Source organism: Anolis carolinensis, unplaced genomic scaffold (assembly GCF_035594765.1).
Source record: "Anolis carolinensis isolate JA03-04 unplaced genomic scaffold, rAnoCar3.1.pri scaffold_18, whole genome shotgun sequence".
NCBI lineage: Eukaryota > Metazoa > Chordata > Lepidosauria > Squamata > Dactyloidae > Anolis > Anolis carolinensis.
Window position 1 is genome coordinate 17,349 of NW_026943828.1, and position 576,716 is coordinate 594,064.

The 576,716-nt window shown below is 45.5% G+C and overlaps 23 protein-coding genes, 2 long non-coding RNA genes and 1 pseudogene across 41 annotated transcripts; 11 read left to right on the plus strand and 15 right to left on the minus strand.

Moving 5' to 3' along the window:
- Positions 1-238: 238 nt before the first annotated feature.
- Positions 239-93,700, minus strand: LOC134294625 (zinc finger protein 135-like). Of its 3 annotated transcripts, XM_062966206.1 has the most exons (3): positions 93,572-93,700; positions 78,727-89,220; positions 239-2,196 (listed from the first exon to the last, which is right to left on the minus strand). In XM_062966206.1, the coding sequence occupies exon 3, from the start codon at positions 1,716-1,718 to the stop codon at positions 357-359; it is 1,362 nt and encodes a 453-aa protein (XP_062822276.1). In that variant the 5' UTR covers positions 1,719-2,196; positions 78,727-89,220; positions 93,572-93,700; the 3' UTR covers positions 239-356. The 3 variants fall into 3 exon arrangements, with proteins under 3 accessions (XP_062822276.1, XP_062822275.1, XP_062822274.1); XM_062966205.1 differs by lacking the exon at positions 78,727-89,220 and having other exon boundaries at positions 93,572-93,683; XM_062966204.1 differs by lacking the exons at positions 78,727-89,220; positions 93,572-93,700 and adding an exon at positions 12,528-13,073.
- Positions 31,170-52,405, minus strand: LOC103282026 (zinc finger protein 658B-like). 2 transcript variants are annotated; one of them, XM_062966196.1, is made up of 2 exons: positions 51,900-52,405; positions 31,170-34,991 (listed from the first exon to the last, which is right to left on the minus strand). In XM_062966196.1, exon 2 carries the CDS (start codon positions 34,772-34,774, stop codon positions 33,329-33,331), a length of 1,446 nt encoding a protein of 481 aa, XP_062822266.1. In that variant the 5' UTR covers positions 34,775-34,991; positions 51,900-52,405; the 3' UTR covers positions 31,170-33,328. The 2 variants fall into 2 exon arrangements, with proteins under 2 accessions (XP_062822266.1, XP_062822265.1); XM_062966195.1 differs by lacking the exon at positions 51,900-52,405 and adding an exon at positions 51,362-51,580.
- Positions 64,041-135,955, plus strand: LOC103282835 (zinc finger protein 658B-like). 5 transcript variants are annotated; one of them, XM_062966197.1, is made up of 3 exons: positions 71,676-72,127; positions 114,879-117,858; positions 133,638-135,955. In XM_062966197.1, exon 3 carries the CDS (start codon positions 133,855-133,857, stop codon positions 135,298-135,300), a length of 1,446 nt encoding a protein of 481 aa, XP_062822267.1. In that variant the 5' UTR covers positions 71,676-72,127; positions 114,879-117,858; positions 133,638-133,854; the 3' UTR covers positions 135,301-135,955. The 5 variants fall into 5 exon arrangements, with proteins under 5 accessions (XP_062822269.1, XP_062822271.1, XP_062822267.1 ...); XM_062966199.1 differs by lacking the exons at positions 71,676-72,127; positions 114,879-117,858; positions 133,638-135,955 and adding exons at positions 64,041-65,500; positions 74,169-77,361; XM_062966201.1 differs by lacking the exons at positions 71,676-72,127; positions 114,879-117,858; positions 133,638-135,955 and adding exons at positions 65,577-71,669; positions 74,169-77,361.
- LOC134294634 (uncharacterized) lies at positions 89,214-93,134 on the plus strand. The gene is made up of 2 exons (XR_010001417.1): positions 89,214-89,376; positions 89,699-93,134. It is a non-coding gene; the product is annotated as an uncharacterized LOC134294634 (long non-coding RNA).
- On the minus strand, positions 103,279-108,773 carry LOC134294621 (zinc finger protein 658B-like). Its single transcript, XM_062966193.1, has one exon. The coding sequence runs from the start codon at positions 107,666-107,668 to the stop codon at positions 106,148-106,150; it is 1,521 nt and encodes a 506-aa protein (XP_062822263.1). The 5' UTR covers positions 107,669-108,773; the 3' UTR covers positions 103,279-106,147.
- Positions 135,956-173,431: 37,476 nt separating the features above from the next.
- Positions 173,432-184,072, plus strand: LOC107983840 (zinc finger protein 135-like). Its single transcript, XM_062966203.1, has 2 exons — positions 173,432-173,539; positions 178,894-184,072. The coding sequence occupies exon 2, from the start codon at positions 179,355-179,357 to the stop codon at positions 180,741-180,743; it is 1,389 nt and encodes a 462-aa protein (XP_062822273.1). The 5' UTR covers positions 173,432-173,539; positions 178,894-179,354; the 3' UTR covers positions 180,744-184,072.
- Positions 184,073-188,365: 4,293 nt separating this feature from the next.
- Positions 188,366-221,419, minus strand: LOC134294618 (zinc finger protein 658B-like). 3 transcript variants are annotated; one of them, XM_062966189.1, is made up of 3 exons: positions 219,136-221,419; positions 217,484-219,070; positions 188,366-194,955 (listed from the first exon to the last, which is right to left on the minus strand). In XM_062966189.1, exon 3 carries the CDS (start codon positions 194,745-194,747, stop codon positions 193,131-193,133), a length of 1,617 nt encoding a protein of 538 aa, XP_062822259.1. In that variant the 5' UTR covers positions 194,748-194,955; positions 217,484-219,070; positions 219,136-221,419; the 3' UTR covers positions 188,366-193,130. The 3 variants fall into 3 exon arrangements, with proteins under 3 accessions (XP_062822259.1, XP_062822258.1, XP_062822260.1); XM_062966188.1 differs by having other exon boundaries at positions 217,484-221,419; XM_062966190.1 differs by lacking the exons at positions 217,484-219,070; positions 219,136-221,419 and adding an exon at positions 206,713-206,756.
- Positions 208,090-221,982, minus strand: LOC134294619 (zinc finger protein 658B-like). Its single transcript, XM_062966191.1, has 2 exons — positions 221,867-221,982; positions 208,090-212,857 (listed from the first exon to the last, which is right to left on the minus strand). Exon 2 carries the CDS (start codon positions 212,377-212,379, stop codon positions 210,850-210,852), a length of 1,530 nt encoding a protein of 509 aa, XP_062822261.1. The 5' UTR covers positions 212,380-212,857; positions 221,867-221,982; the 3' UTR covers positions 208,090-210,849.
- A 4,247-nt stretch (positions 221,983-226,229) lies between these two features.
- On the minus strand, positions 226,230-414,423 carry LOC134294628 (zinc finger protein 135-like). 5 transcript variants are annotated; one of them, XM_062966212.1, is made up of 3 exons: positions 364,478-364,779; positions 254,379-254,547; positions 250,876-254,054 (listed from the first exon to the last, which is right to left on the minus strand). In XM_062966212.1, the coding sequence occupies exons 1-3, from the start codon at positions 364,648-364,650 to the stop codon at positions 253,842-253,844; spliced, it is 555 nt and encodes a 184-aa protein (XP_062822282.1). In that variant the 5' UTR covers positions 364,651-364,779; the 3' UTR covers positions 250,876-253,841. The 5 variants fall into 5 exon arrangements, 3 of the variants coding, with proteins under 3 accessions (XP_062822281.1, XP_062822280.1, XP_062822282.1); XR_010001416.1 differs by lacking the exons at positions 250,876-254,054; positions 254,379-254,547; positions 364,478-364,779 and adding exons at positions 226,230-226,819; positions 269,315-269,541; XM_062966211.1 differs by lacking the exons at positions 250,876-254,054; positions 254,379-254,547; positions 364,478-364,779 and adding exons at positions 242,967-246,772; positions 414,308-414,423.
- LOC134294623 (zinc finger protein 420-like) lies at positions 226,813-231,999 on the plus strand. Its single transcript, XM_062966202.1, has one exon. The coding sequence runs from the start codon at positions 227,597-227,599 to the stop codon at positions 229,040-229,042; it is 1,446 nt and encodes a 481-aa protein (XP_062822272.1). The 5' UTR covers positions 226,813-227,596; the 3' UTR covers positions 229,043-231,999.
- Positions 247,174-261,685, plus strand: LOC134294617 (zinc finger protein 160-like). The gene is made up of 2 exons (XM_062966187.1): positions 247,174-247,228; positions 254,535-261,685. Exon 2 carries the CDS (start codon positions 254,743-254,745, stop codon positions 256,453-256,455), a length of 1,713 nt encoding a protein of 570 aa, XP_062822257.1. The 5' UTR covers positions 247,174-247,228; positions 254,535-254,742; the 3' UTR covers positions 256,456-261,685.
- Positions 269,544-333,548, plus strand: LOC134294633 (zinc finger protein 850-like). The gene is made up of 3 exons (XM_062966219.1): positions 269,544-269,681; positions 288,488-290,778; positions 330,099-333,548. Exons 2-3 carry the CDS (start codon positions 288,957-288,959, stop codon positions 331,148-331,150), a joined length of 2,874 nt encoding a protein of 957 aa, XP_062822289.1. The 5' UTR covers positions 269,544-269,681; positions 288,488-288,956; the 3' UTR covers positions 331,151-333,548.
- Positions 301,197-315,411, minus strand: LOC134294635 (uncharacterized). Its single transcript, XR_010001418.1, has 2 exons — positions 313,653-315,411; positions 301,197-304,435 (listed from the first exon to the last, which is right to left on the minus strand). It is a non-coding gene; the product is annotated as an uncharacterized LOC134294635 (long non-coding RNA).
- Positions 322,195-485,028, minus strand: LOC134294615 (zinc finger protein 850-like). Of its 2 annotated transcripts, none has more exons than XM_062966185.1 (2): positions 484,670-484,815; positions 322,195-325,553 (listed from the first exon to the last, which is right to left on the minus strand). In XM_062966185.1, exon 2 carries the CDS (start codon positions 325,335-325,337, stop codon positions 323,388-323,390), a length of 1,950 nt encoding a protein of 649 aa, XP_062822255.1. In that variant the 5' UTR covers positions 325,338-325,553; positions 484,670-484,815; the 3' UTR covers positions 322,195-323,387. The 2 variants fall into 2 exon arrangements, 1 of the variants encoding a protein (XP_062822255.1); XR_010001414.1 differs by lacking the exon at positions 322,195-325,553 and adding an exon at positions 477,967-478,301 and having other exon boundaries at positions 484,670-485,028.
- Positions 338,879-398,054, plus strand: LOC134294631 (oocyte zinc finger protein XlCOF22-like; the record flags this gene model as incomplete). Its single annotated transcript, XM_062966217.1, has 2 exons — positions 338,879-339,005; positions 397,116-398,054. A coding segment is annotated over exon 2 (723 nt), but the record flags the coding sequence as incomplete, so codon positions are not given.
- Positions 358,114-363,394, plus strand: LOC134294620 (zinc finger protein 658B-like). Its single transcript, XM_062966192.1, has one exon. It carries the CDS (start codon positions 359,678-359,680, stop codon positions 361,205-361,207), a length of 1,530 nt encoding a protein of 509 aa, XP_062822262.1. The 5' UTR covers positions 358,114-359,677; the 3' UTR covers positions 361,208-363,394.
- On the minus strand, positions 376,945-378,661 carry LOC134294622 (zinc finger protein 658B-like). The gene has a single exon (XM_062966194.1). It carries the CDS (start codon positions 378,615-378,617, stop codon positions 377,142-377,144), a length of 1,476 nt encoding a protein of 491 aa, XP_062822264.1. The 5' UTR covers positions 378,618-378,661; the 3' UTR covers positions 376,945-377,141.
- On the plus strand, positions 384,146-438,167 carry LOC134294630 (oocyte zinc finger protein XlCOF22-like). Of its 3 annotated transcripts, none has more exons than XM_062966216.1 (2): positions 384,146-384,281; positions 434,074-438,167. In XM_062966216.1, the coding sequence occupies exon 2, from the start codon at positions 434,561-434,563 to the stop codon at positions 435,332-435,334; it is 774 nt and encodes a 257-aa protein (XP_062822286.1). In that variant the 5' UTR covers positions 384,146-384,281; positions 434,074-434,560; the 3' UTR covers positions 435,335-438,167. The 3 variants fall into 3 exon arrangements, with proteins under 3 accessions (XP_062822286.1, XP_062822285.1, XP_062822284.1); XM_062966215.1 differs by lacking the exon at positions 384,146-384,281 and adding an exon at positions 425,781-425,897; XM_062966214.1 differs by lacking the exon at positions 384,146-384,281 and adding an exon at positions 429,909-431,024.
- Positions 417,519-425,545, minus strand: LOC134294624 (zinc finger protein 658B-like; annotated as a pseudogene).
- Positions 446,429-450,002, plus strand: LOC134294626 (zinc finger protein 420-like). The gene has a single exon (XM_062966208.1). The coding sequence runs from the start codon at positions 446,916-446,918 to the stop codon at positions 448,263-448,265; it is 1,350 nt and encodes a 449-aa protein (XP_062822278.1). The 5' UTR covers positions 446,429-446,915; the 3' UTR covers positions 448,266-450,002.
- LOC100566198 (zinc finger protein 135-like) lies at positions 449,448-461,040 on the plus strand. The gene is made up of 3 exons (XM_062966220.1): positions 449,448-449,514; positions 449,799-449,919; positions 457,171-461,040. The coding sequence occupies exons 1-3, from the start codon at positions 449,448-449,450 to the stop codon at positions 458,195-458,197; spliced, it is 1,215 nt and encodes a 404-aa protein (XP_062822290.1). The 3' UTR covers positions 458,198-461,040.
- Positions 476,383-477,959, minus strand: LOC134294627 (zinc finger protein 135-like). Its single transcript, XM_062966209.1, has one exon. The coding sequence runs from the start codon at positions 477,823-477,825 to the stop codon at positions 476,518-476,520; it is 1,308 nt and encodes a 435-aa protein (XP_062822279.1). The 5' UTR covers positions 477,826-477,959; the 3' UTR covers positions 476,383-476,517.
- Positions 485,029-492,902: 7,874 nt separating the features above from the next.
- Positions 492,903-496,043, minus strand: LOC134294629 (zinc finger protein 135-like). The gene has a single exon (XM_062966213.1). The coding sequence runs from the start codon at positions 496,041-496,043 to the stop codon at positions 494,922-494,924; it is 1,122 nt and encodes a 373-aa protein (XP_062822283.1). The 3' UTR covers positions 492,903-494,921.
- A 39,052-nt stretch (positions 496,044-535,095) lies between these two features.
- Positions 535,096-538,292, minus strand: LOC100565998 (zinc finger protein 658B-like). The gene has a single exon (XM_062966207.1). It carries the CDS (start codon positions 538,290-538,292, stop codon positions 536,931-536,933), a length of 1,362 nt encoding a protein of 453 aa, XP_062822277.1. The 3' UTR covers positions 535,096-536,930.
- LOC134294614 (uncharacterized) lies at positions 538,276-562,848 on the minus strand. Its single transcript, XM_062966184.1, has 2 exons — positions 554,524-562,848; positions 538,276-538,508 (listed from the first exon to the last, which is right to left on the minus strand). The coding sequence occupies exon 1, from the start codon at positions 561,861-561,863 to the stop codon at positions 559,065-559,067; it is 2,799 nt and encodes a 932-aa protein (XP_062822254.1). The 5' UTR covers positions 561,864-562,848; the 3' UTR covers positions 538,276-538,508; positions 554,524-559,064.
- Positions 562,849-571,586: 8,738 nt separating this feature from the next.
- LOC134294632 (zinc finger protein 436-like) lies at positions 571,587-574,830 on the minus strand. The gene has a single exon (XM_062966218.1). The coding sequence runs from the start codon at positions 572,968-572,970 to the stop codon at positions 572,281-572,283; it is 690 nt and encodes a 229-aa protein (XP_062822288.1). The 5' UTR covers positions 572,971-574,830; the 3' UTR covers positions 571,587-572,280.
- Positions 574,831-576,716: the final 1,886 nt, after the last annotated feature.

Below are 576,716 nucleotides of genomic sequence, written 5' to 3' on the forward strand. Positions count from 1 at the left end.
TTTATTTGCAGAAGATACCTATTTATCAGTGGAAAACCCAATACAACAATGGAGAAAAAATGAAAATTACCTAGAAGAATTTGGGAAAATTAAAAGTTTTGCAAATTAACTGGAACAAGTCAGAAGTGTAGTTATTTAATTATCACTAAGAAGAGATTTTAAAAATAATACAGGAGGGGATAATTAAAATTAAAGACAATTAAGGATCTGGGAATAAATGTTATAGAGAATTAGATGATTTAGATACTAATAATTTTATTAAACTAAGAAAGGAAATAAATATACAATTATTAGAATATGCTAAACTCAAATTGATGTCTATTCCATGAAAAGCTCTGTCCACACTCCATGCATTTCTATGGTTTCTTCCCAGCGTGAGTCCTTTGATGGGAACGTAGTCCTGAACTTCGAGTAAAGCTCTGTCCACACTCCAGGCATTTATAGGGTTTCTCTCCAGTGTGGGTCCTTTGATGTGAACGTAGTCCTGAACTCTGAGTGAAGCTCTGTCCACACTCCAGGCATTTATAGGGTTTCTCTCCAGTGTGGGTCCTTTGATGTGAACGTAATCCTGAACTACGAGTATAGCTCTGTCCACACTCCAGGCAGTTATAGGGTTTCTCTCCAGTGTGGGTCCTTTGATGTGAACGTAGTCCTGAACTACGAGTATAGCTCTGTCCACACTCCAGGCAGTTATAGGGTTTCTCTCCAGTGTGGGTCCTTTGATGTGAACGTAGTCCTGAACTCTGAGTGAAGCTCTGTCCACACTCCAGGCAGTTATAGGGTTTCTCTCCAGTGTGGGTCCTTTGATGTGAACGTAGTCCTGAACTACGAGTATAGCTCTGTCCACACTCCAGGCAGTTATAGGGTTTCTCTCCAGTGTGGGTCCTTTGATGTGAACGTAGTACTGAACTCTGAGTGAAGCTCTGTCCACACTCCAGGCAGTTATAGGGTTTCTCCCCAGTGTGGGTCCTTTGATGTCTATGTAGATGTGAATTATGAGAGAAGCTCTGTCCACACTCCAGGCATTTATAGGGCTTCTCCCCAGTGTGGGTCCTTTGATGTGAACGTAGTCCTGTACTATCAGCAAAGCTCTGTCCACACTCCAGGCAGTTATAGGGTTTCTCCCCAGTGTGAGTCCTTTGATGTGAACGTAGTCCTGAACTATTAGCAAAGCTCTGTCCACATTCCAGGCAGTTATAGGGTTTCTCCCCAGTGTGAGTCCTTTGATGTCTACGTAGGCCTGAACTATGAGTGAAGCTTTGTCCACACTCCAGGCAGTTATAAGGTTTCTCCCCAGTGTGAGTCCTTTGATGTGAACGTAGACCTGAACTATGAGCAAAGCTCTGTCCACACTCCAGGCAGTTATAAGGTTTCTCCCCAGTGTGAGTCCTTTGATGTGAACGTAGACCTGAACTATGAGTGAAGCTCTGTCCACACTCCAGGCATTTATAGGGTTTCTCCCCAGTGTGAGTCCTTTGATGTCTATGTAAGTGTCCCTTCTGAGTGAAGCTCTGTCCACACTCCAGGCATTTATAGGGTTTCTCCCCAGTGTGAGTCCTTTGATGTCTATGTAAGCTTCCCTTCTGAGTGAAGCTCTGTCCACACTCCAGGCAGTTATAGGGTTTCTCCCCAGTGTGAGTCCTTTGATGTCTCTTCAGCTTTCCATGCTGACTAAAGCTCTTTCCACATTCGATACATTTATATGCTTTCTCCTCCATGTCAACAGTGCTATGTACATTTAATTCCAATAAGGACACTTGATTCTTGTTTTTCCCTTTCTGATTACTCACAGCAGTGGGTTCAAATTACAGGAAAGTAGATTCCATCTGAACATTAAGAATTTCCTGACTGTTAGAGCTGTTCAGCAGTGGAACTCTCTGCCTCAAAGTGTAGTGGAGGCTCCTTTGGAATCCTTTAAACAGAGGCCAGATGCTCATCTGTCCAGGGTACTTTGCGCTTTTCCTGCATGGCAGAGGCCTGGACTGGGTGCCTCATGCAGTCTCTTCCGACTCTATGGTTCTACTCTAGAATCCAAAGTGAATGTAGGAATTCAGCAGGATCAGCCCCTTGAGAGGAATCCTTTTTCCTAGAGGACTGGTTTCCTTCCTGCACTTTGGTTTCCAAATGCCTTAATATCGACTAGAAGCTGGTTCGTTTCCCATCACGGCAGGGGTGGCTCCAGAGAACTCTCACGTCCTGGTCAAGAAAGAAGAAGCCAAAGGTTAGACATGAAGCCGCATACCTCTGGCTCAAGGTAAACAAAGCGAAAAAGGAAAGAAGAAAGGAAAGGTGGAAGGGAGGAAACACAGAAGGACAGGATAAGAGAAGGAAGGAATCATAGAAGGAGGGAACTGAACCGTTTTCCAATATTGGAGGGCCACACCCATTTCATTGGGTCAGACCCAAACGTGGTTAAAGGAACAGAAGGCAGGCAGGCAGGCAGAACTCCGTCCAGCATTCAAGGGTGTAACATATTCTGGATCAGGGGTCCCCAAACTAAGGCCCGGGGGCTGAATGCGGCCCTCCAAGGTCATTTACCTGGCCCCCGCCCTCAGTTTTATAATATAACATTTTAATATCATTTTAATAATATAATATATTGTATATACATATAATATTGATAATAATATTATAATGTTATAATGTTATACAATATAATATTAATAATGCCATATAATAATATTAATTATATGTTATATATTACATATAATATTACAGTATAGTGGTATAGTTCAATATAGTAATATATAATGCTAATATTGTGCTATGCTAATAATATAATATATTCTATGTACATACAGCTAGTCTGAGTCCCCTTCAGGGTGAGAAGGGCAGGATATAAATGTAATAAATAAATGTAGTAAATGAATAAATAAATAATTTTAGACTTAGGCTCACCCAAAGTCTGAAATGACTTAAGGCACACAACAACAACAACAATCCTAATTAACTTGACTATCTCATTGGCCAGAAGCAGGTCCACACTTCCCATTGAAATCCTGATAGGGTTATGCTGGTTACAATTGTTTTCATTTTTAAATATTGTATTGTTCTTTCATTGTTGTTGTTGTTTTGCACTACAAATAAGACATGTGCAGTGTGCATAGGAATTTGTTGTTTTGTTTTTTTCTTTTTCCAAATGATAATTTGGCCCCTCCACAGTCGGAAGGATTGTGGACCGGCCCTCGGCTTAAAAAGTTTGAGGAGCCCTGTTCTGGATCCTGGGTTTCCGTGAATTACCAGCATTGTGCTAAATGCTCAAAGGAACAAGGATTTCTTTATGGATTGTGTCCTTATCTCCCCTGCCACAGGGACTCCCCACTCTGCTTCCTCGGCATCTCAAAGGGTCACTCCGGCCACATTTCCCAAATGAATCTTCCAAACTAAGAAGGACCTGCCTTCCCAACTGGCTCATTCACAACCACGTTCACAAATTGAGTCCATGCTGAACTAAGTTCCATTCAGGCATTCATGCATTCCCTCTGTAGAGCCCATGATGAGATGGTATTCTATCTCCCCAAACTCTGGCACCCTCACATGGTTAAGGCAGATACAAAAGAAGGTTTCTAATGGTAACGAATATAATGAATATAATGAAAATAATATAGTGTAGTAAAATAACAGAAAATAAATTATAAAATAACTAGCTGTGCCCAGCCACGCGTTGCTGTGGCGAAGTATGGTGGTATGGGAAATAAAGTATTGAGGAATTGGTGGTAGTTAAGGTCAAGGGTCCCCTGGGCTGAGTGGGTTGCTAGGAGACCAAGTGAACAGAGCTTAGCCTTCTAACTGGCAGCAATTGGATAAAAACAATTATTCCTCTCCCTCTAATTAGGACTTTATTTTTCTTTTCTTTTTGTTGTATCAACCTAGAGGCATGGATGAGGGGTTGTGTTGTCAAGTTTCGAGGTTGTGGGGTGTTTACTTTTGTTGTTTTGTCCGCTGCCTTGATGCCATCACTCTTTTATATATATAGACTAGCTGTGCCCGGCCACGCATTGCTGTGGCAAAGTGGTGGTGGTATTGGTTAAAAATTGTTGTGTAATTTTTATTTGACGTTATTTGCAATTTTTTTTATTAATTTTATTTTAAGTTATATTTTTATTTATTATATTTTATTATTTTCTTGTATTACTTTTAGTTATTTTCTGTTATTATAGTATTTTATTGTATTAATTTTTTAGTGTTTTTAATTATTTTTTAGTGTTTTTATTATTTTTTATTGGGTTGCTAGGAGACCAAGTTGGAGGAGCTTAGCCTTCTAACTGGCAGCAATTGGATAAAAACAATTATTCCTCTCCCTCTAATTAGGACTTTATTTTTCTTTTCTTTTTGTTGTATCAACCTAGAGGCATGGATGAGGGGTTGTGCTGGCAAGTTTCGAGGTTGTGGGGTGTTTACTTTTGTTGTTTTGTCCGCTGCCGTGATGCCATCACTCTTTTATATATATAGACTAGCTGTGCCCGGCCACGCATTGCTGTGGCAAAGTGGTGGTGGTATTGGTTAAAAGTTCTTGTAGAATTTTTATTTGACGTTATTTGTATTTTTTAAATTAATTTTATTGTAACTTATCTTTTTTATTTATTATATTTTATTATTTTGTTGTATTATTTTTAGTTATTTTGTTATAGTATTTTCTTGTATTAATTTTTTAGTGTTTTTAATTATTTTATTGTATTATTTGTATTTATTTTATTTTTTATTCTTTTATTAACACTGGGCTGAGTGGGTTGCTAAGAGACCAAGTGGGCGGAGCTTAGCCTTCTAACTGGCAGCAATTGGATAAAAACAATTATTCCTCTCTCTCTAATTAGGACTTTATTTTTCTTTTCTTTTTGTTGTATCAACCTAGAGGCATGGATGAGGGGTTGTGTTGTCAAATTTCAAGGTTGGGGGGTCTGTAGTTTTGTTGTTTTGTGGGTCGCCGTGATGCCATCACTCTTTTATATATATAGATAAACTTTATACCTAAACTTTATTGGCCATGCCATACTGTTGCACTGGACCCGCCTGGCACCTTCTAGTTGAACCCCAACACTGAACCCTTGGCCACTGTCTCCTGGCCTGCTTGTGAAGTATCTTGTCATTGTTTCCTAAGCCTGTGGTTCATTGATTGATTTGCACTATACTTATGCTTATGATTGTATTACGTTTTGTTGTTGCATGGTTTTAAGTTGTGGTATGGTGTCCTTATTGGAAACTGCCCTGAGTCCCTTGAGGAGATAAATAGGGCGGTATATGAACAAAGTTTTATTACTGTTGTTATTATTCATTTGTACCCTGCCACCATCTCCCCGAAGGGACTCGGAGCGGTTCACAAAAGCACACAATTGTGCAGAACACACAGTAAGGTCAGGATTTTCCCGTGACATGAAGTCCAGTCCTGCCCGACTCTGGGGTTGGGGCTCATCTCCATTTCTAAGACAAAGAGCCGGCATTGTCCGTAGACACCTCCTAGGTCATGTGGCCACTGGCATGACTGCATGGAGAGCTGTTACCTTCCCGCAGAAGAGGTACCTATTGATCTACTCGCATTTGCATGTTTTCGGACTGCTTATTAATTTATTTCATGTCAAAAGCATTGCATAATAAATAAGTTTAAAAGTGATAAAATAAAGGAATCACAAGTAGCTAAGTAGTTTCGAACTGCCAGGATGGCAGAAGCTGGGGCTAACAGCGGGAGCTCGCTCTGCTCCCTAGATTCGAACCTGCCAACCTTTTGGTCAGCAAGTTCAGCAGTTTAATCCGCTGCGCCACCGGGGGGGAGGACCGATCACGTATACCTAAATAAATAAATAAGGAGGGAGGGGGAAGAAAGGGAAGGAAGAATGGAGTGAGGTGGGGGAGGAAGGAAGGAAGGAAGGGAGGGAGGGAGGAAGTGACCGGGAATTGGAAAATTGACACCTATATATTGTGCGTAAATAATAATAATAATAATAATAATAATAATAATAATAATAATAATAATAATGACAACAACTTTATTCCCACCACAATCTCTCTCCCCGAAGGGACTCGGGGCAGCTTGCATGGAGACCAAGCCCAGCATAAATAAGGACTCCAGGTCACTTTTATGAGAGTCCTCAGATGTTTTTTCAAACCATGTTTTATTTGTAATGTGATTTACTATGTTTTATAGATATATAGGGCTATGTCTGTTTTTATTGTTGCTTTTATTGTTGCTTTTATTGTTTTTATTGCTATTTTAAAGCCAAGTGTATTGTTTTAATCTATTTTTGTAAACCGCTCCGAGCCAAACCGGGAGTAGCGGTATATAAGTTTAATAATAATAATAATAATAATAATAGATCTGTTTTGTATTTATTGGTTTTATTACAATGTTTGTACCATTTGGGCTTGGGCCCGTGTAAGCTGCCCCGAGTCCCTTCTGGGAAATGGAGGCGGGGTATAAAAATAAAGTTGTTGTTGTTGTTGTTATTATTATTATTATTATTATTAAAACACAATTAAAAACATATAACAAATAAACAATACAATGAGAACAACTGAAACAAGAAAAAGAAAACATAAAACTATATAATCGCTTCCCTCTGGTTTTCCTCTTCATGTTCCCTGTCCTCTTGGCACAAGTGTCCTTGATGGGAGTTATAGTTCACGTGCCTCCAGCAATACTGGGACCCCCACTGACCATGGACTGGGACCAGACTTGGCCCAGAGAAGCCCCATCACCCACTGCAGGTCTGCAGGGATTTAGGGGAACGGACCTTGGTTCTGGGAGTTGTAGTTCACCTGTAGCCGAGAGCGCTGAACCCAGCTGAGGTCAGATCTGGACCAGACTTGGCACAGAGACCCAATATGGCCAGCTGTGCATGCAGGCCTGGTTTCATAATAATTATAATAATTATAATAATTAGCCCAGGAGCAAGCCATCAGAACAAATGCAATTAAGGCCAAGATCCAAAAATCAGCTGATGACCCAAAATGCAGACTCTGCAAGGAAGCTGACGAAACCATGGATCATATCCTCAGCTGCTGTAAGAAAATCGCACAGACAGACTACAAACAGAGGCACACATCTGTGGCCCAAATGATTCATTGGAACTTATGCCTCAAGTACCACCTCCCAGCAGCAAAGAACTGGTGGGATCACAAACCTGCAAAAGTATTGGAGAATGAGCACGCAAAGAGATTGTGGAACTTCCGAATCCAGACAGGCAAAATTCTGGAACAGAACACACCAGACATCACAGTTGTGGAAAAGAAAAAGGTTTGGATCATTGATGTCGCCATCCCAGGTGACAGTCGCATTGACGAAAAACAACAGGAAAAACTCAAGATTGAACTGCAAAGACTCTGGCAGAAACCAGTGCAGGTGGTCCCGGTGGTGATGGGCACACTGGGTGCCGTGCCAAAAGATCTCAGCCGGCATTTGGAAACAATAGACATTGACAAAATCACGATCTGCCAACTGCAAAAGGCCACCCGACTGGGATCTGCGCGCATCATCTGAAAATACATCACACAGTCCTAGACACTTGGGAAGAGTTCGACTTGTGATTTTGTGATACGAAATCCAGCATGTCTATCTTGTTTGCTGTGACATAATCTATATATATAAAAGAGTGATGGCATCACGGCAGCGGACAAAACAACAAAAGTAACTACCCCACAACCTCGAAAATTGACAGAACAACCCCTCATCCATGCCTCTAGGTTGATACAACAAAAAGAAAAGAAAAATGAAGTCCTAATTAGAAGGAGAGGAATAATTGTTTTTATCCAATTGCTGCCAGTTAGAAGGCTAAGCTCCGCTCACTTGGTCTCCTAGCAACCCACTCAGCCCAGGGGACCCTTTACCTTAACTGCCAAAAGAGATCAGGCAATCCCCTACATTATCCAATTTCCATAAGGAACTGAAGACCTGGTGCTGTCGGCAGGTTTTTGAGTAATTACATTGGACTACTGCTGATTTCTGGGCCAAAATATATTGCACAAGATTTCCCTAGCCTAAAATGATACATTTTAATATACAGTAGAGTCTCACTTATCCAACACTCGCTTATCCAACGTTCTGGATTATCCAATGCATTTTTGTAGTCAATGCTTTCAATATATCGTGATATTTTGGTGCTAAATTCATAAATCCAGTAATTTCTACATAGAATTACTGTGTATTGAACTACTTTTTCTTCCAAATTTGTTGTCTAACATGATGTTTTGGTCCTTAATTTGTGAAATCATAACTTAATTTGATGTTTAATAGGCTTATCCTTAATCCCTCCTTATTATCCAACATATTCGCTTATCCAACATTCTGCCGGCCCGTTTATGTTGGATAAGTGAGACTCTACTGTACTGTATTTACAAATTTACCACTAAAATATCACAATGAATTTAAAACACTGACTACAAAAACATTGATTATGAAAAGGCAGACTGCGTTGGATAATCCAGAACATAAGCGAATGTTGGATAAGTGAGATTCTTCTTTAATATGAAATAATTACTGGGATAGAATAATGCAGAACAATATAATCTCTAAAACCAGGACAGTAAATAAACAGGGGAATTCCACACAGGAAACAATCAGGGCCAGCTAACACCTCCCAACAAAGTATTCCCATCATCAAAGTCTGGCAAATCCTGTTTTCTCAGGGCCACAGACAGTAGAAGCACATAAAATATCGCAAACAACACCACTCTGAAAACAAGGGAATTCCAGACAGGAAACAATCAGGGCCAGCTAACACCTCCCAACAAAGTATTCCCATCATCAAAGTCTGGAAAATCCTGTTTTCTCAGGGCCACAGACAGTAGAAGCACATAAAATATCGCAAACAACACCACTCTGAAAACAAGGGAATTCCAGACAGGAAACAATCAGGGCCAGCTAACACCTCCCAACAAAAAATTCACTCAGGGAGGAAACAGCCAGGCTTTAAAGCTGCAAGGCCATTACATCCTAATCATTTTTCCTAATTGCAGCATTCATACTTGCCTCCAACAAACAAAAAAAACCAATCAGAAATATTGTATATTCACAACCTTTAGGAAATAATATCCCCTGATGGCGCAGCGTGTTAAAGCGCTGAGCTGCTGAACTTCTGGACCGAAAGGCCGCAGGTTTGAATTGGGGGAGCGGAGAGAGCCCCCACTGTTAGCCCCAGCTTCTGCCAACCCAGAAGTTCAAAAACATGCAAATGTGAGTGCATCAATAGTTACTGCTCCGGCGGGAAGGTAACGCCGCTCCATGCAGTCATCCCACATGACCTTGGAGGTGTCTACGGACAACGCCGGCTCTTCGGCTTAGAAATGGAGATGAGCACCAACCTCCAGAGTCAGACACGACTGGACTTAACGTCAGGGGAAAACCTTTACCCTTGACCTTAACTACCACCAATTCCTCAATACTTTATTTCCCAGACCACCAGACTTCGCCACAGCAACGCGTGGCCGGGCACAGCTAGTAAGAATAATAGATATAATAATAATAATAATAATAATAATAATAATAATAATAATAATAATAATAATCATAATAATACATCACACAGTCCTAGACACTTGGGAAGTGTTCGACTTGGGATTTTGTGATACGAAATCCAGCATGTCTATCTTGTTTGCTGTGTCATAATAAAATAATAATAATAATAATAATAATAATAATAATATACATCACACAGTCCTGTCTATCTTGTTTGCTGTGTCATAATAATAATAATAATAATAATAATAATAATACATCACACAGTCCTAGACACTTGGGAAGTGTTCGACTTGGGATTTTGTGACACGAAATCCAGCATGTCTATCTTGTTTGCTGTGTCATAATAATAATAATAATAATAATAATAATAATAATAATAATACATCACACAGTCCTAGACACTTGGGAAGAGTTCGACTTTTGATTTTGTGATACGAAATCCAGCATGTCTATCTTGTTTGCTGTGTCATAATAATAATAATAATAATAATAATAATAATAATAGTAATAATACATCACACAGTCCTAGACACTTGGGAAGTGTTCGACTTAGGATTTTGTGATACGAAATCCAGCATGTCTATCTTGTTTGCTGTGTCATAATAAAATAATAATAATAATAATAATAATAATAATAATATACATCACACAGTCCTGTCTATCTTGTTTGCTGTGTCATAATAATAATAATAATAATAATAATAATAATAATAATACATCACACAGTCCTAGACACTTGGGAAGTGTTCGACTTGTGATTTTGTGACACGAAATCCAGCATGTCTATCTTGTTTGCTGTGTCATAATAATAATAATAATAATAATAATAATAATAATAATAATAATACATCACACAGTCCTAGACACTTGGGAAGTGTTCGACTTGTGATTTTGTGACACGAAATCCAGCATGTCTATCTTGTTTGCTGTGACATAATAAAATAATAATAATAATAATAATAATATACATCACACAGTCCTGTCTATCTTGTTTGCTGTGTCATAATAATAATAATAATAATAATAATAATAATAATAATAATAATAATACATCACACAGTCCTAGACACTTGGGAAGAGTTTGACTTGGGATTTTGTGATACGAAATCCAGCATGTCTATCTTGTTTGCTGTGTCATAAAATAATAATAATAATAATAATAATAATAATAATAATAATAATAATAATACATCACACAGTCCTAGACACTTGGGAAGAGTTCGACTTGTGATTTTGTGACACGAAATCCAGCATGTCTATCTTGTTTGCTGTGTCATAAAATAATAATAATAATAATAATATACATCACACAGTCCTGTCTATATTGTTTGCTGTGTCATAATAATAATAATAATAATAATAATAATAATAATAATAATAATAATAATAATAATAAATCACACAGTCCTAGACACTTGGGAAGAGTTTGACTTGGGATTTTGTGATACGAAATCCAGCATGTCTATCTTGTTTGCTGTGTCATAAAATAATAATAATAATAATAATAATAATAATAATACATCAGACAGTCCTAGACACTTGGGAAGTGTTCGACTTGTGGGTTTGCGAAATGAAATCCAGCATGTCTATCTTGTTTGCTGTGTCATAATAATAATAATAATAATAATAATAATAATAATAATACATCACACAGTCCTAGACACTTGGGAAGAGTTCGACTTGTGATTTTGTGACACTAAATCCAGAATGTCTATCTTGTTTGCTGTGTCATAATAATAATAATAATAATAATAATAATAATAATATACATCACACAGTCCTGTCTATCTTGTTTGCTGTGTCATAATAACAATAATAATAATAATAATAATAATAATAATAATAATAATAATAATAATACATCAGACAGTCCTAGACACTTGGGAAGTGTTCGACTTGGGATTTTGTGATACGAAATCCAGCATGTCTATCTTGTTTGCTGTGTCATAAAATAATAATAATAATAATAATAATAATAATAATAACAATAATAATAATAATAATATACATCACACAGTCCTGTCTATCTTGTTTGCTGTGTCATACAATAAATAATAATAATAATAATAATAATACATCACACAGTCCTAGACACTTGGGAAGAGTTCGACTTGGGATTTTGTGACACGAAATCCAGCATGTCTATCTTGTTTGCTGTGTCATAATAATAATAATAATAATAATAATAATAATACATCACACAGTCCTGTCTATCTTGTTTGCTGTGTCATAATAATAATAATAATAATAATAATAATAAATCACACAGAGAGCCCCCACTGTTAGCCCCAGCTTCTGCCAACCCAGAAGTTCAAAAACATGCAAATGTGAGTGCATCAATAGGTACTGCTCTGGTGGGAAGGTAACGCTGCTCTATGCAGTCATCCCACATGACCTTGGAGGTGTCTACGGACAACGCTGGCTCTTTGGCTTAGAAATGGAGACGAGCACCAACACTCTGAGTCAGACCTGACTGGACTTAATGTCTGGGGAAAACCTTTACCCTTGACCTTAACTACCACCAATTCCTCAATACTTTATTTCCCAGACCAGCAGACTTTGCCACAGCAACGCGTGGCCGGGCACAGCTAGTAAGAATAATAGATATAATAATAATAATAATAATAATAATAATAATAATAATAATAATAATAATAATAATACATCACACAGTCCTAGACACTTGGGAAGTGTTCGACTTGGGATTTTGTGACACGAAATCCAGCATGTCTATCTTGTTTGCTGTGTCATAATAATAATAATAACAATAATAACCCTAATAATAGATGTGTGTTTCCATCCCTCTCGGGACCCAAAGCGGCTGAGAAGGTCTGAACATGAGGGAAACAAGAGAGCAGGTGGATCCTAGAGAGACAACGGGGCGGACAGAGGAAGGGACCCCACTGGGGAGACCTCCAAGCCCGTGAGGCGTCCCGTGGAGACCCGTCTTGGGCGGAGAGGATTCTGGGAGTTGTAGTCCCCCCTCCTTCCCTCACAGCCCGAGCCCTCCGCCTCCCCCCCGGGCACCCCAGCGAGAGAGCGAGCCTCCCTCCCTGCCTCCCTCCCTCTCCCCACAGACCTCTCTCTCTCTCTCTCTCTCTCGGCCTCTCCGTCCTCTTCCCTCCGCCGCCTTCCTTCCCGCCTCACGAACACAGACCAGGCCTGAGGCGAGCCGGCCGCCATCTTCTCCTTCGTCCTCCTTCCTCGGAGCCCGCCCTCGCCCCCTCCCTCCCTCCCATTGGCTGAGCCCGGGATGCCCCGCCCACCGGAGGCCCCCCATTGGCTGCGTCCCGCTCAGCCCTCCTTTGACTGACGGGCCTTGTGTGGGCCTATTGAGGCCTGTGAAGCCACGGACTGGGAGTTGTAGTTCGCCCTCAACCGGGGACACTGGGACCCCCACCCAGGATGGGCCCGGACCGCCCTCGGCACACGGAGCCCCCAAGGTTGCATTTACGTTGCATTTCCTTTATCTTTCAATGTTTTTATTTTATTAATGGAATTTATCCCATTTTGTTGTCGAAGGCTTTCATGGCCGGGATCACAGGGTTGTTGTCTGTCTTTCGGGCTGTGTGGCCATGTTCCAGAAGCATTCTCTCCTGACGTTTCGCCCACATCTATGGCAGGCATCCTCACAAACCTCTGAGGATGCCTGCCATAGATGTGGGCGAAACGTCAGGAGAGAATGCTTCTGGAACATGGACATATATTCCTCACAACCTCTGAGGATGCCTGCCATAGATGTGGGCGAAACGTCAGGAGAGAATGCTTCTGGAACATGGACATATATTCCTCACAACCTCTGAGGATGCCTGCCATAGATGTGGGCGAAACGTCAGGAGAGAATGCTTCTGGAACATGGACATATATTCCTCACAACCTCTGAGGATGCCTGTCATAGATGTGGGCGAAACGTCAGGAGAGAATGCTTCTGGAACATGGAGATATATTCCTCACAACCTCTGAGGATGCCTGCCATAGATTTGGGCGAAACGTCAGGAGAGAATGCTTCTGGAACATGGACATATATTCCTCACAACCTCTGAGGATGCCTGCCATAGATGTGGGCGAAACGTCAGGAGAGAATGCTTCTGGAACATGGACATATATTCCTCACAACCTCTGAGGATGCCTGCCATAGATGTGGGCGAAACGTCAGGAGAGAATGCTTCTGGAACATGGACATATATTCCTCACAACCTCTGAGGATGCCTGCCATAGATGTGGGCGAAACGTCAGGAGAGAATGCTTCTGGAACATGGACATATATTCCTCACAACCTCTGAGGATGCCTGCCATAGATGTGGGCGAAACGTCAGGAGAGAATGCTTCTGGAACATGGACATATATTCCTCACAACCTCTGAGGATGCCTGCCATAGATGTGGGCGAAACGTCAGGAGAGAATGCTTCTGGAACATGGAGATATATTCCTCACAACCTCTGAGGATGCCTGCCATAGATTTGGGCGAAACGTCAGGAGAGAATGCTTCTGGAACATGGACATATATTCCTCACAACCTCTGAGGATGCCTGCCATAGATTTGGGCGAAACGTCAGGAGAGAATGCTTCTGGAACATGGACATATATTCCTCACAACCTCTGAGGATGCCTGCCATAGATTTGGGCGAAACGTCAGGAGAAAATGCTTCTGGAACATGGACATATATTCCTCACAACCTCTGAGGATGCCTGCCATAGATGTGGGCGAAACGTCAGGAGAGAATGCTTCTGGAACATGGACATATATTCCTCACAACCTCTGAGGATGCCTGCCATAGATTTGGGCGAAACGTCAGGAGAGAATGCTTCTGGAACATGGACATATATTCCTCACAACCTCTGAGGATGCCTGCCATAGATGTGGGCGAAACGTCAGGAGAGAATGCTTCTGGAACATGGACATATATTCCTCACAACCTCTGAGGATGCCTGCCATAGATGTGGGCGAAACGTCAGGAGAGAATGCTTCTGGAACATGGACATATATTCCTCACAACCTCTGAGGATGCCTGCCATAGATTTGGGCGAAACGTCAGGAGAGAATGCTTCTGGAACATGGACATATATTCCTCACAACCTCTGAGGATGCCTGCCATAGATGTGGGCGAAACGTCAGGAGAGAATGCTTCTGGAACATGGCCACACAGCCCGGAAGACATACAACAACCCTTATCCAATTTTGTATTTCTCTCTCATTACAACTTAGTTCCTCCTTCCACATTTCTGTCAAGGTATTTTTTTATATATATATATATATTGTATCGTTTTCCTGTGATTGTTTTGTAAATGCATCCCACGGTTCCTTGATCTTCATCTACTTTCCATTTTATTATTTTACTAGCTGTTGCTGTGGCAAAGTATGGTGGTATGGGAAATAAAGTATTGAGAAATTGGTGGTAGTTAAGGTAAAGATAATCCAGTTCAAAGCAGATAATATAAGATTACAAATGGGTTCTATAGCTGTGTGGAAGGGCCTTGAGTCTACGCTGCCATATAATCCAGTGCAAATTAGATAATCTGTGGAAGAGGCCTAAGTGAGGCCTAAATCTGCCTGTCCCCTGGGCTGAGGAGGTTGCTAGGAGACCAAGTTTTTTTTTCCGTGTCAGGAGCAACCGGAGTTGCTTCTGGAGTGAGAGAATTGGCCGTCTGCAAGGACGTTGCCCAGGGGACGCCCGGATGTTTTGATGTTTTTACCATCCTTGTGGGAGGCTTCTCTCGTGTCCCCGCATGGAGCTGGAGCTGATAGAGGGAGCTCATCCACATTGGGCTCCAAGTGGGTGGAGCTTAGCCTTCAAACTGGCAGCAATTGGATAAAAACTATTATTCCTCTCCCTGTAATTAGGACTCTATTTTTCTTTTCTTTTTTGTTGTATCAACCTAGAGCCGTGAATGATGGGTTGTGTTGTCAAATTTCGAGGTTGGGGGGCCTGTAGTTTTGTTGTTTTGTCCGCTGCCCTGATGCCATCACTCTTTTATATATATAGATAGACTAGCTGTGCCCGGCCATGCGTTGCTGTGGCAAAGTGGTGGTGGTATTGGTGAAAAGTTGTTGTGGAATTTTTATTTGACGTTATTTGTATTTTTAAAATTAATTTTATTGTAACTTATCTTTTTTATTTATTATATTTTATTATTTTGTTGTATTATTTTTAGTTATTTTGTTATAGTATTTTATTGTATTAATTATTTTAGTGTTTTTTATTATTTTTATTGTATTATTTGTATTTATTTTATTTTTTATTATTTTATTAACACTGGGCTGAATGGGTTGCTAGGAGACCAAGAGGGCAGAACTTAGCCTTCAAACTGGCAGCAATTGTATAAAAACTATTATTCCTCTCCCTGTAATTAGGACTCTATTTTTCTTTTCTTTTTTGTTGTATCAACCTAGAGCCGTGAATGATGGGTTGTGTTGTCAAATTTCGAGGTTGGGGGGGCCTGTAGTTTTGTTGTTTTGTCCGCTGCCCTGATGCCATCACTCTTTTATATATATAGATAGATTTCCTGTGATTGTTTTGCAAATGTATCCCACGGTTCCTTTATCTTTATCTACTTTCCATTTTATTCTTTTATCAAGATCTGTCTCTGGGATTTCCTTGCTCTTCCATTCTCTTAACCAGGGGTCCCCAAACTAAGGCCCGGGGGCCGGATGCGGCCCTCCGAGGTCATTTACCTGGCCCCCGCCCTCAGTTTTATAATATAATATATTGTATATACATATCATATTGATAATAATATTATAATGTAATACAATATAACACTAATAATACCATATAATATTATTAATTATATATTCTATATTACATATAACATTGCTAATAATATTACAGTATAGTGGTATAGTTCAATATAGTAATATATAATGCTAATATTGTGCTATGCTAATAATATAATATATTGTATGTACATATAATTTGTAAGCCACTCTGAGTCCCCTTTGGGGTGAGAAGGGTGTGATACAAATGTAGTAAATAAATGCAGTAAATAAATAAATAATAAATAAATACATTTTAGACTTAGGCTTGCCCAAAGTCTGAAATGTCTTGAAGGCACACAACAACAACAACAACAACAACAACAACAACAATAATCCTAATTAACTTGACTATCTCATTGGCCAGAAGCAGGAGCACACTTCCCATTGAAATCCTGATAAATGTATGTTGGTTAAAATTGTTTTCATTTTTAAATATTGTATGGTTCTTTCATTGTTTTTGTTGTTGTTGTTTTTGCACTACAAATAAGACATATGCAGTGTGCATCGGAATTTGTTTGTATTTTTTTTTCAAATGATAATCCGGCCCCTCAACAGTCTGAAGGATTGTGGACCGGCCCTCGGCTTCAAAAGTTTGAGGACCCCTGCTCTTAACTTTTTAGATAACCCTCTCCATAATCACCAGTTTGGCTCCTCCCACTGCATTACTGTTCCGTCGGGTTTCAGTATGTCCTGGATCTTTGTTGCAAATACATCTGACCACAATACGTAATCAATTAAAACATCATATCCTGATATTAAAAAAAAAAAAATCTAATTAACATATCAAATTGAAGGGGAAACTGGTCCTTCAAAAACCCAACGGGATCTTGCCAGCTGTAGATAAAATCAAATAGGTCAGAAGCAAATTTTCACAGTTTATTCCTACTGATCAGAAGAAGGCAGACAGTTAGCATAGCATAGCGCAGGGGTCCCCAAACTTTTGAAGCCGAGGGCCGGTCCACAATCTTTCAGACTGTTGAGGGGCCGAATTATCATTTGGAAAAAAAATACAAACAAATTCCTGTGCACACTGCACATATCTTATTTGTAGTGCAACAACAACAACAACGAAAGAACAATACAATATTTAAAAATGAAAACAATTTTAACCAACATAAACCTATCAGGATTTCAATGGAAAGTGTGGGTCTAGCCAATGAGATAGTCAAGTTAATTAGGATTGTTGTTGCCTTCAAGTCATTTCAGACTTTGGCCAAGCCTAAGTCTAAAATTAATTATTTATTTACTGCATTTATTTACTACATTTATATCCCACCCTTCTCACCCCGAAGGGGACTCAGAGCAGCTGTATGTACATACAATATATTATATTATTAAAACAGATATAAAATATTATATTATAAAACTGAGGGCGGGGGCCAGGTAAATGACCTTGGAGGGCCGCATCCGGCCCCCGGGCCTTAGTTTGGGGACCCCTGGCATAGCGATTCAGCGCTGACGCTTGAGGCTCAGGTGTCGGCGGTGGCCGGGAGGGCCTTTGCACAACTCAAACTTGTGCGCCAACTGCGACCATACCTCGTGAAGCCTGACTTGACCACGGTGGTCCATGCCTTCGTTACCTCTAGACTGGACTACTGTAATGCGCTCTACGTGGGGCTTCCCTTGAAGACGGCCCGGAAATTACAATTGGTCCAACGCTCGGCTGCCAGATTAATAACAGGGGCAAATTACAGGGAGAGATCCACTCCCTTGTTTAAGGAGCTCCACTGGCTGCCGTTCATCTTCCGGTCCCAATTCAAGGTGCAGACCATCTATATATATAAAAGAGTGATGGCATCACGGCAGCGGACAAAACAACGAAAGTAAACACCCCACAACCTTGGAAATTGACAGCACAACCCCTCATCCATGCCTCTAGGTTGATACAACAAAAAGAAAAGAAAAAGTCCTAATTAGAGGGAGAAGAATAATTGTTTTTATCCAATTGCTGCCAGTTAGAAGGCTAAGCTCCGCTCACTTGGTCTCCTAGCAACCCACTCAGCCCAGGGGACTATTGCGCCAAATTGCTATGTGTGTGTGTAAAGAAATCCTTGCAAAGATGTTTGCAGGAGATCTCTGCAAAAGAGCTCAGCTTTGCAGAGAGATAAGCCACACCTAAAACAACAATGTATCGGTTTGATGGCAGATGGCTGGATTTGACAGTTGGAATTTGAGCATGCTGGGAGACCACAGAAAAAGACAGGCTCTCTAATAGCTACAGTCAAGTAGCAGTTTATATATGGATATATTTTGAATGCTGATTGATTAGTTATTGATCCTATGCAACTACATGGACATTGTATGATTGCTGAACTGTTTATTTGACTTCAACTCAACAAGTAAAGTTTCCTTTTGTTCATTCAATTCCTCTGCCTGGTCTGAGTCTTTTGCACATGGTGTTAACTGGACGCTGCTGATTCCGCTGTACACTCACCTGGTAACAGGGACCCTTGACCTTAACTACCACCAATTCCTCAATACTTTATTTCCCATACCACCATACTTCGCCACAGCAACGCGTGGCCGGGCACAGCTAGTCATCTATAAAGCCCTGAACGGTTTGGGACCCACCTACCTCCGTGACCGTATCTCCTTCCATAAACCTGCCCGTTCTTTGCGATCATCCGGGGAGGCCCTGTTATCACCATTGCCTATATCCCAGGCTCGCCTTGTAAGTACAAGGGAGAGGGCCTTCTCTGCTGTGGCCCCCGACTGTGGAACTCACTGCCTACTGAAATAAGGCAAGCTCCCACTCTGTTAGCTTTTAGGAAAGAATTGAAAACATGGCTCTTCCGCTGTGCTTTCGGTGAGTAATTTCTGTCATAGATCTCCGTATTACTCCCCTCCGAACATCTATCCTCTAGTTTACCCCTTCCAAATGTCCCTGCCCTTAGTGGAGTACTCCTCTGTCCCTCTCACTCCGGGTTTTATCTCTGTGTTCACGCGGCCTGCCCTTGCTTTATTGTTTTTTTGATTTCTTGATGTTCTGTTTATTATTATTTATTGTATTTTAAATGGTGTTATGATATGTTGTTTCTATATTTTATTATGTTGTATTGCTCTGGGCATGGCCCCATGTTAGCCGCCCTGAGTCCCCATTGGGGAGATGGTGGTGGGGTATAAATAAAGTTTTATTATTATTATTATTATTATTATTATTAGAAAACACTGCCGCGCCCTTTGGCAATTAAAGGGGCTTTTTATAGCCTCACGATTACATCAATTACATCAGCCAACTTCTCATTGGATACATCTTCCTGTACATGCAACAATTGATTGGGTGACATAGCATTACACGAGGTGTCCACGCGTGCAAGCATAGCTACTTCCTATTACAAATATGGTATTATTATTTCGTAACTTTCCTGTTTCCCACTTCTCTCTTCTTGGAAACGACCTAATCTTCTTGCCAGGGAGTTTACTGGAAACATCTGGTCCCTGTTTCCTGTTTTCCCCGGTCCTACTCTCAAATGGAAACCAGATGGCCTGTTTCGTAATAAACACATATTTCTTTCGCCTCCTCCTTTTCTCTTTGGCAGTTTATCCTACGACCCCCCCTCAAAATGAAACCATTTAAATACTTAAAGCAAGCACCATTTAAAGATAGCCATAACCTCTGGCTACTGAGGTTCTCTGTCAATCATCAGAATATTTATCAGACTGGCCGTGCCTATTCTCTTTCCTCTTCCTTCGAGAGTTCTTGGAGAACGGGAGAAGTCCCAGCAGATTGGAGGAGGGCGAATGTGGTCCCTATTTATCTTCAAGAAGGGAAAAAAGAACGACCCAAACAATTACCAATGTCCGGTCAGCCTCACATCAATACCAGGCAAGATTCTGGAAAAGATCATTAAGGAAGTGGTCTGCGAACACTTAGAAACAAATGCGGTCATTGCTAATAGTCAACACGGATTTACCAAAAACAAGTCATGCCAGACTCATCTGATCTCTTTTTTCGATAGAGTTACAAGTTGGGTCGATACAGGGAATGCTGTGGATGTAGCGTACCTGGATTTCAGTAAGGCCTTCGACAAAGTCCCCCACGACCTTCTGGCAAACAAACTAGTAAAATGTGGGCTAGACAAAACTACGGTTAGGTGGATCTGTAATTGGCTAAGCAAACGAACCCAAAGGGTGCTCACCAATGCGTCGTCACCAATGCAGACGACACAAAACTGGGAGGGATAGCTAACACTCCAGAAGACAGGAGCAGAATTCAAAACGATCTAGACAGACTAGAGAGATGATTGGCCGACACTAACAAAATGAAGTTCAACAGGGACAAATGCAAGATACTTCACTTCGGCAGAAAAAATGGAAATCTAAGATACAGAATGGGGGACGCCTGGCTTGACAGCAGTGTGTGCGAAAAAGACCTTGGAGTCCTTGTGGACAACAAGTTAAACATGAGCCAACAATGTGATGCGGCTGCTAAAAAAGCCAATGGGATTCTGTCCTGCATCAATAGGGGAATAGCGTCTAGATCCAGGGAAGTCCTGCTCCCCCTTATTCTATTCTGCCTTGGTCAGACCACACCTGGAATAATGTGTCCAATTTTGGGCACCGCAGATGAAGGGAGATGTTGACAAGCTGGAAAGCGTCCAGAGGAGGGCGACTAAAATGATTAAGGGTCTGGAGAACAAGCCCTATGAGGAGCGGCTTAAAGAGCTGGGCATGTTTAGCCTGCAGAAGAGAAGGCTGAGAGGAGACATGATGAGAGCCATGTACAAATACGTGAAGGGAAGTCATAGGGAGGAGGGAGGGAGCTTGTTTTCTGCTGCCCTGCAGACTAGGACGCAAGGGAACAATGGCTTCAAACTACAGGAAAGGAGATTCCACCTGAACATCAGGAAGAACTTCCTCACTGTGAGAAGGGCTGTTCGGCAGTGGAACTCTCTCCCCGGGGCCGTGGTGGAGGCTCCTTCCTTGGAGGCTTTTAAGCAGAGGCTGGATGGCCATCTGTTGGGGGTGCTTTGAATGCGATTTCCTGCTTCTTAGCAGGGGGTTGGACTGGATGGCCCATGTGGTCTCTTCCAACTCTACTATTCTATGATTCTATGATAATGCTAATATTGTGCTATGCTAATAATATAATATACTGTATGTACATACAGCTGCTCTGAGTTCCCTTCGGGATGATTAGGGTGGGATATAAATGTAGTAAATAAATGTAGTAAATGAATAAATAAATAATGTTGGTCTTAAGCTCGCCCAAAGTCTGAAATGACTTGAAAACACACAACAACAACAATCCTAATTAACCTGACTATCTCATTGGTCAGAAGCAGGCCCACACTTCCTATTGAAATCCTGATAGGTTTATGTTGGTTAAAATTATTTTCATTTTTAAATATTGTATTGTTCTTTCATTGTTATTGTCGTTGTTTTGCACTGCAAATAAGGTATGACGCAATGGAACAATGGCTTCAAACTACAGGAAAGGAGATTCCACCTGAACATCAGGAAGAACTTCCTCACAGTGAGAAGGGCTGTTCGACAGTGGAACTCTCTCCCCGGGGCCGTGGTGGAGGCTCCTTCTTTGGAGGCTTTTAAGCAGAGGCTGGATGGCCATCTGTCGGGGGTGCTTTGAATGCGATTTCCTGCTTCTTGGCAGGGGGTTGGACTAGATGGCCCATGTGGTCTCTTCCAACTCTACTATTCTATGATTCTATGATTCTATGAACAGCTCCAGCCACAAAGCCTCCTTCCTGCCGACTCCCTTCACCTTTGCCCACTTCCCCCTTTCCTTCTTTTTCCTCCGTCCAGGGGAAATCCTAAGAAAACTGGAGGCCACGGAGAGAAAAGGTCTTCCTTGGATGCCTTTGGGAAGAACCTTCAAGGGGTCTCCACATGGCCTGAAAGGTTATCCCTTGATTCTGTAAGGCTGAAAACAAAAACGACTGGGAGAAGAATGGGCTTCCGTGGGAACTTCCAAAAGAAAGGGCCTGGTATTCTATCTCCCCAAACTCTGGCACCTCCACATGGTTAAGGCAGATCTAGAAGGAAGGGTGATATCACTCAACTGCCGAGGCCTTGGCTACTGCTATAAACAGAAGATGATGACTGTGAAGGTACGCTGGGGGAAAATGGCTATCTCCAGGTCTGGCTACCCAAGCGGCTTCGGTTTACCTTATAATTATACCTCAAACCGCAAAGTAAATACTCTAGAACAGGGGTCCCCAAACTAAGGCCCGGGGGCCGGATGCGGCCCTCCAAGGTCATTTACCTGGCCCCCACCCTCATTTATAATATAATATTTTTATATTCGTTTTAATAATATATTGTATATACCTATGATATTGATAATAATATCATTTTATACAATATAATACTAATAATAATACCATATAATATTAATTATATGTGATATATTACATATAATATTACAGTATAGTGATATAGTTCAATATAGTAATATATAAAGGAAAAGGAGGCCATAGGGCCATTGCAAGGAGAAGATGGGGTGATGGCGACAGGGGACAGGGAAAAGGCAGAACTACTTAATGCCTTCTTTGCCTCGGTCTTCTCACAAAAAGAAAGCCATCTTCAACCTCAGCAACATGGAATGGACGAAGGATTGGGGGAAATCCAACCCCAAATAGGGAAACAAGCTGTCCAGGAACACCTGGCCACTCTAAACGAATTCAAGTCCCCAGGGCCAGAACAGCTACATCCAAGAGTATTGAAGGAATTAGCGGAAGTTATTTCAAAACCACTGGCAATTATCTTCGAGAGTTCTTGGAGAACGGGAGAAGTCCCAGCAGATTGGAGGAGGGCGAATGTGGTCCCTATCTTCAAGAAGGGAAAAAAGAACGACCCAAACAATTACCGTCTGGTCAGCCTCACATCAATACCAGGCAAAATTCTGGAAAAGATCATTAAGGAAGTGGTCTGCAAACACTTAGAAACAAATGCGGTCATTGCTAATAGTCAACATGGATTTACCAAAGGCAAGTCATGCCAGACTAATCTGATCTCTTTTTTCGATAGAGTTACGAGTTGGGTCGATACAGGGAATGCTGTGGATGTAGCGTACCTGGATTTCAGTAAGGCCTTCGACAAAGTCCCCCACGACCTTCTGGCAAGGAAACTAGTAAAATGTGGGCTAGACAAAACTACGGTTAGGTGGATCTGTAATTGGCTAAGCGAACGAACCCAAAGGGTGCTCACCAATGCGTCATCTTCATCATGGAAAGAAGTGACAAGTGGAGTGCCGCAGGGCTCCGTCCTGGGCCCGGTTCTGTTCAACATCTTTATTAACGACTTAGACGAAGGGTTAGAAGGCACGATCATCAAGTTTGCAGACGACACAAAACTGGGAGGGATAGGTAACACTCCAGAAGACAGGAGCAGAATTCAAAACGATCTTGACAGACTAGAGAGATGGGCCAAAACTAACAAAATGAAGTTCAACAGGGACAAATGCAAGATACTTCACTTCGGCAGAAAAAATGGAAATCTAAGATACAGAATGGGGGACGCCTGGCTTGACAGCAGTGTGTGCGAAAAAGACCTTGGAGTCCTTGTGGACAACAAGTTAAACACGAGCCAACAATGTGATGCGGCAGCTAAAAAAGCCAACGGGATTCTGTCCTGCATCAATAGGGGAATAGCGTCTAGATCCAGGGAAGTTATGCTCCCCCTTATTCTATTCTGCCTTGGTCAGACCACACCTGGAATCACACTGTGTCCAATTCTGGGCACCACAGTTGAAGGGAGATGTTGACAAGCTGGAAAGCGTCCAGAGGAGGGCGACTAAAATGATTAAGGGTCTGGAGAACAAGCCCTATGAGGAGCGGCTTAAAGAGCTGGGCATGTTTAGCCTGCAGAAGAGAAGGCTGAGAGGAGACATGATAGCCATGTACAAATACGTGAAGGGAAGTCATAGGGAGGAGGGAGGGAGCTTGTTTTCTGCTGCCCTGCAGACTAGGACACGGAACAATGGCTTCAAACTACAGGAAAGGAGATTCCACCTGAACATCAGGAAGAACTTCCTCACTGTGAGAGCTGTTCGACAGTGGAACTCTCTCCCCCGGGCTGTGGTGGAGGCTCCTTCCTTGGAGGCTTTTAAGCAGAGGCTGGATGGCCATCTGTCGGGGGTGCTTTGAATGCGATTTCCTGCTTCTTAGCAGGGGGTTGGACTGGATGGCCCATGAGGTCTCTTCCAACTCTACTATTCTATGATTCTATGATTCCTGTCATTCTTTGCAGTTTGGGCGGAGGGTCAGGCTAGGTGTCCCTCCCCCCTCCCCTCTCTCAAGAAAGGCCCGAAGAAGGCGGAGGAGGAGGAGGAGGAGCCTCCGTGGAGGGTGCCATTCCCTCTGTGGCCACTGAGTGGCAGGCAAGAGCTACCTGCTCGCTTATGCTACAGTCTTCCCTCACTTATCGCGGGGTTACGTTCCAAGACCACGCGCGGAAAGTGAAAATCCGCCAAGTAGGGATGCTATATTTGTGTTGTCTCTGTCCCCTCCTCGCCTCTGAAGCATGCGCATGCGCACTCCTGCCGCTGCCTTGTGATGCGAAAACAAAGCCGCTTCGGCCTCTTCTTCTCTCCCTTCCTGAGGCTTCTCCTTAGGAAGGAAGTAGAAGGAGGGATTTATAATATTAATTTATGATTTATGCTATTATTTTAGTGTTTATTTAAAAAAACGTGAAACAGCGAGGGCGCGAAAAGCAAGGGAACGCTGTATCCTGATGTCAGGAGCCACTGCATAGGAGGCAAGAGCTACTCACTCGCTTATGCTGTTGTGACGCCTCTAAGCTGCGAGAGCACTGGGAACCAGACACGGAGGCCAATAAACAATCTAATATCTTTATTAAGGAAATAAAAGAGTCAAACAAAAATAAGCGGAGTATTTAGTCCAGCAATAGTCCTTTTAGGAAAGGTCAAATATAGTCCAATAATATAAAGTTAGATGTCCAGTATTAGAGTTCAAAGTTTTAAATACAACAACCGAAACACACTCAAACTTCCAAGCAGTTGGAGTGGGGAAATGAGCAAGGTCTTTCAAGAGTCCCAGGTTCAATGTCCGAGGCTAGGATAACAAGGCAAGGCAAAGTTGGTCGTTGTGATGCCTCATGGGCCTTGTAGTCCTGTTCCTAGTGCCATCGAGGCAGATGAAGACGAAAACATGGGGTTTTCGCCGGTTCAACATGAGCCGGAGTCTTTTCACCTGCCGGATGTTGATGTTTGTACCCAAGAATTCAGTAAAACAGACCTTGGGCATTCTTCGCCTCCGTTCCCTAGGAGAGAATCCTATTGTGCTGACAGAGGAGTCAGGGAACAGAATCGCAGGAGTTTACGGATTGCAGCCAAACAACAGGCTGATTAGACCTGCTTCCCTTGGGAAATTCTAAGGAGTCTTGCATCTGGACAAAGTTGGGTTTCGCTTCCCGTTCTCTAGGGAAAGAGGTTGTTGGCGGGAAAACGAGACCCAATATAGGTGCCTGACGCAGGAGAATCTTTGCGGAGTCAACAGAGCTGCTTCAGGAGTGAATTCGTGTGTGGACTTCGTAACCCCAGTTCCTTGCTTCCCGGATCAAGAATTCAAGTACTGCCTTGCCTTGCTGTTAACCACGGTCTTTGTTCCAAGATTCACTGTTTGCCTTGTTTCTAGTCACGGACCTTGTTCCAAGATTCATTGTTTACCTTGTTTCTAGTCACGGACCTTGTTAAAGAACCAAGACTATTTCCAGCCTTGTTGTCAAGCTTCCTTGGACTTCTAAGACTCTGGCATTTCCCCACACTATTGCTTGGCAATAGTGTGTGTTTCGGTATTGGATTTAAAATTTGAACTCTAATATCATTTATTGGACATTGCATTTTTGGACTATTTCTGACCTCATTTGAAAGGTCTGCTTCTGAACTATATTCTTCACTTGTTTTTATTACTTTTATACATTTCCTTAATAAAGATATTAGATAGAGATTGGCCTCCGTGTATGGTTCTTGGTGCCCTGCTGCCAGGGGTCTGACAGGCTCCGAGCTGGCCTCGAACTCATGACCTCTTGGTCAGAGTGATTTGTTGCAGCTGGCTGCTCACCAGCCTGCGCCACAACCCGGGCCCTATTCCACAGATGCACCTGTCTTTCAAGCTGCTTACGTGAGCAGCGAGCCAGGCTCTTAATGGTCGGGAACTCAATCTGACCCGGCCTTCGAACCCACAACCTCTCAGTCAGTCGTGATTTATTGCAGATGGCTGCTAACCGGCTGCACCGCAGCCTGGCCCAGTATGCCAAGGTGGCCGTGTTGGGTCTGTGTGCCAAGTAAGTTCCAGGCCCTTCGTTGATGGTGTTCACAGGGCTCTTGGATTGCAGCAGAACTATACGTTCCACTCCCTACGACTCCTCTCAGTCAGGGTCAGGACTCCCCAGACCTCAATCTCCAGTTGCTGTGTGCCAAAGGAAAGAATAGGAAAGGGTTAAGGGAGAGGCAGTGGGCGGGACCATGCCAATTCCCTTCTATGTCCTATCCTTTTCTATGGCGCACAGCAAACACAGGAACTGGTCAGCAGCAGAACATACTAGAGAGGGGGGGGGGGGTCTGGGGAGAATTCACCATGGTTTCTATGAGTTGTAGGGACTGGGATGTATAGTTCACCCGCAATCTAACAGCACTCTGAACTCTAGCAATGATGGACCTGGAACTCACTTGGCCCACAGAACCCCCGTGACCAGCAAAAATACTGGAGGCCTTTGGGGGGAATTCACCTTGATTTGGGGGAGTTGTAGTTCACCTCCATCCAGAGAGCACTGTGAACCCAAACACGGATGGATCTGGGCCCAACTTGGCACACAGACCTGATATGCCGAGATTTGATGACTGGAGGGGTTTGGGTGAGGGTAGTGACCATTCCAGCCCCAGCTTCTGCCAACCTAGCAGTTCGGAAACATGCAAATGTGAGTAGATCAATAGGTATCGTTCCGGCAGGAATGTAACATTGGTGCTCCATGCAGTCATGCCAGTGACCACAGGACCTTGGAGGTGTCTACGAACGTTGGCTCTTCGGCTTAGAAATGGAGATGAGCACCAACCCCCAAAGTCAGACACGACCGGACTTAACATCAGGGGAAAACCTTTCCCTTTACGTAGAGGCATCACACTGGCAACGAAGGTCCACGTAGCTAAGGCAATGGTATTCCCAGTAGTGACCTATGGATGCGAGAGAGAGCTGGGCCATAAGGAAGGCTGAGCGAAGGAAGAACTGTGGTGTTGGAAGAAAGTCCTGAGAGTGCCTTGGACCGCGAGAAGATCCAACCAGTCCATCCTCCAGGAAAGAAGGCCCAACTGACTGCTCACTGGAGGGAAGCAGATGAGAGGCAAAGGTGAAGCCCTTTGGCCACATCATGAGAAGACAGGAAAGCTTGGAATAGATCACGATGCTGGGGGAAATGGAAGGAAAAAGGAAGAGAGGCCGACCAAGAGCAAGGTGGGTGGATGGCATCCTTGAAGAAATTAACTTCACCTTGAAGGAGGTGCGGGTGGCCTGGGCCGACAGGGAGCTCTGGCCTGGGCTGGTCCAGGAGGTCACCAAGAGTCGGAAGGGACAGAACGAAGAAACAACAGAACAATATAATAATATGAAAATAGAATAGAAAAATAAAGAATATAATATAGAATAATCCTATAATAAATAATATAATAATAAAATACAGTAATAGAATATAGTAATATAACAATAATATAAACATATTACAGTATAGTCTCACTTATCCAACGTTCTGGATTATCCAACGCATTTTTGTAGTAAATGTTTTCAATACATCGTGATATTTTGGTGCTAAATTCGTAAATACAGTAATTACTACATAGCATTACTGCATATTGAACTACTTTTTCTGTCAAATTTGTGATAACATGATGTTTTGGTGCTTAATTTTTAAAATCATAACCTAATTTGATGTTTAATAGGCGTTTCCTTAATAGGGATAATAAGGAAGGCCTTATTATCCAACATATTCGCTTATCCAACATTCTGCCGGCCCGTTTATGTTGGATAAGTGAGACTTTACTGTAATAGAATAATAATAATACAAGTGTTATGAACCCAAAGGGATGCAGAGTGTTTAGGGAATCGTGAGGAAAATCCTGAGCGTGCCTTGGACCTTGGCAAGAAGATCCGACCAGTCCGTCCTCCAGGAAATAATGCCCAGTGGCTGCTCACTGGAGGGAAGGATATTAGAAGCAAAGCTGAAGTATTTTGGCCACATCATGAGGAGACAGGAAAGCTTGGAATAGATCACGATGCTGGGGAAAATGGAAGGAAAAAGGAAGAGAGGCCGACCAAGGGCAAGATGGATGGACGGTGTCCTTGAAGTGACTGGCTTGACCTTGAAGGAACTGGGGGCAGTGATTGCCGACAGGGAGCTCTGGCCTGGACTGGTCCATGAGGTCACCAAGAGTCGGAAGGGACCGAATGAAGAAACAACAGAACAATATAATAATATGAAAATAATTAGAAAAATAAAGAATATAATATAGAATAATCCTATAATAAATAATATAATAATAAAATACAATAATAGAATATAGTGATATAACAATAATATAAACAGTAGAGTCTCACTTATCCAACGTTCTGGATTATCCAACGCATTTTTGTAATAAATGTTTTCAATACATTGTGATATTTTGGTGCTAAGTTCATAAATACAGTAATTACTACATAGCAGTACTGAGTATTGAACTACTTTTTCTGTCAAATTTGTTGTGTAACATGATGTTTTGGTGCTTAATTTTTAAAATCATAACCTAATTTGATGTTTAATAGGCTTTTCCTCAGTCCCTCCTTATTATCCAACATATTCGCTTATCCAACATTCTGCCGGCCCGTTTATGTTGGATAAGTGAGACTCTACTGTAATAGAATAATAATACCAGTGTTACGAACCCAAAGGGTTCCTGTTCTTTTGATGGATGCAGAGTGTTTAGGGAATCGTGAGGAAAATCCTGAGCGTGCCTTGGACCTTGGCAAGAAGATCCGACCAGTCCATCCCCCAGGAAATAATGCCCAGTGGCTGCTCACTGCAGGGAAGGAGATGAGAGGCAAAGCTGAAGTATTTTGGCCACATCATGAGGAGACAGGAAAGCTTGGAATAGATCACGATGCTGGGGAAAATGGAAGGAAAAAGGAAGAGAGGCCGACCAAGGGCAAGATGGATGGACGGTGTCCTTGAAGGGACTGGCTCGACCTTGAAGGAACTGGGGGCGGTGACAGCCGACAGGGAGCTCTGGCCTGGACTGGTCCATGAGGTCACGAAGAGTCGGAGACGACTAAACGACTGAGCAGCAGCAGAGGGATCAGTGAGGTGCTTTTAGAGACCAAATTTGGTTTTAACACTTTTCATGTAACATTTATTGATCATCACATCAGAATCCTATCAAAATCACATCTAGAGAGAGCTCTCACCCACACGCACATGCATACATCCATACTCACAAACACAGGCCCTGCCCGGAAGAGGTGATCAGGTTCTCCCGACAGGTGTGGACGCTCCGTAGTCACAGGTCCGGAAAGCGTGCTGAATCTTTGAGGCCCCTGCATTGGATGCCCTAAAGTTTAGTCCTTCTTTCAGGGAACGTGCTGTTCTTTCCATTCTTATGGCATGGTTTCAAAACATTCTCCATCTCAGGCTGTAGGACTTATGGGTCCCACCTGCACACGTTATTGTCCATTGTTATTCGGATATGCCTTACTGGACCCTCGTTCCGTCTTGCCAGGTGAGAGACGCCTTGTTGGTTCCTCGCTTCATGTTGTGATCCCCATCTCATGCCATCTCCGGACACAAAGCGCTGACACAGAGCACAAGGCCATGGGCCAAAAGGGAGGATAGGACATACGAACCAGCCATAAAACTCAATTGCCCTGAGGTGGGGGGAAAGGGACTCTAGAGTGATTGATGGTACGGTAAAGGTTTCGCAGACGTTAAGTCCAGTCGTGTCCGACTCTGGGGGTTGGTGCTCATCTCCATTTCTAAGCTGAAGAGCTGGCGTTGTCTGTAGACACCTCCAAGGTCATGTGGCCGGCGTGACCGCATGGAACGCTGTTACCTTCCCGCCGGAGCGATACCTATTGATGTAGTACTCACATTTGCATGTTTTCTAACTGCTAGGTTGGCAGAAGCTGGAGCTAACAGCGGGCACTCACTTTGCTCCCTGGATTTGAACCTGGGACCTTTCGGTCTGCAAGTTCAGCAGCTCAGCGCTTTAACACACTGAGCCACCGGAGGCTCCCGATGATACTGTAGCTAGGCCTATATACACAGGCAGTGGAGCAGACTCTTGTATTCTGAACATTAAAGCCGTATGGGATCTTCAGCCCTTGTGTGCCTGGGCTCTCTTTCAAAGAAGACTAACCCACACCAACACAGTTGGAGCTGACAAGCCTTACAATTTGCTCTAAATCCCTTACTCTCTGTAGCTTCTGCCTGCACCAGCCTGGAGGAAAGAGAGAGAGAGAGGACCAACTCGCAGGCATTTTTGGGGAAAAAGCAGTTTCCGAAGGAGGAGAGGGGGCAGGATCTCACACTCCCTTGAGTGCAGCTCCCCCCCCCCCGATCCAAGTGGGTCACACCAGCCCCGGGGGGCAAGAGGCTAGCTCCGGCCTTCCAGCGGCCACTCCGTCTCCTCAGGCCATCTCCCCCGGCCTTTCTGCGGCAGCCCCTTCCTCCCATCCCGTTGGAGCTGACAAGCCTCACTCTTCACCGCCCACGTCCGTCCCATGTCACGCTTTGTGTGAACTCCGTTTTCTTTTGAGGCCCGTTTCTTCTTTCTTCACAAGCACCCACACAAACACACGCCCTTGATACATCAATACTACTTTATTGTATCACATGTCTGATTCAGTGTCAATTCTATGTATATAATCAGTTTAATATAGTTATATTTAGCGGAAAAGCGAACCGCTCACATAGATTTAAATACCGGGAACTTTGCCGAAGCGCTATGGATCCAATCTGAGCCCAACAGAGTTTAAAACAAGTACCTTTATTATACTGCAGTATAGACGGATGGACAAATCAAAGGTGACCGCCATGAAGAACATTTGAAATGAAGCTCAATATATCCTCATGTTCCTCATTTCTTTGGAACAGTACAGAGTGTTGCAAGCGTGCTTCCTTTATCATAAACAACATTTGTAGAAAAACATGTTGTTCACTTATGTTCCAGTAAGTAGCTTAACCACATTAACCACATCGGCCGACCACAAGATGTTCCGGAAACATAGTGGCGACATACGGACACTTGCCTCTCCTCTGGAAGAAGGCAGGTTGCATCTTTAATAGAATAAGTTGAAGCAGACACCTTAATAATGCATAATTAAAAGCAATCAGAAATAGAATAGAAATGCAGGCACTTTGGCCCATCAACCCTCTCAATAGTCAACATACCTCACAGTTCACAATTGCGTTTCTAAGTATTGCAATTTGTTTTCAAATACAGAAAATCGATCAGTCACTCCTTGTAGCCCTCACCTTACTATTGGGTGCATCAATAGATGTAAACATGCTGCTGCCACTTTGGGTGAATATCCGTTGATTTTATCCCACCAGTGACGTTCTGTCGGGCTGCTTCCTTCTGCGGCCACGCTCTGACGTTCTCCATCAACCTCTTGGATCCTAACAAAACCTTTCTTACTTCTTTCCTCATAACTCTCCAAATGTTTCTTCACCTGCTGATTCGTTTTTACTAGTATATTTAATTTTTCCCAATTAATTCCTTATCTTATATTTATGGATAACTTTTTAAACTTCAAGTCTATTTCACTGTCTCCATTCTCCATCACGTACACCAAATTCCCAGTTTCATCATCTTGAACAAAAGTTATGTTACATTTACATTTCAACCGAATGTTTGTTTATCGGGTTCTATTATATTTCCATCAGACCATAACATTAGCTGAACAGTAGTAACACCAAGACATCCCATTCCTGTATCTGGTGTGAATGTATCACATCTTCCATGTTTATAGCACACGTGGTCCTATCTGTGTGAGGTGTGGTGAGCACACATAATCTGCTTCCCGCGCTTCCCATTGTTTTATATCCATTGTGGTGTTTCCTTTATAAATCTTTGTATCTGAGCAAAATATCTTACTTGACATTAAAGAAGGCATACAGAATATCCCATTGACTACTACAAGGGTTGTTGTTGTGTCACAAACCATTATCTAAATTGTGTCATGTTTTCTACTCACTGATCTCACAGACCTCACTCTTCCCTGAACACTCAGCATCCAAAGAACAGGAAACAAAAACTGGGTTCAGAACAAAACAAGTTGACGGTTTCAGCAGTTTTGTCCCTTATAAATCCCCCTCTTTGTGGCAAAAAATAAATAAAAAAGAGAGATTAAAAGCAACATTACAAAAAAGGCAGAAATTGTATATAATGCTTCAACTACACATGAAACTAACTACTACATGAGATACAAAACTAAATCAGAAACAAACAGACCTGCGAAACAGTTACCTTCATAGACACACAACTGAACTAACAAACGACAGGGATACCTGCCCAAAGGCAATCTGTTAATTTTTATCTCTCATTATTCTACTCCCTTTAGATAATATAATTACTTCCAGAATGGAACATACAGAGTTCCCTCATTACTTCGCTCTTTTCGGATTCGCTGTTTTGCGGTTTTTCAATAAACTCTAAAAGACGACTATAAATAATAAAAAATTACAATGTACAGCCTAAGGAAGGGAGGAAGGAGATGCCGAAGGGAGAGAAAAGGAGCCCAAGCGGCAACAAGAGGAGAAGGAGGCGATTTATCAACACATGATTTCTTGATAAAGACTTAAAATAGTGTATAACTACTAAAATAATGTAGAAATATATAGCATCCCTACTTTGCGGATTTTCACTTATTGCGGGTGGTTCTGGAACCCAAACCCGGGGATTAGTGAGGGAACACTGTATTTTTAGTTCAATCTTTCTACAATTCACCACATGTGATGAAATGTCCCAACTTTGAGCTTGCATTTCCAAAATTTCCAAGAGTTGCATTTCTACTTGTTAGAATGACACTCTGGTGTCAATTAACACCATTCTCTCCAGGCTGAATTCTATGATGTCTATGCATAATGTTATTCTGTGAAAAGCTGTGTCCATACTCCATGCATTTCTATGGTTCCCCCCCAGTGTGAGTTCTTTGATGTAAATGTAGACCTGAACTACGAGTAAAGCTCTTTCCACACTCCCGGCATGTATAGGGTTTCTCCCCAGTGTGAGTCCTTTGATGTTTACGTAGAGTTGAACTATCAGCGAAGCTCTGTCCACACTCCAGGCATTTAAAGGGTTTCTCCCCAGTGTGAGTCCTTTGATGTTTACGTAGGCTTGAACTATGAACAAAGCTCTGTCCACACTCCAGGCACATATAAGTTTTCTCCCCAGTGTGAGTCCTTTGATGTGAATGTAAGTGTCCCTTCTGAGTAAAGCTCTGTCCACACTCCAGGCATTTATAGGGTTTCTCCCCAGTGTGAGTCCTTTGATGCGAATGTAGGCCTGACTTCTGAACGAAGCTGTGTCCACACTCCAGGCAGTTATAGGGTTTCTCCCCAGTGTGAGTCCATTGATGTGAACGTAATCCTGAACTACAAGTATAGCTCTGTCCACACTCCAGGCACTTATAGGGTTTCTCCCCAGTGTGAGTTCTTTGATGTGAACGTAGATTTCCCCTCTGAGCAAAGCTCTGTCCACACTCCAGGCATTTATAGGGTTTCTCCCCAGTGTGAGTCCTTTGATGCGAACGTAGGCCTGAACTATGAGCAAAGCTCTGCCCACACTCCAGGCAGTTATAGGGTTTCTCCCCAGTGTGAGTTCTTTGATGTGTATGTAAGTGTCCCTTCTGAGTGAAGCTCTGTCCACACTCCAGGCAGTTATAGGGTTTCTCCCCAGTGTGAGTCCTTTGATGTGAACGCAAAACTGAACTATGAGTGAAGCTCTGTCCACACTCCTGGCATTTATAGGGTTTCTCCCCAGTGTGAGTCCTTTGATGTGAACATAGGCCTGAACTATGAGCAAAGCTCTGCCCACACTCCAGGCAGTTATAGGGTTTCTCCCCAGTGTGAGTCCTTTGATGCGAACGTAGGCCTGACTTCTGAACGAAGCTGTGTCCACACTCCAGGCAGTTATAGGGTTTCTCCCCAGTGTGAGTCCTTTGATGTCTACGTAGTGCTGAACTATCAGCGAAGCTCTGTCCACACTCCAGGCAGTTATAGGGTTTCTCCCCAGTGTGAGTCCTTTGATGTGAACGCAAAACTGAACTATGAGTGAAGCTCTGTCCACACTCCTGGCATTTATAGGGTTTCTCCCCAGTGTGAGTCCTTTGATGTGAACGTAGGCCTGAACTATGAGCAAAGCTCTGCCCACACTCCAGGCAGTTATAGGGTTTCTCCCCAGTGTGAGTTCTTTGATGTGTATGTAAGTGTCCCTTCTGAGTGAAGCTCTGTCCACACTCCAGGCAGTTATAGGGTTTCTCCCCAGTGTGAGTCCTTTCATGCAGTAGCAGTTGGTTCCTCCAACTGAAGCTCTTTCCACACTCAAGACATGTATAGGGTTTCTCCTCCATGTTGACAGTTATGATTGACTGTGATACAGACACGTGAGTGTTACCTTTTTCTTTCTAATCAAAATTGAGTTCCACAAGATTGGCACCTAGAGAGGATTTCTTCTTCCCGCCAGGATTTCTTTCATTATTGCCCTTTGATTTCCAAATTCCTCAATCTCCAATAGATACTGGTATTTTCTTTTTATGCCTGTGGTGACTTCATAGGGTCTTCATTTCCCTGATCAAGAAAGAAGAGCAAAAGGTTAAATATGAAGCTTCATTCACTCTGAATAAAGGGTTTCCATGAATTACCAGAATAAGTTAAATATTAAGAGGCACAATGATCCCTTTATTGATGATTTCATAAATGTCTAGATTCCCTTTCAGGCCACAAGGGATCCCAGGTCCGTTTCCTGTGCATCCCACATTAGACCCCTGCTGCCACCACATTTCCTACATCTCTCAAAGGAACCCCAAATTCCCAAAGAAAAAGGGACTTTCGTACAATAGTAAAGAGCCACATTGATTTTTTTGGCTTGACCTAAACACGGCTAAAGAAACAAAAGGCAGACAGTCAGACAGGCCAGAGACGGGGCATCATTCACTCTGAATAAAGGGTTTCCATGAATTACCAGAATAAGTTAAATATTAAGAGGCACAATGATCCCTTTATTTATGATTTCATGAATGTCTAGATTCCCTTTCAGGCCAGTCGGGAAACCCTCCTTCCTGCCCAGCCCTTTCCACCCTGTCCATTTCCGCCTCTATTTCCTGCCCTCTGTTGTGGGGAAAGGCTTTTCAGCAGGTGAAGGCTGGGTTCTGGACTTTGGCTGGGTTCTGTGGTCTTTGGATACAGGTGAACTACAACTCCCAAAATCAAGGCCCATTCCCACAAACCCTTGTAGTATGTTCAGTTGGTCATGAGGCTTCTCTGTGCAAAGTGTGGTCCTGGTCCATTGTCAGTGGGGGTCACTTTTTCTCTGGATGCAGGTGAACTACAAGTCCCTTTTCCCCAAACTAGTCCAATATGTTTATTAGTTATGGGGGCTCTGTGTGCCAAGTGTGGTCCTGGTCTATCATTGGTGGGGTTTGATTGCAGGTGAACTATAAATCCCAGTACCTACTACTCCCAAATATCCAGGCCAATTTCCCTCCAAACCCACCAGTATTCAAATCTGGGCATCTTGGGGATGCATGGCAAGTTTGGCCCAGAGCCATCTTTGTTTGGGTTCATAGCATTCTGGGTGTAGGAGAACTACAACTCCTTCCCCAGTAGGAGTCACAGCAGTGCTCTGATTTGATGCAGGGTGAACTACAACTTCCACCATGTGCAGTCAATCCCCAAACTCCTCCAGTAAGTTTAGTTTCTGCTCAGTTCTGCTGTGTTTGTTATGCAGACAGATTTGAAAGGGAAGGGCAGTAGGAGGGGTCATGCAAATTCCACAGCAATGGAGAACCCTGGGATGCCTGCCTGTGGTGGAGGAAAATGCAAAATCTAGGATGAAATGGTCACCAAACGAAAGCATTCCTTGGGTGGTGGGCCGTAGTGTTTGGGAAGGACATTGGCAGGGGCTGGGCTGCATGTTCATTGAGCTCACTGTAGCCAAAATGTCAGCGGAAAAGAGTGACTTGCTAGATTTTTAACCATGGGAACTATAGCCTGTTTGTGGAGGTTGGAGGCTGTCTGTGTGAGCAGGCATCCGTGCCACATACACACATACGGGTTTTCGCTTTTATTATGGATTTAGATTAGATTAGATTAGATTTAGATTAGATTAGATAGATTTAGATTAATAGATACAGATGTTACCTTATAATAATTTGGACCAAAAATTTTTTTAAATGGCAAATTATATTAAACATGGACTGTAATGGGAATAGAGTCAGAATAAATAAAAACTAAATGTATAAACCACAAAAATAAGGCAGGTTAGGTCTCCCAAATATTAAAGTATATGATCATGCCAACCAAATAATAAGGTACGTAGTCGAAGGATTAGCGAAGCAAGGAAAACTGGAAGGGCCAGAAGAGGGGTTCTCAACCCGGGGTCCCTCCCCAGGTGTGTTTGGCCTACAACTCCCAGAAATCCCAGCCAGTTCAGTTTACCAGCTGTTAGGGTTTCTGGGACTGGAAGGCCAAAAACATCTGGTGAGGGACCCCAGGTTGAGAACCACTGGGCTAGAAGAAGAGGATAAGAAATTAGAAGTATATTTTGATAGAAAATAAAGGAAAGTCTAAAAGGAATTGGTATAATGAACAGAGTAACCCCCTTACATAAATATAAACTTTCTATCTAAACTTTTTCCCATGCCATACTGTTGCCCTTGACCCGCCTGGCACCTGCTAGTTGGCCACCCCAACGTGGAACCCTTGATCCCTGTATCCTGTCCCGCCGATGGAGTATTTTGTCATTGGTTCCTAAGCCTGTGGTTAATTGATTGATTTGTATGTTTAGCGCACTTATGCTCATTATCGTATTATGTTTTGTTGTTGTCTGGTTTCATTGTTGGAGATAGGGTGGTATATAAAGTTTTAGTATTGTTATTATTATTTATTTGTACCCCGCCATTGTAATAAGATAAAATGAAATATGAATATATGGTATCAATGGAAGAGATGAATGAATGAGAGCTAATAATTTTGGAGACACCATTCTAAAATATTAAGGCCTACAATGACTAACTACCTGCTTGCTGAATAGTAATTAAAACCAGCTAATGATAACTGAAATAGTTGACCTGTCTGGTAAACTCGGTTAAGAACTGCGACAGTGAGTATGAGTATGTTATTGTCATTTTATACTTTTGATATTAGTGATGTAGTTGGGGTACTGAATGTTTGCCGTCTATATGTATGTTAACCGCCCTGAGTCCCTCTGGGGAGAGAGGGCGGTCTAGAAATAAAATTAACATTATTATTATTATTATTATTATTATTATTATTATTATTATTATTATTATTATTATTATTATTAATGATGATCCAGAAATTGTGACAGACATAGATGCTGTTTGTCCTCCATGCTCAGTGGAGATGATGCATGGGAAAGTGGCAGATTTGCATGGAAGCGGTCTTGTCACTGGGCCTCCTTTTCTCAAGGGAAGAGGAAGGAGTGCATTTCGGAGTCATGCTACGGGTTGCAGGGAGTCCGTTCTATCTTATCCTTGGCATTGTTCGTAGGAAAAAAGGATGCATTTTGACGTTTTGGAACTATGCTGCAGAGGAAGCAGGGCCTGGCCTAAGCAGGTGCTTCTCCAAGGAGGGAGAAAGGATATGGTAATATCTGGATGGATGCACGAGGATGAATACATGGAGATGTGTGTGAATGCTGAGTGAAAATGTAACCCCCCCCCCCCCCCGCTTTGTCTGTTGTAGGTTGTTTATCAAGCCAATGTGGTTACATAAAATCTGTATGTCTAATGTCACTCTTTGTTGTTTGTGTAAATGTTCTGATACCTCTCACACTGAAATTGCAATAAAAAGAACCGATGCTTTAAAATTATTGAGAAGTTATTCATAACACCACCATCTCCCCAAAGGGACTCGGAGTGGCTCACAAAAGCACACAATTGTGCAGAACACACAAGACGCAGCAAAATACATAACGAATAAAGCAATAACAATCAATAATTACACAAAACAATAATTCAACTGAATAACATACAACCCAACTGATTAAAATTCAACACTGCAGCAAAGCTGTGGGTACAACAGGCCGTGAACTGTCTCAGTCCATAAAGTACTAACAGAATCCATCCCTAAGGCCTCAGGTTGAGTGAGGAAGGTGCTCATCCTGGTCCAAAGGCTTGTTCAAAAAACCGTGTTTTCAGTTGTGCCCAGAAAGCTTGAAGAGAAGGGGCGAACCTGATCTCCTTCAGGAGGGCATTCCAAAGCCACGGGGCCACCACCGAGAAGGAAGCCCCCCCCCCATCGCAGTCTCTCTCTCGCTCTCGTCCCCACCAACCCTACTTGAGACAGTGGCAGACCGAGAGGAGGGCCTCCCTGGCAGATCTTAAAGTTTGCGACCATTCATAAAAGGAGATGCGGTCCTGAAGAGAGGTTACACCCCAAGTGTATAGGGCTTTCTAGGTAACCACCTGCACCTTGAATTGGGCGCGGAAACTTGTTGGAAGCCAGTGGAGCTGTCTTCATAGGGGCGCGGGATGGTCCCTGTAACCAGCCCCAGTTAGTTAGTTAGTTATTAAAAACATTTTGGAAATGACACAAAATAAAACCGAGGCCAGGGATTATTATTATCTCCTTTAACACCAGTATTAACGTTAGAAAATTCCGCAATAAATGTTTTAAAAGAATTAAGATGGAAGAGTTTCTAAAAAAGAGGGAGAATGGAAATGAGAGACTGGAGTTTAAAGAGGGTGATAAACAGAGACACAACCCAATATCTCTTTGCAGGAAGGAAGGGAGAGAAGAGTTTATATTATTATTATTATTATTATTATTATTATTATTATTATTATTATTATTATGTCAGTTATATTAGCATATTATTATAATACTATTATTGTATGTCATTATTATAATATAATATGTCCGCTCCAGCTCCACCCCCAATTCCTGGGGACATTCGCAGAGAGACCTTCCTCACTCAACACCCAACATCCCAACATCCGGACACCCTCCCCTGGGCACCCTCCTTGCAGGCAGGCGGCCCATTCCCTCACATCAGGAGACACTTCCAGGGTGCCCAGATCCCTCATTATTTGGAATCGACAATGTTCTCTGGATGCAGGTGAACTACAACTCCCAAACTCAAGGTCAAGGCCTTCCAGCATTCCCTGTTGGGCATGGGAGTTCTGTGTGCCAAGTTTGGTCCAACTCCATAGTTGGTGGAGTTCAGAATGCTCTTTGATTGTAGGTGAACTATAAATCCCAGCAACTACGACTCCCAAATGACAAAATCAATTCCACCCCCGCAACCCCACCAGTATTCAAATTTGAGCACTTTGGGTATTTGTGTCAAGGGTTGTTGTATGTCTTTCGGGCTGTGTGGCCATGTTCCAGAAGTATTCTCTCCTGACGTTTCGCCCACGTCTATGGCAGGCATCCTCAGAGGTTGTGAGGTATGGATAAACTAAGTAAGGAAAGGAAAGAATATATATCTGTGTAGAGTCCAAGGTGTGGCCAAGGCCTTAAATGAAGAAATAGCTTCCTAAGATCTACAGAGATACTTATAGGAACACCTCAGCAAGCAAGAGTCCAAAAGTGGCAGGCTAAAACCCGGAACCTCAAGCCATGGTTGATATCAAATGGGAGACTCCCCCTGGGCACACACAAGACGGAGGGACTCAGAAGGCGCTGAACAGACTGTGCTCTGGCACCACGAGACGCAGAGCCAACCTTCAGAAATAGGGCCTCATAGTGGAGTCCACAACATGCGAATGTGGAGGAGAGCAAACCACCGGCCACGGACTCCAATGAGGCCTGAGCCCCACCACATGCACAAGGGAGGGCCTTCTCACAGCCACTCCAGAGGCACTCACTCCAAGGGGGCAGGTTGTGGTCAAAGGACATTTAGTAGAAGGCCAAGGTTTTGTTTACTTTGTGTTTTTAAATCCATGACCACTTGTACCCTCGGTTCGCTTCTGACACGATAAATACATAAATATTGGGAGGGGAGGGGTGGCCTGTAGCCCCGAAGGAAGGAAGGAAGGGAGGGAGGGAGGGAGGGAGGAAGGAAGGAAGGAAGGACGGCAGGAAGGCAGGACCAGGGCCCCAATGGACCTCCACAGACCAGAGAGCCGATTGGCCAGAATTAAGGAGAGGCGTCAACAGGAAGAAATGGGGGAGGATGGGCAAGGCCTGTCTTGGGAGCCCTCCATTGCGCCCAGTCCCTCCCCCCCCCCAAAGAGAGAGAGAGAGAGAGAGAGAGAGAGTGTCAAGACCCAGGCTACAGAGCACCAATAACCATACGCAGAAGCCAGAATCTATCTAATATCTTTATTAAGGAAATATATAAAGTTAGTAAAAGCAAATGTAAAAGATAGTCCAGAAGCAGACCTTTCAGGAAAGGTCAAAATTAGTCCAAGGAAATAATGTCCAATATGAAATATTAAGGTCCAAAGTTGTAATCCAATAACCGAAACACTCACTTTGCCAAGCAAAGTGAGGGGAGATGACAAGGTCCTTTAGTCCATAAAACTTGAGCGTGGCTAGGAAATAACTTGATACTAGAAACAAGGCTTGAACGTGGAACAAGGTAACTAAGAACAAGAACAAGGTCCGTGGAATAACTTGGTAAAATCCGTGAAACAAGGCAAGGATTAGTCCTGGGTAACAAGGCAAGGTCCGCAGGTAAACAAGGCTGGGAAGCAAGGCGAAGGCTGGATAGCAAGGCAAGGCTTGAGCATGAGCGAGGCTTGAATCGGAACGCGCTGTCCAGACACGACTCGCTCCGTAGGCTGACGAATTGACTCCGCGAAGTTGCTACGCGGGCAAAACACCTATATAGAGTCCAACTTTCTCACCAAAGCGGTTCTCTGGGAATCAGAAACGAAAGCTAAACTCTGAGACCAGATGTTAAACTCCTTAAAGATTCTCACGAGAACCAGTGTTAATTGGCAACATTCTTAGCTGCTATCCTCGCACTCCTGCGCGAAGCTGAATCCAAACTTCTCTGTTGTTTACAAAACTCCCGGCGCAAGAACACGGGAGAAGTAGGCTCTGGGGTTGTTTGACATACTTCTGGGGCACAACTTTCTTGCAGGTGCAAGGTTCCCAGATCTGCCTGGGAAAGATCTGGCTGAGAGGAATCCAGTTCAGACTGGGAAGGTAAAAAACCCAAGTTTTCATCTTCATCAGGAATTACAATGTCCTGAGCAGGACTACAAGGCCCATGGTTCATCACACTATCCCCCTCCTCAGGGCCCCTCCCAAACTGGGATCCTCTCCCCGAGGCGCGAGGTCGCGGTTTGGTGGGATAGGTCAGATGAAAGCGACGGGTTAGATCAGGAGCATGGACTGTGGAGGCGTCTTCCCAAGAGCGTTCCTCAGGCCCAAAACCCACCCAGTCAATGAGATATTGTAGGCGGCGGCGATGAAAGCGAGAATCCAAAATGTCCTCAACCTCGAACTCCTCCTCCCCATTCATCAAAACAGGAGGGGGGGCCGGTTGGTCTGTATCAGGACGCACACCATCCGCCGGAAGGAGCAGGGAACGGTGAAACACTGGGTGGATGCGCATTGAACGCGGAAGTTGGAGTTTGAAAGTCACGGGGTTTAATTGCGCCACCACTGGATAGGGGCCGATGAAACGGGCATCTAACTTCCGGCAAGGGCGGTGGGAGGGCAGAAAGCGAGTGGACAGAAAAACCCGATCTCCTACCTTGATTTCAGGGCCCGGCTGGCGGTGTTTGTCAGCGTGGCGTTTATAGTCCTCTTTGGCTTGGTCCAGTTGCTGGAGCAAAAGTTGTTGCACCGCTGTGAGTTCCTGCAACCAATCCTCTGCTGCGGGAACTTCTGAAGTTTCAATGACAGGGGGAAAGAAACGTGGATGGAAGCCGTAGTTTGCAAAGAACGGCGTTTCTTTTGTAGAAGCTTGAACTCCATTATTGTAGGCAAACTCGGACAGTGGTAACAGAGAAGCCCAATTGTCCTGTTGGTAGTTTACATAACAGCGAAGATACTGCTCCAAAGTGGCATTGGTGCGCTCCGTTTGCCCATCTGTTTGGGGATGATGAGCTGAAGATAAGCGAGAGTCTATGCCCAGTAGTTTTTGTAGTGCCTTCCAAAAACGAGAGGTGAATTGAGATCCACGGTCTGTGACTAAACTCTTGGGCAATCCATGTAGTCTGAAAACATGCTGAAGAAATAGATCCGCAGTTTCTTTGGCCGTGGGGAGGCCTTCGCAGGGAATGAAATGGGCTAACTTGGTGAAAAGGTCCACCACCACTAAGATCGTGGTGAATCCACAGGAAGGTGGTAGGTCAGTGATGAAATCCGCGGAAATTATTTCCCATGGGCGAGATGGGGTAGGAAGGGGGTGTAAAAGCCCTGAGGGCTTTTCCCTTCGTATCTTGGAGCGCTGGCATACTGGGCAGGTGTTGACATATTTTTCTACATCCTTGCGGATCTTGGGCCACCAAAAATCCCTTAGGATCAAATGCATAGTTTTAAATAGTCCGAAGTGTCCTGCTGGTTTGCAGTCATGACACAGGCGAAGCGCTTTTTCCCTGCCCGGTCCGGGTGGGATATAAACATGATTTCTATAGCAGAGCAGCCCATCTTTAAGCGAAAAGGGAAAATGCAGACCTTGGCGAAGTTGGTCCTGCGCCCAGGCATCTGCTTGCTGACTAGCCCTGATTTCTTGAGCACAGATGGGTCCTGGAGTAGGGGAAGTTGAACCAATGGGAATGGATTTGGTGTTCCCCACCGTGAGCGTGGCAAAGTTCTCGGGTTGTAGCAGTTGGGATTCAAAGGTCTCCTTGCGTCCTGCAGCGTATTCCGGTTTACGTGACAGGGCGTCTGCTTGCTTGGTTTGGGCTGGGGTCACATAATGGATCTGGAAGTTGAAACGTTCAAAGAATAAAGCCCAACGTTGCTGCCTCTGGTTTAGTTTGCGGGCAGTTCTTAGGTGTTCTAGATTACGATGATCAGTGTGGACTTCAATGGGAAATTTGGCCCCTTCTAGCCAATGTCTCCAAGTTTCAAAAGCTGCCTTTATGGCCAGTAGTTCTTTTTCCCAAATGGTATAATTTTTCTCTGGTGTGGTTAGTTGACGGGAGTAAAAGGCACAGGGATGAAGGTGGTCTCCCACCGGTTGTAAGAGTACAGCCCCAATTGCCACATCCGAGGCGTCCGCTTGCACAACAAAAGGGGTTCCAGGATCTGGGTGCTGTAGAATTGGCTGGGACGTGAATAATTTCTTTAGTTGCTGGAACCCTTTCTCTGCTTGATCAGTCCAGCGGAAGGGCTGTTTTCCACGGATGCAGCTAGTGATTGGGTCAGACCAGTGGGCAAAATCTGGAATGAACTTGCGGTAATAATTCGCGAACCCCAAGAAACGCTGCACCTCTTTCTTGTTAGTTGGCGCCCGCCATTCCAATACTGCTGAAACCTTGGCTGGATCCATGGAGAGCCCTAAAGGCGAGATGCGGTAACCAAGGAAATCTACCTCTTGTAGATCAAAGGCGCATTTTTCCAGTTTGGCATAAAGTCCATGATCCCGCAATCGTTGTAACACCATTTTGACGTGGTTCTCATGTTCTGATTGTGATCTAGAAAACACCAAAAAATCGTCCAGGTAGATTATCAAGAACCTGTCCAGATAGTCCTGAAAAATGTCATTGACAAAATGCTGGAACGTTGCGGGGGCTCCGCATAAACCGAAATTCATAACTCGGGACTCGAATAATCCGAATTTGGTCTGGAAGGCGGTCTTCCACTCGTCCCCTTCCCTGATGCGAACTAAGTTGTAAGCCCCCCGAAGATCCAGCTTGGTGTAAACCTTGGCTCCTCGAAGCCGATCCAGTAGATCCGAGATTAAGGGCAGGGGATAGCTGTTCCGCTTGGTGATATTGTTCAATGCTCTGTAGTCCACCACCAATCGTAGTTCCCCTGACTTCTTCTTCACAAACATCACTGGAGAGGCGGCTGGGGATTGAGAGGGTCTGATGAATCCCTTGCGAAGGTTTGTCTCTAGGAATTCCCTGAGAGCTTCTTGCTCTGGTTCAGTCAGGGAGTAGAGATGCCCTCGCGGGATCGGGGCCCCCTCCACCAAGTCAATGGCACAGTCATAAGGTCTATGTGGGGGTAATTTCTCGGCTTCTTTCTCATTGAATACATCCCAATACTCGGAGTACTTCTTTGGCAAGGTGATGATGGGCTCGGTGTCTGTGGCATGGCATACCTTGGCTACGAGGCAATGGTTTTGGCAATACGGTGAAGCAAACTGCAGTTCTCTGTTGGACCAGGAGATGTTAGGGTCGTGGAGAGTCAGCCATGGAATTCCCAAAATCACAGGGAAATGGGGAACCTCGGTAACAAAGAAGGAAATCTCTTCCATATGTTCTCTTATCCACATCCTGGTGGGTTCCGACCATTGACTTACGGGGCCCGTCTTGAGGGGGCGGCCGTCTATGGCTTGCACCACACGGGCATTCTTGAAATCATGATATTGTAATCCCAGAGAGTCGGCATACTCTCTATCAATGAAGTTGTTGGTAGCTCCAGAGTCTATCATGGCGTGGATCATGACGGGTCCCCTTTTTGCTGACCATAATGTGACCACGAGAAGGAACAGGACCCCGGTTGGCGGCTCTTGAATGGATTTTTTGACCGGGTTGGCGAGCCTCTCTACACCCGGTCGTTGGCTTCCCCCGCCGGCTGTGTGCCAGTCGGCTCAGACGTCTTCGTCTCCGTGGAGGACGCCGCCGCAAGCCGGGCGGCAGGCTTCCCCTTGGCTGGGCACTCTCTGGCGAAGTGGCCCCCGTTCCCGCAGTACCAACAGAGGTTTAAGCGTTGACGACGGGCCTTCTCGGCGGCATCTAGTCTGGGACGCACATTGCCCAACTGCATCGGCACCTCCTCGCCTCCTCTGGGGTATGGGGTTGGCGGTGGGGGTCTCCACACTGGACGTGGCTGAACGCTGGCGGGAGCGGGGGGTTTTGCCCCGGCTCTACTGCCCTGGCCTCGAACCCACTGTTTCCTGTTGGCAATCATGACTTCAGCCCGTAAACATTGATCAATGAGTGCCTCGAGGGTCTGGGGAGGATCCACCTTGGAGATTTCTTCCAGCATTTCAATGTTGAGACCCTCCCGGAATTGTCCTCTGAGGGCTACATCGTTCCAGCCGGTGTTGTGGGCCAGCACTCGGAACTCGGCTATATACTGAGACATAGGTCTGTCTCCTTGGAAAAGGCGACGGAGTTTGTGGCCGGCTGCCTCCAAATTGTCCTCGATTCCCCAAGTCTCCTTGAGGTGGTCCAAAAAATGTTGCGCTGATCTTAGGTGTGGAGAGGCTTGGTCGAACAGTGCCGTCGCCCAGTTGGCCGCTGGCCCGTCTAGAAGACTGTAAACCCATGCCACTTTGATGTCTTCTTGGGGAAACTCGGCATCACGGGCCTCTAGATAAGCTTGACATTGGCGACGGAAAACATGAACCTTGGAAGCTTCTCCAGTAAACTTGGTAGGCAACGCCATGGCCGGGAGGCGGATTCCGCGCTCCCGCAAGCCCTTTATTTCTCCATCCTGGGCGTTGAGTCTGTCGCGGATGCGATCCACTTCGTCCTTGCTGATGGTGTAGCTCAGTGGCTGCCCACCGGGTACGGTTCCGGTAGACATTCTGGCCAAGGTTAATTGGTGCTTAGTTCGGCGGAGTCAAACTGTCAAGACCCAGGCTACAGAGCACCAATAACCATACGCAGAAGCCAGAATCTATCTAATATCTTTATTAAGGAAATATATAAAGTTAGTAAAAGCAAATGTAAAAGATAGTCCAGAAGCAGACCTTTCAGGAAAGGTCAAAATTAGTCCAAGGAAATAATGTCCAATATGAAATATTAAGGTCCAAAGTTGTAATCCAATAACCGAAACACTCACTTTGCCAAGCAAAGTGAGGGGAGATGACAAGGTCCTTTAGTCCATAAAACTTGAGCGTGGCTAGGAAATAACTTGATACTAGAAACAAGGCTTGAACGTGGAACAAGGTAACTAAGAACAAGAACAAGGTCCGTGGAATAACTTGGTAAAATCCGTGAAACAAGGCAAGGATTAGTCCTGGGTAACAAGGCAAGGTCCGCAGGTAAACAAGGCTGGGAAGCAAGGCGAAGGCTGGATAGCAAGGCAAGGCTTGAGCATGAGCGAGGCTTGAATCGGAACGCGCTGTCCAGACACGACTCGCTCCGTAGGCTGACGAATTGACTCCGCGAAGTTGCTACGCGGGCAAAACACCTATATAGAGTCCAACTTTCTCACCAAAGCGGTTCTCTGGGAATCAGAAACGAAAGCTAAACTCTGAGACCAGATGTTAAACTCCTTAAAGATTCTCACGAGAACCAGTGTTAATTGGCAACATTCTTAGCTGCTATCCTCGCACTCCTGCGCGAAGCTGAATCCAAACTTCTCTGTTGTTTACAAAACTCCCGGCGCAAGAACACGGGAGAAGTAGGCTCTGGGGTTGTTTGACATACTTCTGGGGCACAACTTTCTTGCAGGTGCAAGGTTCCCAGATCTGCCTGGGAAAGATCTGGCTGAGAGGAATCCAGTTCAGACTGGGAAGGTAAAAAACCCAAGTTTTCATCTTCATCAGGAATTACAATGTCCTGAGCAGGACTACAAGGCCCATGGTTCATCACAGAGAGAGAGAGAGAGAGGTCTATGCAGGTACTATAAGGGGGAAATGTGTGAGTGTATATGTGGCTGAGGTATCCACGTACACAGACAGCCTCCCTCCGGCCTCCAGAAAGAGCTCTAGTTCCCACTGAGTAGGAGACACGCAGCCCAGACCCTGCCCGTGTCCCCCACAGACACCATCCTGCCCCCCACCCAAGGGAAGGAAGGCTTTCGTGTAGGGAGCATTTCATCCTAGATGTTCTATTTCTCCTTCAGAATGGACATCCCAGGGTTCCTTAATTTGCATGACCCTGCCCATTGCCTCTCCCTCAACCCTTTCCTACCCTTTCCTATGGCACAAACAGAGGAACAAGAGGTTTGGGGAGAATTTACACCATAATTTATAGGAGTTGTACTTGAACTGCATCCAGAGAGGACTGTGAATCCCACCAAGGATAGATCTGGACCACACTTGCCACGGATGATGGGACTTGTGGTACTTTCACTGATACTGTGACCCCCACCAACAACCGACTTCAACTAAACTTGCCACAAAGAAGCCCCTTGACCAACTGAAGATACTGCAGGGGTCAGTGGGAATGGGCCTTGGTTTTGGGAGTTATAGTTCACCTGCAGCCAGAAAGCAGTGAACCCAGCTGAGGTCAGATCTGGACCACACTTGGCAGACAGGCCCTGAACGGCAAACTCGATTTCACTTGCTACTCGCAACATGTATTTAAGGACTACGAGGATTATGAGCAATTGTTCGCTATAGAATATCCTGCAACAAAGCCAGCGATTGCCTAATGAAATGTAAGTCAAGAGAACATTACTGTGATTATTGTGTATAAGGTTATGCATTGATTTAATGTTACTACAGTGCAATAACAGGAGTGCTACAGCATATCTATTTTATGTATGTTGTTGTTCTTTTTTACACATGGAAATATAGTGCCAGAAACTTATCCCATACTGGAACACTAAGTTATATTTAAAGGCACTGAGAAGAATCAATCACCTGAAGAAGGTGTTCCAAACACCGAAACAAGGAATACACCTGGGATACCTTGTTGTGCCCTGGTCACCGTGCAGAACACCACCACAAACTCGGATGTGACACCACCACAATCTCTGACACCACTACAAACTCAGATGCCACAGATGGTCCTTCAGGATATGTAGAAGTGACTTTTAAATCATCATATATTGGACTATTCTCCAAGCTAGGTAGAGATCAGAATATCCCCTATACGAAGAGAACCTGTGGGTGTCGTGAGGGAGATGCAGAAGTGGAGGACTCTGAACATTTTTTCTTAAAATGCCCCTACTACACCAGGATTCGATCTCTCTATTTAGACCCTCTGCTGGAGAATCAGACTCACTCAGAGAATAAGGAGGAATTGTACATCATTCTACAGGGTTCAGATAAAAACTCTACTTTAAAACTGACCCCTTTTACGCAAAAAGCGCTGGCCATTCGTGAGAAGATGGAAGTTGAGACCTGATACATTATAGCCATTAACAAAATCCAAACTTAAAATTTTCTATGGACAAGACACTTGTCCTCGTTCAAACCTTACCTTAGGAAATTACTAATTTTAACCTTTTTACTCTGTATTTGTCTAGGAGCGGGTTATTAGGCCACAGGTCGGGATGTTTTGTATCTTTACATGGTTTTATTGTATGTATGCGTAAGTGTGTACGTATTGTATGTTTTTCATGTTTTGATATGGTCAAAAGCGACTAATCAATAAAGAATTGTATTATTGGACTACAGTAGAGTCTCACTTATCCAAGCTAAACGGGCCAGCAGAAGCTTGGATAAGTGAATATCTTGGATAATAAGGAGGGATTAAGGAAAAGCCTATTAAACATCAAATTAGGTTATGATTTTACAAATTAAGCACCAAAACATGTTATACAACCAATTTGACAGAAAAAGTAGTTCAATACGCAGTAATGTTATGTTGTAATTACTGTATTTATGAATTTAGCACCAAAATATCACGATATATTGAAAACATTGACTACAAAAATGGCTTGTATAATCCAGAGGCTTGGATAAGCAAGGCTTGGATAAATGAGACTCTACTGTATTGTGTTTATTTTGAGGAGATTGAAGTCTCCCATTTGAAACCTATATGAATACGGACATTTATTCAGGATAGAGACAAGTTGTACCTTTATATTGTGCATATCTATCTATCTATCTATCTATCTATCTATACAGATAATAAAATTGAAAATCTGTTTGTGTGTATGTGGCACAAGTGTCTGCTCACAAAGACAGCCTCCCTCCGGCCTCCACAAACAGGCTATAGTTCCCAATGCAGTGGAGCCACCACGTCACTTCCTCACCTGACTTTACGGGTTACAGCGAGTGCCACGAACATGCAGCGAAAACCCTGCCCGTGCCCCCCACAGACACCACCCTGCCCCCCACCCAAGGGAAGCAAGGCTTTCATGCGGGGACTATTTCCTCCTAGATGTTCTGTTTCTCCTCCAGAATGGACACCCCAGGCTTCCTTGATTTGCATGACCCCGCCCACCGCCTCTCCCTTGACCCTTTCCTACCCTTTCCTGTGGCACAAAGTTCACAGAGGACTTGATCAGCAACAGAACATGCTAGAGAAGTTTGGGGAGAATTCACTCCATGCTTGACAAGAGTTGTACTTGACCGACATCCAGACAGTACTGTGAACCCAACCAAAAATACATCTGGACCACACTGGCCACGCATGACGGGACTTGCAGTACCTTCACTGACTCTGTGACCCCCTCTGACAATGGACTGGGACTGGACTTATTTTATTTATTTACATTATTTCTACCCTGCGCTTCTCACGCGTTGGACTCAGGGCAGCTTACAAAACTGGCAATTAATGCCAATACACCATAATACAATAAATAAAACATTACAACAGTTAAATAACATAATGCTATACAAGACTTGGCACAGAGGAGCCCCTTGAACAACTGAAGATACTGCAGGGGTCAATGGGAATGGACCTTGGTTTTGGGAGTTGTAGTTCACCTGCAGCCAGAAAGTGCTGAACCCAGCGGAGGTCAGATCTGGACCAGAATTGGCACAGAGACCCAATATGGTCAGCTGTGCAGGCAGGCCTGGTTTAATAATAATAATAACAACAACAATGGCATTGAAGAAAGGAAAAATCATTGAAAGTGAGGGCATAAATATGCCTAATGGCCAAACAATAAAGTGTCACCAGCCAGAGGCCTATAAATATCTGGGCATACTACAGCTGGACAACATCAAGCATGAACATGTGAAAACTGTGGTCAGCAAAGAATACACAAAGGGTCAGAAAAATTCTCAAAAGCAAGCTCAATGGAGGCAACACCATCAAGGCCATAAACACCTGGGTCATACCTGTCATAAGATATACTGCTGGCATTATAAACTGGACAGAGATGGAACTGGACAATTTGGACAGAAAAACAAGAAAACTCAGGACCATTCATCATTCTCTGCACCCTCGCAGTGATGTTGACACGCTGTATCTGCCTAGAAGATCAGGGGGCAGAGGACTCTTGCAAGTCAAACAAGCCGTCAAAGAAGAAGAACATGCCCTGGCAGAATATGGAAAGCAAAGTGAAGAACCTTCTTTGATTGAAGTCAAAATCAGAAACTCCTCAAAGCACAGCAGACAAAAAACCAGTACAAGAAAACCGCACTACAAACTAGAGCTGACAGCTGGCACAACAAAACATTGCATGGAAAGTTCCTTGACAAAATTGAAGGAAAAGCTGACAAAGAGAAGACCTGGCTCTGGCTCACGAATGGGACCCTGAAGAAGGAAGGAGACAGAAGGCCTGATCCTTGCAGCCCAGGAGCAAGACATCAGGACAAAGGCCATTCAGGCCAAGATCGAAAAATCAGCTGATGACCCAAAATGCAGACTCTGCAAGGAAACCGATGAAACCATGGGTCATATCCTCAGCTGCTGTAAGAAAATCGCACAGACAGACTACAAATAGAGGCACAACTATGTGGCCCAAAGGATTCATTGGAACTTATGCCTCAAGCACCACCTCCCAGCAGCAAAGAACTGGTGGGATCACAAACCTGCCAAAGTCTTGGGAAATGAGCACGCAAAGGTACTGTGGGACTTCCGAATCCAGACTGACAAAGTTCTGAGACACAACACACCAGACATCCTGGGAGTTGTAGTCCTCCCTCCCTCCCTCCGCCAGCCAAGGACGGGCCTGGCCCACACTCCCGCCGCCAACCGGGCCCCTCCGCCTCCCCCCCGGGCACCCCAGGCGAGCCCCGTTCCTCCCTCCCTCTCCCCACAGACCTCTCTCTCTCTCTCTCGGTCTCTCTCTCTCTCCGTTCTCTTCCCTCCGCCGCCATCTTTCCCGCCTCACAGACACAGACCAGGCCTCAGGCCAGGCCAGGCGCCGCCATCTTCTCCTTCGTCTTCCTCCTTCCCCTGAGCCCGCCCCCGCCCCTCCCATTGGCTGAGCCCGGGACGCCCCGCCCACCGGAGGCCCCCCATTGGCTGCCTGCCGCTCCCCCTCCTTTGATGGACGGGCGGCAGGGCGGGGCTCCTGAGCAGAGTTGCCAACGTCACACCCTTGAAGTCCTGACGGAGTTTCTGGGGGAGAACCGGGCATGATGGGAGTTGTAGTTCATCCCATTCCTTATGCCTTTTGGACAATAATAAAAACACTGACTTGGTCAAATAACCTGGGCAACGCCGAGTTGTTATAATAATAATAATAATAATAATAATACTTTTAGAGAATGTTATTATATAATATTATTATCAAATATAGGAGCCTCCGGTGGCCTAGGGGATAAAAGCCTCGTGACTTGAAGGCTGGGCTGCTGACCTGAAGGCTGCCAGGTTCGAATCCCACCCGGGGAGAGCGCGGGTGAGCTCCCTCTGTCAGCTCCAGCTCCACGCGGGGACAGGAGAGACGCCTCCCACAAGGACGGTAAAAACATCAAGACATCCGGGCAACGTCCTTGCAGACGGCCAATTCTCTCACTCCAGAAGCAACTCCGGTTGCTCCTGACACGAAAAAAAATTATCAAAATTAATAATAATATTTCATGCGGGGACTATTTCCTCCTGCCCTCAGAAGCCGCCTTCTTTCTCGCCCGTCCTTGTCACCCGTCCATCAAGGCCGGAGCCAATAGGGGCCCGCTCGTGGGCGGGGCGTCACGGACTCGGCCAATGGGAGGGCGAGGGGCGGAGGAGGGGCGGGGCTTCTTCCTGGCTGGGCCTGCGCAGAGCCTCTCTCGCCGCCATTGTTTTCTGAGGCGCTTCCTCTGGAGCCGCGAAGGAGGAGAGAGAGAGAGAGAGAGAGAGAGAGAGAGAGAGAGAGAGAGAGAGAGAGAGAGAGAGAGAGAGAGAGAGAGAGAGAGAGAGAGGTTTGTGTTTATATTTATCTTGATCTTGATCTTCTATCCGGATTGAGTGTCTCTGGGTCTGTCTTGGGGAAGGAGCAGGGGGCGGGGCCTGCCTCCCTCCCGGAAGAAACGAGGCCTCAATGGCCGCCGAGGCCTCCCCCTCCCCCCCTCCCTCCCCGTCTTCCCTTTGGACTTGTTTGTTTATGTGTTTATTGTTTACTGCATTTATATCCCGCCCTTCTCACCCCGAAGGGGACTCACAGCGGCTTAGCAATGATATGATATCAATTTAATGATATAATCATATTATACTATTGGATATACATGTAATATTAATAATAATATTATGATGTAATACAATGTAATAATAATTATAATTCACTATTATCATTCTATATTTATGTTACATGCAATATTACTAATACTATTGCAATATAGTCGTATGACATAATATATTGTATGTATATATATTTGTAAACCGCCCTGAGTCTCCTTCGGGGTGAGAAGAGCGGGATAGAAATGTCGCTAATGAATAAATAACCATGTACATACAGTATACTATAATATTAGCATAGCACAATATCAACATTATCTATGACTCTATTGTACTATACTGCAATATTATTTGCAATATTACATGTAATAGGTAATGAACAATTATAATAGTGTAGTATTATTACATTGCAGTACATTATAATATTATACGTATATACTATAATATTAGCATAGCACAATATCAACATTATCTATGACTCTATTGTACTATACTGCAATATTATTTGCAATATTACATGTAATAGGTAATGAACAATTATAATAGTGTAGTATTATTACATTGCAGTACATTATAATATACGTATATACTATAATATATTATTAGCATAGCACAATATCAGCATTATCTATTACTCTATTGTACTATACTGCAATATTATTTGCAATATTACATGCAATATATAAGATGTAATTGATATTATTATATTGTATTAAAGTATTAGAATTATATTGTATTACATTATATTATTATTTTATACTACAGTAGAGTCACATCCAACATAAACAGGCCGACAGAACGTTGGATAAGCGAATATGTTGGATAATAAAGAGGGATTAAGCAAAAGCCTATTAAACATCAAATTAGGTTATGATTTTACACATTAAGAAACAAAACATCATGTTATACAACAAATTTGACAGAAAAAGTAGTTCAATACGCAGTAATGTTATGTAGTAATTACTGTATTTACGAATTTATCACAATGTATTGAAAACATTGACTACAAAAATGCCTTGGATAATCCAGAACGTTGGATAAGTGAGTGTTGGATAGGTGAGAATCTACTGTATTAGCATAGCACAATATCAGCATTATCTATTACTATATTTTACTATACTGCAATATTATTTGCAATGTTACATGTAATATGTAATATACAATAGTGTAATATTATATTGTACTAGCTGTGCCCGGCCACGCGTTGCTGTGGCGAAGTCTGGTGGTCTGGGAAATAAAGTATTGAGGAATTGGTGGTAGTTAAGGTCAAGGGTAAACATTTCCCCCTGACTCTGGGGGTTGGTGCTCATCTCCATTTCTAAGCCGAAGAGCCGGCGAGCAGTACCTATTGATGCACTCACATGTTTTTGAACTTCTGGGTTGGCAGAAGCTGGGGCTAACAGTGGGGGCTCTCTCCGCTCCTCCCAATTCAAACCTTTCGGTCCAGAAGTTCAGCAGCTCAGCGCTTTAACACGCTGCGCCATCAGGGGATATTATTTCCTAAAAGTTGTGAATATACAATATTTCTGATTTTTTTTTGTCTGTTGGAGGCAAGTATGAATGCTGCAGTTAGGAAAAATGATTAGGATGTAATGGCCTTGCTGGATTACATGAGGCCCCTTCTTCACAGCTGTATAAAATGCACACTGAAGTGGATTATATGGTAGTGTGGAGTCAAGATAATCCAGTGCAAAGCAGATAACATAAAATTATAAATGGGTTATATAGCTGTGTGGAAGGGCCTTGAGTCTACACTGCCATATAATCCAGTGCAAATTAGATAATCTGTGGAAGAGGCCTAAGTGAGGCCTAAGTCTGCCTGTCCCCTCGGCTGAGTCAGTTGCTAGGAGACCAAGTGGGCAGAGATTAGCCTTCTAACTGGCAGCAATTGGATAAAAATAATTATTCCTTTCCCTCTAATTAGGACTTTATTTTTCTTTTCTTTTTCTTGTATCAACCTAGAGGCGTGGATGATAGGTTGTGTTGTCAAATTTTGAGGTTGGGGGCCCTGTAGTTTTGTTGTTTTGTCGGTCGCCGTGATGCCAGACTAGCTGTGCCCGGCCACACGTTGCTGTGGTGTTGTCTGGTGGTGTTGGTGAGAAATTGTTGAGGTAGTGGTGGTATTGAATGTCTGTTGTATGGTTGTCTTTATGTTGAGTATGCATTTGGTTGTTTGTGTACTGTGAAAGTGGTGAGGATAGAGGTGGTCTATGTCCCTGTGTAGTATTGTATAGTATTTATACGTTGTGCATGTGTTGTGAATGCTTGTATTGTGTCCTGCTGCATAGTAGAAAGGGTTGGGCTGGATGGCCCTTAGGGGTCTCTCCAAATTCTTGTGCCTGTCCCCTGGGCTGAATAGGTTGCTAGGAGACCAAGTGGGTGGAACTTAGCCTTGTAACTGGCAGCAATTGGATAAAAACAATTATTCCTCTCCCTCTAATTAGGACTTTATTTTTCTTTTCTTTTTGTTGTATCAACCTAGAGGCGTGGATGATGGGTTGTGTTGTCAAATTTCGAGGTTGGGGGGCCTGTAGTTTTGTTGTTTTGTCCGCTGCCCTGATGCCATCACTCTTTTATATATATAGACTACATTATAATATACATATATACTATAATCTATTATTAACATAGCATAGTATCAGCATTATCCATCTATTACTATTTTGTACAAGGAGCCTTCGGTGGCCTAGTGGATTTGAATCCCAACCGGGGAGAGCGCGGATGAGCTCCCTCTATCAGCTCCAGCTCCATGCAGGGACATGAGAGAAGCTTCCCACAAGGATGGTAAAAATATCAAAACATCCGGGCAACGTCCCCTGGGCAACGCCCTTGCGGACGGAATATAATACTAGCTGTGCCCGGCCATGCGCTGTGGCGAAGTCTGGTGGTATGGGAAATAAAGTATTGAGGAATTGGTGGTAGTTAAGGTAAAGGGTAAAGGTTTTTCCCTGAGTCCAGTCATGTCCGACTCTGGGGGTTGGTACTCATTTCCATTTCTAAGCTGAAGAGCCAGCGTTGTCCATAGACTCCTCCAAGGTCATGTGGGATGAGTGCATGGAGCAGCATTACCTTCCTGCCGGAGCAGTACCTATTGATGCACTCACATTTGCATGTTTTCGAACTTCTGGATTGGCAGAAGCTGGGGCTAACAGTGGGGGCTCTCTCTGCACCCCCAATTCAAACTTTCGGTCCAGAAGTGAGACTCTACTGTATATTGATAATCTTATATTATCTGCTTAGAACTGGATTATATGAGGCCCCTTCTACACAGCTGTATAAAATGCACACTGAAGTGGATTATATGGTAGTGTGGAGTCAAGATAATCCAGTGCAAAGCAGATAATATAAGATTATAAATGGGTTATATAGCTGTGTGGAAGGGCCTTGAGTCTACACTGCCATATAATCCAGTGCAAATTAGATAATCTGTGGAAGAGATCTAAGTGAGGCCTAAATCTGCCTGTCCCCTAACTGAACCCTGGCTGTGCTTGGCTGAATTGGTTGCTAGGAGACGAAGTGGGCAGAGATTAGCCCTCTAAACTGGCAGCAATTGGATAAAAACCCATTATTGCTCTCCCTCTAATTAGGACTTTATTTTTCTTTCTTTTTTTGTTGTTGTATCTTACTGGAGCCGTGGATGATGGGTTGTGTTGTCAAATTTCGAGGTTGGGCGGCCTGTAGTTTTGTTGTGTTGTGGGTTGCCCTGATGCCATCACTCTTTTATATATATAGATTTATTTACAAGCTTTGGGGCATGCATTTGCCCAAGGAAGAAATGCAAGCAAAGCCCTCCTAAAAACAACTTTGGCCTCTTTTTTCCTGCCCTTTCCCACCTCTTTTATTTATCCCTTTTCAAACTCTAAAAGTAGCCAGAAAAGGCTTTTTAAAACTTCCCTTCCTCTCCCAAAAAACCCACCCCATTTTTGTTTCCTTGGGAATAAAAAGAAATACACACCTTCTGTTCCTCTCCTTTCCCTCCTTCCCTCCCTATTAACTCAAACATTCTTGCAATAATAGTAATAAAAATAATAAATCCTGCAAATTTGCAAGAGTCTCTCTTTTTCTTCCCCTTGCACCCATGCAATCTTTTTCTTCTTCCTGGCTTGCAAAAGGCTCTCACTCACTCTTCTTTCGCTTTTGAAAACATTCTCTTCTTGTCTCTCTCTCTCTTAAAAAATAAGATCACTCCAGCCTGGGAGGAGAAGCGGAGAAGGGAGGTTTTGGAAAAGAAAACATACTGTAGTCTCCAGGCTCCACTGCCTGGCTTGACCTTGACCCGATTATAAGCCGGGGGAGGCTTTTTCAGCTCATAAATAAGGGCTGAAAAACTTGCCTTATCTTCGGTATATATACGGTAATATTTTGTCTTCCATCCTTGTATGATTCTTACCTTCCTTGTCTTTAATGGATGTTATTATTTTCTTCCCTTTCTAACGTGTGCTGCTTTGGCTAATAATTTGGAGTTTCTGTATTACTGTATTCAAATTATTCTCTATTTAAAAATATCAAATCTTTTTGAGTCCTTTCTAACTCATGTTTTGCTAGCTGTTTTCTCGTTGCTAATGCTTTTATATAGAATAATCAGCTGCACTTTCATCATACAGTCCAAATCGCCTTGCCGGCTCCTAGCACTTTACCCCACTCTGGTTCCACTATTCATGTTTGCACAAGTCAGCCCCTCCCACGTAATCCTCAACAGCCCCACTCCCCTGTCTAACTGATATGCTATGTGTTTTATCTTAAAGTTTTAAAATTGTTTGGTTCTTGCTATGTATTTATATTTTGTAACTCCTACTGTTTTTATGCATATGTCAACTGTTGATTTTAGGGCTTTGTCCCCACGTAAGCCGCCCCGAGTCCCCTTGGAGAGATGGAGGCCGGATATAAGAAATAAATTATTATTATTATTTGTAATCATCTTCCGTTTATAGCAGTAGCCAAGGCCTTGGCAGTTGAGCGATATCACCTTCATCTCATCCACCATTTCGCTTGCATTCTTTGTTGGTCCTTGTAAAGCATAACACCATATTGTGCCACACTCTGTCCCCCTAATGATGATGATGATGATGATGACCATTTTATTTTTGTATCCCGCCACCATCTCCCTGAAGGGACGCAGGACGGCTTACATGGGGACCAAACTCAATCAAAGTTCAAAATATAACACAATAAAAATACATATACCAACATCATAAAGAACATAATTAAATAGATAATTCATCCTACAACCACCAGTATTTAGCTGAGTGTAATGGCCGTTTCCGAGCTGGGGCAAGGGAAAGGCCTGTGCAATACAGCTGCGAGAGCAGGGCTGAAGGCAGAGTGCGAGAGGCCGATGAGAAGTTAAGGCTGGAAGGGCCAGTCAGATGAACACAGTACAAACCCAGGACAGGGACAATAGGAAAGTGCAAGTCGAGAATGAAGTTCTGGCTAGAGGGATCCAGTCATTTAGTGAACGGAATTAATCAAAGGCACATTGGAACAGCCATGTTTTTAGGTCTTTATAAAAAGTGGGCAGGGTGTGCGCTAGACCCAGGAATGTGTGGGCTGGGCAGGAGAGGGTTCAAAGGCCTTTCCGCACGGAAACCCCTTTTCTCTTCCTTCCTCCCTTCCTTCCCTTCCCCTTCTCCTTCCTTCCTTCCTTCCTTCATTCCTTCCTTCTCAGGCTGCCAGGTTCCTCCTCTCTCTCCTCTGCCTCCTCCTCCTCCTCCTCCTCTTCGGTCGGGTGTCGAGGGCCAGGAGCTTCCTTGAGGAAACAAGGCTGCAGTGGAGGGAGGGCAAGCTCATGCTTTTCTGCCGTGGATGCGCTGAGGAAGAAGTGCCCGGCTCCTCCTCCTTGTCAATCTCAGCGCATCCGCCGGTGGTGAAGCATGAGGACCTTTTTTTTTTTTTTTTGTAATTAATTTTTATTGGTTTATAAGTGTAGATACAGCGAAAGCGAGGAAAACAAAATTGGTGGGGATATTGCAAAGAGGTGGGGGGGGGAAGTAGGTGAAGAGACATAAGGAGAAAAACAAGATAAAGGGAGATAGAGAAAAAACACATAAAAATATATAGAAAAAAAAGAAAAGAAAATAATAATAATAATAATAATAATAATAATAATAATAATAATAATAATAATAAAAACTTCCCATTGTCCTCTTGAGGGTTTTTAGTTGGTTTTTAGTTCGTTTTTCTGTTCCAGTTGACTCTCTAGAAGTTTTCATCTTCATGCGTCAGATAAATTTATTGTAAATGTGTTTCCATTTTCTTGAATATAATCTCTGAAGCCTGTCCAGTCCGTCTTCTTTTTTCCGTCACTTAATTTCTGTGTTAAAATGTCCATTTGTATTAAGTCCAGCAATTTTATAATCCAATCATCTGTAGTGGGTATATTTTTTTGTTTCCAAACTTTAGCTAGGACTAGTCTTGCAGCAGTGCTCATTAGGAAAAACATTTTATCTTCATTTTCCTTCAATTTTTGACTTGTCATTCCTAATAAATACATTTCTGGCTTTAATGGGAACTTGACTTGAAGTATTTTTTGTGTTATCTGATGTATTTTTTTCCAATATCTATTAATATTCTTACACTTCCACCATTGGTGATAAAACGTTCCTATTTCTTTATCACATTTCCAGCATTTATTGGATATCCGTCTATTAAATTTGGCTATTTTGGCTGGAGTGTAATACCACCTGAATTGCATTTTATACCAATTCTCTCGTATCTCAATTGCTACAGTATATTTTAATTTTTTATTCCATATTTCTTCCCACTGATTTAAGTTTATATTGTGCCCTAGATCTTTAGCCCATTTAACTTGACAGTCTTTAATCTGCTCTTCTTCTGTTGTCCATTGCAATAGTATTTGGTATAATGTCTTAATAATTTTTTTATCCTTTTGCATAATTAGTTCCCAAGTTCCTATGTATTGGCTGAAACCTAATTTGGCGTCTTCTTTATAACGTTGCAATATTTGATAGTATTGAAACCATGTTATCTTTGGATATTCTTGTTTAATTTCTTCATGTGTCTTTATTGCTAATTCATCATTGTCTTTTCTTTTTAATATTTGTTGGTATGTAAGCCAATTTTCAGAGCCCAATTCTCTTTTATGTTTCGCTTCTGTGGGGGATATCCAGAGTGGGGTTTTACTATACAGTCTCAATTTATACTTTTCCCAAATCTTGATTAGTGCTGCCCTGATGAAGTGATTTCCAAAGTTTTTCTCTGTCTTTCTTTTATTATACCACACATAATCATGCCATCCCGAACGGAGATCATGTCCTTCTAATGATAACAATTTGGTGTTTTTTAGCGTAGTCCATTCCTTTACCCACACCAGATTGCAGGCTTCGTAGTATGATTTGATGGAATTTATGTGTTTTCAGACTGTTGTTTATTTACTGTCCTGAGATGAGAGAGTGATGAGTACGGAATGGCCTTATACCTTCAAAGCCTGGCTGCTTCCATGCCTGGGGGGGAGAATCGTTTGGTGGGAGGTGTTAGCTGGGTGTGATTGTTTCTTGGATGGAATTTGTGTGTTTTCAGACTCTTGTTGTTTATTTACTGTGCTGAGATGAGAGAGTGATGAGTACGGAATGGCCTTATACCTTCAAAGCCTGGCTGCTTCCATGCCTGGGGGGGAGAATCGTTTGGTGGGAGGTGTTAGCTGGGTGTGGTTGTTTCTTGGATGGAATTTGTGTGTTTTCAGACTCTTGTTGTTTATTTACTGTGCTGAGATGAGAGAGTGATGAGTACGGAATGGCCTTATACCTTCAAAGCCTGGCTGCTTCCATGCCTGGGGGGGAGAATCGTTTGGTGGGAGGTGTTAGCTGGGTGTGGTTGTTTCTTGGATGGAATTTGTGTGTTTTCAGATTGTTGTTGTTTATTTACTGTGCTGAGATGAGAGAGTGATGAGTACGGAATGGCCTTGTACCTTCAAAGCCTGGCTGCTTCCATGCCTGGAGGGGAGAATCGTTTGGTGGGAGGTGTTAGCTGGGTGTGGTTGTTTCTTGGATGGAATTTGTGTGTTTTCAGACTGTTGTTGTTTATTTACTGTGCTGAGATGAGAGAGTGATGAGTATGGAATGGCCTTGTACCTTCAAAGCCTGGCTGCTTCCATGCCTGGGGGGAGAATCGTTTGGTGGGAGGTGTTAGCTGGGTGTGGTTGTTTCTTGGATGGAATTTATGTGTTTTCAGACTGTTGTTTATTTACTGTCCTGAGATGAGAGAGTGATGAGTACGGAATGGCCTTATACCTTCAAAGCCTGGCTGCTTCCATGCCTGGGGGGGAGAATCGTTTGGTGGGAGGTGTTAGCTGGGTGTGATTGTTTCTTGGATGGAATTTGTGTGTTTTCAGACTGTTGTTGTTTATTTACTGTGCTGAGATGAGAGAGTGATGAGTACGGAATGGCCTTGTACCTTCAAAGCCTGGCTGCTTCCATGCCTGGGGGGGAGAATCGTTTGGTGGGAGGTGTTAGCTGGGTGTGGTTGTTTCTTGGATGGAATTTGTGTGTTTTCAGACTGTTGTTGTTTATTTACTGTGCTGAGATGAGAGAGTGATGAGTACGGAATGGCCTTGTACCTTCAAAGCCTGGCTGCTTCCATGCCTGGGGGGGGGAGAATCGTTTGGTGGGAGGTGTTAGCTGGGTGTGATTGTTTCTTGGATGGAATTTGTGTGTTTTCAGACTGTTGTTGTTTATTTACTGTGCTGAGATGAGAGAGTGATGAGTACGGAATGGCCTTGTAGGTTCAAAGCGTGGGTGGTTTCCTGTGTGAAGGGGGGAATCCTTTGGTGGGAAGTGTTAGATGGCCCTGATTGTTTCCTGGATGGAATAGCTGTGTTTTTAGAGTGTTGATCTTTATTTACTGTCCTGAGATGATATTGTTGTGTATTATTGTACCACAGTAATTATTTCATATTACAGTAGATTCTCACTTATCCAACATTCGTTTATGTAATGTTCTGGATTATGCAATGGAGTCTGCCTTTTAATAGTCAATGTTTTTGGAGTGAGTGTTTTTAATGTATTGTGATATTTTGGTGGTAAATTTGTAAATACAGTAATTACTACATAGCATTACTGCGCATGGAACCACTTTTTGTGTCAAATTTGTTGTATAACATGATGTTTTGGTGTTTAATTTGTATAATGATTACCTAATTCGATTACCTAATTGGTTTTCCTGAATCCCTTCTTATTATCCAACATATTTACTTATGCAACGTTCTGCTGGCTTGTTTATGTTGGATAAGTGAGATTCTAGTGTATATTTATAATGTGATATTATTTGTTTAGAAGTGGATTATATGAGGCGCGTTCTGTTATAATAATAATTATTATTATAGTCTTGAATGATTATCATTGTGATAAAAATAATAACTTACTATTTATTATTAGTTATTATATTGTTGAATGATTATCAATGTTATAATAATAATTATTAATTTGTGAATGATTATCACTATAATAATAATAATTTTCTATTATTACGATTTGTTAATACATTGTTGAATGATTGTCAGTGTTATAATAAGAACTGACTATTATTATGAATTATTATGTTCTCGAATGATTATCAGTATTATAAGAATAATAAATTAGTATTATTATTGGTGATGATTACATTCTTAACTGATGACCAGTTATTATTATATTAATAATTATTACAGGGAAGGGAAAGGTGAGGGCGATAGGGTTTGAGAGGGGAAAAAGGGGGCTTCTGAGGCATTGGAGGGGTTCTAATTTGTAGGTGAGAACAACAACAACAACAATAACAACAACAACAGAAAAGGGGGAGGCTCAGCCTGGGCCAACGGGGGCCTTTCCTTGACTTGTTTTGGGCGCCAACTTCCACCCTTCCTGGCCTGAGGCTCTTAATAATAATAATAATAAAACTTTATTTATAACCCGCCACCATCTCCCCAATGGGGACTCGGGGCGGCTTACATGGGGCCATGCCCAGACACGATACAATATAACAAAATAAAACAATATATCATAACACAATATAATAGTACAAAAATAATCATATACATTACAACGCAAATCAGAGCAGACAGGGCGGGCCACATGAACATTTAATTAAAAACTCGGGAGAGAGAGGCATATAAATAAAGAGAACAGGGGTATAAGACGGAACAGTCCAAACAGTCCAAAGGATAGAATCCCAGGGGAGTAATCAAGAGGTATATAACATTTACTCCCCGAAGGCACATCGAAAAAGCCACGTTTTTAGATCTTTCTTAAAAGCCAATAAGGTGGGGGCTTGCCTGATCTCAGAGGGCAATGAATTCCACAGTCGGGGGGCCACAGCAGAAAAGGCCCTCTCTCTCGTTCCCACTAGACGGGCCTGGGATAGAGGCAGTGGCGAAAGAAGGGCCTCCCCGGATGAGCGGAGGGATCGAACAGGTTTATAATAGGAGATACGGTCACGAAGGTAGGTGGGTCCCAAACCGTTTAGGGCCTTATAAATGATGGTATTCACCTTGAATTGGGACCGGAAGGTGAACGGCAGCCAGTGGAGCTCCTTAAACAGGGGAGTAGATCTCTCCCTGTAGCTCGCCCCTGTAATTAATCTGGCCGCCGAGCGCTGAACCAATTGTAGTTTCCGGGCCGTCTTCAAGGGAAGCCCCACGTAGAGCGCATTACAGTAGTCCAGTCTAGAGGTAACTAAGGCATGCACCACCGTGGTCAAGTCAGACTTCACGAGGTATGGTCGCAGTTGGCGCACAAGTTTGAGTTGTGCGAAGGCCCTCCCGGCCACCGCCGACACCTGAGCCTCAAGCGTCAACGCTGAGTCCAGGAGGACCCCCAAACTGTGGACCTGTGATTTCAGGGGGAGTGCAACCCCGTCCAGCACAGGTTGCCACCCAATACCCCGATCCGACGCGCGACTGACCAGGAGGGCCTCTGTCTTGTCAGGATTGATCCTCAGCTTGTTCCTCCTCATCCAGTCCGCCACAGCGGCCAGGCACTGGTTCAGCACCCGAGGGGCTTCCTTGGAGTCTTGACTCCCCCCCCCCCCCCGTCAGCCGTTTAACCGGGTGAGGGGGAAAAGGAAGGGTCCTGAGGCCGGGAAGGGCGGGGGTTGGCGCCCCAAACCACTCGAGGGGAGGTCCAGGCCTGCTCGAGGGCCATGCCCCCCTCTTCCCCGCTCACCTTGAAGAGCTTGAAGACCTCCGAGAAGAACCGAGAAGGGAGGAGGAGGAGGAGAGCGGGTGAGGCGGGGGCTCCGCGGGGCCTTCCTCGCGCTGAGGGGAGGGGAGGGGAGGGGAGAGGGCCGGGAGGAGGGGGCCTGGACGACGACCGACCGGGGCCCTCCATGGGCCCTGAGGGGGGGGGAGAGGGCGGAGAGCGACGTGAGGCCCGCCCCTCCCAGCGCGGCCTCCTCCATCCCGCGCCCACCAAGGAATCGGCCTTCCTTCCTGCCTTCCTTCCTTCAGCTCTGAGGCGAGGTGTGTGCGCGCGCGCGGGAAGGGACGAGGGGGGTGCGCGCAGGCGCACATCGCCTGTTGCAGTTTTTGGCCGTTTGTGCCCCGTGATTGTGTTTGTCTTATAAATGTGTTGTATCTTACTGGAGCCGTGGATGATGGGTTGTGTGGTCAAATTTGGAGGTTGGGGGACCTGTAGATTTGCTGTTTTGTGCATCGCCGTGATGCCATCACTCTTTTATATATATAGATTATGCATTATTATTTTATTATTATACTGTTATAATAGAATAATACTATTATAATATTATTTCATAATAATATAATATCCAAAGTCCTTATTTGATGCTTAGACCATAGGTCTTTCACATGCAAGACAGACAAACAAATACATGAAAGCCAGATGATTAAATACAATATAAAACATGCCATTAAAACCCTATATAAATCATTAAAACATTAAAATGTTGCTAATATCAATGTCAGGATATGCCCTTCAAATACTACATCGTTCATGAATTAGCAGCAACAGGATTAAAAACAAGATCAAACCAAGTCAGTACAGCATGATTAAAACTTCAGCAGGGAACACCTTGGATATAAACAACCGCTGTGAGTTCAAAGCATCCCCAGCACCGTCCGTCCGTCCGTCGAGGGCAAGGCCAGAGGGGAGTCTGTGTTGCCAGGGCCAAAAGGGCCACAGAAGGTAGGCAGGCAAGCCTTTCCTAGAAGATCGGGACTAGATTAGAACAGTCTCGTAATACAGTAGAGGCTCGCTTATCCAAGCTAAACGGGCCGGCAGAAGCTTGGGTCCGCGAATATCTTGGAGAATAAGGAGGGATTAAGGAAAAGCCTATTAAACATCAAATGAGGTTAGGATTTTACCAATTAAGCACCAAAACTTCATGTTATACAACAAATTGGACAGAAAAAGTAGCTCAATACACAGTAATGTTATGTTGTAATTTACGAATTTAGCACCAAAATATCACGATATATTGAAAACACTGACTACAAAAATGGCTTGGATTATCCAGAGGCTTGGATAAGCGAGGCTTGGATTAGTGAGACTCTACTGTAATAATAAGCTGGCCTGGCCACTTCCCTCCCGGGCTGGCTTCACAGGCCTCGCTCTGCCCACGGAAGCCCCGCCTTGCCGCCCGTCAATCCAAGGAGGGGGGAGCGGCAGGCAGCCAATGGGGGTCCTCCGGTGGGCGGGGCGTCCCGGGCTCAGCCAATGGGAGTGGGCAGGCTGCGGGGAAGGAGGAAGACGAGGAGGAAGATGGCGGCGCCTGGCCTGGCCTGAGGCCTGGTCTGTGTCTTTGAGGCGGGAAGGAGGGCGGCGGAGGGAAGAGAACGGAGAGGCCGAGAGAGAGAGAGAGGTCTGTGGGGAGAGGGAGGGAGGGAGGGGGGCTCGCCTGGGGGTGGAAAGGGCTCGGGCTGTGAGGGGAGTGTGGGCCAGGCCCGTCCTCGGCTGGCGGAGGGAGGGAGGCCTACAACTCCCAGGATGCCCTCCTCCCCAGACGGGTCTCCACGGGGCGCCTCACGGGCCTGAAGGCCTGCTCCAGTGGTTTCTCTTCATCTGTTTATCCCGTTGTGTTTACATTGTCCATCTGCTCTGTTGTTTATGGGATTTTAAGACCCCTGCCGTGTCTTCTGTTGGTCAAGGGGCTTCTCTGGGCCAAGTCTGGTCCCAGTCCATTGTCCATGGGGGTCACAGTTTCTCTGAATGTGGGTGGACTATAACTCCCAGAACCAAGGCCCATTCCCAGTGACCCCTGCCGTGTCTTCTGTTGGTCAAGGGGCTTCTCTGGGCCAAGTCTGGTCCCAGTCCATTGTCCATGGGGGTCACAATTTCTCTGAATGTGGGTGGACTATAACTCCCAGAACCAAGGCCCATTCCCAGTGACCCCTGCCGTGTCTTCTGTTGGTCAAGGGGCTTCTCTGGGCCAAGTCTGGTCCCAGTCCATTGTCCATGGGGGTCACAGTTTCTCTGAATGTGGGTGGACTATAACTCCCAGAACCAAGGCCCATTCCCAGTGACCCCTGCAGTGTCTTCTGTTGGTCAAGGAGCTTCTCTGGGCCAAGTCTGGTCCCAGTCCATTGTCCATGGGGGTCACAGTTTCTCTGAATGTGGGTGGACTATAACTCCCAGAACCAAGGCCCATTCCCAGTGACCCCTGCAGTGTCTTCTGTTGGTCAAGGGGCTTCTCTGGGCCAAGTCTGGTCCCAGTCCATTGTCCATGGGGGTCACAGTTTCTCTGAATGTGGGTGGACTATAACTCCCAGAACCAAGGCCCATTCCCAGTGACCCCTGCCGTGTCTTCTGTTGGTCAAGGGGCTTCTCTGGGCCAAGTCTGGTCCCAGTCCATTGTCCATGGGGGTCACAATTTCTCTGAATGTGGGTGGACTATAACTCCCAGAACCAAGGCCCATTCCCAGTGACCCCTGCCGTGTCTTCTGTTGGTCAAGGAGCTTCTCTGGGCCAAGTCTGGTCCCAGTCCATTGTCCATGGGGGTCACAGTTTCTCTGAATGTGGGTGGACTATAACTCCCAGAACCAAGGCCCATTCCCAGTGACCCCTGCAGTGTCTTCTGTTGGTCAAGGGGCTTCTCTGGGCCAAGTCTGGTCCCAGTCCATTGTCCATGGGGGTCACAATTTCTCTGAATGTGGGTGGACTATAACTCCCAGAACCAAGGCCCATTCCCAGTGACCCCTGCCGTGTCTTCTGTTGGTCAAGGGGCTTCTCTGGGCCAAGTCTGGTCCCAGTCCATTGTCCATGGGGGTCACAATTTCTCTGAATGTGGGTGGACTATAACTCCCAGAACCAAGGCCCATTCCCAGTGACCCCTGCCGTGTCTTCTGTTGGTCAAGGGGCTTCTCTGGGCCAAGTCTGGTCCCAGTCCATTGTCCATGGGGGTCACAATTTCTCTGAATGTGGGTGGACTATAACTCCCAGAACCAAGGCCCATTCCCAGTGACCCCTGCCGTGTCTTCTGTTGGTCAAGGGGCTTCTCTGGGCCAAGTCTGGTCCCAGTCCATTGTCCATGGGGGTCACAATTTCTCTGAATGTGGGTGAACTATAACTCCCAGAACCAAGGCCCATTCCCAGTGACCCCTGCCATGTCTTCTGTTGGTCAAGGGGCTTCTCTGGGCCAAGTCTGGTCCCAGTCCATTGTCCATGGGGGTCACAGTTTCTCTGAATGTGGGTGGACTATAACTCCCAGAACCAAGGCCCATTCCCAGTCACCCTTGCCGTGTCTTCTGTTGGTCAAGGGGCTTCTCTGGGCCAAGTCAGGTCCCAGTCCATTGTCCATGGGGGTCACAGCTTCTCTGAATGTGGGTGAACTATAACTCCCAGAACCAAGGCCCATTCCCAGTGACCCCTGCCGTGTCTTCTGTTGGTCAAGGGGCTTCTCTGGGCCAAGTCTGGTCCCAGTCCATTGTCCATGGGGGTCACAATTTCTCTGAATGTGGGTGGACTATAACTCCCAGAACCAAGGCCCATTCCCAGTGACCCCTGCCGTGTCTTCTGTTGGTCAAGGGGCTTCTCTGGGCCAAGTCTGGTCCCAGTCCATTGTCCATGGGGGTCACAATTTCTCTGAATGTGGGTGAACTATAACTCCCAGAACCAAGGCCCATTCCCAGTGACCCCTGCCATGTCTTCTGTTGGTCAAGGGGCTTCTCTGGGCCAAGTCTGGTCCCAGTCCATTGTCCATGGGGGTCACAGTTTCTCTGAATGTGGGTGGACTATAACTCCCAGAACCAAGGCCCATTCCCAGTCACCCTTGCCGTGTCTTCTGTTGGTCAAGGGGCTTCTCTGGGCCAAGTCAGGTCCCAGTCCATTGTCCATGGGGGTCACAGCTTCTCTGAATGTGGGTGAACTATAACTCCCAGAACCAAGGCCCATTCCCAGTGACCCCTGCCGTGTCTTCTGTTGGTCAAGGGGCTTCTCTGGGCCAAGTCTGGTCCCAGTCCATTGTCCATGGGGGTCACAATTTCTCTGAATGTGGGTGGACTATAACTCCCAGAACCAAGGCCCATTCCCAGTGACCCCTGCCGTGTCTTCTGTTGGTCAAGGGGCTTCTCTGGGCCAAGTCTGGTCCCAGTCCATTGTCCATGGGGGTCACAATTTCTCTGAATGTGGGTGAACTATAACTCCCAGAACCAAGGCCCATTCCCAGTGACCCCTGCCGTGTCTTCTGTTGGTCAAGGGGCTTCTCTGGGCCAAGTCTGGTCCCAGTCCATTATCCATGGGGGTCACAATTTCTCTGAATGTGGGTGGACTATAACTCCCAGAACCAAGGCCCATTCCCAGTCACCCTTGCCGTGTCTTCTGTTGGTCAAGGGGCTTCTCTGGGCCAAGTCTGGTCCCAGTCCATTGTCCATGGGGGTCACAATTTCTCTGAATGTGGGTGGACTATAACTCCCAGAACCAAGGCCCATTCCCAGTGACCCTTGCCGTGTCTTCTGTTGGTCAAGGGGCTTCTCTGGGCCAAGTCAGGTCCCAGTCCATTGTCCATGGGGGTCACAGCTTCTCTGAATGTGGGTGAACTATAACTCCCAGAACCAAGGCCCATTCCCAGTGACCCCTGCCGTGTCTTCTGTTGGTCAAGGGGCTTCTCTGGGCCAAGTCTGGTCCCAGTCCATTGTCCATGGGGGTCACAATTTCTCTGAATGTGGGTGGACTATAACTCCCAGAACCAAGGCCCATTCCCAGTGACCCCTGCCGTGTCTTCTGTTGGTCAAGGGGCTTCTCTGGGCCAAGTCTGGTCCCAGTCCATTGTCCATGGGGGTCACAATTTCTCTGAATGTGGGTGAACTATAACTCCCAGAACCAAGGCCCATTCCCAGTGACCCCTGCCGTGTCTTCTGTTGGTCAAGGGGCTTCTCTGGGCCAAGTCTGGTCCCAGTCCATTGTCCATGGGGGTCACAATTTCTCTGAATGTGGGTGGACTATAACTCCCAGAACCAAGGCCCATTCCCAGTCACCCTTGCCGTGTCTTCTGTTGGTCAAGGGGCTTCTCTGGGCCAAGTCTGGTCCCAGTCCATTGTCCATGGGGGTCACAATTTCTCTGAATGTGGGTGAACTATAACTCCCAGAACCAAGGCCCATTCCCAGTGACCCCTGCCGTGTCTTCTGTTGGTCAAGGGGCTTCTCTGGGCCAAGTCTGGTCCCAGTCCATTGTCCATGGGGGTCACAGTTTCTCTGAATGTGGGTGGACTATAACTCCCAGAACCAAGGCCGATTCCCAGTGACCCCTGCAGTGTCTTCTGTTGGTCAAGGGGCTTCTCTGGTCCAAGTCAGGTCCCAGTCCATTGTCCATGGGGGTCACAGTTTCTCTGAATGTGGGTGGACTATAACTCCCAGAACCAAGGCCCATTCCCAGTGACCCCTGCCGTGTCTTCTGTTGGTCAAGGGGCTTCTCTGGGCCAAGTCTGGTCCCAGTCCATTGTCCATGGGGGTCACAGTTTCTCTGAATGTGGGTGAACTATAACTCCCAGAACCAAGGCCCATTCCCAGTGACCCCTGCAGTGTCTTCTGTTGGTCAAGGGGCTTCTCTGGGCCAAGTCTGGTCCCAGTCCATTGTCCATGGGGGTCACAGCTTCTCTGAATGTGGGTGAACTATAACTCCCAGAACCAAGGCCCATTCCTAGTGACCCCTGCCGTATCTTCTGTTGGTCAAGGGGCTTCTCTGGGTCAAGTCTGGTCCCAGTCCATTGTCCATGGGGGTCACAGCTTCTCTGAATGTGGGTGAACTATAACTCCCAGAACCAAGGCCCATTCCCAGTGACCCCTGCCGTGTCTTCTGTTGGTCAAGGGGCTTCTCTGGGCCAAGTCTGGTCCCAGTCCATTGTCCATGGGGGTCACAGTTTCTCTGAATGTGGGTGGACTATAACTCCCAGAACCAAGGCCCATTCCCAGTGACCCCTGCCGTGTCTTCTGTTGGTCAAGGGGCTTCTCTGGGCCAAGTCTGGTCCCAGTCCATTGTCCATGGGGGTCACAGTTTCTCTGAATGTGGGTGGACTATAACTCCCAGAACCAAGGCCCATTCCCAGTGACCCCTGCCGTGTCTTCTGTTGGTCAAGGGGCTTCTCTGGGCCAAGTCTGGTCCCAGTCCATTGTCCATGGGGGTCACAGTTTCTCTGAATGTGGGTGGACTATAACTCCCAAAACCAAGGCCCATTCCCCTAAGAGGACGGAGAGGCCGAGAGAGAGAGAGAGAGAGAGAGAGAGAGAGAGAGAGAGAGAGAGAGGTCTGTGGGGAGAGGGAGGCTCCCCTGAGGGCCCGGTCTGCCTCGGGAGGGGAGGAAATGGAGGCCGCGGAGGGCGAGTGTGAGGCCTGATCCGTCCCCGGCTGCCTTCGGGGCTCTCAGGGGAGGGAGGGAGGGGGGAATCATAGAGTCATAGAAGAGTAGAGTTGGAAGAGACCTCACGGGCCATCCAGTCCAACCCCATTCGGCCAAGAAGCAGGAAATCGCATTCAAAGCACCCCCGACAGATGGCCATCCAGCCTCTGCTTCAAAGCCTCCAAGGAAGGAGGGAGCCTCCACCACGGCCCGGGGCAGAGAGAGAGTTCCACTGCCGAACAGCCCTTCTCACAGGGAGGAAGTTCTTCCTGAGGTTCAGGTGGAATCTCCTTTGCTGTAGTTTGACGCCATTGTTCTGTGTCCTAGTCTGCAGGGCAGCAGAAAACAAGCTCCTTCCCTCCTCCCTGTGACTTCCCCTCACAGATTTGTACATGGCTACATTTAACTAGTTTCCTTGCCAGAAGGTCGTGGGGGACTTTGTCGAAGGCCTTACTGAAATCCAGGTACGCTACATCCACGGCATTCCCTGTATCGACCCAACTCGTAACTCTATCGAAAAAAGAGATCAGATGAGTCTGGCATGATTATTTTTTGGTAAATCCGTGTTGACTATTAGCAATGACCGCATTTGTTTCTAAGTGTTCGCAAACCACTTCCTTGATGATCTTTTCCAGAATCTTGCCTGGTATCGATGTGAGGCTGACCGGACGGTAATTGTTTGGGTCGTTCTTTTTTCCCTTCTTGAAGATAAATAGGGACCACATTCGCCCTCCTCCAATCTGCTGGGACTTCTCCCGTTCTCCAAGAACTCTCGAAGATAATTGCCAGTGGTTCTGAAATAACTTCCGCTAATTCCTTCAATACTCTTGGATGTAGCTGATCTGGCCCTGGGGACTTGAATTCGTTTAGAGTGGCCAAGTGTTCCTGGACAACTTGTTTCCCTATTTGGGGTTGGATTTCCCCCAATCCTTCGTCCATTCCATGTTGCTGAGGTTGAAGATGGCTTTCTTTTTGTGAGAAGACCGAGGCAAAGAAGGCATTAAGCAGTTCTGCCTTTTCCCTGTCCCCTGTCGCCATCACCCCATCTTCTCCTTGCAGAGGCCCTATCGCCTCCTTTTTCTTCCTTTTTCTACCAACGTAAGCAAAAAAGCCTTTTTTGTTGTTTTTTATGTCCCTGGCAACTCCCAGGATGCCCTCCTCCCAAGACGGGTCTCCACAGGACGCCTCTCGGGCTTGAAGGTCTGCTCCAGTTGTGTCCCTTCATCTGTCTGTCCTGTTGTGTTTCTATGATCCATCTGCTCTGTTGTTTATGTGATGTTAATACCTTGTCAGCCGCTTTGGTCCCCTGAGGGAGAAGAGAGGGATATAAATAGAGATCTATTATTATTATTATTATTACTATTATTATTATTATTATTAAACCAGGCCTGTGTGCACAGCTGCCCATGTTGGGCCTGTCTGCCAACCCTGGTCCAGACCTGACCTCAGCTGGGTTCACTCCTTGATGACAACTTATATCTTCCCCTCCAGCCCCTCCAGGAGGCCGAGCCAGTCACAGGGGTTCCGTGTGCCAAGTGAGGTCCAGGTCCATCATCGGTGGAGGTCGCAGTTTCCGTGGTTGTGGGTGAACTACAACTCCCTGGAAGGAAGAACATTCCCTCCCACACCCCTGCAGTAATCACATTCCAGCATATCAGGTCTGTGTGCCAAGTTGGGCCCAGATCCATCCGTGTTTGGGTTCACAGTGCTCTCTAGATGGAGGTGAACTATAACTCCCCCAAATCAAGGTGAATTTTCCTCAAAGACCTCCAGTAGTTTTTGTTGGACATGGGGGCTCTGCGTGCCAAGTGAGTCCCGGGTCCACCATTGGTGGAGGTGAGTGCAGTTCTTAGATTGCAAGTGAACTATACATCCCGGTCCCTACAACTCCTATAAATCATGGTGAATTCTCCCCAGACCCCGCTCTCTAGTATGTTCAGTTGTGGACGGGCTCCTCTGTTTGCTGTGTGCCATAGAAAAGGATAGAACATAGAAGGGAATTGGCATGACCCCGCCCACTGTTTCTCCCTTAACCCTTTCCTATGGCACCTGTGATGATTCTGCATGTTTCGTTCAGTGCTATATCCACCTGCTTCGCATGGGCAGACTTGTTCCAGACAGGACAGGCTCACTCAGCAGTTGAGTAAGACAAGGCCAGTGCCTGGTCTTTTGTGTCAATGTTGAACATGAATGGAATATGCATGCTCCCCCGAGGGAGGCTGTTCTTCTGTTTTCGCCATCTGCTTCTCTGAACCTGGAATTCAAGATTTCCCCTTGACATAAAGTCCAGTTGAGTCTTTAATTTTTAATTTGGTCCATATTCTTATATCTGATTTGGGGATTAGTACAGTTGTGGATTCTTTCCAAGATTCTGGAATTTCACCTTTTTCCAAGACTTTATTCATTACTGATACAAATATCAGTGTTAGTTCTTCCTTACATGTTTTGTAATAAAGTGGCAAAAGACCCTCTGGACCAAGCCCAATCAGACAAAGTTCAAAATATAACTATATATAACACACACATACATACACCAACATATTAAAAACATACTTAAAAGCATAATTCATCATACAAAAACCAGTATTTAGCCGAGCGTAATGGACATTTCCGAGCTGGGGCAAGAGAAAGGCCAGTGCAATACAGCTCTTGGCAAAGCAGATAAGTTAAGGCTGGAAGGGCCAATCAGATTAGTACAGTACAAATCCAGGGCAGAGACAATAGTAAAGTGCAAGAGTTGATAATTAAGTTATAGCTAGAGGGATCCAATCATTTAGTGAGCTGAATTAATCAAAGGCATATTGGAACAGCCATGTATTTAGGTCTTTACAAACAGCGACAGGGCGGGCACTAGTCCCAGGAATGTGTAGGCTGGGCAGGAGAGGGTTCAAAGGCCTTTCCGCATGGAAACCCCTTTTCTTTCCTTCCTTCCTTCCCTCTCCGGCTGCCTTCTTCCCTCATCTCTCTCCTCCTCCTCCTCCTCCTCCTCTTCGGTTGGGCCGGGATCACGGGGGTGTCGAGGGCCAGGAGCCTCCTTGAGGAAACAAGGCTGAAGTGGAGGGAGGGCAAGCTCGTGCCTTGCCGCCAGAGGATGCGCTGAGGGAGAAGTGTGAGGCTCCTTCTCCTCGTCAGTTTCAGCGCATCCACCAGTGGTGAAGCATGAGGACCTCTTAGCCCTCCCTCAAGTGTGACCTTGTTACCTCAGGGAGGGGCTTTGAATTGGCCAGTTGGGAATGCAGGTCCTTGTTAGTTTGGAAGATGCATTTGGGAAATGTGGCCGGAGTGACCCTTTGAGATGCCGAGGAAGCAGAGTGGGGAGTCCCTGTGGCAGGGGAGATAAGGACAGAATCAATAAAGAAATCCTTGTTCCTTTCAGCATTTAGCACAATGTTGGTAATTCAGGGAAACCCATGATCCAGAATATGTTACACCCTTGAATGTTGGGAGGAGTTCTGCCTGCCTGCCTGCATTCTGTTCCTTTAACCACGTTTGGGTCTGACCCAATGAAATGGGTGTGGCCCTCCAATATGGGAAAAGGGTCCAGTTCCCTCCTTCCGTAATTCCTTCCTTCTCTTATCCTGTCCTTCTGTGTTTCCTCCCTTCCACCTTTGCTTTCTTCTTTCCTTTTTCGCTTTGTTTGCCTTGAGCCAGAGGTATGCGGCTTCATGTCTAACCTTTGGCTTCTTCTTTCTTGACCAGGACAAGAGAGTTCTCTGGAGCCACCCCTGCCGTGATGGGAAACGAACCAGCTTCTAGTCGACATTAAGGCATTTGGAAACCAAAGTGCAGAAAAGAAACCAGTCCTCTAGGAAAAAGGATTCCTCTCAAGGGGCTGATCTTGCTGAATTCCTACATTCACTTTGGATTATAGAGTAGAACCGTAGAGTCGGAAGAGACTGCATGAGGCACCCATTCCAGGCCTCTGCCGTGCAGGAAAAGCGCAAAGTACCCCTGACAGATGAGCATCTGGATTCCAGAGGAGCCTCCACTACATTTTGAGGCAGAGAGTTCCACTGCTGAACAACTCTTACAGTCAGGAAGTTCTTCTTAATGTTCAGATGGAATCTACTTTCCTGTAATTTGAACCCACTGCTGTGAGTAATCAGAAATGGAAAAACAAGAATCAAGTGTCCTTATTGGAATTAAATGTACATAACATTGTTGACATGGAGGAGAAAGTATATAAATGTATCGAATGTGGAAAGAGCTTTAATCAGCATGAAAAGCTGAAGAGACATCAAAGGACTCACACTGGGGAGAAACCCTATAACTGCCTGGAGTGTGGACAGAGCTTCACTCAGAAGGGAAATTTACATACACATCAAAGAACTCACACCTGGGAGAAACCCTATAACTGCCTGGAGTGTGGACAGAGCTTCACTCAGAAGGGAAATTTACATACACATCAAAGAACTCACACCTGGGAGAAACCCTATAACTGCCTGGAGTGTGGACAGAGCTTTACTCAGGGGGCACATTTACGTTCACATCAAAGGACTCACACTGGGGAGAAACCCTATAACTGCTTGGAGTGTCGGCAGAGCTTTACTCAGAGTGGAACTTTACGTTCACATCAAAGGACTCACACTGGGGAGAAACCCTATAACTGCCTGGAATGTGGAAAGAGCTTTGCTCGTAGTTCAGTCCTGCGTAGACATCAAAGGACTCACACTGGGGAGAAACCCTATAACTGCCTGGAGTGTGGACAGAGCTTCACTCAGAAGGGAAATTTACATACACATCAAAGAACTCACACCTGGGAGAAACCCTATAACTGCCTGGAGTGTGGACAGAGCTTTGCCCATAGTTCAGGACTACGTTCACATCAAAGGACTCACACTGGGGAGAAACCCTATAACTGCCTGGAGTGTGGACAGAGCTTTGCTCATAGTTCAGGACTACGTACACATCAAAGGACTCACACTGGGGAGAAACCCTATGAATGCCTGGAGTGTGGACAGAGCTTTGCTCATAGTTCAGGACTACGTACACATCAAAGGACTCACACTGGGGAGAAACCCTATAAATGCCTTGAGTGTGGACAGAGCTTTGCTCAGAAGGGACACTTAGATTCACATCAAAGAACTCACACTGGGGAGAAACCTTATAAATGCCTGGAGTGTGGACAGAGCTTTGCTCGGAGTGGAACTTTACGTTCCCATCAAAGGACTCACACTGGGGAGAAACCATAGAAATGCATGGAGTATGGACAGAGCTTTTCACGGAATAAGTTTATACATCATAGAATCATAGAATTCAACCTGGAGAGAATGATGTTAATTGACCCCAGAGTGTCATTCTAACATGTACAAAAGCAACTCTTGCACATTTTGGAAATTCAAGCTTAAAGTTGGGACATTTCATCAGATGTGGTGTATTGTAGAAAGATTGAACTAAAATATGTTCCATTCTGGAAGTAAACAAGGTTACATGAAACTAGAGTTTTATATGCTGAGAATGTTGGATGATCAATTAGAATGAAAGCATGGGTAGTTACTGCGAGATACTCAAGTAAGAATTGACTGTACACAGGGATGGAAGGAATGTTTTATTCCAAAGCAAAAACAATGGCTTATAAAGACCTGCAAATTAGCCACAACGAACAAACTGACAACAACAACATGGGCAAATGTCAGTTGTAATAGGTATTAATTGGAAGAGTGTTATAACAAATAGAAGTGTTATATGATATTATCGAAAGGGAGTAGAATAATGAGAGATAAAAATTAACAGATAGAATGAGGCTTTTAGGCACGTATCCCTGTCTGTTTTTTAGTTCAGTTGTGTGTCTATGTAGGTCACTGTTTTGCAAGTGTGTTAGTTTCTGATTTAGTTTTGTATCTCATGTAGTAGTTAGTTTCATGTTCAGTTGAAGCATTATAAATTATTTCTGCCTTCCTTGTATTGTTACTTTTAATTTTTTTATTTTCAAAAAATAGGGTGATTTATAAGGGTCAAAATGGCTGAAACTGGAGGGGTGGGTAGAAATGGCTGACCTATCGATTTTCTGTATTTGAAAACAAATTGTAATGCTTAGAACCGCTATTATGAATTGTGATGCATGTTAACTTGATTATAGACATAATTGACACTGAATCAGACATGTATACAATAAATTAGTCTTGATGTATCAAGGGTGTGTGTGTGTGTGTGTGTAAGGAACTGGAGTGTTTGTGTGGGTGCTTGTGAAGAACAGAAGAAACAGGCCTCAAAAGAAAATGGAGTCCACGCAAAGTCTGACATGGGATGGACTTGGCGGGTGAAGCAAGGAATCAGCAAGGCGTCTCTCACCTGGCAAGACGGAACGAGGGTCCAGGAAGGCCTATCCGAATAACCACGGGCAATGAAGTGTGCAGCTGGCACCCCATACGTCATGCAGCCTGAGACTGAGCATGTTTTGAAACCAGGCCGTAAGAACAGAAGGAGCCAAAAGAAGGACGAAACTTTAGGCCAGGGGTCCTCAAACCTTTGAAGTGGAGGGCCGGTTGACGGTCCTTCAGACTATTGGGGGGGCTGGACTAGGATGAAATAGTCCAAAATTAGGATTGTTGTTGTTGTGTGCCTTCAAGTCATTTCAGACTTAGGACAACCCCAAGTTCAGGACAGGGGCCAGGTCAATGACCTTGGGGGCCGCATCTGGCCCACGGGCCTTCGTTTGGGGACCCCTGCTTTAGACTATCAAATGCAGGGCCCTCAAAGATCCAGCACGCTTTCCGGAACCGCCGAGACCACGTCTGTCGGGAGAACGTGATCACCTCTTCCGAGCAGGGCCTGTGCGTGAGAATATGGATGTATGGGTCTGCGTGTGGGTGAGAGCTCTCTCGGGATGTGATTTTGATAGGATTGTGATGTGATTATCAATAAATGTTACAATGAAAGTGTTAAAACCAAATTTGGCCTCTGAGCCTCATTGATCCATCACGATTCCCTAAACACTCTGCATCCTTCAAAAGAACAGGAACCCTTTCGGTTCATAACACTTGTATTATTATTATTATTCTGTTAATATGTTTATATTATTGTTATATTATTAAATTCTATTAATGTATTATATTATTTATTATAGGATTATTCTATATTTTTCTATTCTTTATTTTTCTATTCTATTTCCCTATTATTATACTATTCTGTTGTTGTTGTTTCTTCATTCGGTCCCTTCCGACTCTTGGTGACCTCCTGGACCAGCCCAGGCCAGAGCTCCCTGTTGGCCGAGGCCACCCGCACCTCCTTCAAGGTGGAGTCAGTTCCTTCAAGGATGCCATCCACTCATCTTGCCCTCGGTCGGCCCCTCTTCCTTTTATTTATTCATTTAATTAATTAACTTATACACCGCTCTTTCCCTTGCATTTTCCCCATCATCATTCTCTTCTCCAAACTTTCCCGTCTTCTCATGACGTGGCCCAGGGTTCTCCATTGCTGCCCCCAGTGGCACAGCCAGTTAAACCGCTGAGCTGCTGAACTTTCTGACTGAAAGGTCAGCGGTTCAAATCCAGGGAGCAGGGTGCGCCCCCGCTGTTAGCTCCAGCTTCTGCCAACCTAGCAGTTCGAAAACATGCCAATGTGAGTAGATCAATAAGTACCGCTCCAGCGGGAAAGTAACGGCGCTCCATGCGGCCATGCTGGCCACATGACCTTCGAGACGTCTATGGACAACACCGGCTTTTTGGCTTAGAAATGGAGATGAGCCCCGACCCCCAGAGTCGGACACGGCTGGACGTAACGTCAGTAAAAATCTTTACCTTTTACTTTATAAAATGTTTATTATATATTATTGTATTCCTTTTATGTGCTTGTGGACGTAAGCGTTTCTTTCGGTTTTTGGCTATTCCTGGGTTGTATTGCCTTGGAATCTGATTGAGGGATTTGAACTCCGGTTGGATGTTGCTTCTTGCTAAACCCTTTTGGGATATACTTCCTATTTCCCCGTTCCGGAATTTTCCCAATCCTTTCGATATTTTACACTAAACTGCTTGCTTCTCCCTCTTCTGGGCTTTGGTGTGGGGCTGTGATCATTGGGGTTTCCAGGCCTGGGGGGCATCAATCTCCTGCCCCCTCTCACCGAAGGGAGTCGGAGCGGCTTGCAACAATATAAACAGTATAAACAAAGTCAATGAGGGTAAATATAGAAACAATCTAAAGATTAAGTAAACAACAACAAAGCAAAATACATAGAAAATGCAAACGAAACATATTAAGTACGGACCAAGAGGTGTCATCCGTAAATAAGATAAGATGCAATAGAATAAGTAATACTTACCCAATGCTCCCATGAAAACATGTCTACAGATGGCACCAAATTCCAAAGCTCCGGATGAGCTCACCCAGCGGGTTCATGTCGATGTCCAATAGCATGGGGGAAGGAATCGAGCCTTGCGGCACCCCACAAGCCAAAGGCCAAAGGTCCGAGCAGGTGTCCCCCAGCACCCCCATCGGGCGCCTCTCAGAGTCCCCTTTGTCCCTACAAAGCAAGGCCAAAGGGGTCATCAGCCCCCAAAAGAAGCCATGTCATTGAGAGTGAACCCTACAAAACCCCACAACGCAATGGCTGTGGGACCGAGAAGGTGCCCCCCAAAAATACCTCCAGGAAGGACCAGACCCACTGCTAGACGGTGCCCCCAAGTCCCATTCCCACCAGGCATCCCAGAAGGAGACCGTGGTCTACAGTATTGAAGGCCAAGAGCTCGAACACTGTTTCCATCCTAAATATCTTGGTGTCACCTTAGATCGAACACTAACATATAGGAAACACGGCATGAACACCAAGCACAAAGTAGCTGCACGCAACAACATCCTGTGGAAACTGACTGGCAGCGCATGGGGTGCAGACCCACAAGTAATAAGGACATCAGCCCTGGCCTTGTCTTTCTCAACTGCTGAGTGAGCCTGTCCTGTCTGGCACAACTCTGCCCATGCGAAGCAGGTGGACGTAGCACTGAACGAAACATGCAGAATCATCACAGGAGGCCTTAAACCTACACCTGTTGATAAACTCTACAAGTTAGCTGGCATTGCCCCTCCTGACGTGTGATGGGAAGTTGCTGCTAACGGTGAGAGGAATAAGGTCGAACATTGTGAAAGCCACCCACTGCATGACTCTCAGCCTCCTCCCACCAGACTCAAATCAAGGAAGGGCTTCATGAGAACCACCACTCCCTCCTCTCGATGTTCCTCCAGCAACAGCAAGGGTGTCCCTCTGGGCAGCTAAACCAGGCAATGCCAACTGGATGGCCCCCCACGAGGGTCTTCCTTCCTCCAGGGCCAAACCAAGAATGGGCCACTTGGAAGTCCCTGAACAGACTCAGAAGCGGAATGGGCAGATCTAAAGGGAACCTGGCAAGGTGGCACTCCCTGGAGGAATCCTCCCCCTTGTGTGACTGTGGAGCAGAACAAACAACCCCGCTTGCCCACAATGCTTGCCCACAATGCCCTGCCTCATGTACAGAGGAGGAGTTGTTCAAAGCCACGGACAATGCGGTCGCTGTTGCTCGCTTTTGGTCTAAAAGTATTTAGCTGCTTGTGATTTCCTTTATTTTATCACTTTTAAATTTATTTATTATGCAATGCTTTTGACACGAAATAAATAAGGCAGCTGAGGGGTCCAAGAGAACCAAGAGGGACACCCTCCCCCCGCCTAGGTCCCTCTGCTCCTCCCCTCCTCCCCACACGAGGAGCGAAAAAGACTCACCGGGATATGGACCCAACCGGGCGACACAGCGACAGGCTGAAAAATCAAGGAGCAAGAATCAGGGGAGAGAGGCACCGACTGCCTGCCTTCCTGCTGTGAACGGGAAAGTGAGCTTCCGAAGGGAACGGCCTTCAGGGGGAGATGCTGCAGCACATCAGAAGGGTCTCCATGGCGCCCCCTGCAGGCACGGAACAGCCATCCAGGAAGGGAGGGGGGAGGGAGAGCTTCCTTGATGGACAGGACCAGAGGAGGGGCAGGACGGAAAAGCCATTGGAATAATTGATTCATTGGAACACAACACAACACACCAGACATCACAGTTGTGGAAAAGAAAAAGGTTTGGATCATTGATGTCGCCATCCCAGGTGACAGTCGCATTGACGAAAAACAACAGGAAAAACTCAGCCGCTTTCAGGACCTCAAGACTGAAGTTCAAAGACTCTGGCAGAAACCAGTGCGGGTGGTCCCGGTGGTGATGGGCACATTGGGTGTCATGCCAAAAGATCTCAGCCGGCATTTGGAAACAATAGACATTGACAAAATCACGATCTGCCAACTGCAAAAGGCCACCCGACTGGGATCTGCACGCATCATCCGAAAATACATCACACAGTCCTAGACACTTGGGAGTGTTTGACTTGTGATTTTGTGACACGAAATCCAGCATATCTACCTTGTTTGCTGTGTCATACAATGTTGTTGTGTCAATAATAATAATAATAATAAATTTATTTTTGTATGCTGCCTCCATCTCCCCAGCAGGGGACTCGGGGCGGCTCACCCGGGGAACAAGCCCAATATAATCACATAAAATCATAAAATAACAATTTAGACATCAGACAACACAATTTAAAAACAATTTAAACAGGTCATAGTTAAAATCGACAAAGTTAAAATGTTAAACAATCATCCGGGCATTAAAGGTCCAATATAGGATCACATCTGGGCGATAATTAAAACTGATTTAGGGAGTGTCCGTTTACAAATAGGACATACATCAAATAGATACAACCGGTAAGGAAGATGAATCTGAACGGGAATCAAACTCAAAAGTGAGCAGGGCAAGTTTCAGTGTAGACATGGACCAGGTTATAACAGACTTGTCTACTCAAAAGCACAACAGAACAGCCATGTTAAAGCGGTACCTAGAATTTATTTATTTATTTATGTATTTATTTACAGTATTTATATTCCGCCCTTCTCACCCCGAAGGGGACTCAGGGCAGATCACATGACACATAGAAGGAAAACATTCAATGCCTTGACATAGAACAAAGACAAACGCAGGCTCCGAGCTGGCCTCGAACTCATGACCTCTTGGTCAGAGTGATTTGTTGCAGCTGGCTGCTCACCAGCCTGCGCCACAGCCCGGGCCCTACTCCACAGATGCAACTGTCTTTCAAGCTGCTTACGTGAGCAGCGAGCCAGGCTCTTAATGGTCGGGAACTCAATCTGACCCGGCCTTCGATCCCACAACCTCTCAGTCAGTCGTGATTTATTGCAGATGGCTACTAACCGGCTGCACCACAGCCCGGCCCGGGATGCCAAGGTGGCCGTGTTGGGTCTGTGTGCCAAGTGAGTCCCAGGCCCTTCGTTGTTGGCGTTCACAGGGCTCTTGGATTGCAGCAGAACTATACGTTCCACTCCCTACGACTCCTCTCAGTCAGGGTCAGGACTCCCCAAACCTCAATCTCCAGTTGCTGTGTGCCACAGGAAAGAATAGGAAAGGGTTAAGGGAGAGGCAGTGGGCGGGGCCATGCCAATTCCCTTCTACGTCCTATCCTTTTCTATGGCGCACAGCAAACAGAGGAACTGGTCAGCAGCAGAACATACTAGAGAGAGGGGGGGGTCTGGGGAGAATTCACCATGGTTTCTATGAGTTGTAGGGACTGGGATGTACAGTTCACCTGCAACCAATGAGCACTCTGAACTCCACCAACGATGGACCTGGAACTCACTTGGCCCACAGAACCCCCGTGACCAGCAAAAATACTGGAGGCCTTTGGGGGGAATTCACCTTGATTTGGGGGAGTTGTAGTTCACCTCCATCCAGAGAGCACCGTGAACCCAAACACGGAGGGATCTGGGCCCAACTTGGCACACAGACCTGATAGGCCGAGATTTGATGACCGGAGGGGTTTGGGTGAGGGTAGTGACCATTCCAGCCCCAGCTTCTGCCAACCTAGCAGTTCGGAAACATGCAAATGTGAGTAGATCAATAGGTATCGTTCCGGCAGGAATGTAACATTGGTGCTCCATGCAGTCATGCCAGTGACCACAGGACCTTGGAGGCGTCTACGAACGTTGGCTCTTCGGCTTAGAAATGGAGATGAGCACCAACCCCCAGAGTCAGACACGACCGGACTTAACATCAGGGGAAAACCTTTCCCTTTACGTAGAGGCATCACACTGGCAACGAAAGTCCACGTAGCTAAGGCAGTGGTATTCCCAGTAGTAACCTATGGATGCGAGAGAGAGCTGGGCCATAAGGAAGGCTGAGCGAAGGAAGAACTGTGGTGTTGGAGGAAAGTCCTGAGAGTGCCTTGGACCGCGAGAAGATCCACCCAGTCCATCCGCCAGGAAAGAAGGCCCGACTGACTGCTCACGGGAGGGAAGGAGATGAGAGGCAAAGGTGAAGCCCTTTGGCCACGTCATGAGAAGACAGAAGAGTATGGAGAAGAGAATGATGATGGGGAAAAGGAAGGAAAAGGGAAGAGGGGCCGACCAAGAGCAAGGTGGGTGGATGGTATCCTTGAGGAAATTAACTCCACCTTGAAGGAGGTGCGGGTGGCCTGGGCCGACAGGGAGCTCTGGCCTGGGCTGGTCCAGGAGGTCACCAAGAGTCGGAAGGGACCCAATGAAGAAACAACAGAACAATATAATAATATTAAAATAGAATAGAAAAATAAAGAATATAATATAGAATAATCCTATAATAAATAATATAATAATAAAATACAGTAATAGAATATAGTAATATAACAATAATATAAACATATTACAGTACAGTCTCACTTATCCAACGTTCTGGATTATCCAAAGCATTTTTGTAGTAAATGTTTTCAATACATCGTGATATTTTGGTGCTAAGTTCGTAAATACAGTAATTACTACATAGCATTACTGCATATTGAACTACTTTTTCTGTCAAATTTGTGATAACATGATGTTTTGGTGCTTAATTTTTAAAATCATAACCTAATTTGATGTTTAATAGGCGTTTCCTTAATAGGGATAATAAGGAGGGCCTTATTATCCAACATATTCACTTATCCAACATTCTGTTGGCCCGTTTATGTTGGAAAAGTGAGACTCTACTGTAATAGAATAATAATAATAATACAAGTGTTACGAACCCAAAGGGTTCCTGTTCTTTTGTTGGATGCAGAGCGTTTAGGGAATTGTGAGGAAAATCCTGAGCGTGCCTTGGACCTTGGCAAGAAGATCCGACCAGACCGTCCTCCAGGAAAGAAAGCCCAGTGGCTACTCACGGGAGGAAAGGAGATGAGAGCCAAAGATGAAGCCCTTTGGCCACATCATGAGGAGACAGGAAAGTATGGAGAAGAGAATGATGCTGGGGAAAAGGGAAGGAAAAAGGAAGAGAGGCCAACCAAGGGCGAGATGGATGGACAGTGTCCTTGAAGGGACTGGCTTGACCTTGAAGGGACTGGGGGCGGTGACGGCCGACAGGGAGCTCTGGCCTGGACTGGTCCATGAGGTCACGAAGAGTCGGAGACGACTAAACGACTGAGCAGCAGCAGAGGGATCAGTGAGGTGCTTTTAGAGGCCAAATTTGGTTTTAACACTTTTCATGTAACATTTATTGATAATCACATCAGAATCCTATCAAAATCACATCTAGAGAGAGCTCTCGCCCACACGCACATGCATACATCCATACTCACACTCACAGACCCTGCCCGGAAGAGGTGATCAGGTTCTCCCGACAGGTGTGGACGCTCCGTAGTCACAGGTCCGGAAAGGGTGCTGAATCTTTGAGGCCCCTGCATTGGATGCCCTAAAGTTTAGTCCTTCTTTCAGGGAACGTGCTGTTCCTTCCATTCTTATGGCATGGTTTCAAAACATTCTCCATCTCAGGCTGTATGACTTATGGGGTCCCACCTGCACACGTTATTGACCATTGTTATTCGGATACACCTTACTGGACCCTCGTTCCGTCTTGCCAGGTGAGAGACGTCTTGTTGGTTCCTCGCTTCATGTTGTGATCCCCATCTCATGCCATCTCCGGACACAAAGCGCTGACACAGAGCACATGACCATGGGCCAAAAGGGAGGACAGGACATACGAACCAGCCATAAAACTCAATTGCCCCGAGGTGGGGAAAAGGGACTCTGGAAGGTGGGAATGGGCAACCTCCAGGCGCCAGGACTCCAGGGTGATTTGATACTGTAGCTAAGCCTATATATACAGGCAGTAGAGCAGACTCTTATATTCTCAACAATAATGCCGTAGGTATCTCCAGCCCTTGTGTCACTTGGCGTACTCTTTAAAAGAAGACTAACCCACACCACACAGTTGGAGCTGACAAGCCTCACACCCAACTGGATACAATTCAAGCCTTGGACAACTCATCAGAACCCAACTCATCAGAATCCAACTCAACTCAATGGAACCCAAGACAACTCAACTGAACCCAACTCAACTCATCAGAACCCAAATGAATACAACTTAAATCTTGGACAACTCAACGGAACCCAACTCAAGTCAAGTGAACCCAACTTGACTCAACTGAACCCAACTCAACTCAACTCATCAGAATCTGATGCCATGATCCCCATCTCATGTCATCTCCGGACACAAAGCGCTGACACAGAGCACAAGGCCATGGGCCAAAAGGGAGGATAGGACACATGAACCAGCCATAAAACCCAATTGCCCTGAGGTGGGGGGAAAGGGACTCTAGAGTGATTGATGGTACGGTAAAGGTCAAGGTTTCCCCTGACGTTAAGTCCAGTCGTGTCCGACTCTGGGGGTTGGTGCTCATCTCCATTTCTAAGCCAAAGAGCCGGCGTTGTCCGTAGACACCTCCAAGGTCATGTGGTCGGCGTGACTTAATGGAACGCCATTACCTTTCCGCCAGAGCGGTACCTATTGAGGTAGTACTCACATTTGCATGTTTTCGAACTGCTAGGTTGGCAGAAGCTGGAGCTAACAGCAGGCACTCACTTTGCTCCCCGGATTTGAACCTGGGACCTTTCGGTCTGCAAGTTCAGCAGCTCAGCGCTTTAACACACTGAGCCACCGGAGGCTCCCGATGATACTGTAGCTAGGCCTATATACACGGGCAGTGGAGCAGACTCTTGTATTCTGAACATTAAAGCCGTATGGTATCTTCAGCCCTTGTGTGCCTGGGCTCTCTTTCAAAGAAGACTAACCCACACCAACTCAGTTGGAGCTGACAAGCCTTACAATTTGCTCTAAATCCCTTACTCTCTCTAGCTTCTGCCTGCACCAGCCTGGAGGAAGGAGAGAGGACCAACTCGCAGGCATTTTGGGGGAAGAAGCAGGCTCCGAAGGAGGAGAGGGGGCAGGATCTCACACTCCCTTGAATGCAGCTCCCCCCCCCCCCCCCGATCCAAGTGGGTCACACCAGCCCCGGGGGGCAAGAGGCTAGCTCTGGCCTTCCAGCGGCCACTCCGTCTCCTCAGGCCATCTCCCCCGGCCTTTCTGCGGCAGCCCCTTCCTCCCATCCCGTTGGAGCTGACAAGCCTCACTCTTCACCGGCCAAGTCCGTCCCATGTCACGCTTTGCGTGAACTCCGTTTTCTTTTGAGGCCCGTTTCTTCTTTCTTCACAAGCACCCACACAAACACACTCCCGTTTCTTACACACACGCCCTGGATACATCAATACTACTTTATTGTATCACATGTCTGATTCAGTGTCAATTCTATGTATATAATCAGTTTAATATAGTTATATGTAGCGGAAAAGCGAACCGCTCACACAGATTTAAATACCGGGAACTTTGTCAAAGCGCTATGGATCCAATCTGAGCCCAACAGAGTTTAAAACAAGTACCTTTATTATACTGCAGTATAGATGGATGGACAAATCAAAGGTGACCGCCGTGAAGAACATTGGAAATGAAGCTCAATATATAATGCCCTTGTTTACAACTAAGAAGTTCCTCATTTCTTTGGAGCAGTACAGAGTGTTGCAAGCATGCTTCCTTTATCATAAACAACATTTGTAGAAAAACATGTTGTTCACTTATGTTCCAGTAAGTAGCTTAACCACATTAACCACAAGATGTTCTGGAAACATAGTGGCGACATACGGACACTTGCCTCTCCTCTGGAAGAAGGCAGGTTGCATCTTTAATAGAATAAGTTGAAGCAGACACCTTAATAATGCATAATTAAAAGCAATCAGAAATAGAATAGAAATAGAATAGAAATGCAGACACTTTGGCCCATCAACCCTCTCAATAGAGTCAACATACATCACAGTTCACAATTGCGTTTCTAAGTATTGCAATTCGTTTTCAAATACAGAAAATCGATCAGTCACTCCTTGTAGCCCTCACCTTACTATTGGGTGCATCAATAGATGTAAACATGCTGCTGCCGCTTTGGGTGAATATCCGTTGATTTCATCACACCAGTGACGTTCTGTCGGGCTGCTTCCTTCTGCGGCCACGCTCTGACGTTCTCCATCAACCTCTTGGATCCTAAGAAAACCTTTCTTACTTCTTTCCTCATAACTCTCCAAATGTTTCTTCACCTGCTGATTCGTTTTTACTAGTATATTTAATTTTTCCCAATTAATTCCTTATCTTATATTTATGGATAACTTTTTAAACTTGAAGTCTATTTCACTGTCTCCATTCTCCACCACGTACACCAAATTCCCAGTTTCATCATCTTGAACAAAGGTTATGTTACATTTACATTTCAACCGAATGTTTGTTTATCGGGTTCTATTATATTTCCATCAGACCATAACATTAGCTGAACAGTAGTAACACCAAGACATCCCATTCCTGTATCTTGTGTGAATGTATCACATCTTCCATGTTTATAGCACACGTGGTCCTATCTGTGTGAGGTGTGATGAGCACACATAATCTGCTTCCCGCGCTTCCCACTGTTTTATATCCATTGTGGTGTTTCCTTTATAAATCTTTGTATCTGAGCACAATATCTTACTTGACATTAAAGAAGGCATACAGAATATCCCATTGACTACTACAAGGGTTGTTGTTGTGTCACAAACCATTATCTAAATTGTGTCATGTTTTCTACTCACTGATCTCACAGACCTCACTCTTCCCTGAACACTCGGCATCCAAAGAACAGGAAACCTTTGGGTTCAGAACAAAACAAGTTGACAGTTTCAGCAGTTTTGTCCCTTATAAATCCCCCTCCTCTTTGTGGCAAAATAAAAATAAATAAAAAAGAGAGATTAAAGCAACATTACAAAAAAGGCAGAAATTGTATATAATGCTTCAACTACACATGAAACTAACTACTACATGAGATACAAAACTAAATCAGAAACAAACAGACCTGCGAAACAGTTACCTTCATAGACACACAACTGAACTAACAAACAGACAGGGATACCTGCCCAAAGGCAATCTGTTAATTTTTATCTCTCATTATTCTACTCCCTTTAGATAATATAATTACTTCCAGAATGGAACATACAGAGTTCCCTCACTACTTCGCTCTTTTCGGATTCGCTGTTTTGCGGTTTTTCAATAAACTCTAAAAGACGACTATAAATAATAAAAAATTACAATGTACAGCCTAAGGAAGGGAGGAAGGAGAAGCCAAAGGGAGAGAAAAGGAGCCCAAGCGGCAACAAGAGGAGAAGGAGGCGATTTATCAACACATGATTTCTTGATAAAGACTTAAAATAGTGTATAACTACTAAAATAATGTAGAAATATATAGCATCCCTACTTTGCGGATTTTCACTTATTGCGGGTGGTTCTGGAACCCAAACCCGGGGATTAGTGAGGGAACACTGTATTTTTAGTTCAATCTTTCTACAATTCACCACATGTGATGAAATGTCCCAACTTTGAGCTTGCATTTCCAAAATTTGCAAGAGTTGCATTTCTACTTGTTAGAATGAATTCTATGAGGTCTATGCATAATGTTATTCTGTGAAAAGCTCTGTCCATACTCCATGCATTTCTATGGTTCCCCCCCAGTGTGAGTTCTTTGATGTAAACGTAGACCTGAACTACGAGTAAAGCTCTTTCCACACTCCCGGCATGTATAGGGTTTCTCCCCAGTGTGAGTCCTTTGATGTTTACGTAGAGTTGAACTATCAGCGAAGCTCTGTCCACACTCCAGGCATTTAAAGGGTTTCTCCCCAGTGTGAGTCCTTTGATGTTTACGTAGGCTTGAACTATGAACAAAGCTCTGTCCACACTCCAGGCATATATAAGTTTTCTCCCCAGTGTGAGTCCTTTGATGTCTACGTAGTGCTGAACTATCAGCAAAGCTCTGTCCACACTCCAGGCAGTTATAGGGTTTCTCCCCAGTGTGAGTTCTTTGATGTGAACGTAGATTTGAACTACGAGCAAAGCTCTGTCCACACTCCAGGCAGTTATAGGGTTTCTCCCCAGTGTGAGTCCTTTGATGTGAATCTAAGTGTCCCTTTTGAGTAAAGCTCTGTCCACACTCCAGGCAGTTATAGGGTTTCTCCCCAGTGTGAGTTCTTTGATGTGAATGTAGACTTCCATTATGAGCAAAGCTCTGTCCACACTCCGGGCATTTAAAAGGTTTCTCCCCAGTGTGAGTCCTTTCATGCCGTAGCAGATGGCTCCTCCAACTGAAGCTCTTTCCACACTCAAGGCATGTATAGGGTTTCTCCTCCATGTCGACAGTTTTGTGATATGCACACGTGAGTGTTCCCTTTTTCTTTCTGATCGAAATTGAGTTCCACAAGATTGGCAACTAGAGAGGATTTCTTCTTCCCACAGGATTTCTTTCATTATTGCCCTTTGGTTTCCAAATTCCTCAATCTCCACTAGATATTGATATTTTCTTTTTATGCCTGTGGTGACTTCATAGGGTCTTCATTTCCCTGATCAAGAAAGAAGAGCAAAAGGTTAAACATGAACCTGCAAACTTCCTTTATTTCCAAGATGATCCTCTTTTCCATTCAGTGCTTGTGTTGAAAATTGAACTACCCAGAAATGGAGATATGAAGGGTCTCAAGGACACACAGAAACAAGCAAAGGTGATCACAGATTTATGAACTATAAGGGATGGATTCAGAAGGAAAGAAGGGAGGGAGGATGAAAGTGAGTGATCGATGGAAGGAAAGAGGGATGGATGGAAGAAAAAGGGACTTTCGTACAATAGTAAAGAGCCACATTGATTTTTTTGGCTTGACCTAAACACGGCTAAAGAAACAAAAGGCAGACAGTCAGACAGGCCAGAGACGGGGCATCATTCACTTTGAATAAAGGGTTTCCATGAATTACCAGAATAAGTTAAATATTAAGAGGCACAATGATCCCTTTATTGATGATTTCATGAACGTCTAGATTCCCTTTCAGGCCACAAGGGATCCCAGGTCCGTCTCCTGTGCATCCCAAATTGGACCTCTGCTGCCACCACATTTCCTACATCTCTCAAAGGAACCCCAAATTCCCAAAGACGTTGCCTTCCTGCCTGGCAAATTCAACACCCCATTTAGGCATGCTGAGATGTCCACAGAACTGGTCTCGCCTGGACTAAGTCCCCGTTGGGCTGTTCACTCCCTTGGTTGAGCCACAGGACGGCATGCAAATTCACAGGCACAGATCAGTCGGGAAACCCTCCTTCCTGCCCAGCCCTTTCCACCCTGTCCATTTCCGCCTCTATTTCCTGCCCTCTGTTGTGGGGAAAGGCTTTTCAGCAGGTGAAGGCTTGGTTCTGGTCTTTGGCTGGGTTCTGTGGTCTTTGGATACAGGTGAACTACAACTCCCAAAATCAAGGCCCATTCCCACAAATCCTTGTAGTATGTTCAGTTGGTCATGAGGCTTCTCTGTGCAAAGTGTGGTCCTGGTCCATTGTCAGTGGGGGTCACTTTTTCTCTGGATGCAGGTGAACTACAAGTCCCTTTTCCCCAAACTAGTCCAATATGTTTATTAGTTATGGGGGCTCTGTGTGCCAAGTGTGGTCCTGGTCTATCATTTGTGGGGTTTGATTGCAGGTGAACTATAAATCCCAGTACCTACTACTCCTATCCAGGCCAATTTCCCTCCAAACCCACCAGTATTCAAATCTGGGCATCTTGGGGATGCATGGCAAGTTTGGCCCAGAGCCATCTTTGTTTGGGTTCATAGCATTCTGGGTGTAGGAGAACTACAACTCCTTCCCCATGTAAGCCGCCCCGAGTCCCTCCGGGGAGATGGGGCAGGATATAAGAATAAAATTATTATTATTATTATTATTCCCCAGTAGGAGTCACAGCAGTGCTCTGATTTGATGCAGGGTGAACTACAACTTCCACCCTGTGCAGTCAATCCCCAAACTCCTCCAGTAAGTTTAGTTTCTGCTCAGTTCTGCTGTGTTTGTTATGCAGACAGATTTGAAAGGGAAGGGCAGTAGGCGGGGTCATGCAAATTCCACAGCAATGGAGAACCCTGGGATGCCTGCCTGTGGTGGAAGAAAAAGCAAAATCTAGGATGAAATGGTCACCAAACGAAAGCATTCCTTGGGTGGTGGGCCGTAGTGTTTGGGAAGGACATTGGCAGGGGTTGGGCTGCATGTTCATTGAGCTCGCTGTAGCCAAAATGTCAGCGGAAAAGAGTGACTTGCTAGATTTTTAACCATGGGAACTATAGCCTGTTTGTGGAGGTTGGAGGCTGTCTGTGTGAGCAGGCATCCATGCCACATACACACATACGGGTTTTCGCTTTTATTATGGATTTAGATTAGATTAGATTAGATTTAGATTAGATAGATTAGATTAGATTAGATAGATTTAGATTAATAGATACAGATGTTACCTTATAATAATTTGGACCAAAATTTTTTTAAAATGGCAAATTATATTAAACATGGACTGTAATGGGAATAGAGTCAGAATAAATAAAAACTAAATGGTATAAACCACAAAAATAAGGCAGGTTAGGTCTCCCAAATATTAAAGTATATGATCATGCCAACCAAATAATAAGGTACGTAGTCGAAGGATTAGCGAAGCAAGGAAAACTGGAAGGGCCAGAAGAGGGGTTCTCAACCCGGGGTCCCTCCCCAGGTGTGTTTGGCCTACAACTCCCAGAAATCCCAGCCAGTTCAGTTTACCAGCTGTTAGGGTTTCTGGGACTGGAAGGCCAAAAACATCTGGTGAGGGACCCCAGGTTGAGAACCACTGGGCTAGAAGAAGAGGATAAGAAATTAGAAGTATATTTTGATAGAAAATAAAGGAAAGTCTAAAAGGAATTGGTATAATGAACAGAGTAACCCCCTTACATAAATATAAACTTTATATCTAAACTTTTTCCCATGCCATACTGTTGCCCTTGACCCGCCTGGCACCTGCTAGTTGGCCACCCCAACGTGGAACCCTTGATCCCTGTATCCTGTCCCGCCGATGGAGTATTTTGTCATTGGTTCCTAAGCCTGTGGTTAATTGATTGATTTGTATGTTTAGCACACTTATGCTCATTATCGTATTATGTTTTGTTGTTGTCTGGTTTCATTGTTGGAGATAGGGTGGTATATAAATAAAGTTTTAGTATTGTTACTATTATTTATTTGTACCCCGCCACTGTAATAAGATAAAATGAAATATGAATATATGGTATCAATGGAAGAGATGAATGAATGAGAGCTAATAATTTTGGAGACACCATTCTAAAATATTAAGGCCTACAATGACTAACTACCTGCTTGCTGAATAGTAATTAAAACCAGCTAATGATAACTGAAATAGTTGACCTGTCTGGTAAACTCGGTTAAGAACTGCGACAGTGAGAAGAGAAATGTTTACATCTGTTTACATCTGTCAATATTTGCTGATTTGATGAACTTTGGGGCAGAGACAATGGTTTTTTAAGTTAAGGAAATGTTTACAACTGTTGAGAAGGAAGTCAACACAAGGCCAACACTAATCAAGAAGAGTCAACATCTGGTCCAGGAAACGGAGATGGAGCCAGGATGTTCCGGGATGGAAGACGTCTATCATTCATTTACAACTTTGGGACAACATCAGAAAAATATTGTTATATAAGTGTCTATGTTTTTACTGTGTCTTGTTTAAATTTTATTGTTTTTTTCTAATGTGGAATTTTTTATTATAATGAGTATGTTATTGTCATTTTATACTTTTGATATTAGTGATGTAGTTGGGGTACTGAATGTTTGCCGTCTATATGTATGTTAACCGCCCCGAGTCCCTCTGGGGAGAGAGGGCGGTCTAGAAATAAATTATTATTATTATTATTATTATTATTATTATTATTATTATTATTATTATTATTTATGATGATCCAGAAATTGTGACAAACAGAGATGCTGTTTGTCCACCATGCTCAGTGGAGATGATGCATGGGAAAGTGGCAGATTTGCATGGAAGCGGTCTTGTCACTGGGCCTCCTTTTCTCAAGGGAAGAGGAAGGAGTGCATTTCGGAGTCATGATACGGGTTGCAGGGAGACAGTTGTGTCTGATACTTGGCATTGTTCGTAGGAAAAAAGGATGCATTTTGACGTTTTGGAACTATGCTGCAGAGGAAGCAGGGCCTGGCCTAAGCAGGTGCTTCTCCAAGGAGGGAGAAAGGATATGGTAATATCTGGATGGATGCACGAGGATGAATACATGGAGATGTGTGTGAATGCTGAGTGAAAATGTAACCCCCCCCCCCCGCTTTGTCTGTTGTAGGTTGTTTATCAAGCCAATGTGGTTACATAAAATCTGTATGTCTAATGTCACTCTTTGTTGTTTGTGTAAACGTTCTGATACCTCTCACACTGAAATTGCAATAAAAAGAACCTATGCTTTAAAATTATTGAGAAGTTATTCATAACACCACCATCTCCCCGAAGGGACTCGGAGTGGCTCACAAAAGCACACAATTGTGCAGAACACACAAGACGCAGCAAAATACAGAACAAATAAAGCAATAACAATAATTACACAAAACAATAATTCCATTGAATAACATACAACCCAACCGATTAAAATTCAACACTGCAGCAAAGCTGCGGCACAACAGGCTGTGAACTGTCTCAGTCCATAAAGTACTAACAGAATCCATCGCTAAGGCCTCAGGTTGAGTGAGGAAGGTGCTCATCCTGGTCCAAAGGCTTGTTCAAAGAAACGTGTTTTCAGTTGTGCCCAGAAAGCTTGAAGAGAAGGGGAACCTGATCTCCTTCAGGAGGGCATTCCAAAAGCCTCCCCCCCCCCCCGGGCACCCCGGCGAGCCCCCCTCTCCCCACAGACCTCTCTCTCTCTCGGCCTCTCTCTCCGTCCTCTTCCCTCCGCCGCCTTCCTTCCCGCCTCACAGACACAGGCCAGGCCTCAGGCCAGGCGAGGCGCCGCCATCTTCCCCCTCCTCGTCCTCCTCCTTCCCCGGAGCCCGCCCCCGCCCCTCCCATTGGCTGAGCCCGGGACGCCCCGCCCACCGAAGGCCCCCCATTGGATGCGTGCCGCTCCCCCTCCTTTGATGGACGGGCGGCAGGGCGGGGCTCCTGAGCAGAGTCGCCCAACGTCACACCCTTGAAGTCCTGACGGAGTTTCTGGGGGAGAACCGGGCATGATGGGAGTTGTAGTTCATCCCATTCCTTATGTGTTTTGGAGAATAAAAAAAAAACACTGACTTGGTCAAATAACCTGGGCAACGCCGAGTTGTTATAATAATAATAATAATAATAATAATAATAATAATAATAATAATAGTAATAATAATAATAATAATACTTTTACAAAATGTTATTATATAATTGTGGGGACTTGATGTGGCAGAGGATGGAATCCCTTTTTGAATCCCACCGCTGCCACCAAATAATGTAGAGACTTGATGTGGCAGAGGATGGAATCCCCTTTGAATCCCACCGCTGCCACCAATTGATGTGGAGATGCTGAGGTGACAGGGAATGGAATCCTTTTAGAGTCCCTCAGCTTTGCCACCAATATTGGACAGAGGTGAGGTGTCTGACAGGAATGGAATGGAACCCTTTTGATCGCACACACGCACACACACAGATACCACCACTTAATAAAGATGTTTTATAAGAGATGATGTTAATTAATGTTTTGTTTGATTATCTTCTTCGCTGCCACCAATGGAGACGTCAGGCAGATGGTACTGGTTCTTATAAGCTTTTTCTATTTGTTCCACTTCAGATGTTGATGTTGCTTAATTTAATATGAGAGTATGACAGAGGTCACAGGGGCTTACATGTCTTTACACTAATGCTCAGAGCATGGGAAATAAGCAAGATGAACTCCAACTCCTAGCACAGCACCACACATACGATGTCATAGGCATCACTGAAACCTGGTGGGATGACTCCCATCACTGGAATTTAACCATTGAGGGCTATAACCTCTTTCACAGAAATAGAACAAAGGGGAGAGGAGGGGGAGTAGCTTTATATGTCAAAAACAGTTACGTTGCAGAAGAAATGCAAGACTGTAATCCGGGAAACCAGCTTGAAAGCATCTGGATAAGAATCAAGGGAACCGGGACTCAAAAAGATCTTGTCGTGGGTGTCTACTACAGACCTCCGAGTCAGGATGAAGGACTTGATGAAGCCTTCTGTCAACAGCTGACCAAACAGGCACAAAGAAGAGATATAGTAGTCATGGGCGATTTCAATTATCCCGATATCTGCTGGAAAACAAACTCAGCCAAGAGTACAAAGTCCAACAAATTCCTCACTTGCCTTGCAGATAATTTTATGGTCCAGAAGGTAGAAGAGGCAACAAGGGGATCAGCAACTCTTGATCTAATCTTAACAAATGTGGAAGACCTGATCAATACAGTTGAAGTGGTTGGATCCTTAGGGGCAAGTGACCATGTGCTCCTGCAGTTTGCAATACAAAGGAATGCTGAAACTAAGACAAGTCAAACACGCATTCTGGACTTTAAGAGAGCTGACTTCCAAAAAATGAAGGAATTACTGAGCGGCATTCCATGGACGCTGATATTAAAAAACAAGGGAGTTAAGGATGGATGGGAGTTTTTCAAAAGTGAAATACTCAAGGCGCAAATACAAACAGTGCCAACAAAGAAGAAAAATAAGACAAGTGCAAAGAAGCCAGAATGGATGTCCAAAGAACTTCTAACTGAGCTAAAGCTCAAAAGTGACATGCACAAGAAGTGGAAAAGGGGAGAAATCACCAAAGAAGAATTCAAACGTATAGCCAACACCTGTAGGGAAAAGGTTCGCAAGGCTAAAGCGCAAAATGAGCTCAGGCTTGCCAGGGACATAAAAAACAACAAAAAAGGCTTTTTTGCTTACGTTGGTAGAAAAAGGAAGAAAAAGGAGGCGATAGGGCCATTGCAAGGAGAAGATGGGGTGATGGCGACAGGGGATAGGGAAAAGGCAGAACTGCTTAATGCCTTCTTTGCCTCGGTCTTCTCAGAAAAAGAAAGCCATCTTCAACCTCAGCAACACGGAATGGACGAAGGATTGGGGGAAATCCAACCCCAAATAGGGAAACAAGTTGTCCAGGAACACTTGGCCTCTCTAAACGAATTCAAGTCCCCAGGGCCAGATCAGCTACACCCAAGAGTACTGAAGGAACTAGCGGAAGTTATTTCAGAACCACTGGCAATTATCTTCGAGAGTTCTTGGAGAACGGGAGAAGTCCCAGCAGATTGGAGGAGGGCGAATGTGGTCCCTATCTTCAAGAAGGGGAAAAAGAACGACCCAAACAATTACCGTCCGGTCAGCCTCACATCAATACCAGGCAAAATTCTGGAAAAGATCATTAAGGAAGTGGTCTGCGAACACTTAGAAACAAATGCGGTCATGGCTAATAGTCAACATGGATTTACCAAAAACAAGTCATGCCAGACTCATCTGATCTCTTTTTTCGATAGAGTTACGAGTTGGGTCGATACAGGGAATGCCGTGGATGTAGCGTACCTGGATTTCAGTAAGGCCTTCGACAAAGTCCCCCACGACCTTCTGGCAAACAAACTAGTAAAATGTGGGCTAGACAAAACGACGGTTAGGTGGATCTGTAATTGGCTAAGCGAACGAACCCAAAGGGTGCTCACCAATGCGTCGTCTTCATCATGGAAAGAAGTGTCAAGTGGAGTGCCGCAGGGCTCCGTCCTGGGCCCGGTTCTGTTCAACATCTTTATTAACGACTTAGACGAAGGGTTAGAAGGCACGATCATCAAGTTTGCAGACGACACAAAACTGGGAGGGATAGCTAACACTCCAGAAGACAGGAGCAGAATTCAAAATGATCTTGACAGACTAGAGAGATGGGCCAAAACTAACAAAATGAAGTTCAACAAGGACAAATGCAAGATACTTCACTTCGGCAGAAAAAATGGAAATCAAAGATACAGAATGGGGGACGCCTGGCTTGACAGCAGTGTGTGTGAAAAAGACCTTGCAGTCCTCGTGGACAACAAGTTAAACATGAGCCAACAATGTGATGCAGCAGCTAAAAAAGCCAACGGGATTCTGGCCTGCATCAATAGGGGAATAGCGTCTAGATCCAGGGAAGTCATGCTCCCCCTCTATTCTGCCTTGGTCAGACCACACCTGGAATCACACTGTGTCCAATTCTGGGCACCGCAGATGAAGGGAGATGCTGACAAGCTGGAAAGCGTCCAGAGGAGGGCGACTAAAATGATTAAGGGTCTGGAGAACAAGCCCTATGAGGAGCGGCTTAAAGAGCTGGGCATGTTTAGCCTGCAGAAGAGAAGGCTGAGAGGAGACATGATAGCCATGTACAAATACGTGAAGGGAAGTCAAAGGGAGGAGGGAGGGAGCTTGTTTTCTGCTGCCCTGCAGACTAGGACACGGAACAATGGCTTTAAACTACAGGAAAGGAGATTCCACCTGAACATCAGGAAGAACTTCCTCACTGTGAGAGCTTTGAATGCGATTTCCTGCTTCTTAGCAGGGGGTTGGACTAGATGGCCCATGTGGTCTCTTCCAACTCTACTATTCTATGATTCTATGATTCTATGATTCTATGAGGCTTATTTAGAATAAAATCAAACCAAGTTTATTGCAGGTACAGAGCTTGATGGTTTCAGATAACTTGGTAAAGGCACTTCGCTTAATGGTTACAAACGGTTATGAGGTGGTTAAACTTTCAAAATACTTCTTTCTTTAAGTTACACTAAACCCTGATCCTACTGGATCCCCTGGGATTAATTCTCCCTAATCCACAGGCTCTATAAAGACCCTAGACAAATCACCTAACTTGCCTAGTCTGGTCCAACCTAAATCTGACTCCAATCTTCCTATTTAAGCCAGTCTGATTCTCCACACAAAATCACCAACTGCTGGGTTTTAAAACATTCCCCTTTTCCTTTCCAAGCGGCAGTTGGCTCCGCCCCTGTTGCTATGGTAACCTGTTCTAGCATTCTAAGATGGCTACCTTCCCCCAGACATATTCAATTCAAATACTCACCATTTTAAACTTAGCCAAACCTGACTGTTTAAACAAAATTAAATACACATTTCATCTATAAACAAAATATAATTATACACTTCTTCACAATAATATTATTATTAATTAAATATAGGAGCTTCCGGTGGCCTAGGGGATAACAGCCTCGTGACTTGAAGGCTGGGCTGCTGACCTGAAGGCTGCCAGGTTCGAATCCCACCCGGGGAGAGTGTGGATGAGCTCCCTCTGTCAGCTCCAGCTCCATGCGGGGACAGGAGAGAAGCCTCCCACAAGGATGGTAAAAACATCAAGACATCCGGGCAACGTCCCCTGGGCAACGTCCTTGCAGACGGACAATTCTCTCACTCCAGAAGCAACTTCGGTTGCTTCTGACACGAATATATATATATATATATATATATATATATACACATACATATATAATGATATTAAAACGACACAAAGCTATAATACTACAGTATATTATACAATAATATAACAATTACAATACATGAAAATGGCTTCCTTTGTGATAGACAGCCACGGCAAAGCCCCCTTCCCATCCCCGGCCTTCCATCATTATTTTACAATATAATATATTTTATATTATAATAGAATTATTATGTTTTAGTAGTACATTGTTATTATTATTATTGTGTAAGAGTGGTATTATTATGAAATATTATTATATTTTATATTGCATTATTATTTTAAAATATATTATTATTATTACTATTTTATATATTATGCCATTATAATATATTACAATTATTATACTATCGTATGATTATTACTATTTTATATTATCAATGTCAAATTGAATAGGATAAGATCATTATAATATTATAATACAATACAATATCATCATTATCCTATCCGATTTGTCCTCGATCCACTCCTTTGGGCTTCAGGCAAATCTACCCTTTGCCAAAATATACGATCCTGTGCTTTGACCAAAGTCAAATTACAATTATGATATAATACTTATGATAATATTTTATTATATATTATTGTATTCTTTTTATAGTAAAAGGTAAAGGTTTCCCCTGATGTTAAGTCCAGTCATGTCTGACTCTGGGGGTTGGGGCTCATCTCCATTTCTAAGCCAAAGAGCCGGCGTTGTCCGTAGACACCTCCACGGTCATGTGGCCACTGGCATGACTGCATGGAGGGCCGTTACCTGAAGTGGTACCTATTGATCTACTCACATTGGCATGTTTTTGAACTGCTAGGTTGGCAGAAGCTGGAGCTGACAGTGGGTGCTCACTCCACTCCCCGGATTTGAACCTGCGACCATTCGGTCTGCAAGTTCAGCAGCTCAGCGCTTTAACACACTTCACCACCGGGGCTCTTAGGTCATTATAATATATTACAATTATTATACTATTGCATGATTATTGCTATATTATGATAATATTGATGTCAGATCGGATAGGATAAGATCATTATAATATTACAATATAATACAATATCATAATTATCCTATCCGATTTGATGTCGATCCACTCCTTTGGGCTTCACGCAAATCTACCCTTTGCCAAAATATACGATCCTGTGCTTTGACCAAAGTCAAATTACAACTATGATATAATATAATAATTATTATGATATTTTATCATACATTATTGTATTCTTTTTCTAATGTTATATTATTATGATTATTATATATTATGATGATGGCTTTCTCGTCCTGCCCCTCCTCTGGTCCTGTCCATCAAGGGAGCTCTCCCTCCCTCCCTGGATGGCTGTTCCGTGCCTGCAGGGGGCGCCATGGAGACCCTTGTGATGCGCTGCAGCATCTCCCTCTGAAGGCTGTTCTCTTGGGAAGCTCACTTTCCCGTTCACAGCAGGAATGAAGAAGGCAGTCTCTCTCTCTCTCTCGTGGTTCTTGCTCCTTGTCCGTTGCCTTTTCAGCCTGTTGCCGTGTCGCCCGGTTGGGTCCACATCCCGGTGAGTCTTCTTCGCTCCTCGTGTGGGGAGGAGGGGAGGAGCAGAGGGACCTAGACCGGGGGAGGGTGTCCCTCTTGGTTCTCTTGGACCTCTCAGGGGCCTTCCATACCTTAGACCACGGTCTCCTTCTCTGATGCCTCGTGGGAATGGGACTTGGGGGCACCGTTTAGCAGTGGCTCCGGTCCTTCCTGGGGGTGTTGTTGGGGGACACCTTCTCGGCCCCGCAACCACTGTGTCGTGGAGTCCTGAGGATTCAGTCTCGATGACATGGCTTTTTTCCGGCCTGATGACCCCTTTGGCTTTGCTTTGTGGAGACAAAGGGGACTCTGTGTGGTGGTGGTTAAGGCCTCCTTACAAGAAGGCAAGAGTCCAGCCGGCTTAAAAGAAGTTGTAATTCAAAAAGGAAGCTGTTGACAAACGATCCCTGGACCCGACTCAATTGGTCAACTTCCGGCCAGTTTCCAATCTCCCCTTTTTGGGCAAAGTCATGGAACGTGTGGTGGCCTCGCAACTCCCGTTGTTCCTGGAAGACACTGAGTGTCTGGATCGGGCGCAGTCTGGCTTTAGGACGGGTCATGGAACTGAATCAGTCTTTGTCTCCTCAGTAGATGATCTAAGCAGGGAATTGGATGGGGGGAGGGTGTCCCTCTTGGTTCTCCTGGGCCTCTCATCGGCCTACCATACCATGGTCTCCTTCTGGGATGCCTTGTGGGAATAGGGCTCGGAGGCAGTTTTCCTTCCTGGAAGGTCACTCTCAGAAGGTGTTGCTGGGGGACACCTGCTCGGCCCCACGGCCATTCTCTTGTGGGGTCCTGTGGGGTTCAGTCTTGTCACCCATGTTGTTGAACATCTACATGAAGCCACAGGGAGAGATCATCCGGAGTTCTGGAGTTCAACGTCATGTGCTCCCAGGTGACGTCCACCTCCGCTCCTCCTTTCCTCCTCCTGCTCAGGAGGCTGCTCAGGTCCTGAACTGGTGATTGGCAGCTCTAACGGTCTGGATGAGGGCGGATGAACTGAAACTGAATCCAGACAAGACGGAGGCACTCCTGGTCAATCAGAAGGCCAAACAGATTGTAGGGTTGCAGCCTGTGCTAGACTAGATGGCCCATGTGGTCTCTTCCAACTATACTATTCTATGATTCTACGGGGTTAAACTCCCCCTGAAGACACAGGTCCACAATTGGGGACTGACTCCACATGGTGGAAGTTGTAGTTCACCCTGGATCAAGACACAGCACTGTGACCCCCACTGACAATGGACCAGGACTGCAACTGGCACACACAATCCTCGTGACCAAAGAAAAATACTGGAGAGGTTTGTGGGGGAATTCCCCTTAATTTATAGCCGTTGTAGATACTGGGGTTTATAGTTCACCCCACAAAGGATGGCCCCGAACCTAACTTAGCACACAGAGCCCCCATGACCAACAAAAATGCAGGAGGGCTTTGGGGGAAAGTTGCCTTGATTTATAGGAATTATAGTTCACCTACATCCAGAGAGCACTGTCTATGCGAACAACAAGGGATCTGCACCAAATTTGGCACGCATATCCGATATGGCCAATTTGGAATACTGGTAGGTTTTGGGGGGACATTTGGGAGTTGTTGGTACTGGGATTTATAGTTCACCTACATCCAGAGACACTGTGACAACCACCGACAATACAGGGACCAAATTGGCACACAGAACCACCATGACTAACTTAATATACTGGAGGGGTTTGGGGGGAACAGACCCACCATGGTGGGAGCTGCAGTTCACCCTGGAGCCAGAGATCCCACGGACCCCTCTGATGATGCATCTAGAGAGCAGATTTACCCAATATGACACACTTTAACCAGTGATGGAGTTTGAGGGAGTTAACCTGCCATGATGGGAGTTGTAGTTTACTCACAACCTTATGCATTCTGTAAAATAAAATGAACTTTTTCAAATAACCCGGGCAACACTGGGTACCCAAGCATGTGTGTGTGTGTGTATTTGTTTTCCAAGATGGCTCCCACTTCCGGAGAGAATTGTGATTCCCACACGAAATGAATTGGTGCAAACGTATCCCAGATATCCCACATGACCATCTTAAAATACTGGAGAGGATGTTGGGAGGGGGAATTGATCCCGGATGATGGGAATTAGTTCATGCCACATCCAGGGAGAACTTCCAGGGAGCACTGTGAATCCCACTGAGGCTGGATCGGGACCAAATTTGGCACAGACCCACCATGACCATATTTAAGTACTGCTGGTTTTGCGGGGAATTGACTTTGGATGATGGGAATAGTAGTGAAGCTGATACCTGGTGAGACTGGCTACCCGCCAAAGTTCCAGGAAGAAGTTAGGACTCACCAGCTGAAGAGAAAAGAGCAGAGAAATCCAGACTGAGAAGAAAGAGCCACGCTTGGGCCTCTTGCACTGCTTCACTATCAGGAGGCCTCCACCATAGCTGCGTGCCCACCATCACTAGGCCTCCCGCCACCACCACTAGGTCTTCAACATCACCAGGGCCTCCGCCATTGCTTTGCCTCGGCCACCACTGGGCTCCCTCCATGTCTGAGCCTCCACCAACTCCCACTGGAGTGTTGCAGCACACCAAAATACCTGGACTCTGCTCTGATGTATAAGAAACACTCAAGAACGGAAAATGGAAGGTTGGTGGACAGAAAAAGAGACTGAAAGATGGGCTTAAAGCCAGCCTGAAAACCTGTGTAATAAACACCGAGAGAGAACTGGGAAGCCCTGGCTCTTGAGCGCTTCAGCTAGAGGTCAGTTGTGACCAGCAGTGCTGTGGAATTGGAAGAGGCATGAATTTAGGGCGAAAGGGAGAAGTGTGCCAAGAGGAAGAAGGCATGCCAAACCAACCCAGACCGGGACCGCCTTCCGTCTGGAATGAGATGCCCTCACTGTGGAAGAACGAACATGCGGGTCAGGAATAGGAGGGCTCCACGTGTCCACCGCGAAGACACTACACTTGAAAGGCCATCATGCTTGCACAACCAGGGATCCCCTAAGTAAGTGAAGTGAGTAAGGGCTCTTCTTCAGAAATATTTGGGTGGCTCTGGAAGCCTTGATTCACCCTTTCCTTCTTTCAGCTTCTTCCTTCCTTCCTTCCTTCCTTCCTTCCTTCCTTCCTTCCTTCCTTCCTTCCTTCCTTCCGCTTTCTTTTCTACGCAGTGTGCTTTCTTTGGAGAAGAGGGGAGCTTGAACAATCTCTACGTTTGAGACTACGGCTCTGAAGAATATACCGGTGACACCAGATCTGGGTGTAAACACTATGCATGTAACTTCTATTCAGCACGAAAAATCATACACTGTCCTGGCACCAAGCAGATCCATTCACACACACATATTCACTCACACTCCCACACTCGCCCATCTTCTCACAAAAGACTGATCCATTTCCTAGCAGAGCTAAATCAGTCCCCTGAAGAAGGAGAGGGTTTGGGGCAACCGTCAGCCAGCCACTTTCTTTCAGGATCCCAGCCACTGCCAGCTAGAAACCCTTGAGTCTGTGCTGTGCGTGTATGAGAGGATGTGACACGGAGGGGAAGCATACGAGACAAATCTTCCGCTGACTCTAAGTAGAGCAAATCATCACTCAGGAACACTGTCCTTATTATAAACAAAGAATTATTTATTTATGGTTTCTTTAGTCCAAAAAGCGTAACTGGTTGCAAAGGTTTACTTCTTCCGTTTCATTTGTACATTATATAGATAATATCTTTCATTCTGTAACATCAACCACTTGACTGGAACTTTGTCTCAACAGTATTCCTTTTCCTCAGCTCTATCTCACTGGAAACTTAAACCTAACTGACTTCAGACATCTTCTTTCGAGCTCACTGGCTAGAGAACTTCACTAACTCACTCTTTTTAAAACATTCCCTCCTTTTTCATCCAGCTAGCTCCGCCCCTTTCGTGCTAGCTTCGAAATAGTTGCATTTCTACGTTACCATGGTGACACATAGCCAATCAGCAGTAGCCAACTCCTGCCCACCTTGACCACTGAATCAACATTAGATAACATAGACAAAAATCCCCAATAAAATAGGGCTTTCCGTTACAGGGGACCTTCTCACAGCGACACCAGAGGCACTCCAAGCGGCCACCTTCTAGTCAAAGGAAATCTAGTATCATGCCAAGTTTTAACTTTGTGTTATTTTTTTTTTCCGTGTCAGGAGCAGCTTGAGTCGCTTCTGGGGAGAGTGCAGATGAGCTCCCTCTATCAGCCCCAGCTCCATGCGGGGAAATGAGAGAAGCCTCCCACAAGGATGGTAAAACATCAAAACATCTGGGCGTCCCCTGGGCAACGTCCTTGCAGACGGCCAATTCTCTCACTCCAGAAGCAACTCAGTTTGCTCCTGACACGAAAAAACAAAAACTTTGTGTTATTAAAATACATTATAACTGTACTCTCAATTAGTTTCTGACATGATAGATCAAATAAAATCACTGGGCTTCCACCGATACTGAGGCTCCATTAACTCAGATGCTCCACCATCCTGTGCTTTCCAAATTTTATCTTCTATTTTTAAAGGTTATTAACTTAAAATCTGCATGAACCAAATCTTCTAACCTTCCCATTTGTGTGAACATGTTTGTACGATTTCCCAGCCAAGCGACCAGACGTGGTCTCTGAAAGCCTCATTGATCTCACAGACCTCACTCTTCCCTGAACACTCGGCATCAAAAGAACAGGAACCCTTTGGGTTCAGAACAAAACAAGCTGACGACCAAACTTGGAACACAGAACGTGGGAGTTGTAGTTCACCCTGCATCCAGAGAGCATTCTGAAGCCCACCAATGACGGATGTGGACCAAACTTAGCACACAGAACCCTGATGACCAACAGAACACACTGGAAGGGTTTGCGGGATAGACAAGGCAGTGAAAAAGAATCGATGGTGATCAAAGCAGTGAATACATGTTGTATAAAGCATAATAGGAATTATAATGTCTGAATCAAGACAATTGAATCCAAACCCATGTCATCAACACAGAGGAAGGAAATGATGTTCAAAGGCGCCCTAGATTAAACATTAAACCCCATTTTGGGCTAAAACCAGGTCTACCCACCCCTCCAGTTTCAGACGTTTTGACCCTTATAAATCCCGTTCTTTTTTGCAAATAAACAATAAAAAAGAGATTAAAAGCAAGAATACAAAAAGGCAGAAATTATATATAATGTTTCAACTACATGAAACTAACTACTACATGAGATACAAACTAAATCAGAAACACGCACATTAACGAAACAATTACCTCCATAGACACACAACTGAACTAGAAAACAGAAAGGGATTTGTGCCTAAAGGCCTCATTCTATCTGTTAATTTTTATCTCTCATTATTCTACTCCCTTTAGATAATATAATATAACCACACTTCTATTTCCAATATCACTCTTCCAATGAATAAATATTACAACTGACATCTGCCCATGTTGTTGTCAGCTTGTTTGTTTTGGCTAATTTGCAGGTCTTCATAAGCCATTCTTTTTTGCTTTGGAATAAAACATTCCTTCCATCCCTGTGTGGTGTTTCCTCACTTACCGCAGGGATTACGATCCGCAAAGTAGGAACACTATTTTAATTTTAATATTTATACAGTACATTATTTTATTTACCCCATTACTGCTGCTTCTCCTCCTCCTCAGGGCTGCCCCCTTGTGGCTCTGGTTGCCTCTGCCAGGGAAAGAACGACGCTCTGTGAGGGAGCGAAGGAGGGAGGGCGGCAGTGGTGGCAGAAGGGCCTGGAAGAGGCGGCCACACTCCTCTCCTGCCACCGCTCCAGACGGCCGTGCCGCGAGACGTGGAGGACTCGGAAGAGGAGGGGACTTGTCCTCTTCCTCCTCCTCCTCCTCTCCTTCGAGAGTCAGGCTGCCGAGGGAGAAGAGGAAGAGGATCGCTAGGAACAAGCAGTGGGGCACCCTCCAAGCCTGGCTCGTCCCAGTCGCGTGCCCTCCCTCCCTCACTCATGGAGCGACGTTCCTTCTTCCCTGGCAGAGGCAGCCAGAGCCGCATGGCAGGGCCAAAGCAAGGAGGCAGCCCTGAGGAGGAGAAGCAGCAGCAGAGGGCTAAATAAATAAATAAATAAATTTCCTGCGAAACAGGGAGTCCGCAATAAGCAAACCACAAAGTAGCAGGGTAACACTGTATAGCCAATTCATATTTTAGTATCTCGCAGTAACTATCCATGTTTTCATTCGAAATTGATCATCCAACATTCTCAACATATAAAACTATAGTTTCCTATAATCTTAATTACTTCCAGAATGGAAGGCATTTTAGTTCGATCTTTCGACAAAACATCACATGTGATGAAATGTCACAACTCTGAGCTTGCATTTCCAAAATTTGCAAGTCTTGCTTTTGACACTCTGGTGTCAATTAACAACATTCTCTCCAGGGTGAACTCTATGATGTCTATGTATAATGTTATTCCGTGAAAAGCTCTGTCCACACACCATGCATTTCTACGGTTTCACCCCATGTGAGTCCTATGATGTGAACGTAGACCTGAACTACGAGCGAAGCTCTGTCCACACTCCAGGCATTTATAGGGTTTCTCCCCACTGTGGGTCCTTTGATGTGAACTTAGGTTTCCACTTTGAGCGAAGCTCTGTCCACACTCCAGGCATTTATAGGGTTTCTCCCCAGTGTGAGTCCTTTGATGTGAACGTAACTCTGAATTGTGAGTGAAGCTCAGTCCACACTCCAGGCATCTAAAGGGTTTCTCCCCAGTGTGAGTTCTTTGATGTGAATGTAAAGTTGCAATCTGAGCGAAGGTCTGTTCACATTCCAGGCATTTATAGGTTTTCTCCCCAGTGTGAGTTCTTTGATGTGAATGTAAAGTTGCAATCTGAGCGAAGCTCTGTCCACACTCCAGGCATTCATAGGGTTTCTCCCCAGTGTGAGTCCTTTGATGGGAACGTAAGTTTCCCTTCTGTGTAAAGCTCTGTCCACACTCCAAGCAGTTATAGGGTTTCTCCCCTGTGTGAGTCCTTTGATGTGAAACTAGATTTCCCCTACGAGCGAAGCTCTGTCCACACTCCAAGCATTTATAGGGTTTCTCCCCAGTGTGAGTCCTTTGATGTCTACGTAGAGTTGAACAATCACTGAAGCTCTGTCCACACTCCAGGCAATTATAGGGTTTCTCCCCAGTGTGAGTCCTTTGATGTTTACGTAGAGTTGAACAATAACTGAAGCTCTGTCCACACTCCAGGCAATTATAGGGTTTCTCCCCAGTGTGAGTCCTTTGATGTCTACGTAGAGTTGAAAAATCACTGAAGCTCTGTCCACACTCCAAGCATTCATAGGGCTTCTCCCCAGTGTGAGTCCTTTGATGTAAACGTAACCCTGAACTATGAGCAAAGCTCTTTCCACACTCCAGACAGTTATTGGGTTTCTCCCAAGTGTGGGTCCTATGATGTGAACGTAGACCTGAACTACGAGCGAAGCTCTGTCCACACTCCAGGCATTTATAGGGTTTCTCCCCTGTGTGGGTCCTTTGATGTGAACTTAGGTTTCCACTTTGAGCGAAGCTCTGTCCACACTCCAGGCATTTATAGGGTTTCTCCCCAGTGTGAGTCCTTTGATGTGAACGTAAGTCTGAACTGTGAGTGCAGCTCTGTCCACACTCCAGGCATTTAAAGGGTTTCTCCCCAGTGTGAGTTCTTTGATGTGAATGTAAAGTTGAAATCTGAGCGAAGGTCTGTTCACATTCCAGGCATTTATAGGGTTTCTCCCCAGTGTGAGTCCTTTGATGGGAACGTAGTCCTGAACTATGAGCAAAGCTCTGTCCACACTCCAGGCAGTTATAGGGTTTCTCCCCAGTGTGAGTCCTTTGATGGGAACGTAGGCCTGAACTATCAGCAAAGCTCTGTCCACACTCCAGGCAGTTATAGGGTTTCTCCCCAGTGTGAATCCTTTGATGTGTCTTCAGCTTTCCATGCTGACTAAAGCTCTTTCCACAATCGATACATTTATATGCTTTCTCCTCCATGTCAGCAGTGTTATGTATATTTAATTCCAATAAGAACACTTGATTCTTGTTTTACCCCTTCTGATTACTCACAGCACTGGGTTCAAATTACAGGAAAGTAGATTCCATCTGAACATTAAGAACTTCCTGACTGTTAGAGCTGTTCAGCGGTGGAACTCTCTGCCTCAAAGTGTAGTGGAGGTTCCTCTGGAATCCTTTAAACAGAGGCTAGATGCTCATCTGTCAGGGGTACTTTGCGCTTTTCCTGCACGGCAGAGGCCTGGACTGGGTGCCTCATGCAGTCTCTTCCGACTCTATGGTTCTACTCTATAATCTGAAGTGAATGTAGGAATTCAGCAAGATCAGACCCTTGAGAGGAATCCTTTTTCCTAGAGGACTGGTTTCCTTACTGCACTTTGGTTTCCAAATGCCTTAATATCGACGAGAAGCTGGTTTGTTTCCCATCACGGCAGGGGTGGCTCCAGAGAACTCTCACGTCCTGGTCAAGAAAGAAGAAGCAAAAGGTTAGACATGAAGCCGCATACCTCTGGCTCAAGGCAAACAACGCGAAAAAGGAAAGAAGAAAGGAAAGGTGGAAGGGAGGAAACACAGAAGGACAGGATAAGAGAAGGAAGGAATCATAGAAGGAGAGAACTGAACCCTTTTCCAATATTGGAGGGCCACACCCATTTCATTGGGTCAAACTCAAACATGGTTAAAGGAACAGAAGGCAGGCAGGCAGGCAGAACTCCTTCCAACATTCAAGGGTGTAACATATTCTGGATCATGGGTTTCCGTGAATTACCAGGATTGTGCTAAATGCTCAAAGGAACAAGGATTTCTTTATTGGTTGTGCCGTTATCTCCCCTGCCACAGGGACTCCCCACTCTGCTTCCTCAGCATCTCAAAGGGTCACTCCGGCCACATTTCCCAAATGAATCTTCCAAACTAACAAGGACCTGCATTCCTAACTGGCTAATTCAAAGCCACGTTGAGATTGACAAGGAGGAGGAGCCGGGTGCTTCTCCCTCAGCGCATCTGCCAGTGGTGAAGCATGAGCTTGCCCTCCCTCAACTGCAGCCTTGTTGCCTCAAGGAAGCTTCTGGCCCTCCCCACCCCTGTGATCCCGGCCAGAAGGAGAAGGAGGAGGAGAAGAGAGAGGAGGGAACAGGGCAGCCTGAGAGGGAAGGAAGAAAGGAAAGAAACGGGGTTTTCATGCAGAAAGGCCTTTGAACCCTCTCCTGCCCAGCCCACACATTCCTGGGACTAGCGCCCACCCTGCCCACTTTTTGTAAAGACCTAAAATCATGTTTGTTTCAATGTGCCTTTGATTGATTCAGTTCATTAAATGAATGGATCTCTCTAGCCATAACTTAATTCTCGGCCCTTGCACTTTACTATTGTCCCTGCCCTGGATTTGTACTGTACTAATCTGATTGGCCCTTCCAGCCTTAACTTATCATCTGCTTTGCCATCAGCCCTGCCCTCTTAGCTGTATTGCACAGGCCTTTCCCTTGCCCCAGCTCGGAGTTTCAGGGCCGGAAAAGTAGATGGAGGAGGCAACAGAATGGTTTGTCCCAAGGCAGCATTCTTGCACCGACCTTATTTAACATCTTCATGAACGATCAGCCACTACCACCACTCACAAAGAGTGCTGATGACCTCCAGCTACTACAAAGAGAACCACCTGAAGCCTAACCACCTGAAGCTTTCCAACTACGTAACCGTGAAGCCAACAGGATACTGAAAGAACTCGAACACTGTTTCCATCCTAAATATCTTGGTGACACCTCAGATCGAACACTAACATATAGGAAACACTGCATGAACACCAAGCGCAAAGTAGCTGCACGCAACAACATCATGTGGAAAAGTAAGTACTGTCAGTGCATGGGGTGCAGACCCACAAGTAATAAGAACATCAGCCCTGGCCTTGTCTTTCTCAACTGCTGAGTGAGCCTGTCCTGTCTGGAACAAGTCTGCCCATGCGAAGCAGGTGGACATAGCACTGAACGAAACATGCAAAATCATCACAGGAGGCCTTAAACCAGGGGTCCTCAAACTTTTTAAGTGGAGGGCCAGTTCATGGTCCCTCAGATTGTTGAGGGGCCGAATTATCATTTGGAGAAAAAAAAAAACAAATTCCTATGCACACTGAACATATCTTATTTGTAGTGCAAACCCCACCTAACAACATTTATTTATTTATTTGCTACATTTATACCCCCACCCTCTCTCAACTCAAAGGAGACTCAGAGTGGCTTACAAGTTGTATGTACATACAATATATTATTATTATTTTTTGTGTCAGGAGCAACCGGAGTTGCTTCTGGAGTGAGAGAATTGGCCGTCTGCAAGGACGTTGCCCAGGGGACGCCCGGATGTTTTTGATGTTTTTACCATCCTTGTGGGAGGCTTCTCTCATGTCCCCGTATGGAGCTAGAGCTGAAAGAGGGAGCTCATCCACACTCTCCCCGGGTGGGATTCGAACCTGGCAGCCTTCAGGTCAGCAACCCAACTTTCAAGTCACGAGGCTTTTATCCCCTAGGCCACCGGAGGCTCCTATATATTATATTATTAGCATAGTACAATATTAGCATTATATATGAATATATTGTACTATACCAATATACCATAATATTATTAGTAATATTACATTTAATATATAATATATAATTAATATTATTATATTATACAATATTATTATATTGTATTATTATTATTATTAGCCGCCCTGAGTCCCCTATTGGGTGAGAAGGGCGGGGGTAGAAATACTGTAATAAATAAATAAATATTATATTGTATTACATTATAATATTATTATCAAGATTATATGTATGCACAATATATTATATTATTACCATAGCACAATATTAGTAAATGAAAGAACAATACAATATTTAAAAATAAAAACAGTTTTAACCAACATACTGAAAACCTTTCAGGATTTCAATAGGAGGTTTGCCTGCTTCTGGGCAAAGTTAAGTAGGATTGTTGTTGTTGTGTGCCTTCAAGTCATTTCAGACTTTGGGCGAGCCTAAGTCTAAAACTGAGGGCAGGGGCCGGGTAAATGACCTTGGAGGGGCGCATCCGGCCCCCGGGCCTTAGTTTGGGGACCCCTGCAGTAGAGTCTCCCTTATCCAAGCTAAACGGGCCGGCAGAACGTTGCATAAGCAAATATGTTGGATAATAAGGAGGGGTTAAGGAAAAGCCTATTAAACATCAAATTAGGTTATGATTTTTCAAATGAAGTACCAAAACATCACGTTATACAACAAACTTGACAGAAAAAGTAGTTCAATACGAAATAATGCTATGTAGTAATTACTGTACAGTAGAGTCTTGCTTATCCAATGTTCTGGATTATCCAACACATTTTTGTAGTCAATGTTTTCAATACATCATGATATTTTGGTGCTAAATTCCTAAATACAGTAATTACAACATAACATGACTGCCCAGAGGACACCCGAGGGGGGTCGGGGAGGAGGGGGGAGGGACCGGGTTGTGGTGCAGATGGTTAAGAGCCAGACGCAAGAGATCCCTGCTGAGCGAAAGAAAGAAAGGGAAGATGGCGGCGCCTGGCCTGGCCTGAGGCCTGGTCTGTGTCTGTGAGGCGGGAAGGAAGAGGACGGAGAGAGAGAGGTCTGTGGAGAAATACCTGGTCAGCCGCTTCGGGTTCCGAGAGGGAGAAGAGAAGGATGTAAATAGAGATCTGTTATTATTATTATTTTACTATGACACAGCAAACAAGATAGATATTAAACCAGGCCTGCCTGCACAGCTACAGTGTAGTCCAGATCTCACCTCGGCTGGGTTCGGTGCTTTCTGGCTGCAGGTGAACTATAACTCCCAGAACCAAGGCCCATCCCCAGGGACCCCTGCAGTATCTTCTGTTGGTCAAGGGGCTTCTCTGGGCCAAGTCTGGTCCCGGTCCATTCTCAGTGGGGGTCACAGTGTCAGTGAAGGGACTGCAAATCCCATCATCAGCGGCAAGTTTGGTCCAGATCCACCCTTGGTTGGGTTGACAGTGCTCTCTGGATGACGGTCAAGGACAAGGGAGGGAGATCCGACATGGGCTTCGAACCCTTGGCCTTTCTTTTCATCAGCAGGGATCTCTTGCGTCTGGCTCTTAACCATCTGCGCCACAGCCCGGACTTGGAGTGCCTCTGATGTTGCTCTTAGATGGTCCTCCATTGTGCTCAGTAAGTGGTCTGTGGTTGGCTCTTCTCCACAGTCGCATGTGGCGGACTCCACTTTGTGGCCCCATTTCTTAAGGTTGGATCTGCATCTCTTGGTGCCAGAGCGCAGCCTGTTCAGTGCCTTCCAAGTCGCCCAGTCTTCTGTGTGCCCAGGGGGGATTCTCTTATCCAGCGTCAGTCACAGATTAAGGTTCTGAGTTTTAGCCTGCCACTTTTGGACTCTTGCTTGCTGAGGTGTTCCTGCGAGTATTTCTGTAGATTGTAGTAAGCTATTTCTTGATTTAAGGCAATGGCATGCTGGCTGATACCCAAACAGGCTGCTATTTCCCGGTGGATGTCAGGTGGTGCAATGCCGGCTAAGCGGTATAATTTCTCCAGTGGTGTGGGGTGTAGACATCCTGTGATAATGCGGCATGTCTTATTAAGAGCCTCATCCACTGTATTAGCATGATGAGATGTATTCCACACTGGGCATGCGTATTCATTAGCAGAGTAGCCAAGCGCAAGGGCAGGTGTCTTCACTGTGTCAGGTTATGATCCCCAGGTTGTGCCAGGCAGCTTTTGTACAATGTTATTTCTAGCACCCACTTTTTGCTTGATGTTTAAGCAGTGCTTCTTGTAAGTCAGAACATGGCCCAGGGTAACTCCCAAGTATTTGGGTGTGCTGCGATGCTCCAGTGGGATTCCTTCCCAGATATTCCTCAGAGCTCGAGATGTTTGTCTGTTCTTACGATGGAAAGCACACATCTGTATTTTAGATGGATTAGGGATCAGCTGGTTTTCCCTGTAATAGGCAGTATTTATTTATTTTGTGTCAAAAGCATTGCATAATAAATAAATTTAAAAGTGATGAAATAAAAGAAATCACAAGCAGCTAAATAGTTTTAGAACAAAAGCAGGCAACAGTGAGCACATTGTCTGTAGCTTTAAACAACTCCTCCTCCATACATGAGGCAGGACATTGTGGGTAAGCATACAAATGCGGAGTTGTTTGTTCTGCTCCACAGTCACACAAGGGGGAGGATTCCTCCAGGGAGTGCCACCTTGCCAGGTTCCCTTTTGATCTGCCCACTCCGCTGCTGAGTCTGTTCAGGGACTTCCAAGTTGCCCATTCTTGGTTTGGCCCTGGAGGAAGGAAGACCCTCGTGGGGGGCCATCCAGTTGGCATTGCCTGGTTTAGCTGCCCAGAGGGACACTCTTGCTGTTGCTGGGGGAACATCGAGAAGAGTGGTGGTTCTCATGAAGCCCTTCCTTGATTTGAGTCTGGTGGGAGGAGGCTGATAGTCATTGTGGCTTTCACAATGTTCGACCTTATTTCTCTCACCATTAGCAGCAACTTCCCATCGCACGTCAGGAGGGGCAATGCCAGGTGTAGAGTTTATCATCAGGTGTAGGTTTAAGGCATCCTGTGATGATTCTGCATGTTTCGTTCAGTGCTATGTCCACCTGCTTCGCATGGGCAGACTTGTTCCAGACAGGACAGGCTCACTCAGCAGTTGAGAAAGACAAGGCCAGGGCTGATGTCCTTATTACTTGTGGGTCTGCACCCCATGCGCTGCCAGTCAGTTTCCGCAGGATGTGGTTGCGTGCAGCTACTTTGTGCTTGGTGTTCATGCCGTGTTTCTTATATGTTAGTGTTCGATATAAGGTGACACCAAGGTATTTAGGATGGAAACAGTGTTCGAGTTCTTGGCCTTCCCAAGTAACTTTCAGTCTCCTGTTGGCTTCACAGTTACGTAGGTGGAAAGCACACACTTGTGTCTTGGCAGGATTAGGCTTCAGGTGGTTCTCTTTGTAGTAGCTGGAGAGATCTTTCAAGGCAGTAGTGAGTTGGCTTTCAATTGTTTCAAAATCTTTCGCTTGTGTTGTTAGGCCCAGGTCATCAGCACTCTTTGTGAGTGGTGGTAGTGGCTGATCATTCGTGAAGATGTTAAATAAGGTCGGTGCAAGAATGCTGCCTTGGGGCAAACCATTCTGTTGCCTCCTCCATCTACTTTTCTGGCCCTGAAACTCCGAGCTGTGGCAGGAGAAAGGCCTGTGCAATACAGCTGAGAGGGCAGGGCTGATGGCAAAGCAGATGATAAGTTAAGACTGGAAGGGCCAATCAGATTAGTAGAGTACAAATCCAGGACAGGGACAATAGTAAAGTGCAAGGGCCGAGAATTAAGTTATGGCTAGAGAGATCCAGTCATTTAGTGAACTGAATCAATCAAAGGCACATTGGAACAAACAAGATTTTAGGTCTTTACAAAAAGTGGGCAGGGTGGGCGCTAGTCCCAGGAATGTGTGGGCTGGGCAGGAGAGGGTTCAAAGGCCTTTCTGCATGAAAACCCCGTTTCTTTCCTTTCTTCCTCTCAGGCTGCCCTGTTCCCTCCTCTCTCTTCTCCACCTCTTCCTCCTTCTCCTTTGGGCCGGGATCACAGGGGTGGAAGGGCCAGAAGCTTCCTTGAGGAAACAAGGCTGCAATTGAGGGAGGGCAAGCTCATGCTTCACCACTGGCAGATGCGCTGAGGGAGAAGCACCCGGCTCCTCCTCCTTGTCAATCTCAACGTGGCTTTGAATTAGCCAGTTAGGAATGCAGATCCTTGTTAGTTTGGAAGATTCATTTGGGAAATGTGGCCGGAGTGACCCTTTCAGATGCTGAGGAAGCAGAGTGGGGAGTCCCTGTGGCAGGGGAGATAATGACACAATCAATAAAGAAATCCTTGTTCCTTTGAGCATTTAGCAGAATGCTGGTAATTCACGGAAACCCATGATCCAGAACATGTTACACTCTTGAATGTTGGAAGGGTGTCTGCCTGCCTGCCTGCCTTGTGTTCCTTTAACCATGTTTGGGTCTGACCCAGTGAAATGGGTGTGGCCCTCCAATACGGGCAAAGGGTTCAGTCCCTTCCTTCCTTCTCTTATCCTGTCCTTCTGTGTTTCCTCCCTTCCATCTTTCCTTTCTTCTTTCCTTTTTCGCTTTGTTTACCTTGAGCCAGAGGTATAAGGCTTCATGTCTAACCTTTTGCTTCTTCTTTCTTGACCAGGATGTGAGAGTTCTCTGGAGCCACCCCTGCCGTGATGGGAAACGAACCAGCTTCTAGTCGATATTAAGGCATTTGGAAACCAAAGTGCAGGAAGGAAACCAGTCCTCTAGGAAAAAGGATTCCTCTCAAGGGGCTGATTCTGCTGAATTTCTACATTCACTTTGGATTATAGAGTAGAACCATAGAGTCAGAAGAGACTGCATGAGGCACCTAGTCCAGGCATCCATTACATTTTGAGGCAGAGAGTTCCACCGCTGAACAGCTCTTACAGTCAGGAAGTCCTTCTTAATGTTCAGATAGAATCTACTTTCTTGTAATTTGAACCCAGTGCTGTGAGTAATCGGAAAGGGAAAAACAAGAATCAAGTGTCCTTATTGGAATTAAATGTACATAGCACTGTTGACATGGAGGAGAAAGCATATAAATGTATTGAATGTGGAAAGAGCTTTAATCAGCATGGAAAGCTAAAGGCACATCAAAGGACTCACACTGGGGAGAAACCCTATAACTGCCTGGAGTGTGGACAGAGCTTTGCTCATAGTTCAGGACTACGTTCACATCAAAGGACTCACACTGGAGAGAAACCCTATAACTGCCTGGAGTGTGGACAGAGCTTTACTCAGGGGGCACATTTACGTTCACATCAAAGGACTCACACTGGGGAGAAACCCTATAACTGCCTGGAGTGTGGGCAGAGCTTTACTCAGGGGGCACATTTACGTTCACATCAAAGGACTCACACTGGGGAGAAACCCTATAACTGCCTGGAGTGTGGGCAGAGCTTTGCTCATAGTTCAGGTCTACGTTCACATCAAAAGACTCACACTGGGGAAAAACCATATAAATGCCTGGAGTGTGGACAGAGCTTCAGGGTTTGTTCAACTCTACGTTCACATCAAAGGACCCACACTGGGGAGAAACCCTATAAATGCCTGGAGTGTGGACGGAGCTTTACTCAGGGGGGACATTTACGTTCACATGAAAGGACTCACACTGGGGAGAAACCCTATAAATGCCTGGACTGTGGACAGAGCTTTGCTTGTAGTTCAGCACTATGTTCACATCAAAGGACTCACGCTGGGGAGAAACCCTAAAACTGCCTGGAGTGTGGACAGAGCTTTGCTCATAGTTCAGTACTACGTTCACATCAATGGACTCATACTGGGGAGAAACCCTATAACTGCCTGGAGTGTGAACAGAGCTTCACTCAAAAGGGAAGCTTGCATACACATCAAAGGATTCACACTGGAGAGAAACCCTATACATGCCTTGAGTATGGACAGAGCTTCACTCATAGTTCAGGCCTACGTTCACATCTATGGACTCACACTGGGGAGAAACCCTTTAAATGCCTGCAGTGTGGACAGAGCTTTGCTTGTAGTTCAGGACTACGTTCACATCAAAGGACTCCCACTGGAGAGAAACCCTATAAATGCCTGGAGTGTAGACAGAGCTTTACTAAGAGGGGAAATCTACGTAGACATGAAAGGACTCACACTGGGGAGAAACCCTTTAAATGCCTGGAGTGTGGACAGAGCTTTACTAAGAGGGGAAATCTACGTAGACATGAAAGGACTCGCATTGAGGAGAAACCCTATAACTGCCTGGAGTGTGGACAGAGCTTCACTCAGAAGGGACACTTACATTCACATCAAAGGATTCACACGAGGGAGAAACCCTATAAATGCCTGGAGTGTGGACAGAGCTTTGGTCGTAGTTCAGGCCTACGTTCACATCTAAGGACTCACATTGGGGAGAACCCATAGAAATGCATGAAATGTTGACAGAACTTCACTCGGAGTTCAGCTCTACGTAAACATCTAAGGACTTATACTGGAGAGAAACCCTATACATGCCTGGAAGAAATTTATTTCTTAAGAATACTGGATGGTCAATTAGAAGAAAATTGGAAAGATTACTAAAATATATGATAATTGAACCAAGAATCCTATATCCTCAGAGATCGACGGAAGAAGTTATCCCAACTCAAGTTGACTGACTGATGAAGATCTGCAAACCAGCCGATATCAAGAAACTGACACTGCTAATTAAGGAGAAAAATGTGGTCACTTTCAAGAAATGTTGGAACTAAAATAACTTTTCATGTCAACAATAGGGGCATATGTCAAATGTAAGATTTATGAATGAGAATAAGTGGTACCAGAGGCAGAAGTGTGTTTGTCTACATGGAGTAAAATAATACGGTATAAAAACCAACAAATAGAGTGTGAGGTTTGTAGAAGTAGACCCATGTCTGTCTGTTTTTCGGTTGTTGGTGTAGTTTGTGTCTATGTAGGAATGTGTTTTGTTGATATTTGTTTCTAATTTAGTTTTGTACGTTGTTGTAGTAGCTAGTTAGTTAGCCGCATAATTTTAGCATCATACATTATATAATTTCTCCTTTGTGCAATATTATTGTTTTTTACTTTAAAATTATTTTATAAAAAGGTGGCAAATTTAGAAAGGTTAAAAATTCTGAGACTGGAGTGGCAGATAGATGTGATTTTAGACCCATGTGGGGTTTACTGCCCAATTTATTTTGCCTTTAAGATTGGCCACATAGCTCTGGAGTTGATTGTTATCCTGTCAGTGATGCAGAAAGGAGACATCCCCAGAACTTCTGCCTGCCAGCCAGGATTATATAAATCCTCCTCTGCCTATCTCACATGAATTATCCCGTTCTCAATTTTTGCTGGCTTATCAATAAATTGAGTGGCAACCCTTCAGTTGAGCTCGGCAGCGCAGCTACACAGCTTTATTTACACAAGCATATATCCCAGGGTTGTTCACACAGCTAACTATGGTAGTGAAATACAGTAACACCCCAAATCCACAAACGGGGTTTATTGGGCCTACTCCATCATGAGATCACCACAAGTTCATCTGATGGCTGTCAGTGAAGCATCAACTATGGGGTTGGATAATCATCAGCATAGAATAAAGACGAGGAACTACCCTCCGGAAACTTACCGGTACATTGGTAAGCATTTAAAGTGGATAAAAACTTATTTGATAATAAGTTTTGATACTATGGATATACCATAACTTGAAACTGTTTTGGACTCTGGAGATGACCATGTTATTGCTAAGTTGTATAAACTTTTGTTGAAACATGAAATGGAGGAGGTGAAAGATTGTGTGGTCAAGTGGGCACAACATTTTGGTAAACGAATACAAAGGGAACAACGGGAAAGGGTTTGGACAAAGAGTGTGGAATTTACACTGAGTAAAAATACTTTTTATAACATGATGTTTAGAAGGTGGGCACTTTTTATCATGTGTGGTGGTCATGTAAAAAGGCCCAGAAATACTGGGCACAAATACATATGATTTTAGAAGAAACGGTTAAAGTCAAATTTGAAATGAAACCTGAACTCTTATCTGCTTGGGATGTGAGATGAACAACTCGATAGGAAATGTGGGAGGTGATCGCTATAGGTGAGAACGGCAGCAAGAATGACCTGCGTTCAAAGATGGAAAGACTCTGTCAGAAAATGATTGGCTCACAAAATTGTGATTCTGTCAGAAAATGATTGGCTTACAAAATTGTGATTCTGTCAGAAAATGATTGGCTGACGAACACAAGTGAGTTTGTGGGAATGAAGAGGCTTACTACGTTGACTGAGGAGACATCTCTCACTTAAGAAAGACCGGGGCCCATTGATTGTGTTCCTCCAACAACGATAGGGCCAAATCTCCATCACTGTCTGTTTGTTTGGGACTACAAGTGTGTTACTATACGAGAAAGGACGAACCAAGGGTTGCTTTTCACTCAATGAGTGTAGAAAACGGAGAGACTATAACCCTAGAGAGAGATAATGCCGGAGAGAGAATGCCAGGTCCTTACATTAGATAACACAGATTGTATGTAGTAATTGGTTTTTTTAATATATAGGATAACTAGCTGTGCCTGGCCACGCGTTGCTGTGGCTGATGGGAATCATTTGTTGACCAGGTGGAATAGTAGTGAATAGCCTTGCAGCCTTAAAGTCTGGGTGTTTTCTCCTTAAGTGAATCCTTGTTTGGTGAGCTGGAATACAATGGAATAGGTTTTCTGCTTGGAAGGCTGGGTACTTGCGTTGTAGGGAAATGGTTTTTTAGCCAATTTGAATTGTACTGAATAGCCTCGCTGTTTCAAAGACTGACTGCTTTCTACATAGGGGCATCCTTTTTTGGGCAGGCTGAATGAGACGGAGTAGCCTCATGGCTTGAAACCCTGAGGGTGTACTATGAAGGGGAAATGTTGCTTGGTTAGGTTGAACAGCACTGAATAGCCTTGCTGTTTGGAAGCCTGGTTGCTTCCTGCCTGGGGGAAATCCTTTGTTGGGAGGTGTTAGCTGGCCCTGGTTGTTTCCTTTCTGGAATTCCCATTTTCAGAGTGTTGTTCTGTATTTAATGTCCTGATTTTAGAGATTATATTGTTGCTTCCTGCCTGGGGGAATTCTTTGTTGGGAGGTGTTAGCTGGCCCTGGTGGTTTCCTTTCTGGAATTCCCATTTTCAGAGTGTTGTTCTGTATTTAATGTCCTGATTTTAGAGATTATATTGTTCTGTATTATTACACCACAGTAACTGTAGATATGATATTTGTTGCCTGAGAGTAGAGGCAGGCGGAAGAGAGACAGAGGCCCAGGCAGCTGAGGCTGGGAAGGGAGGGCCCTCGTCCGAAGAGGGGAAAAAGGGAGGGAGGGTTTAGGACCCTTTAGGACACCATGGGGGGGGCTCTTTCCGGTCTTGGGGCAACGCCTTGAGGCTTCTATGTTCAAAAGAAAAGAGTTAAAAGAAAACAAACCTTGGGCCTTGCGGCCTCCCTCCAGTCTGGCGGGAGGCGGAGGTGGCTCTTCGGGGGGGAGAGGGGAAGGTTCGGGCTCCGGCTCTCTCGTTGACGGGGCCGTCCTGAGGCCTGCGGGGCACAGAGGAGGCTGCGGTGGTCTTGGTGGGGGGGGGGGACTTTCTGGAAACCCCACCCCCGCCTTCGGCTCTGCAGGTCTCCACATCCAAAAAAAAAGAAAAAGAAACCTTGGGGCCTCGCGGCCTCCCTCCAGCTGGCGGGAGACTGAGGTGGCTCTTGGGGGGGGGGGGGCGCTTCCCTCCGGCCTCTGGTGCATGGAGGAGGCCACAGTGCCTCTTTGCGGGGGGGGGGGGGGTTGTTCCCTGACAATTTGTTCCCTGTCCCCCAGCAACGCCTTCTGAGAGCGACCTTCCAGGAAGGACCGGGGCCACTGCAGAACTGCCTCTGAGACTATTCCCACGAGGCATCCCAGAAGGAGACAGTGGTCTATGGTATCGAAGGCCGACGAGAGGTCCAGGGGAACCACCGTGGACACCCTCCCCCTGTCCACTTCCCTGCTTAGATCATCTACTGAGGAGACAAAGACTGATTCAGTTCTGTGACCCGGCCTCAAGCCAGACTGCGCCCGATCTAGACACTCAGTACCTTCCAAGAACACCTGGAGTTGCGAGGCCACCACACGTTCCATGACTTTGCCTAAAAGGGGAGACGGGAAACTGGACAGAAGTTGACGAGTGGGGTCCAGGGATGATTTGACAAAAGCAGTTTTATTACAGCTTCTTTTAATCCAGCTGGACTTTTGCCTTCTTGTAAGGAGGCCTTAACCACCACCTCCACCCACTCTGCCAAACCCCCTCTGGCCTCCTTTACCAGCCAGGATGGGCAGGGGTCTACGGTGCACGTGGTTGCCCTCGCTTCTCCAAGGATCTTGCCTACATCCTAGACTTCTTCTTTGTGGTCTCTGTGAATGACACCATTGGAGATTAGCAAGTGAAGTTGGAGGTCGGTGGGAATGACAAACCGTCTCAGATAGAGTGCAAAAGACACGTGTCATGTTTATTGAAAACATAACAGGGTGAATCCGTAAGGAAGTGCAAACAAAGCAACCACGTTCAAAGCCATCTTTGCCACAATAGTCATCGCAGTGGCTGATGAGGGAGAAACATTCAAACACGAGTGCAAACTAGTGCACAGGCTTATTTCTATGTGTTACAGTCCCTTAGCATTGTATTAATTACACTGGGTTGCTGTGAGTTTTCCAGGCTGTATGGCCATGTTCCAGAAGCATTCTCTCCTGATGTTTCACCCACATCTATGGCAAGCTTCCTCAGAGATATGTAGGTGAAATGTCAGGAGAGAATGCTGGAATATGGCCATAGAGCCCAGAAAACCCACGGCAACCCAGTGATTCCGGCCATGAAAGCCTTAGACAACATATTAATTACATTATCATATCCTGGAAGTTTTCCTGTTCCTGTCCATGTCCTCCTGGCAACGGTCTGACTAGTCCTGTCTTCCTGATTGTGGACTTATGCTGGAGCTGTGATTTCTGGCTGTTCCTGGACTTTGTCACCTTTGGAACTTTATGAGACATTTGGATTATTGTTTGGTTCTCACCTTTTGCTGAACCTTTTCGGATGATATATCTTCCTTTCTGATTCCTAATTTTATATGCCTTTTATATGTTTTCTCCAATAAACCGTTTGCTTATATTCCCGGACTCTTGTGTGGTGCAGTGGCCATAGGTCTTTCCAGGCCTGGAGTGCAACATGGCCTGATCCCGATGAAAGATCAAATAAGGCCCGTTGATCCGGAGGGCCGTGAGCTCAGAGGGGTAGCGAGTGGGGTGATCGCAGCCAAGAAGGCAAGCTTCCAAGAGAGGTCGGAGGAGGCCATCAGCTCAAAGGGTGGTCCGGAAAGTTGTGTCAGGACCAGATCCAGGCTCTTGATGGAGGAGGGAGGTTCTTATATCCTTGGAGAAAGGTTTTGATTATATAGTGTGAGAAGAGTTCTGGTTTGCCCTCTTGTTGGATACGCCATGAGAGAGCTGCCAAATAAGCCTTTAGAGAGGTTAGCGCTAGGTTGTTAGCAAGTGTGAGCAAGAAGTCCAGAACATCTTGGGTGGGCGCGGAGGAGTAGGTAAGGTCCTTCTTCAAGAGAAAGGTGGAATCTAGTTGCGGAGCCCCCGGTGGCATAGTGGGTTAAAGCTTTGTGACTCTGAAGGCTGCCAGGTTCGAATCCAACCCAGGGAGAGCGCGGATGAGCTCCATCTATCAGCTCCAGCTCCATGCGGGGACATGAGAGAAGCCTTCCACAAGGATGGTAAAGTCATCAAAACGATCTGCATCGTCCATGCAGATGGCCAATTCTCATGCAGTTTCTCAAGTCGCTCCTGACACGAAAAAAGGAAGCTAGTTGGCATGGAGGTCAAGGGGTGCCCTCCAAGCTGTGAGGTGGATTGAGTATATATCCGGATGAGATACTTGGTGGTCGTATGTCATGAGCAAGTTCGGTATCCACGGGAAGGCTCGGTGCCGACTGCCAGTGAGACGGAGCTGAGTTGGATTCCACACCTGTCTGGGTCAGTCCGGAGTTCTCAGACTGCAGTTGGGGTGGCGTGTGGTGATCCTTTCCACCACTCTGGTGATCAGTGGAAAGATGGAGAGCACAGAGGCTCTAGCGCTAGGTGCTAACGCAAGTGTGAGCGGGAAGTCCAGAACATCTTCGGTGTGTTCTCCAATAATCTGCTGTGTCCAGGTTGGTTCCTCAAGGGCTCTGCCATGGCTGACCTCTCTGACTGACTGAGTCTGCAGTGCCTTTCGTGTTCCTTGATTTGTGCCTGGGCAAAGCTGCTGCGTTTGGTGGTTCTTATATAGACTTGTCCGCAGCTGCATGGTCTACGGTAGACTCTTCCAGAGGTGAGAGGATCCCTCTTGTACTTTGCTGAACGAGCATTTGATTGATTTTCTTAGTGGGTCTGTTGATAGTTTCTAGGTTGTGTTTCTTCTTCAGCTTGTCTATGTGGTCAGTAGTGGATGTATGGGAAGAACACATTTCCTCTGGGTGGATTAAAAATCCATCTAAAACACAGACGTGTGCTTTTCACCTTCAGGACAGACAAGCATCTAGAGCAGTGATGGCCAACCTATGACACGCGTGTCAGCACTGACACGCCTAGCCATTTTTGCTGACACGCTGCCGCATGCAGATTGATTGGATGACTAATGTCTTTTGTGACCAAATTTGGTGTGATTTGGTCCAGTGTTGTTTACTTCATGGGAATTATGCACATTACATTTATATATATATATATCTCAATCTATTATTATTCTATTATTATTGTAGTATATTATTATTATATTATTACTATTATATTATTATTATATTATTCATTATTTATGACTACATTGAAACTACAATAGAGAGAAATCAGCGTGGAAACTGCAAGAGGTACCATAGATTGTTGTATATGGAAATAATGGTAGTAAATAGTTTTGGATTTATTAAATACAGCTATATATTACAATTATATATTTTGTTATTTAAACTATATATATTGTGAAATTATGGTTTTTTTCTCGAAGTGACACACCACCCAAGTCATGCTAGGTTTTTTGGTGAATTTTGACACACCAAGTGCAAAAGGTTGCCCATCATCAGAGCCGGCCCTAGGTATTTTTCAAGTGTAGGCGAACAGAATTTTGGTGCCCCCTCCCCCAAACCAATCACTGAAAAATAAAAGCGTTGGATAAGCGAAAATGTTGGATAATAAGGAGGGATTAAGGAAAAGCCTATTAAACATCAAATTATATTAAGATTTTACAAATTAAGCACCAAAATATCATGTTTTACAAGAAATCAACAGAAAAAGCATCTCGACTGCGCCCCGGTATGTTTTGCGCCCGAAGCGACCGCTTAATTCGGCTCATTGTTGGACCGGCCCTGCCCATCATTGATCTCGAGCTCTGAGGATGGCCTGGGAAGGAGTCCCACTGGAGCATGGCAGCCAGCACACCAACACACCTGGGAGTCACCCTGGACCACGCTCTGACTTGCAAGAAGCACGGCTTGACTAGCAAGCAAAAAGTGGGTGCTAGAAATGACATGGTAGGAAAGCTGGCTGGCACAACCAGGGCATCACAACCAGACACAATGAAGACGTCTGCCCTAGTGCTTGGCTACTGTGGAACACATCTCACCACGTTAAAACAGGAGATGTGGCTCTTAATGTAACATGCCACATGATCACAGGGTGTCTACGCCCCACACCGCTGGAGAAAATATACTGTTCATCCGGTATTGCACCACCTGACGTCTGTCGGGAAGTAGCAGCCAGTAATGAAAGGACCAAGGCAGTGACATCTCTGGCCCATCTCCAGTTCAGATATCTGCCAGTACACCAAGGCCTTAAATCAAGACACAGCTTCCTAAGATCTACAGGGATACTCACAGGAACACCTCAGCAAGTCAGAGTCCAAAAGTGGCAGGCTAAAACCCGGAACCTCAAGCCATGGCTGATACCAAATGAGAGAATCCCTCCTGGGCACAGAGAAGTCGGGGCGACTTGGAAGACACTGAACAGACTGCGCTCTGGCACCACGGGATGCAGAACCAACCTCGAAATGAGGCTACAAAGTGGACTCCACAACATGCAAGTGTGGAAAAGATGAAACCACAGACCACCTATTACAATAAAGCCTGAGCCCTGCCACATGCACAAGGGAGGACTTTCTTATAACAACACCAGAAGGATTCCAATTGGCCAGATTAGTAGAATGCCAAGTTTTTTTAAGTTTGTAAATACATGACAAATGTCCATTCACTCTCCCCATTCACTTCCCTCTGCTCCTTCCCTCCTTCCCGCACGAGGAGCGAACAAGACTCACCTGGACGTGGATCAAACCAGGCGACTCAGCTACAGGCTGAAAAAGCAACGGACAAGGAGCAAGAACCATGAGAGAGAGACAGGGACTGACTTCCTTCCTGCTGTGAACGGGAAAGTGAGCTTCCCAAGGGAATGGCCTTCAGAGGGAGATGCTGCAGCGCATCACAAGGGTCTCCATGGCGCCCCCTGCAGGCACGGAACAGCCATCCAGGGAGGGAGGGGGGAGGGAGGGAGGGGGGAAGAGCTCCCTTGATGGACAGGACCAGAGGAGGGGCAGGACGGGAAAGCCATCGTCGTAATATATAATAATTATAATAATATAATATCATAAAAAGAATACAATAATATATAATCAAAATTTTATCATAAGTATATCATAATTGTAATTTGACTTTTGCGTGAAGCCCAAAGGAGTGGATCAACAACAAATTGGATAGGATAATTATAATATTGTATTATATTATAATATTATAATTTTCTTATTCTATCCGACTTGACGTCGAAAATATCATAACATAGTAATAATCATACAATAGTATAATAATTGTAATATATTATGACATAATGTAATAATATATTATAAAATAATACTGAAATATAATTATATTATTACAATAATATTATGATTTAATAATATAATATATATATAATATTACAATAATATTAAATAATAATAATATAATAACATACTATAACAGTATAATCATAAAATAATACTACTAATAATATATACTACTAAAATATAATAGCTCTATTATAATAAAAATATTATTATATTATAATATAATAATAATATAATATATTATATTATATTATATATAAGGGAAGGGGGCTTCGCTGGGACCTCATGCCATGGCCGTCCATCACGAAGGAAGGAATTCTCATATATTGTAATAATTTAACAATTTTTTCTATAATGTAGTGTAGCATTATAACTTTGTATCATTATAATAGGATTACTATATTATAGTATTATTCTATATTATTATTATTACTATTATACTGTTACAATATATTATTATCAAATAATATTATAATAATATTCATACAGTTATAATATATTATTATCAAGTAATATTATAATAATCTTATTTATTCATTATTATCACACTGTTATAATATATTATTATCAAATAATATTATAATAATCTTATTTATGTATTCATTCTTCGAACTTATCTGCCGCCACTCCCCTGGGGCTCGGAGCGGCTTCCAAAACAGACTAAAATCTCAAACAGTTTAAAAACAGCAATGGTTATATAACAATGTATTGTAACAGTATTATAATAATAATAATAACCCGACAGAGTCCGTGTTTTCTTCTTGTCCGCAAGGCCTGAGGTTGTGGGCGACCTCCCCCTCCCCTCCGGCCAGGTCCACCCCAGAATCTCCCTCAGACGGAGCTTCTCCCCTTGGGCGCCTTGGCTGAGGAGCCTCCCGGGCGGGGCTCAAGGGCGGGAGGGCGAACAGGCAGGCAGGCAGGCAGGCAGTCTCCCGCCCTGGCCCCTCCCCTCCCCTCCGGCCTCCCTCCGCGGCCTCTCCTCGGCCAGGCCTGCCCAGCGGGGCCTCCTCCCTCCCGGCCTGGCCTCACAGGCCTCTCTCGGCCCACGCAGGCCCATTCTCGCCGCCCGTCAATCAAGGCCGGGCAGCAGGACGTAGCCAATGGGGGGCCTCCGGTGGGCGGGGCGTCCCGGGCTCAGCCAATGGGAGGGGCGGGGGCGGGCTGCGGGGAAGGAGGAGGACGAGGAGGAAGATGGCGGCGCCTCGCCTGGTCTGTGCCTGTGAGGCGGACAAGGTGAGAAGAGACGGAAATAAATAGACATCTATCATTATTATTATTATTATTATTATTATTATTATTATTATTATTATTATTATTATTATTACTATTAACCCAGGCCTGGGTTAATTAATCCTGGTCCAGGCCTGACCTCATCCGGGTTCCCTCCTTCCTGGCTGCAGGCGAACTGCCCCTCCCAGAACCAAGGCCCGTTCCCAGGCCCATTCCCTGCAGGGCCTTCAGTGGGTGACGGGGCTTCTTCGTGGCAAGTGGAGTGGGTGGGGCCACAGTGTCGGTGAGGGTCCCGCCAGTCCCGTCCTCCGCGGCCAGTGTGGTCCAGATCCAGGGTTGTTGGCTCGGCCGTTCTCTCTGGAGGCAGGTCAAGGGCGACTCCTCTCAGTCAGGATGCGAATCCTCCCCAAACCTCTTGGGAATGGAAAACAGGGTGGTTCAATGAACAGGCCCAATGGAGCTGTCCTGAGAAGACTTCTTCCTGTTTTGAAAGCAAATGGCACTTGGTTACTGTCACTCATTTCCATGACACACCACTGTAGGGAACCTCTCCCCACTGGGTTGCTTTTAATTGCTCTGATTTTATCTGCTTGGATTTTAATGTATTTGTCCATTATTTTATTTGGTTGGAATGTTTTAAATTTATGTCAAATAGGTTGTTGTTGTTGTTTGGGGCTTGTCCCTGTTGTGAGCCGCCCCGAGTCCCTTCGGGGAGATGGGGCAGGATATAAAAATAAAGTTGGAGTGCCTCCTGACCCCTTGGAGTGAGTGAGTGCCTCTGGAGTGGCTGTGAGAAGGCCCTCCCTTGTGCACGTGGTGGGGCTCAGGCCGCATTGGAGTCCGTGGCCGGTGGTTTGCTCTCCTCCACATTCGCATGTCGTGGACTCCACTATGAGGCCCCATTTCTGAAGGTTGGCTCTGCGTCTCGTGGTGCCAGAGCGCAGTCTGTTCAGCGCCTTCTGAGTCTCTCCGTCTTGTGTGTGCCCAGGGGGAGTCTCCCATTCGGTATCAGCCATGGTTTTACCCTGCCACTTTTGGACTCTTGCTTGCTGAGGTGTTCCTGCGAGTATCTCTGTAGATCTTAGGAAGCTATTTCTTCATTTAAGGCCTTGGCGTACTGACTGATATCTGAACAGAGGATGGGCCAGAGACGTCACTGCCTTGGTCCTTTCATTATTGGCTGCTACTTCCCAGCAGATGTCAGGTGGTGTCAGTATATTTTCTCCAGCGATGTGAGGCGTAGACACCCTGTGATCACGCGGCATGTTTCATTAAGAGCCACATCCCCTCTTTTAACGTGGTGAGATGCATTCCACGCTGGGCATGCGTACTCAGCCGCAGAGTAGCCAAGCGCAAGGGCCGAGGTCTTCACTGTGCCTGGTTGTGATCCCCAGGGTGTGCCAGTCCTCTTTCGTAGGATGTTATTTCCAGCACCCACTTGTTGCTTGATGGCCAAGCAGTGCTTCTTGTGGGTCAGAGGTGGGTCCAGGTGACTCCCAGATATGTTGGTGTGCGGCAATGCTCCAGTGGGATTCCTTCCCGGGTCATCCTCTGCGCCTGACTTGCAGCATACAACCAACTCTTTTCGATGGGAATCAGAGGATCCCACAGAGGGGCCACCCTGCCCGGCCCCCTCCTTTCTTCCATGCAGGAAGGGAGGAGAAACACCACGAAAGCAGCCCCAACAGATGGCCACCCAACCACTGCTTAAGAACCTCCAAAGAAGGAGCCTCCCACCACTGAGCAGCCCTTCCTGAGGTTCAGGTGGATCTCCTTCCCTGTCCTTGGAACCCACGGCTCCGCTGAGGCCTCGTCTCCAGGGCAGCGGAAAGGAAGCCCCCTCCCTCTTCCTCGGGCCTCCTTCCCCATGTTCACACATGGCTCCTCTCCAGCCCCCTCCTCTCGACCTTCCTTTCTGGGGACTCAACAGACCCCGCTTCTCTTTCGGCCAGTGGTTCTCAACCTTCCTGATGCCACGACCCCTTAATACAGTAGTTCCTCATGTTGTGGTGACCCCCAACCATAACATTATTTTCGTTGCCCCTTTATAACTATGATTTCTCATTCACTGGACCAAATATGGCACAAATCCCAAAGCGCTCAAATTTGAATACTGGTGGAGTTGCGGGGGTGAAATTGATTTTGTCATTTGGGAGTCATAGTCGCTGGGATTTATAGTTCACCTACAATCAAAGAGCATTCTGAACTCCACCAACTATGGAGTTGGACCAAACTTGGCACACAGAACTCCCATGACCAACAGGAAATGCTGGAAGGGTTTGGTAGGCCTTGGCCTTGCGTTTGGGAGTTGTAGTTCACCTGCATCCAGATAACATTGTCGATTCCAAATAATGATGGATCTGGGCACCCTGGAAGTGTCTCCTGATGTGAGGAAATGGGCCGCCTGCCTGCAAGGAGGGTGCCCAGGGGAGGGTGTCCGGATGTTGGATATGAGACCTTCCGGAGTAAGGGAGGGAGGGAGACGTCTCTGTGCATGGCCCCAGGAATCGGAGGAGGAGCTGGAGCTGACTTATAATATTATAATAATGACATACAATAATAGTATTATAATAATATGCTAATATAACTGACATAATAATAATAATAATAATAATTCTCTCTCTTCCTTCCTGCAGATAGATATTGGGTTGTGTCTCTGTTTATCATCCTCTTTAAACCCCAGTCTCTCATTTCCATTCTCCCTCTTTTTTAGAAACTCTTCCGTCTTAATTCTTTTAAAACATTTATTGCGGAGTTTTCTAACGTTAATACTGGTTTAAAGGAGATAATAATAATCCCTGGCCTCAGTTTTATTTTGTGTCATTTCCAACATGTTTTTAATAACTAACTGGGGCTGGTTACAAGGACCATCCCGTGCCCCTATGAAGACAGCTCCACCGGCTTCCAACAAGTTTCCGTGCCCAATTCAAGGTGCAGGTGGTTACCTAGAAAGCCCTATACACTTGGGGTCCAACCTCTCTTCAGGACTGCATCTCCTTTTATAGTCGTGAACTTTATGATCTGCCAGGGAGGCCCTCTTCTCGGTCTGCCACTGTCTCAAGTAGGGTTGGTGGGGACGAGAGCGAGAGAGAGACTGCGATGGGGGGGGGGCTTCCTTCTCGGTGGTGGCCCCATGGTTTTGGAATGCCCTCCTGAAGGAGATCAGGTTCCCCCTTCTCTTCAAGCTTTCTGGGCACAACTGAAAACACGTTTTTTTGAACAAGCCTTTGGACCAGGATGAGCACCTTCCTCACTCAACCTGAGGCCTTAGGGATGGATTCTGTTAGTACTTTATGGACTGAGACAGGTCACAGCCTGTTGTACCCACAGCTTTGCTGCAGTGTTGAATTTTAATCGGTTGGGTTGTATGTTATTCAATGGAATTATTGTTTTGTGTAATTATTGATTGTTATTGCTTTATTTGTTATATATTTTGCTGCATCTTGTGTGTTCTGCACAATTGTGTGCTTTTGTGAGCCACTCCGAGTCCCTTCGGGGAGATGGTGGTGTTATGAATAACTTCTCAATAATTTTAAAGCATAGGTTCTTTTTATTGCAATTTCAGTGTGAGAGGTATCAGAACGTTTACACAAACAACAAAGAGTGACATTAGACATACAGATTTTATGTAACCAGATTGGCTTGATAAACAACCTACAACAGACAAAGCGGGGAGGGGGGGTTACATTTTCACTCAGCATTCACACACATCTCCATGTATTCATCCTCGTGCATCCATCCAGATATTACCATATCCTTTCTCCCTCCTTGGAGAAGCACCTGCTTAGGCCAGGCCCTGCTTCCTCTGCAGCATAGTTCCAAAACGTCAAAATGCATCCTTTTTTCCTACGAACAATGCGAAGTATCAGACACAACTGTCTCCCTGCAACCCGTATCATGACTCCGAAATGCACTCCTTCCTCTTCCCTTGAGAAAAGGAGGCCCAGTGACAAGACCGCTTCCATGCAAATCTGCCACTTTCCCATGCATCATCTCCACTGAGCATGGCGGACAAACAGCATCTCTGTCTGTCACAATTTCTGGATCATCATTAATAATAATAATAATAATAATAATAATAATAATAATAATAATAATAATAATACTTAGTATTTTTAATTATTATGAAATCTGCGAGCATCATCCTAAAATACATCACACAGTCCTAGACATTTGGGAAGTGTTCGATTTGTGATTTTGTGATACGAAATCCAGCATGTCTATCTTGTTTGCTGTGTCATACAATAATATAATAATAATACTTTATTTCTAGACCGCCCTCTCTCCCCAGAGGGACTCAGGGCGGTTAGCATTCATATAGACGGCAAACATTCAGTGCCCCAACTACATCACTAATATCAAAAGTATAAAATGACAATAACATATTATAATTAGAAAAAACCATAAAATTTAAACAAGACACTTAGTAAAAACATAGACACTTATATAACAATATTTTGCTGATGTTGTCCCAAAGTTGTAAATGAATGATAGACGTCTTCCATCCCAGAACATCCTGGCTCCATCTCCGTTTCCTGGACCAGATGTTGACTCTTCTTGATTGGTGTTGGCCTTGCGTTGACTTCCTTCTTAACAGTTGTAAACATTTCCTTAACTTAAAAAACCATTGTCTCTGCCCCAAAAGTTCATCAAATCAGCAAATATTGACAGATGTAAACAGATGTAAACATTTCTCTTCTAACTGTTGCAGTTCTTATCCGAGTTTACCAGACAGGTAATACCATATATTCATATTTCATTTTATCTTATTACAGTGGCGGGGTACAAATAAATAATAATAACAATACTAAAACTTTATTTATATACCACTCTATCTCCAACAATGAAACCAGACAACAACAAAATATAATACGATAATGAGCATAAGTGCGCTAAACATACAAATCACTCAATTAACCACAGGTTTAAGAGCCAATGACAGAATACTCCACCAGCGGGCCAGGAGACAGGGATCAAGGGTTCCACGTTGGGGTGGCCAACTAGCAGGTGCCAGGCGGGTCAAGGGCAACAGTATGGCATGGCAAATAAAGTTTAGATAGAAAGTTTATATTTATGTAAGGGGGTTACTCTGTTCATTATACCAATTCCTTTATTTTCTATCAAAATATACTTTGGTTTCCATTCTAATTTCTTATCCTCTTCTTCTAGCCCAGTGGTTCTCAACCTGGGGTCCCTCACCAGATGTTTTTGGCCTTCCAGTCCCAGAAACCCTAACAGCTGGTAAACTGAACTGGCTGGGATTTCTGGGAGTTGTAGGCCAAACACACCTGGGGAGGGACCCCGGGTTGAGAACCCCTCTTCTGGCCCTTCCAGTTTTCCTTGCTTCGCTAATCCTTCGACTACGTACCTTATTATTTGGTTGGCATGATCATATACTTTAATATTTGGGAAACCTAACCTGCCTTATTTTTGTGGTTTATACCATTTAGTTTTTATTTATTCTGACTCTATTTCCATTACAGTCCATGTTTAATATAATTTGCCATTTTAAAAAAAAATTGGTCCAAATTATTATAAGGTAACATCTGTATCTATTAATCTAAATCTATCTAATCTAATCTAATCTAAATCTATCTAATCTAAATCTAATCTAATCTAATCTAAATCCATAATAAAAAGCGAAAACCCGTATGTGTGTATGTGGCACGGATGCCTGCTCACACAGACAGCCTCCAACCTCCACAAACAGGCTATAGTTCCCATGGTTAAAAATCTAGCAAGTCACTCTTTTCCGCTGACATTTTGGCTACAGTGAGCTCAATGAACATGCAGCCCAACCCCTGCCAATGTCCTTCCCAAACACTACGGCCCACCACCCAAGGAATGCTTTCGTTTGGTGACCATTTCATCCTAGATTTTGCTTTTTCTTCCACCACAGGCAGGCATCCCAGGGTTCTCCATTGCTGTGGAATTTGCATGACCCCTCCTATTGCCCTTCCCTTTCAAATCTGTCTGCATAACAAACACAGCAGAACTGAGCAGAAACTAAACTTACTGGAGGAGTTTGGGGATTGACTGCACATGGTGAAAGTTGTAGTTCACCCTGCATCAATCAGAGCACTGCTGTGACTCCTACTGGGGAAGGAGTTGTAGTTCTCCTACACCCAGAATGCTATGAACCCAAACAAAGATGGCTCTGGGCCAAACTTGCCATGCATCCCCAAGATGCCCAGATTTGAATATTGGTGGGTTTGGAGGGAAATTGGCCTGGATATTTGGGAGTAGTAGGTACTGGGATTTATAGTTCACCTGCAATCAAACCCCACCAATGATAGACCAGGACCACACTTGGCACACAGAGCCCCCATAACTAATAAACATATTGGACTAGTTTGGGGAAAAGGGACTTGTAGTTCACCTGCATCCAGAGAAAAAGTGACCCCCAGTGACAATGGACCAGGACCACACTTTGCACAGAGAAGCCTCATGACCAACTGAACATACTACAAGGGTTTGTGGGAATGGGCCTTGATTTTGGGAGTTGTAGTTCACCTGTATCCAAAGACCGCAGAACCCAGCCAAAGACCAGAACCCAGCCTTCACCTGCTGAAAAGCCTTTCCCCACAACAGAGGGCAGGAAATAGAGGCGGAAATGGACAGGGTGGAAAGGGCTGGGCAGGAAGGAGGGTTTCCCGACTGATCTGTGCCTGTGAATTTGCATGCCGTCCTGCGGCTCAACCAAGAGAGTGAACAGCCCAACGGGGACTTAGTCCAGGCGAGACCAGTTCTGTGGACATCTCAGCATGCCTAAATGGGATGTTGAATTTGCCAGGCAGGAAGGCAACGCCTTTGGGAATTTGGGGTTCCTTTGAGAGATGTAGGAAATGTGGTGGCAGCAGGGGTCTAATTTGGGATGCACAGGAGACAGACCTGGGATCCCTTGTGGCCTGAAAGGGAATCTAGACATTTATGAAATCATCAATAAAGGGATCATTGTGCCTCTTAATATTTAACTTATGCTGGTAATTCATGGAAACCCTTTATGCACAGTGAATGACGCCCCGTCTATGGCCTGTCTGACTGTCTGCCTTGTGTTTCTTTAGCCGTGTTTAGGTCCCTTCTTTTCTTCTCTCCTTCTGAATCCATCCCTTATTGTTCATCAATCTGTGATCACCTTTGCTTGTTTCCGTGTGTCCTTGAGACCCTTCATATCTTCATTTCTTGGTGTTTCCATTTTCAACATGAGCCATGAATGGAAAAGAGGATCATCTTGGAAATAAAGGAAGTTTGCAGCTTCATGTTTAACCTTTTGCTTCTTCTTTCTTGATCAGGGAAATGAAGACCCTATGAAGTCACCACAGACATAAAAAGAAAATACCAGTATCTATTGGAGATTGAGGAATTTGGAAATCAAAGGGCAATAATGAAAGAAATCCTGGTGGGAAGAAGAAATCCTCTCTAGGTGCCAATCTTGTGGAACTCAATTTTGATTAGAAAGAAAAAGGTAACACTCACGTGTCTGTATCACAGTCAATCATAACTGTCAACATGGAGGAGAAACCCTTTACATGTCTTGAGTGTGGAAAGAGCTTCAGTTGGAGGAGCCATCTGCTACTGCATGAAAGGACTCACACTGGGGAGAAACCCTTTAAATGTCTGGAGTGTGGACAGAGTTTCACTCATAGTTCAGGCCTACGTTCACATCAAAGGACTCACACTGGGGAGAAACCCTTTGAATGTCTGGAGTGTGGACAGAGTTTCACTCATAGTTCAGGCCTACGTTCACATCAAAGGACTCACACTGGGGAGAAACCCTATAAATGCCAGGAGTGTGGACAGAGCTTCACTCATAGTTCAGTTTTGCGTTCACATCAAAGGACTCACACTGGGGAGAAACCCTATAAATGCCTGGAGTGTGGACAGAGCTTCACTCAAAATTCAGTTCTGCGTTCACATGAAAGGACTCACACTGGGGAGAAACCCTATAAATGCCTGGAGTGTGGACAGAGCTTTACTCAGAATTCAGGCCTACGTACACATCAGAGGACTCACACTGGGGAGAAACCCTTTGAATGTCTGGAGTGCGGACAGAGTTTCACTCATAGTTCAGGCCTACGTTCACATCAAAGGACTCACACTGGGGAGAAACCCTACAAATGCCTGGAGTGTGGACAGAGCTTCACTCATAGTTCAGTTTTGCGTTCACATCAAAGGACTCACACTGGGGAGAAACCCTATAAGTGCCTGGAGTGTGGACAGAGCTTTACTCAGAAGGGACACTTACATTCACATCAAAGGACTCACACTGGGGAGAAACCCTATAAATGCCTGGAGTGTGGACAGAGCTTCACTCAGAATTCAGGCCTACGTACACATCAAAGGACTCACACTGGGGAGGAACCCTATACATGCCTGGAGTGTGGACAGAGCTTCACTCAGAATTCAGGCCTATGTAGACATCAAAGGACTCACACTGGGGAGAAACCCTATAAATGCCTGGAGTGTGGACAGAGCTTGACTCGTAGTTCAGGCCTACGTTCCCATCAAAGGACTCACACTGGGGAGAAACCCTATAAATGCCTGGAGTGTGGACAGAGCTTGACTCGTAGTTCAGGCCTACGTTCCCATCAAAGGACTCACACTGGAGAGAAACCCTATAAATGTCTGGAGTGTGGACAGAGCTTCACTCATAGTTCAGGCCTACGTTCACATCAAAGGACTCACACTGGGGAGAAACTCTATACATGCCTGGAGTGTGGACAGAGCTTCACTCATAGTTCAGGCCTACGTTCACATCAAAGGACTCACACTGGGGAGAAACTCTATACATGCCTGGAGTGTGGACAGAGCTTCACTTATAGTTCAAATCTATGTAAACATCAAAGGACTCACACTGGGGAGAAACCTTATAAATGCCTGGAGTGTGGACAGAGCTTTGCTCAGAGTGGAACTTTACGTTCACATCAAAGGACTCACACTGGGGAGAAACCATAGAAATGCCTGGAGTGTGGACAGAGCTTTTCACGGAATAGGGTTATACATCACAGAATCATAGAGGAGCCAGCTGCTACGGCATGAAAGGACTCACACTGGGGAGAAACCCTATAACTGCCTGGAGTGTGGACAGAGTTTCACTCAGAGTTCAGGCCTACGTTCACATCAAAGGACTCACACTGGGGAGCAACTCTTGCACATTTTGGAAATTCAAGCTCAAAGTTGGGACATTTCATCATATGTGGTGTATTGTAGAAAGATTGAACTAAAATATGTTCCATTCTGGAAGTAAACAAAGTTAAATGAAACTAGAGTTTTATATGCTGAGAATGTTGGATGATCAATTAGAATGAAAGCATGGGTAGTTACTGTGAGATACTCAAGTAAGAATTGACTGTACACAGGGATGGAAGGAATGTTTTATTCCAAAGCAAAAACAATGGCTTATGAAGACCTGCAAATTAGCCACAACGAACAAACTGACTACCACAACATGGGCAAATGTCAGTTGTAATAGGTATTAATTGGAAGAGTGTTATCACAAATAGAAGTGTTGTTATATTATCTAAAGGGAGTAGAATAATGAGATATAAAAATTAACAGATAGAATGAGGCTTTTAGGCACGTATCCCTGTCTGTTTGTTAGTTCAGTTGTGTGTCATGGAACCCAGTTACAGGGCTTTGGTAATTCAGCCCTGCAACTGGGAGTCATAACATAAACAAGCACCTGGCAGAAGAAGATAGAATACGCCTGGGAACTGGGAACCGAAAGTGTAAACAATTATAATTGTTTAGTGTGTGAAAATGTGTGAAAATGGTAGTAATGTGATATTGGAGGTGGGGCTTGATGATGATATTTACGTGTGGTGTTACGTAGCATCAAAAGTTATAAAAATAGTTGTATGTAAACATTAAGTCATTCTTGACTTTTCCAAAGTCATGTATTCTTCAATAAAGATTGTGTTTGAGAGCAGCTATCTTTGATCTGCGTTCAGACTGATCCTTTGGAGTGAGCAGGACAATTAAGTCAAGAATCCAGTTCTCACCCTCCTGCAATTTTGCAGTGAAGTGAAAATGAGCAGGGAAGGAGATCAAAGCCATGACGGAGCAAAGGGGCCCCCGCTGGGAGCTCAGCCGCTGGCGGGAGAGACATTGCAAGCCATAGCTTCCTCTACGGGGTACCCCAAGCCGGACGGCGTGACTCAGAGGATCCCCAGAGGGGGAAGAGGCGCTCCAGCGGCGGCAGAAACCAGTTGGGGATCTGGAGGAAGCATGCCGGAGACCGTGGCCCTGCGGCTATCCATCCTGGAAGCTCATTTATCCAGGCTGTCGGATACCGTGGGGAGAATAGTGCCAATATTGGAAGAGAATCTCCAAAAAGAGCACATCCGATATGGCACCGAGAGAGAGCCAAGCAAAGGAGATGATTGGAGCCAGAGGGGACAGCGAGCTTCAACGCAGAGTCCCGCGGTGGCAAGGGACGAGGAATATTGGCAAGAGCTTGAGTTCCGGGACAGAATGGCGCGCGAAGTGGAGCGCCAGCAAACTCTGGGAAGTCTGAGGCCGCCAACCCCAACAGAACTCCCAACCCTCCGAATGGGAATCGGAGTAGAAAGACCACTGGGGCCAGGGATCGGGTCCAGTGGATTAGCAGATGAATGCGGAGAGCAGCAGGAGATCCAGGAAGAGGAGGAGGATGGGCCATACGACGAGGAAAGGCGAGATGCGGGGGCTACAACGAGGCCAATATGCGGATGGGGTGAAGGGCCGACAGCGGCGGCAGGATTTCGGGAGCCGCGCGGAATGACCACCGGAGTGGGGCGCGGCGTATTCCAAGGGGCCATCCAAGGAAACCCGATGCAACCCTTCCCCATGCCTCCCAGACAACACCAACGGGCCGCTGAATGGATGCCAAGAAGGGAAGATCTCAAGCTAGAATACGGAGGGGAATCAGATGAACTGAACTTTTTTCTAATTAGCATCAGAGGATACATGGAAGACAACGCACACACATTTCCCTCCGAAGCAAGCAGGGTTCGAGCCATCGGCAACACACTAAAGCGAGGAGCGGCCAGCTGGTATGTGCAATTACATGCCAGACGCGACCCATGCCTGAGGTCGGTGCCCCGCTTCCTCGCCGCACTGGAAAACCGGTTCAGAGACCGGCTAGAGCAATTGAGGGCTCGAGACCAGCTGAAAGGAATAAAACAGAGGGACAAAACGGTGCCCGAGTACGCAGAGGAATTCCTCCACCTCGCGGAAAGGGTCCCGGAGTGGTCTGAAGTGACCAAAGTGGAATTATTTAAAGAGGGACTACGCCCCGAGATTTTCAGCTGGGCAGCGCACAGAGACGACCCCGAAACGCTACAGGGATGGATTCAACTAGCGGGGCGCGTTGAATCCACCCTGGCCCAAGTAAAGCGCTTCAGGAGCAGCGGCGGCCAGCAAAGACCGGTGGCGAGAGGTCGAGGAGAGACGAGGAAGCAGGAAAGACCCGGAGGGAGGCCGGGGATTCCCTCCAGAGGAGATGACAACAAACCTAAACTGGGATGCTTTGTGTGTGGGAAGACGGGCCATCGAGCGGCAGAATGCTGGGCCCGGAAGGGGGAGCCGCCAAAACCCTCAAAGCCCAAACCTGCAACCGGGAGGCGTGCGGAGGAGGAGGTGCGAGCCCCAGAACCCTCAGAAAAATTGGTGAGTCGGGACAAACACATGATAGTAGTGCCAATTTGCCTCTCGGGGCTGGAGAATCGGGCCACCTGCAAGGCATTTGTGGATTGTGGTTGTTCCAGGAATATTATAACTCCGGAATTAGCAGGAGCGTTGAAATGCCAGCAGATGGCGCTTGACTCCCCAATTGCGTTTTCTCAGCTAGACGGCTCAGTTGCAACTGGGGAAGTATCTACCAAGGAAATACGGGAGGTCCCATGTAAGATAGGCAAATGGGAAGGAAGAATATCCTTTGTGATAGCCCCTATTGCCACATACCATGTAATATTAGGGATACCATGGCTTGAGCAAGCAAATCCTGAAGTAGATTGGAGAGGAAAGAGTCTAGCATTTAAAGAACAGCAGACACAATGGGAGATAAGCAAGATTGCAGAAGAGGAGGACGAGGGAGATGAAGAAGGTGAAATAGACCCACAGCTGTTGCCACCTGAATACAGAGACTTTGTGGATGTGTTCAATCAGAAAGAGGCAAGTAAATTACCCCCCAAAAGGAATGTAGAAGTAGAAATTGAAATAACCCCAGGAGCAAACTTACCAAAGCCAAAAGTGTATCCCATGTCTGTGCAGGAAAAGGAGGAATTGAGGAAATACATTGATAAAAACCTGGCGCGAGGCTTCATTAAGCCATCCAATTCCCCTCTCGGGGCCCCAGTGTTATTCAGGAGAAAGAAAGACAACTCCCTAAGATTGTGCATTGATTATCGAAATTTAAATGCAATTACTAAGGACAATAAATACCCTATGCCCTTAGTAAAGGATTTAATCACCGTATTGAAGAAAGGGAGCATATTTACTAAACTTGATTTAATTGAAGCATATCATAAATTACGGATCAAACCGGAGGATACTTGGAAAACTGCATTTTCCTGCGCATTCGGCCATTTTGAATATAAAATTTTGCCTTTCGGTTTAAAAAATGGAGGCGGCTGCTTTATGCAGCTTATAAATGAAATACTACACCCGTTATTGTACAGAGGGGTATTCATATTCCTTGATGATATCTTGATTGTATCTGAAGATAAGGAAAAGCACGTAAAATTGGTCCGGGAAGTGTTGCAGAAACTAAGAGAAGCAAAGCTGTACGCAAAACTGTCCAAATGTGAATTTAATAAAACTCAAATTGACTTTCTGGGGTATCGGATATCTCCAGAAGGGTTAGCTATGGATCCAGCTAAAGTATCAGATGTAAAAGAATGGGGAGTGCCACAAACAAGGAGGCAATTGCAATCGTTTCTGGGTTTTGCAAATTTTTACAGATCCTTCATAAAAGGCTTCGCACAAATAACTGCACCCCTTACTGAACTTTTAAAAACAAAAGGGAAAGGAGAGACAGCAAAAGTAAAAGCTCCGGGCGCCAAACTAAGTTGGACGCCAGAATGCCAAAAGGCATTTGAAACCCTAAAAGAATGCTTCACAGAGGGACCCATTCTAAAACACCCCGATATCAGGAGCCCGTTCATAATCCATTGCGATGCATCAGACTGTGCGTATGGGGCAGTACTATTGCAAAAGGATCAAAATGGGAACTTAAAACCCTGTGGATATTTGTCCCGGAAGTTCAGCGAAGCTGAAAAATGTTGGCCGATATGGGAAAAAGAGGCACTAGCCATACTAAAAGCCTTAGAATGCTGGCGGCACTTTCTCGAAGGAAGCGGAATCCCATTTGAAATTTGGTCTGACCATAAGAACCTCCAGTATCTAAAGTCTCCTCGAAAATTGTCCCCCAAACAGATTAGATGGGCACAATACTTCAGCAGGTTCGATTTCCAATTAAAGTTTTTTCAAGGGAAGCAGAATGTCTTGGCAGATGCCCTTTCACGCATGCCTCAACACGAAGGAATAACCGCAGCAAAAGAGGGAACAATATTCTCTGATAAACAATGGGGCTTAGCTGTCAGGACCAGAGCACAAACCCAAAAAGAGAACACTGCTATGGTTGAACTCGGCGGGGAAGATAATTGGGGAAACGAACTGAAACAGTCTTATGAAGGAGACCAGTGGATCACATCCAATGCAGAACAGGGGGAGCAAAAGGGAGGATTTTGGTTTGTGAACAAGAAACTGTATATCCCAGCAACATTAAGGATCAAGATTTTGCATCGTTTTCACAACAACCAGAGCGCTGGTCATACAGGAATTACAAAAACAACAAAAGCAATAGCAAAACATTGCTGGTGGCCAGGGATGAGGAAGGACATAAAGAACCATGTGGTTCAATGTGATGATTGTGCCAGAAATAAATCGAGAGGAGGGAAACCAATGGGATTATTACAAACAGTAGCAGAGCCTACCAGACCTTGGGAATGTGTAGCTATGGACTTTGTGGGGGAACTACCAGTTAGCAAAGGACATCGTTATATTTGGACGGTATTAGACCTGTTTTCTAAACAGGCCCACTTTATAGCACTGCCGAAACTACCATCAGCCGAGAAACTAGCTGAATTGTACATAAACCACATTTACAAACTGCATGGATGTCCCAGTAGAGTAGTCAGTGACAGAGGAGTACAATTCACAGCGAAATTTTGGGAAAAATTCTTGGAAATGCTAGGAGCAGAAAGGAGTTTAAGTTCTGCTTTTCACCCCATGACAAATGGGGCGGTAGAACGTACTCAGCAGACACTTGGGCAGTTCCTTCGAATGTACTCTAACATGAGACAAAATGACTGGTCTCGGTGGTTGGCTTTTGCAGAACTAGCTTTTAATTCGACTATACATTCAGCAACAAACAAAACCCCCTTTGAAGTAGTTTACGGATATGAAATACAGCCTCTGCCCCAGCTGCCAAGATGGGCAGAGAATGAGGGAACAGAAGGGGGGAAATGGAAAACACAAATGATGGAATGCTGGAGTCAAGTGACTGCATCCTTAAAGGAAGCACATAAAAAGTATAAAGTGTTCGCAGATAGGAAGAGGGTGGAAGGTGATAAATTGGAGAAAGGAGATTTAGTGTGGTTAAGTACCCAAAACATCAAACTGGGGCTACCTTCGAAAAAATTGGGCCCTAAATATATTGGACCATTTAGAATACAGGGTGTTATCAATGAAGTGACTTTCCAGTTGGCATTGCCAAAAAGTTTAGGGAAAATACACCCTGTTTTCCATCGTAGCTTACTGAAAAAATATATGGGTACTTTGGACAAAATGGACACATAGAATTATTGTTTTATTTCAGATTTGTGACGAAGAAAGAACCGAAGAGGAGGGCGAAGAAAAGGAGGGCAGTTGTGTGTCTATGTAGGTCACTGTTTTGCTAATGTCTTAGTTTCTGATTTAGTTTTGTATCTCATGTAGTAGTTTCATGTTCAGTTGAAGCATTATAAATTATTTCTGCCTTTCTTGTATTGTTACTTTTAATTTTTTTATTTTCAAAAAATAGGGTGATTTATAAGGGTCAAAACGGCTGAAACTGGAGGGGTGGGTAGAAATGGCTGACTAATCGATTTTCTGTATTTGAAAACAAATTGTAATGCTTAGAACCGCTATTATGAATTGTGATGCATGTTAACTATATAACTATATAAAATTGATTATAGACATATAATTGACACTGAATCAGACATGTATACAATAAATTAGTCTTGATTTATCAAGGGTGTGTGTGTGTGTGTGTGTAAGGAACTGGAGTGTTTGTGTGGGTGCTTGTGAAGAACAGAAGAAACAGGCCTCAAAAGAAAATGGAGTCCACGCAAAGTCTGACATGGGATGGACTTGGCGGGTGAAGCAAGGAATCAGCAAGGCGTCTCTCACCTGGCAAGACGGAACGAGGGTCCAGGAAGGCCTATCCGAATAACCACGGGCAATGAAGTGTGCAGCTGGCACCCCATACGTCACGCAGCCTGAGACTGAGCATGTTTTGAAACCAGGCCGTAAGAACAGAAGGAACCGAAAGAAGGACGAAACTTTAGGCCAGGGGTCCTCAAACTTTTGAAGTGGGGGGTCGGTTCACGGTCCTTCAGACTATTGGGGGGGCTGGACTATGATGAAATAGTCCAAAATTAGGATTGTTGTTGTTGTGTGCATTCGGAATCTTCTAGAAAGCTCTTTTAGTACAAAATGGCGGAAGCCCCGCCCACTTTCCCCATAGAGTATATATAGCCAGTGAGAGGGGCTACTGCCTCAGTTCCTTTTTTCCGCCGCTTCAAGCAGCAGCTATGGAATCTTTCTATTCTTTGACTAGCCAGTTTTCTTTTCCTTTTCCTTTTAATTTTTTATTTATTTTAATCTTTTAAACTATTTTTTACTTCATATCAGGCCAATATTGATGTCTACCACCTTTTAAAGGTTGATCAGCCTGTGGGGGAAAAGTTGCCTGAAAGATATTCTATGTGCCTCCCTTGCCTGGTAAAGGCCTTGTGGCTCAGGCGTTGCAGGTGTGTCTTTTCCCCCAAACTTGCCAGAACAGCGAGTCTGGGCTGTAGTTCTCTACATGAGCAGGCCCTTTTTTCCCCTCACCCTTCTGGGGGAAAGGCCTTGTGCGGCCTTGAAAGGCCTCTTACCTCACAGTCAGTTTGCCGCCGCCAAGCCTGCCTCTTCGATCAAGCTAGGCGAAGGAAACTGAGTCCTTCCAACTCCTATCATTCCAGGGCGCCTCCACTATCCGTTGGGCTGTGAAAGGCCTCTGAGCGGGCCAAACGGTTTGAGAAACCTAAAGCAAAGGCGATTCAGGCTGCGGCCTTAAAACGCCTCAGGACTGCCCCTGGTGGCTGTTCCTTTTGGCCGCTCTTGGAGGAAGCGTGAGCACACAGGCGCAGATTTTGCCCAGACTGCCTTTTGAGGCTGAGAGTGCTCGGGCATTGGCCCCCTGGGCTTTCTCCCGCTGCCTGGAGGCAGCTGAGCCGATTGAGTGGCTCTTTCCCTGTGCCTCCTTCGGGAACATGGGATGGGCGGCTGAGCTCCGCCTCTGCCCTTTGCAGCCTTCTGGAGCGAGGGCAGAAACATAATACCACCCTCTGCCCCTCTGTCTCCATCAGGAGCAAGGGCAGGGCGGCTTGGCCCCCCCTCTGCCCCTCTGCATTCTTCGGGAGCAAGGGCAGAGCGGCTCGGTACCGTCAATTTTCCCTCTGCCTTCCTGGAAAGAAAGGGCAAAGCCCCTAGTGGCTGATGTTGCGGTACCGTGCGCAGGCCTTTCCCTGTCTGCCTGGCTTGCATGGATTGTGCCGGTTTCGACTGCCTGGAGGCCTCCAAGTCCTTTTCGACAGCTGAGGAGCTCTTGCTCTGCACGGCTCCAATGCCGGCCCCAGCAATAACAGAGGCTCCAGAACCTGGCCACCTGGATTCGTTGCTGGCCCTGCCAAGGCATTGTCTGTGGATAAGGCCTCCTTGCCATATTATTATTGTTATTATTATTAGAAGGTCCACTGGACATTATTGTTATTATGCCAATGTCATTATTATTATTATTATTATTATTATTATTATTATTATTATTATTATTATATCTGTTGGGGGTGCTTTGAATGCGATTTCCTGCTTCTTAGCAGGGGGTTGGACTGGATGGCCCATGTGGTCTCTTCCAACTCTACTATTCTATGATTCTATGATTCTATTAACATCATCATCAGAATGATCAATGTGCCAATGTGCACACATTGATATTCTTATTGTTCTTGTCATTATGAGGGCCAGTGGACATTGATATTATTATTATTATTATTATTATTATTATTATTATTATTATTATTATTATTATTATTATTATTATTATTATTAGATTGGCTAATGGACTAATGTGCCAACATCATTGTTGTTATTATTATTATTATTATTATTATTATTATTGTTGTTGTTGTTGAAGTGGCCAATGAACCAATGTACTAACGTCAATATTGTTAATCTTATTATTGGCACAAGGACACAGTATGACACAACAAACGAGATATATATGTTGGATTTCACATCACAAAATCATGAGTCAAACACTTCTATTATTATTATTATTATTATTATTATTATTATTATTATTATTATTATTACTAGAAGGGCCAATAGGCCAATCTAGCTTGGCTTCTTCGGTAAGGATCAAGCCCTTTCCACCAGCTGCATAGCTGCCGTGAGGCATGCCGATCTTTCAAGTGCTGGGGAGCTTGGAACCCAGCCTCAGCCCAATACTGAGCCTGCCGGTCTCATCGGGCCCTGCCAGATTCAAGGATCTGGTGTCAAGGGAGTCGGTCTCAGACCTCGAGCTTCCCTTCGTTGAGCCCGACAGCCAAATGGATGCAAGTATAGGTAAAGGTTTTCCCTGACGTTAAGTCCAGTCGTGACCGACTCTGAGGGTTGGTGCTCATCTCTATTTCTAAGCCAAAGAGCCGGCATTGTCCGTAGACACCTCCAAGGTCATGTGGCCATAGGCATGACTGCATGGAGCACTGCTCCCGGGGTTTGAACCTGGGACCTTTCAGTCTGCAAGTTCAGCAGCTCAGCGCTTTAACGTACTTTGCCACCAGGGCACCGGATGCAAGTATACTGGCCAGTATAAGGAGATGTCTCATGGGGGTCCTTACCTCCATCTGAATTAGGGCAGTTTCTGGCATTGTTCGCCCCCAAAGAAGTACTCTTATGGGCTTTCTGCCCCAATGCCTCCCATTCTAGTGGCTGCCCCTATGCCTTCCACCCTAGTGGCAGCTTCCACTTCCATGGCTAATGTTGCCACCTTCATGGTTGCTCATCAGGTTACTGCCGCAAGGGCGTCCTCTGTGGTTCATTCTATGTAACTACACCAAGGTTTAGCTTCTCAGCTCAACTGGATCTCACTCCACCCAGTGGTGGTTCCTAGCACTGGCTCTGACTATTCAGAAAGCACCCCAGAAACCATGGTTATTCCAGATCACCCGTAGTTACCCTTTCCTGATGAAGCCAGTGTTCTTTTCTGTCTTTTTTGTGCACACGGCAAGGACTTTGTGCCTGCTCACGGCTAAACCACCGGCCAATGTCCCCATTTTTCCTTTGGAGCAACAGCATCCACTGGCGCCTACAGAATTGCCCATGCTGCCCTTCTGCAGCTGGCCAGATCATCAGACCTTGCACTGGTTCCCGTTCTCTATGTCCAAGCAAATAGACCCTCTCTATCGCGTTGGCCTCACTTCTGCTGATCAGGTGGCTCACCTGTCTAACAGAGGGTGTTCATTAAACACTCATGTGTGTACATATGGACACATTATTTCCACATCTCCATCCAGTAAATTCGCTGTAGGTTTCTTTCCTTCATGATAGGTGATCAGTACCTTTGTTTTAATGTCTTGCCGTTGGCCTCACTGCTGTTGATTGGCTCTTCGTGTCGCAGGCTGCTATCTGTTACGTTAGGCTATCGGACATAACAACTTATCCTCATATTGACAATGAGCTACTGGTCGTGAAATCTAAACCCTGACTCCAGTCTGACATTCCTTCAACTACGGTCACCCTTCTGGAAGGTCTGAAGCTCCTCTCCCTATAGGTCTGGATTCTGGAACTGTGCAACCGCCTTCATGATAGCAGGTGCATGCTTCCCCCATCCCTCCAACTGCCTGCAAATCACCCTTTGGTGAAGCAGATGGTCAAATGTGTGTGTGGTACCCTCACTCCGCCCTTTGACTCCTCAAAACAATGGCCTCAAACTCTTCCCTCCACGAATGGAGGACACATCCGGAGAACATAGCAGTGCAGGTCTCCTGGCCCAAAGTGGAGGCCTTCAACCATATCAATTTCTTCAAACCATTGCTGGTCAAGAGAACTCTCTGGGGTTTGTACCCTCCCTGGGGGGAAAGATGACTTTAATCCTAACAGGCAATACAACATTAAAAGACATGTTAAAAGACATTAAAAAATTCCTTTTTTCCGAAGCTGTCTGCGTAGGCGCAGGAAATTTATTTTTGTATGCTGCCTCCATCTCCCCAGCAGGGGACTCGGGGCGGCTCACCCGGGGAACAAGCCCAATATAATCACATAAAATCATATAATAACAATTTAGACATCAGACAACACAATTTAAAAACAATTTAAACAGGTCATAGTTAAAATCGACAAAGTTAAAATGTTAAACAATCATCCGGGCATTAAAGGTCCAATATAGGATCACATCTGGGCGATAATTAAAACTGATTTAGGGAGTGTCCATTTACAAATAGGACATACATCAAATAGATACAACCGGTAAGGAAGATGAATCTGAACGGGAATCAAACTCAAAAGTGAGCAGGGCAAGTTTCAGTGTAGACATGGACCAGGTTATAACAGACTTGTCTACTCAAAAGCACAACAGAACAGCCATGTTAAAGCGGTACCTAGAATTTATTTATTTATTTATGTATTTATTTACAGTATTTATATTCCGCCCTTGTCACCCCGAAGGGATCACATGACACATATAAGGCAAACATTCAATGCCTTGACATAGAACAATGACAAAAACAAACGCAGGCTCCGAGCTGGCCTCGAACTCATGACCTCTTGGTCAGAGTGATTTGTTGCAGCTGGCTGCTCACCAGCCTGCGCCACAGCCCGGGCCCTACTCCACAGATGCAACTGTCTTTCAAGCTGCTTACGTGAGCAGCGAGCCAGGCTCTTAATGGTCGGGAACTCAATCTGACGCGGCCTTCGATCCCACAACCTCTCAGTCAGTTGTGATTTATTGCAGATGGCTACTAACCGGCTGCACCACAGCCCGGCCCGGGATGCCAAGGTGGCCGTGTTGGGTCTGTGTGCCAAGTGAGTCCCAGGCCCTTCGTTGTTGGCGTTCACAGGGCTCTTGGATTGCAGCAGAACTATACGTTCCACTCCCTACGACTCTTCTCAGTCAGGGTCAGGACTCCCCAAACCTCAATCTCCAGTTGCTGTGTGCCACAGGAAAGAATAGGAAAGGGTTAAGGGAGAGGCAGTGGGCGGGGCCATGCCAATTCCCTTCTATGTCCTATCCTTTTCTATGGCGCACAGCAAACAGAGGAACTGGTCAGCAGCAGAACATACTAGAGAGAGGGGGGGGTCTGGGGAGAATTCACCATGGTTTCTATGAGTTGTAGGGACTGGGATGTATAGTTCACCCGCAATCTAACAGCACTCTGAACTCTAGCAATGATGGAATTGGACAAGACTTGGCCCACAGAAACCCCGTGACCAGCAAAAATACTGGAGGCCTTTGGGGGGAATTCACCTTGATTTGCGGGAGTTGTAGTTCACCTCCATCCAGAGAGCACCGTGAACCCAAACACGGAGGGATCTGGGCCCAACTTGGCACACAGACCTGATATGCCGAGATTTGATGACTGGAGGGGTTTGGGTGAGGGTAGTGACCATTCCAGCCCCAGCTTCTGCCAACCTAGCAGTTCGGAAACATGCAAATGTGAGTAGATCAATAGGTATCGTTCCGGCAGGAATGTAACATTGGTGCTCCATGCAGTCATGCCAGTGACCACAGGACCTTGGAGGCGTCTACGAACGTTGGCTCTTCGGCTTAGAAATGGAGATGAGCACCAACCCCCAGAGTCAGACACGACCGGACTTAACATCAGGGGAAAACCTTTCCCTTTACGTAGAGGCATCACACTGGCAACGAAAGTCCACGTAGCTAAGGCAATGGTATTCCCAGTAGTGACCTATGGATGTGAGAGAGAGCTGGGCCATAAGGAAGGCTGAGCGAAGGAAGAACTGTGGTGTTGGAGGAAAGTCCTGAGAGTGCCTTGGACCGCGAGAAGATCCGACCAGTCCATCCGCCAGGAAAGAAGGCCCGACTGACTGCTCACGGGAGGGAAGGAGATGAGAGGCAAAGGTGAAGCCCTTTGGCCACGTCATGAGAAGACAGGAAAGTATGGAGGAGAGAATGATGCTGGGGAAAAGGGAAGGAAAAAGGAAGAGAGGCCGACCAAGGGCGAGATGGATGGACGGTATCCTTGAAGGGACTGGCTTGACCTTGAAGGGACTGGGGGCGGTGACGGCCGACAGGGAGCTCTGGCCTGGGCTGGTCCATGAGGTCACGAAGAGTCGGAGACGACTAAACGACTGAGCAGCAGCAGAGGGATCAGTGAGGCGCTTTTAGAGACCAAATTTGGTTTTAACACTTTTCATGTAACATTTATTGATAATCACATCGGAATCGTATCAAAATCACATCTAGAGAGAGCTCTCACCCACACGCACATGCATACATCCATACTCACACTCACAGACCCTGCCCGGAAGAGGTGATCAGGTTCTCCCGACAGGTGTGGACGCTCCGTAGTCACAGGTCCAGAAAGCGTGCTGAATCTTTGAGGCCCCTGCATTGGATGCCCTAAAGTTTAGTCCTTCTTTCAGGGAACGTGCTGTTGCTTCCATTCTTATGGTTTCAAAACATTCTCCATCTCAGGCTGTAGGACTTATGGGGTCCCACCTGCACACGTTATTGACCATTGTTATTCGGATACGCCTTACTGGACCCTCGTTCCGTCTTGCCAGGTGAGATACGCCTTGTTGATTCCTCGCTTCATATTGTGATCCCCATCTCATGCCATCTCCGGACACAAAGCGCTGACACAGAGCACATGACCATGGGCCAAAAGGGAGGACAGGACATACGAACCAGCCATAAAACTCAATTGCCCCGAGGTGGGGAAAAGGGACTCTGGAAGGTGGGAATGGGCAACCTCCAGGCGCCAGGACTCCAGGGTGATTTGATACTGTAGCTAAGCCTATATATACGGGCAGTAGAGCAGACTCATATTCCGAACAATAATGCCGTAGGTATCTCCAGCCCTTGTGTGTACTCTTTAAAAGAAGACTAACCCACACCACACAGTTGGAGCTGACAAGCCTCACACCCAACTGGATACAATTCAAGCCTTGGACAACTCATCAGAACCCAACTCATCAGAATCCAACTCAACTCAATGGAACCCAAGACAACTCAAGTGAACCCAACTCAACTCATCAGAACCCAAATGAATACAACTCAAATCTTGGACAACTCAACAGGAGCCAACTCAAGTCAAGTGAACCCAACTTGACTCAAATGAACCCAAGTCAACTCATCAGAATCTGATGCCATGATCCCCATCTCATGCCATCTCCAGACACAGAGCACTGACGGAGAGCACATGGCCATGGGCCAAAAGGGAGGACAGGACACATGAAACAGCCATAAAACCCAATTGCCCTGAGGTGGGGGGAAAGGGACTCTAGAGTGATTGATGGTACGGTAAAGGTCAAGGTTTCCCCTGACGTTAAGTCCAGTCGTGTCCAACTCTGGGGGTTGGTGCTCATCTCCATTTCTAAGCCGAAGAGCCGGCGTTGTCTGTAGACACCTCCAAGGTCATGTGGCCGGCGTGACTGCATGGAACGCTGTTACCTTCCCGCCCGAGCGATACCTATTGATGTAGTACTCACATTTGCATGTTTTCGAACTGCTAGGTTGGCAGAAGCTGGAGCTAACAGCGGGCACTCACTTTGCTCCCTGGATTTGAACCTGGGACCTTTCGGTCTGCAAGTTCAGCAGCTCAGCGCTTTAACACACTGAGCCACCGGAGGCTCCCGATGATACTGTAGCTAGGCCTATATACACGGGCAGTGGAGCAGACTCTTGTATTCTGAACATTAAAGCCGTATGGGATCTTCAGCCCTTGTGTGCCTGGGCTCTCTTTCAAAGAAGACTAACCCACACCAACTCAGTTGGAGCTGACAAGCCTTACAATTTGCTCTAAATCCCTTACTCTCTGTAGCTTCTGCCTGCACCAGCCTGGAGGAAGGAGAGAGAGAGGACCAACCCGCAGGCATTTTGGGGGAAGAAGCAGGCTCCGAAGGAGGAGAGGGGGCAGGATCTCACACTCCCTTGAGTGCAGCTTCCCCCCCCCCCCCCGATCCAAGTGGGTCACACCAGCCCCGGGGGGCAAGAGGCTAGCTCCGGCCTTCCAGCGGCCACTCCGTCTCCTCAGGCCATCTCCCCCGGCCTTTCTGCGGCAGCCCCTTCCTCCCATCCCGTTGGAGCCGACAAGCCTCACTCTTCACCGCCCAAGTCCGTCCCATGTCACGCTTTGCGTGAACTCTGTTTTCTTTTGAGGCCCGTTTCTTCTTTCTTCACAAACACCCACACAAACACACTCCCGTTTCTTACACACACGCCCTGGATACATCAATACTACTTTATTGTATCACATGTCTGATTCAGTGTCAATTCTATGTATATAATCAGTTTAATATAGTTATATTTAGCGGAAAAGCGAACCGCTCACATAGATTTAAATACCGGGAACTTTGCCGAAGCGCTATGGATCCAATCTGAGCCCAACAGAGTTTAAAACAAGTACCTTTATTATACTGCAGTATAGACGGATGGACAAATCAAAGGTGACCGCCGTGAAGAACATTTGAAATGAAGCTCAATATATAATGCCCTTGTTTACAACTAAGAAGTTCCTCATTTCTTTGGAGCAGTACAGAGTGTTGCAAGCGTGCTTCCTTTATCATGAACAACATTTGTAGAAAAACATGTTGTTCACTTATGTTCCAGTAAGTAGCTTAACCACATTAACCACATCGGCCGACCACAAGATGTTCCGGAAACATAGTGGCGACATACGGACACTTGCCTCTCCTCTGGAAGAAGGCAGGTTGCATCTTTAATAGAATAAGTTGAAGCAGACACCTTAATAATGCATAATTAAAAGCAATCAGAAATAGAATAGAAATAGAATAGAAATGCAGGCCCTTTGGCCCATCAACCCTCTCAATAGAGTCAACATACATCACAGTTCACAATTGCGTTTCTAAGTATTGCAATTTGTTTTCAAATACAGAAAATCGATCAGTCCCTCCTTGTAGCCCTCACCTTACTATTGGGTGCATCAATAGATGTAAACATGCTGCTGCCGCTTTGGGTGAATATCCGTTGATTTCATCACACCAGTGACGTTCTGTCGGGCTGCTTCCTTATGCGGCCACGCTCTGACGTTCTCCATCAACCTCTTGGATCCTAACAAAACCTTTCTTACTTCTTTCCTCATAACTCTCCAAATGTTTCTTCACCTGCTGATTCGTTTTTACTAGTATATTTAATTTTTCCCAATTAATTCCTTATCTTATATTTATGGATAACTTTTTAAACTTGAAGTCTATTTCACTGTCTCCATTCTCCATCACGTACACCAAATTCCCAGTTTCATCATCTTGAACAAAAGTTATGTTACATTTACATTTCAACCGAATGTTTGTTTATCGGGTTCTATTATATTTCCATCAGACCATAACATTAGCTGAACAGTAGTAACACAAAGTCATCCCATTCCTGTATCTTGTGTGAATGTATCACATCTTCCATGTTTATAGCACACGTGGTCCTATCTGTGTGAGGTGTGGTGAGCACACATAATCTGCTTCCCGCGCTTCCCATTGTTTTATATCCATTGTGGTGTTTCCTTTATAAATCTTTGTATCTGAGCACAATATCATCATCATCATTTAACTATTTATTAATTGCCCTCCATCCACGATGCTCTAGGCGATTTACAAGATAAAATTGTAAAGGATAAAAATATATACATACAAATATTGATAAAATTAACATAGATTAAAAGCTCTAGTAAAGAGCCAGGTCTTGAGTGCGAGGGTCAAAGGCCCTAACTCACGCATGGCTCTCATATGGGGCGGCAAGGCATTCCATAAGGCAGGGGCAGAAATAGAAAAAGCTCTGCGTCTGGTCCTTTCCAAGTGCACTTCTCTAGGACCCGATACATAAAGTAAGTCTCGTTGGGATCGTCGTTGCGACCTCCGATGATGGGAGAAGGAGAGACGGTCCCTAAGGGACGATGGGCCCTGGCCGTAAAGAGTTTTAAAGGTCAGGACTAGCATCTTATATAGACCATGGTAACCAGTTGGAAGCCAATGCAGATGCTGCAGCACTGGTGTGATGTGGCATTTCATGGGTGTTCTTGTGAGTAGCCTGGCTGCCGCATTCTGAACAATACGAGCTTTCGGGTCGTGGACATCGGAAGGCCAACATACAGGGCGTTGCAATAGTCCAGCCTAGACGTGACCGTGGCCTGGATGACCGTTGCCAGAGCCTCATCAGATAGATAGGGTGCCAGTTGCCTCGCTTGTCGTAGGTGGAAAAAGGCCTGTTTGCTGGCAGCAGCGACCTGAGCTTCCATTGTCAGCTGTGAATCTAAAACGACACCCAGGCTCTTAACGGTGGGCGAAGGAGATAGGGCAGCACCATCGAAGGTGGGTAGCAAGTGGGTCAGACCAGTCAAGCGGCCATGCCAGAGAATCTCGGTCTTCGCCGGGTTCACCTTCAGTCTACTAGCACGTAGCCAGTTCGACAGAGCCTCCAGACATAAGGGGAAATTGTCTTACTTGACATTAAAGAAGGCATACAGAATATCCCATTGACTACTACAAGGGTTGTTGTTGTGTCACAAACCATTATCTAAATTGTGTCATGTTTTCTACTCACTGATCTCACAGACCTCACTCTTCCCTGAACACTCGGCAGCCAAAGAACAGGAAACCTTTGGGTTCAGAACAAAACAAGTTGACGGTTTCAGCAGTTTTGTCCCTTATAAATCCCCCTCTTTATGGCAAAAAAAATAAAAATCAAAAAAGAGAGATTAAAAGCAACATTACAAAAAAGGCAGAAATTGTATATAATGCAACTACACATGAAACTAACTACTTCTGTCAGTCTGGCTTCAGGCCTGGTTACAGTACCGAGAATCTAGAGCGCCTTTGAACATCATTCCTTCCTCTGTGTTGGTGGCATGGGTTTGGATTCCATTGTCTTCCTTCAGACATTCTTATTCCTATTATGCTTTATACAACATATATTCACTGCTTTGATCCTCATCTCTTCTTTTCCACTGTCTTGTCTATCCCGCAAACCCCTCCAGTGTTTTCTGCTGGTCATCGGGGTTCTGTGTGCTAAGTTTGGTGCCCATCTGTCATTGGTGGGCTTCCGAATGCTCTCTGGATGCAGGGCGAACTACAACTCCCACACACCAAGGTCAACCACCCCCAAACCCTCACAGTTGGCCATGTTGGGTCTGTGTGCCCAGTTTGGTCCAGATCCGGCATCCGCTTGTTTTGTTCTGGACCCAAAGGGTTCCTGTTCTTTGGATGCCGAGTGTTCAGGGAAGAGTGAGGTCCGTGAGATCCAGGAGGCCCTTCAGAGACCACGTCTGGTTGCTTTGCTGGGAAGTCATGCAAACACGTTCACACAAACGGGAAGGTTGGAAGATTTGGTTCATACAGATTTTAAGTTAATAACTTTTAAAAAATAGAAGATAAAATTTGGAAATTTGAATTATTAAGTCTGGAGTTGAAAACATGGCACAGTTCAGACAATGGTTTGTGATATAACAATAACTCTTCTCGTAGTCAACGGGATATTCTGGATGCCTTATTTTATGTCAAGTAAGATATTGTGCTCAGAAACAAAGATTTATAAAGGAAGCACCACAATGGATATAACACAATGGGAAGCAGATCACGATTGCCCTTCAGACCTCACGCAGGTAGGACCACGTGTGCTATAAACATGGAAGATGGTACATGTAGGTTAACATCATGGGTAATGTGATACATTCACACAAGAAACAGGAATGGGGTGTCTATTTGTTACTACTGTTCAGCTAATGATATGGTCTGATGGAAATATAATAGAACCTGATAAACAAAGAATTGGTTGAAATGTAAATGTAACGTAAGCTTTGTTCAAGACGATGAAACTGGGAATTTGGTGTACGTGATGGAAAATGGAGACAAACTCCATCACTGGTTAAAGTGTGTCATACTGGGCAAATGTGCTCTCTAGGTGCATCTTCGTAGTAGTAGTTCACTAGCTGCCGGGTGAACTACAGCTCCCACCATGGTGGTCAGTTCCCCCCAAACCCCTCCAGTATATTAAGTTAGTCTTGGTGGTTCTGTGTGCCACGTTTGGTCCCGGTCTATTGTCGGTGGTGGTCCCAGTGTCTCTGGATGCAGGCGAACTATAAATCCCAGTGTCTACAACTCCCAAAGGCCCGCCCAAAGCCTACCAGTCTTCCAAATTGGCCATATCGGGTACGCTTGCCAGGGATATCCGCACCAGGCTTATCTTACCTTTGATACACAAGCACCCAGGCCGTTCAGGAGACTTTTATACCTCCCTGCTGCTTGTGGATACTCATTCAGCTACAACCGACAATGTTGCAAAGTTTTGTGCCTACAAAGTCTGCCAGGGGATGATGGTCCCAAAAGTGACCCATGTCTCCAGTGATCCTCTCTCTTGGTTCTATAACTGGCTGATGGACCTCTGCATTGTATGTTTTTGCCCTGTTTCCCCTTCCGCTCCTCACCCCTGTTTAATATCTTTATATCTTTAATATCTTTATATTAATGATTTAATATCTTTATATTTTAAATGTACTAAACATACCAAGTTTGTATGTAACTGTGACCTTTATGTCCTGTGCTGGTCTATGACCGAAATAAATGATGTGATTTGAAATTTGGTGCAAATCCATTGTTGTTTGCATTTGCAGTGCTCTCTTGATGTAGGTGAACTATAATTCCTATAAATCAAGGCGACTTTCCCCCAAAGCCCTCCTGCATTTTTATTGGTCGTGGGGGTTCTGTGTGCTAAGTTAGGCTCAGGGCCATCCTTGGTGGGGTCCAGAGTGCCCTTTGGCTGCGGGTGAACTATAAATCCCAGCACGTCAAGGTGAATTCCCCCACAAACCCCTCCAGCATTTTCCTTTGGTCATGAGGGTTGTGTGTGCCAATTGTGGTCCAGGTCTGTTGTCAGTGCTGTGTCTTGATGCAGAGTGAACTACAACTTCCATCATGTGGAGTCAGTCCCAAACTGTGGACCTGTGTCTTCAGGGGGAGTGTAACCCCGTCTAGCGCAGGCTGTAACCCTATAACCTCTTTGGCCTTCTGACTGACCAGGAGGACCTCCGTCTTGTTTGTATCATTATAGTATTATTATATATTTTTATTATTATTATACTATTATATTATTATCAAATAATATAAGATTATTTGATAATTATAATATAATAAAATATTATGACAGTATAATAATAATACCCCGGCCTTGCCCAGGTGATTTGACAAAGTCAGTGTTTTAATTGTCCAAATATCCATAAGATTGTGGGTGGACTACAACTCCCACCATGCCAGGTGAACCCCCAGAAATGCAATCGGTACTTGAAGCTTGTAATGTTGGACAGGTTTGCTTAGGATGCACCACGGGTGGGGTTGAGCCTGCTCTCTGGCTGCAGGGTGAACTACAACTCCCACCACTTGGGTGAGTTCCTCTGCTCCAACCCTTCCCGGAGGTTGAGTGAGTCACGGGGTTCCGTGTGACACGTGTGGTCCAGGCCCACCATCGGCGGAGGTCCCCGTTTCCCTGGCTGTGGGTGAACTACGACTCCCAGGAAGGAAGACCCTTCCCTCCCATCCCCTGCAGGCATCGCATTCCAGCAGATCGGGTCTTCGTGCCAAGTGGGGCCCAGATCCCTCCGTGTTTGGGGTCACGGTGCTCTCGGGATGGAGGGGAACTACAACTCCCCCCAATCAAGGGGAATTCCCCCCAAAGACCTCCAGTGTTTTTTGCTGGTCACGGGGGTTCTGTGGGCCAAGTGAGTCCCAGGTCCATCCTTGGTGGGGAAACACGTGAGATGCCTCTGCGTGTGCGTGTCGTGGGTCAGGTCATGGCATGGCGTGGGTGTGCCACGTGTGTCTTGACCTTGGAGGCGTCTACGGACAAGGCCGGCTCTTGGGCTGAGAAACGGGGAAGAGCCCCAAGGGCCCGAGTCAGGCTGGACCGCCCTTCATGTCCGGGGAAAGCCCATAGCTTCACTCAGACAGCCTTCAAGGTTTGCCCGGATCTGCCCCGGGATCTGCGGAACTCTCTGCCGAAGGAGGAGGAAGGAGTCTGAAGGTTTCCTGGGAGCCGAGGCCGCCCTCCCTCCCGCCCGCAGGCACGCGAAGCCCCGCCCCCCCTCGTGACGGATTGAACCCTCGCCACGCCCCGCCCACGCCCTGACGTCACTCCCTCCGACGGAAGGGGAGGGGAGGGGGCGGGGCCTGCCTCCCTCCCGGAAGAAACGAGGCCTCAATGGCCGCCGAGGCCTCCCCCCTCCCCCCTCCCCCTCCCCCTCCCTTCCCTTTGGACTTGTTTGTTTATGTGTTTATTGTTTACTGCATTTCTATCCCGCCCTTCTCACCCCGAAGGGGACTCACAGCGGCTTAGCAATGATATGATATCAATTTAATGATATAATCATATTATACTATTGGATATACATGTAATATTAATAATAATATTGTGATGTAATACAATGTAATAGTAATTATAATTCACTATTATAATTCTATATTTCTATTACATGCAATATTACTAATACTATTGCAATATAGTCGTATGACATAATATATTGTATGTATATAGACTTGTAAACCGCCCCGAGTCCCCTTCGGGGTGAGAAGGCCAGGATAGAAATGTCACTAATAAATAAATATGTGCATACAGTATACTATAATATTAGCATAGCACAATATCAGCATTATCTATTACTCTATTGTACTATACTGCTATATTATTTGCGATATTACATGTAGGTTTCAAAATTAACATAATCAGAGACCGTTCCCGAGATGGTGGGATCTTCTCTCCTGTTATTATTATATAATTCTTTTAATTTAGGTATTAATAAGGTTTTAATTTTTCTATAATATTCCAGTCCCAGCCCATCCATTTCTGGAGTCTTCCCGGCTTTTAAATTATCTATAATTTTTCCAGTCTCTTTTTCTGGAATTAATTGTTCCATAATTAATGTTATCTGTTTCCTGGATCTTTATTTTCCAATATTTCTCAATATATTCCTCTATTTTACTTTTGGAGTTTTCTTTTGCCAAATATAGTTCTTGGTAAGATCTTGGAAAAGTTAATATTTTGTCTTCCATCCTTGTATGATTCTTACCTTCCTTGTCTTTAATGGATGTTATTAATTTTTTCCTTTCTAATGTGTGCTGCCTTGGCTAATAATTTGGAGTTTCTATTACTGTATTCAAAGTATTCTTGTTGTGAATGCGCCTTCGCAGACTGTGAATGATAGTGGTAGGATCAGGAGACGAAGGAAAAGCCCTCGCGAGGAGGGCTCATTGGAGGATTTGTTTCGGAAAAGGGTCAGGTAGACTGATGGGGAATCTTCTGAGGAGGATTCATGTGGGGATCCTGAGGTGGAAATGGATGCTGGGGAACAGGTGTTAACGGAGGAATTGGGCACGGACTGGGCACGGGCACCAGAGATGCTTGGGGACGAATCGGGGCCCATGGATACTGCTGATGCTGGGGAAGCTTGGGTGTCTTCAGAAGCAGATCCCACTTGGTCTGCTTGGAGGAGTGAGAGGGGGTCCACAGGTGTGGATAGAGTTGGGCACGGGCAGGATGATTGGGACTCTGATGAGGAATTAGGAACGCCTGACCCAAGGGCATTGGCTGTGTGGAGTTCTGATTCAGATTAAGAAGTTGAGATACCTGCTCTTTGGGCGTGGATAGTTTGGACGCCCAGGGAGACCTGGATATATTGGGGTTGTTTGGCCATTATAAATTGCGTGTGGCAAGGTATTGCTGGGCGCCATTGGGTTTCCTGTGTGTGTTACTGAAGACTGAACTGGGACTTTGCAACGGATGTAAATTTAATCTGGGTTATTCTGCAACGGAGGGCTGGAATTGTGTGGGTTTTCCTGGACTGCACTGTTATTGCTATTTTGTATTAGCTGCTGTTTGCCCTCGTTGCTTTGGCTCTTTGTGCCATTTCGTGTTGTGACCTTCTTGGATGACTTCAACCTCTCGGACCTTGGACCGGAACTTGACTCGGCTTTGCTCTTTGCTCTCAATCCGTGGCTTGGCGTCGTTCTCTATTCCGTGGCTGTCTGCTGTTGTTGACTACTACCTTCACTCCTGATACCGACGCTGTCTGCTTATCCCGACTTCGGACCGGCTTGACGACGTTCTCCCGCTCTGCTCCTTTAACTCCTGGCTTGGCGTTTGCTTCTGCAGCAGCTTGGCGCTGCTGGTTTATCCCGACTTCGGACCGGCTTGACGACACTTTCCCGCTCTGCTCCTTTAACTCTTGGTTTGGTGTATGTTCCAGCAGCGGTTGCTGTGAGCTCGCCAGCGTCTCACTGTTTCGCTGTCTTTGCTGCTCTCAGCTGGGAGTTCCCTAGCTCAGTTTGTGCGTTTGTTTGTTTTGAACTCCTTTTTGTACTTTTGAGTTTTGGGAAAGGTTTGTGGGCTTCAATACTGCTTGCTTAGTTCATGCCTCCGTTTTTCAGCCCATTGTGAACTTTTGGGTCAAGTTCTAGAACTTTAAGTTTAACCTGGATTATATCTCTGGCTAATCCGGATTATTTGCCAGTTCTTGTTTTTTGGTTTTTTTCCTGCTTGTTCTACTTAATAACACTGAAAGTTAAGTGTTTTAAGTCTTTTTAGTTTGTTGAGCTATTTTTTGGACTGTTGCTTTAATAAACTCTATTTTGCTCTCTAATTGGCGTCTGACTTTTGACAATTCTCCATTTAAAAATATCAAAATTCTTTGTGCCTTTTCTAACTCTATGTTCTCATTGCTAATGTTTTTATATAGCTTTGTTTATCCTTTTCTAGCATATGTTTCATCTCTAATTCCTTATTCTAATCTTTTTTTCATGTTTTCTTTAAATTTTGTTGTTTTTTAATAACATTCCTCTGGCTACTGCTTTCATTGTATCCCATACCATCATAGTGTAGCAGATGATGATGATGATGATGATGATAAATCTTCATTTGTACCCTGCCACCATCTGCCCTAAGGGACTGGGGCGGCCCACAGAAGCATTCCAAGTGCCCCACAAAAAACAACAATACACAAGTATAAATATAAAGACATAAGTAATATCAACAGCGCATATAAAATCCCACTAATAAAATTGTAAGAGTATGAAATTATAACAATTCCTGAAACGCAATAGAACCTGCAGAAGGCCGGCTATCTGCTGTAACCATCCAACTGCGGAGCAGTGGTTCATCAAGCTGACCAGAGATTGCTCAGGATCAAAGGACTGACTGAAGAGCCATGTTTTCAAACTCACCCAAAATACTTGAAGTGTCGGGGCCAATATGATTTCTTCAGGGAGGGCATTCCAGAGCTGGGGAGCCACCTACTCAAACCCCCCCCTCTTTCTCTTGTATTTGAGATGGTGGTGGACCTAGAAGGAGATGCGGTCTCTGTAAAGAAGTGTGCGTTTATTTTGATTTATAGATGTCATGTTTGTTTAATTTTGTTTGGCTATGTTTAAAAGGGTAAGTATTAGTTACCAGTGCGTGGTAACCAGCTGTCAGAACCCAGGCTGCAAGGCACCAATAACCATACACAGAGGCCAGAATCTATCTACTATCTTTATTGAAGGAGTATATAAAGTTAGTAAAAACAAATGTAAAAGTTAGTCCAGAAGCAGACCTTTCAGGAAAGGTCAAAATTAGTCCAAGAAAACAATGTCCAATATGAAATATTAAGGTCCAAAGTTGTAATCCAATAACCGAAACACTCACTTTGCCAGGCAAAGTGAGGGGAGATGACAAGGTCCTTTAGTCCATGAACTTGAGCAAGGCTAGAAATTAACTTGATACTTGAAAACAAGGCTTGAATCGTGGCACAAGGTAACGAGGAACAAGAACAAGGTCCGTGGAATTACTTGGTAAAATCCGTGAAACAAGGCAAGGTTTAGTCCTGGAAGGCGAGGCAAGGTCCGTAGGTAAACAAGGCTGGGAAACAGGAGCGAAGGCTTGAGAACAAGGACAAGGCTTGAACAGGAACGAGGCTTGGAACGGAGCGCGCTGTCCAGACACAACTCGCTCCGGAGGCTGACGAATTGACTCCGCAAAGTTACTTCGCGGGTAAAACACCTATATAGAGTCTAACTTTCCCGCCGAGAGCAGTTCTCTGGGAACCAGAAACGAAAGCTAATCTCTGAGACCAGATGTTTGACTCCTTAAAGATTCTCATGGAAAGCAGGCTTAATTGGCTAAATTCTTAGCAGCTATTCTAGCACTCCTGCGCGAGGCCGCTTCCAAACCTCTCTGTTGTTTACAAAACTCATGGCGAGAAAACACAGGAGATGTAGATTCAGGGTTTGTTTGACATACTTCTGGAACACAACCCTCTTGCAGGTGCAAGGTTCCCAGATCTGGCTGGGAAGAATCTGTCTGGGAAGAATCCAGTTCTGACTGGGAAGGTAAAAAACCCAAGTTTTCTTCTTCATCAGGCATCACAATGTCATGAGCAGGACTACAAGGCCCATGAGTCATCACACTATCCCCCTCCTCAAGCCCCCTCCCAAACTGGGACTCTCTCCCCGAGGCGCGAGGTCGTGGCTTGGCGGGATAGGTCTGATGAAAGCGACGGGTTAGATCAGGAGCATGGACTGTGGAGGCGTCTTCCCAAGAGCGTTCCTCAGGGCCAAAACCCACCCAGTCAATGAGATATTGCAGGCGGCGGCGGTGAAAGCGAGAATCCAAAATGTCCTGGACCTCGAACTCCTCCTCCCCATCCACCAAAACAGGAGTGGGAGCCGGCTGGTCTGCATCAGGGCGCACACCATCCGCCGGAAGGAGCAGGGAGCGGTGAAACACTGGGTGAATGCGCATTGAACGCGGAAGTTGGAGTTTGAAAGTCACGGGGTTTAATTGCGCCACCACTGGATAGGGGCCAATGAAACGGGCATCTAACTTCCGGCAAGGGCGATGGGAGGGCAGAAAGCGAGTGGACAGAAAAACCCGATCTCCTACCTTGATTTCGGGGCCCGGCTGGCGATGTTTGTCCGCGTGACGTTTATAGTCCTCCTTGGCTTGGTCCAGTTGCTGGAGCAAAAGTTGTTGCACCGCTGTGAGTTCCTGCAGCCAATCCTCTGCTGCGGGAACTTCTGAAGTTTCAATGACAGGGGGAAAGAAACGTGGATGGAAGCCGTAGTTTGCAAAGAACGGCGTTTCTTTTGCAGAAGCCTGGACTCCATTGTTGTAGGCAAACTCCGACAGTGGTAACAGAGAAGCCCAATTTTCCTGTTGGTAGTTTACATAACAGCGAAGGTACTGTTCCAAGGTGGCATTAGTGCGCTCCGTTTGCCCATCTGTTTGGGGATGATGAGCTGAAGATAAACGAGAGTCTATGCCCAATAGTTTTTGTAGTGCCTTCCAGAAACGAGAGGTGAATTGGGACCCACGGTCTGTGACCAAACTCTTGGGCAGTCCATGCAATCTGAAGACATGTTGGAGGAATAGATCTGCAGTCTCTTTGGCCGTGGGAAGGCCTTCACAGGGAATGAAATGGGCTAACTTGGTGAAAAGGTCCACCACCACTAGGATCGTGGTAAATTCACAGGAAGGTGGTAAGTCAGTGATGAAATCCGCAGAAATTATTTCCCATGGGCGAGATGGGGTAGGAAGGGGGTGTAAAAGCCCTGAGGGCTTCTCCCTTCTTGTCTTGAAGCGCTGGCATACTGGGCAGGTGTTGACATATTTTTCCACATCCTTGCGGATCTTGGGCCACCAGAAATCTCTTAGGATCAAATGCATGGTTTTAAATAGTCCGAAATGCCCTGCTGGCTTGCAGTCATGACACAGACGAAGTGCTTTTTCCCTGCCCGGTCCTGGTGGGATATAAACATGATTTCTATAGCAAAGCAGTCCATCCTTAAGCGAAAAGGGAAAATGCAGTCCTTGACGAAGTTGGTCCTGCGCCCAGGCATCTGCTTGCTGACTAGCCCTGATTTCTTGAGCACAGAGGGGCCCTGGAGTAGAGGGAGTTGAATCAATGGGAGTGGATTTGGTGTTCCCCACTGTGAGCGTGGCAAAGTTCTCGGGTTGTAATAGTTGGGATTCAAAGGTCTCCTTGCGTCCTGCAGCGTATTCCGGTTTACGTGACAGGGCGTCTGCTTGCTTGGTTTGGGCTGGGGTTACATAATGAATCTGGAAGTTAAAACGTTCAAAGAATAAAGCCCAACGTTGTTGCCTCTGATTTAGCTTGCGGGCAGTTCTTAGATGTTCTAGATTCCAATGATCAGTATGGACTTCAATGGGAAATTTGGCCCCTTCTAGCCAATGTCTCCAAGTTTCAAAAGCTGCCTTTATGGCTAATAGTTCTTTTTCCCAAATGGTATAGTTCCTCTCTGGTGCGGTTAGTTGACGAGAATAATAGGCACAAGGATGAAGGTGATCTCCCACCGGTTGTAGGAGCACAGCTCCAATTGCCACATCAGAGGCGTCCGCTTGCACAACAAAAGGGGTTTCAGGATCTGGATGCTGAAGGATTGGCTGGGACGTGAATAATTTCTTTAGTTGCTGGAACCCTTTCTCTGCTTGATCAGTCCAGCGGAAGGGCTGTTTTCCACGGATGCAGCTGGTGATTGGGTCAGACCAGCGGGCAAAATCTGGAATGAACTTGCGGTAATAGTTCGCGAACCCCAAGAATCGCTGCACCTCTTTCTTGTTGGTTGGCGCCCGCCATTCCAATACTGCTGAAACTTTTGCCGGGTCCATGGAGAGCCCTAGAGGCGAGATGCGGTACCCCAGGAAATCTACCTCTTGTAGATCAAAAGCGCATTTTTCCAGCTTGGCATAAAGCCCATGATCCCGCAATCGTTGTAACACCATTTTAACGTGGTTCTCATGTTCTGATTGTGATCTAGAAAACACCAAAAAATCGTCCAGGTAGATGATCAAGAACCGATCTAGATAATCCTGAAAGATGTCATTAACAAAATGCTGGAATGTTGCGGGAGCTCCACATAATCCATAATTCATAACTCGGGACTCGAATAATCCGAATTTAGTCTGGAAGGCGGTCTTCCACTCGTCCCCCTCTCTGATGCGAACTAGGTTATAAGCCCCCCGTAGGTCCAGCTTGGTGTAGACCTTGGCTCCTCGAAGTCGGTCTAGTAGATCCAAGATTAAGGGCAGGGGATAGCTGTTCCGCTTAGTGATATTGTTCAATGCTCTATAGTCCACCACCAAGCGTAATTCCCCTGACTTCTTCTTCACAAACATCACTGGGGAGGCGGCTGGGGATTGAGAGGGTCTGATGAATCCCTTGCGAAGGTTTGTCTCTATGAATTCCCTGAGAGCTTCTTGCTCCGGTTCAGTCAGGGAGTAGAGATGCCCTCGCGGGATCGGGGCCCCCTCCACCAAGTCAATGGCACAGTCATAAGGTCTATGTGGGGGTAATCTCTCGGCTTCTTTTTCATTGAATACATCCCAATACTCGGAGTACTTCTTTGGCAAGGTGATAATGGGCTCGGTGTCTGTGGCATGGCAGACCTTGGCTACGAGGCAATGGTTTTGGCAGTACTTTGAAGCAAACTGCAGTTCTCTGTTGGACCAGGAGATGCTTGGGTCGTGAAGTGTCAGCCATGGAATCCCCAAAATCACAGGGAAATGGGGAACCTCAGTAACAAAGAAGGAAATCTCTTCCATATGTTCCCTTATCCACATCCTGGTGGGTTCCGACCACTGGCTTACGGGGCCCGTCTTGAGAGGGCGGCCATCGATGGCTTGCACCACACGGGCATTCTTGAAGTCATGATATTGTAATCCCAGAGAGTTGGCATACTCTCTATCAATGAAATTGTTGGTGGCTCCTGAGTCTATCATGGCGTGGATCATGACGGGTCCCTTTTTTGCTGACCATAAGGTGACCACTAGAAGGAACAGGACCCCGGTTGGCGGCTCTTGAATGGGTTTTTTGACCGGGTTGGCGAGCCTCTCTACGCCCGGTCGTTGGCTTCCCCCGCCGGCTGTGTGCCAGCCGTCTCAGACGCCTTCGTCTCCGTGGAGGACGCCGCCGCAAGACGGGCGGCGGGCTTCCCTTTGGCTGGGCACTCTCTGGCGAAGTGGCCCCCATTCCCGCAATACCAACAGAGGTTTAGGCGTTGGCGGCGGGCCTTCTCGGCGGCATCTAATCTGGGACGCACGTTGCCCAACTGCATCGGCACCTCCTCGCTCCCTCTGGGGTATGGGGATGGTGGTGGGGGTCTCCACACTGGACGCGGCTGGACGCTGGCGGGAGCGAGGGGTTTTGCCCCAGCTCTACCGCTCTGGCCTCGTACCCACTGTTTCCTGTTGGCAATCATGACTTCAGCCCGTAAACATTGATCAATGAGTGCTTCAAGAGTGTGGGGAGGATCCACCTTGGCGATTTCCTCCAGCATTTCAATGTTGAGACCCTCCCGAAATTGTCCTCTGAGGGCTACATCGTTCCAGCCGGTGTTGTGGGCCAGCACTCGGAACTCGGCTATGTACTGAGACATGGGTCTGTCTCCTTGAAAGAGGCGGCGGAGTTTGTGACCGGCTGCCTCCAAATTGTCCTCAATTCCCCAGGTCTCCTTAAGGTGGTCCAAGAAGTGTTGCGCTGATCTTAGGTGTGGAGAGGCTTGGTCGAACAGTGCCGTCGCCCAGTTGGCCGCTGGCCCGTCTAGAAGACTGTAAACCCACGCCACCTTGATGTCTTCTTGGGGAAACTCGGCGGCACGGGCCTCTAGGTAAGCCTGGCACTGGCGGCGGAAAACTTGGACCTTGGAGGCTTCTCCAGAAAACTTGGTTGGCAACGCCATGGCCGGGAGGCGGATTCCGCGCTCTCTCAACCCTTTTATTTCTCCATCCTGCGCGTTGAGTCTGTCACGGATGCGGTCCACTTCGTCCTTGCTGATGGTGTAGCTAAGTGGCTGTCCACCCGGCGCGGCTCCGGTAGACATTCTGGCCTTGGTTAATTGGTGCTTATGGTGGCGGAGTCAAACTGTCAAGACCCAGGCTGCAAGGCACCAATAACCATACACAGAGGCCAAAATCTATCTACTATCTTTATTGAAGGAGTATATAAGGTTGGTAAAAACAAATGTAAAAGTTAGTCCAGAAGCAGACCTTTCAGGAAAGGTCAAAATTAGTCCAAGAACCAATGTCCAATATGCAATATTAAGGGCCAAAGTTGTAATCCCAGTAACCGAAACACTCACCTTGCCAGGCAAGGTGAGGGGAGATGACGAGGTCCTTTAGTCCACGAACTTGAGCAAGGCTAGGAATTAAGTTGATACTTGAAAACAAGGCTTGAATCGTGACACAAGGTAACGAGGAACAAGAACAAGGTCCGTGGAATTACTTGGTAAAATCCGTGAAACAAGGCAAGGTTTAGTCCTGGAAGGCGAGGCAAGGTCCGAAGGTAAACAAGGCTGGGAAGCAGGAGCGAAGGCTTGAGAACAAGGACAAGGCTTGAACAGGAACGAGGCTTGGAACGGAGCGCGCTGTCCAGACACAACTCGCTCCGGAGGCTGACGAATTGACTCCGCGAAGTTACTTCGCGGTTAAAACACCTATATAGAGTCTAACTTTCCCGCCGAGAGCAGTTCTCTGGGAACCAGGAACAAAGCTAATCTCTGAGACCAGATGTTTGACTCCTTAAAGATTCTCACGGAAAGCAGGCTTAATTGGCTAAATTCTTAGCAGCTATTCTAGCACTCCTGCGCGAGGCCGCTTCCAAACCTCTCTGTTGTTTACAAAACTCATGGCGAGAAACACAGGAGATGTAGGCTCAGGGTTTGTTTGACATACTTCTGGAACACAACTCTCTTGCAGGTGCAAGGTTCCCAGATCTGGCTGGGAAGAACCTGGCTGGGAAGATTCCAGTTCTGACTGGGAAGGTAAAAAACCCAAGTTTTCTTCTTCATCAGGCATCACAATGTCATGAGCAGGACTACAAGGCCCATGAGTCATTACAAGCCCTCCGTTTAGCCTTTTGGCGGTTCCCTGTGGTTGTGGGAAATATAGTGTTCACCAGGCTGTTGTTCCCCTCCCCCAGTGGATCTAGTTTAAAGTGCGCCTGATGAGGTTTGTGAGTCTATGTGCAAAAAGATGTTTTCCTACTTGTGTGAGATGCACCCCATCGCTTGCCAGTAGTCCATCCTCTTGGAAGAGTAGACCATGGTCAAGGAAGCCAAAATGCTCCTCTTGGCACCATTTTCTGAGCCAGTTATTGACCTGTACTATTTTTCCGGCCCTTGTAGAGCCGTGTCCTACAACGGGGAGGAGGGATGAAAAGATCACATGTACATTATACAGTTTTAGCTTTGTTCCCAGAGCTCGAAAATCATTTGTGATCTTTTGAAAAGTATGCCTAGCGGTGTCATTGGTACCTACATGAATCAACATAAGGTGGGGAGGGTGATGGGGCTTTAGGAGCCTGCTGAGCCTCTGAGTGATATGGTGTATTTTTGCCCCCGGGAGGCAGCATGTTTCTCGAGCCATCCCATCCGGTCTGGAAATGATGGCTTCCGTTCCTCTAAGGAGGGAGTCACCTACTACCAAGACCTGTTTCCTTTGAGGATTGACAGGGTCCCTTTTGTGCAAGACAGTGTGTATGTCCCCTGAAGAGTGTTCCTGTTGAAGTGAATCATGCAGGTGTAAAGTGTTGTCCTCCTCCTCAACATCCCCAGTGCATTCATCAATGACAATCCATTGAGATACATCCGAGAGCCCATTACTCTCCCAAGGATGTTCCTGTTGCTCCTGGTCTACGATTGGGGATGGAGCATTTGCATGATTACATAAGTGTGAATGTGGTGATGCACTGTCCCCGTCCGGGCTATCCCCTGCGCATTGATCAAGGGTGGCCCACTGAGTGGTATCTAAGAAACTGTGGTCCTCCACAAGATGTGTTTCCTGATTGTATGTTAATGGTGTTAGAATTTCAAATCTGTTGTGTAAATGCAGCTGAGCAGAGGAGTTCTGTGGAGGCTGCCTGGTCCTGTGTCTCCTTCTATGGGTGACCTCCTTCCAAGCCTGAGGGTTGTCTACCTGTGAGTTGATCTCCCCATAAGGTTCCTGATCATGGTCATGGTGGTGTTGGTGTGATGCAGGCTGCAGATCTACAGCAGTGTGTTGTGCAGTGTCCAAGAAGAGCTCGAGTGCCTGAATGTCCTTAAGGGTCTTAATACGGTGCTCGAGCTGTTGGATCCTCTGCTCCATCAGAGTCATCTGTTTGCATTTGGAGCAGATGTAGTTGACTAGTTTTTGTCTGAAAAAGCAGAACATGCCACAGCTGGTGCATGTGGTGGCAAGTATTTGCTGTTGGTCCATCTCTTGGTGAGTGAAGTGACCGAGGAGGATTGTGTGTGTTATGGGCAGAATGCTATCCCCTTCCTGTGTGTGTATTTTTAAAGTTGTTTTGTTTATTGTATATACTGTAAGAATGTGTTTTGCTGTAGTGGTGGGTTCAGACGCTGGCTCAGAAAGCTTCAACAGGAAGTCAACACTTTCAATAACAAACCTAAACCAAGGAGCAAGCTGCTTTCCTGCTTCCTCTCCTCACCTCTGCGTGAACTCTGGCTCAGAAAGCTTCAACAGGAAGCCAACACTTTCAATAACAATAGCCTTGCCTCACCTTCCAAACAATGGCAGAACAGCAAGCCTTAATTACAGCTAGCCCACACTCAAGAATCAGCCCAGACTCAGGTTTTTAAAGGTAAAAGAGTCCAACAAACACAGGTTTTTAAGGCTTTTAAGGCTATCTAAGAAAAGAGTAGGCAATCTAAGAAAAGAGTGCACACTCTCAGGTTTTTAAGGAATTATTAGACAGGCCTTACCTAAACCAAGGAGCAAGCTGCTTTCCTGCTTCCTCTCCTCACCTCTGCGTGAACTCTGGCTCAGAAAGCTTCAACAGGAAGCCAACACTTTCAATAACAATAGCCTTGCCTCACCTTCCAAACAATGGCAGAACAGCAAGCCTTAATTACAGCTAGCCCACACTCAAGAATCAGCCCAGACTCAGGTTTTTAAAGGTAAAAGAGTCCAACAAACACACGTTTTTAAGGCTTTTAAGGCTATCTAAGAAAAGAGTAGGCAATCTAAGAAAAGAGTGCACACTCTCAGGTTTTTAAGGAATTATTAGACAGGCCTTACCTAAACCAAGGAGCAAGCTGCTTTCCTGCTTCCTCTCCTCACCTCATGCCCAGCTCTTTAAGCCGCTCCTCATAGGGCTTGTTCTCCAGACCCCTAATCATTTTAGTCGCCCTCCTCTGGACGCTTTCCAGCTTGTCAACATCTCCCTTCAACTGTGGTGCCCAGAATTGGACACAGTATTCCAGGTGTGGTCTGACCAAGGCAGAATAGAATAAGGGGGAGCAGGACTTCCCTGGATCTAGACGTTATTCCCCTATTGATGCAGGCCAAAATCCCATTGGCTTTTTTAGCAGCCGCATCACATTGTTGGCTCATGTTTAACTTGTTGTCCACGAGGACTCCAAGGTCTTTTTCGCACACACTGCTGTCAAGCCAGGCATCGTCCCCCATTCTGTATCTTTGATTTCCATTTTTTCTGCCGAAGTGAAGTATCTTGCATTTGTCCCTGTTGAACTTCATTTTGTTAGTTTCGGCCCATCTCTCTAGTCTGTTAAGATTGTTTTGAATTCTGCTCCTGTCTTCTGGAGTGTTAGCTATCCCTCCCAGTTTTGTGTCGTCTGCAAACTTGATGATCGTGCCTTCTAACCCTTCGTCTAAGTCGATAATAAAGATGTTGAACAGAACCGGGCCCAGGACGGAGCCCTGCGGCACTCCACTTGTCACTTCTTTCCATGATGAAGATGACGCATTGGTGAGCACCCTTTGGGTTCGTTCGCTTAGCCAATTGCAGATCCACCTAACCGTAGTTTTGTCTAGCCCACATTTTACTAGTTTGTTTGCCAGAAGGTCGTGGGGGACTTTGTCGAAGGCCTTACTGAAATCCAGGTACGCTACATCCACAGCATTCCCTGTATCGACCCAACTCGTAACTCTATCGAAAAAAGAGATCAGATTAGTCTGGCATGACTTGTTTTTGGTAAATCCGTGTTGGATGGCCATCTGTCGGGAAGGCTTGGATGGTGTCTTCCTCCATGGCAGAAAGGGGTTCGACTAGATGGCCTTTGGGGCCCCCTTCTAACTCTAGGATTGTATGGAAGCCTTTAAACCAGGCATGGGCCAACTTGGGCAGGTGTTTTGGACTCCAACTCCCACAATTCCAGAGAGCCTACCCCATGATGCGCTTTATGTCCTGGTGCTGTTTGCAGGATGAAGGGCCATGGGTGATGGGATATGTAGTACTTTCAATCGCTATGATTCCCACAGACCACTGCGATGCCCATCAGTGACGGAACTGGACCAAACTTGGCACACAGATGGGACATGCAGTACCTTCACTCGCTTCTTGAGACCACAGCAACTGCTACATATGACAGAACTGAACCAAATCTGGTATATATATCCCAAATGACACACTTTATATGTTGCAGCAGTTTGGGGGAGGATGGACCAAGGACGATGGGATTTGCAGTATCTTCATCCAATTCACCTCCCACAGGCCACTGTGATTCCCATGAATGATGAAACTGTACCATACTTGACACACAGGTGCAATGTGGCCCCCTTTACGCCCTGGTCCAGTTTGCCGCAGGGTGGGCCATGGATGATGGGATTTGCAGTACCCTCACCCAATTCACCTCCCATGGACCACTGTGATACCCATGAAAGATGAAACAATACCATACTTGACACACAGGTGCAATGTGACACAATTTATGTCCTGGTGTGGTTTGCAGGAGAATGCACCAAGGATGATGGGATTTCCAGTACCTTCATCCAATTCACCTCCCACAGACCACTGTGATGCCCATGAATGATGAAACTGTACCAAACTTGACACACAAGTGCAATGTGGCCAGCTTTAAGTCCTCCTGCCGTTTGAGGAAACAACTGACCAGGGAAGATGGGATTTACAGTACCTTCACTCACTTCCTCAGACCACTGCAACCCACACCAATGACTGATCAAGATCAAACTTGACACATTGCGTCCCCATGACCTACTTTACATCCTGGCGCTATTTGGAGGGGGATGGACCATGGACTTACATATGGGAGTTGTAGTTCACCCATACCAATTGAAGACAACTGACACTGGATCGAGACTAAACTTGGAACAAAGGCAAACAATTCCATTCTCAAATAACCCGGGCACCGCCGGGCCCCCAAGCTAGTTATAATAATAAAAAGAATACATAATAAACTATAGTATGGTAATTGTAATATATTATAATGAAGAAGCCCCTGGTGGTGCAGTGGGTTAAACCGCTGAGCTGCTAAACTTCCGGACTGAAAGGTGAGCGGTTTGAATCCGGGGAGTGGGGTGAGCTCCCGCTGTTAGCCCCAGCTTCTGCCAACCTAGCACTTTGAAAACATGGAAACGTGAGTAAATCCATAGGTACTGCTGCGTGTGGCCACATGACTCTTGGAGGCACGGACAACGCCGGCTCTTTCTTCGGCTCAGAAATGGAGGCGAGCCCCCCCACCCCCCGAGCCGGACACAACTGGGCTCAACGCCAGGGGAAAACCTTTACCCTTAAATATATTATATTATTGCATATTCATATTATTCTATTGCTATTATTATTATTCTATTATTGCGTTATTGTGTAATCATACTGTCATGTTCTATTATTCCATTTTCATATTATTCTATTCTTTTATTCTGTCACTTTATAATTTTCACTGCGAGGAAATTATAACCCTTTGGCCCAGTTCACTCTTGTTCAATTCCTTTGTACTGTTTTTATACCATGTTTTATGATGCTATTGTTACTATTTTATTGCTTTACTGTATTACGAGGTTGACATATGCATAAAAAGGGTATAAGTTACAAAATTAAAATACATAACAAGAACCAAACCATTTTAAAACTTTAAGATAAAACTCATACCATATTAATTAGACAGGGGAGTGGGGCTATTTAGGATTACATGGGAGGGGCTGATTTGAATAGTGAATAGTGAAACATGAATAGTGGAACCAGAGTGGGGTAAAGTGTTACCCTGTTTTCCCGAAAATAAGACAGTGTCTTATATTAATTTTTGCTCTCAAAGATGTGCTAGGTCTTATTTTCAGGGGACGTCTTATTTTTCCACAGAGAAGAATGCACATTTATTGTTGAACAAAAAAAATGAACATTTATTATATACTGTACAGTAGCTGTCATTACAAACCAGCATAACCAAACTCTGAATTCTATCAAGAATTTCTTGTTACGACCGTTATTTCCATGTACAACAATCTATGGTACGTCCATTTACCAATCCTGCATGCTCTGGTGTTCTGTTCGGTGGGCATGCTTCCAAACAATAACTTTGATAGATCTTACTTTCGCGGGAGGCCTTATATTGAGCAATTTAGCAAAACCTCTACTAGGTATTACTTTCAGGGGATGTCTTATTTTCAGGGAAACAGGGTAGGAGACAGCAAGGCGATTTGGACTGTATGGTGAGTGCAGCTGATTAATCAAAAGCACATTCAAGCTTTTTGGGAATGTGGTTAGGGTGGGTGCTAGTCTGAGCTCCCTGGGGAGAGAGTTCCAGAGCCGGGGGGCCACCACGGAGAAGCCCTCTCCCTCGTTCCCACCAACCACGTTTCAGATGGTGGCGGGAGTGAAAGGAGGGCCTCCCCGGAAGATCTGGGAGCCCACGCTGGTTTATAGAGAGAAACGCGGTCAAAAAGATAGACAGGACCCGAACCATTTAGGGCTTTGCACTTTGAATTGGGACTGGAAACTTATTGGCAGCCAATGGAGCTGCTTCAGGAGAGGCGTATTACGCTCCCTGTAACTAGCTCCTGTTAACAATCTGGCTGCCGACCTTTGTATCAGTAGCATTTTCTGGGCCGTCTTCAAAGGCAGCCCCACGTAGAGTGCACTGCAGTAGTCCAGTCTTGAGGTAACCAATGCATGGACCACCGTGATCAAGTCAGACTTCTCGAGGTACGGTCACAGCTGGCGCACAAGTTTTAATTGTGCAAAGGCCCTCCCAGCCACCGCCGACACCTGAGAATCAAGCGCCAGCGCTGATCCCAGAAGGACCCCCAGACTGTGGAGCTGTGTCTTCAGGAGGAGAACAGGTGGCCACCCTACACCCCGATCCAACGTGCGACTGGCCTGGAGGACCTCTGTCTTGTCAGGGTTAAGCTTCAGCTTGTTTGCCCTCATCCAGCCCATCACAGCGGCCAGACACTGAGTCAGGACACGGGGGGCTTCCTTGGAGTCTGGTGGAAAAGAGTAGTAGAGTTGAGTGTCATCTGCATAGAGATGGCACCGAACCCCGAAACCCCGGATGCAGGTGATTGCCTATAAAGCCCTATATGCTTCGGATCCAACCTGTCTTCCAGACCGCATCTCCTTCTAGGTCCACCACCATCTCAAATACAAGAGAAAGGGGGGGGGGGGTTGCTTAGGTGGCTCCCCGGCTCTGGAATGCCCTCCCTAAAGAAATCAGATTAGCCCCCAGACTTCAAGTCTTTTGGGTGAGTTGAAAAACATGGCTCTTCAGACAGTCCTTTGATCCTGAGTAATCTCTGGTCAGCTTGATGAACCACTGCTCCGCAGTTGGATGGTTACGGCAGGTAGCCGGCCTTCTGCAGGTTCTATTGCATTTCAATTCTTACAATAGAATTTCTATTCTTCTGTTATATTATTCTTTGACCCTATCGATCTATTTCCATATCATTCTATCATTGTATTCATATATTTTATATTATTATATTATTATTATTGTAATTCTATTATTCTGTTCTATTATTCTTTGACCCTATTGATCTATTTCCATATCATTCTATCATTGTATTCATATATTTTATATTATTATATTATCATCATATTATTATTATTGTAATTCTATTATTCTGTTATATTATTCTTTGACCCTATTGATCTATTTCCATATCGTTCTCTTATTGTATTCATATATTTTATATTATTATATTATTATTATTGTAATTCTATTCTTCTGTTCTATTATTCTTTGACCCTATTGATCTATTTCCATATCATTCTATCATTGTATTTATATATTTTATATTATATTATTATTATTATTATTGTAATTCTATTCTTCTGTTCTATTATTCTTTGACCCCATTGATCTATTTCCATCTCGTTCTCTGATGGTCTTCCTATATTATTATCCTATTATGAGGACTGTATCTCCTTCCTTACCTTCCACTCTTCTCTCCCTCGATGACGGAGGCGGGGGGGGCCCAGAGCGGGGTGAGCCTGGCCCTGCCCTGCCCTGCCCTGCCCTGCCCTGCCCACGGGCCCCACCCGCCACGGGCCCGGCACCCCCTCCCTCCCTCCCTCGGCACACAGGCAGGCCCCTCGGCGCCCTCCCTCCCTCCCGCCCTCCTGCCTGGCGGGGTCCGGGGTGACCGGCCAAGGCCTGGGAGCCCTCGCCCGCCCGCCCGCCCGCCCTCACGGCGCCGCCTTCTCTCTCGGCCACCGCCATCTTCTATCAAAGGAGGGTTGGGAGGCACGCAGCCAATGGGGGCCTCCGGTGGGCGGGGCGTCCCGGGCTCAGCCAATGGGAGGGGGCGGGGGCGGGCTCCGGGGAAGGAGGAAGACGAGGAGGAAGATGGCGGCCTGAGGCCTGGTCTGTGTCTGTGAGGCGGAAGGAAGGCGGCGGAGGGAAGAGGACGGAGAGAGAGAGAGAGAGAGAGGTCTGTGGGGAGAGGGAGGGAGGCAGGGAGGGGGGCTCGCCTGGGGTGCCCGGGGGGGAGGCGGAGGGGGCCTGGTTTGCGGCGGGACTGTCGGCAAGGCCCGTCCTCGGCGGGCGGAGGGAGGGAGGCCTACAACTCCCAGGATGCCCTCCTCCCCAGACGGGTCTCTGAAGGCCTGCTCCAGTGGTTTCCCCTCATCTGTTTATCCCGTTCTGTTTACATTGTCCATCTGCTCTGTTGTTTATGGGATTTCAATACCTTCTCAGCCGCTTTGGGTCCCGAGGGGGAGAAGAGAAGGATGTAAATAGAGAATTATTATTATTATTATTATTATTATTAAACCAGGCCTGCCTGCACAGCTACACTGTAGTCCAGATCTGACCTCGGCTGGGTTCGGTGCTTTCTGGATGCGGATTTCTATTCCCACCGACCCCTGCAGTGTGTTCAGTGGGTCAAGGGGCGCCTCTGGGCCAAGTCTACTCCCGGTCCATTGTCAGTGGGGGTCACAGTTTCTCTACATGTGGGTGAACTATAACTCCCCAAACCCAGACCCATTCCCAGTGACCCCTGCAGGATCTCCTGCTGGTCAAGGGGCTTCTCTGGGCCAAGTCTGGTCCCAGTCCATTCTCGGAGGAGCGGCTTAAAGAGCTGGGCATGTTTAGCCTGCAGAAGAGAAGGCTGAGAGGAGACATGATAGCCATGTACAAATATGTGAAGGGAAGTCATAGGGAAGAGGGAGCAAGATTGTTTTCTGCTGCCCTGCAGACTAGGACGCAAGGGAACAAGGGCTTCAAACTACAGGAAAGGAGATTCCACCTGAACATCAGGAAGAACTTCCTCACTGTGAGAAGGGCTGTTCGACAGTGGAACTCTCTCCCCGGGGCCGCGGTGGAGGCTCCTTCTTTGGAGGCTTTTAAGCAGAGGCTGGATGGCCATCTGTCGGGGGTGCTTTGAATGCGATTTCCTGCTTCTTAGCAGGGGGTTGGACTAGATGGCCCATGTGGTCTCTTCCAACTCTACTATTCTATGATTCTATGATTCTCGGTGGGGGTCACAGTGTCAGTGAAGGTACTGCAAGTCCCATCATCAGTGACACGTTTGATCCAGATCCATCCTTGGTTGGGTCGACAGTGCTCTCTGGGTGATGGTCAAGTACACGGGAGGTAGATCCGACATGGGCTTCGAACCCTCGGCCTTTCTTTGGGTCAGCAGTGATCTCTTGCGTCTGGCTCTTAACCATCTGCGCCACAGCCCGGTCCCTCCCCCTCCTCCCCGGACCCCCCTCGTGTGTCCTCTGGGCATCATGCCGGGAGGAGGGCGAGGCAGGCCGCAGCCGAGGGTGCTCAGAGGGCTCTCAGCCGCCTTCCTTCCGCCTGCCTCCCTTGAGCCTCCCTCACGGCATACGGATGGGGAGGAGGGTGAGACGCACAGTGGCTGGGAGCGCTCCAGGAGGTTCTCTCTCTGCTGCCACGTGCCTTCCTCCCTGTATTTTTGGCATAAGGATGCGGCCGGCCACCCTGTCCTTATGCCAAGAGGACAGGGAACGTGAGGAGGGGGCCAGAGGGAAGCGCCCGGGGGCCACATCCACACCCCCCCCCCCCGGCCTTACTTTGCCCATGCCTGCCTTAGGGGGAGAAAAGCCGTCTATAAATGTAGTAAATCAATAAATATAGTCTCCGTTTTGCACCAGCCCTTGCCCTGCCTTCTCGAATCTGATCGTGCCCACTTTTTCTGCTTACTGGTCGGTTGATTATGTAGTTTTATGGTGTTTTTACCTTTTCTCGTTTCAGTTGTTTTAATTATATGGTTTTTTGTTATACGTTTTTTAATTGTGTTTTACCTTGGGATCCTTGTTTATGCTGGGCTTGGTCCCCATGAAAGCCGCCCCGAGTCACTTCAGGGAGAGAGATGGTGGTGGGAAATATTATTATTATATTATAAAATTATTATTATTATTATTATTATTATTATTTACATACAATATATAGTTGTCAATATCTATATTTTCCAATTCCCAATCACTTCCTTGTTCTTTCCTTCCCTCCTTCTCTCCCTTCCTTCCTCCATTCTTCCTTCCCTTCCTTCCTCCTCCCTTCTTATGTATTTATTTTTTTATTTGGGTATTCATTTCTCGTGTTAGAAGAGAACCGAGGGTACAGGATGTAATGGATTTGCAAACATAGAGGTGTTTTTAGAAAAAAAAACTTTGCATTAATACTAAATGTATTTTGCCCAGTAGCTGGCCACTTGGGGTGCCTGTGATGTTGCTCTTAGATGGTCCTCCGTTGTGCTCAGTAAGTGGCCTGTGGTTGGCTCTTCTCCACAGTCACATGTTGCGGACTCTACTTTGTGGCCCCATTTCTTAAGGTTGGATCTGCATCTCTTGGTGCCAGAGCACAGCCTGCTCAGTGCCTTCCAAGTCACCCAGTATTCTTTGTGCCCAGGGGGGATTCTCTCATCCGGCATCAGCCACTGATTAAGGTTCTGGGTCTTAGCCTGCCACTTTTGGACTCTCACTTGCTGAGGTGTTCCTGCGAGTATCTCTGTAGATTGTAGTAAGCTATGTCTTGATTTAAGGCATTGGCGTGCTGGCTGATATCCGAACAGGGGATGGGCCGGAGATGTCAATGCCTTGGTCCTTTCATTGTTGGCTGCTACTTCCCGGTGGATGTCAGGTGGTGCAATGCCGGCTAAGCGGTATAATTTCTCCAGTGGTGTGGGGCGTAGACATCCTGTGATAATGCGGCATGTCTTATTAAGAGCCTCATCCACTGTATTAGCATGATGAGATGTATTCCACACTGGGCATGCGTATTCATTAGCAGAGTAGCCAAGCGCAAGGGCAGGTGTCTTCACTGTGTCATGTTGTGATCCCCAGGTTGTGCCAGGCAGCTTTTGTACAATGTTATTTCTAGCACCCACTTTTTGCTTGATGTTTAAGCAGTGCTTCTTGTAAGTCAGAACATGGCCCAGGGTGACTCCCAAGTATTTGGGTGTGCTGCGATGCTCCAGTGGGATTCATTCCCAGATATTCCTCAGAGCTCGAGATGTTTGTCTGTTCTTACGATGGAAAGCACACATCTGTATTTTTAGATGGATTAGGGATCAGCTGGTTTCCCTGTAATAGGCAGTATTTATTTATTTTGTGTCAAAGGCATTGCATAATAAATTTAATAGTGATGAAATAAAAGAAATCACAAGCAGCTAAATAGTTTTAGACCAAAAGCAGGCAACAGCGAGCACATTGTCTGTAGCTTTAATCAACTCCTCCTCCATACATGAGGCAGGACATTGTGGGTAAGCATACAAATGCAGAGTTGTTTGTTCAGCTCCACAGTCACACAAGGGGGAGGATTCCTCCAGGGAGTGCCACCTTGCCAGGTTCCCTTTAGATCTGCCCACTCCGCTTCTGAGTCTGTTCAGGGACTTCCAAGTTGCCCATTCTTGGTTTGGCCCTGGAGGAAGGAAGACCCTTGTGGGGGGCCATCCAGTTGGAATTGCCAGGTTTAGCTGCCCAGAGGGACACTCTTGCTGTTGCTGGAGGAACATCAAGAGGAGGGAGTGGTGGTTCTCATGAAGCCCTTCCTTGACTTGAGTCTGGTGGGAGGAGGCTGATAGTCATACAATGGGTGGCTTTCACAATGTTTGACCTTATTTCTCTCACCATTAGCAGCAACTTCCCATCGCACGTCAGGAGGGGCAATGCCAGCTAACTTGTAGAGTTTATCAACAGGTGTAGGTTTAAGGCATCCCGTGATGATTCTGCATGTTTCGTTCAGTGCTATGTCCACCTGCTTCGCATGGGCAGACTTGTTCCAGACAGGACAGGCTCACTCAGCAGTTGAGAAAGACAAGGCCAGGGCTGATGTCCTTATTACTTGTGGGTCTGCACCCCATGCGCTGCCAGTAAGTTTCCACAGGATGTTGTTGCGTGCAGCTACTTTGCGCTTGGTGTTCATGCAGTGTTTCCTATTTGTTAGTGTTCGATCTGAGGTGTCACCAAGATATTTAGGATGGAAACAGTGTTTGAGTTCTTTCAGTATCCTGTTGGCTTCACGGTTACGTAGGTGGAAAGCTTCAGGTGGTTAGGCTTCAGGTGGTTCTCTTTGTAGTAGCTGGAGTTCATCAGCACTCTTTGTGAGTGGTGGTAGTGGCTGATCGTTCCTGAAGATGTTAAATAAGGTCGGTGCAAGAATGCTGCCTTGGGGCAAACCATTCTGTTGCCTCCTCCATCTACTTTTCTGGCCCTGAAACTCCGAGCTGGGGCAAGGGAAAGGCCTGTGCAATACAGCTGAGAGGGCAGGGCTGATGGCAAAGCAGATGATAAGTTAAGGCTGGAAGGGCCAATCAGATTAGTACAGTACAAATCCAGGGCAGGGACAATAGTAAAGTGCAGGGGCCGAGAATTAAGTTATGGCTAGAGAGATCCAGTCATTTAGTGAACTGAATCAATCAAAGGCACATTGGAACAAACAATATTTTAGGTCTTTACAAAAAGTGAGAAGGGTGGGTGCAAGTCCCAGGAATGTGGGCTGGGCAGGAGAGGGTTCAAAGGCCTTTCTGCATGAAAACCCCTTTTCTCTCCTTCCTTCCTTCCTTCCTTCCTTCCTTCCTTCCTTCCTTCCTTCCTTCCTTCCTTCCTTCCTTCCTTCCTTCCTTCCTTCCCTCCCTCTCAGGCTGCCCTGTTCCCTCCTCTCTCTTCTCCACCTCCTCCTCCTCCTCCTTTGGGCCGGGATCACAGGGGTGGGAGGGCCAGAAGCTTCCTTGAGGCAACAAGGCTGCAGTTGAGGGAGGGCAAGCTCATGCTTCACCACTGGCAGATGCGCTGAGGGAGAAGCACCCGGCTCCTCCTCCTTGTCAATCTCAACGTGGCTTTGAATTAGCCAGTTAGGAATGCAGATCCTTGTTAGTTTGGAAGATTCATTTGGGAAATGTGGCCGGAGTGACCCTTTGAGATGCTGAGGAAGCAGAGTTGGGAGTCCCTGTGGCAGGGGAGATAACGGCACAACCAATAAAGAAATCCTTGTTCCTTTGAGCATTTAGCACAATGCTGGTAATTCACCGAAACCCATGATCCAGAATATGTTACACCCTTGAATGTTGGAAGGAGTTCTGCCTGCCTGCCTGCCTTCTGTTCCTTTAACCATGTTTGGGTCTGACCCAGTGAAATGGGTGTGGCCTTCCAATATTGGAAATGGGTTCAGTTCCCTCCTTCCATGATTCCTTCTTTTTCCTGTACTTCTGTGTTTCCTCCCTTCCATCTTTCCTTTCTTCTTTCCCTTTTTGCTTTGTTTTCCTTGAGCCAGAGGTATGCGGCTTCGTGTCTAACCTTTTGCGTCTTCTTTTTTGACCAGGACGTCAGAGTTCTCTGGAGCCACCCCTGCCGTGATGGGAAACGAACCAGCTTCTAGTCGATATTAAGGCATTTGGAAACCAAAGTGCAGGAAGGAAACCAGTCCCCTAGGAAAAAGGATTCCTCTCAAGGGGCTGATCTTGCTGAATTCCTACATTCACTTTACGTTATAGAGTAGAACCATAGAGTCGGAAGAGACTGCATGAGGCAACCAGTCCAGGCCTCTGCCGTGCAGGAAAAGCGCAAAGTACCCTGGACAGATGAGTATCTAGCCTCTGTTTAAAAGATTCCAAAGGAACCTCCACTACGTTTTGAGGCAGAGAGTTCCACTGCTGAACAGCTCTTACAATCAGGAAGTTCTTCTTAATGTTCAGATGGAATCTACCTTCCTGTAATTTGAACCCAGTGCTGTGAGTAATCAGAAAGGGAAAAACAAGAATCAAGTGTCCTTATTGGAATTAAATGTACATAGCGCATAACTCTGTTGACATGGAGGAGAAAGCATATAAATGTATCGAATGTGGAAAGAGCTTCTCTCATAATTCAAATCTACATAGACATCAAAGGACTCACACTGGGGAGAAACCCTATAACTGCCTGGAGTGTGGACAGAGCTTTGCTCATAGTACAGGACTACATTTACATCAAAGGACTCACACTGGGGAGAAACCCTATAACTGCCTCGAGTGTGGACAGAGCTTTGCTCATAGTACAGGACTACGTTCACATCAAAGGACTCACACTGGGGAGAAACCCTATAACTGCCTCGAGTGTGGACAGAGCTTCTCTCATAATTCAAATCTATATAGACATCAAAGGACTCACACTGGGGAGAAACCCTATAACTGCCTGGAGTGTGGACAGAGCTTTCCTCAGAAGGGACACTTACATACACATCAAAGGACTCACACTGGGGAGAAACCCTATAACTGCCTGGAGTGTGGACAGAGCTTCGCTCGTAGTTCAGGACTACGTTCACATCAAAGGACTCACACTGGGGAGAAACCCTATAACTGCCTGGAGTGTGGACAGAGCTTCGCTCGTAGTTCAGGACTATGTTCACATCAAAGGACTCACACTGGGGAGAAACCCTATAACTGCCTGGAGTGTGGACAGAGCTTTCCTCAGAAGGGACACTTACATACACATCAAAGGACTCACACTGGGGAGAAACCCTATAACTGCCTGGAGTGTGGACAGAGATTCGCTCGTAGTTCAGGACTACGTTCACATCAAAGGACTCACACTGGGGAGAAACCCTATAACTGCCTGGAGTGTGGACAGAGCTTCGCTGATAGTTCAGCACTACGTAGACATCAAAGGACTCACACTGGGGAGAAACCCTATAACTGCCTGGAGTGTGGACAGAGCTTCATTCAGAGTTCAAGTCTACGTAACCATCAAGGGACTCACACTGGGGAGAAACCCTATAACTGCCTGGAGTGTGGACAGAGCTTCGCTCGTAGTTCAGGACTACGTTCACATCAAAGGACTCACACTGGGGAGAAACCCTATAACTGTCTGGAGTGTGGACAGAGCTTCGCTCGTAGTTCAGGACTACGTAGACATCAAAGGACTCACACTGGGGAGAAACCCTATAACTGCCTGGAGTGTGGACAGAGCTTCACTCAGAGTTCAAGTCTACGTAACCATCAAGGGACTCACACTGGGGAGAAACCCTATAACTGCCTGGAGTGTGGACAGAGCTTCGCTCATAGTTCAGGTCTACGTTCACATCAAAGGACTCACACTGGGGAGAAACCCTATAAATGCCTGGAGTGTGGACAGAGCTTCACTCAGAGTTCAGGTCTACATTCACATCAAAGGACTCACACTAGGGAGAAACTGTAGAAATGCACGGAGTGTGGAAAGAGCTTTTCACGGAATAACATTACAGACTTTGTAGAATTAACCCTGGAGAGAATGGTGTTAATTGACACCAGAGTGTCATTCTAACATTTTTTTTTCGTGTCAGGAGCAACCTGAGTTGCTTCTGGTGTGAGAGAATTGGCCGTCTGCAAGGATGTTGCCCAGGGGACGCCCGGACTGTTTGATGTTTTCACCATACTTGTGGGAGCTGGAGCTGGAGCTGATAGAGAGAGCTCATCCACGTTCTCCCCGGGTGGGATTCGAACCTGGCATTCTTCAGGTCAGCAACCCAACCTTCAAGTCACAAGGCTTTAACCACTCCGCCACCGGAGGATTCTAACATGTACAAAAGTGTGATGCCTCATGGGCCTTGTAGTCCTGTTCCTAGTACTATCGTGGCAGATGAAGATGAAAACATGGGGTTTTCGCCGGTTCAACAAGAGCCGGAGTCTCTTCACCTGCAGGATGTTGATGTTTGTCCTCAAGAATTCAGTAAAACAGGCCTTGGGCATTCCTCCCCTCCGTTTCCCAGGAGGGAATCTTACTCTAGAGACAGAGGAGTCAGAGAAGCAAATCGGAGGAGTTTATGGATCGCTGCCAAACAACAGGCTGATTAGGCCTGCTTCCCTTGGGAAATTCTAAGGAGTCATGCATCTGGACAGAGTTGGGTTTCGCTTCTCGTTCTCTAGGGAAAGAGATTGTTGGCGGGAAAACGAGACCCAATATAGGTGTTTGGCGCGGGAGATTCTTTGCGGAGTCAACAGATCAGCTTCAGGAGTGAGATCGTGTGTGGACTTCGTAACCCCAGTTCCTTGCCTCCCAGATCAAGTATTCAAGTTTATGCATCGCTTTGCTTTCAACCACGGACCTTGTTCCAGGATCCACGGATTACCTTGTACCTAGTCACGGACCTTGTGAAAGAACCAAGTTATATCCAGCCTTGTTCCAGCCTTGTTGTAAAGCTACCTTGAACTCTTAAGACTCTGACTTTCCCCACGCTATTGCTTGGCAATAGTGTGTGTTTCGGTACTGGATAAAGAACTTTGAACTCTAATATCATTTATTGGACTATACATTTTTGGACTACATTTGACCTCATTTGAAAGGTCTGCTTCTGAACTATATTCTCCACTTGTTTTTATTGCTTTTATATATTTCCTTAATAAAGATATTAGATAGAGACTGGCCTCCGTGTATGGTTCTTGGTGCCCAGCTGCCAGAGGTCTGACAAAAAGCAACTCTTGCAAATTTTGGAAATGCAAACTCAAAGTTGGGACATTTCATCACACGTGGTGTATTGTAGAAAGACTGAACTAAAATACTAGAGTTTTACACGTTGAGAATGTTGAATGATCAATTAGAATGAAAACATGGGTTGTTACTGCGAGATACTAAAGTAAGAATTGACTATACGGATAGATGGAAGGAATGTTTTAGTCCAAAGCAAAAAGAATGGCTCATGAAGACCTGCAAATTACCCAAAACAAACAGACAACAATGTGAGCAAATGTCAGTTGTTATATTTATTAATGTGAAGAGTGTTATCAGAAGTGTGGTTATATTATATTATCTAAAGGAAGTAGAATAATGAGAGATCAAAATTAACAGATAGAATGAGGCCTTTAGGCACAAATCCCTTTCTGTTTTCTAGTTCAGTTGTGTGTCTATGTAAGTAATTGTTTCATTAATGTGTGTGTTTCTGATTTAGTTTGTATCTCATGTAGTAGTTAGTTTCATGTAGTTGAAACATTATATATAATTTCTGCCTTTTTGTATTCTTGCTTTTAATCTCTTTTATTTTTTGCAAAAAAAGAAGGGGATTTATAAGGGTCAAAACGGCTGAAACTGGAGGGGTGGGTAGACCTGGTTTTAGCCCAAAATGGGGTTTAATGTTTAATCTAAAGTGCCTTTGAATATCATCTCTTTCCTTGGTGTTGGTGGCATGGGTTTGGATTCAGTTGTCTTCCTTCAGACATTATTGTTCCTATTATGCTTTATACAACATGTATTCACTGCTTTGATCACCATCGATTCTTTTTCACAGCCTTGTCTATCCTGCAAACCCCTCCAGTGTGTTCTGTTGGTCATCAGGGTTGTGTGTGCTAAGTTTGGTCCACATCCGTCATTGGTGGGCTTCCGAATGCTCTCTGGATGCAGGGTGAACTACAACTCCCACGTTCTGTGTTCCAAGTTTGGTCGTCAGCTTGTTTTGTTCTGAACCGAAAGGATTGCTATTCTTTTGATGCCGAGTGTTCAGGGAAGAGTGAGGTCTGTGAGATCAATGAGGCTTTCAGAGACCACGTCTGGTCGCTTGGCTGGGAAATTGTACAAACATGTTCACACAAATGGGAAGGTTAGAAGATTTGGTTCAGGCAGATTTTAAGTTAATAACCTTTAAAAATAGAAGATAAAATTTGGAAAGCACAGGATGGTGGAGCATCTGAGTTGGTTGAGCCTCAGTAACGGTGGAAGCCCAGTGATTTTATTTGATCTATCATGTCAGAAACTAATTGAGAGTACTCTTATAATAACACAAAGTTTTTGTTTTTTCGTGTCAGGAGCAAACTGAGTTGCTTCTGGAGTGAGAGAATTGGCCGTCTGCAAGGACGTTGCCCAGGGGACGTTGCCCGGATGTTTTGACGTTTCACCATCCTTGTGGGAGGCTTCTCTCATTTCCCCGCATGGAGCTGGAGCTGATAGAGGGAGCTCATCTGCACTCTCCCCAGAAGCGACTCAAGTTGCTCCTGACACGAAAAAAATAAAATAACACAAAGTTAAAACTTGGCATGATACTAGATTTCCTTTGACTAGAAGCTGGCCGCTTGGAGTGCCTCTGGTGTCGCTGTGAGAAGGTCCCCTGTAACGGAAAGCCTTATTTTATTGGGGATTTTTGTCTATGTTATGTAATGTTGATTCAGTGGTAAAGGTGGGCAGGAGTTGGCTACTGCTGATTGGCTATGTGTCACCATGGTAACTTAGAAATGCAACTATTTCGAAGCTAGCACGAAAGGGGCGGAGCTAGCTGGATGAAAAAGGAGGGAATGTTTTAAAAAGAGTGAGTTAGTGAAGTTCTCTAGCCAGTGAGCTTGAAAGAAGATGTCTGAAGTCAGTTAGGTTTAAGTTTCCAGTGAGATAGAGCTGAGGAAAAGGAATACCGTTGAGACAAAGTTCCAGTCAAGTGGTTGATGTTACAGAATGAAAGATATTATCTATATAATGTACAAATGAAACTGAAGAAGTAAACCTTTGCAACCAGTTACGCTTTTTGGACTAAAGAAACCATCAATAAATAATTCTTTGTTTGTAATAAAGACAGTGTTCCTGAGTGGTGAATTGCTCTACTTAGAGTCAGCGGAAGATTTGTCTCTCATCCTTCCCCTCCGTGTCACATCCTCTCATACACGCACAGCACAGACTCAAGGGTTTCTAGCTGGCAGTGGCTGGGATCCTGAAAGAAGGATGGCCCCCTGCCATAGTGGGATTTGAGAGATCCCATCTTGAAAAGGCGTGGGATATTAAGAGGAAGATTCCCTTGGCCTAAATGGAAAGAGCTGTGGGCAGGGTGTCCCACATTTAATGGTGGCAGTGGTTGGGATCTTGAAAGAGAGATTTCCCCCTGCCTGTTTGAGAAGCCACTCTTGTGCCTTTTTTGGAAGTGAGCCTTGCACCCCCCAATGTGCTTGTGGCTGCATTGTAGTAAGGGGTCTGTGGTTGGCTCTTCTCCACACTCGCATGTCGCGGACTCCACTTCCTAGCCCCATTTCTTAAGATCAGCTCTGGATCTCGTGGTGCCAGAACGCAATCTGTTCAGCGTCTTCCAAGTTGCCCAGTCTTCTACGTGCCCAGGAGGGAGTCCCTCATCTGGTATCAGCCATGGACTGAGGTTATGGGTTCTGCCCTGCCACTTTTGGATTCTCGCTTGCTGAGGTGTTCCTGTGAGAATCTCTGTAGATTTTAGAAAGCTCTTTCTTGATTTAAAGTGTTGGCGTACTGACTGATATCCAAACAGAGGATGGGCCAGAGATGTCACTGCCTCGGTCCTTTCATTGCTGGCTGCTACTTCCCGACAGATGTCAAGTGGTGCTGTACCGGCTAAACAGTATAACTTCTCCAGTGGTGTCGGAGTAGATATCCTGTGATAATGCGGCATGTCTCACCAAGGGCCACATCCCCTGTTTTAGTATGGTGAGATGTGTTCCACACTGGGCACACATATTCAGGAGCAGAGTAGCAGAGTGCAAGGGCCGATGTCTTCACTGTGTCTCGTTGTGATCCCCACGTTGTGTCAGTCAGCTTTCATATTATATTCTTTCCAGCACCACTTTTTGCTTGATATTCAAGCAGTGCTTCTTGTAAGTCAGGGCACGGTCTAGAGCAGGGGTCCCCAAACTAAGGCCCAGGGGCCGGATGCAGCCCTCCAAGATCATTTATGATATAAATGATAATTTATCATTTATAATATATATTCAGTTTTATAATGTAATATTTTTATATCATTTTAAATAATATAATATATTGTATATACATATAATATTGATAATAATATTATAATGTTATACAATATAATATTAATAATACCATTGTAAAGATGTCATGATCATTGTGTTTTATTCATGATTGCTATGTTTAGGTTGACTGTTTAAGGTTATATATTTCAGCTATTCTTATACAGAAGCTGGGAGCCTCTAAGGCATGGCCAGGAAAAGGGGCGTGGCTTCACCTTGCTGGTGGAAGCCTTAGAATTCAAATTTAGCAGTTGGAATTGGGCAGTTGGAGTTTGTCGGTTGACCAGAGCAGTTGGTTCTGTTCAGTGGAAAAGGAGTGAGATCGAGAGAAGAGATTGTGGGAGGAAGTTGAGCAGCTAGAGAGTTTTAGCGGAGAAGGGCTAAAATTAAAGTTGCTGAGCCTTTAGTAGGGATAACTAAAGAGCTGGGGCTACATCCCTAAGTCAAGGAGGACTAGGGTTAACCAGTTAAACTCCCCAGTTCAAGTTTGACCGGGTACAGATCAACTAAGTTCAAGAAGGACAGTATTCCTAACTGAAAGAAACAAGTCATATAAAGCTGATACCATACTAAGCTCAGTGAAACTATTGAGAAATCTTGCAACACTTACTGTACAGAAGTAACATCGTTCACCTCAAAATATAACATTCTTGCAACTATCAAGCTTTGTGCTATAAATAAACAAGTCACTGTTTCTTCAAATGTTGCTTATTATTTGAGCAAAGCATCTTTCAAAGGTGGTGGCAGCGACAACATTGAAAAGTGGAATACATAGAGGTAGAAGGTGAATCCTTCGCAATTTGTTGACAGAGGTGGGATCCAAAAAGATTCCATCCCTGTCATCACACTTCTTTACATTTGGTGGCAGCGGTGGGATCCAAAAAGATTCCATCCCTGTCATCACACTTCTTTACACCATATAATAATATTAATTATATGATATATATTACATATAATATTACAGTATAGTGGTATAGTTCAATATAGTAATATATAATGCTAATATTGTTCTATGCTAATAATATAATATATTGTATGTACATACAGCTGCTCTGAGTCCCCTTCGGGGTGAGAAGGGCAGGATATAAATGTAATAAATAAATGTAGTAAATGAATAAATACATAATTTTAGACTTAGGCTTGCCCAAAGTCTGAAATGACTTGAAGGCACACAACAACAATCCTAATTAACTTGACTATCTCATTGGCCAGAAGCAGGCCCACACTTCCCATTGAAATCCTGATAGGTTTATGTTGGTTACAATTGTTTTCATGTTTAGATACGTTGTTTTGCACTACAAATAAGACGTGCAGTGTGCATAGGAATTTGTTCGTTTTTTTTCCTCCAAATGATAATTCGGCCCCCTCCAGTCTGAAGGATTGTGGACCGGCCCTCTGCTTTAAAAGTTTGAGGACCCCTGGTCTAGAGTGACTCCCATGTATGTTGATGTGCTTCGATGCTCCAGTGGGAATTGGTGGAGACTCAGACATGGTGTAGGTCCAGTGATGGTGGAGACCCATCAATGGTGGAGGCCTTTAAACAGAGCAAGCCAGGCGGCTTACAAATGATATGTACATACAGTACAATACGTTATTAGCATAGCACAATATCAGCATTATCTATTCTTATGTTGTACTATACTGCAATATTATTAGAAATATTACATGTAACGTGCGCGCCTTCCAAAGCTTGGCTGGCTTATAATGGTATTTTAATTATTATTTAATTAATTATTAAGAGTGCTCAACTCAATGGAACCCAAATGAATACAACTCAAATCTTGGACAAGTCAACGGAACCCAACTCAAGTCAAGTGAACCCAACTTGACTCAAATGAACCCAACTCAACTCATCAGAATCTGATGCCATGATCCCCATCTCATGCCATCTCCGGACACAGAGCACTGACGGAGAGCACAAGGCCATGGGCCAAAAGGGAGGATAGGACACATGAACCAGCCATAAAACCCAATTGCCCTGAGGTGGGGGGAAAGGGACTCTAGAGTGGTTGATGGTACGGTAAAGGTCAAGGTTTCCCCAGACGTTAAGTCCAGTTGTGTCCGACTCTGGGGGTTGGTGCTCATCTCCATTTCTAAGCTGAAGAGCCGGCATTGTCTGTAGATACCTCCAAGGTCATATGGCTGGCATGACTGCATGGAACACCACTACTTTCCCACCGGAGCGGTACCTATTGATCTACTCACATTTGCATGTTTTCGAACTGCTAGGTTGGCAGAAGCTGGAGCTAACAGCGGGCGCTCACTCCGCTCCCCGGATTTGAACCTGGGACCTTTCGGTCTGCAAGTTCAGCAGCTCAGCGCTTTAACACACTGAGCCACCGGAGGCTCCCGATGATACTGTAGCTAGGCCTATATACACGGGCAGTGGAGCAGACTCTTGTATTCTGAACATTCAAGCCGTATGGGATCTTCAGCCCTTGTGTGCCTGGGCTCTCTTTCAAAGAAGACTAACCCACACCAACACAGTTGGAGCTGACAAGCCTTACAATTTGCTCTAAATCCCTTACTCTCTGTAGCTTCTGCCTGCACCAGCCTGGAGGAAGGAGAGAGAGAGGACCAACTCGCAGGCATTTTGGGGGAAGAAGCAGGCTCCGGAGGAGAGGGGGCAGGATCTCACACTCCCTTGAATGCAGCTCCCCCCCCCCCCGAACCAAGTGGGTCACACCAGCCCCGGGGGGCAAGAGGCTAGCTCCGGCCTTCCAGCGGCCACTCCGTCTCCTCAGGCCATCTCCCCCGGCCTTTCTGCGGCAGCCCCTTCCTCCCATCCCGTTGGAGCCGACAAGCCTCACTCTTCACCGCCCAAGTCCGTCCCATGTCACGCTTTGCGTGAACTCCGTTTTCTTTTGAGGCCCGTTTCTTCTTTCTTCACAAGCACCCACACAAACACACTCCCGTTTCTTACACACACGCCCTGGATACATCAATACTACTTTATTGTATCACATGTCTGATTCAGTGTCAATTCTATGTATATAATCAGTTTAATATAGTTATATGTAGCGGAAAAGCGAACCGCTCACACAGATTTAAATACCGGGAACTTTGTCAAAGCGCTATGGATCCAATCTGAGCCCAACAGAGTTTAAAACAAGTACCTTTATTATACTGCAGTATAGACGGATGGACAAATCAAAGGTGACCGCCGTGAAGAACATTGGAAATGAAGCTCAATATATCCTCATGTTCCTCATTTCTTTGGAGCAGTACAGAGTGTTGCAAGCGTGCTTCCTTTATCATAAACAACATTTGTAGAAAAACATGTTGTTCACTTATGTTCCAGTAAGTAGCTTAACCACATTAACCACAAGATGTTCCGGAAACATAGTGGCGACATACGGACACTTGCCTCTCCTCTGGAAGAAGGCAGGTTGCATCTTTAATAGAATAAGTTGAAGCAGACACCTTAATAATGCATAATTAAAAGCAATCAGAAATAGAATAGAAATGCAGGCACTTTGGCCCATCAACCCTCTCAATAGAGTCAACATACATCACAGTTCACAATTGCGTTTCTAAGTATTGCAATTCGTTTTCAAATACAGAAAATCGATCAGTCACTCCTTGTAGCCCTCACCTTACTATTGGGCGCATCAATAGATGTAAACATGCTGCTGCCGCTTTGGGTGAATATCCGTTGATTTCATCACACCAGTGACGTTCTGTCGGGCTGCTTCCTTCTGCGGCCACGCTCTGACGTTCTCCATCAACCTCTTGGATCCTAACAAAACCTTTCTTACTTCTTTCCTCATAACTCTCCAAATGTTTCTTCACCTGCTGATTCGTTTTTACTAGTATATTTAATTTTTCCCAATTAATTCCTTATATTTATGGATAACTTTTTAAACTTCAAGTCTATTTCACTGTCTCCATTCTCCACCACGTACACCAAATTCCCAGTTTCATCATCTTGAACAAAAGTTATGTTACATTTACATTTCAACCGAATGTTTGTTTATCGGGTTCTATTATATTTCCATCAGACCATAACATTAGCTGAACAGTAGTAACACAAAGTCATCCCATTCCTGTATCTTGTGTGAATGTATCACATCTTCCATGTTTATAGCACACGTGGTCCTATCTGTGTGAGGTGTGGTGAGCACACATAATCTGCTTCCCGTGCTTCCCATTGTTTTATATCCATTGTGGTGTTTCCTTTATAAATCTTTGTATCTGAGCACAATATCATCATCATCATTTAACTATTTATTAATTGCCCTCCATCCACGATGCTCTAGGCAATTTACAAGATAAAATTGTAAAGGATAAAAATATATACATACAAATATTGATAAAATTAACATAGATTAAAAGCTCTAGTAAAGAGCCAGGTCTTGAGTGCGAGGGTAAAAGGCCCCAACTCACGCATGGCTCTCATATGGGGCGGCAAGGCATTCCATAAGGGAGGGGCAGAAATAGAAAAAGCTCTGCGTCTGGTCCTTTCCAAGTGCACTTCTCTAGGACCCGGTACATAAAGTAAGTCTCGTTGGGATGGTCGTTGCGACCTCCGATGATGGGAGAAGGAGAGACGGTCCCTAAGGGACGATGGGCCCTGGCCGTAAAGAGTTTTAAAGGTCAGGACTAGCATCTTATATAGACCACGGTAATCAGTTGGAAGCCAATGCAGATGCTGCAGCAGTGGTGTGATGTGGCATTTCATGGGTGTTCTTGTGAGTAGCCTGGCTACCGCATTCTGAACAATACGAGCTTTCGGGTCGTGGACATCGGAAGGCCAACATACAGGGCGTTGCAATAGTCCAGCCTAGACGTGACCGTGGCATGGATGACCGTTGCCAGAGCCTCATCAGATAGATAGGGTGCCAGTTGCCTCGCTTGTCGTAGGTGGAAAAAGGCCTGTTTGCTGGCAGCAGCGACCTGAGCTTCCATTGTCAGCTGTGAATCTAAAACGACACCCAGGCTCTTAATGGTGGGCGAAGGAGATAGGGCAGCACCATCGAAGGTGGGTAGCAAGTGGGTCAGACCAGTCGAGCAGCCAAGCCAAAGAATCTCGGTCTTCGCCGGGTTCACCTTCAGTCTACTAGCACGTAGCCAGTTCGACAGAGCCTCCAGACATAAGGGGAAATTGTCTTACTTGACATTAAAGAAGGCATACAGAATATCCCATTGACTACTACAAGGGTTGTTGTTGTGCCACAAACCATTATCTAAATTGTGTCATGTTTTCTACTCACTGATCTCACAGACCTCACTCTTCCCTGAACACTCGGCAGCCAAAGAACAGGAAACCTTTGGGTTCAGAACAAAACAAGTTGACGGTTTCAGCAGTTTTGTCCCTTATAAATCCCCCTCTTTATGGCAAAAAAAAATAAAAATCAAAAAAGAGAGATTAAAAGCAACATTACAAAAAAGGCAGAAATTGTATATAATGCTTCAACTACACATGAAACTAACTACTTCTGTCAGTCTGGCTTCAGGCCTGGTTACAGTACCGAGACGGCTTGGGTGGCCTTGGTGGATGACCTCCGCAGGGAGCTGGACAGGGGGAGTGTGACCCTGCTGGTTCTCTTGGACATCTCAGCGGCTTTCGATACCATTGACCATGGTATCCTTCTGGGGCGGCTCTCTGGGATGGGCCTTGGGGGTACTGCAGGGCCTTTCTGGAGGGCCGTTCCCAGTTGGTGAAGCTGGGGGACACCTGCTCGGACCCCTGGCCATTGACCTGTGGGGTCCCGCAAGGTTCTATTCTGTCCCCCATGCTTTTTAACATCTACATGAAACCGCTGGGAGAGGTTATCCAGAGTTTTGGAGTACAGTGCCATCTCTACGCCATCTCTACTACTCTTTTCCACCTAAATCCAAGGAAGCCCCTCGGATTCTGGACCAGTGTCTGGCCGCTGTGTTGGCCTGGATGAGGGTGAACAAGCTGAGACTTAATCCCGACAAGACAGAGGTCCTCCAGGTCAGATTGGGGTATTGGGTGGCAACCTGTGCTTGACGGGGTCGCACTCCCCCTGAAGGCGCAGGTCTGCAGTTTGGGGGTCCTCCTGGATTCGGGGCTGACGCTTGAGGCTCAGGTGTCGGCCGTGGCCGGGAGGGCCTTTGCAGAATTAAAACTTGTGCGCCAGCTGCGACCGTACCTCGAGAAGTCTGATCTGACCATGATGGTCCATGCCTTAGTTACCTCTAGACTGGACTATTGCTATGCGCTCTACGTGGGGCTGCCTTTGAAGATGGCCCGGAAATTACAACTAGTACAGCGTTCGGCAGCCAGGCTTCTAACCGGAGCGAATTACAGGGCGCGTTCAACGCCTCTGTTTAAGGAGCTTCACTGGCTGCCATTTACTTTCAGGGCTCAATTCAAGGTGCAGGTTATCACCTACAAAGCCCTAAACGGTTTGGGACCCACCTACCTTAGAGACCGCATCTCCCCCTACGAACCCGCACGTTCTCTTCACTCGTCGGGGGAGGCCCTTCTCTCGCTCCCACCACCCTCGCAGTCGCGGTTGGTGGGGACGAGAGAGAGGGCCTTCTCCGTCGTGGCCCCCCGGATTTGGAACTCGCTCCCTAGAGAGATCAGGCAGGCCCCTATCCTCCTCTCCTTCCGTAGGAGCTTAAAAACCTGGCTCTTTCAAAAGGCCTTTGATACTTAATCTGGTGTTGGACTGATCTATCTGCCCATTTTATAATAGCCCCATTCTCGAGGTGTTGCCAATGCTATATTGCACTTTGTCCATTTCAACTGTGAAATTACCTTCCCCATTTCGGCCCATGTTGCACTTTGCCTGAGTTCTATGAATTAGTCTCCAGTGTTAATATTGTATGTTTTATGTTGATTTTAACAATTGTTTTTACTGTAATTGATGTTTTTATTGGATAACTGTTTTTTTGCTGTGTTTTGATATTTGATTGTTTTATCGGGCAAGGCCCCATGTAAGCCGCCCCGAGTCCCTTCGGGGAGATGGGGCGGGGTATAAAAATAAAGTTGTTGTTATTATTATTATTATTATTATTATTATTATTACTACTACTACATGAGATACAAAACTAAATCAGAAACAAACAGACCTGCGAAACCTTCATACAGCTGAACTAACAGACAGGGATACATGCCTAAAGGCCTAATTCTATCTGTTAATTTTTATCTCTCATTATTCTATTCCCTTTAGATAATATAATTACTTCCAGAATGGAACATACAGAGTTCCCTCACTACTTCGCTCTTTGCGGATTCACTGTTTTGCGGTTTTTCAATAAATTCTAAAAGACGACTATAAATAATACAAAATTACAATGTACAGCCTAAGGAAGGGAGGAAGGAGAAGCCAAAGGGAGAGAAAAGGAGCCCAAGCGGCAACAAGAGGAGAAGGAGGCGATTTATCAACACATGATTTCTTGATAAAGACTTAAAATAGTGTATAACTACTAAAATAATGTAGAAATATATAGCATCCCTACTTCGCGGATTTTCACTTATTGTGGGTGGTCCTGGAACCTAACCCCTGGGATAAGTGAGGGAACACTGTATTTTAGTTCAATCTTTCTACAATACACCACATGTGATGAAATGTCCCAACTTTGAGCTTGCATTTCCAAAATTTGCAAGTTGCTTTTGTACATGTTAGAATGACACTCTGGTGTCAATTAACAGGGTGAATTCTATGAATTCTATGATGTCTAATGTTATTCTGTGAAAAGCTCTGTCCACACTCCATGCATTTCTATGGTTTCCCCCCAGTGTGAGTTCTTTGATGTAAACGTAGACCTGAACTCTGCGTGAAGCTCTTACCACACACCCGGCATGTATAGGGTTTCTCCCGTGTGAATCCTTTGATGTTTACGTAGATATCCACTATGATTGAAGGTATGCCCACACTCCAGGCATTTATAGGGTTTCTCCCCAGTTGTGAGTCCTTTGATGTGAACGTAGACTTGAACTCTGAATGAAGCTCTGTCCACACTCCAGGCATTTATAGGGTTTCTCCCCAGTGTGAGTTCCTTGATGTGTATGTAGATTTGAATTATGAGAGAAGCTCTGTCCACACTCCAGGCATTTATAGGGTTTCTCCCCAGTGTGAGTTCTTTGATGTGTATGTAGATTTGAATTATGAGAGAAGCTCTGTCCACACTCCAGGCATTTATAGGGTTTCTCCCCAGTGTGAGTTCTTTGATGTGTATGTAAGTTTCCCTTCTGAGTGAAGCTCTGTCCACACTCCAGGCAGTTATAGGGTTTCTCCCCAGTGTGAGTCCTTTGATGTGAACGTAGACCTGAACTACAAGCAAAGTTCTGTCCACACTCCAGGCATTTATATGGTTTCTCCCCAGTGTGAGTCCTTTGATGTGAACGTAGTCCTGAACTATGAGTATAGCTCTGTCCACACTCCAGGCATTTATAGGGTTTCTCCCCAGTGTGACTCCTTTGATGTCTATGTAAGCTTCCCTTCTGAGTGAAGCTCTGTCCACACTCCAGGCAGTTATAGGGTTTTTCCCCAGTGTGAGTCCTTTGATGTGAACGTAGGCCTGAACTCTCAGTGAAGCTCTGTCCACACTCCAGGCATTTAAAGGGTTTCTCCCCAGTGTGAGTTCTTTGATGTGAACGTAGATTTGAACTACAAGCAAAGCTCTGTCCACACTCCAGGCAGTTATAGGGTTTCTCCCCAGTGTGAGTTCTTTGATGTGAACGTAGTCCTGAACTACAAACAAAGCTCTGTCCACACTCCAGGCATTTATATGGTTTCTCCCCAGTGTGAGTCCATTGATGTGAACGTAATCCTGAACTACAAGTATAGCTTTGTCCACACTCCAGGCATTTATAGGGTTTCTCCCCAGTGTGAGTTCTTTGATGTAAACGTAGTCCTGAACTACGAGTATAGCTCTGTCCACACTCCAGGCATTTATAGGGTTTCTCCCCAGTGTGAGTTCCTTGATGTGAACGTAGTCCTGAACTACGAGCAAAGCTCTGTCCACACTCCAGGCAGTTATAGGGTTTCTCCCCAGTGTGAGTTCTTTGATGTGAACGTAGATTTGAACTACGAGCAAAGCTCTGTCCACACTCCAGGCAGTTATAGGGTTTCTCCCCAGTGTGAGTCCTTTGATGTGAATCTAAGTGTCCCTTTTGAGTAAAGCTCTGTCCACACTCCAGGCAGTTATAGGGTTTCTCCCCAGTGTGAGTTCTTTGATGTGAATGTAGACTTCCATTATGAGCAAAGCTCTGTCCACACTCCGGGCATTTAAAAGGTTTCTCCCCAGTGTGAGTCCTTTGATGTGAACGTAGACCTGAACTCTCAGTGAAGCTCTGTCCACACTCCGGGCATTTAAAAGGTTTCTCCCCAGTGTGAGTCCTTAGATGTGAATATAGGCCTGAACTATGAGTGAAGCTCTGTTCACACTCCGGGCATTTAAAAGGTTTCTCCCCAGTGTGAGTCCTTTCATGCAGTAGCAGATTGCTCCTCCAACTGAAGCTCTTTCCACACTCAAGGCATGTATAGGGTTTCTCCTCCATGTCGACAGTTTTGTGATATGGACACGTGAGTGTTCCCTTTTTCTTTCTGATCAAAATTGAGTTCCACAAGATTGGCACCTAGAGAGGATTTCTTCTTCCCACAGGATTTCTTTCATTATTGCCCTTTGGTTTCCAAATTCCTCAATCTCCACTAGATATTGATATTTTCTTTTTATGCCTGTGGTGACTTCATAGGGTCTTCATTTCCCTGATCAAGAAAGAAGAGCAAAAGGTTAAACATGAACCTGCAAACTTCCATTATTTCCAAGATGATCCTCTTTTCCATTCAGTGCTTGTGTTGAAAATTGAACTACCCAGAAATGGAGATATGAAGTGTCTCAAGGACACACAGAAACAAGCAAAGGTGATCACAGATTTATGAACTATAAGGGATGGATTCAGAAGGAAAGAAGGGAGGGAGGATGAAAATAGGAGTGATTGATGGAAGGAAAGAGGGATAGATCCCTTTCTCACCCAGTTTTAATTTTTAATCTAGTTTTAAATGTAGTATTCATGCGGCCCGCTCGTGTTATATTGCTGTTTTGATCTTATGTTGTACTGTTTATTTTATGTAATGTATTATTTAATTGTATTATGTTATGGTTTATTGTATTGTCTTGGGCATGGCCCCATGTAAGCCGCCCCGAGTCCCCGTTGGGGAGATGGTGGCGGGGTATAAATAAAGTTTTATTATTATTATTATTATGGATGGAAGAAAAAAGGGACCTTCATACAATACTAAAGAACCACATTGGTTTTGTTGGCTTGACCTAAACATGGCTAAAGAAACACAAGGCAGACAGTCAAACAGACCATAGACAGGACGTCATTCACTCTGAATAATGGGTTTCCTTGAATTACCAGCATAAGTTTAATCTTAAGAGGCACAATGATCCCTTTCCTGATGATTTCATGAATTTCAGGTTCCCTTTCAGGCCACAAGGGATCCCAGGTCCGTCTCCTGTGCATCCCAAATTGGACCTCTGCTGCCACCACATTTCCTACATCTCTCAAAGGAATCCCAAATTCCCAAAGACGTTGCCTTCCTGCCTGGCAAATTCAACACCCCATTTAGGCTCACAGAACTGGTCTCGCCTGGACTAAGTCCCCGTTGGATTGTTTACTCCCTTGGTTGAGCCGCAGGACGGCATGCAAATTCACAGGCACAGAGCAGTCGGGAAACCCTCCTTCCTGCCCAGCCCTTTCCACCCTGTCCATTTCCGCCTCTATTTACTGCCCTCTGTTGTGGGGAAAGGCTTTTCAGCAGGTGAAGGCGATTGAGAGAAACACGGGTTATGTGCACAGGGTTGTAGGAACGTGTCTGCAGTAATCTAAGCCATTAAATCCCAACCTGGGGAAGAACGGCACCCACTCTGTCCATTCCTGTCCTGGAAGATGCCTCACAAATGACTTACTGAGCATGAGCAAAACAGAGGGAAAAGGGAGGGAGCAGATAATTCAATTGCCCCCTCCCCCGGCATTAAATAAAAGTATGGGCCTCAATATTTGGCCAACCAAAAGGAAATCTTGAGAAAAACAGAGGCTGTGGGGAAAAAAGTCTGCCTGGATACTTTTTGGAGGATGCCTCCAAGGGCCCGTCCAGACAGTCCCTTCATCTCAGGAGCTTCCGTAGTAAACAGTAGAGTGGCCAGACACCGTTCCCTGTAAACCCAAAAGCAACCGCTAGAAAAGGCAAAAAACGTGAGATTTCCAGGTGTGGGAATATCGTGGTTTTTGCCAAATATCCAGATCTTCGCATGTCTGCATGTCCCTGGAATCGGAAATCACAGGATTTTTGAACTGGGTTTGTTCCCGGGTTTTAGATGCTTGTTCATGATTGGTTGGTTCCTAAAAGGAAGGTGACACTCGAGTAAGAAGGCAAAAACTTTGGCCAGGGAAGAGGAACTTCACCCTTCACCTGTTTAATGAAGGTTGTGGCCGAAAAATCGAGTTCCTGGGGTGCAACAAGTACCTTCACAGTAAGCAGTACACAATGACACAGGAGCAGACACTTTCAAACCAGGAACAGAATGCCATCATTACTATAATTACTCACACTTTGTTGTATGCCATCGGTGAAGACAGGTTTTGTAGTGTACTTGCGCCAGGGAACAACATGATGATATTGCCAGGCTATACATGTTGGTTCCTCATTGGGTGTGTGCTGACAACATGGGTAACGTAAATGACAAATGCTTACTACGGGCTGTTGGGACAGGGACGTGCTGGAGAGGAATGTAAATATATAGAGACAAGGTCATGCAGGTGGCTAATAGGGAAAGTCATGTGGAACCTAGGAACAGCGCCCTGTTGTTCGATGCCACAAGTACACAACCAAATCTGTCTGGACAGATGGCCAGGCAGCCAGGCTGTAAAAGTAGAAGATAATGACAAACTTCTGTTCCTGGCTTACAATTGCCTGTTCCTGTTTTATTGCGCAGTGCTGACTTGGGCAAGGTGGCCCTGCCCCATTAGGTTTGTTTGTGTGGCAAATACTTCATGAAACGTTTGGAGGGCAGTTTCTCTGGCCAGGACAAAGAACGGAACTGTTGCAGTGATCCGCATATCTGAATCTCTGCAAATCTGCATCTTGCCATTTAAAAAAAACCCGCTGAGGTTTCAGGCAGAAGTCCTGCAGCAACCATTTTGGGAGCCTCTAACTCTCGGAACAAAGCAGCAAGTCTGGACAATGGAGGCAGAAATCCCAGGACCAACAGGTCTGTATGTGGACCTCTTCTGAAGTTCTGGGATCTTTTGCCCCTGTTTAAAACCCGTGATTTAGTGCTGTCTGGAAGTGCCCCAAGTGGCCTCTACAAGGTCCAAAATGCTGTTCTCTGCTTCTGAAAGGCTTCCCTGACCTGGGACACACCTACCGCATAGAACAAACACAAACTGAGTCCAACCTCAGCTGCCATAGATCAATACTATAGAATTTTTGGGAGTTGCCATTCAATAAGGCATCAGCTGTCATGGATCACTCTATCTTCGAAGGAAGCCTTAGGAGTGACCATGCCATCAAAGAGCTGTGAACAAGAAGCTGTTAATGATGACCATCTGGGTGATCAAGGGTGGGAGAGGGAAGGTAACCATAATGGTTGTTATGGAGACAGCAGTTAGGTTCCATGGGAATGTGTAAACAATGAGGCGGTGAAAGGAAACAGGGAAGAGATATAACCTGGTGCATTAGGGTTAGAGCTTAGAAGCAACTTTCTTTCTGACATTAAGCCCTGTCTCTTCGAAAGGCTCTTTCTCTACCAACAATGAGAGGTGTGTAGCAGCAGGATGTCAGAGACTGGACACCTAGCGAGGCCTTAGAGACAACCCCGCAGGAGTTCTCCCCCTGTGGGACTGCAGCTCTCATGGCTGCCCTAGCACTCGACCCGTCATTTCTGGGAGAAGACCCAGAAGAGTCACTAAATTTGTGAGAGAATAGAGGACCACAGAGTTTGACCCAGTATCCTGTGGGCCAAGGAGTCCCAGGTCTCTAGAGGAATGGATCATCTTAGCGGGGAGAGTGGAGCATGACAAAGAGCAAGTGAGACAAGGAGCCAGGGATGGCGTCATCAGGAGAAACACCGCAATTGTCAGGATGCAAAAAGCCAACTGACCTTTTCACATCCGACCAGAGCAAAGGGGCAGGGGGGGGGGGGAGAGCCGGAAGAGGAAGACCATTTGTTTGGAAAGACTGATTTATGACCTGCTCTGGGTTTCAAACATGGGAAAGAACTGTTGACGGGAAGGTGTGAATGGGAAGGGGGAAACGTGGGAGAGGGAGGGAAGAAGCATCTTGGTATACTGGGGGGGCTGGCGGAAAAGGGACAGTGTAAGCTTTGTGATCATCTTGGCAAGGCGGATTCAATAAAGTTTCCATAGCCCCAGCTGTGTGAGCCTACCTTTGTGTCCTACACCTTCCAAGGACTGACAGCAATAGCCTTGGGAGGAGGAGGTCCACAGAATCCTCCACAAGGATGGTTGAGCAGCCAGGAAAGAAAAGGACAACGGGATCCTTGTTTCCCATGCGGGAAGGAAAGCCGTCGAGCAGCAGAGTGCTGGAGGGAGCCACATCGGCCCAGGGAGAGAAAGGACAGTCCCGACAGGCCCCACCAGCTAGAATGGGGAAGGACAAAGCCCACGGCCCTACACAGAGAGAGTGAGCACAGGGACCCATGCACCGACTGGGACAGCAAGGACTCCCTCCTGCTGGGAAACGAGAATGATCTGCTCTAAGGAATGCTCGACAGCAGATGTCAGCCACCAGGAGCATCATGCCAGCAGTGAGTCTGAACTGCAAGACCAGAAGAATACCCGACAAAATGGAGAAAGCTGCGATGCAAGATGGCATGGAGGTTCTGGCAGCTAAAAGTGAGAAACACCTGAACCATGAATTTGTACAATTAAAAAATTACTTTTTCGAATAACTGGGCCAACGCTGGGGACCCAAGCTAGTAATATACTGTATATATAATTATACAATCTATATATGCAGAAATGCTTGACCACTCCAACAACTATCATGTCAGACTACACAGAGAAGCCATTGAAATCCACAAGCATGTGGACAACTTCAACAGAAAGGAGGAAACCATGAAAATGAACAAAATCTGGCTACCAGTATTAAAAAACTCAAAACTCAGAACAGTAAATGGGAAGCAACACTCTGAGGGCAGAGGAGCCCCAAGGACGGCTAATGACTCTGAACAGGGGATGCCCCCCAGGCAAGAGACAAACCTTTCCAATGCTAATTAGGGTGATTAATTGCAACATTAATGCTGGCTTCCAACTGACAAAGGACTCTTGTCACACCCTGGACTCTCCACAGATATATATTTACCTTCCTTGCCTAGTTTATCCATGCCTCACAACCTCTGAGGATGCCTGCCATAGATGTGGGCGAAACATCAGGAGAGAATACTTCTGGAACATGGCCACACAGCCCGAAAGACATACAACAACCCTATATATGCATAACCTGGCGCATATTATATAATACGAGCTTGGGGACGAAGAAATCTTCCAAATGACCAAGGATCTGCCTTCCCACCCGGCTCATTCAAACCCACACTGAGGCTTGTTGGGATGTTCCCAAAATGAGTCCATGCTGAACGAAGTTCCATTCAAGCCATTCATTCCCTCAGTCGAACAGCGAGGAAAGAGCAAGGCGAGGAGATAAGCCAGTCCCGTCCGCCCCTCCTGTCAATCAAAACACGACCTGCAAGTTTGGACAGGCAAAAGGAAATCAAGAGGGAACTGGAGGTTGTGCAAAGAAAGGAAAGGTCTTCCCGGGATGCCTTTGGGAGGGAAGAGGCCTTCAAGGAGTCTCCAAAAGGCCTACATGGTTTCCTTTGATTCTGTAAGGCTTCCCTGATTTGGGCCACTAATGCAGCGTGACTCCATTTTAACTGCTCACTGAGACCAAATTCCTGGGAGTTGTAGTTTAAGAAGGCAAGAGCTTTCTGTGGCAGAGACATTTAGACACCACATGAAGCTACAGCTCCCAGGATTCTGCAGCACTGAGTCCCAGTAGTCAGTACAGTAGAGTCTGGCTCATCCAACATAATGGAGTCCCTGGGTAGATCAGGCGCGGGTCAACTTGGGCCCTCCCTCCAGGTACTTAAGTGGCTGAGGGGGAACAGGAAAGGTCCTGAAGCTGTTAGCAATGGTGGTTAGCAACTTTCTACCAAGTTACACTGTAATGTACACCGCCGGGAGGGGTGAGACGTGGTCGGCAAAGGTCGGAAGCTGTGCCCAACGGGAAAGGTCTCCGCCGGCCGCGTCTCTTCCCTCCCGGTGAGCACTCTGTGTGCGGAAAGGCCCACTGCATTGTTCACATCTGGAGAAAGGACGAATGGGAGACCCACTAATTAAATAAGAGATGAAATGCAGACTTTTAAACCCCAACGAAGAAGACTGGAGGTCAACAAAATCCCCTTCTCTGTCTTTTCCCTTCTTTCCATCCCATGTTCTACCTTATACCCCGAGAAAAAAAAATCACCTTCACCCAGGTGGTAGTTGTCCCTACTCTTATCCAGGACCCTTTCCTGTCCCCGATATTCCCATTTTATAACACTGTAATAAATATTTTTGTCAATTAAAATTATATTTTAAAATGCTAATATAATAGTGGTGCAGGAGACACGCCTTAAACAACAGGCCAGGAAATACTTTTAACCAAAAAGAGTGGGAGAAGAATTGGTTTCAGCAGGAACTTCCAAAAGAAATGGCCTGTTATTGTATATCCTCAAATTCTGGCAACCTCAAATGGTTAAGATAAAAAAAGATTTCTAATGGCAATGATAAAATTACAAACAAAGAAAACACTTGTCAATATTTATGCTTCTAACTATGCAAAAGCTTCTTTCTTTGAAACTTTTTGGAAAGAGATGGAGGATATTGACTGCAACTCTATTGTGGATTTCAATATGGATTTTGAAAAACTAAAAAGCCAATTCAAGAGAATCAAGGAAAAATGCTTCTGGATTAGGGTAGAAAAACTGTCAATCATAGATCTCTGGAGGTTCTTACACCCAGAAGAAAAGAACGAAACCTTCTTCTCTGATAGAGAGACACAAGTCATATTCAAGAATTGATATTATTTGGATCACTAAATATTAAGTAAATCTTCATTCAAAAGCGCAAATCCAGTCAAGTATAATTTCAGGCCACTGTCCAACTACAATAGAAACCGCAATCCCAAGAAAGGGATCTGCAAGTTCAGTAGCTCAGCGGTTTAATCCGCTGCGCCACTGGGGGAGGGGAACCTTTACGTTTACCTAAATTATTCTTCATTACTTCATACTTCTTCATACTTCATTATTGAAAGTGGGGCTGACTTAGCATGTATCACAGAAACCTGGTTGCAGGAGGGTGATGAGGTCCTCCTCCAGGAATTATCATCTCCAGATTTTGTTATCACCCACCAGATGCGGACCGGGAGACGGGGGGGTGGAGTGGCAATGCTCGCACGAGAAAATTTATCTCTGAGGGCGGCTCCCACTAAACATCTCTGGTATGGAAAGCGTTGGCCTTGTGTGGGATTCACAGGAGAGTATAGCCTTTCTACTGGTGTACCGTGCGCCTAATGCACCAGTGGACAGCCTATCACAGCTGCTAGAGGTTGTGTCGGAGTGGGCCTTGAGGTTCCCCAGGCTTATTGTTTTGGGGGACTTCAATGTCCATGCTGATGCAGGCTCCTTCTCCTCAGCAGCTGAAGACCTAGTGTTGACCATGGCGACACTAGGACTCTCACTTTATAATACTGGGCCTACACATCAGGCTGGCCACACACTAGATTTGATCTTTGGGGTTGGAATCCAAGTGACCCTAACCTCCGTTTCGGAGGTTTCATGGTCGGACCACTGTGCCCTAGGAATCCGTATAGAGCACACCAACCCACCCAACCTGGGCGCCAAACCTATTTGGGTTCGCCCGAAGAGACTAATGGAACCGGTCAGGTTCCTGAATGCTCTAAAGGCCATAGAACCTGTCAGCGACTCACTGGAGGTGCAAGTGGATACATGGAACACCAAATTATCCAATGCACTCGATGAGATCGCCCCTAGACACCTTCTCCGACCCCGTAAGAATCAGTCTCCTTGGTTCACTGAGGAGCTCTGTGCGATGAAACGGGAGAAGAGACGGCTAGAGGTCATGTGGCGGGAACGCCATGATGAGGAATCGGAATCAGCTTATAAGAAATCCAGAGAGTCTTATGAGCAGACAAAAAAGTCGTATTATGCTTCCTTGATAGCGTCTGCGAGCTCACACCCAGCACAATTATTTACGATCATTAGATCCCTGACAAAGGTCCCTTCTGTTCCAAACAATAATGACCTGGCTCCTTCTGCTGAGGTTTTCCAGAGCTATTTTGCAGACAAGATCTCGCTTCTTCGTCGGGAACTCCCTGCCACGATGGATACAGTAACTGAACTTGAGACTCCGTGGCCACTCTCTGGGCCCATCCTGGACCGGTTTACCCTGCTGGATGCAGAGGCTGTCGACAGGATCATGACTGCAGCTAGGCCGACCACCTGCTCCTTCGATCCGTGTCCCTCCTGGCTAGTAAAAGCCTGGCTGAACCTCTGTTGAATATAATAAATAGCTCCCTTGAGCAAGGAGTTTTTCCAGAGGGTTTAAAAGAGGCATCAGTATCTCCGCTGCTGAAGAAACCAGACTTAGATCGTTCGCTTCCCGCTAGCTACCGCCCAGTGTCGAACCTTCCGTTTCTGGGCAAGCTGGTTGAGAGAGCAGCAGTGGAACAGTTGCAGCAGTTCCTCAATGACACAGCCGGACTTGATCCCTTCCAGTCCGGCTTCCGTAGGGGGCACGGGACGGAGACTGTGCTGGTCGCCATCACAGACCAACTTCGCTGCCAGAGGGATCAAGGCGGATCAGCGCTGCTTGTGTTATTGGATCTCACAGCAGCATTTGATACGGTCGACCACAATCTATTGACCCATCGCCTAGCCATGACGGGGGTTAGGGGGATACCCCTTAAATGGGTGTCCTCCTTCCTCCAAAATCGGGGACAGCGGGTGGTGAGGGGAGGGTTGGTTTCCGCGTGGTCTCCGCTAACTTGTGGGGTCCCACAGGGAGCTATTCTCTCTCCTCTATTATTTAACATCTATATGCGACCGCTTGCCCGACAGGTTTGGGCTCGAGTGCCACCAGTACGCTGATGACACTCAGCTCATTCTGAGGATGGAGGGCCAGCCGGACTCCGTACCCGATAGTTTCCATCAGTGCCTTGAAGCCGTTACTGGATGGTTGCGTGCCAGCAGGTTGAGGGCGAATCCAGCGAAGACGGAGATCCTTTGGCTGGGCCGTCCGGGTGGGAGGGAGATCCAGCTGCCTACCCTGGATGGTGAGACACTACGTCCGTCATCTTCTGTAAAAAGTCTTGGTGTCTTATCAGACCCTCTGCTCACAATGGAGGCCCAGGTCTCTGCTGTGAGCAGATCTGCGTTTTTCCATCTACGCCAGGCTAGGCGACTGGCTCCCTACCTATCTAGGAACGACCTGGCGACGGTGATCCAGGCGACGGTCATCTCGAGGCTCGACTACTGTAACGCCCTCTACATTGGCCTTCCTCTGTCAGTGATCCGGAAACTGAAGCTGGTGCAAAACGCGGCGGCTCGTCTTCTCGCTGGGGTGCCGGCGAGGTGGCGTATCACCCCAATTCTTCAACAGCTGCACTGGCTACCGATTGAGTACCGGATTACTTTCAAGATACTAGTACTAACTTTCAAGGCCTTACATGGTCTGGGGCCAGCGTACCTGAGGGCCCGCTTATCACCCTACCAACCCCAGAGATTACTTCAGTCTGAAGACCAAAATTTGCTTGAAGTCCCTAACATACGGACTTATCATTTGTCTTCCACTAGGCAGAGAGCCTTCTCGGTTGTAGCCCCTCAATTATGGAATGCCTTGCCAGTGGAAACTCGAACCACCCGAGACTTACTTGCCTTTCGGAAAGCCTGCAAAACCTTGCTCTTCCGACAAGCGTTCAATGGGTGAAAGACTCGGGGCTATGTCTGTTTTTATTGTTGCTTTTATTGTTGCTTTTATTGTTTTTATTGTTATTTTAAAGCCCAATGTATTGTTTTAATCTATTTTTGTAAACCGCTCCGAGCCAAACCGGGAGTAGCGGTATATAAGTTTAATAATAATAATAATAATAAATAAATAAATAACAATAAGGGAGGAGGAAGGAAGGGAAGGAAGAATGGAGTGAGGTGGGAAGGAAGGAAGGAACAAGGAAGTGATTGGGAATTGGAAAATATAGATAGTGACATCTATATATTGTATGTACGTAATAATAATAACAACTTTATTTTTATATCCCACCACAATCTCTCTCCCCGAAGGGACTCGGGGCAGCTTGCATGGAGACCAAGCCCAGCATAAACAAGGCCTCCAGGTCATTTTGATGAGCGTCCTCAGGTCTTTTATCAAGCCATGTTTTATTTTTAATGTAATTTTATTATGTTTTATCAATTTGTTTTATTACAATGTTTGTACCTTGTTGATGGGAAGCTTCCCACCGGAGTGGAAATCATCTATCGGACAGATGGCAAGCTATTTAACCTCAGCAGACTGAGAGCCAAAACCAAGGTCACCACAACATCTGTTATAGAACTCCAATATGCTGATGACAACGTAGTCTGTGCGCGTTCAGAAGAAGACCTACAAGCCACTCTAAACACCTTCGCAGAAGCATACGAGAAGCTCGGCCTCTCACTGAACATCGAGAAAACCAAAGTGCTCTTCCAACAGGCACCAGCTAATCCCTCTGCAAAGCCAGGAATACAGCTTAACGGTGCAACATTAGAAAATGTTGACCATTTCCGCTACCTTGGTAGCCACCTCTCCACAAAAGTCAACATCGACACTGAAATACAACACCGCCTGAGCTCTGCGAGTGCAGCATTTTTCCGTATGAAGCAGAGAGTGTTCGATGACCGGGACATCCGTAGAGAGACCAAGGTGCTTGTTTATAAAGCCATTGTCCTCCCAACCCTGCTCTATGCCTGCGAAACGTGGACTGTGTACAGACGTCACACCAAACTCCTGGAGCGTTTCCATCAGCGTTGTCTCAGGAAAATCCTGCAAATCTCTTGGGAAGACAGGCGGACAAATGTCAGCGTGCTTGAGGAAGCAAAGACCACCAGCATTGAAGCGATGCTCTTACGCCATCAACTCCGCTGGACTGGCCACGTTGTCCGAATGCCCGATCACCGTCTCCCAAAGCAGCTCCTCTACTCTGAACTCAAGAATGGGAAACGGAATGTTGGAGGGCAGGAAAAGAGATTTAAAGATGGGCTCAAAGCCAACCTTAAAAACTGTGGCATAGACACTGAGAACTGGGAAGCCCTGGCCCTTGAGCGCTCTAATTGGAGGTCAGCTGTGACCAGCAGTGCTGCGGAGTTTGAAGAGGCACGAACGGAGGGCTTAAGGGAGAAACGTGCCAAGAGGAAGGAGCGTCAAGCTAACCCCGACCGGGACCGCCTTCCACCTGGAAACCGATGTCCTCACTGCGGGAGAATATGCGGGTCAAGAATCGGTCTCTTCAGTCACCTAAGAACACACGCCCAAGATACCAAGGTTGGAAGACCATCGTCCTCGAACGTCGAGGGATCGCCTAAGTAAGTAAAGTTGTACCACTGGGGCTTGGCCCTGTGTAAGCTGCCCCAAGTCCCTTCAGGGAGATGGAGGCGGGATATAAAAATAAAGTTGGTGTTGTTGTTGTTATTATTATAACACAATTAAAAACATATAACAAATAAACAATACAATGAAAACAACTGAAACAAGAAAAAGAAAAACATCATAAAAGTACATAATCAACTGACATCAACCGACCAGTTGCAGTACATTACAATATAGTGATAATGCTGATATTGTGCTATGCTAATATATTATAGTGTATACGTATAATATAATGCAATACAATATAATACTACACTATTATAATTGTATATTACCTATTACATGTAATATTGCAGTACATTACAACATAGTAATAGATAATGCTGATATTGTGCTATGCTAATATATTATAGTATATACGTACAATATAATGTAATACAATACAATAATACTACAGTATTATAATTGTATATTACCTATTACATGTAATATTGCAGTACATTACAATATAGTAATAGATAATGCTGATCTTGCCCTATGCTAATAATCTATTGTCCTGTATGTACATACCATTGCTAAGCCGCTGTGAGTCCCCTTCGGGGTGAGAAGGGCGGGATAGAAATGCAGTAAACAATAAACACATAAACAAACAAGTCCAAAGGGAAGACGGGGAGGGAGGGGGAGGGGGGGCCTTGGCGGCCATTGAGGCCTCGTTTCTTCCGGGAGGGAGGCAGGCCCCGCCCCCTCCCCTCCCCTCCCCAAAGAGAGACCCAGAGACACGCAATCCAGAGAGAATATCAATCTCAATATAAATACCAACCTCTCTCTCTCTCTCTCTCTCTCTCTCTCTCTCTCTCTCTCTCTCTCTCTCTCTCTCTCTCTCTCTCTTTTCGCGGCTCCAGAAGAAGCGCCTCAGAAAACAATGGCGGCGAGAGAGGCTCTGCGCAGGCCCAGCCAGGAAGAAGCCCCGCCCCTCCTCCGCCCCTCGCCCTCCCATTGGCCGAGTCCGTGACGCCCCGCCCACGAGCGGGCCCCTTTTGGCTCCGGCCTTGACGGACGGGTGACAAGGAGGGGCGAGAAAGAAGGCGGCTTCTGAGGGCAGGATGGAGGCCCCGCCCCCTCTTCGTCGGAGGGAGTGACGTCAGGGCGTGGGCGGGGCGTGGCGAGGGTTCCTTCCGTCACCACCCGAGCCCTCCTCACGGACACCCTTCCGGGGGGCGGGGCTTCTCCCTTTGAGAGACGGGAGGGAGGGGCGGGGCCTCGGCCTGGCAGGGGAAGGGAGGGGCCTCATTGGCTGAGCAGGGGAGGGCGGGGCCTTGCCTCTCGAAGCCCCGCCCAGCGCAGAGCCCGTTCGAGGGCGCCCCTCCCAGCCTGGCTCTGGTGACGTCAGCGCCCCGCCCCCTCCCTCTCCCCGCAGAGCTGAGTGGCGCGATGGGTCAAGCGGCTCAGGCACGAGAGAGAGAGAGAGAGAGAGAGAGAGAGAGAGAGAGAGAGAGAGCGGGCGTCGCGGGTTCGAGTCCCGCCTGCCGAATTCTTAAAACTCCCTCCTCCTTCGGCAGAGAGTCCCGCAGATCCCGGGGCAGATCCGGGCAAACCTTGAAGGCTGTCTGAGTGAAGCTGTGGGCTTTCCCCGGACATGAAGGGCGGTCCAGCCTGACTCGGGCCCTTGGGGCTCTTCCCCGTTTCTCAGCCCAAGAGCCGGCCTTGTCCGTAGACGCCTCCAAGGTCAAGACACACGTGGCACACACACGCCATGCCATGACCGGACCCACGACACGCACACGACACGGCCCTCCGGTGGGGCGGGGCTTAGCGTGCCTGCTATAATAAATAAATTTTATAATGATCTTATCCTGTCCGATCTGTTGTCGATCCACTCCTTTGGGCTTCACACAAATCTACCCTTGTCCAAAATATACTGTCCTGTGCTTTGACCAAATTCAAGTTATAAGTATGATATAATAATTATGATAATATGTTTATTATATATTATTGTATTCTTTTAAAGTAATTGTTGTTATTATTATTACATTATTATGACCATGGCTTTCCCGTCCTGCCCCTCCTCCGGTCCTGTCCATCAACGGAGCTCCTCCCCCCTCCCTCCCTCCCTGGATGGCTTTGGGGGAAAGTCACCTTGATTGATAGGAATTATAGTTCACCTACATCCAGAGAGCACTGTCAAGGCGAACAACAATAGATTTGCACCAAATTTATTTATTTTATTTATTGACAGCATGTATATTCCGCCCTTCTTTCTCACCCCGAAGGGGACTCAGGGCGGATCACATGACACATCTAGGCAAACATTCAATGCCTTTTAACATAGAACAAAGACAAACAAACATAGGCTCCGAGCGGGCCTCGAACTCATGACCTCCTGGTCAGAGTGATTCATTGCAGTTAATTGCAGCTGGCTTGATCTCCCGCCTGCGCCACAGCCCGGAAATTTCAAATCCAATCATTTATTTCGGTCATAGACCAGCACAGGAGATAAAGGTCACAGTTACATACAAACTTGGTATGTTTAGTACATTTAAAATATAAAGACATTAAAGCACAATAACCGGGGGGGGGGGGGGGGGGGGGTGAGGAGCGGAAGGGGAAACAGGGCAAAACATACAACGCAGAGGTCCATCAGCCAGTTATAGAACCAAGAGACTGGAGACATGGGTCACTTTTGGGACCGTCATCCCCTGGCGGACTTTGTACGCACAAAACTTTGCAACATTGTCGGTTGTAGCTGAATGAGTATCTACAAGTAGCAGGGAGGTACAAAAGTGTCCTGAACGGCCTGGGTGCCTGTGTATCAAAGGTAAGATAAGCCTGGTGCAGATATCCCTGGCAAGCGTACCCGAAATGGCCAATTTGGAAGACTGGTAGGCTTTGGGCGGGCCTTTGGGAGTTGTAGGTACTGGGATTTATAGTTCACCTGCATCCAGAGACACTGGGACCACCACTGAGAATAGACCGGGACCAAACGTGGCACACAGAACCACCAAGACTAACTTAATATACTGGAGGGGTTTGGGGGGAACTGACCCACCATGGTGGGAGCTGTAGTTCACTAGAAGTGTTGATGTTGTGTCACAAACCACTGTCTGAATTGTGTCATGTTTTCAACTCCAGACTTAATAATTCAAGTTTCCAAATTTTATCTTCTATTTTTTAAAAGTGATTAACTTAAAATCTGTATGAACCAAATCTTCCAACCTTCCCTTTTGTGTGAACGTGTTTGCATGACTTCCCAGCAAAGCGACCAGACGTGGTCTCTGAAGGGCCTCCTGGATCTCACGGACCTCACTCTTCCCTGAACACTCGGCATCCAAAGAACAGGAAACCTTTGGGCTCAGAACAAAACAAGCGGGCGACGGATCTAGACCAAACTGGGCACACAGAGCCAGCATGGCCAACTGTGCATACAGGTGAGGTTTGGGGGTGGTTGACCTTGGCATGTGGGAGTCGTAGTTCACCCTTATCCAGAGAGCACTGAATCCAGCTGACATTGGATCTGCAACGCCCACCAATGACAGATCAGGACCAAACCTGGCACACAGAAACCCCAGGACCAACAGAACATACAGGAGGGTTTTGGGGACTGACCCACACGTGTGGGAATTGTAGTTCACCCTGCATCCAGAGAGCATTCGGAAGCCCACCAATGATGGATGTGGACCAAACTTTGCACACACAACCCTGATGACCATAAGAACACACTGGAGGGGTTTGGGGGATAGACAAGACAGTCAAAAAGAATAGATGGTGATCAAAGCAGTGAATACATGTTGTATAAAGCATAATAGGAATAATAATGTCTGAAGCAAGACAACTGAATCCAAACCCATGCCACCAACACCGAGGAAGGAAATGATCTTCAAAGGCGCTCTAGATTAAACATTAAACCCCACTTTGGGCTTTTTTTTTCGTGTCAGGAGCAACCGGAGTTGCTTCTGGAGTGAGAGAATTGGCCGTCTGCAAGGACGTTGCCCAGGGGATGCCCGGATATTTTGATGTTTTTACCATCCTTGTGGGAGGCTTCTCTCGTGTCCCCGCATGGAGCTGGAGCTGATAGAGGGAGCTCATCCACATTGGGCTAAAACCAGGTCTACCCACCCCTCCAGTTTCAGCCGTTTTGACCCTTATAAATCCCCCTTTTTTTGCAAAAATAAAAAAACATAAAAGAGATATTAAAAGCAACAATACCAAAAAGGCAGAAATTATATATAATGCTTCAACTGCACATTAAACTAACTACTACATGAGATACAAAACTAAACAAGAAACAGACTAACGAGTTACCTACATAGACACACAACTGAACTAACAAACAGACATGGATACGTGACTATCTGTTAATTATTATTTCTCATTATTCTACGCCCCTTAGATAATATAATTACTTCCAGAATGGAACATACAGAGTTCCCTCACTACTTTGTGTTTCACTGTTTGCAAATTCTCTGTTTCGCGGTTTTTCAATAAACTCTAAAAGAATATTATAAATCATAAAAAATTACAATTTACAGCCTGAGGAAGGGAGGAAGGAGAAGCCGAAGGGAGAGAAAAGGAGCCCAAGCGGCAACAAGAGGAGAAGGAGGCAATTTATCAACACATGATTTCTTGATAAAGACTTAAAATAGTGTATAACTACTAAAATAATGTAGAAATATATAGCATCCCTACTTCGCGGATTTTCACTTATTGCGGGTGGTCCTGGAACCTAACCCCCGGGATAAGTGAGGGAACACTGTATTTTAGTTCAATATTTCTACAATACACCACATGTGATGAAATGTCCCAACTTTGAGCTTGCACTTCCAAAATTTGCAAGAGTTGCTTTTGTACATGTTAGAATGACACTCTGGTGTCAATTAATACCATTCTCTCCAGGGTGAATTCTATGATGTCTATGTATAATCTTATTCCATGAAAAGCTCTGTACACACTCCATGCATTTCTATGGTTTGTGCCCAGTGTGAGTCCTTTCATGGGAACGTAGTCCTGAACTTCGAGCAAAGCTCTGTCCACACTCCAGGCATTTATATGGTTTCTCCCCAGTGTGAGTCCTTTGATGTGAACGTAGTCCTGAACTCTGAGCAAAGCTCTGTCCACACTCCAGGCATTTATATGGTTTCTCCCCAGTGTGAGTCCTTTGATGTGTATGTAAGTGTCCCTTCTGAGTGAAGCTCTGTCCACACTCCAGGCAGTTATATGGTTTCTCCCCAGTGTGAGTCCTTTGATGTGAACGTAGTCCTGAACTACGAGCAAAGCTCTGTCCACACTCCAGGCATTTATATGGTTTCTCCCCAGTGTGAGTCCTTTGATGTGTATGTAAGTGTCCCTTCTGAGTGAAGCTCTGTCCACACTCCAGGCATTTATATGGTTTCTCCCCAGTGTGAGTCCTTTGATGTGTATGTAAGTGTCCCTTCTGAGTAAAGCTCTGTCCACACTCCAGGCAGTTATAGGGTTCCTCCCCAGTGTGAGTTCTTTGATGTGAACGTAGTCCTAAACTATGAGCAAAACTCTGTCCACACTCCAGGCAGTTATAGGGTTTCTCCCCAGTGTGAGTCCTTTGATGCGTATGTAAGCTTCCCTTCTGAGTGAAGCTCTGTCCACACTCCAGGCATTTATAGGGTTTCTCCCCAGTGTGGGTCCTTTGATGTGAACGTAGTCCTGAACTACGACCAAAGCTCTGTCCACACTCCAGGCATTTAAAGGGTTTCTCCCCAGTGTGAGTTCTTTGATGTCTATGTAAGCTTCCCTTCTGAGTGAAGCTCTGTCCACACTCCAGGCAGTTATAGGGTTTCTCCCCAGTGTGAGTTCTTTGATGTGTATGTAAGTGTCCCTTCTGAGTGAAGCTCTGTCCACACTCCAGGCATTTATAGGGTTTCTCCCCAGTGTGGGTCCTTTGATGTGAATATAGTGCTGAACTATGAGCAAAGCTCTGTCCACACTCCAGGCAGTTATAGGGTTTCTCCCCAGTGTGAGTTCTTTGATGTGTATGTAAGTGTCCCTTCTGAGTGAAGCTCTGTCCACAGTCCAGGCATTTATAGGGTTTCTCCCCAGTGTGGGTCCTTTGATGTGAATATAGTGCTGAACTATGAGCAAAGCTCTGTCCACACTCCAGGCAGTTATAGGGTTTCTCCCCAGTGTGAGTTCTTTGATGTGTATGTAAGCTTCCCTTCTGAGTAAAGCTCTGTCCACACTCCAGGCAGTTATAGGGTTTCTCCCTAGTGTGAGTTCTTTGATGTGTATGTAAGTGTCCCTTCTGAGTGAAGCTCTGTCCACACTCCAGACAGTTATAGGGTTTCTCCCCAGTGTGAGTCCTTTGATGTGAACGTAGACCTGAACTCTGAGTGAAGCTCTGTCCACACTCCAGGCATTTATAGGATTTCTCCCCAGTGTGAGTCCTTTGATGTCTATTCAGGTTTCCATGATGACTAAAGCTCTTTCCACATTCAATACATTTATATGCTTTTTCCTCCATGTCAACAGTGCTATGTACATTTAATTCCAATATGGACACTTGATTCTTGTTTTTCCCTTTCTGATCACTCACAGCAGTGGGTTCAAATTACAGGAAAGTAGATTCCATCTGAACATTAAGAACTTCCTGACTGTAAGAGCTGTTCAGCAGTGGAACTCTCTGCCTCAGAGTGTAGTGGAGGCTCCTTTGGAATCCTTTAAACAGAGGCTAGATGCTCATCTGTCAGGGGTACTTTGCGCTTTTCCTGCACGGCAGAGGCCTGGACTGGGTGCCTCATGCAGTCTCTTCCGACTCTATGGTTCTACTCTAGAATCCAAAGTGAATGTAGGAATTCAGCAAGATCAGACCCTTGAGAGGAATCCTTTTTCCTAGAGGACTGGTTTCCTTACTGCACTTTGGTTTCCAAATGCCTTAATATCGACTAGAAGCTGGTTCGTTTCCCATCACGGCAGGGGTGGCTCCAGAGAACTCTCACGTCCTGGTCAAGAAAGAAGAAGCAAAAGGTTAGACACGAAGCCGCATACCTCTGGCTCAAGGTAAACAAAGCGAAAAAGGAAAGAAGAAAGGAAAGATGGAAGGAAGGGAGGAAACACAGAAGGAAGGGATAAGAGAAGGAAGGAATCACGGAAGGAGGGAACTGAACCCTTTCCCCCATATTGGAGGGCCACACCCATTTCATTGGGTCAGACCCAAACGTGGTTAAAGGAACACAAGGCAGGCAGGCAGGCAGGCAGAACTCCTCCCAACATTCAAGGGTGTAACATATTCTGGATCATGGGTTTCCGTGAATTACCAGGATTGTGCTAAATGCTGAAAGAAACAAGGATTTCTTTATTGGTTGTGTCCTTATCTCCCCTGCCACAGGGACTCCCCACTCTGTTTCCTCAGCATCTCAAAGGGTCACTCCGGCCACATTTCCCAAATGAATCTTCCAAACTAAGAAGGACCTGCCTTCCCAACTGGCTAATTCACAACCACGTTCACAAATTGAGTCCATGCTGAACTAAGTTCCATTCAGGCATTCATGCATTCCCTCTGTAGAGCCCATGATGAGATGCAAAGACAGGCACAGCTCCAGCCACAAAGCCTCCTTCCTGCCGACTCCCTTCACCTTTGCCCACTTCCCCCTTTCCTTCTTTTTCCTCCATCCAGGGGAAATCCAAAGAAAACTGGAGGCCATGGAGAGAAAAGGTCTTCCTTGGATGCCTTTGGGAAGAACCTTCAAGGGGTCTCCACATGGCCTGAAAGGTTATCCCTTGATTCTGTAAGGCTGAAAACAAAAACGACTGGGAGAAGAATGGGCTTCCGTGGGAACTTCCAAAAGAAAGGGCCTGGTATTCTATCTCCCCAAACTCTGGCACCCTCACATGGTTAAGACAGATATAGAAGGAAGGTTTCTAATGGTAGCGATGGAACTACAAACAATTACTCAAGTATAAGCCGGCTTTTCAGCATGTTTTTAATGCTGAAAAAGCCCCCCTTGGCTTATACTCGGGTGAGGGAGGGAAGGAGGGAGACGGGTGTTGCTGAGAGGCAGCTGTCACCGTTTGCAGTGCTTGTCCTTGTGACGGAACGAAAGCAGGTGCCTCCCTGAGGTAACAAGGCTGCACTTGAGTGAGGGCGAAGAGGTCCTCAACTTCACCTCCGGCAGATGAGCTGAGACTGACAAGGAGGAGGAGCCGGGCACTTCTTCCTCAGCGCATCCACGGCAGAAAAGCATGAGCTTGCCCTCCCTCCACTAAAGCCTTGTTTCCTCAAGGAGGCTCCTGGCCCTGGCCACCCCCGTGATCCCGGCCCAACCGAAGAGGAGGAGAGAGATTAGGGAAGGAGGCAGCCGGAGAGGGAAGGAAGGAAAGAAAAGGGGTTTCCGTGCGGAAAGGCCTTTGAACCCTCTCCCACCCAGCCCACACATTCCTGGGTCTAGCGCCCACCCTGCCCACTTTTTGGCTGTTCCAATGTGCCTTTGATTAATTCCGTTCACTAAATGATTGGATCCCTCTAGCTATAACTTCATTCTCGACTCTTGCACTTTACTGTTGTCCCTGCCCTGGGCTTGTACTAACCTGACTGGCCCTTCCAGCCTTAACTTCTCATCGGCCTCTCGCACTCTGCCATCAGCCCTGCCCCCTCAGCTGTATTGCACAGGCCTTCCCCTTGCCCCAGCTCGGAAACGGCCATTACGCTTGGCTAAATACTGGTTGTTGTAGGATGAATTATGTTTTTAATTATGTCCTTTATGATGTTGGTATATGTATTTTTATTGTGTTATATTTTGACCTTTGTCTGATTGGGCTTGGTCCCCATGTAAGGTGCCCTGCGTCCCTTCAGGGAGATGGTGGCGGGATACAAAAATAATGTAGTAGTAGTGGTTGTTATTTTTATTAGTAGTAGTATTGGGGGGGAGTGTGGTACAATATGGTTTTATACTTTAAAGGGACAAACAAGTGTTGAACAAAGTGTTCAAAGAATGAGTTTTGTTGGCTTCGACTCGATCTGGACTAAGGTTTATGTACAAGGTTCTGTGGATGAATGGCTCAAGTATTTTGTATTGTTTTAAATCTGTATTTAACTGCTTATGTTTTTATTCTTTTGTATTATTGTGTATTGGCATCAAATTCTGCCAGTTTTGTAAGCCACCCTGAGTGAGAAGGGCAGGATAGAAATGATGGAAATAAAGAAATTAAAGAAATAATAATAATAATAAGAAGAAGAAGAAGAAGAAGAAGAAGAAGTTTATTTATATCCCACCTCCATCTCCCCCGAAGGGGACTCGGGGCGGCTTACAGCAAAATCAAAATACAAACAATGATAAAATATAAAACATCAGGACAAAAACAAAGACCAATAAAGAATATACACGATAAGTTAAAAAACACAACACAGAATTAAAACATCAGGTTAAAAACAATGAGGTTGCAATAGTGGATAAGCAAAGTGTACGGTGCACATTATGGGTAACAAATTCATAAATAGATAAAGTGCATTAGAATCATTTAAGGTCACATTAGGTACGGTAGGGAGGAGTCCTGAGTAATATCAGGAATCGGGAAGAGCGACCAGTGCAAAAGGTTGAGGAGCATAATAATTGTGATGGGAAAAGATGATCTTAACCAAAGGCCTGGGTGAAAAGCCAAGTTTTCAGACTCTTCCGAAATGCCATCAAGGTGGGGGCTTGCCTGATCTCCCTAGGCAGCGAATTCCATAACCGGGGGGCCACTACAGAGAAGGCCCTGTCCCTCGTCCCCACCAACCGCGCTTGCGACGCTGGCGGAAGCGAGAGGACGGCCTCCCCCGATGACCGAAGAGACCGCACAGGTTCGTAGGGGGACAGACGATCCCGAAGGTAGATGGGTCCCAAACCGTTCTGAGCTTTATAGGTGATCACCAGCACTTTGAATTGGGTCTGGAAAATGAGCGGCAGCCAGTGGAGCTCCTTAAACAGGAGGGTTGACCGCTCTCTCTGTATTGGGCTCCCGTTAGAACCAAGGCTGCCAAGCGTTGAACTAATTGAAGTTTCCGGGCCATCTTCAAAGGCAGCCCCACATAGAGCGCATTGCAATAATCCAATCTAGAGGTAACTAAGGCGTGAACCACCATGGCCAAGTCAGACTTCACGAGGTATGGTCGCAGCTGGCACACAAGTTTTATAACAGAACTATTATGTCTGATTCTGGGGGTTGGGGCTCATGTCCATTTCTAAGCCAAACAGCCGGCGTTGTCCGTAGACACCTCCAAGGTCATGTGGCCACTGGCATGACTGCATGGAGTGCCGTTACCTGAAGTGGTACCTATTGATCTACTCACATTGGCATGTTTTCGAAATGCTAGGTTGGCAGAAGCTGGAACTGACGGTGGGTGCTCACTCCACTCCCAGGATTTGAACCTGCGACCTTTCGGTCTGCAAGTTCAGCAGCTCAGCGCTTTAACACACTTTGCCACCGGGGCTCTTAGGTCATTATAATATATTACAATTATTATACTATCACATGATTATTGCTATATTATGATAATATCGATGTCAAATCGGATAGGATAAGATCATGATAATATTACAATATAATACAATCTCACAATTACGTATCCTATCCGATTTGTCGTCGATCCACTCCTTTGGGCTTCATGCAAATCTACCCTTTGCCAAAATATACGATCCTGTGCTTTGACCAAAGGTCAGCAACCCAACCTTCAAGTCACTGAGTCCACTCCGCCATCTGGGGGTTCCTTGTGCCTGAATGAAAGTGGGCACCTTCGTGAGGTCACAAGACGGTACTTGAGGAAGGGCAAAGTGGTCCCCATTCATCACCACCAGCAGCAGATGCGCTGAGGGAAAAGTGCCCGGCTCCCCCTCTTCGGCATCCCCCTCCTTGCCGTCTGGCCGCTCACTTGAGCTAGGAGGAGGCGCTGTCGAGGCTGAGGACGAGGGGGAGCCAGGCACTTCTTCCTCAGCACATCTGCCAGTGGCGAGGTGTCCGCTTGCCCTCCCTCCTGGCCCTCCCTCGCCGCCACCATGATCTCGGCCCAACCGGACAGGAGGAGGAGGCGGAGGAGGAGGAGAGAGAGGAAGGAACACGGCCGGCCGGAGAGGGAAGGGAGGAAAGAAAAAGGGTTTCCATGAAGAAAGGTGGAGGGAGGCCTTTGAACCTTCTCTTGCCTTGCCTATGCATTCCTGGGTCCCTTCGGGGCCCCCTTTGGGCCCCAGCTTCAGGCAGGCCTCTGTGGGGTCACCACCTCAGCCTCCCCAAGCTACGCCTTGGAGGGACGGATGCCTCTCTGCTTCTGACCCACAGCCGAACCCGGGGCCGCCTTTTCACCCTTCTCCTCCTTCCTCCCTATTCCTCCTCCTTTTTTTCTTCTCTTCCTTCTCCTCCTTCCTCTATTCTTCCTCCTCCTGATTCCTTTTCTATTTCTATTATAACTGGGCAGTAATCTAAAATAATCTTTGACTGGATTTGAGCTTTTAAAATATGATTTAAAATACATGATAGCCATGTACAAATATGTGAGGGGAAGTCCTAGGGAGGAGGGAGGGAGCTTGTTTTCTGCTGCCCTGCAGACTAGGACGCAGTGGAACAATGGCTTCAAACTACAGGGAAGGAGATTCCACCTGAACATCGGGAAGAACTTCCTCACTGTGAGAAGGGCTGTTCGGCAGTGGAACTCTCTCTCTGCCCCGGACTGTGGTGGAGGCTCCTTCTTTGGAGGCTTTTAAGCAGAGGCTGGATGGCCATCTGTCGGGGGTGCTTTGAATACGATTTCCTGCTTCTTGGCAGAATGGGGTTGGACTGGATGGCCCATGAGGTCTCTTCCAACTCTACTATTCTAGGATTCTATGATTTAATTAATCCTTCTCCTCCTTCCTGTATTCTTCCTCCTTCTGCTTCTTGTCTTCCTTCCTTCCACTCTGCCTCCTCCTCCTATTCTTTCTCCGTCTTCCTTTTTCTTCATCCCCTTCTCCTCCTCCCTTATTTCTCCTTCTCCTCTTCCTTTTTCTTGCTCTCCGTCTCCCAAGAAAAGTAATGAAAGTCAGTGAAGCTGGCCATTGACCTGTGGGGTCCCACAAGGTTCCATTCTTTCCCCCATGCTTTTTAACATCTACATGAAACTGCTGGGTGGCCAGCTACTGGGCAATATACATTTAGTATTAATGCCAAGTTTTTTTTCTAAAAAAATCCTCTATGTTTGCAAATCCATTACAACCTGTACCCTCGGTTCTCTTCTAACACGAGAAATAAATCTATATATATAAAAGAGTGATGGAATTCGGGCACCGAGCAAAACAACAAAACTAAACACCCTCCAAACTCCAAATTTGCCCACAGAATCCATTATCCACGCCTCCAGGTTGAAACAACAAAACATTGGGTCAGAACCTCCACAGGATCCACTCACCCCACACTCCTCCAAAACAAGGGCGGGAGAGGGAATGCCCAGCTTGGCCTTTGCCCTCTCTCTGTGACCCCTCCTCCCATGACGTCACTCCCCGGCCGACCGACAACGGCCAGCTGTTCCCCGTGCGCACCCTGCTCGCAAGCCCCGCCCCCTGGGAGCCGGAGCCCCAGCTTCTCCTTCTGGCTGCCTCCTTCCCCTCACTCGCTGCCATCATCAGGATCCCTCACCAGAGCACCCTCCTGAGCTTCTTCACCAAGTCAGGGAAAACGCCAGGAAGTCACAGGTACCTCCTCCAGGCCAACTTGAATACCATTGAATAGGCTTGCAGCATCAAAGGCTGGCTGCTTCATACTTAGGGGACTCCATTGTCGGCCAACTTGAATACCATTGAATAGCCTTGCAGCATCAAAGGCTGGCTGCTTCATACTTAGGGGACTCCATTGTCGGCCAACTTGAATACCATTGAATAGCCTTGCAGCATCAAAACGTGGCTGCTTCATACTTAGGGGACTCCATTGTCGGCCAACTTGAATACCATTGAATAGCCTTGCAGCATCAAACCCTGGCTGCTTCATACCTAGGGGATTCCATTGTCGGCCAACTTGAATACCATTGAATAGCCTTGCAGCATCAAACCCTGGCTGCTTCATACCTAAGGGACTCCATTGTCGGCCAACTTGAATACCATTGAATAGCCTTGCAGCATCAAAGGCTGGCTGCTTCATACCTAGGGGATTCCATTGTCGGCCAACTTGAATCCCATTGAATAGCCTTGCAGCATCAAAGCCTGGCTGCTTCATACCTAGGGGACTCCATTGTTGGCCAACTTGAATACCCTTGCAGCATCAAAGCCTGGCTGCTTCATACCTATGGGGAATCCTCTTTATGCCACCTTCCATGCCACGAAGAAAACCCCACTAAGGACTACGCCACAGCAACGCGTGGCCGGGTACAGCTAGTACCCAAATAAAAAAATAAATACATAAGAAGGGAGGAGGAAGGATGGGAAGGAAGAATGGAGGAAGGAAGGGAGAGAAGGAGGGAAGGAAAGAACAAGGAAGTGATTGGGAATTGGAAAATATAGATATTTACACCTATATATTGTGTATACATAATAATAATAATTTTATTCTTATATCCCATCATCATCTCTCTCCCAGAAAGGACTCGGGGCGGCTTTCATGGGGACCAAGCCCAGCATAAACAAGGATTCCAAGGTAAAACACAATTAAAAAACGTATAGCAAATAAACAATATAATCAAAACAACTGAAATGAGAAAAAGTAAAAACACCATAAAACTATATAACCGACATCAACCGACCAGTAAGCGGAAAAAGTGGGCACGATCAGATCCGAGAAGGCAGGGCAAGGCCATGTGCAAAATGCCGACTATATTTATTTATTGACTACATTTATAGACTGCTTTTCTCCCCCTAAGGCAGGCATGGGCAAAGTAAGGCCCTGGGGAGGGTGGGGTGGATGTGGCCCCCTGGGCGCTTCCCTCTGGCCCCCTCCTCACGTTCCCTGTCCTCTTGGCATAAGGACAGGGTGGCCGGCCGCATCCTCAGGCCAAGAATTGGGGAGGAAGGCACGTGGTAGTGGAGAGAGGACCTCCTGGAGCTCTCCTGGCCACTGCGCGTCTCACCCTCCTCCCCATCCTTATGCCGGGAGGGTGGCTGGAGGGAGGCAGGCGGAAGGAAGGCGGCTGAGAGCCCTCTGAGCACACTCGGCTGCGGCCTGCCTCGCCCTCCTCCCGGCATGATGCCCAGAGGACACCCAAGGGGGTCTGGGGAGGAGGGACCGGGCAGTGAGCAGATGGTTAAGAGCCAGACGCAAGAGATCACTGCTGAGCGAAAGAAAGGCCAAGGGTTCAAAGCCTGCATCCGATTGAGCTCCTGACCTTGTACTTGACCGTCACCCAGAGAGCACTGTCGACCCAACCAAGGATGGATCTGGACCAAACTTGCTGCAGTACCTTCACTGACACTATGACCCCCACGAGAATAGATTGGGACCAGACTTGGCCCAGAGAAGCCCCTTGACCAACTGAACACACTGCAGGGGTCGGTGGGAATAGAAATTGGTTTGGGGAGTTATAGTTCACCTGCAACCAGAAAGCACCGAACCCAGCCGAGGTGAGATCTGGACTACAGTGTAGCTGTGCATGCAGGCCTGGTTTAATAATAATAATAATAATAATAATAATAATAATAAATCTCTATTTACATCCTTCTCTTCTCCCTCTCGGGACCCAAAGCGGCTGAGAACGTATTGAAATCCCATAAACAACAGAGCAGATGGACAATGTAAACCAGGGGTCCCCAAACTACGGCCCGCGGGCCACATGCGGCCCGCCAGAGCTATTGATCCGGCCCGCGGGACAGTAGCTCCCTCCTCCTCCTCCGCCAAGAAAGGTGCGTGTGGCAAGGAGAAAGAGGAAAAGGCCTTTCCCTTCTCCCTCGCCCCGCGTGCCCCTTTTCTGCTGCCACTGCCACCGAGGAAGGAGCCTGCAGGGCGAGCGAGCGAGGAGGCAGGGAAGGCGAGTGCCTTTCTCCCTCGCTCGCCCCGCGCGCTCCTTTCCCGCCGCTGCCGCCGAGGAATCCTCCTCCTGCACAATCCATGCCCATTAGGACACTGGAGTCCTCTGGGGGATGTTTACTCCAACCAGTTAAAACCTGACTTACAATCATGGGGTTTGATTTACACTGCTGCTACATGTTAAATTTGTGTTTGGTTTATGTTCTTTTTTTTATAATGGTGTGTTTTTATCTAGGTATTTTTGGTATGTATTTTATGTTTTGCACCCTACCTCTTGCTGTCAGAAGAGGTGGGTAATAAAACATTTATTATTATTGTTGTTGTTGTTAACACAACGACATAGTCTGACACAGCAAACAAGATAGATATGCTGGATTTCGTATCACAAAATCACAAGTCGAACACTTCCCAAGCGTCTAGGACTGTGTGATGTATTTTCGGATGATGTGCGCAGATCCCATTATTATTATTATTATTATTATTATTGAGTGATTATCTGTCAGGAGTGCTTTGATTATGTTTTGGTGCACAAAAGCAAAAGGGGGTTGGACTAGATGGCCCAAGGGGTCTCTTCCAACCCTCTTTATTATTTTTTATGATGATGATGATTATTATTATTATTATTATTAACATTGACGCTGTATTTGTTCCCTTTTTGTCTTTTTTTACTTCATAATAAGATATGTGCAGTGTGCATAGGAATTTGTTCATAGTTTTAAAAACAAACACTATAGTTCGGCCCTCCAACGGTCTGAGGGACCGTGAAATGGCCCCCTGTTTAAAAAGTTTGGGGACCCCGGATGTAAAGACAACGGGAGAGACAGATGAAGGGAACCCACTGGAGCAGACCTTCAGGCCCGAGAGGCGTCCCGTGGAGACCCGTCTTGGGAGGAGGGCATCCTGGGAGTTGTAGGCCTCCCCCCCCTCCCCCCCCTCCCTCCTCCGCCCACACGCCCTCCCGCGGCCTCCCTTCCCTCACGCCCCGAAGCGAACCGGGCCCCTCCGCCTCCCCCCCGGGCACCCCAGGCGAGCCCCCCTCCCTCCCTCTCCCCACAGACCTCTCTCTCTCTCTCTCCGCCGCCTTCCTTCCCGCCTCACAGACACAGACCAGGCCTCAGGCCAGGCGAGACGCCGCCATCTTCCCCCTCTTCGTCCTCCTCCTTCTCCGGAGCCCGCCCCCGCCCCCTCCCATTGGCTGAGCCCGGGACGCCTCGCCCACCGGAGGCCCCCCATTGGCTGTCTGCCGCTCCTGCTCCTTTGATGGACGGGCGGCAGGGCGGGGCTCCTGAGCAGAGTTGCCCAACGTCACACTTCAAGTCCTGACGGAGTTTCTGGGGGTGAACCGGGCATGATGGGAGTTGTAGTTAATAATACTTTTCAATAGCCAATAGGGGCCCGCTCGTGGGCGGGGCGTCACGGACTCGGCCAATGGGGGGCCGAGGGGCGGAGGAGGGGCGGGGCTTCTTCCTGGCTGGGCCTGCGCAGAGCCTCTCTCGCCGCCATTGTTTTCTGAGGCGCTTCCTCTGGAGCCGCGAAGGAGGAGAGAGAGAGAGAGAGAGAGCGAGAGGTTTGTGTTGATCTTGATATTCTGTCTGGATTGAGTGTCTCTGGGTCTCTCTGTGGGGAGGGGAGGGGGCGGGGCCTGCCTCCCTCCCGGAAGAAACGAGGCCTCAATGGCCGCCAAGGCCCCCCCTCCCCCTCCCCCTCCCTTTGGACTTGTTTGTTTACGTGTTTATTGTTTACTGCATTTCTATCCCGCCCTTCTCACCCCGAAGGGGACTCCGAGCGGCTTAGAAATGATATGATATCAATTTAATGATATAATCATATTATACTATTGGATATACATGTAATATTAATAATAATATTGTGATGTAATACAATGTAATAGTAATTATAATTCACTATTATAATTCTATATTTATATTACATGCAATATTACTAATACTATTGCAATATAGTCTTATGACATAATATATTGTATGTATATAGACTTGTAAACCGCCCCGAGTCCCCTTCGGGGTGAGAAGGCCGGGATAGAAATGTCACTAATAAATAAATATGTGCATACAGTATACTATAATATTAGCATAGCACAATATCAGCATTATCTATTACTCTATTGTACTATACTGCTATATTATTTGCGATATTACATGTAGGTTTCAAAATTAACATAATCAGAGACCGTTCCCGAGATGGTGGGATCTTCTCTCCTGTTATTATTATATAATTCTTTTAATTTAGGTATTAATAAGGTTTTAATTTTTCTATAATATTCCAGTCCCAGCCCATCCATTTCTGGAGTCTTCCCGGCTTTTAAATTATCTATAATTTTTCCAGTCTCTTTTTCTGGAATTAATTGTTCCATAATTAATGTTATCTGTTTCCTGGATCTTTATTTTCCAATATTTCTCAATATATTCCTCTATTTTACTTTTGGAGTTTTCTTTTGCCAAATATAGTTCTTGGTAAGATCTTGGAAAAGTTAATATTTTGTCTTCCATCCTTGTATGATTCTTACCTTCCTTGTCTTTAATGGATGTTATTAATTTTTTCCTTTCTAATGTGTGCTGCCTTAGCTAATAATTTGGAGTTTCTATTACTGTATTCAAAGTATTCTTGTTGTGAATGCGCCTTCGGAGACTGTGAATGATAGTGGTAGGATCAGAAGAGGAAGGAAAAGCCCTCGCGAGGAGGGCTCATTGGAGGATTTGTTTCGGAAAAGGGTCAGGTAGAATCTTCTGAGGAGGATTCATGTGGGGATCCTGAGGTGGAAATGGATGCTGGGAAACAGGTGTTAACGGAGGAATTGGGCACGGACTGGGCACGGGCACCGGAGATGCTTGGGGACGAATCAGGGCCCATGGATACTGCTGATGCTGGGGAAGCTTGGGTGTCTTCAGAAGCTTGGAGGAGTGAGAGGGGGTCCACAGGTGTGGATAGAGTTGGGCACGGGCAGGATGATTGGAACTCTGATGAGGAATTAGGAACGCCTGACCCAAGGGCATTGGCTGTGTGGAGTTCTGATTCAGATTAAGAAGTTGAGATACCTGCTCTTTGGGCGTGGATAGTTTGGACGCCCAGGGAGACCTGGATATATTGGGGTTGTTTGGCCATTATAAATTGCGTGTGGCAAGGTGTTGCTGGGCGCCATTGGGTTTCCTGTGTGTGTTACTGAAGACTGAACTGGGACTTTGCAACAGATGTAAATTTAATCTGGGTTATTCTGCATCGGAGGGCTGGAATTGTGTGGGTTTTCCTGGACTGCACTGTTATTGCTATTTTGTATTAGCTGCTGTTTGCCCTCGTTACTTTGGCTCTTTGTGCCATTTCGTGTTGTGACTTTCTTGGATGACTTCAACCTCTCGGACCTTGGACTGGAACTTGACTCGGCTTTGCTCTTTGCTCTCAATCCGTGGCTTGGCGTCGTTCTCTATTCCGTGGCTGTCTGCTGTTGTTGACTACTACCTTCACTCCTGATACCGACGCTGTCTGCTTATCCCGACTTTGGACCGGCTTGACGACGTTCTCCCGCTCTGCTCCTTTAACTCCTGGCTTGGCGTTTGCTTCTGCAGCAGCTTGGCGCTGCTGGTTTATCCCGACTTCGGACCGGCTTGACGATACTTTCCCGCTCTGCTCCTTTAACTCTTGGTTTGGTGTATGTTCCACCAGCGGTTGCTGTGAGCTCGCCAGAGTCTCACTGTTTCGCTGTCTTTGCTGCTCTCAGCTGGGAGTTCCCTAGCTCAGTTTGTGCGTTTGTTTGTTTTGAACTCCTTTTTGTACTTTTGAGTTTTGGGAAAGGTTTGTGGGCTTCAATACTGCTTGCTTAGTTCATGCCTCCGTTTTTCAGCCCATTGTGAACTTTTGGGTCAAGTTCTAGAACTTCAAGTTTAACCTGCATTATATCTCTGGCTAATCCAGATTATTTGCTAGTTCTTGTTTTTTGGTTTTTTTTCCTGCTTGTTCTACTTAATAACACTGAAAGTTAAGTGTTTTAAGTCTTTTTAGTTTGTTGAGCTATTTTTTGGACTGTTGCTTTAATAAACTCTATTTTGCTCTCTAATTGGCGTCTGACTTTTCTGACTGACAATTCTCCATTTAAAAATATCAAAATTCTTTGTGCCTTTTCTTACTCTATTTTCTCATTGCTAATGTTTTTATATAGCTTTGTTTATCCTTTTCTAGCATATGTTTCATCTCTAATTCCTTATTCTAATCTTTTTTTCTTGTTTTCTTTAAATTTTGTTGTTTTTTAATAACATTCCTCTGGCTACTGCTTTCATTGTATCCCTTACCATCACAGTGTAGCAATTGATGATGATGATGATGATGATGATGATGATAAAACCTCATTTGTACCCTGCCACCATCTCTCCTAAGGGACTCGGGGCGGCTCACAGAAGCATTCCAAGTGCCCCGCATATAAACAACAATACACAAGTATAAATATAAAGACATAAGTAAAATCAACAGTGCATATAAAATCCCACTAATAAAATTGTAAGAGTATGAAATTATAAAAATCCCTGAAATGCAGTAGAACCTGCGGAAGGCCAGCTAGCTGCCGTAACAGTCCAACTGCGGAGCAGTGCTTCATCAAGCTGAACATAGATTACTCAGGTCAATGGCCAGGGGTCTGAGCAGGTATCCCCGGCTTCACTAACTTTCATTAATTTTCCATATAAATTAATTTTCTTGGGAGAAGGAGAGCAAGAAAAAGGAAGAGGGAGGAAGAATAGAAGGAGGAGAAGAAGGAAGGAAGAAAAGAAGCAGGAGGAGGAAGAATACATGAAGGAGGAGAAGGATTAATTCTTATTTTAAAGGCTCAAATCCAATCAAAGGTTATTTCAGATCACTGTCCAACTACAATAGACATAGAAAAAAGAAGCAGCAGGAGGAGGAATAGAGGAAGGAAGAGAAGAAAAAAAGGAGTGGGACTAGGGGGGAAGAAGAAGGGCGAAAAGGTGGCCCCAGGTGTGGCTGCGGGTCAGAAGCGGAGAGGCATCCGTCCCTCCAAGGCCTGGCTTGGGGAGGCCAAGGTGTTGAACCCACAGAGGCCTGCCAGAAGCTGGGGCCCAAAGGGGCCCCCGAAGTGACCTGGGAATGCGTGGCTGGGCAGGAGAGGGTTCAAAGGCCTCCGCCTTTCCCCATAGAAACCCCTTTTCTTTCCTTCCTTCCCTCTCTGGCCGTGTTCCGTCTTCTCTCTCCTTCTCCGCCTTCTCTTCCTTTTGAGTTGAGCTGGGATCACGGTGGCAGCGAGGGCCAGGACCCTTCTTGAGGCAACGAGGCCGCATTTGAGGGAGGGCAAGCTCATGCCTCTCCACTGGTGGGTGCGCTGAGGGAGAAGGGCCTGGCTCCCCTCCCTGTCAGCCTCGACAGCGCCTCCTTCTCTTCGCTCAGGTGAGCGAGGACGGCAAGGAGGGGGCTGGCGAGGAGGGGGAGCCGGGCACTTTTCCCTCAGCATATCCGCCGGTGGTGAAGAATGGGGACCTCTTTGCCCTTCCTCAAGTAGGGTCTTGTAACCTCAGGGAGGTGCCCACCTTCATTCAGTCACAAGGACAAGGACTGCAAACGGTGAGGGCTGCCCATCAGCAACACCCGCCTCCCTCCTTCCCTCCCTCACCCGAGTATAAGCCAAGGGGGGCTTTTTCAACATTAAAAACATGCTGAAAAGGCCAGCTTATGCTTGAATATACGGTATTTGTTTGCAGTTCTATCGTTAGTATTACAAACCTTCCTTCTATATCTGTCTTAACCATTTGAGAGTTTGGGGAGATAGAACACCAGGCTATTTCTTTGGGAAGTTCCCTCTGAGGCCAGTTCTTCTCCCAGTCGTTTTTGTTTTCAGCCGTATAGAATCAAGGGATAACATTTCAGGCCATCTGGAGGCCCCTTGAAGTCTTCTTCCCAAAGGCATCCAGGGAAGACCTTTTCTCTCCATGGCCTCGAGTTTTCTTAGGATTTCCTTGAGCCTAGCTAGTTCTTCTTCTGTTGCTGAAAATCTTCCACTGGATGGAGGAAAAAGAGGAGTTGGCAGGAAGGAGACTTTGTGGCTGGAGCTGTGCCTGTCTTTGCATCTCATCATGGGCTCTACCGAGGGAACCATGTTTGGGTCTGACCCAGTGGCCCTCTAATATGGGGAAAGGGTTCAGTTCCTTCCGTGATTCCTTCCTTCTCTTATCCTGTCCTTCTGTGTTTCCTCCCTTCCTTCCATCTTTCCTTTCTTCTTTCCTTTTTCGCTTTGTTTGCCTTGAGCCAGAGGTATGCGGCTTCATGTCTAACCTTTTGCGTCTTCTTTCTTGACCAGGACACGAGAGTTCTCTGGAGCCACGCCTGCCGTGATGGGAAACGAACCAGCTTCTAGTCGATATTAAGGCATTTGGAAACCAAAGTGCAGTAAGGAAACCAATCCTCTAGGAAAAAGGATTCCTCTCAAGGGGCTGATCTTGCTGAATTCCTACATTCACTTTGGATTCTAGAGTAGAACCATAGAGTCGGAAGAGACTGCGTGAGGCACCCAGTCCAGGCCTCTGCCGTGCAGGAAAAGCGCAAAGTACCCCTGACAGATGAGCATCTGGCCTCTGTTTAAAGGATTCCAAAGGAGCCTCCACTACATTTTGAGGCAGAGAGTTCCACTGCTGAACAACTCTTACAGTCAGGAAGTTCTTAATGTTCAGGAGGAATCTACTTTCCTGTAATTTGAACCCAATGTTGTGAGTAATCAGAAACGGAAGAACAAGAGTCAAGTGTCCACATTGCAATTAAATGTACATAACACTGTTGACATGGAGGAGAAAGCATATAAATGTATTGAATGTAGAAAGAGCTTTAGTCAGCATGGAAACCTGAATACACATATAAGGACTCACACTGGGGAGAAACCCTATAACTGCCTGGAGTGTGGACAGGGCTTCACTCATAGTTCAGGTCTACATTTACATCAAAGGACTCACACTGGGGAGAAACCCTATAACTGCCTGGAGTGTGGACAGAGCTTTGCTCGTAGTTCAGGACTACGTTCACATCAAAGGACCCACACTGGGGAGAAACCCTATAACTGCCAGGAGTGTGGACAGAGCTTTGCTCGTAGTTCAGGTCTACATTCACATCAAAGGACCCACACTGGGGAGAAACCCTATAAATGCCTGGAGTGTGTACAGAGCTTTGCTCATAGTTCAGGACTACGTAACCATCAAAGGACTCACACTGGGGAGAAACCCTATAACTCCCTGGAGTGTGGACAGAGCTTTGCTCGTAGTTCAGGACTACGTTCACATCAAAGTACTCACACTGGGGAGAAACCCTATACATGCCTGGAGTGTGGACAGACCTACACTCAGAAGGAAAACTTACAAAGACATCAAAGGACTCACACTGGGGAGAAACCCTATAACTGCCTGGAGTGTGGACAGGGCTTCACTCAGAAGGGACACTTACATATACATCAAAGGACTCACACTGGGGAAAAACCCTATAAATGCCTGGAGTGTGGACAGAGCTTCACTCAGAAGGGACACTTACAAAGACATCAAAGGACTCACACTGGGGAGAAACCCTATAACTGCCTGGAGTGTGGAAAAGGCTTTGCTCATAATTCAACCCTCCATGCACATCAAAGGACTCACACTGGGGAGAAACCCTATATATGCCTGGAGTGTGGACAGAGCTTCACTCAGAATGGACACTTACAAATACATCAAAGGACTCACAGTGGGGAGAAACCCTTTAAATGCCTGGAGTGTGGACAGAGCTTCACTCAGAAGGGAAATTTACATACACATCAAAGGACTCACACTGGGGAGAAACCCTATAATTGCCTTGAGTGTGGACAGAGCTTCACTCATAGTTCAGTTCTACGTCAACATCAAAATACTCACACTGGGGAGAAACCCTATACATGCCGGGAGTGTGGACAGAGCTTTGCTCAGAGTTCAGGTCTACATTCACATCAAAAGACTCACACTGGGGAGAAACCCTATAACTGCAAGGAGTGTGGACAGAGCTTTGCTCGTAGTTCAGGACTACATTCACATCAAAGAACTCACACTGGGGAGAAACCCTATAAATGCCTGGAGTGTGGACATACCTTCAGTCATAGTGGATATTTACGTAAACATCAAAGGATTCACACTGAGGAGAAACACTATACATGCCGGGAGTGTGGAAAGAGCTTCATGCATAGTTCAGGTCTACGTTTACATCAAAGAACTCACACAGGGGGAAAACCATAGAAATGCATGGAGTGAGGACAGAGTTTTTCACAGAATAACATTATACATAGACATCATAGAATTCACCCTGGAGAGAATGGTGTTAATTGACACCAGAGTGTCATTCTAACACGTAGAAAAGCAACTCTTGCAAATTTTGGAAATGCAGGCTCAAAGTTGGGACATTTCATCACATGTGGTGTATTGTAGAAAGATTGAACTAAAATACAGTGTTCCCTCACTTATCCCGGGGTTTGGGTTCCAGAACCACCCGCAATAAGTGAAAATCCGCAAAGTAGGGATGCTATATATTTCTACATTATTTTAGTAGTTATACACTATTTTAAGTCTTTATCAAGAAATCATGTGTTGATCAATCGCCTCCTTCTCCTCTTGTTGCCGCTTGGGCTCCTTTTCTCTCCCTTCGGCATCTCCTTCCTCCCTTCCTTAGGCTGTACATTGTAATTTTTTATTATTTATAGTAATCTTTTAGAGTTTATTGAAAAACCGCAAAACTGTGAATCCTCAAAGAGCAAAGTAGTGAGGGAAATCTGTACGTTCCATTCTGGAAGTAATTATATTATCTAAAGGGAGTAGAATAATGAGAGATAAAAATTAACAGATAGAATGAGGCCTTTAGGCATGTATCCCTGTCTGTTAGTTCAGTTGTGTATGAAGGTAACTGTTTCGCAGGTCTGTTTGTTTCTGATTTAGTTTTGTATCTCATGTAGTTAGTTTCATGTGTAGTTGAAGCATTATATACAATTTCTGCCTTTTTTGTAATGTTGCTTTTAATCTCTCTCTTTTTATTTTTTTGCCACAAAGAGGAGGGGGATTTATAAGGGACAAAACTGCTGAAACTGTCAACTTGTTTTGTTCTGAACCCAAAGGTTTCCTGTTCTTTGGATGCCGAGTGTTCAGGGAAGAGTGAGGTCTGTGAGATCAGTGAGTAGAAAACATGACACAATTTAGATAATGGTTTGTGACACAACAACAACCCTTGTAGTAGTCCATGGGATATTCTGTATGCCTTCTTTAATGTCAAGTAAGATATTGTGCTCAGATACAAAGATTTATAAAGGAAACACCACAATGGAAATAAAACAGTGGGAAGCGCGGGAAGCAGATTATGTGTGCTCACCACACCTCACACAGATAGGACCACGTGTGCTATAAACATGGAAGATGTGATACATTCACACAAGATACAGGAATGGGATGTCTTGGTGTTACTACTGTTCAGCTAATGTTATGGTCTGATGGAAATATAATAGAACCCGATTGTGAAGACTTGATGTGATGACAGGGATGGAACCTTTTTGGATCCCACCGCTGCCACCAAAATGCGAAGGGTTCACCTTCTACCTCTATGTATTTCACTTTTCTATGTTGTCGCTGCCACCACCTTTGAAAGATGCTTTGCTCAAATAATAAGCAACATTTGAAGAAACAGTAACTTGTTTATTTATAGTACAAAGCTTGATGGTTGCAAGAATGTTATAACTTAAGTTGAACGATGTTACTTCTGTACAGTAAGTGTTGCAAGACTTTTCAATCGTTTCACTGAGCTTAGTATGGTATTAGCTTTATAAGACTTGTTTCTTTCAGTTAGGAATACTGTCCTTCTTGAACTTAATTGATCTGTACCCGATCAAACTTGGACTGGGGAGTTTAACTGGTTAACCCTAGTCCTTCTATGACTTAGGGATGTAACCTCAGCTCTTTAGTTATTCCTACTAAAGGCTCAGCAACTTTAATTTTAGCCCTTCTCCGCTAAAACTCTCTAGCTGCTCAACTTCCTCCCACAATCTCTTTATTTCGATCACACTCCTTTCCCACTGAATAGAACCAACTGCTCTGCTCAACCGACAAACTCCAACTGCCCAACTGCTAAATTTGAATTCTAAGGCTTCCACCAGCAAGGTGAAGCCACGCCCCTTTTCCTGGCCATGCCTTAGAGGCTCCCAGCTTCTGTATAAGAATAGCTGAAATATATAACCTTAAACAGTCAACCTAAACATAGCAATCATGAATAAAACACAATGATCATGACATCTTTACACCGATAAACAAACATTCGGTTGAAATGTAAATGTAACATAACCTTTGTTCAAGATGATGAAACTGGGAATTTGGTGTACGTGGTGGAGAATGGAGACAGTGAAATAGACTTGAAGTTTAAAAAGTTATCCATAAATATAAGATAAGGAATTAATTGGGAAAAATTAAATATACTAGTAAAAACGAATCAGCAGGTGAAGAAACATTTGGAGAGTTATGAGGAAAGAAGTAAGAAAGGTTTTGTTAGGATCCAAGAGGTTGATGGAGAACGTCAGAGCGTGGCCGCATAAGGAAGCAGCCCGACAGAACGTCACTGGTGTGATGAAATCAACGGATATTCACCCAAAGCGGCAGCAGCATGTTTACATCTATTGATGCACCCAATAGTAAGGTGAGGGCTACAAGGAGTGACTGATCGATTTTCTGTATTTGAAAACAAATTGCAATACTTAGAAACGCAATTGTGAACTGCGATGTATGTTGACTCTATTGAGAGGGTTGATGGGCCAAAGGGCCTGCATTTCTATTCTATTTCTATTCTATTTCTGATTGCTTTTAATTATGCATTATTAAGGTGTCTGCTTCAACTTATTCTATTAAAGATGCAACCTGCCTTCTTCCAGAGGAGAGGCAAGTGTCCGTATGTTGCCACTATGTTTCCGGAACATCTTATGGTTAATGTGGTTAAGCTACTTACTGGAACATAAGTGAACAACATGTTTTTTCTACAAATGTTGTTTATGATAAAGGAAGCACGCTTGCAACACTCTGTACTGCTCCAAAGAAATGAGGAACTTCTTAGTTGTAAACAAGGGCATTATATATTGAGCTTCATTTCCAATGTTCTTCACGGCGGTCACCTTTGATTTGTCCATCCGTCTATACTGCAGTATAATAAAGGTACTTGTTTTAAACTCTGTTGGGCTCAGATTGGATCCATAGCGCTTTGACAAAGTTCCCGGTATTTAAATCTGTGTGAGCGGTTCGCTTTTCCACTACATATAACTATATTAAACTGATTATATACATAGAATTGACACTAAATCAGACATGTGATACAATAAAGTAGTATTGATGTATCCAGGGCGTGTGTGTAAGAAACGGGAGTGTGTTTGTGTGGGTGCTTGTGAAGAAAGAAGAAACGGGCCTCAAAAGAAAACGGAGTTCACGCAAAGCGTGACATGGGACGGACTTGGGCGGTGAAGAGTGAGGCTTGTCAGCTCCAACGGGATGGGAGGAAGGGGCTGCGCAGAAAGGCCGGGGGAGATGGCCTGAGGAGACGGAGTGGCCGCTGGAAGGCCGGAGCTAGCCTCTTGCCCCCCGGGGCTGGTGTGACCCACTTGGATCGGGGGGGGGGAGCTGCATTCAAGGGAGTGTGAGATCCTGCCCCCTCTCCTCCTCCGGAGCCTGCTTCTTCCCCCAAAATGCCTGCGAGTTGGTCCTCTCTCTCTCCTTCCTCCAGGCTGGTGCAGGCAGAAGCTACAGAGAGTAAGGGATTTAGAGCAAATTGTCAGGCTTGTCAGCTCCAACTGTGTTGGTGTGGGTTAGTCTTCTTTGAAAGAGAGCCCAGGCACACAAGGGCTGAAGATCCCATACGGCTTTAATGTTCAGAATACAAGAGTCTGCTCCACTACCCGTGTATATAGGCCTAGCTACAGTATCATCAGGAGCCTCCGGTGGCTCAGTGTGTTAAAGCGCTGAGCTGCTGAACTTGCAGACCGAAAGGTCCCAGGTTCAAATCCGGGGAGCAAAGTGAGTGCCCGCTGTTAGCTCCAGCTTCTGCCAACCTAGCAGTTCGAAAACATGCAAATGTGAGTACTACATCAGATTCTGATGAGTTGACTTGGGTTCAGTTGAGTCAAGTTGGGTTCACTTGACTTGAGTTGGGTTCCGTTGAGTTGTCCAAGATTTGAGTTGTATTCATTTGGATTCTGATGAGTTGAGTTCGGTTCCGATGAGTTGTCTTGGGTTCCATTGAGTTGAGTTGGATTCTGATGAGTTGGGTTCCGATGAGTTGTCCAAGGCTTGAATTGTATCCAGTTGGGTGTAAGGCTTGTCAGCTCCAACTGAGTTGGTGTCGGTTAGTCTTCTTTTAAAGAGTACACACAAGGGCTGGAGATACCTACGGCATTATTGTTCGGAATATAAGAGTCTGCTCTACTGCCCGTATATATAGGCTTAGCTACAGTATCAAATCACCCTGGAGTCCTGGCGCCTGGAGGTTGCCCATTCCCACCTTTCAGAGTCCCTTTTCCCCACCTCGGGGCAATTGAGTTTTATGGCTGGTTTGTATGTCCTGTCCTCCCTTTTGGCCCATGGTCATGTGCTCTGTGCCAGCGCTTTGTGTCCGGAGATGGCATGAGATGGGGATCATGACATGAAGCGAGGAACCAACAAGGCGTCTCTCACCTGGCAAGACGGAACGAGGGTCCAGTAAGGCGTATCCGAATAACAATGGACAATAACGTGTGCAGGTGGGACCCCATAAGTCCTACAGCCTGAGATGGAGAATGTTTTGAAACCATGCCATAAGAACGGAAGGAACAGCACGTTCCCTGAAAGAAGGACTAAACTTTAGGGCATCCAATGCAGGGGCCTCAAAGATTCAGCACGCTTTCTGGACCTGTGACTACGGAGCGTCCACACCTGTCGGGAGAACCTGATCACCTCTTCCGGGCAGGGTCTGTGAGTGTGAGTATGGATGTATGCATGTGCGTGTGGGTGAGAGCTCTCTCTAGATGTGATTTTGATAGGATTCTGATGTGATTATCAATAAATGTTACATGAAAAGTGTTAAAACCAAATTTGGCCTCTAAAAGCGCCTCACTGATCCCTCTGCTGCTGCTCAGTCGTTTAGTCGTCTCTGACTCTTCGTGACCCCATGGACCAGTCCAGGCCAGAGCTCCCTGTCGGCCGTCACCGCCCCCAGTCCCTTCAAGGTCAAGCCAGTCACTTCAAGGATACCGTCCGTCCATCTTGCCCTTGGTCGGCCTCTCTTCCTTTTTCCTTCCATTTTCCTCACCACCGTGATCTATTCCAAGCTTTCCTGTCTCCTCATGATGTGGCCAAAATACTTCAGCTTTGCTTCTAATATCCTTCCCTCCCGTGAGCAGCCACTGGGCATTATTTCCTGGAGGACGGACTGGTCGGATCTTCTTGCCAAGGTCCAAGGCACGCTCAGGATTTTCCTCACGATTCCCTAAACACTCTGCATCCCTTTGGATTCATAACACTTGTATTATTATTATTCTATTACAGTAAAGTCTCACTTATCCAACATAAATGGGCCGGCAGAATGTTGGATAAGCGAATATGTTGGATAATAAGGCCTTTCTTATTATCCCTGTTAAGGAAAAGCCTATTAAACATCAAATTAGGTTATGATTTTAAAAATTAAGCACCAAAACATCATGTTATACAACAAATTTGACAGAAAAAGTAATTCAATACGCAGTAATGCTATGTAGTAATTACTGTATTTATGAATTTAGCACCAAAATATCACAATGTATTGAAATCATTTACTACAAAAATGCGTTGGATAATCTAGAACGTTGGATAAGTGAGACTCTACTGTTTATATTATTGTTATATTACTATATTCTATTACTGTATTTTATTATTATATTATTTATTATAGGATTATTCTATATTATATTCTTTATTTTTCTATTCTATTTTAATATTATTATATTGTTCTGTTGTTTCTTCATTGGGTCCCTTCCGATTCTTGGTGACCTCCTGGACCAGCCCAGGCCAGAGCTCCCTGTCGGCCCAGGCCACCCGCACCTCCTTCAAGGTGGAGTTAATTTCTTCAAGGATACCATCCACCCACCTTGCTCTTGGTCGGCCTCTCTTCCCTTTTCCTTCCTTTTTCCTTCCCTTTTCCCCATCATCATTCTCTTCTCCAAACTTTCCTGTCTTCTCATGACGTGGCCAAAGGGCTTCATCTTTGCCTCTCATCTGCTTCCCTCCCGTGAGCAGTCAGTCGGGCCTTCTTTCCTGGCGGATGGACTGGTTGGACCTTCTCGCGGTCCAAGGCACTCTCAGGACTTTCCTCCAACACCACAGTTCTTCCTTCGCTCAGCCTTCCTTATGGCCCAGCTCTCTCTCACATCCATAGGTCACTACTGGGAATACCATTGCCTTAGCTACGTGGACTTTCGTTGCCAGTGTGATGTCTCTACGTAAAGGGAAAGGTTTTCCCCTGATGTTAAGTCCGGTCGCGTCTGACTCTGGGGGTTGGTGCTCATCTCCATTTCTAAGCCGAAGAGCCAACGTTCGTAGACGCCTCCAAGGTCCTGTGGTCACTGGCATGACTGCATGGAGCACCAATGTTACATTCCTGCCGGAACGATACCTATTGATCTACTCACATTTGCATGTTTCCGAACTGCTAGGTTGGCAGAAGCTGGGGCTGGAATGGTCACTACCCTCACCCAAACCCCTCCAGTCATCAAATCTCGGCCTATCAGGTCTGTGTGCCAAGTTGGGCCCAGATCCACCCGTGTTTGGGTTCACGGTGCTCTCTGGATGGAGGTGAACTACAACTCCCCCAAATCAAGGTGAATTCCCCCCAAAGGCCTCCAGTATTTTTGCTGGTCACGGGGGTTCTGTGGGCCAAGTGAGTTCCAGGTCCATCGTTGGTGGAGTTCAGAGGGCTCATTGGTTGCAGGTGAACTGTACATCCCAGTCCCTACAACTCGGGGCCAATTCCCCTCCAAACCCACCAGTGTTCAAATGTGGGCCCATCAGGTCTGCAGGCCAAGTCTGGTCCAGGCTCATCCGTGTTTGGGTTCACAGTGCGCTCAGGGTGGAGGTGAACTACAACTCCTCTGTGTCCCCCCAAAGACCTCCCGTATTTTTTGCTGGTCATGGGGTTTCTGTGGGCCAAGTCTTGTCCAATTCCATCATTGCTAGAGTTCAGAGTGCTGTTAGATTGCGGGTGAACTATACATCCCAGTCCCTACAACTCATAGAAACCATGGTGAATTCTCCCCAGACCCCCCCCCCCTCTCTAGTATGTTCTGCTGCTGACCAGTTCCTCTGTTTGCTGTGCGCCATAGAAAAGGATAGGACGTAGAAGGGAATTGGCATGGCCCCGCCCACTGCCTCTCCCTTAACCCTTTCCTATTCTTTCCTGTGGCACACAGCAACTGGAGATTGAGGTTTGGGGAGTCCTGACCCTGACTGAGAGGAGTCGTAGGGAGTGGAACGTATAGTTCTGCTGCAATCCAAGAGCCCTGTGAACGCCAACAACGAAGGGCCTGGGACTCACTTGGCACACAGACCCAACACGGCCACCTTGGCATCCCGGGCCGGGCTGTGGTGCAGCCGGTTAGCAGCCATCTGCAATAAATCACGACTGACTGAGAGGTTGTGGGATCGAAGGCCGCGTCAGATTGAGTTCCCGACCATTAAGAGCCTGGCTCGCTGCTCACGTAAGCAGCTTGAAAGACAGTTGCATCTGTGGAGTAGGGCCCGGGCTGTGGCGCAGGCTGGTGAGCAGCCAGCTGCAACAAATCACTCTGACCAAGAGGTCATGAGTTCGAGGCCAGCTCGGAGCGTGCGTTTGTCTTTGTTCTATGTCAAGGCATTGAATGTTTGCCTTCTATGTGTCATGTGATCCGCCCTGAGTCCCCTTCGGGGTGAGAAGGGCGGAATATAAATACTGTAAATAAATACATAAATAAATACATAAATTCTAGGTACCGCTTTAACATGGCTGTTCTGTTGTGCTTTTGAGTAGACAAGTCTGTTATAACCTGGTCCATGTCTACACTGAAACTTGCCCTGCTCACTTTTGAGTTTGATTCCCGTTCAGATTCATCTTCCTTACCTGTTGTATCTATTTGATGTATGTCCTATTTGTAAAGGGACACTCCCTAAATCAGTTTTAATTATCGCCCAGATGTGATCCTATATTGGACCTTTAATGCCCGGATGATTGTTTAACATTTTAACTTTGTCGATTTTAACTATGACCTGTTTAAATTGTTTTTAAATTGTGTTGTCTGAGGTCTAAAGTGTTATTTTATGATTTTATGTGATTATATTGGGCTTGTTCCCCGTGTGAGCCGCCCCGAGTCCCCTGCTGGGGAGATGGAGGCAGCATGCAAAAATAAATTTATTATTATTATTATTGTTATTGACACAACAACATTGTATGACACAGCAAACAAGGTAGATATGCTGGATTTCGTGTCACAAAATCACAAGTCGAACACTCCCAAGTGTCTAGGACTGTGTGATGTATTTTCGGATGATGCACACAGATCCCAGTCGGGTGGCCTTTTGCAGTTGGCAGATCGTGAGTTTGTCAATGTCTATTGTTTCCAAATGCCAGCTGAAATCTTTTGGAACAGCACCCAATGTGCCCATCACCACCGGGACCACTTGCACTGGTTTCTGCCAGAGTCTTTGAAGTTCAATCTTGAGGTCCTGAGAGCGGCTGAGTTTTTCCTGTTGTTTTTCGTCAATGCGACTGTCACCTGGGATGGCGACATCAATGATCCAAACCTTTTTCTTTTCCACAACTGTGATGTCTGGTGTGTTGTGTTCCAGAACTTTGTCAGTCTGGATTCGGAAGTCCCACAGTATCTTTGCGTGCTCATTTTCCAATACTTTTGCAGGTTTGTGATCCGACCAGTTCTTTGCTGCTGGGAGGTGGTACTTGAGGCATAAGTTCCAATGAATCCTTTGGGCCACATAGTTGTGCCTCTGTTTGTAGTCTGTCTGTGCGATTTTCTTACAGCAACTGGGGATATGATCAATGGTTTCGTCGGTTTCCTTGCACAGTCTGCATTTTGGGTCATCAGCTGATTTTTCGATCTTGGCCTTAATTGCCTTTGTTCTGATGGCTTGCTCTTGGGCTGTCTTATTTTATTATGACACAGCAAACAAGGTAGACATGCTGGATTTTGTATAACAAAATCACAAGTCGAACACTTCCCAAGTGTCTAGGATTGTGTGATGTATTTTCGGATGATGCGCGCAGATCCCAGTAGGGTGGCCTTTTGCAGTTGGCAGATCGTAATTTTGTCAATATCTATTGTTTCCAAATGCCGGCTGAGATCTTTTGGCATCTGATCTTCTAGGCAGATATAGCCGGTCAACATCACTGCGAGGGTGCAGTGAATGATGAATGGTCATGAGTTTTCTTGTTTTTCTGTCCAAATTGTCCTGTTGTTGTTGTTGTTGTTGTTGTTGTTGTTATTATTATTATTATTATATAATTATATTATGATAATGGATTTCCTGTCCTGCCCTTCCTCTGGTCCTGGCCCATCAGTGGAGCTCTTCTTCCCTCCCTCCCTGGATGGCTGTTCCGTGCCTGCAGGGGGCGCCATGGAGACCCTTGTGATGCGCTGCAGCATCTCCCTCTGAAGGCCGTTCCCTTTGGAAGCTCACTTTCCCCTTCACAGCAGGAAGGAAGGCAGGCAGTCGCTGTCTCTCTCTCTCGGTTCTTGCTCCTTGTCCGTTGCCTTTGCAGCCTGTCGCTGTGTCGCCCGGTTTGGTCCACATCCTGGTGAGTCTTCTTCGCTCCTCGTGTGGGGAGGAGGGGAGGAGCAGAGGGACCTAGACGGGGGGAGGGTGTCCCTCTTGGCTCTCTTGGACCTCTCAGGGGCCTTCAATATTGTAGACCACGGTCTCCTTCTGGGATGCCTCGTGGGAATGGGGCTTGGGGGCACCGCTTAGCAGTCCTTCCTGGAGGTATTTTTGGGGGACACCTTCTTGGCCCCACAGCCATTGCTTTGTGGGGTCCTGCAGGGTTCAGTCTCAATGGCATGGCATTTGGGGGCCTGCTGACCCCTTTGGCTTTGCTCTCTAGGGACAAACGGGACTCTGTCTCAGCCGGAGCGGTGTCTGGGGTCACGGCAGCCTTTGAGGCCTCTGTTGGAGGGACGCTCTTCAGCGCGGAAGAAGGCTCTTCCTTCTGGAAGCAAGGCCTCATCTGGGAAGTGGTCAAAGTCCCAAACAGGAAACGGTATCATCATCATCATTGTCGTCGTCGTTGTATTTATTTATACTTAGAAGTCAACCCTTTGAACAAGTGGTATTTACTAGCATTCATGTAATGGCACACAGGGAACTCAGCTGCTGGACTGAGGAACCATGTCTTTAAACTGCCGAGGATAAAGACATGCCACTACAAACATATATTTGGTTGGTAGCAGAGGATGGTTGTTTTGCTCTTGAAATTGCAGTTGCCCAAAAGACAAGCCACTCTCTTGAAACCTCTTAGTTAAAGTAGGCACTCAGAGATCAAAAACAAAGTCTTCTTTGAAAAATAACATATCTTGTTTACTCACAAACATCTTGTATTAATCACCCATCAGGCACATTTCTGATTGAAGTTCGGTTACAGGTATGGTGTAGCTTCTCTGTGTTGAGTACACAGGGCATCACTCTGCATCAGGAGTCCATCGTGAAAGTATAGTTGTACTCACTGTGTAGTGGAGTCAGTGGAGTCCGTTGAGACACGAAGCCAATGAAGCAGGCAGACAAGACACCTTGGGTTTCAAGGAGAGGCGCCCAGAGCAGTGTCCCTGTTGTCCACCCTCCGCCCCAAACCATCCTGGAGAACTTCATCTGGAGATCTCAAGATGCTCTGGACAGCTAGCTGGCTTCCCAGGATCTGTTTCCCGAGACAGGAGCCACCTCGGTCTGCCTCCTGGAGAGGAGTCCCATTGCGTCTTTAAGAGGAAGGCCTTTGTTTTGGGAGAAGCTTTGGTGGTTCCCGAAGGGAGGGGAAGGGGCCATGAGGAATCCTGACCCCCTTCTCCAAGATGGCCCCCGCAATGCCTCCTCCTCAGAACGAGGCCTCAAGGAGGAGCCATGAATGAGCAGCTTCCATCTGCACCAGGAGCAAGGCTTTTGTGATGCCAATGGCTTCCGATTGTCCTCTCCAGAGGAAGCCAAAGGCCCCGAATGTGACGTGAAAAATGCCCCCTGGGCTCATGTGAGGATGAAGTTGGGGAACATGAGATCCTAATGGAGTCCCAGAATCCGAAAGGGACCCCAAAAAGGCCTCTTGCCCAACCATGCAGGAACACACTGTTGGTTTGATTCATTCCCACAAACTCACTTGTTTTCATAAGCCAATCATTTTCTGACAGAATCACAATTTCATAAGCCAATCATTTTCTGACAGAATCACAATTTCATAAGCCAATCATTTTCTGACAGTCTTTCCATCTTTAAGTGGAGATCATTCTTGCTGCCGTTCTTACCTATAGCGATCACCTCCCACATTTCCTATCGAGTTGTTCATCTCACATCCCAAGTAGATAAGAGTTCAGGTTTCATTTCAAATTTGACTTTAACAATTTCTTCTAAAATCATATGTATTTGTGCCCAGTATTTCTGGGCCTCTTTACATGACCACCACACATGACAAGAAGTGCCCACCATTTCCAACAATCACTAGAACTGTTATGGATCTTCGCCATCCTTTCTGGTGTTGTGTACCATCATCTATACATCATGTTATACAAATATTTTTACTCAAGTGTAAATTCCACACTCTTTGTCCAGACCCTTTCCCGTTGTTCCCTTTGTATTTGTTTACCAAAATGTTGTGCCCACTTCATCACATAATCGTTCACCTGTTCCTCCTCCATTTCATATTTCAACAATGATTTATACAACTTAGCAATAAAGTGATCATATCCAGAGTCCAAAACAGCTTCAAGTTTTGGTTTATCAATAATATTAAAACTTATTATCAACAAGTTTTCATCCACTTTAAATCTGTCTGTAGGGAAACCAATGTGCTGGGAAGTTTCTGGAAAGTCATTCCTCATCTTTGTTCTATGCTGATGATTATCCAGCCCAGATATTTATAGGCCTCTGGCTGGTGATACTTTATTGTTTGGCCATTAGGCATATTTATGCCCTCACTTTCAATGATTTTTCCCTTCTTCAATGCCACGGTCGAACATTTCTCCAAACCAAACCCCATGCTGATATCAGTGCTAAAAATTCGGACAGCGTTATTATTATATATTATATAATATATTATTATTATTATTATTATTATTCCAATGGCTTTCCCGTCCTGCCCCTCCTCTGGTCCAGACCCATCTGTGGAGTTCTCCCTCCCTCCCTCCCTTCCTGGATGGCTGTTCTGTGCCTGCAGGGGGCGCCATGGAGACCCTTGTGATGTGCTGCAGCATCTCCCCCTGAAGGCCGTTCCCTTCGGAAGCTCACTTTCCCGTTCACAGCAGGAAGGCAGGCAGTCGGTGCCTCTCTCTCCTGATTCTTGCTCCTTGATTTTTCAGCCTGTCGCTGTGTCACCCGGTTGGGTCCACATCCCTGGGAGTCTTCTTCGCTCCTCGTGTGGGGAGGAGGGGAGGAGCAGAGGGACCTAGGCGGGGGGAGGGTGTCCCTCTTGGTTCTCTTGGACCCAGCTGCCTTATTTATTTCGTGTCAAAAGCATTGCATAATAAATAAATTTAAAAGTGATAAAATAAAGGAAATCACAAGCAGCTAAATAGTTTTAGACCAAAAGCGAGCAACAGTGCCTGCATTGTTGATAGCTTTAAACAACTCCTCCTCTGTACATGAGGCTGGATATTGTGGGCAAGCATACATATGCGGAGTTGTTTGTTCTGCTCCACAGTCACACAAGGGGGAGGATTCCTCCAGGGAGTGCCACCTTGCCAAGTTGTCTTTTGATCTTCCCACTCCGCTTCCGAGTCTGTTCAGGGACTTCCAAGTGGCCCATTCTTGGTTTGGCCCTGGAGGAAGGAAGACCCTCGTGGGGGGCCATCCAGTTGGAATTGCCTGGTTTAGCTGCCCAGAGGGACACCCTTGCTGTTGCTGGAGGAACATCGAGAGGAGGGAGTGGTGGTTCTCATGAAGCCCTTCCTTGATTTGAGTCTGGTGGGAGGAGGCTGATAGTCATACAGAGAGTGGCTTTCACAATGTTCGACCTTATTTCTCCCACGTTAGGAACAATTTCCCGTTGCACGTCAGGAGGGGCAATGCCAGCGAACTTGTAGAGTTTATCATCAGGTGTAGGTTTAAGGCCTCCTGTGATGATTCTGCATGTTTCGTTCAGTGTTATGTCCACCTGCTTCGCATGGGCAGACTTGTTCCAGACAGGACAGGCTCACTCAGCAGTTGAGAAAGACAAGGCCAGGGCTGATGTTCTTATTACTTGTGGGTCTGCACCCCATGCGCTGCCAGTCAGTTTCCGCAGGATATTGTTGCGTGCAGCTACTTTGTGCTTGGTGTTCATGCCGTGTTTCCTATATGTTAGTGTTCGATCTAAGGTGACACCAAGATATTTAGGATGGAAACAGTGTTCGAGCTCTTGGCCTTCAATACTGTAGACCACGGTCTCCTTCTGGGATGCCTGGTGGGAATGGGACTTGGGGGCACCGTCTAGCAGTGGGTCTGGTCCTTCCTGGAGGTATTTTTGGGGGGCACCTTCTCGGCCCCACAGCCATTGCGTTGTGGGGTTTTGTAGGGTTCACTCTCAATGACATGGCTTCTTTTGGGGGCTGATGACCCCTTTGGCTTTGCTTTGTAGGGACAAAGGGGACCCTGAGAGGCGCCTGATGGGGGTGCTGGGGGACACCTGCTCGGACCTTTGGCCTTTGGCTTGTGGGGTGCCGCAAGGCTCGATTCCTTCCCCCATGTTATTGGACAACGACATGAAACCGCTGGGTGAGCTCATCCAGAGCTTTGGAATTTGGTGCCATCTGTGGGCATGTTTTCATGGGAGCATTGGGTAAGTATTACTTATTCTATTGTATCTTATCTTATTTATGGATGACACCTCTTGGTCCGTTATGAACCAAAAGGGTTCCTGTTCTTTTGATGGATGCAGAGTGCTTAGGGAATTGTGATGGATCAATGAGGCTCAGAGACCAAATTTGGTTTTAACACTTGCATTGTAACATTTATTGATAATCACATCACAATCATATCAAAATCACATCCCGAGAGAGCTCTCACCCACACGCAGGTCCATACATCCATATTCTCATGCACAGGCCCTGCTCGGAAGAGGTGATCACGTTCTCCCGACAGACGTGGTCTTGGTGGTTCCGGAAAGCGTGCTGGATCTTTGAGGCCCCTGCATTTGATAGTCTAAAGCAGGGGTCCCCAAACGAAGGCCCGTGGGCCAGATGCGGCCCCCAAGGTCATTGACCTGGCCCCTGTCCTAAGCTTTAGACTTGGGGTTGTCCTAAGTCTGAAATGACTTGAAGGCACACAACAACAACAATCCTAATTTTGGACTATTTCATCATAGTCCAGCCCCCCCAATAGTCTGAAGGACCGTCAACCGGCCCTCCACTTCAAAAGTTTGAGGACCCCTGGCCTAAAGTTTCGTCCTTCTTTCAGTTCCTTCTGTTCTTACGGCCTGGTTTCAAAACATGCTCAGTCTCAGGCTGCATGACGTATGGGGTGCCAGCTGCACACTTCATTGCCCGTGGTTATTCGGATAGGCCTTCCTGGACCCTCGTTCCGTCTTGCCAGGTGAGAGACGCCTTGCTGATCCCTTGCTTCACCCGCCAAGTCCATCCCATGTCAGACTTTGCGTGGACTCCATTTTCTTTTGAGGCCTGTTTCTTCTGTTCTTCACAAGCACCCACACAAACACTCCCGTTCCTTACACACACACACACACACCCTTGATACATCAAGACTAATTTATTGTATACATGTCTGATTCAGTGTCAATTATATGTCTATAATCAATTGTATATAGTTATATAGTTAACATGCATCACAATTCATAATAGCGGTTCTAAGCATTACAATTTGTTTTCAAATACAGAAAATCGATAAGTCAGCCATTTCGACCCACCCCTCCAGTTTCAGCCGTTTTGACCCTTATAAATCACCCTATTTTTTGAAAATTAAAAATTAAAAGTAACAATACAAGGAAGGCAGAAATAATTTATAATGCTTCAACTGAACATGAAACTAACTACTACATGAGATACAAAACTAACACACTAGCAAAACAGTGACCTACATAGACACACAACTGAACTAACAAACAGACAGGGATACGTGCCTAAAAGCCTCATTCTATCTGTTAATTTCTATCTCTCATTATTCTACTCCCTTTCGATAATATAATATAACAACACTTCTATTTGTGATAACACACTTCCAATTAATAGCTATTACAACTGACATTTGCCCATGTTATTGTCAGTTTGTTCGTTGTGGCTAATTTGCAGGTCTTCATAAGCCATTGTTTTTGCTTTGGAATAAAACATTCCTTCTTACTTGTCAATTCTTACTTGAGTATCTCGCAGTAACTATCCATGTTTTCATTCTAATTGATCATCCAACATTCTCAGCATATAAAACTCTAGTTTCATGTAACCTTGTTTACTTCCAGAATGGAACATATTTTAGTTCAATCTTCCTACAATACACCACATGTGATGAAATGAGCTTGAATTTCCAAAATGTGCAAGAGTTGCTTTTGTACATGTTAGAATGACACTCTGGGGTCAATTAACACCATTCTCTCCAGGTTGAATTCTATGATGTCTATGTATAACCTTATTCCAAGAAAAGCTCTGTCCACACTCCATGCATTTCTACGGTTTCTCCCCAGTGTGAATTCTTTGATGGGAACGTAAAGTTCCACTCTGAGCAAATTCTTATGATTCTATGATGTACAGTAGACTCTCACTTATCCAAGCCTCGCTTATCCAAGCCTCTGGATCATCCAAGCCACTTTTGTTGTCAATGTTTTCAATATATCGTGATATTTTGGTGCTAAATTCGTAAATACAGTAATTACATTACTATGTACTGAACTACTTTTTCTGTCAAACTTGTTGTATAACATAATGTTTTGGTGCTTAATTTGTAAATTCATAACCTAATTTGATGTTTAATGGGCTTTTCCTTAATCCCTCCTTATTATCCAAGATATTCGCTTATCCAAGCTTCTGCCGGCCCGTTTATCTTGGATTAGTGAGACTGTACTGTATTACCTTATTCCGTGAAAAGCTCTGTCCACACTCCATGCATTTCTATGGTTTCTCCCCAGTGTGAGTCCTTCGATGTGAGTGTAGATTTGAATTATGAGTGAAGCTCTGTCCACACTCAAGGCATGTATAGGGTTTCTCCCCAGTGTGAGTCCTTTGATGTGAATGTAAGTTTCCCTTCTGAGTAAAGCTCTGTCCACACTCCAGGCAGTTATAGGGTTTCTCCCCTTTGTGAGTCCTTTGATGTGAATGTAAGTTTCCCTTCTGAGTAAAGCTCTGTCCACACTCCAGGCAGTTATAGGGTTTCTCCCCAGTGTGAGTCCTTTGATGTGAATGTAAGTTTCCCTTCTGAGTAAAGCTCTGTCCACACTCCAGGCAGTTATAGGGTTTCTCCCCAGTGTGAGTCCTTTGATGTCTACGTAGGCCTGAACTATGAGTGAAGCTCTGTCCACACTCCAAGCATTTATATTGTTTCTCCCCAGTGTGAGTCCTTTGATGTGAATGTAAGTTTCCCTTCTGAGTAAAGCTCTGTCCACACTCCAGGCAGTTATAGGGTTTCTCCCCAGTGTGAATCCTTTGATGTGAACGTAGGCCTGAACTAAGAGTGAAGCTCTGTCCACACTCCAGGCATGTATAGGGTTTCTCCCCAGTGTGAATCCTTTGATGTCTACGTAAGACTGAACGATCAGTGAAGCTCTGTTCACACTCCAGGCATTTATAGGGTTTCTCCCCAGTGTGAGTCCTTTGATGTGAACGTAGGCCTGAACTCTGAGAGAAGCTCTGTCCACACTCTAGGCATTTATAGGGTTTCTCCCCAGTGTGAGTCCTTTGATGTGAACGTAGGCCTGAACTCTGAGTGAAGCTCTGTTCACACTCCAGGCATTTATAGGGTTTCTCCCCAGTGTGAGTCCTTTGATGTGAACGTAGGCCTGAAGTATGAGTGAAGCTCTGTCCACACTCCAGGCATTTATAGGGTTTCTCACCAGTGTGAGTTCTTTGATGTGTTTGTAAGCTTCCCTTCCGAGTAAAACTCTGTCCACACTCAAGGCATTTATAGGGTTTCTCCCCAATGTGAATCCTGTGATGTTTACGTAGATATGAACTATGAGTGAAGCTCTGGCCACACTCCAGGCATGTAAAGGGTTTCTCCCCAGTGTGAGTCCTTTGATGTGTTTGTAGAGTTGAACTATAACTAAAGCTCTTTCCACATTCAATACATTTATATGCTTTCTTCTCCATGTCAGTAGTGTTATGTACATGTAATTCCAATAAGGACACTTGATTCTTGTTTTTCCCTTTCTGATTACTCACAGCAGTGGGTTCAAATTACAGGAAAGTAGATTCCATCTGAACATTAAGAAGAACTTCCTGACTGTAAGAGCTGTTCAGCGGTGGAACTCTCTGCCTCAAAATGCAGTGGAGGCTCCTTTGGAATCCTTTAACCAGAGGCCAGATGCTCATCTGTCAGGGGTACTTTGCGCTTTTCCTGCACGGCAGAGGCCTGGACTGGGTGCCTCATGCAGTCTCTTCCGACTCTATGGTTCTACTCTATAATCCAAAGTGAATGTAGGAATTCTGCAGGATCAGCCCCTTGAGAGGAATCCTTTTTCCTAGAGGACTGGTTTCCTTCCTGCACTTTGGTTTCCAAATGCCTTAATATCGACTAGAAGCTGGTTCGTTTCCCATCACGGCAGGGGTGGCTCCAGAGAACTCTCACGTCCTGGTCAAGAAAGAAGAAGCAAAAGGTTAGACATGAAGCCGCATACCTCTGGCTCAAGGTAAACAAAGCAATGAGGCCCCTCCCTTCCCCTGCCAGGCCGAGGCCCCGCCCCTCCCTCCCGTCTCTCAAAGGGAGAAGCCCCGCCCCCTTCGGGACGGAATGAACCCTCGCCACGCCCCGCCCACGCCCTGACGTCACTCCCTTCGGCGAAGAGGGGGCGGGGCCTCCATCCTGCCCTCAGAAGCCGCCTTCTTTCTCGCCCGTCCTTGTCACCCGTCCATCAAGGCCGGAGCCAATAGGGGCCCGCTCGTGGGCGGGGCGTCACGGACTCGGCCAATGGGGGGGCGAGGGGCGGGGCTTCTTCCTGGCTGGGCCTGCGCAGAGCCTCTCTCGCCGCCATTGTTTTCTGAGGCGCTTCCTCTAGAGCCGCGAAAAGAGAGAGAGAGAGAGAGAGAGGTTGGTATTGATATTGATATTCTGTCTGGATTGCGTGTCTCTGGGTCTCTCTTTGGGGAGGGGAGGGGAGGGGGCGGGGCCTGCCTCCCTCCCGGAAGAAACGAGGCCTCAATGGCCGCCAAGGCCCCCCCTCCCCCTCCCCCTCCCTTTGGACTTGTTTGTTTATGTGTTTATTGTTTACTGCATTTCTATCCCGCCCTTCTCACCCCGAAGGGGACTCACAGCGGCTTAGCAATGGTATGTACATACAGGACAATAGATTATTAGCATAGCACAAGATCAGCATTATCTATTTCTATATTGTACTATACTGCAACATTACATGTAATAGGTAATATACAATTATAATAGTGTAGTATTATATTGTATTACATTATATTGTACGTATATACTATAATATATTAGCATAGCACAATATCAGCATTATCACTATATTGTAATGTACTGCAACTGGTCGGTTGATGTCAGTTGATTATGTACTTTTATGATGTTTTTCTTTTTCTTGTTTCAGTTGTTCTCATTGTATTGTTTATTTGTTATATGTTTTTAATTGTGTTATAATAATAATAACAACAACACCAACTTTATTTTTATATCCCGCCTCCATCTCCCTGAAGGGACTTGGGGCAGCTTACACAGGGCCAAGCCCAAGTGGTACAAACATTGTAATAAAACAAATTGATAAAACATAATAAAATTACATTAAAAATAAAACATGGCTTGATAAAAGACCTGAGGATGCTCATAAAAATGACCTGGAGGCCTTGTTTATGCTGGGCTTGGTCTCCATGCAAGCTGCCCCGAGTCCCTTCGGGGAGAGAGATTGTGGTGGGATATAAAAATAAAGTTGTTATTAGGGTTGTCAATATCTATATTTTCCAATTCCCAATCACTTCCTTGTTCCTTCCTTCCCACCTCACTCCATTCTTCCTTCCCTTCCTTCCTCCTCCCTTATTGTTATTTATTTATTTATTTAGGTAAACGTAAAGGTTCCCCTCCCCCAGTGGCGCAGCGGATTAAACCTCTGAGCTGCTGAACTTGCAGATCCCTTTCTTGGGATTGCGGTTTCTATTGTAGTTGGACAGTGGCCTGAAATTATACTTGACTGGATTTGCGCTTTTGAATGAAGATTTACTTAATATTTAGTGATCCAAATAATATCAATTCTTGAGTATGACTTGTGTCTCTCTATCAGAGAAGAAGGTTTCGTTCTTTTCTTCTGGGTGTAAGAACCTCCAGAGATCTATGATTGACAGTTTTTCTACCCTAATCCAGAAGCATTTTTCCTTGATTCTCTTGAATTGGCTTTATAGTTTTTCAAAATCCATATTGAAATCCACAATAGAGTTGCAGTCAATATCCTCCATCTCTTTCCAAAAAGTTTCAAAGAAAGAAGCTTTTGCATAGTTAGAAGCATAAATATTGACAAGTGTTTTCTTTGTTTGTAATTTTATCATTGCCATTAGAAATCTTTTTTTTATCTTAACCATTTGAGGTTGCCAGAATTTGAGGATATACAATAACAGGCCATTTCTTTTGGAAGTTCCTGCTGAAACCAATTCTTCTCCCACTCTTTTTGGTTAAAAGTATTTCCTGGCCTGTTGTTTAAGGCGTGTCTCCTGCACCACTATTATATTAGCATTTTAAAATATAATTTTAATTGACAAAAATATTTATTACAGTGTTATAAAATGAGAATATCAGGGACAGGAAAGGGTCCTGGATAAGAGTAGGGACAACTACCACCTGGGTGAAGGTGATTTTTTTTTCTCGGGGTATAAGGTAGAACATGGGATGGAAAGAAGGGAAAAGACAGAGAAGGGGATTTTGTTGACCTCCAATCTTCACTGGGGTTTAAAAGTCTGCATTTCATCTATTATTTAATTAGTGGGTCTCCCATTCGTCCTTTCTCCAGATGTGAACAATGCAGTGGGCCTTTCCGCACACAGAGTGCTCACCGGGAGGGAAGAGACGCGGCCGGCGGAGACCTTTCCCGTTGGGCACAGCTTCCGACCTTTGCCGACCACGTCTCACCCCTCCCGGCGGTGTACATTACAGTGTAACTTGGTAGAAAGTTGCTAACCACCATTGCTAACAGCTTCAGGACCTTTCCTGTTCCCCCTCAGCCACTTAAGTACCTGGAGGGAGGGCCCAAGTTGACCCGCGCCTGATCTACCCAGGGACTCCATTATGTTGGATGAGCCAGACTCTACTGTACTGACTACTGGGACTCAGTGCTGCAGAATCCTGGGAGCTGTAGCTTCATGTGGTGTCTAAATGTCTCTGCCACAGAAAGCTCTTGCCTTCTTAAACTACAACTCCCAGGAATTTGGTCTCAGTGAGCAGTTAAAATGGAGTCACGCTGCATTAGTGGCCCAAATCAGGGAAGCCTTACAGAATCAAAGGAAACCATGTAGGCCTTTTGGAGACTCCTTGAAGGCCTCTTCCCTCCCAAAGGCATCCCGGGAAGACCTTTCCTTTCTTTGCACAACTTCCAGTTCCCTCTTGATTTCCTTTTGCCTGTCCAAACTTACAGGTCATGTTTTGATTGACAGGAGGGGCGGACGGGACTGGCTTATCTCCTCGCCTTGCTCTTTCCTCGCTGTTCGACTGAGGGAATGAATGGCCTGAATGGAACTTCGTTCAGCATGGACTCATTTTGGGAACATCCCAACAAGCCTCAGTGTGGGTTTGAATGAGCCGGGTGGGAAGGCAGATCCTTGGTCATTTGGAGGATTTCTTCGTCCCCAAGCTCGTATTATATAATATGCGCCAGGTTATGCATATATAGGGTTGTTGTATGTCTTTCGGGGTGTGTGGCCATGTTCCAGAAGTATTCTCTCCTGATGTTTCGCCCACATCTATGGCAGGCATCCTCAGAGGTTGTGAGGCATGGATAAACTAGGCAAGGAAGGTAAATATATATCTGTGGAGAGTCCAGGGTGTGACAAGAGTCCTTTGTCAGTTGGAAGCCAGCATTAATGTTGCAATTAATCACCCTAATTAGCATTGGAAAGGTTTGTCTCTTGCCTGGGGGGCATCCCCTGTTCAGAGTCATTAGCCGTCCTTGGGGCTCCTCTGCCCTCAGAGTGTTGCTTCCCATTTACTGTTCTGAGTTTTGAGTTTTTTAATACTGGTAGCCAGATTTTGTTGAATTTCATGGTTTCCTCCTTTCTGTTGAAGTTGTCCACATGCTTGTGGATTTCAATGGCTTCTCTGTGTAGTCTGACATGATAGTTGTTGGAGTGGTCAAGCATTTCTGCATATATAGATTGTATAATTATATATACAGTATATTACTAGCTTGGGTCCCCAGCGTTGGCCCAGTTATTCGAAAAAGTAATTTTTTAATTGTACAAATTCATGGTTCAGGTGTTTCTCACTTTTAGCTGCCAGAACCTCCATGCCATCTTGCATCGCAGCTTTCTCCATTTTGTCGGGTATTCTTCTGGTCTTGCAGTTCAGACTCACTGCTGGCATGATGCTCCTGGTGGCTGACATCTGCTGTCGAGCATTCCTTAGAGCAGATCATTCTCGTTTCCCAGCAGGAGGGAGTCCTTGCTGTCCCAGTCGGTGCATGGGTCCCTGTGCTCACTCTCTCTGTGTAGGGCCGTGGGCTTTGTCCTTCCCCATTCTAGCTGGTGGGGCCTGTCGGGACTGTCCTTTCTCTCCCTGGGCCGATGTGGCTCCCTCCAGCACTCTGCTGCTCGACGGCTTTCCTTCCCGCATGGGAAACAAGGATCCCGTTGTCCTTTTCTTTCCTGGCTGCTCAACCATCCTTGTGGAGGATTCTGTGGACCTCCTCCTCCCAAGGCTATTGCTGTCAGTCCTTGGAAGGTGTAGGACACAAAGGTAGGCTCACACAGCTGGGGCTATGGAAACTTTATTGAATCCGCCTTGCCAAGATGATCACAAAGCTTACACTGTCCCTTTTCCGCCAGCCCCCCCAGTATATCAAGATGCTTCTTCCCTCCCTCTCCCACGTTTCCCCCTTACCATTCACACCTTCCCGTCAACAGTTCTTTCCCATGTTTGAAACCCAGAGCAGGTCATAAATCAGTCTTTCCAAACAAATGGTCTTCCTCTTCCGGCTCTCCCCCCCCCCCCCCGCCCCTTTGCTCTGGTCGGATGTGAAAAGGTCAGTTGGCTTTTTGCATCCTGACAATTGCGGTGTTTCTCCTGATGACGCCATCCCTGGCTCCTTGTCTCACTTGCTCTTTGTCATGCTCCACTCTCCCCGCTAAGATGATCCATTCCTCTAGAGACCTGGGACTCCTTGGCCCACAGAATACTGGGTCAAACTCTGTGGTCCTCTATTCTCTCCCAAATTTAGTGACTCTTCTGGGTCTTCTCCCAGAAATGACGGGTCGAGTGCTAGGGCAGCCATGAGAGCTGCAGTCCCACAGGGGGAGAACTCCTGCGGGGTTGTCTCTAAGGCCTCGCTAGGTGTCCAGTCTCTGACATCCTGCTGCTACACACCTCTCATTGTTGGTAGAGAAAGAGCCTTTCGAAGAGACAGGGCTTAATGTCAGAAAGAAAGTTGCTTCTAAGCTCTAACCCTAATGCACCAGGTTATATCTCTTCCCTGTTTCCTTTCACCGCCTCATTGTTTACACATTCCCATGGAACCTAACTGCTGTCTCCATAACAACCATTATGGTTACCTTCCCTCTCCCACCCTTGATCACCCAGATGGTCATCATTAACAGCTTCTTGTTCACAGCTCTTTGATGGCATGGTCACTCCTAAGGCTTCCTTCGAAGATAGAGTGATCCATGACAGCTGATGCCTTATTGAATGGCAACTCCCAAAAATTCTATAGTATTGATCTATGGCAGCTGAGGTTGGACTCAGTTTGTGTTTGTTCTACATGGTAGGTGTGTCCCAGGTCAGGGAAGCCTTTCAGAAGCAGAGAACAGCATTTTGGACCTTGTAGAGGCCACTTGGGGCGCTTCCAGACAGCACTAAATCACGGGTTTTAAACAGGGGCAAAAGATCCCAGAACTTCAGAAGAGGTCCACATACAGACCTGTTGGTCCTGGGATTTCTGCCTCCATTGTCCAGACTTGCTGCTTTGTTCCGAGAGTTAGAGGCTCCCAAAATGGTTGCTGCAGGACTTCTGCCTGAAACCTCAGCGGGTTTTTTTTTTAAAATGGCAAGATGCAGATTTGCAGAGATTCAGATATGCGGATCACTGCAACAGTTCCGTTCTTTGTCCTGGCCAGAGAAACTGCCCTCCAAACGTTTCATGAAGTATTTGCCACACAAACAAACCTAATGGGGCAGGGCCACCTTGCCCAAGTCAGCACTGCACAATAAAACAGGAACAGGCAATTGTAAGCCAGGAACAGAAGTTTGTCCTTATCTTCTACTTTTACAGCCTGGCTGCCTGGCCATCTGTCCAGACAGATTTGGTTGTGTACTTGTGGCATCGAACAACAGGGCGCTGTTCCTAGGTTCCACATGACTTTCCCTATTAGCCACCTGCATGACCTTGTCTCTATATATTTACATTCCTCTCCAGCACGTCCCTGTCCCAACAGCCCGTAGTAAGCATTTGTCATTTACGTTACCCATGTTGTCAGCACACACCCAATGAGGAACCAACATGTATAGCCTGGCAATATCATCATGTTGTTCCCTGGCGCAAGTACACTACAAAACCTGTCTTCACCGATGGCATACAACAAAGTGTGAGTAATTATAGTAATGATGGCATTCTGTTCCTGGTTTGAAAGTGTCTGCTCCTGTGTCATTGTGTACTGCTTACTGTGAAGGTACTTGTTGCACCCCAGGAACTCGATTTTTCGGCCACAACCTTCATTAAACAGGTGAAGGGTGAAGTTCCTCTTCCCTGGCCAAAGTTTTTGCCTTCTTACTCGAGTGTCACCTTCCTTTTAGGAACCAACCAATCATGAACAAGCATCTAAAACCCGGGAACAAACCCAGTTCAAAAATCCTGTGATTTCCGATTCCAGGGACATGCAGACATGCAAAGATCTGGATATTTGGCAAAAACCACGATATTCCCACACCTGGAAATCTCACGTTTTTTGCCTTTTCTAGCGGTTGCTTTTGGGTTTACAGGGAACGGTGTCTGGCCACCCTACTGTTTACTACGGAAGCTCCTGGGATGAAGGGACTGTCTGGACGGGCCCTTGGAGGCATCCTCCGAAAAGTATCCAGGCAGCCTTTTTTCCCCACAGCCTCTGTTTTTCTCAAGATTTCCTTTTGGTTGGCCAAATATTGAGGCTCATACTTTTATTTAATGCCGGGGGAGGGGGCAATTGAATTATCTGCTCCCTCCCTTTTCCCTCTGTTTTGCTCATGCTCAGTAAGTCATTTGTGAGGCATCTTCCAGGACAGGAATGGACAGAGTGGGTGCCGTTCTTCCCCAGGTTGGGATTTAATGGCTTAGATTACGGCAGACACGTTCCTACAACCCTGTGCACATAACCCGTGTTTCTCTCAATCGCCTTCACCTCCTGAAAAGCCTTTCCCCACAACAGAGGGCAGGAAATAGAGGCGGAAATGGACAGGGTGGAAAGGGCTGGGCAGGAAGGAGGATTTCCCGACTGCGCTGTGCCTGTGAATTTGCATGCCGTCCTGCGGCTCAACCAAGGGAGTGAACAGCCCAACGGGGACTTAGTCCAGGCGAGACCAGTTCTGTGGACATCTCAGCATGCCTAAATGGGGTGTTGAATTTGCCAGGCAGGAAGGCAACGTCTTTGGGAATTTGGGGTTCCTTTGAGAGATGTAGGAAATGTGGTGGCAGCAGAGGTCCAATTTGGGATGCACAGGAGACGGACCTGGGATCCCTTGTGGCCTGAAAGGGAACCTGAAATTCATGAAATCATCAGGAAAGGGATCATTGTGCCTCTTAAGATTTAACTTATGCTGGTAATTCAAGGAAACCCATTATTCAGAGTGAATGACGTCCTGTCTATGGTCTGTTTGACTGTCTGCCTTGTGTTTCTTTAGCCATGTTTAGGTCAAGCCAACAAAACCAATGTGGTTCTTTAGTATTGTACGAAGGTCCCTTTTTCTTCCATCCATCCCTCTTTCCTTCCATCAATCACTCATTATTTTCATCCTCCCTCCCTTCTTTCCTTCTGAATCCATCCCTTATAGTTCATAAATCTGTGATCACCTTTGCTTGTTTCTGTGTGTCCTTGAGACCCTTCATATCTCCATTTCTGGGTAGTTCAATTTTCAACACAAGCACTGAATGGAAAAGAGGATCATCTTGGAAATAAAGGAAGTTTGCAGGTTCATGTTTAACCTTTTGCTCTTCTTTCTTGATCAGGGAAATGAAGACCCTATGAAGTCACCACGGGCATAAAAAGAAAATATCAATATCTAGTGGAGATTGAGGAATTTGGAAACCAAAGGGCAATAATGAAAGAAATCCTGTGGGAAGAAGAAATCCTCTCTAGGTGCCAATCTTGTGGAACTCAATTTTGATCAGAAAGAAAAAGGGAACACTCACGTGTGCATATCACAAAACTGTCGACATGGAGGAGAAACCCTATACATGCCTTGAGTGTGGAAAGAGCTTCAGTTGGAGGAGCAATCTGCTACTGCATGAAAGGACTCACACTGGGGAGAAACCTTTTAAATGCCCGGAGTGTGAAAAGAGCTTCACTCATAGTTCAGGCCTATATTCACATCTAAGGACTCACACTGGGGAGAAACCTTTTAAATGCCCGGAGTGTGGACAGAGCTTCACTGGGAGTTCAGGTCTACGTTCACATCAAAGGACTCACACTGGGGAGAAACCTTTTAAATGCCCGGAGTGTGGACAGAGCTTCACTGAGAGTTCAGTTCTACGTTCACATCAAAGGACTCACACTGGGGAGAAACCTTTTAAATGCCCGGAGTGTGGACAGAGCTTTGCTCATAATGGAAGTCTACATTCACATCAAAGAACTCACACTGGGGAGAAACCCTATAACTGCCTGGAGTGTGGACAGAGCTTTACTCAAAAGGGACACTTAGATTCACATCAAAGGACTCACACTGGGGAGAAACCCTATAACTGCCTGGAGTGTGGACAGAGATTTGCTTTTAGTTCAAATCTACATTCACATCAAAGAACTCACACTGGGGAGAAACCCTATAACTGCCTGGAGTGTGGACAGAGCTTTGCTCGTAGTTCAGGACTACGTTCACATCAAGGAACTCACACTGGGGAGAAACCCTATAAATGCCTGGAGTGTGGACAGAGCTATACTCGTAGTTCAGGACTACGTTTACATCAAAGAACTCACACTGGGGAGAAACCCTATAAATGCCTGGAGTGTGGACAAAGCTATACTTGTAGTTCAGGATTACGTTCACATCAAAGGACTCACACTGGGGAGAAACCCTATAACTGCCTGGAGTGTGGACAAAGCTTTGCTCAGAAGGGACACTTACATAGACATCAAAGAACTCACACCTGGGAGAAACCCTATAACTGCCTGGAGTGTGGACAGAGCTTTGCTCGTAGTTCAAATCTACGTTCACATCAAAGAACTCACACTGGGGAGAAACCCTATAAATGCCTGGAGTGTGGACAAAGCTATACTTGTAGTTCAGGATTACGTTCACATCAATGGACTCACACTGGGGAGAAACCATATAAATGCCTGGAGTGTGGACAGAGCTTTGTTTGTAGTTCAGGACTACGTTCACATCAAAGAACTCACACTGGGGAGGAACCCTATAACTGCCTGGAGTGTGGACAGAGCTTTGCTCGGAAGGGAAGCTTACATAGACATCAAAGGAGTCACACTGGGGAGAAACCCTATAAATGCCTGGAGTGTGGACAGAGCTTTGTTTGTAGTTCAGGACTACGTTCACATCAAAGAACTCACACTGGGGAAAAACCCTATAAATGCCTGGAGTGTGCACAGAGCTTCACTCGGAAGGGAAGCTTACATAGACATCAAAGAAGTCACACCGAGGAAAAACCCTATAAATGCCTGGAGTGTGGACAGAGCTTTGTTTGTAGTTCAGGACTACGTTCACATCAAAGAACTCACACTGGGGAGAAACCATATAAATGCCTGGAGTGTGGACAGAGCTTTGCTCATAGTTCAGGTCTACGTTCACATCAAAGGATTCACACTGGGGAGAAACCCTATAACTGCCTGGAGTGTGGACAGAGCTTCATTCAGAAGGGAAACTTACATACACATCAAGGAACTCACACTGGGGAGAAACCCTATAAATGCCTGGAGTGAGGACAGAGCTTCATTCAGAGTTCAAGTCTACGTTCACATCAAAGGACTCACAACTGGGGAGAGACCCTATAAATGCCTGGAGTGTGGGCATACCTTCAATCATAGTGGATATCTACGTAAACATCAAAGGATTCACACGGGAGAAACCCTATACATGCCGGGTGTGTGGTAAGAGCTTCACGCAGAGTTCAGGTCTACGTTTACATCAAAGAACTCACACTGGGGGGAAACCATAGAAATGCATGGAGTGTGGACAGAGCTTTTCACAGAATAACATTATACATAGACATCATAGAATTCAGAGAATTCACCCTGTTAATTGACACCAGAGTGTCATTCTAACATGTACAAAAGCAACTTGCAAATTTTGGAAATGCAAGCTCAAAGTTGGGACATTTCATCACATGTGGTGTATTGTAGAAAGATTGAACTAAAAATACAGTGTTCCCTCACTTATCCCGGGGGTTAGGTTCCAGGACCACCCACAATAAGTGAAAATCCACGAAGTAGAGATGCTATATATTTCTACATTATTTTAGTAGTTATACACTATTTTAAGTCTTTATCAAGAAATCATGTGTTGATAAATCGCCTCCTTCTCCTCTTGTTGCCGCTTGGGCTCCTTTTCTCTCCCTTTGGCTTCTCCTTCCTCCCTTCCTTAGGCTGTACATTGTAATTTAGTATTATTTATAGTCGTCTTTTAGAATTTATTGAAAAACCGCAAAACAGCGAATCCACAAAGAGCGAAGTAGTGAGGGAACTCTGTATGTTCCATTCTGGAAGTAATTATATTATCTAAAGGGAATAGAATAATGAGAGATAAAAATTAACAGATAGAATTAGGCCTTTAGGCATGTATCCCTGTCTGTTAGTTCAGCTGTATGAAGGTAACTGTTTCGCAGGTCTGTTTGTTTCTGATTTAGTTTTGTATCTCATGTAATAATAATAATAATAATAATAATAATAATAATAATAATAATAATAATAATAATAACAACTTTATTTTTATACCCCGCCCCATCTCCCCGAAGGGACTCAGGGCGGCTTACATGGGGCCTTGCCCGATAAAACAATCAAATACAGTAGAGTCTCACTTATCCAACACTCGCTTATCCAACATTCTGGATTATCCAACGCATTTTTGGAGTCAATGTTTTCAATATATCGTGATATTTTGGTGCTAAATTCATAAATACAGTAATTACTACATAGCATTACTGCGTATTGAACTACTTTTTCTGCCAAATTTGTTGTCTAACATGATGTTTTGGTGCTTCATTTGTAAAATCATAACCTAATTTGATGTTTAATAGGCTTTTCCTTAATGCCTCCTTATTATCCAACCTATTCGCTTATCCAACATTCTGCCAGCCCGTTTCTGTTGGATAAGTGAGACTCTACTGTATCAAAACACAGCAAAAAAACAGTTATCCAATAAAAACATCAATTACAGTAAAAACAATTGTTAAAATCAACATAAAACATACAATATTAACACTGGAGACTAATTCATAGAACTCAGGCAAAGTGCAACATGGGCCGAAATGGGGAAGGTAATTTCACAGTTGAAATGGACAAAGTGCAATATAGCATTGGCAACACCTCGAGAATGGGGCTATTATAAAATGGGCAGATAGATCAGTCCAACACCAAAGTATCAATGCCTTTTGAAAGAGCCAGGTTTTTAAGCTCCTACGGAAGGAGAGGAGGGTAGGGGCCTGCCTGATCTCTCTAGGGAGCGAGTTCCAAAGCCATGGGGCCACGACGGAGAAGGCCCTCTCTCTCGTCCCCACCAACCGCGACTGCGAGGGTGGTGGGAGCGAGAGAAGGGCCTCCCCCGACGAGTGAAGAGAACGTGCGGGTTAGTAGGGGGAGATGCAGTCTCTAAGGTAGGTGGGTCCCAAACCGTTTAGGGCTTTGTAGGTGATAACCTGCACCTTGAATTGAGCCCTGAAAGTAAATGGCAGCCAGTGAAGCTCCTTAAACAGAGGCGTTGAACGCGCCCTGTAATTTGCTCCGGTTAGAAGCCTGGCTGCCGAACGCTGTACTAGTTGTAATTTCCGGGCCATCTTCTAAGGCAGCCCCACGTAGAGCGCATAGCAATAGTCCAGTCTAGAGGTAACTAAGGCATGGACCATCATGGTCAGATCAGACTTCTCGAGGTACGGTCGCAACTGGCGCACAAGTTTTAATTGTGCAAAGGCCCTCCCGGCCACGGCCGACACCTGAGCCTCAAGCGTCAGCCCCGAATCCAGGAGGATCCCCAAACTGCAGACCTGCGCCTTCAGGGGGAGTGCGACCCCGTCAAGCACAGGTTGCCACCCAATACCCCGATCGGACGTACGACTGACCTGGAGGACCTCTGTCTTGTCGGGATTAAGTCTCAGCTTGTTCACCCTCATCCAGGCCAACACAGCGGCCAGACACTGGTCCAGAATCCGAGGGGCTTCCTTGGATTTAGGTGGAAAAGAGTAGTAGAGATGGCGTAGAGATGGCACTGTACTCCAAAACTCTGGATAACCTCTCCCAGCGGTTTCATGTAGATGTTAAAAAGCATGGGGGACAGAATAGAACCTTGCGGGACCCCACAGGTCAATGGCCAGGGGTCCGAGCAGGTGTCCCCCAGCTTCACCAACTGGGAACGGCCCTCCAGAAAGGCCCTGCAGTACCCCCAAGGCCCATCCCAGAGAGCCGGCCCAGAAGGATACCATGGTCGATGGTATCGAAAGCCGCTGAGATGTCCAAGAGAACCAGCAGAGTCACACTCCCCCTGTCCAGCTCCCTGCGGAGGTCATCCACCAAGGCCACCCAAGCCGTCTCGGTACTGTAACCAGGCCTGAAGCCAGACTGACAGAAGTAGTTAGTTTCATGTGTAGTTGAAGCATTATATACAATTTCTGCCTTTTTTGTAATGTTGCTTTTAATCTCTCTTTTTTGATTTTTATTTTTATTTTTTGCCATAAAGAGGGGGATTTATAAGGGACAAAACTGCTGAAACCGTCAACTTGTTTTCTTCTGAACCCAAAGGTTTCCTGTTCTTTGGCTGCCGAGTGTTCAGGGAAGAGTGAGGTCTGTGAGATGAGTGAGTAGAAAACATGACACAATTTAGATAATGGTTTGTGACACAACAACAACCCTTGTAGTAGTCAATGGGATATTCTGTATGCCTTCTTTAATGTCAAGTAAGACAATTTCCCCTTATGTCTGGAGGCTCTGTCGAACTGGCTACGTGCTAGTAGACTGAAGGTGAACCCGGCGAAGACCGAGATTCTCTGGCATGGCCGCTCGACTGGTCTGACCCACTTGCTACCCACCTTCGATGGTGCTGCCCTATCTCCTTCGCCTACCGTTAAGAGCCTGGGTGTCGTTTTGGATTCACAGCTGACAATGGAAGCTCAGGTCGCTGCTGCCAGCAAACAGGCCTTTTCCCACCTACGACAAGCGAGGCAACTGGCACCCTATCTATCTGATGAGGCACTGGCAACGGTCATCCATGCCACGGTCACGTCTAGGCTGGACTATTGCAACGCCCTGTATGTTGGCCTTCCGATGTCCACGACCCGAAAGCTCGTATTGTTCAGAATGCGGCAGGCAGGCTACTCACAAGAACACCCATGAAATGCCACATCACACCAGTGCTGCAGCATCTGCATTGGCTTCCAGCTGATTACCGTGGTCTATATAAAATGCTAGTCCTGACTTTTAAAACTCTTTACGGCCAGGGCCCATCGTATCTTAGGGACCGTCTCTCCTTCTCCCATCATCGGAGGTCGCAATGACCATCCCACTGAGACTTACTTTATGTACCGGGTCCTAGAGAAGTGCACTTGGAAAGGACCAGACGCAGAGCTTTTTCTATTTCTGCCCCTGCCTTATGGGATGCCTTGCCGCCCCATATGAGAGCCATGCGTGAGTTGGGGCCTTTGACCCTCGCACTCAAGACCTGGCTCTTTACTAGAGCTTTTAATCTATGTTAATTTTATCAATATTTGTATGTATATATTTTTATCCTTTACAATTTTATCTTGTAAATCGCCTAGAGCATCGTGGATGGAGGGCAATTAATAAATAGTTAAATGATGATGATGATATTGTGCTCAGATACAAAGATTTATAAAGGAAACACCACAATGGATATAAAACAATGGGAAGCACGGGAAGCAGATTATGTGTGCTCACCACACCTCACACAGATAGGACCACGTGTGCTATAAACATGGAAGATGTGATACATTCACACAAGATACAGGAATGGGATGACTTTGTGTTACTACTGTTCAGCTAATGTTATGGTCTGATGGAAATATAATAGAACCCGATAAACAAACATTCGGTTGAAATGTAAATGTAACATAACTTTTGTTCAAGATGATGAAACTGGGAATTTGGTGTACGTGATGGAGAATGGAGACAGTGAAATAGACTTGAAGTTTAAAAAGTTATCCATAAATATAAGATAAGGAATTAATTGGGAAAAATTAAATATACTAGTAAAAACGAATCAGCAGGTGAAGAAACATTTGGAGAGTTATGAGGAAAGAAGTAAGAAAGGTTTTGTTAGGATCCAAGAGGTTGATGGAGAACGTCAGAGCGTGGCCGCAGAAGGAAGCAGCCCGACAGAACGTCACTGGTGTGATGAAATCAACGGATATTCACCCAAAGCGGCAGCAGCATGTTTACATCTATTGATGCACCCAATAGTAAGGTGAGGGCTACAAGGAGGGACTGATCGATTTTCTGTATTTGAAAACAAATTGCAATACTTAGAAACGCAATTGTGAACTGTGATGTATGTTGACTCTATTGAGAGGGTTGATGAGCCAAAGGGCCTGCATTTCTTTTCTATTTCTATTCTATTTCTGATTGCTTTTAATTATGCATTATTAAGGTGTCTGCTTCAACTTATTCTATTAAAGATGCAACCTGCCTTCTTCCAGAGGAGAGGCAAGTGTCCGTATGTCGCCACTATGTTTCCGGAACATCTTGTGGTTAATGTGGTTAAGCTACTTACTGGAACATAAGTGAACAACATGTTTTTCTACCAATGTTGTTTATGATAAAGGAAGCACGCTTGCAACACTCTGTACTGCTCCAAAGAAATGAGGAACTTCTTAGTTGTAAACAAGGGCATTATATATTGAGCTTCATTTCCAATGTTCTTCACGGCGGTCACCTTTGATTTGTCCATCCGTCTATACTGCAGTATAATAAAGGTACTTGTTTTAAACTCTGTTGGGCTCAGATTGGATCCATAGCGCTTTGACAAAGTTCCCGGTATTTAAATCTGTGAGCGGTTCGCTTTTCCGCTACATATAACTATATTAAACTGATTATATACATAGAATTGACACTGAATCAGACATGTGATACAATAAAGTAGTATTGATGTATCCAGGGCGTGTGTGTAAGAAACGGGAGTGTGTTTGTGTGGGTGCTTGTGAAGAAAGAAGAAACGGGCCTCAAAAGAAAACGGAGTTCACGCAAAGTGTGACATGGGACGGACTTGGGCGGTGAAGAGTGAGGCTTGTCGGCTCCAACGGGATGGGAGGAAGGGGCTGCCGCAGAAAGGCCGGGGGAGATGGCCTGAGGAGACGGAGTGGCCGCTGGAAGGCCGGAGCTAGCCTCTTGCCCCCCGGGGCTGGTGTGACCCACTTGGATCGGGGGGGGGGGGGGAGCTGCACTCAAGGGAGTGTGAGATCCTGCCCCCTCTCCTCCTTCGGAGCCTGCTTCTTCCCCCAAAATGCCTGCGGGTTGGTCCTCTCTCTCTCCTTCCTCCAGGCTGGTGCAGGCAGAAGCTAGAGAGAGTAAGGGATTTAGAGCAAATTGTCAGGCTTGTCAGCTCCAACTGTGTTGGTGTGGGTTCGTCTTCTTTGAAAGAGAGCCCAGGCACACAAGGGCTGAAGATCCCATACGGCTTTAATGTTCAGAATACAAGAGTCTGCTCCACTGCCCGTGTATATAGGCCTAGCTACAGTATCATCAGGAGCCTCCGGTGGCTCAGTGTGTTAAAGCGCTGAGCTGCTGAACTTGCAGACCGAAAGGTCCCAGGTTCAAATGCAGGGAGCAAAGTGAGCGCCCGCTGTTAGCTCCAGCTTCTGCCAACCTAGCAGTTCGAAAACATGCAAATGTGAGTAGATCAATAGGTACCGCTCCGGCGGGAAAGTAGTGGTGTTCCATGCAGTCATGCCAGCCATATGACCTTGGAGGTATCTACAGACAATGCCGGCTCTTCAGCTTAGAAATGGAGATGAGCACCAACCCCCAGAGTCGGACACGACTGGACTTAACGTCAGGGGAAACCTTTACCTTTACCGTACCATCAATCACTCTAGAGTCCCTTTCCCCCCACCTCAGGGCAATTGGGTTTTATGGCTGGTTCATGTGTCCTGTCCTCCCTTTTGGCCCATGGCCATGTGCTCTCCGTCAGTGCTCTGTGTCCGGAGATGGCATGAGATGGGGATCATGGCATCAGATTCTGATGAGTTGAGTTGGGTTCATTTGAGTCAAGTTGGGTTCACTTGACTTGAGTTGGGTTCCGTTGAGTTGTCCAAGATTTGAGTTGTATTCATTTGGGTTCGGTTGAGTTGTCTTGGGTTCCATTGAGTTGAGTTGGATTCTGATGAGTTGGGTTCTGATGAGTTGTCCAAGGCTTGAATTGTATCCAGTTGGGTGTAAGGCTTGTCAGCTCCAACTGTGTGGTGTGGGTTAGTCTTCTTTTAAAGAGTACACACAAGGGCTGGAGATACCTACGGCATTATTGTTCGGAATATGAGTCTGCTCTACTGCCCGTATATATAGGCTAAGCTACAGTATCAAATCACCCTGGAGTCCTGGCGCCTGGAGGTTGCCCATTCCCACATTCCAGAGTCCCTTTTCCCCACCTCGGGGCAATTAATAATAATAATAAAAATAATAATAATAATAACTTTATTTTTATACCCCTCCCCAAAGGGACTCGGGGCAGCTCACATGGGGCCTTGCCCGATACAACAATCAAATATCAATCACAAAGCCATAACACAATTAACCCAATAAAAACATCAACATCAGTAAAAACAATCATTAAAATGAACATGAATCATGCAATTAAAATCAGGGGACTAAATTCATAGATCCCGGGCAAAGTGCAGAAAATACCAAAATGGAGAGAGGTAATTTCACACTTAAAATGGACAATAAAGTGCAGTGTAATAATGGTAAGGCATCAGGGATGGGGCAATTATAGAATGGGCAGACAGGTCAATCCAACAACAATTAAATGTCAAAGGCCTTTTGAAAGAGCCAGGTTTTTAAGCTCTTCCGGAAGGAGAGGAGGATAGGGGCCTGCCTGATCTCTCTAGGGAGCGAGTTCCAAATCCGGGGGGCCACGACGGAGAAGGCCCTCTCTCTCGTCCCCACCAACCGCGACTGCGAGGGTGGTGGGAGCGAGAGAAGGGCCTCCCCCGACGAGCGAAGAGAACGTGCAGGTTCGTAGGGGGAGATGCGGTCTCTAAGGTAGGTGGGTCCCAAACCGTTTAGGGCTTTGTAGGTGATAACCTGCACCTTGAATTGGGCCCGAAAAGTAAATGGCAGCCAGTGGAGCTCCTTAAACAGAGGCGTTGAACGCGCCCTGTAATTCGTTCCAGTTAGAAGCCTGGCTGCCGAACGCTGTACTAGTTGTAATTTCCGGGCCATCTTCAAAGGCAGCCCCACGTAGAGCGCATTGCAATAGTCCAGTCTAGAGGTAACTAAGGCATGGACCATCATGGTCAGATCAGACTTCTCGAGGTACGGTCGCAGCTGGCGCACATGTTTTAGTTGTGCAAAGGCCCTCCCGGCCACGGCCGACACCTGAGCCTCAAGTGTCAGCCCCGAATCCAGGAGGACCCCCAAGCTACGGACCTGCGCCTTCAGGGGGAGTGCGACCCCGTCAAGCACAGGTTGCCACCCAATACCCCGATCGGACGTACGACTGACCTGGAGGACTTCTGTCTTGTCGGGATTAAGTCTCAGCTTGTTCACCCTCATCCAGGCCATTACAGCGGCCAGACACTGGTCCAGAATCCGAGGGGCTTCCTTGGATTTAGGTGGAAAAGAGTAGTAGAGTTGGGTGTCATCCGCGTAGAGATGGCAACGTACTCCAAAACTCCGGATGACCTCTCCAGCAGTTTCATGTAGATGTTAAAAAGCATGGGGGACAGAATGGAACCTTGCGGGACCCCACAGGTCAATGGCCAGGGGTCCGAGCAGGTGTCCCCCAGCTTCACCAACTGGGAACAGACCTCCAGGAAGGACTGGAGCCACTGGAGTGCAGTACCCCCAAGGCCCATCCCAGAGAGCCGCCCCAGAAGGATACCATGGTCGATGGTATCGAAAGCCGCTGAGATGTCCAAGAGAACCAGCAGGGTCACACTCCCCCTGTCCAGTTCTCTGTGGAGGTCATCCACCAAGGCGACCAAAGCCGTCTCGGTACTGTAACCAGGTCTGAAGCCAGACTGCGAGTAGTCCAGAAAATCAGTATCTTCCAAGAATCCCTGGAACTGAGAGGCAACCACCCGCTCCAAGACCTTGCCCAAGAATGGAAGGTTAGAGATTGGCCTGTAATTACCAAGATTGGTCGGGTCTAATGAGTTTTATGGCTGGTTCGTATGTCCTGTCCTCCCTTTTGGCCCATGGTCATGTGCTCTGTGCCAGCGCTTTGTGTCCGGAGATGGCATGAGATGGGGATCACAACATGAAGCGAGGAATCAACAAGGCGTCTCTCACCTGGCAAGACGGAACGAGGGCCCAGTAAGGCGTATCCGAATAACAATGGAAAATAAAGTGTGCAGGTGGGACCCATAAGTCCTACAGCCTGAGATGGAGAATGTTTTGAAAGCATGCCATAAGAATGGAAGGAACAGCACGTTCCCCGAAAGAAGGACTAAATCAAATGCCTCAAAGATTCAGCTCGCTTTTTCAGAACTGCGGCTACGGAGCGTCCACACCTGTCGGGAGAACCTGATCACCTCTTCCGGACAGGGTCTGTGTGTGTGAGTATGGATGTATGCATGTGCGTGTGGGTGAGAGCTCTCTCTAGATGTGATTTTGATACGATTCTGATGTGATTATCAATAAATGTTACATGAAAAGTGTTAAAACCAAATTTGGTCTCTAAAAGCACCTCACTGATCCCTCTGCTGCTGCTCAGTCGTTTAGTCGTCTCTGACTCTTCGTGACCTCATGGACCAGTCCAGGCCAGAGCTCCCTGTCGGCCATCACCGCCCCCAGTTCCTTCAAGGTCAAGCCAGTCACTTCAAGGACACCGTCCATCCATCTCGCCCTTGTTCGGCCTCTCTTCCTTTTTCCTTCCATTTTCCTCACCATCGTGATCTTTTCCAAGCTTTCCTGTCTCCTCATGATGTGGCCAAAATACTTCAGCTTTGCTTCTAATATCCTTCCCTCCAGTGAGCAGCCACTGGGCATTATTTCCTGGAGGACGGACTGGTCGGATCTTCTTGCCAAGGTCCAAGGCACGCTCAGGATCACTGGTATCACTGTCCTTGAAAAGGTTTGTCGCGATGGGATTTTGTATTGCGGACACAGCAGTTCCACGAACCGCACAAAGCCTTCTTGCTCTATCATTCTGAAGGGATGGTGGTCGAGAGCCAGCATCTCTCCCAGACGCTGAGTGATCTGCTCAACGGTGGGTGCCGTTCCCCCTGTTCTCTTCCTTCCAATGGAATGGCCCCAATTGTCCAAGGTTAATTGAGACCCTCTCCCAGCAGACCGTAACGGAGAAGAAGGAGAGCTCAGGGTGCTGCTTGCGGGGCTAAGGGATCCCCCTCCCAAGGGAATTGAAGGATGATGTCTCTTCATGTGGTACCGCAAGCCAGTGGTGGACAAATGCCTGAGGTCTTTACCCCTGCTAATGTGCATCCCGCAGTGCCTGCACACAGCCAAGGAAGACTGTTGGGAATGGACCGTGAAGTGGTCCCAGAGGAAAGACTTCGGCCTTCCCAATGGCGGGGCAGTGAGACCCGAGCAGTGAGCACCCCTTTTCCTTGTTGCACAAAAAAACCACCCCCGGCCACCGCTTTTTATTAGATAGGGGCAGGGTGTGTGGTGTGGGGCTCAGGTCACAAGGGAGTGGGACACGAGCTCCCATGTATTAGGAAGCTGAAATGTCACCTGGTTGGGTCCATATCCCGGTGAGTCTTTTTCGCTCCTCGTGTGGGGAGGAGGGGAGGAGCAGAGGGAACTAGGCGGGGGGAGGGTGTCCCTCTTGGTTCTCTTGGACCCCTCAGCTGCCTTATTTATTTCTTGTCAAAAGCATTGCATAATAAATAAATTTAAAAGTGATAAAATAAAGGAAATCACAAGCAGCTAAATAGTTTTAGACCAAAAGTGGGCAACAGCGACCGCATTGTCCGTGGCTTTGAACAACTCCTCCTCCGTGCATAAGGCAGGGCATTGTGGGCAAGCATACATATGCGGGGTTGTTTGTTCAGCTCCACAGTCACACAAGGTGGAGGATTCCTCCAGGTAGGGCCACCTTGTTGTCGACCGCGTTTCGGGGGATCGGGCCCTTAAGGAGAGTCCCGACCCGGTCCTGAGGGAACGGACCTTGGCGGAGCCAATAGGAAAATATGAGCCGCAATACAACCTGAAGCCGAAATGAAGAAGGTCCGCCAAAGTTGAAGGAAAATCCGCCAAGGAGTCTTTATTGAGCGATTCAGCTGAAAAGGACTCTAGTAGTGATCATTCAGTCTACTAGGGTACCACATAACCAAAATAAAGCCATATTTATACAAAGTTTCAGTCTGACAGCCCTTTGAATTTCCCGCCCCACTCCCCCGCCCATCTGATCGCTGGTAGGCTAGAAGGTTGAACGAGGCGGGTTTTCGTTTCCCGCCTTGCTCTGTTGGCCCAATAGGGAGCTGCTTTTTGTCCCCACTCGAGCCAATCAGGGAGGAGAAGGCGGGAGTCACTGAAACAATGAAGTGACTGACCAGGAAAGATCGGATTAATTCCTGCCCGGCCGATTTCTAAAGGGATTAATGACAGCAATCAAGGGTTCCTGTCACGTATACAGATTTCAGATATGCCTTGGGGTGGTGATGGGCCATAATTGACAAACTCTGCAGGGCGCCTTCCTGAGGTGTCCTGGATTTCCTTTTGGAGGAGATATGACAATGTTTGCCTTGGGGGCGAATCACCTTTAGGAATTTGGCGACTCAGGCCCTATATTGTCCATGCAATCTGAATTTGATTGGGTTAAGCGGTGGCGGATTATCCTTTTGTTTTTGGGAAGGGAAGCCTGGGTCATAGGATCTGGGGTTCATGTTGAGTTCAAAATATTTCCTATTTGATTTCATGATTTGACAATTATATGAAATAAAATGAAAAATAAAATAAAGTTGGAATATAAACCCTGCTGGGAAAAATACATATTTTCCGGGGATCCCAAAGTGTACAAATACATATAGGCAGATAGATAGATTTCGAGGAAATAAGGGAGAATCCATAAAGGTGGGTTACATTGCATGAAGGGGAATCATGAATGATATAAACAATTGAAAACATTTGATAAGAACGAAGTTCACAACATCTGGGGAACCCAATATGGAAATTCATAAAAGTGGAGTTTTAGCAGCATGATTTCACAATTCATGAAGTTAGCCCAACGATTAGAAATTCATACAACAGTGATTCATGAGGGTGTCCAGGTACATAGAATATGAAAATTCACGGATACATTGGGAAAAGAGTTCATCTGTGGTGGAAGGAATTCATAGAGATGGCATGGGGAAGAGGCACATGTGGGTTGCAGTCTTTGGAAATATAGGATTTCATAAGTTCAGGGGTAGGTCTGGGAAGAGTGTCCCTCTCATTCATAAAATTATGAAGGTATGAATGAAACGTGGAGGGCGCCCGTCCAGGCACCCTCCTGGCAGCTGTAGAGAGGGTGAAGGTCCTTGGAGAACTATGTCTCCCCAGCGGGAGAGCGATCCCCCATCCCCAGTTCACAGAAAGGGACCAGGGATCTCCTAAAACCATCCCGCGGGTCGCGGAGAGAGGAAAGTCCGGGATAAGGCTGGAAGAGAGCAGTCTGGCTTGAAAAGAGCCGTCGGTTCCGTTTGACAGTCAGCTGATGAGGTGCCGAGAACTGGACAGATTTTGGTTCCGCTGGTGGTCCTTGAGTCAGGAGCCTTAGGAAGGGTTAGTACTAAAAGAGGAGCGTGCTAGGGGTAATTTTGATAAAGATATGAGCCAATTTGTATCGCCTGCCGTATTAACCTATGGCGGAGGAGCCTCAGCCAGAGTTAAAAGGACGGACGGGTTAGAGAGAGAGAGAGAGAGGGATTGCGTGCAAAGAAGGAGTCAGGGAAAGACACAAAATAACCAGGTAGAGAGTGTTACTGTTAAAATAAATGCTACTTTTATTGGGGGGTTTGTTACATAGTTCAGGGAAGGGGAAAGTGAGAAAAAAAGATCTTTTAATAATAGTCTGCTGCGGTCCCGCTCCGTTCCTTTTGGTGATGGATCTGCGGAACTCTCCGCTGCGGGTTCAAATCAATTTGAAAGCCGGGGTGACGGTCATCATAATGAGAGAGAAATACAAAATTGGATAAGGGTTGTTGTCTGTCTTTCGGGCTGTGTGGTCATGTTCCAGAAGCATTCTCTCCTGACGTTTCGCCCACAGAGGTTGTGAGGATGCCTGCCATAGATGTGGGCGAAACGTCAGGAGAGAATGCTTCTGGAACATGGCCACACAGCCCGAAAGACAGACAACAACCCTGTGATCCCGGCCATGAAAGCCTTCGACAACAAAATGGGATAAATTCCATTAATAAAATAAAAACATTGAAAGATAAAGGAAATGCAACGTAAATGCAACCTTGGGGGCTCCGTGTGCCGAGGGCGGTCCGGGCCCATCCTGGGTGGGGGTCCCAGTGTCCCCGGTTGAGGGCGAACTACAACTCCCAGTCCGTGGCTTCACAGGCCTCAATAGGCCCACACAAGGCCCGTCAATCAAAGGAGGGCTGAGCGGGACGCGGCCAATGGGGGGCCTCCGGTGGGCGGGGCATCCCGGGCTCAGCCAATGGGAGGGAGGGAGGGGCGAGGGCGGGCTCCGAGGAAGGAGGACGAAGGAGAAGATGGCGGCCGGCTCGCCTCAGGCCTGGTCTGTGTTCGTGAGGCGGGAAGGAAGGCGGCGGAGGGAAGAGGACGGAGAGGCCGAGAGAGAGAGAGAGAGAGAGAGAGAGGTCTGTGGGGAGAGGGAGGGAGGCAGGGAGGGAGGCTCGCTCTCGCTGGGGTGCCCGGGGGGGAGGCGGAGGGCCCGGCCTGCCTCGGGCTGTGAGGGAAGGAGGGGGGACTACAACTCCCAGAATCCTCTCCGCCCAAGACGGGTCTCCACGGGACGCCTCACGGGCTTGGAGGTCTCCCCAGTGGGGTCCCTTCCTCTGTCCGCCCCGTTGTGTCTCTAGGATCCACCTGCTCTCTTGTTTCCCTCATGTTCAGACCTTCTCAGCCGCTTTGGGTCCCGAGAGGGATGGAAACAGACATCTATTATTAGTGTTATTATTGTTATTATTATTATTATTATTATTATTATTATCATTTTATGACACAGCAAACAAGATAGACATGCTGGATTTCGTGTCACAAAATCACAAGTCGAACTCTTCCCAAGTGTCTAGGACTGTGTGATGTATTATTATTATTATTATTATTATTATTATTATTATTATTATTATTTTACGACACAGCAAACAAGATAGACATGCTGGATTTCGTGTCACAAAATCCCAAGTCGAACACTTCCCAAGTGTCTAGGACTGCGTGATGTATTATTATTATTATTATTATTATTATTATTATGACACAGCAAACAAGATAGACATGCTGGATTTCGTGTCACAAAATCCCAAGTCGAACACTTCCCAAGTGTCTAGGACTGTGTGATGTATTATTATTATTATTATTATTATTATTATTATTATTATGACACAGCAAACAAGATAGACATGCTGGATTTAGTGTCACAAAATCCCAAGTCGAACTCTTCCCAAGTGTCTAGGACTGTGTGATGTATTATTATTATTATTATTATTATGACACAGCAAACAAGATAGACATGCTGGATTTCGTGTCACAAAATCACAAGTCGAACACTTCCCAAGTGTCTAGGACTGTGTGATGTATTATTATTATTATTATTATTATTATTATTACTATGACACAGCAAACAAGATAGACAGGACTGTGTGATGTATATTATTATTATTATTATTATTATTATTATTATTATTATTACTATGACACAGCAAACAAGATAGACAGGACTGTGTGATGTATATTATTATTATTATTATTATTATTATTATTATTATGACACAGCAAACAAGATAGACATGCTGGATTTCGTGTCACAAAATCACAAGTCGAACACTTCCCAAGTGTCTAGGACTGTGTGATGTATTATTATTATTATTATTATTATTATTATTATTATTATTATGACACAGCAAACAAGATAGACAGGACTGTGTGATGTATATTATTATTATTATTATTATTATTATTATTATTATTATTATTATGACACAGCAAACAAGATAGACATGCTGGATTTCGTGTCACAAAATCACAAGTCGAACACTTCCCAAGTGTCTAGGACTGTGTGATGTATTATTATTATTATTATTATTATTATTATTATTATTATTATTATGACACAGCAAACAAGATAGACAGGACTGTGTGATGTATATTATTATTATTATTATTATTATTATTATGACACAGCAAACAAGATAGACATGCTGGATTTCATGTCACAAAATCACAAGTCGAACACTTCCCAAGTGTCTAGGACTGTGTGATGTATTATTATTATTATTATTATTATTATTATTATTATTATTATTATTATGACACAGCAAACAAGATAGACAGGACTGTGTGATGTATATTATTATTATTATTATTATTATTATTATGACACAGCAAACAAGATAGACATGCTGGATTTCGTGTCACAAAATCCCAAGTCGAACACTTCCCAAGTGTCTAGGACTATGTGATGTATTATTATTATTATTATTATTATTATGACACAGCAAACAAGATAGACAGGACTGTGTGATGTATTATTATTATTATTATTATTATTATTATGACACAGCAAACAAGATAGACATGCTGGATTTCGTGTCACAAAATCCCAAGTCGAACACTTCCCAAGTGTCTAGGACTGTGTGATGTATTATTATTATTATTATTATTATTATTATTATTATTATTATTATTATTATTATTATTATATCTATTATTCTTACTAGCTGTGCCCGGCCACGCGTTGCTGTGGCGAAGTCTGCTGGTCTGGGAAATCAAGTATTGAGGAATTGGTGGTAGTTAAGGTCAAGGGTAAAGGTTTTCCCCAGACATTAAGTCCAGTCGTGTCTGACTCTGGGGGTTGGTGCTCATCTCCATTTCTAAGCCGAAGAGCCGGCGTTGTCCGTAGACTCCTCCAAGGTCATGTGGGATGACTACATGGAGCGGCGTTACCTTCCCGCCGGAGCAGTACCTATTGATGCACTCACATATGCATGTTTTCGAACTTCTGGGTTGGCAGAAGCTGGAGCTAACAGTGGGGGCTCTCTCCGCTCCCCCAATTCAAACCTGTGGCCTTTCGGTCCAGAAGTTCAGCAGCTCAGCGCTTTAACACGCTGCGCCATCAGGGGATATTATTTCCTAAAGGTTGTGAATATACAGTATTTCTGAATGGTTTTTTTTGTTTGTTGGAGGCAAGTATAAATGCTGCAATTAGGAAAAATGATTAGGATGTAATGGCCTTGCAGCGTTAAAGCCTGGCCGTTTCCTCCCTGAGTGAATTTTTTGTTGGGAGGTGTTAGCTGGCCCTGATTCTTTCCTGTCTGGAATTCCCTTGTTTTCAGAGTGGTGTTGTTTGCGATATTTTATGTGCTTCTAGTGTCTTTGCCAGAGGATTTGCCAGACTTTGATGATGGGAATACTTTGTTGGGAGGTGTTAGCTGGCCCTGATTTTTTCCTGTGTGGAATTCCCCTGTTTATTTACTGTCCTGGTTTTAGAGATTATATTGTTCTGCATTATTCTATCCCAGTAATTATTTCATATTAAAGAAGAATCTCACTTATCCAACATTCGCTTATGTTCTGGATTATCCAACGCAGTCTGCCTTTTCATAATCAATGTTTTTGTAGTCAGTGTTTTAAATTCATTGTGATATTTTAGTGGTAAATTGGTAAATACAGTACAGTAGAGTCTCACTTATCCAACATAAACGGGCTGGCAGAATGTTGGATAAGCGAATATGTTGGATAATAAGGAGGGATTAAGGATAAGCCTATTAAACATCAAATTAAGTTATGATTTCACAAATTAAGGACCAAAACATCATGTTAGACAACAAATTTGGAAGAAAAAGTAGTTCAATACACAGTAATTCTATGTAGAAATTACTGGATTTATGAATTTAGCACCAAAATATCACGATATATTGAAAGCATTGACTACAAAAATGTGTTGGATAATCCAGAACGTTGGATAAGCGAGTGTTGGATAAGTGAGACTCTACTGTATATTAAAATGTATCATTTTAGGCTAGGGAAATCTTGTGCAATATATTTAGGCCCAGAAATCAGCAGTAGTCCAATGTAATTACTCAAAAACCTGCCGACAGCACCAGGTCTTCAGTTCCTTATGGAAATTGGATAATGTAGGGGATTGCCTGATCTCTTTTGGCAGTTAAGGTAAAGGGTCCCCTGGGCTGAGTGGGTTGCTAGGAGACCAAGTGAGCGGAGCTTAGCCTTCTAACTGGCAGCAATTGGATAAAAACAATTATTCCTCTCCTTCTAATTAGGACTTCATTTTTCTTTTCTTTTTGTTGTATCAACCTAGAGGCATGGATGAGGGGTTGTTCTGTCAATTTTCGAGGTTGTGGGGTAATTACTTTTGTTGTTTTGTCCGCTGCCGTGATGCCATCACTCTTTTATATATATAGATTATGTCACAGCAAACAAGATACACATGCTGGATTTCGTGTCACAAAATCACAAGTCGAACACTTCCCAAGTGTCTAGGACTGTGTGATGTATTTTCAGATGATGCACGCAGATCCCAGTCGGGTGGCCTTTTGCAGTTGGCAGATCGTGATTTTGTCAATGTCTATTGTTTCCAAATGCTGGCTGAGATCTTTTGGCACGGCACCCAGTGTGCCCATCACCACCGGGACCACCTGCACTGGTTTCTGCCAGAGTCTTTGCAGTTCAATCTTGAGTTTTTCCTGTTGTTTTTCGTCAATGCGACTGTCACCTGGGATGGCGACATCAATGATCCAAACCTTTTTCTTTTCCACAACTGTGATGTCTGGTGTGTTCTGTTCCAGAATTTTGTCAGTCTGGATTCGGAAGTTCCACAATCTCTTTGCGTGCTCATTTTCCAAGACTTTTGCAGATTTGTGATCCCACCAGTTCTTTGCTGCTGGCAGGTGGGACTTGAGGCATAAGTTCCAATGAATCATTTGGGCCACAGATGTGTGCCTCTGTTTGTAGTCAGTCTGTGCGATTTTCTTACAGCAGCTGAGGATATGATCCATGGTTTCGTCAGTTTCCTTGCAGAGTCTGCATGTTGGGTCATCAGCTGATTTTTGGATCTTGGCCTTAATTGCATTTGTTCTGATGGCTTGCTCCTGGGCTAATTATTATAATTATTATAATTATTATGAAACCAGGCCTGCATGCACAGCTGGCCATATTGGGTCTCTGTGCCAAGTCTGGTCCAGATCTGACCTCAGCTGGGTTCAGCGCTCTCGGCTACAGGTGAACTACAACTCCCAGAACCAAGGTCCGTTCCCCTCAATCCCTGCAGACTGTTCAGTGGGTGATGGGGCTTCTCTGGGCCAAGTCTGGTCCCAGTCCATGGTCAGTGGGGGTCACAGTATTGCTGGAGGCAGGTGAACTATAACTCCCATCAAGGACACTTGTGCCGAGAGGACAGGGAACATGAAGAGGAAAACCAGAGGGAAGCGATTATGTAGTTTTATGTTTTTTTTTTCTTTTTCTTGTTTCAGTTGTTCTCATTGTATTGTTTATTTGTTATATGTTTTTAATTGTGTTTTAATAATAATAATAACAACAACAACAACAACTTTATTTTTATACCCCGCCTCCATTTCCCAGAAGGGACTCGGGGCAGCTTACACGGGCCCAAGCCCAAATGGTACAAACATTGTAATAAAACCAATAAATACAAAACAGATCTATTATTATTATTATTATTATTATTATTATTATTATTATTATTAAACTTATATACCGCTACTCCCGGTTTGGCTCGGAGCGGTTTACAAAAATAGATGAAAACAATACACTTGGCTTTAAAATAGCAATAAAAACAATAAAAGCAACAATAAAAGCAACAATAAAAACAGACATAGCCCTATATATCTATAAAACATAGTAAATCACATTACAAATAAAACATGGTTTGAAAAAACATCTGAGGACTCTCATAAAAGTGACCTGGAGTCCTTATTTATGCTGGGCTTGGTCTCCATGCAAGCTGCCCCGAGTCCCTTCGGGGAGAGAGATTGTGGTGGGAATAAAGTTGTTGTTATTATTATTATTATTATTATTATTATTATTATTATTATTATTATTATTATTATGATGTACGCACAATATATAGGTGTCAATTTTCCAATTCCCGGTCACTTCCTCCCTCCCTCCCTTCCTTCCTTCCTTCCTCCCCCACCTCACTCCATTCTTCCTTCCCTTTCTTCCCCCTCCCTCCTTATTTATTTATTTAGATATACGTGATCGGTCCTCCCCCCCGGTGGCGCAGCGGGTTAAACTGCTGAACTTGCTGACCAAAAGGTTGGCAGGTTCGAATCTAGGGAGCAGAGCGAGCTCCCGCTGTTAGCCCCAGCTTCTGCCATCCTGGCAGTTCGAAACTACTTAGCTACTTGTGATTCCTTTATTTTATCACTTTTAAACTTATTTATTATGCAATGCTTTTGACATGAAATAAATTAATAAGCAGTCCGAGAACATGCAAATGCGAGTAGATCAATAGGTACCTCTTCTGCGGGAAGGTAACAGCTCTCCATGCAGTCATGCCAGTGGCCACATGACCTAGGAGGTGTCTATGGACAATGCCGGCTCTTTGTCTTAGAAATGGAGATGAGCCCCAACCCCAGAGTCGGGCAGGACTGGACTTCATGTCACGGGAAAATCCTGACCTTACTGTGTGTTCTGCACAATTGTGTGCTTTTGTGAACCGCTCCGAGTCCCTTCGGGGAGATGGTGGCAGGGTACAAATGAATAATAACAACAATAATAACACTTTGTTCATATACCGCCCTATTTATCTCCTCAAGGGACTCAGGGCAGTTTCCAATAAGGACACCATACCACAACTTAAAACCAGGCAACAACAAAACGTAATACAATCATAAGCATAAGTATAGTGCAAATCAATCAATGAACCACAGGCTTAGGAACCAATGACAAGATACTTCACAAGCAGGCCAGGAGACAGTGGCCAAGGGTTCAGTGTTGGGGTTCAACTAGAAGGTGCCAGGCGGGTCCAGTGCAACAGTATGGCATGGCCAATAAAGTTTAGGTATAAAGTTTATCTATATATATAAAAGAGTGATGGCATCACGGCGACCCACAAAACAACAAAACTACAGACCCCCCAACCTTGAAATTTGACAACACAACCCCTCATCCATGCCTCTAGGTTGATACAACAAAAAGAAAAGAAAAATAAAGTCCTAATTAGAGAGAGAGGAATAATTGTTTTTATCCAATTGCTGCCAGTTAGAAGGCTAAGCTCCGCCCACTTGGTCTCTTAGCAACCCACTCAGCCCAGTGTTAATAAAAGAATAAAAAATAAAATAAATACAAATAATACAATAAAATAATTAAAAACACTAAAAAATTAATACAAGAAAATGCTATAACAAAAAAACTAAAAATAATACAACAAAATAATAAAATATAATAAATAAAAAAGATAAGTTACAATAAAATTAATTTAAAAAATACAAATAACGTCAAATAAAAATTCCACAAGAACTTTTAACCAATACCACCACCACTTTGCCACAGCAACGCGTGGCCGGGCACAGCTAGTATTTATATAAGGGAGTTACTCTGTTCATTATACCAATTCTTTTCAGACTTTCCTTTACTTTGTATCAATGCTATCCTTCCAAACCATGATAATTTGAGTTTAGCGTATTCTAAATTTTTTATATTTATTTCCTTTCTTCATTTAATAAAATTATTAGTCTCTATAACTTTTAATTTTTGCTACATTTATTCCCAAATATTTAATTGAGTATTTAAAACAGGAGGGGGAAAATTAATTAAAGACTCATTTTTAAAATTTCTTTTCCTGATAATTAAATAATTTATGAAGTATATTTAGAACCCTACCCATTAAACTGACATTTGTCTCCCTGCTATGAAACCACATTGATCTTCATTGATATACTTATATATAAATTCATTCATTCTTTTTGCCATAATTTCTGTTGAAATTTTAGCATCTTGATTTATTAACTAAATGGGTCTATGTGATCCGGGTTCTGTTGGGTCCTTGTTAGGTTTCAAAATTAACATAATCAGAGACTGTTCCCGAGATGGTGGGATCTTCTCTCCTGTTATTATTATATCATTCTGTTAATTTAGGTATTAATATGGTTTTAATTTTTCTATAATATTCCGGTCCCAGCCCATCCATTTCTGGAGTCTTCCCGGCTTTTAAATTATCTATAATTTTTCCAGTCTCTTTTTCTGGAATTAATTGTTCCATAACTAATGTATCTGTTTCCTAGATCTTTATTTTTCCAATATTTTTCAATATATTCCTCTATTTTACTTTTGGAGTTTTCTTTTGCCGAGTATAGTTCTTGGCAAGATCTTGGAAAAGCTAATATTTTGTCTTCCATTCTTGTATGATTCTTTCCTTCCTTGTCTTTAATGGATGTTATTATTTTCTTCCCTTTCTAACGTGTGCTGCTTTGGCTCATAATCTAGAGTTTCTGTATTACTGTATTCAAAGTATTCTCTATTTAAAAACTTCAAATTTCTTTGAGTCCTTTCTAACTCATGTTTTGCTAGCTCTTTTCTCATTGCTAATGCTTTTATATAGCTTTGTTTATCCTTTTCATCTCTAATTCCTTAATATCCAATTCTAATCTTTTTTCTTGTTATTTTCTTTAAATTACGTTGTTCTTCATTAAAATTCCTCTGGCTACTGCTTTCATTGTATCCCATACCATCATAGTGGAGCAATTGATGTGATGATGATGATGATGATGATGATGATGATGATGATAAATCTTTATTTGTACCCTGCCACCATCTCTCCTAAGGGACTCGGGGCAGCCCACAGAAGCACTCCACGTGCCGCATTTAAACAACAATACACAAGTATAAATACAAAGACATAAGTGAAATCAACAGCGTATATAAAATCCCACTAATAAAATTGTAAGAGTATGAAATTATAACAATTCCTGAAACGCAATAGAACCTGCAGAAGGCCGGCTATCTGCCGTAACCATGCAACTGCGGAGCAGTGGTTCATCAAGCTGACCAGAGATTGCTCAGGATCAAAGGACTGTCTGAAGAGCCATGTTTTAAACTCACCCAAAAGACTTGAAGTCTGGGGCTAATCTGATTTCTTTAGAGAGCCACCTACGCAACCTCCCCCCCTTTCTCTTGTATTTGAGATAGTGGTGGACCAAAAGGAGATGCGGTCTGGAAGACAGGTTGGATCCGAAGCATATAGGGCTTTATAGGCAATCACCTGCATCCGGGGTTTCGGGGTTCGGTGCCATCTCTATGCAGATGACACTCAACTCTACTACTCTTTTCCACCAGACTCCAAGGAAGCCCCCCGTGTCCTGAATCAGTGTCTGGCCGCTGTGATGGGCTGGATGAGGGCAAACAAGCTGAAGCTTAATCCTGACAAGACAGAGGTCCTCCAGGCCAGTCGCACGTCGGATCAGGGTGTAGGGTGGCCACCTGTTCTCCCCCTGAAGACACAGCTCCACAGTCTGGGGGTCCTCCTGGGATCAGTGCTGACGCTTGATTCTCAGGTGTCGACAGTGGCTGGGAGGGCCTTTGCACAATTAAAACTTGTGCGCCAGCTGTGACCATACCTCGAGAAGTCTGACTTGGCCACGGTGGTCCACGCATTGGTTACCTCAAGACTGGACTACTGCAATGCACTCTATGTGGGACTGCCTTTGAAGACGGCCCAGAAAATGCTGCTGATACAAAGGTCGGCAGCCAGATTATTAACAGGAGCTAGTTCCAGGGAGTGTACTTGAGATGACTCATGGGCCTTGTAGTCCTGTTCCTAGTACTATTGTGGCAGACGAAGAGGAAAACATGGGATTTCCGCCGTTTCAGCCAGAATCGGAGCCTCTCCACCTGGAGGATGTTTGTCCTCAAGAATGTAGCCAAACAGGCCTTGGGCAGAACTCCCCCCCGTTTTCCCGGAGGGACAATTATAATAGAGATAGGGGAGCCAGGGAGGCTAATCGCCGGAGCCTGAGAATCGCTGCCAAACAACTAGCTGATTAGGTCTGCTTCCCTTGGGAAATTCTAAGGAGTCATGCATCTGGACAGAGTTAGGTTTCGCTTCTCATTCTCTGGGGAAAGTGTTCTGTTGGCGGGAAAACGAGACCCAATATAGGTGCTGCTCGCAAGGGGAACTTTGCGGAGTCAATTGTTCAACTTGAGGAGAGAGATTGTGTGTGGACTTCGTAACCCCAGTTCCTTGTTTCCCGGATCAAGTTTCCAGCCTTGCCTTGTTTCACGGACTTCCTTGGACTCTGTTCATGTTTCGTGTTTGTCTCGTTCCAAGTCTTTGATCTAGCCAAGAATCAAGTTTATTTTCTAGCCTAGTTGTCAAGCTACATTGGACCTTAAAGACTCTGTCATTCCCCACACTATTGCTTGGCAAGGTGTGTGTTTCAGTCAAGTGGATTATAACTTTGGACTCTAATATCTTATATTGGACAATACAATTCTGGACTATATTTGACCTCATCTGGAAGGTCTGCTTCTGAACTTTATTCTTCACTTGTTTTTATTGACTTTATATATTTCTATAATAAAGATATTAGATAGATTCTGGCCTCTGTGTAAGGTTATTGGTGCTCTGCAGCCTGGGTCCTGACAGTACTACGCCTCTCCTGAAGCAGCTCCATTGGCTGCCAATAAGTTTCCATTCCCAATTCAAAGTGCAGGTCATGACCTGCAAAGTCCTAAATGGTTCGGGTCCTGTCTATCTTCGTGACCGCGTTTCTCCCTTTAAACCAGCGTGGGCTCGCAGATCTTCCGGGGAGGCCCTCCTTTCACTCCCACCACCATCTGAAACGTGGTTGGTGGGAACGAGGGAGAGGGCCTTCTCCGTGGTGGCCCCCCGGCTCTGGAACTCTCTCCCCAGGGAGCTCAGACTAGCACCCACCCTAACCACATTCCCAAAAAGCTTGAATGTGCTTTTGATTAATCAGCTGCACTCACCATACAGTCCAAATCGCCTTGCTGTCTCCTGCCCTGTTTCCCTGAAAATAAGACATCCCCTGAAAGTAATACCTAGTAGAGGTTTTGCCGAATTGCTAAATATAAGGCCTCCCCTAAAAGTAAGATCTAGAAAAGTTTTTGTTTGGAAGCATGCCCACCAAACAGAACACCAGAGCATGCAGGATTGGTAAATGGACGTACCATAGATTGTTGTACATGGAAATAACGGTCGTAACAAGAAATTCTTGATAGAATTCACAGTTTGGTTATGCTGGTTTGTGATGACATTTACTGTACAGTATATAATAAACTAGCTTGGAGAGCCGGCGATGCCCGGGTCATTTGAGAAAGGCCTTGTTTGCCTGTGTTCCAAGTGTAGCCTATATCCAATGTCAGCTGGGTTCAGTGGGTGCGGGTGAGCTCCAACTCCCATATGCAAGTCCCATCGTCCAGTGTCCACCCCCCTCCAAACAGAGCCAGTATGTAGAATAGGTCATGAGGGCTCCATGTACCATGTTTGGTCTTGATCAGTCATTTGTGTGGGTCGTGGTGCTCTCAGGAAGTGAGTGAAGGTATTGGAAGTCCCATCGTCCATGGTCCATCATCCTCCAAACTGCACCTGGGTGTAGAGTGAGTCATGGGTGTTCTCTGTTTGAAGTTTGGTCTTGATGAGACATTGATGGGGGTGACAGTGGTCTCAGGAAGTGAATGAATATACTGCAAGTCCCATCATCCAAGGTCCAAGCTCTTTCAAATCTCACCAAGATGTAGAGGGGGCCATGGTGGCTCTATGTGCCAAGTTTGGTCTTGATCAGTCATTGGTGGGGGTCACAGTAGTCCCAGGAAGTGACTGAAGATATTGTAAATCCCCTCATCCACGGTCCCTCTTCCCCCAAATTGCACCAGGATGTAAAGTGGGCTACCCTGCACCTGTGTGTCAAGTTTGATCCAGTTTTGTCATTCATGGGCATCACAGTGGTTTGTGGGAGGTGAATTGGATGAATGTACTGCAAATCCCATAATCCTTGGTCCACCCTCCGTCAAACTGCTGCAGCATGTGAAGTGTGTCATTTGGGATCTGTGTGCCTGGTTTGGTTCAGTTGTGTGATTTGTGGCAGTTGCTGTGGTCTCAAGAAGTGAGGGGAGGTACTGCAAATTCCATCATCCTTGGTCCATCCTGCCCCAATATACATCAGGACATAAAGGGGTCGACAGGAGTTCTGTGTGCCAAGTTTGGTCCATTTCTATCATTGGTGGGCATTGCAGTAGTCTGTGGGAGTTCAAGTGTTTGAAAGTACTGCAAATCCCATCATCTGTGGTCCATCCTCCCCCAAATGGCAGCAGGTCATAAAGTGCATTGTGGGGATGAAGTGTGCCAAGTTTGGTGCAGATCCGTCATTCCTGTTGGTCTCAGTGGCCTGGGATAGTGGCGGCCAATCAAAACGCGAGCACATATTCCGCCAGGCCAATCAAAACACTGATACATACTCTGATTTCACTTTTATTATATACTAGCTGTGCCCGGCCACGCGTTGCTGTGGTAAAGTGGTGGTGGTATTGGTTAAAAATTGTTGTGTAATTTTTTATTTGACTTTATTTGCATTTTTTTGTTAATTTTATTGTAAGTTATATTTTTATTTATTATATTTTATTATTTTCTTGTATTATTTTTAGTTATTTTCTATTATTATAGTATTTTATTGTATTAATTTTTAGTGTTTTTTATTATTTTTATCCGGTTGCTAGGAGACCAAGTGGGCGGAGCTTAGCCTTCTAACTGGCAGCAATTGGATAAAAACTATTATTCCTCTCTCTCTAATTAGGACTTTATTTTTCTTTTCTTTTTGTTGTATCAACCTAGAGGCATGGATGAGGGGTTGTGTTGTCAAATTTCGAGGTTGGGGGGCCTGTAGTTTTGTTGTTTTGTGGGTCGCCGTGATGCCATCACTCTTTTATATATATAGATTTTTTGTTCAAAAATAAATGTGAATTCTTCTCTGTGGAAAAATAAGACGTCCCCTGAAAATAAGACCTAGCACATCTTTGAGAGCAAAAATTAATATAAGGCACTGTCTTATTTTCGGGAAAACAGGGCAACACTTTACCCCACTCTGGTTCCACTATTCATGTTTCACTATTCACTATTCAAGTCAGCCCCTCCCACGTAATCCTAAACAGCCCCACTCCCCTGTCTAATTGATATGTTATGTGTTTTATCTTAACGTTTTAAAATGGTTTGGTTCTTGTTGTGTATTTTAATTTTGTAACTTGTACTGTTCTTATGCCTATGTCAACTGTTGTTTTTAGGGCTTTGTCCCCACGTAAGCCGCCCCGAGTCCCCTTGGGGAGATGGAGGCGGGGTCTAAGAAATATATTATTATTAATATTATTATTTGTAATTGTGCTGTCCTACTTGGCTTTCCCTCCCTTGCTTATTTCCTGGTTGCTGTTCTTGGGAGGAATGTTTTGGGGGTGGAGCTTGGGACTCCCCTTGGATGAGGTTTGGATGAGATGGTTCAGCCTGGGAGCTAATCTCTAGAGCAGGGGTCCCCAAAGTACGGCCCGCGGGCCACATCCGGCCCATCGGAGCCATTTATCCGCCCCCCGCGGTGGTGGCTCCTTCCTCCTCCGCCAAGAAAGGTGCGTGTAGTGTGGAGAAGGAGGAAAAGGCACATGCCTTTCTTATCTCCATCGCCCCACAGGCACTTTTCCCACTGCCGCTGCTGAGGAAGGGCCGCACGGGGCGAGGAAAAGGTGTGCGGCTTTCCTCCCTCACCCCAGGGGCAGCTTTCCCACCATCGAGGAAGGGCTGCACGGGGGGAGGAAAAGGCATTCCTTTCCCCCCCCCCCCCCCCGCTGCCGCTGCTGAGGGAGGCCGCGGGAAAGGTGAGCGCAGGGTGAGGGAGGAAAGGTGCATGGCTTTTCCTCGCCCTGCACTCACCTTTCCCGCTGCTGCTGCCGCCGAGGAAGAGCTGCACGAGGCGAGGAAAAGGCATGTGACTTTCCTCCCTCGCCTCGCGGGCAGCTTTCCCGCTGCCGCCGTCGAGGAAGGCAGTGGGAAAGGTGCGCGTGGGGTGAGAGAAGTGAGAAAGGCGCACGCCATTTCCTCGTCACGCACGCACCTTTCCCGCTGTCGAGGAAGGGCCTCACGGGGCGAGGAAAAGGCGTGGGCCTTTCCTCCTTTCCTCCTCGCTACCGCTGAGGAAGGCCTGCACAGAACGAGAGAGGAGGGAAAGATGCGTGCCGTGGATTCATTTTTCTTGAAGGCTAGCCATTTCTTCCAACCCTGATTTTTAGTGTATTATTATTGTTGTTGTTGTTGTTGTTGTTGTTGGTCAGGGGTGCTTTATGTTTTGGTTCACAAAGGGAGAAAGGGGTTGGACTCTATGGCCCAAGGGGTCTCTTCCAACCATGTTTATTATGGTGTTGTTGTTGTTGTTGTTATTGGGTGGCTATCTGTCAGGGGTGCTTTGATTATGATGTGATGCACAAAGGCAAAAGGGGGTTGGAGTAGATGTCCCAAGGGGTCTCTTCCAACCCTCTTTATTATTTTGATGATGATGATGATGATGATGATGATGATGATTATTAACATTGAGACTGTATTTGTTCCTTTTTTGTTTTTGTTTTTACTTCAAAATAAGATATGTGCAGTACGCATAGGAATTTGTTCATAGCTTTTTTTTTTAAAAAAACTATAATCCGGTCCTCCAATGGTCTGAGGGACGGTGAATTGGCCCTCCACTTAAAAAGTTTGGGGACCCCTGCTCTAGAGGCTTTTCCCCCTCCAATTGCCATTCCAGAGAAAAACCTTAGAGATAGGTCTTAGAATTGGTCTGGGTTCTTTGACCTGGCAAATTCAAACAGGCAACATAAATCACGTACTTACCTTACAGCTTATGTATTTACCTCAAAGACAGCAAAGCTTATAGTTCACCTTGTACTTACCACCATAGCTTTGTGTACTTACCATCATACATAGTACTTACCATACAGTCATTATAGATAGTACTAGCTGTGCCCAGCCACGCGTTGCTGTGGCGAAATCTGGTGGTATGGGAAATAAAGTATTGAGGAATTGGTGGTAGTTAAGGTAAAGGGTCCCCTGGGCTGAGTGGGTTGCTAAGGGACCAAGTGAACAGAGCTTAGCATTCTAACTGGCAGCAATTGGATAAAACAATTATTCCTCTCCCTCTAATTAGGACTTTATTTATTTATCTTTTTATTGTATCAACCTAGAGGCATGTATGAGGGGTTGTGCTGTCAATTTTCAAGGTTGTGGGGTGTTTACTTTTGTTGTTTTGTCCGCTGCCATGATGCCATCACTCTTTTATATATATAGACTAGCTGTGCCCGGCTAGCTGTGGCAAAGTGGTGGTGGTATTGGTTAAAAATTGTTGTGTAATTTTTATTTGACGTTATTTGCAAATTTTTTTATTAATTTTATTGTAAGTTATATTTTTATTTATTATATTTTATTATTTTCTTGTATTACTTTTAGTTATTTTCTGTTATTATAGTATTTTATTGTATTAATTTTTTAGTGTTATTAATTATTTTTTAGTGTTTTTATTATTTTTTATTGGGTTGCTAGGAGACCAAGTTGGAGGAGCTTAGCCTTCTAACTGGCAGCAATTGGATAAAAGCAATTACTCCTCTCCCTCTAATTAGGACTTTATTTTTCTTTTCTTTTTGTTGTATCAACCTAGAGGCGTGGATGATGGGTTGTGTTGTCAAATTTCGAGGTTGGGGGGCCTGTAGTTTTGTTGTTTTGTGGGTCGCCGTGATGCCATCACTCTTTTATATATATAGATTTACCTCATAGCCTCATACTTACCATTACAGATAGAGTTCATCATAGCCATGTACTTACCTTACAGTTTACCTCATAGCCTTGTACTTACCTTATAGTCACATCATAGCTTTAGGTATTTACCTCAAAGATAGCAAAGCTTATAGTTCACCTTGTACTTACCTTATGTACTTACCTTATGTACTTACCTTATAGCTTATCACCTTATGGTTTACCTCAGAGTTATTATAGATAGTTCACTATAGCTGGTATTTACCACTAAAGTCATTATAGATAGTGCTTATCATAGCCTTGTACTTACCCTATAGTACCTACCTTTCCTCATAGCTTGTGTGTTAATCCTTTATAGTCTCTATAGCTTTCATTCTCAATCAGTATACCGTGTTTCCCCGAAAATAAGACAGTGTCTTATATTAATTTTTGCTCCCAAAGATGCACTAGGTCTTATTTTCAGGGGATGTCTTATTTTTCCATGAAGAAGAATTCACATTTATTATTGAACAAAAAATGAACATTTATTATATACTGTACAGTAGTTGCCATCACAAACCAGCATAACCAGACAAACTGTGAATCCTATCAAGAATTTCTTGTTACTAATATTTCCATGTACAACACTTTATAGTATGTACATTTACCGATCCTGCATGCTCTGGTGTTCTGTTTGGCAGGCATGCTTCCAAACAAAAACTTTGCTAGGTCTTACTTTCGGGGGAGGCCTTATATTTAGCAATTCAGCAAAACCTCTACTAGGTCTTATTTTCTGGGGATGTCTTATTTTAGGGGAAACAGGGTAGTTTTATTTCTGTATAATTTCAGTGATTTTACTTCATATTATTTCTAATACATTAAAAGGACTGTTTCCTCTTTTCAATAAACATATTTTTGGTTATCTTTAATCAGCTTCTAGAGTATTTACTTTGGGGTTTGAGGTATAATTATAAGGTAAACCGAAGCCGCTTGGGTAGCCAGACCTGGAGATAGCCATTTTCCCCCAGCGGGCCTTCACCCCCAGACTGCGAACCTGTGTCTTCAGGGGGAGTGTGACCCCGTCCAACACAGGCTGTAACCCTATTCCCTGTTCGGCCTTGCGACTGACCAGGAGGACCTCTGTCTTGTCTGGATTCAATTTCAATTTGTTGGCCCTCATCCAGTCCGACACAGAGGCCAGACACCGGTTCAGGACCTGGACAGCCTCCTGAGTGACAGGTGGGAAGGAGTGACAGAGCTGGACATCATCTGCGTACAGATGACACCGCACCCCGAAACTCCGGATGAATATATTTGAATATATGTTATTCATCATTACTTTATTTTATTATTTATTATTATTATTTTTGTTGTTTTACTATGTTATTTTTACTATATTATTGTATTATTATACTACTTTTTAAAATTTATATCTATATATATAAAAGAGTGATGGCATCACGGCAGCGGACAAAACAACAAAAGTAAACACCCCACAACCTCGAAACTTGCCAGCACAACCCCTCATCCATGCCTCTAGGTTGATACAACAAAAAGAAAAGAAAAATAAAGTCCTAATTAGAGGGAGAGGAATAATTGTTTTTATCCAATTGCTGCCAGTTAGAAGGCTAAGCTCCTCCAACTTGGTCTCCTAGCAACCCAATAAAAAATAATAAAAACACTAAAAAATAATTAAAAACACTAAAAAATTAATACAATAAAATACTATAATAACAGAAAATAACTAAAAGTAATACAAGAAAATAATAAAATATAATAAATAAAAATATAACTTACAATAAAATTAATAAAAAAATTGCAAATAACGTCAAATAAAAATTACACAACAATTTTTAACCAATACTACCACCACTTTGCCACAGCAATGCGTGGCCGGGCACAGCTAGTCTATATATATAAAAGAGTGATGGCATCACGGCAGCAGACAAAACAACAAAAGTAAACACCCCCCAACCTCGAAATTTGACAACACAACCCCTCATCCATGCCTCTAGGTTAATACAACAAAAAGAAAAGAAAAATAAAGTCCTAATTAGAGGGAGAGGAATAATTGTTTTTATCCAATTGCTGCCAGTTAAAAGGCTAAGCTCTGTTCACTTGGTCTCCTAGCAACCCACTCAGCCCAGGGGACCCTTGACCTTAACTACCACCAATTCCTCAATACTTTATTTCCCATACCACCATACTTCGCCACAGCAACGCGTGGCTGGGCACAGCTAGTTATTTTATAATTTATTTTCTGTTATTTTACTACACTATATTATTTTCATTATATTCATTATATTCGTTACCATTAGAAACCTTCTTTTGTATCTGCCTTAACCATGTGAGGGTGCCAGAGTTTGGGGAGATAGAATACCATCTCATTATGGGCTCTACAGAGGGAATGCATGAATGCCTGAATGGAACTTAGTTCAGCATGGACTCAATTTGTGAACGTGGTTGTGAATGAGCCAGTTGGGAAGGCAGGTCCTTCTTAGTTTGGAAGATTCATTTGGGAAATGTGGCCGGAGTGACCCTTTGAGATGCCGAGGAAGCAGAGTGGGGAGTCCCTGTGGCAGGGGAGATAAGGACACAATCCATAAAGAAATCCTTGTTCCTTTGCGCATTTAGCACAATGCTGGTCATTCACGGAAACCCAGGATCCAGAACAGGGCTCCTCAAACTTTTTAAGCCGAGGGCCGGTCCACAATCCTTCCGACTGTGGAGGGGCCAAATTATCATTTGGAAAAAGAAAAAGAAAAAACGAACAAATTCCTATGCACACTGCACATGTCTTATTTGTAGTGCAAAACAACAACAACAATGAAAGAACAATACAATATTTAAAAATGAAAACAATTGTAACCAGCATAACCCTATCAGGATTTCAATGGGAAGTGTGGACCTGCTTCTGGCCAATGAGATAGTCAAGTTAATTAGGATTGTTGTTGTTGTTGTTGTGTGCCTTAAGTCATTTCAGACTTTGGGTGAGCCTAAGTCTACAATTATTTATTTATTCATTTACTACATTTATTTATTACATTTATATCCTGCCCTTCTCACCCTGAAGGGGACTCAGACTAGCTGTATGTACATAGAATATATTATATTATTAGCATAGCACAATATTAGCATTATATATTACTATATTGAACTATACCACTATACTGTAATATTATATGTAATATATAACATATAATTAATATTATTATATGGCATTATTAATATTATATTGTATAACATTATAACATTATAATATTATTATCAATATTATATGTATATACAATATATTATATTATTAAAATGATATTAAAATGTTATTTTATAAAACTGAGGGCGGGGGGCAGGTAAATGACCTTGGAGGGCCGCATCCGGCCCCCGGGCCTTAGTTTGGGGACCCCTGATCCAGAATATGTTACACCCTTGAATGCTGGACGGAGTTCTGCCTGCCTGGCTGCCTTCTGTTCCTTTAACCACGTTTGGGTCTGACCCAGTGAAATGGGTGTGGCCCTCCAATATGGGAAAAGGGTTCCGTTCCCTCCTTCCGTGATTCCTTCCTTCTCTTATCCTGTCCTTCTGTGTTTCCTCCCTTCCTTCCATCTTTCCTTTCTTCTTTCCTTTTTCGCTTTGTTTACCTTGAGCCAGAGGTATGCGGCTTCATGTCTAACCTTTGGCTTCTTCTTTCTTGACCAGGACGTGAGAGTTCTCTGGAGCCACCCCTGCCGTGATGGGAAACGAACCAGCTTCTAGTCGATATTAAGGCATTTGGAAACCAAAGTGCAGTAAGGAAACCAGTCCTCAAGGAAAAAGGATTCCTCTCAAGGGGCTGATCTTGCTGAATTCCTACATTCACTTTGGATTATAGAGTAGAACCATAGAGTCGGAAGAGACTGCAGGAGGCACCCAGTCCAGGCCTCTGCCGTGCAGGAAAAGCCAAAGTACCCCTGACAGATGAGCATCTGGCCTCTGTTTAAAGGATTCCAAAGGAGCCTCCACTACATTTTGAGGCAGAGAGTTCCACTGCTGAACAGCTCAGGAAGTTCTTAATGTTCAGATGGAATCTACTTTCCTGTAATTTGAACCCACTGCTGTGAGTAATCAGAAAGGGAAAAACAAGAATCAAGTGTCCTTATTGGAATTAAATGTACATAACATTGTTGACATGGAGGAGAAAGTATATAAATGTATTGAATGTGGAAAGAGCTTTAGTCAGCATGGAAACCTGAAGAGACATCAAAGGACTCACACTGGGGAGAAACCCTATAACTGCCTGGAGTGTGGACAGAGCTTCACTGAGAATGGACACTTACAAAGACATCAAAGGACTCACACTGGGGAGAAACCCTATAACTGCCTGGAGTGTGGACAGAGCTTCACTCAGAAGGGAAGCTTACATAGACATCAAAGGACTCACACTGGAGAGAAGCCCTATAAATGCCTGGAGTGTGGACAGAGCTTCTCTCATAATTCACATCTACATAGACATCAAAGGACCCACACTGGGGAGAAACCCTATAACTGCCTGGAGTGTGGACAGAGCTTCACTCAGAAGGGAACCTTACATTCACATCAAAGGACTCACACTGGGGAGAAACCCTATAAATGCCTGGAGTGTGGACAGAGCTTTGCTCGTAGTTCAGGACTACGTTCACATCAAAGGACCCACACTGGGGAGAAACCCTATAAATGCCTGGAGTGTGGACAGAGCTTTGCTCATAGTTCAGGCCTACGTTCCCATCAAAGGACTCACACTGGGGAGAAAACCTATAACTGCCTGGAGTGTGGACAGAGCTTCACTCAGAAGGGAAGCTTACATAGACATCAAAGGACTCACACTGGGGAGAAAACCTATAACTGCCTGGAGTGTGGACAGAGCTTCACTCAGAAGGGAACCTTACATTCACATCAAAGGACTCACACTGGGGAGAAACCCTATAAATGCCTGGAGTGTGGACAGAGCTTTGCTCGTAGTTCAGGACTACGTTCACATCAAAGCACCCACACTGGGGAGAAACCCTATAAATGCCTGGAGTGTGGACAGAGCTTTGCTCATAGTTCAGGCCTACGTTCCCATCAAAGGACTCACACTGGGGAGAAACCCTATAACTGCCTGGAGTGTGGACAGAGCTTCACTCAGAAGGGAAGCTTGCATAAACATCAAAGGACTCACACTGGGGAGAAACCCTATAACTGCCTGGAGTGTGGACAGAGCTTCACTCATAATTCACATCTACATAGACATCAAAGGACCCACACTGGGGAGAAACCCTATAACTGCCTGGAGTGTGGACAGAGCTTCACTGAGAAGGGAACCTTACATTCACATCAAAGGACTCACACTGGGGAGAAACCCTATAAATGCCTGGAGTGTGGACAGAGCTTCACTCATCGTTCAGGACTACGTTCACATCAAAGGACCCACACTGGAGAGAAACCCTATAAATGCCTGGAGTGTGGACAGAGCTTCACTCAGAAGGGAAGCTTACATAGACATCAAAGGACCCACACTGGGGAGAAACCCCATAACTGCCTGGAGTGTGGACAGAGCTTCTCTCATAATTCACATCTACATAGACATCAAAGGACCCACACTGGAGAGAAACCCTATAAATGCCTGGAGTGTGGACAGAGCTTCTCTCGTAATTCACATCTACATAGACATCAAAGGACCCACACTGGAGAGAAACCCTATAAATGCCTGGAGTGTGGACAGAGCTTCACTGAGAAGGGAAGCTTACATAAACATCAAAGGACTCACACTGGGGAGAAACCCTATAACTGCCTGGAGTGTGGACAGAGCTTCACTCAGAGTTCAGGACTACGTTCACATCAAAGGACTCACACTGGGGAGAAACCCTATAAATGCCTGGAGTGTGGACAGAGCTTCACTCAGAGTTCAGGACTACGTTCACATCAAAGGACTCACACTGGGGAGAAACCCTATAAATGCCTGGAGTGTGGACAGAGCTTCACTCATAGTTCAGGCCTACGTTCACATCAATGGACTCACACTGGGGAGAAGCCCTAAAAATGCCTGGAATGTGGACAGAGCTTTGCTCATAGTTCAGAACTACGTTGACATCAAAGGACCCACACTGGGGAGAAACCCTATAACTGCCTGGAGTGTGGACAGAGCTTTGCTCGAAGTTCAGGACTACGTTCCCATCAAAGGACTCACGCTGGGCAGAAACCATAGAAATGCATGGAGTGTGGACAGAGCTTTTCATGGAATAGACATCAATTTGAGTTTAGCATATTCTAATAATTGTATATTTATTTCCTTTCTTAGTTTAATAAAATTATTAGTATCTAAATCTTCTAATTCTCTATAACATTTATTCCCAGATCCTTAATTGTCTTTAATTTTAATTATCCCCTCCTGTTTTATTTTTTAAATCTCTTCTTAGTGATAATTAAATAACTACACTTCTGACTTGTTCCAGTTAATTTGCAAAACTTTTAATTTTCCCAAATTCTTCTAGGTAATTTTCATTTTTTCCCCATTGTTGTATTGGGTTTTCCACTGATAAATGGGTATCTTCTGCAAATAAATTAATTTTATTTGTTTTAATACTCTTAGTTCCATAACTAATGTATCTGTTTCCTGGATCTTTATTTTCCAATATTTCTCAATATATTCCTCTATTTTACTTTTGGAGTTTTCTTTTGCCAAGTATAGTTCTTGATATGATCTTGGAAAAGTTAATATTTTGTCTTCCATCCTTGTATGATTCTTACCTTCCTTGTCTTTAATGGATGTTATTAATTTTTTCCTTTCTAATGTGTGCTGCCTTGGCTAATAATTTGGAGTTTCTATTACTGTATTCAAAGTATTCTTGTTGTGAATGCGCCTTCAGAGACTGTGAATGATAGTGGTGGGATCAGGAGAGGAAGGAAAAGCCCTCGCGAGGAGGGCTCATTGGAGGATTTGTTTAGGAAAAGGGTCAGGGAGACTGATGGGGAGTCTTCTGAGCAGGATTTATGTGGGGATCCTGAGGTGGAAATGGATGCTGGGGTGTCATGGGGCCAATTCCCAGAGCTGAGTCTGCAAGCTCTGGAAATTGGAGCCATAACAAAGCGCGCTCCTGGAACACCTGGCAGCACAGCCTGGGAACTGGTGGAGTGAAAATGTAAACAAGTATAATGAGTAGTTTGTGTGAAAATGGTAGAAATGTGATACAGGGGGTGGGGTTTTGGTGATGATATTTACGTGTGATGTGACGTAGTAGCAAAGGTAATAAAAGTGGTTGTATGTAAACATTATGTCATTCTCGACTTTTTCCAAGTCGTGTGTTCTTCAATAAAGATTGGTTTTGAGAGCAGCTGTCTTTGATCTGCGTTCATGCTGGTCGTTTGAAGTGAGCGTGACATTTAAGTCGAGAATCCCATTCTCACCCTCCTGCGGAGTCGCAGTGAAGTGACAATGAGTGGAAGGGGCGACCAGAGCCCGAAGGGGGCAGAGGGGCCCCTGCCAGAGGTTCGGCCGCTGGGAGAGGAAACGCTACAAGCCATCGCTTCCTCTACCGGCTACCCCAGACCTAACAGAGTGACCCAGAGGATCCCTAGAGGAGGAAGAGGCGTCTCGGCGGCTGCAGAGACCAGTTGGGGGTCTGGAGGGAGCATGCCGGAGACCGTGGCCCTACGGTTGTCCATCTTGGAGACCAACTTGTCCAGGCTGTCGGAAACCGTGGGAAGATTGGTGCCGCTGTTGGAAGAGAATCTCCAGAGGGAGCCCACTCGATACGGTGCCAAAAGAGAGCCGAGTAAGGACGAGGCTTGGAGCCAGAGGGGCCAGCGCGCATCGACGCAGAGCCCAGCGGCGGCAGGCGGCGACGGAGACGAGGAGTACTGGCAGGAGCTGGAGTTCCGAGAGAGGATGGCGCGCGAGGTGGATCGCCAGCAAGCATTGGGAACTCTGAGGCCGCCAACTCCAACAGGACTCCCAACCCCCCGAATGGGCGTCGGGGTTGAAAGGCCGCTGGGACCAGGGATCGGGTCCAGTGGGTTGGCGGAGGAAGGCGAAGAGGAGCCGGAGATCCATGGAGATGGGGAGGATGCGCCGTACGACGAAGGAAGGCGAGGTGCGGGGGCTACAGCAGGGCCCGCATTCAGATGGGTGGAAGGGCCGACGGCAGCGGCAGAATTTTGAGAGCCGCGGGGAACAACCGCCGGGCTGGGGCGCGGCATGGTCAAAGGGGCCGCCCAAGGGAACCCGATGCAACTCTTCCCCAGACCACCCATGCAGAGACAACGGGCCACAGAATGGATGCCTAGGAGAGAGGAGCTCAAATTGGAATACGGAGGGGAATCATCCGAGCTGAACTTTTTCCTCATTGGCATCAGAGGATACATGGAGGACAATGCGCACACATTCCCCTCCGAAGGAAGCATGATTCGGGCCATTGGTAATACCCTAAAAAGGGGGGCGGCCAGCTGGTATGTGCAGTTACATGCCAGACGCGACCCGTGCTTGAAGTCAGTGCCCCAATTCCTGGCCGCGCTAGAGAACCGTTTCAGAGACCCGCTGGAGCAATTAAGAGCCCGTGATCAACTTAAGGTCATAAAACAAAGGAACAAAACGGTGCCCGAGTATGCAGAAGAATTCCTCCATCTCGCAGAAAGGGTACCAGAATGGTCCGAAGTGACCAAAGTGGAGATATTCAAAGAGGGACTGCGCCCCGAGGTATTCAGCTGGGCGGCGCACAGAGATGACCCGGAGTCATTACAGGGATGGATTCAATTGGCAGGGCGCGTTGAATCCACCCTGTCCCAAGTAAGGCGCTTTCGGAGCGGCGGCGCCCAGCAGCGACCGGCAACGAGGGGTCGGGGAGAAACGCGGAAGCAGGAGCGACCAGGAGGGCGGCCCGGGATCCCCTCCAAAGGAGACAACAACAAACCCAAGACAGGATGCTTTGTGTGTGGAAAGACGGGCCATCGGGCGGCAGAATGTTGGGCCCGGAAGGGGGAGCCCCCCAAAGCCGTAAAACCCACGCCAGCAGCCGGGAGACGAGCGGAGGAGGAGGTGCGAGCCCCAGAACCCCCAGAGCAGCTGGTGAGTCAAGACAAATGCATGATAGTAGTGCCTATCTGCCTATCGGGGCTAGAGAATCGAGCCACCTGTAGAGCATTCGTGGATTGCGGCTGCTCTAGGAACATTATAACTCCAGAATTAGCGGAGGCGCTGAAATGCCAGCAAACTGAACTGAAAGCTCCGATTGCGTTCGCGCAATTGGACGGATCGGTTGCTGCTGGGGAGGCATCCACGAAAGAAATACAGGGGATCCCGTGTAAAGTAGGCAAGTGGGAAGGAGGAATATCCTTTGTGGTAGCCCCTATTGCCACGTATAATGTAATACTTGGGATCCCGTGGCTGGAGCAGGCAAACCCCAAAGTAGATTGGAGGGGAAAGAGCATGTCATTTAAAGAGCAACAAACACAATGGGAAATAAGCAAGATAGCAGGGGAAGAGAGCGAGGGAAATGAACCGGAGGAAATAAACCAAGAACTGTTGCCCCCTGAATATAGAGACTTTGTGGATGTGTTCAATCAGAAAGAAGCAAGTAAATTACCTCCCAAAAGGAATATAGAAGTGGGGATCGAAATAACCCCAGGGGCAAACTTACCTAAACCAAAGGTTTACCCTATGTCTGTTCAGGAGAAGGAGGAATTGAGGAAATATGTTGATAAAAACCTGGCGCGGGGCTTCATTAAGCCATCCAGCTCCCCTTTGGGAGCCCCCGTATTATTTAGGAGAAAGAAAGACAACTCTTTAAGACTGTGCATTGACTATCGCAATTTAAATGCAATTACAAAGGACAATAAATACCCTATGCCATTAGTAAAAGATCTGATTACTGTGTTAAAGAAAGGGAGTATATTTACCAAACTCGATTTAATCGAAGCGTATCATAAATTAAGAATCAAACCCGAGGATACTTGGAAAACTGCATTTTCCTGCGCATTCGGACTTTTTGAATATCAAATTTTACCTTTTGGATTAAAAAATGGAGGCTCTTGCTTTACGCAGCTTATAAATGAAATCTTGCACCCACTGTTGTACCGAGGAGTATTCATATTTTTGGATGATATCCTTATCGTAAGCGAGGACAAAGAAAAACACGTGGAACTGGTCCGGGAAGTTTTGCAAAAACTAAGGGAAGCAAAGCTGTATGCAAAACTTTCCAAATGTGAATTCAATAAGACACAAATTGACTTTCTGGGGTATCGGATATCTCCGGATGGATTAGCTATGGACCCGTCTAAAGTATCAGACGTAAAGGAATGGGGAGTACCTCAAACGAGGAGGCAATTGCAATCATTTCTGGGGTTTGCAAATTTTTATAGATCATTCATAAAAGGCTTTGCGCAAATAACTGCACCCCTTACTGAACATTTAAAAACGAAGGGGAAAGGGGAGACGGCAAAAGTGAAAGCCCCTGGCGCCAAACTGAGTTGGACGCCAGAATGCCAAAAGGCTTTTGAAACCCTTAAAGAACGCTTCACGGAGGAACCTGTCCTAAAGCACCCCGATATCCAGAGTCCCTTCATAATCCATTGCGATGCTTCGGATTGTGCATATGGGGCAGTATTATTGCAAAAGGATCAAAATGGGAATTTGAAACCTTGTGGGTATTTATCACGAAAATTTAGCGAAACTGAGAAATGCTGGCCCATATGGGAAAAAGAAGCATTAGCTATATTAAAGGCATTGGAATGTTGGCGACACTTCCTCGAAGGGAGCGAAATTCCATTTGAAGTCTGGTCTGATCATAAGAACCTCCAGTACTTAAAATCCCCACGAAAATTATCCCCCAAACAAATTAGATGGGCGCAATACTTCAGCAGGTTCAATTTCCAACTGAAATTTTTCCAAGGAAAACAGAATGTCTTGGCCGATGCCCTTTCACGCATGCCTCAACACGAGGATGTAGCCACAGCAAAGGAAGGAACTTTGTTTTCCGAAAGACAATGGGGTTTAGCTGTCAGTACAAGGGCACAAGCCCAAAGGGAGAGTACGGCCGTAGTCAAATTTGACGAAGGGGATAGTTGGGAAAAGGAACTGATACAATCATATGAAAGGGATCAGTGGATTTCATCCAACACAGAAAAAGGGGAGAAGAAGGGAGAAATTTGGTTTGTGAAAAAGAAACTGTATATTCCAGCAATGTTAAGGACTAAGATTTTGCATCGTTTTCATAATAACCAGAGCGCTGGTCATATGGGGATTACAAAGACAACGAAGGCAATAGCAAAACATTGTTGGTGGCCAGGGATGAGAAAGGACATAAAAATTATGTTACCCAATGTGATGATTGTGCCATGAATAAATCGAGGGGAGGGAAGCCAATGGGTCTGTTGCAACCGGTGACAGAACCTACCAGACCTTGGGAATGTGTAGCTATGGACTTTGTGGGAGAATTGCCTGTCAGTAAAGGACATCGTTATATATGGACAGTGTTAGACCTGTTTTCCAAGCAGGCTCACTTCATAGCACTTGCGAAATTACCATCAGCAGAGAAATTGGCTGAATTATACATAAACCACATTTACAAACTTCATGGATGTCCTAGTAGGGTGGTCAGCGATAGGGGTGTTCAATTTACGGCAAAATTCTGGGGGAAATACTTGGAAATGCTAGGAGCAGAAAGGAGCCTAAGTTCTGCTTTTCACCCCATGACAAACGGGGCGGTAGAACGTACCCAACAGACGCTTGGGCAATTCCTTCGCATATACTCTAATATGAGACAAAACGATTGGTCTAAGTGGCTAGCCTTCGCTGAACTAGCCTTTAATTCTACTGTCCATTCTGCATCAAATAAAACCCCATTCGAAATAGTTTATGGATATGAGGTCCAGCCTCTCCCCCAATTGCCAACTTGGGCAGAGAATGAAGAAATAGGGACAGGGAAATGGAAAGCCCAAATGCTAGAATGTTGGGGTTAGGTGACTGCATCCTTAAAGGAGGCGCACAAAAAATATAAGACATTCGCAGATAAAAAAAGGATGGAAGGCGATAAACTGGAAGAAGGGGACTTAGTGTGGCTAAGCACACAGAAACTAGGCCTACCTTCAAAAAAGCTGGGCCCCAAGTTCATTGGACCCTTCCGAGTACAGAAAGTCATAAACGAAGTGACTTTCCAATTGTTCTTGCCGAAAACTCTGGGAAAAATACATCCTGTATTCCATCGCAGCTTGTTAAAAAAGTATATGGGTACTTTGGATAAAATGGATACATAGTATTCCTGTTTGATTTATTTCAGGATCAAGACGGAGAGAGCACAGGAGGGGTCGGCGAAAGGAGGGGCACCATGTCATGGGGCCAATTCCCAGAGCTGAGTCTGCAAGCTCTGGAAATTGGAGCCATAACAAAGCGCGCTCCTGGAACACCTGGCAGCACAGCCTGGGAACCGGTGGAGTGAAAATGTAAACAAGTATAATGAGTAGTTTGTGTGAAAATGGTAGAAATGTGATACAGGGGGTGGGGTTTTGGTGATGATATTTACGTGTGATGTGACGTAGTAGCAAAGGTAATAAAAGTGGTTGTATGTAAACATTATGTCATTCTCGACTTTTCCCAAGTCGTGTATTCTTCAATAAAGATTGGTTTTGATAGCAGCTGCCTTTGATCTGCGTTCATGCTGGTCGTTTGAAGTGAGCGTGACACTTGCCCCTAGGTGCCAACAACAAAAATAAAAGAAAAATATAGTCCTAAGTAGAAGAAAATGAATAATTGTTTTTATCCTATTGCTGACAGTTAGAAGCCTAAGCTCCACCCACTTGGTCTCCTAGCAACCCACTCAGCCCAGGGGACAGGCACAGTTAAGCCTCACTTAGGCCTCTTCCACAGTATGCCGTCACACCCAGGCACCTTTTTAAGCTTTAGGATGTGCTTCTTCCTTTGCCCAGGTGAACTGCGGGGACCTTACTTAGAAGCTCTGGAAATCCCAGTAACCAAAGGCACTTCAAGTAGAACAATCAAACAAAATTTTATTTTCACAAAGTCCTTGGCAGACTTGGCACATGTAATTAAGGTTGCAAATAAAAACAATCCACTTATAAAACCTTGCAGATGTTCCTTGCTTGCTTTTCCCCTTTAGTTGCTGGGTTAATTTCCACCAAAGGCAAAGAGATCCTGAGATCCTCTTCACCCTCGCCCTGAGCTGCTATCAAAAGATCTATAACTATCTAAGCTCAAAGCTAGTTTTTGAGGCAAAGTTGGTAGGGCTTCTCCAGTGGCAAAGAAATCCGGAGATGTTCTCTGCCCCAGGGCCAAGGCTATTGGAAAGAACAGGTCTTTCCCCTATCTATACTCAGCACTGGTTTTGAAGGCAGGTCAGTACTTGCGATGGCCTTTTCAGAGTTGGCCTGGCTCGGCCACACAAGCACATCTACGTTGTTTCTCCTTCAGTCTAGAAGGCAGAAAAGGCTTCTCAACATGGAGCCTTCTATCTACAAAATGACACATTTGCAGGCTGCAAGCGGCAAAGACTTGCAAACAGGCTAAACCATCAGACTGCTGCAGAATCTGCAGCAACCCTGGAGCAAATGCAAACAGATGCTATTCCTACAACTATAAAAAAATGCAAACCAAACCTCTGGGGGACGGAGCAGGTGGCAGGACGTGGTGGAGGCACTACGAGAAACGCAAAGAAAGTACAAACTCTCTGCTGATCGTAGGCGCCGAGAAGGGGACAAATTGGGCGAAGGAGATCTAGTTTGGCTGAGTACGAAAAATCTGAAGTTGGGATTTCCATCGAAGAAATTGGCACCACGCTATATAGGCCCATTCAGGGTTACAAAAAGGATAAATGAAGTAACCTATCAGCTGAGGTTGCCCAAGGATTTAGGGAAAGTGCACCCGGTGTTTCACTGCAGCCTATTGAAAAAGTACAAAGGAACGTTGGACAGCGGAGAACAATAGCTGTATTTAATCTTTTCCTTTCAGGACGAAGGGGAGGAGGACGCCATGTCAGAACCCTGCTACTAGAGCCTGGATATGGCGCTGAGTTTCAGGGTCACTGACATTGTGATTGTGATAAGGCACCTGCATCCCGGGATCCTGAGAAGAAACGGCTGCTGGACTTGGCGGGGAAACTTCGCGGGGTTTTGTTGGGCGGGAAATGCGTTTTCAAATGAGGGGGGAGGGTATATAAAGGAATGCTGGCAGACGCCTCCCATGCTTGGCTTTTTCATGTCGATGTTCCCTGCAGTAAAGTTTCTGGTGACAACACAGCGAGTCTCGTGTATTCATTCAGGAGCGGCTGTAGTGAGCCGACAGTCAGTGTTATAGTGTCTTATTTTTATATTATTATTAAATAGAATAATAATATATTGCATTATTTTATCACATATTATTATATTATATATTATGCCATTATAATATATTACACTTCTTATATTATTGTATGATTATTGCTATATTATAATATTACTGACATCAAATTGGATAGGATAAAATAATTATAATAATATAATATATTATAATTATTCTATCCGATTTGTTGTCAATCCATTCCTTTGGACTTCATGCAAATCTCCCCTTTGCCAAAATATATGGTCCTGTGCTTTGAGCAAAGTCAAATTAGAATTATGATATAATAATTATTATAATATATTATTCCAATGGCTTTCCTGTCTTGCTCTTTCTCTGGTCCTGGTCCATCAAGGGAGCTCCCCCCCTCCCTTCCTGGATGGCTGTTCCGTGCCTGCAGGGGGCGCCATGGAGACCCTTGTGATGCCCTGCAGCATCTCCCTCTGAAGGCCTTTCCCTTGGGAAGCTCACTTTCCCGTTCACAGCAGGAAGGAAGGAAGGCAGTCACTCTCTCTCTCTCTCTCTCTCTCTCTCGTGGTTCTTGCTCCTTGTCCGTTGCCTTTGCAGCCTGTAGCTGTGTCGCCTGGTTTGGTCCACATCCCGGTGAGTCTTCTTCGCTCCTCGTGTGGGGAGGAGGGGAGGGACCTAGGCGGGGGGAGGGTGTCCCTCTTGGTTCTCTTTGACCCCTCAGGGGCCTATGATACCATAGACCACGGTCTCCTTCTCTGATGCCTCGTGGGAATGGGACTTGGGGGCACCGTTTAGCAGTGGCTCCAGTCCTTCCTGGGGGTGTTGTTGGGGGACACCTTATCGGCCCCGCAACCATGGCGTCGTGGAGTCCTGAGGATTCAGTCTCGATGACATGGCTTTTTTCCGGCCTGATGACCCCTTTGGCTTTGCTTTGTGTGGTGGTGGTTAAGGCCTCCTTACAAGAAGGCAAGAGTCCAGCCGGCTTAAACGAAGCTGTAATGAAACCACTGTTGACAAACCATCCCTGGACCCCACTCAATTGGTCAACTTCCGGCCAGTTTCCAATCTCCCTTTTTGGGCAAAGTCATGAAACGTGTGGTGGCCTCACAACTCCCGTTGTTCCTGGAAGACTCTGAGTGTCTAGACCGGGCACAGTCTGGCTTTAGGACGGGTCATGGAACTGAATCAGTCTTGGTCTCCTCAGCAGATGATCTAAGCAGGGAAATGGACGGGGGGAGGGTGTCCCTCTTGGTTCTCCTGGACCTCTCATCGGCCTTCCATACCATGGACCACGGTCTCCTTCTGGGATGCCTCACGGGAATAGAGTTTGGAGGCAGTTTTCCTTCCTGGAAGGTTGCTCTCAGAAGGCGTTGCTGGGGGAGACCTGCTCGGCCCCACGGCCATTTTCTTGTGGGGTCCTGTGGGGTTCAGTCTTGTCCCCGTGTTGTTTAACATCTACATGAAGCCACTGGGAGAGATCATCCGGAGTTCTGGAGTTCAATGTCACCTGTTCACAAACAACGTTCACCTCCGCTCCTCCTTTCCTCCTCCCGCTCAGGAGGCTGCTCAGGTCCTGAACTGGTGATTGGCAGCTCTGACAGTCTGGATGAGGGCGAATGAACTGAAACTGAATCCAGACAAGATTCAGGAAATCCTGGCCAATCAGAAGGCCAAACAGATTGTAGGGTTGCAGCCTGCACTAGATGGGGTTACACTCCCCCTGAAGACACAGGTCCACAATTGGGGACTGACTCCACATGGTGGAAGTTGTAGTTCACCCTGCATCAAGACACAGCACTGTGACCCCCACTGACAATGGACCTGGACCGCCATTGGCACACATTACCCTTGTGACCAAAGGAAAATACTGGGGAGGTTTGTGGGGGAATTCACCTTGATATATAGCCGTTGTAGATACTGGGATTTATTGTTCACCCGCAGCCAAAGGGCACTCTGGACCCCACCAAGGATGGCCCTGAGCCTAACTTAGCACACAGAACCCCCACGACCAACAAAAATGCAGGAGGGCTTTGGGGGAAAGTCACCTTGATTTATAGGAATTATAGTTCACCTACATACAGAGAGCACCGTGAATGAAAACAACAATGGATCTGCACCAAATTTCAAATCCAATCATTTATTTCGGTCATAGACCAGCACAGGAAATAAAGGTCACAGTTACATACAAACTTGGTACATTTAGTACATTTAAAATATAAAGTTACAAAAGCACAATACAGGGGGGGGGGGATCGGAAAGGGAAACAGGGCAAAAACATACAACACAGAGGTCTATCAAGAGAGATGATTACTGGATACATTGGTCACTTTTGGGACCAGTCATCCCCTGGATGCACAAAACTTCGCAACATTGTCAGTAGTAACTGAATTAGTATCTACAAGTAGCAGGGAAGTACAAAACTGTCCTTAACGGCTGGAACTATCGGGAAATGGCCAAGATCTGTTTTGAACGCCCGTAAACACATTCTGGGATGGGACTTGCAACTTTGAGAGCTCTCTGAGGCGCATAAGAGAATTAAAGCCGGAAGGGGTGCTAATGTGCCAATGGAGAACAAGATGTGCCAATGGAGAACATCCCCAAAGTTTATCAGGATTTTGCAGATGTTTTCAGCGAAAGAGAGAGTGACCAATTACCCGCCCCCCCATAGGAAAACTGACTGTGCGATTGAAATAGACACAAACGCCAAATTACCAAAACCAAAACTATGTGTAATGTCAGAGCCAGAGAAAAAGGCACTCAGAGAATTCATTGATAAAAAACACCATGTTTTACAACAAATTGGCAGAAAAAAGCAGTTCAGTACACAGTAACGTTATGTAGTAATTGCTGTATTAATGAACTTAGCACCAAAACATCGCAATGTATTGAAAACATTGATTACAAAAACATTGACTACTAAAAGGCAAACTGCGTTGGATAATACAGAACGTTGGATAAGCAGAGGTTGGATATGCGAGACTCTACTGTATATATAATGCTTCAACTACACAGGCAACTAACTACTGCATGAGATACAAAACTAATGCAGAAACAAACAGACCAGCAAAACAGTGACCTACATAGACACACAGCTGAACAAACAAACAGACAGGGATACGTGCCTAAAGGCCTCATTCGATCTGTTAATTTTTATCTCTCATTATTCTACTCCCTTCAGATAATATAACATAACCACACTTCTATTTCTGATAACACTCTTCCAATTAATATTACAACTGACATTTGCCCATGTTGTTGTCAGTTTGTTCACTTTGGCTAATTTGCAGATCCTCATAAGCCATTCTTTTTGCTTTGGAATAAAACATTCCTTCCATCCCTGTGTACAGTCAAATCTCACTTTAGTATCTTGCAGTCACTATCCATGTTTTCATTCTAATTGATCATCCAACATTCTCAACATATAAAACTCTAGTTTCATTTAACCTCAATTACGTTCCAGAATGGAACGTATTTTAGTTCAATCTTTCTACCACAATACACCACATGTGATGAAATGTCCCAACTTTGTTGTGTGTGTATTTCTATTTGATTTATGTGGTATATTACATCAAAAGTGGGAGAACATTGTATAGGTAGATAGAAAGGTAGAGTGAATAGCTTACAGAGGACAAAGAAAAGGGAAGAAAAAAGGTGTATATATATACACATACACATATAGAATATAACAATATTTTAAAACAAAAGAAAAAAGGAAAACGATTATATATATAGTGAGTTGACTTCCCATCTGTGCTTTGGAGAATCTTCCTTCAGTTTCCTGATTTTTCCTGTTTGTTTATTTCACTCCTTCGTTAGTATAGTCTTTATATCTAAGACAGATCTATATCAAAGCCCAGTTTTCTTTTTCTCATAAATTCTGTAAAGTTTGTCCAGTCCGGGGTTGTTGTATGTCTTTCAGGCTGTGTGGCCATGTTCCAGAAGTATTCTTCCCTGACGTTTCGCCCACATCTATGGCAGGCATCCTCAGAGGTTGTGAGGTATGGATAAACTAAGTAAGGAAAGGAAAGAATATATATCTGTGTAGAGTCCAAGGTGTGGCAAGAGTCCTTTGTCACTGGGAAGCCAGCATTAATGTTTCAGTTAATCACCCTAATTAGCATTGGAAAGATTTTGTCTCTTGCCGGGGGGCATCCTTTGTTCAGTCATTATCTGTCTTCTGCCCTCAGACTGTTGGTTCCCATCTATTGTTTTGATTTTAGAGTTTTTTAATACTGGTAGCCAGATTTTGTTCATTTTCATGGTTTCTTCCTTTCTGTTGACGTTGTCCACATGCTTGTGGATTTCAATGGCTTCTCTGTGTAGTCTGACATGATAGTTGTTGGAATGGTCCAGCATTTCTGTGTTCTCAAATAATATCCTGTGTTCAGGCTGATGCATCAAGTGCTCTGCTATGGCTGATTTCTCTGGTTGACTTAGTCTGCAGTGCCTTTCATGTTCTTTGACTCTTGTTTGGGCAATGCTGCGTTTGGTGGTCCCTATGTAGACTTGTCCACAGCTGCATGGTATCCAGTAGACTCCTGCAGCCCGAAAGACATACAACAACCCTGTGATCCCGGCCATGAAAGCCTTCGACAACACTTTGTCCAGTCCGTTTAATTTTTCCCATCTCTTATATTTTGCGTTAGATTGTCCATTTGTATAATGTCAAGTACTTTTAAAATCCATTCTTCTATTGTTGGAGTTCTCTTTCCTTTCCATACTCTTGCCACTGCAAGAAAAGTCCCAACTTTGAGCTCGCATTTCCAAAATTTGCAAGCGTTGCTTTTGTACATATTAGAATGACACCCTGGGGTCAATTAACACCATTCTCTCCACGATGAATTTATGTATAATGTTATTCCATGAAAATCTCTGTCCACATTCCACGCATTTCTACGGTTTTTGCCCAATGTGAGTCCTTTGATGTGAACTTAGGTTTTCCCTCCGAGCAAAGCTCTGTCCACACTCCAGGCACTTATAGGGTTTCTCCCCAGTGTGAGTCCTGTGATGTGAAACTAGACTTCCCCTATGAGCAAAGTTCTGTCCACACTCCAGGCAGTTATAGGGTTTCTCCCCAGTGTGAGTCCTTTCATGCAGTAGCAGCCTGCTCCTCCAACTGAATCTCTTTCCACACTCAAGGCATGTACAGGGTTTCTCCTCCATGTCGACAGTTATGTGATATGGACACGTGAGTGTTCCCTTTTTCTTTCTGGTCAAAATTGAGTTTCACAAGATTGGCACCTAGAGAGGATTTCTTCTTTCCACAGGATTTCTTTCATTATTGCCCTTTGGTTTCCAAATTCCTCAATCTCCCCTAGATATTGATATTTTCTTTTTATGCCTGTGGTGACTTCATTTCCCTGATCAAGAAAGAAGCAAAAGGTTAAACATGAACTTGAAAACTTCCTTTATTTCCAAGATGATCCTCTTTTCCATTCATGGCTCGTGTTGAAAATTGAACTACCCAGAAATGGAGATATAAAGGGTCTCAAGGACACACAGAAACAAGCAAAGGTGATCACAGATTTATGAACAATAAGGGATGGATTCAGAAGGAAAGTAGGAAAGAAGGGAGGGAGGATGAAAATAATGAGTGATTGATGGAAGGAAAGAGGGATGGATGGAAGAAAAAAGGGACCTTCGTACAATACTAAAGAACCACATTGGTTTTGTTGGCTTGACCTAAACATGGCTAAAGAAACACAAGGCAGACAGTCAAACAGACCATAGACAGGACGTCATTCACTCTGAATAATGGGTTTCCTTGAATTACCAGCATAAGTTTAATCTTAAGAGGCACAATGATCCCTTTCCTGATGATTTCATGAATTTCAGGTTCCCTTTCAGGCCACAAGGGATCCCAGGTCTGTCTCCTGTGCATCCCACATTAGACCTCTGCTGCCACCACATTTCCTACATCTCTCAAAGGAACCCCAAATTCCCAAAGACGTTGCCTTCCTGCCTGGCAAATTCAACACCCCATTTCGGCATGCTGAGATGTCCACAGAACTGGTCTCGCCTGGACTAAGTCCCCGTTGGGTTGTTCACTCCCTTGGTTGAGCCGCAGGACGGCATGCAAATTCACAGGCACAGCGCAGTCGGGAAATCCTCCTTCCTGCCCAGCCCTTTCCACCCCTGTCCATTTCCGCCTCTATTTCCTGCCCTCTGTTGTGGGGAAAGGCTTTTCAGCAGGTGAAGGCGATTGAGAGAAACACGGGTTATGTGCACAGGGTTGTAGGAACGTGTCTGCAATAATCTAAGCCATTAAATCCCAACCTGGGGAAGAACGGCACCCACTCTGTCCATTCCTGTCCTGGAAGATGCCTCACAAATGACTTACTGAGCATGAGCAAAACAGAGGGAAAAGGGAGGGAGCAGATAATTCAATTGCCCCCTCCCCCGGCATTAAATAAAAGTATGGGCCTCAATATTTGGCCAACCAAAAGGAATTCTTGAGAAAAACAGAGGCTGTGGGGAAAAAAGTCTGCCTGGATACTTTTTGGAGGATGCCTCCAAGGGCCCGTCCAGACAGTCCCTTCATCCCAGGAGCTTCCGTAGTAAACAGTAGGGTGGCCAGACACCGTTCCCTGTAAACCCAAAAGCAACCGCTAGAAAAGGCAAAAAACGTGAGATTTCCAGGTGTGGGAATATCCTGGTTTTTGCCAAATATCCAGATCTTCGCATGTCTGCATGTCCCTGGAATCGGAAATCACAGGATTTTTGAACTGGGTTTGTTCCCGGGTTTTAGATGCTTGTTCATGATTGGTTGGTTCCTAAAAGGAAGGTGACACTCGAGTAAGAAGGCAAAAACTTTGGCCAGGGAAGAGGAACTTCACCCTTCACCTGTTTAATGAAGGTTGTGGCCGAAAAATCGAGTTCCTGGGGTGCAACAAGTACCTTCACAGTAAGCAGTACACAATGACACAGGAGCAGACACTTTCAAACCAGGAACAGAATGCCATCATTACTATAATTACTCACACTTTGTTGTATGCCATCGGTGAAGACAGGTTTTGTAGTGTACTTGCGCCAGGGAACAACATGATGATATTGCCAGGCTATACATCAGGGGTCCCCAAGCTAAGGCCCGGGGGCCGGATGCGGCCCATCGAAGCCATTTATCCGGCCCCCATGGCACAAGGGCAGAAGGGGGTTAGACTAAATGACCCAAGGGGTCTCTTCTTCTCTTACAACCATTATTATTATTATTATTATTATTATTATTATTATTATTATTATTATTATTATTATATTTTATGACACAGCAAACAAAATAGATATGCTGGATTTCGTATCACAAAATCACATTATTATTATTATTATTATTATTAACATTGAGGCTGGGTGGTCATCTGTCAGGTGCTTTGCTAGTGCTTTTGATGCACAAAGGCAGAAGGGGATTGGACTCAATGGCCCAAAGGGTCTCTTCCAACCCTCTTTTTTATTATTATTATTATTATTATTATTATTATTATTATTATTAACAACATTGAGGCTGGGTGGCCATCTGTCAGGGGTGCTTTGCTTGTGCTTTCGGTGCACAAAGGAAGAAGGGGATTGGACTCAGTGGCCCAAAGGGTCTCTTCCAACCCTTTTGTTGTTGTTGTTGTTGTTGTTGTTATTTTATTGTATGACACAGCAAACAAGATAGATATGCTGGAATTATTATTATTATTATTATTATTATTATTATTATTATTATTTTTTCTCGGTGGCCAACTTTAGTCCGGCCCTCCAACAGTCCGAAGGATCGTGAACCGGCCCCCTGTTTAAAAAGTTTGGGGACCCTTGCTATACATGTTGGTTCCTCATTGGGTGTGTGCTGACAACATGGGTAACGTAAATGACAAATGCTTACTACGGGCTGTTGGGACAGGGACGTGCTGGAGAGGAATGTAAATATATAGAGACAAGGTCATGCAGGTGGCTAATAGGGAAAGCCATGTGGAACCTAGGAACAGCGCCCTGTTGTTCGATGCCACAAGTACACAACCAAATCTGTCTGGACAGATGGCCAGGCAGCCAGGCTGTAAAAGTAGAAGATAATGACAAACTTCTGTTCCTGGCTTACAATCGCCTGTTCCTGTTTTATTGTGCAGTGCTGACTTGGGCAAGGTGGCCCTGCCCCATTAGGTTTGTTTGTGTGGCAAATACTTCATGAAACGTTTGGAGGGCAGTTTCTCTGGCCAGGACAAAGAACGGAACTGTTGCAGTGATCCGCATATCTGAATCTTTGCAAATCTGCATCTTGCCATTTAAAAAAAAACAACCCGCTGAGGTTTCAGGCAGAAGTCCTGCAGCAACCATTTTGGGAGCCTCTAACTCTCGGAACAAAGCAGCAAGACTGGACAATGGAGGCAGAAATCCCAGGACCAACAGGTCTGTATGTGGACCTCTTCTGAAGTTCTGGGATCTTTTGCCCCTGTTTAAAACCCGTGATTTAGTGCTGTCTGGAAGTGCCCCAAGTGGCCTCTACAAGGTCCAAAATGCTGTTCTCTGCTTCTGAAAGGCTTCCCTGACCTGGGACACACCTACCATGTAGAACAAACACAAACTGAGTCCAACCTCAGCTGCCATAGATCAATACTATAGAATTTTTGGGAGTTGCCATTCAATAAGGCATCAGCTGTCATGGATCACTCTATCTTCGAAGGAAGCCTTAGGAGTGACCATGCCATCAAAGAGCTGTGAACAAGAAGCTGTTAATGATGACCATCTGGGTGATCAAGGGTGGGAGAGGGAAGGTAACCATAATGGTTGTTATGGAGACAGCAGTTAGGTTCCATGGGAATGTGTAAACAATGAGGCGGTGAAAGGAAACAGGGAAGAGATATAACCTGGTGCATTAGGGTTAGAGCTTAGAAGCAACTTTCTTTCTGACATTAAGCCCTGTCTCTTCGAAAGGCTCTTTCTCTACCAACAATGAGAGGTGTGTAGCAGCAGGATGTCAGAGACTGGACACCTAGCGAGGCCTTAGAGACAACCCCGCAGGAGTTCTCCCCCTGTGGGACTGCAGCTCTCATGGCTGCCCTGGCACTCGACCCATCTTTTCTGGGAGAAGACCCAGAAGAGTCACTAAATTTGTGAGAGAATAGAGGACCACAGAGTTTGACCCAGTATCCTGTGGGCCAAGGAGTCCCAGGTCTCTAGAGGAATGGATCATCTTAGCGGGGAGAGTGGAGCATGACAAAGAGCAAGTGAGACAAGGAGCCAGGGATGGCGTCATCAGGAGAAACACCGCAATTGTCAGGATGCAAAAAGCCAACTGACCTTTTCACATCCGACCAGAGCAAAGGGGCAGGGGGGGGGGGGAGAGCCGGAAGAGGAAGACCATTTGTTTGGAAAGACTGATTTATGACCTGCTCTGGGTTTCAAACATGGGAAAGAACTGTTGACGGGAAGGTGTGAATGGGAAGGGGGAAACGTGGGAGAGGGAGGGAAGAAGCATCTTGATATACTGGGGGGCTGGCGGAAAAGGGACAGTGTAAGCTTTGTGATCATCTTGGCAAGGCGGATTCAATAAAGTTTCCATAGCCCCAGCTGTGTGAGCCTACCTTTGTGTCCTACACCTTCCAAGGACTGACAGCAATAGCCTTGGGAGGAGGAGGTCCACAGAATCCTCCACAAGGATGGTTGAGCAGCCAGGAAAGAAAAGGACAACGGGATCCTTGTTTCCCATGCGGGAAGGAAAGCCGTCGAGCAGCAGAGTGCTGGAGGGAGCCACATCGGCCCAGGGAGAGAAAGGACAGTCCCGACAGGCCCCACCAGCTAGAATGGGGAAGGACAAAGCCCACGGCCCTACACAGAGAGAGTGAGCACAGGGACCCATGCACCGACTGGGACAGCAAGGACTCCCTCCTGCTGGGAAACGAGAATGATCTGCTCTAAGGAATGCTCGACAGCAGATGTCAGCCACCAGGAGCATCATGCCAGCAGTTAGTCTGAACTGCAAGACCAGAAGAATACCCGACAAAATGGAGAAAGCTGCGATGCAAGATGGCATGGAGGTTCTGGCAGCTAAAAGTGAGAAACACCTGAACCATGAATTTGTTCAATTAAAAAATTACTTTTTCGAATAACTGGGCCAACGCTGGGGACCCAAGCTAGTAATATACTGTATATATAATTATACAATCTATATATGCAGAAATGCTTGACCACTCCAACAACTATCATGTCAGACTACACAGAGAAGCCAATGAAATCCACAAGCATGTGGACAACTTCAACAGAAAGGAGGAAACCATGAAAATGAACAAAATCTGGCTACCAGTATTAAAAAACTCAAAACTCAGAACAGTAAATGGGAAGCAACACTCTGAGGGCAGAGGAGCCCCAAGGACGGCTAATGACTCTGAACAGGGGATGCCCCCCAGGCAAGAGACAAACCTTTCCAATGCTAATTAGGGTGATTAATTGCAACATTAATGCTGGCTTCCAACTGACAAAGGACTCTTGTCACACCCTGGACTCTCCACAGATATATATTTACCTTCCTTGCCTAGTTTATCCATGCCTCACAACCTCTGAGGATGCCTGCCATAGATGTGGGCGAAACATCAGGAGAGAATACTTCTGGAACATGGCCACACACCTGTCAATCACTGTCAAAAACTGTCAATCATAGATCTCTGGAGGTTCTTACACCCAGAAGAAAAGTACGAAACCTTCTTCTCTGATAGAGAGACACAAGTCATACTCAAGAATTGATATCATTTGGATCACTAAATATTAAGTAAATCTTCATTCAAAAGCGCAAATCCAGTCAAGTATAATTTCAGGCCACTGTCCAACTACAATAGAAACCGCAATCCCAAGAAAGGGATCTGCAAGTTCAGTAGCTCAGCGGTTTAATCCGCTGCGCCACTGGGGGAGGGGAACCTTTACGTTTACCTAAATTATTCTTCATTACTTCATACTTCTTCATACTTCATTATTGAAAGTGGGGCTGACTTAGCATGTATCACAGAAACCTGGTTGCAGGAGGGTGATGAGGTCCTCCTCCAGGAATTATCATCTCCAGATTTTGTTATCACCCACCAGATGCGGACCGGGAGACGGGGGGGTGGAGTGGCAATGCTCGCACGAGAAAATTTATCTCTGAGGGTGGCTCCCACTCCAAACATCTCTGGTATGGAAAGCGTTGGCCTTGTGTGGGATTCACAGGAGAGTATAGCCTTTCTACTGGTGTACCGTGCGCCTAATGCACCAGTGGACAGCCTATCACAGCTGCTAGAGGTTGTGTCGGAGTGGGCCTTGAGGTTCCCCAGGCTTATTGTTTTGGGGGACTTCAATGTCCATGCTGATGCAGGCTCCTTCTCCTCAGCAGCTGAAGACCTAGTGTCGACCATGGCGACACTAGGACTCTCACTTTATAATACTGGGCCTACACATCAGGCTGGCCACACACTAGATTTGATCTTTGGGGTTGGAATCCAAGTGACCCTAATCTCCATTTCGGAGGTTCCATGGTCGGACCACTGTGCCCTAGGAATCCGTATAGAGCACACCAACCCACCCAACCTGGGCGCCAAACCTATTTGGGTTCGCCCGAAGAGACTAATGGAACCGGTCAGGTTCCTGAATGCTCTAAAGGCCATAGAACCTGTCAGCGACTCACTGGAGGTGCAAGTGGATACATGGAACACCAAATTATCCAATGCACTCGATGAGATCGCACCTAGACACCTTCTCCGACCCCGTAAGAATCAGTCTCCTTGGTTCACTGAGGAGCTCCGTGCGATGAAACGGGAGAAGAGACGGCTAGAGGTCATGTGGCGGGAACGCCGTGATGAGGAATCAGAATCAGCTTATAAGAAGTCCAGAGAGTCTTATGAGCAGACTATCACCGAGGCAAAAAAGTCGTATTATGCTTCCTTGATAGCGTCTGCGAGCTCACACCCAGCACAATTATTTAAGATCATTAGATCCCTGACAAAGGTCCCTTCTGTTCCAAACAATAATGACCTGGCTCCTTCTGCTGAGGTTTTCCAGAGCTATTTTGCAGACAAGATCTCGCTTCTTCGTCGGGAACTCCCTGCCACGATGGATACAGTAACTGAACTTGAGTCTCCGTGGCCACTCTCTGGGCCCATCCTGGACCGGTTTACCCCGCTGGATGCAGAGGCTGTCGACAGGATCATGACTGCAGCTAGGCCGACCACCTGCTCCTTCGATCCGTGTCCCTCCTGGCTAGTAAAATCCTGCCTAGATGGATTACGTGAACCTCTGTTGAATATAATAAATAGCTCCCTTGAGCAAGGAGTTTTTCCAGAGGGTTTAAAAGAGGCATCAGTATCTCCGCTGCTGAAGAAACCAGACTTAGATCGTTCGCTTCCCGCTAGCTACCGCCCAGTGTCGAACCTTCCGTTTCTGGGCAAGCTGGTTGAGAGAGCAGCAGTGGAACAGTTGCAGCAGTTCCTCAATGACACAGCCGGACTTGATCCCTTCCAGTCCGGCTTCCGTAGGGGGCACGGGACGGAGACTGTGCTGGTCGCCATCACAGACCAACTTCGCTGCCAGAGGGATCAAGGCGGATCAGCGCTGCTCGTGTTATTGGATCTCACAGCAGCATTTGATACGGTCGACCACAATCTATTGACCCATCGCCTAGCCATGACGGGGGTTAGGGGGATACCCCTTAAATGGGTGTCCTCCTTCCTCCAAAATCGGGGACAGCGGGTGGTGAGGGGAGGGTTGGTTTCTGCGTGGTCTCCGCTAACTTGTGGGGTCCCACAGGGAGCTATTCTCTCTCCTCTATTATTTAACATCTATATGCGACCGCTTGCCCGACTGGTTTGGGCTCGAGTGCCACCAGTACCCTGATGACACTCAGCTCATTCTGAGGATGGAGGGCCAGCCGGACTCCGTACCCGATAGTTTCCATCAGTGCCTTGAAGCCGTTACTGGATGGTTGCGTGCCAGCAGGTTGAGGGCGAATCCAGCGAAGACGGAGATCCTTTGGCTGGGCCGTCCGGGTGGGAGGGAGATCCAGCTGCCTACCCTGGATGGTGAGACACTACGTCCGTCATCTTCTGTAAAAAGTCTTGGTGTCTTATCAGACCCTCTGCTCACAATGGAAGCCCAGGTCTCTGCTGTGAGCAGATCTGCGTTTTTCCATCTACGCCAGGCTAGGCGACTGGCTCCCTACCCATCTAGGAACGACCTGGCGACGGTGATCCAGGCGACGGTCATCTCGAGGCTCGACTACTGTAACGCCCTCCACATTGGCCTTCCTCTGTCAGTGATCCGGAAACTGAAGCTGGTGCAAAACGCGGCGGCTCGTCTTCTCGCTGGGGTGCCGGCGAGGTGGCGTATCACCCCAATTCTTCAACAGCTGCACTGGCTACCGATTGAGTACCGGATTACTTTCAAGATACTAGTACTAACTTTCAAGGCCTTACATGGTCTGGGGCCAGCGTACCTGAGGGCCCGCTTATCACCCTACCAACCCCAGAGATTACTTCGGTCTGAAGACCAAAATTTGCTTGAAGTCCCTAACATACAGACTTATCATTTGTCTTCCACTAGGCAGAGAGCCTTCTCGGTTGTAGCCCCTCAATTATGGAATGCCTTGCCAGTGGAAACTCGAACCACCCGAGACTTACTTGCCTTTCGGAAAGCCTGCAAAACCTTGCTCTTCCGACAAGCGTTCAATGGGTGAAAGACTCGGGGCTATGTCTGTTTTTATTGTTGCTTTTATTGTTGCTTTTATTGTTTTATTGTTATTTTAAAGCCCAATGTATAGTTTTAATCTATTTTTGTAAACCGCTCCGAGCCAAACCAGGAGTAGCGGTATATAAGTTTAATAATAATAATAATAATAAATAAATAAATAAATAACAATAAGGGAGGAGGAAGGAAGGGAAGGAAGAATGGAGTGAGGTGGGAAGGAAGGAAGGAACAAGGAAGTGATTGGGAGTTGGAAAATATAGATAGTGACATCTATATATTGTATGTACGTAATAATAATAACAACTTTATTTTTATATCCCACCACAATCTCTCTCGTGGCAGCTTGCATATAGACCAAGCCCAGCATAAACAAGGCCTCCAGGTCATTTTTATGAGCGTCCTCAGGTCTTTTATCAAGCCATGTTTTATTTTTAATGTAATTTTATTATGTTTTATCAATTTGTTTTATTACAATGTTTGTACCACTTGGGCTTGGCCCTGTGTAAGCTGCCCCAAGTCCCTTCAGGGAGATGGAGGCGGGATATAAAAATAAAGTTGGTGTTGTTGTTATTATTATTATAACACAATTAAAAACATATAACAAATAAACAATACAATGAAAACAACTGAAACAAGAAAAAGAAAAACATCATAAAAGTACATAATCAACTGACATCAACCGACCAGTTGCAGTACATTACACTATAGTGATAATGCTGATCTTGTGCTATGCTAATATATTATAGTATATACGTACAATATAATGCAATACAATACAATAATACTACACTATTATAATTGTATATTACCTATTACATGTAATATTGCAGTATAGTACAATATAGAAATAGATAATGCTGATATTGTGCTATGCTAATAATCTATTGTCCTGTATGTACATACCATTGCTAAGCCGCTGTGAGTCCCCTTCGGGGTGAGAAGGGCGGGATAGAAATGCAGTAAACAATAAACACATAAACAAACAAGTCCAAAGGGAGGGGGAGGGGGGAGGGGGGGCCTCGGCGGCCATTGAGGCCTCGTTTCTTCCGGGAGGGAGGCAGGCCCCGCCCCCTCCTCCTTCCCAAGAGAGACCCAGAGACACTCAATCCGGATAGAAGATCAATCTCAATATCAATATAAACACAAACCTCTCTCTCTCTCTCTCTCTCTCTCTCTCTCTCTCTCTCTCTCTCTCTCTCTCTCTCTCTCTCTCTCCTCCTTCGCGGCTCCAGAGGAAGCGCCTCAGAAAACAATGGCGGCGAGAGAGGCTCTGCGCAGGCCCAGCCAGAAAGAAGCCCCGCCCCTCCGCCGCCCCTCGCCCCCCATTGGCCGAGTCCGTGACGCCCCGCCCACGAGCGGGCCCCTATTGGCTCCGGCCTTGATGGACGGGTGACAAGGAGGGGCGAGAAAGAAGGCGGCTTCTGAGGGCAGGATGGAGGCCCCGCCCCCTCTTCGTTGCGAGGTTCATTCCGTCACGAAAGGGGGCGGGGCTTATCCCTTCGAGACTCCTCCTCCTCTGAGTGAGACGGGAGGGAGGGGCGGGGCCTTGGCCTGGCAGGGGAAGGGAGGGGCCTCATGGGCTGAGCAAGCGGAGGGCGGGGCCTTGCCTCTCGAAGCCCCGCCCAGCACAGAGACCGTTCGGAGGGCGCCCCTCCCAGCCTGGCTCTTGTGACTTAAATTATTAATTTAAATGACTTAAATTGGCCTCCCCGCATAAAGCGGTACCTAGAATTGTCTACTCGAGAGATGCAACTGTCTTTGGGGCTGCTCAGGTGGGCAGAGAGCCAGGCTCTTCCCGGTCGGGAGCTCAATCCCACCCGGGCTTCCACCCCACGACCTCTCGGTCAGTCGTGACTCTTTGCAGCTGCGCCACAGCCCGGCCCGGGAGGCAAAGGGGGCCGTGTTGGGCCTGCGTGCGAGCGAGTCCCGGGTCCATCGTGGGTGAACTACACACCCCGGTCCCCCAAGACTCCTCTCAGTCAGGGCGAATCCTCCCCAAACCTCTCTCTCGGGTGAGTCCAGTCGCTGTGTGCCATGGGAAAGGGCAGGAAAGGGTTCAGGGAGAGGCAGGGGGCGGGGCCAGGCCAGTTCCATTCCACATCCCGTCCTTTCCTATGTTCTCACAGCAAGCAGAGGAACTGGTCAGCACCTGAACATACGAGAGAGAGGGGTCTGGGCAGAATTCCCCCTGATTGACAGGACTTGCAAGGACCGGGATGTCTAGTTCACCTGCCACCTACGAACTGCAGAACCCCACCAAGGATGGACCTGGGACTCACTTGGCCCACAGAACCCCCGTGACCAGCAAAAAACACTGGAGGTCTTTGGGGGGAATTCCCCTTGATTTGGGGGAGTTGTCGTTCCCCTCCATCCCGAGAGCACCGTGACCCCAAACACGGAGGGATCTGGGCCCCACTTGGCACGAAGACCCGATCTGCTGGAATGGGATGCCTGCAGGGGATGGGAGGGAAGGGTCTTCCTTCCTGGGAGTCGTAGTTCACCCACCACCAGGGAAACGGGGACCTCCACCGATGGTGGGCCTGGACCACACGTGTCACACGTGAGGAACCCCGTGACTCACTCAACCTCCGGGAAGGGTTGGAGCAGAGGAACTCACCCAAGTGGTGGGAGTCGTAGTTCACCCTGCAGCCAGAGAGCAGGCTCAACCCCACCCGTGGTGCATCCTAAGCAAACTTGTCCAACATTACAAGCTTCAAGTACCGATTGAAGTTCTGGGGGTTCACCTGGCATGGTGGGAGTTGTAGTCCACCCACAATCTGATGGATATTTGGACAATAAAAACACTTACTTTGTCAAATCACCTGGGCAAGGCCGGGGTATTATTATTATACTGTCATTATATTTTATTTTATTATATTATAATTATCAAATAATCTTATATTATTTGATAATATTATAATAGTATAATAAAAATATATAATAATACAAATATAAAGTTATAATAATACACTATATTATAGAATAATATAACAATAACTGCAGGCTGGAGAGCAACTGCAATGAATCACTCTGACCAGGAAGTCATGAGTTCGAGGTCCGCTCGGAGCCTATGTTTGTTTGTCTTTGTTCTATGTTAAAAGGCATTGAATGTTTGCCTATATGTGGAATGTGACCCACCCTGAGTCCCCTTCGGGGTGAGAAAGAAGGGCGGAATATAAATGCTATAAATAAATAAATAAATAAATATTATAATGCTCTTATCCTGTCCGATCTGTTGTCGATCCACTCCTTTGGGCTTCACACAAATCTACCCTTGTCCAAAATATACTGTCCTGTGCTTTGACCAAATTCAAGTTATAAGTATGATATAATAATTATGATAATATGTTTATTATATATTATTGTATTCTTTTAAAGTAATTGTTGTTATTATTATCATTACATTATTATGACCATGGCTTTCCCGTCCTGCCCCTCCTCCGGTCCTGTCCATCAACGGAGCTCCTCCCCCCTCCCTCCCTCCCCCCTCCCTCCCTCCCTGGATGGCTTTGGGGGAAAGTCACCTTGATTTATAGGAATTATAGTTCACCTACATCCAGAGAGCACTGTCAATGCGAACAACAATAGATTTGCACCAAATTTATTTATTTTATTTATTTACAGCATTTATATTCCGCCCTTCTTTCTCACCCCGAAGGGGACTCAGGGTGGGTCACATGACACATATAGGCAAACATTCAATGCCTTTTAACATAGAACAAAGACAAACAAACATAGGCTCCGAGCGGGCCTCGAACTCATGACCTCCTGGTCAGAGTGATTCATTGCAGTTAATTACAGCTGGCTTGATCTCCCGCCTGCGCCACAGCCCGGAAATTTCAAATCCAATCATTTATTTCGGTCATAGACCAGCACAGGAGATAAAGGTCACAGTTACATACAAACTTGGTATGTTTAGTACATTTAAAATATAAAGACATTAAAGCACAATAACCGGGGGGGGGGGGGGGGGGGTGAGGAGCGGAAGGGGAAACGGGGCAAAACATACAATGCAGAGGTCCATCAGCCAGTTATAGAACCAAGAGAGAGGATCACTGGAGACATGGGTCACTTTTGGGACCCATCATCCCCTGGCGGACTTTGTAGGCACAAAACTTTGCAACATTGTCGGTTGTAGCTGAATGAGTATCCACAAGCAGCAGGGAGGGATAAAAGTCTCCTGAACGGCCTGGGTGCTTGTGTATCAAAGGTAAGATAAGCCTGGTAGGCTTTGGGCGGGCCTTTGGGAGTTGTAGACACTGGGATTTATAGTTCGCCTGCATCCAGAGACACTGGGACCACCACCGACAATAGACCGGGACCAAACGTGGCACACAGAACCACCAAGACTAACTTAATATCCTGGAGGGGTTTGGGGGGAACTGACCACCGTGGTGGGAGCTGTAGTTCACCCGGCAGCTAGTGAACTCCTACTACGAAGATGCACCTAGAGAGCACATTTGCCCAGTATGACACACTTTAACCAGTGATGGAGTTTGTCTCCATTTTCCATCACGTACACCAAATTCCCAGTTTCATCGTCTTGAACAAAGCTTACGTTACATTTACATTTCAACTGATTCTTTGTTTATCAGGTTCTATTATATTTCCATCAGACCATATCATTAGCTGAACAGTAGTAACAAACAGACACCCCATTCCTGTTTCTTGTGTGAATGTATCACATTACCCATGTTGTTAACCTACATGTACCATCTTTCATGTTTATAGCACACGTGGTCCTATCTGTGTGAGGTGTGGTGGGCACACGTGATCTGCTTCCCGTGCTTCCCATTGTGTTATATCCATTGTGGTGCTTCCTTTATAAATCTTTGTTTCTGAGCACAATATCTTACTTGACATAAAATAAGGCATCCAGAATATCCCGTTGACTACGAGTTATTGTTATATCACAAACCATTGTCTGAACTGTGCCATGTTTTCAAATCCAGACTTAATAATTCAAGTTTCCAAATTTTATCTTCTATTTATTAAAAGTTATTAACTTGAAATCTGTATGAGCCAAATCTTCCAACCTTCCCGTTTGTGTGAACGTGTTTGCATGACTTCCCAGCAAAGCAACCAGACGTGGTCTCTGAAGGGCCTCCTGGATCTCACGGACCTCACTCTTCCCTGAACACTCGGCATCCAAAGAACAGGAACCCTTTGGGTCCAGAACAAAACAAGCGGATGCCGGATCTGGACCAAACTGGGCACACAGACCCAACATGGCCAACTGTGAGGGTTTGGGGGTGGTTGACCTTGGTGTGTGGGAGTTGTAGTTCGCCCTGCATCCAGAGAGCATTCGGAAGCCCACCAATGACAGATGGGCACCAAACTTAGCACACAGAACCCCGATGACCAGCAGAAAACACTGGAGGGGTTTGCGGGATAGACAAGGCAGTGGAAAAGAAGAGATGGTGATCAAAGCAGTGAATACATGTTGTATAAAGCATAATAGGAATAAGAATGTCTGAAGGAAGACAATGGAATCCAAACCCATGCCACCAACAGCGAAGAAGGAAATGATCTTCAAAGGCGCTCTAGATTCAACATTAAACCCCATTTTGGGCCAAAAACAGGTCTACCAACCCCTCCAGTTTCAGCCGTTTTGACCCTTATAAATCCCCAACAGAACATACTGGAGGGTTTTGGGGACTGACCCACGCGTGTGGGAGTTGTAGTTCAACCTGCGAAACAGTTACCTACCTAGACACACAACTGAACTAACAAACAGACGTGGACACGTGTCTAAAAGCCTCATTCTACCTGTTAATTTTTATTTCTCATTATTCTACTATAATATACAGTAACTAGCTGTGCCCGGCCACGCGTTGCTGTGGTGTTGTCTGGTGGTGTTGGTGAGAACTTGCTGAGGTAGTGGTGGTATTGAATGTCTGTTGTATGGTTGTCCTTATGTTTAGTATGCATTTGGTTGTTTGTGTACTGTGAAAGTGGTGAGGATAGAGGTGGTCTATGTCCCTGTGTAGTATTGTATAGTATTTATATGTTGTTCATGTGTTGTGAATGCTTGGATTGTGTCCTGCTGCATAGTAGAAAGCGTTGGGCTGGATGTCCCTTAGGGGTCTCTCCAAACTCTTGTGCCTGTCCCCTGGGCTGAGTAGGTTGCTAGGAGACCAAGTGGGCGGAGCTTAGACTTCTAACTGGCAGCAATTGGATAAAAACAATTATTCCTCTCCCTGTAATTAGGACTTTATTTTTCTTTTCTTTTTGTTGTATCAACCTAGAGCCATGGATGATGGGTTGTATTGTCAAATGTCAAGGTTGGGGGGCCTGTAGTTTTGTTGTTTTGTCTGGTGCCATGATGCCATCACTCTTTTATATATATAGATATTGAACTATACCACTGTACTGTAATATTATAAGTAATATATAACATATAATTAATATTATTGTATGGTATTACAGTAGAGTCTCACTAATCCAAGCTAAACGGGCCAGCAGAAGCTTGGATAAGCGAATATCTTGGATTATAAGGACTGATCAAGGAAAAGCCTATTAAACATCAAATTAGGTTATGATTTTACAAATTAAGCACAAAAACTTCATGTTATATAACAAATTTGACAGAAAAAGTAGTTCAATACTCAGTAATTTTATGTTGTAATTACTGTATTTATGAATTTAGCACCAAAATATCACGATATATTGGAAACACTGACTACAAAAATGGCTTGGATTATCCAGAGGCTTGGATAAGCGAGGCTTGGATTAGTGAGACTCTACTGTATTATTAATATTATATTGTATAAAATGATAATATTATTATCAATATCATATGTACATAGTAAAAGGTAAAGGTTTTCCCCTGACGTTAAGTCCAGTCATGTCTGACTCTGGGGGCTGGTGCTCATCTCCATTTCTAAGCCAAAGAGCCGGCGTTGTCCATAGACACCTCCAAGGTCATGTGGCCAGCATGACTGCATGGAGCACCGTTACCTTCCCGCCGGAGCGGTACCTATTGATCTACTCACATTGGCATGTTTTCGAACTGCTAGGTTGGCAGAAGCTGGAGCAGCAGCGGGCGCTCACTCTGCTCCCAAGATTTGAACCCAGGACCTTTTGGTCTGCAAGTTCAGCAGCTCAGTGCTTTCACACACTTCGCCACCGGGGTTCCCCATATGTATATACAATATATTATATTATTAAAACTGATATAAAAATATTATATTACTAGCTGTGCCCGGCCACGCGTTGCTGTGGCTTAGTCTGGTGGTGTTGGTCAGTCTACATTAGGTTGTATTTATGCTGTTACCTTCTTTATACTCACATTAGTCGTAGTATTTGAAGTCTGTTACCTTCTTCAATTTTTGTGTTGATTGATAATTGCTTGAGATCCCTGTTGTCTTTGGTTTGTTGTTAGTTGTAATGTCTGATTCTGCTGAGTGCCGTTTATATTTTTATTGTGGTACAATAGTCCTTTTTTTGTTTTGCCTGTGTATGTGTTTATTATTATTGTTGTTGTTGTGGTCATGAAGGTTGGATAAGTTAGATGCTACTGTATTGTTTTTTGGAGGCCCAGTGTAGCACTAACTGGCCTCTCAGCCTCAGTGCCTGGCTGTTTCTTGCCTGTGATGGTGTTGATTCTTATTGTTGTTGTTGTTGTTATTGTTATTATTGTAATTGTTTTTTTTGAGGCCAAGTGTGAATGTAGGGATTGGGGAGGTGGATGAGTTGTGTTGTCAAATTTGGTATTTGTTATAGTCACAATGCGTTGTTGTGAGTTTTGTGGGTCTGGATTGTGGTTTTGTGGTGTAGTTGTGTTGTTACAACCGGGAGAAAAGGCTTTTGTGTTGTGTTGTCAAGTTTTGTATTTCTGGGGCGTTTAGTTGTGCACCAAGTTTCGTATTTCTGGGGCATTTAGTTGTGTTGTTATAGTCAAGATGCATTGTTGTGAATTTTGTGGGTCCGGATTGTGGTTTTGTGGTGTGGTTGTGTTGTTACAACCGGGAGGCAAGGCTTTTGCGTTGTGTTGTCAAGTTTTATATTTCTGGGGTGTTTAGTTGTGTGCCAAGTTTCGTATTTCTGGGGCGTTTAGTTGTGTTGTTATAGTCACGATGCGTTGTTGTGAGTTTTATGGGTCCGGATTGTGGTTTTGTGGTGTGGTTGTGTTGTTACAACCTGGAGGGAAGGCTTTTGCATTGTGTTGCCAAGTTTCGTATTTCTGGGGCGTTTAGTTGTGTTGTTATAGTCACAATGCGTTGTTGTGAGTTTTGTGGGTCCTGTGTGGTTTTGTGGTGTGGTTGTGTTGTTACAACTGGGAGGCAAGGCTTTTGCATTGTGTTGCCAAGTTTTGTATTTCTGGGGCGTTTAGTTGTGTTGTTATCGCATGATGCGTTGTTGTGAGTTTTGTGGGTCCGGATTGTGGTTTTGTGGTGTGGTTGTGTTGTTGTAACCTGGAGGCAAGCCTTTTGCATTGTGTTGCCAAATTTCGTATTTCTGGGATGTTTAGTTTTGTTGTTATAGTCACTGCGCAAACAACTTTATCATTTTATATATATAGATTACTTCCAGAATGGAACGTACAGAGTTCCCTCACTACTTCACGGTTCACTGTTTGCAGATTCGCTGTTTCGCGCTTTTTCAATAAACTCTAAAAGCCTGTTATAAATCCAATAAAATTACAATTTACAGCCTGAGGAAGGAGAAGCCGAAGGGAGAGAAAAGGAGCCCAAGCAGCAACAGGAGATGGAGGCGATTTATCAACACACGATTTGTTGATAAAGACTTAAAATAGTGTAGAACTACAGTAGAGTCTCACTTATACAACACTCGCTTATCCAACCTTCTGGATTATCCAACGCATTTTTGTAGTCAATGTTTTCAATACATAGTGATATTTTGGTGCTAAATTCATAAATACAGTAATGGCAACACAACATTACTGCATATTGAACTACTTTTTCTGTCAAATATGTTGTTAAACATGATGTTTTGGTGCTTAATTTGTATAATCATTACCTAATTTGATGTTTAATAGGCTTTTCCGTAATCCCTCCTTATTATCCAACATATTCGCTTATCCAACATTCTGCTGGCCCGTTTATGTTGGATAAGTGAGACTCTACTGTACAAAAATAATGTATAAATATATAGCATCCCAACTTCGCGGATTTTCACTTACTGCGGGTGGTCCTGGAACATAACCCCCACGATAAGTGACGGAACACTGTATTTTAGTTCAATCTTTCTACAATTCTTCTTAGGCGATCCCTCGTAGTTCGAGGATGATGGTCTTCCAGTAATTTTTCTTGGAAGATGCCTGTGCGTGATTTTTTTTAATGTGTGGAGGTCGGTGCACGGCCGGTCAACACACAGTCTTCACAGAGTGAGGTTCCAGCAGTGGTGTGAATACACAACGACAGTGGCTCCTCAGTCTGTTGCAGCCTTCTTCCACCTTCACAGCAATTGTAACATAATAATAAATAATAATAATCAAACTTTATTTATATCCCGCCACCATCTCCCCGTGGGGACTCGGGGCGGCTTACATGGGGCAGAGGCCCAAACAACATAGAACAAAACATAGGCAACATAATACAAATCACACTATAAAAAGATAAAACAGTAATACAATATATCAATTAAAACAAAAATACAGGATAAAAATTGCATTTAAAACACATAAATGGTAAAATCGTAATAAAAACGGGATAGATTATTAAAAACCCTCTGGGGCTGATTAATTAATGACTGTATCTCCAAAGGCCTGCCGAAACATCCAAGTCTTCAGTTGTTTCCTGAAGGAAGGTAGAGAGGGAACCAACCTCATCTCCCTGGGGAGGGAGTTCCAGAGTCGGGGAGCCACGGCCGAGAAGGCCCTCTCTCTCGTCCCCACCAAATGCAGTTGTGAGGAGGGCGGAAGCGAGAGGAGGGCCTCCCCGGAAGATCTCAGCGAATGGGTGGGTTCATAGGGGACGACGCGGTCACGAAGACAGGCAGGTCCCGAACCGTAATAATAATAATAATAATACTTTATTTATACCCCGCCACCATCTCCCCAATGGGGACTCGAGAGGGGGGGCTTACATGGGGCCATGCCTAGAGCAAAACAATATAACAAGTATAAATACAACATAACATAGAGCAATTAAACAATACAATAAGTAATAATATACAATATATACTACAACGCAAATCAAAGAAACAGTAAAAACAGGGCCGGCCACATGAATACAAAGATACAAACTCGGGTGAGAAAGATAAAGGGAATGGAGACCACGGGGAGCAGGGACATACGAAACCGTACCATGTTATCCTCCGCCTGCTCCGCCGTTGAGATCTTAGGGTCTTCGGATTGTTCTTGGTCTGGATCCTCCCCTGTGGCCACTCCTGGGAGTTCATGACTCCGGTGGTTGTGCCCGCAGGTTCACTGGAAAACGCAAGCCCCCTCACCATGACAAGGTGACAATCCATCGAGGGGGCTTTCTACAATACATCACATGTGATGAAATGTCCCAACTTTGAGCCCGCATTTCCAAAATTTGCAAGAGTTGCTTTTCTACGTGTTAGAATGACACTCTGAGGTCAATTAACACCATTCTCTCCAGGGTGAATTCTATGAAGTCTATGTATAATGTTATTTCATGAAAAGCTCTGACCACATTCCATGCATTTTTACGGTTTCTCTCCAGTGTGAGTCCTTTGATGCAAACGTAGAGCTCCACTCCGAGAAAAGCTCTGTCCACACTCCAGGCATGTATAGGGTTTCTCCCCAGTGTGAGTCCTTTGATGTCTACGTAGATTTGAACTATGAGTGAAGCTGTGTCCACACTCCAGGCATGTATAGGGTTTCTCCCCAGTGTGAGTTCTTTGATGCGAACGTAGGCCTGAACTGTGAGTGAAGGTCTGTCCACACTCCATACATGTATAGGGTTTCTCCCCAGTGTGAGTGCTTTGATGTGAACGTAGGCCTGAACTACGAGTGAAGGTCTGTCCACACTCCAGACATGTATAGGGGTTCTCCCCAGTGTGAGAGTTTTGATGTCTACGTAGATTTGAACTATGAGTGAAGCTCTGTCCACACTCCAGGCATTTATAGGGTTTCTCCCCAGTGTGAGTTCTTTGATGCGAACGTAGGCCTGAACTGTGAGTGAAGGTCTGTCCACACTCCATACATGTATAGGGTTTCTCCCCAGTGTGAGTGCTTTGATGTGAACGTAGGCCTGAACTACGAGTGAAGGTCTGTCCACACTCCAGACATGTATAGGGGTTCTCCCCAGTGTGAGAGTTTTGATGTCTACGTAGATTTGAACTATGAGTGAAGCTCTGCCCACACTCCAGGCATGTATAGGGTTTCTCCCCAGTGTGAGTTCTTTGATGCGAACGTAGGCCTGAACTACGAGTGAAGGTCTGTCCACACTCCAGACATGTATAGGGTTTCTCCCCAGTGTGAGTGCTTTGATGCGAACGTAGGCCTGAACTACGAGTGAAGGTCTGTCCACACTCCAGACATGTATAGGGGTTCTCCCCAGTGTGAGTGCTTTGATGTGAACGTAGAAGTGAACTATGCGTGAAGCTCTGTCCACACTCCAGGCATTTATAGGGTTTCTCCCCAGTGTGAGTTCTTTGATGCGAACGTAGGCCTGAACTACGAGTGAAGGTCTGTCCACACTCCAGACATGTATAGGGTTTCTCCCCAGTGTGAGTGCTTTGATGCGAATGTAGGCCTGAACTACGAGTGAAGGTCTGTCCACACTCCAGACATGTATAGGGGTTCTCCCCAGTGTGAGTGCTTTGATGTGAACGTAGAAGTGAACTATGCGTGAAGCTCTGTCCACACTCCAGGCATTTATAGGGTTTCTCTCCAGTGTGAGTCCACTGATGTGAACGTAGATGTGAACTATGAGTGAAGCTCTGTCTGCACTCCAGGCATTTATAGGGTTTCTCCCCAGTGTGAGTCCTTTGATGTGAACGTAGGCCTGAACTTTGAGTGAAACTCTTTCCGCACTCTGGGCATGTATAGGGTTTCTCCCCAGTGTGAGTCCTTTGATGTTGATGTAGTCCTGAACTCTGAGTGAAGCTCTGTCTACACTCCAGACATTCAAAGGGTTTCTCCCCAGTGTGAGTCCTTTGATGTAAACGTAGGCCTGAACTACGAGCGAAGGTCTGCCCACACTCCAGACATTCAAAGGGTTTCTCCCCAGTGTGAGTCCTTTGATGTTGACGTAGTCCTGAACTATGAGTGAAGCTCTGTCCACACTCCAGACATTCAAAGGGTTTCTCCCCAGTGTGAGTCCTTTGATGTGAACGTAGGCCTGAACAACGAGCGAAGCTCTGTCCACACTCCAGGCATTTATAGGGTTTCCCCCCAGTGTGAGTCCTTTGATGTGAACGTAGGCCTGAACTACGAGCGAAGGTCTGTCCACACTCCAGGCATTTATAGGGTTTTTCCCCAGTGTGAGTTCTTTGATGTGAACGTAGATGTGAACTATGAATGAAGCTCTGTCCACACTCCAGACATTCAAAGGGTTTCTCCCCAGTGTGAGTCCTTTCATGCCGTAGCAGATGGCTCCTCCAACTGAAGCTCTTTCCACAGTCTAGACATGTAAAGGGTTTCTCCTCCATGTTGACAGTTATGATTGACTGCGATATAAACACGTGAATGTTCCCTTTTTCTTTCTGATCAAAATTGAGTTTCACAAGATTGGCACCTAGAGAGGATTTCTTCTTCCCGCAGGATTTCTTTCATTATTGCCCTTTGGTTTCCAAATTCCTAAATCTATACTAGATACTGGTAATTTCTTTTCATGCCTGTGGTGACTTCATAGGGTCTTCATTTCCCTGATCAAGAAAAAAGAAGCAAAAGGTTAAACACGAAGCTGCAAACTTCCTTTATTTCCAAGATGATCCTCTTTTCCATTCAGGGCTCATGTTGAAAATGGAAGAAATGGAGATATAAAGGGTCTCAAGGACACACGGAAATAAGCAAAGGTGATCACAGATTGATGGACAATAAGGGATGGATTCAGAAGGAGAGAAGAAAAGAAGGGAGGGAGGATGAAAGTGAGTGATTGATGGAAGGAAAGAGGGATGGATGGAAGAAAAAGGGATCTTCGTACAATACTAAAGAGCCACATTGATTTTTTTTGCTTGACCTAAACACAGCTAAAGAAACAAAAGGCAGACAGTCAGACAGACCATAGACGGGGCGTCATTCACTGTGAATAAAGGGTTTCCATGAATTACCAGCATAAGTTAAATATTAAGAGGCAAAGTGATCCCTTTATTGATGATTTCATGAATGTCTAGATTCCCTTTCAGGCCACAATCATAGAATCATAGAATAGTAGAGTTGGAAGAGACCACATGGGCCATCCAGTCCAACCCCCTGCTAAGAAGCAGGAAATCGCATTCAAAGCACCCCCGACAGATGGCCATCCAGCCTCTGCTTAAAAGCCTCCAAAGAAGGAGCCTCCACCACGGCCCCGGGGAGAGAGTTCCACTGTCGAACAGCTCTCACAGTGAGGAAGTTCTTCCTGATGTTCAAGTGGAATCTCCTTTCCTGTAGTTTGAAGCCATTGTTCCCTTGTGTCCTAGTCTGCAGGGCAGCAGAAAACAAGCTCCCTCCCTCCTCCCTATGACTTCCCTTCACGTATTTGTACATGGCTATCATGTCTCCTCTCAGCCTTCTCTTCTGCAGGCTAAACATGCCCAGCTCTTTAAGCCGCTCCTCATAGGGCTTGTTCTCCAGACCCTTAATCATTTTAGTCGCCCTCCTCTGGACGCTTTCCAGCTTGTCAACATCTCCCTTCATCTGCGGTGCCCAAAATTGGACACAGTGTGATTCCAGGTGTGGTCTGACCAAGGCAGAATAGAATAAGGGGGAGCATAACTTCCCTGGATCTAGACGCTATTCCCCTATTGATGCAGGACAGAATCCCATTGGCTTTTTTAGCAGCCGCATCACATTGTTGGCTCATGTTTAACTTGTTGTCCACGAGGACTCCAAGGTCTTTTTCGCACACACTGCTGTCAAGCCAGGCGTCCCCCATTCTGTATCTTTGATTTCCATTTTTTCTGCCGAAGTGAAGTATCTTGCATTTGTCCCTGTTGAACTTCATTTTGTTAGTTTTGGCCCATCTCTCTAGTCTGTCAAGATCGTTTTGAATTCTGCTCCTGTCTTCTGGAGTGTTAGCTATCCCTCCCAGTTTTGTGTCGTCTGCAAACTTGATGATCGTGCCTTCTAACCCTTCGTCTAAGTCGTTAATAAAGATGTTGAACAGAACCGGGCCCAGGACGGAGCCCTGCGGCACTCCACTTGTCACTTCTTTCCATGATGAAGACGACGCATTGGTGAGCACCCTTTGGGTTCGTTCGCTTAGCCAATTACAGATCCACCTAACCGTAGTTTTGTCTAGCCCACATTTTACTAGTTTGTTTGCCAGAAGGTCGTGGGGGACTTTGTCGAAGGCCTTACTGAAATCCAGGTAGGCTACATCCACGGCATTCCCTGTATCGACCCAACTCGTAACTCTATCGAAAAAAGAGATCAGATGAGTCTGGCATGACTTGTTTTTGGTAAATCCGTGTTGACTATTAGCAATGACCGCATTTGTTTCTAAGTGTTCGCAGACCACTTCCTTAATTATCTTTTCCAGAATTTTGCCTGGTATTGATGTGAGGCTGACCGGACGGTAATTGTTTGGGTCGTTCTTTTTTCCCTTCTTGAAGATAGGGACCACATTCGCCCTCCTCCAATCTGCTGGGACTTCTCCCGTTCTCCAAGAACTCTCGAAGATAATTGCCAGTGGTTCTGAAATAACTTCCGCTAGTTCCTTCAGTACTCTTGGGTGTAGCTGATCTGGCCCTGGGGACTTGAATTCGTTTAGAGAGGCCAAGTGTTCCTGGACAACTTGTTTCCCTATTTGGGGTTGGATTTCCCCCAATCCTTCGTCCATTCCGTGTTGCTGAGGTTGAAGATGGCTTTCTTTTTCTGAGAAGACCGAGGCAAAGAAGGCATTAAGTAGTTCTGCCTTTTCCCTGTCCCCTGTCGCCATCACCCCATCTTCTCCTTGCAATGGCCCTATCGCCTCCTTTTTCTTCCTTTTTCTACCAACGTAAGCAAAAAAGCCTTTTTTGTTGTTTTTTATGTCCCTGGCAAGCCTGAGCTCATTTTGCGCTTTAGCCTTGCGAACCTTTTCCCTACAGGTGTTGGCTATACGTTTGAATTCTTCTTTGGTGATTTCTCCCCTTTTCCACTTCTTGTGCATGTCACTTTTGAGCTTTAGCTCAGTTAGAAGTTCTTTGGACATCCATTCTGGCTTCTTTGCACTTGTCTTATTTTTCTTCTTTGTTGGCACTGTTTGCATTTGCGCCTTGAGTATTTCACTTTTGAAAAACTCCCATCCATCCTTAACTCCCTTGTTTTTTAATGTCGGCGTCCATGGAATGCCGCTCAGTAATTCCTTCATTTTTTGGAAGTCAGCTCTCTTAAAGTCCAGAATGCGTGTTTGACTTGTCTTAGTTTCAGCATTCCTTTGTATTGCAAACTGCAGGAGCACATGGTCACTTGCCCCTAAGGATCCAACCACTTCAACTGTGTTGATCAGGTCTTCCACATTTGTTAAGATTAGATCAAGAGTTGCTGATCCCCTTGTTGCCTCTTCTACCTTCTGGACCATGAAATTATCTGCAAGGCAAGTGAGGAATTTGTTGGACTTTGTACTCTTGGCTGAGTTTGTTTTCCAGCAGATATCGGGATAATTGAAATCGCCCATGACTACTATATCTCTTCTTTGTGCCTGTTTGGTCAGCTGTTGACAGAAGGCTTCATCAAGTCCTTCATCCTGACTCGGAGGTCTGTAGTAGACACCCACGACAAGATCTTTTTGAGTCCCGGTTCCCTTGATTCTTATCCAGATGCTTTCAAGCTGGTTTCCCGGATTACAGTCTTGCATTTCTTCCTTCCTTCCTTCCCTCCCTCTCAGGCTGCCCTGTTCCCTCCTCTCTCTTCTCCACCTCTTCCTCCTTCTCCTTTGGGCCGGGATCACAGGGGTGGGGAGGGCCAGAAGCTTCCTTGGGGCAACAAGGCTGCAGTTGAGGGAGGGCAAGCTCATGCTTCACCAGTGGCAGATGCGCTGAGGGAGAAGCACCCGGCTCCTCCTCCTTGTCAGCCACAACATGGCTTTGAATTAGCCAGTTAGGAATGCAGGTCCTTGTTAGCTTGGAAGATTTATTTGGGAAATGTGGCCGGAGTGACCCTTTGAGATGCTGAGGAAGCAGAGTGGGGAGTCCCTGTGGCAGGGGAGATAATGACGTAATCAATAAAGAAATCCTTGTTCCTTTGAGCATTTAGCACAATGCTGGTAATTCACGGAAACCCATGATCCAGAATATGTTACACCCTTGAATGTGGGAAGGAGTTCTGCCTGCCTGCCTGCCTTCTGTTCCTTTAACCACGTTTGGGTCTGACCCAATGAAATGGGTGTGGCCCTCTAATATGGGGGAAAGGGTTCAGTTCCTTCCTTCCATGATTCCTTCCTTCTCTTATCCTGTCCTTCTGTGTTTCCTTCCTTCCACCTTTCCTTTATTCTTTCCCTTTTTGCTTTGTTTACCTTGAGCCAGAGGTATGCGGCTTCATGTCTAACCTTTTGCTTCTTCTTTCTTGACCAGGACGTGAGAGTTCTCTGGAGCCACCCCTGCCGTGATGGGAAACGAACCAGCTTCTAGTCGATATTAAGGCATTTGGAAACCAAAGTGCAGGCAGGAAACCAGTCCTCTAGGAAAAAGGATTCCTCTCAAGGGGCTGATCCTGCTGAATTCCTACATTCACTTTGGATTCTAGAGTAGAACCGTAGAGTCGGAAGAGACTGCATGAGGCACCCAGTCCAGGCCTCTGCCGTGCAGGAAAAGTGCAAAGTACCCTGGACAGATGAGTATCTAGCCTCTGTTTAAAAGATTACAAAGGAGCCTCCACTACATTTTGAGGCAGAGAGTTCCACTGCTGAACAGCTTTTACAGTCAGGAAGTTCTTCTTAATGTTCAGATGGAATCTACTTTCCTGTAATTTGAACCCAGTGCTGTGAGTAATCAGAAAGGGAAAAACAAGAATCAAGTGTCCATATTGGAATTAAATGTACATAGCACATAACTCTGTTGACATGGAGGAGAAAGCATATAAATGTATTGCATGTGGAAAGAGCTTCTCTCATAATTCAAATCTACATAGACATCAAAGGACTCACATTGGGGAGAAACCCTATAACTGCCTGGAGTGTGGACAGAGCTTTCCTCAGAAGGCACACTTACATACACATCAAAGGACTCACACTGGGGAGAAACCCTATAACTGCCTGGAGTGTGGACAGAGCTTCGCTGATAGTTCAGCACTACGTAGACATCAAAGGACTCACACTGGGGAGAAACCCTATAACTGCCTGGAGTGTGGACAGAGCTTTTCTCATAGTACAGGACTACGTTCACATCAAAGGACTCACATTGGGGAGAAACCCTATAACTGCCTGGAGTGTGGACAGAGCTTCACTCGTAGTTCAGGACTACATTCACATCAAAGGACTCACACTGGGGAGAAACCCTATAACTGCCTGGAGTGTGGACAGAGCTTCGCTCGTAGTTCAGGACTACGTTCACATCAAAGGACTCATGCTGGGGAGAAACCCTATAAATGCCTGGAGTGTGGACAGAGCTTCACTCGTAGTTCAGGACTACGTTCACATCAAAGGACTCACACTGGGGAGAAACCCTATAACTGCCTGGAGTGTGGACAGAGCTTCGCTCGTAGTTCAGGACTACGTTCACATCAAAGGACTCATGCTGGGGAGAAACCCTATAACTGCCTGGAGTGTGGACAGAGCTTCACTCATAGTTCAAACCTACGTCAACATCAAAGGACTCACACTGGGGAGAAACCCTATAAATGCCTGGAGTGTGGACAGAGCTTCACTCAGAGTTCAGCTCTACGTTCACATCAAAGGACCCACACTGGGGAGAAACCCTATAACTGCCTGGAGTGTGGACAGAGCTTCACTCATAGTTCAAAACTACGTCAACATCAAAGGACTCACACTGGGGAGAAACCCTATAAATGCCTGGAGTGTGGACAAAGCTTCAGGCATGGTTCACGTCTACGTTCCCATCAAAGGACTCACACTGGAGAGAAACCCTATAAATGCCTGGAGTGTGGACAGAGCTTCATTCAGAGTTCAAGCCTACGTTCCCATCAAAGGACCCACACTGGAGAGAAACCCTATAAATGCCTGGAGTGTGGACAGAGCTTCATTCAGAGTTCAGGCCTACGTTCCCATCAAAGGACCCACACTGGAGAGAAACCCTATAAATGTCTGGAGTGTGGACAGAGATTTACTCGGAGTGGAACTCTACGTAAACATCAAAGGACTCACACTGGGGAGAAACCGTAGAAATGCATGGAGTGTGGACAGAGCCTTTCACGGAATAACATTATACATAGACATCACATAGTACACTCTGGAGAGAATGGTGTTAATTGACACCAGAGTGTCATTTTAAAATGTACAAAAGGAACTCTTGCAAATTTTGGAAATTCAACCTCATAGTTGGGACATTTCCTCACATGTGGTGTATTGTAGAAAGATTGAACTAAAATATGTTCCATTCTGGAAGTAAGCAAGGTTAAATGAAACTAGAGTTTTATATGTTGAGAATGTTGGATGATCAATTAGAATGAAAACATGGGTTGTTACTGTGATATACTAAAGTGTGTGTGTGTATATATATATTATTCTACTCCGTTTAGATAATATAGTCATATATACGGACTATATACGGACTATATTATATATAATATAGTCCGTATAGTCATACATACATACATATATATATATATATATATATATATATATATATATATATATATGACTATACGGATAGATGGAAGGAATGTTTTAGTCCAAAGCAAAAAGAATGGCTCATGAAGACCTGCAAATTACCCAAAACAAAAAAACTGAGAACAACGTGGGCAAATGTCAGTTGTTATATTTATTAATGGTAAGAGTGTTATCAAAAGTGTGGTTATATTATATTATCTAAAGGGAGTAGAATAATGAGAGATAAAAATTAACAGATAGAATGAGGCCTTTAGGCACAAATCCCTTTCTGTTTTCTAGTTCAGTTGTGTGTCTATGTAGGTAATTGTTTCATTAATGTGTGTGTTTCTGATTTAGTTTGTATCTCATGTAGTAGTTTCATGTAGTTGAAACATTATATACAATTTCTGCCTTTTTGTATTCTTGCTTTTAATCTGTTTTTTATTTTTTTATTTGCAAAAAAGAAGGGGATTTATAAGGGTCAAAATGGCTGAAACTGGAGGGGTGGGTAGACCTGGTTTTAGCCCAAAATGGGGTTTAATGTTTAATCTAGAGCGCCATTGAAGATCATTTCTTTCCTCTGTGTTGATGACATGGGTTTGGATTCAGTTGTCTTCCTTCAGACATTATTGTTCCTATTATGCTTTATACAACATGTATTCACTGCTTTGATCACCATCGATTCTTTTTCACAGCCTTGTCTATCCTGCAAACCCCTCCAGTGTGTTCTGTTGGTCATCAGGGTTGTGTGTGCTAAGTTTGGTCCACATCCGTCATTGGTGGGCTTCCGAATGCTCTCTGGATGCAGGGTGAACTACAACTCCCACGTTCTGTGTTCCAAGTTTGGTCGTCAGCTTGTTTTGTTCTGAACCGAAAGGATTGCTATTCTTTTGATGCCGAGTGTTCAGGGAAGAGTGAGGTCTGTGAGATCAATGAGGCTTTCAGAGACCACGTCTGGTCGCTTGGCTGGGAAATTGTACAAACATGTTCACACAAATGGGAAGGTTAGAAGATTTGGTTCAGGCAGATTTTAAGTTAATAACCTTTAAAAATAGAAGATAAAATTTGGAAAGCACAGGATGGTGGAGCATCTGAGTTGGTTGAGCCTCAGTAACGGTGGAAGCCCAGTGATTTTATTTGATCTATCATGTCAGAAACTAATTGAGAGTACAGTTATAATGTATTTTAATAACACAAAGTTTTTGTTTTTTCGTGTCAGGAGCAACCTGAGTTGCTTCTGGAGTGAGAGACTTGGCCGTCTGCAAGGACGTTGCCCAGGGGACGTTGCCCGGATGTTTTGACGTTTCACCATCCTTGTGGGAGGCTTCTCTCATTTCCCCGCATGGAGCTGGAGCTGATAGAGGGAGCTCATCCGCACTCTCCCCAGAAGCGACTCAAGTTGCTCCTGACACGAAAAAAATAAAATAACACAAAGTTAAAACTTGGCATGATACTAGATTTCCTTTGACTAGAAGGTGGCCGCTTGGAGTGCCTCTGGTGTCGCTGTGAGAAGGTCCCCTGTAACGGAAAGCCCTATTTTATTGGGGATTTTTGTCTATGTTATGTAATGTTGATTCAGTGGTCAAGGTGGGCAGGAGTTGGCTACTGCTGATTGGCTATGTGTCACCATGGTAACGTAGAAATGCAACTATTTCGAAGCTAGCACGAAAGGGGCGGAGCTAGCTGGATGAAAAAGGAGGGAATGTTTTAAAAAGAGTGAGTTAGTGGAGTTCTCTAGCCGGTGAGCTTGAAAGAAGATGTCTGAAGTCAGTTAGGTTTAAGTTTCCAGTGAGATAGAGCTGAGGAAAAGGAATACTGTTGAGACAGAGTTCCAGTCAAGTGGTTGATGTTACAGAATGAAAGATATTATCTATATAATGTACAAATGAAACGGAAGAAGTAAACCTTTGCAACAAGTTACGCTTTTTGGACTAAAGAAACCATCAATAAATAATTCTTTGTTTGTAATAAAGACAGTGTTCCTGAGTGGTGAATTGCTCTACTTAGAGTCAGCGGAAGATTTGTCTCTCATCCTTCCCCTCCGTGTCACATCCTCTCATACACGCACAGCACAGACTTAAGGGTTTCTAGCTGGCAGTGGCTGGGATCCTGAAAGAAGGATGGCCCCCTGCCATAGTGGGATTGGAGAGATCCCATCTTGAAAAGGCGTGGGATATTAAGAGGAAGATTCCCTTGGCCTAAATGGAAAGAGCTGTGGGCAGGGTGTCCCACATTTAATGGTGGCAGTGGTTGGGATCTTGAAAGAGAGATTTCCCCCTGCCTGTTTGAGAAGCCACTCTTGTCCCTTTTTTGGAAGTGAGCCTTGCACCCCCCAATGTGCTTGTGGCTGCATTGTAGTAAGGGGTCTGTGGTTGGCTCTTCTCCACACTCGCATGTCGCGGACTCCACTTCCTAGCCCCATTTCTTAAGATCAGCTCTGGATCTCGTGGTGCCAGAACGAAATCTGTTCAGCGTCTTCCAAGTTGCCCAGGAGGGAGTCCCTCATCTGGTATCAGCCATGGACTGAGGTTATGGGTTCTGCCCTGCCACTTTTGGACTCTCGCTTGCTGAGGTGTTCCTGTGAGAATCTCTGTAGATTTTAGAAAGCTCTTTCTTGATTTAAAGTGTTGGCGTACTGACTGATATCCGAACAGAGGATGGGCCAGAGATGTCACTGCCTCGGTCCTTTCATTGCTGGCTGCTACTTCCCGACGGATGTCAGGTGGTGCTGTACCGGCTAAACAGTATAACTTCTCCAGTGATGTCGGAGTAGATATCCTGTGATAATGCGGCATGTCTCACCAAGGGCCACATCCCCTGTTTTAGTACGGTGAGATGTGTTCCACACTGGGCACGCGTATTCAGGAGCAGAGTAGCAGAGTGCAAGGGCCGAGGTCTTCACTGTGTCTCGTTGTGATCCCCAGGTTGTGTCAGTCAGCTTTCATATGATATTCTTTCCAGCACCACTTTTTGCTTGATATTCAAGCAGTGCTTCTTGTAAGTCAGGGCACGGTCTAGAGTGACTCCCATGTATGTTGATGTGCTTCGATGCTCCAGTGGGAGTTGGTGGAGACTCAGACATGGTGTAGGTCCAGTGAAGGTGGACACCCATCAATGGTGGAGGCTTTTAAACAGAGCAAGCCAGGCGATGGAGGAGGCCTCTGGATGGAGAAGGCTCTGAGATGGAGGAGGCCTCTAGGTGTTATAAGCTCTGAGATGGAGGAGGCCTCTAGGTGTTATAAGCTGAGCAGTGGAGGAGGCTCTGAGATGGAGGAGGCCACTAGATGTTATAAGCTTCGCAGTGGAGGAGGCTCTGAGATGGAGGAGGCCACTAGATGTTATAAGCTGAGCAGTGGAGGAGGCTCTGAGATGGAGGAGGCCACTAGATGTTATAAGCTGAGCAGTGGAGGAGGCTCTGAGATGGAGGAGGCCTCTAGATGTTATAAGCTGAGCAGTGGAGGAGGCTCTGAGATGGAGGAGGCCTCTAGATGTTATAAGCTGAGCAGTGGAGGAGGCTCTGAGATGGAGGAGGCCTCTAGATGTTATAAGCTGAGCAGTGGAGGAGGCTCTGAGATGGAGGAGGCCTCTAGATGTTATAAGCTGAGCAGTGGAGGAGGCTCTGAGATGGAGGAGGCCTCTAGATGTTATAAGCTGAGCAGTGGAGGAGGCTCTGAGATGGAGGAGGCCTCTAGATGTTATAAGCTGAGCAGTGGAGGAGGCTCTGAGATGGAGGAGGCCACTAAATGTTATAAGCTGAACAGTGGAGGAGGCTCTGAGATGGAGGAGGCCACTAAATGTTATAAGCTGAACAGTGGAGGAGGCTCTGAGATGTGTGGAATGATATTTTAAATTGTAAGTCACTCGGAGCACTCTGGTGGAGAGCGACTAATTAAGATATAAAGTGAAGTGAAGTGAAGAAGAGGGGGGGCATGACTTCTCTGGATCGAGGCACTAGGCTCCTACGGGTTTTGTTTATTTATTTACAGTATTTATATTACTCCATTCTTTTGAAGGGGCCCTAAGCCAGAAAATAGTAATCTTTTGCCTCGGTGGCTTTGCCTCTCCCTGTGAGCTGGTGCCTTTCTCCAGGAAGTTCCAAGGAGAGAAGAAAGCTCAGAGTAAACAAGTTAGGTCACTGGTATCACTTGTGCCAAGTGGGTGTGGAAGGTGAGGAAGACCCTCAGGCATTGGTCAATTTTAGATAAGCCAAGATATAGATTCTTTGTTAACTGCGCACATGTTGCGATGGCCATTTGCATGGTACGGACCCACTGAAGGGGGTGCCTACGGCTGTTTGCCTTCTCATCAGCCGTGATCACAATAAAAGGCTTGTTTTCTGGCTCTCTTGGGATTCTCTCCTTGACTTCCCCTCCGGGCCCGTCTCCAACGCTTTCCAACCCCGAAGGGGATTCGGGGCGGATCTCAATGCACACATTCACACGTGGCAAACATCCAATGCCATTACACATACAACACCTAGACCGGGGGTCCCCAAACCTTCCAAACAGAGGGCCAGTTCACGCCCCCTCAGACCGTTGGACGGCCGGACTATAGGTTTTAAAAAAACTATGAACAAATTCCTATGCACACTTCACATGTCTTATTTTGATGTAAAAAACAAAAACAAAATGGGAACAAATACAGCCTCAATGTTAATCATCATCATAATCATAATAAAATAATAAAGAGGGTTGGAAGAGACCCTTTGGGCCGTTTAGTCCAACCCCCTTTGGCCTTTGTGCACCAAAAGCACAAACAAAGCACCCTGACAGATGGCCACCCAGCCTCAATGTTGGTAATAATAATAATAGTTTTTGTGTGTGTCAGGAGCGACTTGAGAAACTGCAAGTCACTTCTGGTGTGAGAGAATTGGCTGTCTGCAAGGACATTGCCCAGGGGACATTTCACGGATGTTTTGATGTTTTTTCCATCCTTGTGGGAGGCTTCTCTCGTGTCCTCGCATGGAGCTGGAGCTGACCGAGAGAGCTCATCCGCACTCTCCCCGGATTGGATTCGAACCTGGCAGTCTTCAGGTCAGCAACCCAACCTTCAAGTCACAAGGCTTGAACCCACTGCACCACCAAGGGCTCCAAATAACAGCAACAACAACAACAATAGTAACACATCACACAGTCGTAGGCACTTGGGAAGTGTTCGACTTGTGATTTTGTGATTCAAAATCCAGCATATAGATCTCATTGGCTGTGTTATAGTGTGTCTTTGTGTCAATAATAATAATAATAACAACAACAAAGAAGGTTGGAAGAGACCACTTGTGCTATTTAGTCCAACCCCCTTCTGCCTTTGTGCACCAAAAGCACTAGCAAAGCACCCCTTAATAATGAATTAAATCATAATTAAAATGCCATTCTAAACAAGCCAAGCTTTGGAAGGCGGAGGAGGAGGGAGCGGCTGCCGCAGGGGCCGGATGAATGGCTTCGATGGGGCACAAGTGGCCCCCGGGCCGTAGTTTGGGGCTGGGACGGAGAAGCCCTATTGTCCCCGTCTGGCCATGAAGACCTCCTTTGGGAAACCACGAGCCCAGGAGAGCAGGACCCTGGTCGAAGCCAAGCCTCCCTCGGGACCGCGCCATGGCACCCAGGGAGCTCCGCTGTTAGGCTGAAGAACCACCTCACGGCCTGCCAAGGATCGCTCCAGAAAGAGACGGGCTGAGTAGAGGGTGGTTGTTCCTTTGCTCTGGCCATTGTCATTGGTCCCTTGAAACCCCAGAGTTGGAAATATTCCCTCTGAGACCCAAACACAACGTCTTCTCTGAGAAAGAACGTCTCTTGTGGACTCGCAACAACCCTCTGGCCTGGATTCTCCGCTCGGGCCACAGGGTCTCCTTCTTCGCCCACAGTCGTGAGTCTTCTTGTCCCCACGGAAGCCCATCCGTCTTCTTTCCTTCCTTCTCCCCCGAAGTCCTCACGGCCACACGCCTCCACCTCCACTGAGGTCGGGTGCAAACACCACGAAACGGGGAGGCCGGCAAGGTGGGGAGGAGCAGACCCTGGTGAGGCTGGAATGTCCCACGGCCTCTGCGTCTGGCTCTCTGCCGCCGGTCTCGTGGCACGGAAGGTTTGCCCTGTGTCGTGGCCTCGTGATCCGCCCAGAGAGTTGGGCAGAAGCTTTGGGGAGCTGGAGGTGCTCTTACTGCCTATTCCGGGGAAAACGGGGGCGAGAAGGGCGGGGTGGAAATACGGTCAGAACGTCAATCAACGAAAGAAGAAGGTGGCCTCAAAGAGTCAAGAGTCTTTCTTTCTCCCACCCGGGACGTTATTCCACAGGGAGAGAGAGATAGATAGATAGATATATCAACCCCACTTGTCTAGTTCCCAACAGACCTCTGGGGAAGCCTGCCACAGGTGTGGGCAAAACGTCAGGAGAGAGTGCTTCTGGACCAAGCCTGGAAAACTCACAGCAAGCCACCCATTCCGGCCATGAAACTCTTCATGATATGACAATATTGGGTATTAGAGTCTCACTGATCCAACACTCGCTTATCCAACGTTCTGGATTATCCAACGTTCTGGATTATTTTTGTAGTCAATGTTTTCAATACATCGTGATATTTTGGTGCTAAATTCATAAATACAGTAATTACAACATAGCATGACTGCGGATTGAACTACTTTTTCTGTCAAATTTGTTGTAAAACGTGATGTTTTGGGGCTTAATTTGTAAAATCATAACCTAATTTGATGTTTAATAAGCTTTTCCTTAATCTCTCCTTATTATCCAACATATTCGCCTGTCCAACGTTCAAGCCGGCCCGTTGACGTTGGATAAGTGAGACTCTCCTGTATCAAGCCCGCCGCTCGGGCTGAAGAGGCAGAGGGAGGGGGCGGGGCTCTGACGTCACCAGAGCTCTTGGCTGCCACGCAGCGGCCAGGCTGGGAAGGGCGCCCTCCGAACGGCCGGGAAGGAAAGGGCGGCCCGGGTTGGTCCTCTCTGTGCTGGGCGGGGCCTCAAGAGGCAAGGCCCCGCCCTCCCCTGCTCAGCCAATGAGGCCCCTCCCTTCCCCTGCCAGGCCAAGGCCCCGCCCCTCCCTCCCGTCTCTCAAAGGGAGAAGCCCCGCCCCCCGGAAGGGTGTCTGTGAGGAGGAACCCTCGCCACGCCCCGCCCACGCCCTGACGTCACTCCCTCCGACGGACAGGGGGCGGGGCCTCCGTCCTGCCCTCAGAAGCCGCCTTCCTTCTCGCCCGTCCTGGTCACCCGTCCATCAAGGCCGGAGCCAATAGGGGCCCGCTGGTAGGCGGGGCGTCACGGACTCGGCCAATGGGAGGGCGAGGGGTGGAGGAGGGGCGGGGCTTCTTCCTGGCTGGGCCTGCGCAGAGCCTCTCTCGCCGCCATTGTTTTCTGAGGCGCTTCCTCTGGAGCCGCGAAGGAGGAGAGAGAGAGAGAGAGAGAGAGAGAGAGAGAGGGAGAGGTTTGTGTTTATCTTGATATTCTCTCTGGATTGCGTGTCTCTCGGTCTCTCTTTGGGGAGGGGAGGGGAGGGGGCGGGGCCTGCCTCCCTCCCGGAAGAAACGAGGCCTCAATGGCCGCCAAGGCCCCCCCTCCCCCTCCCCCTCCCTTTGGACTTGTTTGTTTATCTGTTTATTGTTTACTGCATTTCTATCCCGCCCTTCTCACCCCGAAGGGGACTCACAGCGGCTTAGAAATGATATGATATCAATTTAATGATATAATCATATTATACTATTGGATATTCATGTAATATTAATAATAATATTATGATGTAATACAATGTAATAATAATTATAATTCACTATTATCATTCTATATTTATGTTACATGCAATATTACTAATATTATTGCAATATAGTCGTATGACATAATATATTGTATGTATTTGTAAACCGCCCTGAGTTTCCTTCGGGGTGAGAAGAGCGGGATAGAAATGTCGCTAATAAATAAATAACCATGTACATACAGTATACTATAATATTAGCATAGCACAATAGCAGCATTATCTATCATTCTATTCTACTATACTGCAATATTATTTGCAATATTGCATGTAATATGTAATATACAATTATAATAGTGTAGTATTCTTACATTGCAGTACATTATAATATTATACGTATATACTATAATATATTATTAACATTGCACAATATCAGCATTATCTATTACTATATTGCACCATACCACAATACTGCAATATTAATAGCAATATTACATATAAATATAATGTACAATTATAATAGTGTAGTATTATTACATTGCAGTACATTATAATATTATACGTATATACTATAATACATTATTAGCATAGCACAATATCAGCATTATCTATTAATATATTGTACTATACTGCAATATTATTTGCAATATTACATGTAATATGTAATATACAATTATAATAGTGTAGTATTCTTACATTGTTGTACATTATAATATTATACGTATATACTATAATATATTATTAGCATAGCACAATATCAGCATTATCTATTACAATATTGTACTATACCATTATACTGCAATATGATTAGTAATCTTACATGTAATATATAAGATGTAATTGATATTATTATATTGTATTAAAGTATTAGAATTATATTGTATTACATTATATTATTATTTTATACTACAGTAGAGTCTCATCCAACATAAACAGGCCGACAGAACGTTGGATAAGCGAATATGTTGGATAATAAAGAGGGATTAAGCAAAATCCTATTAAACATCAAATTAGGTTATGATTTTACACATTAAGAAACAAAACATCATGTTATACAACAAATTTGACAGAAAAAGTAGTTCAATACGCAGTAATGTTATGTAGTAATTACTGTATTTACGAATTTATCACAATGTATTGAAAACATTGACTACAAAAATGCCTTGGATAATCCAGAACGTTGGATAAGTGAGTGTTGGATAGGTGAGAATCTACTGTATTAGCATAGCACAATATCAGCATTATCTATTACTATATTTTACTATACTGCAATATTATTTGCAATGTTACATGTAATATGTAATATACAATAGTGTAATATTATATTGTACTAGCTGTGCCCGGCCACGCGTTGCTGTGGCGAAGTCTGGTGGTCTGGGAAATAAAGTATTGAGGAATTGGTGGTAGTTAAGGTCAAGGGTAAACATTTCCCCCTGACTCTGGGGGTTGGTGCTCATCTCCATTTCTAAGCCGAAGAGCCGAAGAGCAGTACCTATTGATGCACTCACATTTGCATGTTTTTGAACTTCTGGATTGGCAGAAGCTGGGGCTAACAGTGGGGGCTCTCTCCGCTCCCCCAATTCAAACCTTTCGGTCCAGAAGTTCAGCAGCTCAGCGCTTTAACACGCTGCACCATCAGGGGATATTATTTCCTAAAAGTTGTGAATATACAATATTTCTGATTTTTTTTTGTCTGTTGGAGGCAAGTATGAATGCTGCAGTTAGGAAAAATGATTAGGATGTAATGGCCTTGCTGGATTATATGAGGCCCCTTCTTCACAGCTGTATAAAATGCACACTGAGGTGGATTATATAGTAGTGTGGAGTCAAGATAATCCAGTGCAAAGCAGATAACATAAAATTATAAATGGGTTATATAGCTGTGTGGAAGGGCCTTGAGTCTACACTGCCATATAATCCAGTGCAAATTAGATAATCTGTGGAAGAGGCCTAAGTGAGGCCTAAGTCTGCCTGTCCCCTCGGCTGAGTCAGTTGCTAGGAGAGCAAGTGGGCAGAGATTAGCCTTCTAACTGGCAGCAATTGGATAAAAATAATTATTCCTTTCCCTCTAATTAGGACTTTATTTTTCTTTTCTTTTTCTTGTATCAACCTAGAGGCGTGGATGATGGGTTGTGTTGTCAAATTTTGAGGTTGGGGGCCCTGTAGTTTTGTTGTTTTGTCGGTCACCGTGATGCCAGACTAGCTGTGCCCGGCCACACGTTGCTGTGGTGTTGTCTGGTGGTGTTGGTGAGAAATTGTTGAGGTAGTGGTGGTATTGAATGTCTGTTGTATGGTTGTCTTTATGTTGAGTATGCATTTGGTTGTTTGTGTACTGTGAAAGTGGTGAGGATAGAGGTGGTCTATGTCCCTGTGTAGTATTGTATAGTATTTATACGTTGTGCATGTGTTGTGAATGCTTGTATTGTGTCCTGCTGCATAGTAGAAAGGGTTGGGCTGGATGGCCCTTAGGGGTCTCTCCAAATTCTTGTGCCTGTCCCCTGGGCTGAATAGGTTGCTAGGAGACCAAGTGGGTGGAACTTAGCCTTGTAACTGGCAGCAATTGGATAAAAACAATTATTCCTCTTCCTCTAATTAGGATTTTATTTTTCTTTTCTTTTTGTTGTATCAACCTAGAGGCGTGGATGATGGGTTGTGTTGTCAAATTTCGAGGTTGGGGGGCCTGTAGTTTTGTTGTTTTGTCCGCTGCCCTGATGCCATCACTCTTTTATATATATAGACTACATTATAATATACATATATACTATAATCTATTATTAACATAGCATAGTATCAGCATTATCCATCTATTACTATTTTGTACAAGGAGCCTTCGGTGGCCTAGTGGATTCGAATCCCAACCGGGGAGAGCGCGGATGAGCTCCCTCTATCAGCTCCAGCTCCATGCAGGGACATGAGAGAAGCTTCCCACAAGGATGGTAAAAATATCAAAACATCCGGGCAACGTCCCCTGGGCAACGCCCTTGCGGACGGAATATAATACTAGCTGTGCCCGGCCATGCGCTGTGGCGAAGTCTGGTGGTATGGGAAATAAAGTATTGAGGAATTGGTGGTAGTTAAGGTAAAGGGTAAAGGTTTTTCCCTGAGTCCAGTCGTGTCCGACTCTGGGGGTTGGTACTCATCTCCATTTCTAAGCTGAAGAGCCGGCGTTGTCCATAGACTCCTCCAAGGTCATGTGGGATGACTGCATGGAGCAGCGTTACCTTCCTGCCGGAGCAGTACCTATTGATGCACTCACATTTGCATGTTTTCGAACTTCTGGATTGGCAGAAGCTGGGGCTAACAATGGGGGCTCTCTCTGCGCCCCCAATTCAAACTTTCGGTCCAGAAGTGAGACTCTACTGTATATTGATAATCTTATATTATCTGCTTAGAACTGGATTATATGAGGCCCCTTCTACACAGCTGTATAAAATGCACACTGAAGTGGATTATATGGCAGTGTGGAGTCAAGATAATCCAGTGCAAAGCAGATAATATAAGATTATAACTGGGTTATATAGCTGTGTGGAAGGGCCTTGAGTCTACACTGCCATATAATCCAGTGCAAATTAGATAATCTGTGGAAGAGACCTAAATGAGGCCTAAATCTGCCTGTCCCCTAACTGAACCCTGGCTGTGCTTGGCTGAATTGGTTGCTAGGAGACGAAGTGGGCAGAGATTAGCCCTCTAAACTGGCAGCAATTGGATAAAAACCAATTATTGCTCTCCCTCTAATTAGGACTTTATTTTTCTTTCTTTTTTTGTTGTTGTATCTTACTGGAGCCGTGGATGATGGGTTGTGTTGTCAAATTTCGAGGTTGGGTGGCCTGTAGTTTTGTTGTGTTGTGGGTTGCCCTGATGCCATCACTCTTTTATATATATAGATTTATTTACACCTCTTTTATTTATCCCTTTTCAAACTCTAAAAGTAGCCAGAAAAGGCTTTTTAAAACTTCCCTTCCTCTCCCAAAAAACCCACCCCATTTTTGTTTCCTTGGGAATAAAAAGAAATACACACCTTCTGTTCCTCTCCTTTCCCTCCTTCCCTCCCTATTGACTCAAACATTCTTGCAATAATAGTAATAAAAATAATAAATCCTGCAAATTTGCAAGAGTCTCTCTTTTTCTTCCCCTTGCACCCATGCAATCTTTTTCTTCTTCCTGGCTTGCAAGAGGCTCTCACTCACTCTTCTTTCGCTTTTGAAAACATTCTCTTCTTGTCTCTCTCTCTCTTAAAAAATAAGATAACTCCAGCCTGGGAGGAGAAGCGGAGAAGGGAAGTTTTGGAAAAGAAAACATACTGTAGTCTCCAGGCTCCACTGCCTGGCTTGACCTTGACCCGATTATAAGCCGGGGGAGGCTCTTTCAGCTCATAAATAAGGGCTGAAAAACTTGGCTTATCTTCGGTATATATACGGTAATATTTTGTCTTCCATCCTTGTATGATTCTTACCTTCCTTGTCTTTAATGGATGTTATTATTTTCTTCCCTTTCTAACATGTGCTGCTTTGGCTAATAATTTGGAGTTTCTGTATTACTGTATTCAAAGTATTCTCTATTTAAAAATATCAAATCTTTTTGAGTCCTTTCTAACTCATGTTTTGCTAGCTGTTTTCTCGTTGCTAATGCTTTTATATAGAATAATCAGCTGCACTTTCATCATACAGTCCAAATCGCCTTGCCGGCTCCTAGCACTTTACCCCACTCTGGTTCCACTATTCATGTTTGCACAAGTCATCCCCTCCCACGTAATCCTCAACAGCCCCACTCCCCTGTCTAACTGATATGCTATGTGTTTTATCTTAAAGTTTTAAAATTGTTTGGTTCTTGCTATGTATTTATATTTTGTAACTCCTACTGTTTTTATGCATATGTCAACTGTTGATTTTAGGGCTTTGTCCCCACGTAAGCCGCCCCGAGTCCCCTTGGAGAGATGGAGGCCGGATATAAGAAATAAATTATTATTATTATTTGTAATCATCTTCCGTTTATAGCAGTAGCCAAGGCCTTGGCAGTTGAGCGATATCACCTTCATCTCATCCACCATTTCGCTTGCATTCTTTGTTGGTCCCTGTAAAGCATAACACCATATTGTGCCACACTCTGTCCCCCTAATGATGATGATGATGATGATGATGATGATGATGATGACCATTTTATTTTTGTATCCCGCCACCATCTCCCTGAAGGGACGCAGGACGGCTTACATGGGGACCAAACTCAATCAAAGTTCAAAATATAACACAATAAAAATACATATACCAACATCATAAAGAACATAATTAAATAGATAATTCATCCTAAAACCACCAGTATTTAGCTGAGTGTAATGGCCGTTTCCGAGCTGGGGCAAGGGAAAGGCCTTTGCAATACAGCTGCGAGGGCAGGGCTGAAGGCAGAGTGCGAGAGGCCGATGAGAAGTTAAGGCTGGAAGGGCCAGTCAAATGAACACAGTACAAACCCAGGACAGGGACAATAGTAAAGTGCAAGTCAAGAATGAAGTTCTGGCTAGAGGGATCCAGTCATTTAGTGAACGGAATTAATCAAAGGCACATTGGAACAGCCATGTTTTTAGGTCTTTATAAAAAGTGGGCAGGGTGTGCGCTAGACCCAGGAATGTGTGGGCTGGGCAGGAGAGGGTTCAAAGGCCTTTCCGCACGGAAACCCCTTTTCTCTTCCTTCCTCCCTTCCTTCCCTTCCCCTTCTCCTTCCTTCCTTCATTCCTTCCTTCTCAGGCTGCCAGGTTCCTCCTCTCTCTCCTCTGCCTCCTCCTCCTCCTCTTCGGTCGGGTGTCGAGGGCCAGGAGCTTCCTTGAGGAAACAAGGCTGCAGTGGAGGGAGGGCAAGCTCATGCTTTTCTGCCGTGGATGCGCTGAGGAAGAAGTGCCCGGCTCCTCCTCCTTGTCAATCTCAGCGCATCCGCCGGTGGTGAAGCATGAGGACCTCTTTTTTTTTTTGTAATTAATTTTTATTGGTTTATAAGTGTAGATACAGCGAAAGCGAGGAAAACAAAATTGGTGGGGATATTGCAAAGAGGTGGGGGGGGGAAGTAGGTGAAGAGACATAAGGAGAAAAACAAGATAAAGGGAGATAGAGAAAAAAAACACATAAAAATATATAGAAAAAAAGAAATAATAATAATAATAATAATAATAATAATAATAATAATAATAATAATAATAATAATAATAATAATAAAAACTTCCCATTGTCCTCTTGAGGGTTTTTAGTTGGTTTTTAGTTCGTTTTTCTGTTCCAGTTGACTCTCTAGAAGTTTTCATCTTCATGCGTCAGACAAATTTATTGTAAATGTGTTTCCATTTTCTTGAATATAATCTCTGAAGCCTGTCCAGTCCGTCTTCTTTTTTCCGTCACTTAATTTCTGTGTTAAAATGTCCATTTTCCATTTCAAACCATGTTATCTTTGGATATTCTTGTTTAATTTCTTCATGTGTCTTTATTGCTAATTCATCATTGTCTTTTCTTTTTAATATTTGTTGGTATGTAAGCCAATTTTCAGAGCCCAATTCTCTTTTATGTTTCGCTTCTGTGGGGGATATCCAGAGTGGGGTTTTACTATACAGTCTCAATTTATACTTTTCCCAAATCTTGATTAGTGCTGCCCTGATGAAGTGATTTCCAAAGTTTTTCTCTGTCTTTCTTTTGTTATACCACACATAATCATGCCATCCCGAACGGAGATCATGTCCTTCTAATGATAACAATTTGGTGTTTTTTAGCGTCGTCCATTCCTTTACCCACACCAGATTGCAGGCTTCGTAGTATGATTTGAGGTCCGGGAGACCCAGTCCTCCTCTCTTCTTGTCGTCTGTTAATATTTTTAACTTTATTCTGGGTTTTTTGTTTTTCCATATAAATTTTGTTATATCGGTATTCCATTTTTTGAAGAGGTAATCGTTCCTTATTATAGGTAGTGTTTGAAAAAGGAAGAGTAATTTGGGAAGGATGGACATTTTTGTTATTGCTATGCGGCCTAATAGTGATATATTTTGGTATTTCCATTTTTCCATATCTTTCTTGATTTTACTCCACTGCTGCTCATAATTATTTTTTAATAATTTTGCATTACTTGATGTCACTGTCACTCCTAAATATTTTACTTTATTTTCTATTTTTAACCCTGATATTTGCTGTATGTGTTCCTTCCCCTTTCCGTCTATATTTTTAGTTAATATCTTAGTTTTTTGTTTGTTCATTGTGAAACCTGCTAATTTTCCAAATTCCTCTATAGTATCTAGCCAACAGTTAATATTTTTCTTTGGGTTTTCAATAATACAGACTACATCATCTGCATAGGTTCTCATTTTGTAATTTTGACTCCTGATTCTTAACCCTTCCAAATTTTTGTCTTCATTTACTTTCCTCACTAATGTTTCCATGATTAGAATGAATAGAAGTGGCGATAAAGGGCATCCTTGCCGTGTGCCTCTATTGATCTGAATACTTTTCCTGTTTTCTTGACCGTTAATTATTAGTGTTGCTACTTGCTTCGAACATATAGCTTCAACCGCATTTTTAAATTTAAATCCAATGTCCAATTCTTTCAGCAATAATTTTAAGTAGTCCCAATTGACCTTGTCGAAAGCTTTCTCTGCGTCAATGAATAATAATGCCATCTGTTTTTCGTTGTGCTTTTCATAATATTCAATTGTGTCAATTAGAATTCTAATATTGTCTTTTATTTGTCTGTTGGGCAGAAAACCTACTTGCTCTTCCGAAATCCACTTTCTCATAAAGTTTTTTAATCTCTCTGCCATAATTGTCGTAAAGATTTTGTAATCGTGGTTTAATAAGGAAATAGGTCGGAGACTTCCGGGTGAGCGCAATGGCGACGGACGTGGGCTCCTAGGGCTCTGGGAACCCAACTCGAGACCGGCGTCTATCGGGGGCTCCAACCCCCGGTCCTGCCATGGATCGAAGCGACAGAGATTGGCGAAGCCAAGGTCTACTCCCGACGACCCCAAAGATCTGCCGTTCCTCAAGAACGGCGGCTCGAGGGGGTCCGGGATCCCTGGCCAGCAAGACGCGGTTCGAGAAGCAGGAATTTTTCCAGCACAAGCCGATCGCCGCGCTCACTTCAACAACAACACAGAGAATACACAGAGAAATCGGGCGCAGGGGGGACCCGTAAAAGCGTAAGTAAGCGCTGTTGGGTCGCTAACTTCCTCATTAGTTCGGGAGGTGAAAGTAGGAAAAAATAATTAAAAATAAGAAGAACAACAACGACAGATTGAATGTGAGTTGGCTGAATGGTTATAAATAGTAAGCTTGTCTATCCGATCAAGCTGAGAGACAAAAAAAAAAAAAGCGGACTAAGAAAGGACAGAACTAGCGATCATTTCCCTCTTTCTCTGTACACGGGCAGCAATTTAAAACCAGGGAAACCAAAAGAGAAAAGTCAACCTTCGGCCATTAGTTTTGCATGGGCTCCGATATTAAGGCAGCGAATAAGAGATAACAGCGCAAAGACTGACCTTGAAAGAAAGATTAGTGGTGTTGTGTCTTCAGTTTTCAACTCCCACGCGCCCGGCAAGTGGTGGAGAGAAGTCCCCACCCCGAGCCGGAAGCGAGGGAACGCTAACGAGGGAACGCCGGAAGCGAGTCGCCCCTGCACCAGGAAGCGAGGGAACGCTAACGAGGGAAACACACACCATAGAGCGGCGGCATAGAAACCATCCCTTGGAAGGCTGTCTTGTAGCGCGCCTCGCAGAGGTAAAATAAACAAAATAAGCTGCCAATTAGGTCAACAGTAAACACCACCTGGAGCCTTTAATCGTGATGTCTGGGCGATTGGGCGGTGCTCTATGTTAATGCCCAACCACTAAAAGCAGAAACCACAAACAACATAAAGCCCAGATACCAACAGAATTAAGAAGGGGACAGTTAGACAAGACCTCAAAGAGAAGAGATACGGAAGGCATATCCCCCCGGGCCCATTAAGTAGACCAAGAAGCATCCAACCGAAACAATACAATCCAAATAGAACCCATACTCAATATTCAATATAAATTAAACGGAGACCAGAATGGCAACATTCCGTGGAAAATGGGATAAAGATATAAAGGAAGCTAAGTCAACACCTAGGAGGAATTCCTTACCAGAGGAAGTCAACTGGAAAGATCTCCTTCGGGAAATCCAATCCATATCAAACAAACAAGACTTACTTCAAAAGGAAATACACGAGATAGCCCGGAAACAGGATACGCAACACAAGATATTACAAGAGGACATGGCGGATCTCAAAAAAGAAATTAAACAAGAAGTGAATATGATAAAAACGGAAGTTGTAAAAAACATCCAAGAAATCTCGGGACTAAAACTCCAGAATGATAAAATGGAGAAAACACAACTAAAAATGCAAAGGAAATTAGAGACACTAGAAGCTAAGAACAGCAGGATAGAGAAGATACAGGATAAATTAGAACAAAACACTACAGATTTCCAACTAAGACTCAGGAACATACAAGAAGAACCAAAAGAAAATATTAAACAAATTTCAGCTCAGATAATAGCCAAAATTTTAAATTGTACAGAACAGGATGCATCCGAACAAATAGATACAGCCCACAGGATATACACAAATTATGCAAAAAAAAACAAAGTAGCTAGAGACACGATTGTCCATTTTGTAAAAAAAAGCACAAGAGAAGAGGTCTTCCGAGGCTCCAAACGTCAACCAACGATATATAAAGAAAGTAAAATCATGGTATACAAAGAATTCCCGCAATCCACATTAAACAGCAGAAGGAAATATCTGTTCCTAACAGATGAACTGAAACGACTTCAAATTAAATTTAGATGGGAAAGACAAGAAGGATTGATGCTAACATATAAAGAGGAGAGAGTCTGGATAAAAAGCGAGGAGAAAGCTGATGAATTCTACAGGAAATTAAAAAAGGATATACTACAACAAACCAAACAGCAACCACCGAGCCTGGAAAAGAACCCAAGGCAGGCAAAGAAAAGAAGACAAGACTCTCCCAAAGAGATACAGACAGCCCTGTTCAATGAAGATACTGAAGATAATCCAGAGGAAGATGTGGAGGAGGAAGAAGAAGGCGCAGTGAGTGATATATATTTTGATGACTAATTTACCAGGTGCAATAAGAATCTTTACAAACAATGTAAACGGTTTAAATTCAAAAATTAAAAAAAAAAGATTATTTAATAATCTAAGGAAAAATAACTATGACATTATAGCGCTACAGGAGACACACATAGCCGCTAAAAATGCCAATTTTCTAATAAATAATAGCTTAGGGAAAGCCTTCCACTCCCTAGACAAAAAAAAAAAACGGGGAGTAACTCTATATATAGCAGAAAAACTCAACCCGGTGGAAGAATTCAGGGACCATGAGGGTAGGACCATCGCAGTTAAAATATTAATGGGTAAAGAATCTATATTGATATGTAACATCTACATGCCAAACGGCCCAAAACAGAATTTTGTTAAACAATTAAGAATTAAGATTAATGAGGCAGAATTCGATCACCTATTGATAATGGGCGATTTTAACGGGGTTATTGACTCCAAAATAGATAAATCATCACATAAGACCAATAAAAAAAATATTAAAAGCTCTCTTCCGAGAAACCTATTTCAACTCATGAGTGAATTTGATTTATGGGACATTTGGAGATTAAAGAATCCCAACCAAAGAGACTATACATATTACTCGAGCAGACACCAGGTATGGACCAGAATCGACATGATCTGGACCTCCAAAAGTCTAGCACCTAAGATTGAAGAAATGAAAATACAGGCAAGGGATCTCTCGGACCATTGTCCTATAACGATGTCAATAAATAAGAAAGACTATAGAATAAATTGGAGATTAGACAATAATTTGATTAAACAGAAGAAAGATATCGAAAACTTAAAGCGATTAACTAAAGAATATTTCCAGTTAAATGACAATGCAAATGTCGCCCCACAAATTGTGTGGGACGCATATAAGGCGGTGGCAAGAGGTTTCTTTATACAACAAAAAGCAAGGAAAAACAAAATGAAAAGCCAAAAATTACGATCACTCCAAGAAGAATTAGAGAAACTCGAGCATAGACTAAAAACAAACCCTAAGGAAACTAATATACTCGTAAAAATAAAACGATTACAAAAAGAAAGGACCAATATACAATTAGAAACCATAGCCAATCAATTAAAATGGACGAGACAAAACTCATTTGAAAATGCAAACAAACCGGGGAAATGGCTTGCCAGACTAATTAGGAAAAAAAAAAACAAACAACAAATTATTAAAATCAGTGCAACGGAAAAGGAGGTGTTTACAGACGATGAAATTAAAGCAGAATTCCTGAATTACTATAAAAATTTATATAAAAAAGAAATAGTTAACCCAGAAGAGATAACAAGTTACATATGCAGACAAAAATTACAAAAAATATCTGATACCCAAAGATTAATCCTGAATAAAGAAATTACCGAAGAAGAAATCAAAAAAGCCATCCAGGATTTAAAATCAGGCAAATCACCAGGCCCAGATGGCTTTACAGCCGAGTTCTATAAAATTGAACAAATAGAAGTAACCCATTATTTAAAGAAAATCATGAATATAGCATTAAAGGAAGGCAAAATCCCTGACTCATGGAAACAAGCTGAAATAATTCTAATCCATAAAGACGGAACAGATTCGAGTAATGTAAGGAACTATCGGCCCATATCACTATTAAATAGCGATTACAAAATCTATACAAAAATCCTTGCTGAAAGATTTACAATTTTTTTAAAAGACTGGATCTCAGAAGACCAAGCAGGCTTCCTACCCAACCGTAGTACTAAAGATAATATTAGAATTATTCTAGACACTATAGAATATTATGACCAAAACCACCAAAAGGAAGTGGGATTTCTATCACTAGATGCGGAGAAAGCCTTTGATAACGTTAATTGGGAATTTTTCAAATTTTTATTTGCAGAGTTAGACATGGGAGTTTTTTTTCAAAACGGGATAAATGCAATTTACTCTAATCAATTTGCAAAAATTAAAGTCAATAACGTGTACACTGAAAATTTTGTAATACAAAAAGGAACAAGGCAAGGCTGTCCGCTCTCTCCCCTAATTTTCATATTTACGCTAGAAATTTTGATGAGAGCAATAAAAGAGGATAAAAACTTAATAGGCACCAAAATTGGAAATCAAGAGCTAAAACTACGCGCCTTTGCCGACGACGTTATATGCATATTAGAGAATCCTAATGAGACTATTAAGGACTGGCTAAGAAAGATAGAGGAATTCGGCGTATTAGCGGGCTTCAAAATAAATACTAATAAGACAACAATACTTACAAAAAATATGACAAAAAAGAGACAACATGAACTAAAAGAGATCGCGGGATTAGAAATCGTCAATAAAATTAAATATTTGGGCATTTGGATTACAAATAGAAATAACCAACTTTTAGAAATAAACTATAGGACAAAATGGCAAGAGATAAAAAGAGATATAGAGGGCTGGAAGTATCTGAAGATATCACTCATGGGAAGAATAGCTATTATTAAAATGAATATTCTGCCCAAATTGCTATATTTGTTTCGTAATATTCCCATTATTAGAGGGAAAAAACTATTTGCTGAATGGAACAGAGAAATAAATAAATTCATCTGGCAAAACAAAAAGCCTAGAATTAAATTCTCCACCATGATCACACCCAAAGAAAGAGGAGGCTTCGATGTACCTAGTCTACAATTATACCATGATGCCTGTGCACTAGAATGGACAATAGATTGGGTTAAATTAGAAAAAATTAAACTACTAACAATAGAAGGATTCAACCTGCGCTGGGGCTGGCATGGATATCTATGGCAAGAAAAAGAAAAAGTCGATAAACAATTTGGAAATCATTTTGTAAGATCAGCCCTAATTGGAATCTGGAAAAAATATAAGAGATATCTATATGAAAAAACCCCCCTCTGGTTTGCTCCCTTAGAAGCCACACAGCGGAGACTACTAGGGTGGCAAAAATGGCCCACGTATAGAGAAGTCATTAAAATAGGTAACATGCCGGGAATCGCACCCCCCTTAAAGGACATAGAGGAAATTAAAAAACAGTACAAGAACATTACATGGCTCCAATTCTATCAATTAAAAGAGTGTTATAAAAGAGATAAGGAAATTGGCTTCAACACAAACACAAACTTCTGGGATACCGTACTTAAAAGAGAAAAAAAAATTATAACATTAATCTATAATAAAATATTAGAATGGAATACGGAAATGAATATAATTAAAGATTCGATGCTAAACTGGTCAAGGAATATTGGAAAACCGATAATGATGGACGAATGGGAAACTATTTGGAACAAGAATATGAAATTATGTTACTGAATTAAAGGAGAACTGGCTAAAAACCATACATAGGTGGTATATAACACCCAAAAAATTAGGTCTTATGTATAAAGACAGCGGTAAGAACTGCTGGCATTGTGGAAAACAAGTGGGCTCATATTTCCACATGTGGTGGGGATGTAAGATAATTAAAAAATTTTGGTTAGTAATCCATAAAGAATGTAAAAGAATTTTCAAAACTAATTTTGAATGTAAACCCGAATACTTCCTTCTAGGTCTATACAATTTCCAAATAGAGAAAATTGACAACCCAGAAATAGGGAAAGATAATAAACAAAAACTATTTATCTACGCTATTACTGCAGCTAGAATAGTTCTAGCCAGAAACTGGAAAGAAGGGAAAAATCTCAGCAAAGGAGAATGGATGGAAAAATTATTGGACATCAGAAACATGGACAGACTGACCTTTCTTCTCAAAAAATCTACGGGACAACCAATGAAGGAAACAAACTGGACATTACTAGACAACTACCTACATGAGACTACGTTTTGATGTGAAATATGGACTGGAAGTTAGACGATTGGAAGTCTCCCTCTAATCCCCCCCCATCCATACCTCTCTCTACCTCTCAATCTTCCCCCCCCCCAGCTGAGCCCTCCCCTCTTCCTTTCTACCACCTCCACCCTTACTCCAGCCCCCCTTCCTATCTTTCCCCATGCCCTCCTATTATGGAAACTTCGTTTTCCCCACCCCCCCTTCCATCTATCCTTGCATTCTTCCCCCCCCCCTTTTTTTATACCGATGTTAATTACCAAACTCAATAAAAATTATATTTAAAAAAAAAAAAAGGAAATAGGTCGATAATTTTTTATTTCTGTCGGTTCAGTATTCTCTTTATGTATTAGGGATATATTGGCTTTTTGCCAGGATATGGGGATTTCTTTGTTGTCTAGAATGTTGTTGAGTATATCTTTCAACAATGGGCCTAGTTCTTCTTTGAAAATCTTATAGAAAATGGCAGTGAATCCATCTGGCCCTGGTGCTTTATTATTTTTGAGTTTACGGATTGCTATATCAATTTCGCCAGTTATAGAAGTTTATAAATTGATCGGCGATTTTGTTTTCCTCCAAGTACGTAATTCCATCTTTCTGTATTTTGATGATGTGTTGTCTTTGTTTTTTGTCCTTTATTTTTTTAACCAGCCATTTCCCAATCTTATTCGCGTTCTGAAAATGGTTTTGCTTAATATACTTCAGCTGTTTCTCTATTTTGTCTGTTTGTAATATTTGTAGCTGTTTTTAAAGCATTTCTAGTTCCATAACTACTTTCTTATTTGTTGGTTCTTTTTTAAGTAGCTCCTCTTTTATATTGATATTTTCTATGAATTCCTTTATTTCTTTGTTTCTGTTTTTGTTCTTAATTGAATTTTGTTGGATAAGATATCCTCTCATTACAGCTTTCATTGCCTCCCATTGGGTATTTTTAGAGGTCTCGTTACCTTTATTTAAATCTAAATATTCCTTTAGTAACTTTCTATTTAATTCTATATCTTTCTCCTTTTTCGGTAGGTTCTCATTTAATCTCCATCTATAGGAGCTGTTTCTTCCTTTTATTGTAAGTTCTAGGGCACAATGGTCTGATAGAATTCTGGGTAGTATTTTAATTTTCTTTGTCCTGACTGCTAACGCATTTGTCAACCAAGCCATATCTATACGAGACCAAGACTCATGTCTTCCAGAATAGAAGGTATAATCTTTCTGTTTTTCATTTTGATGTCTCCAGATGTCGATTAGATTTAGATTCTTCATATGTTGTAAGAATTGTTTAGGTAGTTGACCGGAGTTGGTTTTCCCCTTATTTTGCTTGCCATTACTACTTGATTTGTCATTGGTCGCATCAACTACACCATTAAAATCTCCTAAAATTATTAACTCGTCGAATTCTTGTTGTACTATATTATTATTCAGATCTTTTATAAATTTCAACTTTGGACCATTTGGACAATAAATATTGCAAACCAGTATTTTTTGATTTTTTATTTCTATAACAACCCCTATATACCTCCCTTCATTGTCCTTAAATACTTGATTTGCGTGAATCCACTCCTTTATATATAGTACCACTCCCCGTTTTTTTTTCATTCGCAGTTGCATAAAAAGCCTTCCCTAATCTTTCTTGTATCAGATGTTTTGTGTGTTTATTGTTCACGTGCGTCTCCTGTAAAGCTGTTATGTCATAGTTTTTTTGTATCAGGTGATTGAAGACTCTTCTCTTATTTGGGGAATTGATCCCGTTAATGTTGTTTGAGAAGATCTTTAGGTCTCTATTCATGTGAGTTGTCTTGCATCTCCCATTGAAGCACCTCTTGTGACGTCAGTAATTGATAGTTCTCTGGTGAAAATTGTCTCAGTTTCTTGAGTTCTCTTTCTCTCTCGTCGTTTCGTTCATCGTCCGGGCCATCTTCATCTTCATCTGTTTCTCTTTCATCAGGTTTCCTTCCTTGCTTGTCCCTTTGTTTCCCTTTTGCTTGTATGTTGTAATCTTTCGGTGTATATAATTGTGCTTTCTCTTTCATATGCGTCTCATAAAAGGCTCTAGCCTTTTCTTCTGTATTAAGCCAGTATCTTATGTCATTAAATGTCACTGTGATCCCCTCTGTTTTTTCCCATCTGAATTTAATCCTTCGTTTAGACCAGGGGTCCCCAAACTAAGGCCCGGGGGCCAGATGCGGCCCTCCGAGGTCATTTACCTGGCCCCCGCCCTCAGTTTTATAATATAATATATTGTATATACATATAATATTGATAATAATATTATAATGTAGTACAATATAACATTAATTATAATACCATATAATAATATTAATTATATATTCTATATTACATATAATATTACTAATAATATTACAGTATAGTGGTATAGTTCAATATAGTAATATATAATGCTAATATTGTGCTATGCTAATAATATAATATATTGTTTGTGCATATAATTTGTAAGCCACTCTGAGTCCCCTTTGGGGTAAGAAGGGAGTGATACAAATGTAGTAAATAAATGCAGTAAATAAATAAATAATAAATAAATAAATTTTAGACTTAGGCTTGCCCAAAGTCTGAAATGACTTGAAGGCACACAACAACAACAACAACAACAACAACAACAACAACAACAACAACCCTAATTAACTTGACTATCTCATTGGCCAGAAGCAGGACTACACTTCCCATTGAAATCCTGATAAATGTATGTTGGTTAAAATTGTTTTTATTTTTAAATATTGTATTGTTCTTTCATTGTTCTTGTTGTTGTTGTTGTTGTTGTTGTTTTTGCACTACAAATAAGACATGTGCAGTGTGCATCGGAATTTGTTTGTTTTTTTTTTTTCAAATGATAATCCGGCCCCTCAACAGTCTGAAGGATTGTGGACCGGCCCTCGGCTTAAAAAGTTTGAGGACCCCTGTTTTAGACAGTTCTTCCGTCAAAAAGGCATATTTTCTACGTCTAGCCAAACTTTGTTGCGACACCTCTTTCATTATGATCACCCTTTTGTCTTTGTAGAATATCGATCTCTTGGCATTTTCTTTTAAAATTTCGTCTCTTATACGTTTTCTGCTGAAAGTAATTATTGCATCTCTTGTAGTTTTGTTTCTTTTGGAGTATCCTGTTGTGATCCGATATACTCTATCCAGGTCTTGGTCTATTTCGTTTGCGCTGGTGTTCATCAGTTCAGCTAACAATTCTATTATTATTTTTTTCAGATCTTCTTTTGCCGTTTCTTCGAGGTGTCTAATTCTTAGTTGGTACTCTAATTCTCTATTTTCCATCATTTCTGCTTGTAGTTGAGATTTCTGATTCAAATTCTCCAGTTTCTCCACCTTGTACTCTAACTTACTTTGCGATTTAATCATATTTTGATTATCTCTCTTCACCTTCTCCAAGTCTTCCTTCAATGTTTTCATTTCTTCTTTTAACTCTTGTTTGAAACTTTGAATTTCTTCGTGTAAAGCTTGGAACTGGGTGTCCTGTCTTAATGCAATTTTTTGCATTTCCAGTAATATTTCTTTGAACCCTATCTCCTCCGGAAGTGAGTCTCTCTTGGCTTGTAGTCTTGGGCCTTGTACGGCCTTTCCCTTAGTATTGTACATTATTGTTTAGTAGTTGTCTTTGGTGATCTTTTATCAGGAATTTTGTCAACCCCTTATCAGTCTTTTGTTCACCTATCCGTTGGTGGAAGCTAGACGGGGGGGGGGGGGTGTTTTTAGTAGCGTCAGTCAAAGAATTCGATTTTATTATTATGATTGGCCCCACCAAAAGGAACCAAACCTTGGAAATTAAGTCAGGTCGGTCTTTGGATGAATTTGATTTATTTTATTACTTTAATTAATTTAGTTGTACTATAGTTGCTGTTGGTATTTAGCAGTTTGTGCTTTGTAATTTGATAAACAGATTGATTAATCTTTAATTGATTTGTGTTGTGTTGATTCAATTTAGAATTCTAGCTTTTTGATTTAGTTGTGATTTAGTGATTAGTTCATTGCTGTGGTTATTTGATATTTATTTTCTTTATCTTCTTTATTTTCCTTATATCCTTCACTGTGCTTCCCCTATGCCAACTGTTTATTCCAAACTTCGCTTTTTGTCTTTATTTCTCTCCTTTCCCCCCCCCCCCCTTGTATAGCTCTGTCTTCCTTCTGTAAGTCTGCCTATCACTTTAGCGTTCTTACGTCGCTCAGCCTCCTCTCTCTCTCTCTCTTCTACTCCCCTCTCCTTCTTCTCTTCTCTGGCTCCACCTCCTGCTGAACCTCTTTGTTGCTTCTCCACTCGTCCCTCCTCCCTTCCTGAGTTCTCTTTCCCGTCCTCCTCTCCTTCCAGCTTCTTCCGTCTTTGTGGCTTCCTGTCTCTCTGGCCTCTGCTCTCGCTAGCACAGTTGTTTATAAAGACAAGTCTTGTAGACTCAACAACAAATCCTCAAGGTCGCAGTAATGGCGACTCTGTCTTCTCACACAGACCAGTTGTCGGCTTTGTGTGTTGGACGGCTCTCCTGCTCTCCCTTCCCTTTCCACACTTCTCGCCTCCTCCTCTTCCCCCTCACCTCCGTCCGTTGCTCTTTCTCACCTGTCGTTTGATGCTTTTTTCCCCCCGTCTTTTGATCTGGCGCACGCCCGTTCCTCTCTTATCCGGGTAGAAGTTAACTGGCTTCCTCCCCTCAGAGGTAAATGTATTCCTTTTTTGTCGTTTCGTTCTGTTTAGCAGTTCTCGTAATGTTGGTGCTGGTGGCAGATGGAACTTTAGGGAGACTTTCGTCCCCTGTGCCTTTCGGTTTGAGCTGCCCCTCTTTGCACGCCGCTGCCGGGCGTTTTGGGGACGTCTCCTTGAGGGAGGCGCCCCTCCTGACGCCGTCGGCCGGTCGCGCTGTGAGGGTAGAGCCCCCTGGGCCTCGATCCACCGCAAGGGAGGGGGGTCACCACCACCCCTAGATCCAAACCAGGCTGTCCCCTTGGAGCTCCAAGGAGACACGTTGTTCACCACGTTGCCACCAACCGGAAGTCAAGCATGAGGACCTCTTCGCCCTCACTCAAGTGCAGCCTTGTTACCTCAGGGAGGCACCTGCTTTCGTTCAGTCACAAGGACAAGGACTGCAAACGGTGACAGCTGCCTCTCAGCAACACCCGCCTCCCTCCTTCCCTCCCTCACCCGAGTATAAGCCAGGGGGGGCTTTTTCAGCATTAAAAACATGCTGAAAAGCCGGCTTATACTTGAGTAATTGTTTGTAGTTCCATCGCTACCATTAGAAACCTTCCTTCTATATCTGTCTTAACCATGTGAGGGTGCCAGAGTTTGGGGAGATAGAATACCAGGCCCTTTCTTTTGGAAGTTCCCACGGAAGCCAATTCTTCTCCCAGTCGTTTTTGTTTTCAGCCTTACAGAATCAAGGGATAACCTTTCAGGCCCGTGACGGTTCTTCCCAAAGGCATCCAAGGAAGACCTTTTCTCTCCATGGCCTCCAGTTTTCTTTGGATTTCCCCTGGATGGAGGAAAAAGAAGGAAAGGGGGAAGTGGGCAAAGGTGAAGGGAGTCGGCAGGAAGGAGGCTTTGTGGCTGGAGCGGTGCCTGTCTTTGCATCTCATCATGGGCTCTACAGAGGGAATGCATGACTGCCTGAATGGAACTTAGTTCAGCATGGACTCAATTTGTGAACGTGGTTGTGAATTAGCCAGTTGGGAAGGCAGGTCCTTCTTAGTTTGGAAGATTCATTTGGGAAATGTGGCCGGAGTAACCCTTTGAGATGCCGAGGAAGCAGAGTGGGGAGTCCCTGTGGCAGGGGAGATAAGGACACAATCGATAAAGAAATCCTTGTTTCTTTCAGCATTTAGCACAATGCTGGTAATTTACGGAAACCCATGATCCAGAATATGTTACACCCTTGAATGCTGGGAGGAGTTCTGCCAGCCAGCCTGCCTTGTGTTCCTTTAACCACGTTTGGGTTGACCCAATGAAATGGGTGTGGCCCTCCAATATGGGAAAAGGGTCCAGTTCCCTCCTTCAGTGATTCCTTCCTTCCATCTTTCCTTTCTTCTTTCCTTTTTCACTTTGTTTACCTTGAGCCAGAGCTTCATGTCTAACCTTTTGTGTCTTCTTTCTTGACCAGGACATGAGAGTTCTCTGGAGCCACCCCTGCCGTGATGGGAAACGAACCAGCTTCTAGTCGATATTAAGGCATTTGGAAACCAAAGTGCAGTAAGGAAACCAGTCCTCTAGGAAAAAGGATTCCTCTCAAGGGGCTGATCCTGCTGAATTCCTACATTCACTTTGGATTATAGAGTAGAACCATAGAGTCGGAAGAGACTGCATGAGGCACCCAGTCCAGGCCTCTGCCGTGCAGGAAAAGCGCAAAGTACCCCTGACAGATGTGCATCTGGCCTCTGTTTAAAGGATTCCAAAGGAGCCTCCACTACATTTTGAGGCAGAGAGTGGAATCTACTTTCCTGTAATTTGAACCCACTGCTGTGAGTAATCAGAAAGGGAAAAACAAGAATCAAGTGTCAATATTGGAATTAAATGTACATAGCACTGCTGACATGGAGGAGAAAGCATATAAATGTATCGAATGTGGAAAGAGCTTTAGTCAGCATGGAAAGCTGAAGAGACATCAAAGGACTCACACGGGGGAGAAACCCTATAACTGCCTGGAGTGTGGACAGAGCTTTGCTGATAGTACAGGACTACGTTCACATCAAAGGACTCACACTGGGGAGAAACCCTATAAATGCCTGGAGTGTGGACAGAGCTTCACTCATAGTTCATATCTACGTAAACATCACAGGATTCACATTGGGGAAAAACCCTATAAATGCCTTGAGTGTGGACAGAGTTTTACTCGGAAGGGAAGCTTACAAACACATCAAAGAACTCACACTGGTGAGAAACCCTATAAATGCCTGGAGTGTGGACAGAGCTTCACTCATACTTCAGGCCTACGTTCACATCAAAGGACTCACACTGAGGAGAAACCCTATAAATGCCTGGAGTGTGAACAGAGCTTCACTCAGAGTTCAGCTCTACGTAGACATCAAAGGACTCACACTGGGGAGAAACCCTATAAATGCCTAGAGTGTGAACAGAGCTTCACTCGGAGTTCAGCTCTACGTATACATCAATGGACTCACACTGGGGAGAAACCCTTTAAATGCCTGGAGTGTGAACAGAGCTTCACTCGGAGTTCAGATCTACATTCACATCAAAGGACTCACACTGGGGAGAAACCCTTTAAATGCCTGGAGTGTGGACAGAGCTTCTCTCAGAGTTCAGGCCTACGTTCACATCAAAGGACTCACACTGGGGAGAAACCCTATAAATGCCTAGAGTGTGAACAGAGCTTCACTCATAGTTCAGGCCTACGTAGACATCAAAGGACTCACACTGGGGAGAAACCCTTTAAATGCCTGGAGTGTGAACAGAGCTTCACTCGGAGTTCAGATCTACATTCACATCAAAGGACTCACACTGGGGAGAAACCCTTTAAATGCCTGGAGTGTGAACAGAGCTTCACTCGGAGTTCAGGCCTACGTTCACATCAAAGGACTCACACTGGGGAGAAACCCTATAAATGCCTGGAGTGTGAACAGAGCTTCACTGATTGTTCAGGCTTACGTAGACATCAAAGGATTCACACTGGGGAGAAACCCTATACATGCCTGGAGTGTGGACAGAGCTTCACTCTTAGTTCAGGCCTACGTTCACATCAAAGGATTCACACTGGGGAGAAACCCTATAACTGCCTGGAGTGTGGACAGAGCTTTACTCAGAAGGGAAACTTACATTCACATCAAAGGACTCACACTGGGGAGAAACAATATAAATGCTTGGAGTGTGGACAGAGCTTCACTCATAGTTCAGCTCTACGTAGACATCAAAGGACTCACACTGGGGAGAAGCCCTATAAATGCCTGGAGTGTGGACAGAGCTTCTCTCAGAGTTCAGGCCTACGTTCACATCAAAGGACTCACACTGGGGAGAAACCCTATACATGCCTTGAGTGTGGACAGAGCTTCACTCATAGTTCAAATCTACACTCACATCGAAGGACTCACACTGGGGAGAAACCATAGAAATGCATGGAGTGTGGACAGAGCTTATCACGGAATAAGGTAATACAGTAGAGTCTCACTAATCCAAGATAAACGGGCCGGCAGAAGCTTGGATAAGCGAATATCTTGGATAATAAGGAGGGATTAAGGAAAAGCCCATTAAACATCAAATTAGGTTAGGATTTTACAAATTAAGCACCAAAACATTATGTTATACAACAAGTTTGACAGGAAAAGTAGTTCAGTACATAGTAATGTTATGTTGTAATTACTGTATTTACGAATTTAGCACCAAAATATCACGATATATTGAAAACATTGACAACAAAAGTGGCTTGGATTATCCAGAGGCTTGGATAAGCGAGGCTTGGATAAGTGAGACTCTACTGTACATCATAGAATCATAAGAATTTGCTCAGAGTGGAACTTTACATTCCCATCAAAGGATTCACACTGGGGAGAAACCGTAGAAATGCATGGAGTGTGGACAGAGCTTTTCTTGGAATAAGGTTATACATGGACATCATAGAATTCAACCTGGAGAGAATGGTGTTAATTGACACAAGAGTGTCATTCTAACATGTACAAAAGCAACTCTTGCACATTTTGGAAATTCAAGCTCAAAGTTGGAACATTTCATCACATGTGGTGTATTGTAGGAAGATTGAACTAAAATATGTTCCATTCTGGAAGTAAACAAGGTTACGTGAAACTAGAGTTTTATATGCTGAGAATGTTGGATGATCAATTAGAATGAAAGCATGGGTAGTTACTGCGAGATACTAAAGTGAGAATTGACAGGGATGGAAGGAATGTTTTATTCCAAAGCAAAAACAATGGCTTATGAAGACCTGCAAATTAGCCACAACGAACAAACTGACAATAACATGGGCAAATGTCAGTTGTAATAGGTATTAATTGGAAGTGTGTTATCACAAATAGAAGTGTTGTTATATTATATTATCGAAAGGGAGTAGAATAATGAGAGATAAAAATTAACAGATAGAATGAGGCTTTTAGGTACGTATCCCTGTCTGTCTGTTAGTTCAGTTGTGTGTCTATGTAGGTCACTGTTTTGCTAGTGTGTTAGTTTCTGATTTAGTTTTGTATCTCATGTAGTAGTTAGTTTCATGTTCAGTTGAAGCATTATAAATTATTTCTGCCTTCCTTGTATTGTTACTTTTAATTTTTTATTTTTTATTTTCAAAAAATAGGGTGATTTATAAGGGTCAAAATGGCTGAAACTGGAGGGGTGGGTCGAAATGACTGACTTATCGATTTTCTGTATTTGAAAACAAATTGTAATGCTTAGAACCGCTATTATGAATTGTGATGCATGTTAACTATATAACTATATACAATTGATTATAGACTTATAATTGACACTGAATCAGACATGGATACAATAAATTAGTCTTGATGTATCAAGGGTGTGTGTGTGTGTGTGTGTGTGTGTGTAAGGAACTGGAGTGTTTGTGTGGGTGCTTGTGAAGAACAGAAGAAACAGGCCTCAAAAGAAAATGGAGTCCACGCAAAGTCTGACATGGGATGGACTTGGCGGGTGAAGCAAGGAATCAGCAAGGCGTCTCTCACCTGGCAAGACGGAACGAGGGTCCAGGAAGGCCTATCCGAATAACCACGGGCAATGAAGTGTGCAGCTGGCACCCCATACGTCATGCAGCCTGAGACTGAGCATGTTTTGAAACCAGGCCGTAAGAACAGAAGGAACCGAAAGAAGGACGAAACTTTAGGCCAGGGGTCCTCAAACTTTTGAAGTGGGGGGCCCGTTCACGGTCCTTCAGACTATTGGAGGGGGGGGGGGCTGGACTATGATGAAATAGTCCAAAATTAGGATTGTTGTTGTTGTGTGCCTTCAAGTCATTTCAGACTTAGGACAACCCCAAGTCTAAAGTTCAGGACAGGGACCAGGTCAATGACCTTGGGGGCCGCATCTGGCCCACGGGCCTTCGTTTGGGGACCCCTGCTTTAGACTATCAAATGCAGGGGCCTCAAAGATCCAGCACGCTTTCCGGAACCACCGAGACCACGTCTGTCGGGAGAACGTGATCGCCTCTTCCGAGCAGGGCCTGTGCGTGAGAATATGGATGTATGGATCTGCGTGTGGGTGAGAGCTCTCTCGGGATGTGATTTTGATAGGATTGTGATGTGATTATCAATAAATGTTACAATGAAAGTGTTAAAACCAAATTTGGCCTCTGAGCCTCATTGATCCATCACGATTCCCTAAACACTCTGCATCCATCAAAAGAACAGGAACCCTTTCGGTTCATAACACTTGTATTATTATTATTCTGTTAATATGTTTATATTATTGTTATATTATTAAATTCTATTATTGTATTATATTATTTATTATAGGATTATTCTATATTTTTCTATTCTTTATTGTTCTATTCTATTTCCCTATTATTATACTATTCTGTTGTTGTTTCTTCATTCGGTCCCTTCCGGCTCTTGGTGACCTCCTGGACCAGCCCAGGCCAGAGCTCCCTGTCGGCCGAGGCCACCCGCACCTCCTTCAAGGTGGAGTCAGTTCCTTCAAGGATGCCATCCACTCATCTTGCCCTCGGTCGGCCCCTCTTCCTTTTATTTATTCAATTAATTAATTTATACACCGCTCTTCCTCTTACATTTTCCCCATCATCATTCTCTTCTCCAAACTTTCCTGTCTTCTCATGACGTGGCCCAGGGTTCTCCATTGCTGCCCCCAGTGGCACAGCCGGTTAAACCGCTGAGCTGCTGAACTTTCTGACTGAAAGGTCAGCGGTTCAAATCCAGGGAGCGGGGTATTCCTTTTATGTGCTTGTGGACGTAAGCGTTTCTTGTGGTTTTTGGCTATTCCTGGGTTGTATTGCCTTGGAATCTGATTGAGGGATTTGAACTCCTGTTGGATGTTGCTTCTTGCTAAACCCTTTTGGGATATACTTCCTATTTCCCCGTTCCGGAATTTTCCCAATCCTTTCGATATTTTACACTAAACTGCTTGCTTCTCCCTCTTCTGGGCTTCGGTGTGGGGCTGTGATCATTGGGGTTTCCAGGCCTGGGGGGCATCAATCTCCTGCCCCCTCTCACCGAAGGGAGTCGGAGCGGCTTGCAACAATATAAACAGTATAAACAAAGTCAATGAGGGTAAATATAGAAACAATCTAAAGGTTAAGTAAACAACAACAAAGCAAAATACATAGAAAATGCAAACGAAACATATTAAGTACGGACCAAGAGGTGTCATCCATAAATAAGATAAGATACAATAGAATAAGTAATACTTACCCAATGCTCCCATGAAAACATGCCCACAGATGGCACCAAATTCCAAAGCTCTGGATGAGCTCACCCAGCGGGTTCATGTGGATGTCCAATAACATGGGGGAAGGAATCGAGCCTTGCGGCACCCCACAAGCCAAAGGCCAAAGGTCCGAGCAGGTGTCCCCCAGCACCACCATCGGGCGCCTCTCAGAGTCCCCTTTGTCCCTACAAAGCAAAGCCAAAGACTCCCAAAAAAAGCCATGTCATTGAGAGTGAACCCTACAAAACCCCACAACGCAATGGCTGTGGGGCCGAGAAGGTGCCCCCCAAAATACCTCCAGGAAGGACCAGACCCACTGCTAGACGGTGCCCCCCAAGTCCCATTCCCACGAGGCATCCCAGACCGTGGTCTATGGTATTGAAGGCCAAGAGCTCGAACACTGTTTCCATCCTAAATATCTTGGTGTCACCTTAGATCGAACACTAACATATAGGAAACACGGCATGAACACCAAGCACAAAGTAGCTGCACACAACAACATCCTGCAGAAACGTACTGGCAGTGCATGGGGTGCAGACCCACAAGTAATAAGAACATCAGCCCTGGCCTTGTCTTTCTCAACTGCAGAGTGAGCCTGTCCTGTCTGGCACAAGTCTGCCCATGCGAAGCAGGTGGACATAACACTGAACGAAACATGCAGAATCATCACAGGAGGCCTTAAAACTACACCTGATGATAAACTCTACAAGTTAGCTGGCATTGCCCCTCCTGACGTGCGATGGGAAATTGTTCCTAACGTGGGAGAAATCAGGTTGAACATTGTGAAAGCCACCCTCTGCATGACTATCAGCCTCCTCCCACCAGACTCCAGTCAAGGAAGGGCTTCATGAGAACCACCACTCCTCTTGATGTTCCTCCAGCAACAGCAAGGGTGTCCCTCTGGGCAGCTAAACCAGGCAATTCCAACTGGATGGCCCCCCACGAGGGTCTTCCTTCCTCCAGGGCCAAACCAAGAATGGGCCACTTGGAAGTCCCTGAACAGACTCAGAAGCGGAGTGGGCAGATCTAAAGGGAACCTGGCAAGGTGGCCCTACCTGGAGGAATCCTCCCCCTTGTGTGACTGTGGAGCAGAACAAACAACTCCGCTTACGTATGCTTTCCCACAATGCCCTGCCTCATGTACAGAGGAGGAGTTGTTCAAAGCCACGGACAATGCGGTCGCTGTTGCCCACTTTTGGTCTAAAACTTATTAGGTGCTTGTGATTTCCTTTATTTTATCACTTTTAAATTTATTATGCAATGCTTTTGACACGAAATAAATAAGGCCCCTGAGAGGTCCAAGAGAACCAAGAGATTTGCGTGAAGCCCAGAGGAGTGGGTCGACAACAAATCAGATAGGATAATTATAATATTGTATGATATTATAATATTATAATTATCTTATCCTATTCAATTTGACGCCGATAATATAAAATAGTAATAATCATACGATAGTATAATAATTGTAATTTATTATAATGGCATAATATATAAAATAATAATATATTTTAAAATAATAATGCAATATAAAATATAATAATATTTCATAATAATACCACTCTAACACAATAATAATAATAATAATAATAATAATAATAATAATAATAATAAATACTATTAAAACATAATAATTCTATTATAATATAAAATATAGTATATTGTAAAATAATAATGTAAGGCTGGGGAAGAGGAGGGGGCTTCGCTGGGACCTCATGCCGTGGCCGTCCATCACGAAGGAATACATTCCCATGTATTGTAATTGTTATATTATTCTATAATATAGTGTATTATTATAGCTTTGTGTCATTTTAATATTATTATTATATTAATTATATATTCTTATACTGTTATATTATTATATTATAGTATTATCAAGTAATATAATATTATTTGATAATAATAAGATATTGTAATAGTATAATAATAATAATAACCAGCTGGCCTTGCCCAGGCTCTTTGACCAAGCCAGCCTTTCCCTGGTCCCAAAGGCCTGAGGTTGTGGCTGATCTCCCAGGACCTCCCTCCCTCGGTGGCGGAAGAGCGAGAGGCGGGGCGAGTGTGCTCAGAGGCCTCCCGGGTGGGGCTGGGCGCCCTCTCTGGCGGGAGGGAGAACTACAACTCCCACCGGGCCAGCCCCTCCCCTCCCCTCCAGGAGGCGGAGCCAGTCCCTGGTTGCGGGCGAACAACAACTCCCAGGAGGGAAGGAACACGGCAGGCCCGTCAATCAAAGGAGGGGGAGCGGCAGGCAGCCAATGGGGGCCTCCGGTGGGCGGGGCGTCCTGGGCTCAGCCAATGGGAGGGGGCGAGGGCGGGCTCCGGGGAAGGAGGCCGAGGAAGAAGGGAGAAGATGGCGGCCGCCTCGCTTCGCTTCGCCTGAGGCCTGGTCTCTCCTTGTGAGGCGGGAAGGAAGGCGGCGGATGGATGGCGCAGAGAAGGGAGAGGCCGAGAGAGAGAGAGAGGTCTGTGGGGAGAGGGAGGGAGGGAGGCTCGCCTGGGGTGCCCGGGGGGGAGGCGGAGGGAAGGGAGGCCGCGGGAGGCCAGGCCCGTCCTCGGAGGACTACAACTCCCAGGATGCCCCCCTCCCCAGACGGGTCTCCACGGGACGCCTCACGGCTTGAAGGCCTGCTCCAGTGGGTTCCCTTCCTCTGTTTATCCCGTTGTGTTTACATTGTCCACCTGCTCTGTTGTTTATGGGATTTCAATACGTTCTCAGCCGCTTTGGGTCTCGAGAGGGAGAAGAGAAGGAAATAAATAGATATTATTATTATTATTATCAACACAATGACGTTGTATGGCACAGCAAACAAGATAGATATGCTGGATTTCGTGTCACAAAACCACAAGTCGAACACTTCCCAAGTGTCTAGGACTGTGTGATGTATTTTCTGATGATGCGTGCAGATCCCAGTAGAGTGGCCTTTTGCAGTTGGCAGATGGTGATTTTGTCCATGTCTATTGTTTCCAAATGCCAGCTGAGATCTTTTGGCACAGCACCCAGTGTGCCCATCACCACCGGGACCACCTGCACTGGTTTCTGCCAGAGTCTTTGAAGTTCAATCTTGAGGTCCTGATAGCGGCTGAGTTTTTCCTGTTGTTTTTCATCTATGCGACTGTCACCTGGGATGGCAACATCAATGATCCAAACCTTTTTCTTTTCCACAACTGTGATGTCTGGTGTGTTGTGTTCCAGAACTTTGTCAGTCTGGATTCGGAAGTCCCACAGTATCTTAGCGTGCTCATTTTCCAAGACTTTTGCAGGTTTGTGATCCCACCAGTTCTTTGCTGCTGGCAGGTGGTACTTGAGGCATAAGTTCCAATGAATCATTTGGGCCACATAGTTGTGCCTCTGTTTGTAGCCTGTCTGTGCGATTTTCTTACAGCAGCTGAGGATATGATCAATGGTTTCGTCGGTTTCCTTGCACAGTCTGCAATTATTATTATTATTATTATTATTATTATTATTATTATTATTATTATTGAACCGGGCCTGCATGCACAGCTGCCCATGTGGGGCCTGTCTGCCAAGCCTGGTCCAGATCCGACCTCAGCTGGGTTCACTCCTTTCTGGCTGCAGGTGAACTGCAACTCCCAAAACCAAGGCCCTGATAATTAAATAAATTATGAAGTATATTTAGAACCCTATTCTTTTTTCCCCATAATTGCTGTTAAAATTTTAACGTCTTGATTTATTAACTAAATGGGTCTATATGATCCGGGTTCTGTTGGGTCCTTGTTAGGTTTCAAAATTAATATAATCAGAGACTGTTCCCAAGATGGTGAGATCTTCTCTCCTGTTATTATCTTATTACATAATTCTTTTAATTTAGGTATTAATATGATGTTAATTTTTCGTTAATATTCCGGTCCCAGCCCATCCATTCCTGGGATCTTCCCGGGTTTTAAATTATCTGTAATTTCTCCAATCTCTTTTTATGAAATTAAATTGTTTCATAACTAATTTATCTGTTTCCTGGATCTTTATTTTTTCCAATATTTCTCAATATATTTCTCTATTTTTCTTTTGGAGTTTTCTTTTGTCGAGTATAAAATTGATAAAATTTTGGAAAAGCTACCGTATATACTCGAGTATAAGCCGACCCGAATATAAGCCGAGGCACCTAATTTTACCACAAAAAACTGGGAAAACTTATTAACTAGAGTATAAGCCGAGGGTGGGAAATGCAGCAGCTACTGGTAAATTTCAAAATAAAAATAGATACCAATAAGATTACATTAACTGAGGCATAAGTTGGATAAATGTTTTTTGAATATTTACCATATTTCAAAGAAAAACAGTAAGCTAACTCTGTAAGTGCATAAGTAAGGTCAACAAAAACAATATGGTATCAACAATAACTTTATAATCATCATCATCATCATCAACAACAATAACAGCAACAACTTCCTTTGTATCCTGCTCTATCTATCTCCCCATGGGGACTCAGGTTGGCTTCCAACATAGTAATAGGCAAACATTCAATGCCTATATAATCAATGCAGAGCTAGATACAGCTCTATAATTGTATATACTAAATTCACATTTGCATTTCCCCCCTGAAAAGTTTGCAAATTCTCTCTCTATATATGTGCATTTCCCTCCTGCAATATTTGCAAGTCCCATTTAGCTATGTTTACATCTATGTATGTGTGCATATTTAAAAGGCCTATATTTATATCTATATATATATAAAAGAGTGATGGCATCAGGGCAGCGGACAAAGCAACAAAACTACAGGCCCCCCAACCTCGAAATTTGACAACACAACCCATCACACATGCCTCAGGGTTGATACAACAAAAAGAAAAGAAAAATAAAGTCCTAATTAGAGGGAGAGCAATAATTGTTTTTATCCAATTGCTGCCAGTTTAGAGGGCTAATCTCTGCCCACTTCGTTGCCTAGCAACCAAGGGACAGCCAGGTTTCAGTTAGGGGACAGGCAAATTTAGGCCTCACTTAGGCTTCTTCCACAGATTATCTAATTTGCACTGGATTATATGGCAGTGTAGACTCAAGGCCCTTCCACACAGCTATATAACCCATTTATAATCTTATATTATCTGCTTTGCACTGGATTATCTTGACTCCACACTGCCATATAATCCACTTCAGTGTGCATTTTATACAGCTGTGAAGAAGGAGCCTCATATAATCCAATTCTAAGCAGATAATATAAGATTATCAATATACAGTAGACTCTCACTTATCCAACATAAACAGGCCAGCAGGATAAGTAAATATATTGGATAATAAGAAGGGATTCAGGAAAAGCTGATTAAACATCAAATTAGGTAATCATTATACAAATTAAGCACCAAAACATCATATTATACAACAAATTTGACAGAAAAGGTAGTTCCACGCGCAGTAATGCTATGTAGTAATTACAGTAGAGTCTCACTTATCCAACACTCGCTTATCCAACGTTCTGAATTATCCAACGCATTTTTGTAGTCAATGTTTTCAATATATTGTGATATTTTGGTGCTAAATTCATAAATACAGTAATTACTACATAGCATTACTGCGTATTGAACTACTTTTTCTGCCAAATTTGTTGTCTAACATGATGTTTTGGTGTTTCATTTGTAAAATCATAACCTAATTTGATATTTAATAGGCTTTTCCTTAACACCTCCTTATTATCCAACATATTCGGTTATCCAACATTTTGCCAGCCCACTTATGTTGGATAAGTGAGACTCTACTGTACTGTATTTACAAATTTACCAGTAAAATATCACAATGAATTTGAAACACTGACTACAAAAACATTGATTATGAAAAGGCAGACTGTGTTGGATAATCCAGAACATTGTATAAGCGAATGTTGGATAAGTGAGATTCTACTTTGATATGAAATAATTTCTAGGATAGAATAATGCAGAACAATATAATCTCTAAAACCAGGACAGTAATAAAGAAATAAAGAAAGTAAATAAAGCAAGGAAATTGGAAATTCCACAAAGGAAACAATCAGGGCCAGCTAACACCTCCCAAGAAAGGATTCTTCCAGAAAGGAAGCTGAGAAGGCAGTGAAGCACTATGTATTACCAAAGTCCTTATTATTACTATCATTACTATCCTTACTATTATTATTATTATTATTATTATTATTATTATTATTATTATTATTATTATTATGTTGCGGTCAACCGTGAAAATGAATACAATCTGGCTCCAAGTATTCAAAAACACTAAAATCAGAATATAAAAAAAATTAATGTGGTATAATAAAACAGAACAATACAATCTCTAAAATCAGCACACTAAATAAAGAACAACACTCTGAAAATAGGGGAATTCCACACAGAAAACAATCAGGGCCAGCTAACACCTCCCAACAAAGGATTCCCATCATCAAAGTCTGGCCAATCCTCTGTTTTCTCAGGGCCACAGACAGTAGAAGCATATAAAATATCGCAAACAACACCACTCTGAAAACAAGGTAATTCCAGACAGGAAACAATCAGGGCCAGCTAACACCTCCCAACAAACAAATCACTCAGGGAGGAAACAGCTAGGCTTTAAATCTGCAAGGCCATTACATCCTAATCATTTTTCCTAATTGCAGCATTCATACTTGCCTCCAACAGACAAAAAAAAAACAACCAGAAATATTGTATATTCACAACCTTTAGGAAATAATGTCCCCTGATGGCACAGCATGTTAAAGCGCTGAGCTGCTGAACTTCTGGACCGAAAGGCCGCAGGTTTGAATTGGGGGAACCGACAGAGCCCCCACTGTTAGCCCCAGCTTCTGCCAACCCAGAAGTTCAAAAACATGTAAATGTGAGTGCATCAATAGGTACTGCTCCGGTGGGAAGGTAACGCCGCTCCATGCAGTCATCCCACATGACCTTGGAGGAGTCTACGGACAACGACGGCTCTTCGGCTTAGAAATGGAGATGAGCACCAACCCCCAGAATCATACATGACTGGGCTTAATGTCCGAGGAAAACGTTTACCCTTGACCTTAACTACCACCAATTCCTCAATACTTTATTTCCCAGACCACCATTCTTCGCCACAGCAACGCGTGGCCGGGCACAGCTAGTAACAGTATAATAATATATAATCATACTATAATATAATCATCATATTATAATAATAGTTATAATACTAAACTATATTATAGAATAATTTAACAATTACAATACATGAGAATTCCTTCCTTCGTGATGGACGGCCACGGCATGAGGTCCCAACGAAGCCCCCTTCCCTTCTGCAGCCTTACATTATTATTTTACAATATAATATATTTTATAATAGAATTAATATATTTGAGTATTATATATTATTATTAATTTTTATTATTATAGTGTTAAAGTGTGATATGATATTATTGTTATGAAATATACTACATTGCATTATTATTTTATATTATATATCATGTCATTATAATATATTACAATTATTATATTATCATATATATGATTATTACTATATTATTGACATCAAATCAGATATACTATATTATAATATTATTGATGTCAAATCGGATAGGATAAGATAATTATAATATTATAATATAATACAATATTTTCATTATCCTATCTGATTTGTCATCGATCCACTCCTTTGGGCTTCACGCAAATCTACCCTTTGCCAAAATATAAGATCCTGTGCTTTGACCAAAGTCAAATTACAATTATGATATAATATAGTAATTATTATAATATAATATATTATTATATTCTTTTCATGATACCATATTGTTATTATGATTATTATATATTATAATGGCATTTCCGTCCTGCCCCTCTTCTGGTCCTGCCCATCAACGGAGCTCTCCCTCTCCCCCTCCCTTCCTGCCTGGATGGCTGTTCCGTGCCTGCAGGGGGCGCCATGGAGACCCTTGTGATGCGCTGCAGCATCTCCCTCTGAAGGCCGTTCCCTTTGGAAGCTCACTTTCCTGTTCACAGCAGGAAGGATGGCAGGCAGTTGCTATCTCTCTCTCTTTGGTTCTTGCTCCTTGCCCGTTGCTTTTGTCGCCTGGTTTGCTGCACATCCCGGTGAGTCTTTTTCACTCCTCATGTGGGGAGGGAAGGAGCGTAGGGAACTCGGCGGGGGGGAGGGTGTCCCTCTTGGTTCTCTTGGACCTCTCAGCGGCCTTCAATACTGTAGACCACGGTCTCCTTCTGGGATGCCTGGCGGGAATGGGACTTGGGGGCACCGTTTAGCAGTCGGTCTGGTCCTTCCTGGAGGTATTTTTGGGGGGCACCTTCTCGGCCCCTTAGCCATTGTGTTGCAGGGTTTTGTAGAGTTCACTCTCAATGACATGGCTTTCTTGGGGGCTGATGACCCCTTTGGCTTTGCTTTGTAGGGACAAAGGGGGCTCTGAGAGGCGGCCGATGGGGGTGCTGGGGGACACCTGCTCGGACCTTTGGCCTTTGGCCTGTGGGGTGCCGCAAGGCTCGATTCCTTCCCCCATGTTATTGCACATGGACATGAAACCGCTGGGTGAGCTCATCCGGAGCTTTGGAATTTGGTGCCATCTGTGGGCATGTTTTCATGGGAGCATAGGGTAAGTATTACTTATTCTATTGTATCTTATCTTATTTATGGATGACACCGCTTGGTCCGTACTTAATAAGGTTCGTTTGCATTTTCTATGTATTTTGCTTTGTTGTTGTTTACTTAACCTTTAGATTGTTTCTATATTTACCCTCATTGACTTTGTTTATACTGTTTATATTGTTGCAAGCCGCTCCAACTCCCTTCGGTGAGAGGGGGCAGGAGATTGATGCCCCCCAGGCCTGGAAACCCCAATGATCACAGCCCCACACCAAAGCCCAGAAGAGGGAGAAGCAAGCAGTTTAGTGTAAAATATCGAAAAGATTGGGAAAATTCCGGAACGGGGAAATAGGAAGTATATCCCAAAAGGGTTTAGCAAGAAGCAACATCCAACCGGAGTTCAAATCCCTCAATCAGATTCCAAGGCAATACAACCCAGGAATAGCCAAAAACCGCAAGAAACGCTTACGTCCACAAGCACATAAAAGGAATACAATAATATATAATAAACATTTTATAAAGGTAAAGGTTTCCACTGATGTTACGTCCAGTCGTGTCCAACTCTGGGGGTCGGGGCTCATCTCCATTTCTAAGCCGAAAAGCCGGCATTGTCCATAGACGTCTCGAAGGTCATGTGGCCAGCATGGCCGCATGGAGCGCCGTTACTTTCCCGCCGGAGCGGTACTTATTGATCTACTCACATTGGCATGTTTTCGAACTGCTAGGTTGGCAGGAGCTGAGGCTAACAGCGGGAGCTCACCCCGCTCCCTGGATTTGAACCGCTGACCTTTCAGTCAGAAAGTTAAGCAGCTCAGCGGTTTAACCGGCTGTGCCACTGGGGGCAGCAATGGAGAACCCTGGGCCATGTCATGAGAAGACAGGAAAGTTTGGAGAAGAGAATGATGATGGGGAAAATGCAAGGGAAAGAGCGGTGTATAAATTAATTAATTAATTGAATAAATAAAAGGAAGAGGGGCCAACCGAGGGCAAGATGAGTGGATGGCATCCTTGAAGGAACTGACTCCACCTTGAAGGAGGTGCGGGTGGCCTCGGCCGACAGGGAGCTCTGGCCTGGGCTGGTCCAGGAGGTCACCAAGAGCTGGAAGGGACCGAATGAAGAAACAACAACAACAGAATAGTATAATAATAGGGAAATAGAATAGAAAAATAAAGAATAATCCTATAATAAATAATATAATACATTAATAGAATTTAATAATATAACAATAATATAAACATATTAACAGAATAATAATAATAATACAAGTGTTATGAACCGAAAGGGTTCCTGTTCTTTTGATGGATGCAGAGTGTTTAGGGAATCGTGATGGATCAATGAGGCTCAGAGACCAAATTTGGTTTTAACACTTTCATTGTAACATTTATTGACATTCACATCAGAATCATATCAAAATCACATCCCGAGAGAGCTCTCACCCACACGCAGACCCATACATCCATATTCTCACGCACAGGCCCTGCTCGGAAGAGGTGATCACGTTCCCCCGACAGACGTGGTCTCGGCGGTTCCGGAAAGCGTGCTGGATCTTTGAGGCCCCTGCATTTGATAGTCTAAAGCAGGGGTCCCCAAACGAAGGCCCGTGGGCCAGATGCGGCCCCCAAGGTCATTGACCTGGCCCCTGTCCTGAACTTTAGACTTGGGGTTGTCCTAGGTCTGAAATGACTTGAAGGCACACAACAACAACAATCCTAATTTTGGACTATTTCATCCTAGTCCAGCCCCCCCAATAGTCTGAAGGACCGTGAACCGGCCCCCCACTTCAAAAGTTTGAGGACCCCTGGCCTAAAGTTTCGTCCTTCTTTCGGTTCCTTCTGTTCTTACGGCCTGGTTTCAAAACATGCTCAGTCTCAGGCTGCATGACGTATGGGGTGCCAGCTGCACACTTCATTGCCCGTGGTTATTCGGATAGGCCTTCCTGGACCCTCGTTCCGTCTTGCCAGGTGAGCGACGCCTTGCTGATTCCTTGCTTCACCCGCCAAGTCCATCCCATGTCAGACTCTGCGTGGACTCCATTTTCTTTTGAGGCCTGTTTCTTCTGTTCTTCACAAGCACCCACACAAACATTCCCGTTCCTTACACACATACACACACACACTCACACCCTTGATACATCAACACTAATTTATTGTATACATGTCTGATTCAGTGTCAATTATATGTCTATAATCAATTGTATATAGTTATATAGTTAACATGCATCACAATTCAAAATAGCGGTTCTAAGCATTACAATTTGTTTTCAAATACAGAAAATCGATTAGTCAGTCATTTCTACCCACCCCTCCAGTTTCAGCCGTTTTGACCCTTATAAATCACCCTATTTTTTGAAAATAAAAACATTGAAAATTAAAAGTAACAATACAAGGAAGGCAGAAATAATTTATAATGCTTCAAATGAACATGAAACTAACTACTACATAAGATACAAAACTAAATCAGAAACTAACACACTAGAAAAACAGTGACCTACATAGACACACAACTGAACTAACAAACAAACAGGGATACGTGCCTAAAAGCCTCATTCTATCTGTTAATTTTTATCTTCCATTATTCTACTCCCTTTAGATAATATAACAACACTTCTATTTCTGATAACACTCTTCCAATTAATACCTATTACAACTGACATTTGTGCATGTTGTCAGTTAGTTTGATGTGGCTAATTTGCAGGTCTTCATAAGCCATTGTTTTTGCTTTGGAATAAAACATTCCTTCCATCCCTGTCAATTCTTACTTGAGTATCTCGCAGTAACTACCCATGCTTTCATTCTAATTGATCATCCAACATTCTCAGAATATAAAACTCTAGTTTCATGTAACCTTGTTTACTTCCAGAATGGAACATATTTTAGTTCAATCTTTCTACAATACACCACTTGTGATGAAATGTCCCAACTTTGAGCTTGAATTTCCAAAATGTGCAAGAGTTGCTTTTGTACATGTTAGAATGACACTCTGGGGTCAATTAATACCATTCTCTCCAGGTTGAATTCTATGATGTCTATGTATGTTATTCCGTGAAAAGCTCTGTCCACACTCCATGCATTTCTATGGTTTCTCCCCAGTGTGAGTCCTTTGATGTCTACGTAAGCCTGAACTATGAGCGAAGCTCTGTCCACACTCCAGGCAGTTATAGGGTTTCTCCCCAGTGTGAGTCCTTTGATATGAATGTAAAGTTCCACTCTGAGCAAAGCTCTGTCCATACTTCAGGCATTTATAGGGTTTTTCCCCAGTGTGAGTCCTTTGATGTGAACGTAAATGTCCCCCCTGAGTAAAGCTCTGTCCACACTCCAGGCAGTTATAGGGTTTCTCCCCAGTGTGAGTCCTTTGATGTGAATGTAAAGTTCCACTCTGAGCAAAGCTCTGTCCATACTTCAGGCATTTATAGGGTTTTTCCCCAGTGTGAGTCCTTTGATGTGAACGTAGTCCTGAACTACAAGCAAAGCTCTGGCCACAGCCCAGGCATTTATAGGGTTTCTCCCCAGTGTGAGTCCTTTCATGTGAACGTAAATGTCCCCCCTGAGTAAAGCTCTGTCCACACTCCAGGCATTTATATGGTTTCTCCCCAGTGTGCGTCTTTTGATGTGAACATAGACCTGAACTAACAGCAAAGCTCTGGCCACACTCCAGGCAGTTATAGGGTTTCTCCCCAGTGTGAGTCCTTTGATGTGAATGTAAAGTTCCACTCTGAGCAAAGCTCTGTCCATACTTCAGGCATTTATAGGGTTTTTCCCCAGTGTGAGTCCTTTGATGTGAACGTAGTCCTGAACTACAAGCAAAGCTCTGGCCACAGCCCAGGCATTTATAGGGTTTCTCCCCAGTGTGAGTCCTTTCATGTGAACGTAAATGTCCCCCCTGAGTAAAGCTCTGTCCACACTCCAGGCATTTATATGGTTTCTCCCCAGTGTGCGTCTTTTGATGTGAACATAGACCTGAACTAACAGCAAAGCTCTGGCCACACTCCAGGCAGTTATAGGGTTTCTCCCCAGTGTGGGTCCTTTGATGGCAGCGTAAATGTCCCCTCTGAGTAAAGCTCTGTCCACACTCCAGTCATTTATAAGGTTTCTCCTCAGTGTGGGTCCTTTGATGTGAACGTAGAGTTGAACAATCAATGAAGCTCTGTCCACACCAGGAAGTTATAGGGTTTCTCCCCAGGGTGAGTCTTTTGATGTGAACGTAGTCCTGAACTACGAGCAAAGCTCTGGCCACAGTCCAGGCAGTTATAGGGTTTCTCCCCAGTGTGGGTCCTTTGATGTGAACGTAGAGTTGAACAATCACTGAAGCTCTGTCCACACTCCAGGCAGTTATAGGGTTTCTCCCCAGTGTGGGTCCTTTGATGTGAACGTAGTCCTGAACTACGAGCAAAGCTCTGTCCACACTCCAGACATTTCAAGGGTTTCTCCCCAGTGTGATTCCTTTGATGTGAACGTAGTCCTGAACTACGAGCAAAGCTCTGTCCACACTCCAAGCATTTATAGGGTTTCTCCCCAGTGTGATTCCTTTGATGTGAACGTAGTCCTGAACTACGAGCAAAGCTCTTTCCACACTCCAGGCATTTCAAGGGTTTCTCCCCAGTGTGGGTCCTTTGATGTGAACGTAGTCCTGAATTACGAGCAAAGCTCTGTCCACACTCCAAGCATTTATAGGGTTTCTCCCCAGTGTGGGTCCTTTGATATGAACGTAGAGTTGAACAATCAATGAAGCTCTGTCCACACTCCAGGCATTTATATGGTTTTTCCCCAGTGTGAGTCTTTTGATGTGAACGTAGTCCTGAACTACGAGCAAAGCTCTGGCCACAGTCCAGGCAGTTATAGTGTTTCTCCCCAGTGTGGGTCCTTTGATGGGAACGTAAATGTGCCGACTGAGCAAAGCTCTGTCCACACTCCAGGCATTTGTAAGGTTTCTCCCCAGTGTGGGTCCTTTGATGTGAACGCAGACCTGAACTAACAGCAAAGCTCTGTCCACACTCCAGGCATTTATATGGTTTCTCCCCAGTGTGGGTCCTTTGATGTGAACGCAGACCTGAACTAACAGCAAAGCTCTGTCCACACTCCAGGCAGTTATAGGGTTTCTCCCCAGTGTGAGTCCTTTGATGTCTATGTAAATGTGAATTATGAGAGAAGCTCTGTCCACACTCGAGGCATTTATAGGGTTTCTCCCCAGTGTGAGTCCTTTGATGTGAACGTAGTCCTGAACTATGAGCAAAGCTCTGCCCACACTCCAGGCAGTTATAGGGTTTCTCCCCAGTGTGAGTTCTTTGATGTGTATGTAAGTGTCCCTTCTGAGTGAAGCTCTGTCCACACTCCAGGCAGTTATAGGGTTTCTCCCCAGTGTGAGTTCTTTGATGTGTATGTAAGTGTCCCTTCTGAGTGAAGCTCTGTCCACACTCCAGGCAGTTATAGGGTTTCTCCCCAGTGTGAGTCCTTTGATGTCTACGTAGGCTTGAACTATGAGTGAAGCTCTGCCCACACTCCAGGCAGTTATAGGGTTTCTCCCCAGTGTGACTCCTTTGATGTCTCTTCAGCTTTCCATGCTTACTAAAGCTCTTTCCACATTCGATACATTTATATGCTTTCTCCTCCATGTCAACAGTGCTATGTACATTTAATACCAAAATGGACACTTGATTCTTGTTTTTCTCTTTCTGATTACTCACAGTTCAAATTACAGGAAAGTAGATTCCATCTGAACATTAAGAAGAACTTCCTGACTGTAAGAGTTGTTCAGCGGTGGAACTCTCTCCCTCAAAATGTAGTGGAGGCTCCTTTGGGATCTTTTAAACAGAGGCCAGACTGGGTGCCTCATGCAGTCTCTTCCGACTCTATGGTTCTACTCTACAATCCAAAGTGAATGTAGGGATTCTGCAGGATCAGCCCCTTGAGAGGAATCCCTTTTCCTAGAGGACTGGTTTCCTTATTTCACTTTGGTTTCCAAATGCCTTAATATCTACTAGAAGCTGGTTCGTTTTCCATCACGGCAGGGGTGGCTCCAGAGAACTCTCTTGTCCTGGTCAAGAAAGAAGAAGCAAAAGGTTAGACATGAAGCCGCATACCTCTGGCTCAAGGAAAACAAAGCGAAAAAGGAAAGAAGAAAGGAAAGATGGAAGGGAGGAAACACAGAAGGACAGGATAAGAGAAGGAAGGAATCACGGAAGGAACTGAACCCTTTCCCCATATTAGAGGGCCACTGGGTCAGACCCAAACATGGTTCCCTCGGTAGAGCCCATGATGAGATGCAAAGACAGGCACAGCTCCAGCCACAAAGCCTCCTTCCTGCCAACTCCTCTTTTTCCTCCATCCAGTGGAAGATTTTCAGCAACAGAAGAAGAACTAGCTAGGCTCAAGGAAATCCTAAGAAAACTGGAGGCCATGGAGAGAAAAGGTCTTCCCTGGATGCCTTTGGGAAGAAGACTTCAAGGGGCCTCCAGATGGCCTGAAATGTTATCCCTTGATTCTATACGGCTGAAAACAAAAACGACTGGGAGAAGAACTGGCCTCAGAGGGAACTTCCCAAAGAAATAGCCTGGTATTCTATCTCCCCAAACTCTCAAATGGTTAAGACAGATGTAGAAGGAAGGTTTGTAATACTAACGATAGAACTGCAAACAAATACCGTATATTCAAGCATAAGCTGGCCTTTTCAGCATGTTTTTAATGTTGAAAAAGCCCCCCTTGGCTTATACTCGGGTGAGGGAGGGAAGGAGGGAGGCGGGTGTTGCTGATGGGCAGCCCTCACCGTTTGCAGTCCTTGTCCTTGTGACTGAATGAAGGTGGGCACCTCCCTGAGGTTACAAGACCCTACTTGAGGAAGGGCAAAGAGGTCCCCATTCTTCACCACCGGCGGATATGCTGAGGGAAAAGTGCCCGGCTCCCCCTCCTCGCCAGCCCCCTCCTTGCCGTCCTCGCTCACCTGAGCAAAGAGAAGGAGGCGCTGTCGAGGCTGACAGGGAGGGGAGCCAGGCCCTTCTCCCTCAGCGCACCCACCAGTGGAGAGGCATGAGCTTGCCCTCCCTCAAATGCGGCCTTGTTGCCTCAAGAAGGGTCCTGGCCCTCGCTGCCACCGTGATCCCAGCTCAACTCAAAAGGAAGAGAAGGCGGAGAAGGAGAGAGAAGACGGAACACGGCCAGAGAGGGAAGGAAGGAAAGAAAAGGGGTTTCTATGGGGAAAGGCGGAGGCCTTTGAACCCTCTCCTGCCCAGCCACGCATTCCCAGGTCACTTCGGGGGCCCCTTTGGGCCCCAGCTTCTGGCAGGCCTCTGTGGGTTCAACACCTTGGCCTCCCCAAGCCAGGCCTTGGAGGGACGGATGCCTCTCCGCTTCTGACCCGCAGCCACACCTGGGGCCACCTTTCCGCCCTTCTTCTTCCCCCCTAGTCCCACTCCTTTTTTTCTTCTCTTCCTTCTCCTCCTTCCTCTATTCCTCCTCCTACTGCTTCTTTTTTCTATGTCTATTGTAGTTGGACAGTGATCTGAAATAACCTTTGATTGGATTTGAGCCTTTAAAATAAGAATTAATCCTTCTCCTCCTTCCTGTATTCTTCCTCCTCCTGCTTCTTTTCTTCCTTCCTTCTTCTCCTCCTTCTATTCTTCCTCCCTCTTCCTTTTCCTGCTCTCCTTCTCCCAAGAAAATTAATTTATATGGAAAATTAATGAAAGTTAGTGAAGCCGGGGATACCTGCTCAGACCCCTGGCCATTGACCTGAGTAATCTATGTTCAGCTTGATGAAGCACTGCTCCGCAGTTGGACTGTAACGGCAGCTAGCTGGCCTTCCGCAGGTTCTACTGCATTTCAGGGATTTTTATAATTTCATACTCTTACAATTTTATTAGTGGGATTTTATATGCACTGTTGATTTTACTTATGTCTTTATTTTATACTTGTGTATTGTTGTTTATATGCGGGGCACTTGGGATGCTTCTGTGAGCCGCCCCGAGTCCCTTAGGAGAGATGGTGGCAGGGTACAAATGAGGTTTTATCATCATCATCATCATCATCATCATCATCATCAATTGCTACACTGTGATGGTAAGGGATACAATGAAAGCAGTAGCCAGAGGAATGTTATTAAAAAACAACGAAATTTAAAGAAAAAAAGAAAAAAAGATTAGAATAAGGAATTAGAGATGAAACATATGCTAGAAAAGGATAAACAAAGCTATATAAAAACATTAGCAATGAGAAAATAGAGTTAGAAAAGGCACAAAGAATTTTGATATTTTTAAATGGAGAATTGTCAAAAGTCAGACGCCAATTAGAGAGCAAAATAGAGTTTGTTAAAGCAACAGTCCAAAAAATAGCTCAACAAACTAAAAAGACTTAAAACACTTAACTTTCAGTGTTATTAAGTAGAACAAGCAGGAAAAAAACCAAAAAACAAGAACTGGCAAATAATCCGGATTAGCCAGAGATATAATCCAGGTTAAACTTAAAGTTCTCGAACTTGACCCAAAAGTTCACAATGGGCTGAAAAACGGAGGCATGAACTAAGCAAGCAGTATTGAAGCCCACAAACCTTTCCCAAAACTCAAAAGTACAAAAAGGAGTTCAAAACAAACAAACGCACAAACTGAGCTAGGGAACTCCCAGCTGAGAGCAGCAAAGACAGCGAAACAGTGAGACACTGGCGAGCTCACAGCAACCGCTGCTGGAACATACACCAAACCAAGAGTTAAAGGAGCAGAGCGGGAAAGTGTCGTCAAGCCGGTCCGAAGTCGGGATAAACCAGCAGCGCCAAGCTGCTGCAGAAGCAAACGCCAAGCCAGGAGTTAAAGGAGCAGAGCGGGAGAACGTCGTCAAGCCGGTCCGAAGTCGGGATAAGCAGACAGCGTCGGTATCAGGAGTGAAGGTAGTAGTCAACAACAGCAGACAGCCACAGAATAGAGAACGACGCCAAGCCACGGATTGAGAGCGAAGAGCAAAGCCGAGTCAAGTTCCGGTCCTAGGTCCGAGAGGTTGAAGTCATCCAAGAAGGTCACAACACGAAATGGCACAAAGAGCCAAAGTAACGAGGGCAAACAGCAGCTAATACAAAATAGCAATAACAGTGCAGTCCAGGAAAACCCACACAATTCCAGCCCTCCGTTGCAGAATAACCCAGATTAAACTTACATCCGTTGCAAAGTCCCAGTTCAGTCTTCAGTAACACACACAGGAAACCCAATGGCGCCCAGCAACACCTTGCCACACGCAAGGTATAATGGCCAAACAACCCCAATATATCCAGGTCTCCCTGGGCGTCCAAACTATCCACGCCCAAAGAGCAGGTATCTCAACTTCTTAATCTGAATCAGAACTCCACACAGCCAATGCCCTTGGGTCAGGCGTTCCTAATTCCTCATCAGAGTCCCAATCATCCTGCCCGTGCCCAACTCTATCCACACCTGTGGACCCCCTCTCACTCCTCCAAGCAGACCAAGTGGGATCTGCTTCTGAAGACACTGAAGCTTCCCCAGCATCAGCAGTATCCATGGGCCCCGATTCGTCCCCAAGCATCTCCGGTGCCCGTGCCCAGTCCGTGCCCAATTCCTCCGTTAACACCTGTTCCCCAGCATCCATTTCCACCTCAGGATCCCCACATGAATCCTCCTCAGAAGATTCCCCATCAGTCTACCTGACCCTTTTCCGAAACAAATCCTCCAATGAGCCCTCCTTGCGAGGGCTTTTCCTTCCTCTCCTGATCCTACCACTATCATTCACAGTCTCCGAAGGCGCATTCACAACAAGAATACTTTGAATACAGTAATAGAAACTCCAAATTATTAGCCAAGGCAGCACACATTAGAAAGGAAAAAAATTAATAACATCCATTAAAGACAAGGAAGGTAAGAATCATACAAGGATGGAAGACAAAATATTAACTTTTCCAAGATCTTACCAAGAACTATATTTGGCAAAAGAAAACTCCAAAAGTAAAATAGAGGAATATATTGAGAAATATTGGAAAATAAAGATCCAGGAAACAGATAACATTAATTATGGAACAATTAATTCCAGAAAAAGAGACTGGAAAAATTATAGATAATTTAAAAGCCGGGAAGACTCCAGAAATGGATGGGCTGGGACTGGAATATTATAGAAAAATTAAAACCTTATTAATACCTAAATTAAAAGAATTATATAATAATAACAGGAGAGAAGATCCCACCATCTCGGGAACGGTCTCTGATTATGTTAATTTTGAAACCTACATGTAATATTGCAAATAATATAACAGTATAGTACAATAGAGTAATAGATAATGCTGATATTGTGCTATGCTAATATTATAGTATACTGTATGCACATATTTATTTATTAGTGACATTTCTATCCCGCCCTTCTCACCCCGAAGGGGACTCGGGGCGGTTTACAAGTCTATATACATACAATATATTATGTCATAAGACTATATTGCAATAGTATTAGTAATATTGCATGTAATATAAATATAGAATTATAATAGTGAATTATAATTACTATTACATTGTATTACATCACAATATTATTATTAATATTACATGTATATCCAATAGTATAATATGATTATATCATTAAATTGATATCATATCATTTCTAAGCCGCTCGGAGTCCCCTTCGGGGTGAGAAGGGCGGGATAGAAATGCAGTAAACAATAAACACATAAACAAACAAGTCCAAAGGGAGGGGGAGGGGGAGGGGGGCCTTGGCGGCCATTGAGGCCTCGTTTCTTCCGGGAGGGAGGCAGGCCCCGCCCCCTCCCCTCCCCACAGAGAGACCCAGAGACACTCAATCCAGACAGAATATCAAGATCAACACAAACCTCTCTCTCTCTCTCTCTCTCTCTCTCTCTCTCTCTCTCTCTCCTCCTTCGCGGCTCCAGAGGAAGCGCCTCAGAAAACAATGGCGGCGAGAGAGGCTCTGCGCAGGCCCAGCCAGGAAGAAGCCCCGCCCCTCCTCCGCCCCTCGGCCCCCCATTGGCCGAGTCCGTGACTCCCCGCCCACGAGCGGGCCCCTATTGGCTATTGAAAAGTATTATTAACTACAACTCCCAACATGCCCGGTTCACCCCCAGAAACTCCGTCAGGACTTGAAGTGTGACGTTGGGCAACTCTGCTCAGGAGCCCCGCCCTGCCGCCCGTCAATGGGAGGGGGCGGGGGCGGGCTCCGGGGAAGGAGGAGGACGAGGAGGAAGATGGCGGCGCCTCGCCTCGCCTGAGGCCTGGTCTGTGTCTGTGAGGCGGGAAAGATGGCGGCGGATGGCGCAGAGAAGGAAGAGACCGACAGAGAGAGAGGTCTGTGGGGAGAGGGAGGGGGCTCGCCGGGGTGCCCGGGGGGGAGGCGCAGGGGCCCGGTTGGCGGCGGGAGTGTGGGCCAGGCCCGTCCTTGGCTGGCGGAGGGAGGGAGGGAGGGAGGACTACAACTCCCAGGATGTCTGGTGTGTTGTGTTCCAGAACTTTGTCAGTCTGGATCCGGAAGTCCCACAGTATCTTTGCGTCCTCATTTCCCAAGACTTTGGCAGGTTTGTGATCCCACCAGTTCTTTGCTGCTGGGAGGTGGGACTTGAGGCATAAGTTGCAATGAATCATTTGGGCCACAGAGTTGTGCCTCTGTTTGTAGTCTGTCTGTGCGATTTTCTTACAGCAGCTGAGGATATGATCCATGGTTTCGTCAGTTTCCTTGCACAGTCTGCATTTTGGGTCATCAGCTGATGTTTCGATCTTGGCCTGAATGGCCTTTGTCCTGATGTCTTGCTCCTGGGCTGCAAGGATCAGGCCTTCTGTCTCCTTCTTCAGGGTCCCATTCGTGAGCCAGAGCCAGGTCTTCTCTTTGTCAGCTTTTCCTTCAATTTTGTCAAGGAACTTCCCATGCAATGTTTTGTTGTGCCAGCTGTCAGCTCTAGTTTGTAGTGCGGTTTTCTTGTACTGGTTTTTTGTCTGCTGTGCTTTGAAGAGTTTCTGATTTTTGACTTCAATCAAAGAAGGTTCTTCACTTTGCTTGACATATTCTGCCAGGGCATGTTCTTCTTCTTTGACGTCTTGTTTGACTTGCAAGAGTCCTCTGCCCCCTGATCTTCTAGGCAGATATAGCCGGTCAACATCACTGCGAGGGTGCAGTGAATGATGAATGGTCATGAGTTTTCTTGTTTTTCTGTCCAAATTGTCCAGTTCCATCTGTGTCCAGTTTATAATGCCAGCAGTATATCTTATGACAGGTATGACCCACGTGTTTATGGCCTTGATGGTGTTGCCTCCATTGAGCTTGCTTTTGAGAATTTTTCTGACCCTTTGTGTATTCTTTGCTGAGCACAGTTTTCACATGTTCATGCTTGATGTTGTCCAGCTGTAATATGCCCAGATATTTATAGGCCTCTGGCTGGTGACACTTTATTGTTTGGCCATTAGGCATATTCATGCCCTCACTTTCAATGATTTTTCCTTTCTTCAATGCCATTGTTGTTATTATTATTATTATTAAACCAGGCCTGCCTGCACAGCTGGCCATATTGGGTCTCTGTGCCAAGTCTGGTCCAGATCTGACCTCAGCTGGGTTCAGCACTTTCTGGCTGCAGGTGAACTACAACTCCCAAACCCAAGGCCCGTTCCCCTCAATCCCTGCAGTATCTTCAGTTGGTCAAGGGGCTCCTCTGTGCCAAGTCTTGTATAGCATTATGTTATTTAACTGTTGTAATGTTTTATTTATTGTATTATGGTGTATTGGCATTAATTGCCAGTTTTGTAAGCTGCCCTGAGTCCAGCGGGTGAGAAGCGCAGGGTAGAAATAATGTAAATGAATAAAGTAAGTCCAGTCCCAGTCCATTGTCAGAGGGGGTCACAGAGTCAGGGAAGGTACTGCAAGTCCCGTCATGCGTGGCCAGTGTGGTCCAGATGTATTTTTGGTTGGGTTCACAGTACTGTCTGGATGTCGGTCAAGTACAACTCTTGTCAAGCATGGAGTGAATTCTCCCCAAACTTCTCTAGTATGTTCTGTTGCTGATCAAGTCCTCTGTGAACTTTGTGCCACTGGATAGGGTAGAAAAGGGTCAAGGGAGAGGCGGTGGGCGGGGTCATGCAAATCAAGGAAGCCTGGGGTGTCCATTCTGGAGGAGAAACAACATCTAGGAGGAAATAGTCCCCGCATGAAATCCTTGCTTCCCTTGGGTGGGGGGCAGGATGGTGTCTGTGGGGGACACGGGCAGGGTCTGGGCTGCATGTTCGTGGCACTCGCTATAACCCGTAAAGTCAGGTGAGGAAGTGACGTGGTGGCTCCACTGCATTGGGAACTATAGCCTGTTTGTGGAGGCCGGAGGGAGGCTGTCTTTGTGAGCAGACACTTGTGCCACATACACACAAACAGATTTTCACTTTTATTATCTGTATAGATAGATAGATAGATAGATAGATAGATAGATAGATAGATAGATAGATAGATAGAGGAAGAAGATATGCACAATATAAAGGTATAACTTGTCTCTATCCTGAATAAATGTCCGTATTCATATAGGTTTTAAATGGGAGACTTCAATCTCCTCAAAATAAACACAATACAGTAGAGTCTCATTTATCCAAGCCTTGCTTATCCAAGCCTCTGGATTATCCAAGCCATTTTTGTAGTCAATGTTTTCAATATATCGTGATATTTTGGTGCTAAATTCATAAATACAGTAATTACAACATAACATTACTGCGTATTGAACTACTTTTTCTGTCAAATTGGTTGTATAACATGATGTTTTGGTGCTTAATTTGTAAAATCATAACCTAATTTGATGTTTCATAGGCTTTTCCTTAATCCCTCCTTATTATCCAAGATATTCACTTATCCAAGCTTCTGCTGGCCCGTTTAGCTTGGATAAGTGAGACTCTACTGTAGTCCAATAATACAATTCTTTATTGATTAGTCGCTTTTGACCATATCAAAACATACAATACGTACACACTTACGCATACATACAATAAAACCATGTAAAGATACAAAACATCCCGACCTGCGGCCTAATAACCCGCTCCTAGACAAATACAGAGTAAAAAGGTTAAAATTAGTAATTTCCTAAGGTAAGGTTTGAACGAGGACAAGTGTCTTGTCCATAGAAAATTTTAAGTTTGGATTTTGTTAATGGCAATAATGTATCAGCTCTCAGCTGCCATCTTCTCACGAATGGCCAGCGCTTTTTGCGTAAAAGGGGTCAGTTTTCAAGTGGGGTTTTTATCTGAACCCTGTAGAAGGATGTACAATTCCTCCTTATTCTCTGAGTGAGTCTGATTCTCCAGCAGAGGGTCTAAATAGAGAGATCGAATCCTGGTGTAGTAGGGGCATTTTAAGAAAAAATGTTCAGAGTCCTCCACTTCTGCATCTCCCTCACGACACCCACAGGTTCTCTTCGTATAGGGGATATTCTGATCTCTACCTAGCTTGGAGAATAGTCCAATATATGATGATTTAAAAGTCACTTCTACATATCCTGAAGGACCATCTGTGGCATCTGAGTTTGTAGTGGTGTCAGAGATTGTGGTGGTGTCACATCCGAGTTTGTGGTGGTGTTCTGCACGGTGACCAGGGCACAACAAGGTATCCCAGGTGTATTCCTTGTTTCGGTGTTTGGAACACCTTCTTCAGGTGATTGATTCTTCTCAGTGCCTTTAAATATAACTTTGTGTTCCAGTATGGGATACGTTTCTGGCACTATATTTCCATGTGTAAAAAAGAACAACAATATACATAAAATAGATATGCTACTGTATGCATTAAATCAATGCATAACCTTATACACGATAATCACAGTAATGTTCTCTTGACTTACATTTCGTTAGGCAATCACTGGCTTTGCTGCAGGATATTCTATAACAAACAATTGCTCATAATCCTCGTAGTCCTTAAATACATGTTGCAAGTAGCAAGTGAAATCGAGTTTGTCGTTCAGGGCCTGTCTGCCAAGTGTGGTCCAGATCTGACCTCAGCTGGGTTCACTGCTTTCTGGCTGCAGGTGAACTATAACTCCCAAAACCAAGGCCCATTCCCACTGACCCCTGCAGTATCTTCAGTTGGTCAAGGGGCTTCTTTGTGGCAAGTTTAGTTGAAGTCGGTTGTTGGTGGGGGTCACGGTATCAGTGAAGGTACCGCAAATCCCATCATCCGTGGCAAGTGTGGTCCAGATCCATCATTAGTTGAGTTGGCAGTGCTGTCTGGGTGATGGTCAAGTACAACTCCTATAAATCATGGTGTAAATTCTCCCCAAACATCTTGTTCCTCTGTTTGTGCCATAGGAAAGGGTTGAGGGAGAGGCAGTGGGCGGGGTCATGCAAAGTAAGGAACCCTGGGATGCCCATTCTGGAGGAGAAACAGAACATCTAGGGTGAAATTGTCCCCGCAGGAAAGCCTTCCTTCCCCTGGGTGGGGGACAGGATGGTGTCTGTGGGGGACACGGGCAGGGTCTGGGCTGCGTGTTCATGGCGCTCCCTGTAACCTGCGTGTCAGTGGGGGAGGGCCGGGGTGTCTCCTGCTCAGTGGGAACTAGAGCTCTTTCTGGAGGCCGGAGGGAGGCTGTCTGTGTAAGTGGATACCTCAGCCACATATACACTCACACATTTTCCCCTTTTAGTACTTGTATAGATCTCTCTCTCTCTCTCTCTCTCTCTCTCTTTGGGGGGGAGGGGCTGGGCGTAATGGAGGGCTCCCAAGACAGGCCTCAGCCATCCTCCCTGTTGACACCTCTCCTTAATTCTGGCCAATCGGCTCTCTGGTCTGTGGAGGTCCTTTGGGGCCCTGGTCCTGCCGTCTTTCTTTCTTTCCTTCCTTCGGGGCTACAGGCCACCCCTCCCCTCCCAATATTTATGTATTTATTGTGTCAGAAGCAAACCGAGGGTACAAGTGGTCATGTATTTAAAAACACAAAGTAAACAAAACCTTGGCCTTCTACTAAATGTCCTTTGACCAGAACCTGGCCCCTTGGAGTGAGTGCCTCTGGTGTGGCTGTGAGAAGGCCCTCCCTTGTGCATGTGGTGGGGCTCAGGCCGCATTGGAGTCCGTGGCCGGTGGTTTGCTCTCCTCCACATTCGCATGTCGTGGACTCCACTATGAGGCCCCATTTCTGAAGGTTGGCTCTGCGTCTCGTGGTGCCAGAGCGCAGCCTGTTCAGCGCCTTCTGAGTCTCTCCGTCTTGTGTGTGCCCAGGGGGAGTCTCCCATTCGCTATCAGCCATGGTTTTACCCTGCCACTTTTGGACTCTTGCTTGCTGAGGTGTTCCTGCGAGTATCTCTGTAGATCTTAGGAAGCTATTTCTTCATTTAAGGCCTTGGCGTACTGACTGATATCTGAACAGAGGATGGGCCAGAGATGTCACTGCCTTGGTCCTTTCATTATGGGCTGCTACTTCCCAGCAGATGTCAGGTGGGGCAATACCGGATGAACAGTATATTTTCTCCAGCGATGTGAGGCATAGACACCCTGTGATCATGCGGCATGTTTCATTAAGAGGCACATCCCCTCTTTTAACGTGGTGAGATGCATTCCACGCTGGGCATGCGTACTCAGCCGCAGAGGAGCCAAGCGCAAGGGCAGATGTCTTCACTGTGCCTGGTTGTGATCCCCAGGGTGTGCCAGTCCTCTTTCGTAGGATGTTATTTGTTGCTTGACAGCCAAGCAGTGCTTCTTGTGGGTCAGAGCGCGGTCCGGGTGACTCCCAGATATGTTGTTGTGTGGCAATGCTCCAGTGGGATTCCCTCCCGGGTCATCCTCAGAGCCCAACTTGCAGCATGCAACCAGCCCCTCCCGATGGGAATCAGAGGATCCCAGAGTGTGAAGGAACCCACAGAAGGGCCACCCTGCCCGGCCCCCTCCTTTCTTTCTTTCATGCAGGAAGGGAGGAGAAACACCACAAAAGCAGCCCCAACAGATGGCCACCCAACCACTGCTTAAGAACCTCCAAAGAAGGAGCCTCCAACCACTGAGCAGCCCTTCCTGAGGTTCAGGTGAATCTCCTTCCCTGTCCCTGAGGCCTCGTCTCCAGGGCAGCAGAAAGGAAGCCCCCTCCCTCTTCCTCGGGGCCTCCTTCCCCATGTTTACATGTGGCTCCTCTCCAGCCCCCTCCTCTCAGTCTTCTTTTCCGGGGACTCAACAGACCCCGCTTCTCTTTCGGCCAGTGGTTCTCAACCTTCCTGATGCCACGACCCCTTAATATAGTAGTTCCTCATGTTGTGGTGACCCCCAACCATAACATTATTTTCGTTGCCCCTTCATAACTATGATTTCTCTACTGTTGTGAATCGTAATGTAAATATCTGATATGCAGGATGTGTCATAGAACGCCAGCGAGTAAAACAAAACTCAGTTTATTGAGGTTACAGAACTAAAAATGCCCGTAGGAGACAAAGAACAGGGCAAACACTTGACTTCAGTGTGATAATTAACAAAAAACAACTCAGTTTGAGCTTAAACAACTCAAAGGGATAATCCGGATTAAATCAAAAGTGCTTACTTCAGCCTGGCAAACAATGCAAACAAAAGAGGATCAACAGGAGTCAGAATGTAAACAACAGACTGGTAGCAGATTCCTCTCTGCTACTCAGAAACAGCAGGAGAATAAACCAGGCTTGTTTATTCCTCCCTGCAGCAAACGAAAGCGTGGTCGTAGTCAGGATTCAGTTAAAGGTTCAGCGGCCAACGATATCCAGGTCCAGGCACAGCAGTCAGGGTAACGGCAGTCAGCAGGGTCCCAATCCGGTCCAGAGGTCAATAGCCAAGCGTAGTCGTCTAGAAATCCAAAGGTCTCACCGATAGCCAGCAGAAGGGATAATCCGGAATCGAAGTCAGTCAGTCCAGCGTCAATCCAGTGCGAGTAGATATTGCCCGTCAAAAAGACGACGGAGGTCCAAGCTATCGAGATTAAACACAAGTTGCACAGAGAAAAACCCCGCACAGTTCCTCCCGCCGTCGATGCCCAGTGTCCTTGGTAAACTTACGTATCCAGTAACGAATCACACCCGTCTTCAGGAAGTTCCCCAACAAAAGCCCAAGCGTCTGTCCAGATTACCTTGCCCAACGCAATTAGACATTGGTCCCAAACCCCAATTTATCCCAGTTCAAGCTCATCATCGCTGTCAGCTGCCATCCCAATTCCAGGTGCCCCAACATCATCATCCTCATCAGAGCTTAAGCACCTTTGACTACGCCCCACAGCATCCCCAGCTGTGGATCCCGCTCCATCCCTCCAGCCAGTCCATGGGTCTGATCCTGCAACCCGCCAATCACCTCCCATGCTTTCATTGCCTGTTTCCCCAACACCCAAATCCTCCCTCCCGCGAGTCCATTCCATGTCATCCTCCTCCGAGCTGGCCATCTCTTCCTCCAAACCCTCAGAAAAACCCTCAAATGAGTCCTCATCTGTCGGGTCTGTAAACAAATCCCGGAGCCGTTTTCTTTCACGCTCCTCAAAAGAGTCTGACTCTCGAGGAGTCTTATGACCCCTTCTTCTATTACCGGAGCCCGAAGGCTCAACCATAACAGGATGTATTCTCATTCACTGGACCAAATATGGCACAAATACCCGAAGTGCTCAAATTTGAATACTGGTGGGGTTGCGGGTGTGGGATTGATTTTGTCATTTGGGAGTCGTAGTTGCTGGGATTTATAGTTCACCTACAATCAAAGAGCATTCTGAACTCCACCAACTATGGAGTTGGACCAAACGTGGCACACAGAACTCCCATGAGCAACAGGAAATGCTGGAAGGGTTTGGTGGGCCTTGACCTTGTGTTTGGGAGTTGTAGTTCACCTGCATCCAGAGAACATTGTCGATTCCAAATAATGATGGATCTGGGCACCCTGGAAGTGTCTCCTGATGTGAGGGAATGGACCGCCTGCCTGCAAGGAGGGGTCCAGGGGACGTTGCCCAGATGTTGGGATGTTGGGTGTTGAGTGAGGAAGGTCCCCAGGAATTGGGGGTGGAGCTGGATCGGACATATAATATTAAAATAATGACATTCAATAATAATAATAATAATAACAATAATAATGTTATAATATGGTAATATAACTGATATAATGTAATAATAAGAGATATTGGGTTGTGTCTGTGTTTATCATCTTATTTAAACCCCAGTCTCTCATTTCCATTCTCTCTCTTTTTAAAAAACTCTTACGTCTTATTTGTTTTAAAATATTTACTGCGGAATTTTCTAACATTAATACTGGTGTTAAAGGAGATAATAATAATCCCTGGCCTCAGTTTTATTTTGCATTCTTTTCAAATTTCCAAAAGGTTTTTAATAACTAACGGGCTGGTTACAGGGACCATCCCTTGCCCCTATGAAGACAGCTCCACTGGCTTCCAACAAGTTTCCGCGCCCAATTCAAGGTGCAGGTGGTTACCTAGAAAGCCCTATACACTTGAGGTCCAACCTCTTCAGGACCGCATCTCCTTTTATGAATGGTCGCGAAGTTTAAGATCTGCCAGGGAGGCCCTCCTCTCGGTCTGCCACTGTCTCAAGTAGGGTTGGTGGGGACGAGAGCGAGAGAGAGACTGCGATGGGGGGGGGGCTTCCTTCTCGGTGGTGGCCCCGTGGCTTTGGAATGCCCTCCTGAAGGAGATCAGGTTCCCCCTTCTCTTCAAGCTTTCTGGGCACAACTGAAAACACGTTTCTTTGAACAAGCCTTTGGACCAGGATGAGCACCTTCCTCACTCAACCTGAGGCCTTAGCGATGGATTCTGTTAGTACTTTATGGACTGAGACAGTTCACAGCCTGTTGTACCCACAGCTTTGCTGCAGTGTTGAATTTTAATCGGTTGGGTTGTATGTTATTCAATGGAATTATTGTTTTGTGTAATTATTGATTGTTATTGCTTTATTTGTTATATATTTTGCTGCATCTTGTGTGTTCTGCACAATTGTGTGCTTTTGTGAGCCACTCCGAGTCCCTTTGGGGAGATGGTGGTGTTATGAATAACTTCTCAATAATTTTAAAGCATAGGTTCTTTTTATTGCAATTTCAGTGTGAGAGGTATCAGAACGTTTACACAAACAACAAAGAGTGACATTAGACATACAGATTTTATGTAACCACATTGGCTTGATAAACAACCTACAACAGACAAAGCGGGGGGGGGGGTGTTACATTTTCACTCAGCATTCACACACATCTCCATGTATTCATCCTCGTGCATCCATCCAGATATTACCATATCCTTTCTCCCTCCTTGGAGAAGCACCTACTTAGGCCAGGCCCTGCTTCCTCTGCAGCATAGTTCCAAAACGTCAAAATGCATCCTTTTTTCCTAAGAACAATGCCAAGGATAAGACAGAACGGACTCCCTGCAACCCGTAGCATGACTCCAAAATGCACTCCTTCCTCTTCCCTTGAGAAAAGGAGGCCCAGTGACAAGACCGCTTCCATGCAAATCTGCCACTTTCCCATACACCCTCTCCACTGAGGATGGCGGACGAACAGCATCTCTGTCTGTCACAATTTCTGGATCATTATCAATAATAATAATAATAATAATAATAATAATAATAATAATAATAATAATAATAATAATACTTATTATTTTTAATTATTATGAAATCTGCGAGCATCATCCGAAAATACATCACACAGTCCTAGACACTTGGGAAGTGTTCGATTTGTGATTTTGTGATACGAAATCCAGCATGTCTATCTTGTTTGCTGTGTCATACAATAATATAATAATAATACTTTATTTCTAGACCGCCCTCTCTCCCCAGAGGGACTCAGGGCGGTTAACATACATATAGACGGCAAACATTCAGTGCCCCAACTACATCACTAATATCAAAAGTATAAAATGACAATAACATATTATAATTAGAAAAAACCATAAAATTTAAACAAGACACTTAGTAAAAACATAGACACTTATATAACAATATTTTGCTGATGTTGTCCCAAAGTTGTAAATGAATGATAGACGTCTTCCATCCCGGAACATCCTGGCTCCATCTCCGTTTCCTGGACCAGATGTTGACTCTTCCTGATTAGTGTTGGCCTTGTGTTGACTTCCTTCTTAACAGTTGTAAACATTTCTTTAACTTAAAAAACCATTGTCTCTGCCCCAAAAGTTCATCAAATCAGCAAATATTGACAGATGTAAACAGATGTAAACATTTCTCTTCTCACTGTTGCAGTTCTTATCCGAGTTTACCAGACAGGTAATACCATATATTCATATTTCATTTTATCTTATTACAGTGGCGGGGTACAAATAAATAATAATAACAATACTAAAACTTTATTTATATACCACCCTATCTCCAACAATGAAACCAGACAACAACAAAACATAATACGATAATGAGCATAAGTGTGCTAAACATACAAATCAATCAATTAACCACAGGTTTAAGAGCCAATGACAGAATACTCCACCAGCAGGCCAGGATACAGGGATCAAGGGTTCCACGTTGGGGTGGCCAACTAGCAGGTGCCAGGCGGGTCAAGGGCAACAGTATGGCATGGCAAATAAAGTTTAGATAGAAAGTTTATATTTATGTAAATGGGTTACTCTGTTCATTATACCAATTCTTTTTAGACTTTCCTTTATTTTCTATCAAAATATACTCTGGTTTCCATTCAAATTTCTTATCCTCTTCTTCTAGCCCAGTGGTTCTCAACCTGGGGTCCCTCCCCAGATGTTTTTGGCCTTCCAGTCCCAGAAATCCTAACAGCTGGTAAACTGAACTGGCTGGGATTTCTGGGAGTTGTAGGCCAAACACACCTGGGGAGGGACCCCAGGTTGAGAACCTCTCTTCTGGCCCAGTTTTCCTTGCTTCGCTAATCCTTCGACTATGTACCTTGTTTGGTTGGCATGATCATATAATTTAATATTTGGGAGACCTAACCCGCCTTCTTTTTGTGGTTTATACCATTTAGTTTTACAGTAGAGTCTCACTTATCCAACATTCTGGATTATCCAACGCATTTTTGTAGTCAATGTTTTCAATACATCATGATATTTTGGTGCTAAATTCGTAAATACAGTAATTCCTACATAGCATTACTGTGTATTGAACTACTTTTTCTGTCAATTTTGTTGTAAAACATGATGTTTTGGTGCTTAATTTGTAAAATCATAACCTAATTTGATGTTTAATAGGCTTTTCCTTAATGCCTCCTTATTATCCAACATATTCGCTTATCCAACATTCTGCCAGCCTGTTTATGTTGGATAAGTGAGACTCTACTGTATTTATTCTGACTCTTTATTTCCATTACAGTCCATGTTTAATATAATTTACCATTTTTAAAATTTTTGGTCCAAATTATTATAAGGTAACATCTGTATCTATATCTATTCTAAATCTATCTAAATCTATCTAATCTAAATCTATCTAAATCTAAATCCATAATAAAAGCAAAAACCCGTATGTGTGTGTGTGTGTGGCCCGGATGCCTGCTCACACAGACAGCCTCCAGCCCCCACAAACAGGTTGTACTTCCCATGGTTAAAAATCTAGCAAGTCACTCTTTTCCAGTGACATTTTGGTTACAGCGAGCCCCATGAACATGCAGCCCAGCCCCTGCCAATGTCCTCCCCAAACACTACAGCCCACCACCCCAAGGAATGCTTTAGTTTGGTGACCATTTCATCCTAGATTTTGCTTTTTCTTCCACCACAGGCAGGCATCCCAGGGTTCTCCATTGCTGTGGAATTTGCATGACCCCTCCTACTGCCCTTCCCTTTCAAATCTGTCTCCATAACAAACACAGCAGAACTGAGCAGAAATAAATTTACTGGAGGAGTTTGGGGATTGACTGCACATGGTGGAAGTTGTAGTTCGTCTTGCATCAAGTCAGAGCACTGCTGTGACCCCTACTGGGGAATGTAGAGGAGTTGTAGTTCACCTACATCTAGAACGCTATGAACCCAAATAATGATGGGCCTGGACCTAACTTGCCATGTATACCTGATGTGCCCACATTTGGTGGGTTTTGAGGGGAATTGGCCCAGGCATTTGGGAGTAGTAGGTACTGGGATTTATAGTTCACCTGCAATCAAACCCCACCAGTGATGGACCAGGACCACACCTGACACACAGAGCCATCATAACTAATAGAACATATTGGACTAGTTGGGGAGGAAAGGGACTTATAGTTCACCTGCATCCAGAGAAAAAGTGACCCCCACTGACAATGGACCAGGACCACACTTTGCACAGAGAAGCCTCATGACCAACTGAACATACTACAAGGGTTTGTGGGAATGGGCCTTGATTTTGGGAGTTGTAGTTCACCTGTATCCAAAGACCGCAGAACCCAGCCAAAGACCAGAACCCAGCCTTCACCTGCTGAAAAGCCTTTCCCCACAACAGAGGGCAGGAAATAGAGGCGGAAATGGACAGGGTGGAAAGGGCTGGGCAGGAAGGAGGGTTTCCCGACTGATCTGTGCCTGTGAATTTGCATGCCGTCCTGCGGCTCAACCAAGGGAGTGAACAGCCCAACGGGGACTTAGTCCAGGCGAGACCAGTTCTGTGGAGATCTCAGCATGCCTAAATGGGGTGTTGAATTTGCCAGGCAGGAAGGCAACGTCTTTGGGAATTTGGAGATCCTTTGAGAGATGTAGGAAATTTGGTGGCAGTAGAGGTCCAATTTGGGATGCACAGGAAACGGACCTGGGATCCCTTGTGGCCTCAAAGGGAATCTAGACATTCATGAAATCATCACTAAAGGGATCATTGTGCCTCTTAATATTTAACTTATGCTGGTAATTCACGGAAACCCTTTATTCAGAGTGAATGAAGCCCCGTCTATGGTCTGTCTGACTGTCTGCCTTTTGTTTCTTTAGCCGTGTTTAGGTCAAGCAAAAAAAATCAATGTGGCTCTTTAGTATTGTACGAAGATCCCTTTTTCTTCCATCCATCCCTCTTTCCTTCCATCAATCACTCATTTTCATCCTCCCTCCCTTCTTTTCTTCTCTCCTTCTGAATCCATCCCTTATTGTTCATAAATCAGTGATCACCTTTGTTTGTTTCTGTGTGTCCTTGAGACCCTTTATATCTTCATTTCTTGGTGGTTCCATTTTCAACATGAGCCATGAATGGAAAAGAGGATCATCTTGGAAATAAAGGAAGTTTGCAGCTTCATGTTTAACCTTTTGCTTCTTTTTTCTTGATCAGGGAAATGAAGACCCTATGAAGTCACCACAGGCATGAAAAGAAATTATCAGTATCTAGTATAGATTTAGGAATTTGGAAACCAAAGGGCAATAATGAAAGAAATCCTGCGGGAAGAAGAAATCCTCTCTAGGTGCCAATCTTGTGAAACTCAATTTTGATCAGAAAGAAAAAGGGAACATTCACGTGTTTATATCGCAGTCAATCATAACTGTCAACATGGAGGAGAAACCCTTTACATGTCTTGAGTGTGGAAAGAGCTTCAGTAGGAGGAGCCATCTGCTACGGCATGAAAGGACTCACACTGGGGAGAAACCCTTTGAATGTCTGGAGTGTGGACAGAGCTTCACTCATAGTTCACATCTACGTTCACATCAAAGAACTCACACTGGGGAAAAACCCTATATATGCCTGGAGTGTGGACAGACCTTCGCTCGTAGTTCAGGCCTACGTTCACATCAAAGGACTCACACTGGGGAGAAACCCTTTGAATGTCTGGAGTGTGGACAGAGCTTCACTCATAGTTCAGGACTACGTCAACATCAAAGGACTCACACTGGGGAGAAACCCTTTGAATGTCTGGAGTGTGGACAGAGCTTCACTCAGAGTTCAGGACTACGTCAACATCAAAGGACTCACACTGGGGAGAAACCTTATACATGCCCAGAGTGCGGAAAGAGTTTCACTCAAAGTTCAGGCCTACGTTCACATCAAAGGACTCACACTGGGGAGAAACCCTATAAATGCCTGGAGTGCAGACAGAGCTTCACTCATAGTTCACATCTACGTTCACATCAGTGGACTCACACTGGAGAGAAACCCTATAAATGCCTGGAGTGTGGACAGAGCTTCACGCATAGTTCACTTCTACGTTCACATCAAAGCACTCACACTGGGGAGAACCCCTATACATGTCTGGAGTGTGGACAGACCTTCACTCGTAGTTCAGGCCTACGTTCGCATCAAAGCACTCACACTGGGGAGAAACCCTATACATGTCTGGAGTGTGGACAGACCTTCACTCGTAGTTCAGGCCTACGTTCGCATCAAAGAACTCACACTGGGGAGAAACCCTATAAATGCCTGGAGTGTGGGCAGAGCTTCACTGATAGTTCAAATCTACGTAGACATCAAAACTCTCACACTGGGGAGAAACCCTATACATGTCTGGAGTGTGGACAGACCTTCACTCGTAGTTCAGGCCTACGTTTACATCAAAGCACTCACACTGGGGAGAGCCCCTATACATGTCTGGAGTATGGACAGACCTTCACTCGTAGTTCAGGCCTACGTTCACATCAAAGCACTCACACTGGGGAGAAACCCTATACATGTATGGAGTGTGGACAGAGCTTCACTCAGTTCAAATCTACGTAGACATCAAAACTCTCACACTGGGGAGAAACCCTATACATGCCTGGAGTGTGGACAGAGCTTTTCTCGGAGTGGAGCTCTACGTTTGCATCAAAGGACTCACACTGGAGAGAAACCGTAAAAATGCATGGAATGTGGTCAGAGCTTTTCATGAAATAACATAATACATAGACATCATAGAATTCACCCTGGAGAGAATGGTGTTAATTGACCTCAGAGTGTCATTCTAACACGTAGAAAAGCAACTCTTGCAAATTTTGGAAATGCGGGCTCAAAGTTGGGACATTTCATCACATGTGATGTATTGTAGAAAGCCCCCTCGATGGATTGTCACCTTGTCATGGTGAGCGGGCTTGCGTGTTCCAGTGAACCTGCGGGCACAACCACCGGAGTCATGAACTCCCAGGAGTGGCCACAGGGGAGGATCCAGACCAAGAACAATCCGAAGACCCTAAGATCTCAACGGCGGAGCAGGCGGAGGATAACATGGTACGGTTTCGTATGTCCCTGCTCCCCGTGGTCTCCATTCCCTTTATCTTTCTCACCCGAGTTTGTATCTTTGTATTCATGTGGCCGGCCCTGTTTTTACTGTTTCTTTGATTTGCGTTGTAGTATATATTGTATATTATTACTTATTGTATTGTTTAATTGCTCTATGTTATGTTGTATTTATACTTGTTATATTGTTTTGCTCTAGGCATGGCCCCATGTAAGCCGCCCCGAGTCCCCGTTGGGGAGATGGTGGCGGGGTATAAATAAAGTATTATTATTATTATTATTATTATTATTACGGTTCGGGACCTGCCTGTCTTCGTGACCGCGTCGTCCCCTATGAACCCACCCATTCGCTGAGATCTTCCGGGGAGGCCCTCCTCTCGCTTCCGCCCTCCTCACAACTGCATTTGGTGGGGACGAGAGAGAGGGCCTTCTCGGCCGTGGCTCCCCGACTCTGGAACTCCCTCCCCAGGGAGATTAGGTTGGCTCCCTCTCTACCTTCCTTCAGGAAACAACTGAAGACTTGGATGTTTCGGCAGGACTTTGGAGATACAGTCATTAATTAATCAGCCCCAGAGGGTTTTTAATAATCTATCCCGTTTTTATTACGATTTTACCATTTATGTGTTTTAAATGCAATTTTTATCCTGTATTTTTGTTTTAATTGATATATTGTATTACTGTTTTATCTTTTTATAGTGTGATTTGTATTATGTTGCCTATGTTTTGTTCTATGTTGTTTGGGCCTCTGCCCCATGTAAGCCGCCCCGAGTCCCCACGGGGAGATGGTGGCGGGATATAAATAAAGTTTGATTATTATTATTTATTATTATGTTACAATTGCTGTGAAGGTGGAAGAAGGCTGCAACAGACTGAGGAGCCACTGTCGTTGTGTATTCACACCACTGCTGGAACCTCACTCTGTGAAGACTGTGTGTTGACCGGCCGTGCACCGACCTCCACACATTCAAAAAAATCACGCACAGGCATCTTCCAAGAAAAATTACTGGAAGACCATCATCCTCGAACTACGAGGGATCGCCTAAGAAGAATTGTAGAAAGATTGAACTAAAATACAGTGTTCCGTCACTTATCGTGGGGGTTATGTTCCAGGACCACCCGCAGTAAGTGAAAATCCGCGAAGTTGGGATGCTATATATTTATACATTATTTTAGTACAGTAGAGTCTTACTTATCCAACATAAACGGGCCAGCAGAATGTTGGATAAGCGAATATGTTGGATAATAAGGAGGGATTAAGGAAAAGCCTATTAAACATCAAATTAGGTAATGATTATACAAATTAAGCACCAAAACATCATGTTTAACAACATATTTGACAGAAAAAGTAGTTCAATATGCAGTCATGTTGTGTTGCCATTACTGTATTTATGAATTTAGCACCAAAATATCACTATGTATTGAAAACATTGACTACAAAAATGCGTTGGATAATCCAGAAGGTTGGATAAGCGAGTGTTGTATAAGTGAGACTCTACTGTAGTTATACACTATTTTAAGTCTTTATCAACAAATCGTGTGTTGATAAATCGCCTCCATCTCCTGTTGCTGCTTGGGCTCCTTTTCTCTCCCTTCGGCTTCTCCTTCCTCAGGCTGTAAATTGTAATTTTATTGGATTTATAACAGGCTTTTAGAGTTTATTGAAAAAGCGCGAAACAGCGAATCTGCAAACAGTGAACCGTGAAGTAGTGAGGGAACTCTGTACGTTCCATTCTGGAAGTAATTACTGTATATTATAGTAGAATAATGAGAAATAAAAATTAACAGGTAGAATGAGGCTTTTAGACACGTGTCCACGTCTGTTTGTTAGTTCAGTTGTGTGTCTCGGTAGGTAACTGTTTCGCAGGTTGAACTACAACTCCCACACGTGTAGGTCGGTCCCCAAAACCCTCCAGTATGTTCTGTTGGGGATTTATAAGGGTCAAAACGGCTGAAACTGGAGGGGTTGGTAGACCTGTTTTTGGCCCAAAATGGGGTTTAATGTTGAATCTAGAGCGCCTTTGAACATCCTAGCCTTCTTCGGTGTTGGTGGCATGGGTTTGGATTCCATTGTCTTCCTTCAGACATTCTTATTCCTATTATGCTTTATACAACATATATTCACTGCTTTGATCCTCATCTCTTCTTTTTCACTGCCTTGTCTATCCCGCAAACCCCTCCAGTGTTTTCTGCTGGTCATCGGGGTTCTGTGTGCTAAGTTTGGTGCCCATCTGTCATTGGTGGGCTTCCGAATGCTCTCTGGATGCAGGGCGAACTACAACTCCCACACACCAAGGTCAACCACCCCCAAACCCTCACAGTTGGCCATGTTGGGTCTGTGTGCCCAGTTTGGTCCAGATCCGGCATCCGCTTGTTTTGTTCTGGACCCAAAGGGTTCCTGTTCTTTGGATGCCGAGTGTTCAGGGAAGAGTGAGGTCCGTGAGATCCAGGAGGCCCTTCAGAGACCACGTCTGGTTGCTTTGCTGGGAAGTCATGCAAACACGTTCACACAAACGGGAAGGTTGGAAGATTTGGCTCATACAGATTTTAAGTTAATAACTTTTAATAAATAGAAGATAAAATTTGGGAACTTGAATTATTAAGTCTGGATTTGAAAACATGGCACAGTTCAGACAATGGTTTGTGATATAACAATAACTCTTCTCGTAGTCAACGGGATATTCTGGATGCCTTATTTTATGTCAAGTAAGATATTGTGCTCAGAAACAAAGATTTATAAAGGAAGCACCACAATGGATATAACACAATGGGAAGCACGGGAAGCAGATCACGTGTGCCCACCACACCTCACGCAGGTAGGACCACGTGTGCTATAAACATGGAAGATGGTACATGTAGGTTAACAACATGGGTAATGTGATACATTCACACAAGAAACAGGAATGGGGTGTCTGTTTGTTACTACTGTTCAGCTAATGATATGGTCTGATGGAAATATAATAGAACCTGATAAACAACAGTAGGTTGAAATGTAAATGTAACGTAAGCTTTGTTCAAGACGATGAAACTGGGAATTTGGTGTACGTGATGGAAAATGGAGACAAACTCCATCACTGGTTAAAGTGTGTCATACTGGGCAAATGTGCTCTCTAGGTGCATCTTCGTAGTAGTAGTAGTTCACTAGCTGCCGGGTGAACTACATCTCCCACCATGGTGGTCAGTTCCCCCCAAACCCCTCCAGTATATTAAGTTAGTCTTGGTGGTTCTGTGTGCCACGTTTGGTCCCGGTCTATTGTCGGTGGTGGTCCCAGTGTCTCTGGATGCAGGTGAACTATAAATCCCAGTGTCTACAACTCCCAAAGGCCCGCCCAAAGCCTGCCAGTCTTCCAAATTGGCCATATCGGGTACGCTTGCCAGGGATATCCGCACCAGGCTTATCTTACCTTTGATACACAAGCACCCAGGCCGTTCAGGAGACTTTTATCCCTCCCTGCTACTTGTAGATACTCATTCAGCTACAACCGACAATGTTGCAAAGTTTTGTGCCTACAAAGTCCGCCAGGGGATGATGGTCCCAAAAGGGACCCATGTCTCCAGTGATCCTCTCTCTTGGTTCTATAACTGGCTGATGGACCTCTGCATTGTATGTTTTGCCCCGTTTCCCCTTCCGCTCCTCACCCCCCCCCCCCCCAGTTATTGTGCTTTAATGTCTTTATATTTTAAATGTACTAAACATACCAAGTTTGTATGTAACTGTGACCTTTATTTCCTGTGCTGTCTATGACCGAAATAAATGATTGGATTTGAAATTTCCGGGCTGTGGCGCAGGCGGGAGATCAAGCCAGCTGCAATTAACTGCAATGAATCACTCTGACCAGGAGGTCATGAGTTCGAGGCCCGCTCGGAGCCTATGTTTGTTTGTCTTTGTTCTATGTTAAAAGGCATTGAATGTTTGCCTAGATGTGTCATGTGATCCGCCCTGAGTCCCCTTCGGGGTGAGAAAGAAGGGCGGAATATACATGCTGTCAATAAATAAAATAAATAAATTTGGTGCAAATCTATTGTTGTTCGCATTGACAGTGCTCTCTGGATGTAGGTGAACTATAATTCCTATCAATCAAGGTGACTTTCCCCCAAAGCCATCCAGGGAGGGAGGGAGGGGGGAGGAGCTCCGTTGATGGACAGGACCGGAGGAGGGGCAGGACGGGAAAGCCATGGTCATAATAATGTCATGATAATAATAACAACAATTACTTTAAAAGAATACAATCATATATAATAAACATATTATAATAATTATTATATCATACTTATAACTTGAATTTGGTCAAAGCACAGGACAGTATATTTTGGACAAGGGTAGATTTGTGTGAAGCCCAAAGGAGTGGATCGACAACAGATCGGACAGGATAAGATCATTATAATATTTATTTATTTATTTATTTATAGCATTTATATTCCGCCCTTCTTTCTCACCCCGAAGGGGACTCAGGGCGGATCACATGACACATATAGGCAAACATTCAATGCCTTTTAACATAGAACAAAGACAAACAAACATAGGCTGCGAGCCGACCTCGAACTCATGACGTCCTGGTCAGAGTGATTCATTGCAGTTGCTCTCCAGCCTGCTGTCATTGTTATATTATTCTATAATATAGTGTATTATTATAACTTTATATTTGTATTATTATATATTTTTATTATACTATTATAATATTATCAAATAATATAAGATTATTTGATAATTATAATATAATAAAATATAATGACAGTATAATAATAATACCTGGGTGTTGCCCAGGTGATTTGACAAAGTCAGTGTTTTAATTGTCCAAATATCCATAAGATTGTGGGTGGACTACAACTCCCACCATGCCAGGTGAACCCCCAGAACTTCAATCGGTACTTGAAGCTTGTAATGTTGGACAAGTTTGCTTAGGATGCACCACGGGTGGGGTTGAGCCTGCTCTCTGGCTGCAGGGTGAACTACAACTCCCACCACTTGGGTGAGTTCCTCTGCTCCAACCCTTCCCGGAGGTTGAGTGAGTCACGGGGTTCCGTGTGACACGTGTGGTCCAGGCCCACCATCGGTGGAGGTCCCCGTTTCCCTGGTGGTGGGTGAACTACGACTCCCAGGAAGGAAGAACCTTCCCTCCCACCCCCTGCAGGCATCCCATTCCAGCAGATCGGGTCTTCGTGCCAAGTGGGGCCCAGATCCCTCCGTGTTTGGGGTCACGGTGCTCTCGGGATGGAGGGGAACGACAACTCCCCCAAATCAAGGGGAATTCCCCCCAAAGACCTCCAGTGTTTTTTGCTGGTCACGGGGGTTCTGTGGGCCAAGTGAGTCCCAGGTCCATCCTTGGTGGGGTTCTGCAGTTCGTAGGTGGCAGGTGAACTAGACATCCCGGTCCTTGCAAGTCCTGTCAATCAGGGGGAATTCTGCCCAGACCCCTCTCTCTAGTAGGTTCAGGTGCTGACCAGTTCCTCTCCTTGCTGTGAGAACATAGGAAAGGACGGGATGTGGAATGGAACTGGCCTGGCCCCGCCCCCTGCCTCTCCCTTAGCCCTTTCCTACCCTTTCCCATGGCACACAGCGACTGGACTCGCTCGAGAGAGAGATTTGGGGAGGATTCACCCTGATTGAGAAGAGCTGTAGGGACCGGGATGTGTAGTTCACCCACCATGGACCCGGGACTCGCTCGCACGCAGGCCCAACACGGCCCCCTTTGCCTCCCGGGCCGGGCTGTGGCGCAGCTGCAAAGAGTCACGACTGACCGAGAGGTCGTGGGGTGGAAGCCCGGGTGGGATTGAGCTCCCGACCGGGAAGAGCCTGGCTCTCTGCCCACCTGAGCAGCTCCAAAGACAGGTGCATCTCTCGAGTAGGCAATTCTAGGTACCGCTTTATGCGGGGAGGCTAATTTAAGTAGTTTGCAACACTATAAAATATGCTGGCAGCGTGGGGAAAGGAATGAGGAAGTCCTACCATCAAGGACTCGGTGTCACAAGTGGACGGTGAAGCGGCAGCGCCCCCTGTGGGCGGAATGGAGCACTCCCTCCTGAAGCCGGGAGAGGGAGACACGTGAGATGGCCTCTGCGTGTGCGTGTCGCGTGTGTGTGTGCGCGTGCGCCTTGGGATCCGCCCTGAGTCCCCCCCCCCTGGAAGAGAAGGGGGCGGGGCAGAAAGACTGCCAGTCAAGAGACGCGTCATCTCCGGGGGTGGGTGGCCTTGGCGCCAGGGAGTTCTAGTTCGCCTGCACGGAGAGAGAGGGAGGGAGGGAGGGAGGGAGCTGGGCCAGGCTGGGCGGACAGGTCTACGTTCACATCAAAGAACTCACACCTGGGAGAAACCCTATAACTGCCTGGAGTGTGGACAAAGCTTTGCTCATAGTTCAGGTCTACGTTCACATCAACGGACTCACACTGGGGAGAAACCTTATAAATGCCTGGAGTGTGGACAGAGCTTTGCTCAGAGTGGAAATTTACGTTCACATCAAAGGACTCACACTGGGGAGAAACCATAGAAATGCATGGAGTGTGGACAGAGCTTTTCACGGAGTGAGTTTATACATAAACATCATAAAATTCACCCTGAAGATAATGGTGTTAATTGACCCCAGAGTGTCATTCTAACATGTACAAAAGCAACTCTTGCACATTTTGGAAATTCAAGCTCAAAGTTGGAACATTTCATCACATGTGGTGTATTGTAGGAAGATTGAACTAATATACGTTCCATTCTGGAAGGAAACAAGGTTACATGAAACTAGTTTTATATGCTGAGAATGTTGGATGATCAATTAGAATGAAAGCATGGGTAGTTACGGCGAGATACTAAAGTGAGAATTGACAGGGATGGAAGGAATGTTTTATTCCAAAGCAAAAATAATGGCTTATGAAGATCTGCAAATTAGCCAAAACGAACAAACTGACAACAATGTGGGCAAATGTCAGTTGTAATATCTATTAATTGGAAGAGTGTTATCAGAAATAGAAGTGTGGTTATATTATATTATCTAAAGGGAGAAGAATAATGAGAGATAAAAATTAACAGATCGAATGAGGCCTTTAGGCATGTATCCCTGTCTGATTTCTAGTTCAGTTGTGTGTTTATGTAGGTAATTGTTTTGCTAGTGTGTTTGTTTCTGATTTAGTTTTGTATCTCTTGTAGTTAGTTTCATGTTCAGTTGAAGCATTATATATAATTTCTGCATTTTTTGTATTGTTGCTTTTAATTGTTTTTATTTGCCTGTGTAGATAAAGGAGTACTCATGTGCAGTGCTTGAGTGCACACACTCAAAAAGTATGGCTGTGGCCCTCACACAACAGAGGATTGGCTAGGCTTTGATGATGCAAGGCTATTCAGTACTATTCATGCTGGCCAACAAGGGATTCCCTTAGGTAGGAAGCAGCCAGGCAAGTGGGGTTTATATCCCTGTGGAATAATCTCCAGGGTGGGAGAAAGAACTCTTGTCTGTTGGAGGGAAGTATGAATGCTGCAATTAGCCAGAATGATTAGCATGTAATGGCCTTTCAGCTTCAAAGCCTGGCTGCTTCCTCCCTGGGGGAATCCTTTGTTGGGAGGTGTTAGCTGGCCCTGGTTATTTCATGTCTGGAATTCCCCTGTTTTCAGAGTATTGCTCTTTATTTACTGTCCCAATTTTAGAGATTATATTGTTCTGCATTATTATACCACAGTAATTATTATATATTATGTTTATAATCTTAACGTTATTTGATTAGAACTGGATTATATGTGGCCCCTTCTACACAGCTGCATAAAATCCACACTGAAGTGGATTATATGGCAGTGTGGAATCAAGATAATCCAGTTCAAAGCAGATGCTGTGGATTATGTGCCTCTGGGTTATATATCTGTGTGGAAGGGCCTTGAGTCTACACTGCCATATAATCCAGTTCAAATCAGATAATCGGTATTCTATAGGCAGTGTGGAAGAGGCCTAAGTGAACTCTGTTAGGGAGTGAATATAGCGGAACCAGCAGCATCCAGTTAACACCATGTGCAAAGAAACTCACACCAGGCAGAGGAATTGAAAGAACAAAGGAACTTTACTCTTGCTTGTTGAGTGGAAATATAAAACAGTTCTGCAATCGTACAATGTCCATGTAGTTGCATAAGATCAATAACTAATCAATCAGCATTCAATATATCCAGCATAGCATATTCAAACTGCTACTTGACCGTAGCTGGAGAGCATGTCTTTTCTGTGCTCTCCCTGGAAGTCCAGATTCCCAGCTGACAAACCCAGCTATCTGCCAGCAAACAGATACATTGTTTGAGGCATGGCTTGCCTCTGCAAAAAGCTGAGCTCCCCTTTTGCAGAGATCTTTTGCAAACAACTTTGCAAGGATTTCTTTACACACACACACATAGCAATTTGGCGCAATAAACTCTACCTGTCCCCGAGGCGCCATTGTGAGTTGCTATGACATGAAGGGGGCGGGGCCTGAAGGGGCGGGGCCTACCTTCTGACTGGCAGCCAGGGAGAGAGCGGCTCTTCCTCCTCCCTCCTCCCTCCCTCTGCTTTCTTATTGGATGTCTATGTGTTCCTGTGTGCGAGGAAGGAGAGAAGCCCCTCCAAGAACAGCCCTGGCAGCTGCCTCTCTCTCTACCTGCTCTTCTCTGCATGCTGGGCTCCCCCGTTAGCTGTAAACACAGTCACCCTCCTCAGGGCAAGGGCGGAGAGTGAAGGGAGGGGGGCAAGTGAAAAACAGATATAGGTTTTTCAGGGGGGAGGGTTGAGTGAAGGACATACCTGGGATGGTTTGGTGGATTGTGGCCAAACTTGGTGTGATCTGGCCCAGTGGTTTTGTTGTTAACTTGGTCCTAGTTATACACATTACATTTTTTATATATAGATAATTATCCCGTGTCCTGTTTGGGAACCTCGCCACTTCCCAGGTGAGGCCTCGGATCCAAAAGGTTCCAAGCGCTGACAAAGAACAGATGCCAGCCATAAAACCTCAATGACCCTATGGTATGTGTGAGCCCCTATATAAATGGGCTACAGAGAAGATTCTGGTATTCTGTACAATAAAAATCTGTTGGAATCTGCCCAGCGTATGTCTTGGTGCTTTCTTCTTGGGGAAGACTTACCCACAGCACAACTGGAAGAAGAGAACCTAACATCCCCGCACGAGGAGCGAAAAAGACTCACCGGGATGTGGACCAAACCAGGCGACACAGCGACAGGCTGCAAAGCACCGGGCAAGGAGCAAGAGCCAAGAGAGAGACAACGACGGCCATCCTTCTTGCTGTGAACGGGAAAGGGAGCTTCCCAAGGGAACGGCCTTCAGGGGGAGATGCTGCGGCGCATCATCAGGGTCTCCATGGCGCCCCCTGCAGGCACGGAACAGCCATCCAGGGAGGGGGGAGGGAGAGCTCCCTTGATGGGCAGGACCAGAGAAGGGGCCCGAGGGGAAAGCCATCGTCATTTATATTATAATAACATAATCTAATAACAATATCATACAAAGAGTATAATAATATATAATAAACATATTATCATAATGATAATATTCTATAGTAATTATAATTTGATTTTGGACAAAGCTTAGGATCGTATATTTTGGCAAAGGGTAGATTTGTGTGAAGCCCAAAGGAGTAGATTGACAACAAATCAGATAGGATAAGATAATTATTATATTATAATATAATTAACTTATCCTATCCAATTTGACTTTGGTAATATTATAATATAGTAATAATCATACAATAATATAATAATTGTAATATATTATAATGGCATAATATATAATACTAGCTGTGCCCGGCCATGCGTTGCTGTGGTATGTCTGGTGGTCTGGGAAATAAAGTCTTGAGGAATTGGTGGGAGTTAAGGTCAAGGGTCAAGGTTTTCCCCAGACATTAAGTCCAGTGGTGCCTGACTCTGGGGGTTGGTGGTCATGTCTGTTTCTAAGCCGAAGAGCCGGCGTTGTCCGTAGACTCCTCCAAGGTCATGTGGCATGACTGCATGGAGCGGCGTTGCCTTCCCGCCGGAGCAGTACCTATTCATCTACTCTCATTTGCATGTTTTTGAACTTTAGGGTTTGGAGAAGCTGGGGTAATAGTGGGGGCTCTCTCCGCTCCCCCAATTCAAACCTGCGACCTTTCGGTCCAGAAGTTCAGAAGCTCAGCATTTTAACACGCTGCGCCATCGGGATATTATTTGCTGAAGGTTGTGAATATACAGTATTTCTGATTGGTTTTTTTTCTTTTTGCCTGTTGGAGGCAAGTATGAATGCTGCAATTAGGGGAAATGATTAGTATGTAATAGCCTTGCAGATTTAAAGCCTGGCTGAGTGAATTTTTCGTTGGGAGGTGTTAGCTGGCCCTGATTGTTTCCCGTCTGGAATTCCCTTGTTTTCAGAGTGGTGTTCTCTGCGATATTTTATGTGCTTCTACTGTCTGTGGCCCTGGGAAAACAGAGGATTTGTCAGACTTTGGTGATGGGAATGCTTTGTTGGGAGGTGTTAGCTGGCCCTGATTGTTTCCCGTCTGGAATTCCCTTGTTTTCAGAGTGGTGTTCTCTGCGATATTTTATGTGCTTCTACTGTCTGTGGCCCTCAGAAAACAGAGGATTTGTCAGACTTTGGTGATGGGAATCCTTTGTTGGGAGGTGTTAGCTGGCCCTGATTGTTTCCTGTGTGGAAAGGTTCTCCCCTTGGGCGCCTTTGCTGAGGAGCCTCCCGGGTGGGGCTCAAGGGCGGGAGGGTGAACTACAGCTCCCAGGAGGGAAGTTTCCCGCCCTCTCCGCTCCGGCCTCCCTCCGCGGCCTCTCCTCGGCCAGGCCTGCCCAGCGGGGCCTCTTCCCTCCCGGCCTGGCCTCACAGGCCTCTCTCGCCTCACGGAAGCCCCGCCCTGCCGCCCGTCCATCAAAGGGGGGAGGGGGACGCAGCCAATGGGGGGCCTCCGGTGGGCGGGGCGTCCCGGGCTCAGCCAATGGGAGGGGCGGGGGCGGGCTCCGGGGAAGGAGGAGGACGAGGAGGAAGATGGCGGCGCCTGGCCTGGTCTGTGTCTGTGAGGCGGGAAGGAAGAGGACGGAGAGGCCGAGAGAGAGAGAGAGAGAGAGAGAGAGAGGTCTGTGGGGAGAGGGAGGCTCGCTGGGGTGCCCGGGGGGGAGGCGGAGGGGAGTGTGGGCCAGGCCCGTCCTCGGCGGGAGGCCTACCACTCCCAGGGCCCGGATCAGCCCTTGAGAAAGACGAGGCCCGGGCTGAGGTTCTTCTTCCTTGTGGGTCTGCACCCCAGGCGCTGCCAGGCAGTTTCTGCTGCTTTGTGCTCGGGGTTCATGCCGTGTTTCCTGGATGTTCGTGTTCGGTCTCAGGTGACACCAAGGTCTTTAGGGTGGAAACAGATGCCAGGCGGTGCAAAACCGGATGAACAGTGAGGTGTAGACACCCTGGGATCACGCGGCTTGTTTATTAAGAGCCACATCCCCTCTGTTAACTTGGCTACAGGCCACCCCTCCCCTCCCAATATTTATGTATTTATCGTGTCAGAAGCGAACCGAGGGTACAAGTGGTCATGTATTTAAAAACACAAAGTAAACAAAACCTTGGCCTTCTACTAAATGTCCTTTGACCAGAACCTGGCCCCTTGGAGTGAGTGAGTGCCTCTGGTGTGGCTGTGAGAAGGCCCTCCCTTGTGCATGTGGTGGGGCTCAGGCCGCATTGGAGTCCGTGGCCGGTGGTTTGCTCTCCTCCACATTCGCATGTCGTGGACTCCACTATGAGGCCCCATTTCTGAAGGTTGGCTCTGCGTCTCGTGGTGCCAGAGCGCAGCCTGTTCAGCGCCTTCTGAGTCTCTCCGTCTTGTGTGTGCCCAGGGGGAGTCTCCCATTCGGTATCAGCCATGGTTTTACCCTGCCACTTTTGGACTCTTGCTTGCTGAGGTGTTCCTGCGAGTATCTCTGTAGATCTTAGGAAGCTATTTCTTCATTTAAGGCCTTGGCGTACTGACTGATATCTGAACAGAGGATGGGCCAGAGACGTCACTGCCTTGGTCCTTTCATTATGGGCTGCTACTTCCCAGCAGATGTCAGGTGGTGCAATACCGGATGAACAGTATATTTTCTCCAGCGATGTGAGGCGTAGACACCCTGTGTTCATGCGGCATGTTTCATTAAGAGCCACATCCCCTCTTTTAACGTGGTGAGATGCATTCCACGCTGGGCATGCGTACTCAGCCGCAGAGTAGCCAAGCGCAAGGGCCGAGGTCTTCACTGTGCCTGGTTGTGATCCCCAGGGTGTGCCAGTCCTCTTTCGTAGGATGTTATTTCCAGCACCCACTTGTTGCTTGATGGCCAAGCAGTGCTTCTTGTGGGTCAGAGGTGACTCCCAGATATGTTGGTGTGCGGCAATGCTCCAGTGGGATTCCTTCCCGGGTCATCCTCTGCGCCTGACTTGCAGCATACAACCAACTCTTTTCAATGGGAATCAGAGGATCCCACAGAAGGGCCACCCTGCCCGGCCCCCTCCTTTCTTTCTTTCATGCAGGAAGGGAGGAGAAGCACCACGAAAGCAGCCCCAACAGATGACCACCCAGCCACTGCTTAAGAACCTCCAAAGAAGGAGCCTCCCACCACTGAGCAGCCCTTCCTGAGGTTCAGGTGGATCTCCTTCCCTGTCCTTGGAACCCACGGCTCCGCTGAGGCCTCGTCTCCAGGGCAGCGGAAAGGAAGCCCCCTCCCTCTTCCTCGGGGCCTCCTTCCCCATGTTTACATGTGGCTCCTCTCCAGCCCCCTCCTCTCGGTCTTCTTTTCCGGGGACTCAACAGACCCCGCTTCTCTTTCAGCCAGAGGTTCTCAACTTTCCTGATGCCACGACCCCTTAATACAGTAGTTCCTCATGTTGTGGTGACCCCCAACCATAACATTATTTTCATTGCCCCTTCATAAATGTCATTTTGCTACTGTTGTGAATCGTAATGTAAACATCTGATATGCAGGATGTATTCTCATTCACTGGACCAAATATGGCACAAATACCCAAAGCACTCAAATTTGAATACTGGTGGGGTTGCGGGTGTGGGATTGATTTTGTCATTTGGGAGTCGTAGTTGCTGGGATTTATAGTTCACCTACAATCAAAGAGCATTCTGAACTCCACCAATGCTGGAATTGGACCAAACTTGGCACACAGAACTCCCATGACCAACAGGAAATGCTGGAAGGGTTTGGTGGGCCTTGACCTTGCGTTTGGGAGTTGTAGTTCACCTGCATCCAGAGAACATTGTCGATTCCAAATAATGATGGATCTGGGCACCCTGGAAGTGTCTCCTGATGGGAGGGAATGGGCCGCCTGCCTGCAAGGAGGGATCCAGGGGACGTTGCCCAGATGTTGGGATGTTGGGTGTTGAGTGAGGAAGGTCCCCAGGAATTGGGGGTGGAGCTGGATCGGACATATAATATTATAATAATGACATTCAATAATAATAATAATAATAATGATGCTATAATATGGTATTATAACTGATATAATGTAATAATAAGAGATATTGGGTTGTGTCTGTGTTTATCATCTTATTTAAACCCCAGTCTCTCATTTCCATTCTCTCTCTTTTTAAAAAACTCTTACGTCTTATTTGTTTTAAAATATTTACTGCGGAATTTTCTAACATTAATACTGGTGTTAAAGGAGATAATAATAATCCCTGGCCTCAGTTTTATTTTGCATTCTTTTCAAATTTCCAAAAGGTTTTTAATAACTAACTGGCTGGTTACAGGGACCATCCGCACCACTATGAAAACAGCTCCACTGGCTTCCAACAAGTTTCCGCGCCCAATTCAAGGTGCAGGTGGTTACCTAGAAAGCCCTATACACTTGCGGTCCAACCTCTTCAGGACCGCATCTCCTTTTATGAATGGTCGCGAAGTTTAAGATCTGCCAGGGAGGCCCTCCTCTCGGTCCCGCCACTGTCTCAAGTAGGGTTGGTGGGGACGAGAGCGAGAGAGAGACTGCGATGGGGGGGGGGCTTCCTTCTCGGTGGTGGCCCCGTGGCTTTGGAATGCCCTCCTGAAGGAGATCAGGTTCCCCTTCTCTTCAAGCTTTCTGGGCACAACTGAAAACACATTTCTTTGAACAAGCACTTTGGACCAGGATGAGCACCTTCCTCACTCAACCTGAGGCCTTAGGGATGGATTCTGTTAGTACTTTATGGACTGAGACAGTTCACAGCCTGTTGTACCCGCAGCTTTGCTGCAGTGTTGAATTTTAATCGGTTGGGTTGTATGTTATTCAATGGAATTATTGTTTTGTGTAATTATTGATTGTTATTGCTTTATTTGTTATATATTTTGCTGCATCTTGTGTGTTCTGCACAATTGTGTGCTTTTGTGAGCCACTCCGAGTCCCTTCGGGGAGATGGTGGTGTTATGAATAACTTCGCAATAATGAATAACTTCTCAACTTCTCTCTAGGTGCCAATCTTGTGGAACTCAATTTTGATTAAAAAGAAAAAGGTAACACTCACGTGTCTGTATCACAGTCAATCATACACATAACTGTCAACATGGAGGAGAAACCCTTTACATGTCTTGAGTGTGGAAAGAGCTTCAGTTGGAGGAGCAATCTGCTACGGCATGAAAGGACTCACACTGGGGAGAAACCCTTTGAATGCCTGGAGTGTGGACAGAGCTTCACTCATCGTTCAGGCCTACGTCAACATCAAAGGACTCACACTGGGGAGAAACCCTATAAATGCCTAGAGTGTGGACAGAACTTCACTCAAAGTTCAGGTCTACGTAAACATCAAAGGACTCACACTGGGGAGAAACCTTATAAATGCCTGGAGTGTGGACAGAGCTTCACTCGTAGTTCAGGCCTACGTTCCCATCAAAGGACTCACACTGGGGAGAAACCCTATAAATGCCTGGGGATCACAACCAGGCACAGTGAAGACCTCGGCCCTTGCGCTTGGCTACTCTGCGGCTGAGTACGCATGCCCAGCGTGGAATGCATCTCACCACGTTAACAGAGGGGATGTGGCTCTTAATAAACATGCCGCGTGATCCCAGGGTGTCTATGCCTCACTGTTCATCCGGTTTTGCACCGCCTGGCATCTGTTTCCATCCTAAAGACCTTGGTGTCACCTTAGACCGAACACGAACATCCAGGAAACATGGCATGAACCCCGAGCACAAAGCAGCAGAAACTGCCTGGCAGTGCCTGGGGTGCAGACCCACAAGGAAGAAGAACCTCAGCCCGGGCCTGGTCTTTCTCAAGGGCTGATCCGGGCCCTGGGAGTGGTAGGCCTCCCTCCCTCCCTCCGCCGAGGACGGGCCTGGCCCACACTCCCCTCCGCCTCCCCCCCGGGCACCCCAGCGAGCCTCCCTCTCCCCACAGACCTCTCTCCCTCTCTCTCTCTCTCTCTCGGCCTCTCCGTCCTCTTCCTTCCCGCCTCACAGACACAGACCAGGCCTCAGGCCAGGCCAGGCGCCGCCATCTTCCCCCTCGTCCTCCTTCCCCGGAGCCCGCCCCGCCCCTCCCATTGGCTGAGCCCGGGACGCCCCGCCCACCGGAGGCCCCCCATTGGCTGCGTCCCCCTCCCCCCTTTGATGGACGGGCGTCAGGGCGGGGCTTCCGTGAGGCGAGAGAGGCCTGTGAGGCCAGGCCGGGAGGGAAGAGGCCCCGCTGGGCAGGCCTGGCCGAGGAGAGGCCGCGGAGGGAGGCCGGAGCGGAGAGGGCGGGAAACTTCCCTCCTGGGAGCTGTAGTTCACCCTCCCGCCATTGAGCCCCACCCGGGAGGCTCCTCAGCAAAGGCGCCCAAGGTGAGAACCTTTCCACACAGGAAACAATCAGGGCCAGCTAACACCTCCCAACAAAGTATTCCCATCACCAAAGTCTGACAAATCCTTTGTTTTCTGAGGGCCACAGACAGTAGAAGCACATACAATATCGCAGAGAACACCACTCTGAAAACAAGGGAATTCCAGACGGGAAACAATCAGGGCCAGCTAACACCTCCCAACGAAAAATTCACTCAGCCAGGCTTTAAATCTGCAAGGCCATTACATACTAATCATTTCCCCTAATTGCAGCATTCATACTTGCCTCCAACAGGCAAAAAGAAAAAAAACCAATCAGAAATACTATATATTCACAACCTTCAGCAAATAATATCCCGATGGCGCAGCGTGTTAAAATGCTGAGCTTCTGAACTTCTGGACCGAAAGGTCGCAGGTTTGAATTGGGGGAGCGGAGAGAGCCCCCACTATTACCCCAGCTTCTCCAAACCCTAAAGTTCAAAAACATGCAAATGAGAGTAGATGAATAGGTACTGCTCCGGCGGGAAGGTGTTGTCGACCGCGTTTTAGGGGATCGGGCCCTTAAGGAGAGACCCGACCCGGTCCTGAGGGAACGGACCTTGGCGAAGCCAAAAGGAGAATATAAGCCGCAATACAACCTGAAGCCGAAATGAAGAAGGTCTGCCAAAGTTGAAGGAAAATCCGCCAAGGAGTCTTTATTGAGCGATTCAGCTGAAAAGGACTCTAGTAGTGATCATTCAGTCTACTAGGGCACCATATAATCAAAATAAAGCCATATTTATACAAAGTCTCAGTCTGACAGCCCCTTGAATTTCCCGCCCCGCTCCCCCGCCCATCTGATTGTTGATAGGCTAGAAGGTTGAACGAGGCGGGCTTTCGTTTCCCGCCTTGCTCCGCATGGCCCAATAGGAAGCTGCTTTTTGTCTCTACCCGGGCCAATCAGGAAGGGGAAGGCGGGAGTTATTGGAACAATGAAGTGACAGGGCAGGAAAGATTGGATTAATTCCTGTCCGGCCGATTTCTAAAGGGATTAATGACAGCAATCAAGGGTTCCTGTCACGTATACAGATTTTAGATATGCCTTGGGGTGTCAGGGGGGAAGTGGTGATGGGTGTTGATGAGCCAAAATTGACAGGCTCCACAGGGCGCCTTCCTGAGGTGTCCTGGAATTTCCTTAGGATGAGATATGACAATGTTTGCCTTGGAGGCGAATCACCTTAGGACAACATTCCGAATTCGGTGACTCAAGCCTTATATTGTCCATGCAATCTGAATTAGATTGGGTTAAGATGTGGCAGATTATCCTTTTGTTTTTGGGAAGGGAAGCCTGGGTCACAGGATCTGGGGTTCATGTTGAGTTCAAAATATTTCCTATTTGATTTCATGATTTGACAAATTATATGAAATAAAATGAAAAATAAAATAAAGTTGGAATATAAACCCTGCTGGGAAAAATACATATTTTCCGGGGATCCCAAAGAGTACAAATACATATAGGCAGATAGATAGATTTCGAGGAAATAAGGGAGAATCCATAAAGGTGGGTTACATTGCATAAAGGGGAATCATGAATGATATAAACAATTTGAAAACATTTGATAAGAACGAAGTTCACAACATCTGGGGAACCCAATATGGAAATTCATAAAAGTGGAGTTTTAGCAGCATGATTTCACAATTCATGAAGTTGTTATCTCTTGCCTCAGAGTGCAGGGATAATCCACAGTAAACTCCAGTAAAAAGTCTCAATCACCTTCTACTATAAATATATGAAATATAGAACATAAAGTCTTGATTTTTGAACTATCTTTTACAAAGTCCTGGGGGGGGGGGTGGTCACCTCGATCACAAAGGTAACGCCGCTCCATGCAGTCATGCCACATGACCTTGGAGGAGTCTACGGACAACGCCGGCTCTTCGGCTTAGAAACAGACATGACCACCAACCCCCAGAGTCAGGCACAACTGGACTTAATGTCAGGGGAAAACCTTGACCCTTGACCTTAACTCCCACCAATTCCTCAAGACTTTATTTCCCAGACCACCAGACATACCACAGCAACGCATGGCCGGGCACAGCTAGTATTATATATTATGCCATTATAATATATTACAATTATTATATTATTGTATGATTATTACTATATTATAATATTACCAAAGTCAAATTGGATAGGATAAGTTAATTATATTATAATATAATAATTATCTTATCCTATCTGATTTGTTGTCAATCTACTCCTTTGGGCTTCACACAAATCTACCCTTTGCCAAAATATACGATCCTAAGCTTTGTCCAAAATCAAATTATAATTACTATAGAATATTATCATTATGATAATATGTTTATTATATATTATTATACTCTTTGTATGATATTGTTATTATATTATGTTATTATAATATAAATGACGATGGCTTTCCCCTCGGGCCCCTTCTCTGGTCCTGCCCATCAAGGGAGCTCTCCCTCCCTCCCCCCTCCCTGGATGGCTGTTCCGTGCCTGCAGGGGGCGCCATGGAGACCCTGATGATGCGCCGCAGCATCTCCCCCTGAAGGCCGTTCCCTTGGGAAGCTCCCTTTCCCGTTCACAGCAAGAAGGATGGCAGTCGTTGTCTCTCTCTTGGCTCTTGCTCCTTGCCCGGTGCTTTGCAGCCTGTCGCTGTGTCGCCTGGTTTGGTCCACATCCCGGTGAGTCTTTTTCGCTCCTCGTGCGGGGATGTTAGGTTCTCTTCTTCCAGTTGTGCTGTGGGTAAGTCTTCCCCAAGAAGAAAGCACCAAGACATACGCTGGGCAGATTCCAACAGATTTTTATTGTACAGAATACCAGAATCTTCTCTGTAGCCCATTTATATAGGGGCTCACACATACCATAGGGTCATTGAGGTTTTATGGCTGGCATCTGTTCTTTGTCAGCGCTTGGAACCTTTTGGATCCGAGGCCTCACCTGGGAAGTGGCGAGGTTCCCAAACAGGACACAGGATAATTATCTATATATAAAAAATGTAATGTGTATAACTAGGACCAAGTTAACAACAAAACCACTGGGCCAGATCACACCAAGTTTGGCCACAATCCACCAAACCATCCCAGGTATGTCCTTCACTCAACCCTCCCCCCTGAAAAACCTATATCTGTTTTTCACTTGCCCCCCTCCCTTCACTCTCCGCCCTTGCCCTGAGGAGGGTGACTGTGTTTACAGCTAACGGGGGAGCCCAGCATGCAGAGAAGAGCAGGTAGAGAGAGAGGCAGCTGCCAGGGCTGTTCTTGGAGGGGCTTCTCTCCTTCCTCGCACACAGGAACACATAGACATCCAATAAGAAAGCAGAGGGAGGGAGGAGGGAGGAGGAAGAGCCGCTCTCTCCCTGGCTGCCAGTCAGAAGGTAGGCCCCGCCCCTTCAGGCCCCACCCCCTTCATGTCATAGCAACTCACAATGGCGCCTCAGGGACAGGTAGAGTTTATTGTGCCAAATTGCTATGTGTGTGTGTGTAAAGAAATCCTTGCAAAGTTGTTTGCAAAAGATCTCTGCAAAAGGGGAGCTCAAACAATGTATCTGTTTGCTGGCAGATAGCTGGGTTTGTCAGCTGGGAATCTGGGCTTCCAGGGAGAGCACAGAAAAGACATGCTCTCCAGCTACGGTCAAGTAGCAGTTTGAATATGCTATGCTGGATATATTGAATGCTGATTGATTAGTTATTGATCTTATGCAACTACATGGACATTGTACGATTGCAGAACTGTTTTATATTTCCACTCAACAAGCAAGAGTAAGGTTCCTTTGTTCTTTCAATTCCTCTGCCTGGTGTGAGTTTCTTTGCACATGGTGTTAACTGGATGCTGCTGGTTCTGCTATATTCACTCCCTAACAGAGTTCACTTAGGCCTCTTCCACACTGCCTATAGAATACCGATTATCTGATTTGAACTGGATTATATGGCAGTGTAGACTCAAGGCCCTTCCACACAGATATATAACCCAGAGGCACATAATCCACAGCATCTGCTTTGAACTGGATTATCTTGATTCCACACTGCCATATAATCCACTTCAGTGTGGATTTTATGCAGCTGTGTAGAAGGGGCCACATATAATCCAGTTCTAATCAAATAACGTTAAGATTATAAACATAATATATAATAATTACTGTGGTATAATAATACAGAACAATATAATCTCTAAAATTGGGACAGTAAATAAAGAGCAACACTCTGAAAACAGGGGAATTCCAGACATGAAATAACCAGGGCCAGCTAACACCTCCCAACAAAGGATTCCCCCAGGGAGGAAGCAGCCAGGCTTTGAAGCTGAAAGGCCATTACATGCTAATCATTCTGGCTAATTGCAGCATTCATACTTCCCTCCAACAGACAAGAGTTCTTTCTCCCACCCTGGAGATTATTCCACAGGGATATAAACCCCACTTGCCTGGCTGCTTCCTACCTAGGGGAATCCCTTGTTGGCCAGCATGAATAGTACTGAATAGCCTTGCATCATCAAAGCCTGGCCAATCCTCTGCTGTGTGAAGGCCGCAGCCATTCTTTTTGAGTGTGTGCACTCAAGCTCTGCACATGGGTACTCCTTTATCTACACAGGCAGTAGAAGAACAGAAAACATTGCAAAGAACAACACTCTGAAAACAGGGGATTTCCAGACATGAAACAACCAGGGCCAGTTAACACCTCCTAGGATTCCCCCAGGGAGGAAGCAGCCAGGCTTTGAAGCTGAAAGGCCATTATGTGCTACTCATTCTGGCTAATTGCAGCATTCAAATTTGCCTCCAGAGAGTTAAACCACTGAGCTGCTGGACTGGTGCCAAACCCATGCCACCAACACCGAGGAAGGAAATGATGTCCAAAGGCATTTAAACATTAAACCCCATTTTGGGCTAAAACCGGGTCTATCCACACTTCCAGTTTCAGCAGTTTTGACCCTTTTAAATCCCCCTCTTTTTTTTTGCAAAAAAATAAAAATAAAAAAGATTAAAAGCAACAATACAAAAAATGCAGAAATTATATATAATGCTTCAATTGAACATGAAACTAACTACAAGAGATACAAAACTAAATCAGAAACAAACACACTATCGAAACAATTACCTACATAAACACACAACTGAACTAGAAATCAGATAGGGATACGTGCCTAAAGGCCTCATTCGATCTGTTAATTTTTATCTCTCATTATTCTTCTCCCTTTAGATAATATAATATAACCACACTTCTATTTCTGATAACACTCTTCCAATTAATAGATATTACAACTGACATTTGCCCACATTGTTGTCAGTTTGTTCGTTTTGGCTAATTTGCAGATCTTCATAAGCCATTATTTTTGCTTTGGAATAAAACATTCCTTCCATCCCTGTCAATTCTCACTTTAGTATCTCGCAGTAACTACCCATGCTTTCATTCTAATTGATCATCCAACATTCTCAGCATATAAAACTCTAGTTTCATGTAACCTTGTTTCCTTCCAGAATGGAACATATTTTAGTTCAATCTTTCTTCAATACACCACATGTGATGAAATGTTCCAACTTTGAGCTTGAATTTCCAAAATGTGCAAGAGTTGCTTTTGTACATGTTAGAATGACACTCTGGGGTCAATTAACACCATTATCTTCAGGGTGAATTTTATGATGTTTATGTATAAACTTACTCCGTGAAAAGCTCTGTCCACACTCCATGCATTTCTATGGTTTCTCCCCAGTGTGAGTCCTTTGATGTGAACGTAAATTTCCACTCTGAGCAAAGCTCTGTCCACACTCCAGGCATTTATAGGGTTTCTCCCCAGTGTGAGTCCTTTGATGTGAACGTAGACCTGAACTATGAGTGAAGCTCTGTCCACACTCCAGGCATTTATAGAGTTTCTCCCCAGTGTGAGTCCTTTCGTGTGATCGTAGGCCTGATCTATGAGTAAAGCTCTGTCCACACTCCAGGCAGTTATAGGGTTTCTCCCCAGTGTGAGTCCTTTGATGTCTACGTAGTGCTGAACTATGAGTGAAGCTCTGTCCACACTCCAGGCAGTTATAGGGTTTCTCCCCAGTGTGAGTCCTTTGATGTGAACGTAGTCCTGAACTACAAGCAAAGCTCTGTCCACACTCCAGGCAGTTATAGGGTTTCTCCCCAGTGTGAGTCCTTTGATGTCTACGTAGGCCTGAACTCTGAGTGAAGCTTTGTCCACACTCCAGGCATTTATAGGGTTTCTCCCCAGTGTGAGTCCTTTTATGTGAATGTAGGCCTGAACAATCACTGAAGCTCTGTCCACACTCCAGACAGTTATAGGGTTTCTCCCCAGTGTGAGTCCTTTGATGTGTATGTAAGCTTCCCTTCCGAGTAAAGCTCTGTCCACACTCCAGGCAGTTATAGGGTTTCTCCCCAGTGTGAGTCCTTTGATGTGTATGTAAGCTTCCCTTCCGAGTAAAGCTCTGTCCACACTCCAGACAGTTATAGGGTTTCTCCCCAGTGTGAGTCCTTTGATGTGAATGTAAGTGCCCCTGCTGAGTAAAGCTCTGTCCACACTCCAGGCAGTTTTAGGGTTTCTCCCCAGTGTGAGTCCTTTGATGTCTACGTAGGCCTGAACTCTGAGTGAAGCTTTGTCCACACTCCAGGCATTTATAGGGTTTCTCCCCAGTGTGAGTCCTTTTATGTGAATGTAGGCCTGAACAATCACTGAAGCTCTGTCCACACTCCAGACAGTTATAGGGTTTCTCCCCAGTGTGAGTCCTTTGATGTGTATGTAAGCTTCCCTTCCGAGTAAAGCTCTGTCCACACTCCAGGCAGTTATAGGGTTTCTCCCCAGTGTGAGTCCTTTGATGTGTATGTAAGCTTCCCTTCCGAGTAAAGCTCTGTCCACACTCCAGACAGTTATAGGGTTTCTCCCCAGTGTGAGTCCTTTGATGTGTATGTAAGCTTCCCTTCTGAGTGAAGCTCTGTCCACACTCCAGGCAGTTATAGGGTTTCTCCCCAGTGTGAGTCCTTTGATGTGAATGTAACTGTCCCTTCCGAGTAAAGCTCTGTCCACACTCCAGGCAGTTGTAGGGTTTCTCCCCAGTGTGAATCCTTTGATGTCTCTTCAGGTTTCCATGCTGACTAAAGCTCTTTCCACATTCGATACATTTATATGCTTTCTCCTCCATGTCAACAGAGTTATGTGCTATGTATATTTAATTCCAATATGGACACTTGATTCTTATTTTTCCCTTTCTGATCACTCACAGCAGTGGGTTCAAATTACAGGAAAGTAGTTTCCATCTAAACATTAAGAAGAACTTCTTGACTGTAAGAGCTGTTCGGCAGTGGAACTCTCTGCCTCAAAATGTAGTGGAGGCTCCTCTGGAATCCTTTAACCAGAGGCCAGATGCACATCTGTCAGGGGTCCTTTGCACTTTCCTTGCACGGCAGAGGCCTGGACTGGGTGCCTCCTGCAGTCTCTTCCGACTCTTCCGTTCTGCTCTATAATCCAAAGTGAATGTAGGAATTCAGCAAGATCACAAAGTCAGTGTTTTAATTGTCCAAAACTCATAAGATTGTGGGTGAACTACAACTCCCATCATGCCAAGTTAACCCCCAGAAACTCCATCAATACTTCCAAGTTTGTATGTTGGGTAAGTTTGCTCTTGACGCATCACGAGTGGGGTCCCGTGTGCTTACTGGCTGTAGGGTGAACTACAACTCCCACCATGGTGAGTCTGTCCCCTCCAACTCCTCCAGTAGGTTGGAGTTACATGGGGTTCCGTGTGCCAAGTGTGGTCCAGATCCATCATCAGTGGAGGTCGCAGTTTCCGTGGTTGTGGGTGAACTACAACTCCCAGAAAGGAAGATCAGTCCCTCCAAACCCCTCCAGTAATCACATCTCGGCATATCAGGTCCGTGTGCCAAGTCTGGTCAAGATCCATCCGTGTTTGGCTTCACAGTCCTCTCTGGATGCAGGTGAACTACAACTCCCCCAAATCAAGGTGAATTCCCCCAAAGACCTCCAGTATTTTTTGCTGGTCACGTGGGTTCTGTTTGCCAAGTTAGTTCCAGGTCAATTGTTGGTGGAGTTCAGAGTCCTCATTGATTGTTGGTGAACTATACATTCCAATATGGGTGAACTATAACTCTTGGAAGTCGAGGTCAATCGCCCCCAAACCCCATCAGTATGCAAAGTTGGCCGTGTTGGGCCTGTGTGCCAAGTGAGTTCCAGGTCCATCATTGGTGGGGTTCAGAGTGCAGTTCTTAGATGGCAGGTGAACTATACATCCCAGTCCCTACAACTCCTCTAAACCAGGGCCAGTTCTCCCCAGACCCCCCCCCTCTCTCTCTCTCCAGTCTGTTCAGCTGCTGATCAATTCCTCTGTTTGCTGTGTGCCAAAGGGAGGGGGGGAGGGAAGGAGGAGGGAAAACATAAAAATATATTATTATAAAAATAATAGTATAATATCATAAAAAGAATACAATAATATATAATAAAATATTATAATTATTTTTAATATTATATCATGATTACAATTTGACTTTGGTCAAAGCACAGGGTTGTATAGGGGTAGATTTGCATGAAGCCCAAATGAGGGCATCGATGATAAATCAGATAGGATACTTATATCATTATATTATGATAAAATAATAATAATAATATATTTAAAATCATACGATAATGTAAAATTGTAATATAGTATAACATAATATATAATAATAAAGTATATTGTGAAAAAGAAATCTAATATAATATTACATTATTTGATAATAATAACATAATATACTAATACAATATAACACTATAATAATAAAAATAATATATAATAAACTATAGTATAGTAATTGTAATATATTATAATGAAGAAGCCCCTGGGACCTTTCGGTCTGCAAGTTCAGCAGTGGGTTAAACTGCTGAGCTGCTAAACTTCCGGACTGAAAGGTGAGTGGTTGAATCCAGGGAGTGGGGTGAGCTCCCGCTGTTAGCCCCAGTTTCCGCCAACCTAGCACTTTGAAAACATGGAAACGTGAGTAAATCAATAGGTACTGCTGCGTGTGGCCACATGACTCTTGGAGGCACGGACAACGCCGGCTCTTTCTTCGGCTCAGAAATTGAGGCGAGCCCCCCCCCACCCCCCCAAAGCTGGACACAACTGGGCTCAACACCAGGGGAAAACCTTTACCCTTAAATATATTATATTATTGCATATTCATATTACTATTATTATTCTATTATTGCGTTATTGTGTAATTATATTGTCATGTTCTATTATTCTATCTTCATATTATTCTATTTTATTCTGTTACTTTATAATTTTCACTCCTTGCCCTTTGGCCCAGTTCACTCTCGTTCAATTCCTTTGTACTGTTTTTATACCATGTTTTATGATGCTATTGTTACTATTTTATTGCTTTACTATATTACGAGGAGCCCCGGTGGCACAGTGTGTTAAAGCTGCTGAACTTGCAGACCGAAAGGTCCCAGGTTCAAATCCCGGGAGCGGAATGAGCGCCCGCTGTAAGCCCCAGCTACTGCAAACCTAGCAGTTCAAAGACATGCCAACGTGAGTAGATCAATAGGTACCGCTCCGGTGGGAAGGTAACAGCGCTCCATGCAGTCATGCCAGTGGCCACATGACCTTGGAGGTGTCTACGGACAATGCCGGCTCTTTGGCTTAGAAATGGAGATGAGCCCCAACCCCCAGAGTCGGTCACGACTGGACTTAACGTCAGGGGAAACCTTGGCCTTTACTCTATGACAGTGAAAGTATTTGTATTTGTTGATGATGCGCGTCTTGTATGCAATGGCCTGGCCCTGGCCCCACGTCAGCCGCCCTGAATCCCTTCGGGGAGATGGAGGCGGGACACAAAATACCATTATTATTACTACAGTAGAGTCTCATCCAACACTCGCTTATCCAAGCTTCTGGACTATCCAATGCATTTTTGTAGCCAATGTTTTCAATACATTGTGATTTTTTGGTGCTAAATTCGTAAATATAGTAATTTGACATAACATTGCTGTTTATTGAACTGCTTTTTTGTCAAATTTGTTGTAAAACATGATGTTTTGGTGCTTAATTTTTAAAATCATAATGTAATTTGATGTTTAATAGGCTTTTCCTTAATCCCTCATTATCTAACATATTCGCTTATCCAACGTTCTGCCGGTCTGTTTACATTGGATCAGCGAGACTCTACTATTCTATTCTATTATTCTGTTATATTATTATTGGACCCTATTGATCTATTTCCATATCATTCTATTATTGTATTAATATATTTTATGTTATTATATTATCATCATATTATTATATTATTCTGTAATATTATTATTTGACCCTATTGATCTATTTCCATCTCCTTCTCTTATTGTATTCATATATTTTATATTATTATTATTGTAATTCTATTCTTCTGTTCTATTATTCTTTGACCCTATCAATCTATTTCCATATCATTCTATCATTGTATTCATATATTTTATATTATTATATTATTATTATTGTAATTCTATTCTTCTGTTCTATTATTCTTTGACCCTATTGATCTATTTCCATATCATTCTATCATTGTATTTATATATTTTATATTATATTATTATTATTATTATTGTAATTCTATTCTTCTGTTCTATTATTCTTTGACCCCATTGATCTATTTCCATCTCGTTCTCTGATGGTCTTCCTATATTATTATCCTATTATGAGGACTGTATCTCCTTCCTTACCTTCCACTCTTCTCTCCCTCGATGACGGAGGCGGGGGGGCCCCAGAGCGGGGTGAGCCTGGCCCTGCCCTGCCCTGCCCTGCCCTGCCCACGGGCCCCACCCGCCACGGGCCCGGCACCCCCTCCCTCCCTCGGCACACAGGCAGGCCCCTCGGCGCCCTCCCTCCCGCCCTCCTGCCTGGCGGGGTCCGGGGTGACCGGCCAAGGCCTGGGAGCCCTCGCTCGCCCGCCCGCCCGCCCTCACGGCGCCGCCTTCTCTCTCGGCCACCGCCATCTTCTATCAAAGGAGGGTTGGGAGGCACGCAGCCAATGGGGGCCTCCGGTGGGCGGGGCGTCCCGGGCTCAGCCAATGGGAGGGGGCGGGGGCGGGCTCCGGGGAAGGAGGAAGACGAGGAGGAAGATGGCGGCCTGAGGCCTGGTCTGTGTCTGTGAGGCGGAAGGAAGGCGGCGGAGGGAAGAGGACGGAGAGAGAGAGAGAGAGAGAGAGGTCTGTGGGGAGAGGGAGGGAGGGAGGGAGGGAGGGGGGCTCGCCTGGGGTGCCCGGGGGGGGGAGGCGGAGGGGCCCGGTTGGCGGCGGGAGTGTGGGCCAGGCCCGTCCTCGGCGGGCGGGCGGAGGGAGGGAGGGAGGCCTACAACTCCCAGGACGCCCTCCTCCCCAGACGGGTCTCCACAGGACGCCTCCCGGGCCGGAAGGTCTGCTCCAGTGGTTTCCCTCCCTCCGTCTGCCTGCCTGCCTGTCTGTCTGTCTGTCCCGTTGTGTTTCTAGGATCCACCTGCTCTGTTGTTTCCGCCATGTTATTTATTTTGATTATTCCATTGATATCCCGCCCTTCTCACCCCGAAGAGGACGCAGAGTGGCTTACGTGAGTGGCATTATTCCGTGCCTGAACAACAACAACAACAATTAAAAGCCTTTAAACAACCATTTAAAACAACATTAAAACAACCTATGTAAACATGAGACGACTCTTGTGCCTAGATTTGATGCCAGATAATCCTATCCATCAATCCAAAGCCAGTTCCAACTATATTGCACAGATCATGATGTCGGGCCAAATGCTTGATCCCAAAGCCATGGTTTCTCTTGTTTGCGAAATGACAGGACGGGCGGAAGGGGCCGATAATCTGATCCTCCCAGGGAAGGAGTTCCACACTGAGGGGCCGCCACCGAGAAGGCCCCGTCTCTCCTCCTCACCAGTCGTGCCTGCAATGCATGAAAGTTCTCTGGAGCTTTCCAAGATGGATATTGTCCATAAATGATATAGAATATCCAATACATTAAAATAGAAAACGTGGCTTCTAGGGCTTGGGTTGATATGGATATTGTCCATAAATGATAGAATATCCAATACATTAAAATAGAAAACGTGGCTTCTGTGGCTTGGGTTGATACTGACAATTTTGCTTACAGTTTGAAAGAAATTAAAGTTGAGAGTGACAGCACTTATAAACCTTAACATTTATTTCACACGCATTTGAAATAAAATACTGTAGACTCAAAACAGTCAATTTTTCTGAGAAAAGGCAAATTGCTAGTCAGTCCCAAATTTCTATGATGTTTACTATAGCAGCCTAAGTCCAAATGGGAAACCTTGTCAAACCGGCCAATAAATGTGCATTCGGGGTCCAAATGCAAAGACCTGAGGTGTTTGTTGAAGGAGTACCTAAAAATGATGAATCAGATCCAATGGGCTTCATTTTAGTCCCATTAGATAACACACAAAGTTGTGAACTCTGTGATCAAGGATGTGGAGGATTTATAGAGAATAAATAGACAGAGAAACACTTCACATTGTTTTACAGATGAGTACAAATTCCTATGGACAGGAATATTATAAGCTAGAAATTTCAGCAATGTTAATACGTTGTCAGCCGCTTTGGGTCCCCTGAGGGAGAAGAGAGGGATGTAAATAGAGATTTGTTGTTGTTGTTGTTATTAAACCAGGCCTGCCTGCACAGCTGGCCATGTTGGGTCTGTGTGCCAAGTCTGGTCCAGATCTGGCCTCACCTGGGTTCCCTCCTTTCTGGCTGCAGGTGAACTGCAACTCCCAGAACCAAGGCCCATTCCCAGGGGCCCCTGCAGGATCTTCAGTGGGTCAAGGGGCTTCTTTGTGGCAAGTGGAGTGGGTGGGGCCACAGTGTCCGTGAAGGTCCGGCCAGTCCCGTCTTCCGTGGCCAGTGTGGTCCAGATCCAGGGTTGTTGGGTCGGCCGTTCTCTCTGGATGCAGGTCAAGTACAACTTCTCTAAGTCATGATGTAAATCTTCCCCAAACATCTTGGGAATTGAAAACATGGTTGTTCCAGAGCGCTTTGAAATGAACAGGCCCAATAGAGCTGTCATGAGAAGACTTCTTCCTGTTTTGAAAGCATATGGTCACTGTCACTCATTTCCATGATACACCACTGTCCCCACTGGGTTGCTTTTAATTACTCTGATTTTATCTGCTTGGATTTTAATGTATTGGCCCATTATTTTATTTTGTTGGAATGCTTTAAATTTATGTCAAATAGGTTGTTGTTGTTGTTTCGGGCTTGTCCCTGTTGTGAGCCGCCCCGAGTCCCTTCGGGGAGATGGGGCGGGATATAAAAATAAAGTTGGAGTGCCTCCTTACCCCTTGGAGTGAGTGCCTCTGGAGTGGCTGTGAGAAGGCCCTCCCTTGTGCACGTGGTGGGGCTCAGGCCGCATTGGAGTCCGTGGCCGGTGGTTTGCTCTCCTCCACATTCGCATGTTGAGGCCCCATTTCTGAAGGTTGGCTCTGCGTCTCGTGGTGCCAGAGCGCAGCCTGTTCAGCGCCTTCTGAGTCTCTCCGTCTTGTGTGTGCCCAGGGGGAGTCTCCCATTCGGTATCAGCCATGGCTTGAGGTTCCGGGTTTTAGCCTGCCACTTTTGGATTCTTGCTTGCTGAGGTGTTCCTACAAGTATCTCTGTAGATCTTAGGAAGCTATTTCTTCATTTAAGGCCTTGGCGTACTGACTGATATCTGAACAGAGGATGGGCCAGAGATGTCACTGCCTTGGTCCTTTCATTATGGGCTGCTACTTCCCAGCAGATGTCAGGTGGTGAACAGTATATTTTCTCCAGCGATGTGAGGCGTAGACACCCTGTGTTCATGTGGCATGTTTCATTAAGAGCCACATCCCCTCTTTTAACGTGGTGAGATGCATTCCACACTGGGCATGCGTACTCAGCCGCAGAGTAGCCAAGCGCAAGGGCCGAGGTCTTCACTGTGCCTGGTTGTGATCCCCAGGGTGTGCCAGTCCTCTTTCGTAGGATGTTATTTGTTGCTTGATAGCCAAGCAGTGCTTCTTGTGGGTCAGAGCGCGGTCCAGGTGACTCCCAGATATGTTGTTGTGCGGCAATGCTCCAGTGGGATTCCCTCCCGGGTCATCCTCAGAGCCCAACTTGCAGCATGCAACCAGCCCCTCCCGATGGGAATCAGAGGATCCCAGAGTGTGAAGGAACCCACAGAAGGGCCACCCTGCCCGGCCCCCTCCTTTCTTTCTTTCATGCAGGAAGGGAGGAGAAACACCACGAAAGCAGCCCCGACAGATGGCCACCCAACCACTGCTTAAGAACCTCCAAAGAAGGAGCCTCCCACCACTGAGCAGTCCTTCCTGAGGTTCAGGTGGATCTCCTTCCCTGTCCTTGGAACCCACGGCTCCGCTGAGGCCTCGTCTCCAGGGCAGCAGGAAGGAAGCCCCCTCCCTCTTCCTTGGGGCCGCCTTCCCCATGTTCACACATGGCTCCTCTCCAGCCCCCTCCTCTCGGTCTTCTTTTCCGGGGACTCAACAGACCCCGCTTCTCTTTCGGCCAGTGGTTCTCAACCTTCCTGATGCCACGACCCCTTAATACAGTAGTTCCTCATGTTGTGACCCCCAACCATAACATTATTTTCGTTGCCCCTTCATAACTATGATTTCTCTACTGTTGTGAATTGTAATGTAAATATCTGATATGCAGGATGTATTCTCATTCACTGGACCAAATATGGCACAAATACCCGAAGTGCTCAAATTTGAATACTGGTGGGGTTGCGGGTGTGGGATTGATTTTGTCATTTGGGAGTCGTAGTTGCTGGGATTTATAGTTCACCTACAATCAAAGAGTATTCTGAACTCCACCAACTATGGAGTTGGACCAAACTTGGCACACAGAACTCCCATGACCAACAGGGAATGCTGGAAGGGTTTGGTGGGCCTTGACCTTGCGTTTGGGAGTTGTAGTTCACCTGCATCCAGAGGTCGATTCCAAATAATGATGGAACATTGTCGATTCCAAATAATGATGGATCTGGGCACCCTGGAAGTGTCTCCTGATGTGAGGAAATGGGCCGCCTGCCTGCAAGGAGGGTGCCCAGGGGAGGGTGTCCGGATGTTGGATATGAGACCTTCCGGAGTAAGGGAGGGAGGGAGACGTCTCTGTGCATGGCCCCAGGAATCGGGGGTGGAGCTGGATCGGACATATAATATTATAATAATGACATACAATAATAATAATAATAATAATAATAATGTTATAATATGGTATTATAACTGATATAATGTAATAATAGTAATAATATAAACTGTTCTCTCTCTTCCTTCCTGCAGATAGATATTGGGTTGTGTCTCTGTTTATCATCTTATTTAAACCCCAGTCTCTCATTTCCATTCTCCCTCTTTTTTAGAAACTCTTCCGTCTTAATTCTTTTAAAACATTTATTGCGGAATTTTCTAATGTTAATACTGGTGTTAAAGGAGATAATAATAATCCCTGGCCTGAGTTTTATTTTGTGTCATTTCCAAAATGTTTTTAATAACTAACTGGGGCTGGTTACAAGGACCATCCCGTGCCCCTATGAAGACAGCTCCACTGGCTTCCAACAAGTTTCCGTGCCCAATTCAAGGTGCAGGTGGTTACCTAGAAAGCCCTATACACTTGGGGTCCAACCTCTCTTCAGGACCACATCTCCTTTTATGAACGGTCGCGAACTTTAAGATCTGCCAGGGAGGCCCTCCTCTCGGTCTGCCACTGTCTCAAGTAGGGTTGGTGGGGACGAGAGCGAGAGAGAGACTGCGATGGGGGGGGGCTTCCTTCTCGGTGGTGGCCCCGTGGCTTTGGAATGCCCTCCTGAAGGAGATCAGGTTCCCCTTCTCTTCAAGCTTTCTGGGCACAACTGAAAACACGGTTTTTTGAACAAGCCTTTGGACCAGGATGAGCACCTTCCTCACTCAACCTGAGGCCTTAGGGATGGATTCTGTTAGTACTTTATGGACTGAGACAGTTCACAGCCTGTTGTGCCGCAGCTTTGCTGCAGTGTTGAATTTTAATCAGTTGGGTTGTATGTTATTCAATGGAATTATTGCTTTGCAATCTTTTTCTTCTTCCTGGCTTGCAAGAGGCTCTCACTCACTCTTCTTTCACTTTTGAAAACATTCTCTTCTTGTCTCTCTCTCTCTTAAAAAATAAGATCACTCCAGCCTGGGAGGAGAAGCGGAGGACGGATGTTTTGGAAAAGACAACACACTGTAGTCTCCAGGCTCCACTGCCTGGCTTGACCTTGACCCGATTATAAGCCGGGGGAGGCTCTTTCAGCTCATAAATAAAAAACTCGGCTTATCTTCGAGTATATACGGTAATATTTTGTCTTCCATTCTTGTATGATTCTTACCTTCCTTGTCTTTAATGGATGTTATTATTTTCTTCCCTTTCTAACGTGTGCTGCTTTGGCTAATAATTTGGAGTTTCTGCATTACTGTATTCAAAGTATTCTCTATTTAAAAATATCAAATCTTTTTTGAGTCCTTTCTAACTTGGGTTTTTCTAGCTGTTTTCTCGTTGCTAATGCTTTTATGTAGAATAATCAGCTGCACTTTCATCATACAGTCCAAATCACCTTGCCGGCTCCTAGCACTTTACCCCACTCTGGTTCCACTATTCATGTTTGCACAAGTCAGCCCCTCCCACGTAATCCTAAACAGCCCCACTCCCCTGTCTAACTGATATGCTATGTGTTTTATCTTAAAGTTTTAAAATTGTTTGGTTCTTGCTATGTATTTAAATTTTGTAACTTCTACTGTTTTTATGCATATGTCAACTGTTGATTTTAGAGCTTTGTCCCCATGTAAGCCGCCCCGAGTCCCCTTGGAGAGATGGAGGTGGGATATAAGAAATAAATTATTATTATTATTTGTAATCATCTTCCCTTTATAGCAGTAGCCAAGGCCTCGGCAGTTGAGCGATACCACCTTCACCTGATCCACCATTTTGCTTGCATTCTTCTGTTTCTTTGTTTATTTTATGTATTTATTTCCATCATTTCTATCCCGCCCTTCTCACACGAAGGGACTCAGGGCAGCTTACAAAACTGGCAGAATTTGATGCCAATACACAACAATACAAAAGAATAAAAACATAAGCAGTTAAATACATATTTAAAACAATACAAAATACTTGAGCCATTCATCCACATAACCTTGTACATAAACCTTAGTCCAGGCTGAGTTGAAGCCGACAAAACTTATTCTTTGAACACTTTGTTCAACACTTTGTTGGTCCCTTTAAAGTATAACACCATATTGTACCACACTTCCCCCCCCCCCCCCGCAATACTACTACTACTACTACTACTACTACTAATAATAATAATAATATTATTATATTATTATTGGGGCCGGGCTGTGGCGCAGCTGGCTAGTAACCAGCTGCTATAAATCACTACTGACCGAGAGGTCATGAGTTCGCAGCCCGGGTCGGGTTAAGCCTCCGACCATTAAAAAAAAAATAGCCCCGGCTTGCTGTTGACCTATGCAGCCCCGAAAGACAGTTGCATCTGTGAAGTAGGGAAAATTTAGGTATGCTTTGTGCGGGAGGCTAATTTAACTAATTTACAACACCATAAAACTGCCATCAAAACACGAGGAAAAGAATGAGGAAGAACAGCCACCAAGTGGACGGTGAAGCAACAGCTCCCCCAGTGGCCGGAATCGTGAAGCTGGAAAGATGTTAAAATGCCTCTGTGTCTGTCTAAAACTGAATGTTGTTTTTCTGTTGCCATTGAATGTTTGCCATATATGTGTTCATTGTAATCCGCCCTGAGTCCCCTTCGGGGTGAGAAGGGCGGAATATAAATACTGTAAATAAATAAATAAACAACAACAACTACTACTACTACTACAACATTATTTTTGTGTCCCGCCACCATCTCCCTGCAGGGACGCAGGGCACCTTACATGGGGACCAAGCCCAATCAGACAAAGGTCAAAATATAACACAATAAAAATACATATACCAACATCATAAAGGACATAATTTAAAACATAATTCATCATACAACAACCAATATTTAGCTGAGCGTAATGGACGTTTCCGAGCTAGGGACAAGGGAAAGGCCTGTGCAATACAGCTGCGAGGGGAGGGCTGGTGGCAAAGTGCGAGAGGCAGGTGATAAGTTAAGGCTGGAAGGGCCAGTCAGGTTAGTACAAGCCCAGGGCAGGGGCAATAGTAAAGTGCAAGAGTCGAGAATTAAGTTATAGCTAGAGGGATCCAAATTATTTATGTATTTATTTGCAGCATTTATATTCCGCCCTTCTCACCCCGAAGGGGACTCAGGGCGGATCACATTACACGTATAGGCAAACATTCAATGCCTTTTAACATAGAACAAAGACAGACAAACATAGGCTCCGAGCGGGCCGCGAACTCATGACGTCCTGGTCAGAGTGATTCATTGCAGCTGCTCTTCCAGCCTGTGCCACAGCCCGAGCCAATCATTTAGTGAACTGAATTAATCAAAGGCACATTGGAACAGCCATGTTTTTAGGTCTTTACAAACAGGGACAGGGCGGGCACTAGTCCCAGGAATGTGTGGGCTGGGCGGGAGAGGGTTCAAGGGCCTTTCCGCATGGAAACCCCTTTCCTTTCCTTCCTTCCCTCTCATGCTGCCATGTTCCCTCCTCCTCCTCCTCTTCTTCGGTTGGGCCGGGATCACGGGGGTGTCGAGGGCCAGGAGCCTCCTTGAGGAAACAAGGCTGCAGTGGAGGGAGGGCAAGCTCGTGCTTTCTCCCCAGAGGATGCGCTGAGGGAGAAGTGTGAGGCTCCTTCTCCTCCTCAGTTTCAGCGCATCCACCGGTGGTGAAGAATGAGGACCTCTTAGCCCTCCCTCAAGTGTGACCTTGTTATTTCAGGGAGGGGCTTTGAATTAGCCAGTTGGGAATGCAGGTCCTTGTTAGTTTGGAAGATTCATTTGGGAAATGTGGCCGGAGTGACCCTTTGAGATGCTGAGGAAGCAGAGTGGGGAGTCCCTGTGGCAGGGGAAATAATGACACAATCGATAAAGAAATCCTTGTTCCTTTGAGCATTTAGCACAATGTTGGTAATTCAGGGAAAACCATGATCCAGAACATGTTACACTCTTGAATGTTGGGAGGAGTTCTGCCTGCCTGCCTGCCTGCCTTCTGTTCCTTTAACCACGTTTTGGTTTGACCCAATGAAATGGGTGTGGCCTTCCTATATGGGAAAAGGGTTCAATTCCCTCCTTCCGTGATTCCTTCCTTCTCTTACCCTTTCCTTCTGTGTTTCCTCCCTTCCATCTTTCCTTTCTTCTTTCCTTTTTCGTTTTCTTTACCTTGAGCCAGAGGTATGCGGCTTCATGTCTAACCTTTGGCTTCTTCTTTCTTGACCAGGACGTGAGAGTTCTCTGGAGCCACCCCTGCCGTGATGGGAAACGAACCAGCACTACAAACCAGCAGTAGATATTAAGGCATTTGGAAACCAAAGTGCAGAAAAGAAACCAGTCCTCTAGGAAAAAGGATTCCTCTCGAGGGGCTGATCTTGCTGAATTCCTACATTCACTTTGGATTATAGAGTAGAACCATAGAGTCGGAAGAGACTGCATGAGGCACCCAGTCCAGGCCTCTGCCGTGCAGGAAAAGCGCAAAGTACCCCTGACAGATGAGCATCTGGCCTCTGTTTAAAGGATTCCAAAGGAGCCTCCACTACATTTTGAGGCAGAGAGTTCCACTGCTGAACAGCTCTTACAGTCAGTAAGTTCTTAATGTTCAGATGGAATCTACTTTCCTGTAATTTGAACCCACTGTTGTGAGTAATCAGAAAGGGAAAAACAAGAATCAAGTGTCCTTATTGGACTTAAATATACATAACACTGCTGACATGGAGGAGAATGCATATAAATGTATCGAATGTGGAAAGAGCTTTAGTAAGCATGGAAAGCTGAAGAGACATCAAAGGAGTCACACTGGGGAGAAACCCTATACATGCCTGGAGTGTGGACAGAGCTTTACTCAGAAGGGAAACTTACAAAGACATCAAAGGACTCACACGGGGGAGAAACCCTATACATGCCTGGAGTGTGGACAGAGCTTTACTCGTAGTTCAAGTCTATGTTCACATCAAAGGACTCACATGGGGGAGAAACCTTATAATTGCCTGGAGTGTGGACAGAGCTTTACTCGTAGTTCAAGTCTTCATTCTCATCAAAGGACTCACACGGGGGAGAAACCCTATAACTGCCTGGAGTGTGGACAGAGCTTTGCTCGTAGTTCAGGTCTACGTTCACATCAAAGGACTCACACGGGGGAGAAACCCTATAACTGCCTGGAGTGTGGACAGAGCTTTGCTCATAGTTCAGGTCTACGTTCACATCAAAGGACTCACACTGGGGAGAAACCCTATAACTGCCTGGAGTGTGGACAGAGCTTCAGTGATTGTTCAATTCTACGTTCACATCAAAGGACTCACACTGGGGAGAAACCATATAAATGCCTAGAGTGTGGACAGAGCTTCACTCAGAGCTCAGGTCTACGTTCACATCAAAGGACTCACACTGGGGAGAAACCCTATAACTGCCTGGAGTGTGGGCAGAGCTTTACTCGTAGTTCAGGTCTACGTTTGCATCAAAGGACTCACACTGGGGAGAAACTGTAGAAATGCATGGAGTGTGGACAGAGCTTTTCATGAAAAAACGTTATACATAGACATCATAGAATTCACCCTGGAGAGAATGGTGTTAATTGACCCCAGAGTGTCATTCTAACACGTAGAAAAGCAACTCTTGCAAATTTTGGAAATGCAAGCTCAAAGTTGGGACATTTCATCACATGTGAGGTATTGTAGAAAGATTGAACTAAAATACAGTGTTCCCTCACCTATCGCGAGGGTTAGGTTCCAGGACCAGCTGCAATAAGTGAAAATCCGCGAAGTTGGGATGCTATATATTTATACATTATTTTAGTAGTTATACACTATTTTAAGTCTTTATAAACAAACTAGCTGTGCCCAGCCACGCGTTGCTGTGGCGAAGTATGGTGGTATGGGAAATAAAGTATTGATGAATTGGTGGTACAGTAGAGTCTCACTTATCCAACATTCTCTTATCCAACGTTCTGGATTATCCAACGCATTTTTGTAGTCAATGTTTTCAATACATTGTGATATTTTAGTGCTAAATTCATAAATACTGTAATTACTATGTACCATTATTGCGTATTGAACTACTTTTTCTGTCCAATTTGTTGTATAACATGATGTTTTGGTGCTTAATTTGTAAAATCATAACTTAATTTGGTGTTTAATAGGCTTCTCATTAATCTCTCCTTGTTATCCAACATATTCGCTTATCCAACGTTTTGCCGGCTCGTTTATGTTGTGTAAGTGAGACTCTACTGTAGTTAAAGGTAAAGCGTAAAGGTTTTTCTGTGAAATTAAGTCCAGTCGTGTCTGAGTCTGGGGGTTAGTGCTCATCTGCATTTGTAAGACAAGGAGCTGGCGTTGTCTGTAGACTCCTCCAAGGTCATGTGGCTGGCATGACTGCATGGAGCGCTGTTACCTTCCCGCCGGAGTAGTACCTATTCATGTATTCCCATTTGCATGTTTTCAAACTTCTGGGTTGGCAGAAGCTGGGGCTAACAGTGGTTGCTCTCTCCGCTCCCCCAATTCAGACCTGTGGCCTTTTGGTCCAGAAGTTCAGTAGCTCAGAGTGGTGTTGTTTGTGATACTTTATGTGCTTGTGCTGTCTGTGGCCCTCAGAAAACAGGATTTGCCAGAGTTTGGTGATGGGAATAGTTTGTTGGGAGGTGTTAGGTGGTCCTGATTGTTTCCTGGATGGAATTCCTGTGTTTTTAGAGTGTTGCTCTTTATTTACTGTTCTGAGATGAGAGGTGATGAGCACCGAATGGCCTTACACCTTCAAAGCCTGGGTGCTTCCCTCTCTGAGGGGGCGGGAATGCTTTGCTGGGAGGTGTTAGGTGGTCCAGATTGTTTACTGGATGGAATTCCTGTGTTTTTAGAGTGTTGCTCTTTATTTACTGTTCTGAGATGAGAGCGTGATGAGCACGGAATGGCCTTACACCTTCAAAGCCTGGGTGCTTCCCTCTCTGAGGGGGCGGGAATGCTTTGCTGGGAGGTGTTAGGTGGTCCATATTGTTTCCTGGATGGAATTCCTGTGTTTTTAGAGTGTTGCTCTTTATTTACTGTCCTGAGATGAGAGAGTGATGAGCACGGAATGGCCTTGGACCTTCAAAGGCTGGCTGCTTCCCTGCCGGGGGGGGGGGGGGGAAGGATTCTTTGTTGAGCAGCCAGGCCTTGCAGTTGTGAGGGGAGGAAAGGAAATGGGCCGTAACTTGTTTGGTGAGTCCGGTGGCGGGGGGGGGGGGAGTTTAAAGGGGATCTTCCGTGGGTTTTGAGTAGTTTTTTCATTGGGTAGGTCCCTGAGGGGGGGCATTTTGAACCCACCTTGCTACTCCTGAGAAGTATTAGGCTGTGGGATGGTGGGGAGGATGGCGACAGTGTCTGAGGGGGGGGAAGGAGTGTGCGTGGGAGCGGCCGTTGGAGGGAGGGGTGTGGATTGTTGTGTGTGCACGCGGGCTGGCCTCTTGGGCATGCGCAGATGGAGCATTCCGGTTTTGGGGTTTTTTTGGCCCCATGGAGGTTTGGGATGTGTAGTTTGTTTGTAAGAACGTAGAGACGTGGATGAGGGGTTGTGTTGTCAATTTCCTAGGTTGGGGGGGCCTTTCGTTTTGTTGTTATGCTCGGTGGAGCGATGCCATTCTCCTTTTATATATATAGATAGCGTGTTGATAAATCACCTCCTTCTCCCATTGCTGCCTGGGCTCCTTTTCTCTCCCTTCAGCTTCACCTTCCTCCCTTCCTTAGGCTGTAAATTGTAATTTTTTATGATTTATAATAGTCTTTGAGAGTTTATTGAAAAACCACGAAACAGCGAATCCGCAAACAGTGAACCGCGAAGTAGTGAGGGAACTCTGTGTGTTCCATTCTGGAAATAATTACGGTATATTATCTAAAGGGAGTAGAATAATGAGAAATAAAGATTAACAGATAGAATGAGGCTTTTGGGTACGTGTTCACGTCTGTTTGTTAGTTCAGTTGTGTGTCTAGGTAAGTAACTGTTTCGCTGGTCTCTTTGTTTCTGATTTAGTTTTGTATCTCATGTAGTAGTTAGTTTCATGGGTAGTTGAAGCATTATATATAATTTCTGCCTTTTTGTATTGTTGCTTTTAACCTCTCTTTTTAGATTTTTTATTTGCAACAAAGAGGGGGATTTATAAGGGTCAAAACTGCTGAAACTGGAGGGGTTGGTAGACCTGTTTTTGGCCCAAAATGGGGTTTAATGTTTAATCTAGAGCGCCTTTGAACATCCTTGCCTTCTTTGGTCTTGGTGGCATGGGTTTGGATTCAGTTGTGTTGCTTCAGACATTATTATTCCTATTATGCTTTACACAACATGTATTCACTGCTTTGATCACCATCTATTCATTTTCACTGTCTTGTCTATCCCGTAAAACCCTCCAGAATGTTCTGTTGGTCATCAGGGTTGTGTGTGCTAAGTTTGGTCCCCATCTGTCATTGGTGGGCTTCCGAATGCTCTCTGGATGCAGGGTGAACTACAACTCCCACACGGGTGGGTCAGTCCCCAAAACCCTCCTGTATGTTCTGTTGTTCCTGGGGTTTCTGTGTGCCAGGTTTGGTCCTGATCCGTCATTGGTGGGCGTTGCAGATCCAACGTCGGCTGGATTCAGTGTTCTCTGGATAAGGGTGAACTACGACTCCCACACGCCAAGGTCAATCACTCCCAAACCTCACCTGTATGCACAGCTGGCCATGTTGGCTCTGTGTGCCCAGTTTGGTCATTCGCTTGTTTTGTTCTGAGCCCAAAGGGTTCCTGTTCTTTGGATGTCGAGTGTTCAGGGAAGAGTGAGGTCTGTGAGATCCAGGAGGCCCTTCAGAGACCACGTCTGGTTGCTTTGCTGGGAAGTCATGCAAACACGTTCGCACAAACGGGAAGGTTGGAAGATTTGGTTCATACAGATTTTAAGTTAATAACTATTAAAAAATAGAAGATAAAATTTGGAAACTTGAATTATTAAGTCTGGAGTTGAAAACATGGCACAGTTCAGACAATGGTTTGTGATATAACAATAACTCTTCTCGTAGTCAACGGGATATTCTGGGTGCCTTATTTTATGTCAAGTAAGATATTGTGCTCAGAAACAAAGATTTATAAAGGAAGCACCACAATGGATATAACACAATGGGAAGCACGGGAAGCAGATCACGTGTGCCCACCACACCTCACACAGATAGGACCACGTGTGCTATAAACATGAAAGATGGTACATGTAGGTTAACAACATGGGTAATGTAATACATTCACACAAGAGACAGGAATGGGGTGTCTATTTGTTACTACTGTTCAGCTAATGATATGGTCTGATGGAAATATAATAGAACCTGATAAACAAAGAATCAGTTGAAATGTAAATGTAACGTAAGCTTTGTTCAAGACGATGAAACTGGGAATTTGGTGTACGTGATGGAAAATGGAGACAAACTCCATTACTGGTTAAAGTGTGTCATACTGGGCAAATGTGCTCTCTAGGTGCATCTTCGTAGTCGTAGTTCACTAGCTGCCGGGTGAACTACAGCTCCCACCACGGTGGTCAGTTCCCCCCAAACCCCTCCAGTATATTAAGTTAGTCTTGGTGGTTCTGTGTGCCACGTTTGGTCCCGGTCTATTGTCGGTGGTGGTCCCAGTGTCTCTGGATGCAGGCGAACTATAAATCCCAGTGTCTACAACTCCCAAAGGCCCGCCCAAAGCCTGCCAGTCTTCCAAATTGGCCATATCGGGTACGCTTGCCAGGGATATCCGCACCAGGCTTATCTTACCTTTGATACACAAGCACCCAGGCCGTTCAGGACACTTTTATACCTCCCTGCTACTTGTAGATCCTCATTCAGCTACAACCGACAATGTTGCAAAGTTTTGTGCCTACAAAGTCCGCCAGGGGATGATGGGTCCCAAAAGTGACCCATGTCTCCAGTGATCCTCTCTCTTGGTTCTATAACTGGCTGATGGACCTCTGCGTTGTATGTTTTGCCCCGTTTCCCCTTCCGCTCCTCACCCCCCCCCCCCCCCGGTTATTGTGCTTTAATGTCTTTATATTTTAAATGTACTAAACATACCAAGTTTGTATGTAACTGTGACCTTTATCTCCTGTGCTGGTCTATGACCGAAATAAATGATTGGATTTGAAATTTCCGGGCTGTGGCGCAGGCGGGAGATCAAGCCAGCTGCCATTAACTGCAATGAATCACTCTGACCAGGAGGTCATGAGTTCGAGGCCCGCTCGGAGCCTATGTTTGTTTGTCTTTGTTCTATGTTAAAAGGCATTGAATGTTTGCCTAGATGTGTCATGTGATCCGCCCTGAGTCCCCTTCGGGGTGAGAAAGAAGGGCAGAATATACATGCTGTAAATAAATAAAATAAATAAATTTGGTGCAAATCTATTGTTGTTCGCATTGACAGTGCTCTCTGGATGTAGGTGAACTATAATTCCTATCAATCAAGGTGACTTTCCCCCAAAGCCATCCAGGGAGGGAGGGAGGGGGGAGGGAGGGAGGGGGGAGGAGCTCCGTTGATGGACAGGACCGGAGGAGGGGCAGGACGGGAAAGCCATGGTCATAATAATGTAATGATAATAATAACAACAATTACTTTAAAAGAATACAATAATATATAATAAACATATTATCATAATTATATCATACTTATAACTTGAATTTGGTCAAAGCACAGGACAGTATATTTTGGACAAGGGTAGATTTGTGTGAAGCCCAAAGGAGTGGATCGACAACAGATCGGACAGGATAAGATCATTATAATATTTATTTATTTATTTATAGCATGTATATTCCGCCCTTCTTTCTCACCCCGAAGGGGACTCAGGGTGGATCACATGACACATATAGGCAAACATTCAATGCCTTTTAACATAGAACAAAGACAAACAAACATAGGCTCCGAGCGGACCTCGAACTCATGACTTCCTGGTCAGAGTGATTCATTGCAGTTGCTCTCCAGCCTGCTGTCATTGTTATATTATTCTATAATATAGTGTATTATTATAACTTTATATTTGTATTATTATATATTTTTATTATACTATTATATTATTATCAAATAATATAAGATTATTTGATAATTATAATATAATAAAATAAAATATTATGACAGTATAATAATAATACCCCGGCCTTGCCCAGGTGATTTGACAAAGTCAGTGTTTTAATTGTCCAAATATCCATAAGATTGTGGGTGAACTACAACTCCCACCATGCCAGGTGAACCCCCAGAACTTCAATCGGTACTTGAAGCTTGTAATGTTGGACAGGTTTACTCAGGATGCACCACGGGTGGGGTTGAGCCTGCTCTCTGGCTGCAGGGTGAACTACGACTCCCACCACTTGGGTGAGTTCCTCTGCTCCAACCCTTCCCGGAGGTTGAGTGAGTCACGGGGTTCCGTGTGACACGTGTGGTCCAGGCCCACCATCGGTGGAGGTCCCCGTTTCCCTGGTGGTGGGTGAACTACAACTCCCAGGAAGGAAGACCCTTCCCTCCCATCCCCTGCAGGCATCCCATTCCAGCAGATCGGGTCTTCGTGCCAAGTGGGGCCCAGATCCCTCCGTGTTTGGGGTCACGGTGCTCTCGGGATGGAGGGGAACTACAACTCCCCCCAATCAAGGGGAATTCCCCCCAAAGACCCCCAGTGTTTTTTGCTGGTCACGGGGGTTCTGTGGGCCAAGTGAGTCCCAGGTCCATCCTTGGTGGGGTTCTGCAGTTCGTAGGTGGCAGGTGAACTAGACATCCCGGTCCTTGCAAGTCCTGTCAATCAGGGGGAATTCTGCCCAGACCCCTCTCTCTAGTAGGTTCAGGTGCTGACCAGTTCCTCTGCTTGCTGTGTGAACATAGGAAAGGACGGGATGTGGAATGGAACTGGCCTGGCCCCGCCCCCTGCCTCTCCCTTAGCCCTTTCCTGCCCTTTCCCATGGCACACAGCGACTGGACTCACTCGAGAGAGGGATTTGGGGAGGATTCGCCCTGACTGAGAGGAGTCTTGGGGGACCGGGGTGTGTAGTTCACCCACCATGGACCCGGGACTCGCTCGCACGCAGGCCCAACACGGCCCCCTTTGCCTCCCGGGCCGGGCTGTGGCGCAGCTGCAAAGAGTCACGACTGACCGAGAGGTCGTGGGGTGGAAGCCCGGGTGGGATTGAGCTCCCGACCGGGAAGAGCCTGGCTCTCTGCCCACCTGAGCAGCCCCAAAGACAGGTGCATCTCTCGAGTAGGCAATTCTAGGTACCGCTTTATGCGGGGAGGCTAATTTAAGTAGTTTGCGACACTATAAAATATGCTGGCAGCGTGGGGAAAGGAATGAGGAAGTCCTACCATCAAGGACTGGGTGTCACAAGTGGACGGTGAAGCGGCAGCGCCCCCTGTGGCCGGAACGGAGCACTCCCTCCTGAAGCCGGGAGAGGGAAACACGTGAGATGCCTCTGCGTGTGCGTGTCGTGGGTCAGGTCATGGCATGGCGTGTGTGTGCCACGTGTGTCTTGACCTGGGAGGCGTCTACGGACAAGGCCGGCTCTTGGGCTGAGAAACGGGGAAGAGCCCCAAGGGCCCGAGTCAGGCTGGACCGCCCTTCATGTCCGGGGAAAGCCCATGGCTTCACTCAGACAGCCTTCAAGGTTTGCCCGGATCTGTCCCGGGATCTGCGGGACTCTCTGCCGAAGGAGGAGGGAGTTTGAAGAATTCGGCAGACGGGACTCGAACCCGCGACGCCCGCTCTCTCTCTCTCTCTCTCTCTCTCTCGTGCCTGAGCCGCTTGACCCATCGCGCCGCTCAGCTCTGCGGGGAGAGGGAGGGGGCGGGGCTCTGACGTCACCAGAGCCAGGCTGGGAGGGGCGCCCTCGAACGGGCTCTGCGCTGGGCGGGGCTTCGAGAGGCAAGGCCCCGCCCTCCCCTTGCTCAGCCAATGAGGCCCCTCCCTTCCCCTGCCAGGCCAAGGCCCCGCCCCTCCCTCCCGTCTCTCAAAGGGAGAAGCCCCGCCCCCTTCGTGACGGAATGAACCCTCGCCACGCCCCGCCCACGCCCTGACGTCACTCCCTCCGACGGAGAGGGGGCGGGGCCTCCGTCCTGCCCTCAGAAGCCGCCTTCTTTCTCGCCCCTCCTGGTCACCCGTCCATCAAGGCCGGAGCCAATAGGGGCCCGCTCGTGGGCGGGGCGTCACGGACTCGGCCAATGGGAGGGCGAGGGGCGGAGGAGGGGCGGGGCTTCTTCCTGGCTGGGCCTGCGCAGAGCCTCTCTCGCCGCCATTGTTTTCTGAGGCGCTTCCTCTGGAGCCGCGAAGGAGGAGAGAGAGAGAGAGAGAGAGAGAGAGAGAAAGAGAGAGAGAGAGAGAGAGAGGTTTGTGTTGATATTTATATTCTATCCGGATTGAGTGTCTCTCGGTCTCTCTGTGGGGAGGGGAGGGGGCGGGGCCTGCCTCCCTCCCGGAAGAAACGAGGCCTCAATGGCCGCCGAGGCCTCCCCTCCCCCCTCCCTCCCCGTCTTCCCTTTGGACTTGTTTGTTTATGTGTTTATTGTTTACTGCATTTCTATCCCGCCCTTCTCACCCCGAAGGGGACTCACAGCGGCTTAGCAATGGTATGTACATACAGGACAATAGATTATTAGCATAGCACAAGATCAACATTATCTATTACTATGTTGTATTCTACTGCAATATTACATGTAATAGGTAATATACAATTATAATAGGGTAGTATTATTATATTGTATTTCATTATAATATTATACGTATATACTATAATATATTATTAGCATAGCACAAGATCAGCATTATCTATTTCTATATTATTGTACTATACTGCAATATTACATGTAATAGGTAATATACAATTATAACAGTGTAGTATTATTATACTGTATTGCATTATAATATTATACGTATATACTATAATATATTAGCATAGCACAATATCAGCATTATCTATGACTATATTGTACTATACTGCAACATTACATGTAATAGGCAATATACAATTATAATAGTGTAGTATTATTATATTGTATTGCATTATAATATTATACATATATACTATAATATATTATTAGCATAGCACAATATCAGCATTATCTATTACTATATAGTACTATACTGCAATATTACATGTAATAGGTAATATACAATTATAACAGTGTAGTATTATTATATTGAATAACGTTATAATATTATACATATATACTGTATTATATTATTAGCATAGCACAATATCAGCATTATCTATTACTGTATCGTACTATACCACTATACTGCAATATTAGTACTATCACGTAGTATATAATATATAATTAATATTATTATATTGTATTACGGTATTAGAATTATATGGTATTACATTGTATTATTATTTTATACTATATTGTGTGTGTGTGTATGTGTGTGTGTGTGTGTGTGTGTGTGTATATATATATATTCCTGGGGTCTTCCCGAGCTTTAAATTATCTATAATTTCTCTAATCTGAAATTAATTGTTCCATAACTAATTTATCTGTTTCCTGGATCTTTATTTTTCCAATATTTCTCAATATAGTCCTTTGGCTAATAATTTGGAGTTTCTCTATTACTGTATTCAAAGTATTCTCCATTTAAAAATATCAAAATTCTTTGCGCCTTTTCTAACTCTTGTTTCACTAGCTGTTTTCTCATTGCTAATGTTTTTATATAGCTTTGTTTATCCTTTTCTAGCATATTTTTCATCTCTAATTCCTTAATTTCTAATTCTAATCTTTTTTTCTTCTTGTTTTCTTTAAATTACGTTGTTCTTCATTAAAATTCCTCTGGCTACTGCTTTCATTGTATCCCATACCATCATAGTGTAGCAATTGATGATGATGATGATGATGATGATGATAAATCTTTATTTGTACCCTGCCACCATCTCCCCTAAGGGACTCGGGGCGGCCCACAGAAGCATTCCAAGTGCCCTGCATATAAACAACAATACACAAGTATAAATATAGAGACATAAGCAAAATCACCAGTGCATATAAAATCCCACTAATAAAATTGTAAGAGTATGAAATTATAAAAATTCTTGAAATGCAGTAGAACCTGCGGAAGGCCAGCTATCTGCCGTAACAGTCCAACTGCGGAGGAGTGCTTCATCAAGCTGAACATAGAAGTGACCCGGGAATGCGTGGCTGGGCAGGAGAGGGTTGAAAGGCCTTCCCCCATGGAAACCCCTTTTCTTTCCTTCCTTCCCTCTCTGGCCGTGTTCCCTCCTCTCTCACCTTCTCCACCTCCTCCTCCTTTTTGGTTGGGCCAGGATCACGGTGGCAGCGAGGGCCAGGAGCCTCCTTGAGGCAACGAGGCCGCATTTGAGGGAGGGCAAGCTCATGCCTCTCCACTGGCGGATGTGCTGAGGGAGAAGTGCCTGGCTCCCCTTCCTGTCAGCCTCCACAGCGCCTCCTTCTCTTCACTCAGGTGAGTGGCCGGACGGCAAGGAGGAGGCTGGCGAGGAGGGGGAGCTGGGCAATTTCCCTCAGCGTATCCGTTGGTGGTAAAACTTAAGGCTCCTCCTCCTTGTCAGTTTCAGCGCATCCGCCGGTGATGAAGCATGAGGACCTCTTCGCCCTCCCTCAAGCGCGGCCTTGTTACCTCAGGGAGGTGCCCACTTTCATTCAATCACAAGGGCAAGGACTGCAAATGGTGACCGCTGCCTCTCAGCAACACCCGCCTCCCCCCTTCTCTCCCTCACCCGGGTATAAGCCAAAACGTGCTGAAAAAGCCGGCTTATATTTGAGTATATATGGTATTTGTTTGTAGTTCTATCGTTACCATTAGAAACCTTCCTTCTAGATCTGTCTTAACCATGTGAGGGTGCCAGAGTTTGGGGAGATAGAATACCAGGCCCTTTCTTTTGGAAGTTCCCACTGAAGCCAAATCTTCTCCCAGTCGTTTTAGTTTTCAGCCTTACAGAATCAAGGGATAACATTTTAGGCCATTTGGAGGCCCCTTGAAGTCTTCTTCCCAAAGGCATCCAGGGAAGACCTTTTCTCTCCATGGCTTCCAATTTTCCTAGGATTTCCCCTGGATGGAGGGAAAAGAAGGAAAGGGGGAAGTGGGCAAAGGTGAAGGGGGTTGACAGGAAGGAGGCTTTGTGGCTGGAGCTGTGCCTGTCTTTGCATCTCATCATGGGCTCTACAGAGGGAATGCATGAATGCCTGGATGGAACTTAGTTCAGCATGGACTCAATTTATAAACGTGGTTGTTAATTAGCCAGTTGGGAAGGCAGGTCCTTCTTAGTTTGGAAGATTCATTTGGGAAATGTGGCCGGAGTGACCCTTTGAGATGCTGAGGAAGCAGAGTTGGGAGTCCCTGTGGCAGGGGAGATAACGGCACAACCAATAAAGAAATCCTTGTTCCTTTGAGCATTTAGCACAATGCTGGTAATTCACCGAAATCCATGATCCAGAATATGTTACACCCTTGAATGTTGGAAGGAGTTCTGCCTGCCTACCTGCCTTCTGTTCCTTTAACAACGTTTGGGTCTGACCCAGTGAAATGGCTGTGGTCCTCCAATATGGGGAAAAGGTTCAGTTCCCTCCTTCTGTGATTCCTTCCTTCTCTTATCCTCTCCTTCTGTGTTTCCTTTCTTCTTTCCTTTTTCGCTTTGTTTACCTTGAGCCAGAGGTATGTGGCTTCATGTCTAACCTTTTGCTTCTTCTTTCTTGACCAGGACGTGAGAGTTCTCTGGAGCCACCCCTGCCGTGATGGGAAACAAACCAGCTTCTAGTCGATATTAAGGCATTTGGAAACCAAAGTGCAGGAAGGAAACCAGTCCTCTAGGGAAAAGGATTCCTCTCAAGGGGCTGGTCCTGCAGAATTCCTACATTCACTTTGGATTATAGAGTAGAACCGTAGAGTCGGAAGAGACTGCATGAGGAACCCAGTCCAGGCCTCTGCCGTGCAGGAAAAGCGCAAAGTACCCCTGACAGATGAGCATCTGGCCTCTGTTCAACGGATTCCAAAGGAGCCTCCACAACATTTTGAGGCAGAGAGTTCCACCACTGAACAACTCTTACAGTCAGGAAGTTCTTCTTAATGTTCAGATGGAATCTACTTTCCTGTAATTTGAACCCACTACTATGAGTAATCAGAAAGGGAAAAACAAGAATCAAGTGTCCTTATTGGAATTAAATGTACATAACACTGTTGAAATGGAGGAGAAAGCATATAAATGTATCGAATGTGGAAAGAGCTTTAATCAGCATGGAAAGCTGAAGGCACATCAAAGGACTCACACTGGGGAGAAACCCTATAACTGCCTGGAGTGTGGACAGAGCTTCACTCAGAAGGGAAGCTTACATACACATCAAAGAACTCACACTGGGGAGAAACCCTATAACTGCCTGGAGTGTGGACAGAGCTTCACTCAGAAGGGAAATTTACATACACATCAAAGGACTCACACTGGGGAGAAACCCTATAAATGCCTGGATTGTGGACAGAGCTTCCCTCATAGTTCAGGCCTACGTAGACATCAAAGGACTCACACTGGGGAGAAACCCTTTAAATGCCTGGAGTGTGAACAGAGCTTCACTCAGAGTTCAGCTCTACGTTCACATCAAAGGACTCACACTGGGGAGAAACCCTATAACTGCCTGGAGTGTGGACAGAGCTTCGCTCGTAGGGGAAATCTAGTTTCACATCAAAGAACTCACACTGAGGAGAAACCCTATACATGCCTGGAGTGTGGACAGAGCTTCACTCAGAGTTCAGATCTACTTTCACATCAATGGATTCACACTGGAGAGAAACCCTATAAATGCCTGGAGTGTGGACAGAGCTTCACTCATAGTTCAGCTCTACGTTCACATCAAAGGAGTCACACTGGGGAGAAACCCTATACATGCCTGGAGTGTGGACAGAGCTTCACTCGTAGTTCAGGCCTACGTAGACATCAAAGGACTCACACTGGGGAGAAACCCTTTAAATGCCTGGAGTGTGAACAGAGCTTCACTCAGAGTTCAGATCTACGTTCACATCAAAGGATTCACACTGGGGAGAAACCTTTTAAATGCCTGGAGTGTGGACAGAGCTTCACTCAGAGTTCAGCTCTACGTTCACATCAAAGGACTCACACTGGGGAGAAACCCTATACATGCCTGGAGTGTGGACAGTGCTTCACTCATAGTTCAGGCCTACTTTCACATCAAAGGACTCACACTGGGGAGAAACCCTTTAAATGCCTGGAGTGTGGACAGAGCTTCACTCATAGTTCAGCTCTACGTTCACATCAAAGGACTCACACTGGGGAGAAACCCTATACATGCCTGGAGTGTGGACAGTGCTTCACTCATAGTTCAGGCCTACTTAGACATCAAAGGATTCACACTGAGGAGAAACCCTATAACTGCCTGGAGTGTGGACAGAGTTTCACTCAGAAGGGACACTTACATTCACATCAAAGGATTCACACTGGGGAGAAACCGTAGAAATGCATGGAGTGTGGACAGAGCTTTTCACGGAATAAGTTTATACATCATAGAATCATAGAATTCACCCTGGAGAGAATGGTGTTAATTGACCCCAGAGTGTCATTCTAACATATACAAAAGCAACTCTTGCACATTTTGGAAATTCAAGCTCAAAGTTGGGACATTTCATCACATGTGGTGTATTGTAGAAAGATTGAACTAAAATATGTTCCATTCTGGAAGGAAACAAGGTTAAATGAAACTAAAGTTTTATATGCTGAGAATGGTGGAAGATCAATTAGAATGAAAGCATGAGTAGTTACTGCGAGATAGTAAAGTAAGAATTGACTGTACACAGGGATAGAAGGAATGTTTTATTCCAAAGCAAAAACAATGGCTTATGAAGACCTGCAAATTAGCCACAACGAACAAACTGTCAACAACAACATGGGCAAATGTCAGTTGTAATAGGTATCAATTGGAAGAGTGTTATCAGAAATAGAAGTGTTGTTATATTATATTATCTAAAGGGAGTAGAATAATGAGAGATAAAAATTAACAGATAGAATGAGGCTTTTAGGCACGTATCCCTGTCTGTTTGTTAGTTCAGTTGTGTGTCTATGTAGGTCACTGTTTTGCTAGTGTGTTAGTTTCTGATTTAGTTTTGTATCTCATGTAGTAGTTAGTTTCATGTTCAGTTGAAGCATTATAAATTATTTCTGCCTTCCTTGTATTGTTACTTTTAATTTTTTTATTTTTTATTTTCAAAAAATAGGGTGATTTATAAGGGTCAAAACGGCTGAAACTGGAGGGGTGGGTAGAAATGGCTGACTAATCGATTTTCTATATTTGAAAACAAATTGTAATGCTTAGAACCGCTATTATGAATTGTGATGCATGTTAACTATATAACTATATACAATTGATTATATACATATAATTGACACTGAATCAGACATGTATACAATAAATTAGTCTTGATGTATCAAGGGTGTGTGTGTGTGTGTGTGTGTAAGGAACGGGAGTGTTTGTGTGGGTGCTTGTGAAGAACAGAAGAAACAGGCCTCAAAAGAAAATGGAGTCCACGCAAAGTCTGACATGGGATGGACTTGGCGGGTGAAGCAAGGAATCAGCAAGGCGTCTCTCACCTGGCAAGACGGAACGAGGGTCCAGGAAGGCCTATCCGAATAACCACGGGCAATGAAGTGTGCAGCTGGCACCCCATACGTCATGCAGCCTGAGATTGAGCATGTTTTGAAACCAGGCCGTAAGAACAGAAGGAACCGAAAGAAGGACGAAACTTTAGGCCAGGGGTCCTCAAACTTTTGAAGTGGGGGGCCGGTTCACGGTCCTTCAGACTATTGGGGGTCTGGACTAGGATGAAATACTCCAGTATTAGGATTGTTGTTGTTGTGTGCCTTCAAGTCATTTCAGACTTAGGACAACCCCAAGTCTAAAGTTCAGGACAGGGGCCAGGTCAATGACCTTGGGGGCCGCATCTGGCCCACGGGCCTTCGTTTGGGGACCCCTGCTTTAGACTATCAAATGCAGGGGCCTCAAAGATCCAGCACGCTTTCCGGAACCGCCGAGACCACGTCTGTCGGGAGAACGTGATCACCTCTTCCAAGCAGGGCCTGTGCGTGAGAATATGGATGTATGGGTCTGCGTGTGGGTGAGAGCGCTCTCGGGATGTGATTTTGATAGGATTGTGATGTGATAATCAATAAATGTTACAATGAAAGTGTTAAAACCAAATTTGGTCTCTGAGCCTCATTGATCCATCGCGATTCCCTAAACACTCTGCATCCATCAAAAGAACAGGAACCCTTTTGGTTCATAACGGACCAAGAGGTGTCATCCATAAATAAGATAAGATACAATAGAATAAGTAATACCCAATGCTCCCATGAAAACATGCCCACAGATGGCACCAAATTACAAAGCTCTGGATGAGCTCACCCAGCGGTTTCATGTCGATGTCCAATAGCATGGGGGAAGGAATCGAGCCTTGCGGCACCCCACAAGCCAAAGGCCAAAGGTCCGAGCAGGTGTCCCCCAGCACCCCCATCGGGCGCCTCTCAGAGCCCCCTTTGTCCCTACAAAGCAAAGCCAAAGGGGTCATCAGCCTCCAAAAGAAGCCATGTCATTGAGACTGAACCCTACAAAACCCCACAACGCAATGCCTGGGGGGCCGAGAAGGTGTCCCCCAAAAATACCTCCAGGAAGGACCAGACCCACTTCTAGACGGTGCCCCCAAGTCCCATTCCCACGAGGCATCCCAGAAGGAGCCCGTGGTCTACAGTATTGAAGGCCAAGAGCTCGAACACTGTTTCCATCCTAAATATCTTGGTGTCACCTTAGATCGAACACTAACATATAGGAAACACGGCATGAACACCAAGCACAAAGTAGCTGCACACAACAAAATCCTGCGGAAACTGACTGGCAGCGCATGGGGTGCAGACCCACAAGTAATAAGAACATCAGCCCTGGCCTTGTCTTTCTCAACTCCTGAGTAAGCCTGTCCTGTCTGGCACAAGTCTGCCCATGCGAAGCAGGTGGACAAGGCACTGAACGAAACATGCAGAATCATCACAGGATGCCTTAAACCTACACCTACAACTCTACAACTTAGCTGGCATTGCCCCTCCTGACGTGCGATGGGAAGTTGTTCCTAACGGTGAGAGAAATAAGGTCGAACATTGTGAAAGCCACCCATTCCATGGCTATCAGCCTCCTCCCACCAGACTCAAATCAAGGAAGGGCTTCATGAGAACCACCACTCACTCCTCTTGATGTCCCTCCAGCAACAGCAAGGGTGTCCCTCTGGGCAGCTAAACCAGGCAATTCCAACTGGAGGGCCCCCCACGAGGGTCTTCCTTCCTCCAGGGCCAAACCAAGAATGGGCATCTTGGAAGTCCCTGAACAGACTCAGAAGCGGAGTGGGCAGATCTAAAGGGAACCTGGCAAGGTGGCACTCCCTGGAGGAATCCTCCCCCTTGTGTGACTGTGGAGCAGAACAAACAACTCCGCATACGTATGCTTGCCCACAATGCCCTGCCTCATGCACGGAGGAGGAGTTGTTTAAAGCTATCAACAATGCAGGCACTGTTGCCCACTTTTGGTCTAAAACTTATTAGGTGCTTGTGATTTCCTTTATTTTATCACTTTTAAATTTATTATGCAATACTTTTGACACGAAATAAATAAGGCAGCTGAGGGGTCAAAGAGAACCAAGAGGGGCACCCTCCCCCCCCCAGGTCCCTCTGCCCCTCCCCTCCTCTCCACACGAGGAGGGAAAAAGACTTACCGGGATGTGGACCCAACCGGGCGACACAGGTACAGACTGAAAACGCAATGGGCAAGGAGCAAGAACCACGAGACAGAGAAACAGCAACTGCCTTCCTTCCCGCTGTGAACGGGAAAGTGAGCTTCCCAAGGGAACGGCCTTCAGAGGGAGATGCTGCAGCGCATCACAAGGGTCTCCATGGCGCCCCCTGCAGGCACGGAACAGCCATCCAGGGAGGGAGGGGGAACTCCGTTGATGGACAGGACCAGAAGAGGGGCAGGACGGGAAAGCCATCATCATAATATATAATAATCATAATAATATAACATCAGAAAAAGAATACAATAATATATGAAAAAATATCATAATAATTATTATATTATATCACAATGGTAATTTGACTTTGGTCAAAGCACAGGATCGTATATTTTGGCAAAGGGTAGATTTGCGTGAAGCCCAAAGGAGTGGATTGATGACAAATTGCATAGGATAATTATAATATTGTATTATATTATAATATTATAATTATCTTATCCTATCCGATTTGATGTCAATAATATAGTAATAATCATATATATGATAATATATCAATTGTAATATAATGACATGATATATAATATTATATATTATAAAATAATAATGCAATGTAATGCAATGTAATATAATATTTCATAACAATATCATATCACACTTTAACACTATAATAATAAAATAATAATAATATATAATACTCAAATATAATAATTCTATTATAAAATATATTATATTGTAAAATAATGATGTAAGGCTGTGGAAGGGAAGGGGGCTTGGCTGGGACCTCATGCCGTGGCCGACCATCACGAAGGAAGGAAATCTCATGTATTGCAATGGTTATATTATTGTATAATATAGTGTAGCGTTATAACTTTGAATCATTATAATATTATTATTATATAACAATGTATTGTAACACTATAATAATAATAATAACCCGGCGTTGTCCAGGTTCTTTGACCGAGTCAGTGTTCCAATCATCCCAAAGGCCTGAGGTTGTGTCTGAACTCCCAGGATCCCCCAGGACCTCCCTCGGTGGCGGAAGAGCGAGAGGCGGGGCGGGTGTGCTCAGAGGCCTCCCGGGTGGGGCTGGGCGCCCTCTCTGGCGGGAGGGAGAACTGCAACTCCCACGGGGCCAGCCCCTCCCCTCTCTTCCCATTGGCTGAGCCAGTCCCGGGGGCTCCGTGTGCCGAGGGCGGTCCAGGCCCATCCTGGGTGGGGGTCCCGGTGTCCCCGGTTGAGGGCGAACTACAACTCCCAGGAAGGAAGGAAGGAAGGAAGGAAGGACAGTCTGCGGCTTCACAGGCCTCAATCGGCCCACGGAAGCCCCGCCCTGCCGCCCGTCAATCAAAGGAGGGGGAGCGGCAGGCAGCCAATGGGGGTCCTCCGGTGGGCGGGGCGTCCCGGGCTCAGCCAATGGGAGGGGCGGGGGCGGGCTCCGGGGAAGGAGGAGGACGAGGAGGAAGATGGCGGTCGCCTCGCCTGACCTGAGGCCTGGTCTGTGTCTGTGAGGCGGGAAGGAAGGCGGCGGAGGGAAGGAGACGGAGAGAGAGAGAGAGACAGAGAGAGAGAGGTCTGTGAAGAAATACCTTGTCAGCCGCTTTGGGTCCCGAGAGGGAGGAGAGAGGGATGTAAATAGACATCTATTATTATTACTATTCCTATGAACCCAGGCCTGCGTGCACATCTGCCCGTGTGGGGCCTGTCTGCCAAGCCCGGTCCAGGCCTGCCCTCCTCCGGGTTCCCTCCTTCCTGGCTGCGGGTGGAGAACTGCCCCTCCCCGGACCCAGGCCCGTTCCCCTCACTCCCCGCAGGGTCTTCAGGCGGCGACGGGGCTTCTCTGGGCCAAGCCTGGTCCCAGGGCCTTCCTTCCTTCCTTCTCGGTGGGGGTCCCGGGGTGGCTGGTGCAGGAGAACTCCCACTCCCACCGAGGCCACCAAGGCGTCCTGAGGCCCAGAGGGGAGGGAACGAGGGTACAGGTTGTAATGGATTTGCAAACATAGAGGTGTTTTTAGAAAAAAAAACTTGGCATTAATACTAAATGTATTTTGCCCAGTAGCTGGCCACTTGGGGTGCCTCTGATGTTGCTCTTAGATGGTCCTCCATTGTGCTCAGTAAGTGGCCTGTGGTTGGCTCTTCTCCACACTCGCATGTGGCGGACTCCACTTTGTGGCCCCATTTCTTAAGGTTGGATCTGCATCTCCTGGTGCCAGAGCTCAGCCTGTTCAGTGCCTTCCAGGTCGCCCAGTCTTCTGTGTGCCCAGGGGGGATTCTCTCATCCGGCATCAGCCACTGATTAAGGTTCTGGGTCTTAGTCTGCCACTTTTGGACTCTCACTTGCTGAGGTGTTCCTGCGAGTATCTCTGTAGATTGTAGTAAGCTATGTCTTGATTTAAGGCATTGGCGTGCTGGCTGATATCCGAACAGGGGATGGGCCGGAGATGTCAATGCCTTGGTCCTTTCATTGTTGGCTGCTACTTCCCGGTGGATGTCAGGTGGTGCAATGCCGGCTAAGCGATATAATTTCTCCAGTGGTGTGGGGCGTAGACATCCTGTGATAATGCGGCATGTCTTATTAAGAGCCTCATCCACTGTATTAGCATGATGAGATGTATTCCACACTGGGCATGCATATTCATTAGCAGAGTAGCCAAGCGCAAGGGCAGGTGTCTTCACTGTGTCATGTTGTGATCCCCAGGTTGTGCCAGGCAGCTTTTGTACAATGTTATTTCTAGCACCCACTTTTTGCTTGATGTTTAAGCAGTGCTTCTTGTAAGTCAGAACATGGCCCAGGGTAACTCCCAAGTATTTGGGTGTGCTGCGATGCTCCAGTGGGATTCATTCCCAGATATTCCTCAGAGCTCAAGATGTTTGTCTGTTCTTACGATGGAAAGCACACATCTGTATTTTAGATGGATTAGGGATCAGCTGGTTTCCCTGTAATAGGCAGTATTTATTTATTTTGTGTCAAAAGCATTGCATAATAAATAAATTTAAAAGTGATGAAATAAAAGAAATCACAAGCAGCTAAATAGTTTTAGACCAAAAGCAGGCAACAGCGAGCACATTGTCTGTAGCTTTAAACAACTCCTCCTCCATACATGAGGCAGGACATTGTGGGTAAGCGTACAAATGCAGAGTTGTTTGTTCTGCTCCACAGTCACACAAGGGGGAGGATTCCTCCAGGGAGTGCCACCTTGCCAGGTTCCCTTTAGATCTGCCCACTCCGCTTCTGAGTCTGTTCAGGGACTTCCAAGTGGCCCATTCTTGGTTTGGCCCTGGAGGAAGGAAGACCCTCGTGGGGGGCCATCCAGTTGGAATTGCCTGGTTTAGCTGCCCAGAGGGACACCCTTGCTGTTGCTGGAGGAACATCGAGAGGAGTGGTGGTTCTCATGAAGCCCTTCCTTGATTTGAGTCTGGTGGGAGGAGGCTGATAGTCATCATCATTGTAATGGCTTTCACAATGTTCGTCCTTATTTCTCTCACCGTTAGCAGCAAGTTCCCGTTGCACGTCAGGAGGGGCAATGCCAGCGAACTTGTAGAGTTTATCATCAGGTGTAGGTTTAAGGCCTCCTGTGATGATTCTGCATGTTTCGTTCAGTGCTACGTCCACGTGCTTCGCATGGGCAGACTTGTGCCAGACAGGACAGGCTCACTCAGGAGTTGAGAAAGACAAGTCCAGGGCTGATGTTCTTATTACTTGTGGGTCTGCACCCCATGCGCTGCCAGTAAGTTTCCACAGGATGTTGTTGCGTGCAGCTACTTAGTGCTTGGTGTTCATGCAGTGTTTCCTATATGTTAGTGTTTGATCTAAGGTGACATGAAGGTATTTAGGATGGAAACAGTGTCCAAGCTCTTGGCCTTCCCAAGTAACTTTCAGTCTCCTGTTGGCTTCACGGTTACTTAGGTGGAAAGCACACACTTGTGTCTTGGAAGGGTTAGGCTTCAGGTGGTTCTCTTTGTAGTAGCTGGAGAGATCTTTCAAGGCATTAGTGAGTTGGCTTTCAACTATTTCAAAATCTTTCGCTTGTGTTGTTAGGCCCAGGTCATCAGCACTCTTTGTGAGTGGTGGTAGTGGCTGATCGTTCCTGAAGATGTTAAATAAGGTCGGTGCAAGAATGCTGCCTTGGGGCAAACCATTCTGTTGCCTCCTCCATCTACTTTTCTGGCCCTGAAACTCCGAGCTGGGGCAAGGGAAAGGCCTGTGCAATACAGCTAAGAGGGCAGGGCTGATGGCAAAGCAGATGATAAGTTAAGGCTGGAAGGGCCAATCAGATTAGTACAGTACAAATCCAGGACAGGGACAATAGTAAAGTGCAAGGGCCGAGAATTAAGTTATGGCTAGAGAGATCCATTCATTTAGTGAACTGAATCAATCAAAGGCACATTGGAACAAACAAGATTTGAGGTCTTTACAAAAAGTGGGCAGGGTGGGCGCTAGTCCCAGGAATGTGTGGGCTGGGCAGAAGAGGGTTCAAAGGCCTTTCTGCATGAAAACCCCATTTCTTTTCTTTCTTCCTTCCTCTCAGGCGGCCCTGTTCCCTCCTCTCTCTTCTCAGCCTCCTCCTCCTCCTCCTTTGGGCCGGGATCACAGGGGTGGGAGGGCCAGAAGCTTCCTTGAGGAAACAAGGCTGCAATTGAGGGAGGGCAAGCTCATGCTTCACCACTGGCGGATGCGCTGAGGGAGAAGCACCTGGCTCCTCCTCGTCAACCTCAACATGGCTTTGAATTGGCCAGTTGGGAATGCAGGTCCTTGTTAGTTTGGAAGATTCATTTGGGAAATGTGGCCGGAGTGACCCTTTGAGATGCTGTGGAAGCAGAGTTGGGAGTCCCTGTGGCAGGGGAGATAAGGACACAATTGATAAAGAAATCCTTGTTCCTTTGAGCATTTAGCACTGGTAATTCACGGAAACCCATGATCCAGAATATGTTACACCCTTGAATGTGGGAAGGAGTTCTGCCTGCCTGCCTGCCTTCTGTTCCTTTTACCACGTTTGGGTCTGACCCAATGAAATGGGTGTGGCCCTCTAATATGGGGGAAAGGGTTCAGTTCCTTCCTTCCATGATTCCTTCCTTCTCTTATCCTGTCCTTCTGTGTTTCCTCCCTTCCATCTTTCCTTTCTTCTTTCCTTTTTCGCTTTGTTTACCTTGAGCCGGAGGTATGTGGCTTCATGTCTAACCTTTTGCTTCTTCTTTCTTGACCAGGACATGAGAGTTCTCTGGAGCCACCCCTGCCGTGATGGGAAACGAACCAGCTTCTAGTCGATATTAAGGCATTTGGAAACCAAAGTGCAGGAAGGAAACCAGTCCTCTAGGAAAAAGGATTCCTCTCAAGGGGCTGATCCTGCTGAATTCCTACATTCACTTTGGATTCTAGAGTAGAACCGTAGAGTCGGAAGAGACTGCATGAGGCACCCAGTCCAGGCCTCTGCCGTGCAGGAAAAGTGCAAAGTACCCTGGACAGATGAGTATCTAGCCTCTGTTTAAAGGATTCCAGAGGAGCCTCCACTACATTTTGAGGCAGAGAGTTCCACTGCTGAACAGCTCTTACATTCAGGAAGTTCTTCTTAATGTTCAGATGGAATCTACCTTCCTGTAATTTGAACCCAGTGCTGTGAGTAATCAGAAAGGGAAAAACAAGAATCAAGTGTCCTTATTGGAATTAAATGTACATAGCACTGTTGACAGGGAGGAGAAAGCATATAAATGTATCGAATGTGGAAAGAGCTTCTCTCATAATTCAAATCTACATAGACATCAAAGGACTCACACTGGGGAGAAACCCTATAACTGCCTGGAGTGTGGACAGAGCTTCACTCAGAAGGCACACTTACATACACATCAAAGGACTCACACTGGGGAGAAACCCTATAACTGCCTGGAGTGTGGACAGATCTTCGTTCGTAGTTCAGGACTACGTTCACATCAAAGGACTCACACTGGGGAGAAACCCTATAAATGCCTGGAGTGTGGACAGAGCTTCGCTGATAGTTCAGCACTACGTAGACATCAAAGGACTCACACTGGGGAGAAACCCTATAACTGCCTGGAGTGTGGACAGAGCTTTTCTCATAGTACAGGACTACGTTCACATCAAAGGACTCACATTGGGGAGAAACCCTATAACTGCCTGGAGTGTGGACAGAGCTTCTCTCATAATTCAAATCTATATAGACATCAAAGGACTCACACTGGGGAGAAACCCTATAACTGCCTGGAGTGTGGACAGAGCTTTCCTCAGAAGGGACACTTACATAGACATCAAAGGACTCACACTGGGGAGAAACCCTATAACTGCCTGGAGTGTGGACAGAGCTTCACTCAGAAGGCACACTTACATACACATCAAAGGACTCACACTGGGGAGAAACCCTATAACTGCCTGGAGTGTGGACAGAGCTTCGCTCGTAGTTCAGGACTACGTTCACATCAAAGGACTCACACTGGGGAGAAACCCTATAAATGCCTGGAGTGTGGACAGAGCTTTGCTCATAGTTCAGGTCTACGTTCACATCAAAAGACTCACACTGGGGAGAAACCCTGTAAATGCCTGGAGTGTGGACGGAGCTTTACTCAGGGGGGACATTTACGTTCACATGAAAGGATTCACACTGGGGAGAAACCCTAAAACTGCCTGGAGTGTGGACAGAGCTTTGCTCATAGTTCAGTACTACGTTCACATAAAAGGACTCACACTGGGGAGAAACCCTATAACTGCCTGGAGTGTGGACAGAGCTTCACTCGTAGTTCAGGCCTACGTTCACATCAAAGGACTCACACTGGAGAGAAACCTTATAACTGCCTGGAGTGTGGACAGAGCTTTACTCATAGTACAGGACTACGTTCACATCAAAGGACTCACATTGGGGAGAAACCCTATAACTGCCTGGAGTGTGGACAGAGCTTCTCTCATAATTCAAATCTATATAGACATCAAAGGACTCACACTGGGGAGAAACCCTATAACTGCGTGGAGTGTGGACAGAGCTTTCCTCAGAAGGGACACTTACATAGACATCAAAGGACTCACACTGGGGAGAAACCCTATAACTGCCTGGAGTATGGACAGAGCTTCACTCGTAGTTCAGGCCTACGTTCACATCAAAGGACTCACACTGGGGAGAAACCCTATAACTGCCTGGAGTGTGGACAGAGCTTCACTCGTAGTTCAGGCCTACGTTCACATCAAAGGACTCACACTGGGGAGAAACCCTATAACTGCCTGGAGTGTGGACAGAGCTTCACTCGTAGTTCAGTACTACGTTCACATCAAAGGACTCACACTGGGGAGAAACCCTATAACTGCCTGGAGTGTGGACAGAGCTTCACTCGTAGTTCAGGCCTACGTTCACATCAAAGGACTCACACTGGGGAGAAACCCTATAACTGCCTGGAGTGTGGACAGAGCTTCGCTCGTAGTTCACGACTACGTTCACATCAAAGGACTCACACTGGGGAGAAACCCTATAACTGCCTGGAGTGTGGACAGAGCTTTCCTCAGAAGGGACACTTACATACACATCAAAGAACTCACACTGGGGAGAAACCCTATAACTGCCTGGAGTGTGGGCAGAGCTTTACTCTGAAGGGAAACTTACATAGACATCAAAGGACTCATGCTGGTGAGAAACCCTATAAATGCCTGGAGTGTGGACAGAGCTTCGCTGATAGTTCAGCACTACGTAGACATCAAAGGACTCACACTGGGGAGAAACCCTATAACTGCCTGGAGTGTGGGCAGAGCTTTACTCAGGGGGCACATTTACGTTCACATCAAAGGACTCACACTGGGGAGAAACCCTATAAATGCCTGGAGTGTGGACAGAGCTTTGCTCATAGTTCAGGTCTACGTTCACATCAAAAGACTCACACTGGGGAGAAACCCTGTAAATGCCTGGAGTGTGGACGGAGCTTTACTCAGGGGGGACATTTACGTTCACATGAAAGGATTCACACTGGGGAGAAACCCTAAAACTGCCTGGAGTGTGGACAGAGCTTTGCTCATAGTTCAGTACTACGTTCACATAAAAGGACTCACACTGGGGAGAAACCCTATAACTGCCTGGAGTGTGGACAGAGCTTCACTCGTAGTTCAGGCCTACGTTCACATCAAAGGACTCACACTGGAGAGAAACCTTATAACTGCCTGGAGTGTGGACAGAGCTTCGCTCGTAGTTCAGGACTACGTTCACATCAAAGGACTCACACTGGGGAGAAACCCTATAACTGCCTGGAGTGTGGACAGAGCTTTCCTCAGAAGGGACACATACATACACATCAAAGAACTCACACTGGGGAGAAACCCTATAACTGCCTGGAGTGTGGACAGAGCTTTGCTTGTAGTTCAGGACTATGTTCACATCAAAGGACCCACACTGGGGAGAAACCCTAAAACTGCCTGGAGTGTGGACAGAGCATTGCTCATAGTTCAGGACTACGTTCACATCAATGGACTCACACTGGGGAGAAACCCTATAACTGCCTGGAGTGTGAACAGAGCTTCACTCAAAAGGGAAGGTTGCATACACGTCAAAGGATTCACACTGGGGAGAAACCCTATACGTGCCTGGAGTGTGGGCAGAGCTTCACACATAGTTCAGGCCTACGTTCACATTAAAGGACTCACACTGAGGAGAAACCCTATAACTGCCTGGAGTGTGGACAGAGCTGAATTTATCCAGTGTTCGATGTCAGAGTCATTGATATTCAAGTCCTCTTTCCATATCTCGGCCAATGTTTGTTTCAGTTTATATTGTTTTTCAATTAATTTCTTATGTATAAAACCCATCAGGCCTTTCTCCTTTTCTAATTTCCATTTTGAAATTTGGTCAAAATCTGTTTCTGGATCTTCCTTTTTCTTCCAATTCATAATCCTTTATTTCAGTCCATTCCAAAGAAGCCAGTTACTTTGACCACAAATGTCTTTTATCATTTCCCAAACCTTAGTTGTCCAATCTGGGTTTGAGAAGTCTCTTATTAATTTCATTCCATTTTGTTTTAAATTTGTTAATTTACCAAATATCTATTCCTTTTCATTGTCTATAAACCCTATTGGGAATATATCTACTGTATTTATTGGTAATTTACCTTGCCATTTTTCCCAGCACGCCATGGATGAGATCATTGGTCCTCCTTTGATTTCTTTTAGAGTTTATTGTCCACCCATCCTTTTAAACACAGGCAATTGTGCCATCCGTTAATTGTTTTTTTCAATTCTGACCCATCTTCTTGAGTCATCAAAATCTAATTCTAACAATCTTGTTAATTCGCAGGCTTCATAATAGTCTTGTAGATTAGGTGCCCCCCATCCTCCGTTTTGTTCTGAGGAGTAGAATACTGAATTGGGAATTCTGGTTTTATTTCCTCCTGCTATCCAAGTTTTTATTGAATTGTCCCATTTCTTAATTACTTTACTGGGGATACTATATGGAAGGACTTGGAACAGGAATAAAAATTTGGGGAGAACCATCATTTTGACTATCTTGATTTTGTTTGACATATCCCAGTTCCGATTATTCCAATTACGAATGTGATTGTTTACTTTTTTCCATAAATGATTATAATTTAATTTAATTTAATTTAATTAGTTTAAATTTTGGGGAATATAAATGCCTAAATATTTTAACTTTTTTTCACCTAATTTTGTCCCAGATATGGTGTTGTAGTTGAGCCAGTAAGTAATGTTGCTCTTCACCAGTGTTTTTTGTAGCAAAGAAGACTGGGTATCTTAGGTTGGTTTGTGATTATCGGGTGTTAAATAAGTTCACCATCAGAGACCGTTATCCACTACCTTTAATACCTGAATTGTTGTCCAGGGTACAAGGTGCGACTATATTTTCTAAATTAGATTTATGTGGCACTTATAATTTAGTTCGTATTAAAGAAGAGGAAGACCTATACGTGTTTTGGAGCTTATGAATTTTTAGTAATGCCTTTCGGATTGTGCAATGTGTCAGCTGTTTTTCAGCGTTTGATGAACGACATCTTCCATGATCTGTTAGATCGTTTTGTGGTTATATCTTTGGATGACATCTTAATTTTTTCTAAAAACATACATCATCATAAACAGCATGTGCAGCAGGTGTTAAAACGTCTAAGGGACAACGGCCTATTTGCAAAGTCGTCTAAATGTGCGTTCCATGTAACTGAGGTAGAGTTTTTAGGTCATGTCATCTCAGGAAAAGAACTAAAGATGGATCCACGCAAGGTGGATACAGTCAACTCTTGAAAGGAGCTCACCTCCAAGAAGGATGTTCAAAGATTCCTTGGTTTTGCTAATTATTATAGAGAATTAATTCCTTACTATGCTCAATTGGCGCTACCTTTGACCGGTTTACTTCAGAAAAAAACATCCTTTTGTGTGGACCAAAGAGACACAACAAGCTTTTGATCAGCTTAAGTCTAGTTTTGTTGATGGAAAATTTTTAGTTCATCCTGAACTAAATGGGGCATTGGTAAGAAATGGGCAACTGTATGTACCCAATGGGAGATTACGGTTAGAAGTCATTCGTGCTCATCATGATGAGCCAGCAGCAGGGCATTTCGGACGATTTAAGACGGTGCAACTCATTACTCGCAATTATTGGTGGCCTAAGATGCGGCAAGATATTCTGAAGTATATAGTTGTGCTGTATGTTAGCAGTGTAAGAATCCTGTCGGGCGACCAAGGGGGTTATTATCACCATTACCTGTACCAGATAAGCCTTGGCAAATAATTTCTATGGATTTTATTTCCGACTTTCCCAGGGCTCGTGGTTATACTTGTGTTTGGGGGGTAATGGACTTATTTACTAAGATGGCTCACTTCATACCATGTTCTCGAATTCCGTCAGCTCAGACATTGGCAGGATTGTATATTCGTCACATTTTTCATTTACATGGAGCTCCTGAAGTCATCGTCTCTGATAGAGCTTCACAATTCGTGTCTCGTTTCTGGACACAGTTCCAGACTCAGTTAGGGACTAAGTTAAATATTTCTTCTGCTTTTCACCCGCAAACCGATGGGCAATCAGAAAGAGTCAATGGTTTTCTGGAGCAATACCTGAGATGTTTTTGCTTACAGCAGTCTGGGGATTGGGCACGGTGGCTTCCAATAGCAGAGTTTGCGTACAACAATGCTACTCAGAGTGTCAGCCGTCACTCACCGTTTGAATTAGCATACGGTTTACATCCGTGTTGGGGTCCGGCACCGTCGCAAAATGTAGTATCACCTGACGTCACTTATCGTGCTAATGAATTTCAAGCCTTACATGATGTGGCCAGAAGGATTTTGTTGGAGGCCAAGGCCTCTCAAAAGAAACAGGCTGATAGGTTGTGACAGGCTGGAGAAGATTTAAATGAGGGAGATTTGGTCTGGTTGTCTTCTAAAAATTTGCGTCCATCTGGCAGTAAGTTTGTAGCGCGTTTCCTAGGGCCATATCCAATTATAAAGAAAATCTCGCCTGTGGCTTTTCGTTTGCGCTTGCCTTCGTCTCTCAAGGTGCACCCTGTGTTCCGTCGATCCCTGTTGAAATTGGCAACATCAGAAAACAGTCCTGCTGTGGTTACTGAACTATCCCAAGTTGTGGCTTCGCCGGTGGGGAGGCTTTGCGGAGGGGGATAGTGTTGTAGTTGAGCCAGTAAGTAATGTTGCAAGCAGTAGTATGAGTACCAGTAGGGGGGGAAAGGGCTAATCGCAAGCAGGTGTCAGATGAAGAACAGCAAAGGAAAAGGATCTGGGATATACTTATGGCACCTACTGATGAAGACACATTCGAAGGGTTTTCAAGTGGCGGGGAGTCGATGAGCGAGGAAGGAGATGGGGTGGATGGGAATAGAGGCACTAAGAGGGTTACTCGGGAGCAGGAATCAGATGAAGAACGGGAGAGGAAGAAGATCCGGGATATACTTAATGCTCCCAGAGATGATGAGTCGTTTATGGGTTTCTCTGGGAATTATGGATCTGGGAGTGATGAGGATGGGGAGAACATAATGGATTGGACTAAGGTACAAGAGATAAGGGATTTATGTGCAGAGCCAACTTCTAGTGACACGTTTGTGGGGTTTTCGGGACATGAGGATTGGCAAACGGGAAATACATCCGGGTCATGGGGAAACCTAAGTCTTGACAGGAGATGGAGGAACTGGAGAGATGGAAACGGGTTCATGTATGAAGACAAGGACAGCTGTAAGAGATGATGATGGGATGGAGGCCAGCTCATCCTCGGATAATGATGTGTAAGTTAAAAGTAGGGTCTGAAACGGGGAATCTTTGCAGAAGGCAAAGTGTCAGTATCGTGTGGATCTGTCACTGCCTGTTTTCCTTTTGGGTTTTGGGTTTGGGTTCTACATCCTAGTGTTCGTGGTTCCTGTGGTTCTTCAACTTGGACTGGCTTATCATGAGTGTGGCTTTCTCCCTTCCTGGACTCTTGGACTGATTCGACTATGGCTCTGTTTGATCACCTTGGAAATGACGTTTGTTTGGACTTCCTCTACGGCGACTCTGGGACTTCGGCTAGCTTGGACAACTCTTCTTTGCATTTAACTCCTTGGGTGCAGTGCTGCTTGTTGGAACTCTTTTGGTTACAGCGCTGTTTGCTTGTTGTTTGCTTGACTGTGTTTTGATCCGGGTTTTCTTCCTGTTTAATCTGGGTTATTTTCCGTTCGCTTTTTTGGAGCCCAGTTTGGGCAAATTCTTTGAGTTTTGGCCAGATACGCTGAAATTAAGTGTCTCTGAGCATATTATTGTTTTGCAATAAACCTTTTTTTGGACTAAATGGTGTGTGTGGCTCTTTAAGGCCTCTGTGTCTTGACAGATGGTCTGTATTTCTTTTAACTCTTTCAAAGTCAGATTTTTATGTAGAATTTCTGATTTTTGAATGTTAATGGCCAACCCTGATAGATTCTCAAATTTCTTTATGGTATCAAGAACTTCTTTTATAGAGTCCACTGGTGATCCCATTAGAACCATGGCATCATCCGCAAATAAGTTAATTTTGATTAATTCCCTTGCAGTTTTGAAGCCTCGAATTTTGTCATTATCCCTGATAGAATTTGCTAAAAGTTCTATTGCCAAAGCGAATAGAATAGGGTAGAGTGGACAACCTTATTTCGTTCCACTTTTAATCTTGATTATTCTTGTCCTGGTTCCATTGATAAGTAATTGTGCTTAGTTATCTTTGTAAAGTTCCTTAATTACTTGACAGAACTCTCTCCCTAAATTAGATTCTTCACAGACCTGCTGGAGATATTGATGGTTGACCGTGTTGAATGCTTTGTAAATATCCAATTTTAATAACAGAAGTGTTTCTTTTTCTCTAGTAACTTGATTAATTGCATTGAGTATATTTCTAATTGGGTCTGCAAGTCTTCTATTTTTAATAAAACCGTATTGATTTTCCCATATTAATTTTGGGATTATGTCTGCTAATCTATTGGCAAGGAGTTTTGTAAAGATTTTATAATCTACATTACATAGGGTGATTGGCCTGTAAGAATTGGGGTTGGTCTCGTCTTTATTGGGTTTTAAGATTGTGATTATTTTGGATCTTTTCCATGTTTCAGGGATGGTTCTATTCTTTAATATCTCATTAAATAAGATTTCTAAATTTGGGATAATTTCTTATTAGAATATTTTATAAAAGTTAGAGGTAAAACCGTCAGGTCCGGGGGAAGAACGTGGTTTAAGATTATTAATAACCTCTTCAATTTCCTTACTAGTAATTGTTTTGTTCAATCCTATTTGATCCTGTGGGTCTAATTTTTTTTACAACAATTCCTGCTGACCTCCCTGTTTCTTTGTTTGCATGCAACTTTTCATAAAAATTTCGACATACAGCAAAAGGAGAAGAATAAGGTCATTGTGAGTGTGACAGTCCCACCTTTTGTCAAGGTATTGGCTTTGTTAATGCCAGGCAAGGTATTCTTTTTCATCATTTGGTCTCAGTGTGACAGAGCCATAAGATCTGGGCAATAAAAAGGGAACTTGAGAACCATGTTGCTTCTGCCCTGGATGAGGTAGTTGAGAATAACTTGCTCTCAACCACTACAGAGCCTTTCAAGAATTATTCATAGATTTGTTAATGCTAATTAATTAGGGAGATAGGATTCCCCTGGCTTGCTTCTAAAGCTGAGAGAGTGTGACTGGGACAAGGTCAGGGATTTAAACGCTGGTCTCCAGAGTCCTAGTGGAAGTGCTGCATCATACTGGTGTCCAGACTGTAATGGCCACGAGAGAGAATGGTATTACAGTTGGATGGACTCGGTCAAAGGCGCTTTGGCCACTGCCTTGGCTTTGCAAAGCCTGAGCAGGACGGGAGGATACAGTGGCCTGCAGGCCGCTCCGTCATGAGATCACCACAAGTTCATCTGGCGGCTGTCAGTGAAGCATCAACTATGGCGTTGGATAATCATCAGCATAGAATAAAGACGAGGAACTACCCTCCGGAAACTTACCGGTACATTGGTAAGCATTTAAAGTGGATAAAAACTTATTTGATAGTAAGTTTTGATATTATTGATATACCATAACTTGAAACTGTTTTGGACTCTGGAAATGATCACTTTATTGCTAAGTTGTATAAATCATTGTTGAAATTTGAAATGGAGGAGAAACAGGTGAAAGATTATGTGATGAAGTGGGCACAACATTTTGGTAAACAAATACAAAGGGAACAACGGGAAAGGGTCTGGACAAAGAGTGTGGAATTTACACTTGAGTAAAAATATTGGTATAACATGATGTATAGATGATACCTGACACCGGAAAGGATGGCGAAGATCCATAACAACAGTTATAGTGATTGTTGGAAATGTGGGAGAAAGGTGGGCACTTCTTGTCATGTGTGGTGGTCACATAAAAAGGCCCAGAAATACTGGTCATAAATACATATGATTTTAGAAGAAACTAGCTGTGTCCGGTCACGCGTTGCTGTGACGAAGTATGATGGTATGGGAAATAAAGTATTGAGGAATTGGTGGTAGTTAAAGTAAAGGGTCCCCTGGGCTGAGTGGGTTGCTAGGAGACCAAGTGGGTGGAGCTTAGCCTTCTAACTGGCAGCAATTGGATAAAAACAATTTTTCCTCTCCCTCTAATTAGGACTTTATTTTTCTTTTCTTTTTGTTGTATCAACCTAGAGGCATGGATGAGGGGTTGTGCTGTCAATTTTTGAGGTTGTGGGGTGTTTACTTTTGTTGTTTTGTCCGCTGCCGTGATGCCATCACTCTTTTATATATATAGATTGTTAAAGTCAAATCTGAAATGAAACTTGAACTCTTATCTGCTTGGGATGTGAGATGAACAACTCAATAGGAAATGTGGGAGGTGATCGCTATAGGTGAGAACGGCAGCAAGAATGACCTGCGCTCAAAGATGGAAAGACTCTCAGAAAATGATTGGCTTACGAAAATGTGATTCTGTCAGAAAATGATTGGCTTACGAAAACAAGCGAGTTTGTGGGAATGAAGAGGCTTACTACGTTGACTGAGGAGAAATCTCTCACTTAAGAAATTGATTGTGTTCCTCCAACAACGATGGGACCAAATCTCCATCACTGTCTGTTTGTTTGGGACTAGCAGTGTGTTACTATACGAGAAAGGACGTACCAAGGGTTGCTTTTCACTAAACGGGTGTAGAAAACAGAGAGAATTTAACAACCAGACAGATAATGCCAGGTCCTTACATTAGATAACACAGATTGTATGTAGTAATGGGTTTTTTTTATATATAGGAGAAAGTAGTATTATCCTAGAAACAGTATTTTTAATCTCTTCTTGTTGATGTTGTTTTGGTTTATCTAAATAAAGAAATGAATCAAACCAACAGTGTGTTCCTGCATGGTTGGGCAAGACGCCTTTTTGGGGTCCCTTTCGGATTCTGAGACTCCATTAGGATCTCATGTTTCCCGGCTTCATCCTCACATGAGCCCAGGGGGCATTTTCCACGTCACATTCGGAGCCTTTGGCTTCCTCTGGAGAGGACAATCGGAAGCCATTGGCATCACAAAAGCCTTGTTCCTGGTGCAGATGGAAGCTGCTCATTCATGGCTCCTCCTTGAGGCCTCGTTCTGAGGAGGAGGCATTGCGGGGGCCATCTTGGAGAAGGGGGTCAGGATTCCTCATGGCCCCTTCCCCTCCCTTCGGGAACCACCAAAGGTTCTCCCAAAACAAAGGCCTTCCTCTTAAAGACGCAATGGGACTCCTCTCCAGGAGGCAGACCGAGGTGGCTCCTGTCTCGGGAAACAGATCCTGGGAAGCCAGCTAGCTGTCCAGAGCATCTTGAGATCTCCAGATGAAGTTCTCCAGGATTGTTTGGGGCGGAGGGTGGACAACAGGGACACTGCTCTGGGCGCCTCTCCTTGAAACCCAAGGTGTTTTGTCTGCCTGCTTCATTGGCTTCGTGTCTCAACGGACTCCACTGACTCCACTACACAGTGAGTACAACTATACTTTCACGATGGACTACTGATGCAGAGTGACGCCCTGTGTACTCAACACAGAGAAGCTACACCATACCTGTAACCGAACTTCAATCAGAAATGTGCCTGATTGGTGATTAATACAAGATGTTTGTGAGTAAACAAGATGTGTTATTTTTCAAAGAAGACTTTGTTTTTGATCTCTGAGTGCCTATTTTAACTAAGAGGTTTCAAGAGAGTGTCTTACCGTTTGGGCAACTGCAATTTCAAGAGCAAAACAACCATCCTCTACTACCAACCAAATATATGTTTGTAGTGGCATGTCTTTATCTTCGGCAGTTTAAAGACATGGTTCCTCAGTCCAGCAGCTGAGTTCCCTGTGTGCCATTACATGAATGCTAGTAAATACCACTTGTTCAAAGGGTTGACTTCTAAGTATAAATAAATACAACAACGATGATGATGACGATGATACCGTTTCCTGTTTGGGACTCTGACCACTTCCCAGGTGAGGCCTTGCTTCCAGAAGGAAGAGCCTTCTTCCGCATTGAAGAGCGTCCCTCCAACAGAGGCCTCAAAGGCTGCCGTGACCCCAGACACCGCTCCGGCTGAGACAGAGTCCCGTTTGTCCCTACAGAGCAAAGCCAAAGGGGTCAGCAGGCCCCCAAATGCCATGTCATTGAGACTGAACCCTGCAGGACCCCACAAAGCAATGGCTGTGGGGCCGAGAAGGTGTCTCCCAACAACACCTCCAGGAAGGACTGCTAAGCGGTGCCCCCACGTCCCATTCCCACAAGGCATCGCAGAAGGAGACCGTGGTCTACAATATTGAAGGCCCCTGAGAGGTCCAAGAGAGCCAAGAGGGACACCCTCCCCCCGTCTAGGTCCCTGTGCTCCTCCCCACACGAGGAGCGAAGAAGACTCACCGGGATGTGGACCAAAGCAGGCGACACAGATACAGGCTGCAAAGGCAACGGACAAGGAGCAAGAACCGAGAGAGAGACAGCGACTGCCTTTCTTCCTTCCTGCTGTGAACAGGAAAGTGAGCTTCCAAAGGGAACGGCCTTCAGAGGGAGATGCTGCAGCGCATCACAAGGGTCTCCATGGCGCCCCCTGCAGGCACGGAACAGCCATCCAGGGAGGGAGGGAAGAAGAGCTCCACTGATGGGCCAGGACCAGAGGAAGGGCAGGACAGGAAATAATAATAATAATAATAACAACAACAACAACAACAACAACAACAACAACAACAACAGGACAATTTGGACAGAAAAACAAGAAAACTCATGACCATTCATCATTCACTGCACCCTCGCAGTGATGTTGACCGGCTATATCTGCCTAGAAGATCAGATGCCAAAAGATTTCAGCCGGCATTTGGAAACAATAGACATTGACAAAATTACAATTTGCCAACTGCAAAAGGCCACCCTACTGGGATCTGCGCGCATCATCCGAAAATACATCACACAATCCTAGACACTTGGGAAGTGTTCGACTTGTGATTTTGTTATACAAAATCCAGCATGTCTACCTTGTTTGCTGTGTCATAATAAAATAAGACAGCCCAAGAGCAAGCCATCAGAACAAAGGCAATTAAGGCCAAGATCGAAAAATCAGCTGATGACCCAAAATGCAGACTGTGCAAGGAAACCGACGAAACCATTGATCATATCCCCAGTTGCTGTAAGAAAATCGCACAGACAGACTACAAACAGAGGCACAACTATGTGGCCCAAAGGATTCATTGGAACTTATGCCTCAAGTACCACCTCCCAGCAGCAAAGAACTGGTGGGATCACAAACCTGCAAAAGTATTGGAAAATGAGCACGCAAAGATACTGTGGGACTTCCGAATCCAGACTGACAAAGTTCTGGAACACAACACACCAGACATCACAGTTGTGGAAAAGAAAAAGGTTTGGATCATTGATATCGCCATCCCAGGTGACAGTCACATTGACGAAAAACAACAGGAAAAACTCAGCCACTCTCAGGACCTCAAGATTGAACTTCAAAGACTCTGGCAGAAACCAGTGCAGGTGGTCCCAGTGGTGATGGGCACATTGGGTGCTGTTCCAAAAGATTTCAGCTGGCATTTGGAAACAATAGACATTGACAAACTCACGATCTGCCTACTGCAAAAGGCCACCCTACTGGGATCTGTGTGCATCATCCGAAAATACATCACAGAGTCCTAGACACTGGGGAAGTGTTCGACTTGTGATTTTGTGACACGAAATCCAGCATATCTACCTTGTTTGCTGTGTCATACAATGTGGTTGTGTCAATAATAATAATAATAATAAATTTATTTTTGTATGCTGCCTCCATCTCCCCAGCAGGGGACTCGGGTCGGCTCACACGGGGAACAAGCCCAATATAATCACATAAAATCATAAAATAACACTTTAGACATCAGACAACACAATTTAAAAACAATTTAAACAGGTCATAGTTAAAATCGACAAAGTTAAAATGTTAAACAATCATCCGGGCATTAAAGGTCCAATATAGGATCACATCTGGGCGATAATTAAAACTGATTTAGGGAGTGTCCATTTACAAATAGGACATACATCAAATAGATACAACAGGTAAGGAAGATAAATCTGAACGGGAATCAAACTCAAAAGTGAGCAGGGCAAGTTTCAGTGTAGACATGGACCAGGTTATAACAGACTTGTCTACTCAAAAGCACAACAGAACAGCCATGTTAAAGCGGTACCTAGAATTTATTTATTTATTTATGTATTTATTTACAGTATTTATATTCCGCCCTTCTCACCCCGAAGGGATCACATGACACATATAAGGCAAACATTCAATGCCTTGACATAGAACAAAGACAAACGCAGGCTCCGAGCTGGCCTCGAACTCATGACCTCTTGGTCAGAGTGATTTGTTGCAGCTGGCTGCTCACCAGCCTGCGCCACAGCCCGGGCCCTACTCCACAGATGCAACTGTCTTTCAAGCTGCTTACGTGAGCAGCGAGCCAGGCTCTTAATGGTCGGGAACTCAATCTGACGCGGCCTTCGATCCCACAACCTCTCAGTCAGTCGTGATTTATTGCAGATGGCTACTAACCGGCTGCACCACAGCCCGGCCCGGGATGCCAAGGTGGCCGTGTTGGGTCTGTGTGCCAAGTGAGTCCCAGGCCCTTCGTTGTTGGCGTTCACAGGGCTCTTGGATTGCAGCAGAACTATACGTTCCACTCCCTACGACTCCTCTCAGTCAGGGTCAGGACTCCCCAAACCTCAATCTCCAGTTGCTGTGTGCCACAGGAAAGAATAGGAAAGGGTTAAGGGAGAGGCAGTGGGCGGGGCCATGCCAATTCCCTTCTATGTCCTATCCTTTTCTATGGCGCACAGCGAACAGAGGAACTGGTCAGCAGCAGAACATACTGGGGGGGGGGGGGGGGCTCTGGGGAGAATTCACCATGGTTTCTATGAGTTGTAGGGACTGGGATGTATAGTTCACCCGCAATCTAACAGCACTCTGAACTCTAGCAATAATGGAATTGGACAAGACTTGGCACACAGAAACCCCATGACCAGCAAAAAATACGGGAGGTCTTTGGGGGGACACAGAGGAGTTGTAGTTCACCTCCACCCAGAGCGCACTGTGAACCCAAACACGGATGAGCCTGGACCAGACTTGGCCTGCAGACCTGATGGGCCCACATTTGAATACTGGTGGGTCTGGAGGGGAATTGGCCCCGAGTTGTAGGGACTGGGATGTACAGTTCACCTGCAAACAATGAGCACTCTGAACTCCACCAACGATGGACCTGGAACTCACTTGGCCCACAGAACCCCCGTGACCAGCAAAAATACTGGAGGCCTTTGGGGGGAATTCACCTTGATTTGGGGGAGTTGTAGTTCACCTCCATCCAGAGAGCACCGTGAACCCAAACACGGAGGGATCTGGGCCCAACTTGGCACACAGACCTGATAGGCCGAGATTTGATGACTGGAGGGGTTTGGGTGAGGGTAGTGACCATTCCAGCCCCAGCTTCTGCCAACCTAGCAGTTCGGAAACATGCAAATGTGAGTAGATCAATAGGTATCGTTCCGGCAGGAATGTAACATTGGTGCTCCATGCAGTCATGCCAGTGACCACAGGACCTTGGAGGCGTCTACGAACGTTGGCTCTTCGGCTTAGAAATGGAGATGAGCACCAACCCCCAGAGTCAGACACGACCGGACTTAACATCAGGGGAAAACCTTTCCCTTTACGTAGAGGCATCACACTGGCAACGAAGGTCCACGTAGCTAAGGCAATGGTATTCCCAGTAGTGACCTATGGATGCGAGAGAGAGCTGGGCCATAAGGAAGGCTGAGCTTTGGAACTGTGGTGTTGGAGGAAAGTCCCGAGAGTGCCTTGAACCGCGAGAAGATCCAACCAGTCCATCCGCCAGGAAAGAAGGCCCGACTGACTGCTCACTGGAGGGAAGGAGGTGAGAGGCAAAGATGAAGCCCTTTGGCCACATCATGAGAAGACAGGAAAGTATGGAGAAGAGAATGATGATGGGGAAAAGGGAAGGAAAAGGGAAGGAAAAGGGAAGAGGGGCCGACCAAGAGCAAGGTGGATGGATGGTATCCTTGAAGTGACTGGCTTGACCTTGAAGGGACTGGGGGCGATGACGGCCGACAGGGAGCTCTGGTCTGGGCTGGTTCATGAGGTCACGAAGAGTCGGAGACGACTAAACGACTGAGCAGCAGCAGAGGGATCAGTGAGGCGCTTTTAGAGACCAAATTTGGTTTTAACACTTTTCATGTAACATTTATTGATAATCATAGAATCATAGAATAGTAGAGTTGGAAGAGACCTCAAGGGCCATCCAGTCCAACCCCCTGCCAAGAAGCAGGAAATCGCATTCAAAGCACCCCCGACAGATGGCCATCCAGCCTCTGCTTAAAAGCCTCCAAAGAAGGAGCCTCCACCACGGCCCCGGGGAGAGAGTTCCACTGTCGAACAGCCCTTCTCACTGTGAGGAAGTTCTTCCTGATGTTCAGGTGGAATCTCCTTTCCTGTAGTTTGAAGCCATTGTTCCATGTCCAAGTCTCCAGGGCAGCAGAAAACAAGCTTGCTCCCTCCTCTCTATGACTTCCCTTCACGTATTTGTACATGGCTATCATGTCTCCTCTCAGCCTTCTCTTCTGCAGGCTAAACATGCCCAGTTCTTTAAGCCGCTCCTCAGAGGGCTTGTTCTCCAGACCCTTGATCATTTTAGTCGCCCTCCTCTGGACGCTTTCCAGCTTGTCAACATCTCCCTTCAACTGCGGTGCCCAGATTTGGACACAGTGTGATTCCAGGTGTGGTCTGACCAAGGCAGAATAGAAAGAGGGGGAGCAGGACTTCCCTGGATCTAGACGCTATTCCCCTATTGATGCAGGCCAGAATCCCATTGGCTTTTTTAGCAGCCGCATCACATTGTTGGCTCATGTTCATCTTCCTCCCCACGAGGACTCCAAGGTCTTTTTCGCACACACTGCTGTCTAGCCAGGCGTCTCCCATTCTGTATCTTTGATTTCCATTTTTTCTGCCGAAGTGAAGTATCCTGCATTTGTCCCTGTTGAACTTCATTTTGTTAGTTTCGGCCCATCTCTCTGGTCTGTTAAGATCGTTTTGAATTCTGCTCCAGTCTTCTGGAGTGTTAGCTATCCCTCCCAGTTTGGTGTCAAACTTGATGATGATCCCTTAACCTAGAGACATCACACTGGCAACAAAACTCCACGTAGCTAAAGCAGTGGTATTCCCAGTAGTAACCCATGGATGCGAGAGAGAACTGGGCCGTAAGGAAGGCTGAGCGAAGGAAGAGAGACACTTTGGAACTGTGGTGTTGGAGGAAAACCCTGGGAGTGCCTTGGACCTTGGCAAGAAGATCCAACCAGTCCATCCTCCAGGAAAGAAAGCCTGACTGACTGCTCATGGGAGGGAAGCAGATGAGAGGCAAAGGTGAAGTCCTTTGGCCACGTCATGAGAAGACAGGAAAGTTTGGAGAAGAGAATGATGATGGGGAAAATGCAAGGGGAAGAGCATAAATAAAAGGAAGAGGGGCCGACCAAGGGCAAGATGAGTGGATGGCATCCTTGAAGGAACTGACTCCACCTTGAAGGAGGTGCGGGTCGCCTCGGCCGACAGGGAGCTCTGGCCTGGGCTGGTCCAGGAGGTCACCAAGAGTCGGAAGGGACCGAAGGAAGAAACAACAACAGAATAGTATAATAATAGGGAAATAGAATAGAAAAATAAAGAATATAAAAATATAGAATAATCCTATAATAAATAATATAATACAATAATAGAATTTAATAATATAACAATAATATAAACATATTAACAGAATAATAATAATAATACAAGTGTTATGAACCGAAAGGGTTCCTGTTCTTTTGATGGATGCAGAGTGTTTAGGGAATCGTGATGGATCAATGAGGCTCAGAGACCAAATTTGGTTTTAACACTTTCATTGTAACATTTATTGATAATCACATCACAATCCTATCAAAATCACATCCCGAGAGAACTCTCACCCACACGCAGACCCATACATCCATATTCTCACGCACAGGCCCTGCTCGGAAGAGGTGATCACGTTCTCCCGACAGACGTGGTCTCGGCGGTTCCGGAAAGCGTGCTGGATCTTTGAGGCCCCTGCATTTGATAGTCTAAAGCAGGGGTCCCCAAACGAAGGCCCGTGGGCCAGATGCGGCCCCCAAGGTCATTGACCTGGCCCCTGTCCTGAACTTTAGACTTGGGGTTGTCCTAAGTCTGAAATGACTTGAAGGCACACAACAACAACAATCCTAATACTGGAGTATTTCATCATAGTCCAGCCCCCCCAATAGTCTGAAGGACCGTGAACCGGCCCCCCACTTCAAAAGTTTGAGGACCCCTGGCCTAAAGTTTCGTCCTTCTTTCGGTTCCTTCTGTTCTTACGGCCTGGTTTCAAAACATGCTCAGTCTCAGGCTGCATGACGTATGGGGTGCCAGCTGCACACTTCATTGCCCGTGGTTATTCGGATAGGCCTTCCTGGACCCTCGTTCCGTCTTGCCAGGTGAGAGACGCCTTGCTGATTCCTTGCTTCACCCGCCAAGTCCATCCCATGTCAGACTTTGCGTGGACTCCTTTTTCTTTTGAGGCCTGTTTCTTCTGTTCTTCACAAGCACCCACACAAACACTCCCGTTCCTTACACACACACACACACACACACCCTTGATAAATCAAGACCAATTTATTGTATATATGTCTGATTCAGTGTCAATTATATGACTATAATCAATTTTATATAGTTATATAGTTAACATGCATCACAATTTATAATAGCGGTTCTAAGCATTACAATTTGTTTTCAAATACAGAAAATCGATTAGTCAGCCATTTCTACCCACCCCTCCAGTTTCAGCCATTTTGACCCTTATAAATCACCCTATTTTTTGAAAAAAAAATTAAAAGTAACAATACAAGGAAGGCAGAAATAATTTATAATGCTTCAACTGAACATGAAACTAACTACTACATGAGATACAAAACTAAATCAGAAACTAACACACTAGCAAAACAGTGACCTACATAGACACACAACTGAACTAACAGACAGGGATACGTGCCTAAAAGCCTCATTCTATCTGTTAATTTTAATCTCTCATTATTCTACTCCCTTTAGATAATATGACAACACTTCTATTTCTGATAACACTCTTCCAATTGATACCTATTACAACTGACATTTGCCCATGTTGTCAGTTAGTTCATTGTGGCTAATTTGCAGGTCTTCATAAGCCATTGTTTTTGCTTTGGAATAAAACATTCCTTCTATCCCTGTGTACAGTCAATTCTTACTTTACTATCTCACAGTAACTACTCATGCTTTCATTCTAATTGATCATCCAACATTCTCAACATATAAAACTCTAGTTTCATGTAACCTTGTTTACTTCCAGAATGGAACATATTTTAGTTCGATCTTTCTACAATACACCACATGTGATGAAATGTCCCAACTTTGAGCTTGAATTTCCAAAATGTGCAAGAGTTGCTTTTGTACATGTTAGAATGACACTCTGGGGTCAATTAACATCATTCCCTCTAGGTTAAATTCTATGATTCTATGATGTATAACCATATTCCGTGAAAAGCTCTGTCCACACTCCAGGCATTTCTATGCTTTCTCCCCAGTGTGAGTCCTTTGATGTGAACGTAAAGTTCCACTCTGAGCAAAGCTCTGTCCACACTCCAGGCATTTATAAGGTTTCTCCCCAGTGTGAGTCCTTTGATGTGAACGTAGTCCTGAACTACAAGCAAAGATCTGGCCACAGCCCAGGCATTTATAGGGTTTCTCCCCAGTGTGAGTCCTTTCATGTGAACGTAAATGTCCCCCCTGAGTAAAGCTCTGTCCACACTCCAGGCATTTATATGGTTTCTCCCCAGTGTGCGTCTTTTGATGTGAACGTAGACCTGAACTAACAGCAAAGCTCTGTCCACACTCCAGGCAGTTATAGGGTTTCTCCCCAGTGTGGGTCCTTTGATGTGAACGTATAGTTGAACAATCAATGAAGCTCTGTCCACACCAGGAAGTTATAGGGTTTCTCCCCAGCGTGAGTCTTTTGATGTGTACGTAGTCCTGAACTATGAGCAAAGCTCTGTCCACACTCCAGGCAGTTATAGGGTTTCTCCCCAGTGTGGGTCCTTTGATGTGAACATAGTCCTGAACTACGAGCAAAGCTCTGACCACACTCCAGACATTTATAGGGTTTCTCCCCAGTGTGGGTCCTTTGATGTGAACGTAGAGTTGAACAATCAATGAAGCTCTGTCCACACTCCAGGCAGTTATAGGGTTTCTCCCCAGTGTGGGTCCTTTGATGTGAACGTAGTCCTGAACTACGAGCAAAGCTCTGTCCACACTCCAAGCATTTATAGGGTTTCTCACCAGTGTGAGTCCTTTGATGTGTTTGTAAGTTTTCCTTCAGAGTAAAGCTCTGCCCACACTCCAGGCAGTTATAGGGTTTCTCCCCAGTGTGAGTCCTTTGATGTCTATGTAGATGTGAATTATGAGAGAAGCTCTGTCCACACTCCAGGCATTTATAGGGTTTCTCCCCAGTGTGGGTCCTTTGATGTGAACGTAGACTTGAACAATCACTGAAGCTCTGTCCACACTCCAGGCAGTTATAGGGTTTCTCCCCAGTGTGGGTCCTTTGATGGGAACGTAAATGTCCCGTCTGAGCAAAGCTCTGTCCACACTCCAGGCATTTGTAAGGTTTCTCCTCAGTGTGGGTCCTTTGATGTGAACGCAGACCTGAACTAACAGCAAAGCTCTGCCCACACTCCAGGCAGTTATAGGGTTTCTCCCCAGTGTGAGTCCTTTGATGTCTACGTAGGCCTGAAGTATGAGTGAAGCTCTGCCCACACTCCAGGCAGTTATAGGGTTTCTCTCCAGTGTGAGTCCTTTGATGTGAACGTAGGCTTGAATTATGAGTGAAGCTCTGCCCACACTCCAGGCAGTTATAGGGTTTCTCCCCAGTGTGAGTCCTTTGATGTCTACGTAGGCTTGAACTATGAGTGAAGCTCTGCCCACACTCCAGGCAGTTATAGGGTTTCTCCCCAGTGTGAGTCCTTTGATGTCTATGTAAATGTGAATTATGAGAGAAGCTCTGTCCACACTCGAGGCATTTATAGGGTTTCTCCCCAGTGTGAGTCCTTTGATGTGAACGTAGTCCTGAACTATGAGCAAAGCTCTGTCCACACTCCAGGCAGTTATAGGGTTTCTCCCCAGTGTGAGTCCTTTGATGTCTCTTCAGCTTTCCATGCTGACTAAAGCTCTTTCCACATTCGATACATTTATATGCTTTCTCCTCCATGTCAACAGTGCTATGTACATTTAATTCCAATAAGGACACTTGATTCTTGTTTTTCCCTTTCTGATTACTGACAGTAGTGGGTTCAAATTACAGGAAAGTAGATTCCATCTGAACATTAAGAAGAACTTCCTGACTGTAAGAGTTGTTCAGTTGTTCTCTGCCTCAAAATATAGTGAAAGCTCCTTTGGAATCCTTTAAACAGAGGCTAGATGCTCATCGGTCAGGTGTACTTTGCGCTTTTCCTGCACGGCAGAGGCCTGGACTGGGTGCCTCACGCAGTCTCTTCCGACTCTATGGTTCTACTCTATAATCCAAAGTGAATGTAGGAATTCTGCAGGATCAGCCCCTTGAGAGGAATCCTTTTTCCTAGAGGACTGGTTTCCTTACTGCACTTTGGTTTCCAAATGCCTTAATATCAACTAGAAGCTGGTTCGTTTCCCATCACGGCAGGGGTGGCTCCAGAGAACTCTCACGTCCTGGTCAATAAAGAAGAAGCAAAAGGTTAGACATGAAGCCGCATTCCTCTGGCTCAAGGTAAACAAAGCAAAAAGGGATAGAAGAAAGGAAAGGTGGAAGGGAGGAAACACAGAAGGAGAGGATAAGAGAAGGAAGGAATCACGGAAGGAAGGAACTGAACCCTTTGCCCGTATTGGAGGGCCACACCCATTTCACTGGGTCAGACCCAAACGTGGTTAAAGGAACAGAAGGCAGGCAGGCAGGCAGAACTCCTCCCAACATTCAAGATTGCAACATTTTCTGGATCCTGGGTTTCCGTGAATTGCCAGCATTGTGCTAAATGCTCAAAGGAACAAGGATTTCTTTATTGATTCTGTCATTATCTCCCCTGCCAAAGGGACCCCCAACTCTGTTTCCTCAGCATCTCAACATCTTGTTGATGTTCACAAAATGAGTCCATACTGAACTACGTTCCATCCAGGCCATGCATTCCCTCTGTAGAGCCCATGATGAGATGCAAAGACAGGCACCGCTCCAGCCACAAAGCCTCCTTCCTGCCAACTCCTTTCCCCTTTGCCCACTTCCCCCTTTCCTTCTTTTTCCTCCATCCAGGGGAAGACTTTCAGCAACAGAAGAAGAACTAGCTAGGCTCAAGGAAATCCTAAGAAAACTGGAGACCATGGAGAGAAAAAGTCTTCCCTGGATGCCATTTGGAAGAAACCTTCAAGGGGTCTCCAGATGGCCTGAAATGTTACCCTTTGATTCTGTACGGCTGAAAACAAAAATGACCGGGAGAAGAACTGGCATCAGAGGGAACTTCCAAAAGAAATGGCCTGGTATTCTATCTCCCCAAACTCTGGCACCCTCAAATGTTTAAGACAGATGTAGAAGGAAGGTTTCTAATGGTAACGATAGAACTACAAACCAATTCCGTATATACTCAAGTATAAGCCGGCCTTTTCAGCACGTTTTTAATGCTGAAAAGCCCCCCTTGGTTTATACTCGGGTGAGGGAGGGAAGGAGGGAGGTGGGTGTTGCTGAGGGGCAGCCGTCACCATTTGCAGTCCTTGTGATTGAATGAAAGCGGGCGCCTCCCTGAAGTTACAAGGCCGCACTTGAGGGAGGGCGAAGAGGTCCTCATGCTTCACCACCAGCAGATGCGCTGAGGGAAAAGTGCCCGGCTCCCTCCTCGCCAGCCTCCTATTTGCCGCCCGGCCGCTCACCTGAGCCAGGAGAAGGAGGCGCCGTCCCTTCAGGGAGAAGGTGGGATACAAAAATAAAGTTGTTGTTGTTGTTGTTATTATTATTATTAGGGGGAGACAATGTGGCACAATATGGTGCTGTGTTTTACAGGGACTAACAGATAAATACAACAATTCAAGCAAAATGGCGGATTAGGTGAAGGTGATATTGCTCAACTGCTGAGGCCTTGGCTCCTGCTATAAACAGAAAGTGATTACCAATCAGATTCTTAAATCTAAAGGTGACACAATTTTTCTAAAGGAAACACATCAATCGAAAGAAGAATGACATAAACTGAAAATAAAAGGAACCTCAAACGATGAAAAGACTTATGAATCCTCCAAAGTGAGAGGGAGTGGCATTCTGTGGATATATAAATAAAACTAAATTGTACAACCACAAAAAGAAGGAGGGTTAGGTCTCCCAGATATTAAATTATATTATCATGCCAACCAAATAAGGTAAGTAGTCAAAGGATTAGCGAAGCAAGAAAAACTGGAAGGGCCAGAACAGTGGTTCTCAACAAAGGAACTGGGTGAGCTCCTGCTGTTAGCCCCAGCTTCTGCCAATATAGCAGATTGAAAATATGTAAATGTGAGTAGATCAATAGGTACCGCTCTGGCGAGAAGGTAGCAGCGCTCCATGCAGGCATGCTGGCCACATGACCTAGGAGATGTCTACGGACAACGCCGGCTCTTCGGCTTAGACTCAACTGAACTTAATGTCAAGGGGAAACCTTTACGTTTACCCACCTCACCTGCTTCATAGGAAATCTGCTACAAAACAGGAGCTTTTTGTTGAATTCCAGGGCCAGAGAAGCAGATGGAGGAAAGAGAAGAACGGTCTCCCTCAGGGGAGGGTGCTTGCTCCATCCATATTTAACATTTACACAAATGATCAGCCACTGCCAGAAGGGACAGAGTTTCATCTATGCTGACGATCGTGCCATCACCGCCAAGCAGGGAGCTTTGAAATGGTTGAACAGAAGCTCTCTGAAGCTTTAGGTGCTCTTACTGCCTATTACAAGGAAAACCAGCTGATCCCTAATCCATCTAAAACACAGACGTGTGCTTTTCACCTTAAGAACAGACAAGCATCTCGAACTCAGGGGATGACCTGGGAAGGAATCCCACTGGAGCATTGCAGCACACCAAAACACCTGGGAGTTACCCTGGACCATGTTCTGACTTACAAGAAGCACTGCTCAAATGTCAAGCAAAACGTGGGCACTAGAAATAACATTGTACAAAAGCGGACTGGCACAACTTGGACATCACAACCAAACACAGTGAAGACATCTGCCTTTGTGCTTGGCTACTCTACTGCTGAATACACATGCCCAGTGTGGAATACATCTCACCACGTTAAAACAGTGGATGTGGCTCTTAATGAGACATCCCACATTATCACAGGATGTCTATGCCCTACACCACTGGAGAAATTATACTGCTTAGCCTGCATTGCACCACCTGACATCCGCTGGGAAGTAGCAGCCTGTAATGAAAGGACCAAGGCAGCGACATCTCCAGCCCATCCTCTGTTCTGGTATCAGCTAGCACGCCAACACCTTAAATGAAGAAATAGCTTTCTAAGATCTACAGAGATACTCGCAGGAAAACCTCAGCAAGCAAGAGTCCAAAATTGGCAGGCTAAAACTCAGAACCTTAATCAGTGGCTGACGCCGGATGAGAGACTCGCCCCTGGGCACACAGAAGACTGGGCGACTTGAAAGGCATTGAACAGACTACACTCTGACACCATGAGATGTAGAGCCAACCTTAAGAAATGGGGCCACAAAGTGGAGTCCGCGACATGCGAGTGTGGAGAAGAGCCAACCACAGACCACCGACTACAATGCATTCTGAGCCCTGCTACATGCACAAGGGAGGACCTTCCAAACAGCAACACCAGAGTCACTCACTCCAAGTGGCCAGCTATTGGGCAAAAGAAATTTAGTATTAATGCCAAGTTTTTTTCTAAAAAAAAAAATCTCTATGTTTGCAAATCCATTACAACTTGTACCCTCGGTTCAATTCTGACACGAGAAATAAATACCCAAATAAATAAATAAGAAGGGAGGAGGAAGGGAAGGAAGAAGGGAGGAAGGAAGGGAGAGGAGGAGGGAAGGAACAAGGAAGTGATCGAGAATTGGAAAATATAGATATTGACACCTATATATTGTATGTACACAATAATAATAATAATAATAATAATTTCTTATTTCCCACCACCATCTCTCTCCCCGAAGTGACTCAGGGCGGCTTGCATGGGGACCAAGCCCAGCATAAACAAAGATTCCAAGGTAAAACACAATTAAAAACATATAACAAATAAACAATATAATTAAAACTGTTGACATGAGAAAAAGTAAAAACGCCATAAAACGACATAATCAACTGACATCAACTGACCAGTAAGCGGAAAAAGTGGGCACGATCAGATTCGAGAGGGCAGGGCAAGGGCTTGTGCAAAACTCAGACTATATTTATTTATTCATTTACTACATCTATATATCGCTTTTCTCCCTCTAAGGAAGGCACGGGGGGAGGCGGATGTGGCCCCCTGGGCGCTTCCCTCTGGCCCTCCTCCTCACGTTCCCTGCCCTCTTGGCATAAGGACAGGGCGGCCGGCCGCATCCTCAGGCCAAAATACGAGGAGGAAGGCACGTAACAGCTGAGAACCCTATGGAGCGCTCCCATCCACTGTGGGTCTCACCCTCCTCCCCATCCTTATGCTCGAGGATGGCTCAAGGAAGCGGAGCCTGAGATCCCTCTGGAGCACACTCAGCTGCGGCCTGCCTCGCCCTCCTCTCAGCATAATGCCCAGAGAACAGCCCGAGGAGGGTCGAAGAGGGTCGGGGGAGGAGGATGGGAAGGACCGGGTTCTGGCACAACTGGTTAATAGCCAGCAGCAAAAGATCACTGCTGACCAAAGGCCATGAGTTCAAAACCCGTGTCGGATTGAGCTCCTCCCCCCCCCCCCCCGTTGTAATTGACCATCTTCCAGACATCACAGTTGACCCAATCAAGGATTGATCTGGACCACACTTGCCACGGATGATGGGACTTGCAGTACCTTCACTGACACCATGACCCCCATTGACAATAGACTGGCCTCACCACCAACTGAACATACTGAGAATGTGTTGGTGAGAATGGACCTTGGTTTTGGGAGTTGTAGTTCACCTGCAGCCAGAAAGCACTGAACCCAGCTGAGATCAGATCTGGACCCAACTTGGCACACAGACCCAACATGGCCAGCTGTGCACGCAGGCCTGGTTTAATAATAATAATAATAATAATAATAATAATAATAATAATAATAACTGGTCGCCATCCCAGGTGACAGTCGCATTGCTGTGTTTTACAGGGACTAACAGATAAATACAACAATTCAAGCAAAATGGCAGATTAGGTGAAGGTGATATCGCTCAACTGCTGAGGCCTTGGCTCCTTCTATAAACAGAAAATGATTACCAATCAGATTCTTAAATCTAAAGGTGACACAATTTTTCTAAAGGAAACACATCAATCGAAAGAAGAATGAAATAAACTGAAATTAAAAGGAACCTCAAACGATGAAAAGACTTATGAATCCTCCAAAGTGAGAGGGAGTGGCATTCTGTGGATATATAAATAAAGCTAAATTGTACAAACCACAAAAAGGAGGGTTAGGTCTCTCAGATATTAAATTATATTATCATGCCAACCAAATAAGGTAAGTAGTCAAAGGATTAGCGAAGCAAGGAAAACTGGAAGGGCCAGAACAGTGGTTCTCCACCCGGGGTCCCTCCCCAGGTGTGTTTGGCCTACAACTCCCAGAAATCCCAGCCAGTTCAGTTTACCAGCTGTTAGGATTTCTGGGATTTGAAGGCCAAAAACATCTGGGGAGGGACCCCAGGTTGAGAACCACTGAAGAAGAGGACAAAAATCAGAATGGAAACCAGAGTATATTTTGATAGAAAATAAGGAAAAGACTTTGAATAATGAATGGAGTAACCCCCTTATATAAATATAAACATTCTATCTAAACGTTATTGGCCATGCCATACTGCTGCACTGGACCTGCCTGGCACCTTATGGCTGGCCACCCCAACGCTGAACCCTTGACCCGCTGGTGGAGTATTTTGTCATTAGCTCCTAAGCCTGTGGTTAATTGATTGATTTGCCTGTTTATTGTATTTATGCTCATTATTGTATCATGTTTTGTTGTTGTAAACTGCCCTGAGTCCCTTGAGGAGATAGACAGGGCGGTATATGATCAAAGTTTTATTATTGTTATTATTATTTATTTGTACCATCTCCCCAAAGGGGAGCGGCTCACAAAAGTACACAATTGTGCAGAACACACAGTAAGATAAAGGTCAAGGTTTCCCCTGACATGAAGTCCAGCCGTGTCCGACTCTGGGGGTTGGGGCTCATCTCCATTTCTAAGACAAAGAGCCGGCATTGTCCGCAGGCACCTCCTAGGTCATGTGGCCAGCATGACTGCACGGAGCGCTGTTACCTTCCTGCAGAAGCAGTACCTATTGATCTACTCACATTTGTATGTTTTTCAAACTGCTAGATTGGCAGAAGCTGGGGCTAATAGTGGGAGCTCACCCTGTTCCCCGGATTCGAACCTGCAAATCGTTTGGTCAGCAAATTCCGAAGCTCAGCGGTTTAACGGTTGCGCAACTGGGGGGAAACCTTTACATTTACCTAAATAAATAAATAATAAGGGAGGAGGAAAGAAGGGAAGGAAGAAGGAAGGAAGAAGGAAGTGATTGGGAATTGGAAAATATAGATATTGACACCTATATATTGTTTGTACATAACAACAACAATAATAACAACTTTATTCTTATCTCTCTCCCCGAGGGGACTTGGGGCGTCTTACATGGAGACCAAGCTCAGCGTAAGCAAGGCCTCCAGGTCATTTTGATGAGCGTCCTCAGGTCTTTTATCATGCCATGTTTTATTCTTAATGTGATTTTATTATGTTTTATCGATCTGTTTTATTACAATGTTTGTACCACTTGGGCTTGGCCCTGTGTAAGCTGCCCCAAGTCCCTTCGGGGAGATGGAGGCGGGGTATCAAAATAAAGTTGTTGTTATTATTATTATTATTATTAGGCGAGCCCCCCTCCCTCCCTCTCCCCACAGACCTCTCTCTCTCTCTCTCTCTCCGTCCTCTTCTATCCGCCGCCATCTTTCCCGCCTCACAGACACAGACCAGGCCTCAGGCCAGGCCAGGCGCCGCCATCTTCCTCCTCGTCCTCCTCCTTCCCCGGAGCCCGCCCCCGCCCCTCCCATTGGCTGAGCCCGGGACGCCCCGCCCACCGGAGGAACCCCATTGGCTGCCTGCCGCTCCCCCTCCTTTGATGGACGGGCGGCAGGGCGGGGCTCCTGAGCAGAGTTGCCCAACGTCACACCCTTGAAGTCCTGACGGAGTTTCTGGGGGAGAACCGGGCATGATGGGAGTTGTAGTTCATCCCATTCCTTATGCCTTTTGGACAATAATAAAAACACGGACTTGGTCAAATAACCTGGGCAACGCCGAGTTGTTATAATAATAATAATAATAATAATAATAACAATAATAATAATAATAATAATAATAATAATAATACTTTTACGAAATGTTATTATATAATATTATTATCAAATATAGGAGCCTCCGGTGGCCAAGGGGATAAAAGCCTCGTGACTTGAAGGCTGGGCTGCTGACCTGAAGGCTGCCAGGTTCGAATCCCACCCGGGGAGAGCGCGGGTGAGCTCCCTCTGTCAGCTCCAGCTCCATGCGGGGACAGGAGAGACGCCTCCCACAAGGACGGTAAAAACATCAAGACATCCGGGCAACGTCCCCTGGGCAACGTCCTTGCAGACGGCCCATTCTCTCACTCCAGAAGCAACTCCGGTTGCTCCTGACACGGAAAAAAATAATAATCAAATAATATTATATTATAATATTATTTGATAAAATAATAATATAACAGTATAATAAAATAATAAATAAAATAATAATAATATATAATACAACAACATAATAATCATAATGCTGCCCTATATTATAGAATAACCTCACCGTGACCGTCTATGGGAAAGCCTTCCTTCGTGAGGTCCCAGCCAAGCCCCCTTCCCTTCCACAGATTTACCTCATTTTACAATATAATATATTTCAATTTTATAACAGAACTATTATGTCTGATTCTGGGGGTTGGGGCTCATCTCCATTTCTAAGCCCAAGAGCCGGCGTTGTCCGTAGACACCTCCCAGGTCATGTGGCCACTGGCATGACTGCATGGAGGGCCGTTACCTGAAGTGGTACCTATTGATCTACTCACATTGGCATGTTTTTGAACTGCTAGGTTGGCAGAAGCTGGAGCTGACAGTGGGTGCTCACTCCACTCCCCGGATTTGAACCTGCGACCTTTCGGTCTGAAAGTTCAGCAGCTCAGCTCTTTAACACACTTCGCCACCGGGGCTCTTAGGGCATTATAATATATTACAATTATTATACTATTGCATGATTATTGCTATATTATGATAATATTGATGTCAGATCGGATAGGATAAGATCATGATAATATTACAATATAATACAATATCATAATTATCCTATCCGATTTGTTGTCGATCCACTCCTTTGGGCTTCAGGCAAATCTACCCTTTGCCAAAATATACGATCCTGTGCTTTGACCAAAGTCAAATTACAACTATGATATAATATAATAATTATTATTATATTTTATCATACATTATTGTATTCTTTTTCTGATGTTATATTATTATGATTATTATGTATTATGATGATGGCTTTCCCGTCCTGCCCCTCTTCTGGTCCTGTCCATCAACGGAGTTCCCCTTCCCTCCCTCCCTCCCTGGATGGCTGTTCCGTTCCTGCAGGGGGCGCCATGGAGACCTTTGTAATGCGCTGCAGCATCTCCTTCTGAAGGCCGTTCCCTTGGGAAGCTCACTTTCCCGTTCACAGCAGGAAGGAAGGCAGTCGCTGTCTCTCTCTCTCTCTCTCTCTCTCGGTTCTTGCTCCTTGCCCGTTGCCTTTGCAGCCTGTAGCTGTGTTGCCTGGTTTGGTCCACATCCCAGTGAGTCTTCTTCGCTCCTCGTGTGGGGAGGACGGAAGGAACGCAGGGACCTAGACGGGGGGAGGGTGTCCCTCTTGGACCTCTCAGGGGCCTTCAATACCATAGACCACGGTCTCCTTCTGGGATGCCTCGTGGGAATGGGACTTGGGGGCACCGTTTAGCAGTGGCTCCGGTCCTTCCTGGGGGTGTTGTTGGGGGACACCTTCTCGGCCCTGCAACCATTGTGTCGTGGAGTCCTGAGGATTCAGTCTCGATGACGTGGCTTTTTTCCGGCCTGATGACCCCTTTGGCTTTGCTTTGTGGAGACAAAGGGGACTCTGTGTGGTGGTGGTTAAGGCCTCCTTACAAGAAGGCAAGAGTCCAGCCGGATTAAACGAAGCTGTAATGAAACCACTGTTGACAAACCCTCCCTGGACCCCACTCAATAGGTCAACTTACGGCCAGTTTCCAATCTCCCCTTTTTGGGCAAAGTCATGGAACGTGTGGTGGCCTCGCAACTCCCGTTGTTCCTGGAAGACACTGAGTGTCTAGACCGGGCGCAGTCTGGCTTTAGGACGGGTCATGGAACTGAATCAGTCTTTGTCTCCTCAGTAGACGATCTAAGCAGGGAACTGGACGGGGGGAGGGTGTCCCCGTGGTTCTCCTGGACCTCTCGTCGGCCTTCCATACCATAGGCCACGGTCTCCTTCTGGGATGCGTCACGGGAATAGAGTTTGGAGGCACCGTTTTCCTTCCTGGAAGGTCACTCTCAGAAGGCGTTGCTCGGCCCCACGGCCATTCTCTTGTGGGGTCCTGTGGGGTTCAGTCTTGTCCCCGTGTTGTTTAACATCTACATGAAGCTGCAGGGAACGATCATGTTCGCAGATGACGTTCACCTCCACTCCTCCTTTCCTCCTCCCGCTCAGGAGGCTGCTCAGGTCCTGAACTGGTGATTGGCAGCTCTGACGGTCTGGATGAGGGTGAATGGACTGAAACTGAATCCAGACAAGACGGAGGTCCTCCTGGTCAGTCAGAAGGCCAAAGAGGTTATAGGGTTACAGCCTGCGCTAGATGGGGTTACACTCCCCCTGAAGACACAGGTCCACAGTTTGGGACTGACTCCACATGATGGAAGTTGTAGTTCACCCTGCATCAAGACACAGCACTGTGACCCCTACTGACAACGGACCTGGACCACAATTGGCACACAGAACCCTCATGACCAAAGAAAAATACTGGAGAGGTTTGTGGGGGAATTCCCCTTGATTTATAGCCGTTGTAGATACTGGGGTTTATAGTTCACCCCACAAAGGATGGCCCCGAACCTAACTTAGCACACAGAGCCCCCATGACCAACAAAAATGCAGGAGGGCTTTGGGGGAAAGTTACCTTGATTTATAGGAATTATAGTTCACCTACATCCAGGCAGCACTGTGTATGTATGCGAACAACAAGGGATCTGCACCAAATTTGGCACGCATATCCGATATGGCCAATTTGGAATACTGGTAGGTTTTGGGGGGACATTTGGGAGTTGTTGGTACTGGGATTTATAGTTCACCTACATCCAGAGACACTGTGACAACCACCGACAATACAGGGACCAAATTGGCACACAGAACCACCATGACTAACTTAATATACTGGAGGGGTTTTTTTGGGGGGGGGGGGACAGACCCACCATGGTGGGAGGGGTTTGGGGGGAACAGACCCAGCATGGTGGGAGCTGCAGTTCACCCTGCAGCCAGAGACCCCACGGACCCCTCTGATGATGCATCTAGAGAGCAGATTTGCCCAATATGACACACTTTAACCAGTGATGGAGTTTGAGGGAGTTAACCTGCCATGATGGGAGTTGTAGTTTACTCACAACCTTATGCATTCTGTAAAATAAAAAGGACTTTTTCAAATAACCCAGGCAACACTGGGTACCCAAGCATGTGTGTGTGTGTGTGTATTTGTTTTCCAAGATGGCTCCCACTTCCAGAGAGAATTGTGATTCCCACACGAAATGAATTGGTGCAAACGTAGCCCAGATATCCCACATGACCATCTTAAAATACTGGAGAGGTTGTTGGGAGGGGGAATTGATCCTGGATGATGGGAATTACAGTTCAGGGAGAACTTCCAGGGAGCACTGTGAATCCCACTGAGGATGGATCGGGACCAAATTTGGCACAGACCCACCATGACCATATTTAAGTTCTGCTGGTTTTGGGGGGAATTGACTTTGGATGATGGGAATAGTAGTGAAGCTGATACCTGGTGAGACTGGCTACCCGCCAAAGTTCCAGGAAGAAGTTAGGACTCACCAGCTGAAGAGAAAAGAGCAGAGAAATCCAGACTGAGAAGAAAGAGCCACGCTTGGGCCTCTTGCACTGCTTCACTATCAGGAGGCCTCCACCATAGCTGCGTGCCCACCATCACTAGGCCTCCCGCCACCACCACTAGGTCTTCAACATCACCAGGGCCTCCGCCATTGCTTTGCCTCGGCCACCACTGGGCTCCCTCCATGTCTGAGCCTCCACCAACTCCCACTGGAGTGTTGCAGCACACCAAAATACCTGGACTCTGCTCTGATGTATAAGAAACACTCAAGAACGGAAAATGGAAGGTTGGTGGACAGAAAAAGAGACTGAAAGATGGGCTTAAAGCCAGCCTGAAACCTGTGTAATAAACACCGAGAAAGAACTGGGAAGCCCTGGCTCTTGAGCGCTTCAGCTAGAGGTCAGTTGTGACCAGCAGTGCTGTGGAATTGGAAGAGGCATGAATTTAGGGCGAAAGGGAGAAGTGTGCCAAGAGGAAGAAGGCATGCCAAACCAACCCTGACCGGGACCACCTTCCGTCTGGAATGAGATGCCCTCACTGTGGAAGAACGAACATGCGGGTCAGGAATAGGAGGGCTCCACGTGTCCACCGCGAAGACACTACACTTGAAAGGCCATCATGCTTGCACAACCAGGGATCCCCTAAGTAAGTGACTTGAGTAAGGGCTTTTCTTCAGAAATATTTGGGTGGCTCTTGATTCACCCTTTCCTTCTTTCAGCTTCTTCCTTCCTTCCTTCCTTCCTTCCGCTTCCTTTTCTACGCAGTGTGCTTTCTTTGGAGAAGAGGGGAGGCTGAACAATCTCTACGTTTGAGACGATGGCTCTGAAGAATATACCGGTGACACCAGATCTGGGTGTAAACACTATGCTTGTAACTTCTGTTCAGCACGAAAAATCATACCTTGTCCTGGCACCAAGCAGATCCATTCACACACACATATTCACTCACACTCCCACACTCGCCCATCTTCTCGCAAAGGACAGATCCATTTCCTAGCAGAGCTAAATGTCCCCTGAAGAAGGAGAGGGTTTGGGGCAACCGTCAGCCAGCCAGATCGGCTGTGGCCTGGACACGGTCCAAAAGAGGTAGAGGTCGATTCTCAAATCCTGGATCCACAGGGTCACCAAGGTCATCAATACAACAGAAGAGAGGTTCTCAAAGTGTACCCAAAAGTCTTATGGTCCTCCTTGCCGCCCCAAGCGTTTCCACCCCCACCTCAGACTCCCTCGCTGCCCAAAGATTATTTTCCATGCTGCTCCCCTTCCTCGTGGTGGGAGTATTATGGTCTATCTTGCATCACCCGCCCCACACAGGCCGCCAGCTCTTTCCCCCTTGTTTGGCCAGCTGCTGAGCTTAGAAAGGGCAGGGTGGCCAGCCAACCACTCCACCCCTGACCTGAAATCATCCTTCTCCCCTTCTCTCTCAGCCCCTCTATTGCCCTCCTTTGGGGCTGCCTCCCCTGCCTTACCTTTCTGAATCAGTGAAGCTCATGGTCTGCTCTGTACTGCTAAGAATGAAAATAATATGCTCCAAAAACATGTTCTTCCCCCCAAAACATGGCTAGATTTCCCACAATGTATTTTGAAAATGTTTTTCCCCAGTGGATAATAGTCTTTGTTATGAATGGATGCTCCCGCTAGAAAATACATAACAATGTGGGGAAACTACAATTTCCAATCCTCCCCAAACCAGGCCATGTTGGGTCTGAATGCCAAATTTGCTCCAGATCTCTCATCAGATAGGTTCAGTGCTCTCTGGTTAAGGGTGAACTACAATTCCCATATGCCAAGGGCAGTCACCCCCAAACCCAGCCAGTATTTATAATTGGCCGTGTTGGGTCTGTCTGCCAAGTGTGGTCCAGATCTGATACTGACTGGGTTCAGTGCTTTCTGGCTACAAGTGAACTATAACTCCCAAAACCAAGGTCAATTCCCCTAACCCCCTGTAGTAAGTTCAGTTGGCCCCATGGCTTCTACGTACAAAGTTTTGTCCCGGTTCATTGTTGGTGTGGGTCATAGCATCTCTCAATGCAGGTGAACTACAACTCCCAGATTCCAGGCAATCACCCCCAAACTCCGCCTGTATTTAGTTGGACATGTTGGGTCTGTGTACTAAGTTTGGTCCATCATTGGTGGGGTTCAGCGTGCTCTGCATGCAGGGTGAACTACAACTTCCACACGGGCGGGTGATTCCCTCCAGTGTGTTCTGTAAGCCATCAGGGTTCTGTGTACACGTGTGTTCCGGATCTAATGAGGGGAACATGCATGCATGCTTGCTGCTGCTGGCCTCTTCCAGGATATTTTGTGAGAACAAGAAATGCAAAAGCTTTGGAAGAAGCTGCTTGTGGTTGTGGTTTTTATTAGTTAAGAGGAAAGTGTAATAGTGGGACTGTGTGGTGTGTGACGTGGAAATGCATCTTAGACTTTTGGCAGGAAGGGAGGGAGGAAGAAAGGAGAGAGGGAAAAAGGAGGAAGGGAGGGAGAAGCGAGGGAGGAAGAAAGAAGGGATGGAGGAAAGGAGGGAGGGAGAAAGGAGGGAGGGAGGGAGAAAGGAGGGAGGGAGGAAGAAAGAAGGGATGGAGGAAAGGAGGGAGGGAGGGAGAAAGGAGGGAGGGAGGAAGAAAGAAGGGATGGAGGAAAGGAGGGAGGGAGGGAGAAAGGAGGGAGGGAGGAAGAAAGAAGGGATGGAGGAAAGGAGGGAGGGAGGGAGAAAGGAGGGAGGGAGGGAGGGAGGGAGAAGAGAGGGAGGAAGAAAGAAGGGATGGAGGAAAGGAAGGAGGGAGGGAGAAAGCAGGGAGGGAGGGAGGGAGAAGAGAGGGAGGGAGGAACGAAGGGAGGGAGGAAGAAGGGAGGGAGGGAGGGAGAGAGAGGAAGGAGAGGGAGGGAGGGAGGGAGGGAGGGAGGAAGAAAGAAAGGAGGGAAGAAAGGAGGGAGGAAATAGGGAGGGAGGAAGGGAGGGAGGAAAGTAGGGAGGGAGGAAGAAAGGAGAGAGGGATAAAGGAGGAAGGGAAGGAGAAGAGAGGGAGGAAGAAAGAAGGGATGGAGGAAAGGAGGGAGAAAGGAGGGAGGGAGGGAGGGAGAAGAGAGGAAGAAAGAAGGGATGGAGGAAAGGAGGGAGGGAGGGAGAAAGCAGGGAGGGAGGAAGAAAGGAGAGAGGGAGGGAGGGAGGGAGGGAGGGAGGAAGAAAGGAGGGAGGAAATAGGGAGGGAGGGAAGAAAGTAGGGAGGGAGGAAGAAAGGAGAGAGGGAGGGAGGAACGAAGAGAGGGAGGAAGAAAGGAGGGAGGAAGAAAGGAGAGAGGGAGGGAGGAAGAAGGGAAGGAGGAATGGAGGAAGAAGGGAAGGAGGAATGGAGGGGAGACCTTTTTGGGAAAGAAATACATACAAATCAGGGGATGACCCAAACCTGACGACACTTGGCAGGCGAACAGTGGCAGATGTGTCCTCCAAGTGTGGCCATTTTCCTCCTGAAAGCCCTAAAAGTGACAGGATGGGGAGCCCGGGACGCGCCCCACTGCCACCAATAGGCCGGATCTAGCCACATTTTTTGGCTGCAGACCGCAAATGACTATCCGGCTATCCAAGTTTTCAGGTGGTATGCAAAAACGGATCCGTGGTCTCCCGAAATTCGTCTAGAATACACGGATCGAGGTTCAGCCGAAATACACAAGTGTAATATTTATATTATTCTATTATTCTTACAGCTTTCTTAATTTGTCCATCTCAACGAATTCATGAATCTTCATCAGCTGTTTCCATCGTTCTTTGTCTTCCAATCTGCTCTGAGGGAGGGATGCTGTGTATCCTAATATTTGCAGAAATAGTCACAAGATATCCTATACAAATTTACAGAAATATTCTCCAAAAAATCTGAAATATTAAGGAAAATATTCACAAATATATTCCTAGAAATATTATCAAAAATATTCCAGAAAATATTCACAAAGATCATAAAAATTCACAGAAGTATTCACAAAAATACTCACACAAAAAAATTCCTAAATTTATTCATAGAAATAATCATAGAAATATTCACAAAAATATTTTTGAAAATTCCCAAAATAGTTTTATGTTTACAACTTTTTTTTGGTTATTTAATGTTTATTTTACTTACATGATATTTGTGTTTACTGTTCTAACGTGGCACAAATCCTGTGCAAAATCATACTATGTTTTTGACATTAATATTGAAATCTGAAATATATACAGAAAGTCTTTGCAAATGTTGACAGAAATATTTGCAAAACTAATAATAAGAATATTGAGAAAAACGATCCTTAAACAGTCTCCGTTACTACAGGGGGTTCACGCTAAGCAGGGATAAATTTACAAAAAGCAGAAGGGATGGCCTCGCGGTCCGAGGATCTCCCAGTATCAAGGGTGAGATTTATTAAACAAGGACAAGGTAAGCCAAAAGCGTATTGACTTTGAAAGGAATGCTGTGATGACTCAAAGTCAGCATGGATTTCTCAAAAACAAGTCATGCCAGACCCATCTTATCCCTTTTTTCAACAGTTACATGCTTGGCAGATGCAGGGAATGCTGTGGATGGAGCAGATCTTGATTCCAGCAAGGCCTTCCTTCGACAACGTCCCCCACCACCTTCTAGTCCAATGTGGGCTAGGCAAGGCGAGTCTCAGGTGGATCTGGAATTGGTTCAGTGACCGAACCCAAAGGGTGCTTCTCTCTGTTGGATCCTCCTCTTTGTCCTGGAAAGAAGCCACTAGTGGAGTGCCACGGAGAGGGTTCAGTCCTGGGCCCAGTTCTGTTCAACCTCTATATTAATGACTTGGATGAAGGTTTAGAAGGTGTGTTTATCATGTTTGGTGATTGGGAGGGAGAGCGAATACTCCAGAGGACAGGATCCGGAGGCAAAGTGACCTCAACAGATGAGAGAGCTGATTGGCCAAAACTCACAAAATGAATGCCAACAAGCACAAATGTAAGATACGACAGGCAGAAAAAATGAAATGCAAAGACACAGGACGGGTGATGCCTGGCTTGACAACAGCCCATGTGAAAAAGATCTTGGGAGTCCTCATGGAAACAAGATGAACATGAGCCAAGAGAGTGACGCAGCATCTAAGAAAGCCAATGGGATTCAGGGCTGCATCCAAAGGAGTCGAGTGCCCAGATCGAGGGAAGTCCTGGTGCCTCTTTCTTTTGGTCAGACCTCTTCCCCTGGAATCACACTGTGTCCAATTCTGGGCCCCACAGTTCAAGAGATATTGACTCCAAGCTGGAAGGAGTCCAGAGGAAGAGGGCAACTAAAAGGATCCAAGGCCTGGAGACCAGGAATAATCCCTCTTTTGAAGGTCTGGCTAAAATAAGGCAATGGCAGCACATAAACCAAGGTCAAAAGTTCCAATTCACCCAGACAAGCCAAGTACTACGGAAGCAGGTCAGGAGCAAGACTAAGCAACAGGCAAGGTCACAGTCCAACAGTCAGGTGACAGGAGTTCATTCATCAGAGTTCAGTAACAACCAAGAATGCATGAGTACAAAACCAAAGTCAGAGTTTTGAAGTCAAGCCAAATAGGCAAGTGTATAAATATATAGCATCCCTACTTCGCGGATTTTCACTTATTGCTCTTGGTCCTGGAACCTAACCCCCGTGATAGGTGAAATAACACTGTGTTTTAGTTCAATCTTTCTACAATATACCACATGTGATGAAATGTCCCAACTTTGAGCCTGCATTTCCAAAATTTGAAAGCGTTGCTTTTGTACATGTTTGAATGACACTCTGGTGTCAATTAACACCATTCTCTCCAGGGTGAATTCTATGATGTCTATATATAATGATATTCCGTGACAAGCTCTGTCCACAATTCATGCATTTCTACTCTTTCTCCGCAGTGTGAGTCCTTTGATGTGAACTTAGGTCTCCCCTCTGAGTAAAGCTCTCTCCACACTCCAGTCATTTATAGGATTTCTCCCGAGTGTGAGTGCTTTGATGTGAACATAAGCCTGAACCATGAGTGAAGCTCTGTCCACACTCCAGGCAGTTCTAGGGTTTCTCCCCAGTGTGAGTCCTTTGATGTGAACTTTGATGTGAACGTAGATGTGAACTACGAGCGAAGCTATGTCCGCACTCCAGGCATTTATAGGGTTTTTCCCCAGTGTGAGTCCTTTGATGTTTATGTAAGTTTCCCTTCTGAGTGAAGCTCTGGCCACACTCCAGGCATTTATAGGGTTTCTCCCCAGTGTGAGTCCTTTGATGTGTACGTAGTCCTGAACTATGAGCAAAGTTCTGTCCACACTCCAGGCAGTTATAGGGTTTCTCCCCAGTGTGAGTCCTTTGATGTGAACGTAGAACTGAATTATGAGCAAAGTTCTGTCCACACTCCAGGCAGTTATAGGGTTTCTCCCCAGTGTGAGTCCTTTGATGTGTACGTAGTCCTGAACTATGAGCAAAGTTCTGTCCACACTCCAGGCAGTTATAGGGTTTCTCCCCAGTGTGAGTTCTTTGATGTGTATGTAAGTGTCCCTTCTGAGTGAAGCTCTGTCCACACTCCAGGCAGTTATAGGGTTTCTCCCCAGTGTGAGTCCTTTGATGGTTACGTAGTCCTGAACTATGAGCAAAGCTCTGTCCACACTCCAGGCATTTATAGGGTTTCTCCCCAGTGTGGGTCCTTTGATGTGAACGTAGACCTGAACTACGAGCAAAGCTCTGTCCACACTCCAGGCAGTTATAGGGTTTCTCCCCAGTGTGAGTCCATTGATGTTTACGTAGAGTTGAACTATCAGCAAAGCTGTGTCCACACTCCAGGCATTTATAGGGTTTCTCCCCAGTGTGAGTCCTTTGATGTGAACGTAGAACTGAACTACGAGCAAAGCTCTGTCCACACTCCAGGCAGTTATAGGGTTTCTCCCCAGTGTGAGTCCTTTGATGTCTATGTAATTGTGAATTATGAGAGAAGTTCTGTCCACACTCCAGGCATTTATAGGGTTTCTCCCCAGTGTGAATCCTTTGATGTTTACGTAGAGTTGAACTATCAGCAAAGCTCTGTCCACACTCCAGGCAGTTATAGGGTTTCTCCCCCGTGTGAGTCCTTTGATGTCTCTTCAGCTTTCCATGCTGACTAAAGCTCTTTCCACATTCGATACATTTATATGCTTTCTCCTCCATGTCAACAGTGCTATGTACATTTAATTCCAATAAGGACACTTGATTCTTGTTTTTCCCTTTCTGATTACTCACAGCACTGGGTTCAAATTACAGGAAGGTAGATTCCATCTGAACATTAAGAAGAACTTCCTGACTGTAAGAGTTGTTCAGTGGTGGAACTCTCTGCCTCAAAGTGTAGTGGAGGCTCCTTTGGAATCCTTTAAACAGAAGCTAGATGCTCATCTGTCACTGATACTTTGAGCTTTTCCTGCACGGCAGAGGCCTGGACTGGGTGCCTCATGCAGTCTCTTCCGACTCTATGGTTCTACTCTATAATCCAAAGTGAATGTAGGAATTCTGCAGGATCAGCCCCTTGAGAGGAATCCTTTTTCCTAGAGGACTGGTTTCCTTCCTGCACTTTGGTTTCCAAATGCCTTAATATCGACTAGAAGCTGGTTCGTTTCCCATCACGGCAGGGGTGGCTCCAGAGAACTCTCATGTCCTGGTCAAGAAAGAAGACGCAAAAGGTTAGACATGAAGCCGCATACCTCTGGCTCAAGGCAAACAAAGCGAAAAAGGAAAGAAGAAAGGAAAGATGGAAGGGAGGAAACACAGAAGGACAGGATAAGAGAAGGAAGGAATCATAGAAGGAGAGAACTGAACCCTTTTCCAATATTGGAGGGCCACACCCATTTCATTGGGTCAAACCCAAACGTGGTTAAAGGAACACAAGGCAGGCTGGCTGGCAGAACTCCTCCCAGCATTCAAGGGTGTAACATATTCTGGATCATGGGTTTCCGTGAATTACCAGGATTGTGCTAAATGCTGAAAGAAACAAGGATTTCTTTATCGATTGTGTCATTATCTCCCCTGCCACACGGACCCCCAACTCTGCTTCCTCAGCATCTCAAAGGGTCACTCCGGCCACATTTCCCAAATGAATCTTCCAAACTAAGAAGGACCTGCCTTCCCAACTGGCTAATTCACAACCACGTTCACAAATTGAGTCCATGCTGAACTAAGTTCCATTCAGGCATTCATGCATTCCCTCTGTAGAGCCCATGATGAGATGCAAAGACAGGCACAGCTCCAGCCACAAAGCCTCCTTCCTGCCGACTCCCTTCACCTTTGCCCACTTCCCCCTTTCCTTCTTTTTCCTCCGTCCAGGGGAAATCCAAAGAAAACTGGAGGCTATGGAGAGAAAAGGTCTTCCTTGGATGCCTTTGGGAAGAACCGTCACGGGCCTGAAAGGTTATCCCTTGATTCTGTAAGGCTGAAAACAAAAATGACTGGGAGAAGAATGGGCTTCCGTGGGAACTTCCAAAAGAAAGGGCCTGGTATTCTATCTCCCCAAACTCTGGCACCCTCACATGGTTAAGACAGATCGAGAAGGAAGGTTTCTAATGGTAGCGATGGAACTACAAACAATTACTCAAGTATAAGCCGGCTTTTCAGCATGTTTTTAATGCTGAATAAGCCCCCCCTGGCTTATACTCGGGTGAGGGAGGGAAGGAGGGAGGCGGGTGTTGCTGAGAGGCAGCTGTCACCGTTTGCAGTCCTTGTCCTTGTGACTGAACGAAAGCAGGTGCCTCCCTGAGGTAACAAGGCTGCACTTGAGTGAGGGCGAAGAGGTCCTCATGCTTGACTTCCGGTTGGTGGCAACGTGGTGGACGTGTCTCCTTGGAGCTCCAAGGGGACAGCCTGGTTTGGAGCTAGGGGTGGTGGTGACCCCCCTCCCTTGCGGTGGATCGAGGCCCAAGGGGCTCTACCCTCACAGCGCGACCGGCCGACGGCGTCAGGAGGGGCGCCTCCCTCAAGGAGACGTCCCCAAAACGCCCAGCAGCGGCGTGCAAAGAGGGGCAGCTCAAACCGAAAGGCACAGGGGACGAAAGTCTCCCTAAAGTTCCATCTGCCACCAGCACCAACATTACGAGAACTGCTAAACAGAACGAAACGACAAAAAAAGAATACATTTACCTCTGAGGGGAGGAAGCCAGTTAACTTCTACCCGGATAAGAGAGGAACGGGCGTGCGCCAGATCAAAAGACGGGGAAAAAAAGCATCAAACGACAGGTGAGAAAGAGCAACGGACGGAGGTGGGGGGGAAGAGGAGGAGGCGAGAAGTGTGGAAAGGGAAGGGAGAGCAGGAGAGCCGTCCAACACACAAAGCCGACAACTGGTCTGTGTGAGAAGACAGAGTCGCCATTACTGCGACCTTGAGGATTTCTTGTTGAGTCTACAAGACTTGTCTTTATAAACAACTGTGCTAGCGAGAGCAGAGGCCAGAGAGACAGGAAGCCACAAAGACGGAAGAAGCTGGAAGGAGAGGAGGACGGGAAAGAGAACTCAGGAAGGGAGGAGGGACGAGTGGAGAAGCAACAAAGAGGTTCAGCAGGAGGTGGAGCCAGAGAAGAGAAGAAGGAGAGGGGAGTAGAAGAGAGAGAGAGAGAGGAGGCTGAGCGACGTAAGAACGCTAAAGTGATAGGCAGACTTACAGAAGGAAGACAGAGCTATACAAGGGGGGGGAAAGGAGAGAAATAAAGACAAAAAGCGAAGTTTGGAATAAACAGTTGGCATAGGGGAAGCACAGTGAAGGATATAAGGAAAATAAAGAAGATAAAGAAAATAAATATCAAATAACCACAGCAATGAACTAATCACTAAATCACAACTAAATCAAAAAGCTAGAATTCTAAATTGAATCAACACAACACAAATCAATTAAAGATTAATCAATCTGTTTATCAAATTACAAAGCACAAACTGCTAAATACCAACAGCAACTATAGTACAACTAAATTAATTAAAGTAATAAAATAAATCAAATTCATCCAAAGACCGACCTGACTTAATTTCCAAGGTTTGGTTCCTTTTGGTGGGGCCTATCATAATAATAAAATCGAATTCTTTGACTGACGCTACTAAAAACACCCCCCCCCCCCGTCTAGCTTCCACCAACGGATAGGTGAACAAAAGACTGATAAGGGGTTGACAAAATTCCCGATAAAAGATCACCAAAGACAACTACTAAACAATAATGTACAATACTAAGGGAAAGGCCGTACAAGGCCCAAGACTACAAGCCAAGAGAGACTCACTTCCGGAGGAGATAGGGTTCAAAGAAATATTACTGGAAATGCAAAAAAATGCATTAAGACAGGACACCCAGTTCCAAGCTTTACACGAAGAAATTCAAAGTTTCAAACAAGAGTTAAAAGAAGAAATGAAAACATTGAAGGAAGACTTGGAGAAGGTGAAGAGAGATAATCAAAATATGATTAAATCGCAAAGTAAGTTAGAGTACAAGGTGGAGAAACTGGAGAATTTGAATCAGAAATCTCAACTACAAGCAGAAATGATGGAAAATAGAGAATTAGAGTACCAACTAAGAATTAGACACCTCGAAGAAACGGCAAAAGAAGATCTGAAAAAAATAATAATAGAATTGTTAGCTGAACTGATGAACACCAGCGCAAACGAAATAGACCAAGACCTGGATAGAGTATATCGGATCACAACAGGATACTCCAAAAGAAACAAAACTACAAGAGATGCAATAATTACTTTCAGCAGAAAACGTATAAGAGACGAAATTTTAAAAGAAAATGCCAAGAGATCGATATTCTACAAAGACAAAAGGGTGATCATAATGAAAGAGGTGTCGCAACAAAGTTTGGCTAGACGTAGAAAATATGCCTTTTTGACGGAAGAACTGTCTAAAACAGGGGTCCTCAAACTTTTTAAGCCGAGGGCCGGTCCACAATCCTTCAGACTGTTGAGGGGCCGGATTATCATTTGAAAAAAAAAAAAAAAACAAATTCCGATGCACACTGCACATGTCTTATTTGTAGTGCAAAAACAACAACAACAACAACAAGAACAATGAAAGAACAATACAATATTTAAAAATAAAAACAATTTTAACCAACATACATTTATCAGGATTTCAATGGGAAGTGTAGTCCTGCTTCTGGCCAATGAGATAGTCAAGTTAATTAGGGTTGTTGTTGTTGTTGTTGTTGTTGTTGTTGTGTGCCTTCAAGTCATTTCAGACTTTGGGCAAGCCTAAGTCTAAAATTTATTTATTTATTATTTATTTATTTACTGCATTTATTTACTACATTTGTATCACTCCCTTCTTACCCCAAAGGGGACTCAGAGTGGCTTACAAATTATATGCACAAACAATATATTATATTATTAGCATAGCACAATATTAGCATTATATATTACTATATTGAACTATACCACTATACTGTAATATTATTAGTAATATTATATGTAATATAGAATATATAATTAATATTATTATATGGTATTATAATTAGTGTTATATTGTACTACATTATAATATTATTATCAATATTATATGTATATACAATATATTATATTATAAAACTGAGGGCGGGGGCCAGGTAAATGACCTCGGAGGGCCGCATCTGGCCCCCGGGCCTTAGTTTGGGGACCCCTGGTCTAAACGAAGGATTAAATTCAGATGGGAAAAAACAGAGGGGATCACAGTGACATTTAATGACATAAGATACTGGCTTAATACAGAAGAAAAGGCTAGAGCCTTTTATGAGACGCATATGAAAGAGAAAGCACAATTATATACACCGAAAGATTACAACATACAAGCAAAAGGGAAACAAAGGGACAAGCAAGGAAGGAAACCTGATGAAAGAGAAACAGATGAAGATGAAGATGGCCCGGACGATGAACGAAACGACGAGAGAGAAAGAGAACTCAAGAAACTGAGACAATTTTCACCAGAGAACTATCAATTACTGACGTCACAAGAGGTGCTTCAATGGGAGATGCAAGACAACTCACATGAATAGAGACCTAAAGATCTTCTCAAACAACATTAACGGGACCAATTCCCCAAATAAGAGAAGAGTCTTCAATCACCTGATACAAAAAAACTACGACATAACAGCTTTACAGGAGACGCACGTGAACAATAAACACACAAAACATCTGATACAAGAAAGATTAGGGAAGGCTTTTTATGCAACTGCGAATGAAAAAAAAACGGGGAGTGGTACTATATATAAAGGAGTGGATTCACGCAAATCAAGTATTTAAGGACAATGAAGGGAGGTATATAGGGGTTGTTATAGAAATAAAAAATCAAAAAATACTGGTTTGCAATATTTATTGTCCAAATGGTCCAAAGTTGAAATTTATAAAAGATCTGAATAATAATATAGTACAACAAGAATTCGACGAGTTAATAATTTTAGGAGATTTTAATGGTGTAGTTGATGCGACCAATGACAAATCAAGTAGTAATGGCAAGCAAAATAAGGGGAAAACCAACTCCGGTCAACTACCTAAACAATTCTTACAACATATGAAGAATCTAAATCTAATCGACATCTGGAGACATCAAAATGAAAAAAAGAAAGATTATACCTTCTATTCTGGAAGACATGAGTCTTGGTCTCGTATAGATATGGCTTGGTTGACAAATGCGTTAGCAGTCAGGACAAAGAAAATTAAAATACTACCCAGAATTCTATCAGACCATTGTGCCCTAGAACTTACAATAAAAGGAAGAAACAGCTCCTATAGATGGAGATTAAATGAGAACCTACCGAAAAAGGAGAAAGATATAGAATTAAATAGAAAGTTACTAAAGGAATATTTAGATTTAAATAAAGGTAACGAGACCTCTAAAAATACCCAATGGGAGGCAATGAAAGCTGTAATGAGAGGATATCTTATCCAACAAAATTCAATTAAGAACAAAAACAGAAACAAAGAAATAAAGGAATTCATAGAAAATATCAATATAAAAGAGGAGCTACTTAAAAAAGAACCAACAAATAAGAAAGTAGTTATGGAACTAGAAATGCTTAAAAAACAGCTACAAATATTACAAACAGACAAAATAGAGAAACAGCTGAAGTATATTAAGCAAAACCATTTTCAGAACGCGAATAAGATTGGGAAATGGCTGGTTAAAAAAATAAAGGACAAAAAACAAAGACAACACATCATCAAAATACAGAAAGATGGAATTACGTACTTGGAGGAAAACAAAATCGCCGATCAATTTATAAACTTCTATAAGGAATTATATAAAAAAGAAGAAGTCTCCAAAGAATCGATAACAAAAAATATTTGTAATCTAAATTTACGAAAATTAAATGATGAACAAAGAAAAGATTTGAACAACCCAATCACAACTGGCAAAATTGATATAGCAGTCCGTAAACTCAAAAATAATAAAGCACCAGGGCCCGATGGATTCACTGCCATTTTCTATAAGATTTTCAAAGAAGAACTAGGCCCATTGTTGAAAGATATACTCAACAACATTCTAGACAACAAAGAAATCCCCATATCCTGGCAAAAAGCCAATATATCCCTAATACATAAAGAGAATACTGAACCGACAGAAATCAAAAATTATCGACCCATTTCCTTATTAAACCACGATTACAAAATCTTTACGACAATTATGGCAGAGAGATTAAAAAACTTTATGAGAAAGTGGATTTCGGAAGAGCAAGTAGGTTTTCTGCCCAACAGACAAATAAAAGACAATATTAGAATTCTAATTGACACAATTGAATATTATGAAAAGCACAACGAAAAACAGATGGCATTATTATTCATTGACGCAGAGAAAGCTTTCGACAAGGTCAATTGGGACTACTTAAAATTATTGCTGAAAGAATTGGACATTGGATTTAAATTTTAAAATGCGGTTGAAGCTATATATTCGAAGCAAGTAGCAACACTAATAATTAACGGTCAAGAAAACAGGAAAAGTATTCAGATCAATAGAGGCACACGGCAAGGATGCCCTTTATCGCCACTTCTATTCATTCTAATCATGGAAACATTAGTGAGGAAAGTAAGTGAAGACAAAAATTTGGAAGGATTAAGAATCAGGAGTCAAAATTACAAAATGAGAACCTATGCAGATGATGTAGTCTGTATTATTGAAAACCCAAAGAAAAATATTAATTGTTGGCTAGATACTATAGAGGAATTTGGAAAATTAGCAGGTTTCACAATGAACAAACAAAAAACTAAGATATTAACTAAAAATATAGACGGAAAGGGGAAGGAACACATACAGCAAATATCAGGGTTAAAAATAGAAAATAAAGTAAAATATTTAGGAGTGACAGTGACATCAAGTAATGCAAAATTATTAAAAAATAATTATGAGCAGCAGTGGAGTAAAATCAAGAAAGATATGGAAAAATGGAAATACCAAAATATATCACTATTAGGCCGCATAGCAATAACAAAAATGTCCATCCTTCCCAAATTACTCTTCCTTTTTCAAACACTACCTATAATAAGGAACAATTACCTCTTCAAAAAATGGAATACCGATATAACAAAATTTATATGGAAAAACAAAAAACCCAGAATAAAGTTAAAAATATTAACAGACGACAAGAAGAGAGGAGGACTGGGTCTCCCGGACCTCAAATCATACTACGAAGCCTGCAATCTGGTGTGGGTAAAGGAATGGACTACGCTGAAAAACACCAAATTGTTATCATTAGAAGGACATGATCTCCGTTCGGGATGGCATGATTATGTGTGGTATAATAAAAGAAAGACAGAGAAAAACTTTGGAAATCACTTCATCAGGGCAGCACTAATCAAGATTTGGGAAAAGTATAAATTGAGACTGTATAGTAAAACCCCACTCTGGATATCCGCCACAGAAGCGAAACATAAAAGAGAATTGGGCTCTGAAAATTGGCTTACATACCAACAAATATTAAAAAGAAAAGACAATGATGAATTAGCAATAAAGACACATGAAGAAATTAAACAAGAATATCCAAAGATAACATGGTTTGAAACGGAAAATGGACATTTTAACACAGAAATTAAGTGACGGAAAAAAGAAGACGGACTGGACAGGCTTCAGAGATTATATTCAAGAAAATGGAAACACATTTACAATAAATTTATCTGACGCATGAAGATGAAAACTTCTAGAGAGTCAACTGGAACAGAAAAACGAACTAAAAACCAACTAAAAACCCTCAAGAGGGCAATGGGAAGTTATTATTATTATTATTATTATTATTATTATTATTATTATTATTTCTTTTTTTCTATATATTTTTATGTGTTTTTTTTCTCTATCTCCCTTTATCTTGTTTTTCTCCTTATGTCTCTTCACCTACTTCCCCCCCCCCCCACCTCTTTGCAATATCCCCACCAATTTTGTTTTCCTCGCTTTCGCTGTATCTACACTTATAAACCAATAAAAATTAATTACAAAAAAAAAAAGAGGTCCTCATGCTTCACCACCGGCGGATGCGCTGAGATTGACAAGGAGGAGGAGCCGGGCACTTCTTCCTCAGCGCATCCACGGCAGAAAAGCATGAGCTTGCCCTCCCTCCACTGCAGCCTTGTTTCCTCAAGGAAGCTCCTGGCCCTCGACACCCGACCGAAGAGGAGGAGGAGGAGGAGGCAGAGGAGAGAGAGGAGGAACCTGGCAGCCTGAGAGGGGAAGGAGGGAGGGAGGGAGGGGAAGGGGAAGGGGAAAGGAAGGAAGGGAGGGAGGAAGGAAGGGGAAGGGGAAGGGAAGGAAGGAAGGGGAAGGGAAGGGAGGAAGGGAGGAAGGAAGGAAGGGGAAGGGGAAGGGGAAGGGAGGAAGGAAGGGGAAGGGGAAGGAAGGGGAAGGGAGGAAGGAAGAGAAAAGGGGTTTCCGTGCGGAAAGGCCTTTGAACCCTCTCCTGCCCAGCCCACACATTCCTGGGTCTAGCGCCCACCCTGCCCACTTTTTATAAAGACCTAAAAACATGGTTGTTCCAATGTGCCTTTGATTAATTCCGTTCACTAAATGACTGGATCCCTCTAGCCAGAACTTCATTCTCGACTTGCACTTTACTATTGTCCCTGTCCTGGGTTTGTACTGTGTTCATCTGACTGGCCCTTCCAGCCTTAACTTCTCATCGGCCTCTCGCACTCTGCCTTCAGCCCTGCTCTCGCAGCTGTATTGCAAAGGCCTTTCCCTTGCCCCAGCTCGGAAACGGCCATTACACTCAGCTAAATACTGGTGGTTTTAGGATGAATTATCTATTTAATTATGTTCTTTATGATGTTGGTATATGTATTTTTATTGTGTTATATTTTGAACTTTGATTGAGTTTGGTCCCCATGTAAGCCGTCCTGCGTCCCTTCAGGGAGATGGTGGCGGGATACAAAAATAAAATGGTCATCATCATCATCATCATCATCATCATTAGGGGGACAGAGTGTGGCACAATATGGTGTTATGCTTTACAGGGACCAACAAAGAATGCAAGCGAAATGGTGGATGAGATGAAGGTGATATCGCTCAACTGCCAAGGCCTAGGCTACTGCTATAAAGGGAAGATGATTACTAATAATAATAATAATTTATTTCTTATATCCGGCCTCCATCTCTCCAAGGGGACTCGGGGCGGCTTACGTGGGGACAAAGCCCTAAAATCAACAGTTGACATATGCATAAAAACAGTAGGAGTTAAAAAATATAAATACATAGCAAGAACCAAACAATTTTAAAACTTTAAGATAAAACACATAGCATATCAGTTAGACAGGGGAGTGGGGCTGTTTAGGATTACGTGGGAGGGGATGACTTGTGCAAACATGAATAGTGGAACCAGAGTGGAGTAAAGTGCTAGGAGCCGGCAAGGCGATTTGGACTGTATGATGAAAGTGCAGCTGATTATTCTATATAAAAGCATTAGCAACGAGAAAACAGCTAGCAAAACATGAGTTAGAAAGGACTCAAAAAGATTTGATATTTTTAAATAAAGAATACTTTGAATACAGTAATACAGAAACTCCAAATTATTAGCCAAAGCAGCACACGTTAGAAAGGGAAGAAAATAATAACATCCATTAAAGACAAGGAAGGTAAGAATCATACAAGGATGGAAGACAAAATATTACCGTATATATACCGAAGATAAGCCAAGTTTTTCAGCCCTTATTTATGAGCTGAAAAAGCCTCCCCCGGCTTATAATCGGGTCAAGGTCAAGCCAGGCAGTGGAGCCTGGAGACTACAGTATGTTTTCTTTTCCAAAACCTCCCTTCTCCGCTTCTCCTCCCAGGCTGGAGTTATCTTATTTTTTAAGAGAGAGAGAAACAAGAAGAGAATGTTTTCAAAAGCAAAAGAAGAGTGAGTGAGAGACTCTTGCAAGCCAGGAAGAAGAAAAAGATTGTATGGGTGCAAGGGGAAGAAAAAGAGAGACTCTTGCAAATTTGCAGGATTTATTATTATTATTACTATTATTGCAAGAATGTTTGAGTCAATAGGGAGGGAAGGAGGGAAACAAGAGCAACAGAAGGTGTGTATTTCTTTTTATTCCTAAGGAAACAAAAATGGGGTGGGTTTTTTGGGAGAAGAAGGGAAGTTTTAAAAAGCCTTTTCTGGCTACTTTTAGAGTTTGAAAGGGGATAAATAAAAGAGGTGGGAAAGGGCAGGAGAAAAGAGGCCAAAGTTGTTTTTAGGAGGGCTTTGCTTGCATTTCTTCCTTGGGCAAATGCATGCCCCAAAGCTTGTAAATAAATCTATATATATAAAAGAGTGATGGCATCAGGGCAACCCACAACACAACAAAACTACAGGCCGCCCAACCTCGAAATTTGACAACACAACCCATCATCCACGGCTCCAGTAAGATACAACAACAAAAAAAAGAAAGAAAAATAAAGTCCTAATTAGAGGGAGAGCAATAATTGGTTTTTATCCAATTGCTGCAAGTTTAGAGGGCTAATCTCTGCCCACTTCGTCTCCTAGCAACCAATTCAGCCAAGCACAGCCAGGGTTCAGTTAGGGGACAGGCAGATTTAGGCCTCACTTAGGTCTCTTCCACAGATTATCTAATTTGCACTGGATTATATGGCAGTGTAGACTCAAGGCCCTCCCACACAGCTATATAACCCAGTTATAATCTTATATTATCTGCTTTGCACTGGATTATCTTGACTCCACACTGCCATATAATCCACTTCAGTGTGCATTTTATACAGCTATGTAGAAGGGGCCTCATATAATCCAGTTCTAAGCAGATAATATAAGATTATCAATATACAGTAGAGTCTCACTTCTGGACCGAAAGTTTGAATTGGGGGCGCAGAGAGAGCCCCCACTGTTAGCCCCAGCTTCTGCCAATCCAGAAGTTCGAAAACATGCAAATGTGAGTGCATCAATAGGTACTGCTCCGGCAGGAAGGTAACGCTGCTCCATGCAGTCATCCCACATAACCTTGGAGGAGTCTATGGACAACGCTGGCTCTTCAGCTTAGAAATGGAGATGAGTACCAACCCCCAGAGTCGGACACGACTGGACTCAGGGAAAAACCTTTACCCTTTACCTTAACTACCACCAATTCCTCAATACTTTATTTCCCATACCACCAGACTTCGCCACAGCAACGCGTGGCCGGGCACAGCTAGTATTATATTCCGTCCGCAAGGTCCATCCGCAAGGACGTTGCCCGGATGTTTTGATATTTTTACCATCCTTGTGGGAAGCTTCTCTCATGTCCCTGCATAGAGCTGGAGCTGATAGAGGGAGCTCATCCGCGCTCTCTCCGGTTGGGATTCGAATCCACTAGGCCACCGAAGGCTCCTTGTACAAAATAGTAATAGATGGATAATGCTGATACTATGCTATGTTAATAATAGATTATAGTATATATGTATATTATAATGTAGTCTATATATATAAAAGAGTGATGGCATCAGGGCAGCGGACAAAACAACAAAACTACAGGCCCCCCAACCTCGAAATTTGACAACACAACCCATCATCCACGCCTCTAGGTTGATACAACAAAAAGAAAAGAAAAATAAAGTCCTAATTAGAGGGAGAGGAATAATTGTTTTTATCCAAGTTCCACCCACTTGGTCTCCTAGCAACCTATTCAGCCCAGGGGACAGGCACAAGAATTTGGAGAGACCCCTAAGGGCCATCCAGCCCAACCCTTTCTACTATGCAGCAGGACACAATACAAGCATTCACAACACATGCACAACGTATAAATACTATACAATACTACACAGGGACATAGACCACCTCTATCCTCACCACTTTCACAGTACACAAACAACCAAGTGCATACTCAACATAAAGACAACCATACAACAGACATTCAATACCACCACTACCTCAACAATTTCTCACCAACACCACCAGACAACACCACAGCAACGTGTGGCCAGGCACAGCTAGTCTGGCATCACGGCGACCGACAAAACAACAAAACTACAGGGCCCCCAACCTCAAAATTTGACAACACAACCCATCACCCACGCCTCTAGGTTGATACAAGAAAAAGAAAAGAAAAATAAAGTCCTAATTAGAGGGAAAGGAATAATTATTTTTATCCAATTGCTGCCAGTTAGAAGGCTAATCTCTGCCCACTTGGTCTCCTAGCAACTGACTCAGCCGAGGGGACAGGCAGACTTAGGCCTCACTTAGGCCTCTTCCACAGATTATCTAATTTGCACTGGATTATATGGCAGTGTAGACTCAAGGCCCTTCCACACAGCTATATAACCCAGTTATAATTTTATGTTATCTGCTTTGCACTGGATTATCTTGACTCCACACTACCATATAATCCACTTCAGTGTGCATTTTATACAGCTGTGAGGAAGGGGCCTCATATAATCCAGCAAGGCCATTACATCCTAATCATTTTTCCTAACTGCAGCATTCATACTTGCCTCCAACAGACAAAAAAAAACAATCAGAAATATTGTATATTCACAACTTTTAGGAAATAATATCCCCTGATGGCGCAGCGTGTTAAAGCGCTGAGCTGCTGAACTTCTGGACCGAAAGGTTTGAATTGGGGGAGCGGAGAGAGCCCCCACTGTTAGCCCCAGCTTCTGCCAACCCAGAAGTTCAAAAACATGTGAGTGCATCAATAGGTACTGCTCGCCGGCTCTTCGGCTTAGAAATGGAGATGAGCACCAACCCCCAGAGTCAGGGGGAAATGTTTACCCTTGACCTTAACTACCACCAATTCCTCAATACTTTATTTCCCAGACCACCAGACTTCGCCACAGCAACGCGTGGCCGGGCACAGCTAGTACAATATAATATTACACTATTGTATATTACATATTACATGTAACATTGCAAATAATATTGCAGTATAGTAAAATATAGTAATAGATAATGCTGATATTGTGCTATGCTAATACAGTAGATTCTCACCTATCCAACACTCACTTATCCAACGTTCTGGATTATCCAAGGCATTTTTGTAGTCAATGTTTTCAATACATTGTGATAAATTCATAAATACAGTAATTACTACATAACATTACTGCGTATTGAACTACTTTTTCTGTCAAATTTGTTGTATAACATGATGTTTTGTTTCTTACTGTGTAAAATCATAACCTAATTTGATGTTTAATAGGCTTTTGCTTAATCCCTCTTTATTATCCAACATATTCGCTTATCCAACGTTCTGTCGGCCTGTTTATGTTGGATGAGACTCTACTGTAGTATAAAATAATAATATAATGTAATACAATTCTAATACTTTAATACAATATAACAATATTAATTATATATTACATGTGATATTAGTAATATTGCAGTATAGTTGTATAGTACAATGGAGTAATAGATAATGCTGATATTGTGCTATGCTAATAATATATTATAGTATATACGTATAATATAACGTACTGCAATGTAATAATACTACACTATTATAATTGTATATTACATATTGCATGTAATATTGCAAATAATATAGCAGTATAGTACAATAGAGTAATAGATAATGCTGATATTGTGCTATGCTAATAATATATTATAGTATATACGTATAATATTATAATGTACTGCAATGTAATAATACTACACTATTATAATTGTTCATTACCTATTATATGTAATATTGCAAATAATATTGCAGTATAGTACAATATATTAATAGATAATGCTGATATTGTGCTATGCTAATAATGTATTATAGTATATATGTATAATATTATAATGTACTGCAATGTAATAATACTACACTATTATAATTGTATATTACATATTACATGTAATATTGCAAATAATATTGCAGTATAGTACAATATAGTAATAGATAATGCTGATATTGTGCTATGCTAATATTATAGTATACTATATGTACATATTTATTTATTTATTAGCGACATTTCTATCCCGCTCTTCTCACCCCGAAGGAAACTCAGGGCGGTTTACAAGTCTATATACATACAATATATTATGTCATACGACTATATTGCAATAGTATTAGTAATACTGCATGTAATATAAATATAGAATGATAATAGTGAATTATAATTATTATTACATTGTATTACATCACAATATTATTATTAATATTACATGTATATCCAAGAGTATAATATGATTATATCATTAAATTGATATCATATCATTTCTAAGCCGCTGTGAGTCCCCTTCGGGGTGAGAAGGGCGGGATATAAATGCAGTAAACAATAAACACCAGGCCCGGTCCAACATGGAGGCCAGTGAGGCCCCCGCTTGGAGCGCAGGGTCCCCTGGGGCGCCGTTGAGGTGTCTCCCCACTCCCCCCCCCCCCCCCCACGGGGATCACCGGCTCAGTTGAAGCCTTCCACCTTCCGCAGCAGTGGGCATGGCTCTCTCTTCCTCCCTGCTTCTCTCTCTCTCTCTCTCTCTCTGAGAGGTCGCAGAGAGAGAGAGAGAGAGAGAGAGAGAGAGAGAGAGAGGTCGCGGTCGCAGAGGGAGGGAGGGAGAGAGAGAGAGAAAGAGAGGTCGCAGAGAGAGAGGGGGGGGAGAGAGAGAGAGGTCGCAGAGAGAGAGGTCGGGGAGAGAGAGAGAGAGAGGTCGGAGAGGGAGAGGGAGAGGGAGAGAGAGAGAGAGAGAGAGAGAGAGAGAGAGAGAAAGCAGGGAGGGAGGGAAGAAAGAAGGGAACCAGCACCAGCCTCTTTCTCTTTCTCCCTCTTAGGAAAAAAGTCTCTTCCCCGGTTTGGTTTTGCTCTTTCCAGACTTACCCAAGAGCCAGTTAGCCTTAAAGGGGAACACCTGAGGCAGGCAAGCCTTTCTAATGGGAATCCTTAAGAGCCAGAGGATATCCCTTTAAGAGATCTCTCCAGGAGGATTATGGCACCAGCTCACTTGCAACAGATTCAGTGCCATGTAATAATGTGAGTTGTAGTTTTAAAAAGTCCCTAGCCTTCCCTGCAGAAGAGAGCCAGTAGCATGCCAAACTACAACTCCCAGTTTTTTGTCAGATTGTTTTGGATTTCAACTCCCACAATTCCTAACACCAGACACGGGCAAAGTTTGCCCTTGCCTGGTATAGAAGCATTCTATTCTTTTTCCCCAGACATGCCAACAGTTTGTATATTAAGTGAGAAAATCCTGGGCATTTTTTCCTTTGATGCTAAAAGTGCATAGGTTGTTCAGCAACAGCCTACTGGCTGGGTTGCTATGAGTTTTCCAGGCTCTATAGCCATGTTCCTGAAGCATTCTCTCCTGACATTTTACCCACATCTGTGGCAGACATCCTCAGAGGTTATGGGGTCTGTTGGAAACTAGGCAAGTGGGGTTTATATATCTGTGGAAAGTCCAGGGTGGGAGAAAGAACTCTTGTCTGTGGGAGGCAAGTGTAAATGTTGCAATTGGCCACCTTGATTAGCATTGAATAGCCTTGCAGCTTCAAAGCCTGGCTGCTTCCTGCCTGGGGGAATCCTTTGTTGGGAGGTGTTAACTGGCCCTGATTGTTTTCTGTCTGGAATTCCCATTTTCTGGGTGTTGTTATTTATTTACTGTCCTGATTTAACTTTTCTTTAATACTGGTAGCCAGATTTTGTTTATTTTCATGGTTTCCTCTTTTCTGTTGAAATTGTCCATGTGCATCTTGTGGATTTCAATGGCTTCTCTGTGTAGTCTGACATGGTGGCTTTTACAGTGGTCCAGCATTTCTGTGTTCTCAAATACTGGCTGTTAGGAATTGTGGGAGTTGAAGTCCAAAACATCTGGAGGGCCAAAGTTTGCCCATGCTTGATTTAGATCCATCTCAAAAAAGGGTATATTTGGCAATCCCTTTGGGTACGACCTTGGAAATATCTGGCTATAGTGCAAAATGTTCTCAAGTGTTGGGTTTTTGAAACTGCACAAGATGGCTTTAAGGCAATTTCTGCCCCCTCAGCCAAAACATATACAGCCAACTTCAGTAAGCTGGAAATAGTCTTAATCATGTATCCAGCTCAATAGCAGATTGTGATGGGAAAGTTCTGGAAAGTGCAGTATAGAGCAGGCATGGGCAAACTTTAGTCCTCCAGATATTTAATAATAATAATAATAATAATTGTTATTCTATTTTATTTCTAACCTGCCCTCTCTCCCCAAAAGGACTCAGGGCAGCTTCCAAATGCAAAGGCAAATATTCAATGCCATATACAATAATAAAAACACAACACAATAAAGTCACAAATAAATCATAGCTAAAAGTGCATATAAAATTGATTCTATAGGGAGGATAAATGATTGGATTTCAACTCCTACAGCTTAGCTTTCTCTGCCAATAATGGTACCATACCAAACTACAGCTCCCAAGATTCTGTAGCAGTGAGCCATCTTGGATATTGCAAGGGATGATTTTTATATTATTATTATTATTATTATTGACACAACGACGTTGTATGACACAGCAAACAAGATAGATATGCTGGATTTCGTTTCACAAAATCACAAGTCGAACACTTCCCAAGTGTCTAGGACTGTGTGATGTATTTTCGGATTATTATTATTATTATTATTATTATTATTATTAGGCCTTGCTCCTGGGAAGGTTCCTCCACTGTGGCTCCCTACTTATCTATCTACCTTTCCACATATTCTCCACATTGTGTGTATGTGTATGTATACATACACACACACACACACATACATATACACACATACACAAACACATATGCAGGGACTATAACACACACACACATATATATTCTATTCACCTCTACATTCTACCTTTTATTTTTCAGTGATTGGTTTCAGGAGGGGGGGCACCAAAATGCTGCTTGCTTACACTTGGAAATTGCCTAGGGCCGGCTCTGATAAACACATAAACAAACAAGTCCAAAGGGAGGGGGAGGGGGAGGGGGAGGGGGGGAGGCCTCGGCGGCCATTGAGGCCTCGTTTCTTCCGGGAGGGAGGCAGGCCCCGCCCCCTCCCCTCCCCTCCCCAAAGAGAGACCCAGAGATACGCAATCCAGAGAGAATATCAATATAAATATCAATATAAACACAAACCTCTCTCTCTCTCTCTCTCTCTCTCTCTCTCTCTCTCTCTCTCTCTCTCTCTCTCTCTCTCTCTCTCTCTCTCTCTTCGCGGCTCCAGAGGAAGCGCCTCAGAAAACAATGGCGGCGAGAGAGGCTCTGCGCAGGCCCAGCCAGGAAGAAGCCCCGCCCCTCCTCCGCCCCTCGCCCCCCATTGGCCGAGTCCGTGATGCCCCGCCCACGAGCGGGCCCCTATTGGCTCCGGCCTTGATGGACGGGTGACAAGGACGGGCGAGAAAGAAGGCGGCTGCTGAGGGCAGAATGCAGGCCCCGCCCCCTCTTCGTCGGAGGGAGTGGGCGGGGCGTGGCGAGGGTTCATTCCGTCCCGAAGGGGGCGGGGCTTCTCCCTTTGAGAGACGGGAGGGAGGGGCGGGGCCTTGGCCTGGCAGGGGAAGGGAGGGGCCTCATTGGCTGAGCGTGGGGAGGGCGGGGCCTTGCCTCTCGAAGCCCCGCCCAGCACAGAGCCCGTTCGAGGGCGCCCCTCCCAGCCTGGCTCTGGTGACGTCAGAGCCCCGCCCCCTCCCTCTCCCCGCAGAGCTGAGTGGCGCGATGGGTCAAGCGGCTCAGGCACGAGAGAGAGACAGAGAGAGAGAGAGAGAGAGAGCGGGCGTCGCGGGTTCGAGTCCCGTCTGCCGAATTCTTAAAACTCCCTCCTCCTTCGGCAGAGAGTCCCGCAGATCCCGGGGCAGATCCGGGCAAACCTTGAAGGCTGTCTGAGTGAAGCCATGGGCTTTCCCCGGACATGAAGGGCGGTCCAGCCTGACTCGGGCCCTTGGGGCTCTTCCCCGTTTCTCAGCCCAAGAGCCGGCCTTGTCCGTAGACGCCTCCAAGGTCAAGACACACGTGGCACACACACGCCATGCCATGACCGGACCCACGACACGCACACGCAGAGGCCATCTCGCGTGTCTCCCTCTCCCGGCTTCAGGAGGGAGTGCTCCGTTCCGGCCACAGGGGGCGCTGCCCCTTCACAGTCCACTTGTGACACCAAGTCCTTGACGGTAGGACTTCCTCATTCCTTTCCCCACGCTGCCAGCATATTTTATCGTCGCAAATGACTTAAATTAGCCTCCCCGCATAAAGCGGTACCTAGAATTGTCTACTCGAGAGATGCACCTGCCTTTGGAGCGGCTCAGGTGGGCTCTCTAGCCAGGCTCTTCCCGGTCGGGAGCTCAATCCCACCCGGGCTTCCACCCCACGACCTCTCGGTCAGTCGTGACTCTTTGCAGCTGCGCCACAGCCCGGCCCGGGAGGCAAAGGGGGCCGTGTTGGGCCTGCGTGCGAGCGAGTCCCGGGAAGGTTCTTCCTTCCTAGGAGTTGTAGTTCACCCACAACCGGGGAAACGGGGACCTCCACCGATGGTGGGCCTGGACCACACGTGTCACACGGAACCCCGTGACTCACTCAACCTCCGGGAAGGGTTGGAGCAGAGGAACTCACCCAAGTGGTGGGAGTTGTAGTTCACCCTGCAGCCAGAGAGCAGGCTCAACCCCACCCGTGGTGCATCCTAAGCAAACCTGTCCAACATTACAAGCTTCAAGTACCGATTGAAGTTCTGGGGGTTCACCTGGCATGGTGGGAGTTGTAGTCCACCCACAATCTTATGGATATTGGGACAATTAAAACACTGACTTTGTCAAATCACCTGGGCAACGCTGGAGTATTATTATTATACTGTCATAATATTTTATTATATTATAATTATCAAATAATCTTATATTATTTGATAATAATATAATAGTATAATAATAATAAAAATATATAATAATACTATAATGATACAAACAAGACGGAGGTCCTCCTGGTCAGTCAGAAGGCCAAAGAGGTTATAGGGTTACAGCCTGCGCTAGACGGGGTTACACTCCCCCTGAAGACACAGGTCCACATTTGGGGACTGACTCCACATGGTGGAAGTTGTAGTTCACCCTGGATCAAGACACAGCACTGTGAGCCCCACTGACAATGGACTTGGACCATAATTGGCACACAGAACCCTCATGATCAAAGGAAAACGCTGGAGAGGTTTGTGGGGGAATTCACCTTGACGTACTGGGATTTATAGTTCACCCGGAGCCAAAGGGCACTCTGGACCCCACCAAGGATGGCCCTGAACCTGACTTAGCACACAGAACCCCCATGACCAACACAAATGCAGGAGGGCTTTGGGGGAAAGTCGCCTTGATTTATAGGAATTATAGTTCACCTACATCCAGAGAGTATTGCGAATGCGAACAACAATGGATTTGCACCAAATTTCAAATCACATCATTTATTTCGGTCATAGACCAGCACAGGACATAAAAGTCACAGTTACATACAAACTTGGTATGTTTAGTACATTTAAAATATAAAGATATTAAAGCATTAATATAAAGATATTAAAGATATAAAGATATTAAACAGGGGTGAGGAGCGGAAGGGGAAACAGGGCAAAAACATACAATGCAGAGGTCCATCAGCCAGTTATTGAACCAAGAGAGAGGATCACTGGAGACATGGGTCACTTTTGGGACCCATCATCCCCTGGCGGACTTTGTAGGCACAAAACTTTGCAACATTGTCAGTTGTAGCTGAATGAGTATCTACAAGTAGCAGGGAGGGATAAAAGTCTCCTGAACGGCCTGGGTGCTTGTGTATCAAAGGGAAGATAAGCCTGGTGCGGATATCCCTGGCAAGCGTACCCGATATGGCCAATTTGGAAGACTGGCAGGCTTTGGGCGGGCCTTTGGGAGTTGTAGACACTGGGATTTATAGTTCACCTGCATCCAGAGACACTGGGACCACCACCGACAATAGACCGGGACCAAACGTGGCACACAGAACCACCAAGACTAACTTAATATACTGGAGGGGTTTGGGGGGAACTGACCACCATGGTGGGAGCTGTAGTTCACCCGGCAGCTAGTGAACTCCTACTACGATGATGCGCCTAGAGAGCACATTTGCCCAGTATGACACACTTTAACCAGTGATGGAGTTTGTCTCCATTTTCCATCACGTACACCAAATTCCCAGTTTCATCATCTTGAACAAAGCTTACGTTACATTTACATTTCAACCTACTGTTGTTTATCAGGTTCTATTATATTTCCATCAGACCATATCATTAGCTGAACAGTAGTAACAAATAGACACCCCATTCCTGTTTCTTGTGTGAATGTATCACATTACCCATGATGTTAACCTACATGTACCATCTTCCATGTTTATAGCACACGTGGTCCTACCTGCGTGAGGTCTGAAGGGCAATCGTGATCTGCTTCCCGTGCTTCCCATTGTGTTATATCCATTGTGGTGCTTCCTTTATAAATCTTTGTTTCTGAGCACAATATCTTACTTGACATAAAATAAGGCATCCAGAATATCCCGTTGACTACGAGAAGAGTTATTGTTATATCACAAACCATTGTCTGAACTGTGCCATGTTTTCAAATCCAGACTTAATCATTCAAGTTTCCAAATTTTATCTTCTATTTATTAAAAGTTATTAACTTAAAATCTGTATGAACCAAATCTTCCAACCTTCCCGTTTGTGTGAACGTGTTTGCAGGACTTCCCAGCAAAGCAACCAGACGTGGTCTCTGAAGGGCCTCCTGGATCTCACGGACCTCACTCTTCCCTGAACACTCGGCATCCAAAGAACAGGAACCCTTTGGGTCCAGAACAAAACCAGCGGATGCCGGATCTGGACCAAACTGGGCACACAGACCCAACATGGCCAACTGTGAGGGTTTGGGGGTGGTTGACCTTGGTGTGTGGGAGTTGTAGTTCGCCCTGCATCCAGAGAGCATTCGGAAGCCCACCAATGACAGATGGGCACCAAACTTAGCACACAGAACCCCGATGACCAGCAGAAAACACTGGAGGGGTTTGCGGGATAGACAAGGCAGTGGAAAAGAAGAGACGAGGATCAAAGCAGTGAATATATGTTGTATAAAGCATAATAGGAATAAGAATGTCTGAAGGAAGACAATGGAATCCAAACCCATGCCACCAACACAGAGGAAGGAATGATGTTCAAAGGCGCTCTAGATTCTCGGTACTGTAACCAGGCCTGAAGCCAGACTGACAGAAGTAGTTAGTTTCATGTGTAGTTGCATTATATACAATTTCTGCCTTTTTTGTAATGTTGCTTTTAATCTCTCTTTTTTGATTTTTATTTTTTTTGCCATAAAGAGGGGGATTTATAAGGGACAAAACTGCTGAAACCGTCAACTTGTTTTGTTCTGAACCCAAAGGTTTCCTGTTCTTTGGCTGCCGAGTGTTCAGGGAAGAGTGAGGTCTGTGAGATCAGTGAGTAGAAAACATGACACAATTTAGATAATGGTTTGTGACACAACAACAACCCTTGTAGTAGTCAATGGGATATTCTGTATGCCTTCTTTAATGTCAAGTAAGACAATTTCCCCTTATGTCTGGAGGCTCTGTCGAACTGGCTACGTGCTAGTAGACTGAAGGTGAACCCGGCGAAGACCGAGATTCTCTGGCATGGCCGCTCGACTGGTCTGACCCACTTGCTACCCACCTTTGATGGTGCTGCCCTATCTCCTTCGCCTCCTTCGAGCCTGGGTGTCGTTTTAGATTCACAGCTGACAATGGAAGCTCAGGTCGCTGCTGCCAGCAAACAGGCCTTTTTCCATCTGCGACAAGCGAGGCAACTGGCACCCTATCTATCTGATGAGGCTCTGGCAACGGTCATCCATGCCACGGTCATGTCTAGGCTGGACTATTGCAACGCCCTGTATGTTGGCCTTCCGATGTCCACGACCCGAAAGCTCCGTATTGTTCAGAATGCGGCAGCCAGGCTACTCACAAGAACACCCATGAAATGCCACATCACACCAGTGCTGCAGCATCTGCATTGGCTTCCAACTGATTACCGTGGTCTATATAAGATGCTAGTCCTGACCTTTAAAACTCTTTACGGCCAGGGCCCATCGTCCCTTAGGGACCGTCTCTCCTTCTCCCATCATCGGAGGTCGCAACGACCATCCCAACGAGACTTACTTTATGTACCGGGTCCTAGAGAAGTGCACTTGGAAAGGACCAGACGCAGAGCTTTTTCTATTTCTGCCCCTGCCTTATGGGATGCCTTGCCGTCCCATATGAGAGCCATGCGTGAATTAGGGCCTTTGACCCTCGCACTCAAGACCTGGCTCTTTACTAGAGCTTTTAATCTATGTTAATTTTATCAATATTTGTATGTATATATTTTTATCCTTTACAATTTTATCTTGTAAATCGCCTAGAGCATCGTGGATGGAGGGCAATTAATAAATAGTTAAATGATGATGATGATATTGTGCTCAGATACAAAGATTTATAAAGGAAACACCACAATGGATATAAAACAATGGGAAGCACGGGAAGCAGATTATGTGTGCTCACCACACCTCACACAGATAGGACCACGTGTGCTATAAACATGGAAGATGTGATACATTCACACCAGATACAGGAATGGGATGACTTTGTGTTACTACTGTTCAGCTAATGTTATGGTCTGATGGAAATATAATAGAACCCGATAAACAAACATTCGGTTGAAATGTAAATGTAACATAACTTTTGTTCAAGATGATGAAACTGGGAATTTGGTGTACGTGATGGAGAATGGAGACAGTGGAATAGACTTGAAGTTTAAAAAGTTATCCATAAATATAAGATAAGGAATTAATTGGGAAAAATTAAATATACTAGTAAAAACGAATCAGCAGGTGAAGAAACATTTGGAGAGTTATGAGGAAAGAAGTAAGAAAGGTTTTGTTAGGATCCAAGAGGTTGATGGAGAACGTCAGAGCGTGGCCGCAGAAGGAAGCAGCCCGACAGAACGTCACTGGTGTGATGAAATCAACGGATATTCACCCAAAGCGGCAGCAGCATGTTTACATCTATTGATGCACCCAATAGTAAGGTGAGGGCTACAAGGAGGGACTGATCGATTTTCTGTATTTGAAAACGAATTGCAATACTTAGAAACGCAATTGTGAACTGTGATGTATGTTGACTATTGAGAGGGTTGATGGGCCAAAGGGCCTGCATTTCTATTCTTCTTCGTGGTGCTTCTGTGGAAATCGCACTAATGGGTTTTCCTGTGCCTGCACAGCAATTGTTGGAACCTTCTAGAACTTAGAATAAACAAAATGGCGGAAGCCCTGCCCACTCTCCCCTGTGGGCGGGGCTAGCCAGTTCCTTTTTTCCGCCGCAGAGGCAGCAACATTAGGAACCTCTCTAGAGCTTTCTAGCATCGTGTATAATCCTTTTGACTCGGACCGGCTGCGAATCTCCCATCCTTCTTTGATTAACGGACTGGACTTGGTAAACCCCTTTGGCTTAACGGACTGGACTTGGCGTTTCATCCTAACCTCCATTTTTATAACGTGGCTGGAGTGAGCATGGCCTCCTTCTTCAAGAAATGTTCCAATTGCGGGAGCAATCTCCCTGAGGCGGATGGACATTCTAAGTGCCTCCTATGTCTGGGTGAGGGGCACATCACTCAATCCTGCCATGTGTGCCAAGGGTTTACGCCCCAGGCACGTAAAAATCGAGAATCCAGACTAAAGGCCTTGCTCTATGAACAGGCCTTGGCGCCCAACCTCCCTGGGCCTTCCCCCCCCTCAGAATAGGCCCAATCCATCGGCCTCAAGTAACGCTAGATCGCCAAGCCCCGATCCGCCATCGGAGGCCGCCCAGACTGGGCCTCTGAGCGTGGAGGAGCCTGCGGCGGCCATAGGCCCCCGCAATGCCCGGAAAAAGACAAAGAAAGTAAAGCACTTGAAGGCGTCACGCCCTCGACCCGCTCGGCAGCAACCTGAACTTACCATGGGGCACTCCCCGGTACGGAATGATCCTCCGCCGCTCACTCCAATCGAGCCGCAGGGCTCACAGGCGCTCAGCCCGACCGGGCTTACCCCTGCTCAGCCGGCCCCACTGTTGCCGAGCGTACAGCAGGAGGCGCGGGGTCGGGGAAGGAGCCCGGCAGCGCGAAGCTCATCATCGAGCTCTCTGACTTCCTCCCCATCGCCCAAAAGGTCCAGGAGGAGCCAATGGGACCGCCCATCCCGACGCCGGCGTTCTCCCTCGTCGAGTTCAGGGTGCTCCGTTGCTGGTTCAGACACCAGGAGCCGCTCAAGAGACTCCCGCTTCCCTCCTTATCCGTATGGGTTCCCTCCTTACCCGTTCATTCCACTCGGGTTTGAGGGTTTTCACTTCTGGAACCCGTATGGGCCCTATTCAGTTCCGTCGGGTTCGGGGCATAGCCACGCCCCCCGCTCACTGTGGAGTCACGCCCCTCCGGCTTCGCCTCCGTGTGCTGCGTCTCAAGATCGCACTCTACTGGCGGGCCGGGGCAATGCAGCTGCAACCGGCCTTCCTTTGGAACAGACCTCAGGCCCAGCACCAGAAGCAGGAGAAAGGGAGCCCCGCCCCCGATCGCCATCCCCTTCAACACTGCAGGCGCCGCTGGCCCCAGTGACCCCGCAGACGCGGGCATCGCTGGGTCCCTCTCAGGAGACGGAGGCTGATCGCCCTGAGGACGCGGAGGGCCTCCCTTCCACATCGGTTCCACTTGCAGACCCGCATGATGATCTTGATCCTCCCTCAGCGGAGGATATTAAAACCTTCTCTTCTCTGTTGATTCGCCTCTCTAAGGCTCTTAACTTACCAGCTCAGAAGCCTACAAAAGTGGTCAATGACCCTGTGTATCCTTCTTCCAAACAACAGGGGCCCCTTACCACGGCGCTACCGTCCCTTCCCTACTTAATAGAGATTATTAAGAATGAGGGGGTATCCCCAGCGGCTCTTCCTGCGACCCCGAGGAGAGCTGAATATCTCTATAAAATCGACTTCACTGGAGCCCAATGGCTAGCCAAACAGCCAAAATTGAACTCTCGTGTCGTGGATGTTACCCAACCCAAGCAAATTCAGCGTTCTCAGCCAGCGCCCACAGACAAAGAGGGCAAAAAACTGGAGAGCATGGGGAAAAAGTTCTATTCCGCGTCATGCCTTTTTGCTAGGATGGCTCACTATGGCGCGTATACAGGAGCATACCAGACGTACCTCTGGGAGAAGATGACCCAGTATTTAGATCTCCTCCCAGCACAACATCAAGCCATGGCTTGGGCTTTCCAGCAGGAGGCTTGCCTGCTCTCGGAGTTGCAGAAAGACCTAGCTAAGAATATAGCGGACGCCTCGGGAAAACTCCTGGCAGGGGCAATTTCACTTCGACGTCACGCTTGGCTGCGAGCAGCCAATCTCTCCCCCTCGGCTAAATCAGTCATAGAAGACCTTCCCTTGGATGAGGCTGGCATATTCAATCCAGAGACTGACGCTCAGATCAAGGACACACATGAGGTGACCCAAGCCACCAACAAGTACGCGACGCAACAGGCCTCCCAATACCAGCGAAGACGGTGGAATCCATACTATCGATCTAGGAGGTCGAATTCACCATCGTATAAGGGAAAACAACGGTCCTTTTTTCGTCCCTTCGGACCGAGGCGTTCCGCCTTTCAATATAAAGGTCAGCAACGGAATGGGGGAAAACAAAATGAGAAACAAAGACGTCGTTTTTAACCCTATGGCGTCGGCCCCCTCCCCTAAGTTTGCTCCAAGTTCGCAACCCCTGGACTCCTGTTCGGGTTTGTTGAGTCCACCTGCTTCCCCTCCCATTAGTTTGAAACAGTACTTAATCTCCTCGTTTGTGACCCCTCAGAGGGAACATTTAGCCTTTTTTGAAAGGCTTGCCCCGCGCCTTAAAGCGTGGGAGTCGATAACATCGGACTCTTGGGTCCTAGAAGTTATTAAAAAGGGTTATGCCATTGAGTTTATATCTCGCCCCCGAACGGGGATTCTCCGCACCACCACCCCCTCCGCTTGCCTCTTAGACGAAGTCTCGACCCTCCTACAGAAGGGTGCGATCTCTAGAATACCTCCGCGTAAAGCCCATTCTTGTTTTTTCTCCAGATACTTCCTTATTAGGAAGAGGTCGGGTGGACTGCGTCCAATACTAGACTTACGTGCCCTTAATAGGCACGTTCGGGCCCGTAAATTTCGTATGGTTACGTTGACCTCCATATTGCCTCTGTTGCGTAGGGGAGTCTGGTTTGCGACCATTGACTTACGTGACGCGTATTTCCATATCTCCATACGGCGCTCCCATCGTAGGTACCTTAGCTTCCTAGTAGGACGCTCCATCTATTCCTTCAATGTGCTCCCGTTCGGCCTAGCTACGGCGCCAAGGGTGTTCACAAAATGTATGGCCACTGTAGCCGCGTACTTAAGACAAAAAGGAATAATTCTTTTTCCATATATTGATGACTGGCTGGTCGTCAGTGACTCAGAAGCAGACCTAAGGGATGATGTGTCCTCTACGCTCCTTCTTTTGCAGGACCTTGGCCTGGTGGTCAACAAAGAAAAGTCTCATTTAACCCCTTCGCAAAACATCGAGTTCATTGGGGCTGTCCTAGATTCTCGGTCAGGAAGGGCCTGTCTTCCAGAGTCCCGCTTCCAGGCTATCCGGGCCTCCATATTGCAACTCCAGTCCCGACGACGAGCTTCGGCGTGGCATATCCAGTCCATCCTAGGCCATATGGCCTCCACCACTGCAGTGGTAGAGCTGGCAAGACTAAGAATGAGACCCCTTCAGAGGTGGTTCCTGGACTCGTTCGATCCACTCTGCGACAGCCAATGGATGGTGTTGACACCCCCGACTCCTGTCCTGCAATCGTTACGATGGTGGACAAGCAGACGCAACCTGCGGACAGGTCTACCTTTCCGCCCCCCGATACCAACTTACGAGGTTACAACGGACGCGTCCCAGGACGGATGGGGCGCTCATCTCAACAACTTAGTAATCAACGGTCATTGGACAAGCCGCGTGCGAAACTACCATATCAATGTCCTGGAATTCCTGGCGGTGGAGAAAGCCCTCCACGCCTTCGAGAGGATCCTACGAGGAACCACCGTACGGATTGTGACGGACAATACAACGGTAAAGTGCTACCTCAACCGGCAGGGAGGTACCCATTCGAGGCGTCTGCTGCTCTCCTCCCTCCGACTTTGGGACTGGTGCGTCAAGAAGCGAGTGACACCGCAAGCAATACATCTACCGGGAAAAGACAACGTGCTAGCAGACTCTCTCAGCCGTTCAAAAACGGCATGTCACGAATGGCAGCTGAAACACACAGAGTTCCGCCTTCTGGCGCGCCGATGGGGCTGGCCGATAATCGACCTCTTCGCATCCCCAGAGAACACCCAATGCACCGCGTTTTGCGCACGTCTTCGCCCAGGAGCGGCTCCAGGGTGCTTAGGGGATGCATTCCGCTTCCAATGGACCGGGGGACTACTGTATGCCTTCCCTCCCCTGCCATTGATAGGGAGGACCATCTCGAAGATCATGTCGGACAACACAGACTGCATAGTAATAACACCATGGTGGCCGTGCCAACCGTGGTTTGCACCACTCTGGAAGGCAGCGAAGGGCGAATACGTCAGGTTGGGAAAGTCTCCAGACCTTCTATCCCTCCACAAAGGGCGGGTCCGCCACCCAGATGTATCAACGCTGAATCTCACCGGCTGGAGGATCAGACCAACCTCCCAGCCCCAGTGAAGGCCATTCTCGAGGCAGCGCAGAAAGGCTCAACCAAGCGCTCATATGAATACAAGTGGAAGAAGTTTCAAGGCTTTGCGCAATCCAGGGGTGTGGATCCAGCTACAGCCCCCACACCCATAATACTGGATTTTCTGGTGCATCTGTCCAACAATGGGCTATGTTTGGCCTCTCTTAAATGCTACGTGGCGGCTATCTCATGGTACCGGAAGGGCACCTCCGGCCAATCCTGTTTCCAGGACCCTTTGATTGGCCTCTTTCTTAAGGGATTTAAGAATTTACACCCACCAGTGACACCACCGCCACCGGCGTGGAGTTTAGAGCTGGTGTTGTCCCAAATGTCTAAAGCACCGTTTGAACCGATGGCCTCGTGTGACGTCTCTTATTTAGCATGGAAGACGGCCTTTTTGGTGGCGGTCACGTCCGCACGAAGGGCTAGTGAATTGTGTGCTCTCAGAGTAGACCCCCCGTATCTAAGATTCCATCAAGATAAGGTTGTCCTTAGGACGGACGTAACTTTCCTACCAAAAGTGGTGTCCAGGTTCCACATGTGCCAGGATATCACTTTACCGGCCTTTTTCCAAAATCCCTCCACACCTCTGGAAACAGCGCTACACTCTCTGGACGTTAAGAGAGCACTGGCTTACTATGTCGAAAGGACCAAGACTTATAGGAAATCTACCAGGCTTTTTCTGAAGTATAGACCGGATGCATTGGGACTTCCAGTTTCTTCTCAACGTCTAGCCGTGTGGATCGTCGCAGCGATTCGTACAGCCTATACTCTAGCGGGGAGGGACCTCCCTCAAAAGGTGGTGGCCCATTCCACGAGGGCTTTGTCTACCTCCCAAGCCTTTCTGAAGGGGGTGCCGCTCAATGACATCTGCAAAGCAGCCACGTGGTCCTCCTCCTTCACCTTTGCTTCCCACTACAAGTTGGATGTCTTGGCGAAGAGGGATGCAGCCTTTGGGAGAGCCGTGCTGTTCTCATGCGTGGCATGACCCTCCTCCTTTGGTGAGTAGCTTGCTAATCTCCCATTAGTGCGATTTCCACAGAAGCACCACGAAGAAGAAGATGTAGTTGCTTACCTGTAACTATGTTTCTTCGAGTGGTGTTCTGTGGAATTCGCACGGCCCGCCCATCCTCCCCTCTGAAATCATGCCACTAGGCTCAAATTGCTACCTGGCGGCGGGGAACTGGCTAGCCCCGCCCACAGGGCCTTATATATCATACTGGGGAGAGTGGGCGGGGCTTCCGCCATTTTGTTTATTCTAAGTTCTAGAAGGTTCCGACAATTGCTGTGCAGGCACAGGAAAACCCATTAGTGCGAATTCCACAGAACACCACTCGAAGAAACATAGTTACAGGTAAGCAACTACATCTTCTATTTCTATTCTATTTCCGATTGCTTTTAATTATGCATTATTAAGGTGTCTGCTTCAACTTATTCTATTAAAGATGCAACCTGCCTTCTTCCAGAGGAGAGGCAAGTGTCCGTATGTCGCCACTATGTTTCCGGAACATCTTGTGGTCGGCCGATGTGGTTAATGTGGTTAAGCTACTTACTGGAACATAAGTGAACAACATGTTTTTCTACAAATGTTGTTCATGATAAAGGAAGCACGCTTGCAACACTCTGTACTGTTCCAAAGAAATGGGGAACATGAGGATATATTGAGCTTCATTTCAAATGTTCTTCACGGCGGTCACCTTTGATTTGTCCGACCGTCTATACTGCAGCATAATAAAGGTACTTGTTTTAAACTCTGTTGGGCTCAGATTGGATCCATAGCGCTTTGACAAAGTTCCCGGTATTTAAATCTGTGTGAGCGGTTCGCTTTTCCGCTACATATAACTATATTAAACTGATTATATACATAGAATTGACACTGAATCAGACATGTGATACAATAAAGTAGTATTGATGTATCAAGGCCGTGTGTGTAAGAAACGGGAGTGTGTTTGTGTGGGTGTTTGTGAAGAAAGAAGAAACGGGCCTCAAAAGAAAACGGAGTTCACGCAAAGCGTGACATGGGACGGACTTGGGCGGTGAAGAGTGAGGCTTGTCAGCTCCAACGGGATGGGAGGAAGGGGCTGCCGCAGAAAGGCCGGGGGAGATGGCCTGAGGAGACGGAGCGGCCGCTGGAAGGCCGGAGCTAGCCTCTTGCCCCCCGGGGCTGGTGTGACCCACTTGGTTCGGGGGGGGGAGCTGCATTCAAGGGAGTGTGAGATCCTGCCCCCTCTCCTCCGGAGCCTGCTTCTTCCCCCAAAATGCCTGCGAGTTGGTCCTCTCTCTCTCCTTCCTCCAGGCTGGTGCAGGCAGAAGCTACAGAGAGTAAGGGATTTAGAGCAAATTGTAAGGCTTGTCAGCTCCAACTGTGTTGGTGTGGGTTAGTCTTCTTTGAAAGAGAGCCCAGGCACACAAGGGCTGAAGATCCCGTACGGCTTTCATGTTCAGAATACAAGAGTCTGCTCCACTGCCCGTGTATATAGGCCTAGCTACAGTATCATCGGGAGCCTCCGGTGGCTCAGTGTGTTAAAGCGCTGAGCTGCTGAACTTGCAGACCGAAAGGTCCCAGGTTCAAATCCAGGGAGCAAAGTGAGTGCCCGCTGTTAGCTCCAGCTTCTGCCAACCTAGCAGTTCGAAAACATGCAAATGTGAGTACTACATCAATAGGTATCGCTCCGGCGGGAAGGTAACAGCGTTCCATGCGGTCATGCCGGCCACATGACCTTGGAGGTGTCTACCGACAACGCCGGCTCTTTGGCTTAGAAATGGAGATGAGCACCAACCCCCAGAGTCGGACACGACTGGACTTAACATCAGGGGAAACCTTGACCTTTACCATACCATCAATCACTCTAGAGTCCCTTTCCCCCCACCTCAGGGCAATTGGGCTTTATGGCTGGTTCGTGTGTCCTATCCTCCCTTTTGGCCCATGGCCTTGTGCTCTCCGTCAGTGCTCTGTGTCCGGAGATGGCATGAGATGGGGATCATGGCATCAGATTCTGATGAGTTGACTTGGGTTCATTTGAGTCAAGTTGGGTTCACTTGACTTGAGTTGGGATCCGTTGAGTTGTCCAAGATTTGAGTTGTATTCATTTGGGTTCCATTGAGTTGAGTTGGATTCTGATGAGTTGGGTTCCGATGAGTTGTCCAAGGCTTCAATTGTATCCAGTTGGGTGTGAGGCTTGTCAGCTCCAACTGTGTGGTGTGGGTTAGTCTTCTTTTAAAGAGTACACACAAGGGCTGGAGATACCTACGGCATTATTGTTCGGAATATAAGAGTCTGCTCTACTGCCCGTATATATAGGCTTAGCTACAGTATCAAATCACCCTGGAGTCCTGGCGCCTGGAGGTTGCCCATTCCCACCTTCCAGAGTCCCTTTTCCCCACCTCGGGGCAATTGAGTTTTATGGCTGGTTCGTATGTCCTGTCCTCCCTTTTGGCCCATGGTCATGTGCTCTGTGTCAGCGCTTTGTGTCCGGAGATGGCATGAGATGGGGATCATGACATGAAGCGAGGAACCAACAAGGCGTCTCTCACCTGGCAAGACGGAACGAGGGTCCAGTAAGGCGTATCCGAATAACAATGGACAATAAAGTGTGCAGGTGGGACCCCATAAGCCCTACAGCCTGAGATGGAGAATGTTTTGAAACCATGCCATAAGAACGGAAGGAACAGCACGTTCCCCGAAAGAAGGACTAAACTTTAGGGCATCCAATGCAGGGGCCTCAAAGATTCAGCACGCTTTCTGGACCTGTGACTACGGAGCGTCCACACCTGTCGGGAGAACCTGATCACCTCTTCCGGGCAGGGTCTGTGTGTGTGAGTATGGATGTATGCATGTGCGTGTGGTGAGAGCTCTCTCCAGATGTGATTTTGATAGGATTCTGATGGGATTATCAATAAATGTTACATGAAAACTGTTAAAACCGAATTTGGTCTCTAAAAGCGCCTCACTGATCCCTCTGCTGCTGCTCAGTCGCTTAGTCGTCTCCGACTCTTCGTGACCCCATGGACCAGTCCAGGCCAGAGCTCCCTGTCGGCCGTCACCGCCCCCAGTTCCTTCAAGGTCAAGCCAGTCACTTCAAGGACACCGTCCATCCATCTCGCCCTTGGTCGGCCTCTCTTCCTTTTTCCTTCCATTTTCCCCAGCATCGTGATCTATTCCAAGCTTTCCTGTCTCCTCATGATGTGGCCAAAATACTTCAGCTTTGCCTCCAATATCCTTCCCTCCAGTGAGCAGTCCTTGTTGGGCCTTCATTCCTGGAGGATGGTCTGGTCGGATCTTCTTGCCAAGGTCCAAGGCACGCTCAGGATTTTCCTCACAATTCCCTAAACACTCTGCATCCATCAAAAGACTGTTTTTAATCATGTTGAAGTTTTACTGCTCGGTTTAATGTTTTATCTGATTTGTGCTGTCATGTCTGGGCATGGCCCCATGTAAGCCGCCCCGAGTCCCTCCGGGGAGATGGGGCGGGATATAAAAATAAAATTATTATTATTATTATTAACAGGAACCCATTGGGTTCGTAACACTTGTATTATTATTATTCTATTACAGTAAAGTCTCACTTTTCCAACATAAACGGGCCAACAGAATGTTGGATAAGTGAATATGTTGGACAATAAGGCCCTCCTTATTATCCCTATTAAGGAAACGCCTATTAAACATCAAATTAGGTTATGATTTTAAAAATTAAGCACCAAAACATCATGTTATCACAAATTTGACAGAAAAAGTAGTTCAATATGCAGTAATGCTATGTAGTAATTACTGTATTTACGAATTTAGCACCAAAATATCACGATGTATTGAAAACATTTACTACAAAAATGCGTTGGATAATCCAGAACGTTGGATAAGTGAGACTACTGTAATATGTTTATATTATTGTTATATTACTATATTCTATTACTGTATTTTATTATTATATTATTTATTATAGGATTATTCTATATTATATTCTTTATTTTTCTATTCTATTTTAATATTATTATATTGTTCTGTTGTTTCTTCGTTCGGTCCCTTCCGACTCTTGGTGACCTCCTGGACCAGCCCAGGCCAGAGCTCCCTGTCGGCCGAGGCCACCCGCACCTCCTTCAAGGTGGAGTTAATTTCTTCAAGGATACCATCCACCTACCTTGCTCTTGGTCGGCCTCTCTTCCTTTTTCCTTCCATTTTCCCCATCATCATTCTCTTCTCCATACTTTCCTGTCTTCTCATGAAGCCAAAGGGCTTCATCTTTGCCTCTCATCTCCTTCCCTCCAGTGAGCAGTCAGTCGGGCCTTCTTTCCTGGCGGATGGACTGGTTGGTCCTTCTCGCGGTCCAAGGCACTCTCAGGACTTCCCTCCAACACCACAGTTCCAAAGCTCAGCCTTCCTTATGGCCCAGCTCTCTCTCGCATCCATAGGTTACTACTGGGAATACCATTGCCTTAGCTACGTGGACCTTCGTTGCCAGTGTGATGCCTCTACGTAAAGGGAAAGGTTTTCCCCTGATGTTAAGTCCGGTCGTGTCTGACTCTGGGGTTGGTGCTCATCTCCATTTCTAAGCCGAAGAGCCAACGTTCGTAGATGCCTCCAAGGTCCTGTGGTCACTGGCATGACTGCATGGAGCACCAATGTTACATTCCTGCCGGAACGATACCTATTGATCTACTCACATTTGCATGTTTCCAAACTGCTAGGTTGGCAGAAGCTGGGGCTGGAATGGTCACTACCCTCACCCAAACCCCTCCAGTCATCAAATCTCGGCCTATCAGGTCTGTGTGCCAAGTTGGGCCCAGATCCATCCGTGTTTGGGTTCACAGTGCGCTCTGGATGGAGGTGAACTACAACTCCCCCAAATCAAGGTGAATTCCCCCCAAAGGCCTCCAGTATTTTTGCTGGTCACGGGGGTTCTGTGGGCCAAGTTAGTTCCAGGTCCATCATTGGTGGAGTTCAGAGTGCTCATTGGTTGCAGGTGAACTGTACATCCCAGTCCCTACAACTCGGGGCCAATTCCCCTCCAAACCCACCAGTATTCAAATGTGGGCCCATCAGGTCTGCAGGCCAAGTCTGGTCCAGGCTCATCCGTGTTTGGGTTCACAGTGCGCTCTGGGTGGAGGTGAACTACAACTCCTCTGTGTCCCCCCCAAAGACCTCCCGTATTTTTGCTGGTCATGGGGTTTCTGTGGGCCAAGTCTGGCCCAATTCCATCATTGCTAGAGTTCAGAGTGCTGTTAGATTGCGGGTGAACTATACATCCCAGTCCCTACAACTCATAGAAACCATGGTGAATTCTCCCCAGAGCCCCCCCCCCCTCTCTAGTATGTTCTGCTGCTGACCAGTTCCGCTGTTTGCTGTGCGCCATAGAAAAGGATAGGACGTAGAAGGGAATTGGCATGGCCCCGCCCACTGCCTCTCCCTTAACCCTTTCCTATTCTTTCCTGTGGCACACAGCAACTGGAGATTGAGGTTTGGGGAGTCCTGACCCTGACTGAGAGGAGTCGTAGGGAGTGGAACGTATAGTTCTGCTGCAATCCAAGAGCCCTGTGAACGCCAACAACGAAGGGCCTGGGACTCACTTGGCACACAGACCCAACACGGCCACCTTGGCATCCCGGGCCGGGCTGTGGTGCAGCCGGTTAGTAGCCATCTGCAATAAATCACGACTGACTGAGAGGTTGTGGGAACGAAGGCCGCGTCAGATTGAGTTCCCGACCATTAAGAGCCTGGCTCGCTGCTCACGTAAGCAGCTTGAAAGACAGTTGCATCTGTGGAGTAGGGCCCGGGCTGTGGCGCAGGCTGGTGAGCAGCCAGCTGCAACAAATCACTCTGACCAAGAGGTCATGAGTTCGAGGCCAGCTCGGAGCCTGCGTTTGTTTTTGTCATTGTTCTATGTCAAGGCATTGAATGTTTGCCTTATATGTGTCATGTGATCCCTTCGGGGTGACAAGGGCGGAATATAAATACTGTAAATAAATACATAAATAAATACATAAATTCTAGGTACCGCTTTAACATGGCTGTTCTGTTGTGCTTTTGAGTAGACAAGTCTGTTATAACCTGGTCCATGTCTACACTGAAACTTGCCCTGCTCACTTTTGAGTTTGATTCCCGTTCAGATTCATCTTCCTTACCTGTTGTATCTATTTGATGTATGTCCTATTTGTAAACGGACACTCCCTAAATCAGTTTTAATTATCGCCCAGATGTGATCCTATATTGGACCTTTAATGCCCGGATGATTGTTTAACATTTTAACTTTGTCGATTTTAACTATGACCTGTTTAAATTGTTTTTAAATTGTGTTGTCTGATGTCTAAATTGTTATTATATGATTTTATGTGATTATATTGAGCCGCCCCGAGTCCCCTGCTGGGGAGATGGAGGCAGCATACAAAAATAAATTTCCTGCGCCTACGCAGACAGCTTCGGAAAAAAGGAATTTTTTAATGTCTTTTAACATGTCTTTTAATGTTGTATTGCCTGTTAGGATTAAAGTCATCTTTCCCCCCAGGGAGGGTACAAACCCCAGAGAGTTCTCTTGACCAGCAATGGTTTGAAGAAATTGATATGGTTGAAGGCCTCCACTTTGGGCCAGGAGACCTGCACTGCTATGTTCTCCGGATGTGTCCTCCATTCGTGGAGGGAAGAGTTTGAGGCCATTGTTTTGAGGAGTCAAAGGGCGGAGTGAGGGTACCACACACACATTTGACCATCTGCTTCACCAAAGGGTGATTTGCAGGCAGTTGGAGGGATGGGGGAAGCATGCACCTGCTATCATGAAGGCGGTTGCACAGTTCCAGAATCCAGACCTATAGGGAGAGGAGCTTCAGACCTTCCAGAAGGGTGACCGTAGTTGAAGGAATGTCAGACTGGAGTCAGGGTTTAGATTTCACGACCAGTAGCTCATTGTCAATATGAGGATAAGTTGTTATGTCCGATAGCCTAACGTAACAGATAGCAGCCTGCGACACGAAGAGCCAATCAACAGCAGTGAGGCCAACGGCAAGACATTAAAACAAAGGTACTGATCACCTATCATGAAGGAAAGAAACCTACAGCGAATTTACTGGATGGAGATGTGGAAATAATGTGTCCATATGTACACACATGAGTGTTTAATGAACACCCTCTGTTAGACAGGTGAGCCACCTGATCAGCAGAAGTGAGGCCAACGCGATAGAGAGGGTCTATTCGCTTGGACATAGAGAACGGGAACCAGTGCAAGGTCTGATGATCTGGCCAGCTGCAGAAGGGCAGCATGGGCAATTCTGTAGGCGCCAGTGGATGCTGTTGCTCCAAAGGAAAAATGGGGACATTGGCCGGTGGTTTAGCCGTGAGCAGGCACAAAGTCCTTGCCGTGTGCACAAAAAAGACAGAAAAGAACACTGGCTTCATCAGGAAAGGGTAACTACGGGTGATCTGGAATAACCATGGTTTCTGGGGTGCTTTCTGAATAGTCAGAGCCAGTGCTAGGAACCACCACTGGGTGGAGTGAGATCCAGTTGAGCTGAGAAGCTAAACCTTGGTGTAGTTACATAGAATGAACCACAGAGGACGCCCTTGCGGCAGTAACCTGATGAGCAACCATGAAGGTGGCAACATTAGCCATGGAAGTGGAAGCTGCCACTAGGGTGGAAGGCATAGGGGCAGCCACTAGAATGGGAGGCATTGGGGCAGAAAGCCCATAAGAGTACTTCTTTGGGGGCGAACAATGCCAGAAACTGCCCTAATTCAGATAGAGGTAAGGACCCCCATGAGACATCTCCTTATACTGGCCAGTATACTTGCATCCGGTGCCCTGGTGGCAAAGTACGTTAAAGCGCTGAGCTGCTGAACTTGCAGACTGAAAGGTCCCAGGTTCAAACCCCAGGAGCAGTGCTCCATGCAGTCATGCCTATGGCCACATGACCTTGGAGGTGTCTACGGACAATGCCGGCTCTTTGGCTTAGAAATAGAGATGAGCACCAACCCTCAGAGTCGGTCACGACTGGACTTAACATCAGGGAAAACCTTTACCTATACTTGCATCCATTTGGCTGTCGGGCTCAACGAAGGGAAGCTCGAGGTCTGAGACCGACTCCCTTGACACCAGATCCTTGAATCTGGCAGGGCCCGATGAGACCGGCAGGCTCAGTATTGGGCTGAGGCTGGGTTCCAAGCTCCCCAGCACTTGAAAGATCGGCATGCCTCACGGCAGCTATGCAGCTGGTGGAAAGGGCTTGATCCTTACCGAAGAAGCCAAGCTAGATTGGCCTATTGGCCCTTCTAGTAATAATAATAATAATAATAATAATAATAATAATAATAATAATAATAATAATAGAAGTGTTTGACTCATGATTTTGTGATGTGAAATCCAACATATATATCTCGTTTGTTGTGTCATACTGTGTCCTTGTGCCAATAATAAGATTAACAATATTGACGTTAGTACATTGGTTCATTGGCCACTTCAACAACACAACAATAATAATAATAATAATAATAATAATAACAACAATGATGTTGGCACATTAGTCCATTAGCCAATCTAATAATAATAATAATAATAATAATAATAATAATAATAATAATAATAATAATATCAATGTCCACTGGCCCTCATAATGACAAGAACAATAAGAATATCAATGTGTGCACATTGGCACATTGATCATTCTGATGATGATGTTAATAGAATCATAGAATCATAGAATAGTAGAGTTGGAAGAGACCACATGGGCCATCCAGTCCAACCCCCTGCTAAGAAGCAGGAAATCGCATTCAAAGCACCCCCAACAGATATAATAATAATAATAATAATAATAATAATAATAATAATAATAATAATAATAATAATAATAATGACATTGGCATAATAACAATAATGTCCAGTGGACCTTCTAATAATAATAACAATAATATGGCAAGGAGGCCTTATCCACAGACAATGCCTTGGCAGGGCCAGCAACGAATCCAGGTGGCCAGGTTCTGGAGCCTCTGTTATTGCTGGGGCCGGCATTGGAGCAGTGCAGAGCAAGAGCTCCTCAGCGGTCGAAAAGGACTTGGAGGCCTCCAGGCAGTCGAAACCGGCACAATCCATGCAAGCCAGGCAGACAGGGAAAGGCCTGCGCACGGTACCGCAACATCAGCCACTAGGGGCAGAGTTGAGCGCTTTATATCAGCAATTCGTGGAGCGACTGCTTTTGCTTTGCCCTTTCTTTCCAGGAAGGCAGAGGGAAAATTGACGGTACCGAGCCGCTCTGCCCTTGCTCCCGAGGGAAGCAGAGGGGCAGAGGGGGGGCCAAGCCGCCCTGCCCTTGCTCCTGATGGAGGCCGAGAGCGGTATCAGGCTTCTCTGCCCTTGCTCCCGAAGGATGCAGAGGGGCAGGAGTGGAGTTCAGCCGTTCTGCCTCTGCTCCCGATGGAGGCAGAGCGGAGGAGGACGGTACCGAGCCGCTCTGCCCTTGCTCCCGAAGAATGCAGAGGGGCAGAGGGGGGGCCAAGCCGCTTTGCCCTTGTTCCTGATGGAGACAGAGGGGCAGAGGGTGGTATTATGTTTCTGCCCTCGCTCCCGAAGGCTGCAAAGGGCAGAGGCGGAGCTCAGCCGCCCATCCCATGTTCCCGAAGGAGGCACAGGGAAAGAGCCACTCAATCGGCTCAGCTGCCTCCAGGCAGCGGGAGAAAGCCCAGGGGGCCAATGCCCGAGCACTCTCAGCCTCAAAAGGCAGTCTGGGCAAAATCTGCGCCTGTGTGCTCACGCTTCCTCCAAGAGCGGCCAAAAGGAACAGCCACCAGGGGCAGTCCTGAGGCGTTTTAAGGCCGCAGCCTGAATCGCCTTTGCTTTAGGTTTCTCAAACCGTTTGGCCCGCTCAGAGGCCTTTCACAGCCCAACGGATAGTGGAGGCGCCCTGGAATGATAGGAGTTGGAAGGACTCAGTTTCCTTCGCCTAGCTTGATCGAAGAGGCAGGCTTGGCGGCGGCAAACTGACTGTGAGGTAAGAGGCCTTTCAAGGCCGCACAAGGCCTTTCCCCCAGAAGGGTGAGGGGAAAAAAGGGCCTGCTCATGTAGAGAACTACAGCCCAGACTCGCTGTTCTGGCAAGTTTGGGGGAAAAGACACACCTGCAACGCCTGAGCCACAAGGCCTTTACCAGGCAAGGGAGGCACATAGAATATCTTTCAGGCAACTTTTCCCCCACAGGCTGATCAACCTTTAAAAGGTGGTAGACATCAATATTGGCCTGATATGAAGTAAAAAATAGTTTAAAAGATTAAAATAAATAAAAAATTAAAAGGAAAAGGAAAAGAAAACTGGCTAGTCAAAGAATAGAAAGATTCCATAGCTGCTGCTTGAAGCGGCGGAAAAAAGGAACTGAGGCAGTAGCCCCTCTCACTGGCTATATATACTCTATGGGGAAAGTGGGCGGGGCTTCCGCCATTTTGTACTAAAAGAGCTTTCTAGAAGATTCCGAATGCACACAACAACAACAATCCTAATTTTGGACTATTTCATCCTAGTCCAGCCCCCCCAATAGTCTGAAGGACCGTGAACCGGCCCTCCACTTCAAAGGTTTGAGGACTCCTGGCCTAAAGTTTCGTCCTTCTTTCGGTTCCTTCTGTTCTTACGGCCTGGTTTCAAAACATGCTCAGTCTCAGGCTGCATGACGTATGGGGTGCCAGCTGCACACTTCATTGCCCGTGGTTATTCGGATAGGCCTTCCTGGACCCTCGTTCCGTCTTGCCAGGTGAGAGACGCCTTGCTGATTCCTTGCTTCACCCGCCAAGTCCATCCCATGTCAGACTCTGCGTGGACTCCATTTTCTTTTGAGGCCTGTTTCTTCTGTTCTTCACAAGCACTCCAGTTCCTTACACACACACACACACACACACACACACACACACACCCTTGATAAATCAAGACTAATTTATTGTATACATGTCTGATTCAGTGTCAATTATATGTCTATAATCAATTTTATATAGTTATATAGTTAACATGCATCACAATTCATAATAGCGGTTCTAAGCATTACAATTTGTTTTCAAATACAGAAAATCGATTAGTCAGCCATTTATATCCACCCCTCCAGTTTCAGCCGTTTTGACCCTTATAAATCACCCTATTTTTTGAAAATAAAAAAATTAAAAGTAACAATACAAGAAAGGCAGAAATAATTTATAATGCTTCAACTGAACATGAAACTACTACATGAGATACAAAACTAAATCAGAAACTAAAACACTAGCAAAACAGTGACCTACACAGACACACAACTGAACTAACAAACAGACAGGGATACGTGCCTAAAAGCCTCATTCTATCTGTTAATTTTTATATCTCATTATTCTACTCCCTTTAGATAATATAACAACACTTCTATTTCTGATAACACTCTTCCAATTAATACCTATTACAACTGACATTTGCCCATGTTGTGGTAGTCAGTTTGTTCGTTGTGGCTAATTTGCAGGTCTTCATAAGCCATTGTTTTTGCTTTGGAATAAAACATTCCTTCCATCCCTGTGTACAGTCAATTCTTACTTGAGTATCTCACAGTAACTACCCATGCTTTCATTCTAATTGATCATCCAACATTCTCAGCATATAAAACTCTAGTTTCATTTAACTTTGTTTAATTCCAGAATGGAACATATTTTAGTTCAATCTTTCTACAATACACCACATGTGATGAAATGTCCCAACTTTGAGCTTGAATTTCCAAAATGTGCAAGAGTTGCTCCCCAGTGTGAGTCCTTTGATGTGAACGTAGAGCTGAATTCTGAGTGAAGCTCTGTTCACACTCCAAGCATTTACAGGGTTTCTCCCCAGTGTGAGTCCTTTGATGTGAACGTAGGCCTGAACTCTGAGTGAAACTCTGTCCACACTCCAGGCAGTTATAGGGTTTCTCCCCAGTGTGAGTCCTTTCATGCCGTAGCAGCTGGCTCCTCTATGAATCTGTGATGTATAACCCTATTCCGTGAAAAGCTCTGTCCACACTCCAGGCATTTCTATGGTTTCTCCCCAGTGTGAGTCCTTTGATGTGAACGTAAAGTTCCACTCTGAGCAAAGCTCTGTCCACACTCCAGGCATTTATAAGGTTTCTCCCCAGTGTGAGTCCTTTGATGTTTACATAGATTTGAACTATAAGTGAAGCTCTGTCCACACTCCAGGCATGTATAGAGTTTCTCCCCAGTGTGAGTCCTTTGATGTGAACGTAGGCCTGAACTATGAGTGAAGCTCTGTCCACACTCCAGACATTTATAGGGTTTCTCTCCAGTGTGAGTCCTTTGATGGGAACGTAGCCCTGAACCACGAGTGAAGCTCTGCCCGCACTCCAGGCATTTATAGGGTTTCTCCCCAGTGTGAGTCCTTTGATGGGAACGTAGGCCTGAACTACGAGTCAAGCTCTGTCCACACTCCAGGCATTTATAGGGTTTCTCCCCAGTGTGAGTCCTTTGATGTTTACATAGGCCTGAATTCTGAGTGAAGCTCTGTCCACACTCCAGGCATGTATAGGGTTCCTCCCCAGTGTGAGTCCTTTGATGTGTACGTAGGCCTGAATTCTGAGTGAAGCTCTGTCCACACTCCAGGCATTTATAGGGTTTCTCCCCAGTGTGAGTCCTTTGATGGGAATGTAAGTGTCCCTTCTGAGTAAAGCTCTGTCCACACTCCAGGCACTTATAGGGTTTCTCCCCAGTGTGAGTCCTTTGATGTGAACGCAAAACTGAAATATGAGTGAAGCTCTGTCCACACTCCAGGCATTTGTAGGGTTTCTCCCCAGTGTGAGTCCTTTGATGTGAACGTAGGCCTGAACTATGAGTGAAACTCTGTCCGCACTCCAGACATTCAAAGGGTTGCTCCCCAGTGTGAGTCCTCTGATGTGTACGTAGGCCTGAATTCTGAGTAAAGCTCTGTCCACACTCCAGGCATTTATAGGGTTTCTCCCCAGTGTGAGTCCTTTCATGTGAACGCAGAACTGAATTTTGAGTGAAGCTCTGTCCACACTCCTGGCATTTATAGGGTTTCTCCCCAGTGTGAGTCCTTTGATGTGAACGCAAAACTGAACTATGAGTGAAGCTCTGTCCACACTCCTGGCATTTATAGGGTTTCTCCCCAGTGTGAGTCCTTTGATGTGAACGTAGGCCTGAACTATGAGTGAAACTCTGTCCACACTCCAGACATTCAAAGGGTTTCTCCCCAGTGTGAGTCCTTTGATGTGAACGTAGGCCTGAACTATGAGTGAAACTCTGTCCACACTCCAGACATTTAAAGGGTTTCTCCCCAGTGTGAGTCCTTTCATGCAGTAGCAGATGGCTCCTCCAACTGAAGCTCTTTCCACACTCAAGACATGTAAAGGGTTTCTCCTCCATGTTGACAGTTATGATTGACTGTGATACAGACACGTGAGTGTTACCTTTTTCTTTCTAATCAAAATTGAGTTCCACAAGATTGGCACCTAGAGAGGATTTCTTCTTCCCGCAGGATTTCTTTCATTATTGCCCTTTGGTTTCCAAATTCCTAAATCTATACTAGATACTGATAATTTCTTTTCATGCCTGTGGTGACTTCATAGGGTCTTCATTTCCCTGATCAAGAAAAAAGAAGCAAAAGGTTAAACATGAAGCTGCAAACTTCCTTTATTTCCAAGATTATCCTCTTTTCCGTTCATGGCTCATGTTGAAAATGGAACCACCAAGAAATGGAGATATGAAGGGTCTCAAGGACACACAGAAACAAACAAAGGTGATCACCGATTTACGAACAATAAGGGATGGATTCAGAAGGAGAGAAGAAAAGAAGGGAGGGAGGATGAAAATGAATGATTGATGGAAGGAAAGAGGGATGGATGGAAGAAAAAGGGATCTTCGTACAATACTAAAGAGCCACATTGATTTTTTTTCCTTGACCTAAACACGGCTAAAGAAACAAAAGGCAGACAGTCAGACAGACCATAGACGGGGCTTCATTCACTCTGAATAAAGGGTTTCCGTGAATTACCAGCATAAGTTAAATATTAAGAGGCACAATGATCCCTTTAGTGATGATTTCATGAATGTCTAGATTCCCTTTGAGGCCACAAGGGATCCCAGGTCCGTTTCCTGTGCATCCCAAATTGGACCTCTGCTGCCACCACATTTCCTACATCTCTCAAAGGAACCCCAAAATCCCAAAGACGTTGCCTTCCTGCCTGGCAAATTCAACACCCCATTTAGGCATGCTGAGATGCTCACAGAACTGGTCTCGCCTGGACTAAGTCCCCGTTGGGCTGTTCACTCCCTTGGTTGAGCCGCAGGACGGCATGCAAATTCACAGGCACAGATCAGTCGGGAAACCCTCCTTCCTGCCCAGCCCTTTCCACCCCTGTCCATTTCCGCCTCTATTTCCTGCCCTCTGTTGTGGGGAAAGGCTTTTCAGCAGGTGAAGGCTGGGTTCTGGTCTTTGGCTGGGTTCTGTGGTCTTTGGATACAGGTGAACTACAACTGCCTACAAATCAAGGCCCATTCCCACAAACCCTTGTAGTATGTTCAGTTGGTCATGAGGCTTCTCTGTGCAAAGTATGGTCCTGGTCCATTGTCAGTGGGGGTCACTTTTTCTCTGGATGCAGGTGAACTATAAGTCCCTTTCTTCTTCGTGGTGCTTCTGTGGAAATCGCACTAATGGGATTTCCTGTGCCTGCACAGCAATTGTCGGAACCTTCTAGAACTTAGAATAAACAAAATGGCGGAAGCCCCGCCCACTCTCCCCAGTACGATATATAAGGCCCTGTGGGCGGGGCTAGTCAGTTCCTTTTTTCCGCCGCAGAGGCAGCAACATTTGGAACCTCTCTAGAGCTTTCTAGCATCGTGTTTAATCGTTCTTGACTCGGACCGGCTGCGAAACTCCCATCCTTCTTTGATTAACGGACTGGACTTGGTAAACCCCTTTGGCTTAACGGACTGGACCTGGCGTTTTATTTTAACCCCCATTGTTATAACGAGGCTTGAGTGAGCATGGCCTCCTTCTTCAAGAAATGTTCTAATTGCGGGAGCAATCTCCCTGAGGCAGATGGACATTCTAAGTGCCTACTATGTCTGGGTGAGGGCCACATCACTCAATCATGCCATGTGTGCCAAGGCTTTACGCCCCAGGCACGTAAAAATCGAGAATCTAGGCTAAAGGCCCTACTCTACGAACAGGCCTTGGCGCCCAACCTCCCTGGGCCTTCCCCCCCCTCAGAATAGGCCCAATCCATCGGCTTCAAGTAGGGCCAGATCGCCGAGTCCCGATCCACCATCGGAGGCCGTCCAGACTGGGGCCCCAGGCGGGCAAGAGCCTGCGGCGGCCGTAGGCCCCCGCGATGCCCGGAAAAAGACAAAGAAAGTAAAACACCTGAAAGCGTTACGCCCTCGGCCCGCTCGGCAGCAACCCGACCTTACCATGGAGCGCTCCCCGGTACGGAGCGATCCTCCGCTGCTCACTCCAATCGAGCCGCAGGGCTCACAGGCGCTCAGCCCGACCGGGCTTACCCCTGCTCAGCCGGCCCCGTTGTTGCCGAGCGTACAGCAGGAGGCGCGGGGTCGGGGAAGGAGCCCGGCAGCGCAAAGCTCATCATCGAGCTCTCTGGCTTCCTCTCCATCGCCCAAAAGATCCAGGAGGAGCCAACGGGTCCGCCCACCCCGACGCCGGCGTTCCTCCTCGTCGGGTTCAGGGCGCTCCGTTGCTGGCTCGGACACCAGAAGCCGCTCAAGAGACTCCCGCTTCCCTCCTTATCCCTACGGATTCCCCCCTTACCCGTTCATTCCACCCGGGTTTGAGGGTTTTCACTTCTGGAACCCGTATGGGCCTTATTCAGTTCCGTCGGGTTCGGGGCGCAGCCACGCCCCCCGCTCTCTGTGGAATCACGCCCCACCGGCTTCGCCTTCGTGTGCGATGTCTCAAGACCGCACTCTACTGGTGGGCCGGGGTAATGCAGCTACAACCGGCCTCCCTTCAGAACAGATCTCAGGCCCAGCATCAGAGGCAAGGGGAAGGGAGCCCCGGCCCCAATCGCCATCCCCTTCAATACTGCAGGCGCCGCCGGCCCCAGCGACCCCACAAACGCGCCCATCGCTGGAGATGGAGGCTGATCACCCTGAGGACGCGGAGGGCCTACCCTCCACATCGGTTCCGCTTGCAGACCCACATGACGATCTTGATCCTCCCTCGGCGGAGGATATCAAACCCTTTTCGTCTCTGTTGATTCGCCTCTCTAAGGCTCTCAACTTACCAGCCCAGAAGCCTGCAAAAGTGGTCAATGACCCTGTGTATCCTTCTTCCAAACAACAGGGGCCCCTTACCACGGCGCTACCGTCCCTTCCCTACTTGATAGAGATTATTAAGAATGAGGGGGTATCCCCAGCGGCTCTTCCCGCGACCCCGAGGAGAGCTGAATACCTCTATAAAATTGACTTCACTGGAGCCCAATGGCTAGCCAAACAGCCAAAACTGAACTCTCGTGTTGTGGATGTTACCTAACCCAAGCAAATTCAGCGTTCTCAGCCAGCGCCCACAGACAAAGAGGGCAAGAAACTGGAGAGCATGGGAAAAAAGTTCTATTCTGCATCGTGCCTTTTTGCTAGGATGGCTCACTACGGCGCGTATACAGGAGCATACCAGACATACCTCTGGGAGAAGATGACCCAGTATTTAGATCTCCTCCCAGCACAACATCAAGCCATGGCTAGGGCTTTCCAACAAGAGGCTTGCCTGCTCTCAGAGCTGCAGAAGGACCTAGCCAAGAATATAGCGGACGCCTCGGGAAAGCTCCTGGCAGGGGCAATCTCACTTCGACGTCACGCTTGGCTACGAGCAGCCAATCTCTCCCCCTCGGCTAAATCAGTCATAGAAGACCTTCCCTTGGATGAGGCTGGCATATTTAATCCAGAGACTGACGCTCAAATCAAAGATACACATGAGGTGACCCAGGCCACCAACAAGTACGCGACGCAACAGACCTATCAATACCAGCGAAGACGATGGAACCCATACTATCGATCTAGGAGGTCGAATTCACCATCGTATAAGGGAAAACAACGGTCCTTTTTTCGTCCCTTTGGACCGAGGCGTTCCACTTTCCAATATAAAGGTCAGCAAAGGAATGGTGGAAAGCAAAATGAAAAGCAAAGACGTCGTTTTTAACCCAAAGGCGGGGGCCCCCTTCCCTAAGTTTGCTCCAAGTTCGCAACCCCTAGACTCCTGTTCGGGTTTGTTGAGTCTACCTACTTCCCCTCCCATCAGTTTGAAAGAGCACTTAGGCTCTTCGTTTGTGACCCCTCAGAGGGAGCACTTGGCTTTTTTTGAGAGGCTTGCCCCCCGCCTGAAAGTGTGGGAGTCGATAACATCGGACTCTTGGGTCCTACAAGTTGTTAGAAAGGGTTATGCCATTGAGTTTACATCCCGCCCCCGAACGGGGACTCTCCGCGCCACCACCCCCTCCGCTTGCCTCCTAGACGAAGTCTCGACCCTCCTGCAGAAGGGTGCGATCTCTAGAATACCCCCGCGTAGGGCCCGATCTTGCTTTTTCTCCAGATACTTCCTTATTAGGAAGAGGTCCGGTGGACTGCGTCCAATAGTAGACTTACGTGCCCTTAATAGACACGTTCGGGCCCGCAAATTTCGTATGGTCACGTTGCCCTCCATACTGCCTTTGTTGCGTAGGGGAGTCTGGTTTGCGACCATTGACTTACGTGACGCGTATTTCCATATCTCCATACGACGCTCCCACCGTAGGTACCTTAGCTTCATGGTAGGACGCTCCATCTATTCCTTCAATGTGCTCCCGTTCGGCTTAGCTACGGCGCCACGGGTGTTCACAAAATGTATGGCCACGGTAGCCGCGTACTTACGACAGAAAGGGATACCTCTTTTTCCATATATTGATGACTGGCTGGTAGTCAGTGACTCAGAAACAGCCCTAAGGGATGATGTGTCCTCTACGCTCCTTCTTTTGCAGGACCTTGGCCTGGTGGTCAACAAAGAAAAGTCTCATTTAACCCCGTCGCAAAACATCGAATTCATTGGGGCTGTCCTAGATTCTCGTTCTGGAAGGGCCTGTCTTCCGGAGTCCCGTTTCCGGGCTATCCGAGCCTCCATATTGCAACTCCAGTCCCGACGACGAGCTTCAGCATGGCATATCCAGTCTATCCTAGGCCATATGGCCTCCACCACTGCAGTGGTAGAGCTGGCAAGACTAAGAATGAGACCCCTTCAGAGGTGGTTCCTGGACTCGTTCGATCCACTCTGCGACAGCCAATGGATAGTGTTGACACCCCCGGCTCACGTCCTACAGTCGTTACGATGGTGGACAAGCAGACGCAACCTGAGGACAGGCCTACCTTTCCGTCCCCCGATACCAACTTACGAGGTTACAACGGACGCGTCCCAGGACGGATGGGGCGCTCACCTCAACAACTTAGTAATCAACGGTCACTGGACAAGCCGTGTGCGAAACTACCATATCAATGTCCTGGAGTTCCTGGCAGTAGAGAAAGCCCTCCACGCCTTCAAAAGGATCCTACGAGGAACCACCGTGCGGATTGTGACGGACAATACAACGGTGAAGTGCTACCTCAACCGGCAGGGAGGTACCCATTCCAGGCGCCTGCTGCTCGCCTCCCTCCGGCTTTGGGACTGGTGCGTCAAGAAACGAGTGACACCGCAAGCAATACATCTACCGGGGAAAGACAACGTGCTAGCAGACTCTCTCAGCCGTTCAAAAACGGCATGTCACGAATGGCAGTTGAAACACACAGAGTTCCGCCTTCTGGCACGCAGATGGGGCTGGCCGATAATCGACCTCTTCGCATCCCCAGAGAACACCCAGTGCACCGCGTTCTGCGCACGTCTTCGCCCAGGAGCGGCTCCAGGGTGCTTAGGGGATGCATTCCGGTTCCAATGGACCGGAGGACTGCTGTATGCCTTTCCTCCCCTACCCTTGGTGGGGAGGAACATCTCGAAGATCATGTCGGACAACACAGACTGCATAGTAATAACACCGTGGTGGCCGCGCCAACCGTGGTTTGCACCACTCTGGAAGGCAGCGAAGGGCGAATACGTCAGGTTGGGAAAGTCTCCAGATCTTCTATCCCTCCACAAGGGGCGAGTCAACCACCCAGATGTATCAGCGCTGAATCTCACCGGCTGGAGGATCAGACCAACCTCTCAGCCCCAGTGAGGGCTTCTCGAGGCAGCGCAGAAAGGCTCAACCAAGCGCTCATATGAATACAAGTGGAAGAAATTCCGGGGCTTCGCACAATCCAGGGGTGTGGACCCAGCTACAGCCCCCACACCCATAATACTGGATTTTCTGGTGCATCTGTCCAACAATGGGCTATGTTTGGCCTCTCTTAAATGCTATGTGGCGGCTATCTCCTGGTACCGGAAGGCCTCCTCTGGCCAATCCTGTTTCCAAGACCCTTTAATTGGCCTCTTCCTTAAGGGATTTAAGAATCTACACCCACCAGTGACGCCACCGCCACCGGCGTGGAGTTTAGAGCTGGTGTTGTCCCAAATGTCTAAAACGCCGTTTGAACCGATGGCCTCGTGCGACATCTCTTATTTATCATGGAAGACGGCCTTTTTGGTGGCGGTCACGTCCGCGCGAAGGGCTAGTGAATTGTGTGCTCTCAGAGTGGACCCTCCATATCTACGATTCCATCAGGATAAGGTTGTCCTTAGGACGGATATAACTTTCCTACCAAAGGTGGTGTCCAGGTTCCACATGTGCCAGGACATCACTTTACCGGCCTTTTTCCAAAACCCCTCCACGCCTCTGGAAACAGCGCTACACTCTCTGGACGTTAAGAGAGCACTGGCTTACTATGTCGAAAGGACTAAGACTTATAGGAAATCTACCCGGCTTTTTCTATAGATCGGATGCACTGGGACTCCCAGTTTCTTCTCAATGCCTAGCTGCGTGGATCATTGCAGCGATTCGTACAGCCTACACTCTAGCGGGGAGGGACCTCCCTCAAAATGTGGTGGCCCATTCCACGAGGGCTTTGTCCACCTCCCAAGCCTTTCTGAAGGGGGTGCCACTTGATGACATCTGTAAAGCAGCCACGTGGTCCTCGTCCTTCACCTTTGCTTCCCACTACAAGTTGGATGTCTTGGCAAAAAAGGACGCAGCCTTTGGGAGAGCCGTGCTGTTCTCATGCGTGGCATGACCCTCCTCCTTCGGTGAGTAGCTTGCTAATCTCCCATTAGTGCGATTTCCACAGAAGCACCACGAAGAAGAAGATGTAGTTGCTTACCTGTAACTATGTTTCTTCGAGTGGTGTTCTGTGGAATTCGCACGGCCCGCCCATCCTCCCCTCTGAGATCATGCCACTAGGCTCAATTGCTACCTGGCGGCGGGGAACTGACTAGCCCCGCCCACAGGGCCTTATATATCGTACTGGGGAGAGTGGGCGGGGCTTCCGCCATTTTGTTTATTCTAAGTTCTAGAAGGTTCCGACAATTGCTGTGCAGGCACAGGAAATCCCATTAGTGCGAATTCCACAGAACACCACTCGAAGAAACATAGTTACAGGTAAGCAACTACATCTTCCCCCCCAACTAGTCCAATATGTTCTATTAGTTATGATGGCTCTGTGTGTCAGGTGTGGTCCTGGTCCATCATTGGTGGGGTTTGATTGCAGGTGAACTATAAATCCCAGTACCTACTACTCCCAAATGCCTGGGCCAATTCCCCTCAAAACCCACCAAATGTGGGCACATCAGGTATGCATGGCAAGTTAGGTCCAGGCCCATCATTATTTGGGTTCATAGCGTTCTAGATGTAGGTGAACTACAACTCCTCTACATTCCCCAGTAGGAGTCACAGCAGTGCTCTGACTTGATGCAAGACGAACTACAACTTCCACCATGTGCAGTCAATCCCCAAACTCCTCCAGTAAGTTTAGTTTCTGCTCAGTTCTGCTGTGTTTGTTATGCAGACGGATTTGAAAGGGAAGGGCAGTAGGAGGGGTCATGCAAATTCCACAGCAATGGAGAACCCTGGAATGCCTGCCTGTGGTGGAAGAAAAAGCAAAATCTAGGATGAAATGGTCACCAAACTAAAGCATTCCTTGGGGTGGTGGGCTGTAGTGTTTGGGGAGGACATTGGCAGGGGCTGGGCTGCATGTTCATGGGGCTCGCTGTAACCAAAATGTCAGTGGAAAAGAGTGACTTGCTAGATTTTTAACCATGGGAAGTACAACCTGTTTGTGGGGGCTGGAGGCTGTCTGTGTGAGCAGGCATCCGGGCCACACACACACACATACGGGTTTTTGCTTTTATTATGGATTTAGATTTAGATAGATTTAGATTAGATAGATTTAGATAGATTTAGAATAGATACAGATGTTACCTTATAATAATTTGGACCAAAAATTTTAAAAATGGCAAATTATATTAAACATGAACTGTAATGGAAATAAAGAGTCAGAATAAATACAGTAGAGTCTCACTTATCCAACATAAACAGGCTGGCAGAATGTTGGATAAGCGAATATGTTGGATAATAAGGAGACATTAAGGAAAAGTCTATTAAACATCAAATTAGGTTATGATTTTACAAATTAAGCACCGAAACATCATGTTATACAACAAAATTGACAGAAAAAGTAGTTCAATACACAGTAATGCTATGTAGGAATTACTGTATTTACGAATTTAGCACCAAAATATCATGATGTATTGAAAACATTGACTACAAAAATGCGTTGGATAATCCAGAACGTTGGATAAGTGAGACTCTACTGTAAAACTAAATGGTATAAACCACAAAAAGAAGGCGGGTTAGGTCACCCAAATATTAAATTATATGATCATGCCAACCAAATAAGGTACATAGTCGAAGGATTAGCAAAGCAAGGAAAACTGGAAGGGCCAGAAGAGTGGTTCTCAACCTGGAGTCCCTCCCCAGGTGTGTTTGGCCTACAACTCCCAGAAATCCCAGCCAGTTCAGTTTACCAGCTGTTAGGATTTCTGGGACTGGAAGGCCAAAAACATCTGGGGAGGGACCCCAGGTTGAGAACCACTGGGCTAGAAGAAGAGGATAAGAAATTAGAATGGAAACCAGAGTATATTTTGATAGAAAATAAAGGAAAGTCTAAAAAGAATTGGTATAATGAACAGAGTAACCCCCTTACATAAATATAAACTTTCTATCTAAACTTTATTTGCCATGCCATACTGTTGCCCTTGACCCGCCTGGCACCTGCTAGTTGGCCACCCCAACGTGGAACCCTTGATCCCTGTATCCTGGCCCGCTGGTGGAGTATTTTGTCATTGGTTCCTAAGCCTGTGGTTAATTGATTGATTTGTATGTTTAGCGCACTTATGCTCATTATCGTATTATGTTTTATTGTTGTATGGTTTCATTGTTGGAGATAGGGTGGTATATAAATAAAGTTTTAGTATTGTTATTATTATTTATTTGTACCCCGCCACTGTAATAAGATAAAATGAAATATGAATATATGGTATAAATGGAAGAGATGAATGAATGAGAGCTAATAATTTTGGAGACACCATCCTAAAATATTAAGGCCTACAATGACTAACTACCTGCTTGCTGAAGAGTAATTAAAACCTGCTAATGATAACTGAAATAGTTTACCTATCTGGTAAACTCGGATAAGAACTGCAACAGTGAGAAGAGAAATGTTTACATCTGTCAACATTTGCTGATTTGATGAACCTTTGGGGCAGAGACAATTTTTTTTTAAGATAAGGAAATGTTTACAACTGTTGAGAAGGAAGTCAACACAAGGCCAACACTAATCAAGAAGAGTCAACATCTGGTCCAGGAAACGGAGAGGGAGCCAGGATGTTCCGGGATGGAAGACGTCTATCATTCATTTACAACTTTGGGACAACATCAGCAAAATATTGTTATATAAGTGTCTATGTTTTTACTAAGTGTCTTGTTTAAATTTTATTGTTTTTTTCTAATGTGGATTTTTTTATTATAATGAGTATGTTATTGTCATTTTATACTTTTGATATTAGTGATGTAGTTGGGGTACTGAATGTTTGCCGTCTATATGTATGTTAACCGCCCTGAGTCCCTCTGGGGAGAGAGGGCGGTCTAGAAATAAAGTTATTATTATTATTATTGTTGACACAATGACGTTGTATGACACAGCAAACAAGATAGATATGCTGGATTTCGTTTCGCAAAATCACAAGTCGAACACTTCCCAAGTGTCTAGGACTGTGTGATGTATTTTCGGATGATGCGTGCAGATCCCAGTAAGGTGGCCTTTTGCAGTTGGCAGATCGTAATTTTGTCAATGCCTATTGTTTCCAAATGCCGGCTGAGATCTTTTGGCACGGCACCCAGTTATTATTGTTGTTGTTGTTGTTGTTGTTGTTATTATTATTATTATTATTATTATTATTTATGATGATCCAGAAATTGTGACAAACAGAGATGCTGTTTGTCCTCCATGCTCAGTGGAGATGATGCATGGGAAAGTGGCAGATTTGCATGGAAGCGGTCTTGTCACTGGGCCTCCTTTTCTCAAGGGAAGAGGAAGTAGTGCATTTCGGAGTCATGATACGGGTTGCAGGGAGTCCGTTCTATCTTATCCTTGGCATTGTTTTTAGGAAAAAAGGATGCATTTTGACGTTTTGGAACTATGCTGCAGAGGAAGCAGGGCCTGGCCTAAGCAGGTGCTTCTCCAAGGAGGGAGAAAGGATATGGTAATATCTGGATGGATGCACGAGGATGAATACATGGAGATGTGTGTGAATGCTGAGTGAAAATGTAACCCCCCCCCCCCCGCTTTGTCTGTTGTAGGTTGTTTATCAAGCCAATGTGGTTACATAAAATCTGTATGTCTAATGTCACTCTTTGTTGTTTGTGTAAACGTTCTGATACCTCTCACACTGAAATTGCAATAAAAAGAACCTATGCTTTAAAATTATTGAGAAGTTATTCATAACACCACCATCTCCCCAAAGGGACTCGGAGTGGCTCACAAAAGCACACAATTGTGCAGAACACACAAGACGCAGCAAAATACATAACAAATAAATCAATAACAATCAATAATTACACAAAACAATAATTCCATTGAATAACATACAACCCAACCGATTAAAATTCAACACTGCAGCAAAACTGCGGGTACAACAGGCTGTGAACTGTCTCAGTCCATAAAGTACTAACAGAATCCATCGCTAAGGCCTCAGGTTGAGTGAGGAAGGTGCTCATCCTGGTCCAAAGGCTTGTTCAAAAAACGTGTTTTCAGTTGTGCCCAGAAAGCTTGAAGAGAAGGGGGAACCTGATCTCCTTCAGGAGGGCATTCCAAAGCCACGGGGCCACCACCGAGAAGGAAGCCCCCCCCCCCCCCCCAATCGCAGCCTCTCTCTCGCTCTCGTCCCCACCAACACTACTTGAGACAGTGGCAGACCGAGAGGAGGGCCTCCCTGGCAGATCTTAAAGTTCACGACCATTCATAAAAGGAGATGCGGTCCTGAAGAGAGGTTGGACCCCAAGTGTATAGGCTTTCTAGGTAACCACCTGCACCTTGAATTGGGCACAGAAACTTGTTGGAAGCCAGTGGAGCTGTCTTCATAGGGGCGCGGAATGGTCCCTGTAACCAGCCCCAGTTAGTTATTAAAAACATTTTGGAAATGACACAAAATAAAACTCAGGCCAGGGATTATTATTATCTCCTTTAACACCAGTATTAACGTTAGAAAATTCCGCAATAAATGTTTTAAAAGAATTAAGACGGAAGAGTTTCTAAAAAAGAGGGAGAATGGAAATGAGAGACTGGGGTTTAAATAAGATGATAAACAGAGACACAACCCAATATCTCTTTGCAGGAAGGAAGAGAGAGAATAGTTTATATTATTACTATTATTACATTATATCAGTTATAATACCATATTAAAACATTATTATTATTATTATTATTATTATTATTATTATTATTATTATTGTATGTCATTATTATAATATTATATGTCCGATCCAGCTCCACCCCCAATTCCTGGGGCCATGCACAGAGACGTCTCCCTCCCTCCCTTACTCCGGAAGGTCTCATATCCTACATCCGGACACCCTCCCCTGGGCACCCTCCTTGCAGGCAGGCGGCCCATTTCCTCACATCAGGAGACACTTCCAGGGTGCCCAGATCCATCATTATTTGGAATCGACAATGTTCTCTGGATGCAGGTGAACTACAACTCCCAAACGCAAGGTCAAGGCCTACCAAACCCTTCCAGCATTTCCTGTTGGTCATGGGAGTTCTGTGTGCCAAGTTTGGTCCAACTCCATAGTTGGTGGAGTTCAGAATACTCTTTGATTGTAGGTGAACTATAAATCCCAGCAACTACGACTCCCAAATGACAAAATCAATCCCACACCCGCAACCCCACCAGTATTCAAATTTGAGCACTTCGGGTATTTGTGCCATATTTGGTCCAGTGAATGAGAATATATCCTGCATATCAGATATTTACATTACGATTCACAACAGTAGAGAAATCATAGTTATGAAGGGGCAACGAAAATAATGTTATGGTTGGGGGTCACAACATGAGGAACTAACGTATTAAGGGGTCGTGGCATCAGGAAGGTTGAGAACCACTGGCCGAAAGAGAAGTGGGGTCTGTTGAGTCCCCGGAAAAGAAGACCGAGAGGAGGGGGCTGGAGAGGAGCCATGTGTGAACGTGGGGAAGGAGGCCCCGAGGAAGAGGGAGGGGGCTTCCTTTCTGCTGCCCTGGAGACGAGGCCTCAGCGGAGCCGTGGGTTCCAAGGACAGGGAAGGAGATCCACCTGAACCTCAGGAAGGACTGCTCAGTGGTGGGAGGCTCCTTCTTTGGAGGTTCTTAAGCAGTGGTTGGGTGGCCATCTGTCGGGGCTGCTTTCGTGGTGCTTCTCCTCCCTTCCTGCATGAAAGAAAGAAAGGAGGGGGCCGGGCAGGGTGGCCCTTCTGTGGGATCCTCTGATTCCCATTGAAAAGAGTTGGTTGTATGCTGCAAGTCAGGCGCAGAGGATGACCCGGGAAGGAATCCCACTGGAGCATTGACGCACAACAACATATCTGGGAGTCACCTGGACCCACCTCTGACCCACAAGAAGCACTGCTTGGCTGTCAAGCAACAAATAACATCCTACGAAAGAGGACTGGCACACCCTGGGGATCACAACCAGGCACAGTGAAGACATCTGCCCTTGCGCTTGGCTAATCTGCGGCTGAGTACGCATGCCCAACGTGGAATGCATCTCACACGTTAAAAGAGGGGATGTGGCTCTTAATGAAACATGCCGCATGAACACAGGGTGTCTACGCCTCACATCGCTGGAGAAAATATACTGTTCATCCAGTATTGCACCACCTGACATCTGCTGGGAAGTAGCAGCCAATAATGAAAGGACCAAGGCAGTGACATCTCTGGCCCATCCTCTGTTCAGATATCAGTCAGTACGCCAAGGCCTTAAATGAAGAAATAGCTTCCTAAGATCTACAGAGATACTCGCAGGAACACCTCAGCAAGCAAGAGTCCAAAAGTGGCAGGGTAAAACCACGGCTGATACCGAATGGGAGACTCCCCCTGGGCACACACAAGACGGAGAGACTCAGAAGGCGCTGAACAGACTGCGCTCTGGCACCACGAGACGCAGAGCCAACCTTCAGAAATGGGGCCTCATAGTGGAGTCCACGACATGCGAATGTGGAGGAGAGCAAACCACCGGCCACGGACTCCAATGCGGCCTGAGCCCCACCACGTGCACAAGGGAGGGCCTTCTCACAGCCACTCCAGAGGCACTCACTCCAAGGGGTAAGGAGGCACTCCAACTTTATTTTTATATCCCGCCCCATCTCCCCGAAGGGACTCGGGGCGGCTCACAACAGGGACAAGCCCGAAACAACAACAACAACCTATTTGACATAAATTTAAAACATTCCAACAAAATAAAATAATGGGCCAATACATTAAAATCCAAGCAGATAAAATCAGAGTAATTAAAAGCAACCCAGTGGGGACAGTGGTGTATCATGGAAATGAGTGACAGTGACCATATGCTTTCAAAACAGGAAGAAGTCTTCTCATGACAGCTCTATTGGGCCTGTTCATTTCAAAGCGCTCTGGAACAACCATGTTTTCAATTCCCAAGATGTTTGGGGAAGATTTACATCATGACTTAGAGAAGTTGTACTTGACCTGCATCCAGAGAGAACGGCCGACCCAACAACCATGGATCTGGACCACACTGGCCACGGAAGACGGGACTGGCGGGACCTTCACGGACACTGTGGCCCCACCCACTCCACTTGCCACAAAGAAGCCCCTTGACCCACTGAAGATCCTGCAGGGGTCCCTGGGAATGGGCCTTGGTTCTGGGAGTTGCAGTTCACCTGCAGCCAGAAAGGAGGGAACCCAGGTGAGGCCAGATCTGGACCAGACTTGGCACACAGACCCAACATGGCCAGCTGTGCAGGCAGGCCTGGTTTAATAACAACAACAACAACAAATCTCTATTTACATCCCTCTCTTCTCCCTCAGGGGACCCAAAGCGGCTGACAACGTATTAACATTGCTGAAATTTCTAGCTTATAATATTCCTGTCCATAGGAATTTGTACTCATCTGTAAAACAATGTGAAGTGTTTCTCTGTCTATTTATTCTCTATAAATCCTCCACATCCTTGATCACAGAGTTCACAACTTTGTGTGTTATCTAATGGGACTGAAATGAAGCCCATTGGATCTGATTCATCAGTTTCAGGTACTCCTTGAACAAACACCTCAGGTCTTTGCATTTGGACCCCGAATGCACATTTATTGGCCGGTTTGACAAGGTTTCCCATTTGGACTTAGGCTGCTATAGTAAACATCATAGAAATTTGGGACTGACTAGCAATTTGCCTTTTCTCAGAAAAATTGACTGTTTTGAGTCTACAGTATTTTATTTCAAATGCGTGTGAAATAAATGTTAAGGTTTATAAGTGCTGTCACTCTCAACTTTAATTTCTTTCAAACTGTAAGCAAAATTGTCAGTATCAACCCAAGCCACAGAAGCCACGTTTTCTATTTTAATGTATTGGATATTCTATATCAGGGGTCCTCAAACTTTTTAAGCCGAGGGCCGGTCCACAATCCTTCAGACTGTGGAGGGGCCGGAAAAAAAAATACAAACAAATTCTGATGCACACTGTACATGTCTTATTTGTAGTGCAAAACAACAACAACAAAAGAACAATATTTAAAAATGAAAACAATAGTAAACAACATAAACCTATCAGGATTTCAATGGGAAATGTGGGCCTGCTTCTGGCCAATGAGATAGTCAAGTTAATTAGGATTGTTGTTGTTGTGTGACTTCAAGTCATTTCAGACTTTGGGCGAGCCTAAGTCTAAAATAATTTATTTATTCATTTACTACATTATTTATTACATTTCTATCCTGCCCTTCTCACCTTCTCACTCCAGAGCAACTGTATGTACATACAATATATTATATTATTAGCATAGGACAATATTAGCATTATATATTACTATACTGAACTAAACCACTATACTGTAATATTATATGTAATATATAACATATAATTAATATTATTATATGGTATTATTAGTATTATATTGTATGAAATGATAATATTATTATCAATATTATATGTATATACAATATATTATATTATTTAAAATGATATAAAAATATTCTATTATAAATGAGGGCGGGGGCCAGGTAAATGACCTTGGAGGGCCGCATCCGGCCCCTGGGCCTTAGTTTGGGGACCCCTGTTCTATCATTTATGGACAATATCCATATCAACCCAAGCCCTAGAAGCCACGTTTTCTATTTTAATGTATTGGATATTCTATATCATTTATGGAGGACAATATCCATCTTGGAAAGCTCCAGAGGACTTTCATGCATTGCAGGCACGACTGGTGAGGAGGAGAGACGGGGCCTTCTCGGTGGCGGCCCCTCAGTGTGGAACTCCTTCCCTGGGAGGATCAGATTATCGGCCCCTTCCGCCCGTCCTGTCATTTCGCAAACAAGAGAAACCATGGCTTTGGGATCAAGCATTTGGCCCGTCATAATGACCTGTGCAATATAGTTGGAACTGGCTTTGGATTGATGGATAGGATTATCTGGCATCAAATCTAGGCACAAGAGTCGTCTCATGTTTACAAAGGTTGTTTTAAATTGTTGTTGAAAGGCTTTTAATTGTTGTTGTTGTTGTTCAGGCACGGAATAATGCCACTCACGTAAGCCACTCTGCGTCCTCTTCGGGGTGAGAAGGGCGGGATATCAATGGAATAATCAAAATAAATAACATGGCGGAAACAACAGAGCAGGGGGATCCTAGAAACACAACGGGACAGACAGACAGACAGGCAGGCAGGCGGAGGGAGGGAGGGAAACCACTGGAGCAGACCTTCCGGCCCGGGAGGCGTCCTGTGGAGACCCGTCTGGGGAGGAGGGCGTCCGGGGAGTTGGAGGCCTCCCTCCCTCCCTCCGCCCGCCAGCCGAGGACGGGCCTGGCCCACACTCCCGCCGCCAACCGGGCCCCTCCGCCTCCCCCCCGGGCACCCCGGTGAGCCCCCCTCCCTCCCTCTCCCCACAGACCTCTCTCTCTCTCTCTCTCTCCGTCCTCTCCCTCCGCCGCCTTCCTTCCTTCCCGCCTCACAGACACAGACCAGGCCTCAGGCCAGGCCAGGCGCCGCCATCTTCCCCCTCCTCGTCCTCCTTCCCCGGAGCCCGCCTTCGCCCCCTCCCATTGGCTGAGCCCGGGACGCCCCGCCCACCGGAGGAACCCCATTGGCTGGGTCCCGCTCAGCCCTCCTTTGATTGACGGGCGAGAGGGAGGAGGAAGAAAGGAAGAAGGCCTCGAAGAGAAGGAGGAGAAGGCCAGAGTGGGTCCCTCTGTCTCTCTCTCTCCTCCCCCCCGGACACCATCCCTGCCACCGGGGGTCCCGAGGGGGAGGGGGCCAGGCTGGGCGCAGGGCCCTCTGGGAAGGGGAAGGACACCTCCCGGGCTCCCAGGGCCAGTCTCGCCAGACCCCGACAGGGACCCCAGTGGGGCCTTGGCTCTGCCTGTCCGCCCGGCCTGGCCAGACCCCTCCCTGGCTGGGCCCAGGGCTCTCTCTCTCTCTCTCTCTCTCTCTCTCTCTCCCCGGGGCCAAGGCCAGCCACGCCCACTCCCCGCCAGTCTTCTCACCTGTGGAGGTTTCTCCTCGCAGCCTTTCTACACCCACACGGCAAACACGCCAGGCCATGACCACACACACCACACACACACAGTCCATCCAACGTGTTTCCCTCTTCCGGCTCCAGGAGGGAGTGCTCCGTTCCGCCCACAGGGGGCGCTGCCGCCTCGCCGCCCACTTGTGACACCGAGTCCTTGGTGGGAGGACTTCCTCCTTCCTTCCCGCACGCTGCCGGCAGTCTTTAGGGTGTCCTAAATTCCTTAAATTAGCCTCCCCGCATAAAGCGGCCACATGACCTTGGAGGTGTCTACGGACAACGCCGGCTCTTCGGCTTAGAAATGGAGATGAGCCCCAACCCCCAGAGTCAGACACGACTGGGGAAAACCTTTACCCTTTTCCTTTAGAATTTTCAACTCAACAGACACATTATACAATTATTATATTATTGTATGATTTATTAATGTACAGTAGAGTCTCACTTATCCAACATTCTTGATTATCCAATGCATTTTTGTAGTCAATGTTTTCAATACATCGTGATATTTTGGTGCTAAATTCGTAAATACATTAATTACTGCATAGTATTACTGCGTATTGAACTACTTTTTCTGTCAAATTTGTTGTATAACATGATGTTTTGGTGCTTAATTTGTAAAATCATAACTAATTTGATGTTTAATAGGCTTTTCTTCAATCTCTCCTTATTATCCAACATATTCGCTTATCCAATGTTCTGCCAGCCTGTTTACGTTGGATAAGTGAGACTCTACTGTATATATATAATGTTTTTTTATTATTATATTATCCCAATATCATATAATATTATAATTATCTTATCCTATCCGATTTGTTGTTGATCCATTGGGCTTCACGTAAATCTACCCTTTGCCAAAATATACGATCCTGTGCTTTGATCAATGTCAAATTATAATAGTGATATATAAGAATTATTATTATGTTTTATTTTATATTATTATTTTATTTTCATGATATTATATATTATTTTATGATAGATTATTATTATTATTACATTATTATGAGGATGGCTTTCCCATCCTGCCCCTCCTCTGGTCCTGTCCATCAAGGGAGCTCTTCCTCCCTCCCTCCCCCCTCCCTCCCTGGATGGCTGTTCCGTGCCTGCAGGGGGCGCCATGGAGACCCTTGTGATGCGCTGCAGCATCTCCCTCTGAAGGCCGTTCCCTTGGGAAGCTCACTTCCTGTTTACAACAGGAAGGAAGGAAGGCAGTCCCTGTCTCTCTCTCTTTGGTTCTTGCTCCTTGTCTGTTGCCTTTGCAGCCTGTCGCTGTGTCGCCTGGTTTGGTCCACATCCCGGTGAGTCTTCTTCGCTTCTTTTGGACTGCTAAGCAGCCTTGGACCACGCTATCCTTCTGGGATGCCTCGTGGAAATGGGACTAGGGGGCACTATTTCGCATTTCACTGTTTTTCCATTTCGATGACATGACTTCTTTTGGTTTTGCCCGATGACCCCTTTGCTTTTGCTCAATCAGATTCCAAGGTGATACAACCCACGAATAGCCAAAAACCACAAGAACCGCATCAGTCCACAAGCACAAGGGATTCTTCGAAAAACTGGATCGTGAATATCACCACAGGAATATAGAAACTTCCAATATACAGTAGAGTCTCACTTATCCAACGTAAGCAGGCCAGCAGAACGTTGGATAAGCGAATATGTTGGATAATAAGGAGAGATTAAAGAAAAGCCTATTAAACATCAAATTAGGTTATGATTTTACAAATGAAGCACCAACAAATTATACAACAAATTTGACAGAAAAAGGAGTTCAATACACAGTAATGCTATGTAGTAATTACTGTATTTACAAATTTAGCACCAAAATATCACGATGTATTGAAAACATTGACTACAAAAATGCATTGGATAATCCAGAATGTTGGATAAGCAAGTGTTGGATAAGTGAGACACTACTGTACTTGAACCCCAAAACCAAAGGCTTAACTTGAGTCATGGGCCAGGAACTCAGGCCCAGCTTCTTACTCCAAACACTTTCTTTATTTGGTTGGTTGCATGCATGCTGCAAGTCGCTTCTGGTGTGAGAGAACCAGCCGTCTACAAAGACGTTGCGCAGGGAAGGCCTGGATGTTTTGCAATCCTGCAGGGAGGCTTGCTTCTCTCATGTCTCCGAAGCCTGAGGTGCTCTTACTGCCTCTTACAGGGAAAACCAGCTTACTCCTAATCCGTCTAAAATGCAGACGTGGGCTTTTCCCCTTCAGAACAAACAAGCATCTTGAGCTCTGAGGATGACCTGGGAAGGAATGCCACTGGAGCATTGCAGCACACCCAACATGCCTGGGAGTCACTCTGGACCGTGCTCTGGACTTACAAGAAGCAGACCTTGAATATCAAGCAAGAAGTGGGCGCTAGAAATAACATCATACTAAAGCTGACTGGCAGAACCTGGGCATCACAACTAGACACAGTGAAGATGTCAGAGTAATGGTTTATGTAGTGTGTGAAACGTTCACTCATTGTTAAGTAAGTGTGTGCTGCTTCGGTAAACATTCCAGCAGAGGCATGATTAAGTGCACAGAATCAGATTTACTGCCTAGAGTGACATTAATTCAGCTTCCGCTTACGTAGCCGGACATAAGTCACTGGGAATGGAATGTGGGCAGCGACAAGTTTTACTGATAAGCTTCTTCGCTGGTCGCCATCAATTCTGCCGGACATGTGTATTAGGTGCATTTAGCTGTAAATAACTTCAATAAAGCTCTGAACCACTGGGATTGGCAGACAACTGACTGATGAGAGTTTATTTTCTGTGAGACTGGACAGATTTCTCCTTCTTCTGAAGGAGAGGAATTGAGACGGAAAAGGTGAATAAGTCTCGATTAGCCTCTCACACATCGTCAGAAGACACCTGTCCTTGCGCTTTGATACTCTGCTGCTGAATACGCATGCCCAGCATGGAACACGTCTCACCACATTAAAACAGTGGATGTGGCTCTAAATGAGACATGCCACATCATCACAGGATGTCTACGCCCTACACCGCTGGAGAAATTATACTGTTTAGCCGGCACTGCACCACCTGACATCCACCGGGAAGTAGCAGCCAATAATGAAAGGGCCAAGGCAGTGACATTTGACAGTGTGAGAGTTAACCGAGACACATTTGCCTTTTTGTCTCAATCTATCTTCATTTACACAGGACAGTCAGCTCGGACCATTGCAACGTCCGGCTCTTTTGCTTGCGGCGAGCAAAGACCATTATCAGTAAAACTGTTGACGCCCACATTCCACAACAGTGACTTATGTCCGGCTACATCTGCGGAAACTACACAGTGTCACTCTAGCAATAAATCCTTCTCTATGCACTTAACTATTGCTCTACTGGAATGCTATACAAAGCATTACACATTGCAGGCACACACTAGCTTTAAACACAAGTGAAGATTTCACACTACACAAACCATATCCAAAACCGTAACAACATCTCCAGCCCATCTTCTGTTCGGAATGCTGGCCCCACGCTTAAGTTCCATATGGTTAGAAACATCAGAGGTAAATTTCAGGCAAAAATGGGCATGATCAAAAACAAAGATGGCAAGGACCTAACCGAAGCTGAAGAGATCAAGAGAAGGAGGCCAGTCTATACAGAAGATCTGTATAGGAAGGATAATATCAAGGATGGCTTTTGACGGTGTGGCGAATGGTTTAGAACCAGACATCTTGAGGAATTAGGTTGAAAGGGCCTTAAGAAGCATTGCTAATAGCAAGGCAGCAGGAGATGACGGGATCCCAGCTGAAGGGTTTAAAACGTTGAACGACGATGCTGTCAAGGTGATGCATGCCATATGCCAGCAAATATGGAAAACACAGGAATTACCAATTGGAAAAAAAAATCAACTTCTTTCCCCATACCAAAAAAGGGAAACGCTAAAGAATGATCAGACTTTCATACAGTGGTACTTATTTCACATGGCAGCTCCGCTGTGCTTTTGACATGTAGCAGCCGCCTCCATCTCAGAGCCTCCTCCACTGCTCAGCTTATAACATCTAGTGGCCTCCTCCATCTCAGAGCCTCCTCCACTGCTCAGCTTATAACATTTAGTGGCCTCCTCCATCTCAGAGCCTCCTCCACTGCTCAGCTTATAACATCTAGTGGCCTCCTCCATCTCAGAGCCTCCTCCACTGCTCAGCTTATAACATTTAGTGGCCTCCTCCATCTCAGGGCCTCCTCCACTGCTCAGCTTATAACATCTAGAGGCCTCCTCCATCTCAGAGCCTCCTCCACTGCTCAGCTTATAACATCTAGTGGCCTCCTCCATCTCAGAGCCTCCTCCACTGCTCAGCTTATAACATCTAGTGGCCTCCTCCATCTCAGGGCCTCCTCCACTGCTCAGCTTATAACATCTAGAGGCCTCCTCCATCTCAGAGCCTCCTCCACTGCTCAGCTTATAACATCTAGTGGCCTCCTCCATCTCAGAGCCTCCTCCACTGCTCAGCTTATAACATCTAGTGGCCTCCTCCATCTCAGAGCCTCCTCCACTGCTCAGCTTATAACATCTAGTGACCTCCTCCATCTCAGAGCCTCCTCCACTGCTCAGCTTATAACATCTAGTGGCTTCCTCCATCTCAGAGCCTCCTCCACTGATCAGCTTATAACATCTAGTGGCCTCCTCCATCTCAGAGCCTCCTCCACTGCTCAGCTTATAACATCTAGAGGCCTCCTCTATCTCAGAGCCTCCTCCACTGCTCAGCTTATAACATCTAGTGGCCTCCTCCATCTCAGAGCCTTCTCCACTGCTCAGCTTATAACATCTAGAGGCCTCCTCTATCTCAGAGCCTCCTCCACTGCTCAGCTTATAACATCTAGTGGCCTCCTCCATCTCAGAGCCTCCTCCACTGCTCAGCTTATAACATCTAGTGACCTCCTCCATCTCAGAGCCTCCTCCACTACTCAGCTTATAACATCTAGAGGCCTCCTCCATCTCAGAGCCTCCTCCACCGCTCAGCTTATAACATCTAATGGCCTCCTCCATCTCAGAGCCTCCTCCACTGCTCAGCTTATAACATCTAATGGCCTCCTCTATCTCAGAGCCTCCTCCACTGCTCAGCTTATAACATCTAGTGGCCTCCTCCATCTCAGAGCCTCCTCCACTGCTCAGCTTATAACATCTAGTGACCTCCTCCATCTCAGAGCCTCCTCCACTGCTCAGCTTATAACATCTAGAGGCCTCCTCCATCTCAGAGCCTCCTCCACTGCTCAGCTTATAACATCTAATGGCCTCCTCCATCTCAGAGCCTCCTCCACTGCTCAGCTTATAACATCTAGAGGCCTCCTCCATCTCAGGGCCTCCTCCACTGCTCAGCTTATAACATCTAGTGACCTCCTCCATCTCAGAGCCTCCTCCACTGCTCAGCTTATAACATCTAGTGACCTCCTCCATCTCAGAGCCTCCTCCACTGCTCAGCTTATAACATCTAGAGGCCTCCTCCATCTCAGAGCCTCCTCCACTGCTCAGCTTATAACATCTAATGGCCTCCTCCATCTCAGAGCCTCCTCCACTGCTCAGCTTATAACATCTAGAGGCCTCCTCCATCTCAGAGCCTCCTCCACTGCTCAGCTTATAACATCTAGTGACCTCCTCCATCTCAGAGCCTCCTCCACTGCTCAGCTTATAACATCTAGAGGCCTCCTCCATCTCAGAGCCTCCTCCATTGCTCAGCTTATAACATCTAGTGACCTCCTCCATCTCAGGGCCTCCTCCACTGCTCAGCTTATAACATCTAGTGGCCTCCTCCATCTCAGAGCCTCCTCCACTGCTCAGCTTATAACATCTAGTGACCTCCTCCATCTCAGAGCCTCCTCCACTGCTCAGCTTATAACATCTAGTGGCCTCCTCCATCTCAGGGCCTCCTCCACTGCTCAGCTTATAACATCTAGAGGCCTCCTCCATCTCAGAGCCTCCTCCACTGCTCAGCTTATAACATCTAGTGGCCTCCTCCATCTCAGGGCCTCCTCCACTGCTCAGCTTATAACATCTAGTGGCCTCCTCCATCTCAGGGCCTCCTCCACTGCTCAGCTTATAACATCTAGAGGCCTCCTCCATCTCAGAGCCTCCTCCACTGCTCAGCTTATAACATCTAGAGGCCTCCTCCATCTCAGGGCCTCCTCCACTGCTCAGCTTATAACATCTAGTGGCCTCCTCCATCTCAGGGCCTCCTCCACTGCTCAGCTTATAACATCTAGTGGCCTCCTCCATCTCAGGGCCTCCTCCACTGCTCAGCTTATAACATCTAGTGGCCTCCTCCATCTCAGGGCCTCCTCCACTGCTCAGCTTATAACATATAGAGGCCTCCTCCATCTCAGAGCCTCCTCCACTGCTCAGCTTATAACATCTAGTGGCCTCCTCCATCTCAGGGCCTCCTCCACTGCTCAGCTTATAACATCTAGTGGCCTCCTCCATCTCAGGGCCTCCTCCACTGCTCAGCTTATAACATCTAGAGGCCTCCTCCATCTCAGAGCCTCCTCCACTGCTCAGCTTATAACATCTAGAGGCCTCCTCCATCTCAGGGCCTCCTCCACTGCTCAGCTTATAACATCTAGTGGCCTCCTCCATCTCAGGGCCTCCTCCACTGCTCAGCTTATAACATCTAGTGACCTCCTCCATCTCAGAGCCTCCTCCACTGCTCAGCTTATAACATCTAGTGGCCTCCTCCATCTCAGGGCCTCCTCCACTGCTCAGCTTATGTGATGACTCATGGGCCATGTAGTCCCGTTCCTAGCGCTGTTGTGGCAGATGAAGAGGAAAACTTGGGTTTTCCACCATTTCAGCCAGAATTGGAACTTTCCCAGCCAGAACTGGAGCCCTTGCACCTGCAGGAGGTTTGTCTTCCAGAAATCTGCCAAACAAGCCCTGAGTCAAAATCTCCCCCATTTTCTCGCCGTAGTTATTATCAACAACAAAAAGGAGTTCAACAGGCTAATCGCAGAAGCCTGAGAATCGCAGCCAGGCATTCAGCTGATTAAGACTGCTTTCATGAGAACCTTTAGGGAGTCATGCATCTGGACACAGAGATTGACTTTCGGTTCTGGTTCCCCAGAGAAGTGTTCTTTGGTGGGAAAGGGACCCTATTTAGGTTCCTTGCCCTGAAGGAATTTTGCGGAGTCAATTCGTCAGCAACTGGAGTAGGTTGTGTGTGGACAGCGCTACTCCCGTTTCCAAGCCTTCGTTCCTGTTTCCAACCCTTCGTTCCCGTTTCCAAGCCTTCGTTCACGTTCCCAGCCTTGTTTTGCTTCACGGACCTTGCCTTGCTTTCCAGGACCTTGCCAAGTATTTACCACGGATCTTGTCCCTGTTCCTCGTACCTTGTTGCCTTGTATCAAGCCTTGTGTTCCAAGAATCAAGTTTACTTCCTAGCCTTACATCAAGTTCCTTGGACTAAGAACCTTGTCATCTCCCCTCACTTTGCCTGGCAAAGTGGGTGTTTCGGTTATTGGATTACAACTTTGGACCTTAATATTTCATATTGGACATTGTTTCTTTGGACTAATTTTGACCTTTCCTGAAAGGTCTACTTCTGAACTATTTCCTACACTTGCTTTTATTAACTTTATATATTTCCTTAATAAAGATATTAGATAGATTCTGGCCTCTGTGTTTGGTTATTGGTGCTCTGCAGCCTGGGTCGTGACAGTTTGACTCCGCCACCCTAAGCACCAATTAACCTAGGCCAGAATGTCTACCGGGGCCGGACCGGGTGGCCAGCCGCTCAGCTACACCATCGACAAGGATGAAGTGGACCAAATCCGTGATAAGCTCAATGCGCAGGAGGGAGAAATAAGGGGCCTGTAGGAGCGCGGGGTCCGTCTCCCGGCCTTGGCGTTGCCGACCAAGTTTTCTGGAGAAGCTTCTAAGGTTCATGTTTTCCGTCGCCAATGCCAGGCTTATATAGAGGCCCGTAATGCCGAGTTTCCCCAAGAAGACATCAAGGTGGCGTGGATTTACAGTCTCCTAGACGGGCCAGCGGCCAACTGGGCGACGGCACTGTTCGACCAAGTCTCCCCACATCTGAGATCAGCGCAACACTTCTTGGATCACATTAAGGCGACTTGGGGGATCGAGGACAATTTGGAGGCGGCCGGCCACAAACTCCGGCGCCTCTCCCAAGGGGACAGACCCTTGTCCCAGTACATAGCCGAGTTCCGAGTGCTGGCCCATAACACCGGTTGGAACGACATAGCCCTCAGAGGACAATTTCGGGAGGGTCTCAACATCGAGATGCTGGAGGAAATCTCCAAGGTGGATCCCCCCCACTCTCTAGAAGGACTCATTGAACAATGTTTACGAGCTGAAGTCATGCTTGCCAATAGAAAGCAATGGATCCGAGGCCAGAGCGGTAGGGCTGGAGCGAAACCTCCCGCTCCCACCGGCATCCAGCCGCGTCCAGTGTGGAGGCCCCCGCCACCAGCCCCATACCCCAGAGGGAGCGAGGAGGTGCCGCTGCAGCTGGGCAATGTGCGTCCCAGGTTAGATGTTGCCGAGAAGGCCCGCCGCCAACGCCTAAATCTCTGCTGGTACTGCGGTAACGGGGGCCACTTTGCAAGAGAGTGTCCAGCCAAAGGGAAGCCCGCCGCCCATCTGGCGGCGGCGTCCTCCACGGAGGCGAAGACGTCTGAGGCGGCTGGCGCGGAACCGGCGGGGGAAGCCAGCGACCGGGCGTAGAGAGGCTCGCCAACCCGGTCAAAAACCCCACTCAAGAGCCGCCAACCGGGGTCCTATTTCTCCTAGTGGTCACCCTGTGGTCAGCGAAAAAAGGACCCGTCATGATCCATGCCATGATAGACTCAGGAGCCACTAACAATTTCATTGATAGAGAGTATGCCGACTCTCTGGGATTACAATATCACGATTTCAAGAACGCCCGTGTGGTGCAGGCCATCGATGGCCGCCCCCTCAAGACAGGTCCAGTAAGTCAATGGTCAGAACCCACCAGAATGTGGATAAGGGAACACATGGAAGAGATTTCCTTCTTTGTTACCGAGGTTCCCCATTTCCCTGTGATTTTGGGAATTCCATGGCTGACCCTCCACGACCCAAACATCTCCTGGTCCAACAGAGAACTGCAGTTTGCTTCAAAATATTGCCAAAACCATTGTCTTGTAGCCAAGGTCTGCCATACCACAGACGCCGAGCCCATCATCACCTTGCCCAAGAAATACTCAGACTTTTGGGATGTATTCAATGAAAAAGAAGCCGAGAGACTACCCCCGCATCGACCTTATGACTGTGCCATTGATTTGGTGGAGGGGGCCCCGATCCCGCGAGGGCACCTCTACTCCCTGACTGAACCAGAGCAAGAGGCTCTCAGGGAGTTCTTAGAGACAAACCTCCGCAAGGGGTTTATCAGACCCTCTCAATCCCCAGCCGCTTCCCCAGTGATGTTTGTGAAAAAGAAGTCAGGGGACCTGCGCTTGGTGGTGGACTATAGGGCACTGAACAATATCACCAAACGAAACCGATATCCCCTGCCTTTGATCTCGGACCTCTTAGACCGGCTTCGAGGGGCCAAGGTTTATTTATACCAAACTGGATCTTCGAGGAGCTTACAATCTAATTCGCATCAGGGAAGGGGACGAGTGGAAGACCGCCTTCCAGACTAAATTCGGTTTATTCGAGTCCCGGGTCATGAATTTCGGTTTATGTGGAGCTCCCGCAACGTTCCAGCATTTTGTCAATGACATCTTTCAGGATTATCTAGACCGGTTCCTGATTATCTACTTGGACGATTTTTTGGTGTTTTCTAGATCACAAGCAGAACATGAGAACCACGTCAGAATGGTGTTACAACGATTGCGGGACCATGGACTTTATGCCAAGCTGGAAAAATGCGCTTTTGACCTACAAGAGGTAGATTTCCTGGGATACCGTGTCTCGCCACTAGGGCTCACCATGGACCCGGCGAAGGTTTCAGCAGTATTGGAATGGCGGGCGCCAACCAACAAGAAAGAGGTGCAACGTTTCTTGGGGTTCGCGAACTACTACCGCAAGTTCATTCCAGATTTTGCCCGCTGGTCTGATCCAATCACCAGCTGCATCCGTGGGAAACAGCCTTTCCGCTGGACGGAACAAGCAGAGAAAGGATTCCAGCAACTAAAGAAATTATTCACGTCCCAGCCAATCCTTCAGCACCCAGATCCTGAAACCCCTTTTGTCGTGCAGACGGACGCCTCCGATGTGGCAATTGGGGCTGTACTCCTACAACCAGTGGGAGATCATCTTCACCCTTGTGCCTTCTACTCCCGTCAACTGACCGCTCCAGAGAGAAATTACACTATTTGGGAAAAGGAACTTTTGGCCATAAAGGCAGCCTTTGAAACTTGGAGACATTGGTTAGAAGGGGCCAAATTTCCCATTGAGGTCCACACTGATCATCGGAATCTAGAGCATCTAAGAACTGCCCGCAAGCTGAATCAGAGGCAGCAACGCTGGGCTTTATTCTTTGAACGTTTTAACTTCCAAATCCATTATGTAACCCCAGCCCAGACCAAGCAGGCAGATGCTCTGTCACGGAAACCGGAATATGCTGCAGGGCGCAAAGAGACCTTTGAGTCCCAACTGCTGCAGCCCGAGAACTTTGCCACGCTCACAGTGGGAAACACTAAATCCACTCCAATTGAATCAACTCCCTCTACTCCAGGGCCCCTTTGTGCTCAGGAAATCAGGGCCAGTCAACAAGCAGATGCCTGGGCTCAGGACCAACTTCGCCAAGGACTACATTTCCCCTTTTCGCTTAAGGATGGGTTACTTTGCTATAGAAATCATGTCTACATCCCTCCAGGACCGGGCAGGGAAAAGGCACTTCGTCTGTGTCATGACTGCAAGCCAGCAGGGCATTTCGGACTATTTAAAACCATGCATTTAATCCTAAGAGATTTCTGGTGGCCCAAGATCCGCAAGGATGTGGAAAAATATGTCAATACCTGCCCAGTATGCCAGCGCTCCAAGACAAGAAGGGAAAAGCCCTCAGGGCTTCTGCATCCCCTTCCTACCCCATCTCGCCCATGGGAAATAATCTCTGCGGATTTTATCACTGATCTACCACCTTCCTGTGGATTCACCACGATCCTAGTGGTGGTGGACCTTTTTACCAAGTTAGCCCATTTCATTCCCTGCGATGGCCTTCCCACGGCCAAAGAGACTGCAGACTTATTCCTCCAACATGTTTTCAGATTGCATGGATTGCCCAAGAGTTTGGTCACAGACCGTGGGTCCCAATTCACCTCTCGTTTCTGGAAAGCACTACAAAAACTATTGGGCATAGACTCACGGTTATCTTCGGCTCACCATCCCCAAACGGATGGGCAAACTGAGCGCACCAATGCCACTTTGGAACAATACCTTCGCTGTTATGTGAACTACCAGCAGGACAATTGGGCTTCCCTGTTACCGCTGTCAGAGTTTGCCTATAACAATGGTGTCCAGGCTTCAACTAAAGAAACCCCGTTCTTTGCAAACTACGGCTTCCATCCACGTTTCTTCCCCTCTGTCATTGAAACCTCAGAAGTTCCCGCAGCAGAGGACTGGCTACAGGAACTCACAGCGGTGCAACAACTTTTGCTCCAGCAACTAGACCAAGCCAAGGAGGACTATAAACGCCACGCTGATAATCATCGCCAGCCGGGGCCCGAAATCAAGGTAGGAGACCGGGTTCTTCTGTCCACCCGCTTTTTGCCCTCCCATCGCCCTTGCCGGAAGTTAGATGCCCGTTTCATTGGCCCCTATCCAGTGGTGGCACAACTTAACCCCGTGACTTTCAAACTTCAACTCCCGCGCTCTATGCGCATTCACCCAGTGTTTCATCGCTCTCTGCTCCTTCCGGCGGATGGTGTGCGCCCTGATGTAGACCGGCCGGCCCCCACTCCTATTCTGGTGGATGGGGAGGAGGAATTCAAGGTTCAGGACATCTTGGATTCTCGCTTTCACCGCCGCCGCCTACAATATCTCATTGACTGGGTGGGTTTTGGTCCCGAGGAACGTTCTTGGGAAGACGCTTCCACAGTCCATGCCCCCGATTTAACCCGCTGCTTCCATCAGACCTATCCCGCCAAGCCGCGGCCTCGCGCCTCGGGGAGAGAGCCCTATGTTGAGAGGGGGCTTGAGGAGGGGGATAGTGTGATGACTCATGGGCCATGTAGTCCCGTTCCTAGCGCTGTTGTGGCAGATGAAGAGGAAAACTTGGGTTTTCCACCATTTCAGCCAGAATTGGAACTTTCCCAGCCAGAACTGGAGCCCTTGCACCTGCAGGAGGTTTGTCTTCCAGAAATCTGCCAAACAAGCCCTGAGTCAAAATCTCCCCCATTTTCTCGCCGTAGTTATTATCAACAACAAAAAGGAGTTCAACAGGCTAATCGCAGAAGCCTGAGAATCGCAGCCAGGCATTCAGCTGATTAAGACTGCTTTCATGAGAACCTTTAGGGAGTCATGCATCTGGACACAGAGATTGACTTTCGGTTCTGGTTCCCCAGAGAAGTGTTCTTTGGTGGGAAAGGGACCCTATTTAGGTTCCTTGCCCTGAAGGAATTTTGCGGAGTCAATTCGTCAGCAACTGGAGTAGGTTGTGTGTGGACAGCGCTACTCCCGTTTCCAAGCCTTCGTTCCTGTTTCCAACCCTTCGTTCCCGTTTCCAAGCCTTCGTTCACGTTCCCAGCCTTGTTTTGCTTCACGGACCTTGCCTTGCTTTCCAGGACCTTGCCAAGTATTTACCACGGATCTTGTCCCTGTTCCTCGTACCTTGTTGCCTTGTATCAAGCCTTGTGTTCCAAGAATCAAGTTTACTTCCTAGCCTTACATCAAGTTCCTTGGACTAAGAACCTTGTCATCTCCCCTCACTTTGCCTGGCAAAGTGGGTGTTTCGGTTATTGGATTACAACTTTGGACCTTAATATTTCATATTGGACATTGTTTCTTTGGACTAATTTTGACCTTTCCTGAAAGGTCTACTTCTGAACTATTTCCTACACTTGCTTTTATTAACTTTATATATTTCCTTAATAAAGATATTAGATAGATTCTGGCCTCTGTGTTTGGTTATTGGTGCTCTGCAGCCTGGGTCGTGACAGCTTATAACATCTCGTGGCCTCCTCCATCTCAGGGCCTCCTCCACTGCTCAGCTTATAACATCTAGAGGCCTCCTCCATCTCAGAGCCTCCTCCATTGCTCAGCTTATAACATCTAGTGACCTCCTCCATCTCAGAGCCTCCTCCACTGCTCAGCTTATAACATCTAGAGGCCTCCTCCATCTCAGAGCCTCCTCCATTGCTCAGCTTATAACATCTAGTGACCTCCTCCATCTCAGAGCCTCCTCCACTGCTCAGCTTATAACATCTAGTGGCCTCCTCCATCTCAGAGCCTCCTCCACTGCTCAGCTTATAACATCTAGTGGCCTCCTCCATCTCAGAGCCTCCTCCACTGCTCAGCTTATAACATCTAGTGGCCTCCTCCATCTCAGAGCCTCCTCCACTGCTCAGCTTATAACATCTAGTGGCCTCCTCCATCTCAGAGCCTCCTCCACTGCTCAGCTTATAACATCTAGTGGCCTCCTCCATCTCAGGGCCTCCTCCACTGCTCAGCTTATAACATCTAGTGACCTCCTCCAACTCAGAGCCTCGTCCACTGCTCAGCTTATAACATCTCGTGGCCTCCTCCATCTCAGGGCCTCCTCCACTGCTCAGCTTATAACATCTAGTGGCCTCCTCCATCTCAGAGCCTCCTCCACTGCTCAGCTTATAACATCTAGAGGCCTCCTCCATCTCAGAGCCTCCTCCATTGCTCAGCTTATAACATCTAGTGACCTCCTCCATCTCAGAGCCTCCTCCACTGCTCAGCTTATAACATCTAGTGGCCTCCTCCATCTCAGAGCCTCCTCCACTGCTCAGCTTATAACATCTAGTGGCCTCCTCCATCTCAGAGCCTCCTCCACTGCTCAGCTTATAACATCTAGTGGCCTCCTCCATCTCAGAGCCTCCTCCACTGCTCAGCTTATAACATCTAGTGGCCTCCTCCATCTCAGAGCCTCCTCCGCTATTCAGCTTATAACATTTAGAGGCTCCATCATCCCAGGCTTTCCAAATTTTATCTTCTTTTTTAAAAAAGGTATTAACTTAAAATCTGTATAAATCAAATCTTCTAACCTTCCAATTTTTGCATGATTTCAACAATACAAAAAAGGCAGAAATTATATAGAATGTTTCAACTACACATGAAACTAACTACTACATGAGATACAAAACTAAATCAGAAACAAAGGCACTAACGAAACAGTTACCTACATAGACACACAATTGAACTAACAGACAGGGATATGTGCCTAAAAGCCTCATTCTACCTGCCATATAATCCACTTCAGTGTGCATTTTATAGAGCTGTGTAGAAGGGGCCTCATATAATCCAGTTCTAAGCAGATAATATAAGATTATAAATATACAGTAGACTCTCACTTATCCAACATAAACAGGCCAGAAGAACGTTGGATAAGTTGGATAATATGTTAGATAATAAGAAGGGATTCAGGAAAAGCCTATTAAACATCAAATTAGGTAACGATTATACAAATTAAGCACCAAAACATCATGTTATACAACAAATTTGACAGAAAAAAAGACTTCAATGTGCAGTAATGCTATGTAGTAATTACTGTATTTACAAATTTACCACCAAAATATCACAATGCATTTAAAACATTGACTACAAAAACATTGACAACTAAAAGGCAGACTATGTTGGATAATCCAGAACATTGGATAAGCGAATGTTGGATAAGTGAGATTCTAGTGTAATATGAAATAATTACTGTGGTATAATAATACAAAGCAACAGAATCTCTAAAACCATGACAGTAAATAAAGAGCAACAAGCTGAAAGCAGGAAATTTGGGAATTCCAGAAAGAAAACAATCAGGGCCAGCTAACACCTCCCAAGAAAAGATTCTTCCAGAAAGGAAGCTGAGAAGGGAGTGAAGCAGTGTGTATTACCAAAGTCATTATTACTACTATCATCATTATTATTATTATTATTATTATTATTATTATTATTATTATTATTATGTTGCTGTGAACTGTGAAAATGAATACAATCTGGCTCCAAGTAACACTAATATCAGAATATATAAAAATTACTGTGGTATAACAGAACAATACAATCTCTTAAAATAAGAACACTAAATAAAGAACAACACTCTGAAAACAGGGGAATTCCACACAGGAAACAATCAGAGCCAGCTAACACCTCCCAACAAAGGATTCCCATCACCAAAGTCTGGCAAATCCTCTGTTTTCTCAGGGCCACAGACAATAGAAGCGCCTCGGAGACAGGTAGAGTTCACTTAGGCCTCTTCCACACTGCCTATAGAATCTGATTTGATCTGGATTATATGGCAGTGTAGACTCAAGGCCCTTCCACACAGATATATAACCCAGAGGCACATAATCCACAGCATCTGCTTTGAACTGGATTATCTTGATTCCACACTGCCATATAATCCACTTCAGTGTGGATTTTATGCAGCTGTGTAGAAGGGGCCACATATAATCCAGTTCTAAGCAGATAACGTAAGATTATAAACATAATATATAATAATTACTGTGGTATAATAATACAGAACAATATAATCTCTAAAATTGGGGGCAGTAAATAAAGAGCAACACCCTGAAAACAGGGGAATTCCAGACATGAAGTAACCAGGGCCAGCTAACACCTCCCAACAAAGGATTCCCCCAGGGAGGAAGCAGCCAGGCTTTGAAGCTGAAAGGCCATTACATGCTAATCATTCTGGCTAATTGCAGCATTCATACTTCCCTCCAACAGACGAGAGTTCTTTCTCCCACCCTGGAGATTATTCCACAGGGATATAAACCCCACTTGCCTGGCTGCTTCCTACCTAGGGGAATCCCTTGTTGGCCAGCATGAATAGTACTGAATAGCCTTGCATCATCAAAGCCTGGCCAATCCTCTGCTGTGTGAAGGCCACAGTCATTCTTTTTGAGAGTGTGCCCTCAAGCTCTGCACATGGGTACTCCTTTATCTACACAGGCAGTAGAAGAACAGAAAACATTGCAAAGAACAACACTCTGAAAACAGGGGATTTCCAGACATGAAACAACCAGGGCCAGTTAACACCTCCTAGGATTCCCCCAGGGAGGAAGCAGCCAGGCTTTGAAGCTGAAAGGCCATTATGTGCTACTCATTCTGGCTAATTGCAGCATTCAAATTTGCCTCCAGAGAGTTAAACCACTGAGCTGCTGGACTGGTGCCAAACCCATGCCACCAACACCGAGGAAGGAAATGATGTCCAAAGGCATTTAAACATTAAACCCCATTTTGGGCTAAAACCAGGTCTATCCACACTTCCAGTTTCAGCAGTTTTGACCCTTTTAAATCCCCCTCTTTTTTTGCAAAAAAAATAATAAAAAAGATTAAAAGCAACAATACAAAAAATGCAGAAATTATATATAATGCTTCAACTGAACATGAAACTAACTACAAGAGATACAAAACTAAATCAGAAACAAACACACTATCGAAACAATTACCTACATAAACACACAACTGAACTAGAAATCAGATAGGGATACATGCCTAAAGGCCTCATTCGATCTGTTAATTTTTATCTCTCATTATTCTTCTCCCTTTAGATAATATAATATAACCACACTTCTATTTCTGATAACACTCTTCCAATTAATAGATATTACAACTGACATTTGCCCACATTGTTGTCAGTTTGTTCGTTTTGCCTAATTTGCAGATCTTCATAAGCCATTATTTTTGCTTTGGAATAAAACATTCCTTCCATCCCTGTCAATTCTCACTTTAGTATCTCGCAGTAACTACCCATGCTTTCATCCTAATTGATCATCCAACATTCTCAGCATATAAAACTCTAGTTTCATGTAACCTTGTTTCCTTCCAGAATGGAACATATTTTAGTTCAATATTTCTACAATACACCACATGTGATGAAATGTCCCAACTTTGAGCTTGAATTTCCAAAATGTGCAAGAGTTGCTTTTGTACATGTTAGAATGACACTCTGGGGTCAATTAACACCATTATCTTCAGGGTGAATTTTATGATGTTTATGTATAAACTCACTCCGTGAAAAGCTCTGTCCACACTCCATGCATTTCTATGGTTTCTCCCCAGTGTGAGTCCTTTGATGTGAACGTAAATTTCCACTCTGAGCAAAGCTCTGTCCACACTCCAGGCATTTATAGGGTTTCTCCCCAGTGTGAGTCCTTCGATGTCTACATAAGCCTGAACTATGAGTGAAGCTCTGTCCACACTCCAGGCAGTTATAGGGTTTCTCCCCAGTGTGAGTCCTTTGATGTCTACGTAAGCTTGAACTATGAGTGAAGCTCTGTCCACACTCCAGGCATTTATAGGGTTTCTCCCCAGTGTGAGTCCTTTCATGTGATCGTAGGCCTGATCTATGAGTAAAGCTCTGTCCACACTCCAGGCAGTTATAGGGTTTCTCCCCAGTGTGAGTCCTTTGATGTCTACGTAGTACTGAACTATGAGTAAAGCTCTGTCCACACTCCAGGCATTTATAGGGTTTCTCCCCAGTGTGAGTCCTTTGATGTACATGGAGACTTGAACTATGAATGAAGCTCTGGCCACACTCCCAGCACTTATAGGGTTTCTCCCCAGTGTGAGTCCTTTGATGTGAATGTAAGTGTCCCTTCTGAGTGAAGCTCTGTCCACACTCCAGGCAGTTATAGGGTTTCTCCCCTTTGTGAGTCCTTTGATGTCTCTTCAGGTTTCCATGCTGACTAAAGCTCTTTCCACATTCGATACATTTATATGCTTTCTCCTCCATGTCAGCAGTGCTATGTACATTTAATTCCAATATTGACACTTGATTCTTGTTTTTCCCTTTCTGATTACTCACAGCAGTGGGTTCAAATTACAGGAAAGTAGATTCCATCTGAACATTAAGAAGAACTTCCTGACTGTAAGAGCTGTTCGACAGTGAAACTCTCTGCCTCAAAATGTAGTGGAGGCTCCTCTGGAATCCTTTAACCAGAGGCCAGATGCACATCTGTCAGGGGTCCTTTGCACTTTCCTTGCACGGCAGAGGCCTGGACTGGGTGCCTCCTGCAGTCTCTTCCGACTCTTCCGTTCTGCTCTATAATCCAAAGTGAATGTAGGAATTCAGCAAGATCACAAAGTCAGTGTTTTAATTGTCCAAAACTCATAAGATTGTGGGTGAACTACAACTCCCATCATGCCAAGTTAACCCCCAGAAACTCCATCAATACTTCCAAGTTTGTATGTTGGGTAAGTTTGCTCTTGACGCATCACGAGTGGGGTCCAGTGTGCTTACTGGCTGTAGGCTGAACTACAACTCCCACCATGGTGAGTCTGTCCCCTCCAACTCCTCCAGTAGGTTGAGTTACATGGGGTTCCGTGTGCCAAGTGTGGTCCAGATCCATCATCAGTGGAGGTCGCACTTTCCGTGGTTGTGGGTGAACTACAACTCCCAGAAAGGAAGATCAGTCCCTCCAAACCCCTCCAGTAATCACATCTCGGCATATCAGGTCCGTGTGCCAAGTCTGGTCAAGATCCATCCGTGTTTGGGTTCACAGTCCTCTCTGGATGCAGGTGAACTACAACTCCCCCAAATCAAGGTGAATTCCCCCCAAAGACCTCCAGTATTTTTTGCTGGTCATGGGGGTTCTGTTTGCCAAGTTAGTTCCAGGTCAATTGTTGGTGGAGTTCAGAGTCCTCATTGATTGTTGGTGAACTATACATTCCAATATGGGTGAACTATAACTCTTGGAAGTCGAGGTCAATCGCCCCCAAACCCCATCAGTATGCAAAGTTGGCCGTGTGGGGCCTGTGTGCCAAGTGAGTTCCAGGTCCATCATTGGTGGGGTTCAGAGTGCAGTTCTTAGATGGCAGGTGAACTATACATCCCAGTCCCTACAACTCCTCTAAACCAGGGTCAGTTCTCCCCAGACCCCTCTCTCTCTCTCTCTCTCTCTCTCTCTCTCTCTCTCTCTCTCTCTCTCTCTCCAGTCTGTTCAGCTGCTGATCAATTCCTCTGTTTGCTGTGTGCCAAAGGGAGGGGGGAGGGAGGGAGGAGGGAAAATATAAAAATATATTATTATAAAAATAATAGTATAATATCATAAAAAGAATACAATAATATATGATAAAATATTATAATTATTTTTAATATTATATCATGATTACAATTAGACTTTGGTCAAAGCACAGGGTTGTATAGAGGTAGATTTGCGTGAAGCCCAAACGAGTGCATCGATGACAAATCGGATAGGATACATTATATTGTGATAAAATAATAATAATATTATATTAATAATCATACGATAATGTAAAATTGTAATATAGTATGACATAATCTATATATATAAAAGAGTGATGGCATCACGGCAATTCACAAAACAACAAAACTACAGGCCCCCCAACCTCAAAATTTGACAACACAACCCATCATCCACGCCTCAAGGTTGATACAACAAAAAGAAAAGAAAAATAAAGTCCTAATTAGAGGGAGAGCAATAATTTTTTTATCCAATTGCTGCCAGTTTAGAGGGCTAATCTCTGCCCACTTGGTTGCCTAGCAACCAAGGGACAGCCAGGTTTCAGTTAGGGGACAGGCAAATTTAGGCCTCACTGAGTCTTCTTCCACAGATTATCTAATTTGCACTGGATTATATGGCAGTGTAGACTCAAGGCCCTTCCATACAGCTATATAACCCATTTATAATCTTATATTATCTGCTTTGCACTGGATTATCTTGACTCCGCACTACCATATAATCCACTTCAGTGTGCATTTTATACAGCTGTGAAGAAGGGGCCTCAGATAATCCAGTTCTGAGCAGATAATATAAGATTAGAAATATACAGTAGAGTCTCACTTATCCAACGTAAACAGGCCGGCAGGATAAGTGAATATGTTGGATAATAAGAAGGGATTCAGGAAAAGCCAATTAAACATCAAATTAGGTAATCATTATACAAATTAAGCACCAAAACATCATATTATACAACAAATTTGACAGAAAAAGTAGTTCCATGCGCAGTAATGCTATGTAGTATTTACAGTAGAGTCTCACTTATCCAACACTCGCTTATCCAACGTTCTGGATTATCCAACGCATTTTTGTAGTCAATGCTTTCAATATATCGTGATATTTTGGTGCTAAATTCATAAATACAGTAATTACTATATAGCATTACTGTGTACTGAACTACTTTTTCTGACAAATTTGTTGTCTAACATGATGTTTTGGTGCTTAATTTGTAAAATCATAACTTAATTTGATGTTTAATAGGGTTATCCTTAATTCCTCATTATCCAACATATTCGCTTATCCAATGTTCTGCCGGCCCGTTTATGTTGGATAAGTGAGACTCTACTGTACTGTATTTACAAATTTACCACTAAAATATCACAATGAATTTAAAACACTGACTACAAAAAACATTGATTATGAAAAGGCAGACTGCGTTGGATAATCCAGAACATTGTATAAGCGAATGTTGGATAAGTGAGATTCTTCTTTAATATGAAATAATTACTGGGATAGAATAATGCAGAACAATATAATCTCTAAAACCAGGACAGTAAATAAACAGGGGAATTCCACACAGGAAACAATCAGGGCCAGCTAACACCTCCCAAGTATTCCCATCATCAAAGTCTGGCAAATCCTGTTTTCTCAGGGCCACAGACAGTAGAAGCACATAAAATATCGCAAACAACATCACTCTGAAAACAAGGGTATTCCAGACAGGAAACAATCAGGGCCAGCTAACACCTCCCAACAAAGTATTCCCATCATCAAAGTCTGGCAAATCCTGTTTTCTCAGGGCCACAGACAGTAGAAGCACATAAAATATCGCAAACAACACCACTCTGAAAACAAGGGAATTCCAGACAGGAAACAATCAGGGCCAGCTAACACCTCCCAACAAAAAATTCACTCAGGGAGGAAACAGCCAGGCTTTAAAGCTGCAAGGCCATTATATCCTAATCATTTTTCCTAATTGCAGCATTCATACTTGCCTCCAACAAACAAAAAAACCCAATCAGAAATATTGTATATTCACAACCTTTAGGAAATAATATCCCCTGATGGTGCAGCGTGTTAAAGCGCTGAGCTGCTGAACTTCTGGACCGAAAGGCCACAGGTTTGAATTGGGGGAGCGGAGAGAGCCCCCACTGTTGGCTCCAGCTTCTGCCAACCCAGAAGTTCGAAAACATGCAAATGTGAGTGCATCAATAGGTACTGCTCCGGCGGGAAGGTAACGCCGCTCCATGTAGTCATCCCACATGACCTTGGAGGAGTCTACGGACAACACTGGCTCTTCGGCTTAGAAATGGAGATGAGCACCAACCTCCAGAGTCAGACACGACTGGACTTAATGTCTGGGGAAAACCTTTACCCTTGACCTTAACTACCACCAATTCCTCAATACTTTATTTCCCAGACCACCATACTTCGCCACAGCAACGCGTGGCCGGGCACAGCTAGTATATAATAATAAAGTAAATTGTGAAAAAGAAATCTAATATAATATTATATTATT

What these genes read in the sequence shown, in the direction of transcription:
- LOC134294628 (XM_062966211.1), bottom strand. Translation starts at nt 246,291, where the DNA reads ATGGAGAAGAAAGCATATAAATGTATTGAATGTGGAAAGAGCTTTAGT.
- LOC100565998 (XM_062966207.1), bottom strand. Translation starts at nt 538,292, where the DNA reads ATGGAGGAGAAACCCTTTACATGTCTTGAGTGTGGAAAGAGCTTCAGT.
- LOC134294627 (XM_062966209.1), bottom strand. Translation starts at nt 477,825, where the DNA reads ATGGAGGAGAAAGCATATAAATGTATCGAATGTGGAAAGAGCTTTAGT.
- LOC100566198 (XM_062966220.1), top strand. Translation starts at nt 449,448, where the DNA reads ATGAAGTGTGCAGCTGGCACCCCATACGTCATGCAGCCTGAGATTGAG. An exon ending in GCATGTTTTGAAACCAGGCC is followed by an intron (nt 449,515 to 449,798) that starts GTAAGAACAGAA and finishes TATCAAATGCAG; the next exon opens with GGGCCTCAAAGATCCAGCAC. An exon ending in ATGTATGGGTCTGCGTGTGG is followed by an intron (nt 449,920 to 457,170) that starts GTGAGAGCGCTC and finishes CTTCCTGTAATT; the next exon opens with TGAACCCAGTGCTGTGAGTA.
- LOC134294620 (XM_062966192.1), top strand. Translation starts at nt 359,678, where the DNA reads ATGGAGGAGAAAGCATATAAATGTATCGAATGTGGAAAGAGCTTTAGT.
- LOC134294626 (XM_062966208.1), top strand. Translation starts at nt 446,916, where the DNA reads ATGAGTAATCAGAAAGGGAAAAACAAGAATCAAGTGTCCTTATTGGAA.
- LOC103282835 (XM_062966197.1), top strand. Translation starts at nt 133,855, where the DNA reads ATGGAGGAGAAACCCTTTACATGTCTTGAGTGTGGAAAGAGCTTCAGT.
- LOC134294617 (XM_062966187.1), top strand. Translation starts at nt 254,743, where the DNA reads ATGGAGGAGAAACCCTATACATGCCTTGAGTGTGGAAAGAGCTTCAGT.
- LOC134294618 (XM_062966189.1), bottom strand. Translation starts at nt 194,747, where the DNA reads ATGGAGGAGAAACCCTATACATGCCTTGAGTGTGGAAAGAGCTTCAGT.
- LOC134294622 (XM_062966194.1), bottom strand. Translation starts at nt 378,617, where the DNA reads ATGGAGGAGAAAGCATATAAATGTATCGAATGTGGAAAGAGCTTTAGT.
- LOC134294632 (XM_062966218.1), bottom strand. Translation starts at nt 572,970, where the DNA reads ATGGAGGAGAAAGCATATAAATGTATCGAATGTGGAAAGAGCTTTAGT.
- LOC134294625 (XM_062966206.1), bottom strand. Translation starts at nt 1,718, where the DNA reads ATGGAGGAGAAAGCATATAAATGTATCGAATGTGGAAAGAGCTTTAGT.
- LOC134294621 (XM_062966193.1), bottom strand. Translation starts at nt 107,668, where the DNA reads ATGGAGGAGAAAGCATATAAATGTATCGATTGTGGAAAGAGCTTTAGT.
- LOC134294623 (XM_062966202.1), top strand. Translation starts at nt 227,597, where the DNA reads ATGGAGGAGAAAGCATATAAATGTATTGAATGTAGAAAGAGCTTTAGT.
- LOC103282026 (XM_062966196.1), bottom strand. Translation starts at nt 34,774, where the DNA reads ATGGAGGAGAAACCCTATACATGTCTTGAGTGTGGAAAGAGCTTCAGT.
- LOC134294629 (XM_062966213.1), bottom strand. Translation starts at nt 496,043, where the DNA reads ATGGAGGAGAAAGCATATAAATGTATCGAATGTGGAAAGAGCTTTAGT.
- LOC134294633 (XM_062966219.1), top strand. Translation starts at nt 288,957, where the DNA reads ATGGAGGAGAAAGTATATAAATGTATTGAATGTGGAAAGAGCTTTAGT. An exon ending in GAGCTTCACTCATAGTTCAG is followed by an intron (nt 290,779 to 330,098) that starts GCCTACGTTCAC and finishes CTGATAGTTCAG; the next exon opens with CACTACGTAGACATCAAAGG.
- LOC107983840 (XM_062966203.1), top strand. Translation starts at nt 179,355, where the DNA reads ATGTACATAGCGCATAACTCTGTTGACATGGAGGAGAAAGCATATAAA.
- LOC134294630 (XM_062966216.1), top strand. Translation starts at nt 434,561, where the DNA reads ATGGAGGAGAATGCATATAAATGTATCGAATGTGGAAAGAGCTTTAGT.
- LOC134294614 (XM_062966184.1), bottom strand. Translation starts at nt 561,863, where the DNA reads ATGGCCCATGAGTCATCACATAAGCTGAGCAGTGGAGGAGGCCCTGAG.
- LOC134294615 (XM_062966185.1), bottom strand. Translation starts at nt 325,337, where the DNA reads ATGGAGGAGAAACCCTTTACATGTCTAGACTGTGGAAAGAGCTTCAGT.
- LOC134294619 (XM_062966191.1), bottom strand. Translation starts at nt 212,379, where the DNA reads ATGGAGGAAAAAGCATATAAATGTATTGAATGTGGAAAGAGCTTTAGT.